The sequence below is a fragment of the Gobius niger genome, assembly GCF_951799975.1.
Source record: "Gobius niger genome assembly, chromosome: 16".
Lineage (NCBI taxonomy): Eukaryota > Metazoa > Chordata > Actinopteri > Gobiiformes > Gobiidae > Gobius > Gobius niger.
The window spans coordinates 20,051,389-20,587,223 of NC_136867.1; the positions used below are offsets into that span (position 1 = coordinate 20,051,389).

The window sequence follows — 535,835 nt, forward strand, 5'->3', positions numbered from 1 at the left end:
GACACAGGCTTGTAAAGTGCAATACAAGTATAAGCCGTTGTCCTTAATGAAGCTACAGTCAAGTTGGGGCTTTGATCCAATCACAGCTTATTATTATTCATTTATTGGAAACATTTTCTCTATTATATGTGGCCCGTGACCCGCCGTGGGAGCTGAATTTTGGCCCGCGACCCAAATGGAGTTTGACACCCCTGGTCTAGACCAATGGTTCCCAACCTTTTTTTGTCTTGCGTATTGAGTCTTTAATTTCTACTGAAAGTTACCCTTATTTTGAGGGTGCCGCCAATTATTTTATTTATTTGATTGGGACAGTGCATGTTGATGAACATACATGGGTCTCATGGGTGGTGCGGGAGCAAAGTCTGTGGGTATGGGAATGCGGGTGGGTGTAGGTGTAAAGTGTGTGGGTTTTAGAAGGTATAGGACTGTGTGTGTGAGTGAGTGCAGGGGTGAATGTGCAGAACAAATGTTAAGGACTGATTGACGCTCTGCAGAGTGAGTGGTGTGTGGTGTAGCCGGGACAGAGGATGGAAATTAGCTTGAGCTATAATCCTGCATTTTAAGTATACTGTACTTGGTGTAAATGCATTGTCCCTTTTAAATAAATAAATAAAATAAAAAAATACAAGCCACACCGGATAATTGCCTCTTGCTATTTTCCATCCGTCGTCCCCCATGTGCACTCTCGAACACACTCTCATTCATCCTGTGAATGCTTTTTAAAAAAGGATCAGCTAAACTCAGATTTATTAGTGTTTTGGCAGCACGGTGGTACAGCAGTTAGTGCTCGTGCCTCTCAGCTAGAAGGTCCCGTGTTCGATTCCCACCTTTCTGTGTGGAGTTTGCATGTCCTCCCCGAAGTTATAAGAATAGAGTGAATGTAAAATGATCCCATGTAAAGTGCTTTGTGACCATGTCTGTGAAAGGTGCCATACAGATAAAGTCCTTCCTTCCTTCCTAGTAGAGTGTTGGGTTCAAAATAACGCAAAAACACTCTTGCAAACTTTTTACAGGACAATATCACTAAGATTGACTTTTCTTTTACAATCATCTTGAAATACAATTCAGTTTCATCTTCCTTTTGATCTGAAATAATCCAAGCACCCCCTGCCAAACGCTTGCGGGCCCCCTGCAGTCCTCGTAGCCAGCCCTGCAACATCTGTTTTTTCCATATCATGAAAATCCAGCTGACTTTTGGCTGGCCACATGCCCTGATAAATATACGGTTGAGGCATTGGCTTAAACTTGCCCAAATCTAAGCCAATGATGACTTGCAAAAGGAAAAGTAGAGATACAATGACAGTGATATTGGTGAATTAAATTTCCGTATACCAAAAGCTCCAAACATTAAGGTCAAGGTCAATTTGTCCTTTGCAAGTGACCCATCCCTCAATGTCGCTGGGGCAACCAGTCATTAGCCGTGAGAGACTCCAGTGATGCATGCACTTATTTCCAAAGACCTTAAAGGTTCATGGTCAAAGAATCAAACCCATTTCCCAGGAATCAACCCAAGGACAAACCACTGTGCAGTCTATAATTGAGAAACAACACAGCACCAGCACTCAACGCACTATAATGCTAATATTGACGAATGTGAATGCCTTCAAGCAGCACACACGCTACACTCCAGAGCACGTTTTTTTTTTTTTTTCATGCCTCGGTCAATGTTAAACTATAAATAAAATATAATAATATCCTGGAGGGAACAGCAGCGAGTACAGTTTGTGCGGTTCAACGCTAAATTGGGGAAGGCTTCGGTCCTCACTGTGTGTTTCTATGGAGACCAGGTTGTCGACTGAAATGAAGAGTATTTAAGCCAGATTTTATAAAACAAGAAAATCACATTATGGCTCCACATGTGAGTGACAGCGCACCCTTATACGCCTAGTTTGACACATAAATTGTTTTTTTTTTGTATTATGTATTACTTATATAGGCTAGTACTGGTGATCCAACAATCTTCTCTTTTGATGACTATTTGATTAAAATTGCCTGGAGCTTTTCTGACTGTAACCTTTAGAATCCAAAGAGCCAAGAAAGTATTGTAAATCTGTGTCTGTAAAGAGCTGTAATACATTTTAATTACTATGTTTTCAATGTGAGCTCTACACTAAACTAGAACTTAAGCTTGTCCAACCCAGACTTGCACACGCCCAGCTTTCACTTGTTTGCCAAATAGCCACGGGAACATGAGATTCAAAGAGCTGCATGTAGAATCATAGGCTTCAGCACAAAATGTCCTTCCTTTAACAATGAGACGAGCTTCCTCCCACCATCCAACGGCATAAATCGATGAGCTTGACATTTGCCCAGGAGGAAAGTATGTTGTGAGTTGTTGCAATGTGTTTTCTCCAAAGAGGTCCTGCACAGGCAGTGATCTGGTCCAGGTTCACCTCACTGATGTATCTTATAAAAAAACAAGGTGCCAAGATATGAAGGATAACAATGCAAAGATAAACTTGTCACACAAACATAATATTGTTTTTTGAGCTCGACGCTCAACTTTTTAGTAGAGACATGAGGCTCATTAAACAGTACATCAACTGTAGTGCAGTAAAAGCTCATCCTCAGCCCCAGCGATGACGCACATGTGCTCCCCTATTGTAAAGAATCAGGACTCTTTCTTTATGCTGAATTATGACCTAGTGCAGTTTACATCCATATTAGCTTTCTGTACTGTCAGTAACATATGATTAACCTCTTAACCCCAGCCTTAACCAAGAACATTTTCTCCAGTTCGACTTTACCAAAATCTAAAAGCTTCATGAAAAAAGCGTCAAAATAGCAACATAAATGAGAAAGAGAAACCCAGCAAAAAGGGCATAAAAAACATCAAAAATGCAACAAAACAGGCAGAAAAAAGGACAAAAACACAGCACAACAGGCGACAAAAAAAGTGATGAAAAAGCAACAAAAACACAGCAAAACAGGTGATAAAATAGCGATGAACAAGCACCAAAAATACGATGAAAATGTGTCGACAATGGGGCAGCAATACAAGGACAAATCAGTTCTGTTGTCTTAGCTTTCAAATGATGCCTTACAGGGGCCTATAGAAGTTGTAAGCTCCAGTCAAGAAGCTTTTAGATTTAGGTATAGCTGAACTGGAGGTAGTAAAGGTTAAAAAAAATGCCATGATGTTAGGTTGTTCAATGTTCCTGTTTACATTTTTTGTTCTGATTCTCAAGGTGATTCTCCTATCAGTGAGAGGAAGGAGCCCCGCACTTTGGGTTGCCAGATCTTACGGCTAAAAACAAGTTTGGGAATGAACATTAAAGCTCAGTGACTGAACTCTCTAAGTTCTTCCAAACGAGGAATATTATGTTCACATACAGTGCAACTTGTGTTTGTGTCCTCATATGCAGCTTAAGGCAACCCAAGTTCAGTTATAGTTATAGTGCCTTTACAAAACAAAGAGCTTTTTCCTACAGCCAAAGCCTTTAATAAATACTGTGTTTTGAAGCCCTACAATATAGTTAACATAAGAAGTTCTGTACTACTTCCATAGTGCAGTGACTTCCTTTCTGTCATTTTCACAGACTGCTATGACTTGACCCCGTGTGTCCTGCATTAACCGTCCCTGCTATTGGATCCACATGGTCTGAGTCGGGTTTACCGAGAGGACACTGGCGCCAAAGAACCGCGCACTTAAAACCGGTGAGTCCAAAAGCCACCAAAGACACAGAGCTTTGCGGTGGTTACGTGTCGCCCCGTGGTGTGAAGTTACGCCTTGGTGAGTGAAAGTAAGCCCGGATGATGGAGTAGGTGCGATGGATATTATTTGGGAGTCTAAGTTGCACCAAGGCGCCCCCCTTCTCCAAATTTGATTGGAATGCCTCTCCTGTAACAACATAAGGGATCACACGGCGCCAAATCACATGACAGAGTTGTTTGTGTCTATCGTAGGTGGATCAAAATGTCATCTGTCTGTCTCCAAAGCCGAGGAACTGTATAAAGGGGGAGAAAAGTAGCATGTTAAACGCTAGGGGCCAGTCAGGTCAAGCTGAATTAAGTTAGAAAGCTATTGCCTCAGTGATTTGAAAGATTGTGTGATTAGCGGTGGATAAGAAGTAGCTACTCTTAAGGAAGAAAATACATGAACTTGTAACAGCATATGTTGTATCAGTGTAAAAGAAAAGTTAAATGTATAACTGTGAAATTGAGTTTGTTAGAAGGCATGCAATTACTAGCAATTTTCTTCTTATTTCTTACTGTTAGCAAAGTAACGGCTTTGCAACAGCGATTATGAAATTCTCTCTTCACATGAGGTTGACCCAGAGATTTTCAGTATTAATTACTGCACATCTATGTGACCGTTCAGATATTTTGGGTAGGATCATACCAGCTCGTATGCTCACTATGTCACCAGAGCAACTAACTTGTTGCATGCTCCTGATGCTCAGCTGGACACTGACCAGGCTGTTTTTGCAGCGGGTTATCAAAGCATTTGGGAAAAAAACTAAAGTATGCAAACCTCATGCTTTGCAAAGCAGCAACATCTCCATGGAGACGGTCCGGCGATGTCCCGCTCCCAGCATCGTTATGGGTTCAGAGGTATTCTCTACCAGTGTAAAATGTTTTATTAAATTGATGCTTGTGTTTTATTTCGGCTTAAGGGCACCAGGGCTTACGATACTGCTAAGCAGCGATTATTCTCTTGGGCCGTAAACAGTACATTAATTTGTGCTTGGACTGTCTAAATAGTGTCTGAAATATTTTTAAACCGAGACTTGCAGTACCATTACTGTTGTAATCCTAAACCAGAGGATTTTGTTAAATGGTATCAGCCGTCCATTGTGTCTATCGAGTTAAATCACTCCATACACAGACATAGGGGAGGTGCCAGTCGCACTTTAACAGAGCCAAGGGGACAACATGAAGTCGCCTAAACATTTTCAGAGCCCTTACATAACAGTCCCTGCTGGCAGCAAATGGCAAAATAAAGACTGGCGGAGTCTAATTTAGCTCTCCATGCCTGGGAACAGCATCCTGATCTGCAGACATGTATTGAAACCTAAGGAGGCCCAGTGGCACACCAACAACATGTGATGTTTCTGACAGGGCAAGTGTGTCTCTTATATATAGCACTTGTTGTTGCACAGGTTTATTTCTGATCATTTTCTTTGACCCACTTTAAAGTTATGTATATTTAACATATCAACACCAAGTAGGATGTTGTGCTGAATTGTTTGCCTCTTTCTGAGTCCACATTACTCAGATTCATGTTTTCTTCTCATCTGTATATTACTTGAGGTGAGTCCCAGTGTCCATATGAAAGCCTCAAAAGCATCCACTTCCTGTTTTTCTTATGTTCGAAGCTCCCTGTAAAGTTCAATAAACTCCATTAACTTTGTGCTGGAGTCCTCTGGGTGTAAATATTGAAAGGTTTCGAAAAGTTTTCTTCTAAAATATTCACATTACAATATCCCCATCACACAAGTGTACTGGACATATTTTCCTGCTTTTGTTCAATGTCAGTGGCAACAATTGACCAATATTGAAAACCCCAGGCTAAAGTAAGCAAACTGCATTCTGAAGAGGCGAGGGTGAAGAAAACATTCTTTTTATTTGCTGAGAAAATAGATTTATGACGTCAATTTATTTTTCAATAATCCTGTGTTTCCATTGTTGGCTCAAAATAAGCATCTTGGGGGTTTGATTTCAATACGGGCTGCCTGCTTTGTTTACTTGCCGAGATTTGAGTGCAGAAAAAGGAACGCATTTTCCCTGCAAAAGTGCAGGGTATTCTGATTTGGAGCTCAGAGAAAATTAGTCTTTGGAGATTCTCTGCAAAATTAAAATGACTTCATAATGTAAGCTGTGCGGGTTTACAACTCCAGTACCCAAACAATGCTTAATCGGTGCAGAGATAATTATTATCTTGAAGCACTAAACAGCAAGGTAGCAATAACCATATTTAAATAGATTGCAGTGAAGAGCCAAGCATTTTAGCGTTGTCTCAGGACTCACCAAGCATTGAAAATGGGAGTCACAAAAATAGAAATCTTCTTTGGTACAATTTAATCTAGTCCAATAGTTTTGACCAGTTGTTCCAAGAGTCCCAAAGTGAGACCCTGCAGGAGGGCCCCAAAACTGGTCTTCAAATCAGCACATATGAGTTTGAAATAAAACATACTGAAATTTTGTTTTAATGTAATACTTTAGATTAGTATTTGTTCCATTTAATTGTTTCTTTTTTATGGAAAAAAAAACAATGAAACATTGCAAACAATGGAAATCTATAAAATATAGGTATTCATTTGAATAGATTGAATTATGATTATCATGTGATCAATGTAGAATCTTTGGATTGAGAAGGGGTCGTTCCAGACCCATTGACTGATACAGTGCCCAACCCAAAAAAAAAGTTGCCAACTGGTTTATTCTTACTTTTACTAGGGTTGCTGCAGTTGGTAAGGTCAGCAACACATGTGTCCAAAGAATGAGATCAGCCTGAATGAGCAGGTTATTCCGTTGATGGATTTCTTCTTCCCTGATGCACGGGCATATTCCAAGATGACAAGGCCAGGATTCATCGGGTTCACGTTGTGAAAGAATGGTTCAGGGAGGATGAGACATTATGTTCACTCATGGATTGGCTTTGGGATGTGGGCCAATACAAGATCTTGGTGAAAAATGTATGCACTAGATCTCTTGGCATTGCACAAGTTTATTGAAACATTGCCACAGCAAAGGGTGCAATCCAACTAAATATTAGAGCGTTTTACCTTTTTTTTTATTGGTCAGGCATTGAATTGAACTAGTTAGTAGGAGGTCATAATCCACAAGTCCACTAGTGGAGTAAAAAAATACTGTACATGAAAAACATTTCCTATAATAAACTAAACATTGAAGACACTTAAAACAATTCCCTCACTATGTACAATCTAACCCTAAAACTAATCCTTTCTATAAGGTATTGATGTCATTTTAACTTGATATTCCTTTATTTTCAGTGTAGCCAGAAGAAAGAGGAGTTTTAAAAAAAGCAGCTCTGGAGGTGTTGACACACAGTGACAGAGTACAGCAGGTAGCATCTCTCATCACCACGAACACATTGAGCTCCTATAGACACATGTAGCCTACAAACCAGACACCTGCATTTGAGCCACTGCAGAAAACCATGCCAAGAATACGGCCACACATTTTTATGTCCAAGGACAAATAGGTCAGAAACATGCTGCACCTCAGCTGTCCGCAAATGTTTCTGGCAGCCATCTGCGAACACAAAGCCCCAATTAATAAAAGCGTGGCCTGCAAATGCGTTTTTAAGAGGTGTCCCGCTCGCCTCGCTTATGGGCTTGCGTTTGGAGTAATTAGCAGCTTGTTCACAACATCTGCACCATTGTGATACGTGACCTCTGCTGACATGACATGGTTTTGACTGCGAGAGAGGGCTGCAAATATGCTGCACAGAAGATACAGACACATTTATTACTCCACAGCTGCCCTGGGAGTATGTCTCTCGGTGTGGGTTGGCTGGCTTCCTGGGACCGTCTTGATGTCGCCCTGGAGGAACTGGGGTGAGGGTGGTCTGCGAGTCTCTGCTTAGAATGCTGCCTCCCGACCTGGATAAACGGAAGGAGATGGATATAGCTGAATGGATACTGTGCTTCCAGCAGCTGCCAATCACTCCTCACTTATACACAACATTCATGGTTGAAGTGTCAAGGATTTTTTTTTCTTCTTAGCAATAGCAAAGGGCATAGCATAGGGCTGTACAATATATTTCCTAATTATTGTTACCGTAAAATAAGGTGATGCACAGTGTTGGGGGTATTGCAAACAAGATACAGTTTTTGTGTAATTTCAGAATAAAACATATTACTTAAAGCAGTGCTAAGTAACTCATGGCCCTAGAGGCCATAAGCGCCACTGCATCATGTTACATTTTTTACTTATTAATTGTCCGTGAGAGTAAATATTACGCTGACCACAAAGACAAAGGGAGAGAGGGATATTGTATGTTGTGCCACGATCCAATTACACAATGGAGATATTGGAGATTTTCACTCAGACTTGGCTGTAAATACTGCTGTGAAGCTAGCCAGCAGTTAGCTTTGCCCATTAGCCTGTTAGCTTCTTCTTTGTGATTCCATTAGTGTGTATTGGTGGCTCCGACCCGGAGCCAGGAAAGTTGGAAAGAGACATCAGGGGGAGATGACATTAACACTTGTACTATCACCTGAGGGACTATGAAAAGGATTTATTAATGTAAACAAGTTACGTAGCACTGCTTTAAAAAATGCCAAACTCCCCCCACATAAAATGCAGCACCAAATCAAGTTGGACACAGGTTTATAATATCAGCCGTCAAAACAAAACATGAGAGAAAGGGGATAGCAAAGAAAAAGAGAAATCTATGACTGCACTTTTGCTCGGTAGCATTATTACTATTTTCATTTCATTCATTCATTTTATATTTTGCCAAAAGTAACTCAAAAGTAACTCAAAGTAGTGTAACTCAGCTATATTTTTGACACATCCATCCATCCATCCATCCATCCATCTTCTTCCACTTGTCCGTTGCCGGGTCACATTGCACCAGCCTCTATAGCTCCTCCTGCAGGTGGTGGGTCCACAGAAGGACGGCCTCACAATTAAACGGGGTGTTGGTTTCCATAAGGGGCTTCTGAACTCTTTGTCTGACCCATCACTTAGGACCTGTTTGCCATGGGAGACCCTACCAGAGGCACGAAGCCCCCGACAACAGAGCCCCAGGATCATTCGGGTGCTGAAACAGTAATATGTAACACAAACATATTACATTTTTAAAGCTGTAACTACTAATATAGAATATATTACAATTTTAAAGTAACTTGCTCAACACTGGTGATGCAATGATATCTACTTATAGTACAGGAAGCCACAATAAATTTGAAATATCCATATCCGGCTTTCCTAACTCCAATGTAGTGCTGTATGGTGTCAAAATAGTTTCATAAAATATTGCAATGTTCAATTTTCACCATTTTTGAAACAATGCTCTCATAGTCTCCCTTGCTTAGCTAACATGATACAGCTTATTTATCCAATATAGTACTCATGACATCCCACTCATTTCCCTCATGTTGACAAAAACTTCCACTGTACTTTGAGTATCTGACATACTTGAAGGAAAACCACAATGGAAGCTCCAGGCCCGGGTGGTTTCATAAATTTGCATATGCCGTTACTAAAAATATGGACAGCTGCAATTTGATCAGCGACAGTCTGTGGTTGTGGTTTGTGGTAATTCCTTGGAGTTCAATTTGTAGCTTCAGTTCCTCCGAGATGTAAAGATCATTTGGTCGAGACAGCAGAGCGAGAGAGAGAGAGAGAGAGAGCGGGAGGGAGGGAGGAGGGGTGAGAGAAAGAGAAAGAGAGAGAGAGAGAGGAGCTACAGAGGAGAGAAAAGGGGTCGTTATGGGAGAAAGAGAGAGGACATTGAGATGTGCACAAGTGAGTGGTGTGGAGGCAGGAAGAGGCAGCGGCGGTGCGGCGCAGACAGGCTGGTTTGGACAGCTGCTGTCATGTAATGCTCCAATAAAAGTCTGTCTTAACATTTCCAGCAGGACCCAAACTCACACACACAAAGATGCAGATGTTGTGAACAAGCGGCTAATTACAGGAACAGAAGCGCGAATGGGGCGGGCTGGCACACACTCTAGTGTCAACCCTGAAATGTGAGAGAAAGCAGAGATACTCCATCACTTTTATTTTACGTGAAAACGCTTCATCTTTAGGACGGGCTTTTGGGAAATTTCATTGTGCCTTGGGGGGATAATCTTGCCTTGTGCATTTGACCCATCCTTCAAAGCAGCTGAGGTGAACTGTCAGGAGCCGTGTGGGGGGTGTCTGCATTGTAGCAGCCGAGTTATCCTTCGATGCAGTGCACTACTCTCTGTATCTTTCCATCTATCTTCCTTACTCACTGCTTACCCCTTCTCCCACACCCGCTCTCCAGCACAACAGCTGTCTCTTGTCAAGCTCCACAGCAGCTGAGAAAGAAGGAGAGAAATTGGTGGTGGTGGTGGTGTTGGGGGGGGTTGCCTTAATACACCATGCTTAGGTCTTCCTGGCCATGGGGTATATCCCGTCTAAAAGTGGGGGGGTTGGTAGCTTGTTTTAAGAGAACATCAGGATCACATTAGGAGTGTGTGCAGGGTCCCGGGACTGTGAATGGGCGTTGGTCCTGTTTGAGTAATGGAGCGTCATAGGTATTTTCATTACTTTTACCAGCAATGAACAAACAAGACGCCCCAGAAGCCTAAATATGTATTAGTTGTGAACTATATTGCCCTGTTGGGAAATGTCTCTGCTGCATTTGTGTTGGTTGACTACAGTGCAGCGTCTGAGGACCCATCTCCAGATCTTGACCCAGTATCTTGATCAGGAAGGACCCAGTTGGAAGTTCACAACTACTTTTCATGCTTTAGGTCGATGGGAGAAACTGGATGGCCCAGAAGTGACATGTAGATGTCGGGGGGGAAATGCAAACACCACACAAAAACAAAGGGTCCTTCTATCAACCACTGTGCCACAATAGCATGCACTGTACAATGTTAAGATTCATTTGACAATTACAAGACATTATTAAAGGCATCTATTTTTCTCTTAACCCCTGCCTTAACCGAGCGCATTTTCTTCAGTTCGGCTTTACCCAAATCTAAAAGTTTCTTGACCTGAGAGCTTACAGCCTATAGGCCAGTGTAATGCCTCATTTGAAGCTAAGGCCTACAGTACTCATCTAAGCTTCTTCCTTGTTTTTTGGTGTTTTTTGTTGCATTTTTTTTGTTGCTTTTAGTAGGGTTTTAAAAACGACAAAAGCGTGACAACAAAAATGAAGGAAATTAGACATTACACTGGCCTATAGGCTGTAAACTCTCAGGTCAAGAAACATTAAGATATGGGTGAAGCTGAACAGGAGCAAATGTCCTAAGGCGAGAGTTAAGGCGGGAGTTAAGGCGGGAGTTAAGGCGGGAGTTATGATGAAGGTTATAATGAAGCCTAGGTGCAAATTCAACCTGGAAGACTAATTTCAACATCACCTACCTCCAGCTAATGAGTCTGTGAGTGTCACACCTCCACCTCGGGCCTATCAGCACGGAGCCACACCTTTGTCACCATCATCATCCGCGGTCCTGTGTTTAAGCCTCCAGCTTCCCAGCTGTGTTGCAACCCACCTCCACCCCTTCAACGCCTCTTCTATCCACGGCTTCACCCTACCGCTACATCCTTCACCGGTCTCCCACACCGCCACCAGTGTCCAGGCTCCGGGGGAAGACATCCCTAACTCTAACCAACCCATCCACACAAACTATAATCCGTATATCGATATCTACAGCCAGGGTAAAAAAAGAAATTCTAATAGAGCAATTTTATCAGTCCAGAACTGCAGAAATAGCCTTACCGTGGCCGTAAAACTGCGCCTTGCTTTGTGAAACGAGCTTGTAAACTCATCCCTTTGAAGAATTTTGTTAGAAATGTGTGTGGAGAAGTCTGGACCACAACAGTTCAATCTTTTCACGCTCGCTCTTTCAATGTTTGTAAGCAAAGAAATCAAGCACATGGCCTTCAATGTACTAAAACATGCCATTTAAATGTAAAAAAGTAGGAATATTTAAAGGCCAAGCAGCACATTTAGCTGGTCATCCCAAAGCGTCCTATTGCATAGATGTCCATTACAATATATCGTCTCATTCAAACACTTAAGGCTCTGTCTCGAAGTTCAAAGTTCACAGTTGAGGCATGCAGTGTTTCCACATCAGTCCTTATTTGACTCTTGGCCTTTTCGACCCCTCTACCCACAGACCCGCTGCCGGCCAGACAACCAAACCTCAGCTTTTCCCCCCTCAGGCTGTGGGATGCGGTGGAAAAACCTGAGCGCCACAAAGCCGTTGGAGGTGACGGAAAGATTCTTGTCGGAAATTTTCAAGGGAGCGCGAGACAAAAAGGAAGAATTTATGAATTGCGAGTGAAACAAGTGAAACATCCTCCCACCTGCGCAGCTAAATCAATGCTTCCATCTGTCATTGTGTCACGTAGTCTTGACAGAGAATAATACGGTACTATAGATTTCCATTCATCCAAACAATTCCGAATTAGTCATACCTTGTTTTTGCGGCTCTAGCGTATCGCCGTGAGAAACCTGTTGCGCGGCGTGAGTCAGATCTGCCTTCAAATAAAAAGCATTCGTTCCCATGAGGCCGCGGTGCATAATACAATGATGACTGTGAAGCAACGGGAACAGATTTAAAGCGCCGAAAATGGTTTTAATTGACAGTCATTTTGGGTAATGTTCTCCACCTTTTCCAAAGTGGTTTTCACAGTCCTCTCGCAAAATAACTTACATTATCAGGCTCTTGTGAAGATATTGTAAGAAAAGTGGAGCCAATGACTAAATGGGACTGTGGTATGGCAATGCTGTGTCCCAAAAACTTTGAGCTTCGAGATGAAAAACACAGTAGTATACAACCTCATGGAAGCAAAATTATACGTTTCATTGGAAGGCCTTGCACAGTATTGTAAATGCAACTTGTCCTTGAAATACCTGACTCATTTGTTTATGTTGGCTACGCTGGGGCAGAGCAATGACAATTAAGTTCTCTCTACCCTTGAGTTGTTTTTTGTAAAAATCTCCCCAAATGATCTCATACTGTCATTATGTTCACGGGCAAGACACTAACCTCACCTTGCCCTGTGTGTCCGTGTACAATAGTGGTTATGTGTGTGTATATACGGATGACATTGACGTAAAGTGTTTTGAGTATAAAGGTTCTGCATAGATGTGATCAATGCCAGACTTTTTACTTGTATCTAACTTTTTAATATGATTCCCCTTTGGCTCTTCATCACTTTTTCTTTTATATCTGCTTATTTTACACATTTCTGTAAGCGTATTGCTATGGCTCCAATATCTCATGTACTGAGACGGTGCTCCGCTGGAGATTAGGTCAGTTTTATTTGTAAAGGACTGCTTGGTGGGTAATATTTTTTTCACACATTTCTTTTTGTGTATATTCCCTCACTATTTGTGTTGTATTCCCAGTTCATTTAAGTCTATTTTTGTAGGATTTTTACCGTTCGCTCCGACTATTAATAGGCCGGGTCCGCTCTCCTGCTATACCTGCGGTGCGCCTCGTCGTTGTGCACACTCCAGCTGTTTATTGTTTATTAGTGGATCCCCATTAGTCTTTTCCTAAGTAAAGACTATTCCTCCTCGGGTCCATGAATATACTACATTTAAAATATTTCAAAATGTCAACATTTCATATACAAATACATCAGATATAATCCAATTCCTGAGCACCACAAGAACAGGCTAATAGAATCAATTCACCTAATCTGGGAGAACATTAGGCTATTTCTCGTGTGTTTTTTTTACCATTCACCTAAAACAGCTTTTACACACCAATGCCGTTAAAGAATTAGGTGGCTCATTCCACAGAACCCTGGCTCTGTACAGAACAGTTCTGTTCAGAGCATTGGTCCTCAGCAATGGAGGTGTGAAATAACACCGTGAAACCTGTCGAGTGTTTAAACCGTGCCTTTCACTGGGAGAACAGACCAAAGGGTTTTTGAAGAGTGTAAACATTTTTGCAGAACAATATAAGACTGCAGGCCACTCTCTTTCCTTTACTCTAAACATGCGTGGCACTAACACTGGTCCCAAATGGGCATCGCAGTGCTATAGGAGAACCGCTCTCCATTTTTGAAGCACTTGACCAGATAATGGATCAGTACAAGTGACTGAAGAACCCGCTTAGTAACTGGAATAGTTAAAAAATATGCATGTTTTCTTATGTTAGAGATGGCTCTACTCATTCTTGCTACAGTGTTTTTAATATGTAGAGACCAAGATAAAGTTGAATCAACAGTGACTCCCAGTAATTTGGCCTCAGTAACCTGTTGGCAGCTCCACTCCGCAGGCCGCACCCAGGACGGCCTTTTTCCTCCTTCGTTAGCCTCAACTTTTTTGTTTCGTTTGGCCTGCTGAGACTGGCTGTCCTGTTTTCGTTTTTTTTTTTTTCGTTTACTTTTTTCGGTACCAGCTTCTACGGTCCTGAACAGGATTGGCCCAGTGCCGCACCATTTTGTTCCTTTTGGCCGGCTCACCACGTTCACTTTTCATTTGAACTGTTACTAGGTTCGTAAAGGGCATGGTTGGTTAAGGGTTTCCTCTTTTTGTTCATCTCTTTGAAAGCAACCTGAAGAAAATAAAACAACTAAATAATCAATTGAATAAATAGAAAGTTTTCCTGTGTCCTTTTTGCAATATGTTTCAATCCTTGTATGCGTTGTAGCATATGTATTAGTCGGGGATTGACCACACACCTGTCCCAAGCTACCTCCAGTACATTTGGAGCTGAAAGGCCTGTCCGGTGCTGCAGCCTTGATGCCGGTGCGAGCCCCTCTCCGCTCCTCCTCTCATCGCGCTCACACGGGCTACGCAAACAAACACCAGGTTGTTGTTTGTCCGCTCAGAAATAGAGCCAGAGGAATACCAGCTGCCCTCCACGGCATTCCTCTGCACCACAAAGCATTATTGTCATCGGCCGAGTGTGGGGCTTGTCACGCAAACCGGCACAAAGCGGCACAGGTGCGGCATGGGTCGAAACATTTCTCCCATTTCAGAACTCCACTTCTTTTTTTTTCTCTCTTTGCTTTTCTTTGGATCAAACTGGACAAGGATATGAACTTTTAACTTTTACATGTGGGAGTTGGAAGGCCTAAATAGAACATTTAGTTGCTTGACATTAACTTTTGTGTTCACTTGAATTGGCCTTTGTTTACAGGCACTTTATGGAAGCCACAATTAAATGGCTAGGGTTGCTTATTTTTATTTTTTATTCTTTAAAGCCAATTGGACCAAATCATGTTATTGCCTATTAACACTGCACTTTATTAGATTTTGTTTTTCATATGATCAAACTTATTTAGTGCCAGTGAATGACCTTCAGTGGGTAATGTATGTGTGTGTGTGCCTTTTAAATTGCAAAAGTATTTTGATTGATTGATGGATACCTGGCCTATGATAGACATACCATATTATTCTTACACAATATCATTTCTAGATAAAGCCCAACTGGCCAAAGTATACTACATGAGTAAAAGAGTCCCACCCAAAATAGAAAACCAAGTGTTTAGCTTGTGCACATAAAGCCTCAATGCCTCAGGTTTGATCACTGTATGTACAAGTTGTTGCTGCGATTCTGGTGTTCTGATGGGATTATATTTGTCATGGGTACAGGCCAACAATGTCAACTCTGCATGACAAGCAAGCCAGTGCTTCTCGACTGGAGGGTCAGGCCTCAAAAGAGGGTCATGGGATCATTTTCATGGGGCCTTTGCCAACGGTTGTGTTGAGTGTTTATTCATTGTCAGCCTGATCAATGCAATCAACAAAACTCTATGAGGAAATACTGCATTTTGAAAGTATAACATGGGACAACAGAATTGTTTTTAATCATTAGTTTAATTTTTTTTTATTTAGGCCAGGGTTTCTCATGGGATCCTGAAGCTACATCAGATGAGAGCCGTTATTCATTAAATGACATTGTTACATTGATACAAAGACAGAATTGTCTCTTACGCAAACAGGATTTTGTGAAATATTGTTCTGAGAAAGTTTGTCGACTCAAAGCCTCCGCCTGTTTCATGAACAATATTTATTTGTCAAACAGATTCCTGTTTTAGTGCGCCTGTTAGTCACGTTAAGATAATGGCATTCACAGAGGTGTAACAGTCCCACAAGTGACAACAGCAGACATGCCTTAAGCTTGTACGAGCTGAAACAGATGCAAAATCTGCACTAAAATAAAGCTTAAGCATGTCCACTGATTTAAGAATAACTATCCTAATGAAATAAAACTTTTTTGTGAAGGTTGTAGGAGACTATAATCGATGTACTACGTAAACCTACCGTATATTCTGAAATGTCTGGTAAATTTCCATGTCTATTGTCGTTTCCTCATCAAAACATTCCTGGAGTTGTGCTTTGTTTCTTTCATGCATGTTTGGGTAATCCTGTCCAGGTTCAGGCCTTGCTGTGTCCAGTGAATCTGATCCAGTTAAAAAGATTACGGTCCATTGTGATAAAATCTATAATTCATTAAGGGGCTCGTACCTAGGTGTGCAACAATATATCGATTTTCCGATATATCACGATTTTTGCGGGAAGATACAACACTGATACTTTTGATGACGTCATGCATATTAATGAGGCAGCAGCAGGGCCACCTTAACCTACCCATATATAGGTCCCCCCAGCCCTACTTAAGGCTACCTCAGTTGCCTTGCCTTTGGCGTTAGCTCAGCCCTCTATAGTGGGGTCGGTGAACTTGTTCCGCAATGAAGTGATTGACAGAAAATTCAACAAGTGGTAGAATATTATAAAGCTACTATGACTTCTACTATGACTTCTGATTGGTAGAGGCCCTCTCTTGGCAGGGGATTTTAAGCACTTGGGCCAAACACTGTCACACAAATATATTACTTTTAATGATGGTTTTTATAATCATAAATTAGATTACATTGATTTATTCCTTTTTAAATAGAACTGTAGTTACTTTTTTATTTACATGTAAATAAAGTCACAGACCCATTTTCAGTGAGTAAGTCAGGGATCATTTATACACACAGAAAAAGGTTTCCACCCCTACCACAGTTTAAAAAACACAGCTATTCTTAAGTTATTAATCATGAACAACAGTGCCAGTTCCACATAGCCCAGAAGTATTTCCTGTCTGAATCAGGACCTTTAAGTCATGTTATTTTATTGCAATGCACACTGCTCCATTCATAAGTTACATATTAACCTCTGAGTTATGTCTAAAGCCTTGACGAGTGCAAATGCCTAAAGTTTCCCCCTGGTGCGTTCAGTCGAATGACCATAAGTGCATTTCCAGTCAGCGACACCAGAGAGGCCCGTTCCTGCCCTCCATACCACAGACCGGAGGCAGACGCCAGACCCACCATCCCGGGACCAGGGGGAATTTTAATGCACCCTTCTCTATTTGCCCTGCCCCGGCTCAGCCCCTTACGAAACACTGTATATCGCGTTGGGCTTCGCAATTCAGGCATTCTGCTGACGCACACGCTCCATAGGAATTTTTTGGGGATGGAGAGAGAGGGGAAACAGGGTATGTGTGTCAGGCTGGCGGTGATCACTTGAGCGTGTAACCGTGCCCCCCTGAAGGATTTGGGGAATCAAGATGACTGTAAGAAGTTTATGTGCTCCTCCTGCGTCAGGAAGAAACAGCAGCTCAGCTCTGATTAATGAAGACAGAGATGGGAGATGACAAGGTTCATGGTTTAGGTTTGGTTTGTGGTCAAATGTCTTCAGCTAATATCAATTTGAGTACTTTGAAGCTGGTTTTATTCGTGTTATTTGGAAGACCTTTACATAGATAAGCAAAAAGCCAATGTATATGTATATTCTATTGGATGCTACATAAAAATAGGATATTTGCTGGCAGTTCTATTAATCTGTGCCTCATACATGTCTTCAACACTCAAGGCCCTTTTTACAAACCAGTGTTTTATTGGGCAACCATTTTGCGCTGATCTCAAGCATAGAGGAAGTGTCAGGAAAAAGGGAGACAAAAAACTAGGTAAATGTATGGGCGGAACAACTTTATACACTGAGTAATTCTTCGCGAGGAAGTAAAAAACACTTGGAAGGATCATTGTATAGTAATGCAGACTGTAACCTGTCATTGTGCTACTTTGTGAAACGTGGGTCCTGCCTCCTGCCTTTATCGTCACCACATCTCGTCCCTGTGGTCTTTATCCCAGGGCTAATTTGGCTGCACGGTCTGGTGGGCTGTGTTTTGGAAAACCGGTCCAGGGCTCCTCTAGTGTTTGTTTACATTTTCACTTTGAGCCACCTCCAGGGACACACTCGGTCCTTTTAACCCGTGGGAAGAGACAGGGCAATAAATAGCATCAAAAGGAAGTTGGACACAAAGCCAATTCAAAGCAGCTCGTCTATTTTATTCAATGCTCCTTCATTACTTGTCTGCTGCATACTTTCACATGTATGGCTTGCATTTGGTACCACAGATCTCTGTGAATTGTACCTGAGTGGAAGCACTGTGGCTCACATCAAAGGTCCCGAGTTCGCTGACCATGTGAGCCTTTCTGCAAAGTGTTTGCATGCTCTCTTTTTCCTCAGGTGCTTTGGTTTACCCCATCGACCCAAAACATGCACAAAGGGGCCAAAAACATCTAGTCCTGACCAAACTTGACCCTATAGGTCTAGAGTTGGGCCCCCGGGAGCTGCCTTGCAGGTTCCTGCTGCTCCTGAGAGGTTGCCCAATGATGGCTGTATAGGCAACCACTATCTCAAGAGCCACGTGCGGCTCTTTTAAGCCTCCTTTAAGATTTGATGAAAAAAGTAAACTCATGAATTGTATCAATACAGTTTCTAAGATTTGCCATTATATTTTGCACCTTTAGTTCATTTATTTATCATCCTACTATAAACAAAAAGTATGCTTGATGGTTACACTTTTTCTTACACTACCTTGAATTGTATTTATCTAATGTAATATATATATATATATATATATATATATATATATATATATATAAGTAAGTAATGTAGTACTTAATGGTAGGTAATTACCTTAGAGGTAATTAATGGTTAGGGCTTAAGTTTAGGGTTAGAGTTAGAGTCTGATGTCTTAGTACATTATACACCTCCAAAATACATATTATTCCATTGTCTATGTAACCCAACATACAAGTTATTACACATTGTTACATAGAGCACTGTACTACATTTGGCAGGTACAATGTATTGAGGGTAGTGTAGATTAAAGTGTTACCAAAATATTATGCAGCACTTTCTTTTGGTTTGAAACGAGCCAAAGTGGCTCTTTTTAATGTTGAAGGCTACAAAACTCCTGCCAAGCAGCATTGAAAAATGGTCCAACTGCTGAGGAAAAAAATCCCTACAGGACAATAAAGTACACCTGAACCTTAACATGGCACTTTGCTGGAGGGATTCAATAATCTACCCACATGTTATTTGTAAATTGCTACAACAAACTTGTTCCTGTAAAATACTTCCCTGGTTATATACCTCCTTTCCCCCGACTAAACTGTGACCAACACAGTATCGAGAGTGACTGAATATTGCACTATAGAGCCACTTTGAAGATATAACGCTAATGTATTATTATTACTTTGAGGTACAGGCTTGATCAATAGAAGTGAGACACTGCATATGGTGATTTAAATCGAGTACACAAATTCACAGTGCATTATCAGGGAGTTTATTTAGTTCAAGGCCCTAAAGTTGTTCCATTATTGACCGAGGATCGTTTCCGGCAAACACTCAATAGAGAAGAAAGGCCTTTTGTCTAAAGTGAGAGTCCATAACGTGATCAATAGACTGTGACCTGGGAGCTCTGTTACCAGAAGCTGCTCTGGTATTGATGCGCAGAAAAAAAACAGGGGAAGTTGTTTAGATGCTTGTCCAATACAACGATAAAGACAATACAAAGGCCTATACATACAGCAGGTAAATCTCAACAACAGAGGTAAGCAGATGACCCACAACAGTTTATGAAGCTTTGAGACCAACACAATGCATGGCTCAGGTTTGTTTGTAACAGGATAATGTAGTGTTGATTTAAGTGTTCAGTCCAGAAAAGGGCTGTATAGAGTAAGATTAACTTTAAAGGCTTCAATATTTGGTAAAGATGTCAAAAGTTAACTCCAGTTTCTTATGCTGTCATGCCTCTCTCTGGTCAATCATATGAATTGCGGACAAATTGTTCAAACAATGTTACTATACTGTTATTACATTGAATGGTAGACACAACAGCGAGGAGAGATTGTGAACTCGTGACACAGAAGTCAGTAGAGTGTCTGGCGTTACAGTGCAGCAACCTTACCCACTACCAGGGCACAAAGCATTTTAGAAACATCTGATTTTACAAGATACTGAAGGGCCAAATAGTAAGTTATATTTCACTACAATCCGGGCCTTTGCTTCTCTGATCACAGCCCTGTGCACCTAGTCATTGTGAATGAACACTACCGACCTCTAGTGGCCATCAGAAAAACGCGCTACTTATTTTAGCTTTATTTTGAAGACTCATTATGGAAATAGGCCTACAGATAAGAGCGCTTCAGCAGTAAAAGAAAACACGACCAAAACTGTGTAGTGTCACCCCAGGAAGTACCTGGCCCCAATAGACCCCCCCCCAAACACAAGAGAGTAGGCGTATTTTGCAGTTTGTCAAAGATGGACCAAGCCTATGGTTATTACTTTATTAATAATATTCTCCTTGGCCTATTGTTTTGCTGGATCTTTGCCATGTTTTTGTGAGATTCGGAGGATCTTTTGTACTGCAGAGAGTCCATAATGGTCCTGAAGAAAGCTTTTAAAAAGAAATGAAACACAGCTAGTGTATGAGCTGAGGACATTTGAGACCAACAAATGTCTTCTTCTGAAACACTGAAAAGGCACCAAGAGCCCCCCATGCTACAGGAAACAATAAAGTGACAAACAAGGAGGTATCCGGGCAAGACACACAGCTAACGGACATTCACTGGAGAATAAAACAGATGAACTCTTCCCAGAAGATGGTGAGAGACTGTTGTGGTGCGGAGGGAGCTGCGCTGGAGGAAGAGGAAGGAGGAGGTGAAGGAGCTGGCCTGTGCAGGACACCACGCTCTGAAACAGGGACAAACTCAGGTTTCCCCATCCTCCAAAAACATGCTGGTCAGGTTGGCCCACAGTTGCTGCGGCTCAGGATTAAAACCTGAACAAAATTTCGTGATGACAAATAAAGCACTACATACTCACTACATCTACGCACCTTTGATCCTTTCAGGACCAATGGACAGTCATGCAGCTGGATTAAAGTATCTGGGATGTAAAGCACTTTGTATTTATTTTATTGATTGATTGATTTATTTGACAGGGACATTGCAAGTACAAATCGAGCTTGTTACTGATGCGATGCAAAAAGAGTTTATAGCTAGTGCTAATTTTCAACTCCAGTCCCTGGTTGGGCCTTTCTACACAAAATTAACATTTTCAATTTTATCTTAAAAACTTACCTATATACACTATATAAATCATTTAAGTTTGTTTAATTGGAAATAAACCGTTTTGAAACACATCATGGACAATAGTTTGGTGTACTTGTTGGGAGCGTATACCCAGAGTGCGCTCATCTGTGGTTCCTGTGGAAGAGGACGCCTGACCTCTAGTGGTCATTGGCGGAAGAACAAGAATTTATTCTAATTTTATTTTGGAAGACTCTAAACGGAACTATGCACATATTTTTGCTTTGAACTTGATCATTGTTTTCAGTCCTCCCTCTTGACATTCAGTCTGCTCTGCATACACTAGGAGCATTATTTACACCTTGTCAATGGTCTGGCGAGCAGAGACTTTCTGAAAATGCGGGGGTTTCCTTTAATTGTTACTTTGTTATTAACTGCATCATTGGCTTATTACATCTACTTACCTTTACCTGATGCCATTCAGAGGCCATGGAAACTAATGCTGCTGGATGCAACATTCCGGACTGTAGTATACATTGTAAGTTGCTTGTTACTCGTTAATTGCATAATAAATAATGATGTGTGACATTTTGTAACGAGTAACCTGGATCAAAGAGTGGATTAGTTATGACATGCATGCAGACATTTGCGGTTAGGCTTCAGATTGGACTATTATAAAGGTAAATTTAAACAGCTTGATGTCTGTTAGTCTTTCTAAGGTGCCTACTGCAATAGAAAGACTTTGCCTGTCAGGACTTGCATAAATCATATCTAAAAGCGGTATAATATACAGACACTTAGGGTACAGTGCTTGTTGTCTATACTTCATGAATAGCAATCATGCTTGAAGGAAGTCATATATTTTACATGGTCATATAGACTACATTACTGTGATAAACCTGAATGTGAAGTAGACAGGATCTCTCTTGTCTGGTCACCTTTGGTCCACATTACACAGTTGGCATAAATGACGCCTATTGGCTGAACACAAACTAACTTGACTGGTTTAACAAATGCACTGTGTTTGCCTTTAACTTAAATAGAATCAGACAATAGCAGGGTATTCATACAAACTATAAAGTAACATGCCACAACTTGATATGAGCAGCAGGGTAGCCATATTTGAGGGGAATTACTTGGGTATAGGAGCATCATAACATTAATCAATATACCTTTATTCAAACTATTGCTGGGCATGTGTTCCTGTTTTAAATACCTGTAATGATCACCCCTACAGATTTCTAGGGGCGGGCAGGTGGGGCACGAGTCCCTCTCAGTGAGAGGGGGGCAGTGTAATGGAAGTCAATAAGTTAAATCCAGTTCTGCCTAACCAAACTAAAACAAATATGCAGACCAGAGTTTACCAGAATGTTGAGAGCGAAGTCATTCTTGATTTCTAATTAAAATTTGCATGTGAATCCGTGTATTTACTTAGCAAGCTCCTTACTCTGTACATTTCTTGTCTCCAGGCTGCACTGAAGCAATGGCTTGGCTTCAACCACTACATCATCTCCATCAGAAGAACCAGTGAGTTCTTTGACAAGAACCCAGATCCTGAGTTTCTCCCTGGAGTTATAGTGACTGATGAGACGTTCTCTGGTGTCCCGGTGCGAGTTTATGAAGCGTCTGGGGTAGGGGGAGGTCTGAAGAGAGGACTCCTGTATTTTCACGGAGGAGGATGGGCCCTGGGCAGCGCAAGTCAGTGGTATTTGTAAAAGTAAAGCAAATATGTAGGACTTCTACCTAACCACATTCTAACATTCTGCTTTACTTTATTCTCAGAGAAAGGGGCTTATGACAAAATGAGCAGGATCTGGTCTGATGAGCTCAATGCTGTGGTGGTCTCTGTGGAGTGAGTGAGCCTTGTTCTGTATATTTACTACAACACAAGTCTGTGTTTAATTTACTGTTGACAAATATGTTTTAGGTATCGTCTTTACCCAGAAGTGCAGTTCCCTGTGCCGTACTTGGACTGCCTCACCGCAGCAAAGTACTTCCTGTCTGCAGAGGTTTTGTCCAAATACTCCATTGATCCAGAGCGAGTGGCTGTGTCTGGAGACAGCGCTGGGGGAAACCTGGCTGCAGCAGTGGCTCAGGAGGTGTGCACTTTACTCTATAGTGACAATATTATCATTATGTTCATGGGCACCAAGTTGATCTGTTCTGTGTTCACAGATCTCCCAAGACTCCAGTGTGAAAGTGAAGTTCAGCGCTCAGGCTTTGATTTACCCTGCAGTGCAGGGCCTGGACTTCAACACACCGTTCTATCTTCAAAACCAAAACATGCCAGTGCTGTCTCGGTTCTTCACGGTGAAGTTTTGGATGCAGTACCTGGGAGCAGACCTCTCTTTGATAAAACAGTTCTTATCAAACAACCACAGCTCTCTGCAGCAGCCTCTTCTCACTCCTGAGTTAAGAGCGCGCTTTGACTGGACCACGCTGCTCTCTCCAGAGCATCAGAAGAACTACAGGCCGGTTGTAGCGGATGAAGGGTTGGAGGGGATTTTGGAGAAAGTCCCAGGGCTGTTGGATGTCCGGGCTTCTCCTCTTCTGGCTGAGTCAGAGGTGTTGTCCAAATGTCCGAAGGCGTACATTATGACGTGTGAGTTTGACGTGTTGAGGGATGATGGTCTGATGTACGCGCGGCGTTTACAGGAGGCTGGAGTCACAGTCACCAGTGCCCACTATGAAGACGGCTTTCACGGCTGCTTCAGCTTTCTCTTCTGGCCTCTGGACTTTGATGTGGGGAAAAGAGCATTCCGAGACTACATAAACTGGCTACAGGACAACCTGTAGAAGTTTGTCCATACACCTCCATGTCAGGGCAACACTTAACCAGGACCAGAAGTTGATTTTAACTTGATATGAGTTGTTTTGAGAAGACACTAATCAAGTCTGACTCAACAAGCTTATGTAGAAATCATGTAGAAAGACATTTCATCATTGTTGAGGAGCTACTGAAAGGGGTGGAGCTTCAGGTAGCTTCAGAGAAAGGTTGGAGTACCCCTGTGTGTTGGTTTTATAAAAAAAAAAAAGGAGTGAATAAAATTGGCCATCATTTATGTTTGCTTATTTTGAAAACTCAAAACAGAAATGTTCTGTGAGATTAACCCTTAAATTGCAAAAGTTGTGCAACCCGTGATTTTACTGAAAAAAACTGTTTCTCTATATATCCTCCATCCAGAACTCCATCAGGGTGTTAACATGAGCTCTACCCACACAACAAAATCCATTTTAGGGTCAAAGTAATGCTCAGGACTGGTTGTAGTACTGTTTGTTTTAAAATGTACTCAATAAAAATCTGGCGCCTCAAGGGTTAATATTTATTCCCAGTCCTCACCCGACCTTCAGACTCCTGATATGAGCAGGCGTGAGTTGCAGCGTGTCAGTGGTCAAGACCATTGAGCCAAGACTATCACTGAAAATGCTTCGGTTTCCACTGATCATTTCTTTGTTATTAACAGTCTTTTTGGCTTATTACATCTACACGCCTTTACCTGATGCCTTACAGGAGCAATGGAAACTAATGTTGTCGGATGCAAGTTTTCGGACTGTAATATACACTGTAAGTTTCTTTTACCTGTGAAATAATTGCATAACATAGCATATAATCTCTTTTACTGTATGGGGGAAGCAGTAATGACACATATGCAGTCAGGCATACTGGATTTTACGTTAAGCTGGCTACAACATACATAGATTACTTGGACAATTATAAATCTAATGTTTAAGTATTCACTGACTATTTGTTGTCAAGTAGGGTGTCTAGACTGTCTCCGGTCACCTTTGGTCCACATTACACAGTTGGCTTGAACGACACCCATTGGCAAAACACAATCTTGAACTTGACTGGTTGAAAACAAACGCGCATTAATCTGCCTTTGGTGAACAATATCATGGCTTAATATTAGTATTTCTTTATTTGAGTAGTTGGGTTTTTAAGCACCAGGTTAAAAGTCATTGACATTAAAGAAAAGAAAACACAATAATAATGCCCAAAAGGAGTAGGCTTATTATGTATTATTTAATTGAATGTTTTTGCCTCAAAATTAGGCATTCATGTGTACAGATGGCTAAAATTGTGAAGAAGAAGAAGAAGAAGAAGAAGAAGAAGAAGAAGAAGAAGAAGAAGAAGAAGAAGAAGAAGAAGAAGAAGAAGAAGAAGAAGACGAAGATCTTTATTTATATAGCGCCTTTCACAGATATAGTCACGAAGCGCTTTACAAGATTCAAGATTTTTTATTTGTCAAACCATGTGAATGGTTTGAAATTATGTTTCTCTCATCCTTGATTGTGGAGCGGGGGGAGGGGGAAGAGGGGTGGGAGGGAGGACAGGGAGTTCAGCTTCCCGATGGCCCTGGGTACATAAGACAATTCACTTCATTCACTCCATACTCTGTGGTGGTAAGCTACGTTTGTAGCTTCAGTTTCCCCTGGGGGAGACTGACAGAAGCGCTGTCGTGACGGCACACGTCTGCGCCAACGGTCCCTCTGGCCACCACCATACATTCACTCACATACATCATTCATACAGGCCTATTTTACATGTTTTTCATGGAGAGAGAGAGAGAGAGTGAAGAGATAGATAACATTGCAAATCATTATATATTACATTAAAAAAAGAATAACACACAGGTACAAAGCACAACAACCAAGACACACTTAAAGTAAACACATACAGCACTTTATAAAGAAGATAACTATGAATATGCAGGCCGACTACAGACTATTCAAATGCCTGACCAATCAGAGGTGACATGCTTCCTCCCCTTTCCCCCCAAACTGGTCTGGAACCCCTTTGGGAGCAGAGCGGTTCACTTTTGGCTGTGAAAACACCAACTCCGTTCCGATGGAAATGCCCCTTTGGTTACAGTCACACAATAGGCCTACATTTGTGACAAACATATTGTATCAAATAGTAACATTCCTTTGTCGTCAGTCTCACTTTAAAGCACATTTTCCCAAATCAAATTTCAAACCTACTTAAATGACAATCTCTTGCTACATGAAGTGTTATAAAATCAAACTTTTGACCAGCAGCTTTTTTTTTTAAGCCTACTGTATTAATTCACTGTGTAATAGTATCTTATCGGTTGTATGTTACTGTAACATTTGTGCAGTGCTTAATTTGTAAATTAGTATTTTCAGGAACACTTTTGGTCTGATGTGATGGATTGGGGAACAGGCCAAAACATTTGCCGGAACACTCTCATTAGACACCATTATATCAGATACATTTTTTGCCGGATCCTCCAAAATATTTCCCGGATCCTTAACCCTGAAAAAATTTAATTGGGGGAATGCGTTCCCCCAAACGGGGGATCAAACTAAGCACTGCATTTGTGTTTGTAATTTTGCTGCTGCCTCTTGGATAGACTATTGCAAAAGAGATTTGTGATCACGTTTAAAGTGTTGAAATGTTAATTGGTGCATATGCTTTGGGCAAGGAAAGAAAGTAAGCATTTTATGGTATGTATTTCTTTTCTACAGGCCTCACTGATGCAATGGTTTGGTTTTGGCCACCATATTACGTCCACCAGAAAGTACGTTGAGGCTTTGGAGATTCCCCCAGATCCAGAGTTCCTACCTGGAGTGAAAGTGAGTGATGAGACTTTCTCTGGTGTCCCGGTGCGAGTTTATGAAGCGTCTGGAGGAGAGAGAGGTCTGAAGAGAGGACTCCTGTACTTTCATGGAGGAGGATGGGCCCTGGGCAGTGCAAGTGAGTGGGGACAGTATTATTGTAAAAATCAATCAACTATGCAGTACAAGATGTTCTCCAAATCACATTTTAACATTCTGCTTTACTTTATTCTCAGAGAAAGGGGCTTATGACAAAATGAGCAGGATCTGGTCTGATGAGCTCAATGCTGTGGTGGTCTCTGTGGAGTGAGTGAGCCTTGTTCTGTATATTTACTACAATACAAGTCTGGGTTTAATTTACTGTTGACAAATATGTTTTAGGTATCGTCTTTACCCAGAAGTGCAGTTCCCTGTGCCGTACTTGGACTGCCTCACTGCAGCAAAGTACTTCCTGTCTTCAGAGGTTTTGTCCAAATACTCCATTGATCCAGAGCGAGTGGCTGTGTCTGGAGACAGCGCTGGGGGAAACCTGGCTGCAGCAGTGGCTCAGGCGGTGTGTACTTTACTCTATACTTATAGTTACAGTACAGTATTATATTATAAGTACCAAGCTCTGTGTTCACAGATCTCCCAAGACTCCAGTGTGAAAGTGAAGTTCAGAGCTCAGGCTTTGATCTACCCTGCAGTGCAGGCCCTGGACTTCAACACACCGTCCTTTCTGCAAAACCAAAACATGCCAGTGCTGTCTCGGCCCTTCATGGCGAAGTTTTGGATGCAGTATCTGGGAGCAGACCTTTCTTTGATAAAACAGTTCTTATCAAACAACCACAGCTCTCTGCAGCAGCCTGTTCTCACTGCTGAGTTAAGAGCGCGCTTTGACTGGACCACGCTGCTCTCTCCGGGGCGGCAGAAGAACTACAGGCCGGTTGTAGCGGGAAAAGGGTTGGAGGGGATTTTGGAGAAAGTCCCAGGGCTGTTGGATGTCCGGGCTTCTCCTCTTCTGGCTAAGTCAAAGGTGTTGTCCAAATGTCCGAAGGCGTACATTATGACGTGTGAGTTTGACGTGTTGAGGGATGATGGTCTGATGTACGCGCGGCGTTTACAGGAGGCTGGAGTCACAGTCACCAGTGCCCACTATGAAGACGGCTTTCACGGCTGCTTCAACTTTGTCTTCTGGCCTCTAGAGTTTGATGTTGGAAAGAGAGCATTCCAAGACTACCTAAACTGGCTAAAGGACAACCTGTAGAAGTCTGTCCATACACCTCCATGTCAGGGCAGCATTTAACTAGGACTAAAGTGTGATGCAATGGACCAGTGATAAGAGACACCAAAATTGCCTAGCCCTGACCTACACATTTATAGTAGTAGGTTTTCTGTTGCACTAAGTGAAACATTTCTGAACAATGTCTATAGGCAGTTTGATGGAAACCTGCCAGCTGTGCTTAATTTGTAGATTCCTCTGAAATATTGACTAGATCCTTTATGCCAGTAGTGGGGATTTAACATCCACAATATCCAAATTGTACAACATAAAAGATGTATGTTTGTTTTGAAGCCTTTGTATGTTTGCCTGGTACGATGTCTATTGTCTGCATGTGTAAGCCTACTCAAAGGCAAAATTTAATTACTTATATAATTTCACAGTGTTACTGGTTTCATTTAAATAAACTTTTGAAAAAATGCCAGTATCACTCAATCTGTTCATCAAACTGCTCATCTCTGCTGCTGCATTATTTGTCCTCTTTGTGGTCTGGAACGCTGTTTTACTTACAGGTTGATTTCCACCACCAAGCTTGGTGGGGTTTTCAAGCAAGCCAGGTTAACAGTATTACAAAAGACAAGAGAACACCACAATGCCCAAAACGAGTAGGCTTATTATACCTTATATCTTTTATTGTTTTTGCATCAAAATTATGAAGAGAAAGTTAACTATGCATTTGCAAGCCAGAGTCTCAAAGGCCTGACCAATCAGATCGGTGACATGCCCTTCCCCTTTGCCCCCAAACCAGTCTGGCTGGCAAACTGCTCCAGACCCGAGGGTTGAAGTGTTTTGGACCCCCCTTTGTGAGCGGAGCGGTTTACTTTTGGCTGTGGAAACACCCGCAAAATGCTGTTTGTTGTCTGCTGTTTTCCGTGAAAATTTGATTACCTAAATAATTTTCTAATTGCAACCATTAAATAATCAGTTTAATTAATTCTGCAGCCCAACAGTACATCGTCTGATTTCTTTAAGGCCATTTTAACCAAGTGCATCCAGGACTATGACTTCACAGTTGCTATTGAAGAGGACCCTGCCCCCCGCCTCCACGCTGCACTGGGGGTCCCGCAGCATTCTCAGAACTCCCTGCCTGAGCTCGGGGGAGGCCGTCCGCCTGAAGTCCAGCACCTTAGTGAGGAAGTCCAGCAGCAGCTCTCCGGTCTGGTCTCCTTCAGTGAAACACTCGGTGATGTCCATGTGAGCCTGCAGCTCGTAGCCTTGATAGGGGACACCTCGGGCGTCCAAAAGAGTCTTGATGTCTGCAGTGCTCACAAATTGATGTTCGTTGTTGCACAGTTGGCTGCGGAAGGTTCTCCACAGCTTCCCCCAGCCACTCTCACCTAAAAAAGGCAATGAGAAGGACATTACAAATTGGAGGTATTTCTTGAACTTTTTTTTATTAACAATGCTTTTGTTCTAAAATCATTATTAAAGACAACATTTCTGTATCTCTTGTGTATCTTTGTTAGGTGATGTAAGACACAACCTCTCATTATTAAAATAAATGAATGAATTATTCTTCAAGTCTTATATATTCTTACTGAATCAAATGTGCATGAATACATGGCAGGATTAGTGTATCCACTCACCAGTCACCAAAGCAATCAGAAGTTTTCCTTTCTTATCAAGGAGGCTCTGAAAGAAGCTGACGGTGGCTCCCGGATCCTCAACAAAGTACAGCACCTGTGGATTTTGCACGGATGATGAGCTGATGACAGGATTCATTCATTTAATTATGTGTGATGTATGGCAACAAAGATCCTCTAATTCATTAATTGACATGAGGCTTTGTCAACTGACTGTTACCCAGATGTAAATGGACTCAATTTAAATAGCTTTTCTACCTTCATCATTTACAGGAAAGGAGCCAGTCACCCAAACACACTCTCATTCACACAGACACTGGAGGCAAGGTGGTGAAGTGTCTTGCCCAAGGACACAACAACAATGTGCATCTGCGGGTGCTGGGATTCGAACCCCCGACCTTCCAATCACGAGACGACCTGCTCTACCAACTGCACCATTGTCGCCCAATGTCACCCGATGTGTCAGAAAAGTATACAGACATGCAGCATGTGAATGAAGTCGGCCTTCTTGGTGATATTCTTCTGTCTCCACTGCTCCTCAAACTCAGACGCTGTCATTTTGTTCCAGATAAACTTGATGTGCTCCAAGTCCGGCTTCTGGCCGACCATCACTGCATCACACAGACAGACTGTCAAGAATTATATTTATTGCACATTTTGAATCAGAAGGGAAACAAATCAATATTACAGATGCATAATGTAACTAAAATAGTCATAAATTACATATAAGTAACTTTTTTTGACTCCAAACAACCAAACACAGTTTGCTTACTCTACATTTGCTAAATCTCTCAGTGACATGTCCTGAATGTACAAACACTGACCACAGAAATCAGATGTACAGTGATTCATGTCATTTAGGCTTATACCTTTGTACTTGTCGAGTTGCTGGCTGCTGGGATCCACCACCTCATTATCCACTAGCACCCATGGGTGCTTTTGAGACAGCTGAGAGAGCATCTCCAGGTCAATGTTACCTAAATCATAACACGGTTATTATTACACAGATCACTGACTTGATACACACCAGGCTCCTTTATAAGTGAGATGGACTGAGGACGGAAGCAGCCTGCCACTCTCAAAGAAGATGCTGTGCTACCTTTACAGCATAAGTTAGTTTACATGCTTGGAGGAAAGCGTGGTAATGGAGGTTAGCGTAAATGAAAAGACATGTGGGACAATATGCAATGGTCAAAGCTGGGATTGAACCTCCAACCTTTCGATAATGGCGGAAAGTTCCACCACTGACACATTCATAGCTGTCAAGTGTTTCTGAGGTTTTAGATGTTTTTTGATGTCCATTAGAGACTGTGTAACATCTCTGTGATGTTCAAGAAGAAATTCATGCACTGCATTGTATCCGCTCTGCAGCAAAATATGATTGATGACAGACTGTGGGGTCAGACTAAACATGGCTACGCATATGACACATACTGCAGCTGAAGGTAGAGACTAATACAGAAAATGGGCATACACTTAATGCAGCTGTTAAGTACAACAAAAGGCAAAGGGTTTTACTGTTAAAGCCACAAATAACATTATCTCAGAATACATGCACACCTTAACTGTTTGCTGCAAAGGACTTAAAAACATCTTTCTGTCTCGTATAAAGCCGTGTTAATGAGACAAAGTACTTTAAGCATTCTTACCTTCTCCACTTCCAACACCAATGACATTTAGCCGTGACTTTCCGTTGCCAACACTGAGAGGAGACAATAATTACAGGTCTTTTCAGTAAAATACTTCAAAGTGGACTGTATGACATGTTCTGAAGGAGAAACACAAAGTGATGGAGCCTTTGAGTGTTTTGAAAAGCACCAAAAATGTTTGTATTATTACAACTATTAATATCAACGTTTTCCCTTGTAATTTTTGTCTTACAGTGTGTTTGAGGGGCCGATGTCGCAGACTGGTTGCCTCGCTTCCGTTAGTCTACCCCAGGGCAGCTGTGGCTACAATAGTAGCTTACCACCACCGAGAATGGAGTGAATGAATAGTGCAATGTAAAGCGTCTTTGAGTGTCCAGAAAAGCGCTATATAAAACCAATGCATCATTATTATTATTATTATTATTATTACCTGGACAGTATGTCAGGCAGGGTGTTGTGGATGAAGTCCCTCATACACTGATGTTCCCCGGAGCGCTCCAGATACAGGTTAAAGGATTTTTGGTATCTGTCATCGTCATCAGTCAGGCACTTGAGCGGAGAAGTCATGGTGCGAGCCTGACAAGAAGATTTACAAGCAATATGATATCACGTTCAGCGCCAAAGTTCAAATGTTAAAGGAATAGTTCACTGTTTTTACATACAGAGATATGTTCTTATCGGCGCTTAGACGAGTTGAAACGTGACTGTCTGGTCTTTGTGCGTGACCTCAGTCACCAAAGATGTTGTTAGCATTTGGCTACTTCCAATGTATTCCTATAGCTCCGAACGGGAGTGAAGTTAGAAGCGACCACGCTCCTCCACGGGCACGCACAAAGACCAGAGAGGTACGTATCAACTCGTCTAAGCTCAGGTAAGAACATATCTGAGTATGAAAAAACGGCGAACTATTCCTTTAAGGTTTCAAAGAAGTATCAATGTGAGAGCAAAACTTTAGAATATGGCTCAGTAGCTACTGTGGTACATCCCTGGTACTTACAGAGGTCATTCCTAAATACTTAAAGTGGTAGTTTCTATGTAATAACAATGTAAGTACTAGATTATGTACTGGCAACTAATGGGTAGAAACTACCAGTTATCTAAAGTGGTAGTTACTTTAAGTGGTATGTCCAAGACACTCAGTGATATACACTATAGCAAGAATTGGCATAAAGGTGGGTAGTAGCTTGTACAGATATTATTGTTGCTTATGATTATGATGACTTTATAATTAAATTAATAAAAAATATTTTAATAACACTCTTTATTTTGATGAAAAAACATAGCACATAGAACACTGAAAGCAAGAACAACATTTATACATTTATTATAATTTAGTAAACATTCTCCTGAACAAGTTTTCCCATACAGGCACATAATCTGTATTTACATCCCTGGACTTTCATGTAAGAATGACTGTGGTTAACCACTAATGAACAGGAAACTAACAGAACTCACGGACCGGATTCTAATACGGACCGTTCTTAATAAAATTCACACAACTTTACTTTCACAAGTAACATCTGCAGTGTCACCAGTAAGAAATATCCAGAACGATTTTGCAACAAAGACTCTTGCTTTTATTTTTTAAGGCCAACAGGAAGCATTCAGTTCTTATTATGGTATTTGGCAAACAGTGGAACTTCAGAAAAGATATACCGTTGTTTTGATCAAGGATCAAGGATTTAAGATTTCCAAGACCTGGATAAACGGGATAAATTTGTGAACGCGTTCCACATCTGCAGAGAGAGATTCAAGAGCAGACACGGCGCGGATTTGTTTGCTCCTCCTTGTTCGCAGGTAAATCAAGTAGCCTACCGTGGTGATGACGGCTCTGCAGTGATGCGTAAAGACGCACAGGAGGGACCCGCGGCCTAACTCGCAAAACCGCCCGTTACTGTGTGCGCAGAAAGATCGTAACCAGTCTGTCGAGTCTCTTTTGAAGTGGCTAAACTTCAACGCATTTGAGCCCACTGTCTAATATTATAGGCAGACTAACTGTGCGCAAGTTGAGAGAGCGCACCTCTTCTCCCTTCTCTTCTCAGTGTACACAGACAAATCGCTCTCTCTCTCGTAACACCACAAATACACGTATCTCCCTGTCCTCTTCCTGAGCCTCACCGTCCTCCCCCGATCTCTTTCCCCCTCGTCTCCTCCTCTCTCAATGCTGTCCCCTCCTCCTGACTCTGTCCCGTGTCTGAAGCCTCTAAACAGGGCTCTCTCTGGTCAGTGCGAGGCTGAGTCTGAGTAGCAGCAGCGGCTCATTCAACAAGGCGATATGATAGCGGTAATCACAGGATTTTTGTCTACCGCAAGTGCGCGGTGCGTGTGTGGGTTTAAGTTGTTTCAGCTCGGCCCAGAGCAGCTGCGCCGAGAGAGAGAGAGAGAGAGAGAGAGAGAAAGAGAGAGAGACAGCGAGAGAGAGAGAGAGAGAGAGAGAGAGAGAGAGAGAGAGAGCGAGAGAGAGAGAGAGAGAGAGAGCGAGAGAGAGAGAGACAGCGAGAGAGAGAGGTGAGGTGAGGTGAGGTGAGGTGAGGTGAGGTGAGGTGAGGTGAGGCGAGGCGAGGCGAGGCGAGGCGAGGCGAGCGTTGGCAATTCTATCGCCTGTACGGCAACGTTTTTGACTGCGTTTTCTCGTTCAAACGTAATGCCAAGTAGCCTACACCGGAGCGCCGCCGCACATCATCTGACGCGCGTCCATTTCGACACAGGCGGCGCGTCAGGGCACTTCAGTTCAGAGGCTTTTCCTCAAGCCATGTGGTGCTTTAAACGCGTGATTTATACATTTATCATTAATAAAATAAGACACGTATGTCCGTGTTGCGAGAGAGAGAGAGAGAGAGAGAGAGAGAGAGAGAGAGAGAGAGAGAGAGAGAGAGAGAGAGAGAGAGAGAGAGAGAGAAAACGTGGCTCTCTTTTGCAGGTTAATAGGGGGCTGGCGATTTTTACAGAAAGCGCAGTCAAAAATGTTTCACTCACACTGGCAGCTCAGAGTTTCCATACCCTGCGCTAGACCTACTTACGGATTACACCATAACTTTGTCACCCACCTTTCTGTAAACTTCTGAGGATTCCAAACTCGTCTCTTTCTTCGCTTCTTTTGCCTCTGTGGTTGCAAACGCGGTTAACGCTTCTGACGTTCTCCTTCTACTATTACCACAATCCGCGTTTATGTAACAGGAGGGTTTGTCTGCCCTTCGAACCCGCCTATAAAAGGGGCGTTCTATGTTAGTTCCCTCATCTGACCTTTGACCATCTGATGCTACACGCCGTTGCAGCCACGATTAGGCGCACCAAGGTCGGTAAAATTGAGGCCAGTGACTGGGCAGTAGCTACGTGTACATGTACGTGGTACATCCCGTGTAGGGGCTTGTATGTACGTGGTACATCCCGTGTAGGGGCTTGTCCTCCCATGACGGGAGCTCCAGCGCCTCATCTTCTGTTCCCAATTGTCTGACTTTCACTGAGCATGTCATCTGTTGGAGCCTTGTCCTTGATGTACTTATGGATCTTGGATGTTTCATCCAAGTCTCAGGGTGCTGGATTTGGGGTGGAATCCTCCGTGCATGGTTAGGAGCTTTCGTGTCTTAACATCTGTGGTCTGTATCTCTTTGGCCAGCTATTCCTGCAGGGTATCTGATTACTGGAGGGTAGCTGTTTATTGACTGCATTTCTGAACAATTGTTGTTTAGCTCAATTTCCTCTTACATTTATATTATAGCGGTGTGCATGTAATCAATATACATTTTATGTATTTGTCTGATCATCAAAACAAGGTTAATAAGTTAAATACATATGACAATACTCACGCATTTGTTTGTTTGTCATATGCTGTTTTCAGTGAAAATTTTATGACCTAATTGCAACCATCAAACAATCCGTTTAATTGTGATTAATTGTTTAGCCCGACAGTACATTGCCTGACTTCTTTAAGGCCATTTTAACCAAGTGCATTCAGGACTATGACTTCAAAGTTGCCATTGAAGAGGACCCTGCCCCCCGTCTCCACACTGCACTGGGGGTCCCGCAGCATTTGCAGAACTCCTTGCCTGAGCTCGGGGGAGGCCGTCCGTTTGAAGTCCAGCACCTGAGTGAGGAAGTCCAGCAGCAGCTCTCCGGTCTGGTCTCCTTCAGTGAAACACTCGGTGATGTCCATGTGAGCCTGCAGCTCGTAGCCCTGATAGGGGACACCTCGGGCGTCCAAAAGACTCATGATGTCTGCAGTGGTCACACATTGACAGATTTCATGGCTGCGTAAGATTCCCCACAGCTTCCCCCAGCCACTATCACCTAAAAATGCAATGATGAGGTATTTATTTAACTTTTTTATTCACAATGCTTTTGTTCTAAAATCATCATTAAAGACAACATTTCTTTAAGTCTCTTTAGCTGAGTGTATCTTTGTCGGATGATTTAAGACACAACCTCTCATTATTAAAATAAATGAATTAATGATTCTTCAAGTGTTATATTCTTACTGAATTAAAGGTGTGTGAATACATGGCAGGATTTGTGTATCCACTCACCAGTCACCAAAGCAATAAGAAGTTTTCCTTTCTTGTCGAGGAGGCTCTGAAAGAAGCTGACGGTGGCTCCCGGATCCTTGACAAAGTACAGCATCTGTGGATTCCGCACAGATGATGAGCTGATGACAGGATTCATTCATTTAATTATGTGTGATGTATGGCTATCATAGACATATTATTAACAGAGCGTCATTCCTCACTCCTCCAACAATGACCATGTTTGAGGGGGAAATCATGGCAGATTTACAGAGCTTATGAAGCATGTTCCTAAAAAGGGCATAAGGGCGGGATCTTCACTGTAGACTCGGCCCTTGCGTAACGTTTAGTTCGGTCATAGCCGCGCAGCTCCAATGCAAACAGTCCGGCCCTCATTAGTATACGAGATTTCTAAACATTTTCTTACAAATACCAGCCTGGTCCCTTTAATTCTGCCTAACCCAGCGTTATCATAGGAGCAATATCTAGCTGTAGAAAGTTTAAAAAAAAATAGGGACCAGGCTTTACTGGTGTTTAGAACGTGTCTAAAGTCCAATGCTATGCAATGTAAAACTAGCTATATGGAGGTACTACAGCAATGGCGGCCAATGCCCCTATCGTCGTCGCCGTGAATCTCTGCTACAAGCGGCCATTGATGGCTATGCAACAAAGATCCTCTAATGAGATTTCAGTAAAAGACATGAGGCTTCGTCAACAGACTGTGACCCAGATGTAAATGGTAAATGGACTCAACTTATATAGCTTTTCTACCTTCATCAAGCCGAAAGCGCCTTATGGTAAAGGAACCAGTCACCCACACACTCTCTCATTCATTCACCAATGTACACAGACACTGGAGGCAAGGTGGGTGAAGTGTCTTGCCCAAGGACACAATGACAACGTGGGAGCTGGAACCCCCGACCTTCCGATCACGAGACGACCTGCTCTACCAACTGCGCCAGTCACCCAATGTCACCAGATGTGTCAGAAAAGCATACAGACATGCAGCATGTGAATGAAGTCGGCCTTCTTGGTGATATTCTTCTGTCTCCACTGCTCCTCAAACTCAGACGCTGTCATTTTGTTCCAGGTGAACTTGATGTGCTCCAAATCCGGCTTCTGGCCGACCATCACTGCATCACACAGACAGACTGTCAAGAATTATATTTCATAAATTACATATAAGTAACTTTTATTGACTCCACAGTTTGGTTATTCTACATTTGCTGAATGATTGATTTTATAATTTTTATGCAACTGTGAAGCACTTTGATTTGCCTCGTGGATGAATTGTGCTCTACAAATAAACTTGCCTTGCCTAAATCTCTCAGCGACATGTCCTGAATGTACAAACACTGACCACAGAAATCAGATGTACAGTGATTCATGTCATTTAGGCTTATACCTTTGTACTTGTCGAGTTGCTGGCTGCTGGGATCCACCACCTCATTATCCACTAGCACCCCTGGGTGCTTCTGACACAGCTGAGAGAGCATCTCCAGGTCAATGTTACCTAAATCACAACAAGGCTATTATTACACAGATCACTGACTTGATACACACCAGGCTCCTTTATAAGTGAGATGGACTGAAGACGGAAGCAGCCTGCCACTCTCAAAGAAGATGCTGTGCTACATTTATAGCATAAATGCATTTTATCATCATAATTAGTTTACATGCTTGGAGGAAAGCGTGGTAATGGAGGTTAGCGTAAATTTAAAGACATGGGGACTGTATTTTGCCCAATGATAATATGCAATGGTCAAAGCTGGGATTGAACCTCCAACCTTTCGATTAAGTTCCACCATTGAGACATTCACAGCTGTCATGTTGCTCTTGGTTTTTCTGATGTTGATGTTGACAGTGACACTGAACAAAATTAATTTATAGCAAGATACTGATGTGGACAGCTGCTGAATCTCTCAGATCAGAGTTTCAAGTGTTTCTGATGTTTTTGATGGTTTTTGATATCCATTAGAGACTGTGTAACATCTCTGTGATGTGGGAGGTGGATTGTTCAAGAAGAAGTGTATGCACTACATTGTATCCGCTCTGCAGCAAAATATTGATGACAGACTGTGGGGTCAGACTAAACATGGTTACAAATATGACACATACTGCAGCTGAAGGTAGAGATTAATACAGAAAATGGGCATACACTTAATGCAGCTGTTAAGTACAATAAAAGGCAAAGGGTTTTACTGTTAAAGCCACAAATAACATTATCTCAGAATACGTGCACACCTTAAAGGGGGGGTATTATGCAAAATCGACTTTTTCAAGCTTTACATCATGTTATTATGTCATTCCCTCATTAAAAACATGCCTGAAGTGTTGCCTTGGAACATTCACGTATTTTTGACTAATCTGTAAAAACTCTGATGGCGGCCATTTTAGGGAAAGGGTTGGCCTGAGTCCTCCTAGGAACGCCCCAACCTCCTGGAGACGCCTCCGAGCTTTCGTCACCAGCCCAGTAACCAATCACTGCTCCTCAGCAGAACCCCCTCCCCACTATAAAGCCGTGTTACTGAAGTTAATGAGACAAAGTGCCTACCTTACCTTCTCCACTTCCAACACCAATGACATTTAGCTGTGACTTTCCGTTGCCAACACTGAGAGCAGACAATAATTACAGGTCTTTTCAGTAAAATACTTCAAAGTGGACTGTATGACATGTTCTGAAGGAGAGACACAAAGTGATGGAGCCTTTGAGTGTTTTGAAAAGCACCAAAAATGTTTGTATTATTACAACTATTAATATCAACGTTTTCCCTTGTAATTTTTGTCTTACAGCGTGTTACCTGGACAGTATGTCGGGCAGGGTGTTGTGGATGAAGTCCCTCATACACTGATGTTCCCCGGAGCGCTCCAGATACAGGTTAAAGGATTTTTGGTATCTGTCATCGTCATCAATCAGGCACTTGAGCGGAGAAGTCATGGTGCGAGCCTGACAACAAGATTTACAAGCAATATGACATCATGTTCAGCGCCAAAGTTCAATTGCTTGGGTTTCAAAGAAGTATCAATGTGAGAGTAACACTTTAGAATATAGCCGGGTAACTCCTAGGTAGCTACTGCGGTACTTACAGAGTTAATTATTAGGTACTACTTACAGTGGTACGCTTATAGGTATCTACAGTGGTACTTCATAGTGAACTTCAGTAGTAATTTCTTAATACTTAAAGTGGTAGTTTCTATGTAATAACAATGTAAGATATGTCCTGGTAACTAATGGGTATTTAGAATTGAAACTACCAGATATCTAAAGTGGTACTAGGTACTTTTAGTGGTATGTCCAAAAAAAGAAAGAAAGTGGAAAGCCGACAAAGCATGTGGCTAATTACCATAGGCTATATGTAAACATAGATGCACCGCTTTTACGCAGTGATTCCTGATCTTTCAACAGTTTCACTCTAACAAATAATAATTATAAAGTAACAGCAAGTCATTAGAGTCATTGGCCTCAAGTCCAAGCTAAACCAACTCACTGGCCATATTGTAACGCGAGACAAAGCTGGCAAATCCATAAACTTACCAGTTGCTTACCCGTTACCGTGTGTGTGTGAGAGAGAGAGAGAGAGAGAGAGAGAGAGAGAGAGAGAGAGAGAGAGAGAGAGAGGTGAAGTGAGATGAGGCCAGCTCCCAGCCAGTTTCTATACCCCCAGCGGTAGACCTACTTACGGATTACAAAACATCATAACTTTGTCACCCACCTTTCTATACGCTTCTGAGGATTCCAAACTCGTCTATTTCTTTGCTGTTTTTGCCTCTGTGGTTGCAAAACGCAGGTCAACACTACTGACGTTCTCCTTCTACTGTTACAACCCGAGTTTATGTAACGGGAGGGGTTTGTCAGCCCTTCAAACCCGCCTATAAAAGGGCGTTAGGGTAATGTGAAACAGCGGGCAATGTGAGACACCCCCTGTATCTAGGCTATAGAACACAGCATGGTCATTTTGATGGTCCTTATGGTCCAGTAAACTGCTTCAGCTTTGTCTTCTGGCCTCTAGAGTTTGATGTTGGAAAGAGAGCAATCCGAGACTACATAAACTGGCTAAAGAACAACCTGTAGAAGTCTGTCCATACACCTCCATGACAGGGCAGCACCAGGACCAGAGGTTGATTTTAAGACACAATGGATCAGAGATGAAAGATTATGAATGTTTATCCACTTTTACAATGATCCAGTCTTGTTTTGCTTTTTTTTTTTTAATACTATGGTGACAGGGCTCATATTTGTTGTGATAAGTCAGGGGCCTCTGAAGATTTTCACATTTACCTCGTCCTTGTCTCATACTTCAGTAATTGATACTTAGGCAGAGTACACCCTGAACACAAAGAAAGAAAAAATATGTTGCTTGCATTTAATACTTTTTAATATTATATTTATTTATATTTTATATATTTGCAGATTGTGTTCAGTGTGTTCACGAGTCAGTCATTTGCTGCAAATACAGAAAATGCATCGATAGAAAAGTGACTCGATGTGAGTTCTTTCGAGCTGGCACTTATCAAGCCTGACTCAACAAGCTTATGTAGAAATAATGAAGAAAGACATTTCATCATTTTTGAGGAACTACTGAAAGAGGTGGAGCTTCGGGAGGCTTCAGAGAAAGTTGGAGACCCCTGTGTGTTGATTTTATAAATAAAAAAGGAGGGAAAAAAGCATTGACTCTCATTTATTTTTGTTTGTTTTAAAAACTCCAAACATGAAATGTGCTCTTTGTAAAGCTTTATTCTTTGAGATTGGCCCTTATGTTGCAAAAGTTGTGCGACCAGTGATTTTACTCAAACCGTTTCTCTTACAAACATGTTTCCTCCAGAACTCCATCAGGGTTTTAACATGAGCTCTACCCACACAACATAATCCATGTTAGGGTCAAAGTACTGCTCAGGACTGGTTGTAGTACTCTTTATATTTAAATGTATTCAAAAAAAAAAAAGATCTGGCGCCTAAAGGGTTAATAAGAGTTTCCAGTTTCCTGATATGAGCAGGCGTGAGTTGCAGCTTGTCAGTGGTCAAGACTACTGAGCCAAGACTATCACTGAAAATGCAACGGTTTCCATTGATCATAACTTTGTTATTAACAGTCTCTTTGGCTTATTACATCTACACGCCTTTACCTGATGCCTTACAGGAGCAATGGAAACTAATGTTGCTGGATGCAAGTTTTCGGACTATAACATATACTGTAAGTTTCTTTTACCTGCGAAATAATAAACGCATGAGCTATTGCAACAAGTATAGAGTTTTACCTTTATAATCTCTTTTACTGTATGGGGAAGCAGGAATGACACATATGCAGTCTGCCACATTGGATTTTACGTTAAACTGGCTACAACATGCATAGATTACTTGGAATTATGAACCTAATATTGAAGTATTCAGTGACTATTTGTTGTCGAGTACGGTGTCTAGACTGCAAGAGGAAATCTTTGCTTGTCAGGACTTGCATACTGTAAAATTTACATTAAAAGCTAAATCTGCATGACATAGACTGTACACTAGTTTAGGTTCCAGTGCTTGTTGGCAACTGTCTAAACTTAATGAATAACAATCGTGCTTAAAAGGTTGTTTAATTTTATATCACCATAATTGTGAGAAACCTGAATGTGAAGTAGTATGACATTTTCTGTCTCTGGTCACCTTTGGTCCACATGACACACTTGAATGGCACCCATTGAAAAAACACAATCTTAAACTTGGCTGTTTGAAAACAAACGCGCATTATCTGCCAGTGTCCTTGGGCAAGACACTTCACCCCCCTCGCCACGAATGTCTGACACTGGTGTATGAATGAGAGTGTGAATGATGCTACATTTGTCCATAAGGTGGGGCACTCATCTACAAGACTCATGTAATTAGTCAATATTTTGTCTTTTACATTCATAAAAGAGCAATAGGGGGAAAAAATGTATGTACGGTAAATGTTTTACCAAACAAATCAATAAAATAGCACTGGCAAGTTTTTATTTCATTTCTTTATTTGAGTTGTTGGGTTTTCAATTATTATGTGTTATTTTACTTAAATGTTTCATCAAAATTAGGCATTTAAGCTGTTTAAAGATGGCCAAAATTGTGAAGAGAAAGATAACGTTGCAAATCATATACATTACATAAAAAAAGAATAACACAGTGTTGAAATGTGAATTGGTCCATATGGGCAAGGAAAGCTCCATAAGCATTTTATGGTATGTATTTCTTTTCTACAGGCTGCACTGATGCAATGGTTTGGCTTTGGCCACCATATTACATCTACCAGAAAGTACGTTGAGGCTTTGGAGATTACAGATCCAGAGTTTTTCCCTGGAGTGAAAGTGAGTGATGAGACTTTCTCCGGTGTCCCGGTGCGAGTTTATGAAGCGTCAGGGGGAGAGAGAGGTCTGAAGAGAGGACTCCTGTACTTTCATGGAGGAGGATGGGCCTACAGCAGCGCAAGTGAGTGGGGACAGTATTATTGTAAAAATCAATCAACTATGCAGTACAAGATGTTCTCCAAATCACATTTTAACATTCTGCTTTACTTAATTCTCAGAGACAGGGGCTTATGACAAAATGAGCAGGATCTGGTCTGATGAGCTCAATGCTGTGGTGGTCTCTGTGGAGTGAGTGAGCCTTGTTCTGTGTATTTACTACAACACAAGTCTGGGTTTAATTTACTGTTGACAAATATGTTTTAGGTATCGTCTTTACCCAGAAGTGCAGTTCCCTGTGCCGTACTTGGACTGCCTCACCGCAGCAAAGTACTTCCTGTCTTCAGAGGTTTTGTCCAAATACTCCATTGATCCAGAGCGAGTGGCTGTGTCTGGAGACAGCGCTGGGGGAAACCTGGCTGCAGCAGTGGCTCAGGCGGTGTGTACTTTACTCTATAGTTATAGTTACAGTACAGTATTATATTATAAGTACCAAGCTCTGTGTTCACAGATCTCCCAAGACTCCAGTGTGAAAGTAAAGTTCAGCGCTCAGGCTTTGATTTACCCTGCAGTGCAGGCCCTGGACTTCAACACACCGTCCTTTCTCCAAAACCAAAACATGCCAGTGCTGTCTCGGCCCTTCATGGCGCAGTTTTGGATGCAGTATCTGGGAGCAGACCTTTCTTTGATGGGACAGTTTTTATCAAACAACCACAGCTCTCTGCAGCAGCCTGTTCTCACTCCTGAGTTAAGAGCGCGCTATGACTGGACCACGCTGCTCTCTCCAGAGCATCAGAAGAACTACAGGCCGGTTGTAGCGGACGAAGGGTCGGAGGGGATTTTGGAGACAGTCCCCGGGCTGTTGGATGTCCGGGCTTCTCCTCTTCTGGCTAAGTCAGAGGTGTTGTCCAAATGTCCGAAGGCGTACATTATGACGTGTGAGTTTGACGTGTTGAGGGATGATGGTCTGATGTACGCGCGGCGTTTACAGGAGGCTGGAGTCACAGTCACCAGTGCCCACTATGAAGACGGCTTTCACGGCTGCTTCAGCTTTCTCTTCTGGCCTCTGGACTTTGATGTTGGAAAGAGAGCACTCCGAGACTACATAAACTGGCTACAGGACAACCTGTAGAAGTTTGTCCATACACCTCCATGTCAGGGCAACACTTAACCAGGACTCAAGTGCGTTTATGAGATACAATGGATCAGAGACCACTTGCAATAAACTTCTACGATAATTCAGTCTTGTTTTGCTTTTTTAAATACTATGATGATGGAGCTCATATTTGTTGCAATAAGTCGGGGCCTCTAACCTTTTTCACAAAAAATATAATGTTTTCTTTTAATATTTGCAGATTGTGTTCAGTGTGCTCATGAGTCAGTCATTTTCTGCAAATACAGAAAATGCATCAATTTAAAGAAGAACTTTATTTATATAGCGCCTTTCACAGACATAATCACAAAGCGCTTTACATGAGACAATTGTAGCTACAGTTTCCCCTGGGGGAGACTGACAGAAGCGCTGTCGCGACGGCACACATCTGTGCCAACGGTCCCTCTGACCACCACCATACATTCACTCACACACATCATTCATCCTGGCCTAGTGTACATGCTTTTAGTCGTAGGAGAAACCGAAGTACCCAGAGGAAACCTATTCAGACACGGGGAGAACATGCAAACTCCACACAGAAAGGTCCCGTCCAGGTGGGAATCGAACCCTGGAGCTTCTCGCTGTGAAGCTAAAGTGCAAACCACTGTGCTACCGTGCCGACAAATGTGACTCGATGTGAGTTGTTTCGAGATAATCAAGCTTATGTAGAAATCATGTAGAAATACATTTCATCATCTTTGAGGAACTACTGAAAGGCTGGAGCTTTGGGTAGATTCAGAGAAAGGTTGGAGACCCCTGCGTGTTCATTGTAAATTAAAAAGAAGGGAAAAAAAGCATTGACTCTCATTTATTTTTGTTTGTTTGAAACTCCAAACAGAACATGTGCTCTTTGTAAAGCTTTATTCTTTGAGATTAGCCCTTCAGGTGCCAAAGTTGTATGACGAGTGATTTTACTCAAAACAACGTTTCTCTTACAAATATGTTTTCTCCAGAACAGGCGCACAGGAAGACGTTTTCGGTCGGGGGTGCTTGGCATTGAGGAATTTATAGAATTCTATAGATATTATGTAACAAGGCACGGCAGGCTCTGTATTCTCCAGTATTCTATTTTCTGGAGAATTATCTCCAGAAAATATGCTGCACTTTAATTCAAAGAGAAAAGTAACAAGCCAGCAGCAGTTTAGACTGAAGCATCAGTGCTAGAAGTCAAGCTAAAGTTAGCATTTAATGTGTTGTGCAAAAACAACAGACCACAGAAAGGTTTTATATAGTCACAAATCTGATTGGCCAATATGCATTGAAAATAATCAACTGTTTTTTATTATTATTAAAATTATACCTCTCTTCATCTTTCATCCAAACAAGACTTTAGGCTTACAATGTTGTGGACCACAATGAAACAGCAACCAGATATATTTACAAGCCATCATTTTATTGTCATTTCTATTTTTCAAGCTTCACCACCAGGGGGAGCTGCAGCACCTGCCGCACCCCCACTTCCTGCTCCAGAACACCATCAGGGTTTTAACAGGAGCTCTACCCACACAACAAAATCCATTTTAGGGTCAAAGTAATGCTCAGGACTGGTTGTAGTACTATTTATTTTTAAATGTATTGTACAGGTGTCACAGAATATATAAAAAAAAAAATCTGGCACCTAAAGGGTTAATAATTGTAATAATTGTTTCCAGTCCTCACTTGACCTTCAGACTCCTGATATGAGCAAGCGTGAGTTGCAGCGTGTCAGTGGTCAAGACTACTGAGCCAAGACTATCACTGAAAATGCGACGGTTTTCATTGATCATTACTTTGTTATTAACAGTCTCTTTGGCTTATTACATCTACACGCCTTTACCTGATGCCTTACAGGAGCAATGGAAACTAATGTTGCTGGATGCGAGTTTTCGGACTGTAATATACACTGTAAGTTTCTTTTACCTGTGAAATAATTGCATAACGCATGAACTATTGCAACAAGTATAGAGTTTAACCTTTGTAATCTCTTTTACTGTATGGGGGAAGCAGTAATGACACATAAGCAGTCTGCCACATTGGACTTTAGGTTAGGCTACAACATACATAGATTACTTGGACAATTATAAACCTAATGTTGAAGTGTTCAATGACTATTTGTTGCTGAGTACATTACCTAGACTGCAAGAGAAAATCTTTGCTTGTCAGGACTTGCATACTGGAAAATTTACATTAAAAGCTAAATCTGCATGACACACTGTACACCAGTGTTAATTTCGTCGACTAAAATATTTAGTCTTAATTTTAGTCAAAGTGATATTTTTGCGGACTAAAACTAAATTAAAACTTTCTCATGAGACTAAAACTATGACTAAAATGTCCAGATATTTTAGTCGACTAAAATAAGACTAAATAAAAATGAAAAGGAGAGACTAAAATCATCCAAACATCTATTGACCGTCTGAAAAAGCCTCATATCATGTAAATTCACTGCCAAAAGATCAGCTCTGAGCTTTATTCATGTGGTAGAAGCTCCATGAAGTCAAGGACCACGATTAAATATGATTATAATGAATATTATAAATATAAGCCGACTAAATTAGTCTTCATTGTAGTCGACTAAATTGACATGCAATTCTAGTCGACTAAAACTAGACTAAAATTGAAACGTTTTTTTTGACTAAATCTTGACTAAAATTAAATTACATTTTAGTCAAAAGACTAAGACTAAAACTAAAATAAAATATGTTGTCAAAATTAACAGTGCTGTACACCAGTTAAGGTTCGAGTGCTTGTTGGCAACAGTCTAAACTTACTGAATACCAGTTTACCTGTGTGTGCGCGCATGCACCTAATTCAGTATGCATACGTCACATGAAATGTGTCTATTGTGACAAGCAAATAAAATAAGGTCAGGTGTACTTTATTGTCCCAGTTGGGAAGCTAGTCCTTGGCATTCGATGTCGCTGGGGCAAACCATAAGGAGAAGTGAGCGATGGCAGTACCGCACCCGGAGACCCATCTCCAGATGTGGGGCCAGGCTGATGGTCAGAATCACTTGGCTGCAGGATTCACCTATTACACATGTTTTTAGTGGTAGGGGAAACCGGAGTACCCAGAGGAAACCTACGCAAACACTGGGAGAACATGCAAACTCCACACTCCGTAAGCATTTTATGGTATATATATTTCTTTTCTATAGGGCGCACTGATGCAATGGTTTGGCTTTGGCCACTATATTACACCCATCAGAAAGTACGTTGAGGATTTGGAGATTACAGATCCAGAGTTTCTCCCTGGAGTGAAAGTGAGTGACGAGACTTTCTCTGGTGTCCCGGTGCGAGTTTATGAAGCGTCTGAGGGAGAGGGAGATCTGAAAAGAGGAGTCCTGTACTTTCACGGAGGAGGATGGGCCTACGGCAGCGCAAGTGAGTGTGGACGCTACAGTATTATTGTAAAAATCAAATATGTAGTTGTTGTAATAAAGGACTTCAGTAGGAGTGTGCTCCTAGTCCTAAACACATGTTAAGATGTTTTTCTTCATTCTCAGAGAAAGGGTTTTCTGACAAAATGAGCAGGATCTGGTCTGATGAGCTCAACGCTGTGGTGGTCTCTGTGGAGTGAGTGAGCCTTGTTCTGTGTATTTACTACAACACAAGTCTGGGTTTAATTTTATTGCCTTGCCTTTTTGATGTTTTAGGTATCGTCTTTACCCAGAAGTGCAGTTCCCTGTGCCGTACTTGGACTGCCTCACCGCAGCAAAGTACTTCCTGTCTTCAGAGGTTTTGTCCAAATACTCCATTGATCCAGAGCGAGTGGCTGTGTCTGGAGACAGCGCTGGGGGAAACCTGGCTGCAGCAGTGGCTCTGGAGGTGCAGACATCACTCTATAGTTATAGTTATAGTTACAGTACAATATTGTTTTCTAAATACCAAACTGTTCTGTGTTCACAGATCTCCCAAGACTCCAGTGTGAAAGTGAAGTTCAGAGCTCAGGCTTTGATTTACCCTGCAGTGCAGGCCCTGGACTTCAACACACCGTCCTTACTTCAAAACCAAAACATGCCAGTGCTGTCTCGGCCCTTCATGGCGCAGTTTTGGATGCAGTATCTGGGAGCAGACCTTTCTTTGATAAAACAGTTCTTATCAAACAACCACAGCTCTCTGCAGCAGCCTCTTCTCACTCCTGAGTTAAGAGCGCGCTATGACTGGACCACGCTGCTCTCTCCAGAGCATCAGAAGAACTACAGGCCAGTTATAGCGGACGAAGGGTTGGAGGGGATTTTGGAGAAAGTCCCAGGGCTGTTGGATGTCCGGGCTTCTCCTCTTCTGGCTGAGTCAGAGGTGTTGTCCAAATGTCCGAAGGCGTACATTATGACGTGTGAGTTTGATGTGTTGAGGGATGATGGTCTGATGTACGCACAGCGTTTACAGGAGGCTGGAGTCACAGTCACCAGTGCCCACTATGAAGACGGCTTTCACGGCTGCTTCAGCTTTGTCTTCTGGCCTCTGGACTTTGATGTTGGACAAAGAGCACTCCGAGACTACCTAAACTGGCTAAAGGACAACCTGTAGAAGTCTGTTCATACACCTCCATGTCACGGCACTGACATGGAGGCACTTAACCAGGACTAAAGTGTGTTTGTAGGATACAATGGACCAGTAATAAAGATAAAAATCCTCAACTTGCTCCTTTTTGCCTCCAAAATGTAAAGTTGTGTTACATAAGGCACTATACCTGATTTATTTATTTTTTCTCCAAGTAGCGGAACACATTTTGTTCTGTCCTCCTTGAGTATATTGTAAACTCAGACATTTGTGGGGAAAACACTGTGCATCGGATCATAAAGTATTTGTGTCTCTCTGGCTAGTTTTCTAGTATTTCTCTGACAGTGACCCTCAAAAGTGACCCTGCAAGCTGTGAAATGTGCATTTAACCATATCCCTGTGAAGAATGGGGACATTACTAATACCACTAACATTAATTTAGTGGCTTCCTCTTTCATTGCTTGTGATAAAAATAAAAATAAATCAGGTATAGGGCCTTTAATTGTCAAACAATATTCAAAATAATAAAAACCTCTCACAAAAGCGCGTCATACAAAGGCAACATCAGACCCAGCCTTGGCGCAGTATAACTCAACTTATTTATCTGTTCATACGCTTCTCATCTCTGCTGCAACATTATTTGGTCTACCTTTGTGGTCTGGCACGCTGTTTTAGTTACAGATTGATTTCTGGTAGGCCCATGAAAGGAAGTCGGTCAAGGGCTAGGAACTAGGAGGGAACGACCTTCTGCCTCTGTCATTGAAGGCACAATAAAGTTTCTACATGCGCCATATGAAAAATTAAAACCTCGGAATCAAGAACAATAACTGGGCTACCATTAGATGAAAATGAGGACTGTTCTTGTAGCTTTGACCTCGCTTTTAACAGTCTCGTCGGCTTATTACGTCTACTTTCCTTTACCTGACGGGATACAGGAGCCGTGGAAGTTAATGCTTCTGGATGCAACTCATCGAACAGTTTCCTATTTTGTAAGTGAAGCCAGTGTGTTTTATGTCATCAGAGCATATTATTTAGTTATTTAGAGACCTGCTATTTGCAAACTGTGACCATGTGGACTCTGGACTTTTGATTGAATGATAATTAAGCCTATATAATGTAACTTTAGGGAGCTGTCAACTAGCTAAGCTTAAAGTGCCAAAGTGTCTTGGTATTTAAAGACAAAATATAACAATTTGGCCTTTGCCTTTGAGTGTTTTTATTGACAAGAATAGACCAGGGGCGTGTCCACACTGTTTTCATTGGGGCAGCTGAGGGGTGGCACCAGAAGAGTCACGTCTTTATGGCTTTGAGCAAAGTGTTTACTCTTTTTAACTGTTAAATTACTGCAAAGAAATATGGGATTTAGGGTCAATGCAGGACTATTCTTAAGCTTCAAATCAGTTTATCCATATTCAGGCACTTCTTTACTTTTCACTTTTTTCTCTTGTCAATGTAGCCAAACCTTTTCTTTGTTTGTGCACAGGCACTTCTCAAGCAACGTCTTGGCTTTGGTCACTACATTCAGTCCATCCGACAGTTCCGAGAGGTCTTAGATCCTGATTCGGGTCCCGAGTTTCTCCCTGGAGTTAAAGTAAAGGATGAGAATTTCTCTGGTGTCCCGGTGCGAGTTTATGAAGCGTCTGGGGGAGAGGGAAGTCTGAAGAGAGGACTCCTGTATTTTCACGGAGGAGGATGGGCCCTGGGCAGCGCAAGTGAGTGTGGACAGAAGTGCCATTGCAGTGGAACTTGTTTGTTTTTAAGGATTGTTCGTTTAGTTTATTGATTCTAACTTTTGCCGCTACACTTGGTCGAAGTTTGTTTCTGCCCAAATTATTGAATTCAATAGAAGACAATGCATACAAATACAGACCGTAGCTGATTTGTCATCTGTTAATGAATGGCATATGTTTTTCTTTTGATTTTTTTTGCATCAGGGAAAGGTTCCTATGACAAAGTGACCAGGATGATGTCCAAAGATCTTGACGCTGTTGTGGTCTCCGTGGAGTAAGGGCCTTAAATACAATCACAGCCTGTGCTCAGCATAACTTCTATGTCATGTGACAGTCAGTCTATTTTTGTACAGCCAACATTTAGGCTTTATTTCGGGTGATAATTTCCAAAATCATCCTTCCAGGTATCGTCTTTACCCAGAAGTGCAGTTCCCTGTGCCGTACTTGGACTGCCTGGCCGCAGCAAAGTACTTCCTGTCTGCAGAGGTTTTGTCCAAATACTCCATTGATCCAGAGCGAGTGGCTGTATCTGGAGACAGCGCTGGAGGAAACCTGGCTGCAGCAGTGGCTCAGGAGGTGCCGACGTCACTCTATAGCGACAATATTATCATTAAGCATCAAGCTGATCTCTCCTGTGTTCACAGATCTCCCAAGACCCCAGCATGAAAGTAAAGTTCAGAGCTCAGGCTTTGATTTATCCAGCGCTTCAGGCCCTGGACTTCAACACACCTTCTGTTATCCAAAACCAGAAAATACCTGTCCTTTACCGCACATCTCTAGTGAAGTTTTGGATGCAGTACCTGGGAGCAGACCTCTCTTTGATGGAACAGTTCTTATCAAACAACCACAGCTCTCTGCAGCAGCCTCTTCTCACTCCTGAGTTAAGAGCGTGCTATGACTGGACCACACTGCTCTCTCCAGGGCATCAGAAGAACTACAGGCCGGTTGTAGCAGATGAAGGGTTAGAAGGGATTTTGGAGAAGGTCCCAGGGCTGTTGGATGTCCGGGCTTCTCCTCTTCTGGCTGAGTCAGAGGTGTTGTCCAAATGTCCGAAGGCGTACATTATGACGTGTGAGTTTGATGTGTTGAGGGATGATGGTCTGATGTACGCGCAGCGCTTACAGGAGGCTGGAGTCACAGTCACCAGTGCCCACTATGAAGACGGCTTTCACGGCTGCTTCAGCTTTCTCTTCTGGCCTCTGGACTTTGATGTGGGGAAAAGAGCACTCCGAGACTACATAAACTGGCTACAGGACAACCTGTAGTAGCAAGAAAACCTTGATCAAATACAGTGTCGCAGATACTGTTGCATCAGTCAGAAGATTCAATCTAAGGGTGGGCTAAATGAAGGCGGAAGCAGGGCCACAGATAGAGCAGAAAAAACAACAGTCAGACTAGCAATTTCCACAATGGATTATATTTTGTGCACAATAGCCTAAAAGAAAAAAAATGGAAAACCTATAACAGCAGAGGGCACAATTGTTTTGTGCCAACTTTTTAAAGTTGGCTTTTTGAGTATTTCTTTTTACCACCATCGCCATACTCAGGTAATGTGACCAGTTCATATAACAATTGATTCAATTTTGTGAACAGCTGTCACAGGTATGAATTAGAACACATATTTCCTGTTGGATGTGTTTCATCTCAACAGAACCGACCCTCGGGGCCATACTCACAGTTTCCCCAGTGTACAAGACCTGACATGTTCCTCACCACCCACATTGAAAAATGATCATTCACAGCACTGCCCTCTAGTGGCCAATAAAAGGAGCATCAAAGTCTTATTTGGACTGATTGAATAAATTCAAGTCAACGATTAAATTGTGGAGAAAAATATTTAGGCTATTATTTATACAGATCAAGTATTTTCTTTACTTGGGAGAGACCCATTAAGACACGTGCAGAACATCCCTGGAGGGTTCTTGCTGAGAGATGAGTGATAAATAGCAATATGTTTAGAGACCCTCATTGCACAGTGTGGTTCAGACGCCAGAGCATTTCCCTTTTAATATATTTTTGAGTTCTATATAATACTATTAGTGTACTGTAAAGGACCAGTACCTTGACTGAAGTCTTCTCTCCATACTTTGACCACCAGCATTTAATTCTATTCCACCAAGACATACATTTTCTTTTGTTCAGCTCTGACTTCTAACTGCATATTACATCATGCCATTTCTATGCTCTTGTATTCACACAGAGTTTTCCTGTGCGGGGAACACCCTCACTCAGTCACACAGGCTTTAACCTCTTTGGCATCAGTGCATTGTGCTCGTTTAGCATTTTCTCCGTTTCATAAATGAGACAATGGCCAGCTGCAGCCTTAATTTAGGAATTTAGGGAGATTCCGTGACTTTAGTTAGAGAAACACGGGGGGAGTGTCTGGGGAGAGTGTAGGAGTGAAGGGATGAAGGTATGTCGTTAATATCCCGTGGGGTATTCGTTTATACTAGCCTTTAACTGATAACAGGTTTAGTTTTGGGCCAGTGTGCGTCACGGTTCACGGCGGTGCACATGTGTTTCTTCGCTAAAGGAGAGAGCTGTCAAACTCAAGACCATTATGTCATGCCCTACTTTGATGATACTAGAAGCGAGGCAGATTTACTATGGTTGATGTCTTTCATCCACCTTCTCCATTTTTGCCACGCTTTGCTGAGTTGACAGCTTTTACATCACATGTTGCAACTTCTCCACCAGAAACATATGAGGGACTGAAGTATAAATCCACAGAACGAGTGTATAGTTTAGATAACAGATAATAACGATGATTGGGATTTATTTACCATTTTACAAGATTACAGGGCAGATACAGCTCCCCTGGGGTTGACTGAAGGAATCATGGCTGCCAATCCGCACCAGTGGTCTCTCTGTTTGTAGGTGATCCTTGTCTGTGTGGACACTGCCCTCCACAGACAAGGTGGGGAGTGTCTTGCCAAAAGACACAACGTGGTAGCCAGATTCAACCTGCCATCGCTCTACTTGTATGAGATGACTACTGTACCACCAGAGGCATGCCCCAGTACACATATTACGAAACATTTCATAAATATTGGATCTGGTTTGGATCCAATGTTTTTTTAAGCATTCTGTACTAAATTTGGGTGGCACAGTGGTTAGCTCTTGTGCTACATAGCGAGAAGGTATTTTCTGTGTAGAGTTTGCTCCCTGTGCCTCCTTCCTAAGTCGAGAGCAATATCCATTCGTCCTTTTGTCATACATTGTGTCTGTCAAACATACTGCATATACTCAGACATAAATGCTCTCTTTTTATGTACATTTTATTGCTTTGCCTCCTCATCTGCATCTCAAGTTTTGTTTTCATGCATGTAACTCCTCTTCTTTTAACAATCAGAATGTGATGACTTGTGTTAAAGGGACTATACGGAGTTTAATGTTAAAATGTAAGTATTTTCTTCCCCCTACATGTTCCAGCCATGTCCAAAAGTGTTGAATGAGCCCAGATCTATTCACCACAACTGCCTCTAAAATCCTGCTCTGTCACTCAAAAAGTTGTTACTTCGTGTCCAAAGTGCCGTCATGCTCGAGCTTAAAATAGAGACTGCAGTAACGTGCAAGACCTGAGGTGGCAGTAGTGAGCATAAAATTACCAACTTGCATTCGGTCTCTTTAAAGGTTAATAGGTGTTTATACTACTATGTGCCTATTCACATGAAACAAAAACTATTTTCCCAGCACAACTGATTTGAGGGGGGGGGGGGATTCTTACCTGATCAACTCGTTTGGCATCGTTTACCTGTGATTGCAATCTTCAACACCTGAGCTCTGAAACATATCACAACTCTGTAATCTGGTGGGACTTCTATTAACATCTCTGGCCCTGCGAAAAAGAGGACTGCTTATTATCATCCAGCTGGTTTCCTCTGGGTTTACCCCATTGACAATGTCCAATTGTGTAACGCGAGTTCAGTCTATGATCAAACACATGCTTTGACAAGTTGCGATTGAAGTGACTTACATCTTACATTCACACATCTTTTTCCAAAGCTCTTGCGGTTACTTAACAGAAAAAAATGTGTAACACAATGATGCATTACATCTGAAGGCCTCCTATGTTTCCTCTCACACCTTTTAAAAGTTTGTTATTACGATGTGACAGAGGACACACCTCTCTCTCATGGTGTTGTCTTCCTCGCCCCGGGACAGTTTAACGCTCATACTTCCTACTCACTACCTGACAGGCCTGGGAACAAGCTGAGGACTGAACTGGAGACTTGAACTCACGACAGCCTTATTATCGGCGACATTACTTGACGTTTAATATGATGCTGTGTGGTGTCTGAGAGCAGGTTTATATGCCACAATTATCCATATGTCCACAGCTGCTCAAGCACTCATTTCCTATTTGATTTCTGCAAGGGGAAAAAGTAAATCTTGTTTTCAACTTCCCCCTTTTTTTTTCTTTCTTTACTCTACTGTCCAAGTGCAAGCTTTGAGAATTGCGTGCCATAACACAGGTCTCCACAGTGGGAGGCAGCTTTAAGAGAACTCCCTGTTTCCTCACAATGACAATAGACCAAAAGTTAGAGGTCAAATAAAGGCAGATTAGGAATTACTCAGCGTTTTGAATGACTCCCATGAGAAAAAAAAAAAAAAAGCTCTGTACGCCGCTCCAGTGAAATCCTAACAATGTGGGTCATTTGGCACTAATCGTCGCTCCACTCTCAGATCACAGCACAATGGCAGGAAAGAGGCAAAACCGACTTCTAACACAAGTACGGGAGCGAGCAAGAGATGGAGCGCGGAGAGAAAAATGCAGTTTGTGGTCTTAGAAATATTGTTTCATAGGGACTTTCTTTTTCTTCCCAAAAGTGCTCAATCTGCATAAAATGGAGTAGTAGGAGGCTATAAAAGAGTTCCACGCTGTTCGGCTGATATGCAATTCTGTGTTTGCAGTTTGATTTTTTTAATTAATCATTAATTGTACACATTTTGTTACTTTTTCTAAAGACATTTGCCCTTATACAGCAGTGGCAGAAGTACTCAATTTGTATTACTAAAAGTATTACTTAAAGTATTTGACAATGAACAGGGAGCGCCTAAAATGTAAATTGTTATTTGTAGTCCAAACATGACCAATCCTTTTTCGGGATGAGTTTAAAAACATGTTTCGCAACTTTCAGAGAGCAATGCTGTATCAGTAATGTAGCAACAAAAACTAGCCAGTTCACAACTGATAATAGGCTTTGGGGCGACAGTGGCACAGTTGGTAGAGAGGGTCGTCTCATGATCGGAAGGTCGGGGGTTCGAATCCCACCTCCTGAAAGTGCACATTGTCGTTGTGTCCTTGGGCAAGACACTTCACCCACATTGCCCCCAGTGTCTGCGTACATTGGTGTATGAATGGGTGAGTGGATCCTTGCTGTAAAGCGCTTTGAGTGCCTAATGTAGGTGGAAAAGCGCTATATAAGTTGAGACCATTTACCATTTACCATTTATACAAAGGAATTTACAATATACTGAAGGACAAAACCTATTTTATTCCACAACTGGGGGAAACATCTGGTACAGGGCCTTAAAGTAAAGTACTGGATGAAAATTCTACTTAAGCAAAAGTATTAAAGCACCCACTTTATGTACTTTCAGTTAAAGTATTTGACACAGATTTTTACAACTTGAGAGAGTTACACAAGTCATTTTTATGAGACTCAATGAGCCGCACGGTGTTTTAGGACTTAATTATGTTTCTAATCAAAACAGCTTTATTACCGCTTTAAATTCACCTGTGGCGCGTCCATAAAGAGATCACAGCGACAAATGAATGTGTTTTTTAATTAGTTCAGTGGAGTCAAGAGACAGAGGTTCTAAAATGTTCAGTAAATATCCCTATGTTACTTTCCACCACTGCTTCTATATTTTCTATAACCTATACATGTTTATGAAGTCAAACATGTGCCTAAAGTTAAATACAGTAATGACAAAACTAAAATAAACAGGTCATAGTTATTTGAGCTGCATCAATGTAAAAATATATTTCTGTTTACATAGTTTGAGTCTCGGGAGAGTTCCTTTAAACTTGTGCTGGTTTAGCACCAAGAATGTAAAAGTGCCCTTGAGATTTCACATTTTAACAAGCTATAAATACAATAAGGGAAGTAAAATGGATCAGCAACTTTGAGATTTGTCGCACCAACAAGTATGTAAATTAAGATTACCCAAACTTCCCCTTTCTTTTCCACGAATTCGAAATCTGTTTCATAGAGCGACGATGCTGCATGTTGGGTGGTTTTTGTTTGTTGATTTGCTTGGCACAAATGATGTGTTTCAATTTGAGCCGGGAGGGTGTGGGGTTCAACCAGAGGTCAGGGCCAGGGCAGAGGTCAAAGTGGATGAGTCATTTTGTAGACTTGCCGTAAAAGGCATCACAAAATCTGCTGCAGTGTAGAGACAAACATACAAGTTATTACGCTATTATGCCTTATTAATCCATTCTGAAGTATCATGATCTAATACAATATACGTCCTAGAAGATCTATCCAAGCTCAACAGTCTTGAATTACACAATATAATCGTCTATTGTGTCAACTAATAATGTGATAACAGTAATTCAATACATTGAGTGTAAATCTTTCATGCTTTATTGTTAAGCCTCACATGAGGTAACCCTCGACTAATTATTTTGCACTTTCAGCTGGAACCCATAAGAGAAAGAGAGAACCCTGGAGCATCAAAGAGCATCTGTCTGGAAATAATAAGCACCAGTTAAGCGTAGCAGTAAAACATAGGGAGGTGGTTTACTTATGGCCACATTTCAGCAAACAAAAATATTAGGACCAACATCTGAGCAACATCATACTGACCTGTAGTGTAGGAATACTAAAAGCAATCACTAATATACTGTAACTTTTTGATTGCTTATGTCTCGAAATCCCCTAATTCCATCTCTGTAATAGGTCCAATCTTCAATTTTATGCCCCCTATGCTCATTTAATTTTTTGTTTCATTATTTGACAAGGAATAGGCTATGTCCAAGCATTCTCTTTATACACTTCATATCTAAGGCTTACTTGACATTGATCAAACAATAGGCTGTAATCAGCGTTGGGCAAGTTATTTTAAATTGTAATATATTCTATTTCTCCATCTGTGAGATCAATAAAGTATCATCTTATCATCTTATCTTATCTTATTTAATGCTCATACTTCCAACTCACTGCCTGACAGGCCTGGGAACAAGCTGCCGGCTGAACTGGAAACATGAACTCACAACAGAACTTTCTTATTAGACCATCGGTTGTAGACATGAACACTATTTGAAGTTATAAGATGTATAATATGATATGATTCATTTCTGCCAGAGGAAAAAGTAAATCTTGTTTTCAACTCCCGCCTGTTTTGTTTTTACTCTGTCCAAGTGTAAGCTTTGAGGATTGCGTTCCATAACACATATTCTATATAAGTGATTACAGCTTTAAAATGCAATGTTTGGATTACATATATAACTGTTTAAAAAATGTAGCCGAGTTACACTACTTTGAGTTACTTTTGGCAAAAATACAAATTGAAAAAAGCAATAATGCCACAGAGCAAAAGTGCAGTCAAAGATTTCCTTTTCCTTCACTTTCCCCCATTCATTTTTTGACGACATTAACTAGACACAACTGCAGATCTTATACACCGAACTCCAACTTGATTTGGTGCTGCATTTTATTTGGGGGAGTTTAGTTTCATCCATTTAAATGCACTTGTAACTCGAGTTACTTGAAATGTAATGACTAATATAATGTATTTTGCGCAAATAAAATGTTATATTCCTTAGCTACTGGAAAAAGTAATACATTTTTGTAACTCGTTAATTTTGTAATACGTTACCCAACACTGGCTATAAAAAACAAATAACAAGCTACCACGCTCTTCCACGGGCACGCACAAAGACCAGACAGGTACGTATCAACTCGTCTAAGCTCAGGTAAGAACATATCTCAGTATGGAAGAAATGTGTGCCCTCAGTCACGCAAAAAGACCAAAAATGTTGTTAGCGTTTGGCCTCTCCCAATGTATTCCTATAGCTCCAAACGGGGTGAAAGTAGCAGGGACCACGCTCTTTCACAGGCACGCACAAAGATCAGACAGGTACGTATCAACTCGTCTAAGCTCAGGTAAGAACATATCTCAGTATGGAAAAATGGTGGCCTGTCCCTTTAAGTGCAAATGGATAGTGGACGGTCGCTAAAGTGGGGCCAAGCAGGTGCATTAGAGTTTTGTTATCTCTCATCAACACTTAAAGTCCACATTGCAAACTTATGTATAGCCTATATAGCCTTAAGATCAGACCTAATGATACATCAGGTGCAACACTCTAGTAAATCAGGTCATGAGAGTTACGTCCATATTTCCCACTGCCCTGAAGACACAGCCTTTTGAATAAACCTATTGTAGGCCCCATCCAACCTTTGTCCTGTCTCTCGAATAACACCCCATCTCTCAGTCACACTTCTGTACCAGTACCTCCATTGCTCCTCTCCGCTCCACCTCCAAACTCGCTCTCCCTTTGCGCACCGCTGCCACTGCTCCCTCCGTTCTCCAGTCCGCACAGAAATGCAGCTGAGCTTGATCTGACTTGTCTTGCCTAAACAAGCGACTCAACTTTCCCCTGGGTTTTTTGGACTTATACGATATTTCAGGACTTGTTCCGGTTCTCCCATTTCGACAATATAATGGCCGTTTTTGTCTCTCCTCAGTGTCTGGGAATGATTATACTCGGAGTTGTGCTTATTCAAACAATCGTAGTTTCTGTCAGCTTCATGTACTTCAACCAAGTGCTGAGTACGGTAAGATAATGCGCTCAAGTCACATGGCTGCTTGTTGTAACGAGTAAACTTTGTTGGGGTTTGCAACTACGACCAAGACGAAGTTCAATGTACGTTTCTTTTAATATGGCACGGTGTGCTGCTGAATCCTTTAAAACCGATTCGCTTCATTGCGCACTCAGGTAATACAAACAAACAACTCGGGCAGTTGCACACCTTCACCAAACACACGGCCTTATTGCATACATTAAACTATTGAGGCATTGCTACAGGAAAAACAAACCTAATGTAGGAAGATACAGCGAGATTGACTGGCTGAGACTGTAGATCTTCTTGTCGTTGGCACGGTTATGGCACTTTTACGCATTGCGCTTTCGCTTTACTGGTTTTAAATGCATGCGTCGTTATGTGTTGACAGATGAAGGAGAGTTTTTCCAGGAGCAGCGTGTCTTGTTTGATGAACTCAAATCCACCCTCCGGACCTGAGGACGCCGCCGCCGAGGGGAAGAAGAGCGACCCCTGCTGGCAAGTCACACAACAGCTCCACTCCCACATAGAGAAGGTCAATCTTTTTATTGCATTTACTCTGTATCCTATTGACGTGCAGTGTTACCTGGGTGATTTATTGCAAGCACACTTGCCGTGCAGTCAGCAAGCGGAATTGTTTCTAATGAATTTCATAATGGTTATACACAGTTAGCCATTGTGGTGGTTCAAAGGCGGAGCAATTGTCTTGGAATTGGAAAGTTGTCGGTTCGAGTCCTGCCTGAGCACATGCTGCAGTTGTTTCTCCTGAGAAGGACAGAACCGGGAAGCAGCTCAAACACAAAGCTACATGCTGCTTACCTCTTTTCCACAATAATACACTGCCCAATCAAAGAAAAAAAATATAAAATAAAAAACATTATGATCTGGTGTTGCTGCATATGGTCAGGTTTAGGTTCAGCAACATTATAAAGAATTATATACACTATATAAAGAATGAGATCAGCTGTCTATCTAAACACCCCGAATGACTAGGTTTTCCATCAATGGATTTCTTCTTCACTGATGGCAAAGGCAAATTCCAAGATGACAATGCCAGGATTCATGGAAGAGTTGTTCAGGGAGCATGAGACATCATTTTCACACATGGATTGGCCGCCACACAGTCCAGATATGAACCCCATTGAGTATCTTTGGGATGTGCTCATCAATACAAGCTCTTGGGGGGAAATTAACGCAACACTGGATGGAAATAAATCTTTTGACATTGCAGAAGCTTATTGAAACGATGCCACAGCAGTAACCAAAGCTAAAGGCAGTCCAATGAAATATTAGAGCGTGTGAACTTTTTCTTTGTGGCAACTTTTCTTTTGGTCGGGCAGTGTATATTGCTTGTATATGTAATGCTCAAACTAAAGTTACCGTCATAATTACTTGTTGGAAGTTCAGTGGAAGTATTTTTTCTACAGAGGCAACAGGCATTAAATTCCCCAAACCATAGATTCCCAAACCTTTCACACCAAGTATCATCACCAAAGGAAATATTTGGTTTTCGAAGTCTTTAGTAAAATATGAGTGCCAGAAGCAGTCAACTACGGCAACCATTGTGGTAGCCGTAACTCAGTTTGAGAAGCACTGCCAAACCATGTGTTCTCTGAATGTCATCATCAAATTGATTTGTGTTTTATGTAGTAAAACTATGTTTCCTTCTCCAGGCAATGGCAGACAGGCTTCAAAAAGAGATGTCCAAAACTATAAAAAGTATGACCAAATACCACATTTCATCATTACTTGCAAATCATTACTAGCAAACTACTGAATAAATGTCTAATAGTGACTTTCCTTTGTCTCAGATGGTCTGACAGCCGTGTTGCCGATGCTGGGTCCTGCGATGCGAGGCGTCCCTCTCCCCAAAGTGGCAGCTCACGTGACTGGAGTCGCCTCTTCCATTGAAAACTCTGCATCAGAAGGTGAGGGCCAGAGTCACATAGTTATGCTTAAAGGAAAAGGCCACAGTTTTTTGCATACAGAGATATGCTCTTACCTGAGCTTAGACGAGTTGATGCGTATCTGTCTGGTCTTTGTGCGTGCGCTCAGTCACGCAAAAAGATTTTGTTAGCATATAGCCTCTCATCCTCTCCTCTATGGGGCCAAACAGGGTGAAGTTAGAAGCAAGCAAGCTCTTCCACATTTTTCCTTATTTAAATACGGTTACATGAGTAGTTACATGATCCAAGTATAGTTATACAAAATTAAACATGTCGATTTTCTAAGTGGATAAAAAGGGGTACTATATTGTAAGGCGTAATAACACCTTAGGAGCACTTCGACGTTCGTGCAGCAAAGTCAAAATGCTCCTAAGGAATTGGTTTGTACATGAACAAGAGTCAGTAGCTCAGTTAATCAAGCATCAGCCACAGATTTTGATCAAAATTGTCATCTCTGCTTTAAAGATTTTTTTAATATAATTCAACCTCTAGCTGAAAATAAACTCCCCACACTGTTATAGGGGGTTATTGCAAAGGCTTTGTGCATGTTGTTTATTTGTTGTACAGTATTACCAGGTTCAACTTCTGGATATTGTTTTGTCACCTTGTATATACAGTTGACTTTACAGCCTGTAATTAAAATAGCTGTGTCATCACTGTGCAATGTCTGGGAAAATGGAAAACTGCCGAAAGGTTCATGATGATCTTTGACTTCCGATCCCTCCCAAAGCGATCTTTAAGTCGGTGCATTTCTCACCCGTACCCCGAGGGCTTCTCAGGGCAAAGTGGGAGGGAGGAATGTGCTCCGGGCCGGTCCCTGTGTCAAACCTTCATACCTGCACGTCCGTCAAAATGTGCAGCTGCCTGCCCTTTTGTGAAGCTGATACAATTGCGTTTCCTGCAGCTATTGTTTAGGTGACGACTCATTACGTGCCGAAGTGAAAGGGCGATTATACAATGTTTCATTTGGCAGTGCAGTGATTTGTTTTGCATATAAATCCAAAGTCAATAATGGCGAAATTACGATTTACAGCTGCTGAAGAATTGGAAGTGAACTAGAATTATAGAACAAGAGAAGAATATTGTACATCCATGTAGAGCAAGAAGCAAGATTTGTAAAGCTGATGCTGAAAAATAAACCAAGCTGAACATCTTTATGGAGTTTTCTTTCAAATTTCAATTTAGAGTTTTTAGCTCTTCCTTCTTTTTGAAATTGTGTCATTATCACATTCTAGCTATATTTTTTTTACTATGTTCTGTTGTAGGCTCGCGAAGCAGCAGTAAGGGTTACCTGGGGGAGCGCATCCGTTCATGGGAGGGGCAGCGCGGTCTGTCCTTCCTACAGAATATGGAGCTCAAGGGAGGGGAGCTGCTGGTGCCCAGAGCTGGACTTTACTACATCTACGCCCAGACGTACTTCAGGCTGCCCTCCACTGGGGAGACAGAGGCAGACAGCAAGGGAGATGTGGGCGAGGTCAGGATGGAGGAGGGAGCGCAGCTGGTCCAGTACGTCTACAAAAAGGTAAGGAAAGTACACAACAGGCGTCTTTGTGCAACGTTAGACGATAAATGTTTCTTGCTTTGTGGCCCCTCAGATGAGCTCCTACACTGTGCCCATTCTCCTGATGAAGTCGTCGCGGAGTGTGTGCTGGCCCCGTGGACAGGAGCCCGGACTGTTCTCCCTCCATCAGGCCGGGACCGCCTTCCTCCAACCAGCGGATCGCCTCTTCATCACTGTCAGCAATGCGAGCACTATGGACGGGAGAGCCAGCTATTTTGGGGCCTTTCTTGTGGGATAGAGACATGAAGAAAAACATTGCGATTCCACCAAAATAAAGAGAGAAAACATTGCAGGGGACGCTAGCTGCACCAAGGGGCCAAGAAGTTTGCTGAACCACGAAGGGTAATTCCCAAAAGAAACAGACAGCTTGAAATGAAAGAGAAAAGAAAACATTACAAGCTTTAAAAATGGATCAACCGTGGCTCCGCTGTTGCCCAAAGTAATGACATTTTGAAACATGCAGCAGAAAGCAACTTCATAAATGACAGAGCTGGAACTATAAGAACAAAGCCCCAAGTTTGCTCATCCAAATGTGCGGAAATATGAAAGTGTTTCAAAGTGTTTCAAATGAGGGCGTAATGCAGACTTAAGGAAGCTGAACACGAGGGAAAAAACGAGAGAAAATAAAAAACTGTGGACGTATCTTCATGCATGAAAAAAACATGCCATGCAGGATATACTTTCAGATGCCACGATGGAAAATGACCAGTATATTATGTGGCAGATTTAATGTTGTTTATTGCTGGACAATAAATGTGTTTTTTGTTACATCTGCCACAATGTCAGTATTTGTAATGTACTTTGTGCCGCGTGAGTACAGTTGGCACAACTCGGAAACTGCCAAAGAGTGTTTTTGTAAAAAAATTGTACAGTGTTAAATATAATATATATTGCTGTGGGTAAATAAATATTTTGTTTTTTAAAATACAATTTTACATTGACGATAGATAGACGTGTGAGCACATCAGGTCCACTTTGTAGGTTTGAGAGTGTTGTCGACGGGTGCTCTTCAAGGATGGGGCTGGAGCAATAGTGAAAACAGAGGAAAGTGACTTGCTGTGAAGTTATGTTATATTTTCTCTGTTTTCACAATTTCACATTTTTCTGATACAAAAAAACTGTACTTTTTAGAGATTTAGGATAATTGAAAGTTCCATAACTTGTGATACTTGTATTACAATTTGCAAATATTGCAATGCATCCCTATTGGGTAAATGTAAAAATTGTTATCTCACCAAGAAAATGCTCTACTAACAAGCCTTAGGAGTGTTGCCTCAGTCAGCAGGGCAAACCAAGGATCTACAACCAGTTGCATTTTTGTCTTTGACCTTAACACGTCAGACATAATCCTTAGGTAAAAATAGTTTTAGTAGTACAGTCCATCCATCTTCTTCTGCTCCATCTGGGGTTGGTCACGGAGGCAGCAGCCTGAGCAGGGATGCCCAGACTTCCCTGTCCATGCACAGGTCCTCCAGCCTTTGAGGGGGATTCTGAGGCATTCCCAGACCAGTTAATAGACGTAATAGTGCAGTGTAAAAAGTAAAGAAGTCTAACTCTCCAGGGTGAACTACTGAACCCATAGTTACAAAATATCCTCAAAGAAGCTCTCTGCCATAAAAATAGCCCATTAGGTAGAACATTTTGGATACCCCTGGGTAAACAGCACCCACAGAGACACTGTAAACAAATATGGTTAGACAAAAAAACGAAAAATGAAAAAGTAAAAAACTATCTTTTAATTCATGTTGTAATACATGTTTCCATATTATGGCAGTGAATGTTTCAGCAATAATAAGTCACCCCTTATACAAGAGCTCTTACATAAAAAAAAAAAAAAAACAATACCAAAACTCAACCAGGGTTCAAGTAATGCCCAAAACAAAGACATTTTGAAACTTAGACGACACAGAAAAAAAAAAAGTTGCTTTCTGATCATACTGCTGTGTAACCTGCCCAATGCTTCCTCACCGGTCAAAGACGCGTCAGTCATTGTTTTGGTCGCTTTGACTGCACTAACAAAAAGGTAGCTCGTAGCTTTAGCCGAGACAGTAAACAATAACACGGACAGTAGACGGGCTTGTGGAGTTACGGGGTGGGCATCAAGGTGCTTCAACTGAAAACAAAATTCAAACAGAACGAACAATGTAAAGAAATAACAGTGGAACCAGTTACTGAACATTTGGTATCAAAAATAGAGTAGAGTTGGTCTCATCAGTCAGGACACTACGAGCAAGAGGGCAACGCACGCACAAAGGGTATATTATATCTTGTCAATAACAACCTATGGCTTTAGTTCATCTAAACACACAATCATGTACAATCCCCGTAAGAGTATAGAAGACAATACTGTAAACAACGTGTGTGTGCAAGGGTTGAGCGACGCCTTGCTTGGAGCTCCTATTGCTATGGTAATCTCTATAGTGGTTTTTAGCTTGTAAGTTTTGCCAATCAATGAAAACTAAGAGCTTACAGTCCACAATGTACAGTAAGTATGGTACACACTTGCGTAGCCAAGTGCTTCGACGTCATCTCGCTGCTTGCACGTTGCCATTAAGACAAATTTCGATCTTTAATAGTAAGTCGACAGTACTTGGATTGAAGAAAGTCGATGATACAAAAGGCATACAGTCTTGTGTGTGAAAAACAACGGTCCATAGATCAATCACAAGATTCATTCACGATTCACATACAGGGTTAGTATTGGTTGTCCTGATACTTGGAGCGGAGACGTACATAGGATAGGATTACTTGAAACATAGAAAATCTCATGGTTCATATTCTGTGTATATTGGGCTGATGTAAACTACAGATGTGGAAACCTGACATGGGCTCCTAATATTGCCTTTAACAAAGTGAATGTGGCCTATTGGGTGCGCGACATAATAGAGGAACCAAAGAGAGAAATGTTGAACTAGCGACAGGCAGTTACATAGAGGGACACACACAGGCACAAAACAGGAGGCTTTGGCACGCCCATGCTAGTCTTACTACTCAGCATTTTCAACACAGAAGAGCAGATTACATACAGGACAGACCCATAGCTGCCTTGGATGCCCTCCACTGGTGTGAGGAGGGTGGTACAGGTTGACAAAAAAAAAACAGTTGTCACATTCAATCAGCAAGCTCCGTTTTGTCCTATCCAATGAGCAGCTCTAGACTGTCCTCATAGCTGGGCTCCTGCGGCGAGCTGGGGGACAGGAAGGCCGTGGGTACCGGTGATCCCGTTGCTGTGGTGACATTGAGGAGGGTGTTGCCACGGATGCTGGTGGTTGCCGGGTTACGGAGTGCAGCAGCAGCTGTGATGCTTGTCAGGTTAATACCCAGAGTGAGCCGCGTCTGCTCCAGGGCCTTCTCCGGGACCGCGAAGGCTTCGAGCTTCTTCTCGCCGTTGGCCATGTACGAGTTCTGGCACCCACGACATATACAGTCCAGACAGGCCTGGGACAAAGGAAGCATTGCAAATATTACCAAATACAATAAATAATACTGTACTATACTTCATCTGATCATCCTCACCTTACGGTTCGAGTAACAAGGGCAGCGCTGCCCTCTGCAGGTGAGTACAGAGGGGTTCTGTGTGGCGCGGCCGCACTTGCAGCCCTTCTTCTCCACTGGTTTCTTGTATGGGGGCCTCACCGGCGCTGTGGGCAGGATGCAGCCAGACAGCAGCCGCTGCTCTTTGTTACGGTCCTTAGACTTGGAGCCTCCGCTGCTCCTGGGCTTGGCATGGGGCTTTTTAGGGTTTGGATCCACATGCTTTCTAACCCCTTTGCTGTGGTTCTGTGCAGGTCGACTCGTTTTGGGAGGTGCCCCGTTTGCGAGGGAGGAGTACGTGTGAGTGGGTACAGTTATAGTGGGGGCATGCGACTGTGTGTAGTGCAGTGTGTGAGAAGGGGTAGTATGTACATGGGATGAGGAGCCCTGAAGGATGGAGGAGATGGGCAGGGGTTTCACCTTCTCCCGGTCACTCTCTGAACGGGAGCGTTTGCGGTTAAGGCGGATTGGCAGGGGTCGTGAGGCTGGAGGAGGGTCTAAAGAGGGTGCATGTGTGTGTGTGTGAGCACCATGCCCGGTCATTATGTTAGTCCTGTCCGTTTGAATCTGTGTGTAGTTATGGGCTGTGTCCAGCTGTATGTACATCTGAGTGTGTGCTCTGTCTGTGCCCATGTGTGTCCTTTCTGAATGAGGAGAATCTCTGCCAGGCTGCAGAGGGTCTAAAGTTTGTAAGACCTCCTCCACACTGAGGAGAAGCACCTCACCTTCCTCCAGCTCCCTGCTGTCAGAGTCTCCATCCCTGAGCGAGCACATGGTGCCTGTGGCTAGAGGAGCAGTGGTCAAACTCAGTTCGAGCCCCGCACAGCCTGCAGTGGACACAGAAAGGGATGTGGGCTCCTCCACCAGTTCACACACCTCCAGTTCTGGAGATGAGGGCTCTAGGTCCTCCAGAAACTCCCCGTTGCACTCTTGTGGCCCATTTGAACACGGAGTGTCTGAGGAGGTCTGAAGAGCACAAATGTCTGTGGAAACTGCAGGCACCTCTGTCGGGGTGAGAGATTCTAGAGCTGTAGAAGACACTTCCTCCTGTACTAAGTTTAGGTCTTCTGTATCCTCCTCAGACATCAACACCTCATCTAACAAGGCCATAATCTCTGGAGAGCCTCCCACACTGCTGATAGGCTGCAGCAGTGGAGAGTGCATCACATAGACACAGAGTTTCCTATAGCACTGCACCAGCAGAGACAATTGCTTGTTCTCCTGGAAGGAAGAATAGTCCTTACATCGATTACACGACAGTCTGACCCGCATCTTCTGGCCTTTACAGCCCGAGCAGACGCTGTGTTGACAGTCTGGATTTGCAGGAGAAATGGGATCCTGTAGCAGTTTACCTGAGAAAAGAAGAGCAAATATGTCATATGACTGAAAACATGTAATGCACTTGACGTAATCCAAAACACCAAAATGTAAAATGAATGCATTAGCATCCTAATCCCCGCCTTAACCGCGTGCATTTTCTCCAGCGTAGCTTTACCCAACTCTAAAAAGGCCTCTAGGGCAGTGTAACGCCTCATTTGAAAGTTAAGACCTACAAAACTCATCTAAACTGTTTATTTCCTGGTGTTGTAGCCGCATTCTCGTCTGCTTTTTGATTATATTTCATTGCTTTTTGTCACATTTTTACATTTTCATTGCTTTTTGTCACTTTAATGTTGCTCATTTGTGGCTTTTTTGTTGTGTTTTCGTCATACATTTTTGTCACTTTTTCATCACTTTTCTGTTACTGTTGCTCATTTGTTGGTCACTTGTTAGTAGCATTTTTGGCACTTTTCTGTTGCTCTTTTGTGGCTTTTTTGATGCGTTTTCATCCTCGCTTTAGTCTAATTTTTATTGCTGTTTTCACACTTTATTCAAGAAGTTTCTAGATTTAGGTAATACCAAACTGGAGAAAATGTGTTCGGTTCAGGTGGGGGGGTAAGATGTTAATAAAAATGCATGCAATGTTACAAGTGACATGTTTTTATATTATAGTTTTTAAGATAAGCAATTGAGTTAATATTGGGCACTTGGAACGCAAGCGGAGCCAGTGTTGATGTAGCGCTGCCTCTGCAGAGTGAGTAAATAAAGCATGAACACAAACACATGGCTCTCAGCAGCACAACAACAGAGGAGTCATCTGTCCTGACAACAGCACAGATGACTGCGGTTACTAAGGAGACCGCGGCGCGAGCACGAGCAATCACGCACGCCCACGCACGGTTCCGTCAATATAATGAGTGTTAATTAACTAGTTTTACACTGCCTTCAACTTCCGTGGGATCAAATTTAACACACACCCAATAATAGAGCGTAAGTCCAGTGCCTTACTTACCACAGACGAGGCAGGAAAGGGACTGTCGGAAGAAGGGCAGCAGCGTGTACATGTCAGTGAAGGTGTGCGGCTGCCGCGGATCACACTGCAGCACGGCCCGGCTGGCGGACACGTACAGAGCGGTTGCATTCACTCCGTTCATAGCGCTCTCCTCCGCTGCTCTGGGGAAACACGGCCCGGGAAAATCTACCACTCAATGCAACTGAGAAAGGGCCAACCCCGAGTCCAAATAGGAACGACACACGAGAAATAACACCGAATTGTGAAGCAGTAGTCAGTCACCCGAGTGTCTAAATGCATCCATTGTATGAATAATTAATAAACAGCACAACAGGCTGCGACCATGGTGAGGCGGTTTACAGTATACAAGCACGTTAACACGGCAGGTGGCTAGCTAATGTTAGCACCACCGGTTCAAAGCATTGTATTTCAACGAAGCACACTTATAGCAGAAGAATAGGGTTATTAATAGGCCTAAAATGTGTGTACATTTGCTTTCTCTACTTACATTGCGCCCATGTGCGCACTTGCCCCAACAAAGAATTAAGTGATCAAACGATTCATGATCAAAAGGTTAGCATTGACGTGCTAATACAAGCTTCCGACATCAGCCAAGCGTTTAAAATCAGAGAAGACTCGAGAGAACATACAATCCACGCAGAATTCAAAACAATTTCTTCTACGATGCTGTAGTGGTCGCTGGACTGCCATAAAAAGATCCAATTGAGTTCAGAGAGCAAATAGCAGTGGCCCAGGCGCGCGCTTGATGTAAACAAAGCTAACCAGTTAGCGTTAGCATGGCTAACTGAATTAGCATGCCAAAAATACGGTAATGCCGAGCCTCCTGGGTCGCCCTAAGCCAAAAACACACTAGGGAATTTCAAGCTCCTGTATGAAAGTCTGCAAATTATATTCACGGTAGGACACGATGTTGTGGTTGCCAAATAAACATAGATAACGACCCGTTTTTCCAAGGCATCAATCATTTGCTATCCGACTTTTTTCCTCACACAGCGAAGCATGGAGATCACGCGAGACTTCATTCTTATTTTTCATGTTGACTGTCGATCATCACGCGATACTTCTCCTTGTTACCCTTGGTTACCATTCCACGATGGATGTGCGAACAATCAATATCACTTATTTTGCCGTTTTATTTCTATGGTCAATGTCCAAGTAATCGCATACATTTCTCTTGTTACTCATATAAGTAAAACATCAATTAGAACTACCCACCAACAAAGTAATTCAGTTGTTAGTGTGTCTCATTATATTTGAACTTTGTATCCATACAAATTAATTAAGCAATATATTAAAAATAAACATTAAATAATAAACACGTGTATTTTTGTGGTCTTCTTTTTCTTGTCACTTTACATAATGTTCAGGATGTTATCTATTTCAATTTATCTATTTCAATCATATTTAAATATACATTACTTTTCTCTACATTCTCTTTTCCCTTAGATTAGTATATTCTTCATTTTGATTGGCTGAGAGCTCCAGCCCCCCTTCCCCATTGGCTGAAATCTCTTCCGTGCGTGCCCCACCCCCGTCACAGAGTACGCAGGGCAAACATGGCGGCCCTCGGTGTGGCTCGAAGCAGCTGCGGACTTTTAAACGGACTCAGGACGTCGTTCAGGAGTTTTTCACAGGTCAAACATGGTGCGGCTGCAGGGACAGTCACGCAATGCAGCCAGCAAAACCATTGTCGCTGGTACTCAGTCAGCCACCTGTCCGTTAAAGAGAGGATCGACAATAAACGAAAGGCGGCGCTAGTCGGCGGAGGTCAGCACAGAATTGATGCACAGCACAAAAGGGTAAAGAAATGTATAATTGAATTCAAGTGTACTTTGAAAATACATCTAAGCTACTGCTTCCCTGATTCGTGATTTCCCTTTTCTACCGACCTCTTGATGACCTACTTAGTGCTTTAAAACTTGCAATCTCACCTTGCTAAGCTAACAGTAACATAACCAACGACACAACAACTATCTGTCAGACAAGCAACTTATCAAAAGTTAACACATTTCAAAACATTTATGATCAAAACTTATTATACGTCTAGTCTGTCAAAATAAGCCTTTGGCGAGTAACGTAATCAAAGTAAGTTTGAGAAAGTATGTTGTTATTGGAAATGCACATAAAACAAACAATATGTTAGGAAAACGTCAAATTTAGTTAAATTTTTCCAACAGTCCTGGGAAAATAAATCCCTCAGTCAAAGCAAAAGGAACTGTTCTGGACCGGTGCTGTAAATCTTTAAAGTAAACTAATATTTTTGGGTTCTGTGTTGCAGGGAAAGCTGACTGCAAGGGAGCGAGTGGAGCTGCTCCTGGACCCAGAGTCCTTTGTGGAGTCTGACATGTTTGTGGAGCATCGCTGCTCCGACTTCGGCATGGAGCACGACAAAAACAAAGTACACGATTTCCTGTGCATTACCCTTGGTGATGATAGTATTTATTTGCACACAATAATCAGATTCATTTGTGGTTGCATTCTTTAGTTCCCAGGTGACAGCGTTGTGACAGGCCGTGGCAGAATTAATGGCCGACTCGTTTATGTTTTCAGCCAGGTACAGTGGGATGTCTATAAAGATGCTTGGCACAAATTTTAAGGGAGTTTTTTTCATCTAATATTGTTGATTCTATCAGGACTTCACAGTGTTCGGCGGTAGCTTGTCTGGAGCTCATGCACAAAAGATATGCAAAGTAAGTAAGCTGTTTGTCGAAATGGAATCTATTCATGAATCATGGTTATTATTATCACATTGCATGAACGACCACTTGATCTGTTTAGATAATGGATCAGGCCATGACGGTTGGAGCGCCAGTGATTGGGCTAAATGACTCTGGCGGAGCTCGAATCCAGGAGGGAGTGGAGTCTCTTGCAGGATATGCTGATATTTTCCTGGTAAGACCTGACTGAAGCTGAGGCAAAACAGTGTAAGTGTACTTAATAATGAATTAATTTTGTATTCAGAGAAACGTACTGGCTTCAGGTGTCGTGCCACAGATCTCCCTCATTATGGGCCCCTGTGCTGGAGGAGCCGTCTACTCTCCTGCGCTGACTGACTTTACATTCATGGTTAAGGTAGGACTCTGAAATGAATGATGAACAATGAAGTAAACTTTACTTTCATAAACTCTCCTGTGTTTTTAAAGGACACGTCGTACTTGTTCATCACGGGTCCAGATGTGGTCAAGTCTGTCACAAATGAAGATGTGACTCAGGAGGAGCTGGGAGGAGCGAAGACGCACACCACAGTTTCTGGTTAGATTCACAATGCTATACAATGTTATATGTACGCCTGCAACACGGCCTTTTAACTTCTTAATCCCCACCTAAACTGAGCACATTTTCTTGAGTTCTGCATTACCCGAATCTAAGGCTTTTTGAAAACAGCGTCAAAATAGCGATGAAAATGATGATGAAAATGCAACAAAGTGGCACAAAAGAGCAACAAAAATGTAAACCATAAAAACACAACAAAAAAGTGACCAAAACCTGACAAAATAAAACAAAAATGTGGTGAAAATACGTCAAAAAGGCAACAAAAAAAAAAGCGACTAAAACAGGTCTTAGCCTTCTAGAAGCTTTTAGATTTGGGTAAAGCCAAACTGGAGAAAATGCACTTGGTTAAGGCGGGGGTTAAAGGGATATTTCAGGATTTTTGACATAGGGCCTTATTTTTTTCATTCATGCAGTCCTTTATATTTGAAGAGTTTTGTGGTGCGAGGCTAGTGCGAGGCTAGTGTATGTCTATGGTAACTAGTAGCCTGCATTAACAACCTCTTCAAAATCATTGGGTAGTCCTCCAAACGTTGCCATATCTGATTTGGAAAAAGCTCCTTTGTGAATTCTGCATGTAGTAATACAGTAAAACTACTGTAGATCCAGTAACCTAGCAGATCACTCCGCCGTTGTGTAGCTTACAACCAGGAAGCTGATGCTGCTCAAATATAAGTTACTTTAAATGCAAAATGGTTATATTTAAAACATTATTCAGTCAAAACAGACATTTCTATCGGTAGTCTGGTGTTACAAGTAATTTGCCTCAGGTGCACTGTGCTTGGGTCAGACTGTTTTTAATGCAGGCTACTTGTTACCATAGACATGCGTTAGCCTAGCACTAGCCAAGCACTAGCGTAGCACCACTAAACTCTTCAAATATAAGGACTGCATGAATAAAAAAATAAAAAAACACTCTGGATAACTAGGAAATGAGCTAGTATGTGCCACAATGGAATGAATCAGTCAAAGTCTTTTCATATAGCACTTTACAAACAACAGAAATGTGTTGTCTTTTAGGCGTGGCTCACCGTGCATTCGAAAACGACATCGATGCTCTTCTCAACCTCCGGGAGTTTTTTAACTTCTTGCCGCTCTGCAACAAAGACCCAGCGCCAATCAGAGAGTGCCACGACCCAAGGTGACGATACGCCATAAAACTCTTAATCGTTTAATGCTGTTAATGTTGCTTACCTGACAAATGAAATGCACGTTTTCCAGTGATCGCCTTGTACCGTTTTTGGACACAATTGTACCATTCGAGACCACCAAAGCCTATGACATGGTGGACATCATTCACGCTGTAAGTGTCAGTCACATTTGAAATTCTGCACATGCTTTTCAAAATGTTTAATTTTTGTGTTTTTTTCCCCCCAGATTGTTGACGAAAGGGACTTCTTTGAAATTATGCCCAACTACGCTAAGAACATTGTAGTGGGGTTTGCTCGAATGAATGGACGCACTGTGGGCATTGTGGGAAATCAGCCTAAAGTAGCCTCTGGTAAGTCATGACATATTTGGAAAAGAATTTGAGAATGTTGAGATTTTTGACTTATTTTGTCTGGCTCTCGCTCCAGGTTGTCTGGATATCAACTCGTCAGTAAAAGGAGCACGCTTTGTTCGTTTTTGCGATGCTTTCAACATTCCGATCATCACTTTTGTGGATGTGCCGGGCTTCCTGCCAGGTATTGCTTAGTTTAGATCAGTGAAACACAGTGCACTTGGGATTATTTCAGGTCAAATAAAGAAGTTGAAACTGAATAGAATTTCAATATATTTTTGAAAGGAAAGTGTTATGTTTTGAGATAAAAGGTTTGAATTTGAGTGTGTGATAGCTTTATTTTGAAGCCCGCACACAACTAAATGATAACAAATTGGAATTTAGTTGATCACTTTCTAAATAAGAGGAAGTGCCTTTGATCAGCAGTGGCTTTTTTGTCTGGTTGACCCCTTGGACCTTTTTAAGAGGTGGTCCATGTGCCCCCTACCTCAAGGGTGGTGCTGTTAATTAAGAAAGAAATCACTTAAATCCGCTATTTGTTTGTAAAAAGGACAATGTTGCGTTCAAAAAAAACTTAAATGTAGCTTTTCCAATCAAAATCATGTTAAGTTCTCCCTTTTTTTCCAATCTGAAATAGTTCGAAGTCTATTTATTTGCAAGGTCAGTACTGTATTAAAACCAAATCTCCATTGTCTGTGCTGTGATCTTCCTCAGGTACCGCTCAGGAGTATGGAGGCATCATCAGACATGGAGCCAAACTGCTGTATGCTTTTGCTGAGGCAACAGTTCCCAAAATTACTATAATCACAAGAAAGGTATGTGTGAGAGCAAAGCGCCCATCTACTGTACATATGGCAAATAAAAAGATGAAAGTTGTCTTAATTTTAACCCCATCTGCACGAGAAGGTATAGATGTGAGAGTCATAATTTGTTCTCTTGCAAAAGCTTGAGGTGTTTCACAAGCTTTGCATCAAGTTACCGCTCTGATAATATTTTGGCTCTTTTTAGTTATACCAGTCTGCAGAAACGAGAGCTAAATCAGGACTAAATACACATGAAACGACCCAAACTAAATGACTGTTTATAAGGGGTTACTGGTCCAGAGATGAAACTTGTGTTTGTGTTCATATTTCAGGCCTACGGTGGAGCTTATGACGTGATGAGCTCCAAACATTTACGAGGAGACGTAAACTACGCCTGGCCCAGCGCTGAAGTTGCCGTGATGGGTGCCAAGGTATGAACAAACAAAGCTGAGAATAAAGAAAACAGGCTGGCCAAAAACAAGACATAATTAAAAGGCAGTGTTTGCAGAACGCGGTCTTGTGGTTTAAAAAGGCACTGCAACTGAGTTTGTTTTTAAATCTTTATTTTTATATTATATTTGAACATTTTTCAGTGATGGAGAAATATTCCATTGTGGATTACAATTATCTTTGTTCCATTTAAAGGTTTATGAGAGTAGTCTTAGCTTTAAAGGAACTATACGCAGTTTAAAAATGTTAAAATTATGTATTTTCCTCCCCCTACATGTTCCAGCCACCTATTCACCACACCTGCCTCTAAAAGTCCGAATTGCCATCGTGCACTTAATATAGAAGGTGCAGTTACACATATGACCTGAGTTGGCAGTAGTGAGTACAAACTTGTAGCTAGACCCTAGGAGCTAAGACAAATTAAAAGTCGTGCATATGAGACAGATCTGCTAATTTAAGTGATCAAAATGTGCAAAAACTATTTTATTACGAACGAAAACATGCATGGTAAGTATCTGTGTGATGTTGCTGGACCCAAAATTTTAAATTGGTCAATTAATTAAGTGGGTTGCCTTAATCTCTAACCCCCGCCTGAACCGAGCACATTTTCTCCAGTTTGGCTTTACTGAAATCTAAAAGCTTCTTTAAAAAAAAGTGTCCAAACGGCGACAAAAACGAGGATGACAATACAACAAGAAGGTGACAAAAATGCAACAAAAGTAACATGAAAAATGACAAAGTGATAATAATGAAACTAAAAAGTGACAAAAAAATTAGGAAAAAGAGCAACGAAAAAGCCACAGAGAAGTGGCACAAGAGCAACAAAAAAGTGGCAAAAAGCAATGAAAATGTGGCAGCAAAGCATGGAAATGTATCTGTTAAGATGAGTTTTGTAGATTTGTGTAAAGCTGAACTGGAGATGCAATCCAATGCTAAATATCTCCAATCTGTTGTTCTTTGAGTTTAGTTTTCAATTATATTATTTAGATTATCAAGCATTGTTCTACGGCGTTTCACAGGGCGCAGTTCAGATCATCTTCAGGGGGAAGGAGAACCAGGCAGAGGCGGAGGCAGAGTACGTGGAGAAGTTTGCAAATCCCTTCCCAGCTGCTGTCAGAGGTGAGTCCAAGTTTCCCCCATCTTAAATCATTTGGCAAATATTTTCCTTTTTACGTTTTCTCTCACGTTGGACCTGCCATTATCCTGCTGTGCGTTTCATCTAGGTTTCGTGGATGATATTATCGAGCCAGCAACAACTCGAAAGAAGATTTGCAGGGATTTGGAGGTCCTGGCCAGCAAAAAGCAGACCAACCCCTGGAAGAAACATGCCAACATTCCTCTCTAAAAGACAGACTTTTTATTCAGGCATTATAAAAAGCACTTGTGTTTTTGTCCTTCAAATTAACTGCAGAGGTGCTACTTGTTGACGAGTTTGGATTCTGAAATAGGCTATAGGTTTTCCATGAAGTGTGAACCAATCCCCAAATGTACTGTATTGTCATGACATGATGTACCTTCAAGAAATCTGAATGTGAAAATAATTGACAGGAAGTGACACTGGTGATACCGAGGCCATATTGGAACATGGAAAACTGTTTTCCCTTCTGAACTACATCTTTTATATAAACCATTATTTGTGGTTGCGGTCGCACTCCTTGTTTGAATTATGAGGTCAGGAAAAGACTGCCTTTTCAGTGATCAAGTACTTCATTTTGTGTAATAAACAGTGTTGGGAGAATACTTTGAAATTGTATTTAGTTACAGAAGACTGATTACTTGCCTTAAAATGTATTTTGTAATGTATTCCATTACTTTATCCAATTAGAGTACTGTATTTTCAAAACTTTCACTTTGGTTTGATTTATATTTACCATAGCTTTAATATTCACGCATAAATGCAGCATATTCACTTGTTACACAGTCTGTTAGGAATTCATTTACAATTAATTAGGAATTTTTAAAAAGCGCTTTGCAAATGAATGACAGCTTATCTTTTCCCCGACTGATTTGATCTTTTCCTATTGTTATGAATATGAAGCTGAAACGTAATGATTGAGCACTGCAATGTACTCCTTTGATTTTCAGAAAGTAACTGTATTCTAAATACCCTCAAATGAATACTCTAAATACTTATTCTAAATACATGCATCCTGTTACAACCCAACACTGGTAATAAATACATCTTGGACATAACAATGCATTTGATTACATTACATCAGGGGTGTTAAAAAAAAAGAAAACATCTTTGAGGGCCACATATTAAAGTACAGTGGGTTGCATAAGTATGGGTATGGGCCCCCCTTCAACTTTTTGACATTTTGCCATGCTATGGACCATAAATGTGCAAGACACACACTAGTAACACGCCATCGTTCCTTTTAGAGCAACCTATGGCCTTGAGAAGTTGCCTGATGATTTCTGAATGATCACATGTTGACCTCATGACTAAATAGAGTCTAGCTGTGTGTAATCTAATGTCAGTTGAAATACAGCTGATCTGTGATGGTCTCAGACCTGTTAAGAGAGTATTGGGGAGCATTTTGTGCACCCCCCCCCCCTATAATGATTGATGATTATTTATTCACTTAACAAAAATAGAACATGTGCATCATGAAACGTGCATAACAGTTATGTTGGAGGAAGAACCTCTACCTCTGTAGTAAATTGACGCATTTTCATCACGATGTTACGCGGCTCCCCTGAGGCGTAGAAGGACCAGAGAGGACTTGTTTGAAAGCTTGAGATTTCTAGTTTCCAACACAAAGCACCGCAAGTCTCTATCACTTTCTGTTCCAAAGTCATGTCCGAAAAACAGCGATGTTGTAAATGGTGTTTACAACAAGCGCTATTCGGCGCCCCCTCCAGCAGCAAGGATCCACTCACCCATTCACGCTCCAGTGCACGCAGACACCGGGAGTGGACGGGTCACCCACAATAACCACGTGCACCTTCAGGAGGAGGATTTCGAACTTCCGATCAAGAGACGACCCGCTCTACCATCTGCGCCACTAGTCTGCCCCTAGACAGTCGTCAGTCTTCCTGCATAATTAGTAAGTCAGTTTTTGGCCAAATTTCATTCACTTGATTTTCCAAATATTGCTGCGGCAGAAACGCCTGCTGACAGAGTCATTTCTATGACGATTATTACGTGTTTTTCCTCTCCCATGAAATATGACAAATGATTCTTAGCGGTAGAAAAATTGTAGCCTCTGGGTCACTTGTGTCCACAATACAAATACAATTCTGCTCCTTTCTGACTTGCAGCATCCCCCCCCCCCCCCCCTCAAAACAGTTCAGTCCAAACATGACACAACTCTAAAATGTCAGTAACAAATCTGGAAGAAGACTGCTTTGAACATGGATGTAAAGTTCTCCTGGCTGCCAGTTGGACCTCTGAGGTGCTCCCCACTAACACCGTTGTGGTTGAGCCGCTGTCTTCGTCTTTGGCTCTCACGGATTGCAGTCCTTTCTCGGGAAAGGGAGGTTGGCCGACCACCGGTACAGAGGACACCATGACGCCCATATGAGCAGGGATCATTGGAGCTCCTGGAACAGAAAAATATGGAATTGCGTTTACATGGAGAACACTATAAGTTACTTTCCTGATGTAAAGTTTGACACCTGGAAGAACGCCAGACAAACATGTTACTTTAGTCATTAGTGGATGCACAGACACATATAAAGAGCATTTTACACCAATCGATTTTGGGGGAAATGAGAACAAAAATCATAATTGAACCCAAAGTACACAGATTATGCAGGAAATACTAATAGATACACAGAAATATGCCACATGACATGGTAAATAAACTTAAGAATTATTTTCATCTTGAACTGTAACACCAAGGCATTACAACGTTCAGCAGGTGGTTTTACTTTTTTAGAGACAGCTACTCCTGCTCTGCTCCAAAAGGACTTCAAGCCCTGTACTAATGTCCACAAAGCTTGAGCAGACGAACACGTGGTGGAAAAGCGTGGAAACTACAAGAGTGAGGGACAAACGAAAGGCTATTGTACACATCGGTAGGGTACATTGGCATATTTTACTGTCACAAATGTGCATATATTTCAGATGTGCGACAGAACATAAAGAAATAAAGCAACATTAAACTTGACTCTTTCCGTGCGGCGGTTTTTCAATGCTAAGCTAACTAGCTAAATGAAGTGAATTTAGCATCCCCAACAAAAATTTCCACTCGCTCCGCTTGTCCACGCATCATTGCGAGTTCTCGATCCACAACGCATGCATTGGGATCGAACCGGCGACCTTGAACGGTGTACATTACATATGGGCAGCTTCGCTACCGCTTGACCACCGAGTCGCCGGCAAATACTGTAGTATCCAGGTAATATTTAATTACGACAACGAAGTTTTCTCAATTCAAAACAAATGACGTCATCAAATGACGTTAAAACGTGAATTCAGCGATCACTTAAATAAATTAATAGACGCAAACAAACCACCTTGTGCTTTTATCCATTGAGTTTGTTGGTTATTATCCAAGTCTTACATTTACCTCGCAAATGTTTGAAGACTGGCAGTAAACTTCCTATCGTAGCATGGTTTGGCTATGTGCTCAACGAATTAGGGTCGGGCGGAACCGCAATATAAAATAATTGTTCCGTCTATAAACAAATCAAATAATATTATATTGAAATGCATAATAATACGTTGATCACCTTGTTATTGCGTCTTTTCGTCGTATGGTTTTCCTATGCGTGTGCAAAGCTAATTAGCTTTATCAAGTCAATTGGGGGGGACAAAAATTCCCAAAACTTGAACGCTTAGGATTCTTTTTTTGTCTTTTTTTTTTTTTTTTTTTACAAAAATCGATGGATAGATACGTGCTTAACATAAAATAAAAGCCTGATGCAAATTGATGATTGAATGATTAAACATTTACATTTGATCATACTTTTATTGGTCACACGTGTCAACATTCACACGGGAGCGTGTGTATTCCATTACTTTATCCAATCAGAGTACTGTATTCTCAAAACTTTCACTTTGATTTGATTTATATTTACCATAGCTTTAATATTCACGCATAAATGCAGCATATTCACTTGTTACACAGTCTGTTAGGAATTCATTTACTATTATTTAGGAATAATTTTTAAAAAAAAGCACTTTGCAAATGAATGACAGCTTATCTTTTCCCCGACTGATTTGATCTTTTCTTATTAATGTTATGAATATGAAGCTGAAACGTAATGATTGAGCACTGCAATGTACTCCTTTGATTTTCAGAAAGTAACTGTATTCTAAATACCCTCAAATGAATACTCTAAATACTTATTCTAAATACATGCATCCTGTTACAACCCAACACTGGTAATAAATACATCTTGGACATAACAATGCATTTGATTACATTACATCAGGGGTGTTAAAAAAAAAGAAAACATCTTTGAGGGCCACATATTAAAGTACAGTGGGTTGCATAAGTATGGGTATGGGCCCCCCTTCAACTTTTTGACATTTTGCCATGCTATGGACCATAAATGTGCAAGACACACACTAGTAACACGCCATCGTTCCTTTTAGAGCAACCTATGGCCTTGAGAAGTTGCCTGATGATTTCTGAATGATCACATGTTGACCTCATGACTAAATAGAGTCTAGCTGTGTGTAATCTAATGTCAGTTGAAATACAGCTGATCTGTGATGGTCTCAGGTCTGTTAAGAGAGTATTGGGGAGCATTTTGTGCACCCCCCCTCCCTATAATGATTATTTATTCACTTAACAAAAATAGAACATGTGCATCATGAAACGTGCATAACAGTTATGTTGGAGGAAGAACCTCTACCTCTGTAGTAAATTGACGCATTTTCATCACGATGTTACGCGGCTCCCCTGAGGCGTAGAAGGACCAGAGAGGACTTGTTTGAAAGCTTGAGATTTCTAGTTTCCAACACAAAGCACCGCAAGTCTCTATCACTTTCTGTTCCAAAGTCATGTCCGAAAAACAGCGATGTTGTAAATGTTGTTTACAACAAGCGCTATTCGGCGCCCCCTCCAGCAGCAAGGATCCACTCACCCATTCACGCTCCAGTGCACGCAGACACCGGGAGTGGACGGGTCACCCACAATAACCACGTGCACCTTCAGGAGGAGGATTTCGAACTTCCGATCAAGAGACGACCCGCTCTACCATCTGCGCCACTAGTCTGCCCCTAGACAGTCGTCAGTCTTCCTGCATAATTAGTAAGTCAGTTTTTGGCCAAATTTCATTCACTTGATTTTCCAAATATTGCTGCGGCAGAAACGCCTGCTGACAGAGTCATTTCTATGACGATTATTACGTGTTTTTCCTCTCCCATGAAATATGACAAATGATTCTTAGCGGTAGAAAAATTGTAGCCTCTGGGTCACTTGTGTCCACAATACAAATACAATTCTGCTCCTTTCTGACTTGCAGCATCCCCCCCCCCCCTCAAAACAGTTCAGCCCAAACATGACACAACTCTAAAATGTCACGTAACAAATCTGGAAGAAGACTGCTTTGAACATGGATGTAAAGTTCTCCTGGCTGCCAGTTGGACCTCTGAGGTGCTCCCCACTAACACCGTTGTGGTTGAGCCGCTGTCTTCGTCTTTGGCTCTCACGGATTGCAGTCCTTTCTCGGGAAAGGGAGGTTGGCCGACCACCGGTACAGAGGACACCATGACGCCCATATGAGCAGGGATCATTGGAGCTCCTGGAACAGAAAAATATGGAATTGCGTTTACATGGAGAACACTATACGTTACTTTCCTGATGTAAAGTTTGACACCTGGAAGAACGCCAGACAAACATGTTACTTTAGTCATTAGTGGATGCACAGACACATATAAAGAGCATTTTACACCAATCGATTTTGGGGGAAATGAGAACAAAAATCATAATTGAACCCAAAATACACAGATTATGCAGGAAATACTAATAGATACACAGAAATATGCCACATGACATGGTAAATAAACTTAAGAATTATTTTCATCTTGAACTGTAACACCAAGGCATTACAACGTTCAGCAGGTGGTTTTACTTTTTTAGAGACAGCTACTCCTGCTCTGCTCCAAAAGGACTTCAAGCCCTGTACTAATGTCCACAAAGCTTGAGCAGACGAACACGTGGTGGAAAAGCGTGGAAACTACAAGAGTGAGGGACAAACGAAAGGCTATTGTACACATCGGTAGGGTACATTGGCATATTTTACTGTCACAAATGTGCATATATTTCAGATGTGCGACAGAACATAAAGAAATAAAGCAACATTAAACTTGACTCTTTCCGTGCGGCGGTTTTTCAATGCTAAGCTAACTAGCTAAATGAAGTGAATTTAGCATCCCCAACAAAAATTTCCACTCGCTCCGCTTGTCCACGCATCATCGCGAGTTCAATTTTCACTCGCTCCGCTTGTCCACGCATCATTGCGAGTTCTCGATCCACAACGCATGCATTGGGATCGAACCGGCGACCTTGAACGGTGTACATTACATATGGGCAGCTTCGCTACCGCTTGACCACCGAGTCGCCGGCAAATACTGTAGTATCCAGGTAATATTTAATTACGACAACGAAGTTTTCTCAATTCAAAACAAATGACGTCATCAAATGACGTTAAAACGTGAATTCAGCGATCACTTAAATAAATTAATAGACGCAAACAAACCACCTTGTGCTTTTATCCATTGAGTTTGTTGGTTATTATCCAAGTCTTACATTTACCTCGCAAATGTTTGAAGACTGGCAGTAAACTTCCTATCGTAGCATGGTTTGGCTATGTGCTCAACGAATTAGGGTCGGGCGGAACCGCAATATAAAATAATTGTTCCGTCTATAAACAAATCAAATAATATTATATTGAAATGCATAATAATACGTTGATCACCTTGTTATTGCGTCTTTTCGTCGTATGGTTTTCCTATGCGTGTGCAAAGCTAATTAGCTTTATCAAGTCAATTGGGGGGGACAAAAATTCCCAAAACTTGAACGCTTAGGATTCTTTTTTTGTCTTTTTTTTTTTTTTTTTTTACAAAAATCGATGGATAGATACGTGCTTAACATAAAATAAAAGCCTGATGCAAATTGATGATTGAATGATTAAACATTTACATTTGATCATACTTTTATTGGTCACACGTGTCAACATTCACACGGGAGCGTGTGTATTCCATTACTTTATCCAATCAGAGTACTGTATTCTCAAAACTTTCACTTTGATTTGATTTATATTTACCATAGCTTTAATATTCACGCATAAATGCAGCATATTCACTTGTTACACAGTCTGTTAGGAATTCATTTACTATTATTTAGGAATAATTTTTAAAAAAAGCACTTTGCAAATGAATGACAGCTTATCTTTTCCCCGACTGATTTGATCTTTTCTTATTAATGTTATGAATATGAAGCTGAAACGTAATGATTGAGCACTGCAATGTACTCCTTTGATTTTCAGAAAGTAACTGTATTCTAAATACCCTCAAATGAATACTCTAAATACTTATTCTAAATACATGCATCCTGTTACAACCCAACACTGGTAATAAATACATCTTGGACATAACAATGCATTTGATTACATTACATCAGGGGTGTTAAAAAAAAAGAAAACATCTTTGAGGGCCACATATTAAAGTACAGTGGGTTGCATAAGTATGGGTATGGGCCCCCCTTCAACTTTTTGACATTTTGCCATGCTATGGACCATAAATGTGCAAGACACACACTAGTAACACGCCATCGTTCCTTTTAGAGCAACCTATGGCCTTGAGAAGTTGCCTGATGATTTCTGAATGATCACATGTTGACCTCATGACTAAATAGAGTCTAGCTGTGTGTAATCTAATGTCAGTTGAAATACAGCTGATCTGTGATGGTCTCAGACCTGTTAAGAGAGTATTGGGGAGCATTTTGTGCACCCCCCCTCCCTATAATGATTGATGATTATTTATTCACTTAACAAAAATAGAACATGTGCATCATGAAACGTGCATAACAGTTATGTTGGAGGAAGAACCTCTACCTCTGTAGTAAATTGACGCATTTTCATCACGATGTTACGCGGCTCCCCTGAGGCGTAGAAGGACCAGAGAGGACTTGTTTGAAAGCTTGAGATTTCTAGTTTCCAACACAAAGCACCGCAAGTCTCTATCACTTTCTGTTCCAAAGTCATGTCCGAAAAACAGCGATGTTGTAAATGGTGTTTACAACAAGCGCTATTCGGCGCCCCCTCCAGCAGCAAGGATCCACTCACCCATTCACGCTCCAGTGCACGCAGACACCGGGAGTGGACGGGTCACCCACAATAACCACGTGCACCTTCAGGAGGAGGATTTCGAACTTCCGATCAAGAGACGACCCGCTCTACCATCTGCGCCACTAGTCTGCCCCTAGACAGTCGTCAGTCTTCCTGCATAATTAGTAAGTCAGTTTTTGGCCAAATTTCATTCACTTGATTTTCCAAATATTGCTGCGGCAGAAACGCCTGCTGACAGAGTCATTTCTATGACGATTATTACGTGTTTTTCCTCTCCCATGAAATATGACAAATGATTCTTAGCGGTAGAAAAATTGTAGCCTCTGGGTCACTTGTGTCCACAATACAAATACAATTCTGCTCCTTTCTGACTTGCAGCATCCCCCCCCCCCCCTCAAAACAGTTCAGCCCAAACATGACACAACTCTAAAATGTCACGTAACAAATCTGGAAGAAGACTGCTTTGAACATGGATGTAAAGTTCTCCTGGCTGCCAGTTGGACCTCTGAGGTGCTCCCCACTAACACCGTTGTGGTTGAGCCGCTGTCTTCGTCTTTGGCTCTCACGGATTGCAGCCCTTTCTCGGGAAAGGGAGGTTGGCCGACCACCGGTACAGAGGACACCATGACGCCCATATGAGCAGGGATCATTGGAGCTCCTGGAACAGAAAAATATGGAATTGCGTTTACATGGAGAACACTATACGTTACTTTCCTGATGTAAAGTTTGACACCTGGAAGAACGCCAGACAAACATGTTACTTTAGTCATTAGTGGATGCACAGACACATATAAAGAGCATTTTACACCAATCGATTTTGGGGGAAATGAGAACAAAAATCATAATTGAACCCAAAATACACAGATTATGCAGGAAATACTAATAGATACACAGAAATATGCCACATGACATGGTAAATAAACTTAAGAATTATTTTCATCTTGAACTGTAACACCAAGGCATTACAACGTTCAGCAGGTGGTTTTACTTTTTTAGAGACAGCTACTCCTGCTCTGCTCCAAAAGGACTTCAAGCCCTGTACTAATGTCCACAAAGCTTGAGCAGACGAACACGTGGTGGAAAAGCGTGGAAACTACAAGAGTGAGGGACAAACGAAAGGCTATTGTACACATCGGTAGGGTACATTGGCATATTTTACTGTCACAAATGTGCATATATTTCAGATGTGCGACAGAACATAAAGAAATAAAGCAACATTAAACTTGACTCTTTCCGTGCGGCGGTTTTTCAATGCTAAGCTAACTAGCTAAATGAAGTGAATTTAGCATCCCCAACAAAAATTTCCACTCGCTCCGCTTGTCCACGCATCATCGCGAGTTCAATTTTCACTCGCTCCGCTTGTCCACGCATCATTGCGAGTTCTCGATCCACAACGCATGCATTGGGATCGAACCGGCGACCTTGAACGGTGTACATTACATATGGGCAGCTTCGCTACCGCTTGACCACCGAGTCGCCGGCAAATACTGTAGTATCCAGGTAATATTTAATTACGACAACGAAGTTTTCTCAATTCAAAACAAATGACGTCATCAAATGACGTTAAAACGTGAATTCAGCGATCACTTAAATAAATTAATAGACGCAAACAAACCGCCTTGTGCTTTTATCCATTGAGTTTGTTGGTTATTATCCAAGTCTTACATTTACCTCTCAAATGTTTGAAGACTGGCAGTAAACTTCCTATCGTAGCATGGTTTGGCTATGTGCTCAACGAATTAGGGTCGGGCGGAACCGCAATATAAAATAATTGTTCCGTCTATAAACAAATCAAATAATATTATATTGAAATGCATAATAATACGTTGATCACCTTGTTATTGCGTCTTTTCGTCGTATGGTTTTCCTATGCGTGTGCAAAGCTAATTAGCTTTATCAAGTCAACTGGGGGGGACAAAAATTCCCAAAACTTGAACGCTTAGGATTCTTTTTTTGTCTTTTTTTTTTTTTTTTTTTTTACAAAAATCGATGGATAGATACGTGCTTAACATAAAATAAAAGCCTGATGCAAATTGATGATTGAATGATTAAACATTTACATTTGATCATACTTTTATTGGTCACAACATGTCAACATTCACACGGGAGCGTGTGTATTCCATTACTTTATCCAATCAGAGTACTGTATTCTCAAAACTTTCACTTTGATTTGATTTATATTTACCATAGCTTTAATATTCACGCATAAATGCAGCATATTCACTTGTTACACAGTCTGTTAGGAATTCATTTACTATTATTTAGGAATAATTTTTAAAAAAAGCACTTTGCAAATGAATGACAGCTTATCTTTTCCCCGACTGATTTGATCTTTTCTTATTAATGTTATGAATATGAAGCTGAAACGTAATGATTGAGCACTGCAATGTACTCCTTTGATTTTCAGAAAGTAACTGTATTCTAAATACCCTCAAATGAATACTCTAAATACTTATTCTAAATACATGCATCCTGTTACAACCCAACACTGGTAATAAATACATCTTGGACATAACAATGCATTTGATTACATTACATCAGGGGTGTTAAAAAAAAAAGAAAACATCTTTGAGGGCCACATATTAAAGTACAGTGGGTTGCATAAGTATGGGTATGGGCCCCCCTTCAACTTTTTGACATTTTGCCATGCTATGGACCATAAATGTGCAAGACACACACTAGTAACACGCCATCGTTCCTTTTAGAGCAACCTATGGCCTTGAGAAGTTGCCTGATGATTTCTGAATGATCACATGTTGACCTCATGACTAAATAGAGTCTAGCTGTGTGTAATCTAATGTCAGTTGAAATACAGCTGATCTGTGATGGTCTCAGACCTGTTAAGAGAGTATTGGGGAGCATTTTGTGCACCCCCCCTCCCTATAATGATTGATGATTATTTATTCACTTAACAAAAATAGAACATGTGCATCATGAAACGTGCATAACAGTTATGTTGGAGGAAGAACCTCTACCTCTGTAGTAAATTGACGCATTTTCATCACGATGTTACGCGGCTCCCCTGAGGCGTAGAAGGACCAGAGAGGACTTGTTTGAAAGCTTGAGATTTCTAGTTTCCAACACAAAGCACCGCAAGTCTCTATCACTTTCTGTTCCAAAGTCATGTCCGAAAAACAGCGATGTTGTAAATGGTGTTTACAACAAGCGCTATTCGGCGCCCCCTCCAGCAGCAAGGATCCACTCACCCATTCACGCTCCAGTGCACGCAGACACCGGGAGTGGACGGGTCACCCACAATAACCACGTGCACCTTCAGGAGGAGGATTTCGAACTTCCGATCAAGAGACGACCCGCTCTACCATCTGCGCCACTAGTCTGCCCCTAGACAGTCGTCAGTCTTCCTGCATAATTAGTAAGTCAGTTTTTGGCCAAATTTCATTCACTTGATTTTCCAAATATTGCTGCGGCAGAAACGCCTGCTGACAGAGTCATTTCTATGACGATTATTACGTGTTTTTCCTCTCCCATGAAATATGACAAATGATTCTTAGCGGTAGAAAAATTGTAGCCTCTGGGTCACTTGTGTCCACAATACAAATACAATTCTGCTCCTTTCTGACTTGCAGCATCCCCCCCCCCCCTCAAAACAGTTCAGCCCAAACATGACACAACTCTAAAATGTCACGTAACAAATCTGGAAGAAGACTGCTTTGAACATGGATGTAAAGTTCTCCTGGCTGCCAGTTGGACCTCTGAGGTGCTCCCCACTAACACCGTTGTGGTTGAGCCGCTGTCTTCGTCTTTGGCTCTCACGGATTGCAGTCCTTTCTCGGGAAAGGGAGGTTGGCCGACCACCGGTACAGAGGACACCATGACGCCCATATGAGCAGGGATCATTGGAGCTCCTGGAACAGAAAAATATGGAATTGCGTTTACATGGAGAACACTATACGTTACTTTCCTGATGTAAAGTTTGACACCTGGAAGAACGCCAGACAAACATGTTACTTTAGTCATTAGTGGATGCACAGACACATATAAAGAGCATTTTACACCAATCGATTTTGGGGGAAATGAGAACAAAAATCATAATTGAACCCAAAATACACAGATTATGCAGGAAATACTAATAGATACACAGAAATATGCCACATGACATGGTAAATAAACTTAAGAATTATTTTCATCTTGAACTGTAACACCAAGGCATTACAACGTTCAGCAGGTGGTTTTACTTTTTTAGAGACAGCTACTCCTGCTCTGCTCCAAAAGGACTTCAAGCCCTGTACTAATGTCCACAAAGCTTGAGCAGACGAACACGTGGTGGAAAAGCGTGGAAACTACAAGAGTGAGGGACAAACGAAAGGCTATTGTACACATCGGTAGGGTACATTGGCATATTTTACTGTCACAAATGTGCATATATTTCAGATGTGCGACAGAACATAAAGAAATAAAGCAACATTAAACTTGACTCTTTCCGTGCGGCGGTTTTTCAATGCTAAGCTAACTAGCTAAATGAAGTGAATTTAGCATCCCCAACAAAAATTTCCACTCGCTCCGCTTGTCCACGCATCATCGCGAGTTCAATTTTCACTCGCTCCGCTTGTCCACGCATCATTGCGAGTTCTCGATCCACAACGCATGCATTGGGATCGAACCGGCGACCTTGAACGGTGTACATTACATATGGGCAGCTTCGCTACCGCTTGACCACCGAGTCGCCGGCAAATACTGTAGTATCCAGGTAATATTTAATTACGACAACGAAGTTTTCTCAATTCAAAACAAATGACGTCATCAAATGACGTTAAAACGTGAATTCAGCGATCACTTAAATAAATTAATAGACGCAAACAAACCGCCTTGTGCTTTTATCCATTGAGTTTGTTGGTTATTATCCAAGTCTTACATTTACCTCTCAAATGTTTGAAGACTTGCAGTAAACTTCCTATCGTAGCATGGTTTGGCTATGTGCTCAACGAATTAGGGTCGGGCGGAACCGCAATATAAAATAATTGTTCCGTCTATAAACAAATCAAATAATATTATATTGAAATGCATAATAATACGTTGATCACCTTGTTATTGCGTCTTTTCGTCGTATGGTTTTCCTATGCGTGTGCAAAGCTAATTAGCTTTATCAAGTCAACTGGGGGGGACAAAAATTCCCAAAACTTGAACGCTTAGGATTCTTTTTTTGTCTTTTTTTTTTTTTTTTTTTTTACAAAAATCGATGGATAGATACGTGCTTAACATAAAATAAAAGCCTGATGCAAATTGATGATTGAATGATTAAACATTTACATTTGATCATACTTTTATTGGTCACAACATGTCAACATTCACACGGGAGCGTGTGTATTCCATTACTTTATCCAATCAGAGTACTGTATTCTCAAAACTTTCACTTTGATTTGATTTATATTTACCATAGCTTTAATATTCACGCATAAATGCAGCATATTCACTTGTTACACAGTCTGTTAGGAATTCATTTACTATTATTTAGGAATAATTTTTAAAAAAAGCACTTTGCAAATGAATGACAGCTTATCTTTTCCCCGACTGATTTGATCTTTTCTTATTAATGTTATGAATATGAAGCTGAAACGTAATGATTGAGCACTGCAATGTACTCCTTTGATTTTCAGAAAGTAACTGTATTCTAAATACCCTCAAATGAATACTCTAAATACTTATTCTAAATACATGCATCCTGTTACAACCCAACACTGGTAATAAATACATCTTGGACATAACAATGCATTTGATTACATTACATCAGGGGTGTTAAAAAAAAAAGAAAACATCTTTGAGGGCCACATATTAAAGTACAGTGGGTTGCATAAGTATGGGTATGGGCCCCCCTTCAACTTTTTGACATTTTGCCATGCTATGGACCATAAATGTGCAAGACACACACTAGTAACACGCCATCGTTCCTTTTAGAGCAACCTATGGCCTTGAGAAGTTGCCTGATGATTTCTGAATGATCACATGTTGACCTCATGACTAAATAGAGTCTAGCTGTGTGTAATCTAATGTCAGTTGAAATACAGCTGATCTGTGATGGTCTCAGACCTGTTAAGAGAGTATTGGGGAGCATTTTGTGCACCCCCCCTCCCTATAATGATTGATGATTATTTATTCACTTAACAAAAATAGAACATGTGCATCATGAAACGTGCATAACAGTTATGTTGGAGGAAGAACCTCTACCTCTGTAGTAAATTGACGCATTTTCATCACGATGTTACGCGGCTCCCCTGAGGCGTAGAAGGACCAGAGAGGACTTGTTTGAAAGCTTGAGATTTCTAGTTTCCAACACAAAGCACCGCAAGTCTCTATCACTTTCTGTTCCAAAGTCATGTCCGAAAAACAGCGATGTTGTAAATGGTGTTTACAACAAGCGCTATTCGGCGCCCCCTCCAGCAGCAAGGATCCACTCACCCATTCACGCTCCAGTGCACGCAGACACCGGGAGTGGACGGGTCACCCACAATAACCACGTGCACCTTCAGGAGGAGGATTTCGAACTTCCGATCAAGAGACGACCCGCTCTACCATCTGCGCCACTAGTCTGCCCCTAGACAGTCGTCAGTCTTCCTGCATAATTAGTAAGTCAGTTTTTGGCCAAATTTCATTCACTTGATTTTCCAAATATTGCTGCGGCAGAAACGCCTGCTGACAGAGTCATTTCTATGACGATTATTACGTGTTTTTCCTCTCCCATGAAATATGACAAATGATTCTTAGCGGTAGAAAAATTGTAGCCTCTGGGTCACTTGTGTCCACAATACAAATACAATTCTGCTCCTTTCTGACTTGCAGCATCCCCCCCCCCCTCAAAACAGTTCAGCCCAAACATGACACAACTCTAAAATGTCACGTAACAAATCTGGAAGAAGACTGCTTTGAACATGGATGTAAAGTTCTCCTGGCTGCCAGTTGGACCTCTGAGGTGCTCCCCACTAACACCGTTGTGGTTGAGCCGCTGTCTTCGTCTTTGGCTCTCACGGATTGCAGTCCTTTCTCGGGAAAGGGAGGTTGGCCGACCACCGGTACAGAGGACACCATGACGCCCATATGAGCAGGGATCATTGGAGCTCCTGGAACAGAAAAATATGGAATTGCGTTTACATGGAGAACACTATACGTTACTTTCCTGATGTAAAGTTTGACACCTGGAAGAACGCCAGACAAACATGTTACTTTAGTCATTAGTGGATGCACAGACACATATAAAGAGCATTTTACACCAATCGATTTTGGGGGAAATGAGAACAAAAATCATAATTGAACCCAAAATACACAGATTATGCAGGAAATACTAATAGATACACAGAAATATGCCACATGACATGGTAAATAAACTTAAGAATTATTTTCATCTTGAACTGTAACACCAAGGCATTACAACGTTCAGCAGGTGGTTTTACTTTTTTAGAGACAGCTACTCCTGCTCTGCTCCAAAAGGACTTCAAGCCCTGTACTAATGTCCACAAAGCTTGAGCAGACGAACACGTGGTGGAAAAGCGTGGAAACTACAAGAGTGAGGGACAAACGAAAGGCTATTGTACACATCGGTAGGGTACATTGGCATATTTTACTGTCACAAATGTGCATATATTTCAGATGTGCGACAGAACATAAAGAAATAAAGCAACATTAAACTTGACTCTTTCCGTGCGGCGGTTTTTCAATGCTAAGCTAACTAGCTAAATGAAGTGAATTTAGCATCCCCAACAAAAATTTCCACTCGCTCCGCTTGTCCACGCATCATCGCGAGTTCAATTTTCACTCGCTCCGCTTGTCCACGCATCATTGCGAGTTCTCGATCCACAACGCATGCATGGGCTATATGCACAGTGACCCCACGTGATTTCCGCCTGGACAGTCAGCCAGAGGCTGTCCTTCCTGTCTGTCATCTCTTCCCATTAAAAATTAGCAGGTCCCACAGAAATGAAGCAATAGCTTAAGATTTGGTAAAGGACAGCGAGTAAAAGTTCGGATGTGGCTGGAGCAGGTTAAAAAATATTACGTGAGACGCAACGACTTCACTGGAGGAAACCTCCGTGTTCATAACGGTGGATGTTTTTGTCTTGAGGCTAACGCGGCTAACAAAATAAAAAATAAAACTAGCGCAAAGTTTTGAACGAGCCTGCGCAAAAAAGAATCGTCCTGTTAGTAGTTTAAATAATATTTACTTGTTTACATGTTATATTATCATTTTTCAACACTAGCCTTTAGCTCTAAGATAAAAGCTCCTACCTTACGACAGCTGGCGTTTCCTTTGGGTGCTGGATTCACAGCGAACATGATGTTTGTAATACGTTGCTGTGACTGTCCATCAGTAACTCGTTGTCCTTAACCAGATCCTGAGCTATCGCTATTTTTGTGTGAGAACCTGCTAATTGTGAACGTAAACGACCAGCGACAGGAAGTGCTGCGTCTGGCTGACTGTCCAGGAAGACGTCACGTGGGGAAACTGTGCATATAGCCCATTGGGATCGAACCGGCGACCTTGAACGGTGTACATTACATATGGGCAGCTTCGCTACCGCTTGACCACCGAGTCGCCGGCAAATACTGTAGTATCCAGGTAATATTTAATTACGACAACGAAGTTTTCTCAATTCAAAACAAATGACGTCATCAAATGACGTTAAAACGTGAATTCAGCGATCACTTAAATAAATTAATAGACGCAAACAAACCGCCTTGTGCTTTTATCCATTGAGTTTGTTGGTTATTATCCAAGTCTTACATTTACCTCTCAAATGTTTGAAGACTGGCAGTAAACTTCCTATCGTAGCATGGTTTGGCTATGTGCTCAACGAATTAGGGTCGGGCGGAACCGCAATATAAAATAATTGTTCCGTCTATAAACAAATCAAATAATATTATATTGAAATGCATAATAATACGTTGATCACCTTGTTATTGCGTCTTTTCGTCGTATGGTTTTCCTATGCGTGTGCAAAGCTAATTAGCTTTATCAAGTCAACTGGGGGGGACAAAAATTCCCAAAACTTGAACGCTTAGGATTCTTTTTTTGTCTTTTTTTTTTTTTTTTTTTTTTACAAAAATCGATGGATAGATACGTGCTTAACATAAAATAAAAGCCTGATGCAAATTGATGATTGAATGATTAAACATTTACATTTGATCATACTTTTATTGGTCACAACATGTCAACATTCACACGGGAGCGTGTGTATTCCATTACTTTATCCAATCAGAGTACTGTATTCTCAAAACTTTCACTTTGATTTGATTTATATTTACCATAGCTTTAATATTCACGCATAAATGCAGCATATTCACTTGTTACACAGTCTGTTAGGAATTCATTTACTATTATTTAGGAATAATTTTTAAAAAAAGCACTTTGCAAATGAATGACAGCTTATCTTTTCCCCGACTGATTTGATCTTTTCTTATTAATGTTATGAATATGAAGCTGAAACGTAATGATTGAGCACTGCAATGTACTCCTTTGATTTTCAGAAAGTAACTGTATTCTAAATACCCTCAAATGAATACTCTAAATACTTATTCTAAATACATGCATCCTGTTACAACCCAACACTGGTAATAAATACATCTTGGACATAACAATGCATTTGATTACATTACATCAGGGGTGTTAAAAAAAAAAGAAAACATCTTTGAGGGCCACATATTAAAGTACAGTGGGTTGCATAAGTATGGGTATGGGCCCCCCTTCAACTTTTTGACATTTTGCCATGCTATGGACCATAAATGTGCAAGACACACACTAGTAACACGCCATCGTTCCTTTTAGAGCAACCTATGGCCTTGAGAAGTTGCCTGATGATTTCTGAATGATCACATGTTGACCTCATGACTAAATAGAGTCTAGCTGTGTGTAATCTAATGTCAGTTGAAATACAGCTGATCTGTGATGGTCTCAGACCTGTTAAGAGAGTATTGGGGAGCATTTTGTGCACCCCCCCTCCCTATAATGATTGATGATTATTTATTCACTTAACAAAAATAGAACATGTGCATCATGAAACGTGCATAACAGTTATGTTGGAGGAAGAACCTCTACCTCTGTAGTAAATTGACGCATTTTCATCACGATGTTACGCGGCTCCCCTGAGGCGTAGAAGGACCAGAGAGGACTTGTTTGAAAGCTTGAGATTTCTAGTTTCCAACACAAAGCACCGCAAGTCTCTATCACTTTCTGTTCCAAAGTCATGTCCGAAAAACAGCGATGTTGTAAATGGTGTTTACAACAAGCGCTATTCGGCGCCCCCTCCAGCAGCAAGGATCCACACACCCATTCACGCTCCAGTGCACGCAGACACCGGGAGTGGACGGGTCACCCACAATAACCACGTGCACCTTCAGGAGGAGGATTTCGAACTTCCGATCAAGAGACGACCCGCTCTACCATCTGCGCCACTAGTCTGCCCCTAGACAGTCGTCAGTCTTCCTGCATAATTAGTAAGTCAGTTTTTGGCCAAATTTCATTCACTTGATTTTCCAAATATTGCTGCGGCAGAAACGCCTGCTGACAGAGTCATTTCTATGACGATTATTACGTGTTTTTCCTCTCCCATGAAATATGACAAATGATTCTTAGCGGTAGAAAAATTGTAGCCTCTGGGTCACTTGTGTCCACAATACAAATACAATTCTGCTCCTTTCTGACTTGCAGCATCCCCCCCCCCCCTCAAAACAGTTCAGCCCAAACATGACACAACTCTAAAATGTCACGTAACAAATCTGGAAGAAGACTGCTTTGAACATGGATGTAAAGTTCTCCTGGCTGCCAGTTGGACCTCTGAGGTGCTCCCCACTAACACCGTTGTGGTTGAGCCGCTGTCTTCGTCTTTGGCTCTCACGGATTGCAGCCCTTTCTCGGGAAAGGGAGGTTGGCCGACCACCGGTACAGAGGACACCATGACGCCCATATGAGCAGGGATCATTGGAGCTCCTGGAACAGAAAAATATGGAATTGCGTTTACATGGAGAACACTATACGTTACTTTCCTGATGTAAAGTTTGACACCTGGAAGAACGCCAGACAAACATGTTACTTTAGTCATTAGTGGATGCACAGACACATATAAAGAGCATTTTACACCAATCGATTTTGGGGGAAATGAGAACAAAAATCATAATTGAACCCAAAGTACACAGATTATGCAGGAAATACTAATAGATACACAGAAATATGCCACATGACATGGTAAATAAACTTAAGAATTATTTTCATCTTGAACTGTAACACCAAGGCATTACAACGTTCAGCAGGTGGTTTTACTTTTTTAGAGACAGCTACTCCTGCTCTGCTCCAAAAGGACTTCAAGCCCTGTACTAATGTCCACAAAGCTTGAGCAGACGAACACGTGGTGGAAAAGCGTGGAAACTACAAGAGTGAGGGACAAACGAAAGGCTATTGTACACATCGGTAGGGTACATTGGCATATTTTACTGTCACAAATGTGCATATATTTCAGATGTGCGACAGAACATAAAGAAATAAAGCAACATTAAACTTGACTCTTTCCGTGCGGCGGTTTTTCAATGCTAAGCTAACTAGCTAAATGAAGTGAATTTAGCATCCCCAACAAAAATTTCCACTCGCTCCGCTTGTCCACGCATCATCGCGAGTTCAATTTTCACTCGCTCCGCTTGTCCACGCATCATTGCGAGTTCTCGATCCACAACGCATGCATTGGGATCGAACCGGCGACCTTGAACGGTGTACATTACATATGGGCAGCTTCGCTACCGCTTGACCACCGAGTCGCCGGCAAATACTGTAGTATCCAGGTAATATTTAATTACGACAACGAAGTTTTCTCAATTCAAAACAAATGACGTCATCAAATGACGTTAAAACGTGAATTCAGCGATCACTTAAATAAATTAATAGACGCAAACAAACCACCTTGTGCTTTTATCCATTGAGTTTGTTGGTTATTATCCAAGTCTTACATTTACCTCGCAAATGTTTGAAGACTGGCAGTAAACTTCCTATCGTAGCATGGTTTGGCTATGTGCTCAACGAATTAGGGTCGGGCGGAACCGCAATATAAAATAATTGTTCCGTCTATAAACAAATCAAATAATATTATATTGAAATGCATAATAATACGTTGATCACCTTGTTATTGCGTCTTTTCGTCGTATGGTTTTCCTATGCGTGTGCAAAGCTAATTAGCTTTATCAAGTCAACTGGGGGGGACAAAAATTCCCAAAACTTGAACGCTTAGGATTCTTTTTTTGTCTTTTTTTTTTTTTTTTTTTTTACAAAAATCGATGGATAGATACGTGCTTAACATAAAATAAAAGCCTGATGCAAATTGATGATTGAATGATTAAACATTTACATTTGATCATACTTTTATTGGTCACACGTGTCAACATTCACACGGGAGCGTGTGTATTCCATTACTTTATCCAATCAGAGTACTGTATTCTCAAAACTTTCACTTTGATTTGATTTATATTTACCATAGCTTTAATATTCACGCATAAATGCAGCATATTCACTTGTTACACAGTCTGTTAGGAATTCATTTACTATTATTTAGGAATAATTTTTAAAAAAAGCACTTTGCAAATGAATGACAGCTTATCTTTTCCCCGACTGATTTGATCTTTTCTTATTAATGTTATGAATATGAAGCTGAAACGTAATGATTGAGCACTGCAATGTACTCCTTTGATTTTTAGAAAGTAACTGTATTCTAAATACCCTCAAATGAATACTCTAAATACTTATTCTAAATACATGCATCCTGTTACAACCCAACACTGGTAATAAATACATCTTGGACATAACAATGCATTTGATTACATTACATCAGGGGTGTTAAAAAAAAAGAAAACATCTTTGAGGGCCACATATTAAAGTACAGTGGGTTGCATAAGTATGGGTATGGGCCCCCCTTCAACTTTTTGACATTTTGCCATGCTATGGACCATAAATGTGCAAGACACACACTAGTAACACGCCATCGTTCCTTTTAGAGCAACCTATGGCCTTGAGAAGTTGCCTGATGATTTCTGAATGATCACATGTTGACCTCATGACTAAATAGAGTCTAGCTGTGTGTAATCTAATGTCAGTTGAAATACAGCTGATCTGTGATGGTCTCAGACCTGTTAAGAGAGTATTGGGGAGCATTTTGTGCACCCCCCCTCCCTATAATGATTGATGATTATTTATTCACTTAACAAAAATAGAACATGTGCATCATGAAACGTGCATAACAGTTATGTTGGAGGAAGAACCTCTACCTCTGTAGTAAATTGACGCATTTTCATCACGATGTTACGCGGCTCCCCTGAGGCGTAGAAGGACCAGAGAGGACTTGTTTGAAAGCTTGAGATTTCTAGTTTCCAACACAAAGCACCGCAAGTCTCTATCACTTTCTGTTCCAAAGTCATGTCCGAAAAACAGCGATGTTGTAAATGGTGTTTACAACAAGCGCTATTCGGCGCCCCCTCCAGCAGCAAGGATCCACTCACCCATTCACGCTCCAGTGCACGCAGACACCGGGAGTGGACGGGTCACCCACAATAACCACGTGCACCTTCAGGAGGAGGATTTCGAACTTCCGATCAAGAGACGACCCGCTCTACCATCTGCGCCACTAGTCTGCCCCTAGACAGTCGTCAGTCTTCCTGCATAATTAGTAAGTCAGTTTTTGGCCAAATTTCATTCACTTGATTTTCCAAATATTGCTGCGGCAGAAACGCCTGCTGACAGAGTCATTTCTATGACGATTATTACGTGTTTTTCCTCTCCCATGAAATATGACAAATGATTCTTAGCGGTAGAAAAATTGTAGCCTCTGGGTCACTTGTGTCCACAATACAAATACAATTCTGCTCCTTTCTGACTTGCAGCATCCCCCCCCCCCCTCAAAACAGTTCAGCCCAAACATGACACAACTCTAAAATGTCACGTAACAAATCTGGAAGAAGACTGCTTTGAACATGGATGTAAAGTTCTCCTGGCTGCCAGTTGGACCTCTGAGGTGCTCCCCACTAACACCGTTGTGGTTGAGCCGCTGTCTTCGTCTTTGGCTCTCACGGATTGCAGTCCTTTCTCGGGAAAGGGAGGTTGGCCGACCACCGGTACAGAGGACACCATGACGCCCATATGAGCAGGGATCATTGGAGCTCCTGGAACAGAAAAATATGGAATTGCGTTTACATGGAGAACACTATACGTTACTTTCCTGATGTAAAGTTTGACACCTGGAAGAACGCCAGACAAACATGTTACTTTAGTCATTAGTGGATGCACAGACACATATAAAGAGCATTTTACACCAATCGATTTTGGGGGAAATGAGAACAAAAATCATAATTGAACCCAAAATACACAGATTATGCAGGAAATACTAATAGATACACAGAAATATGCCACATGACATGGTAAATAAACTTAAGAATTATTTTCATCTTGAACTGTAACACCAAGGCATTACAACGTTCAGCAGGTGGTTTTACTTTTTTAGAGACAGCTACTCCTGCTCTGCTCCAAAAGGACTTCAAGCCCTGTACTAATGTCCACAAAGCTTGAGCAGACGAACACGTGGTGGAAAAGCGTGGAAACTACAAGAGTGAGGGACAAACGAAAGGCTATTGTACACATCGGTAGGGTACATTGGCATATTTTACTGTCACAAATGTGCATATATTTCAGATGTGCGACAGAACATAAAGAAATAAAGCAACATTAAACTTGACTCTTTCCGTGCGGCGGTTTTTCAATGCTAAGCTAACTAGCTAAATGAAGTGAATTTAGCATCCCCAACAAAACGCATCATCGCGAGTTCAATTTTCACTCGCTCCGCTTGTCCACGCATCATTGCGAGTTCTCGATCCACAACGCATGCATTGGGATCGAACCGGCGACCTTGAACGGTGTACATTACATATGGGCAGCTTCGCTACCGCTTGACCACCGAGTCGCCGGCAAATACTGTAGTATCCAGGTAATATTTAATTACGACAACGAAGTTTTCTCAATTCAAAACAAATGACGTCATCAAATGACGTTAAAACGTGAATTCAGCGATCACTTAAATAAATTAATAGACGCAAACAAACCGCCTTGTGCTTTTATCCATTGAGTTTGTTGGTTATTATCCAAGTCTTACATTTACCTCTCAAATGTTTGAAGACTGGCAGTAAACTTCCTATCGTAGCATGGTTTGGCTATGTGCTCAACGAATTAGGGTCGGGCGGAACCGCAATATAAAATAATTGTTCCGTCTATAAACAAATCAAATAATATTATATTGAAATGCATAATAATACGTTGATCACCTTGTTATTGCGTCTTTTCGTCGTATGGTTTTCCTATGCGTGTGCAAAGCTAATTAGCTTTATCAAGTCAACTGGGGGGGACAAAAATTCCCAAAACTTGAACGCTTAGGATTCTTTTTTTGTCTTTTTTTTTTTTTTTTTTTTTACAAAAATCGATGGATAGATACGTGCTTAACATAAAATAAAAGCCTGATGCAAATTGATGATTGAATGATTAAACATTTACATTTGATCATACTTTTATTGGTCACAACATGTCAACATTCACACGGGAGCGTGTGTATTCCATTACTTTATCCAATCAGAGTACTGTATTCTCAAAACTTTCACTTTGATTTGATTTATATTTACCATAGCTTTAATATTCACGCATAAATGCAGCATATTCACTTGTTACACAGTCTGTTAGGAATTCATTTACTATTATTTAGGAATAATTTTTAAAAAAAGCACTTTGCAAATGAATGACAGCTTATCTTTTCCCCGACTGATTTGATCTTTTCTTATTAATGTTATGAATATGAAGCTGAAACGTAATGATTGAGCACTGCAATGTACTCCTTTGATTTTCAGAAAGTAACTGTATTCTAAATACCCTCAAATGAATACTCTAAATACTTATTCTAAATACATGCATCCTGTTACAACCCAACACTGGTAATAAATACATCTTGGACATAACAATGCATTTGATTACATTACATCAGGGGTGTTAAAAAAAAAAGAAAACATCTTTGAGGGCCACATATTAAAGTACAGTGGGTTGCATAAGTATGGGTATGGGCCCCCCTTCAACTTTTTGACATTTTGCCATGCTATGGACCATAAATGTGCAAGACACACACTAGTAACACGCCATCGTTCCTTTTAGAGCAACCTATGGCCTTGAGAAGTTGCCTGATGATTTCTGAATGATCACATGTTGACCTCATGACTAAATAGAGTCTAGCTGTGTGTAATCTAATGTCAGTTGAAATACAGCTGATCTGTGATGGTCTCAGACCTGTTAAGAGAGTATTGGGGAGCATTTTGTGCACCCCCCCTCCCTATAATGATTGATGATTATTTATTCACTTAACAAAAATAGAACATGTGCATCATGAAACGTGCATAACAGTTATGTTGGAGGAAGAACCTCTACCTCTGTAGTAAATTGACGCATTTTCATCACGATGTTACGCGGCTCCCCTGAGGCGTAGAAGGACCAGAGAGGACTTGTTTGAAAGCTTGAGATTTCTAGTTTCCAACACAAAGCACCGCAAGTCTCTATCACTTTCTGTTCCAAAGTCATGTCCGAAAAACAGCGATGTTGTAAATGGTGTTTACAACAAGCGCTATTCGGCGCCCCCTCCAGCAGCAAGGATCCACTCACCCATTCACGCTCCAGTGCACGCAGACACCGGGAGTGGACGGGTCACCCACAATAACCACGTGCACCTTCAGGAGGAGGATTTCGAACTTCCGATCAAGAGACGACCCGCTCTACCATCTGCGCCACTAGTCTGCCCCTAGACAGTCGTCAGTCTTCCTGCATAATTAGTAAGTCAGTTTTTGGCCAAATTTCATTCACTTGATTTTCCAAATATTGCTGCGGCAGAAACGCCTGCTGACAGAGTCATTTCTATGACGATTATTACGTGTTTTTCCTCTCCCATGAAATATGACAAATGATTCTTAGCGGTAGAAAAATTGTAGCCTCTGGGTCACTTGTGTCCACAATACAAATACAATTCTGCTCCTTTCTGACTTGCAGCATCCCCCCCCCCCTCAAAACAGTTCAGCCCAAACATGACACAACTCTAAAATGTCACGTAACAAATCTGGAAGAAGACTGCTTTGAACATGGATGTAAAGTTCTCCTGGCTGCCAGTTGGACCTCTGAGGTGCTCCCCACTAACACCGTTGTGGTTGAGCCGCTGTCTTCGTCTTTGGCTCTCACGGATTGCAGTCCTTTCTCGGGAAAGGGAGGTTGGCCGACCACCGGTACAGAGGACACCATGACGCCCATATGAGCAGGGATCATTGGAGCTCCTGGAACAGAAAAATATGGAATTGCGTTTACATGGAGAACACTATACGTTACTTTCCTGATGTAAAGTTTGACACCTGGAAGAACGCCAGACAAACATGTTACTTTAGTCATTAGTGGATGCACAGACACATATAAAGAGCATTTTACACCAATCGATTTTGGGGGAAATGAGAACAAAAATCATAATTGAACCCAAAATACACAGATTATGCAGGAAATACTAATAGATACACAGAAATATGCCACATGACATGGTAAATAAACTTAAGAATTATTTTCATCTTGAACTGTAACACCAAGGCATTACAACGTTCAGCAGGTGGTTTTACTTTTTTAGAGACAGCTACTCCTGCTCTGCTCCAAAAGGACTTCAAGCCCTGTACTAATGTCCACAAAGCTTGAGCAGACGAACACGTGGTGGAAAAGCGTGGAAACTACAAGAGTGAGGGACAAACGAAAGGCTATTGTACACATCGGTAGGGTACATTGGCATATTTTACTGTCACAAATGTGCATATATTTCAGATGTGCGACAGAACATAAAGAAATAAAGCAACATTAAACTTGACTCTTTCCGTGCGGCGGTTTTTCAATGCTAAGCTAACTAGCTAAATGAAGTGAATTTAGCATCCCCAACAAAAATTTCCACTCGCTCCGCTTGTCCACGCATCATCGCGAGTTCAATTTTCACTCGCTCCGCTTGTCCACGCATCATTGCGAGTTCTCGATCCACAACGCATGCATTGGGATCGAACCGGCGACCTTGAACGGTGTACATTACATATGGGCAGCTTCGCTACCGCTTGACCACCGAGTCGCCGGCAAATACTGTAGTATCCAGGTAATATTTAATTACGACAACGAAGTTTTCTCAATTCAAAACAAATGACGTCATCAAATGACGTTAAAACGTGAATTCAGCGATCACTTAAATAAATTAATAGACGCAAACAAACCGCCTTGTGCTTTTATCCATTGAGTTTGTTGGTTATTATCCAAGTCTTACATTTACCTCTCAAATGTTTGAAGACTGGCAGTAAACTTCCTATCGTAGCATGGTTTGGCTATGTGCTCAACGAATTAGGGTCGGGCGGAACCGCAATATAAAATAATTGTTCCGTCTATAAACAAATCAAATAATATTATATTGAAATGCATAATAATACGTTGATCACCTTGTTATTGCGTCTTTTCGTCGTATGGTTTTCCTATGCGTGTGCAAAGCTAATTAGCTTTATCAAGTCAACTGGGGGGGACAAAAATTCCCAAAACTTGAACGCTTAGGATTCTTTTTTTGTCTTTTTTTTTTTTTTTTTTTTTTACAAAAATCGATGGATAGATACGTGCTTAACATAAAATAAAAGCCTGATGCAAATTGATGATTGAATGATTAAACATTTACATTTGATCATACTTTTATTGGTCACAACATGTCAACATTCACACGGGAGCGTGTGTATTCCATTACTTTATCCAATCAGAGTACTGTATTCTCAAAACTTTCACTTTGATTTGATTTATATTTACCATAGCTTTAATATTCACGCATAAATGCAGCATATTCACTTGTTACACAGTCTGTTAGGAATTCATTTACTATTATTTAGGAATAATTTTTAAAAAAAGCACTTTGCAAATGAATGACAGCTTATCTTTTCCCCGACTGATTTGATCTTTTCTTATTAATGTTATGAATATGAAGCTGAAACGTAATGATTGAGCACTGCAATGTACTCCTTTGATTTTCAGAAAGTAACTGTATTCTAAATACCCTCAAATGAATACTCTAAATACTTATTCTAAATACATGCATCCTGTTACAACCCAACACTGGTAATAAATACATCTTGGACATAACAATGCATTTGATTACATTACATCAGGGGTGTTAAAAAAAAAAGAAAACATCTTTGAGGGCCACATATTAAAGTACAGTGGGTTGCATAAGTATGGGTATGGGCCCCCCTTCAACTTTTTGACATTTTGCCATGCTATGGACCATAAATGTGCAAGACACACACTAGTAACACGCCATCGTTCCTTTTAGAGCAACCTATGGCCTTGAGAAGTTGCCTGATGATTTCTGAATGATCACATGTTGACCTCATGACTAAATAGAGTCTAGCTGTGTGTAATCTAATGTCAGTTGAAATACAGCTGATCTGTGATGGTCTCAGACCTGTTAAGAGAGTATTGGGGAGCATTTTGTGCACCCCCCCTCCCTATAATGATTGATGATTATTTATTCACTTAACAAAAATAGAACATGTGCATCATGAAACGTGCATAACAGTTATGTTGGAGGAAGAACCTCTACCTCTGTAGTAAATTGACGCATTTTCATCACGATGTTACGCGGCTCCCCTGAGGCGTAGAAGGACCAGAGAGGACTTGTTTGAAAGCTTGAGATTTCTAGTTTCCAACACAAAGCACCGCAAGTCTCTATCACTTTCTGTTCCAAAGTCATGTCCGAAAAACAGCGATGTTGTAAATGGTGTTTACAACAAGCGCTATTCGGCGCCCCCTCCAGCAGCAAGGATCCACACACCCATTCACGCTCCAGTGCACGCAGACACCGGGAGTGGACGGGTCACCCACAATAACCACGTGCACCTTCAGGAGGAGGATTTCGAACTTCCGATCAAGAGACGACCCGCTCTACCATCTGTGCCACTAGTCTGCCCCTAGACAGTCGTCAGTCTTCCTGCATAATTAGTAAGTCAGTTTTTGGCCAAATTTCATTCACTTGATTTTCCAAATATTGCTGCGGCAGAAACGCCTGCTGACAGAGTCATTTCTATGACGATTATTACGTGTTTTTCCTCTCCCATGAAATATGACAAATGATTCTTAGCGGTAGAAAAATTGTAGCCTCTGGGTCACTTGTGTCCACAATACAAATACAATTCTGCTCCTTTCTGACTTGCAGCATCCCCCCCCCCCCTCAAAACAGTTCAGCCCAAACATGACACAACTCTAAAATGTCACGTAACAAATCTGGAAGAAGACTGCTTTGAACATGGATGTAAAGTTCTCCTGGCTGCCAGTTGGACCTCTGAGGTGCTCCCCACTAACACCGTTGTGGTTGAGCCGCTGTCTTCGTCTTTGGCTCTCACGGATTGCAGCCCTTTCTCGGGAAAGGGAGGTTGGCCGACCACCGGTACAGAGGACACCATGACGCCCATATGAGCAGGGATCATTGGAGCTCCTGGAACAGAAAAATATGGAATTGCGTTTACATGGAGAACACTATACGTTACTTTCCTGATGTAAAGTTTGACACCTGGAAGAACGCCAGACAAACATGTTACTTTAGTCATTAGTGGATGCACAGACACATATAAAGAGCATTTTACACCAATCGATTTTGGGGGAAATGAGAACAAAAATCATAATTGAACCCAAAATACACAGATTATGCAGGAAATACTAATAGATACACAGAAATATGCCACATGACATGGTAAATAAACTTAAGAATTATTTTCATCTTGAACTGTAACACCAAGGCATTACAACGTTCAGCAGGTGGTTTTACTTTTTTAGAGACAGCTACTCCTGCTCTGCTCCAAAAGGACTTCAAGCCCTGTACTAATGTCCACAAAGCTTGAGCAGACGAACACGTGGTGGAAAAGCGTGGAAACTACAAGAGTGAGGGACAAACGAAAGGCTATTGTACACATCGGTAGGGTACATTGGCATATTTTACTGTCACAAATGTGCATATATTTCAGATGTGCGACAGAACATAAAGAAATAAAGCAACATTAAACTTGACTCTTTCCGTGCGGCGGTTTTTCAATGCTAAGCTAACTAGCTAAATGAAGTGAATTTAGCATCCCCAACAAAACGCATCATCGCGAGTTCAATTTTCACTCGCTCCGCTTGTCCACGCATCATTGCGAGTTCTCGATCCACAACGCATGCATTGGGATCGAACCGGCGACCTTGAACGGTGTACATTACATATGGGCAGCTTCGCTACCGCTTGACCACCGAGTCGCCGGCAAATACTGTAGTATCCAGGTAATATTTAATTACGACAACGAAGTTTTCTCAATTCAAAACAAATGACGTCATCAAATGACGTTAAAACGTGAATTCAGCGATCACTTAAATAAATTAATAGACGCAAACAAACCGCCTTGTGCTTTTATCCATTGAGTTTGTTGGTTATTATCCAAGTCTTACATTTACCTCTCAAATGTTTGAAGACTTGCAGTAAACTTCCTATCGTAGCATGGTTTGGCTATGTGCTCAACGAATTAGGGTCGGGCGGAACCGCAATATAAAATAATTGTTCCGTCTATAAACAAATCAAATAATATTATATTGAAATGCATAATAATACGTTGATCACCTTGTTATTGCGTCTTTTCGTCGTATGGTTTTCCTATGCGTGTGCAAAGCTAATTAGCTTTATCAAGTCAACTGGGGGGGACAAAAATTCCCAAAACTTGAACGCTTAGGATTCTTTTTTTGTCTTTTTTTTTTTTTTTTTTTTTACAAAAATCGATGGATAGATACGTGCTTAACATAAAATAAAAGCCTGATGCAAATTGATGATTGAATGATTAAACATTTACATTTGATCATACTTTTATTGGTCACAACATGTCAACATTCACACGGGAGCGTGTGTATTCCATTACTTTATCCAATCAGAGTACTGTATTCTCAAAACTTTCACTTTGATTTGATTTATATTTACCATAGCTTTAATATTCACGCATAAATGCAGCATATTCACTTGTTACACAGTCTGTTAGGAATTCATTTACTATTATTTAGGAATAATTTTTAAAAAAAGCACTTTGCAAATGAATGACAGCTTATCTTTTCCCCGACTGATTTGATCTTTTCTTATTAATGTTATGAATATGAAGCTGAAACGTAATGATTGAGCACTGCAATGTACTCCTTTGATTTTCAGAAAGTAACTGTATTCTAAATACCCTCAAATGAATACTCTAAATACTTATTCTAAATACATGCATCCTGTTACAACCCAACACTGGTAATAAATACATCTTGGACATAACAATGCATTTGATTACATTACATCAGGGGTGTTAAAAAAAAAGAAAACATCTTTGAGGGCCACATATTAAAGTACAGTGGGTTGCATAAGTATGGGTATGGGCCCCCCTTCAACTTTTTGACATTTTGCCATGCTATGGACCATAAATGTGCAAGACACACACTAGTAACACGCCATCGTTCCTTTTAGAGCAACCTATGGCCTTGAGAAGTTGCCTGATGATTTCTGAATGATCACATGTTGACCTCATGACTAAATAGAGTCTAGCTGTGTGTAATCTAATGTCAGTTGAAATACAGCTGATCTGTGATGGTCTCAGACCTGTTAAGAGAGTATTGGGGAGCATTTTGTGCACCCCCCCTCCCTATAATGATTGATGATTATTTATTCACTTAACAAAAATAGAACATGTGCATCATGAAACGTGCATAACAGTTATGTTGGAGGAAGAACCTCTACCTCTGTAGTAAATTGACGCATTTTCATCACGATGTTACGCGGCTCCCCTGAGGCGTAGAAGGACCAGAGAGGACTTGTTTGAAAGCTTGAGATTTCTAGTTTCCAACACAAAGCACCGCAAGTCTCTATCACTTTCTGTTCCAAAGTCATGTCCGAAAAACAGCGATGTTGTAAATGTTGTTTACAACAAGCGCTATTCGGCGCCCCCTCCAGCAGCAAGGATCCACTCACCCATTCACGCTCCAGTGCACGCAGACACCGGGAGTGGACGGGTCACCCACAATAACCACGTGCACCTTCAGGAGGAGGATTTCGAACTTCCGATCAAGAGACGACCCGCTCTACCATCTGCGCCACTAGTCTGCCCCTAGACAGTCGTCAGTCTTCCTGCATAATTAGTAAGTCAGTTTTTGGCCAAATTTCATTCACTTGATTTTCCAAATATTGCTGCGGCAGAAACGCCTGCTGACAGAGTCATTTCTATGACGATTATTACGTGTTTTTCCTCTCCCATGAAATATGACAAATGATTCTTAGCGGTAGAAAAATTGTAGCCTCTGGGTCACTTGTGTCCACAATACAAATACAATTCTGCTCCTTTCTGACTTGCAGCATCCCCCCCCCCCCTCAAAACAGTTCAGCCCAAACATGACACAACTCTAAAATGTCACGTAACAAATCTGGAAGAAGACTGCTTTGAACATGGATGTAAAGTTCTCCTGGCTGCCAGTTGGACCTCTGAGGTGCTCCCCACTAACACCGTTGTGGTTGAGCCGCTGTCTTCGTCTTTGGCTCTCACGGATTGCAGTCCTTTCTCGGGAAAGGGAGGTTGGCCGACCACCGGTACAGAGGACACCATGACGCCCATATGAGCAGGGATCATTGGAGCTCCTGGAACAGAAAAATATGGAATTGCGTTTACATGGAGAACACTATACGTTACTTTCCTGATGTAAAGTTTGACACCTGGAAGAACGCCAGACAAACATGTTACTTTAGTCATTAGTGGATGCACAGACACATATAAAGAGCATTTTACACCAATCGATTTTGGGGGAAATGAGAACAAAAATCATAATTGAACCCAAAATACACAGATTATGCAGGAAATACTAATAGATACACAGAAATATGCCACATGACATGGTAAATAAACTTAAGAATTATTTTCATCTTGAACTGTAACACCAAGGCATTACAACGTTCAGCAGGTGGTTTTACTTTTTTAGAGACAGCTACTCCTGCTCTGCTCCAAAAGGACTTCAAGCCCTGTACTAATGTCCACAAAGCTTGAGCAGACGAACACGTGGTGGAAAAGCGTGGAAACTACAAGAGTGAGGGACAAACGAAAGGCTATTGTACACATCGGTAGGGTACATTGGCATATTTTACTGTCACAAATGTGCATATATTTCAGATGTGCGACAGAACATAAAGAAATAAAGCAACATTAAACTTGACTCTTTCCGTGCGGCGGTTTTTCAATGCTAAGCTAACTAGCTAAATGAAGTGAATTTAGCATCCCCAACAAAACGCATCATCGCGAGTTCAATTTTCACTCGCTCCGCTTGTCCACGCATCATTGCGAGTTCTCGATCCACAACGCATGCATTGGGATCGAACCGGCGACCTTGAACGGTGTACATTACATATGGGCAGCTTCGCTACCGCTTGACCACCGAGTCGCCGGCAAATACTGTAGTATCCAGGTAATATTTAATTACGACAACGAAGTTTTCTCAATTCAAAACAAATGACGTCATCAAATGACGTTAAAACGTGAATTCAGCGATCACTTAAATAAATTAATAGACGCAAACAAACCGCCTTGTGCTTTTATCCATTGAGTTTGTTGGTTATTATCCAAGTCTTACATTTACCTCTCAAATGTTTGAAGACTTGCAGTAAACTTCCTATCGTAGCATGGTTTGGCTATGTGCTCAACGAATTAGGGTCGGGCGGAACCGCAATATAAAATAATTGTTCCGTCTATAAACAAATCAAATAATATTATATTGAAATGCATAATAATACGTTGATCACCTTGTTATTGCGTCTTTTCGTCGTATGGTTTTCCTATGCGTGTGCAAAGCTAATTAGCTTTATCAAGTCAACTGGGGGGGACAAAAATTCCCAAAACTTGAACGCTTAGGATTCTTTTTTTGTCTTTTTTTTTTTTTTTTTTTTTACAAAAATCGATGGATAGATACGTGCTTAACATAAAATAAAAGCCTGATGCAAATTGATGATTGAATGATTAAACATTTACATTTGATCATACTTTTATTGGTCACAACATGTCAACATTCACACGGGAGCGTGTGTATTCCATTACTTTATCCAATCAGAGTACTGTATTCTCAAAACTTTCACTTTGATTTGATTTATATTTACCATAGCTTTAATATTCACGCATAAATGCAGCATATTCACTTGTTACACAGTCTGTTAGGAATTCATTTACTATTATTTAGGAATAATTTTTAAAAAAAGCACTTTGCAAATGAATGACAGCTTATCTTTTCCCCGACTGATTTGATCTTTTCTTATTAATGTTATGAATATGAAGCTGAAACGTAATGATTGAGCACTGCAATGTACTCCTTTGATTTTCAGAAAGTAACTGTATTCTAAATACCCTCAAATGAATACTCTAAATACTTATTCTAAATACATGCATCCTGTTACAACCCAACACTGGTAATAAATACATCTTGGACATAACAATGCATTTGATTACATTACATCAGGGGTGTTAAAAAAAAAGAAAACATCTTTGAGGGCCACATATTAAAGTACAGTGGGTTGCATAAGTATGGGTATGGGCCCCCCTTCAACTTTTTGACATTTTGCCATGCTATGGACCATAAATGTGCAAGACACACACTAGTAACACGCCATCGTTCCTTTTAGAGCAACCTATGGCCTTGAGAAGTTGCCTGATGATTTCTGAATGATCACATGTTGACCTCATGACTAAATAGAGTCTAGCTGTGTGTAATCTAATGTCAGTTGAAATACAGCTGATCTGTGATGGTCTCAGACCTGTTAAGAGAGTATTGGGGAGCATTTTGTGCACCCCCCCTCCCTATAATGATTGATGATTATTTATTCACTTAACAAAAATAGAACATGTGCATCATGAAACGTGCATAACAGTTATGTTGGAGGAAGAACCTCTACCTCTGTAGTAAATTGACGCATTTTCATCACGATGTTACGCGGCTCCCCTGAGGCGTAGAAGGACCAGAGAGGACTTGTTTGAAAGCTTGAGATTTCTAGTTTCCAACACAAAGCACCGCAAGTCTCTATCACTTTCTGTTCCAAAGTCATGTCCGAAAAACAGCGATGTTGTAAATGTTGTTTACAACAAGCGCTATTCGGCGCCCCCTCCAGCAGCAAGGATCCACTCACCCATTCACGCTCCAGTGCACGCAGACACCGGGAGTGGACGGGTCACCCACAATAACCACGTGCACCTTCAGGAGGAGGATTTCGAACTTCCGATCAAGAGACGACCCGCTCTACCATCTGCGCCACTAGTCTGCCCCTAGACAGTCGTCAGTCTTCCTGCATAATTAGTAAGTCAGTTTTTGGCCAAATTTCATTCACTTGATTTTCCAAATATTGCTGCGGCAGAAACGCCTGCTGACAGAGTCATTTCTATGACGATTATTACGTGTTTTTCCTCTCCCATGAAATATGACAAATGATTCTTAGCGGTAGAAAAATTGTAGCCTCTGGGTCACTTGTGTCCACAATACAAATACAATTCTGCTCCTTTCTGACTTGCAGCATCCCCCCCCCCCCTCAAAACAGTTCAGCCCAAACATGACACAACTCTAAAATGTCACGTAACAAATCTGGAAGAAGACTGCTTTGAACATGGATGTAAAGTTCTCCTGGCTGCCAGTTGGACCTCTGAGGTGCTCCCCACTAACACCGTTGTGGTTGAGCCGCTGTCTTCGTCTTTGGCTCTCACGGATTGCAGTCCTTTCTCGGGAAAGGGAGGTTGGCCGACCACCGGTACAGAGGACACCATGACGCCCATATGAGCAGGGATCATTGGAGCTCCTGGAACAGAAAAATATGGAATTGCGTTTACATGGAGAACACTATACGTTACTTTCCTGATGTAAAGTTTGACACCTGGAAGAACGCCAGACAAACATGTTACTTTAGTCATTAGTGGATGCACAGACACATATAAAGAGCATTTTACACCAATCGATTTTGGGGGAAATGAGAACAAAAATCATAATTGAACCCAAAATACACAGATTATGCAGGAAATACTAATAGATACACAGAAATATGCCACATGACATGGTAAATAAACTTAAGAATTATTTTCATCTTGAACTGTAACACCAAGGCATTACAACGTTCAGCAGGTGGTTTTACTTTTTTAGAGACAGCTACTCCTGCTCTGCTCCAAAAGGACTTCAAGCCCTGTACTAATGTCCACAAAGCTTGAGCAGACGAACACGTGGTGGAAAAGCGTGGAAACTACAAGAGTGAGGGACAAACGAAAGGCTATTGTACACATCGGTAGGGTACATTGGCATATTTTACTGTCACAAATGTGCATATATTTCAGATGTGCGACAGAACATAAAGAAATAAAGCAACATTAAACTTGACTCTTTCCGTGCGGCGGTTTTTCAATGCTAAGCTAACTAGCTAAATGAAGTGAATTTAGCATCCCCAACAAAAATTTCCACTCGCTCCGCTTGTCCACGCATCATCGCGAGTTCAATTTTCACTCGCTCCGCTTGTCCACGCATCATTGCGAGTTCTCGATCCACAACGCATGCATTGGGATCGAACCGGCGACCTTGAACGGTGTACATTACATATGGGCAGCTTCGCTACCGCTTGACCACCGAGTCGCCGGCAAATACTGTAGTATCCAGGTAATATTTAATTACGACAACGAAGTTTTCTCAATTCAAAACAAATGACGTCATCAAATGACGTTAAAACGTGAATTCAGCGATCACTTAAATAAATTAATAGACGCAAACAAACCGCCTTGTGCTTTTATCCATTGAGTTTGTTGGTTATTATCCAAGTCTTACATTTACCTCTCAAATGTTTGAAGACTGGCAGTAAACTTCCTATCGTAGCATGGTTTGGCTATGTGCTCAACGAATTAGGGTCGGGCGGAACCGCAATATAAAATAATTGTTCCGTCTATAAACAAATCAAATAATATTATATTGAAATGCATAATAATACGTTGATCACCTTGTTATTGCGTCTTTTCGTCGTATGGTTTTCCTATGCGTGTGCAAAGCTAATTAGCTTTATCAAGTCAACTGGGGGGGACAAAAATTCCCAAAACTTGAACGCTTAGGATTCTTTTTTTGTCTTTTTTTTTTTTTTTTTTTTTACAAAAATCGATGGATAGATACGTGCTTAACATAAAATAAAAGCCTGATGCAAATTGATGATTGAATGATTAAACATTTACATTTGATCATACTTTTATTGGTCACAACATGTCAACATTCACACGGGAGCGTGTGTATTCCATTACTTTATCCAATCAGAGTACTGTATTCTCAAAACTTTCACTTTGATTTGATTTATATTTACCATAGCTTTAATATTCACGCATAAATGCAGCATATTCACTTGTTACACAGTCTGTTAGGAATTCATTTACTATTATTTAGGAATAATTTTTAAAAAAAGCACTTTGCAAATGAATGACAGCTTATCTTTTCCCCGACTGATTTGATCTTTTCTTATTAATGTTATGAATATGAAGCTGAAACGTAATGATTGAGCACTGCAATGTACTCCTTTGATTTTCAGAAAGTAACTGTATTCTAAATACCCTCAAATGAATACTCTAAATACTTATTCTAAATACATGCATCCTGTTACAACCCAACACTGGTAATAAATACATCTTGGACATAACAATGCATTTGATTACATTACATCAGGGGTGTTAAAAAAAAAAGAAAACATCTTTGAGGGCCACATATTAAAGTACAGTGGGTTGCATAAGTATGGGTATGGGCCCCCCTTCAACTTTTTGACATTTTGCCATGCTATGGACCATAAATGTGCAAGACACACACTAGTAACACGCCATCGTTCCTTTTAGAGCAACCTATGGCCTTGAGAAGTTGCCTGATGATTTCTGAATGATCACATGTTGACCTCATGACTAAATAGAGTCTAGCTGTGTGTAATCTAATGTCAGTTGAAATACAGCTGATCTGTGATGGTCTCAGACCTGTTAAGAGAGTATTGGGGAGCATTTTGTGCACCCCCCCTCCCTATAATGATTGATGATTATTTATTCACTTAACAAAAATAGAACATGTGCATCATGAAACGTGCATAACAGTTATGTTGGAGGAAGAACCTCTACCTCTGTAGTAAATTGACGCATTTTCATCACGATGTTACGCGGCTCCCCTGAGGCGTAGAAGGACCAGAGAGGACTTGTTTGAAAGCTTGAGATTTCTAGTTTCCAACACAAAGCACCGCAAGTCTCTATCACTTTCTGTTCCAAAGTCATGTCCGAAAAACAGCGATGTTGTAAATGGTGTTTACAACAAGCGCTATTCGGCGCCCCCTCCAGCAGCAAGGATCCACTCACCCATTCACGCTCCAGTGCACGCAGACACCGGGAGTGGACGGGTCACCCACAATAACCACGTGCACCTTCAGGAGGAGGATTTCGAACTTCCGATCAAGAGACGACCCGCTCTACCATCTGCGCCACTAGTCTGCCCCTAGACAGTCGTCAGTCTTCCTGCATAATTAGTAAGTCAGTTTTTGGCCAAATTTCATTCACTTGATTTTCCAAATATTGCTGCGGCAGAAACGCCTGCTGACAGAGTCATTTCTATGACGATTATTACGTGTTTTTCCTCTCCCATGAAATATGACAAATGATTCTTAGCGGTAGAAAAATTGTAGCCTCTGGGTCACTTGTGTCCACAATACAAATACAATTCTGCTCCTTTCTGACTTGCAGCATCCCCCCCCCCCTCAAAACAGTTCAGCCCAAACATGACACAACTCTAAAATGTCACGTAACAAATCTGGAAGAAGACTGCTTTGAACATGGATGTAAAGTTCTCCTGGCTGCCAGTTGGACCTCTGAGGTGCTCCCCACTAACACCGTTGTGGTTGAGCCGCTGTCTTCGTCTTTGGCTCTCACGGATTGCAGTCCTTTCTCGGGAAAGGGAGGTTGGCCGACCACCGGTACAGAGGACACCATGACGCCCATATGAGCAGGGATCATTGGAGCTCCTGGAACAGAAAAATATGGAATTGCGTTTACATGGAGAACACTATACGTTACTTTCCTGATGTAAAGTTTGACACCTGGAAGAACGCCAGACAAACATGTTACTTTAGTCATTAGTGGATGCACAGACACATATAAAGAGCATTTTACACCAATCGATTTTGGGGGAAATGAGAACAAAAATCATAATTGAACCCAAAATACACAGATTATGCAGGAAATACTAATAGATACACAGAAATATGCCACATGACATGGTAAATAAACTTAAGAATTATTTTCATCTTGAACTGTAACACCAAGGCATTACAACGTTCAGCAGGTGGTTTTACTTTTTTAGAGACAGCTACTCCTGCTCTGCTCCAAAAGGACTTCAAGCCCTGTACTAATGTCCACAAAGCTTGAGCAGACGAACACGTGGTGGAAAAGCGTGGAAACTACAAGAGTGAGGGACAAACGAAAGGCTATTGTACACATCGGTAGGGTACATTGGCATATTTTACTGTCACAAATGTGCATATATTTCAGATGTGCGACAGAACATAAAGAAATAAAGCAACATTAAACTTGACTCTTTCCGTGCGGCGGTTTTTCAATGCTAAGCTAACTAGCTAAATGAAGTGAATTTAGCATCCCCAACAAAAATTTCCACTCGCTCCGCTTGTCCACGCATCATCGCGAGTTCAATTTTCACTCGCTCCGCTTGTCCACGCATCATTGCGAGTTCTCGATCCACAACGCATGCATTGGGATCGAACCGGCGACCTTGAACGGTGTACATTACATATGGGCAGCTTCGCTACCGCTTGACCACCGAGTCGCCGGCAAATACTGTAGTATCCAGGTAATATTTAATTACGACAACGAAGTTTTCTCAATTCAAAACAAATGACGTCATCAAATGACGTTAAAACGTGAATTCAGCGATCACTTAAATAAATTAATAGACGCAAACAAACCGCCTTGTGCTTTTATCCATTGAGTTTGTTGGTTATTATCCAAGTCTTACATTTACCTCTCAAATGTTTGAAGACTGGCAGTAAACTTCCTATCGTAGCATGGTTTGGCTATGTGCTCAACGAATTAGGGTCGGGCGGAACCGCAATATAAAATAATTGTTCCGTCTATAAACAAATCAAATAATATTATATTGAAATGCATAATAATACGTTGATCACCTTGTTATTGCGTCTTTTCGTCGTATGGTTTTCCTATGCGTGTGCAAAGCTAATTAGCTTTATCAAGTCAACTGGGGGGGACAAAAATTCCCAAAACTTGAACGCTTAGGATTCTTTTTTTGTCTTTTTTTTTTTTTTTTTTTTTTACAAAAATCGATGGATAGATACGTGCTTAACATAAAATAAAAGCCTGATGCAAATTGATGATTGAATGATTAAACATTTACATTTGATCATACTTTTATTGGTCACAACATGTCAACATTCACACGGGAGCGTGTGTATTCCATTACTTTATCCAATCAGAGTACTGTATTCTCAAAACTTTCACTTTGATTTGATTTATATTTACCATAGCTTTAATATTCACGCATAAATGCAGCATATTCACTTGTTACACAGTCTGTTAGGAATTCATTTACTATTATTTAGGAATAATTTTTAAAAAAAGCACTTTGCAAATGAATGACAGCTTATCTTTTCCCCGACTGATTTGATCTTTTCTTATTAATGTTATGAATATGAAGCTGAAACGTAATGATTGAGCACTGCAATGTACTCCTTTGATTTTCAGAAAGTAACTGTATTCTAAATACCCTCAAATGAATACTCTAAATACTTATTCTAAATACATGCATCCTGTTACAACCCAACACTGGTAATAAATACATCTTGGACATAACAATGCATTTGATTACATTACATCAGGGGTGTTAAAAAAAAAAGAAAACATCTTTGAGGGCCACATATTAAAGTACAGTGGGTTGCATAAGTATGGGTATGGGCCCCCCTTCAACTTTTTGACATTTTGCCATGCTATGGACCATAAATGTGCAAGACACACACTAGTAACACGCCATCGTTCCTTTTAGAGCAACCTATGGCCTTGAGAAGTTGCCTGATGATTTCTGAATGATCACATGTTGACCTCATGACTAAATAGAGTCTAGCTGTGTGTAATCTAATGTCAGTTGAAATACAGCTGATCTGTGATGGTCTCAGACCTGTTAAGAGAGTATTGGGGAGCATTTTGTGCACCCCCCCTCCCTATAATGATTGATGATTATTTATTCACTTAACAAAAATAGAACATGTGCATCATGAAACGTGCATAACAGTTATGTTGGAGGAAGAACCTCTACCTCTGTAGTAAATTGACGCATTTTCATCACGATGTTACGCGGCTCCCCTGAGGCGTAGAAGGACCAGAGAGGACTTGTTTGAAAGCTTGAGATTTCTAGTTTCCAACACAAAGCACCGCAAGTCTCTATCACTTTCTGTTCCAAAGTCATGTCCGAAAAACAGCGATGTTGTAAATGGTGTTTACAACAAGCGCTATTCGGCGCCCCCTCCAGCAGCAAGGATCCACACACCCATTCACGCTCCAGTGCACGCAGACACCGGGAGTGGACGGGTCACCCACAATAACCACGTGCACCTTCAGGAGGAGGATTTCGAACTTCCGATCAAGAGACGACCCGCTCTACCATCTGCGCCACTAGTCTGCCCCTAGACAGTCGTCAGTCTTCCTGCATAATTAGTAAGTCAGTTTTTGGCCAAATTTCATTCACTTGATTTTCCAAATATTGCTGCGGCAGAAACGCCTGCTGACAGAGTCATTTCTATGACGATTATTACGTGTTTTTCCTCTCCCATGAAATATGACAAATGATTCTTAGCGGTAGAAAAATTGTAGCCTCTGGGTCACTTGTGTCCACAATACAAATACAATTCTGCTCCTTTCTGACTTGCAGCATCCCCCCCCCCCCTCAAAACAGTTCAGCCCAAACATGACACAACTCTAAAATGTCACGTAACAAATCTGGAAGAAGACTGCTTTGAACATGGATGTAAAGTTCTCCTGGCTGCCAGTTGGACCTCTGAGGTGCTCCCCACTAACACCGTTGTGGTTGAGCCGCTGTCTTCGTCTTTGGCTCTCACGGATTGCAGCCCTTTCTCGGGAAAGGGAGGTTGGCCGACCACCGGTACAGAGGACACCATGACGCCCATATGAGCAGGGATCATTGGAGCTCCTGGAACAGAAAAATATGGAATTGCGTTTACATGGAGAACACTATACGTTACTTTCCTGATGTAAAGTTTGACACCTGGAAGAACGCCAGACAAACATGTTACTTTAGTCATTAGTGGATGCACAGACACATATAAAGAGCATTTTACACCAATCGATTTTGGGGGAAATGAGAACAAAAATCATAATTGAACCCAAAGTACACAGATTATGCAGGAAATACTAATAGATACACAGAAATATGCCACATGACATGGTAAATAAACTTAAGAATTATTTTCATCTTGAACTGTAACACCAAGGCATTACAACGTTCAGCAGGTGGTTTTACTTTTTTAGAGACAGCTACTCCTGCTCTGCTCCAAAAGGACTTCAAGCCCTGTACTAATGTCCACAAAGCTTGAGCAGACGAACACGTGGTGGAAAAGCGTGGAAACTACAAGAGTGAGGGACAAACGAAAGGCTATTGTACACATCGGTAGGGTACATTGGCATATTTTACTGTCACAAATGTGCATATATTTCAGATGTGCGACAGAACATAAAGAAATAAAGCAACATTAAACTTGACTCTTTCCGTGCGGCGGTTTTTCAATGCTAAGCTAACTAGCTAAATGAAGTGAATTTAGCATCCCCAACAAAAATTTCCACTCGCTCCGCTTGTCCACGCATCATCGCGAGTTCAATTTTCACTCGCTCCGCTTGTCCACGCATCATTGCGAGTTCTCGATCCACAACGCATGCATTGGGATCGAACCGGCGACCTTGAACGGTGTACATTACATATGGGCAGCTTCGCTACCGCTTGACCACCGAGTCGCCGGCAAATACTGTAGTATCCAGGTAATATTTAATTACGACAACGAAGTTTTCTCAATTCAAAACAAATGACGTCATCAAATGACGTTAAAACGTGAATTCAGCGATCACTTAAATAAATTAATAGACGCAAACAAACCACCTTGTGCTTTTATCCATTGAGTTTGTTGGTTATTATCCAAGTCTTACATTTACCTCGCAAATGTTTGAAGACTGGCAGTAAACTTCCTATCGTAGCATGGTTTGGCTATGTGCTCAACGAATTAGGGTCGGGCGGAACCGCAATATAAAATAATTGTTCCGTCTATAAACAAATCAAATAATATTATATTGAAATGCATAATAATACGTTGATCACCTTGTTATTGCGTCTTTTCGTCGTATGGTTTTCCTATGCGTGTGCAAAGCTAATTAGCTTTATCAAGTCAACTGGGGGGGACAAAAATTCCCAAAACTTGAACGCTTAGGATTCTTTTTTTGTCTTTTTTTTTTTTTTTTTTTTTACAAAAATCGATGGATAGATACGTGCTTAACATAAAATAAAAGCCTGATGCAAATTGATGATTGAATGATTAAACATTTACATTTGATCATACTTTTATTGGTCACACGTGTCAACATTCACACGGGAGCGTGTGTATTCCATTACTTTATCCAATCAGAGTACTGTATTCTCAAAACTTTCACTTTGATTTGATTTATATTTACCATAGCTTTAATATTCACGCATAAATGCAGCATATTCACTTGTTACACAGTCTGTTAGGAATTCATTTACTATTATTTAGGAATAATTTTTAAAAAAAGCACTTTGCAAATGAATGACAGCTTATCTTTTCCCCGACTGATTTGATCTTTTCTTATTAATGTTATGAATATGAAGCTGAAACGTAATGATTGAGCACTGCAATGTACTCCTTTGATTTTTAGAAAGTAACTGTATTCTAAATACCCTCAAATGAATACTCTAAATACTTATTCTAAATACATGCATCCTGTTACAACCCAACACTGGTAATAAATACATCTTGGACATAACAATGCATTTGATTACATTACATCAGGGGTGTTAAAAAAAAAGAAAACATCTTTGAGGGCCACATATTAAAGTACAGTGGGTTGCATAAGTATGGGTATGGGCCCCCCTTCAACTTTTTGACATTTTGCCATGCTATGGACCATAAATGTGCAAGACACACACTAGTAACACGCCATCGTTCCTTTTAGAGCAACCTATGGCCTTGAGAAGTTGCCTGATGATTTCTGAATGATCACATGTTGACCTCATGACTAAATAGAGTCTAGCTGTGTGTAATCTAATGTCAGTTGAAATACAGCTGATCTGTGATGGTCTCAGACCTGTTAAGAGAGTATTGGGGAGCATTTTGTGCACCCCCCCTCCCTATAATGATTGATGATTATTTATTCACTTAACAAAAATAGAACATGTGCATCATGAAACGTGCATAACAGTTATGTTGGAGGAAGAACCTCTACCTCTGTAGTAAATTGACGCATTTTCATCACGATGTTACGCGGCTCCCCTGAGGCGTAGAAGGACCAGAGAGGACTTGTTTGAAAGCTTGAGATTTCTAGTTTCCAACACAAAGCACCGCAAGTCTCTATCACTTTCTGTTCCAAAGTCATGTCCGAAAAACAGCGATGTTGTAAATGGTGTTTACAACAAGCGCTATTCGGCGCCCCCTCCAGCAGCAAGGATCCACTCACCCATTCACGCTCCAGTGCACGCAGACACCGGGAGTGGACGGGTCACCCACAATAACCACGTGCACCTTCAGGAGGAGGATTTCCAACTTCCGATCAAGAGACGACCCGCTCTACCATCTGCGCCACTAGTCTGCCCCTAGACAGTCGTCAGTCTTCCTGCATAATTAGTAAGTCAGTTTTTGGCCAAATTTCATTCACTTGATTTTCCAAATATTGCTGCGGCAGAAACGCCTGCTGACAGAGTCATTTCTATGACGATTATTACGTGTTTTTCCTCTCCCATGAAATATGACAAATGATTCTTAGCGGTAGAAAAATTGTAGCCTCTGGGTCACTTGTGTCCACAATACAAATACAATTCTGCTCCTTTCTGACTTGCAGCATCCCCCCCCCCCCTCAAAACAGTTCAGCCCAAACATGACACAACTCTAAAATGTCACGTAACAAATCTGGAAGAAGACTGCTTTGAACATGGATGTAAAGTTCTCCTGGCTGCCAGTTGGACCTCTGAGGTGCTCCCCACTAACACCGTTGTGGTTGAGCCGCTGTCTTCGTCTTTGGCTCTCACGGATTGCAGTCCTTTCTCGGGAAAGGGAGGTTGGCCGACCACCGGTACAGAGGACACCATGACGCCCATATGAGCAGGGATCATTGGAGCTCCTGGAACAGAAAAATATGGAATTGCGTTTACATGGAGAACACTATACGTTACTTTCCTGATGTAAAGTTTGACACCTGGAAGAACGCCAGACAAACATGTTACTTTAGTCATTAGTGGATGCACAGACACATATAAAGAGCATTTTACACCAATCGATTTTGGGGGAAATGAGAACAAAAATCATAATTGAACCCAAAATACACAGATTATGCAGGAAATACTAATAGATACACAGAAATATGCCACATGACATGGTAAATAAACTTAAGAATTATTTTCATCTTGAACTGTAACACCAAGGCATTACAACGTTCAGCAGGTGGTTTTACTTTTTTAGAGACAGCTACTCCTGCTCTGCTCCAAAAGGACTTCAAGCCCTGTACTAATGTCCACAAAGCTTGAGCAGACGAACACGTGGTGGAAAAGCGTGGAAACTACAAGAGTGAGGGACAAACGAAAGGCTATTGTACACATCGGTAGGGTACATTGGCATATTTTACTGTCACAAATGTGCATATATTTCAGATGTGCGACAGAACATAAAGAAATAAAGCAACATTAAACTTGACTCTTTCCGTGCGGCGGTTTTTCAATGCTAAGCTAACTAGCTAAATGAAGTGAATTTAGCATCCCCAACAAAACGCATCATCGCGAGTTCAATTTTCACTCGCTCCGCTTGTCCACGCATCATTGCGAGTTCTCGATCCACAACGCATGCATTGGGATCGAACCGGCGACCTTGAACGGTGTACATTACATATGGGCAGCTTCGCTACCGCTTGACCACCGAGTCGCCGGCAAATACTGTAGTATCCAGGTAATATTTAATTACGACAACGAAGTTTTCTCAATTCAAAACAAATGACGTCATCAAATGACGTTAAAACGTGAATTCAGCGATCACTTAAATAAATTAATAGACGCAAACAAACCGCCTTGTGCTTTTATCCATTGAGTTTGTTGGTTATTATCCAAGTCTTACATTTACCTCTCAAATGTTTGAAGACTGGCAGTAAACTTCCTATCGTAGCATGGTTTGGCTATGTGCTCAACGAATTAGGGTCGGGCGGAACCGCAATATAAAATAATTGTTCCGTCTATAAACAAATCAAATAATATTATATTGAAATGCATAATAATACGTTGATCACCTTGTTATTGCGTCTTTTCGTCGTATGGTTTTCCTATGCGTGTGCAAAGCTAATTAGCTTTATCAAGTCAACTGGGGGGGACAAAAATTCCCAAAACTTGAACGCTTAGGATTCTTTTTTTGTCTTTTTTTTTTTTTTTTTTTTTACAAAAATCGATGGATAGATACGTGCTTAACATAAAATAAAAGCCTGATGCAAATTGATGATTGAATGATTAAACATTTACATTTGATCATACTTTTATTGGTCACAACATGTCAACATTCACACGGGAGCGTGTGTATTCCATTACTTTATCCAATCAGAGTACTGTATTCTCAAAACTTTCACTTTGATTTGATTTATATTTACCATAGCTTTAATATTCACGCATAAATGCAGCATATTCACTTGTTACACAGTCTGTTAGGAATTCATTTACTATTATTTAGGAATAATTTTTAAAAAAAGCACTTTGCAAATGAATGACAGCTTATCTTTTCCCCGACTGATTTGATCTTTTCTTATTAATGTTATGAATATGAAGCTGAAACGTAATGATTGAGCACTGCAATGTACTCCTTTGATTTTCAGAAAGTAACTGTATTCTAAATACCCTCAAATGAATACTCTAAATACTTATTCTAAATACATGCATCCTGTTACAACCCAACACTGGTAATAAATACATCTTGGACATAACAATGCATTTGATTACATTACATCAGGGGTGTTAAAAAAAAAGAAAACATCTTTGAGGGCCACATATTAAAGTACAGTGGGTTGCATAAGTATGGGTATGGGCCCCCCTTCAACTTTTTGACATTTTGCCATGCTATGGACCATAAATGTGCAAGACACACACTAGTAACACGCCATCGTTCCTTTTAGAGCAACCTATGGCCTTGAGAAGTTGCCTGATGATTTCTGAATGATCACATGTTGACCTCATGACTAAATAGAGTCTAGCTGTGTGTAATCTAATGTCAGTTGAAATACAGCTGATCTGTGATGGTCTCAGACCTGTTAAGAGAGTATTGGGGAGCATTTTGTGCACCCCCCCTCCCTATAATGATTGATGATTATTTATTCACTTAACAAAAATAGAACATGTGCATCATGAAACGTGCATAACAGTTATGTTGGAGGAAGAACCTCTACCTCTGTAGTAAATTGACGCATTTTCATCACGATGTTACGCGGCTCCCCTGAGGCGTAGAAGGACCAGAGAGGACTTGTTTGAAAGCTTGAGATTTCTAGTTTCCAACACAAAGCACCGCAAGTCTCTATCACTTTCTGTTCCAAAGTCATGTCCGAAAAACAGCGATGTTGTAAATGTTGTTTACAACAAGCGCTATTCGGCGCCCCCTCCAGCAGCAAGGATCCACTCACCCATTCACGCTCCAGTGCACGCAGACACCGGGAGTGGACGGGTCACCCACAATAACCACGTGCACCTTCAGGAGGAGGATTTCGAACTTCCGATCAAGAGACGACCCGCTCTACCATCTGCGCCACTAGTCTGCCCCTAGACAGTCGTCAGTCTTCCTGCATAATTAGTAAGTCAGTTTTTGGCCAAATTTCATTCACTTGATTTTCCAAATATTGCTGCGGCAGAAACGCCTGCTGACAGAGTCATTTCTATGACGATTATTACGTGTTTTTCCTCTCCCATGAAATATGACAAATGATTCTTAGCGGTAGAAAAATTGTAGCCTCTGGGTCACTTGTGTCCACAATACAAATACAATTCTGCTCCTTTCTGACTTGCAGCATCCCCCCCCCCCCTCAAAACAGTTCAGCCCAAACATGACACAACTCTAAAATGTCACGTAACAAATCTGGAAGAAGACTGCTTTGAACATGGATGTAAAGTTCTCCTGGCTGCCAGTTGGACCTCTGAGGTGCTCCCCACTAACACCGTTGTGGTTGAGCCGCTGTCTTCGTCTTTGGCTCTCACGGATTGCAGTCCTTTCTCGGGAAAGGGAGGTTGGCCGACCACCGGTACAGAGGACACCATGACGCCCATATGAGCAGGGATCATTGGAGCTCCTGGAACAGAAAAATATGGAATTGCGTTTACATGGAGAACACTATACGTTACTTTCCTGATGTAAAGTTTGACACCTGGAAGAACGCCAGACAAACATGTTACTTTAGTCATTAGTGGATGCACAGACACATATAAAGAGCATTTTACACCAATCGATTTTGGGGGAAATGAGAACAAAAATCATAATTGAACCCAAAATACACAGATTATGCAGGAAATACTAATAGATACACAGAAATATGCCACATGACATGGTAAATAAACTTAAGAATTATTTTCATCTTGAACTGTAACACCAAGGCATTACAACGTTCAGCAGGTGGTTTTACTTTTTTAGAGACAGCTACTCCTGCTCTGCTCCAAAAGGACTTCAAGCCCTGTACTAATGTCCACAAAGCTTGAGCAGACGAACACGTGGTGGAAAAGCGTGGAAACTACAAGAGTGAGGGACAAACGAAAGGCTATTGTACACATCGGTAGGGTACATTGGCATATTTTACTGTCACAAATGTGCATATATTTCAGATGTGCGACAGAACATAAAGAAATAAAGCAACATTAAACTTGACTCTTTCCGTGCGGCGGTTTTTCAATGCTAAGCTAACTAGCTAAATGAAGTGAATTTAGCATCCCCAACAAAAATTTCCACTCGCTCCGCTTGTCCACGCATCATCGCGAGTTCAATTTCCACTCGCTCCGCTTGTCCACGCATCATTGCGAGTTCTCGATCCACAACGCATGCATTGGGATCGAACCGGCGACCTTGAACGGTGTACATTACATATGGGCAGCTTCGCTACCGCTTGACCACCGAGTCGCCGGCAAATACTGTAGTATCCAGGTAATATTTAATTACGACAACGAAGTTTTCTCAATTCAAAACAAATGACGTCATCAAATGACGTTAAAACGTGAATTCAGCGATCACTTAAATAAATTAATAGACGCAAACAAACCGCCTTGTGCTTTTATCCATTGAGTTTGGTGGTTATTATCCAAGTCTTACATTTACCTCTCAAATGTTTGAAGACTGGCAGTAAACTTCCTATCGTAGCATGGTTTGGCTATGTGCTCAACGAATTAGGGTCGGGCGGAACCGCAATATAAAATAATTGTTCCGTCTATAAACAAATCAAATAATATTATATTGAAATGCATAATAATACGTTGATCACCTTGTTATTGCGTCTTTTCGTCGTATGGTTTTCCTATGCGTGTGCAAAGCTAATTAGCTTTATCAAGTCAACTGGGGGGGACAAAAATTCCCAAAACTTGAACGCTTAGGATTCTTTTTTTGTCTTTTTTTTTTTTTTTTTTTTTACAAAAATCGATGGATAGATACGTGCTTAACATAAAATAAAAGCCTGATGCAAATTGATGATTGAATGATTAAACATTTACATTTGATCATACTTTTATTGGTCACAACATGTCAACATTCACACGGGAGCGTGTGTATTCCATTACTTTATCCAATCAGAGTACTGTATTCTCAAAACTTTCACTTTGATTTGATTTATATTTACCATAGCTTTAATATTCACGCATAAATGCAGCATATTCACTTGTTACACAGTCTGTTAGGAATTCATTTACTATTATTTAGGAATAATTTTTAAAAAAAGCACTTTGCAAATGAATGACAGCTTATCTTTTCCCCGACTGATTTGATCTTTTCTTATTAATGTTATGAATATGAAGCTGAAACGTAATGATTGAGCACTGCAATGTACTCCTTTGATTTTCAGAAAGTAACTGTATTCTAAATACCCTCAAATGAATACTCTAAATACTTATTCTAAATACATGCATCCTGTTACAACCCAACACTGGTAATAAATACATCTTGGACATAACAATGCATTTGATTACATTACATCAGGGGTGTTAAAAAAAAAAGAAAACATCTTTGAGGGCCACATATTAAAGTACAGTGGGTTGCATAAGTATGGGTATGGGCCCCCCTTCAACTTTTTGACATTTTGCCATGCTATGGACCATAAATGTGCAAGACACACACTAGTAACACGCCATCGTTCCTTTTAGAGCAACCTATGGCCTTGAGAAGTTGCCTGATGATTTCTGAATGATCACATGTTGACCTCATGACTAAATAGAGTCTAGCTGTGTGTAATCTAATGTCAGTTGAAATACAGCTGATCTGTGATGGTCTCAGACCTGTTAAGAGAGTATTGGGGAGCATTTTGTGCACCCCCCCTCCCTATAATGATTGATGATTATTTATTCACTTAACAAAAATAGAACATGTGCATCATGAAACGTGCATAACAGTTATGTTGGAGGAAGAACCTCTACCTCTGTAGTAAATTGACGCATTTTCATCACGATGTTACGCGGCTCCCCTGAGGCGTAGAAGGACCAGAGAGGACTTGTTTGAAAGCTTGAGATTTCTAGTTTCCAACACAAAGCACCGCAAGTCTCTATCACTTTCTGTTCCAAAGTCATGTCCGAAAAACAGCGATGTTGTAAATGGTGTTTACAACAAGCGCTATTCGGCGCCCCCTCCAGCAGCAAGGATCCACTCACCCATTCACGCTCCAGTGCACGCAGACACCGGGAGTGGACGGGTCACCCACAATAACCACGTGCACCTTCAGGAGGAGGATTTCGAACTTCCGATCAAGAGACGACCCGCTCTACCATCTGCGCCACTAGTCTGCCCCTAGACAGTCGTCAGTCTTCCTGCATAATTAGTAAGTCAGTTTTTGGCCAAATTTCATTCACTTGATTTTCCAAATATTGCTGCGGCAGAAACGCCTGCTGACAGAGTCATTTCTATGACGATTATTACGTGTTTTTCCTCTCCCATGAAATATGACAAATGATTCTTAGCGGTAGAAAAATTGTAGCCTCTGGGTCACTTGTGTCCACAATACAAATACAATTCTGCTCCTTTCTGACTTGCAGCATCCCCCCCCCCCCTCAAAACAGTTCAGCCCAAACATGACACAACTCTAAAATGTCACGTAACAAATCTGGAAGAAGACTGCTTTGAACATGGATGTAAAGTTCTCCTGGCTGCCAGTTGGACCTCTGAGGTGCTCCCCACTAACACCGTTGTGGTTGAGCCGCTGTCTTCGTCTTTGGCTCTCACGGATTGCAGTCCTTTCTCGGGAAAGGGAGGTTGGCCGACCACCGGTACAGAGGACACCATGACGCCCATATGAGCAGGGATCATTGGAGCTCCTGGAACAGAAAAATATGGAATTGCGTTTACATGGAGAACACTATACGTTACTTTCCTGATGTAAAGTTTGACACCTGGAAGAACGCCAGACAAACATGTTACTTTAGTCATTAGTGGATGCACAGACACATATAAAGAGCATTTTACACCAATCGATTTTGGGGGAAATGAGAACAAAAATCATAATTGAACCCAAAATACACAGATTATGCAGGAAATACTAATAGATACACAGAAATATGCCACATGACATGGTAAATAAACTTAAGAATTATTTTCATCTTGAACTGTAACACCAAGGCATTACAACGTTCAGCAGGTGGTTTTACTTTTTTAGAGACAGCTACTCCTGCTCTGCTCCAAAAGGACTTCAAGCCCTGTACTAATGTCCACAAAGCTTGAGCAGACGAACACGTGGTGGAAAAGCGTGGAAACTACAAGAGTGAGGGACAAACGAAAGGCTATTGTACACATCGGTAGGGTACATTGGCATATTTTACTGTCACAAATGTGCATATATTTCAGATGTGCGACAGAACATAAAGAAATAAAGCAACATTAAACTTGACTCTTTCCGTGCGGCGGTTTTTCAATGCTAAGCTAACTAGCTAAATGAAGTGAATTTAGCATCCCCAACAAAAATTTCCACTCGCTCCGCTTGTCCACGCATCATCGCGAGTTCAATTTTCACTCGCTCCGCTTGTCCACGCATCATTGCGAGTTCTCGATCCACAACGCATGCATTGGGATCGAACCGGCGACCTTGAACGGTGTACATTACATATGGGCAGCTTCGCTACCGCTTGACCACCGAGTCGCCGGCAAATACTGTAGTATCCAGGTAATATTTAATTACGACAACGAAGTTTTCTCAATTCAAAACAAATGACGTCATCAAATGACGTTAAAACGTGAATTCAGCGATCACTTAAATAAATTAATAGACGCAAACAAACCACCTTGTGCTTTTATCCATTGAGTTTGTTGGTTATTATCCAAGTCTTACATTTACCTCGCAAATGTTTGAAGACTGGCAGTAAACTTCCTATCGTAGCATGGTTTGGCTATGTGCTCAACGAATTAGGGTCGGGCGGAACCGCAATATAAAATAATTGTTCCGTCTATAAACAAATCAAATAATATTATATTGAAATGCATAATAATACGTTGATCACCTTGTTATTGCGTCTTTTCGTCGTATGGTTTTCCTATGCGTGTGCAAAGCTAATTAGCTTTATCAAGTCAATTGGGGGGGACAAAAATTCCCAAAACTTGAACGCTTAGGATTCTTTTTTTGTCTTTTTTTTTTTTTTTTTTTACAAAAATCGATGGATAGATACGTGCTTAACATAAAATAAAAGCCTGATGCAAATTGATGATTGAATGATTAAACATTTACATTTGATCATACTTTTATTGGTCACACGTGTCAACATTCACACGGGAGCGTGTGTATTCCATTACTTTATCCAATCAGAGTACTGTATTCTCAAAACTTTCACTTTGATTTGATTTATATTTACCATAGCTTTAATATTCACGCATAAATGCAGCATATTCACTTGTTACACAGTCTGTTAGGAATTCATTTACTATTATTTAGGAATAATTTTTAAAAAAAGCACTTTGCAAATGAATGACAGCTTATCTTTTCCCCGACTGATTTGATCTTTTCTTATTAATGTTATGAATATGAAGCTGAAACGTAATGATTGAGCACTGCAATGTACTCCTTTGATTTTCAGAAAGTAACTGTATTCTAAATACCCTCAAATGAATACTCTAAATACTTATTCTAAATACATGCATCCTGTTACAACCCAACACTGGTAATAAATACATCTTGGACATAACAATGCATTTGATTACATTACATCAGGGGTGTTAAAAAAAAAGAAAACATCTTTGAGGGCCACATATTAAAGTACAGTGGGTTGCATAAGTATGGGTATGGGCCCCCCTTCAACTTTTTGACATTTTGCCATGCTATGGACCATAAATGTGCAAGACACACACTAGTAACACGCCATCGTTCCTTTTAGAGCAACCTATGGCCTTGAGAAGTTGCCTGATGATTTCTGAATGATCACATGTTGACCTCATGACTAAATAGAGTCTAGCTGTGTGTAATCTAATGTCAGTTGAAATACAGCTGATCTGTGATGGTCTCAGGTCTGTTAAGAGAGTATTGGGGAGCATTTTGTGCACCCCCCCTCCCTATAATGATTGATGATTATTTATTCACTTAACAAAAATAGAACATGTGCATCATGAAACGTGCATAACAGTTATGTTGGAGGAAGAACCTCTACCTCTGTAGTAAATTGACGCATTTTCATCACGATGTTACGCGGCTCCCCTGAGGCGTAGAAGGACCAGAGAGGACTTGTTTGAAAGCTTGAGATTTCTAGTTTCCAACACAAAGCACCGCAAGTCTCTATCACTTTCTGTTCCAAAGTCATGTCCGAAAAACAGCGATGTTGTAAATGTTGTTTACAACAAGCGCTATTCGGCGCCCCCTCCAGCAGCAAGGATCCACTCACCCATTCACGCTCCAGTGCACGCAGACACCGGGAGTGGACGGGTCACCCACAATAACCACGTGCACCTTCAGGAGGAGGATTTCGAACTTCCGATCAAGAGACGACCCGCTCTACCATCTGCGCCACTAGTCTGCCCCTAGACAGTCGTCAGTCTTCCTGCATAATTAGTAAGTCAGTTTTTGGCCAAATTTCATTCACTTGATTTTCCAAATATTGCTGCGGCAGAAACGCCTGCTGACAGAGTCATTTCTATGACGATTATTACGTGTTTTTCCTCTCCCATGAAATATGACAAATGATTCTTAGCGGTAGAAAAATTGTAGCCTCTGGGTCACTTGTGTCCACAATACAAATACAATTCTGCTCCTTTCTGACTTGCAGCATCCCCCCCCCCCCTCAAAACAGTTCAGCCCAAACATGACACAACTCTAAAATGTCACGTAACAAATCTGGAAGAAGACTGCTTTGAACATGGATGTAAAGTTCTCCTGGCTGCCAGTTGGACCTCTGAGGTGCTCCCCACTAACACCGTTGTGGTTGAGCCGCTGTCTTCGTCTTTGGCTCTCACGGATTGCAGTCCTTTCTCGGGAAAGGGAGGTTGGCCGACCACCGGTACAGAGGACACCATGACGCCCATATGAGCAGGGATCATTGGAGCTCCTGGAACAGAAAAATATGGAATTGCGTTTACATGGAGAACACTATACGTTACTTTCCTGATGTAAAGTTTGACACCTGGAAGAACGCCAGACAAACATGTTACTTTAGTCATTAGTGGATGCACAGACACATATAAAGAGCATTTTACACCAATCGATTTTGGGGGAAATGAGAACAAAAATCATAATTGAACCCAAAATACACAGATTATGCAGGAAATACTAATAGATACACAGAAATATGCCACATGACATGGTAAATAAACTTAAGAATTATTTTCATCTTGAACTGTAACACCAAGGCATTACAACGTTCAGCAGGTGGTTTTACTTTTTTAGAGACAGCTACTCCTGCTCTGCTCCAAAAGGACTTCAAGCCCTGTACTAATGTCCACAAAGCTTGAGCAGACGAACACGTGGTGGAAAAGCGTGGAAACTACAAGAGTGAGGGACAAACGAAAGGCTATTGTACACATCGGTAGGGTACATTGGCATATTTTACTGTCACAAATGTGCATATATTTCAGATGTGCGACAGAACATAAAGAAATAAAGCAACATTAAACTTGACTCTTTCCGTGCGGCGGTTTTTCAATGCTAAGCTAACTAGCTAAATGAAGTGAATTTAGCATCCCCAACAAAAATTTCCACTCGCTCCGCTTGTCCACGCATCATCGCGAGTTCAATTTCCACTCGCTCCGCTTGTCCACGCATCATTGCGAGTTCTCGATCCACAACGCATGCATTGGGATCGAACCGGCGACCTTGAACGGTGTACATTACATATGGGCAGCTTCGCTACCGCTTGACCACCGAGTCGCCGGCAAATACTGTAGTATCCAGGTAATATTTAATTACGACAACGAAGTTTTCTCAATTCAAAACAAATGACGTCATCAAATGACGTTAAAACGTGAATTCAGCGATCACTTAAATAAATTAATAGACGCAAACAAACCGCCTTGTGCTTTTATCCATTGAGTTTGTTGGTTATTATCCAAGTCTTACATTTACCTCTCAAATGTTTGAAGACTGGCAGTAAACTTCCTATCGTAGCATGGTTTGGCTATGTGCTCAACGAATTAGGGTCGGGCGGAACCGCAATATAAAATAATTGTTCCGTCTATAAACAAATCAAATAATATTATATTGAAATGCATAATAATACGTTGATCACCTTGTTATTGCGTCTTTTCGTCGTATGGTTTTCCTATGCGTGTGCAAAGCTAATTAGCTTTATCAAGTCAACTGGGGGGGACAAAAATTCCCAAAACTTGAACGCTTAGGATTCTTTTTTTGTCTTTTTTTTTTTTTTTTTTTTTACAAAAATCGATGGATAGATACGTGCTTAACATAAAATAAAAGCCTGATGCAAATTGATGATTGAATGATTAAACATTTACATTTGATCATACTTTTATTGGTCACAACATGTCAACATTCACACGGGAGCGTGTGTATTCCATTACTTTATCCAATCAGAGTACTGTATTCTCAAAACTTTCACTTTGATTTGATTTATATTTACCATAGCTTTAATATTCACGCATAAATGCAGCATATTCACTTGTTACACAGTCTGTTAGGAATTCATTTACTATTATTTAGGAATAATTTTTAAAAAAAGCACTTTGCAAATGAATGACAGCTTATCTTTTCCCCGACTGATTTGATCTTTTCTTATTAATGTTATGAATATGAAGCTGAAACGTAATGATTGAGCACTGCAATGTACTCCTTTGATTTTCAGAAAGTAACTGTATTCTAAATACCCTCAAATGAATACTCTAAATACTTATTCTAAATACATGCATCCTGTTACAACCCAACACTGGTAATAAATACATCTTGGACATAACAATGCATTTGATTACATTACATCAGGGGTGTTAAAAAAAAAAGAAAACATCTTTGAGGGCCACATATTAAAGTACAGTGGGTTGCATAAGTATGGGTATGGGCCCCCCTTCAACTTTTTGACATTTTGCCATGCTATGGACCATAAATGTGCAAGACACACACTAGTAACACGCCATCGTTCCTTTTAGAGCAACCTATGGCCTTGAGAAGTTGCCTGATGATTTCTGAATGATCACATGTTGACCTCATGACTAAATAGAGTCTAGCTGTGTGTAATCTAATGTCAGTTGAAATACAGCTGATCTGTGATGGTCTCAGACCTGTTAAGAGAGTATTGGGGAGCATTTTGTGCACCCCCCCTCCCTATAATGATTGATGATTATTTATTCACTTAACAAAAATAGAACATGTGCATCATGAAACGTGCATAACAGTTATGTTGGAGGAAGAACCTCTACCTCTGTAGTAAATTGACGCATTTTCATCACGATGTTACGCGGCTCCCCTGAGGCGTAGAAGGACCAGAGAGGACTTGTTTGAAAGCTTGAGATTTCTAGTTTCCAACACAAAGCACCGCAAGTCTCTATCACTTTCTGTTCCAAAGTCATGTCCGAAAAACAGCGATGTTGTAAATGGTGTTTACAACAAGCGCTATTCGGCGCCCCCTCCAGCAGCAAGGATCCACTCACCCATTCACGCTCCAGTGCACGCAGACACCGGGAGTGGACGGGTCACCCACAATAACCACGTGCACCTTCAGGAGGAGGATTTCCAACTTCCGATCAAGAGACGACCCGCTCTACCATCTGCGCCACTAGTCTGCCCCTAGACAGTCGTCAGTCTTCCTGCATAATTAGTAAGTCAGTTTTTGGCCAAATTTCATTCACTTGATTTTCCAAATATTGCTGCGGCAGAAACGCCTGCTGACAGAGTCATTTCTATGACGATTATTACGTGTTTTTCCTCTCCCATGAAATATGACAAATGATTCTTAGCGGTAGAAAAATTGTAGCCTCTGGGTCACTTGTGTCCACAATACAAATACAATTCTGCTCCTTTCTGACTTGCAGCATCCCCCCCCCCCCCTCAAAACAGTTCAGCCCAAACATGACACAACTCTAAAATGTCACGTAACAAATCTGGAAGAAGACTGCTTTGAACATGGATGTAAAGTTCTCCTGGCTGCCAGTTGGACCTCTGAGGTGCTCCCCACTAACACCGTTGTGGTTGAGCCGCTGTCTTCGTCTTTGGCTCTCACGGATTGCAGTCCTTTCTCGGGAAAGGGAGGTTGGCCGACCACCGGTACAGAGGACACCATGACGCCCATATGAGCAGGGATCATTGGAGCTCCTGGAACAGAAAAATATGGAATTGCGTTTACATGGAGAACACTATACGTTACTTTCCTGATGTAAAGTTTGACACCTGGAAGAACGCCAGACAAACATGTTACTTTAGTCATTAGTGGATGCACAGACACATATAAAGAGCATTTTACACCAATCGATTTTGGGGGAAATGAGAACAAAAATCATAATTGAACCCAAAATACACAGATTATGCAGGAAATACTAATAGATACACAGAAATATGCCACATGACATGGTAAATAAACTTAAGAATTATTTTCATCTTGAACTGTAACACCAAGGCATTACAACGTTCAGCAGGTGGTTTTACTTTTTTAGAGACAGCTACTCCTGCTCTGCTCCAAAAGGACTTCAAGCCCTGTACTAATGTCCACAAAGCTTGAGCAGACGAACACGTGGTGGAAAAGCGTGGAAACTACAAGAGTGAGGGACAAACGAAAGGCTATTGTACACATCGGTAGGGTACATTGGCATATTTTACTGTCACAAATGTGCATATATTTCAGATGTGCGACAGAACATAAAGAAATAAAGCAACATTAAACTTGACTCTTTCCGTGCGGCGGTTTTTCAATGCTAAGCTAACTAGCTAAATGAAGTGAATTTAGCATCCCCAACAAAACGCATCATCGCGAGTTCAATTTCCACTCGCTCCGCTTGTCCACGCATCATTGCGAGTTCTCGATCCACAACGCATGCATTGGGATCGAACCGGCGACCTTGAACGGTGTACATTACATATGGGCAGCTTCGCTACCGCTTGACCACCGAGTCGCCGGCAAATACTGTAGTATCCAGGTAATATTTAATTACGACAACGAAGTTTTCTCAATTCAAAACAAATGACGTCATCAAATGACGTTAAAACGTGAATTCAGCGATCACTTAAATAAATTAATAGACGCAAACAAACCGCCTTGTGCTTTTATCCATTGAGTTTGTTGGTTATTATCCAAGTCTTACATTTACCTCTCAAATGTTTGAAGACTTGTGTTGCTAGCCCATTTTCGACAAAGTATTTAAGCGCTTTCTTATTGTTGGTAAATGGTTCACTGTAAATAACAGTATTTATTAATCTTTTCGCTAAATTAAACACTGCCTTTTTATAATTGAAACCGGAAGCGCGTCCATCACGTGACCTGTTTATTCTAGTTTAAAAGAGCTAGGCCCACAGCCTCAGGGCAGAAGCTGTGGCGCAGTAGTCGGGCCGTGGCCTAAGCCTTGTCACATCTGGGACGTGTAAGTGTCGTTTTATCTGTTTGTCCATTTTAACTTAATCCATAGTACGCTAAACTATTTTATTCTTTATTCACAGGGGACCTATGTTTACCCTTTTCTTTTCTGTACTATTTGAGCTCGAAATAAACTTTGAAAAGCCGACTGATTCTCCCTGGTGATTTCGAGGGGGCAACAAAATCTTGGTGTTTCAGCCCGGTTGGATTAAGTTTGTGGATGACCTGGATCGCTACCGTGGATTGTGGCTACCGGAGCGCGTGTGTGGACTATATTCGTGAGTGGAATACGCTACGAGAGACGCCAACACGAAGCTATCACGGAGCTAATGCTAACGGAAGCGAGGTCAAGGAAGACGACACAACCCACCGCAAGTCACGATCAAAGCCAAGGTAAAAGACTTTCCAATCATGCCAGACTTTAACGAACAAGTGTCTGAATGGGAAAATATGCTGGAAGAAATCGAGGGAAAGCTAATTGCCTTACCTGCTTGGGAACTTCTTAAAATATGCACTACACTTGAAATAAATGTTGAAGATGAAGATAAAAACTCACCCCGCAAATTGAGAAGGCTAATTCTGCAGCATTTGGAGTGTGAGGATGTCACGTCGCTTGAAGATGGAGGAATGTCATTGTTATTGAAAATAAATGACAGAATTGATGAGCTGAGAAAAACGCTGTCTACGTCTGGTCCCACGTCGCCACGCCGCCCTCTGGCGGACACAGCTGGTACTGCGCCCAGCAACACGGAACCTGTGGTAAGACCACGCACCTCTGCCACCACGCTTACTGCCGTTAATAATTTGACTGAAAGAACTCAAACTGTTGTTCACCCAATGTATAGAAAAGACTTTAAAATTAATGGACAAATTGGTGAACATAATCAAACGGATAAGCTGGGATATTCAAGTCTAGAAAGACAAATTACAAAAGCATTAAAGAAGGGATATGATGAATGCGAAATTATTGATGCAGTCCTTCAAGCTATTATTCCAGGAACAAAACTGCGAAGTTATCTGGAAAGTAGAGATGATTTGTCATTGAAAGCTCTGAAACAAATATTGCGGACTCATTTTGTTGAAAAAGATGCTAATGAGCTGTACCACTCCTTAACTCGTGCTGCACAAGATTACGGAGAGACTCCAGTCCAGTTTTTAGTTAGAGCTATGGACTTGAGGCAACAGATACTCTTTGCTTCAGAAAGAGCAGACACTGGCTTGAAGTACAGCCCAGAGCTCATCCAAAATCAATTTTTGCAAACCATACTCACTGGACTCCGAGATGACACCATCCGTATTGACTTAAAGCCATATTTGCAAAATCCAAAAGTAACTGATGAAGTTCTGCTGGAGAAAATGACCGCCGCCTACAACCTGGAAATGGAGAGGAAGGGCAAGCTGTCAAGCAAATCCAGAGCCAAGGTGTTAGCGGTGAGTAATGATTCACATTTCACTGATTCAGAGGGCAGCAGTTATGACAGTAACTCTACCAGTTATAAAAAGCAAAAGTTTGAAAAACGTGACACATTGATGGAGAAAGTAGACCAGGGGAACAAAGCAATCTGTGAAGCCATTCAGAATCTCACCACTCAGCTGTCAAGCCTGCACCAGCCACCCGGACAACCACCACCATGGGGACAAGCCAGCCACAGCTACAACAGACCACCACCAAGGACACGCCCCAACCGGCAGTGTCACCAGTGCCAGCGGACCAATCCAGGGGGGAAATGCGACCACTGCTACAAGTGTGGGAGCATAGACCACTGGGCCGTTGGTTGCCGCAGAGCGCCTAGGAACACCACAGCCTCCACCAACAAGATTGAAACCAGCGTACATCTTGGTAAGAACACAGACATATTCTGCACCACAGCGCCCCTCACTGGTAAACAACATCAAACTGCTAAGCTGGTGGGGAGGAGGTGCCTTGTTCGAGCCACAATGAACAATGTTGACACCAAAGTGCTGTGGGACACTGGCTCACAAGTGTCCATCATTGGAGATAAGTGGAAACTGAGACACTTACCTGATGTTACTGTGAGGCCGGTGGAAGAGTTACTGGAGGAAGGAGGGCTGGATCTGTCCGCAGCAAATGGGACAAAGATTCCATACCAGGGCTGGATTGAAGTGAAGTTTGCACTGTCACAAGATGCTGTTGCTGGGATGAGTGATGAACCTGTAGTTGTTCCTATCTTAGTCGCCTCTACAGATCTGGAACGTCCTATTATTGGATTTAATGTAATTGAGGAGCTGGCTTTGGCAAATGAGGGTCTTGGAAGCTGTTTTCCTTCTGGTCACATGGTAAGGAGATTTTGTTCAGCACTTGATGTGGGTCAGGAAACTGCGAGGGCTGTTCTAACTGTTTTACAGAAGCCGTCACCTGAAAACAACCCCCACATTGCTCGTCTGGGAAGAATGCCAGTTACTGTCCCAAAGAGGAACGCCATCCAAGTGCAATGCAACTACCTACAGCAAGGTTTGCTCTGTGGAACTCACGTCGTGTTGGAGCCTAACCCGGAGACACCGTGGCCCACAGGACTCAAAGTAAGAGAGCAGCTCATTCAACATCAAGAGAATACGAGGATTAAGGTAACTGTTGAAAACACAACAGACTGTGATATTACTCTTTGTGGCCGCACAACGCTTGGCTGGTTACACAGTGTTGATGCTGTTTACCCACTAGAGCCCAAGTCACCAGAGGGCAGTGCCACATCCTCACCGGAGCAGCCCAGTCAAGCACCACAGAGGGAGCCCTGGGTCCCGCCTGTAGATCTGAGTCACCTCTCGGCAGAGCAGCAGCACAGAGTTCGTCAGATGCTGGTGGAGGAGGGTGACGTGTTTGCCAGAGATGAGTGGGATGCTGGTTGTGTCACTGGTTTGCAAATGGACATTAATTTGAAAGACTCTGTTCCTGTCCAGAGAACATACAATGCCATACCCCGACACCTGTATCAGGAAGTCAAGGCTCACATTCAGGATTTGTTGAGTAGAGGTTGGGTTCAAAAGTCCTATTCCTCTTACTCTTCACCGGTAGTCTGCGTCAGGAAAAAGGACGGCACTCTCCGGTTATGCATTGATTACAGGCTGCTGAATGAGAAGACCTGGCCAGACCGTCATCCCATCCCCAGGATCCAGGAAATCCTGGAAAACTTGGGTGGAAACTCCTGGTTCACCGTCCTGGACCAGGGCAAAGCATACCACCAAGGCTTCATGAGCGAGAAGAGCAGACCATATACAGCCTTTATTACACCATGGGGACTCTATGAGTGGACCAGGATCCCTTTTGGCCTCTCAAATGCCCCGGCTGCTTTTCAACGCCACATGGAGGGATGCCTGGGAGATCTGAGGGATGAAGTCTGTGTGCCCTATCTGGATGATGTCCTTGTTTTCAGCCGCACATTTGACCAACATGTGGAAAACGTCAGACAAGTCCTGCGGCGACAGAGAGCCTGTGGGATGAAGCTGAGAGCCGAAAAATGTGAGTTGTTTAAGCCACAAGTAACGTATGTTGGTCGTGTGATCTCTGCAGAAGGATACAGGATGAACCCAAGAGAGGTGGAGGCAGTAAAGGCGCTCACGTACCAGACCCCAGCTACAGTGAGAGAGGTGAGGAAGCTCCTGGGATTCTTGAGCTACTACAGAGCTTACATCCAGGACTTCTCCAGGACTGCAAAGCCACTGTATGAGCTGCTGGCAAAGCCCAAAGGTGAGCCAAAACACTGCCACAAAAAGGGGACAAAACATTCAGGTGCTCAGCTCCCACCCTCCTCTCCGGTTCAGTGGACAGAAATACACAGAGCAGTTTTAGAGACGCTTGTGAACCAACTTACAAATCCACCTGTTATGGCATATCCAGACCTCGAGCAGCCTTTCATTCTCCATGTTGACGCCTCAGAGCAAGGGCTCGGTGCTGTGCTGTACCAGCGACAAGATGGCGCACTGAGAGTGATTGGCTACGGATCCAGAACCCTGACGCCTGCAGAGAAGAACTACAAGCTGCACTCAGGAAAACTGGAATTCCTCGCACTGAAATGGGCCATCACAGAGCGTTTCCGTGACTACCTGTTCCACGCGCCACACTTCACAGTCTACAGTGACAATAACCCACTCACTTACGTTACCAAGTCGGCAAAACTCAACGCCACGGGTCACCGCTGGGTTGCAGAGCTGGCAGACTATAGATTTACACTCAAGTACAGACCTGGAACAGCTAACACAGATGCTGACTTTCTCTCTCGCAGACCTAAGCCCATCAGAACCATCATGCAGGAGTGCACGGAAGAGTGTGAGCCGGAGGTCATGGACAGCATCTGTAAAGCAGTCAAAAGCAGCCAAACAGGTGAGATCAACTGGATTTCTGCTGTCACCTGTAATGTGGATGTCCTACCACCAGATGGTAGTGCTGTACCACCCCTTCAGCCCTTCTCCATCCAAGACATCCAGGCCCAGCAGAATGCAGATCCAGCCATCCAGAGGGTCTCCAACCTGAAAAGAGAAAACACTTACCTGAAGTACAGAGACAAAGCTGCAGAGAGTGAGCAAGTCAGAGTTCTCCTGAGAGAATGGCCAAAGCTGCAGCTGGGTGAAGATGGACTCCTGTGGAGGAAGACCAACAACAGGCTGCAACTGGTGGTGCCAGAGCCCTTGAAGCCCCTGGTGTACAAGTACCTCCATGAGGAGATGGGACACTTGGGTGCTGACCGGATGGTGGCCCTGGCCCGAGAGCGCTTCTTTTGGCCAAAAATGAGGCAGGAGATGGAGCACTACGTTACACGTGTCTGCAGCTGCATCAAAAACAAAAGGCCCAACAGAGTCACAAGGACACCACTTCAAAGCATTGAAACTTCTGCACCATTCGAGATGGTCTCAATAGACTTTTTACATCTGGAGAAAAGCAACGGAGGGGAAGAGTATATCCTGGTTTTAGTGGACCATTTCACTAAATACGCTCAGGCCTACGCAACCAAAGACAAGGCCGGGAAAACTGCTGCCAGAAAGCTGTTTGACGAATTTATCCCACGCTTTGGGTTTCCATCCAGGATCCACCACGACCAAGGGAGAGAGTTTGAGAACCAGCTGTTTCGGAAGCTCCAGGAATATGGTGGTATTCAACACTCTCGCACTACACCTTACCACCCCCAAGCTAACCCTGCCGAACGTTTTAACAGGACTCTGTTGAGTATGCTGCGGACACTGGAGGAGACACAAAAGGCCAGATGGAAGGAGCACCTCAACAAAGTAGTTCATGCCTACAACTCCACCATCCACGAGGCGACAGGGTACTCCCCTTTCTTCTTGCTTTTTGGACGTGAACCAACCCTCCCAGTTGACCTCTTGTTTCCCAAGAAGCTCGGTGACGCAGAGAAACAGACCCCTGCTGGCTATGCGGAGAAGTGGAGAGAGGCAATGCAGGAAGCCTATTCCATTGCCCTGACGAACATGAGGAAGTCTGCAAAAAAGGGCCAAGATTATTACAATCAGCGCGCCTGGAGCTCCACGCTGAACCCGGGTGACCATGTATTGGTGAGAAATCTCACGCCTCGAGGTGGTCCGGGGAAGCTCCGCAGTCACTGGGAGGACACTGTCCATGTGGTGAGGGAGAGCAAAGGCCCTGGAAGCCCTGTCTATGTGGTTGAGCCTCTGAATGCTGTAGGGAGAAGACGTGTGCTGCACAGAAACTTACTCTTACCTTGTCCTTACCTGGTTGAACCAGCGCCTGTCGTCCCCAACCCTAAAAGGAGAAGCAGGAGAACCAGAACGTCGCCAGGAAGAGGGACAAGTGTTAAGTGCAACATCCAGCCTGCAGGTACAGAGAGCTCTAGTGAGGAAGACTACCATCTCGTCATGCCACCCCAACCCGTTTTTCAGCCGCTCAATCCAACTGCCAGAGAGTTCCAACCGAGAGTCCCCACTCCAAGACAGCCGGAACAGGGAGCTGCACCTGCTGAGGAGAGAGCTGAAGTGGTGATCCTGATCCCAGAGGTTGACCCTGAGCCGGAGCCAGAGCCAGTACAGGAAGCGGATTCATCTGAGCGAGAGGCATCCTCCTCTGACTCCTCGGAGCGACCTGCAAGACCTGTCAGAACCAGACGGCCCAGGCGCTTGTACACCTACGACCAGCTTGGTGAGCCCACGGTCCTGGAAGTGCAGACCTGTCCTGTCGGTGTGTCCAAACCAGCGAGGGTCCGAGACTGCTTCTTCAGCACCTCGGCCAACCTATATCCTTTTTAATTCCCAGTCGTAATGCAGTAGTAACATGCACTTTATGTACCTGCTAATTGAGTTGCACTTTGCACTTTGCACTTTAAAGTATGTGGCTTGTGTGCAATAGTAGTAAATGTACTTTAATTATTGTTTAAGTAGTACATGCTATTAAGTTGGTTTGCTATGCTGCTACAAAATCTTGGGTAGAAGATATTTTCCTTGAGTCACTTCTGAAGATTCTGGGGCCCACCAATGCTTCAACGGACTATCTATCCAAAGACGGAAATGGACCGTTAAACCTGTGTGTACCGCCGTGCCAAAGGACTCTTGGATAACGGACACTATTCATTTAGCCTGGACTCTTTTGTGAAGTATTGTTGTGGTTCAAATTGTTTATTTGCTACAATTTATGGTTTAAGTCAAGTAAGACCCCCCAGTAGGATTAAGGGAATGTTGGTTTAACATTATTTTTAGTGGGGGAGGGTGTTGCTAGCCCATTTTCGACAAAGTATTTAAGCGCTTTCTTATTGTTGGTAAATGGTTCACTGTAAATAACAGTATTTATTAATCTTTTCGCTAAATTAAACACTGCCTTTTTATAATTGAAACCGGAAGCGCGTCCATCACGTGACCTGTTTATTCTAGTTTAAAAGAGCTAGGCCCACAGCCTCAGGGCAGAAGCTGTGGCGCAGTAGTCGGGCCGTGGCCTAAGCCTTGTCACATCTGGGACGTGTAAGTGTCGTTTTATCTGTTTGTCCATTTTAACTTAATCCATAGTACGCTAAACTATTTTATTCTTTATTCACAGGGGACCTATGTTTACCCTTTTCTTTTCTGTACTATTTGAGCTCGAAATAAACTTTGAAAAGCCGACTGATTCTCCCTGGTGATTTCGAGGGGGCAACACTTGCAGTAAACTTCCTATCGTAGCATGGTTTGGCTATGTGCTCAACGAATTAGGGTCGGGCGGAACCGCAATATAAAATAATTGTTCCGTCTATAAACAAATCAAATAATATTATATTGAAATGCATAATAATACGTTGATCACCTTGTTATTGCGTCTTTTCGTCGTATGGTTTTCCTATGCGTGTGCAAAGCTAATTAGCTTTATCAAGTCAACTGGGGGGGACAAAAATTCCCAAAACTTGAACGCTTAGGATTCTTTTTTTGTCTTTTTTTTTTGTTTTTTTTTTACAAAAATCGATGGATAGATACGTGCTTAACATAAAATAAAAGCCTGATGCAAATTGATGATTGAATGATTAAACATTTACATTTGATCATACTTTTATTGGTCACAACATGTCAACATTCACACGGGAGCGTGTGTATTCCATTACTTTATCCAATCAGAGTACTGTATTCTCAAAACTTTCACTTTGATTTGATTTATATTTACCATAGCTTTAATATTCACGCATAAATGCAGCATATTCACTTGTTACACAGTCTGTTAGGAATTCATTTACTATTATTTAGGAATAATTTTTAAAAAAAGCACTTTGCAAATGAATGACAGCTTATCTTTTCCCCGACTGATTTGATCTTTTCTTATTAATGTTATGAATATGAAGCTGAAACGTAATGATTGAGCACTGCAATGTACTCCTTTGATTTTCAGAAAGTAACTGTATTCTAAATACCCTCAAATGAATACTCTAAATACTTATTCTAAATACATGCATCCTGTTACAACCCAACACTGGTAATAAATACATCTTGGACATAACAATGCATTTGATTACATTACATCAGGGGTGTTAAAAAAAAAGAAAACATCTTTGAGGGCCACATATTAAAGTACAGTGGGTTGCATAAGTATGGGTATGGGCCCCCCTTCAACTTTTTGACATTTTGCCATGCTATGGACCATAAATGTGCAAGACACACACTAGTAACACGCCATCGTTCCTTTTAGAGCAACCTATGGCCTTGAGAAGTTGCCTGATGATTTCTGAATGATCACATGTTGACCTCATGACTAAATAGAGTCTAGCTGTGTGTAATCTAATGTCAGTTGAAATACAGCTGATCTGTGATGGTCTCAGACCTGTTAAGAGAGTATTGGGGAGCATTTTGTGCACCCCCCCTCCCTATAATGATTGATGATTATTTATTCACTTAACAAAAATAGAACATGTGCATCATGAAACGTGCATAACAGTTATGTTGGAGGAAGAACCTCTACCTCTGTAGTAAATTGACGCATTTTCATCACGATGTTACGCGGCTCCCCTGAGGCGTAGAAGGACCAGAGAGGACTTGTTTGAAAGCTTGAGATTTCTAGTTTCCAACACAAAGCACCGCAAGTCTCTATCACTTTCTGTTCCAAAGTCATGTCCGAAAAACAGCGATGTTGTAAATGTTGTTTACAACAAGCGCTATTCGGCGCCCCCTCCAGCAGCAAGGATCCACTCACCCATTCACGCTCCAGTGCACGCAGACACCGGGAGTGGACGGGTCACCCACAATAACCACGTGCACCTTCAGGAGGAGGATTTCCAACTTCCGATCAAGAGACGACCCGCTCTACCATCTGCGCCACTAGTCTGCCCCTAGACAGTCGTCAGTCTTCCTGCATAATTAGTAAGTCAGTTTTTGGCCAAATTTCATTCACTTGATTTTCCAAATATTGCTGCGGCAGAAACGCCTGCTGACAGAGTCATTTCTATGACGATTATTACGTGTTTTTCCTCTCCCATGAAATATGACAAATGATTCTTAGCGGTAGAAAAATTGTAGCCTCTGGGTCACTTGTGTCCACAATACAAATACAATTCTGCTCCTTTCTGACTTGCAGCATCCCCCCCCCCCTCAAAACAGTTCAGCCCAAACATGACACAACTCTAAAATGTCACGTAACAAATCTGGAAGAAGACTGCTTTGAACATGGATGTAAAGTTCTCCTGGCTGCCAGTTGGACCTCTGAGGTGCTCCCCACTAACACCGTTGTGGTTGAGCCGCTGTCTTCGTCTTTGGCTCTCACGGATTGCAGTCCTTTCTCGGGAAAGGGAGGTTGGCCGACCACCGGTACAGAGGACACCATGACGCCCATATGAGCAGGGATCATTGGAGCTCCTGGAACAGAAAAATATGGAATTGCGTTTACATGGAGAACACTATACGTTACTTTCCTGATGTAAAGTTTGACACCTGGAAGAACGCCAGACAAACATGTTACTTTAGTCATTAGTGGATGCACAGACACATATAAAGAGCATTTTACACCAATCGATTTTGGGGGAAATGAGAACAAAAATCATAATTGAACCCAAAATACACAGATTATGCAGGAAATACTAATAGATACACAGAAATATGCCACATGACATGGTAAATAAACTTAAGAATTATTTTCATCTTGAACTGTAACACCAAGGCATTACAACGTTCAGCAGGTGGTTTTACTTTTTTAGAGACAGCTACTCCTGCTCTGCTCCAAAAGGACTTCAAGCCCTGTACTAATGTCCACAAAGCTTGAGCAGACGAACACGTGGTGGAAAAGCGTGGAAACTACAAGAGTGAGGGACAAACGAAAGGCTATTGTACACATCGGTAGGGTACATTGGCATATTTTACTGTCACAAATGTGCATATATTTCAGATGTGCGACAGAACATAAAGAAATAAAGCAACATTAAACTTGACTCTTTCCGTGCGGCGGTTTTTCAATGCTAAGCTAACTAGCTAAATGAAGTGAATTTAGCATCCCCAACAAAAATTTCCACTCGCTCCGCTTGTCCACGCATCATCGCGAGTTCAATTTTCACTCGCTCCGCTTGTCCACGCATCATTGCGAGTTCTCGATCCACAACGCATGCATTGGGATCGAACCGGCGACCTTGAACGGTGTACATTACATATGGGCAGCTTCGCTACCGCTTGACCACCGAGTCGCCGGCAAATACTGTAGTATCCAGGTAATATTTAATTACGACAACGAAGTTTTCTCAATTCAAAACAAATGACGTCATCAAATGACGTTAAAACGTGAATTCAGCGATCACTTAAATAAATTAATAGACGCAAACAAACCGCCTTGTGCTTTTATCCATTGAGTTTGTTGGTTATTATCCAAGTCTTACATTTACCTCTCAAATGTTTGAAGACTGGCAGTAAACTTCCTATCGTAGCATGGTTTGGCTATGTGCTCAACGAATTAGGGTCGGGCGGAACCGCAATATAAAATAATTGTTCCGTCTATAAACAAATCAAATAATATTATATTGAAATGCATAATAATACGTTGATCACCTTGTTATTGCGTCTTTTCGTCGTATGGTTTTCCTATGCGTGTGCAAAGCTAATTAGCTTTATCAAGTCAACTGGGGGGGACAAAAATTCCCAAAACTTGAACGCTTAGGATTCTTTTTTTGTCTTTTTTTTTTTTTACAAAAATCGATGGATAGATACGTGCTTAACATAAAATAAAAGCCTGATGCAAATTGATGATTGAATGATTAAACATTTACATTTGATCATACTTTTATTGGTCACAACATGTCAACATTCACACGGGAGCGTGTGTATTCCATTACTTTATCCAATCAGAGTACTGTATTCTCAAAACTTTCACTTTGATTTGATTTATATTTACCATAGCTTTAATATTCACGCATAAATGCAGCATATTCACTTGTTACACAGTCTGTTAGGAATTCATTTACTATTATTTAGGAATAATTTTTAAAAAAAGCACTTTGCAAATGAATGACAGCTTATCTTTTCCCCGACTGATTTGATCTTTTCTTATTAATGTTATGAATATGAAGCTGAAACGTAATGATTGAGCACTGCAATGTACTCCTTTGATTTTCAGAAAGTAACTGTATTCTAAATACCCTCAAATGAATACTCTAAATACTTATTCTAAATACATGCATCCTGTTACAACCCAACACTGGTAATAAATACATCTTGGACATAACAATGCATTTGATTACATTACATCAGGGGTGTTAAAAAAAAAAGAAAACATCTTTGAGGGCCACATATTAAAGTACAGTGGGTTGCATAAGTATGGGTATGGGCCCCCCTTCAACTTTTTGACATTTTGCCATGCTATGGACCATAAATGTGCAAGACACACACTAGTAACACGCCATCGTTCCTTTTAGAGCAACCTATGGCCTTGAGAAGTTGCCTGATGATTTCTGAATGATCACATGTTGACCTCATGACTAAATAGAGTCTAGCTGTGTGTAATCTAATGTCAGTTGAAATACAGCTGATCTGTGATGGTCTCAGACCTGTTAAGAGAGTATTGGGGAGCATTTTGTGCACCCCCCCTCCCTATAATGATTGATGATTATTTATTCACTTAACAAAAATAGAACATGTGCATCATGAAACGTGCATAACAGTTATGTTGGAGGAAGAACCTCTACCTCTGTAGTAAATTGACGCATTTTCATCACGATGTTACGCGGCTCCCCTGAGGCGTAGAAGGACCAGAGAGGACTTGTTTGAAAGCTTGAGATTTCTAGTTTCCAACACAAAGCACCGCAAGTCTCTATCACTTTCTGTTCCAAAGTCATGTCCGAAAAACAGCGATGTTGTAAATGGTGTTTACAACAAGCGCTATTCGGCGCCCCCTCCAGCAGCAAGGATCCACTCACCCATTCACGCTCCAGTGCACGCAGACACCGGGAGTGGACGGGTCACCCACAATAACCACGTGCACCTTCAGGAGGAGGATTTCGAACTTCCGATCAAGAGACGACCCGCTCTACCATCTGCGCCACTAGTCTGCCCCTAGACAGTCGTCAGTCTTCCTGCATAATTAGTAAGTCAGTTTTTGGCCAAATTTCATTCACTTGATTTTCCAAATATTGCTGCGGCAGAAACGCCTGCTGACAGAGTCATTTCTATGACGATTATTACGTGTTTTTCCTCTCCCATGAAATATGACAAATGATTCTTAGCGGTAGAAAAATTGTAGCCTCTGGGTCACTTGTGTCCACAATACAAATACAATTCTGCTCCTTTCTGACTTGCAGCATCCCCCCCCCCCCTCAAAACAGTTCAGCCCAAACATGACACAACTCTAAAATGTCACGTAACAAATCTGGAAGAAGACTGCTTTGAACATGGATGTAAAGTTCTCCTGGCTGCCAGTTGGACCTCTGAGGTGCTCCCCACTAACACCGTTGTGGTTGAGCCGCTGTCTTCGTCTTTGGCTCTCACGGATTGCAGTCCTTTCTCGGGAAAGGGAGGTTGGCCGACCACCGGTACAGAGGACACCATGACGCCCATATGAGCAGGGATCATTGGAGCTCCTGGAACAGAAAAATATGGAATTGCGTTTACATGGAGAACACTATACGTTACTTTCCTGATGTAAAGTTTGACACCTGGAAGAACGCCAGACAAACATGTTACTTTAGTCATTAGTGGATGCACAGACACATATAAAGAGCATTTTACACCAATCGATTTTGGGGGAAATGAGAACAAAAATCATAATTGAACCCAAAATACACAGATTATGCAGGAAATACTAATAGATACACAGAAATATGCCACATGACATGGTAAATAAACTTAAGAATTATTTTCATCTTGAACTGTAACACCAAGGCATTACAACGTTCAGCAGGTGGTTTTACTTTTTTAGAGACAGCTACTCCTGCTCTGCTCCAAAAGGACTTCAAGCCCTGTACTAATGTCCACAAAGCTTGAGCAGACGAACACGTGGTGGAAAAGCGTGGAAACTACAAGAGTGAGGGACAAACGAAAGGCTATTGTACACATCGGTAGGGTACATTGGCATATTTTACTGTCACAAATGTGCATATATTTCAGATGTGCGACAGAACATAAAGAAATAAAGCAACATTAAACTTGACTCTTTCCGTGCGGCGGTTTTTCAATGCTAAGCTAACTAGCTAAATGAAGTGAATTTAGCATCCCCAACAAAAATTTCCACTCGCTCCGCTTGTCCACGCATCATCGCGAGTTCAATTTTCACTCGCTCCGCTTGTCCACGCATCATTGCGAGTTCTCGATCCACAACGCATGCATTGGGATCGAACCGGCGACCTTGAACGGTGTACATTACATATGGGCAGCTTCGCTACCGCTTGACCACCGAGTCGCCGGCAAATACTGTAGTATCCAGGTAATATTTAATTACGACAACGAAGTTTTCTCAATTCAAAACAAATGACGTCATCAAATGACGTTAAAACGTGAATTCAGCGATCACTTAAATAAATTAATAGACGCAAACAAACCACCTTGTGCTTTTATCCATTGAGTTTGTTGGTTATTATCCAAGTCTTACATTTACCTCGCAAATGTTTGAAGACTGGCAGTAAACTTCCTATCGTAGCATGGTTTGGCTATGTGCTCAACGAATTAGGGTCGGGCGGAACCGCAATATAAAATAATTGTTCCGTCTATAAACAAATCAAATAATATTATATTGAAATGCATAATAATACGTTGATCACCTTGTTATTGCGTCTTTTCGTCGTATGGTTTTCCTATGCGTGTGCAAAGCTAATTAGCTTTATCAAGTCAATTGGGGGGGACAAAAATTCCCAAAACTTGAACGCTTAGGATTCTTTTTTTGTCTTTTTTTTTTTTTTTTTTTACAAAAATCGATGGATAGATACGTGCTTAACATAAAATAAAAGCCTGATGCAAATTGATGATTGAATGATTAAACATTTACATTTGATCATACTTTTATTGGTCACACGTGTCAACATTCACACGGGAGCGTGTGTATTCCATTACTTTATCCAATCAGAGTACTGTATTCTCAAAACTTTCACTTTGATTTGATTTATATTTACCATAGCTTTAATATTCACGCATAAATGCAGCATATTCACTTGTTACACAGTCTGTTAGGAATTCATTTACTATTATTTAGGAATAATTTTTAAAAAAAGCACTTTGCAAATGAATGACAGCTTATCTTTTCCCCGACTGATTTGATCTTTTCTTATTAATGTTATGAATATGAAGCTGAAACGTAATGATTGAGCACTGCAATGTACTCCTTTGATTTTCAGAAAGTAACTGTATTCTAAATACCCTCAAATGAATACTCTAAATACTTATTCTAAATACATGCATCCTGTTACAACCCAACACTGGTAATAAATACATCTTGGACATAACAATGCATTTGATTACATTACATCAGGGGTGTTAAAAAAAAAGAAAACATCTTTGAGGGCCACATATTAAAGTACAGTGGGTTGCATAAGTATGGGTATGGGCCCCCCTTCAACTTTTTGACATTTTGCCATGCTATGGACCATAAATGTGCAAGACACACACTAGTAACACGCCATCGTTCCTTTTAGAGCAACCTATGGCCTTGAGAAGTTGCCTGATGATTTCTGAATGATCACATGTTGACCTCATGACTAAATAGAGTCTAGCTGTGTGTAATCTAATGTCAGTTGAAATACAGCTGATCTGTGATGGTCTCAGGTCTGTTAAGAGAGTATTGGGGAGCATTTTGTGCACCCCCCCTCCCTATAATGATTGATGATTATTTATTCACTTAACAAAAATAGAACATGTGCATCATGAAACGTGCATAACAGTTATGTTGGAGGAAGAACCTCTACCTCTGTAGTAAATTGACGCATTTTCATCACGATGTTACGCGGCTCCCCTGAGGCGTAGAAGGACCAGAGAGGACTTGTTTGAAAGCTTGAGATTTCTAGTTTCCAACACAAAGCACCGCAAGTCTCTATCACTTTCTGTTCCAAAGTCATGTCCGAAAAACAGCGATGTTGTAAATGTTGTTTACAACAAGCGCTATTCGGCGCCCCCTCCAGCAGCAAGGATCCACTCACCCATTCACGCTCCAGTGCACGCAGACACCGGGAGTGGACGGGTCACCCACAATAACCACGTGCACCTTCAGGAGGAGGATTTCGAACTTCCGATCAAGAGACGACCCGCTCTACCATCTGCGCCACTAGTCTGCCCCTAGACAGTCGTCAGTCTTCCTGCATAATTAGTAAGTCAGTTTTTGGCCAAATTTCATTCACTTGATTTTCCAAATATTGCTGCGGCAGAAACGCCTGCTGACAGAGTCATTTCTATGACGATTATTACGTGTTTTTCCTCTCCCATGAAATATGACAAATGATTCTTAGCGGTAGAAAAATTGTAGCCTCTGGGTCACTTGTGTCCACAATACAAATACAATTCTGCTCCTTTCTGACTTGCAGCATCCCCCCCCCCCCTCAAAACAGTTCAGCCCAAACATGACACAACTCTAAAATGTCACGTAACAAATCTGGAAGAAGACTGCTTTGAACATGGATGTAAAGTTCTCCTGGCTGCCAGTTGGACCTCTGAGGTGCTCCCCACTAACACCGTTGTGGTTGAGCCGCTGTCTTCGTCTTTGGCTCTCACGGATTGCAGTCCTTTCTCGGGAAAGGGAGGTTGGCCGACCACCGGTACAGAGGACACCATGACGCCCATATGAGCAGGGATCATTGGAGCTCCTGGAACAGAAAAATATGGAATTGCGTTTACATGGAGAACACTATACGTTACTTTCCTGATGTAAAGTTTGACACCTGGAAGAACGCCAGACAAACATGTTACTTTAGTCATTAGTGGATGCACAGACACATATAAAGAGCATTTTACACCAATCGATTTTGGGGGAAATGAGAACAAAAATCATAATTGAACCCAAAATACACAGATTATGCAGGAAATACTAATAGATACACAGAAATATGCCACATGACATGGTAAATAAACTTAAGAATTATTTTCATCTTGAACTGTAACACCAAGGCATTACAACGTTCAGCAGGTGGTTTTACTTTTTTAGAGACAGCTACTCCTGCTCTGCTCCAAAAGGACTTCAAGCCCTGTACTAATGTCCACAAAGCTTGAGCAGACGAACACGTGGTGGAAAAGCGTGGAAACTACAAGAGTGAGGGACAAACGAAAGGCTATTGTACACATCGGTAGGGTACATTGGCATATTTTACTGTCACAAATGTGCATATATTTCAGATGTGCGACAGAACATAAAGAAATAAAGCAACATTAAACTTGACTCTTTCCGTGCGGCGGTTTTTCAATGCTAAGCTAACTAGCTAAATGAAGTGAATTTAGCATCCCCAACAAAAATTTCCACTCGCTCCGCTTGTCCACGCATCATCGCGAGTTCAATTTCCACTCGCTCCGCTTGTCCACGCATCATTGCGAGTTCTCGATCCACAACGCATGCATTGGGATCGAACCGGCGACCTTGAACGGTGTACATTACATATGGGCAGCTTCGCTACCGCTTGACCACCGAGTCGCCGGCAAATACTGTAGTATCCAGGTAATATTTAATTACGACAACGAAGTTTTCTCAATTCAAAACAAATGACGTCATCAAATGACGTTAAAACGTGAATTCAGCGATCACTTAAATAAATTAATAGACGCAAACAAACCGCCTTGTGCTTTTATCCATTGAGTTTGTTGGTTATTATCCAAGTCTTACATTTACCTCTCAAATGTTTGAAGACTGGCAGTAAACTTCCTATCGTAGCATGGTTTGGCTATGTGCTCAACGAATTAGGGTCGGGCGGAACCGCAATATAAAATAATTGTTCCGTCTATAAACAAATCAAATAATATTATATTGAAATGCATAATAATACGTTGATCACCTTGTTATTGCGTCTTTTCGTCGTATGGTTTTCCTATGCGTGTGCAAAGCTAATTAGCTTTATCAAGTCAACTGGGGGGGACAAAAATTCCCAAAACTTGAACGCTTAGGATTCTTTTTTTGTCTTTTTTTTTTTTTTTTTTTTTACAAAAATCGATGGATAGATACGTGCTTAACATAAAATAAAAGCCTGATGCAAATTGATGATTGAATGATTAAACATTTACATTTGATCATACTTTTATTGGTCACAACATGTCAACATTCACACGGGAGCGTGTGTATTCCATTACTTTATCCAATCAGAGTACTGTATTCTCAAAACTTTCACTTTGATTTGATTTATATTTACCATAGCTTTAATATTCACGCATAAATGCAGCATATTCACTTGTTACACAGTCTGTTAGGAATTCATTTACTATTATTTAGGAATAATTTTTAAAAAAAGCACTTTGCAAATGAATGACAGCTTATCTTTTCCCCGACTGATTTGATCTTTTCTTATTAATGTTATGAATATGAAGCTGAAACGTAATGATTGAGCACTGCAATGTACTCCTTTGATTTTCAGAAAGTAACTGTATTCTAAATACCCTCAAATGAATACTCTAAATACTTATTCTAAATACATGCATCCTGTTACAACCCAACACTGGTAATAAATACATCTTGGACATAACAATGCATTTGATTACATTACATCAGGGGTGTTAAAAAAAAAAGAAAACATCTTTGAGGGCCACATATTAAAGTACAGTGGGTTGCATAAGTATGGGTATGGGCCCCCCTTCAACTTTTTGACATTTTGCCATGCTATGGACCATAAATGTGCAAGACACACACTAGTAACACGCCATCGTTCCTTTTAGAGCAACCTATGGCCTTGAGAAGTTGCCTGATGATTTCTGAATGATCACATGTTGACCTCATGACTAAATAGAGTCTAGCTGTGTGTAATCTAATGTCAGTTGAAATACAGCTGATCTGTGATGGTCTCAGACCTGTTAAGAGAGTATTGGGGAGCATTTTGTGCACCCCCCCTCCCTATAATGATTGATGATTATTTATTCACTTAACAAAAATAGAACATGTGCATCATGAAACGTGCATAACAGTTATGTTGGAGGAAGAACCTCTACCTCTGTAGTAAATTGACGCATTTTCATCACGATGTTACGCGGCTCCCCTGAGGCGTAGAAGGACCAGAGAGGACTTGTTTGAAAGCTTGAGATTTCTAGTTTCCAACACAAAGCACCGCAAGTCTCTATCACTTTCTGTTCCAAAGTCATGTCCGAAAAACAGCGATGTTGTAAATGGTGTTTACAACAAGCGCTATTCGGCGCCCCCTCCAGCAGCAAGGATCCACTCACCCATTCACGCTCCAGTGCACGCAGACACCGGGAGTGGACGGGTCACCCACAATAACCACGTGCACCTTCAGGAGGAGGATTTCCAACTTCCGATCAAGAGACGACCCGCTCTACCATCTGCGCCACTAGTCTGCCCCTAGACAGTCGTCAGTCTTCCTGCATAATTAGTAAGTCAGTTTTTGGCCAAATTTCATTCACTTGATTTTCCAAATATTGCTGCGGCAGAAACGCCTGCTGACAGAGTCATTTCTATGACGATTATTACGTGTTTTTCCTCTCCCATGAAATATGACAAATGATTCTTAGCGGTAGAAAAATTGTAGCCTCTGGGTCACTTGTGTCCACAATACAAATACAATTCTGCTCCTTTCTGACTTGCAGCATCCCCCCCCCCCCCTCAAAACAGTTCAGCCCAAACATGACACAACTCTAAAATGTCACGTAACAAATCTGGAAGAAGACTGCTTTGAACATGGATGTAAAGTTCTCCTGGCTGCCAGTTGGACCTCTGAGGTGCTCCCCACTAACACCGTTGTGGTTGAGCCGCTGTCTTCGTCTTTGGCTCTCACGGATTGCAGTCCTTTCTCGGGAAAGGGAGGTTGGCCGACCACCGGTACAGAGGACACCATGACGCCCATATGAGCAGGGATCATTGGAGCTCCTGGAACAGAAAAATATGGAATTGCGTTTACATGGAGAACACTATACGTTACTTTCCTGATGTAAAGTTTGACACCTGGAAGAACGCCAGACAAACATGTTACTTTAGTCATTAGTGGATGCACAGACACATATAAAGAGCATTTTACACCAATCGATTTTGGGGGAAATGAGAACAAAAATCATAATTGAACCCAAAATACACAGATTATGCAGGAAATACTAATAGATACACAGAAATATGCCACATGACATGGTAAATAAACTTAAGAATTATTTTCATCTTGAACTGTAACACCAAGGCATTACAACGTTCAGCAGGTGGTTTTACTTTTTTAGAGACAGCTACTCCTGCTCTGCTCCAAAAGGACTTCAAGCCCTGTACTAATGTCCACAAAGCTTGAGCAGACGAACACGTGGTGGAAAAGCGTGGAAACTACAAGAGTGAGGGACAAACGAAAGGCTATTGTACACATCGGTAGGGTACATTGGCATATTTTACTGTCACAAATGTGCATATATTTCAGATGTGCGACAGAACATAAAGAAATAAAGCAACATTAAACTTGACTCTTTCCGTGCGGCGGTTTTTCAATGCTAAGCTAACTAGCTAAATGAAGTGAATTTAGCATCCCCAACAAAAATTTCCACTCGCTCCGCTTGTCCACGCATCATCGCGAGTTCAATTTTCACTCGCTCCGCTTGTCCACGCATCATTGCGAGTTCTCGATCCACAACGCATGCATTGGGATCGAACCGGCGACCTTGAACGGTGTACATTACATATGGGCAGCTTCGCTACCGCTTGACCACCGAGTCGCCGGCAAATACTGTAGTATCCAGGTAATATTTAATTACGACAACGAAGTTTTCTCAATTCAAAACAAATGACGTCATCAAATGACGTTAAAACGTGAATTCAGCGATCACTTAAATAAATTAATAGACGCAAACAAACCACCTTGTGCTTTTATCCATTGAGTTTGTTGGTTATTATCCAAGTCTTACATTTACCTCGCAAATGTTTGAAGACTGGCAGTAAACTTCCTATCGTAGCATGGTTTGGCTATGTGCTCAACGAATTAGGGTCGGGCGGAACCGCAATATAAAATAATTGTTCCGTCTATAAACAAATCAAATAATATTATATTGAAATGCATAATAATACGTTGATCACCTTGTTATTGCGTCTTTTCGTCGTATGGTTTTCCTATGCGTGTGCAAAGCTAATTAGCTTTATCAAGTCAATTGGGGGGGACAAAAATTCCCAAAACTTGAACGCTTAGGATTCTTTTTTTGTCTTTTTTTTTTTTTTTTTTTACAAAAATCGATGGATAGATACGTGCTTAACATAAAATAAAAGCCTGATGCAAATTGATGATTGAATGATTAAACATTTACATTTGATCATACTTTTATTGGTCACACGTGTCAACATTCACACGGGAGCGTGTGTATTCCATTACTTTATCCAATCAGAGTACTGTATTCTCAAAACTTTCACTTTGATTTGATTTATATTTACCATAGCTTTAATATTCACGCATAAATGCAGCATATTCACTTGTTACACAGTCTGTTAGGAATTCATTTACTATTATTTAGGAATAATTTTTAAAAAAAGCACTTTGCAAATGAATGACAGCTTATCTTTTCCCCGACTGATTTGATCTTTTCTTATTAATGTTATGAATATGAAGCTGAAACGTAATGATTGAGCACTGCAATGTACTCCTTTGATTTTCAGAAAGTAACTGTATTCTAAATACCCTCAAATGAATACTCTAAATACTTATTCTAAATACATGCATCCTGTTACAACCCAACACTGGTAATAAATACATCTTGGACATAACAATGCATTTGATTACATTACATCAGGGGTGTTAAAAAAAAAGAAAACATCTTTGAGGGCCACATATTAAAGTACAGTGGGTTGCATAAGTATGGGTATGGGCCCCCCTTCAACTTTTTGACATTTTGCCATGCTATGGACCATAAATGTGCAAGACACACACTAGTAACACGCCATCGTTCCTTTTAGAGCAACCTATGGCCTTGAGAAGTTGCCTGATGATTTCTGAATGATCACATGTTGACCTCATGACTAAATAGAGTCTAGCTGTGTGTAATCTAATGTCAGTTGAAATACAGCTGATCTGTGATGGTCTCAGGTCTGTTAAGAGAGTATTGGGGAGCATTTTGTGCACCCCCCCTCCCTATAATGATTGATGATTATTTATTCACTTAACAAAAATAGAACATGTGCATCATGAAACGTGCATAACAGTTATGTTGGAGGAAGAACCTCTACCTCTGTAGTAAATTGACGCATTTTCATCACGATGTTACGCGGCTCCCCTGAGGCGTAGAAGGACCAGAGAGGACTTGTTTGAAAGCTTGAGATTTCTAGTTTCCAACACAAAGCACCGCAAGTCTCTATCACTTTCTGTTCCAAAGTCATGTCCGAAAAACAGCGATGTTGTAAATGTTGTTTACAACAAGCGCTATTCGGCGCCCCCTCCAGCAGCAAGGATCCACTCACCCATTCACGCTCCAGTGCACGCAGACACCGGGAGTGGACGGGTCACCCACAATAACCACGTGCACCTTCAGGAGGAGGATTTCGAACTTCCGATCAAGAGACGACCCGCTCTACCATCTGCGCCACTAGTCTGCCCCTAGACAGTCGTCAGTCTTCCTGCATAATTAGTAAGTCAGTTTTTGGCCAAATTTCATTCACTTGATTTTCCAAATATTGCTGCGGCAGAAACGCCTGCTGACAGAGTCATTTCTATGACGATTATTACGTGTTTTTCCTCTCCCATGAAATATGACAAATGATTCTTAGCGGTAGAAAAATTGTAGCCTCTGGGTCACTTGTGTCCACAATACAAATACAATTCTGCTCCTTTCTGACTTGCAGCATCCCCCCCCCCCCTCAAAACAGTTCAGCCCAAACATGACACAACTCTAAAATGTCACGTAACAAATCTGGAAGAAGACTGCTTTGAACATGGATGTAAAGTTCTCCTGGCTGCCAGTTGGACCTCTGAGGTGCTCCCCACTAACACCGTTGTGGTTGAGCCGCTGTCTTCGTCTTTGGCTCTCACGGATTGCAGTCCTTTCTCGGGAAAGGGAGGTTGGCCGACCACCGGTACAGAGGACACCATGACGCCCATATGAGCAGGGATCATTGGAGCTCCTGGAACAGAAAAATATGGAATTGCGTTTACATGGAGAACACTATACGTTACTTTCCTGATGTAAAGTTTGACACCTGGAAGAACGCCAGACAAACATGTTACTTTAGTCATTAGTGGATGCACAGACACATATAAAGAGCATTTTACACCAATCGATTTTGGGGGAAATGAGAACAAAAATCATAATTGAACCCAAAATACACAGATTATGCAGGAAATACTAATAGATACACAGAAATATGCCACATGACATGGTAAATAAACTTAAGAATTATTTTCATCTTGAACTGTAACACCAAGGCATTACAACGTTCAGCAGGTGGTTTTACTTTTTTAGAGACAGCTACTCCTGCTCTGCTCCAAAAGGACTTCAAGCCCTGTACTAATGTCCACAAAGCTTGAGCAGACGAACACGTGGTGGAAAAGCGTGGAAACTACAAGAGTGAGGGACAAACGAAAGGCTATTGTACACATCGGTAGGGTACATTGGCATATTTTACTGTCACAAATGTGCATATATTTCAGATGTGCGACAGAACATAAAGAAATAAAGCAACATTAAACTTGACTCTTTCCGTGCGGCGGTTTTTCAATGCTAAGCTAACTAGCTAAATGAAGTGAATTTAGCATCCCCAACAAAAATTTCCACTCGCTCCGCTTGTCCACGCATCATCGCGAGTTCAATTTCCACTCGCTCCGCTTGTCCACGCATCATTGCGAGTTCTCGATCCACAACGCATGCATTGGGATCGAACCGGCGACCTTGAACGGTGTACATTACATATGGGCAGCTTCGCTACCGCTTGACCACCGAGTCGCCGGCAAATACTGTAGTATCCAGGTAATATTTAATTACGACAACGAAGTTTTCTCAATTCAAAACAAATGACGTCATCAAATGACGTTAAAACGTGAATTCAGCGATCACTTAAATAAATTAATAGACGCAAACAAACCGCCTTGTGCTTTTATCCATTGAGTTTGTTGGTTATTATCCAAGTCTTACATTTACCTCTCAAATGTTTGAAGACTGGCAGTAAACTTCCTATCGTAGCATGGTTTGGCTATGTGCTCAACGAATTAGGGTCGGGCGGAACCGCAATATAAAATAATTGTTCCGTCTATAAACAAATCAAATAATATTATATTGAAATGCATAATAATACGTTGATCACCTTGTTATTGCGTCTTTTCGTCGTATGGTTTTCCTATGCGTGTGCAAAGCTAATTAGCTTTATCAAGTCAACTGGGGGGGACAAAAATTCCCAAAACTTGAACGCTTAGGATTCTTTTTTTGTCTTTTTTTTTTTTTTTTTTTTTACAAAAATCGATGGATAGATACGTGCTTAACATAAAATAAAAGCCTGATGCAAATTGATGATTGAATGATTAAACATTTACATTTGATCATACTTTTATTGGTCACAACATGTCAACATTCACACGGGAGCGTGTGTATTCCATTACTTTATCCAATCAGAGTACTGTATTCTCAAAACTTTCACTTTGATTTGATTTATATTTACCATAGCTTTAATATTCACGCATAAATGCAGCATATTCACTTGTTACACAGTCTGTTAGGAATTCATTTACTATTATTTAGGAATAATTTTTAAAAAAAGCACTTTGCAAATGAATGACAGCTTATCTTTTCCCCGACTGATTTGATCTTTTCTTATTAATGTTATGAATATGAAGCTGAAACGTAATGATTGAGCACTGCAATGTACTCCTTTGATTTTCAGAAAGTAACTGTATTCTAAATACCCTCAAATGAATACTCTAAATACTTATTCTAAATACATGCATCCTGTTACAACCCAACACTGGTAATAAATACATCTTGGACATAACAATGCATTTGATTACATTACATCAGGGGTGTTAAAAAAAAAAGAAAACATCTTTGAGGGCCACATATTAAAGTACAGTGGGTTGCATAAGTATGGGTATGGGCCCCCCTTCAACTTTTTGACATTTTGCCATGCTATGGACCATAAATGTGCAAGACACACACTAGTAACACGCCATCGTTCCTTTTAGAGCAACCTATGGCCTTGAGAAGTTGCCTGATGATTTCTGAATGATCACATGTTGACCTCATGACTAAATAGAGTCTAGCTGTGTGTAATCTAATGTCAGTTGAAATACAGCTGATCTGTGATGGTCTCAGACCTGTTAAGAGAGTATTGGGGAGCATTTTGTGCACCCCCCCTCCCTATAATGATTGATGATTATTTATTCACTTAACAAAAATAGAACATGTGCATCATGAAACGTGCATAACAGTTATGTTGGAGGAAGAACCTCTACCTCTGTAGTAAATTGACGCATTTTCATCACGATGTTACGCGGCTCCCCTGAGGCGTAGAAGGACCAGAGAGGACTTGTTTGAAAGCTTGAGATTTCTAGTTTCCAACACAAAGCACCGCAAGTCTCTATCACTTTCTGTTCCAAAGTCATGTCCGAAAAACAGCGATGTTGTAAATGGTGTTTACAACAAGCGCTATTCGGCGCCCCCTCCAGCAGCAAGGATCCACTCACCCATTCACGCTCCAGTGCACGCAGACACCGGGAGTGGACGGGTCACCCACAATAACCACGTGCACCTTCAGGAGGAGGATTTCCAACTTCCGATCAAGAGACGACCCGCTCTACCATCTGCGCCACTAGTCTGCCCCTAGACAGTCGTCAGTCTTCCTGCATAATTAGTAAGTCAGTTTTTGGCCAAATTTCATTCACTTGATTTTCCAAATATTGCTGCGGCAGAAACGCCTGCTGACAGAGTCATTTCTATGACGATTATTACGTGTTTTTCCTCTCCCATGAAATATGACAAATGATTCTTAGCGGTAGAAAAATTGTAGCCTCTGGGTCACTTGTGTCCACAATACAAATACAATTCTGCTCCTTTCTGACTTGCAGCATCCCCCCCCCCCCCTCAAAACAGTTCAGCCCAAACATGACACAACTCTAAAATGTCACGTAACAAATCTGGAAGAAGACTGCTTTGAACATGGATGTAAAGTTCTCCTGGCTGCCAGTTGGACCTCTGAGGTGCTCCCCACTAACACCGTTGTGGTTGAGCCGCTGTCTTCGTCTTTGGCTCTCACGGATTGCAGTCCTTTCTCGGGAAAGGGAGGTTGGCCGACCACCGGTACAGAGGACACCATGACGCCCATATGAGCAGGGATCATTGGAGCTCCTGGAACAGAAAAATATGGAATTGCGTTTACATGGAGAACACTATACGTTACTTTCCTGATGTAAAGTTTGACACCTGGAAGAACGCCAGACAAACATGTTACTTTAGTCATTAGTGGATGCACAGACACATATAAAGAGCATTTTACACCAATCGATTTTGGGGGAAATGAGAACAAAAATCATAATTGAACCCAAAATACACAGATTATGCAGGAAATACTAATAGATACACAGAAATATGCCACATGACATGGTAAATAAACTTAAGAATTATTTTCATCTTGAACTGTAACACCAAGGCATTACAACGTTCAGCAGGTGGTTTTACTTTTTTAGAGACAGCTACTCCTGCTCTGCTCCAAAAGGACTTCAAGCCCTGTACTAATGTCCACAAAGCTTGAGCAGACGAACACGTGGTGGAAAAGCGTGGAAACTACAAGAGTGAGGGACAAACGAAAGGCTATTGTACACATCGGTAGGGTACATTGGCATATTTTACTGTCACAAATGTGCATATATTTCAGATGTGCGACAGAACATAAAGAAATAAAGCAACATTAAACTTGACTCTTTCCGTGCGGCGGTTTTTCAATGCTAAGCTAACTAGCTAAATGAAGTGAATTTAGCATCCCCAACAAAAATTTCCACTCGCTCCGCTTGTCCACGCATCATCGCGAGTTCAATTTTCACTCGCTCCGCTTGTCCACGCATCATTGCGAGTTCTCGATCCACAACGCATGCATTGGGATCGAACCGGCGACCTTGAACGGTGTACATTACATATGGGCAGCTTCGCTACCGCTTGACCACCGAGTCGCCGGCAAATACTGTAGTATCCAGGTAATATTTAATTACGACAACGAAGTTTTCTCAATTCAAAACAAATGACGTCATCAAATGACGTTAAAACGTGAATTCAGCGATCACTTAAATAAATTAATAGACGCAAACAAACCGCCTTGTGCTTTTATCCATTGAGTTTGTTGGTTATTATCCAAGTCTTACATTTACCTCTCAAATGTTTGAAGACTGGCAGTAAACTTCCTATCGTAGCATGGTTTGGCTATGTGCTCAACGAATTAGGGTCGGGCGGAACCGCAATATAAAATAATTGTTCCGTCTATAAACAAATCAAATAATATTATATTGAAATGCATAATAATACGTTGATCACCTTGTTATTGCGTCTTTTCGTCGTATGGTTTTCCTATGCGTGTGCAAAGCTAATTAGCTTTATCAAGTCAACTGGGGGGGACAAAAATTCCCAAAACTTGAACGCTTAGGATTCTTTTTTTGTCTTTTTTTTTTTTTTTTTTTTTACAAAAATCGATGGATAGATACGTGCTTAACATAAAATAAAAGCCTGATGCAAATTGATGATTGAATGATTAAACATTTACATTTGATCATACTTTTATTGGTCACAACATGTCAACATTCACACGGGAGCGTGTGTATTCCATTACTTTATCCAATCAGAGTACTGTATTCTCAAAACTTTCACTTTGATTTGATTTATATTTACCATAGCTTTAATATTCACGCATAAATGCAGCATATTCACTTGTTACACAGTCTGTTAGGAATTCATTTACTATTATTTAGGAATAATTTTTAAAAAAAGCACTTTGCAAATGAATGACAGCTTATCTTTTCCCCGACTGATTTGATCTTTTCTTATTAATGTTATGAATATGAAGCTGAAACGTAATGATTGAGCACTGCAATGTACTCCTTTGATTTTCAGAAAGTAACTGTATTCTAAATACCCTCAAATGAATACTCTAAATACTTATTCTAAATACATGCATCCTGTTACAACCCAACACTGGTAATAAATACATCTTGGACATAACAATGCATTTGATTACATTACATCAGGGGTGTTAAAAAAAAAGAAAACATCTTTGAGGGCCACATATTAAAGTACAGTGGGTTGCATAAGTATGGGTATGGGCCCCCCTTCAACTTTTTGACATTTTGCCATGCTATGGACCATAAATGTGCAAGACACACACTAGTAACACGCCATCGTTCCTTTTAGAGCAACCTATGGCCTTGAGAAGTTGCCTGATGATTTCTGAATGATCACATGTTGACCTCATGACTAAATAGAGTCTAGCTGTGTGTAATCTAATGTCAGTTGAAATACAGCTGATCTGTGATGGTCTCAGGTCTGTTAAGAGAGTATTGGGGAGCATTTTGTGCACCCCCCCTCCCTATAATGATTGATGATTATTTATTCACTTAACAAAAATAGAACATGTGCATCATGAAACGTGCATAACAGTTATGTTGGAGGAAGAACCTCTACCTCTGTAGTAAATTGACGCATTTTCATCACGATGTTACGCGGCTCCCCTGAGGCGTAGAAGGACCAGAGAGGACTTGTTTGAAAGCTTGAGATTTCTAGTTTCCAACACAAAGCACCGCAAGTCTCTATCACTTTCTGTTCCAAAGTCATGTCCGAAAAACAGCGATGTTGTAAATGTTGTTTACAACAAGCGCTATTCGGCGCCCCCTCCAGCAGCAAGGATCCACTCACCCATTCACGCTCCAGTGCACGCAGACACCGGGAGTGGACGGGTCACCCACAATAACCACGTGCACCTTCAGGAGGAGGATTTCGAACTTCCGATCAAGAGACGACCCGCTCTACCATCTGCGCCACTAGTCTGCCCCTAGACAGTCGTCAGTCTTCCTGCATAATTAGTAAGTCAGTTTTTGGCCAAATTTCATTCACTTGATTTTCCAAATATTGCTGCGGCAGAAACGCCTGCTGACAGAGTCATTTCTATGACGATTATTACGTGTTTTTCCTCTCCCATGAAATATGACAAATGATTCTTAGCGGTAGAAAAATTGTAGCCTCTGGGTCACTTGTGTCCACAATACAAATACAATTCTGCTCCTTTCTGACTTGCAGCATCCCCCCCCCCCTCAAAACAGTTCAGCCCAAACATGACACAACTCTAAAATGTCACGTAACAAATCTGGAAGAAGACTGCTTTGAACATGGATGTAAAGTTCTCCTGGCTGCCAGTTGGACCTCTGAGGTGCTCCCCACTAACACCGTTGTGGTTGAGCCGCTGTCTTCGTCTTTGGCTCTCACGGATTGCAGTCCTTTCTCGGGAAAGGGAGGTTGGCCGACCACCGGTACAGAGGACACCATGACGCCCATATGAGCAGGGATCATTGGAGCTCCTGGAACAGAAAAATATGGAATTGCGTTTACATGGAGAACACTATACGTTACTTTCCTGATGTAAAGTTTGACACCTGGAAGAACGCCAGACAAACATGTTACTTTAGTCATTAGTGGATGCACAGACACATATAAAGAGCATTTTACACCAATCGATTTTGGGGGAAATGAGAACAAAAATCATAATTGAACCCAAAATACACAGATTATGCAGGAAATACTAATAGATACACAGAAATATGCCACATGACATGGTAAATAAACTTAAGAATTATTTTCATCTTGAACTGTAACACCAAGGCATTACAACGTTCAGCAGGTGGTTTTACTTTTTTAGAGACAGCTACTCCTGCTCTGCTCCAAAAGGACTTCAAGCCCTGTACTAATGTCCACAAAGCTTGAGCAGACGAACACGTGGTGGAAAAGCGTGGAAACTACAAGAGTGAGGGACAAACGAAAGGCTATTGTACACATCGGTAGGGTACATTGGCATATTTTACTGTCACAAATGTGCATATATTTCAGATGTGCGACAGAACATAAAGAAATAAAGCAACATTAAACTTGACTCTTTCCGTGCGGCGGTTTTTCAATGCTAAGCTAACTAGCTAAATGAAGTGAATTTAGCATCCCCAACAAAAATTTCCACTCGCTCCGCTTGTCCACGCATCATCGCGAGTTCTCGATCCACAACGCATGCATTGGGATCGAACCGGCGACCTTGAACGGTGTACATTACATATGGGCAGCTTCGCTACCGCTTGACCACCGAGTCGCCGGCAAATACTGTAGTATCCAGGTAATATTTAATTACGACAACGGAGTTTTCTCAATTCAAAACAAATGACGTCATCAAATGACGTTAAAACGTGAATTCAGCGATCACTTAAATAAATTAATAGACACAAACAAACCGCCTTGTGCTTTTATCCATTGAGTTTGGTGGTTATTATCCAAGTCTTACATTTACCTCTCAAATGTTTGAAGACTGGCAGTAAACTTCCTATCGTAGCATGGTTTGGCTATGTGCTCAACGAATTAGGGTCGGGCGGAACCGCAATATAAAATAATTGTTCCGTCTATAAACTTATCAAATAATATTACATTGAAATGCATAATAATACGTTGATCACCTTGTTATTGCGTCTTTTCGTCGTATGGTTTTCCTATGTGTGTGCAAAGCTAATTAGCGTTGTAACCTGGTAGAGCTGTATCCCCACCTCCTCCTCTTTGTGTTTGTGTTTGTGCGTGCTGTGGGCGTGTCTTGGTGTGGCAGCACAGGTGTTGGGAATCAGCTCAGGGAACACTCTACTTAAGCAGCAGGCACACACCACTCTGTCTTTCTGTCTCTCTGGTTAAACTTGTGCAGGTAACTCACAACAGCCCTACCTTTCGAAACACATACATACTTTAGCCACTTGACGAATACTTGCCTTTTGTAAAATGAGTGTATATGTGACTAACGTGCTCTCTGTGTCTCTGGTTAAACTTGTGCAGGTGTGCGCAAGGGGAAGCTACGGGCGTGGCCCTCTGGACAATTAAAGTGGGTCCAAGCCAAAGGTCCGACACACTGCAGCCAAGCAACGCTTTGCGTCACAGCTGCCCGGTCTTGCCAGTCGGACCAACAGAACCAACCCAAGTCATCCATTAACTTTTCCCCTTCCTTATCATTACGCACACCATACTTTTGGACTAATCCCCCTTTTTTATCCTACCTTTTTAACATTCTAACTTTTTGTAATAATAAAACTTGACCTTTTAAAAACCAATACCTGGCTCTGCGGTTTTTGTCCACCTACTGGTTGTCAGACAGAACTCTGGCTTTATCAAGTCAACTGAAAGCTTAAAGGGACTATAAGGAGTTTAAAAATGTTAAAATTAAGTATTTTCCTCCACCTACATGTTCCAACCATGTCCTAATGTGTAGAATGAGCTCAGACCTGTTCACCACAACTGCCTCTAAAATCCTGTACGGTCACTCAAAAATGTATCACTTCGGCCCGAATTGCCGTCATGCACGAGCTTAATATAGAAGGTGCAGTTACATATATGGCCAGAGGTGGCAGTAGTGAGTATAAAATGGCGAACTTGCTTCCAGCCCCTTTAAGGGAGAAAAAACAAGGATATATATATATTTTTTTTTTTTTACAAAAATCAATGGATAGATGCATGCTTAACATAACATAAAAGCCTGATGCAAATTGATTGAATGATTGAACATTTGATCATACTTTTATTGACCAACATGTCAACATTCACATGGGAGCGTTGAATAAGTAAGTATACGGCCTGAATCTCACTGAACTGCAGAAGTTTTGTAAAGAGGTGAAAAACTTGAATTAATTCTACTGATGATAGCACATTGTTCAGGCCCTGAGGAAACGAAACAGCCCCACACCATGATTTTCCCTCCACCATACTTCAAAATGAGCATTGGGTTTTGATGTTGATGTGCTGTTCCATTTGTCCCACACACAACGTTGTGTGTTCCTCCCAAACTATTGACGGTGTGCTTACTTTTTCTCCGCACTGTAGATCGTTATCAATTCAGGACTAACCTGGGTCCAAAACAGACCTGAAACAAACATGTATGGACATTATGACCAGTGTTAACGGGGCTAGATGCAAGTTTATTATGATAGATCCATGTGCAAGTTGGCCATTTTATACCCACTACTGCCACCTCAGGTCATACGTGTAACTGCACCTTCTTTATTAAGCTTGTGCATGACGGCACTTTGTATCCGAATTAACAACTTTGAAAAGGTCTGGGCTCATTCTACACATTAGGACATGGCTTGAACATGTAGGGGTTGGAAAATACTTGATTTTTACATTTTTAAACTCTGTATAATCCCTTTAATGATGGTTAGTCTGGTGTGTTCACTGATACTGGAGACATTTGAAGAAAATATGTATTCAAGAAATGCGCACACACAATAATGTTCAATAAACTGATTACAGGTTTTATTTTATTAAAAAGAATTTAAACAAAAACAGGCTTTAAGAGCATTTTAGAGTAACCGGTGTTGATTGAACTGTCTCCTGGTATTTACAGAGGGACGGCCACGCAGCCAATGGAACAAAGCTGTGACTGGTTTAACGATGAGTGAAAATGATATGAGCACATTCAAACAAAGCCATAGACATCCATCACTGACTGCACCGACACGAACATCAGGTTAAATAACACTGCTGTAGAAACAAAAGTAAAAACTCGCCCATTTGTGAAATACTGGAAAGTTTTGAACCAAAGCGTGTGAAACGACGGATACAATCGAAACCATAACAGCGCCTTTTTAGTCCAGTGGCGAGTTAAATATGAGATACAAATATGAGGGAGTATGTAGGCCACACGGTTTGGCAACAAACAAGATACATATTTCTCAAGAAAGGCTGTACAAACATCGGACAAAACGAAAACACTTGATTTAAAACTTTTTGTACTAAAGCTACCGATTTTAAAATATGTTTATTGTCTTTTTCAACATTTTACGTAAAAACTGTCATGGGGGGGCTGTGCAGAACTGAGATTTCAGAGTGAGGGGGCTATCCCAAGTCCAAGGCTTTCTCTTCATTCACTTCTGTATTGGCCTGTAGGAGTGCGTTGACTTTCCACTGGTACCGTTAGGGCTGCACAATATACGTGTGGTTCGTGCTAAAGATATACACAAGGAGCTAAACGTGGCAGTAGGTTGAGAAAACATTCAAACAAACAAAAGTAGAGCTCCAACTTGTGTCGCGTTCTGGGAAAAGGGGTACATTCCATAATAATAAACTAAGATTTTAAAAATACAGAGTCATTGATCACGTAAAAACCTTTGCTCACTTGTGTCTTACAAGTTGTGACCCGGCAGCTATAAGTTGTTCTGCTGCTCTTTGCTGTTTTTAATGTTCGTCTATGGACAATGTTCACTAGATCCCCACAAAATATCAGGGAAATAAAACATTTCTAACATTCCCGAACTCCTCTGTCCTAAATTTTGGCTTTCCGTTGTGTTGTGCTGGGCAGGGGTCAGCAACATTATATTTTCTCTAGTTTCTCTAGGTGATTTTGAGAAATATACACCCAAAGGAGTGCTTCAGACCTGTTTAAGCAATTTGAAAATACCGATTTATTGTCAATTCCTTTAAAAATGTCAAAAAATCACCCCAATAGACCCTTTAATTGTTTGTAAACATTACGGGCTTATCTGGAGGCAGGAAGTGAGATTCCTATCTATTTCCATTGCAGCTGTTGTCATAGTAACGATAAGAAAATGTCTAACCGTTTTTGGAAATATCAGATAAACCTTATTTTATCATCTAAAATGTCATTCCTCTTGTTCTTGCACCTTAAGTCACGGCAGGACTACATGTTTTAGTTGTAGTTTTACACTTATAATCACTAGTTTTAGTTTAATCTTATTTCTCTTGATCACTTCCTGCCTCCAGCGGATGATGTCAGCAGTTAAAGGGTATTATAAAAGATTAAAACCAATTTTTGTATGAGACACATGAACACTTTCTGAATCATACATACATAGCATTAACACAAAGCTGGTCTTTCATATTATAGAAATTTCCCTTGCAGTGTATAAACTCATTGACTGCCAGTCATTTTCAAGTCAGTGAGCTCCCCACTTTTTTAGGATTTTTTTAAGGATTTTGCCTGTTTTTTCAAGACCCACAGAAAATTTAGGTCTAGGTCTATGTCAACACAAAACCCACCAAAAGAAATATTTGACTCTCTTCTTTCATCTAAAAAAAAAAGTAGTTTGTACCTCTTTCCATTCTTTAGTAATCGTCCGTAGAAAATAGGTGAAATCACCCAAAATGCTGTTTTCTGACCAAAAAGCTGAGAAAACGAAAGAGCAATGCATTAGGCAGCACAACTAAGATTTTAACACCAGACATGCTCAAGGCTTTGCTGCAGCTGTTCCCATTGAAAAACCTGGCAGTCAACGTTTGGATTTCAACTGACGTCTATAGTCGTCATTGGCAGTCAATGAGTTAATTGAAAATGAATAGCAACTTTACATGAGATTTTTCATTTTCATGTTGTAATGATACGTTTAAAATATCGCTCTCAATATCCAACATATTGTACAGCCCTAAAAAAGCACAATCACTTACACATCACTGTGGCATCCGACTCTTGACGCTGAGGGAGGACGGGGGGAGATCGGAATAATAAGAGCAGAGATATACAACATTTAGTAGTGATCCTCTATGTCGAACCGAGGCGGATCGAAGTGCAACACCAAAAAACTGGGAGCTGTACAGTGAGTTTTCAAGGGTCCAGTCCAAAAAAACTGTACACCCGTCCCGTCTGAGAATTAGCCGAAGGAACCGCTAAGAGTACTGGGACCGAAAGCGCCTTCAGAGCTAATGGCTAACAGGCTAAGCAATGGAAGAGAGAGAACGACTCCCGAAATGATCTCCAAAGTTTTGAAAAGTCTGGGTCGGATCTTTTGCTTCCTGATTGAAAACGGCTTCCGGTGGATCGGTCGCAATTTCACAAACATCCATCGGCGAAGAAAGAAGGCTCTGCAACAATGTTTTTTTTCTTCTTTGTATCCGTTTGATTGACAGGTGCCAGGTCGAGGCGTCCCAAAACCGTTTTTTAGACCCGATATAAATCCTGATAATAATTTCTTTGTGTTTTTACCAACTCAGAACATCTGCATGCTGAATCCCTGCGGAAAGAGAAGGGACACTCGGGTCAATTGAAAATGAAAATCAAACAATACTAAAAGACAAATGATCAAGTACAAACCGATTCATCTTCGATCATGGCGGCTGAATCAAAGAAGTCCGGTCTTAGCTCTGCTCTTTCACGTCTGTTTCTGGATGGGGGCTAAAAGGGGAAAAGATGCACCGTAAAAAATTTAATTTAATTATCTCTTTTTTTTTCACAGCAAACTGATATTTATTACTATTTCAGTCACAGTGTTATATAATTATCATATATTACAGTGCAGTAACTTAATTAAAACTTAATAAAAAAATAAAAAAAAAGGCCCAATGACCCAAGAGGGGAATAAACCTGGGTGTTTGGGGAAAACTCATAACCAACAGTGTCAGTTCAAAGGTGCATTATGGAGCTTTTTATGCAAAAACAATATTGATATAAACCTCTTAAACCCACGTCAACTGAGCACATTTTCTCCAGTTCGACATTACAAAAATATGTCATATTTTCTAAGCTTTTGCATTTGTCACATTTTTATGTTCTTGTCGATGTTTGTGTTGCTTTTTTGTAACTTTTTTTTGCTTTTTTGGTGTTTATGTCACTTTTTTTTGCTTTTTTGTTATGTCTATCACTTTCTTTCCACTTTTTTTTTATGTTTTTGTTGCTTCTTAGTCATGTTTTTTGTTGTTTTTTTGTAAAAAAAATAAAAAATAAAAATTAAAAAAAAGCCACTTTTTTCAAGAAGCTTTTAAATTTCGGTAATGCCAAACGGGAGAAAATGTGAACGGTTAAGGGGGGGGTTAAGAGGTTAATGTATATTTGCCCTCTCAGTGACCCAGCGGTTATATGTATGGAAAACCTACCAGAAACCCCCCTAAAGAATTTATCCTGCCGCGTCATAGAGGCCACTGTGATGGAAAGTAAAGGTGTCGTGCTTGCCGACCTATAGTACATCCACCGAGTCACGAAAAGCTCAAATACGCATTAATATCAAGGTTGTTTTTTCCTTTTTTTTGCATAACAATTCCATAATGCACCTTTCAGAAAAACAAAAACAACTGTTAAAACTGTTTAATCCAGGCAGCACAGGGAACTTAAGTTTTCCGAACCACATACAGCTCTTTGTCACGCTTTTACTGTCTAGAGAAAGATTGCCTGGTAAAGTCATTGCCAACTAGACCAAAGTGAGTCTTGGTTTAGTGTCGAGTTATTCATCATATTCACACTAAACGTATGAATAAAATTGGTCACAGCTCTTTACAGATAAGAATTAACTATTTTCAGGGGGACTCTTTGGATCAGGGTTCCCCAACCTTTTTTATTGGGTGGCTACTCTTACCTAACAAAAATGGCGGAGGATATTTCAACATAAAAGAAAATAACTTTATTGTTTATTTAAGTTTATTTTATTTTTTTACTGTATTTACCTATATGTGTGTTCGATGTGTTAAGAAGAAGTAGATAACTTATTTAAATGTGGGAAAACTTCAGCAAGCTCCATGAAAAGGGCTTGGCGAGCTGGTTGGAGATCCCTGCTTTAGATGTAAAAGCTTGCAGATCCCTAATCAGTCGGAGCAACTGTTCTCAACCGGTGCAACGTACCAGGTCGATGACCATAGTGTCCTCAAACTCCTCATTCATGTCCTCCAGCTGACCTCTCGACGACATCATTACGTCCTCGAAGATTGGCTCCGCGTCATCCTCCATCAAGCCCCGCCTAAACAGGAGGCAAACAAAAAAAAATCACTTTCACAACAGATACAAAGCTAAGCACAATAGTCCATTTTCCTGGCTGCCTCCGAAGTTTGTTCCCATTGTTATTCAGATGTTCTTGCAGAGCACTGTAGCGATTCACAAAGTCTAAAAATTCACCACCAATTGTACCCAAAATGCCAATAACTCCACGTTTTCCAGTCAAATCAACACAACATTGTAATTCTCCACTCACACTGTCTGCCGAACGCCCTGATTGCTGCGAGACTTGATGTAGTTCATTCCTGACCGGTCCTTCCTGTTCACTTCATCCATCTTAGGCTGCCCGAGCCACGACATCTGCATCTGAGGACTGAGGCACACGAAAACAATATTATAAACTTGGCATCACAGTCACTTCCTTAGCAATGGTTAAAAGGAACATTGTGTGCTTTATTTGGGCCTTTTGAATGATCTTCGCCCTGGTATTCATGTTTTACACACTAAAATAAGATATCTATAACTACATGATAATTTCTATTTGCTTTCCAAACGCAAGTGTCCAAGGTCAGACTCACTTGTGTACAAAGTCGTTCTCTGATCCTGGCTCCGAGTCCGGATCTGCCATGTGTTCTGCCGGTCTGTTTTCTCGGAGCACTGTCGACGTGAGCTGAGGCGTCTGCAGCGCCCCCGGTGTCTGTAGAGTGTCATTGCGCATCAACCACGAGCCCTCCACGCTGCTCTCCTCTGCAAAAAAAAGCATAAATTCATTAACATTTACACAATGAAGTGACATTGCCTTTTGATTTTTTATTACATAATGTCATGTGATTACAAAAAGAGGCTTAAACCTTTCTATTGGGTGAAGGGTAGGGCTGGGTACCGATTAAACGATTTAACGATTTAAAAGGTTTAGGTACTACTGGTATCAAAACAAATAAGTAGCGGAAAAAAAAGTTGAAAGACAAGTTAAAAAAAAGAAAAGAAAATTGAGCAAAAAAATTGGGGGAACAAGTGGAAAAATGTGGGAAAACTTTGGCAAAGAAAAAAAAATTAGGAAAATTTGGAGAAAAAAAAAAACTGGGAACATTTGGGTCAAAATGTGGAGAAAAACATTGAAAATTTGGAGAAAATTTGGGAACACGCAGACTAATTTCCCTCCAACTTGAAAAATTAAGAAAAATTTTGAGAAAAATATGGGAAAAAAATGTGGAAAAAAAATGTTTGAAATGTGAGGAAAAATAAGAAAAACTTGGAATCTGTTTTTTTCCGCTCATTTGTAGTTAATGGAACTTTCTTGGTTGTTTCACCTCAAATAAATGATGCAAACGCAAAAGAAATGAAATGGCAGGAAAAGGAATAAATTAACATTTTAAAACTGTTTTATGGTTCCATATGACAAAAAATGTAGTATCGGTAGTGAAAAAAGTATCATTCAGGTAGAGGTATCGAAAACCAACTATCGTTATCGTATTGGAAATTTGTTTACAGTACCCAGCCCTAGCGAAGGTTTGTCGCTACAGAGGCTTAGCTGCTCGCAAACCCGCGAGTGGAGAGAGTAAAGGCAAGGCAAGGCAAGTTTATTTGTAGAGCACAATTCATACACAAGGCAATTCAAAGTGCTTCACAGTTGCATAAATACAAGAAAGCAAATCGAATCAACATAAAATTAATCAATTACAGTAAAAGGCAAGAGTGCAGATAAAGTCACTCACCCTCGATGCGCTTCTTATGCACAGGCGGCCGTCCCTTCTTGCTGCGCACTGAGCCCGGTTTGCTGCTGGAGCCGGATGTGACCGACATGTGGTCCTCGTCTCCTCCCGTTAGCAGACTGTTCCTGTAGGAGATGAGCGGCAGCCAGATGTCCTCCCTGCGCTCCGACATGTTATCGGACATGAACTTCTCCAGGTACGAGTGGCTGGAGAGACACGAGTTCAGATTAATACAATTGGTGAAGTTAGATCTAATGTACACAGAAAGACACCTCTGCAGTTTGGGGTCTCTTTCATAAAAAGGATGACCAAAACCACTGCTCTTTTGACTACCCTTAAACTGCTATTCCCCCCTTTCCCCAGGCAATCGTAAAAAACAAATGTGGCCCTTGGCTTAATTTGTTTCCCACACCTTCTGCAATTTTGCATAGATGTGTATTTTCCTTTAAAGTTTCCAAAGACAATAGTTTCTTTGGAATGAAGGAAAAATGTAACAAAAAGAGTTTTCAAGCACATCGACTATTTTACAGTATTATTCAAAGCTGTCCCTCTGAAAGGTTTTATGGATTTGGACAGGACATACCGACCCAAGAGTTTAAATGCTGTACTTACACTGTCTTTTTGTCTTGGCGGATGAGTTTGGAGGAGAACTCGCTGAGGACTTCCAGGAAGGCCAGGTTAAGCGGAGGAAACTCTGGTCCTCTGGGATTCTGGTACTTGAAGGCAAACTCGATACCGTCCCTTTAACAACAGCACACACATGCTCAATACATCCATCGTGCATTGTGTCTTCTCTGCTGTGCTACTTCAGAAAAATAATCTTGAACATAGGACTTCATTTCTGACACCATACACGTTGTAATGAGTAGTGTGTCTTACTTGTGCAGTGTGGCCACGGCCTCCCTGGTCTTAATCTGGTCCAGGCCGAAGGTGAGGGCGAAGCGTCTGGCGAGCTCCTTGATGCCGCTCACGTGAGACGACGTCCGGTCCAGGTTCGGGCCCTGGTCCTGCAGCAGCTCATTGAACAACTGCGACACAAATGCATCACGTGGTCAAGCTATGCAGAGCTTCAGGTGGCAAGTCTAGTAATTTGTAAAGCTTCTATAAAGTCATTTGTGAGTGAACAGCCAGTGCTCTCAAAAAAACAGAAGACAATGAGTGTGTTAACGTGCACTTGAGTCACCTGGTTATTAGGCATATCCTGGTTATGACAATATTCTGGATATGATGTTTATATGCCCTGTTTACATGAGCAACTATAGCATCCTGGATATGGCTCCAGAGAGGGGTGGAGCTACTGACAAATATGGTAAGGAGCCAACTACGCTAAAAAAAAATGCAAAAAAGTTGCTAACGCATGCACACGACTAGAGAACTATCCAAGTAAGCACTTAAAACAGTACAGTTCTTTCACAGCGACAGCGACGCGAGAATTGAAAAAAAAGCCCTGACTTTCACTGGAGATACTACAGAGCAAAAAATGTTATTTTTTAAGGTTACTTCAATGTTTTGTTGAAGATACAAAGTTTTAAAAGCCCAGGAACCAGCCTGTACAATAGTTTTATTCTCCTGCTGTATATGTTTCAAAAGTTCCCACATGCTCAGTACGTTAGCAATGGTGAAAAAACAGGATACTGTGTTACTTTGTGTCATGGTACAGTATCCTGGAAACTGAGAATATGCTGGTTTTTAATAACCTGGCTTATCCAGGGAACTGACATCAGGATTCTGTGTTTACATGAACCAGACAAAACCAAGAAACTTAAAATCCCCATTAATAACCTGGATACTTGCATACTGATTACTCCTGTATTAGTTTGCTACACTGGCTTCTGGTCCCTTAAACAAAGTATTTTCTGATGCGTGAGCACTTCGAGTTGTCTATATATAATATCTATATTTGTTAAGAGCAAAAGTGAATAACGTTTGCTTATCTCTGGAGCATACATAACTCTATATTTTGTGTCTCACCTGCTGCAAACTGAGGATGAGTGTCTTGGCGCAGAGAATCTTGTCAGTCTGTCGGGTTTTACTTAGCGTTTCTTTGATGATGTCTCCGTAGTCGTTGTAATACTGATACACAGAAACATAACAACACACTTAATGATCGTGAATTCAAGTTATTGCGAAATGCTCTCAAGTATTTCCACGCACCTTCATGTAGTGTTTGAAGATATCTGCGGCTGCAGGCATGTCCACGATATCATAGATGATGAGTTTACAGAAAGCTGCCAGGAGGTTTCTTCTTTTATGCAGAGCCTCAATCTTGTTGGCTTCATCCTCTTCGTCTCCTTCTGCGTAAAGGCAAAGTGCAGTGAAATGAACACTTAATACATAGAAATTAGCTTAGAATTACAATTTATAGTCTAAGTTGCAAAGCATTACAGCAAACTGATCTTTGGTGACTGACTGTAATAGTGTGACCTTTAAGAATGCATTCGATCTGAAATACTGTCTGTCCCGTCTCACCCATGCTCTGGCTCTCGTCGTCCTGGTCGATGAAGACGTGGTCCAGGACAAAGTTGAGCAGCTCGTTCTGCAGGGTGCTGTCGGGGTTAAACACCAGCGGCTGCAGCCCCTCTCTGCCCCCGGACACCAGCTGATGACTGAAGATCATCAGGAGGTCGCACAGCAGCATGAACGCCTGGGCAGGATCAAAACATTCTGTCAAACATTACTGCAGACTACATCGTTTTGTCTCCGTGACTCTGAAGCACAGCCAGTCACCATGTGGACTGGATTTACAATTCTGTCAAATTCCATATAAAGTCAGCAGAGACAACAGACGAGAACAGCTTGATTTTGGGGGGTAAAAAACACATTTTCCTGGCAAGCATTATTGTGATTAGATTATATAATAAAAGTCCAGCAGACACACACATCTAACAAACACTTGGTAGCCTGCAAGAGCTCTGCACCGCTGGAGAGTTGTCATCTTTTTTTGTAGATTTATAGATTTAAAGACAGTCCACATTTCAAATAACTTAAGAGGGCCAATCTTGTTTTTCTAAACGCAGACTAGCGTAGGTTTTTGCCTTCAGTGGGAGCGCACTTTGAGATCTTGCCACTCCAGACTCTGCGCATTTAAGTGGGAAGTATACATCGGATGGAGAAACACCCATGGCCAATGTTATGCAGAACAGCTGTTATCCTCCAACCAGACTCCATGACCAGCGTCTGGTTGGAGGACAGTCAAGGGAGGGGGGTTGTGGGGGAGTGGGGGTGAACATGTGCTTTTGTTTGGGTCGCGTTAAAGCAATTACAGACAAGCAAGTGCAGACCCTGTATACATCTGTGGCCATACCGCCTTTGCTCTGCCCGATCCCGTCAGACCTTGGAAGCTAAGCAGGGAAGGGCCTGGTCGGTGCTTGGATGGGAGACCGTTTGGTAACACCAGGAAGCCTGCCGAGTGGAGTGATTGAGTGGTTGGTGGTGGTCGGAGGGGCCGATGGCGCAGACTGGTTGCCTCGCTTCCGTCAGTCTACCACACAATAGTAGCTTACCACCACCGAGTATGGAGTGAATGAATATTGCAATGTGAAGCGTCTTTGAGTGTCCAGAAAAGCGCAATATAAAATCGATGCATTATTATTTATCTTTCTCTCTGAGCACGGACATTGTTTAATTCACAATGGGATAAATACACTTTTTAGTCCTGTGAGAGCCTTTAATGCTTAAGGAAGAGCACAAGGCAGCACGATGTAAACAAGGAAATGAATGAGAGGCTGCCATAGCATTAAACCACGCCTCAGTCGACTTCTTCTCTTTTAATAAGCAACGCCCTCTCGCTAGTGGCGCAGGGACAGCTGCACTAATGGAAGCTGACCATCGCGTTTGCACCATGCAGAAGATCTGGTCCAAAAAGTATTGACACTTACATATTCAAAGCATGTTTTGCAGAGGCCTACATGATTAGTAGGTTTTACCCATTATGAATCTTTAAGAAGACAGATTGTTTTTGTTCCTTAGGACATTATATTACCTAAATAATAGCAGTTTGCTGATAGTGACAATTAAAACAGCAATTGTAATTTTGATTTGTCTAAGGAAACTCTAAACACTGTGACAATCCATTGACCCAGTTGCACTCGCATTAGGAATAGCTTCTTATAATCTGATGACACGAATGCTTTACCTGTTCTTTGACCGGAGTGTTGACGTTGGACAGACACTGCTGACACACGGCCAGGAACGACTTCACGACTCGCCTCAGCGCCACCAGATCATCCTGCATTCAAGACCACACCGTGAGCCAGGCGTCACAAGAGTAGACCACGCTTCAGCGGAGATCAGTATTACACCGGCCCGGGGCATTCGAGGGCACCGTCATGCCCTGAATAACTGCAGCATTCAACTGATCACGCTTTAATGAATAGAGCTTTTAGACAGTCTAATCTATGGCTCACGTAACAATGGAGGCCTGTCTGGAAAACAAGATTGCCGTGAGATTGTGCAAAGAGTTAAGCCAAGTTTGTTATTAGAAGATGCCAACTTTTTCTATCATCATGGTTGTGAAAGGGACTGGATTGCAATAACAACAACTAAAGTTTTAGCATTTTAAAACTATTAAAGACTATTAAAGTGGAGCTGGGTACCGTTGCCAGTTTGGTATCGGAAAAGACAAAGGAAAGGTATCAAAAGCAGGTACCAAAAAGAAATATCTTTGCATTAAAATTTTGATGTTGTTGTTCTTCAAAATTTAAAAGAAAAAAAAAGTGAAAGACAAGTTGAAAGAAAAATTGAAAGAAGTGGAAATAAATTGGAAAAAAGTGGATTTTTGTTTGTTTGCTTTTAAAGAAAAAAAAAGGAGAAAAAAAATGAGGGGAACATTTGGGGCAAAATTTGAAAAAAAAAGGGGGGGGGGGGGAGTAAGAAAAAAGGGGGTAATTTAGGAAAAAACGTGAAAAGAAAATTGTTTGAAATGGGAGGGGAACTGGGAAAATTTGAGGCAAAATAAAAATAAAAATAAATTAAAAATGTGGGGAAATTTAGGGACAAAATTTGGAAAAAATATGGAAAATTTGAGGAAAAAAATATGGAAAAAATGGTAAAAATGTGGGAAATTTAGGGACAAAATTTGGACAAAAACATGGAAAATTTTGGGGGAAAATAGGTGAAAAAAATTAAGAAAAATTTGGAACGTGTTTTTTCCGCCCTTTTGTATAGAGGAAGTTTCTTGGTTGTTTCACCTTAAACAAACGTTACAAATGCAATAGAAATTAAATGGAAGGAAAAGGAATAAATTAACAATATTATTCAGTTTTATAGTTCTATATGACAAATAATTTAGTATAGGTATGGAAAAAGATGTTATTAAAGTACTGGTATTGTAAAAAATGTAACAGTCCAGTCCTATTCTTAGGTCAGTAGGGAGTGTTCGATTTGTAGATTTCCATTTCCGTACCTTGGTTGGAGCTCCCTCGGTGACCTTGACCAGCTGCCACAGGATGGAGTAGTGCGAGCATTGCAGGGCCTGGACTGCGATCTGCTCCGGCATCGAGCCCTGTTCGATCCCCGCTTTGAGGAGACGGTAACAGTTTCCAAACAGGTCCCAGCGCGTCAGGTCATGGGCGCTGACAAAACCAGGGAAAATGTGTTACTGGGATGTTCATGATTAATCAGCTAAATCAATATTGTTGCTAAATAATGTTCTGTAGAGCAACCCTTAGCCCGTGGTTAACAGTTAATCAATAATCATTTGATAAAGTTGCCAATTAATTGATTAAGTACCGCATTAGTACTGCATTAGTTAGCTTCTTAACGGTGCATTATGCAACTTTTTGTGTGAAAAAAAAGTTGTTATTTCTGCATATTTGACCTTGTAGTGACTCAGCGGCTGTTTAATTAGTCAGCATGGCCTTTAATTTTGATCACAGTGGTCTCTTGGACACTCCAGGATTAATTGTTTGGACGGTTTTGCTGCTGACAAACCCTCTCACCAGAAAACCTACAAAACAATTGATCCTGGAGCATTGTGCAGACGACCCTGACAGGAAGTAAAGGCGCCATGTTGACCACTCATACAGCAGCTGAGTCACTACAAGGTCAAATACACACAAATAACTTTTTTTCCCCCACATAAAAAGTTGCAAAAAGCACCTTTAAGTAACATCTGTCAGTGTCTTACTTGTGGAAAGCTGTGAGTCTTTTAAGAGTGGCGAGAACATTGTAGATGTCATCGTCGTCAGCCTCCTCAGCCTGTAACACAACACGGACAAACTTTAGTCATAAAACTATTAAGTGCTATGATACACAAGGACACCTGTTAAACTATAGCTGTTAAAAAATTGCACAAATCTGCCCTTACCTCCTGTAGCAGGTCCTCCACTGAATGTGAAAATCTGTCGGTCATTTCGTCGATGAGCTGCGAGCGAGCGATGTCCACGCGGTTCATGATGGTGTACTCCTCGGAGCAGAGGATGCTGTAGGTTTTACTGCAGGCCTCCAGGACGTCCATCTCGATGTGTTTCTCCACCACCAAACGGATCTGCTTCAACAACCCGTCCAGATGTTTCTCCATACGGCCCGCGCTGTACACGTCCAGGTCAAAAAACTGAGGGATCTGGAGGAGGTTGGCCACTTTCTCCGAGTCGGCCTGGTACTGTGGAGAGGGTAAAGGAAAATACAGTGTTAATACAACAAAGTGGGACAAAAGAGGTGAGTGGTGTTATTTGGTAATGTTTGGGTTTATCTGTGTTGTTTTACGAAAGTAACGAAAATGTGACGACAACGTGACAAAAAAAGAGACGAAAATATGAAAACATTTTGATGAAAAAGTGACGATAATGTGACGAAAATTGGATGAAAAAGTGAAGAAAATGTGACGAAAAAATACCGAAAATGTGACAAAAATTGGATTTTTAAATGAGTTTTGTAGGTCTTAGCTTTCAAATGAAGGGTTACGCTGGCCTATAGGCTGTGAATTTTTAGATTTGGGTAAAGCTGAACTGGAGAGAATGCACTTGATTAAGTGAGCTGAACAAGCAGGGTAGAAATTCTACCCTGCTTGTTCAGCCGTAGAATCTATTCAGAGTAGCTCAAGGAAGAAAAAGTAGTGAAGCAGCAGTAGGTAGTGTATATTTAAGATGACACGGGTAAATAGTCTTTGTTGGATAAATATTCTTTGTCATCAATGCACAAGAATTTAAATAGTCAATTGCAGCTGTATCAACAAGTGGCTCAACACCCCCGAGTGCGGGGAGTGAGAGAATAATGCAATGGAAGGCGCGAGGGTACCTTGAAAAGCGCTATACATGTCATTTACAGAATGATTTACTCTATTATGACAGGGAATTGTGTATGGCCATTAACCTCCCCGCCTAAACCAAAGCTTTCTCCAGTTCAGCTTTAATCAAATCTAAAAGCTTCTTGGCTTCATCGCTTTTATTCCTTGCTTTTTGACGCCTTTTTGGTCACATTTGTAGGTTTTTTATTGTTTTATTGTTGCTTTTCCGGCACTTTTTTGCGGCTCTTATTCAGCTTTTTCATTACTTTTTAATCGTCTTCTTGTCACTTGTTTATTGTGTTTTTGTCACTCTTTTGTTGCTTTTTTTGGTTGTATTTTCATCCTAATTTTTGTTTCTTGTTTTGACGCTTTGTTCGAGAAGCTTTTAGCTTTGGGTTAAGCCAAACTGGAGCAAATGTACTCGGCTCAGGTGGAGGGGTTAAACAATAAAATCTTAAGTGAATTGGTGTATCTATTTCACTTCACTTCCACTGACTGTTGCCATGCTCAGTGTTCAATAAAAAAAATAAACGTAAAAAATACAAAACCACAATCTTTAGCTTAGGGATGTCAGTGTTTGAGATCATCTTTACCTTGGACAAAAGCATCGGTAATGCCATAATGAAGTGCTCTGTTAGTTTGTTTTTATCATCTATCTGCGTCTTCCTCTCCTTTGCCGTCAATACCTGAAGAAACAGATACAATCAACAACAACAGACAAAGAGTTAAATGTTTATACAATGATTACAATTTTTACCCGTTTGCCTGTCCCGCGGCCGACAGGGGGGTGCGCCTCTGCGGCCTGACGAATGGTGCAGACTGTGAGCTCGATCAGGGCGCTCTCCTGTCGGTCTGATAACACTTTGCAAAGAGGGAAAAACAGGTACCGGGTGTTAAAGAAAGAGTAAGCTAGGTCATTTTAAACATAGGGTGGCTTATATTTGGTGACTGATCTTACCCTCCTCTCCCTGCACAGGCTCCTCCAGCAGAAGTTCAGTCATGCACTCCCAGTCTTTGAGCAGCTCCTGAGAGCTCTCCCACAGCGAGTCCACCAGGTACGCCGCGTGTTCATGGAGCTGCATGGATGGAAGAGGAGACACGTTAGAATGAGGACAGTCACGATTTATATTAAACCTGTTGTGACTGAAAGCTCTATTGATTTGTTAAGCTTTAACCTCTTCACCTCCACCTGAACCGAGCACATTTTCTCCAGTTTGGCTTTCCTCAAATCCAAGAGCTTCTTGAAAAAAAGGTGGCAAAATAGCAAGAAAAGAGCGACGAAAATGTGATGATAAAGTGACAGAAATGTGGGACGAAAACGCCACGAAAAAGTCAAAAATGAGCAAAAATGTAAGGGAAAAAATGTCAAAAAGTGGCCTTAGAAAATGCACTCGGTTAAGGCGGGGGGTAAAGAGGATAACTAAGGATAATGTTTACTGTATTTGTTGTACACAATAATACAATACTTCAATGTACCTCACTCTCCAGGAAGAAGAGCACCAACATGCGGATGAGGTTCCCGTTGGGGCTGCTCCTCCCTCTGCGTTTGGCCAGAGCTTCTTCCGCCTGAGGGTCATGGCGACTGAACAATCTGAGGGAAAGTGTCACAAACAGACACAGAGCATTAAAATAACACGTATTCTTTAAATCACTACATTGACAAATATCGCCATGTCGTACTTTCTGTGCAGGAACTCTCCGGCAGCGACAGCCACGGGTCGATGGGCGGAGTAGACCAAGTGGTAAACGTTCTCACAGTCCTCATTTGACAAGGCGTCCTCGCTGCCCCTGAAATAAAGAGTAACAGCCAGTTAAAACTTTCCCCCTTTTATGTAAATGTTAACAATAACTTACTGTAGGATGAGCGTGACGAGTCTGATCGCCTCCACAGCAACATCGTACTCCTTATCCAGAGTCATGGATACAATACGGTCCTATTTAACACAACAGACACATGATTATCTCAAGAATCTCCACCTCTTAACCCCCACCTGAACCATTTTCTCCAGTTTGGCTTTACCAAAATCTAAAAGCTTAAAAAAAAAGCATCAAAATAGTGACGCAGACGAGGATGAAAACGTCGCAAAAAAGCAACAAAAAGTGATGAAAATAAAACAAAGAAAAAGCAACAAAAAAGCAACAAAAAGTGACAAAACTAGACAAAAACACAACAAAAAAACAACAAAAGCAACAAAAAATGACAAAAATATTATGAAAGCACAACAACAAAAAAGACAAAAACACAACAAAAAAGCAATGAAAATAATGATGAAAAAGCAACAAAAAACTACAAAAACACCACCAAAAAATGACCAAAAAACCATCAAAAAAATACGAAAACACCGCAAAAAAAATGCCAAAAAAACAAAAAAAATACGAAAACACAACAAAAAACAAAAAAAGCAACAGAAAAAATACAAAAAAACAAAAAAAATGTTAAAAAACTACAAAAAATGCCAAAAACAAAATAAAAAATGACAAAAAACGTAGCGAAAACACGACAGAAGTAAGCGACAACAAAAGCAATCAAAATCAACACAAAACGACAAAAACATGACAAATAAGTGACAAAAAAGTAACACAAAAACAATAAACAATAAAAAAGCAATGAAAAAGTAACAAAACCCATCAAAAACATGACTAAATAAAGCAAAAAAAAAGGAGACGCAAACCCGACAAAAACACTTAAAAAATGTGGCAAAAACTCAGCAAAATGTTATAGGCTTTAGCTTTCAAATACGGCATGACAATTTTCCTCTCCAGTCGAGAAGCTATTAGATTTAGATTTGAGTAAAGCCAAACTGGTCAAGTGTCCACAGTTGTCTCTTACCTTGAATCGATTTGTGAAAAGCTCAAGTTTAGGAAATAGCTCTCTGTTCGTGTACAGGTTTTGCAGAGCCTTCAGGCACTTTAGACGCACCTCTCCTTGCTGGAACAACAAATATTAAATTAAATGACTTTTCATGAATGTGAGGGCATTATAGTTAAGGGGCTTTAGCACTGACCCTATCGTGTAGCGTCCAACCCACATACTTCAAGTAACTGTCATTGAGAAACGCATCGCTGTACATTTTCATCCAGACTCCGATTTCTTCAATGCAGATGGCACGGATTTCTGCGATGGCATCTCTGGTAAAAACATAGTAAAGCGTTAGCGTACATTTGCTTACAAACCCAATGTTCAAATGATTATTTCCTGTGGCTTCACCTGTAGCGATGCACAAAGATACCCTTGAAAATTGAGTTCATCATGTTCTCAATTTCATCTTGGTTTTCTTGCAGCTGAAAAGAAAATACAGACAATATTACACGTTTTTTTCTAGTTACTGTAACATGATTCCTGGAAGTAACAAGTGAGATGTATGCTTTTAAATGCCATTTTATTATCCAAATATATCATATTTTTGATGCCACGTATAAAACTAATCTATGCCTTTAACCTGTTAACCCACGCCTTAACCAAGTCTATTTTCTCCAGTTAAGCTTTACCCGAATCTAAAAGCTTCTTGAATATAGGCCAGGTAACGCCTCATTTGAAAGCTACCGTGTTGCTGTCACTTTTTGACTTTTTTTAATCATCACTTTTTTGTCAGTTGTGTTCTCGTCACATTTTCATCACTTTTCCTTCACTTTTTTGTCATGTTCTTATTGGTCTTTTCTTGCTTTTTTTGTCACTTGTTTATTGCGTTTTCATCACATTTTTGCCACTCTTTTGTCACCTTTTCATCGCTTTTTTTGTCACTTTATTATGGTTTCTATTTTGATGCGTTTTCGTCAAGTCTCTGTTGCTATTTTTATGCTTTTTTCCAGAAGCTTTAGATTTGGGTAAAGCTGAACTGGACAAAATGTGGTCAGTGCAGGCAGGGGTTAAGAGGTTAATATAAGATTTATATGACTGTATATGTAAAAGTTTATTGGACACCAAATTTAACACACATGTAACTGAATGCCTTTCGGACTACACTGTTAAATACGCAGCATTGTTTTCAGATAATTTCAAATACAAAGCCTTATTCAATATTATTAACAGTGTTTTTTTATGACATTTAAGGCCTGCGGAGGCTGAGAAAGTGTCCCACCTCTTTCCTCTTTTGAAGCAGCAGCTCGAGCTTCTCATTGGCCCGTTTCCCTGCGATCTTGTTCCTCTCGGCCTCGTACTGCCGCTGAGTGTTGTCCTGGTGGATGCTCAGGTTCAACGCCACGTTCACCAACGCCGTCATCAACTTCATCGCTGTGGAAACACAAATCGAGCAAATTATTTTTGACACTTCCTGGTAAAAATGTAATGTGTAATTTAATGAGTTGAAGTCTATACAGTGCTAAATATGTTTGTGATTTCGATCCGTTTACCCGCGAGCGTGGAGGTGTGCCTGAAAGCCCGGACCTGCGAGTCGGAGAGCCCCGTGAGGAGGGATATGACCGTGTCCATCATGTACTCGTCGTAGATGATGCTGTACTGGCACTGACGGATCAAGACGGCGATAAATTCACAGAAATTATAGCGGAACTTCTTCCACATCGGGCCAGGCATCGTCAGGGGGTAATCTCCGCTGTCCTGTAGAGAGACAGAGAATAATCAATCAATCTGGGGTGGATGATTTTTCTCCAATTGAAGGAACTGTGCATGTAGTTGAGAATAAATCTGTTTATAGCTTTCAAAATACCTCCCACTCATCCCAAAGTCTTCAAGTGAATGAAATATATCAATGTTTCAGGCGAATGTACAGGTTCAACAGCAAAGCGAAGGAGGGAAGACTATCATATAAAGCTAAAACTAAATTGCTTTGTTCACAACATATTCTCTGGTAGCAAAAAGAAACTCCCCGACAAGAAAATAAGTCAGCGATCCCAACTTGAGCATGGATAGTGCTGTCATATATAAAGTCCAGTGAGGAATTGAGTCTCTGTGTTGAATAATAAGCACTTGTTTTTACCTCATCAAACTCTTCTGTCATTTTGCGGATGATCTCAGCGTTTTGCATATTCCTGAACATCTCGATTCTTACTGTGCCTGGACACACAAAAAAAAAAAAAAAAGAGTTGTTGTTGATGTCACATTTTTAGTGTACAATGTTAAATACAAAGCATTTTGTTTTTAATGTACCTTTGCATCCTGAACACTGAATGAAAAAGTTGATAAGGTCCAGCAGAGCCATGTCCCTGTCCTGTTTGTACGACTCAATCCAATCGTCCACGACACACTGGGCAAAAGGAGACATCCAAAATTGCATTAATGGTTGTATGACATGACAAACTGATACTGTAAACTGAAGTCCTGAGGATGTTTTAGATCTACTGTATACCGACCTGCATGGCGCTCTTTCCCACTTTGACCACTTCGAACAGCGTGACGGGGTCCGAGTTGTCCCCGTTGTGCTGGGCCACTCCGTTGGCTTTGCCCCGCCCTCTGGACACGGTCGTGGTCTTATCAGTTGGCGACCTCCGGGGCTTTTTATTAGACACCTGCGCAGAGTGGGACGTGGCTTACAAATAGGGTTTATAAAAGAAATAGGAAGTACATAAAGACTGTGGATTGGCGTTGATTATGCGGCGGAGGTTGAAATGTTTTATTTAAAAATAAATAAATAAATGAAAGTGGTAACCAAAGTTGCTTTTTATACAAATGCACTAAAAGGATACCTAAAAATAATCATTTAGTGGTGTAGTAAGTTTACATGCATGGGTCGCGTGCGTGTGAAGGCATGTGCTGTCCCAAATCAAATAAACAAACATAATACGCCGCAAAATCAACGCTGACTGGTGTATTGTTGTATTGCTCTGTTATTTGCGTATTAAGGCCATTTATATCACTTATATTGTTTGTATCCTGTACATTCAGTTTGTTTGTTTGTTTGTTTTTTTGTTTTTGTTTTTCATTTTTGTATGTATGTCTGTCTGTTTTGTTTTGCATTTGTGTGTATGTTTTTGTATATTAGTTGCAGTATATGGTTTGTATTTCTTTTGAAAAAAATATTAAAAATAAAGTAATAAAAAAAAAAACAAATAGGGCAAAGATAATCTAGATCTTAACATTAATAATAATACATAACACAAAAACATAACCAGTTTCCAGTCTTGGAGAAGTCAAACTACTGGACATTTGCTGATTTATATTACTACTACAATATTTATCCACCACCAGCAAATAAAATAAAATATAGAATGCAGTGTGGGTGGATTCATAAGCCTTCGAAAAGACATCAATCGAAACCGTCACAGTCACTGACCTGTGCTTGTTTACCGGGCCGTCCTCTCTTCTTCCGGCCTTTTGCCTCTGGGTCTTCGATCTCGCTCATGCTCATGCTTAGACTCACCGCATCTGTGGCTCCTGACTCATTCGAAGAGTCCCTACGAAGACAAGAAGCAAAACAAATGTTAAAACCGGATCGATCTTTGGAATCTGAACGTTTGGGGTCGTTGCTGTCCCTGCAGCTATGGGCTTTAGGCAGGGCAAACTTGGATAGAGCTCCATTTAGTTGCAGCTTTCCTGGATATGTTGAGCAATTGAAATAATATCCCCTTATTAGAATTGAACCAGACAAGTGTTTTTAACTAAATGTCAAAGGTAAATTCTTGTGCCACATCCCTTGCTCATCAACCATACAGTCCACGAAATTGATGCAGTTGATCATTTTCTAAAATCATCCAAACTTCTTCTTCAAACAGGAATTGGGTGAGTCCATGGTCCATACTTGTATTGGAATATTTCTCTGTTGCAGCTCCTTAACTGTGGAATGACCTGCCTCTCTACATAACAGCTGCACAGATGCTTGACCAATTCAAAACCTGCTTAAGACACATTCCTACTCAAAAGCTTTTAACACTGTCTAGCACACATCAATGCCAAAACCCGAGCTGTTAATGCTTTGATGCTTGTATATTGTGTATGGTGTCACTTTATTTTACAGTACCTTGACACACTGTACCTAACTAAATTTAGCACAATGTAATGTGCTCTGTAACAATCTGTAATAACTTGTACCTACAGGTTAGAAACACAATGGAAAAACTTGTATTAGTACTTTGTAGGTACATCTTATTACATTATGCACCTACAACCTACAAATATATATTATTCCATTGTTTATCTAACCCATAGGTACAAGTTATTACTCATTGTTACAGAGCACATTACATTATACTAAATTTAGCTAGGTACAATGTATCAAGGGTAAAATAAAGTGTTCCCTTGTCTTATATTTTTTGTACCGTAGATCTTTTTGTGGAGCACTTTGATCAACAACTGTTTTTACATGTGCTATATACATACATTTGATTTGATTCTCCCTCCATCTATGTCACTATGTCCCTTTTCTTCTTAAAATTGCCATGTCACTGGTGTAAAACTAACAAATACTTACCACTGGCATCAAAACTAAGTGAATAATATCACTTAGTTAGGAAAGCATACAACTCTGTCAAATGAGGCACCTTCTTGCTCACATTGATAATGATGCTTCCACTCATGCACATATTAAATTACATGACGGTATACAGTCTGTTATTACTGATTAAACAGCCACATTTTAACCAGTAGAGTATTTGTATCTAAGTTTAATTTACTTACTGCAGCACTGGTAGCTCCGAGGTGATCATCTTGTTTGATTGGTGGGAGATGCTCTATGTATTTGGATTACGCTTCTCTTCAGTGACTTGAGTCCACTGTCCGAGGTTCACGATGGGGAAGTTGTCTGGGCAAGTTCCAGGACTGACTGCACTTAGCTCTCTCCAGCTCCTGCCAAAGACACAGAAAGAAACGTATCGGTTAGGAAATACAGTCACCATAACTCTGATAGTGGCAGTCGAAACAGTTAGTAGTAGTTAGTAGTCGCAGCGGTGGCAAAAGAGGTGGAGAACGTAATGTAAAGAATGAAAATATGAACAAAACACAGCTACGGACTATTAGGTGAGCAGTTGTGGACTTTAATGAGCAATAATGCTTTTACAACAATGCATTAAATTACAATTACGGCCACAATTAACAGCGTGAGAGTTTATGACAGGCAATTCAGTATTAATGGTTCAGAGTAAAGTGCCGTGGTTGTAAAAGTCCAAGCAAACTAAAATGGCGACAGGGCTCTTATCAGTAAATGTCTATGTATATATAAAAATGGCTGTACTTTTACAGCATTTCCGTGCTTTTTCTCCCAGACAGTTATGTTATACATTAAGTGTTTCTTTCTTGTGTCTCCAGAAGCATAGGTGCACAATATTTCTGGGGTTTCCTGCTTCTGGTTGAAACTAAAAGCAAAACCAACTATATAGTGTCATGGATGTTAAGCATAAACTTGGATATTGATTCATTTTCCCCAATTGTCTTTATTGTTTCTGTGTGTAATACATTAAATGTGTCCCTATATTTCTTAAAGAAATCTTTAAAAAGGTGAAAACCAAAAATAAAATAGCTTTAGCCTTATTTCTAAGCAATAACAAGGCGAAAAGGAGCAGCTAAAATTGTAATATATAGAGCAGCGTTTCAAAGTGGATCAAGGACGACACCAACTGGACACAGCGAGTACTGCAGCTACAAAATTAAGGGGGTGTGCGAGGCGGATTGTGCAAAACATGTTATTTTTTACTATTTGACCGTGGGTCTCGTGACAAGAGTCCAGTGTTTTGTTTTCATTCATAAACATTTAACATGAGATCATAGGTCAAGCAGTGTCTATGTAACAAAGTTTGACATTTACACATTTACACCAGATAAAAAGCGCTAAAGATGATACAATTAACGCGAGAACTTGCCCAAAATGTAATATTTGACATTACAAAGTGGAATGTAATACTTGCACCGACCAGGGATGCCAGACAAAAAAGATAAAATAAAAAAAATGATGCAATCTCGATGTAACAATCCTCAAGTATTTGCTAATGAGGGGTAAAAGTGGGTCAAGCTTTTATAAAAGGAGCCTGGAGAAAGTTCCTAATTGCATCGTTAGTTCCCAGCGTATTTAAATATGCTAATCAATGAATAACAAGTGTGACGCAGAACCCAGCCTCGCCGCCAGGGGCAGTATGCGCCACAAAGTCCTCTGCGCGCGCTTATTTCTGCAAGTGTTTAATTAGATTTTAACGCAAGGACGCGGGCCGGGGCGCGATAATTCACTTTTATCCCACCCGGAGCTTGCTTTGGGATATTAATGTCTAATCTTGAGCTTTATTTTGGATTTTTAGACGCTGTTGTGTGTGACATTGCATTCATGTGTGTTTGAGAGCGGGACTGGGCAACAGTAGGGGGCAGGCTAAGAAAGTGTGTATTTGAATACTGACTGGTACTGTAGTGTTTGTACGGAGGTGGTAGTACTAGCAGAGACACGCGTATGGCGCTAAAGGCTGTCTCCCGTCTGGCGCCGTGGTACAGGCTGCTCACACTGTCAGGGGGGTTTTCACAAGCGATTTCTTCATTTTGCATGAAGTTTTGAAAGTTTAAATAATATGAGGCGTTACTTGAACATGCTAGAGAAATGAAGTTGTTGTCATTGCATGAAATTAAAGGCCCTCACAGGGATGAATTTATAACTTTCCCAACTTTCAGGGAGTAATACTGTCACGATAATGCAATCAACACCCACCCTCCAAGTTCACAATGTAATAAAAGGATTTATAATTAGATGCACGGTGCACAAATGTCTTCTTTAGCAATATGCTGAAGGGCAAAGCAATTTTTATTAAAGGGCGCTTTGAATATATATATAACTATCCCTTTTTTTTTTGTCCCTCTCCAAAGTAAGATTACAATTTCTTCATTTTTAGCAGTGTTTGGTCTTGTAAAACTAAACCACATGACACACTGTAGCCTGTAACACTTTTCTGACCCCGTTGGTGAGGCCAGTTCACTTTGGAAGTTCTCTGCTAATGGTTAATTCAGTGGTACTCAACCTTTTGGAGCCGCGACCCCCATTATAACAGGTAAAGGGGCTTGTTACCCCCCGCGCGGGTCACACCGTGAGAAATAGGAACATTAGCCTACATAATTTAAAAAAAAACAACAAAGAAAAAAAAACCCAAATAGCTGAAAAATAATTAATCAAACTACGAACCAATAATTGCACTATGGTAAAATAGCAACCCCTGCTACAAGTAAAAAATATGTATATTTTATCTAAATGATTTGGTGACCCTCCCCCCCCCCCAAATTTGTCTCGCGACCCCCTTGGTTGAGAACCACTGGGTTAATTAACTAATAATACTTCTGTACTTATTATAAAATGTCACAATGTTTATAATTGCATTTTGAGATTGAGTCCCAGCTCAGAAAAATCTCACCCTTTCACACTTTAATGTTGTTAAGACGTCGTAAGGAGTAAATTAGTTGCATTACTTAGACCAGTGGTTCCCAAAGTGGGGGTTGGGACCCCTCGGGGGAGTCATGTGGCCTTGGATGGGGGTCCCCAGATGATTTCAGGATGAAATAAATAGAAAAATGCTACCGTTTACAACATATTTTTGAGTGTAAAACAGCATATTATTATCAAAGTAAACAGTTTAAATACTTATTAACTTGATTTTTAAAGTAGCGTAAGAGGCATTAACAGGGGTCCTGAATTGTTATGTGTCAATTTGTGGAGAAGTTTCTGAGGTCTGCAACAGTGGCATGAATACAATTATACAAATACTAATATTGTTACTAGCGTAGATCTGCAAACATTTTCTCTCTCATCACATTTGGGACATACTTGGCTTTGCTCAGAGCAGAAAAACAAAAGGTCTCTGGAACGTACTGCTTTTCCCACTCGCACTCCGCTTCAACAGAAGGCCATGAATAATTTGCAGTAAAGTCTCCAGACGTGGTGCTCACTTTTTGGAGGATGGCTCTCAAGTGCAGCATGAGGTCCCCTGCCACAAATTATTACACACGATTGTAATGGGAAGAGAAAGTCGAGTTTTTACACTGGTTGGGGAAAAGCTCGTTTAAATACAAAGTTGTGTTGCTTTGTTGGACTATCCTTACTTTAATATTTTACATAAGACATTAAAAAATGATAAGGCGTGGGTGTGATGGTTTGTTAATGAACTGGAGGGGGGGGGATTGTGTGTGAAACTGTATTGGAGAAGCTCCTGTAATTATGTCACAAGGGATCATCACGAGTTAATATTTAATCTAACCGCGAGTGAACAACACAGTAAACAACAGTTATACCTGCTTCTATGGCCCGCCTCCTCATAGGGCAGCAAAGAGTTTCACCAAATTAGGCGAGATCTATGACGCAAGAGCCCACAATGTAACGCTGAGGCCTTTCAATTGACTGAAACTTACACATGTTTGCAAACACAGCCTAAAACCAACTGCATAGTCACTTAAAAATGTAATTTAGCTGAATTTTGGTCCTGATTTAAGTCTTCTATAACAAAATTTGATGGGGTAAAAATGTGTTTATAGAACGTATTGTGTATATAATATATCAAATATTGCTTTTTTTCACTCTAGTTGCAAAGCTTGCATGCTTTTATTTTGAGGAGAACTTGCAACAGACCTAATAGTTAGACTCTCCTTTACTCATTTAGGCTTTAGTGATTCGTCTGCAAAATTTCAGGATGATGCTTCAAAATCACCCCTCAAAAACGTGTCCTTTCTTTTGGCATTTCCTTCCATGGTCCAGGCTTTACATCAGATGCCCTGCCTGATGCAACCTTTTCGCATTTTTGCCCCTTGTGTCTGAAATAAACTTCCCAAGAATAGAGCCATCTTCTTAATTCCCCCACAGAATGTAAGCCCTTCATGTAAAGGGAACTGGTTTGTTGTTGCAACGCCTTAAGTCACCACCAGGGTTGCCAGAGTGTATAGGGCAGGGCATATCCAGTTGTCTTACACATGGAGCTGAGTGCACTTTTTATGAATGGGGGGGAAGACAATTCACCACCAGCAGCCTTAGTGTTTATAAGAGGGAGGGAGAAGCGAGCGCCAACCCTGTTTGACAAGTTTATGTGAGCAGGTCCTTGGCTCATTATGTTTGTCTATAGAAAAAGGCTGTCAAGTACTGAGCTAAATATGAAGACAGACTGCTACTGCGTCCCCGTGTGCCTTTAATAAGACAGAGAGCGAGAAGCTGATGTTATATGTCCTTATAAAATGCCATATTAACTACAACACAGTCAAATAAATGTACAAGCAATGACAGCATGAGAATCTTTCAGTAGTATGAATTGGCATAAAGAGAGAAAGTAAATGTTCAATTAGTTGTGGTCCATTTCTAAATTTCCTAACGTATAAAGGCGTTATAATTAGATATCTGCTTTTACAATATACTGAAGAGACAAAACTATTCCTTCACTAGGAAAAAAAAAAGTCTAATCTGTCCTTGTAAAACGCCTATCAAATGCACAAAGTGTCACAAATGTTCAGATCTGTCTTCAATATTTAGATAACGATATCATTGCGACATTTTGTGACACCCTAACAGTGTGTGTGGCATTAAATTGAACTTTTTTCCTCCATCAAATTCTGTCAAAACAAGCCTCACTCTAAACTATGACCAAAACAAGGCTAACATTTCGCTCAAATTAGCCTTAAATCAACGGAACAAGCCCATGTGCGTCTTCTCCCTTCATTGTTATGAATGGGGCCAAGAAGACAAACTACAACTGCTTCCCGTGTGTATTTAAGAATGAGGGAGGGCGGGAGGGCGGGAGAGATACAGCGCTGGAGCATCCCGGAGCCTCTTAACATGCATGACGGGAGCTCGGGAGGCAGGCCGGCGTCGCCATGGCAACGGAGCGGGTCATCGTCAGCCAAGCAGCGGCGGCCATGTTGGATTGGCTGAGCGCGGGAGAGGGGCAGGAGGAGGAAGAGGAGGAGGGGGGGGGGGGGGGAGCGAGAGAGCAACTGAAACGGGACAGAGATAAAGATCCAATCAGGGCATTTAAATGACTTATGGGGACGACAAGTTACAGTATAAATATGGTGTTAACTAGCAGAGCTTTATTTTTGTGAGAAAAAGCTCTTTCGCAACAGAAGGAGACATTTACGTTACTTCTGGAAGAAGAGCTTAGAGTTCTTCTTTGTTGGAAGAGAAATAGTTCATGATTTAGGAGCACTATATTAAAAGAAACACACTGGATGCTAGGAATAAAACAAAAGTGCAATATTTAGAAACTGTTTTGAATATCGTGATAATATTATTGTGATTCAACTCTGTACGTTAAAGGGGCTAGATGCAAGTTGGCCATTTCATACGCACTACTGCCACCTCAGGTCATACGTGTAACTGCACCTTCTATATTAAAAGGAGCTATACCTGATTTTACTTCTAGAAATGGAATGACATTTATTTTACCGTCTTTTAGGATATAGTGAACTCATTTGTGGGGAAAACACTGCATCAAATTATAAAACATGTGTATCAATTTTATGAACTTTCGGGCTATTTTTCTTGCATTTTTGTGAAAGTGGATGCAACAAATATATTAGGGAAGTTATGAATGAGTTTGGACCACAACTAACATTTTAATTTAGTGGCTTCCGATTTCATTGCTTGGAATCAAAAAATCAGGTATAGGGCCTTTAACACTTGTGTGGACCTTATCCTGTTAAAGCACTGAAATATTCAATAAATACACGCATTTCTTCATAATAAGTGTGAAAAATCCTGTATATAATTGAAGTATTGGTTAATTATTAATGACTCTCATTCTACAAAAACAAACCCTTGTCATTTGTATCTGCTGTAGAGTCATGTTTGTTCCAGTTCCTCTGAGTCGTCATCCGTCATGGTCCACCATGACCCACCATGACTCAGAGGAACTGGAAAAAACATGACTCTACATCAGATAATATATATGGATATTTTTTTAACCTTTTAAAGCATCAATTGTGTGATTCAGAAAAAAATCCGAGTTTAATAGAATTCTCACTTCATTCTTAATTTATTTACTACATACAGTCAGCAGAAACTCCATGACTTCCTTCTTCATTTCTCAGTCTGTCACTGAAGAGCAAAGAGGTCTCAGCCTTTTTACTTGAAACAAAGATATCACTGTATTTAAATTTTAGTGTCATGTTACTGTGACTCTTGGTATCTGACCTAAAGTCTAACTCTGAAGAAAGTCAATTCACATTTACACTGAGAAGGTTGGAAGGGCGCCCCCTTGTGTCACCTTGCATCCAAATGCCCGGTATATAACAGAGGGTCAAAATGACCGAAGGCCCCACGAGGGTTAAGGCTGGGACAAAATGTCGGATTGGATCGCAATACTTTGTGCTGCAATACCAAGTATCCAAGTATATTTTCAATACTTGTGTTTGGAGGCATGTTTGAAGGACTTTGCTACATTTTTTGTTCATCACTTTTCAAGCTTAACATTTCAATAAATGTCAAATGGCATTTGGTTTAGAAACTTTGGACAGCAAAAAACAAAGACACAAAAGAGCAAAAAAAAAGAAAGAGAGAAAAGCAAATGTCGAAACGAAATGTCAAAAAAGTAACGACAACGCAAGGAAAAAGATCCTTCTAGATCAGTTTTATAAGTCATAGCTTTCATACTCTGCCCTCTAGTGTGAACCTTTTAGATTTGAGTAAAGCTGAACTGGAGAAAATGCACTTGGTTAAGGCGGGGGTTAAAAGGTTACGGCAAACATATTTCTAATCATAATAACTTACTGTATCACAAAAGATATTGGATCGGCCCATGAGTATCGTGATACGTATCGAATCGTGACAGATTGTCCCACTAAATAAAAAAATCAAAATGTTCCATCAACTTTTTCAAAATAAGACAGAAAACAATAATAAGGACATTTATGATAAACCATTGCATGTTGTTGATTTACCAAGATTATTAGTTTTTGTCTAAGGCTGTGTTAGAAAGATGGAAGACCTCAGTGATTTTGTGAAATAATGTGGCTTCTTAATATGGATATTGCCCCCAAGGTAAAATCAAAGCTGCCAGTAAACCATATTTTATTGTGAGAAAAACTCTTATTATGAGAAATTACTTACTACAACAACGCTTGTGCAAGAAAACAGGCTAAAATTAAACTAAAATAGGAACTCTACTTTTCGAAATGTCCACTTATACGTTTTTTGAATAACCCTGAACTGCTTCGAAAGTGAGCAAAAAGGATGCTAGTGATTATCTGTCCATGTAAGTCCTATTATTATCTGGCAACTTTCCAGAGTCGCTCCTGCCTTTACTCCTCCAGCAGCTTTAGGCCCCACTGACCCAGAGTAAACTGACAATGAATCAAAGGATGTAAACACAGAGCCACGACAAACTGCCTTTGGAAGACTATAATTATAAATAGTAGGTCGGTTCAGGTCCAGTCTTTCGTTATTTTCCATCATCCTGTTACTCTTACAACAACAAAAACTTTGACTTGACATTATTTGACTGCGGTTTTCAAGAGAGGCACAAATTATCACGATGCCTTCAAAGAACTGAAAACAATATTGCAGTACAGTAATAGTCTACTTAGGGTTTATACAGGGAAGCAAGCATATACTGCAGAAGCCAAAGTCAAATGTAATGCTTTTCAATGACATTTTTAATGCCATCAAACGTAGAACAAAATCAGTGCATATTTCATTTCTTAAGATTTTATCAAACAGAGGACAGAGAATTAGACAAAATGGACTTACTAACAAAAATATGTGGTCAATTTCAGCCAAAAACTGTAACTGAATGTTTCAGACCATAATTCTGGTATTTTTGATGAACTTACACAATATGTTAGGAAAGGTCGTAGATTTCCAATAACTTTAGATTTAATGCCAGTTTCAATACAATTCAATGCTTTTTGATGACACTTAAGGCCTTAGTTTTGGCACAATTGATTTAATGACTCTTAATGATTTTTAATGCCGTGTGGAAACCGTGTCTATCATAGGTCACAGGCATAGACGAGAGAATAATGGACGTCTTCTGCTCAGTCCTCCCCGTTTACCATAATGACCACGGTCGAGGGGGAATTCATGGCGGATTTACAGACTCCCCCTCCCCAGCTCTGACGAAGCATGTTCCTAAAAAGGGCATACGGGCGGGATCTTCACCATAGACTCAGCCCTTGCGTGACGTGTAGCTCGCGCTGCTCCAATGCTAACAGTCCGACCCTCATTAAGTACGAGATTTCTAAAATACTTCTTACGAAAACCAGCCTGGTTTCTTAAATTGTGACTAACCCAGCGTTATCTCAGGAGGAATATCTAGCCAAGTCTAGTGTTGAAAAAATTGAAACCAGGCGTTAAAGTTGTTTTTAAGGTGCCCCCAGTGTCATGGTCATAAAGCAGAGCAGCCAGCGCCCATTGGTCACAGGTCCCGACAAAGCTTAAAGGAACAGGCCACCGTTTTTCCATACTGAGATATGTTCTCACAGACAACGCAAGACGAGTTGATGCGTACCTGTCTGGTCTTTACGTGTGCGCTCAGTCACGCCAAAAGACCAAAGATGTTGTTAGCGATGTTGTTAGCATTAAGCCTCTCCTCAATGGAACCAAACGGGGGTGAAGTTAGAAGCGAAAAAGCTCTTCCACATTTTCCCCATTTAAATACAGTTACGTGAGAAGTGACACGATCCAAGTAGTTACACAAAATTAAACATGTCGATTCTCCAAGTGAATATAAAGGGGAACTATATTGTAAGGCGTAATAACACCTTAGGAGCACTTCGACGAAGAGCTTGGTCGCTTCTTTAGCCCCATGGAGGAGGAGAGGCTAAATGTTCATCTTTAGTCTTTTTGCGTGACTGTAGTAGTAGTAGTAGTAATAGCACAGCAGGTTGGCGCTCGTGCTTCAAAGCAAGAAGGTCCCGGGTTCACTTTCCATCTGGATCTTCCCATCTGTGTGGAACTTGCATGTTCTCCCTGTGTCTGCGTCCCGACCAAATAAACCAAAAATAAATAAATAAAAATAAAACATGTAAAGACCAGACAGGTACGCATCAACTCGTCTAAACTCAGGTAAGAATATATCTCAGTATGTAAAAACGGTGGCCTGTTCTTAAAATGCTCTGATTTGGCACAGTGTTATTGTATTCATCATAATTATGATTATGTCTTGTACTAAACAAGCTTGACAAGCTTTTCAAAGCACTACACTCACTACATGAGATTGTACTTACTGTATGTGGCCGCATGAGTTGTCCTGGGGTAGAAAATTGAGGCAGTGAAAGCCTCCGTACCACCACCAATCATTCTCTTTGGCCATTATGGATGAAGTGTCTTGCCGAAGAATGCAGTGATCCCAATTAAAGCAATGATCCCCTGAACCAACAATATCCCAGACCAGTACCCCTTTATTAACTAAACATGCCGCACAGATATTGTCATCACAACATTTATCAGATTCTCTTTTCTCGTACGGTCTGACACTTTACAGTCACAGTCACAGTCAATGTTGTTGGGCATATTTCAAGCTCGAGTGCAGCACAAATATCTTTCACAAACGCACACACAGTTCGCCTCCTGCTGCCGAAGTCCCTGCTGGCCAATTCTTCACTACTGTAACCTGCACTGTCTGCTATAATTGGTCATTATCTCCAGAGACAGTCGCGGAGGCCAGCAGTGAGCAAGTCTTATGAAGCATTCAAGAATAAAATGTAGATTCACCACTAATATGTTCAACAGAGAAGGGAAAGACCTGAAACAGTGGCTGCAGGCGTAGATTCTGTATGGAACAGAAAAAAGCTTCAAATCCGGGACTTTTTTGCATTTGGATTATATCAGAGGAACCTTACCCATATAAGTTCTAAATGCTAGTTTTACACATTTTGTTATTGGTCAGTGTGCTCCAACCTTATTAAATCACAGCACATCAGAATCTGCTTAAAATGGGCTGCACATGATCATTTGAGTTGAGAAAATTGCCAGCGCCGCAACTTTCAAAATTGATTTCCACTTGTCAAACAGAGAAAGTCTGACAGCAAGGCTTCATTATGTGCCGCCAGGGGAATCGTTGTTTATTCGAGTAAATCTATTGCCTAGAAACACAGGAGCAAAGGAATGAAAAGATACAGTAGTGGTCGACAAAGGAAGCGTCGACAGGTCTGGAAGTCAAACTTGCATGAGAACAAACTAGTGAAGCATGACATAATAGACCATTCACAAAAAACAATGTAAGAAAAGATAGAGTCCAAATGCGCCAGTATTTTACATTTTCAAATATCCATTGGTACAGGAGTCTGAATCCACCCTGCATTTGTTTTGGTACTGTCATTGTTTTGGGTGTTGAAAAAATGCGTTGGTTTGTTGCTTGATGTGGTTTCTGTTACATTAGGAGAGTTTATTGACAGTCACGATTTAGTTCATTTAATTATTGTACTCAGTAAGGCCAAACATAGATATTCATTTAGTATCACTTTCTTTAAACATTTAAGCAGCATTTCTTAACTTTAGAAAGTTATATGGTTGAAACAGACAAAAAAACATAGAACTCGATGGGAAGTTCTCAAATGCTTATTTTGAAAATGTAATTCTGATTATAGATTATATGCAATCTGTTGTTGTGTTTCCTAATTTGAGTGTACGTAAATGAAGGTGTGTGAGCCCAACCTGAACATAATCTGGACTGGACCTGGTTTTAAGAACCCTTTAAACCAGGGGTGCCCAAACTTTTTGTCTCCGAGAGCCAAAACGAAAAAGTGCCCGGCGATGTCAAGCACGAAACACATATAACTGCAAATTACATTTGCATTTGATTCTATCAATGCAAATAACATGCTATATTAAAACAAATGGTAACTATGGCAAATGCCTAGTTTTAGTAGAAAAAAATCAACAATTGTAGCAATTTAACGCAAAATGTAAAAAGCACCTGCATCTACAGCACCTACAGTAACTTTACCTCATTCGTTAACTCAAAGAAAATGCCACATTAGATTATTTTGAAAGTGTCAGTTCAGCATCAATTCTTTTATAAGTCAATTTTTTACATATACTGTTGTCGATGTTAACAACCTTTGCAATAAAAGTTGGAAAACTGAAAGTTGATGCTACAACACTCTGTGATTAATAAATACCAAGACACCACAACAGTGTTTCCAAAAAGAGTGAAACAGCGCCCCCAATTTGACGCTGGTGGTCAAAAAGTGTACTGCATCCATATTTACCATCAAGAATGAATGGAAGAGAGTTTTGACCACACGCAGCGCAAAGGCCGCATTTGGCCCGCGGGCCCCAATTTGGGCACAACTACTTTAAACCATCTAAATTTCATTGACCACCTGGTCTGGTGAAGAAAGTGTCCTTTATTCTTTGGGGAAAATAACAAAAAACAAAAAATAAACAGTTACGTATCAATTTGTAATTAATGAACATGAGTAAAATGAATGGTTAAAAGTTAGTACCATCAGTGGACCAGCAGCACACACAACCCTGTGTGCTTCACGGACTTTATTGTAGGAACCAGATTATTAATATGGAAGGAAACATGAATGAGTGTGAATGTGGGTGGAGGGAGGGAGGGTTTTGGGTTGGTGCACTAACTGTAAGTGTATCTTGTGTTTTAAGGTTGATTTAATAAATTCAAAATATATATATCAATTGGTATAAAATAATGTATCTTGCCATTAATCCTAGACATTATAGCGGAACTGACAACACAATCAAGCTCTAGAGTGGTGATTAGGCTACTGAAAAGTCACTTCATGCATCGCAACCCAAATAATTGTAATGCTTAGCCGCTTGACTCTTTGGAAAGGCTAAAGCAATTCAATTTTAAGTGCAGCAATTTTATTTTGCAATTGGCAAAAATCAATTTCTTTTGAGACTTGCTTCAAAGGAGTCAGTATCCTTGGCAACAGCCGCAAATCACGAACAATTTTCATATTTGTCAAAATTACCGGCTGTAAACCTCGCAACGAGAGCCCATAGTGTTGAAATTATGAGCTAAAACACCACATTAATAATCTCCTTCATTTCGTTTCCTTATAGAGCTTAAAGAAAATGTTTTGTGGTTTCTATTTCAGGCTGATTAATTGTTGAAAAATGCAGCATATCTTTGCTATCTTTCTGGGAGATTTGATTTGGGAACCAAGGATTCAATTCACAGTGCACATTTTTTGAAACAGGACCAGCAGAGAGGAGTGAATGTGCTGCTATTAAACTATTTATTTTGCCGCTCTGTTTCATATACCCAAAATGTTTGTCCCTTTTCCTTTTTAAGTTCAGATTTTGACAGCTGTCGATGATTGACAGATGTATTTGAAATGAACAGCCTGTGTGTCAAAACGGCGAGAAAAGAAAATGAACTGAATGTAGGAATATTTGTCATTGCAGTCCCAAGATAAAATAAAGTATTCTCAGACCCAGCCATCACCGATTTTTTCTCTCCCTATGTCCATGTTGCCAGCTGCTGCGGTCTGCATTCTTTACAACCGCACTTTACGACGGAGTTGAGCTCCTGCAGTTGAAGCGGACGGAGGTGGCTCTAGGCTCCACTGTGGGTTAACCCTGAGCAGCGTCCCGGGACAGCATCGGCCCCGACAGGTTTAACTGGATTTATTTACTGTGGCCTAATGGGGCTCAAGCACGGTGCTGTGATCAGGCAGTGAGAGGGTCAGCCTTCCACAGGGCTGGGCAAAGTTACACCTTAAGACAAATACAAAATCAGGATCAACACAAGGCTATTGAACTAAATTGGGAAATTTGCGACAAAAATTGAACTTGTGGCCATGAGTTTTTACTTTAGGTTGTGTTACCAAAAAGATTTGTAAATGGAAGTTATATGGAAGTCAGTAATTTTGCGATATACTGTAGCTTATATGGAGACAGCATCACTATCACTTAATATTGAGGTAATAATTTGCCGTTACATTGCACAGCCCTATCGAACATTAACCTTGTTTAAAAGTAAAGCTTTTTCTTAAAACTAAATCAGGAAGCAGCATGCGTGTTGTTTATTAGTGCAGCATAATAACTTGTATTAGCCTCTTACCACCCGCCTTAAAGCAATACTAAGCAACGTGTTGACCTCAATAAATCCTTTTCATAGTCCCTCTGGGGGTAATACAAGTGTTAATGGGATGACTGGGGGGTCATCAACTCCCCCTGGTGTCTCTGGCCAGAAAACTGCAATTGCAACTTGACTGCCACCGGACCGGAGCCACTAATACACACTAATAGAATCACGAAGAAAAGGCTAACAGGCTAACGGGCAAAGCTAAGTGCAGGCTAGCACCACTTTAGCAGTATTTACAGCCAAGCTTGAGTGAAAAAAATAATCTATATCTGTAATTGGATGTATGATATTCCTCTCCCCCTTTGACTTTTCTGTCAGCGTAGTATTTACTCTCATAGACAATTAATACGTCAAAAAAATTTCAACTTGCTACGACACCTGCAGTGCCGCTTATGGCCTCTAGGGGCAAGAGTTACTGAGTTAACCATTTTCTCCAGTTCAGCTTTGATCGTAACTTTTTTGTAGAATTGTCGCTGCTTTTATGTCACATATTTAAAGTATTTATTTACTTTTTTGTATTTTTTTGTATTTTTTGTAGTTTTATTTTTATTTTTAACTGTTTTTGTCGGCTTTTGTTGCTTTTTTTATCACTTTTTGGTGGGTTTGTCGTGTTTTCGACACGTTTTGTCACTCTTTTTGTTTTAGTTGTGTTATTGTTGCTTTCCTGGCATGTTTCTGTCGCTCTTTTGTTGCTTCTTTGTTGTCACTTTTTTGTTGCACTTTTTTTGCCTTTTTCACGTAACATTTTTGTCGTGTTTTCCTCGTTTTTATTTTGTTCATGTTGCTTTTCCAGCACGTTTTTTGTTCACTCACATTTCTTCTAATTTTTGTCTCTATTTTGATGCTTTTTTTCAAGAAGCTTTTAGACTTCCAAACTGGAGAAAATGAGCTTGGTTTAGGTGGGGGTAAAGAGATTCACTTACTTAAAATATACAGAGCCATTTCAGTATCTTTGTGCATATCATATTTTCAACATATTTAGCTGTATGGAAATGATACTACACCACACTACTCAATTCCCCTTACACTACAATTATTATTAGGGTGGGTTTCATTTTGCAGCTATAAATGTGTTGAAAGATTGGGCATGAATACCAGATGTAATGTTTATTGAGCGTCTTCTTGACATGTTGGTCAAGACGTGCCGAGTCTTTCAATTACAATCCAATCAAAATGGTCTTGCAGGCACAAATCCATTTACCGGTTTCTCCCACACAACACTATTGAATGGTTATGGAGTCGCTCATCAATGCAATAATGGCAAGTTCATTAATTGTCCACATTCATAATCAAATACACGCCTGAAGCGGCTGATTGTGATGAACCGGGCAACAGTGAGAAGCAGCAAACACTGAGCAATGAGAAGTTTTTATCCCATATAAAAATGCTTGTGTAAAATGTCCTTAAATCCAGTGGTTTGTAAGTTGGTCGGTTTTCCAGACGATGCAAAGGCAAGTGGTCACTCTTGTTTGGACACAGCATGGTTTACACCCAGGTCTGGTCTATTCTAAGCCCCTAGACCCGGTTTACTTGGGAGGTCAAATTCTTTACCAGCAGTACTTTAAATGAAAAGACTCCCCGGCCAAGTCCCGGTCCGGCTAATGTCATACTCAGTTGAAAATACCCGAATGAGTTCTTTTTCATTCAGTGCAGTCAATCCAAGGCCATACTGGCATAACACACCAAAGGCTGCATCTAAGCAACGTGCAGCAAAAAGGGTCTGAAAGTGTCATGTGATCTCAGTCATGTGACACAGAGCTGTGTTGGGTTCACTGTACGTGGCCTATAGCGCTATCTGAAACTGAAAAGCGTGGATAATGTGCTGTGGTGGAAGCAGCTGTCAAGGTAAATAATGACTGTAGTGTCTGCGAGAAAATCGTCAAGAGATTTCCAATTGATGCGGTTCCTTTGTAAAATCATGGACATGTGGAGTGTTGTGGGTTTAAATATAGTATGAAGTATCAACCTGATAAAAGATAGAAGGGCTGTTAATCCAATTTTAATCAAAACGTGATTGAATCCATCACCGATCACAATTATCAGCTCAAGTCTTTTACAGTGAAATCCTGTGCCGTGACAGCACCTGGCATGGAGCGCGGTTCAGAATTTAAAATTAAAGCTATTTTGTGTTAGATGGTGCACCTCTGGAGAGCTTCTTGTCTAGTGTGCACATGAGCCATCTTAGTAAATGTCCTATTTAATGTTAAACGTGGAGTAGATTAAAAAAAGCTGTTAAAGTCAGACAATAAATAATAATCATAATGGTTTACAGTTGTGTTGCATTTAACACTCGCTATACTTTTTCTATGAGGCAAAGTAAGAAAATTCACATTGTTATATAAGTAAACAAATGATGAATTAACTCTTTCCTCAAAGACGTGAAGCGCTGTAAATAGCAGCGCAATGAACAGATGACACACGTCTGATGTCCAGCAGTAAATGACCTATTCACAAATACATGGAGTTAAAAACATGGTTTATTTTCCAAGAAAAAAATATCTCCTGAGCATGCTGAGAAGGCAGCCAAATGTGAAAATTATGTTAATCTGCAGCAGTGGCACAGAAAATGAAGATGTTCTTCAGAGACATAAAGAAAATGTGGCTTTTATAAAAACACACATCAAATGATACAATGAACCGCTTCACCCAGAGCCATAAGACGCAATACACAGAAGCATTAAAGGTGTTGGTAATGAAATAAATGCTTTCAATGTCCTTACGACAAACATGGACTCCAAGAAACACACAGCCTTATTAAATCATAAGGTAAGCATGTTCATTCATAAGATGCCTGGTGGTCATTCACAATTAAGATCCTTCAATACAATATAGTACAATAATGACATGAAGGGCGAACCTGCAAGTTCTTATTTCTTCTTATTCCACCTCATCTTTCCTCACAGTTGATGAGCTGATATACCGTTTAGATCGGATCCTTTCAGGTATAACATTATGCATTTTTCTAGCCATGTACGAAGCCTTCCACCAAAGGTAATGTTTACGGTCATATCCAAAATTATAAAGGGCATTGTTCATATTTAGTTTTGGCAATAGTAAATTGGTCAATATATTTGAAAATATTAAGATCATAGACATAGAATAACCACTGTGCAAGCACAATGCTGCAAAAACACCTAGGATGAAAGAAGAGAGGGCTGGAGAAGATCTTTAAAACCTTCACAATAAAGTGGTGCTGCACCGGTGCTGCTCCCTCGGGACGCTGCTATAGGCACAGCCACAGACACAATAATTGCACTTTATCAAACTGCCAGCCTCCATTCAAACTCAGGGCAGAGGGAGAGAGAGGGAGAGCAGGGTCTGAACCAGGGAGCAGGCTGCGGGATCAGGATTAACCAGATTATAATGTCACACGGAGATTAAATACATGTCAACACATCTCTGTCAGCGACTCAGTGGAAGAGCGTTTGACACCCACCGATGCAAAGGTTTCCAGTTTGATCTGAACATTATTTCTGTGATTGGTTAATTGGTCGCCTTAACAAACAATTATTGATTAACTGTTAACCATTGGCATTGTACAGGACATTTTGTATAAAGATAATGAATCATAATCAAAAGAGTAAGAGCATTAACTCAAGACAAATAGACTTCTAAAATTAAACTTTCTGCTATAGAGTTCGGGAAAGTCCACAGTTACCATGGAGATCCGCCATCTTTGCAGCTGCATACATTTCCAAGACTAACATTAGCTAAAAACTGGTAAATACATCTAACACACTGTGGTGTCCAAGTGTTTTAATGTGAACAATAACTCCAGTATTTTAACTTTTAAAATCTCCATTAGTTTACAATTGCTGCTAATCCCATAATGCTTAGCGATATGACGTCACATTCCCGAACTCTATACATCTTGACGATCAATTGCAGCTTTTAATCCATTAAGCCAATAGTGGTGATATAATAATAATGAGTCTATTCTACTATACTATACTATTCTATATTTTAGGATTGGCAGGTTTCATATAATCACACCACAGGAGAAAGGATATTTTGTTTTCCAGCAAAGGAACTGCCCAAACAATTGCTTTCTTTACTACTTGCGAACACTTAAATGCCCATTTTTGATTCAAGTCCCATTAATTGTGCAGCCAGAGTCGAAAACCTCCATAAAAGAATCACCCAGAAGAAAATTGTTTTGAAAGTCTGTGACATCATGTGCAGTCTTACACCACACCATCTGTTAATACTAGATTTTTTTTTTCTTTTCCTACAAGTCCTGATCTTAGCAAAGCCAGAGGGAGAGAACCGATGCTGTGATTACATCTTTGCTGAGAAATAGATTTTTCTCTCCCCCAATCTCCCGAGAACTAGCCCTGTGAACAAAGTATGATCATCAAAAGAAATGGCCAAGTATAACGACCTGCATTAAAAACATACAAGAGGCTTCCTATTCTCTGTGTGAGCAGCCTATTTGCTTTGGGCAGATACAGTATTATAGAGGATAAAGCAGAAAAGTGGGGGGTGATTTGGGGGAGAAGGGGGGGGGGTAGAGTGTGACAGCAGCTCGAGAGCAGCGGGGGGAAAGGGGGAGAAAAAGAAACTAATTTGCTCTGTGGTTGGCTCGCTCACCTTGGCCCACATTTGCAGCGCGGCTCCAGTTCTAATAGACAAAGAGACAATTGAAGAGGTGAAGGAAGCAGCTACATAAACAGATACAGGAGCTCAGGAGGAGGCCAGCTGCCCAAAGTCTTATTATTTTTGTAGTGGTTCGGGCAGAACACAGAATTCAAATGTTGCAGCATGTTGCAAATCGCAGAGGCAGCTATTATTTTTGGTACTGAGGTTAGGAGTAGTTGTGCATTACTTGTGTATTGCGCTTTTCAAGTTTCTCAAAGCGCCACACATCATTATTATTAATTCATGCCATACTCGGTGGTGGTAGCAACTAAGGCTGCACAATATATCGCAAAAACTATTGTATTGTGATATTGGGTGATGCTAGGGGTGGGCCATATCGTACCGCATATCATTATCGCAATAAAAATGTTTTAGATCGTTGTGGACACGATATAACTTACTACTGTACATACTGTAGAACATGGGGACAGGTGCATAAAAAGTAAAATGAAATGAAGCTGCTAGAGTAGATCATATTTGCGAGGAAATCAGTATGCCGTATAAAAAAAAAGGAATAAAATATCACTGAATTAATCTTCCCAATAGGTATAAGGCTGGGATTTTGAAGTCATTTGTCCATATATATATATATATATATATATATATATATATCGTTATTGTGATATTTCTTTTTTATATCCTGATAAGGACACCTGCCCTTGGTGATGCAATATCCGTATCACAAGACAAGAAGCCACAATATATCGCAAGATCACTAAAGTCTTCGTCGGACTGAGATCGACACATTATTTTGAAACAACTTATAAATGTGTAAAAGTTCAGTTTAAGTTAAACATTTACTAACTTAGTTCAATGTTAGTCTTGTTTTGGTCCTGATGTGGCCTTTCTTTTAAGGGGCTGGATGCAAGTTGGCCATTTTATACTCACTACTGCCACCTCAGGCCGTATGTGTAACTGCACCTTCTATATTAAGCTCGTGCATGACGGCACTTCGGACCCGAAGTGACACCTTTTTGAGTGACAGTGCAGGATTTTAGAGGCAGTTGTGGTGAACAGGTCACATTCTACACATTAGAACATGGCTGGAACATGTAGGGGGGATAAATACTTAATTTTAACATTTTTAAACTCCCTATAGTCCCTTTAAGTCTTCTTTTGACACAATTTGCTGAAAAACTAGCTACTTGCGATTTGTGTGTAATTAGAATGGAATATATCGTGTTGTAATGGTTTAGTTGAAATATCGCAGTAATATCGTTATCTAATATTGCACAGCCATATCGCAGATCACAAGTTACTTCAATATCAGCCCTAGTAGCTACTATTGTACCCGTTTTTAATGGTAGGGGGAAACTGGAGAACCCAGGGGAATAGGGATAAAACTTGGGACTTTTCGAGCTGCTGCGCTACTGTCTGTCATTAGGGATAAAATATTCCATCTACCAGTGCATGGGGTCTAAGTATAACATCTGCCTGCCCCGGTGGTATACAAACTGTGGTCTCAACTCAGAGCTGTTACAATTTTACACTTTATTTACACTTTATGTTTTAACCAATACATTTTCATTCATGTTTAAGACTTACGTTGCTCATTTTGGTTTGCATTTTGATTCCCAAACAGGGATACGAGGACCACTGCCCTTTGCACTACTTGGATATTATTTTCAAAGGAAAGTGCTGCATTTACACGCTTTTTACCAATAAATCAGAGCTCGAGTTGGCCACTTGCTAAATAATTGGCAGCACCTTGAGGTAGCGGGTACTCGGAGAATAAATGGAAGAGTGGAAGTTATGCAAGAGACAAAAAAGGATGAAAATAACCTTGTTTTTTGTGTGTGTCAGTTTTAGTCCCTTTTTTACTTTTAGATATGGGTTATAGTGTGTTTAGCCTTGGTGTTCTTTGTCTAAATAATAATAATAATAATAATGCCTTACACTTGTAATGCGCTTTACAAGCCTGTATTAACAAGTTTTTCAAAGCGCTACATTGTCGTCATTATTCATTCGCTCCATACTCGGTGGTGATAAGCTACTGTTGTAGCCACAGCTGCCCTGGGGTAAACTGACGGAAGCGAGGCAACCAGTCTGCGCCATCGGCCCCTCCGACCACCACCAACCACTCACTCACACACCACATTCACCCCAGGCTTCCTGGTGTTACCAAACGGTCTCCCATCCAAGTACCGACCAGGCCCTTCCCTGCTTAGCTTCCAAGATCTGACGGGATTGGGCATAGCAAAGGCTGTATGACCAAGTAAATTCAGCAGTTATTTCATTTCGCAAATCTAAAGCATGTAAAATTATCCACTTCTCCTCCATCTTTTCCAACATACCTCACACAGTCATGTCTGTAACGTCTATAATACACTGTCCAGTACTTGTGTGTATACGTATATATCAAATATATGCATACAGGAGCAGCAGCTTTACCGTTAACATTATTATTAATGCGATTCACAGGTTGCTGCTCAGAGAAAACATGATAGAATTTAAAACTGTGTGCGTATATGCAGGCGGCAGCTGAGATCTCAAGGCAAATACTGAATAAGACAGTACGGCTCAAAATAATTGGCAGTTCCATCCAATGCGAGTCTCGCTGTTGAATCTGCATTACTAGATTTTCAGAAAGGGATGTGCTCTAAACATCCATCTAAATCTTTACCAGTGGGACAAAGAAAGCGAAAATATAGTCAGAAAACAGAGTCATGGTGTGTTAGTATTATGGACTTGGTTATGTATTAAATGGGGTGTGATCATAATAGTGTTTTAGCCACTTTTTTCATATGGATTAACTCAGTGTAAAACATAAAATGGTGAAACGAACTGCCAAATCCTTTTAAAAGCAAATGTTTGCAAACCTGGCAGGAATAAACATAGCCCAAGGACTAAACAATGAATAAAGTACGAATGAAAGGCATCTGATGGAAATTTGGCATCTAAAGGGAAGTGCAATAGTGCTGGGCTCCCCCATAAAGGAAAATGCCACAAACCATTTACCCATTTTGAAGTATGTTTAAATTGAATGTTCTGTCTTTCTCTTCCTATAATTAAAAGGTGGAAACCAGATGAAACTGCAAGTGCCCCATGCTTTTAGTCTTCGCTTCCTTATGATGGACAGAAGTGAGTAAGTGTCTGGAGACATACACAGAAGGTTATGGTCAAGTAATCTTCTGGAGTCGGAGACACCAGAGAAACCCCTTAATCCTCTTTCCACGCGCTGGAGCAGCAGATGGGCCAGATACAACGCCTCGCAGCAACAACTGAACCAATCCTGAGCAGCAGAGTCAAAGGCTGATGATAGAGTCAGACTGCTGCTGTTAGGCTTACTACATAACACAGGTTTTTTTTATAGTTTTGTCTTGTGATACCCTTTTCCAAATGCTCAGTTTCAACTCAACACAACCCTCTTGTTTATAAGGTAAAGTCTGGTATAGGCTATATCCACGCAATTAAATAGCTCTGCAACTAATTTGTCGTTTCCAAATGACTCTCCAATGTTTGACAGCAGAGAGTTTCACATATAACTAATTAATCTACAGATTATGTATACTTTTAATTGATTAATCGCTCTTGGTGCTAATTCTGTTTTCTGATTGGATTAGACAGACAGATATTAATGAAATTGACAATTTCCTGATACCCTAACTTTAAAAAAAAAATATATATATATATATATATTTTCATGTCATTTTTGTTTTATTGGAGTCTGGGTTTACCAGAAAATGATTACTCGATTACTAAGAAAAGTTGTCAACTATTTCAACAATCGATAAGTTGTTTCCGCCCAATCACAGCCACAGACTGGGAAAAACATGGTCGTAGGATTGCCATTAGCTGCAGGAAGCCTGAAAGTGGAGGCAAGTTCTGGAAGTTCGTGCTATAATGGACCTTCTATTAAAACTTTTGTTTTTCCCTCTTTAAGTCATTATTGAACACAGACTTGTCAATCTTACCTCCACGTATTTATCATAACATGCGCAAAATCCTCCTATTTTTCTTTTCGCTATTTTTCTATTTTTAATTTAGAATGGCTCCAAAAAACTTAAGTTAGCCCACAGTGAATGTTATGGGGAACCGGGGAAGCTACCCTCTCACTCCATCAATGTTCTTCAGTCTATGGTCACACCTAAACAAAGCTTTACCTTTGGCAAAAATGAATATAAATTTATAAAAATCCTAAACAAGAAGACCTTGTCCATACAGATCTACTATTTTAGGGAGAACTATCATCCATAGATAGAAGCAAGACAAACATACACAGTCGAATCACACTGGTACTGCATGCATTCATGTGAATATAATGAAACTGAATCAACACTGACAGCAGTTTCCCTGTTAACTTAAAATATCATAACTGTTCCCTTTATCAAGGCTTGGGCACAAAAGCACTTTCAGGAGTGCTCCAATCTTTCTGTCCCTTTGCAGCCACTTTATTTCCACTCTGTAAAGCCAAAGAATCGACTTGGCAGCTGCGTGTGAATCAATATTAAGTAAGAGTGTGAGCAAATAACAGTGAAGGATCCTACGCTATAGGAAGAAGAGGCTGTACTTTATAAAGGCCATGTTCAATCACCTGTTGTTAACCATAGACTGTACACTTGAATATAGGATTATGTTGGTAAAGTCTGGTGCCGATTGTGGAACAAGAAGAAAATCCACAGCATCCTTTTGAAGCGAGGGACAGGAATTTGCATCAACATGCAGCAGGTTTTATTAAGCAGGCACCGTATTCCGACACAGAAAACAAATGCTTTACAGATGACTTTTGGTTAAATTATCCTTATAAAGATGCTTTTAGAGGTAACTAAAGCCACCTGTTGCTTCTGAAAGCTCACACACTTCACTGTGATTGGTTAAATCAGTGCGTCTCACTCAAGAGACTGACCGACAGGAGGGAGTGGGTTGGGAAAAGTGTCTGTATTTAAGCACTGAAACACGATATAACGATAATGGACAGATGGTTGTTGAGTATTGCTTGCCTGAAGCTCATAGTTTTTACCAATCCACCACTGCCACTATAAAGAAAAGCCTTAAGTTCTGACTTTGAGATGCTGCATACCAACCTCTATCTAAATTTATGCGACGCAATGTGAATAACCTGTTAATCTTACTCTTTCTATGCTTCTGTATCTTTGTGCCATTTGTAAACAATACTGGACCAAACTCTATTGCACTTTTATCTATTGATTGACCAGTTTTGAAAACCTATAAATGGAATTGTACACATCAACAAAGGGTATAGCTTGAGCTTGAATGATTGTCAATGTCTTTTAGGCCTAATTGTTTGTAGGGACAGGCAGTAGTAAGTTACTGGAGACAGTTTGTTATTTATTGATACATTATTTACACTAATTGAAGTAGAAATCCACACTTATTCACTTAACGCTACAGCTGCAATGCCATAAGGATCTATGTATGGGGGTGTGAGCTGTTGGCAATGCTCTAACGTCTTTAATAAAGTGTTCCCGTCTACAAAGCTTGACTTCACAGCCCTCATATAAAACGCGCCGCTGTCACTGGTGCAGCAGCAGATTCAAGCATGAGCCGCTTTCCCCCAAAGCAGAGGAGACAGCCACAAATCAGACCTAAACTATGACTATTCTCTAGCCTTCAAGACGCATAAAAACAGAAATTATGTTGACCGAGCTTTAGTGTGTCCGTCATCTAGTGCGGTGTCACAATTCAGCTACTGTGGAATGGCACTACAAGTGTCTTTATTTTGATAAGATATGAACCGTATAATTGCTATCGGAATACGCAGAAAAATCACATTTATTAACACAGATACTGTATTAGGGCTGCAACTAACGATTATTTTGGTAATCGATTAATCTTCCGATTATTTTTACGATTAATCGATTAATCGCTTGGCTGTGAATGCTGTATGAAAATTTTATTTTTTCATTTTTTCTAATCACATAAAGCTAAAATGGCATCTATTGAGGACATGCTGATGGAGTAAACTTGTTTTTGGAGGCTCTTAGTGCCAATTCTGCTTTATTAATTGGATGAGACACAGACAGATATTTATGAAATTTTCAATGGAGTTTTGTACATTGAAAATTACCCTAACTTGAAAAACAAAGTAGGTTTCCATCAAAAATAAAAAGTGTTCATGAATTTTTGCTCTTTTTAAGTCTGTGTTTACTACAAAACGATTAATCGATTACTAAAATAGTTGACAACCATTTCAATAATCGATTAGTTGTCGATTAATCGATTAGTTGTTTCAGCCCTATACTGTATATAAGTCGCACCAGCCTTGGCAACTACCTGGGAGGCGTAACTGCACCATTGACAAGCCTCTCCCGGCAGCACGTTGTTTAAGCACCCATTTACGAACCCGTTCCTCTAGCTGTGGCCATCTTTTGTTATATTCATTGCAGTAAGAGTAATCTCTGCTTTTTGGCAGTCCCTCACAAGTTTCTCGCTTACTCCAAACTTGACCGTAAGTAAGTAAGTGCTTTATTTGTCATTGTACAAATATACAAGAGTAGCAGATACTGGTACACAAGCCTAAAGCGCCCTATAGCGGCTGTCAGTGTGAAAATAACAAAATTATATATTTTGATATATAAGTCGGACCTGAGTATTGCTGGGTTGCAGGTGACATCACAGCGTTCTAAAGCCTATACTATTATATAGAGGAAAAATTATTTTGTTTTTGAGGAAACTTTTGGTCTTGTCCAGAGAGATCATGGACCCAGTGACTGATATTAATTATCATTTTTCTAATTCATACATTTTCTTTTTAGCTACGACTTGTGAAAGTGTAATGCTGTTAATAGGACAAAACTGGCTCCTGCCCCCCGCTGGGTCCAGTGACATCATCATATTCTAGAACCTGCAACCCAGCAATAAGTCGCACGCCCTGCCAAACAATGAAAAAAGTGTGACTTATTATCCGGAAAATACGGCAGTCATTTTTGGGCAAAATTATGCAGCCTTACTAGCGTGCCATTCCAGAAGAGGTTGGTGAAAATAGCGAAAAAAAGCATGGCAATATCTCCCCTTTTCATTTGCTTCAGCAGAGGTCTTATTATAAAAACAGATTTTCAAGCAACACTGGGTTGTCAACTCAATACGTAAAACCCAAGGCCATAGACATTCAGCTAATGCGTAAATAATTTAATACAGAAACATTGGAAAGATTCAAACAAGGTGGACAAACCTCATGCACTTGTCGCAATCTCACTAACTATTCTGTATCAGACACAAACCTGTTTTTTTCTTGTGTCTCTTAGCACATAATTATACCATAGAGTCACAAATAAACCAAGGTTCTAGTAAAATACAAGGCTCGCGGCTCATGACTGACCTTTTTCTGCATATGGGCTTTTCAAAATAACACCCGCTCAAACCTTTGCACAGAACACATCCAGTAATAACACACCAGTGCCTGATGTGGCTGGCACTTTACCACAGCGATCTGCAGCAGCTTGGACGTACTGTATTGACAACTGGCCATAGTGTCTGTAGCCCTGAAGCCTGTGGCAGTAACACAGTATTGTAATGTGTAGAAGCAGCTTCACAGGTCGAGCGACTACTGAGCCAGGCAGGTAAACCCGCAGATACCAAACACACCTCATTACGTCTATTCACACTCCTCAGACTTTATGGAAACAATCCTCAGACCTGATTCCCTATTATACGATATTTATGTCTCTGTGTAATCTGATCAAGATGTTAGAGTGAATGCCTGAATGACGTCTAAATGATAGCCTCACAAATTAAGATTGAGTCTAATGTCAAACTCTTTAAACCAGCGGTCCTTTCAGCGGTTCACTAGGTCGTATCCAGCCAGGCATGTTTTCTTTATAATTTGAATACAAAATGTGTCCTGTGGGGGTCGCAAACACCAGCCATGCTGTGAGTCATGACTAAATAAGATTGGGAACCACTGCTTTAAACAAACATCGAGCTTTTCTTTTGGTTTATCCAGTCAAAGATGCCTGGTAGCAAACCAGATCTCTTATTTTTGAAAGCACTCCTTGCTGCAGCCAGAAGCAAAGCCATTCAAAAGGGGTGTCTTGCCCAGAGACACAATAACATTATACATTTAGGTATGGTTTGAACCACAGACCTAGTGTAATATCTGAAATTTCTTGATATATGGTTTCCTAATATCGCATAATGTTATAGTGTTTACACTTAGAGATAAGCGTATTTTCTATAATCATTTTCATGTTTAAAGAGCTGTCAGTGGACCATCTGTCATGTGCAGCAATCTAAAAGTCTAGTCAGAATCATTGCCTGTACCAGCTGCTTCAGGAAATGCCAAACTAAACAATTAAGCAACCAAAAAACCTACTAGTGGCAAAGCAATGAAGGAAAAAGGCTACGTCCCGTGACTAATTGGTGTCAGGGTTCACTCCACCTCAGACCCTGAAGGAAACTGGCAGGAGACGAACAATAGCATGAAAGAACACTTGAGGTTTTTGTGTTGTGTGTGTTGTGACATTTGGAAAGTGGCCAGCCGCGCGCTCAGGCCAAGTGACCCAAGCCGAATCGAAGAAGAAGAAAACGGGTCATTGCAGGTCATTACTCAAAGGAGAAGTCAAGTCGACTCAAAACAAATACTCGACTGCACACTTCCTCAGGCAAACTTGGCAGTAGAAAATAAACCTATATGAATTAAGATAAATGAACAAACATCTATCGAAAAAAAAACAGAACTAAACAAGGTCTTACATAGGGAAACATGAGGACTAACCCAGCGCAGTACCGCTATATCCTAGAAGCAGCCAGCTATCATAGTTTCAAAGCCAGAAACATATTAGAAAAATATAGCAGAATTCTTTTGCACACAGGCCATTTGAATACTATAGGCCAGGCTTCAGAGCTGTAGTCGTGAGCCTTTTGTGGAGCCATATGCCGATAATGACACAGCCCTGAGGATTATGTAATGGGCTTGACATTTGTCACACACTATTACACGGTCACCTTGAATAAAGAAGTTGGCCATAGAAAACAAGATTTCCCTTTTTCGAGGTTCAACACAAAAGAATGAAAGAAGCAGTATCAATATTTTACTATTTTGACCACTAAATTCCCAAATTTTCAATGTGATCATTTGAATAGTGGCTTGGTCTGTTATCCCTTTAGGAGAAACATGTCTTGTATCCTTTTTAGAAAGATGAGCTATGTGTGATGATGATTTGTTCAGGCCAACCTTGACTTAGGAAGAGGCAAGCTTTGTTTGAACACTGTCTGCAGTACAAGCTTCACCCTAAAAGAAGCAGCCGCTAAAGCAGTGGTTCTCACCTGGTCTAGCATTGAGATCCAGACCCACCTTCGACATATCACTACACTATTTCAACCTATCTTGCAGTTTAGCCTCGTTTTAGTATATTAATCAAAATAAAGTATGTCCACACAAAGTTCTCGTGATTCAAGCGTTAATCATAAAAGTATCCATCTAAATCTTTATCTACGGTAAAGGCCTGCAAACCCAATGGAAATGAGCCAATGCCAAATGTTTGGTCCCGACTGCTCTAAACTTGATGTGATTACAAAAACTGGATGTTGCTAAAACATTTGTATGGCTTTTCTAATGAGTATGGCATAAATCAGGGGTTTCCAAACCTTTCAGGCCACGACCCCCCAAAACAAATAACTCGGGACCACCTTCTGTAAGATGTAATTACAATAATTAAGGGTGCAAAACATTTAAAATCTGGTTTAAACGAGACTATACGGAGTCTGAAAATGTTAAAATTACGTAATTTCATCCCCCTTCATGTTCCAGCAATGTCCTAAGGTGTAGAATGAGCTCAGACCTGTTCAACACAACTGCCTCTCAAATCTTGCACTGTCACTCAAAAAGTTGAGTCATGCACAAGCTTAATATAGAGACTGCAGTTACACGGACGACCTGAGGTGGCAGTAGTGAGCATACAATGACCAACTTGCATCTAGTCTCTTTAATGATGTTAGTTTGGAGACTGTATTTTTACATTTGGTCTAATTTCACTATGCTGTTTTCAAGCAAAAAATACATAAGCTGACACATTAGTCACTAAAAGTGCTTTATTTGGGTAAAATGCCTGTGTGGGCTCTCAGTCATACAGGAGTTGTCCAGCTTCAAAGACAGTTCTTCCCATCTTCTCTGGGTAAAATGATAAAAATGGCTCTACACAATTGGCTCCAAAATATCGGCAGAGTTATTGGCCACAGTTTCTATGACTGTGTTGATGCATCTTAAATAATTTGCATCCATCCACAACACAAATCTGCAAGTTACCATCTGTGATTTTTCCTGCTCCCATTTCAATGAAACACTACAGAGCCATGTTAAAATGTTGGGATGTCCCATGATTGCTTTTACTCATGGTTGTAATTATAAAAGTACAGCTTGAGTCTCAACAATACAATCTATGACTCTGGGGAAACTGTTCGGCACTGAGCCAAAGGATTTAAGACACACAGGGAGCACTGTGCCACACCAGCTTCTTAAGGCTCAAGATGGTTGGGTGGTTACATTTCATTAACTGTTCTCTGTAAGGACAACCAAACACAATAGTACAAAAGGCAACAGTAAGAGTATTGTGACTACATTTACATTTAAACACATTGACAGCCCCTCCTTCCTTACTTTATTTGTTTATTGTTTAACACTGCGTTATCTAGGCTGATCTTAATGGCTTGTCGATTTAAGTAACCTATAATTGGTGATACGTCCGGGTTCATGGTATGGTTACTTACTGGGCACTAGGAAGTCCATTTTATTATCATTGGGGGAAAAGATAATACAATTGAATAATTAATTAATTTGTTTATTTTGTCTTGATCTGTGATTTGTTTATTTTGTCTTGATCTGTGACTTGATTGGGATTTTTTTTTACTACAAACCAATCAACATAATTTTGCTGCTTTGTAAAGTAAATAAGTAGTCCAGTATCGGATGTTGTTTCAGATGATACGCACTACACAGTCTATCTGGCATGTTGCTGAATGTCTGAGATCACAAAATGATGTAAAAAAAAAAATTACAGGAAAGTCCCACTGAGATTTAGAATCTCATTTCCAGGGGAGTCCTGGTCCCAGAGGGGGACTACTATGTCTTTAATGGTGAGGGAAACCGGAGGGAACCTACTGTAGACACGGGAAGAACTCCACACAGGCCTCTGTCGGGCCAGGGACCAATCCAGGGACCTTCTTGCCACATAAGATATATGAGATTTATAATGTAAGTGGTGTATTGGCAGTATGTGCCCTATCCAAAACCCTATAAACATTGGGCATTATGATGACAAAAAAAAACAATCTGAACTGATCTCCATGACAAAGCGCTATTGTGTAGAAATTGTAATATAGTGATTTAGTACTTTATACTAAGTGCACATAAATCCTTATATTATCTAAATCATGATAAAAATTCCATTTGAGTTTTTTTGTTGTTGCTATGTCGCCCAACCCAGGTTCATCGTATTGCTTTGAGCATACACGCTTACATAGTCTGTTTCAATATCCTTAATTTTATTCTACACAGCTTTGTCTCAGTGCATTCTTTTAAAACCATCAACATTAGCAAATTGAGGAGCAAATTGAAGAACTTTGCAGACTTGCCACTCATATGCCTCCATTGCTACGCTGTTGCCATGGTGGAAACACTACCTGCCATTTTGTATCCATCCTTTATTTATACAGGTTTGTTCTTTGAGACTCAGGGCCCGATCTTGTGGCGGCGCACGGGGCGGCGCACGGGGCGGCGCACGGGGCGGCTCAGGCTCTTGGCGAATTATTATTGGGTGGTGGCGCTATAGGCCTATGTGCCATTCGCCTCCGCCACCTGTGAGGGGGCGTCACAAGAGGAGGTGACTGCACTGATGGAAACACGGCTGACATTCACTTCCTCGCTTACATTGCACTGTCTTGCGTTCTTTCTTAAGCCTTGCACAAGATCGGGCCCTGTGTCTCAAAACGCAGACGATAGCGTGACATTTTGTGCTCAGTAGGAGCGCACTTTGTGATCTTGCCACTCCAGACTTAGCGCATTTAAGTGGGTGGAGACACACATTTTCCTCCAACCAGATCGACTCCGCGTCCAGGAGAGTGGTTGTGTGGGGTGAACATGTGCTTTTGTTTTGTTTCGCGTTCACGCCAAGCGCGGCCGATCCGCGCCACAGCGGACGCTGTAGCTCTTTTTCTCTCGAGACGTGAACATCGTTTAGCTCACGATGGGGTAAATAAAGTTTTTAGTTTGACCTGTGAGAGCCTAAGGCTTAAGAAAGAACGCAAGCCAGCGCAATGTAAACGAGGAAGTGAATGTCAGCCGTGTTTCCATCAGTGCAGTCGCCTCCTCTTGTGACGCCCCCTCACAGGTGGCAGAGGCGAATGGCACATATAGCTCCACCACTCGGAAAATAATTCACCAAGAGCCTGCGCCGCAGCGTGCGCCGCCACAAGATCTGGCCCTATATGTCTCATTTGCAAAATAGACCTGTTTCAAACATACCTTTACTTAGATGAGTTTTTTTTTGTATCACTCAGCAACCCTTGGAGCAAAGTGTCAACTAGAGATCAATAAAGTTTCATCTAAAAAACAAAAATGTTCACACTGTAACTCCCACCTACAGTGTCCCCAAACAAGCAACATGGGTCGTGTCTTGCCCAGTGGCACAATGGCAAAGGAACTCTAAGGTTACTAACAACCAAAGCTGTCATTTAAGGCTACTTCCCAATGGTGCAAAGCAGGACCAGTCAGTCAGCAACAGATTATTATAGACAGCAGCCTGTGTGAGAAATCTCAGGGCAGACTGTAAACAAAGCATGTTATGTAACCACCTGAGATCCTGGTCTACTCGAGGCACTTTGACCCACAAAAACATCCGACAACACGCTGCACTGGGCGGGATGAGCTGCGCAGAGGGCGGGAGGGGCGGCAGCAGGGCAGCCAACACCGGAGCCCGTGCAAACTTGTCGGGCGAGCTTGCTGGCGCCCATCCCCCCCCCACATGTGATCACGTTTCCCCGCTAAATGTAGCCTGCTTCCCGCACATAAGGGGGCGGGAATAGGGAGGGGGGAAAAAGCGCCATAATACTTGTGTTAAACATGCAGGGTGAAACACAGACAGTCAAAACGCACTCAAACGCTGACAAATTCGGAAATAAAGCGAGGCGTTTGTTTGCAAAAGTCAGCTGCACTCTGCAAACTTGAAGAGAGGAGAGACGGTGATGTTGACACAGGAGGGGGGTGAAAGCAGCCCGTACAGTAGACGCGAAGTGTGCAACAACGCGCAAATGCAATGCTTTGGGAAGCCGACAGCGACGTGGCACGGGCGCCAGTGTGCAAAGCTGCAAATAAGGGGCAGCGCCTGGCACGAGGGCAACGCCGTACGACCAAAATATGGCTGTGCAAATGTGAAGAGGGGGGAAATGGGTGATGCTGCTGCTGCCGTGCACAGAGCATGAACACACGTCACACCGCATGGCTCTTTATTTGTTGACAAGCTAAACAGCAGCGGCCGATGGCGAGGGGTGTCAAAAGGGCCGCGCGCGCCGATGGCCACCCGCGCCTTTACCGGGGGCTGTCGTGGCGAAAAATCAAGGCTAGCGCTGAAGCTAAACGGCTCAGCTCGGGCTATAATGTAACTGGGGAAGAGAGAAAGCCGCTAGCGCCCATCCCCCCATCGCCCAGTCTTCCCTGTCTGCGTCCACCATCTTTAATCTGAGCTCCGTCTGCCTGCCCACCTCAAAACAGCACAAAAAACACCGCGCACTCACCTTTCACGACCATCTCCGAGCCGATTACCCCGCTTCGGAACAAAATGTCGATTTTAGTTTTAATAAAGTCTGTTTTATAATATTGAAAATTGGGCTTGTGAGCGGAACCGCGCCTTGAGAGAAGAGCAGCAATCCTAAACCGCCATCTGGTGGTACTCTCGTCTCTGTGATGCAGCGGGAGCGGCGCAGCCTCAGACCGGGCCGGAGGTGCCCTCTGGCGGACACAACGCACACGACGAGCCGCCGCCGCCGCTGCTGCTGCTGCGGAGGCGCGCTACAGGGGCGAGCTGCGGAAAGGGAGGAACCGCAGGACCCGCCAACACAGCACTGGCACATGAGGAGAGACTTCTCTGTGGAGATGTTTACTGCACAAGTCTGCGGCACAGGGGCCTATAACGACATGCTCATCAGGAGGATGGAGGCTTTACAAATCTGCAGCCAAGGTCCAACTTTTGAATGAATCCACAAGTGTGCCTGGGCATATGGGGCTTGCATAGGCACATTTTAGGCCAGGAAAAAAAAAAAGTTGGCTTGTTTATTCATTCAGCCTTTCATCTCATTTTTGTTTAGCCTATGTGTGAGTGTTAAGAGCCCAGTGAAGAGGCCTTATGTGGGGAGGACTTGGACCATTTTATGATCTTTGGTTCTTTCCCAGTCAAAGAGCTGAAGCACACACTGTGATTGCTCAATGCTCAGTACTGCTTTGCTAGTATATACCCAATTAAATAGGCTCCAATGAGTTTACTTGAACATAATCTAACACAGACTAATTTTGTTTGAGGAAAAAAAAGACTGACTGACTACACAACAGTGGTGAGTCATTTTAAGTTATTGGTTTCCTAACTAGTGAGGGCCATGAAACTGTCCAAATGACCTAAACTTCAGTGTCGTTTGTCTCCATGTAGCCCAGAGGCGGGAGTTGGACATGGATAACCCCAATTACTTTCTATATATTCTCACATTAATCACTCTCATCCTTGTGGCCTTGTGCTTCCTCAGTACAATTAAGTGAAAGCAACAGTGGATTCCACTGTCCATAATGTCTTGTTCAAGTGTTGGTAGGTTTGTTTGGATTAATTTGACATAGTCGCATTACACAAGTGTTTGAGACGGGTGAAATGACTGTAGCTGTTGTCGCTGATTATTTTATGGTGTAAAAACAGGGATGATGAACGTACTCACATAATAAATGAACTGGTTCTTTTTGTAGCTTCTTATAAAAAAAAAGTTGATCAGGAAAACTGTCTCCGAACTGAGAGAGTCATGTCTTTTTACCATTCATGGTAGCTTTAAGAAGCAATCAATTGATATTTGATATTGGCTTCACCTTTCAATCCTGGCCCCCCAGCGTATAGCTAACCTCAGGGTCTCCAGATGATGTTGAGACATACGATTGCTGCACAAGAGAGATAAAACACCTGCTACACACAACAATAAAACCACAAAATCTTGAAAGAAATAGGCTATTGGTTTAGGATGACCAGACCCCTTGTCTAGTCTGCAAATGCCAACCTACTTATTTGTACAAAGCAATGCTTGAGTTTTAGCCATTTGTTTATTGGGGGAAAAAATAGTGCTGTGATCCAAAACACTTTCCAACCCCTTACAACATGATTAATATGTAATATATAGATTCTCTTTGATTAGCCTTTATTGCAGGAACATCAAAACTATGGGCATACTTTGCTTTATCGCCATCAAATATGAGCAATTTATCTTAGACAATACATCTATTTATTAGCTTTGAAATATGTTTAATTTGGCTATTACAGGTTCTCATGTTTCAGTAATTTATTGCACAGATGCCTTCAAGCATCTATACAACAAATGACAGACTAATGCATGAAAAGAAAGACCCTATACATGTATAAGTAAAGAAAGCACAATAGCAAGTGTTGAACTGCTCAGTATCTCTTTGTTCTATTGTTTTAATCTTTTATTGAGCTTAGACACTCGAGCACATGCCGCCCGTCTCTGGATGCACAGATGTTTGCTATAGCAACCGCACGTCTCCTCAATAAAAGCTGCAGCCAGTTTCTCCTCTCAGGGTCATGCTGAGTATAAATACTGCATTATTTCTTATTATAGCCGGGCGCATGGCGTTCCACAGGTGCCAGCTCTGAACACCATGTTATCGATCACAAAATTATAGTTACACAATGGGAATAAAGTATGACAACTTAACTTAGAGCGATATTAAAACTTAAGACTCAAACATAGCGGATGGTAGAGCTCCTGGAAGATACCTAATTTCAATTTCTTCTGACAAGCTTGGCAATTAGATCTTTTCAATTCAAGCTTCAGTGCTCAATGGCCATTTTAAACACATTCAGGCACATTACCACGGTATTAGCTGCTGAACTAATATCAGGAAACGGAGATGGAGACATTATTTTGCTATTTTGAAAGTGCTCTCGATTACCCCACAACGGTAATTGCAGCCTTTGCAGTTTGCTTATTGCAACCATTCAAATTGTGATGTCAATTATGGAGATTTCTAAGCGTGCGGAGATCAAATCCATCCATCCCTTTTCTTCCACTTGTCCGTTGCGGGGTCGATTTGGGCAGCTCCAACAGCTGCCCAAATCACATTGCACCAGCCCCTTCTGGCTCCTCCTGCAGGTGGTGGTTCCACAGAAGGACGGCCTCATGGTTCTAACCGGGCCTGTTGGTCTCTCATAAGGGGCATCTGAACCGCTCTTTGTCTGAGCCGTCACCTAGGACCTGTTTGCCATGTGAGACCCTACCAGTGCATGAAGCCCCCGACAACAGAGCTCCCAGGATCATTCGGGTGCTCAAACCCCTCCCACCACGTTAAGGTGGCGCTTCCAGGAGGGGTAAAAAGAAGAATCCTTTGTTCCATTTCAGGGCAACTCTAACAACTCCATTAAAGTGATAGTATGTCAGTTTAAAGGAATAGGCCACCGTTTTTACATGATGAGATATGTTCTTACCATAGACGAGTTGATGCGTACCTGTCGGGTCTTTGTGCGTGCGCTCAGTCACACATTGTTAGCATTTAGCCTCTTCCAGCATAGGTATAGCTCCAAACTGGGGTGAAATTAGAAGCCACAGAGCTGTTCCACGTTTTCCCTTTTTAAATACAGTTACGTGAAAAGTTACACCATCCAAGTACAGTTACACAAAATGAAACATGTCGATTTTCTAAGCGTATAAAAAGGGGAACTATATTGTAAGGCATAGTAACACCTTAGGAGCGTCGTCTGTGCAGTAAAGTCGAAGTGCTCCTGAGGTATTATTATGTTGGGAGAGGCTAAATGCTAACAACATCTTTGGTCTATTTGAGTGACTGAGTGCACGCACAAAGACCAGACAGTTACGCATCAACTCGTCTAAGCTAAGGTAAGAACATATCTCAGTATGTAAAAATGGTGGCCTATTCCTTTAAATGCTTTAAATTCAATAGATTATCTAGTTCCTCCCTTTGCTGATTTTAGCAACTAATCAGATGCCATCACTTTGACCAATGAGACGAGCTTTCCTGTGAACCGGTCGGCCCGACAGGTCCAATCAGGGGAGAAGGGGAAGGGAGCTTGATAGTTTACTTTCAAATTTCACTCTCACTTTGCAATCTTACAGACTGTCGCTTTAATCAGTAGCTTGTTTGCCTGTTTTTGTGTCACAGGATTTCAGTGGCTGGAGGAGGCAGATATGGGCCTGTGAGAGGTATACACTCTGGACAGTTCACCGACACTCGTTCATTATGGAAAAATGAAGCTCCGTCTTTCTGAGGATGTTGCATAGGCCTGTAGATCATAAAACATTTAAATATACCCCTAAAAAAAGGACTATTATGTTTGTTCAATCACAATCATCTTTATTGTGACAGCTACAAGCCCTAGCAGATTTGATTATGTTCGGATGGGAAGAAACAGCCAAATATCCTGGCTTTAGTCATCATTGTATTCACACATAACGATCCTCCAGGGACGTCAGCAGTCACTTCTTGGCTTTAAATTTTAATAACAGCCTTTCAGCATATTTTAGAGCAAGCGTTTTAGACTTCCTCTTAGCTGGGCTGGGTTGGGCTAGATTGAGTTGATGTCTATAAATACTGTGTGTCCTTAAGTTGGCTGAAGTTTTTTGGACTGACCTTTTCTTTTGGAACTTATGTTGCGGGGCTCAACATTGATTTTTTTTTTCTTCTTTTTTTTCTTCACTGGCAGCTGTGGCAAGTCTTTTTCAAATGTTATAGCCACTTGGTAGATACAATTGAGTCTAACAAATGCAATATTCAAGAATGAGTTGCTAAACCTGTGCCCCCACATCAATTACTTATGTTGCATTTTCAGCCCACACTGATCCACGTCCAGTGTCAGATTTATGAGCTCATAAATATAACAGTATAACAGACACGGCTTCCGGCCACACGGCAAGTGCACTAACAGTCAGTGAGGATTTGTGAATGACGTCCACGTCCTTCAGTGTTTTGGCCTGGTCTGTTTCACAAAGTTATTTTGGAAGGGAGACTCATTATCTTAGCTAAATTAAAGACCAATCACAGACAAATTCATTAAATGCTCATCTGCACTTTGACATCTGCACATCTTCCTTCATGGACTTTATGTATATTCCCGTCTCTTGCAAAGAATAACTGTTGTAACACTGTGAAATACTCTAGAGCCATTATTGCCATTATTATTCACACTTACAGCCTCCACCCGCAACCTGTTGTGCCGAGTTTTCAATCTGTGTCATGGGGGCTTCCAGTATCTCCAGCCCTTTCTCTTTCCTCAAATGTGATTTCTACATGGCAAAACATCTCATATATGCATCAATTCAGATTTATAGAGGCAGTTTCACCAAATTACGGAGTTATGAATTTACGTTTAACACATTCGGAAAATAGTTTGATGCATTTATTAACTACTAAATGGAAAATTAATTATGTTTTTTCCATTGTGTTGAATTAGCATGATGGCGACTACCTGCCCAGGGTTGTCCTATAGTTATTCAAGGATCCTCAAAGTATAAGTACCCCTCTGCCATTTTCATTTTAGAGAATAAACTCTCATAAAGGATCCTAAGGCGCCACATTACAAGATCCAATGACTAAAACCAAACAAAATAAACACAAAGTCACAACTAGTGTTTGTGTGCACAACTCCTGTTAAATCTCAGTCACTGAATTTGGAGCTTTTTGGCTTTCAAAGGAGGAATGGTGTGCCCACAGTAAAGTAAAACAGAGGGAAGGTTTTCTCTCGCATTACACCTTGTGCTTGTGTGTGTATATGCAACCCAAATCTGTCATTTATGTTTTAGCTTTCGCTAAATTTAGTCACTTGACTGAGTGCCAGCAAAGTCCTGTCAGGTACAGAAGCCATAAGTTTGAGAACATGCACTACCGTTGCAAGTCTGGGGTCTATAGCTTCTCTAATCAGCACAACAGTTTTCAGCAGTGCTAGCATAATTGCAACACGATTAGCTAACACAATGTACTTAGAACACTGGAGCGATGGTAGAAATGCACCTCTGCACACCTATGGATTAAAAATCACCCGATTCCTGCTAGAATAGGCATACACAACATCAACAATGTCTAGACTGTGTTTACAATTAATTTAATGTTATCCTCATTGAAAAAAAGCAGTGCTTTTCTTGAAAAAGTAAGGACATTTCAAGTGACCCCAAACCTTTGAACGGCAGTGTATGTAGCCTACCTAAAATGCAAAAAGCCTCTCAGTAGCTAATTTGTTTTGCTGTTGAGAATGTGTATTTTTGTTTTTTGGCCATTATTAAACATATTCAACTGTATAAGTTGGATGGGGTTGGCATAACTAAGTTTTATTTGCTTCATCCTATCCTCCTTTTGAGCATTACTGTGTTTTTCTTTTTCTAATAGTTTAACTGTTATCAATGGCTTGCAAATACTACCATAAGATTCATGAGGCTCACCATAAAACCGAGAGATGACTGCTGCTGCTTACTGCTTTGCTGTAAGACTGTTTTTACATGGTTTCTACACCTGCTCTATTTTTAATCTCCTCTGACCTTGCTCACAGTGCTTTTCCCATTTGCAGCTCTGACGCGATTCACAGCCTCTCTCTGTATCTCTCTGAGTCTCCCAAGCCCTTTCCTCTCTGCACAGCGCTGATGTAAAATGCATGAAGGCTGGAGCAAAACCCATTCAAGTCTATCACAGCCTCCAACACGCAACATTCAGTGGACAAGCCACGTTGCCGTCGGTCTGTGACTAAAGCAACAGAGTGTGTTTGGTGGAACCACCTTCAATCCTGACAAATAAAATATTCTTTTCAGCTTTACATGAAATAAGAGATGATCAAAAGTCTAACCATTAGATCAGTGGTTCTCAAGCTATACCACTGGTGGTATTTGTACTTCTTCAGATGGTTTTCTGACTATTTATCTATCTTGTTTATTTATTGGTTTATTGGGACAGAGCAAATTAATGAACTGATCTATGATCTATCTATCTATCTATCTATCTATCTATCTATCTATCTATCTATCTATCTATCTATCTATCTATCTATCTATCTATCTATCTATCTATCTATCTATCTATCTATCTATCTATCTATCTATCTATCTATCTATCCATCCATCCATCCATCCATCCATCCATCCATCCATCCATCCATCCATCCATCCATCCATCCATCCATCCATCCATCCATCCATCCATCCATCCATCCATCCATCCATCCATCCATCCATCCATCCATCCATCCATCCATCTACTTCTGACATACTTGTACAGATTGGCAATCACTGCATTGACATTGAACTGAGATTCTGGACTGTAATTTTCAATTCAACTCTGAAAAAATTAACTCAAGCTATCGTCGATCAAGAGAACAGGGTATAATACAACACGTGTTTTACAATATCTGGATGGTGAACAAACTAAGTCATGGCATTTACAGTATCCTGAGGAAGTCATAGTGCATATATAATTGGTGTGATTGGTATAATCTGCCAACAGTTCATTCAGCCTTTAGGAAAGACTCTTTGGGGGTCCATAAAAAGCATTTGGTTTGACATTGCTACTTACCAAAAGCAATAGGATTATTTTCAAGTTGTTTATATAATGACAAAGAGCCGAGTCTTGCACAGTTTAATTCATATCTTCATTAGTCAACACTTCTCTTCATTCTCTCTGGCCTTGTCCCTGTGAGTCCTCGTGATGAATGGGGCCGTCGGACGCGTGTCTCCAGTCGTGCTCCACTTGTTTCTGCTCCATCAGCTCCTCCGTAAATTAGAACCAGCCACGAATCTCCGCTTTTAATAACGACATGACGTTTAGAGTTCATAAACATCCCTCTTTCCCCCCGCAGCTCAAACCCTTGCGGGACAACGTCGTTCGAGTGTGTTTGTGCAAACCATCTGAACAAATGCAGGTTTGATCTGCACATGAAGTTTTCATGGTCATTCAGTTCTAGTTCAGGGGTAAAGACCACAACTACTATTCATCATTCACTCCATAATCAGTGGTGGCAAATTACAATTGTAGCCACAGCTGCCCTAGGGACCAATTTTCTGGTTACCAACCAACTCATTCACACAGGAAGGGCGGGTGAAGTGTCTGGCTCAAGGACACAATGTCAATCAGCACCAATGGCGAATTAATTAACAAATATGTGGAATTTTAATCTCTTAACTGAGTGCGTTTTCTCCAGTTCGGCTTTACCCAAATCTAAAAGCTTCTCGACTTGTCACTTTTTCATCACTTTTTTGTGGCATTTTGGTCACTTTTTTGTCATCCTTTTGTCACTTTTTTGACACTTTTTTGACACTTTTTTGACACTCTTTTGTCATTTCTTGTTGTGTGTTTGACACTTTTTCCTCACTTTTTTGTTGTGTTTTTGTCACTTTTTCACTACTTTTTGTGGTCTTTTTGTCACCTTTTTGTCATCCTTTTGTCACTTTTTTGTCACTCTTTTGTCATTTCTTGTTGTGTTTTTGACACTTTTTTGTGGCTTTTTTGTTGCATTTTCATCCTCGTTTTCATTGCTATGTTGACACTTTTTTCCAGAAGCTTTTACATTTGGGTAAAGCCAATCTGGAGGAAATGTGTTTGGTTCAGGTGGGGGTTAAGAGGTCAGTTTTCTTGAAAAGCGCTAAATAATAATATAAATAAATAATAATAATAATAATAATAATAATAATAATTAACCCACAGTATCCAAATATGATCAGCTGAAAGTAATTGTTCATGTATCGATCATTGTACAGAATCTGTGGAAAATCTTTACACAGACAAACAATTAATCGATTGTGACTAAAAAGAAAAAGCCCAGGCATGCCCTTCATTTCATTCATTCTCCAGCCCTTTTATTTTTAACCCCATGTACTTTTTCTGCCTCAGTCTACCTCATCTTTGCACTTTACCTTTCTCCTTTTCAGCTCCAACCAATCTATCTTCTTCTTGTTCAATACTCGCTGCACTTGAGGTAAGATTTCTCATCTACATAATTTACATGGCTTTCTGAATGCACTCAAATAATTACGCCATGAAAAGGTCTGTTTCTGTTTGTATATTTCCAGAGCGGCATAGCAGGCATAGCATAGAATAGCATAGAAAGGTAAAGCGTTGAGCCGCATGCAGCAGCAGCGGCAGAGGAAGGATTTGTTAAACTCTTCACCCCCATCTGAACCAAGCAGATTTTCTCTAGTTTGGCTTTACCCAAATCTAACAGCTTCTTGAAAAAAAAGTCAAAAAAGCAACAAAAACATGGCGGAAAAGTAACAATAGCACAAGAAAAATGCAACATAAACCTGACAAAAACAAGACAACGAAACTATGAAACACATGAGAGATAAAGAGATTAAAAAAAAGAGGCAAAAAAGAGATGAAAAAGAGAGGACAAAGAGATAAAAAGGGATAAAAAAAGAGGACAAAGAGAAGACAGATTAAAAGAGATTAAAAACAGGATGACAGAGATGAAAAAAGGCATGAAAAAGAGACAAAAAAGAGAAGACAAAGAGATAAAAAAGAGATGAAAAAAGAGACAAAAAGAGATGAAAAAAGGGACGACAGAGATAAAAAAGACATGAAGAAAGAAACGAAAAAAGAGATGAAAAAGAGACAAAAAAAGAGAAGACAAAGATGTAAAAAAGACATGAAAAAAGAGACAAAAAAGAGATGAAAAAGAGACAAAAAGAGATAAAGAGATGAAAAAAGAGAAGAGATAAAGAGATGAAAAAAGAGACTTTAAAGAGAAGACAAAGAGATAAAAAAGACATGAAAAAAGAGATAAAAAAGAGACGACAAAGAGATTAAAAAAGATTTTTAAAAAGAGATTCAAAAAGAGACAAAGAGTGATGAAAATACAACAAAAACACTAAAAATGTGACATAAACGTGACAAAAAAGCTACGATGAGTTTTGTAGGTCACATATTAACCACATTTTTATAGCTTTGTCACTTTTCTGTTGCTCTTTTTTGTCTTTTTTGTTGTGTTTTTCTCACTTTTTTGCTGCATTTTCCTCCTTAGTTTTCGTCGCTATATAGACGCTTTTTCAAGAAGCTTATAGATTCGGGTAAAGCCAAACTGGAGAAAATGGGCTCCGTTCAGATGGGGGATTCGATGTAAAATGCAGATGTTCCCTATGTATGATGACAATAAAGTGGAACTTGACCACATTTTCACACTTTTACTAATCTTTCCTCATTATTTTACTTCCTGTTCTCATATTCAATGCAAATGAGCCGCTGTTTAACCATTTCAAGTGATAAAAAAGAGCAGAGAAATTCCCTTGCCACCAATTATTTCTGATCCACTGGTGTCGAGAGCGCGCTGATTGACTTGTCATGTAAAATCTGACTAATCTTCCTCTCCTTTCCATTAAAACCGCTGACTTCAGGGAAACGCAAATTCAAACCGTCCTTTTCTGTGGCTTCACCTTCACCTTCACCCTTGGCCGGGCAAAACTTCCACACACATTCTCAGGAAACTTCTATACTTCCATATTCTCAGATGGACTTTAATGTGAAGATGATAACGTTGGAATTGTTAGGGTGTTTGTGATCCATGCTCCTGTCAGCCTTTACGAGCCTTTTCAGCAAAAACAAGCAAATCTCAGCACCATCAGCAGCAGCGTAAAAGCAACGCCGGTTTCTTATCTTGTTCTTTTATTACAGCCGTCCCACAATTTCACACTTCACTTGATGGGAATGTATAAGAAAAGCTTTCCTTTATGTGTGGTCTCCTCTCGGTGCTGCTGGGTTTTTGTCTTCCTTATTTTCTTTACTTCTTCTTGTGGTAAACTCTTTAAAACAACATTGCGGTAACAATAAGCAATCGTTTACAATCTATGCACAATCTAGTGTGTGCTAAACATCCGCCAAACAAATAGATTAGTGTACAATTTGGGCACAGTTGAGAAAAAAAGATGTTGTTTCTTCAGTTTTTAGGACTAAATTATTCATGAGACAGATGACAGACTTGTTACGCAACAGTTTCAATCCATAATTTAGGATTTTTTGGTATGCATTTTTTAAAAGATACTGCTTTTAAAGTTGGGGTTGGAATTTTCGCTGCAATAATTGGATGTTTTACCTCAGGTCAGATGAGGGTTAAGAGATAATATTAAAGATTGTTTTTACCAAATCATGTTTTGATTGTAGAAAAACACTTAAGAAATTAACAGACAACATGTCTTTGCAGTGTTTCAGCTCGCCTCTCTTAAAGCAGATCTAATTCATGCCCCTAGAGGCCCTATGCGCCACTGCAGGTGTCGTAGCATGTTGTGTTTTTATTTGTATTTATTAATTGTCCGCGAGAGTAAATACTACGTTGACAGAAAAGACAAAGGGAGAGAGGGATATATTACATTGTGCCACAACCCCATTACACAATGGAGATAATTTCTCTCAGACTTGGCTTGCTTTGCCTGCTAGCCTGTAGCTTCTTCTTGTGCACTGCGCCTCCGGGTCGGAGCAGGGAAAGCTGCAATTGTGGTTTTCTGGCCAGAGACACCAGGGGGAGATGAAAGACCCCCCAATCCTCCCATTAACACTTGTATTACCCCCAGAGGGACTACGAAAAGGATTTATTAAGGTAAACAAGTTACTTACTACTGCTTTAAAACCTGCCTGTAACCTGCCTGTAAGCTCATCTCCATGGCGATGTTGGCTATAGCAGCCAAATAGGAAATTTTCCCAAGGGCAGAGCAACAGTGTGCACGAGTTACAAGACGACCCGCACTACTATCTGAACCACTACTGCCCCAGATATATTGTCTTTTAACCTCTTAACCCCCACCTGAACCAAATGCATTTTCTCCAGTTTGGCTTTACCCAAATCAAAAAGCTTCTTGGAAAAAAAGCATCAAAACAGCAACAAAATGCGATAATAACGTGACATAAAAGGCACAAAAGAGTGGCAAGAAAAGACTATAGGTAAAAAACACAACGTAACACGCAAGGAAAGAGATCAGTTTTGTTGGTTTTAGCTTTGAAATGAGAGGTTACACTGGTCTATAGCTGTCCAGTCAAGAAACTTTTGAAAGATAGATGAAGATTTGGGTGTGGACAGCCGAACAGGAGAAATGGTTCAGGTGGGGGTTAAAAGGTTAATAAGTCAGTTATAGTGAATAAACTGTATAAATTCAGATTTCACTTTGTTTTTTGGGAGGTTTAAAAGCTCAATAAACAGGTTTTGAATTAGAAATGGGAAAATCCATTTGAGAAACCTTCAACAAAGTACAAGAGAAAATTACTTCTGTACCTGTGCATATGTGAGAAAAACACATTTTGAGAAAATGGCCCTTGAAATGGCAGTTTCCATTATAAATTCATGGAGAAATGAAAGTTTAAAAACGCAGCCAACTGGCCCCAAATCCTCCAAACCTACCAACGACATCCATCCCCACCTGTTTCCCCAAACCCAAACTGCAGCCACAGGATTACAGGCGCTGCCCCGAATGAACGAATAACTCCATGACTCTACGGTGTCCGTCTCTGATTGGCTGTAACCATGGAAACAATTCTACCTCTCTCCTCTTTATCCTTTGGAGAAATAGCCCGCAGCTAATGTAGGAATAAAATAGACGTATCATCTGTCGGTGCAAATCTTGTGAATCTCTCTCAGGAGCTGGTCAGTGTCAGAATAGCCCCCGGGGTCGCGCTGTATTACAAAGCAGTGGAAGAGGAAGGATTGGTGGCTGCGTGTGAATGGATATTTTTGTGTCTGTTAGAAAGTATTGGATAGCCCACAACATGTGAAAGGGCTTTAGGGAGTCTCTGGGCCAGGTCCAGTCGAGTTAAGCATCATGAAACATCGCTCTCTCCCTTCCCTTTCCTTCCCTGCCCCTTCCTCCTTTTCTCGGCTTCCACCTGCTCTCAAAAACGGTGCTAACAAACCCGCAGAGACACTGAACTCTTTCCACCAAGAGTTTGCGATCTAATATCTTTGGATGCACGTGTGGTAGATGACTTTGACCTTTTAGCTTTGATCACATGTTTATAAAACACATACAACTAGACCTGAGTATAGGAGCCAGAAAAGGCCAATTTACACCTGTATAGTTTTCATGTTCAGTGCACGTTGGGTTGTTTACTCTTTCCCAATTAATTTAACCCAAGCTCCTTAAGCTCTTAACCCCCACCTGTAATGACTGAGCACATTTTTTTTCCAGTTCGGCTTCACCCAAACCTAAAAGCTTCTTGATAGATGTGTCAGTGAAAACGAGGATGACACATGACAATACAACAACCGAGCAGCAAAAGACTGAAAAGAAGAAGCAAAAAAAAAGACACAAAAAAGAGCCAGAAAAGCAACAAAAACACAATTTAAAAAAGCAACAAAAACGCGACAAAAAGGAAGGAAAAAAGTGATGAAGAAAGCCAATCTAAAAGCTTCTTGAAAAAATCATCAGAATAGCGACAGAAACGTAAATGAGGATGAATACGCAGTAAATCAAGCGACAAAAAAGCTGCAAAAAAGTGACGAAACGGCGACAAAACAGGCGACAGAAAAAGCATCAAAAAGAGATGATAAAACAACAAAACAGTCACAAATAAAGACAAAAAGGCCACAAAAATGTGACTAAAAAGCACCAATAATACAACGAAAACGTGAAAGCGAAAAATCCTAGCTCGGTTTTGGAGGTCTTAGCTTTCAAATGAGGCGTTACACTGGCCCATCGGCTGCAAGCTCCTGTCGATGAGCTTTTAGATTTGGGTAAAACTGAACTGGAGAAATGTGCTTGGTTCAGGTGGGAGTTAAGAAGCATTTATGGCAGACTAAAACAATCAACAGTCATTTTTTTGACTGATTAACAAGGACCAGGAAAAAACAAAGGTCAGTCCAAAAGATGGAGCAGAGATAACCACTTCACATTTAAGGGAAATAGTGTAGACTTCACTGTTTTGTGCTGTAAGGATAGAAAACACATGCTTTTGAACGCTGTTGAGAGTTTTATAAGTAGGTCAGGGCTCAGGGGTGTAAGCAAACTTTTGAAGCGGATAAATTAGTCGAGTGCTGTCTGGGTCTGTATCTGAGAAGAATGATCATTTCATACAATGCATCCGGGTGATATCTGGTGACTTATTCATTGTGGTGGAGGGTAATTGCCATCACTGCCATTGTCTGCAGAATCTAGAGCAGCTACAAAAGTGCTGTGATATAAATGCCTTCTAATGGGGCCACCGAAAAACTTTTAACAAGGCTTCTGAATCTTGCTCTGCATTTTAAATATGCTGTGGTTCTACTTCTTATCCATAAAAAGAAAATTGTGTGACATTTTCAAGGACGACATAATGTAACTGCTTAAATAGCCTCAAAATAACATACTGCAACAAATATGATGCATTTTCCATCAAAATTTGCAATGCCTTTAATCATTTTTACTGCTGTTTCTTCCTTGTGCCACTTAGCGAGCTGCATTTTTGCATCCATCTTCATTTGCCCCGTGTCAGACACACTCAGATCCTTGCTTATTCATCCTGCTTCATGCACCTTTAAGGATCAGAAGAGTAGGGCGGGGTATTGTAAAAATGATGCAAATACCTGAACGTTACTTTTTTCGATACCTACACTAGAATATTTGTCATCAAGAACCAGAAAACAACAGAACAATAATGTGTGGAAGATATGCAAATTTACAATAATGAAGCCTAGGCGTTAATTCAACCAGGTAGACTCATTTCAGCATCACCTCCAGCCAGTGACCGCTTCTGAGAGGGCCACACCTCCACCTCAGCCCATCAGCGTATGAGCCGCACCTCCGTAGTGGCCAATCATCGCCCTCAGTCCCACTTTTAAGCCCCAGCAATCATGGTTCGTTCGCTTCCCAGCTGCATTGCGACCCACCTCCGCCCCATCTCCGCCTCTTCTCCCTGCTGCGTCTTCACGGGTCTCCATACCACCACCAGTTCAGGCTCTGGGGAAGACATCCCTAACTCCAAGCTGTTCATCCATACTGACTTTCATACATACATCGATGTCTGCTGCCAGGGTCTGATCGCCAAAACTAATATTCACCTTTTTCCGCCCTGCCCACTTTTGCCTCTCTTTGCCTTAACTTGGCACTTCTGGCTTTGTTAACTGATAGGAGAAAAGGGGCAGGCACAATTCATGGCGGCAATTCATGTTTGATCCAGGTTGAATTGGGTTCATCTCCGATGTCAACAAATGTGCGAAAAATGGGGAGTCATTTGGGGGGGGGAAATGGGAGAAAATCTGGAAAAATTGTGGGAAAAATCAGGGGAAAAAATTGTCAAAAATGGGAAGGAAAATGGGCAAAAATAGGTAAAAAAAAAAAAAAAAAAAAGGAATAAAGTGATTAAAAAATGGGTGAAAGTGGGGGGGAAAAATAGTAAATAGGTGAAATATTTAAAAAAAAAGTTACAAAATGAGCAAAAATTAGGAAAAAAATGGGGTAAACACGTTGCAAAAAAACAAACCAAAAAAATCAAAGTGAGAAACCAACCATGTCATTTACTGTAATTCTGTCCCTGGACCAACAACATCAAAACGTGGATCTAAAGATATAAGCACCTAAACCTTTACAGTCCCCAGCCCTACATAAGAATCTCTTATGTAAATGTATGCACCATGGAGGTCTCAAAATCCCAGACCTCATTCTTTTTACCAGTACGTTTTATGGAAATGTACTAAACCAGAAGAAGGACTGAGGATTATGTTAAGGTACGCTTTACTGTCCCTGTTGGGTCAACTTGTCAGGAACACTGGTGCTAATAAGCCTGTGTGCAGACAACTACATATGAACCAACTGAATACAAATCTAAACCAGTTTAAGTCAGGAAAATGTCTGAATCAGGACTAAAACCAAGAAATATGGGTATAGACCTCATTATTTGAAGTGTTCAGCTCCCGTTGACTACTAACAGGTGCTTTCCTGAAGAGAAAATCTGTGTAATTCAGCTGTCACAATGCCCTAGTGATTAGGCCACAATAATATGCTTGGTTGACATGGAAACAATCGCTTAATTTAACCAACCAACCTGCAATTAGCCAAATGGGAGCTGTTGCTTTGGCACAACTTAATTACTGGATAATTTGCAGCGTGTTAAATTTAGATGAATAGCTCTCTTTTAATGGCATGGTCAATAGCACACATGTGAGAGTGTGTTTTTTTTTTCCATTGACCGCTGTTTGCCTTGTTGATTCCCTTCAGGCTTGGTCGGTCACTGTATAGTGTTAACAGCTCGAGGCGCGGCCCGGTCTGGTATAGGCCTGAACTCAGCTGCTTTTGGCTAAAGGTTAATGTGACTTCGAATGGAGCGCGGCCCGCGAGATGTACAGGAGAGCAAAATGTCAAAGCAATTACTGTCCGCCGCTGGTGTTGGGAGGACTGAGTCAAAAGAGTCAAAACACACAGGAACAGGGGAAAAACAGGAGACAAATGAATGCACTTTTGGGTAACACATGGCTACAAAGGTGTTTACCAAAGCAACAGGTTCAGGCACACAAAATGAGCAGCGGAAAGACAAATACACTTTCTGGTATGTCTGAACATTTTTAAGCTGAATATGAGAATTAGATATTTAAAAAAAGCAATGGGCCTGTTACAATTTTTCCCGCTCACTTTGGTACATTTCTCTGATCAGATCTGATATTTTCTTCTGTGTTGTTTTGTTCCACTGTCAGTCTCTTATGTCATAAAGTGAAAATGCATTATTCAGGTTCTCGCCGGATTTTTGACCCTTAAAGGAATAGGCCACAGTTTTGATATATTCTTACCTTATAAGACGGCGTTAGCATATAGCCTCTCCTCTTCTCATCTATGGATCCAAACGGACATGAAGTTAGAAGCAACCAAGCTCTTCCACGTTTTCCCGGTTTAAAAATGGTTACACGAGCTTTTACGCTGGTAAGTTCATGAAATTGATTCAAATGCTTTATAATTAGATGCACAAAGCCTTTTCCCCAAAAATGTCTGAGTTTACAAGTTTCAAGTTTAATGGTTTTGTATAGCCCAATATCACAGGGCCTCACAGAGCTGCACCAAACATTAAGGCAATAAAACAGAGCAATAAATATGACAATTAAAAGTTCAGGTAAATATAATGGCAATTATAATGTCCAATAGGAGGTAGCGACGAGCGGCGCGGGTGTCCCCTGTCCTTAGACTCTCCAGCACGGCAAGGAAAAACTCAAAAACCAGGCAGGAGAAAAGAGAAACCTTGGGGAGAACCACAGGAGAGATCCATTCCCATGGACGGACAGGCTATTTACAATATACTGCAGGAGGCCTGATTTCATTCCAATGCTCGAAAAATAAATCAGCTACGGCCTTTAACTTTGATTCATTGACTATAAGCATTTTGAGCAGGTGATGTTTTTCTATTGTATTTCGTCGTTTGTACGAATTGTTTTGAGAAATGCACTTCAACATAATTTCTCAAATCGCCAAAGCGACCGGGAAAAGGTGTAAATATAAGTTTGACTTTTTGTCTTACACTAAGTAGAAATTCATACAAATACATACACCCCACGTCTTGCTTTCTGTGCATTGTTTTCTTTATTTGCTACACTGAGGAAAGCACTGAGCTCAAACACTTCTACTACTATTGAGTGTTATGCAGCTTGAGGCTATTGTGTATATTGTGTAGCCTCCAACTGCATATCTCTGCACTAATAATGATTGCTGTGTGGTTGCAGATTTCTTTGGTCCTGAGCAGTTGAACTAAATACACTATGGGCTTTAAGTTGGCTACACCCTCACAGTGGACATAGAAAGTCAAATAGGGCTATTACAGTAGGAGGAAGATTTCTTATATTTCTGCCTAAATTACTCAGTTAGTAAACAGTGTCTGCTTAATCTAACACCACCCACACATTTAGAACACCCTTAGATTCAATAACCGATGGACCCTCCTTTGGCAGCGATCCAGACGTTTCCTGTAGTTGCAGATTAGACATCAGGATGAATCTTGGACCATTGCTCTTTACAAAACTGTTGCAGTTCAGCGAGATTCCTGGGTTGTCTGGTGTGAATGACTTTCTTGAGGTCACGTCACAGCATCCCATTCAAGTTTAGGTCAGGACTTTGACTGAGCCCTTCAAGAACATGTATTATATTCTTCGGAAACCATTCTGAATTTGCTTTTGTGCTTTGGGTCATTGTCTTGTTGCAGCTCCATCCTCTGTTGAGCTTCAGCTGCTGGACAGATGGCCTCAAGCTTTTCTGCAAAATATCTTGATAAACTTGTGAATTTGTTTTTCCCTTGATGATAGCACATTTTCCAGGCCCTGAGTCAGCAAAGCACCTCCACACCATGATGCTCCCTGCACCGTACTTCACAGTCAGGATAAAGTTTTGGTGTTTTTGGCAATAGCAATGGCAATGGTTTCCTCTGTGGCGTTCTTCCATGAACCCCATTCTTGTTCAATGTTTTACATATTGAAGATGTGTCAACAGAGATGATGTTTCTGTCTTGAGCTGACACTCTAGGGTTCTTTTTTGTTTTGTTTTGCTCATTGAGTATTCTACTCTGCATCTTTACAGGGCGGCCCCCACTTGGAAGTGAAGCAACAGTGCCAAACTCTCTCTATTTGTAGACAATTTGTCTAACCGTGGATTTATGATCATCATGGCTTTTAGAGATGATTTTGTAACCTTTTCCAGCTTCATACAAATCAACAATTCTTCTACCTCAGTGATTGGACTTCAGGTTGGATCACACCAGTCTCTAAATGTCTGCATAAACTTGCTTAGTCAGGGGGTGTACTCACTTATTCCACACTGAATGTTTACATGTTATGGCCAATGAAATGTATGATAAAATGTAAATGTTTGGGTGGCATTAAGCAGACACTGTTTACTCATTCTTGTGATTATAGTAAAGATCAGACCACATTTTATGAGCTATATAGGCAGAAATGTAAGAAATTCCAAACTGTGTTCTCACTTTTTCCACCCACTATAGTTGATAACAAACCTGGTTAAGTGAAGATCATTGGGAGGAAGGGCATCTGATGGCTGAAAACATGTAAGTAGCAAACCTAAAACGTGCACTGGAGGCTGATCCCCCAGGTGCTCAAAACCATCTGGCACAACATCTGGAGAAAGGTCCCTCGGGCTTACACTATGCTTCTTCACAGCTCCTGGCAGGTTGCTTCGGTGGCATTTTCAAACGATAAGCTCTACCTCAACCTTAATAATGTCATGCAGGCTATTGTGCTGCCCAGGGAAGCATCTGAATTTGCATATGCCAATAACAGCTTATATCTGATATAATCTTCAAGGGGTTGTCAAGTAGACTGTTTGCCATTTGCTTCCCCCTGTTTTACGCGCATTCATGATCATTGGGATGTCGTCTCTCCCTTTACGACCCTCTCCGGCTGACACCAATTTTCTCATCCACTCTCCTATTAAACAGTATTGGAAACATTGCCACGACCGGAGAGCATAGTAGCTGGTGTTACAGGTCTGCCACGCATGCTCAGACACCCTCTCTCCCTTTCTCCATCTGAATCCACCACCACCAGCAGCAGCAGCAGCAGTAGCAGAGGAGGAGCGTCTGTGTGCATCGGTCCTCAGTGATGGGCTGCACGCGGGAGGAGCAGGTCACCGTCGTGGAGGGTGCGCTGAGGTGAGCGGGGGACCAGGCGGCGCGAAGGGAGGAACGAGGGCATTTAAACGCAGCGTCCTTGTTGTTGTGGGGGGGAAAGCGAAGCATTGCTGCAGAGGTGGGACGAGGAAGAGGATGGCCGAAATGAGGCGATGGGGCGTCTTGGAGCGCGCCTGATTGCGAAAACGTGAAGAAGTCCAAGTCAAAGGTGAGTTAATTGAACGCTTAGGCAAATAGTCTCACCCTTTTAAGGCTATTACGTAACTACATAACACATTGGAACAAACTTACAACAGCGCGCTACCTGACTTTGATCACGCCGCGCTAATACAGACCATTAAAGACTTTGCATTGCGCGTTGTACAAATATTGGTTACACAACAAAACCTTGCAGGTAGCTGTGAGATAACACGGGGGGCGCGCAATGGATCAAGCCAGCCTCCTGACAGACGCTGCGTAAAAGTGTGCGCTGACCAAGGCGAGGACATCACGTATTTTTGTCATTAAGGACTTTTACGCGTGTCTATTTCAACTCTCTGGCGTCATCTCAGGAACCCAGATAACCTTGAGGGAAAAAAAAAAAAAGCACACACACGCCATACGTCTCCCAAACGGCCAGACGTTGACGCACCTCCCTATAGACGTAACGCAAGTCTTAATATAGAAGATGATTCATTATTGGAAGCACATGTATGTTGTAGGTCTACAGCTAAATGTCTCTGCTTTGGACAGAATGATTTACAATGATCATTATGTCTTATCTGATCTACCTCGTCCTCAAGCATTAAGCATGAAGCATGGTTTTGATGAAGTAAATCGATCAAACAATGAGAATTTTCTTGGGGAGTAACTATAGGTTTGTCCAGCAGCAGGAAACGTGGCATTGCAGAGGTTCAGCCGCATCATCGACAATAGTAAATTACCGTGAGATAAGCAGAGAGGAACACCCTGATCTCATGGGTAACTTGAGGTCTGCAGCCTATATCATCAAGAAGGTTTCAAGATGTCACATATAGGCCTAGAAGTGTCATGTCAAGTCGAATAGTCTCTGTTACCTCCAATGGCTTGACTTTAATATGCAGACGTAAGCCATTTATATACGGATGACTTGACCCCCCCAGTATATCTCAATCATTGATGAGCGCCTTGGCATCAGCCGCTAGGAGAAGTGGAGTGAAAGGAGCGTGACCTTTTGTACAGTGTCATTTGCAGCGGCCGGACATGACTGTATCTCCAAAGAGAAGAGGGCTCGGAGTGATTCATAACCATCTGCGTCGTCTCAACAAATCACAAGTGACAGGCACCGGGTTTGAAAAATAGTGACGTTCTTGGGTTTGATATTATAACGACCCGACTGACACATGTCTGTTTGAGACTTGAGTGAGCGATGAAGTGCCCTGCAGAGGCCCTTCTCCACATCTTGACGAAGGTTTGTTCAGGATAATAGCTCGGGGAAATCATGCAAACTCCACTTGAAAAAGGCCCCATCTGTTCCAGGAACCAAACCAGGGGCAGGGACCGTCTTGCCTTGAGGAGACATCACTTGTCACTCACTTGTCACCCACATGTCACACACTTATGTCAGCCAATATTGTGTCAGTAGGAAATCACATTTGTTTGATCAAACGCAATCCCCCAAAATCATTATTAGTGAAATTGCTAATTGGCCAGGCAGCTTCAAAAGGACTTGTGACAGTACAGCATATGCATCAATGTTGTGCATAATCCACAGTGCCCCATATGCTGCATTTGGAAAAAGATTTTAATTATTCCTTTTGAGGTGATACAAGACTCTCTAGATTCTTATTCCTCATTATGTCCAATATCAGCATATTTAATCCCAACCAATTTACATTCCGGAGAAGCAGCATATGTTGGAAAATATGCTGTCAAATTATGAAAACTATTTTTATAACCAACTTTGACCCTCATTTGGTTTCTGTTGCATACATCGTGAAAACAGGTTCAATTTGTGCCTATTGAAGCAACATTTATCATATGAAGAGTTCATTTGCAAAAACAGATGCCAAGTGCCATTGAACGTATGCTTCAACATTTCTCTTTACATAGCAGTGTTTTCATTACCAGATTTGATTCAGTGCCTTAAAAATATTAAGTCACTTGTTCTTAATGAAATTCACACAACTTTAGCTTCAGAAGTGGCATCTATTGCGTGCAATAACAAATATACAAAACGATTTTGAAAAAAAATCAAAACGGAGATATCTGCTTTTGCAAATGAACTCTTCATATGTCACCCTGTGTGCTCACAAAATGCAGAATAATGAGCAAAGTTGGGGTCATGCATATTCAGTTAATTGCACAATGGTTCATTATAGAGCGGAACAATTAATCAAAACGTGCTGTAATGGTTGAAATTAGCTGCTGCAGTCATTTGGAAGATGTAATGTCTTCTGCAGAGAGCGAAAAATCCTGCCTATATGTCTTGCAGCTATAACCTAGTTCCCCCCCAAAAAGCAAACAGGAAATATGAGGATTTATGTAACGTAATATCAAACCTCAGAGATATATTTAAAACGGAAATACCGTAATCCATCCCGTCCTCCTCTGGTGATTGATTGCATACAGAGTTAGTCAGAGACTCGCATCACAAACAGGTCTATTTCTATCCATTCATTCATCCTCCCACATCGCGCTTAGGTAACGAGGCATTGTCCCATATTGTTCTCTGCACACAACATAAGCAGAGACTTTTGCCGTATTTGCGGGCAAGTCAGATTCCTGTGGCAACTGCTGTGTGTATGCAGTGAGAGAAAGAGAAATCAGGTGCACATCTCAAGCTGCTGTGTGTGTTTTGCTGGAAAAACAGCCATAGACATGAGGGCAGATCAGGTAGCTCATACAAAAAGATCCCTGTGCTTCCAGAATGAATTGTAAGGGGGGTATGCTAACTATTATGCCACTAGAGATTGTGAAGCTTACCTGTGTAGGTGGTGGACAGACAAGTGTGAGCCTTGATATCTCAAAAGGAAGGACTAATTTATGATGACTTAAAATGGCCTCATCTCCTTAAAATACTCCCTGGGGCTCTACTTTATAGGATGGGCACGCTTCAGCAAGGTGTAACTGAATGGTGACCCATGGTGCACCACATGAAAGATTCTGCCCTGCACTAAATAATAAGAAACGATTTCATGATGTCATCTAGCTATATGTTGAACGATGGTGGTACAGTGGTTAACGCTCATGCCTCACAGCAACAATGTCCAGTTCAATTCCCACCTGGAAGAGGCCTCTCTTTCCTTGCATGTCCTTTTGTCTGCGCAGGTTTTCTTCAGGTACTCCCCTATCACTAAAACATGTACAATAGGTTCACTCTCTGGGCCCATGACTTCCCTGGAAAAGAGATTCCTAATCTCAGCGGGACTTTCCTGGTTTAAAAAAGGTCAAATAAATAAAAATAAAACATTTGTGCAACATGCTAATATTATTTAAATCTGTGTATTTGTGGTGTCTTTTTACACTGCAAATAAAATGTAGATATCTTGGAAAAGGTAAAATGACTGTAATTATCAATATGTACATTCATTTGAGTATTTTTGACTTGCCAAGTAAAGAAATGTACTGTATTTCTTAACTGGTAATTATTACATTTAAAGTAAAATGAGATTTGTTTTCAGAAAAGTGCTTTTTGAAAAAGAAAACACTTGGCAAACCTGCTCAAATCAAGGGCAAATATACAAATTTCAACAAAGTGTCACTTATTTCTAAATCACTTTGCAGCTGCCCTGTCTCCCAAAAGAATCAATTAAAGTCAAGCACAGTTGCTTTTCCAGATCTAGACACTAAAAGTCACTGCACAAAGGTTACTAAAATAATAACAAAGCAATCAAGTGCGCAAGTCAAACTACAAGAAGAAACCTGCAATTAAGCCATCACCTGTAATGAGAGGATTCATAATTAAAAGGTCTTTCACATCTCTCTCACAGATTGTTTTTATGCAAAGCACCTCTTCGTCTGGAAGATGTTCACCCTGTATGCACTGAAGTGGCAAATGTTCGACAGCCTTGAAAACGCCGGAGCTTACAGGCTGCAGCACCTGTGTGGCTATGACTGTACTGCAGAGGGCTATAACTCCGGCGCTTTGTGAGTTAGTTACCCATGAAGGGGACCGCAGACAAATCAGGTGGTATGCAAATGGTATGGAGATCGAGGACTTCGGAGGCATAAATCAGAAAGTTAATATGCACAATGGCAGAAAGAGGAGGGGAGGAGGAGTTTGGGTTCAAGGTAAAGGTCAAACTGAGGTGCAAAGATCTTTTGTAATTGTTACTCTAAGCAGTTTTAACACATTGAAGGTGGTGTCATAAAGGTTAGATGCTCATAATTTATAAGGACATGTCAATTCAGTTTGAATAAAATAGGCTTGACTCACCCACTGGATCTTTGCTGCATGTTAGAAAACCTTGTGTCCAAAGAATAAGCTGGTGAATGACCAGGCTATTCAATGACTCACAGCATGGGCTTATTCCAACAGGACAATGTTACGCGTGCTAGAAAATGTAAAAGTTGTTCAGGGAGTATTGTCACAGTGCTAAAATTTAAAACTCGACTTGGATACAACAAAATAACAGTGATTTTGATACCACGGTGCAAAAATGTATAAGCTGCTTTGATATAGTACGAGACAGTGAGCCCTTGACTATTTACCATGCCCATAACCTTTGGTCAGTGAAGAGATTAGTTATGCCCTTACAGAATGCCTAGTTTCTTGTTGAACGTACTGACCATTCTTTGATTCATGAAAGGTCTAATTTTGAAAAAAAAAAGTACACTAAGCTCTCGATTTACCTATCGATATACGTTCCTACCCTGACCCATAGTCATGAGATTTGGGTAATGATTGCGGATATCAGATACAAGCGGCCAAAATTAGTTCCCTTCGCAGGGTGGCTGTGTGCACCCTTCGAGATAGGGTGAGGAGCTCAGAGTCGCTGCTCCTTCACGTCGAAAGGAGCCAGCTGAGGTGGCTAGGGCATCTGTTCCGGATGCCTCCTGGCCACCTCCCTCGGGAGGTGTTCCAGGCATGTCCTATTGGAAGGAGGCCTCGTGGAAGACCCAGGACACGCTGGTGGGACTATGTCTCCAAGCTGGCCTGGTGTCGCCTCAGGGTCCCCCCAGAACAGCTGGAGGAGGTGTGCGTGGATTGGGAAGGCTGTGCATCTCAGCTGAGACTGCTGCCTCTGTGACCCGGCCCCGGATAAAGCGGAAGAAAATGGATGGATGGATGGATGGAAAAGTACACAAATATTGATAATTGCAAATGAGTTTCTAGTTCAGATTGCTAGATGTTTTGAAATGGTAGTCACTTGGTTGTCACATATGTTGTCAAATCAATAGAGTCATTACTCATTATAACGTCTTTGCGCACATAGGATTTGTTGTAGATATTATACCAAACACAAGCGGACAATGGAGTGAGTCAGTCGCTATTATAGTCCCGGATATTACAGATACATCAGATATCAAGCCTGTCTGGAGAGAGATGACATCAGAGTGAACGGCAAGGACAGGATTTTGGGGGCTGTTTCGCCAACCTTATGTCGTAGGTCGGACACTGCAGGGATTAGCCTGTTCACATTACATTTCATTCATCTGTTCTTTCATCAATTAACTTTGTGACTCTTTCTATTTCAGGTGTCTTTATAATCTGACGTCCCACCATGGAGTCTGCTCACCTGTTGGGCACTGCCAAGAAGAGAGTCAAGATCCACCCACACACAGTAACCGCCCAGTACGCCACACCCACGCGCACCCCTTACTCCCCCCAACCTGGGGTCCACACCCACTTCCCGCAGCCCGGAGACGAGGGCTACGATGACGCCCCATCTTTCGAGGACTTTGGCTCTTTCTTGGAGGAAACATCGGACAAAAAGCGCTTAACAGAGGGAAAGAAATGGCCACTGACTTTATTTACCTCCAAAGATAAGGACAGCACCCCGAAATCTCCATCCGCTGCTGGGACGAGTGGTGAGGGAGGGGATGGGAGTGGGAGGGCACCCAAGGCAACCTCTGCGAAAGGAGTTGGAGAGCAGTTGGCCAGCTTTGGTGAAGCTTCGGTGTCTGCATCTAGGCTTACGTGGGTGGGGTTGCTTGGGGCCGGCCTGGCGCATGGCGTCCTCATTGTCCTGACCAGAGTGGCATCTGAACATTTTCATTTAGGCCCGCTATTTTTGCTATTGGTGCGATCCGTTGTTCAACTCCTCTCCGTGGCTGTCCCGCTACAAAAAGGGGAAAATCCATTCGGACCTAGGGGCTATCGGCTACGCCTCGTCTTCTACGGCATCGCGTACTCCCTCTCCCTGTGTTGCGCCTACTCTTCTTTGACATTCATCTCCAACGGCAACGCTACAACAACGTGGCGACTCGCGACCACTGCCCTCTCCGCCACCCTCGCGTTTTTGCTCCTCGAAGAACGGTTGGGACTGACGGACGGGGTCACGATAGTCGCGGGACTCTTCGGACTGGCTCTTGTCTTGCTTCCCACGGTCGATGAATACAACGTGGACACCCCTACCGACCCCGTTACGTTCTGGAAAGGGGCATTTGGTTGGTCGCTGTCGGCCCTTGCTGGACTGTGGATGGCCCTGGCGCTCGTGGGATACCGGTCGCTAAAGGAGAAAATCGGCGTAGGCACTGCCCTTTTCACCGTGAGTTGGACTGGCTGTCTCCTGGCTCCTGCGACCCTTGCCCTGCTCCAGGAGGGATGGTCTTGGCCTATGAGCGGAACAGCATGGGGTCTTATCTTGGGACTGGTTGCTTGCTCCATCGCGGCCTTCCTCGGAATGACCCATGCCCTAACGAGGCTGCACCCCGCCATAGTTTCAGCCTCTCAAAGCGTCGAAGTGCCACTCGCCATGCTCCTCTATCTCGCCGTCCTGCCCGAACCGCCATCCGCCCTTGAGATCATTGGAAACGTGGTGATTTTGATAAGCGTGAGTTGGATGGTGGCGATGAAGCTGCTGCCGTCCCGAGTCGTGCCCAGACGCCAACGGGAAGAGTACGAGGAGATACTGGACTCGCCGATAAAATAGATGGATACATTCACAGCTCTCACAATGCCATGAAATGCATCCTCAATTTCAAAACAGGCTGGGACTCGGTGCAAAGCCTGAATGTGATGATTATTTTTTTTTTTTTCATTAAATCCCATTTTCCCCACTAGAACTCCAAGGCACCAGGGAACCTTTTACTGAATGCCAGCAACAGATCCCAAAAGTGTTTCGATAAGGGTAATGAAAGACTAATTGATAAGAAGAAGAAATGAGTGACTAGTATTGAAAATGAGAAGCTGCTGCCCGATTTTTCCCCATTAACCAAAAAGCTAGTTAGTGCTAGAGCTAAATGCTATAGTTATGGTCCAATTCAATTCCTACGTTTCTGAACGCATTCCAAACATCCCGATTCTTCGTGAGGATGAATTTATAAGCAAGGTTCACACCCTTCAGGTACAATAATGTTTACAACTACTGGCCTGCATCAGACAGATTTGTTTTAAAGCAGTACTCAGTAACTTGTTTGCCTTAATAAACAATTGCAACTTCGCCCAATACACACTAATAGAATCACGAAGAAGAAGCTAACAGGCTAACGGGCAAAGCTAGCTGTGGGCTAGCGCCACTTAAACAGTATTTACAGCTAAGTTTGAGGGGAAAAAATGATCTCCATTGTGTAATTGGATGTACAATATCCCTCTCTCCCTTTGTCTTTTCTATCAGTGCAGTATTTACTCTCATGGGCAATTAATGAGTTAAAAAACGCAACATGCTACGACACCTGCCGTGCCACTTATAGCCTCTAGGGGCATGAGTTACTTAGTGCTGCTTTAAGTGCCAGTGCTACGTCCGGGTTTACAATCGCTTTGTTTTTTCCCCCACACTGTCTGCGAACACAATATACTTTAAAATTGATTTCACGATACATAAAATCAGTTTGATGGCTGAAAAAACTGGGTACAGGTCCTTTAAACTATAGGCTATAGGCTGATAGAAAAACACTACAGAAGAGACATTCCCAGACCATTTCTGTTTTGGTTAAAATCTTACACAGCGTTTCAGCGTTTTGGAATTGGGTTTGCGCACTGATTGTACATAAGAGACTCGATGCTAAATGTTGATTGAAGCTTTGGCTCTAGTATTTTGTAATGTTGTCTTTGCTTTTGAGAAAGTGCCAATCGTGTGTCGTTTGTTCAGTGATGTCGTGGTCCTGTGACATTAAAATCTTCCAAAAGCACAACACGTTTCTCGTAAATGTGGTTTTCCTTGCGCTTTAATGCACATATTGGCGTGTGTTTGTGTTTGACATTTCAGAGCATGTAATGTCAGTCACCTTCAAGTGCCAGCTGAGCGCCAGCCAAGATTGATTGGTTTGTAACAAGAGTAAAAGAAGCAGGAAGGAGAGATAGAAAGATAGAGGTGAGAGAGGATGGGGAGAGAAAATAGAAAGGAGAGTGCGTGTGTGTGTGTGTGAGAGAGATGATCCTTCATTTTTATTTAACAAGGAAAGTTCTAGGATTCATTTTGGAGAGGCCTCTGGGGAACATATTAGCCTGGCAAGCCAGCCTGACTTACCCCATGCACGAGATAAGTGGGAAGTTTCCTTGTGTTTAGACCCATAGTTTTGTCTTCATCGCATTCATATCAGGAAAAACAGAACTGTGTTTGGCCATGCTTAAATCAGTACAATACAGTTTCACCTTGTGAAAGACTACAAACAACCTCGTCACATCCGTGTATCTCTGATTGGTTCTCTGTGCCTCACTCTACGCTTGTCAGTCCCACCTCCCGATCCCAGAATGTCTTCCCATGTATCTCATGCATGGAGAGAGTCAGGCTGAGTTGCCAAGAACCTATTTACGTGTTTTTTTCTTTTAGTGGTAGGTAGGACAAGGATAAATGATGGAGGTGCAAACATTTTTGTAACGCAATTGAAACTGAGCTTGCAGACACTGTAAAAAAAAAAGCTCAGGTAAGAACATATCTCAGTATGTAAAAATGGTGGCCTGTTCCTTTAAAGGGACTATACGGAGTTTAAAAATGTTAAAGTTATGTACTTTCCTCCCTCGGCATGTTCCAGCAATGTCCTAATGTGTAGAATGAGCCCAGACCTATTCACCACAACTGCCTCTAAAATCCTGCACTGTCACTCAAAAAGTTGTAAATTTGGGTCCGAAGTGTCGTCATGCACGAGCTTAATATAGAAGCTGCAATTACACATACGACCTGAGGTGGCGGTAGTGAGTATATAATGACGAACTTGCATCTAGACCCTTTAAGACATTGGCCTGGTAAAAGATCTCACTGCAAAAAAGTCTTGAAACAAGTGAATTTTTTTACACTTGAATTAAGTAAAAACATTTAAAACAATATTTTCTGTAAGTAAATTACAGCAGCATTGAAGGATGGGTCAAATGCAGAGAACACATTTCCCTGAGGAGTTTTCCTTAACCTGAGTGTTAAGAGCATCAGGAAGAAACACTACACTTAAAGGCCCTGCCCTGTCCGGGGATCTTCTTGCTGTGAGATGACAGTGCTACTATTGCATCGCTGAATGAGATGGTGGAAGAGATATAGAGGACACGCACACGGGAGAGAGAAGGCCAAAGGAAAGGCAAGAGAAGCAGTGAGGGAGATGGAAGAGGAGAGCAGAGAGAGAATAAGGACATGGAGAGAGAGAGATGCAACAGTGAGATAAATGAGGAGGACGAGGCAGGAGATGATGGCATTGGCATACAGATAAGCGACGCAGAGGGGAGAGTGACGGCTCAGTGACGGGTGAGAAAAGAGGAACACGAGGGCGAAATGTGCCGGATAAAACACGGTGTGCAGCGGCGTGTCAAAACAAGACGTCAAAATCTGCAGCGGGTGAGTGAGCGAGGAGGTCCCTGTTATGATTTGTCATTGTCAATATAGTGATCTGTTGTTCAAAGAGGCTACAAGGTGCACACTTTCAGACAAGAACAAAGGAGATGGACAAAAGTGACAAGGAAAGTCATTCACAATTTGATATTCAGCTTTGTTTTTAAACTCACCTTTTATACACAAATGTAACTAGGCACATTTAAAAAGACAAATTTGATTAACCTTGTGGAATAAGCTCTATATTTATTTGACTGCCAAGTTGCATTATAACAAACCAAAATGATAATAAACCAATCATTTGCAAAAAGCTCCATTAAGAAAACAATACTTTGTCTTTCCTTTCACCTCTGCTACATTCTCATTATAATCATTTCAAACAAGAAATCACTAGCAAGAATTATTGAGGCATTGATTAGCAAAAGTACACATTAAGGAATAGCTGAATAGGGAAACTTTTGAACTTAAGAGATGTCAATTTGAAACTTCTGCTGTAGATAACTGATATATGAGGGGAAAAAATCAAAAATGTTATGTTTTTAAGTAAAAAATAAGACTTTTTATGCCTAAATGTGTAACTGAACAAAATGGATCAAGCCAGGTTTATAGTTAGGGTTTTGTTTTGTTGCCATATTAGCTACAAAGACCTTTTCAGAGGGGATTTTGAATATCTGTCAACCCTTCTCTTAACCCCCAGCCTGAACATTTTCTCCAGTTTGGCTTTACCCAAATCTAAAAGCTTTTTGGAAAAAGTGTCAAAAATGAGACAAAAACGATGTTGAAAATGCAACAAAAGAGCGACACAAACATGAGAAAAAAAAAATGAAAACGTGACAAAAACGCTTTGTTTTGATGAGTTTTGTCGGTCTTTCAAATGAAGCGTTACCCTGGCTTATAGGCTGTAAGCTCCAGTCAAGAAGCTTTTCGAAAATGCAATTTTGAATATGTAGTTTTTTAATGGAAAAATCTGTAGAAATTTAAATTTCATCTTGTTTTATGAAGTTCAAAACCTCAATAAATCAGGCAAGGAATGAGATATAAAAAAAATCCCTTTGAAAAATCCTTCAAAATATTGTTAAGTCCAAGGCTGGAAAGTGACAGGTCTGTAGAAGCTACTGACTTGGAGATATATATATATACAGTATGTGATAAAAATGCATCGAGAGAAAATGGTTCCCATATGGACAAACTTTGAATAAATGCAATAATTAAACATTTCACTGTATAGATTAGGTATTTTTATGTCTCCAGGTGAAAGTTTATATGTTAAGACCCAAATTAGCCCAAAACCTGCAGTGTCTCCCCTTAAGTTTTGGTTTGCATAACTGCTGCAATTTGAGTTCAGCATTTCATTATAGGAGCAGCAGATGTTAGCAATAAGAAACCAACGCATTAAACATTCATTACAGACTGCAACAAGTAACAACAATAAGGCTAAACATTATATACAGTATCTGCAATACACAAACAACTGCAGTAATAGCTTTGGCCACATTTCTTAAAGGCATTAAACTGCTCTCACGGCGGTTAATGAATGGGAGAGGTTGGCTCTGGTTTAAATAGAGGCTAAACTTTATTGGTGCCATCCAGACTGCAGCGGAATTATAGGCAAAAAAAGAGGCACCTCAGACAAATAAACCCAGTCTGAAAACCCTGTAAATTATAAAGAGAATAGAGTATGGAACAACATCACATTATAGTGTTTTATTTGACACAATGTAATAAATCAACATGTCTGTATGTCAAGTACTGAGAGCGGATTATGCAGTTCTGCAAACAAGTGTTGTTTGTGGGAATCTGTTGCACCAAATGAAGCGAAAAAGGCACAAGTTAAGTCAAGAATCAAATTTGCAATTCAAAAAGTTGTCATGTATACACAAAATCTGGTCAAATTCTCAGCAAACGGTATGGCTTCTTATTTAAATATAAAACCCTGTTCCTCAAACAAGTTCTGAAGTGCATTCATTTAGTTTTACTTTCAAATAATTACATTTTGAATAGCTTCAACATTAGGGCTGTCATCAAATTGTTATCTCAGTGTTGGTTGAAGCAATATCAACATTGTGAGAAACCTCAAAAAATCACAAAATCACTGAGTGCTTCCATCTGGCTTTTGCAAACACAGCCTGAAACAACAACAAAACACACATGGAAACTTAGGCAGAAATGTGCAGAAGTCCATGGCTGTAACTCAAGTACATGAAGTGCCATATTTTTGCCTTTTCAGTCAGAAGTGGCAATTCAGCAGATCAAGTCATTTTCACCAGGGATGGAAGGAAATGGTGGAATCAGCAAAAACTGGACTTAAAGCTTGTGGCAAAATGCTGTAACTTGCAGAAAAGACATGATAGAGGGAATTAATTCATCAAGAAAACGGAAAAATCTGAAATGAAATGCAGTATGCAAAAGCTACAATTTGACCATTGTGACTCGAGAATGCAGAGCAACAGAAAACATAAACATAAATTTACAAACTGGCTCTGACTTAACGTGGCAGACTAAACATTTAAGAGCCTATCTCACCGGAGAGAGTTGCTTAGACGTCTTTGCAACTCGGACTGATTGTGCGCATTCAAAGGGCCTATATCGCACTGGCCTTGACACTAGTAGACTAGAGTTGCCACTGGTCACAGCAACTCTAGTCTCCTACTAGATGTCTCCGAGAAGTACCCTCACAATAAGGCGAGTCTCCAGATAGTCTTGGTGAAACCTCTCCGGGATCATGCAGCGACCACATGATTTGAAAAAGTCTCCATAGTCTGTGCTGAAATCGAACCTGTTCATTCTCACAGAGACGACCGTATCTCCAGAGGACATCTCAGAGACATCTCCGTGACCAGCGGCAACTCGAGTCTCCAACTGGTCTCCGGGCCGGTGAGGTAGGCCCTTTAGTTGGCCTGTACATTTTCAGAAAACTGACCCTGAACACTTATAGAGAATAATATACAAATAACTCATCATGGAATACAGTACAAAAGGCTGTGCAACATGTCCCTCTTATAACTATACATTCAATCCCATCTTTTCCCACTTGGCTTCCTCATGTGTCTCCTCTGCCCTCGTTTCTCGCTTCCTTGATCACTTCGTGGAGCTGGAGTTGGATTTTTTGCAGCTCCGTTGCTATGGCGACCAGGGCCTTCCCAACCGAGCCCTCTTTGTCCAACCATCGATTTCCCACTTCCCGCTCTTTCAACGCATTGTTGGACATTGTTACAGCTGCACCGTTCGCTGTGGGGCGAGGGGCCATTTTTGGACCATCTTCAAGCCTTTTCAGCCTGGAATTGGTCTCGTGAATCCGATACAAAATCAGCTGCAATGTCAAGTTGAAATTCCTCTCCATTTCTGCGCTGTAATTCATAATTTCCACAAACTCCTGGTGTATTTTGAAGTTCGTCTGCTCGCCTAAAGCCTTGCAGATCTTCTCCATGTGGGGCGCGCAAATGTGGCAGCCCCCCTTGGTGAGTTTGTCCCACAGCATCTTGAGCGGCGCGGTCCCTCCTCCGCAGTTTTGCTCCACGGATGAGAGCAGCATGTTCTGGCGCATGTGCGAGTCCTCCAGCGCCGTGAAGAGCCGGTCCCAGCGGGGGGCGTTGTCCTGGCACGGGCCCATTGATGGAGATTCTGGAGGGACATAATATCTCAAAGTTATGAGGGAAGATGGTCTCGCATGGAGGTTCATAAACTTTTCACACCAATAACCACCTCATAAATTAATAGACCATTACCATCAAATCAGGCATGAATAAAGAGGGGCATAATTATATATCTACCAGGAGTAGTTCGACATCCGCACAGTAAAGTGAAGATATTACTGCGCGGATGTTGAACTACTACTGGTATTATTACGCCTTACAATATAGTTTCCCTTTTGATCCGCTTAGAAAATACACATTGTTTAATTTTGTGTTATTATACTTTATAGTGAAACCATATTTAAATAGGGAAAACGTGGAAGAGCTTGGTAGCTTCTATCTTCATCTCGTTTAGAGCTATAAAACAGAGGAGAGGCTAAACGCCGTCTGTGCTGTGTTTACATGACTGAAGGCACGCGTGAAGACCAGACAGGTACAAACAAACTCGTCTAAGCTAAGGTAAGAACATATCTCAGTATGTAAAAACGGTGTCCTTTAATATAGAACCTGCAGTTACGCGTAAAACCTGAGGTGGCAGTAGTGAGTATAAAATGACGAACTTGCATCTAGTCTCTTTAAAGGAAAAAAAAAAGCTTAATACATTGCTAAAGCATTAATCAAAGCCTGTCTCATTAGAATGAATTGTAGATAATTCTAAGGACTAAGAAGTCCAAGCATAAAATGAACTCAGGTATCGTGGTATACTCAGTATCTATACCATGATATCCAAACATGATCTATATTAGGACTATTTCAGGTCTAAACTAAGGGTAAAAAAAACAGGTTAGAGAGATAGAGCCCTGAGGACCATCATACACTTTCTATCTTATCTTTATGTTGGGCTGAAATATTATGTTTTATTAAAGGTTTTTATCCCATAACCACAATTTCTTTGGTTAAATTACTTATTTATTCATGCCCTATAAGGTTAATGGTTGGTGTCTGTAAAAACCCATATGGAACGAGTATTTAAGATAATAACTTACAGAGTTTCCTCTTTTATAATGACAACACAACAAAAAGATAAAAAAAAATCAAACTCTTTCAGTAACTTAAATACATTTGAGTTTATTTAGGTAAAAACATATATAGAGAAATCCCTTAAAACAATATTATCTTACCTTGCTGCTGATCCAGAGGAATTTCATTGTCGTAGTTTTCGACACATAACGTGTCATACTCAACATCATTCGCAGCAACACTTCCAAACAACCCCAGTACCACGCAGATCCTTTGGACAAACATAATGAATACACTATAATATACTTCTACTACACAGCTGCTCCGAGCCTGCCCTGTAAAGTTGAGCTGTCAGAGTGTGAGCCAATGTTTTGAACGGCGTCTTATAAAGTGGAGGGGTGGAGAGAGGAGAAGGCTGAGTAATGCTCCGCTGGAGGTAAAATGACTAAACTTAAATAGAGGCGCTATGTATTTTTGTTTCCCGCCCAGATCTCTCTTTTTCATGAAGATAAAATACTGAATGAACATTAAGACAGGGTATCACCAGGGTGCGATGATTAACTGAGGTTACATTTACTCGAGACCATGACATCAATGATCTAGATTTGTAAAACATTTTGGGCAATATTCTCAAACTGTGCAATGTGGGCTATACAGGTGGTACTCAGGTTTCTTTGTCTAGTTTCTGCGTAGACTTTTTGTTGCCTAGTTTGTTGTCTGAAAGTCCCTTTTTTGGTAGTAAGGCCCTTAGGTGATATATGATGTGAACATTTCAGACAAGAATAATATGTTTTGCAATGAGGTGTACGAAATGCGCGGCATAAATAAACATGCCTTTCCTCTGGACATTGTTTGTCAGGCAAAATAACAACAAAAAAATGGCTATCATTTCAATGAAAAGAGTCTGGAACATCACAGAAACTGAAAAAGAGATTTAGCGAGTCCCATCATCACCAGAGTTAATGTAAAAAAGGATTAATCTCAGAAGCGTTTAAAAAAAGAGACCCAAATCCATTGACCTGCTATATACTTGCAAAGTAAGGAAAAAACAATAATCAGGTTTTAAGACTGACACTGACAGTTGTTGTGATTGTAACGAGTCTAAATGTATTTTACAGGCTTTAAGACCTGAACAGGTGTGATTTGCGACAGAAATGGGACAGGTCACACACAAGCGCTCGACCCTGATGAGATGCATATGGCCCTGTGTGTGGGGGTTTGTCCTGATGGAGGACACAGGAGGCAGCGATAGCAGCTTTATGAAGGGAAATGGGTAAGAGATACAATAATGGGACCGTAGAGAACACACTTTACAGAAAGATTGACTTGTTTGGAAAGATGCTTCCCCCCCTATATGAAAATGTCCCCAAATATATCTCAACTTTTGCAAAGTCCCAAAAGTGAAGTCCAGTATCATTCTGCAGACTCCACAAGGACTAACGTTAAACTTTTACATGAGAAAATAAAAAAATAATGGTGCCTATGGGGTAAAAGGCACTTTAAAACGTGGCCCTCAGGATTGAATTGGCACACATTAAAACCCCAAAGACTAACATTTTGTTTTGAGACAGAGCTGGCATTATGATCCCAAGCCTCTATTAAAGTGTGGGGAACAGTTAAAGGGGCTAGATGCAAGTTAGCCATTTTATACTCACTACGCCACCTCAGGTCATTACACGTAGCTGCACCTTCTATATTAAGCATGACGGCACTTTGGACCTGAATTAATAATTTTTTGAGTGACAGTGCAGGATTTTAGAGGCAGTTGTGGTGAATAGGTCCGTGCTCATTCAACACATTAGGACATGGCTGGAAAATGTAGGGGGATGAAAATTGACTCCCAGGTCTCCCAGGGGTGGTTGGGACCCCACTCTGGGAACCACTCATCTATTTCATGTACATATGTTATACAGCACACTTTCTTTCTCGGGCAAGATACGTTTAAGTTGGTTAAGTTCACCCATCGGAGACAGTGGTGCTGAGAGCGGGTCGTCTCATGATCGGGGGTTCCAATCTCCTGCAGGTGAACACTGTCATTGTGTCCTTGGGCAAGACACTTCACCCGCCTTGCCTCCAGTGTCTCCGTACATTGGAATATGAATGAGAGTGTGAATGGGTGAGTTGTTCCTTTAAGTAAAGTGCTTTGGGTAAAAGCGCTATATAAGTTGAGACTATTTACCATCAACAGAAGTTTGGGGGTTCAGACCTATGTAGTTTCAATGGTTCATCGGTCTCCATTCCAGTCACAACATACTTTTTTATATATTCTAACAAAGTGTGCCCGGTTGTGACAAGAAGGGCTTTTGACCAAAGAAAGAAAAAAGACAAAGGTCATCTGCTATCTGTGACAACCTATGCTGAAAAAGAGAAAGGCAAAACATTACATGAAGTGTTTTTTTTTCCAAACTTGTCGGAATATTTGGATTGATACTATCACATTATCTTTAGAGCGCCTTTCATTGATGCCAAGTTTTATAAATAAAAGCGTGAATTCACTCAGCGTTTGTTGCCAAGTCTGTGCGTCATCATTCTCTCATCGCTGCTTCTCTTCAAAGTCAGTTCCGCCTGTAGGTCAACCCTCTATTCTGATCAACGCACGAGTCTGTGGCAGGATTATCAAGAGCCGCCAGACGCTGTTTACTGATGCCTCCAACCTGGCAACCACACCTACACTTTAGCTGTCGCACTGAAATCCACCAACTGGCAACGCAGGAACAGGGGGAAAACGTGCCAAAGAACACAGACAGAATGATCAGGAGGATTTGAAGATAGATTTGTTGACATTTGGAAGGCGAATGAAAGGGTTTGTCCTGCCCCGAGAAGATTGAAGGGAAAATGCGAGGGTGGGCGTTGCCAGACGTTGAAACAAAACAGCAACAAACTTATACTAATGGACAAACCGCAGAGTAAAGACTGTAACACTGCGCAGTCTGCCAGTCTGAAGTTTATGACAAAAGGGTGGTTTTTCTGGGTGTTTCGTCTCTGAATCTTAACCAGTCTTAAATGAGCACTAATTTTTGCGTTTTGATTTATGGCATTTGTGTATATGTATCGCCTAGAACATTTGGACAACTTATCCACATTATTAATAAATGTGCAATGGTTTTTTAGAGCCTTCTATGTAGTTATGTAAATAGCTGAAGGATTGGCCCAATAGTTTTTTTCATAAAGATGTCTGTATTGATAAAATCTGATTTGTGTAACCCCTTGTGTTTTGTCCTCAGTGTTGTGAGTTCAAATCCAGGCTTTGACCCATTTGTAGAATGTCTCGCCTTGCTGTTCATCTCCTTTCACCCTGAAGTGTCCTGTCTGCAGCCCCAAACAAAAGTCCTTAAAAAAGAAAAGGAGCAGACTTGTCTATGTATCTCCACAGAAGATTTGCCAAACAAGAAAGTCCCTGGTTTGATTTCCAGGCCGAGTGAAGGGTTTGTGTGGGCAGACTGGTTTCCCACGTCGCCTAAGAACATGCAGAATTGGTTAGTCCTAATGGAGCACTGCACTGCGGTTCCCCACAAGTTACACCCCAGTGGAATTATTTGGAGGGTGGACAAATTTCTCTATATGGGGCAACCAGGTGCAAGGGTATAAAAGCAACAACAAAAAAAGTAGTAGTATTATTATCATCAAGTAAGTAAGTAAGTTAGTGCTTTATTTGTCTTTATACAACTGTAGAACAATATTGTGTTCAGGTGTTTTTGGAGGTAGAGGAAACCGTAGCACCTGGAGGAAACCTGGCTGACTGCCTTCAGTGACCCTTTGATCCTCTGAAATGGTGCAGCGCCTCCTGGGCCTGTCCCTGTTTCAGAGCGTGGTGTCCTGCACTGGTCAGCTCCTCCTTCCTCTTCCTCCTGCAGCTCCCTCCACTCCACAACACTCTTTCACCATCTTCCCGTTAGTCCCTTTTTTGTTTCCTGTATCGCCTCTTGTGGTGATGCCTCCACTGTGCTGCAGGTGTGGGGGGCTCTTAGTGCTTCTTCAGTGTTTCAGAAGACATTTGTAAGTCTCAATTGACTTTAGCTCATAAGTTAACTGTTTACTTTTATTAAGCTGCTTTCTTCAGGACCATTATGGACTCTGCACAAGAAAATCTGCTGAACCTCCACAAAAACACACATACGTCAGCACATACATCCAAAAATATCCAGCAAAACAGTGTGGAACACAGAAACCCCAAATGCAGTTCGCAGAAAAAGGCAAAAAAACGCAGCTGTACCAAGAGAGATGGAAGTTGCTGCTTGTTCACACGTCACCATTTATTTATTCAATATACAGGCCGGGCCTTTCTCAGTTCCGGTTTCCTCCACAACCAAAAATATGTACAATAGGATGAATAAGAGCATGCTTATGTGTGACTACAATCCATGTGTGTTCATTAAAATCCACTGACAAAATAATAAACAACTAAATAAGATCCATATAGTCCCAAGCTTATTTAAAAAACCCTGTCAAATATGAGAACATGCAGGATGTTTATATGATCTTTTGGAATTTCATTAAACAAATGACATTTTATTGTAGCCTGTTTGAAATGGAAAAACTGTGTCGGATACCAGAAATAATGTATAAACTCTCTAAGCCAGCTCTGCAGAATAGTTTCATGCCTCTTTCCTTCCTGCGTCACTGGGGAGCTCTGGGCAAAGGCAGAGAAAGAGAAGCCTGCTGATGGACAGGCCAAGCACAGGGGAGGATAAGAATAGGGTTTTTCAGACAGGAAGAGCAGTGTCAACCAAGGAATGGACAGGGGGTAATTTATTTTTTGTTTTGCTGAGCTGCAGGGAAAGTTAGAGGAATAAAAAGCTGTAAATGTAGGTTGATGATGGCTGTTATTATGACCTTATATAATGTTTAAAAAATGATCAGCTACGGTTAAACAAAACACCTAGCACCTAAAAGAGCTGTAAAAGTTGATATAAAAAGCAACCAATTTAAATAAGCTTCACATTACTTGAAAACGTAATATGTATCTTTGCATCCAACCATATCGCCCACACCGACTACACAAACACAGATCTTTCCAAACGCGCTTTCCAACTCTCTGTGTAATATTTCAACACTGCGTTATGGGCTGTAAAGTTGTGGTCGCGCTCGGCTTGTTTTTATTATTAACTCCGCAGACTCGTAAGGTTATAATGAGATGTTGTGGTGAATGAGACGTACCACACACGCACACGCGCCCTCATGTAGGAAGATCAGTGTTTCCCTGCGCCTCTGCGCCGCTCAAACGCTGTGCAGCTCGATATCCGTCGCTTCTGAGATATTGATCGTACTGTAAAGAGCCTGTAGTGGTTCAATAACACGATTAATACTGAATGCAGAGCGACGCCAAAGCTTAAACAACACACAAGAGTGGTCGACAAGAGTCCAGGAGACATTATATGACTCCACAGGAAACAAAAATGGGACAAACGAGGAGGTATCTGGGCAAGACTCACAGCTAAACCACACATGCCTTCTGTTGTTCTGGATAAGCTCTTCCCAGAAGAAAGACTGTTGTGGAGCGGAAGGAGCTGCACAGGCGGAAGAGGAAGGAGGAGGTGGACGAGCTGACCAGTGCAGGACACCACGCTCTGAAACAGGGATAAACCAAGGAGGCGCTGCACCATTTCAGAGGATCAGAGGAGACTGAAGGCAGCCAGCCAGGTATCCTCCAGGTGCTAAGAAATCCTCTACCTCCAAAAACATGCTGCTCAGCTTGGCCCACAGTAGTGTGGCACTCAGTCGCAGCGGCTCAGGACTAACACCTGAACACAATTTTGTTGTACGCGTGTACAATGACAAATAAAGCACTTACTTACTTAATAAAATAGGTTCCTTTGATGCAAGCTGATAAGCTTAAAAATAGCTATTATAATATAGCTCGTGAAAGAGACTAGACGCAAGTTGGTCATTTTATGCTCACTACTGCCACCTCAGGTCTTATGTGTAACTGCAGCTTCTATATTAAGCTCGTGCATGACGGCACTTCGGACTGAAATAACAACTTTTTGAGTGAGTGCAGGATTTTAGAGGCAGTTGTGGTGAACAGGTCAGGGCTCATTCTACACATTAGGACATGACTGGAACATGTAGGGGGAGGAAAATACTTCGTTTTAACATTTTTTTTAAACATTTTTAAGTCATGATGCAAACAATCTGCTAAGGCTGGTTCTCAAACATAACCCACCAATAACCACCTTATAGAAAATATCTGACCTTCCAAGTTCCACCCACAAATCAAGATCAAATTAGGATTAAACAGTCTGAAACAGGGGGGGCCAAAGTGCAGCCCAGGGGCCAAATGCGGCCCTCACGCTTCTAGTCGTATTGACACACATCACCCGAGATGGTACTCTTTACTTTCTAAGTGTAATAATTACAACTTCAAAGAATAACATATCATTGTGAGACAGAGCTGCTCATATTCCACCCCTAATATAAACAAAGGTGTGGGGAAACAGTTAAGCCCTCTCTTAAAAGTTGAATGTTTAACAGCATCGACTACGATTTGTGGCCCTCAGCGGCATGAGCATTTCAATATGTGGCCGTTGATGAAAAAAAAAGTTCGGACACCCCTGGTCTAAAACATCTAAAACAGACATAAATGGGCAAAACATATACAACATTTTGCCTAAACTGGACACCTAATTTAAATACATTACTGAAGCATACATGTAATAATCTCATTCAAATGAATAAAGTCTGTAATTGCAGATGGACCCTGTGTACCACCACGAGAACAACCGTGCTAAGTAGTAGATCACTGCACCCCTTGGTTGGGAAACACTGACATGGCTGTCCGGAAGTAAGATGATTAGATTAGTTATTTTAGCAGAGCTGACGTACTTACGTATATATAGCATATATCAAGCTATTTATACCTCGTAGTCACTCTACGTAATGTACCGTAGGCAATTTGATTTTGCCGTGAGTTTGCATGAAGCTCACGGACGACATCCCTCAAAAGAACAGTGGTCATGACATCACACTTGGCTTATTGATTTAATTATGTCCACATGTGCAGTTCAAAATCACACTGGCATCGGCTTTGACACGAAACTCAATGTTATACAGGTGAAATCTCTCTATGCACAGCGATGGTGAAAAGCATTTTTAGAGTTGACAACATTGGCAAAGCATCATTCGGCTAAACCCCAATCCCAAAATGAACGTTTGCAGATGGAAACTCGCCTCCATGTCACCAAAGGGGGTTGACAGAGTAATATGGAGGTTTTTGGGGTGTTGAGAGACCCACCCAGGCTAAATATATTGATATTTCCTGTAGACATGTTATTGCAGTAGGCCTTTTAGCTGCCACCTCTCGACTCGCACACAGGTGGTGTTTGTGTGTTTCAAATGAGACAGCATGACCTCAGCCTTCGGTAACAGGAGGCTGCGTTTTCACCTGCACGTATTTTAAAAGGTGCCACAGCAGCATGGGAAAACCGATGGTGGCAAAGACAGACAAGACATGCATTATTTAAGTTAGTAGAAATAAAGTGTGTTCAATAAATAAGATTATATCTGTAATTATATAAACATGTTTTCATTGGCCCCGTCAGTAGTAACGTTTTTTCACCAGTTTGAAATGTTCACCTTATGAAAATTCTTATATATCTACCTAGGCCTGAGCAGATACTTGAAATGTGCACATAAGAGTGTAACAAGGCCTAGATTTCAAAACCACAAATGTACAGCCTCATCATTGCAGTTTCTCCACATACAAGTTGCTACTCAACGATGGTCAATAAGTCTGTACAGCTACAAGTGTAAATGGCACAATACATTGATTTTCTTTCAATTCACGGCTATGTTATAAACACCTCGAGGCAGGCGGACCATATTTCAAAACAACATGAATAAGATGAGGATGTGGCTAAAAGAGCAGAAATACCCCGGCACTATTTCAAATGTCCACCTCACATTAGGAAGACTCCCTTTGGGATTAATTACACCGTACAGTCATGCCTACCTCTTTGCTACGGTTTGTCCATCATGCTACAACGCTAACAGGCAAACAAGTCCCTACTGGTTTGTGTTAGCAAACATGACAGTATTGGCATTGTATTCCGATAGGCTGCATTCACAATGACAAGAATTAGATTTTATCATTTCACATGGAGGGTGGGGATTCGTTGTTTATTTAAATATGTTACGATATATATATATATATATTTTTTTTTTTAGGGATTGGGTGAAAATACCATCTTAATCTCTTGTTAAGTCCTTTCAGCTGTCTTAAGTAATGATAGATTTTTTAAAGCCATACTGCGGAACATTACAACCAATAATAAGAAAAAATTATTTCAATATTGTCTCTACTGTACCAGGGGTGTCCAAACTATTTTCACTGAGGGCCACATAAAGAAAAATATACAAACCACTGGGCCACACTCAGTAGAGATCAGATACATAACTTCACCTCTATTGTATTAAAGTTAGCAAATTCAATAAAATGTTAACTGTGCTTTTTAATTGAATATGCTTAAAAGGGACTATACAGAGTGTAAAAATGTTAAAATGAAGTATTTTCCTCCCCCTACATGTTCCAGCAATGTCCTAATGTGTAGAATGATCTATTCACCACAACTGCCTCTAAAATCCTGCACTGTCACTCAAAAAGGTGTTACTTCGGGTCCAAAGTGCCATCATGCACAAGCTTAATATAGAACCTGCAGTTACAGGTAAGACCTGAGGTGGCAGTAGTGAGTATAAAACTGACTGACTTGCATCTAGTCCCTTTAAAGTTAAAAAACAGTCTCCATCACAGCTTTCTAGTAATGGATTTTCATTTTGCAGTTGGCCCGTGGGCCGTAGTTTGGACACCCCTGCTCTATACTGTTTCCAGTTGTTAATACTGCTGCCTATCTAGACTACAAGTAGACAAATATTAGGTTGCGTGATTTATATAACAAATAGTGGCTGTGAATAGCATGTTTGGTATCGCAAGCGTGGATGTTTTTCATAACTCCTGTGACATAGAAACAAATAACTATGAATGTTCCGCAGTGTGGCTTTAACATCGACCAGAAACGATGTCATAAACAATTGAAAGACTAATTCTCTCCTGCGCTCCACTTCAATGCTACAGACTCTTAAGAATGCGATGACGTCACGTGAATGCAACCTATTAAAAGTCTCTATTTGACAAGCTTATTCTGACTCCTTGACGTCTCCTTCACTTGTTGGCATCTGTGATTCCTCCTCTCCGTTGGCGATAAGGGAATTAGCCTCAGCGCCGTTCGTCATCTCGACTATACTGTCATTTATTTGCGGAGGCGTAACGTCGTCTTCCCCAGCGGCCTCTGATTCGTCGCTCGGTTCGTCGCTCACCGTGGTCGTGTCTGTCCTTTGCAGAGGCGAGACGTGTTTTCTTGGCTTCGGCTTTGACGCACCGTCGCCGTTAGAAGCGGCGGCGGGAGATTGGCTGTTGGATGCGGGACAGCGGGCGGTCGACTGGCTTTCTACTGAAGAAGTGTTGTTATTGTTAAAGTTAGAGTTGGATTGGCGAAGAAAATCAGTCCCATCATGAGGCGCATTTCCAGTTTCGGATTTAGGGGTCCAAGAGTCCTGGTCAAAATCCGGGATTCGATGGAGAACTATGGGATCGTCCCGGTTTGACCCGCTAAGCCCTCCTGAAACATTGTCTGTCGATGTCTGGCTGACTCCGTTGGTAATTGCCGACTGCCAGTTGTTGGAGCATAATACAGCGGGGATACTGTGATTAGGAGAAAATTAGTTTAGATTTCTCAGTCTTGATTGCGTTGGGAAATAAACCGCGGAGCTAAATTAACAGACTTTAAGCGACAACAGAGAAAAGCCATTTCTGAAACAATTTGGCGCAGTTTAAACAGTGCCTCGCAGCTCCAATAGACATTTATACAGGTGCTTGGTTGCAGCTACGTGATAATCACAGTAAACATACCTTCCCAGTTGTTTGTTGAGCTCTTGGGCAAGCTGGTTACACTCGTCAAAGTAGCAAGTCTGAGCCTCCACAAACTCATTTAGACTCTGCATGTGGTTTATCTGAAAATAAAAGGCCATAGAAACAATAAGCTGAAAATGGCAACACTTTATATGTTATTCCTCATTTACACTCAGCTAAACAAGGGGTATGATTATGATTACCATCTGATCTGACTGTAGTGGAGTAAGAAACAGGAAAAGAATGATGCCATACTATGTTTGTAGTTGTATAATACTCACATGTGTGTCCTCTAGTCCCGACAGAAGCCGCTTTGTCATCTCCGACTGTCGATCGAACAGGCTCTGGAAGATCCCCAGCTCCATCTCTGCCTACACAAACATGCTTTCAAATCACATTGCAACAGCAGTAGTCCCACAGTGTTTGAATGAGACGGGACAGGCGAAATTACTAGTGTTAATATGCAGGTTTGGGGTTGGATCAATACAACTGGATAATAGACCTTGTCACTAATATAAGTGATCAGGTTCAACATTATGGATCAATGAACAAATATAATCAGGCATAATCTGCCTTCCACACAAAATTGTCCCTAGATTACAGAAACAACTGAGCTTAGGTAAATACTAATGAGGTATGACGACTTTGAAAATCTCTACTAGTTTTACAGGAAATACTTTAAACTAAACAGAGGAATACTGCGGTGGCTATTCCCGTTTGAGAGAGGGGCCTCAGTGCATTTTCAGATTAAATCATTTGCAATATTACCAGCACTGTTTGCAGCTTTTCATTTGCATAAACAAAAGCCCACATCGTTTCTCTCAATAAAATGCAATTCTGGCTTCATTATCTGGCTCAGCAGAATAAACCGTCATGGCATTACCGCTGACACAACAGAAAATATTTCGATTCAGGAGATTGCGTGAATGTTATGTAATATGCACTTACTTGGGAGATTTCCTGAGCCCAAATCTTAATGAAAGATAGAGAGAAGGAGATTGTGAATAAAAAGCAGGAAGAGCACGATTGTGTTGGGTGATATGTGTCAAGCTGCATAAATGAACTACTCACCTTTAGCCATTTGACACGAATGAAGCTGAACATGTAGGAAACATGAGCCAAGTAGTCTACCTCCAGAGGATTGGAATTGAGACTCTGCAAAAAATAAAAGTACAGACTCAGCGGATATGTATTGATCTATTTGGAGTTTATAACAATAGGTTATGTTCATGTGACAACATTCAAAAGTTTGTGCAAGCTTTCAGTGTTCCAGAAACTTTATATTGTAGGTCATCCACCTCTTAAATCTGGTAGTCAAGCTGGTTGTAAAGAAGGGGGTTTACGCAGTTTGACCAGATGAGAGTGAAGAAACCTCTGAAAAGAGCCAAAATGTCTTCAACTCGACAACTTTGAAATCTCAATAAATGTATTGGACTCTAATCAACCGATAGATGGGTTTCAGGTTTCAGTCACTTGACGTTTTCCTGCTATAAATGACATTTTGAGGGCATTGATCATTCAAAAGAAATAATATTGTGTTTTGGATTCTTAATTACTATGGAAACGGTCCTCATATTTCATCACCCATGGATTATATAGGCCTAGCCATGTTATGACACACAACACTTATGACATCTGACATGTAATGGAGATCACAGTTTATTTCTATAGCTGTATATTCTTACGCACTCTGGCCTCCCTCTCGGCCTCGTGGGCTTTCCTCAGCCTGGTCTTGGCAATGTCCAAGTCCAGACGTTTGTTTGTTAATGTTCTTCGTTCATCCTGTTCAACCAGTTGAAAAGAAAAATGTAAGTAAGATCCAATAAGTAAAGTACAAACTTGTGTAGCGTGGGTTACCTGTATGACTCTGTACTCCCTGTCAGTGAAACTTCTAAGAGGCGTTAAAAAATGGATGTTGGTACTTTGGGCAAGCTTTTTCTCTGCTTCACCCAACTGCTTTTGTGTTTCTCCACATTTGACCAAAGCTGAACCTGTCGGGACAAAAAAAGGAAAAGAAAGTAGGGAACATGAGGTTTACTGTCGCAGTGGAGAAAAGTGTTAGATATGATGAGGGCTTTAGTTGAAAGGAAGGAAAAAAAAGAGAACTTAAATTCTACTGTTTATGACAAAAAGTCGATATTTCTTGATCTAAAAAATGTATTGGATATTTCTCCATTGTGAGATCAATAAAGGATTATCTTATCTTATGTGACATCACCTAGCAAGAAGTTAGGGAAGAGCAGTGAGAAAGATTCAACAATTATCAGGGTTGAGAATCGAGCTCACAACTCTGACTGAGGCCAATAATAAGCCAAAGTGTGCTGCAATCAAACGCCAATATTATGAAATATAGGGTTAGTTACTTAAGAGTGTGCATGGAGGAGGTTAAAATACAAACTCACCATAGGGCGTGTTGGAGCCCAGTTCCAGCCCGGCATTCGTCATGAGGTCTCCCAGAACCTCAAGGCAGCGGGGTCGCGGTGGAGAGCGCCATTCGAGCTGCTCATAAAGCCGCTCCTCCAACCGGGCAGCTATTCATAACAAATACAAAATCCGTATGTCATATGTAAAACAAGACCGTGTCAAAAGAAAAGCATGTCATTATAAACCCACTTAAGGCTAGTTCGCGTCTTGCAACGGTTGAAATTGGAGCCAGTTGCCCTTTGTTTATGACAAAAGTGCGCACTCATCCTGAAGCTGGCCGTGTCACACAGTAAAAGATTATTATTTCTGGCAGCTACATGGGTCCTTTAGTGGATAAACAACAGGCCGCGTCTGCTTATAATTCAATTGGCCAAGGTAATTGGATATAAACAGGCCTAATACTCATCTTAACAGGCCTAGGCAGAAGAAACCACCCATGAAATACATATTGAGGGCTGTTGTGCATCATATTAAGTCACAAAATTACAATATTCTAAAGTGCCTTCAACTAAAATACACATCCATTTCTTTTCGAGTATGTTACGGACTGTTAAATTTCAGCTGAGCTTAAAAGGAACATTGAGAGGTATGTTTTAATGATAATTGCTATGATATTTGGTAATTATGTGAAATGCTGTTCGGCTCACCAGTGCTTGGCTGCAGCAGGGCCTCTGTCTGGCTGATTATTTGATCAGTGTAAGTCTTAGTGGCGTCTGCTTTGGCCAGAAGTTGCTCGATGTCTGGCTCCAACTCAGTCTTGTCGGCCGCGCCAAGAGCTTCCCCCGTGTACTGAGGAAGAATACACAATTAGATTGATTTTATGCCGTGGCAAAGATTTACGACTTTAAAGAGCAACGCAATTGAACAGCTGAAAATTATTTAAATGATCTAACGTTACTCTCCAAACTCCTTGGTTCGTATACGAGTCAACCATAGACGTTACACAGAGCAATACCAACAATAAGAGCATAAGGGGGAGGGAGGTGGAGAGTTCAGCTTCCTTACAGCTTGGTGGATGAAACTATGCCTCAGTCAACTTCATCTTTATGCTAAAAAAAAATGCATGGAGAACTTAAAAAGTACCCCCTTCACCAATGTCACAAGGGAAAATGCACAACACATAACATTCTCTTCATCACCATACTGAAATAGGAAACACACCTTCAAATGAATGAATGAATTAGCTAAAGGGTTACAGCAGCAAACAACAACACTACGACTAGGCTACTCAAAGTCACCGTGTAATCCATAATCACACCAACTAGCATTTCGCCTCCTCTGATTTATTCAGCCAACACACTATTTTTACCTGGACTGCTCGGTTGATAAACTGCCCAGCGTCCACAGCCAGCCGCGTCAGGTCCATGTCAGCCTCCCCAAGGTCAGGAGCTCTCTCTGTCCGGGGGTGCTGCGTCCTCCCCGTCGGCTAACCAAGGACTGCCCGACCCTCCCTCCTCCGCTGCTGCTTCACCCTCGCAGCTAATGTCAACTAGCGGCTAACAACAACAACAACACGGCCATAGTCGCTGCTTTGACCCGTATTTATACTATCGGCCGTTCATGTGGGTCGTTGCCATAGATATCAGGGGTCGTTGCTAGGCTACCGCTCGACCCTCTTCCTCCATCCTCAAGACGCAGTCCAATTTTTTTTTTTTTTTTTTTTTTATCGTCAGAGGACTTTGACGTGAAAAAGATGCACCTGTCGTTTTATATTAGCGCCTTTTTCTTTCGCCCTGCCAAACATGACCCCTTTGCTTATATTAACAGCCGTCACTGCTTATTTGGTTAACCTAATAATTCATTTCATCCTTTTAAAACGTGTTCGTATGCTGCAAACATTAGCAACACGGATAAGCTAGCATCTTCCAAGGGTATTTAAAAGCGGGATGGATGTGACTGCATGCACTGACGCACTGTCTCCATTCACGCGAAGATTCGTTTGGATTTACTCTAATGTACAAGGTTTTATGAATCAAGACAAACAATAATCACGATGATCAATTTGCGCAGCAACATTTGATAACATGCTTCAAAGCTGCGCGCATTATACAGAAAACTGTGGCATGACACTCCCAAAATTAGCCATGTTCTAGCATGGAAAATAACAGCCTCGATGCTATTCTAAGGCTTGAGCGGCCATCCTACCTCCTATCCAAAGGCAAGTGGAAGCAGCAGCCAGGCATTGACGAGGAGGAGAACAGTAATGATGACAAACACAGTGAGATGCTGTGTATCCACACTCATGTCTGCATAATGCAAACCTAGCCTTACATAAAAAAAAAAAATACTGTGCTAACGATAAATGCCTACGGAAAATGGGTGTATCGTAGCTTTAGCGTCTCGAGCTGCTCGCTTTCCCAGGCTGACACTTGGCTGTAATCTGCGCTAGCGTTTATGTGAGGTGAGTGGATTGGCCCACTGCTCTTAAGCGAAGGCAGAAACATAGGATTAAAGCAAACCATCTGACCAAGCCTTCTGCTACTGTAAGTTGTACTAATAATAGATAAAAAAAAGAAAAAAGAAAAAAAAATGTTGTAAAAAGAAATGGAATTGCGTACTATTTACATACACTTTGCATTTTCTTCAAGCCATGAGAATGAGGCATGTTTAAAAATGCAAAATTTGAAAACAGTAATAAAAAGAATGGTCTAATAAACTGGAGTTGTTTATTATTGCAAAGGAACATGTAGAAAATGTGCTTCTAGAAAACAGAAGGATAAAACATTTACAACTCTGCGCCAAACTGGCATTAGTGCAATTTCTTCTCTTCCTCTGAAAAATGTTGAACATAATTCTCTCTTCTTTTTTTTTAAGTTGCCAAGCTTTCAGGTCTGCCAATGAAAGCACATCCTGTTCTCTCCTCTTCTCACCACAGGTGCATTCACAGATAAGGTCCCCAGCCCAGGTACATCTGACACAGCAGTTTGTCGTCCGTGGCTTCCTGTATGAGGTAGTGCACGTGGCCTTCGATGGACAGCGGCAAACCCAGGACTTTATTCCTGCTTTTTATCACTCCCTGCAGACGTTGGTCGATGTCACACACGTGGGTTTTCGCCTGACGGATGATGAAAAACGAGTTAGCGCAAAGAAAAGAACAAACACAAGACCTGTTTGTTTACCTTTTCATTTACGATCTCTCCTGTCTCACTGGCCTGAGTTTTGGGAAGTCCTTTGTCCTTCGCTTGTTTGCTCCATTCAACCAACGGGTCATGAAGGAATGTCTTCAGAACACTGTGACACACACACAAAAAGTATTATGAAAATCTAATTCATGATACTTAGATACTATATGAAACTACATTTGTATTCCATGTAATGCCATTTTAACTGTAATATTTTATAGCAATGTCAGTGTCATTTCTCCACTATGGTCTTGTTTGACCGATTGTGCAGGGATCAAAAAAGCAAAGCAAAAAGCAAATGAAGTGTTGCATTACTCTTTTAAGATAGTTTATATCCACATTTGCGGATAACTCTTGGTTGTTTTATGTTTGTGTCTCAGGCATTAGAAGATGATTAACAGTTGAATTGTGCTCATATTTTGCATGCATTTGTTGTGTACCTCATGAGTGGCTCCCTCTGGTCCCTCATCAGCCTCAGGGTCACTTCACAGGCCTGTCTGAACAGCCCCTCGATGCCCATGGGCCCCATGGCATGTACCATGTTTTGGGTCAGACGGAAAGGGACCACTTCAGGCACGTCAAATGTCTCCCCCTAATGGATATACATGGAAATGCATTGACAAATTAAAACTAAAAGATAATAGGCATGATAAAATGTCAGGGATGGATTAGTCAATTTTACTAACAAGATCAGAGGGGTCACAGTAACATAATCATACAATAATTGACTGAAAAGTAATCCAAAAGTACAGATTCCTCTCATGTAAAAAAAAAACTAATATCTATTTAGTAAAGCTGTTCACAATATATATCTTAGAAACTATACACTACACAGTGAGCGTTGCAGTATTGTTGGTCAATAATAACAGTGTGTTAGTGTTATTAATTCGGAAATGTTTCTTTTTCACAGCCGTAACACAACATTGTTATTAAGTGTAAAAACCTTGTTAAAGAGGCAGTTGAAGTCCACGTGGACACATTCTCCAGTGAAAGAGTCAAAGAGGATGTTTTCACCGTGACGATCTCCCAAACCCAGGATGTAACCGACCATCGACATGACGGCAGTGGAGCGGCAGTATGCAGAGCGACTGCTGTACCTGAAATAAAAGAGCAACTTAACCTTTAAGTGGCTGTTTTCTAAGTCTGTCTAATGCAGAATAAATTGTATTAATTCTTATTCCAAAATACGTAAATTGTTAATCGTTAAGTTAATTGCATTGTGTCAAACAGCAACTTGTGTAATTCCCAGGGCCACGTGGCATGCATATGTTGATTTTTACCTTTAGTGCTAATAATGTTTCTTTCATCTTCATGGTTTGTCATTACACGTCTTTCATCATAAGCTGACAGAGGAATCTTTATATAGTGATGCCGCTGTTGGACGGTGAATTTCCTCTGGGATCAATATAATATTTACCATGAAGTTGGGTCGTGGAAGGTGCGCAGAAACCACTCGTAAAACACCGGAGGATGCCGCGCACACAGCACCTCTTTGTGTATTCTCAGTTTCTCCTCAAACGGAGCTGTCTTGGGCAGAATGAGTTTCCTGAGCTCTTTCCCTGACAGGTAGATCCCTGAAGAACAGGCGCAGAATACAAAGCAGTTTAGCAAACCATCACCGGAAGAGCTTAAAAGGTTTTCGTTTAATAGGTTGTGTTCACATGACATCATCGCGACATTGTGAAGAACACATAGATTAACATTGGGGTGGAGGAGTTGTATGGAAGAATTTGCCTTGAACTGTCAAAATACAGTTGTTTTGACCTGGTTTTTGGTCATATGTTTATAATTATAGGGCCTAGTCACATGAAACATCCATTGGCAGAAAGTTTTATGTCTTCAAAGTCTTGCACAGGAAAAATTTTCACAAATGTGTTAAAAAATGACTATTATACAAGTGTGATTTTTAAGTTAAAGGGATATTTCAGGATTTTTGACATAGGGCCTCATTTCCTAGTTATCCAGAGAGTTGCGGATTCCTGATTTAAAAGAAATCAGCAACACTCTGGATAACTAGGAAAGCAGGCCCTATGTCAAAAATCCTGAAATATCCCTTTAACAGGACTTTAAGCCACAGGATTAAAATGGGAAGTTTGTTTACACAACCCCTAACAAAAAGCATCAGGTTAAACAATAGAGGATTCATCCGTACCTCTCTCCTTGTACAGTTTGGTGAGGATATGCCGTAGTCCCGCTGTGTTGTTGATCCATTCGATAATGCCACACTCTTCATTGAGAGGAATCACAGCGTAAGTGCGAATGTGCAGCTCCCTCCGCCGGGACTCTGCGTCTTTACGAAGGCACTACAGAAACAGGAACAAGACTATTACACCTTTGTTTATAATAGGAGAGTGCAAGCTTGCGTAGGTGTAATTCTCTCGATAGTGAGAAAGGCCCAGACTGGTCGCCATGTGTCTAACTTGTGAAGTGATTATTACTATTCTAAGGTCAATGACCAGTGACAAAGCACAAGTATTAAGTCTAATATCGCATGTGCACCTTGTTGATGAGGCAGTTGAACTCCATCAGTCTGCAGTCTTTCCTCAGGTCATCTTTGGGTTTACACATCATTGTGTAGCTCCGCCCATCTGAGCCCTTCAGACTGATCTTCTTAGGCTTCTGCAGCGACGCCAAAATCTCCACCTTAAAAATAAATAAAAAGTGATTCTTATGAAATTCCATCTCATATTTTTGCCAATTTTCTTTGTAAGTATCTGTCCTTACCGAGTCTTCAAAGCCATCCAGGTAAGCCCAGTGTCCGGGGAAAGGGTCGTGGTTTGGGTTGGCCCCGCCAGTAGAGGGCAGTGTGGGGATAAGCACGGACTGTAGCGGGATGAGGATCTGGCTGAAGGTTGGCTCTTCCACCAAACGTTTCAGCTGCTTGAAGTGAACGCTTATGCTCAGAGTGGTGGTGTTTCCATCCACCTATTAACAGGAAAAAAATGACAGGAAGAATGTAGACAGTGGGATTCTAACGCAAAACTTTAAGAGGAAAACTCAACCTCCGGAGCTACAGAGACTTTTCCAGCTCTTTTACCCTTTTGATGCTGTGTGCTTGCTTACCGGCTTGTTGCAAAGCTCCAGCAGTTTATCCGTCAGTCTATTGGCATCTCCCACAAACTTATCCAGGGACTGTTTCAGACTGGCTGCTTTTTTCAGGATCTGGTTACAGCGGTTCATACGCATCGGGTAAGAGGACTGGAATAAGAAATAACAAAGGACAGGTCAGCTGTGGTTTTTACATTCTTTTTTAAAACTCACAACTGCAATATAGAGAGCAAAAGAGACGTGGAACAACTAAAATAACTGTTGGGACACAGAAAATCTGGGAAAATGTGCTTGTTTCAGGTGAGGGTCAAGGGGTTAATGCCATTTATCCGCGGGCCGCTAATATAAATAAGAAATCATCTCACGGGCCAACAAAATTACCTCTCAGGCATGAGACCCCTGATCGACTGTGTTGCCACTGCACCCATTATTTATTCAGTATAATTACAATCAGTTCAATTCCAATCAAAAATGTTCTCCGAAATCCGCACCTTGGACACGGCTGTCATTAGCCACATGGCCTGCTGGGGGTAGGCCAGGAAGACCTTAGCAACAATCGTCATGAGAACGGTGAAGACTTCATCGCTGGAGTGGCAGACTCTGGAGATGAGCTGCGAAAAGGCGCTGAGAAACTGGTACGGAGCCAAGTTGTCACAATGCTCGCTCATCACCGTATTGATCTTGGACAGCTCCTGGCGCATCTGTCGGTCCGCTCGCCCCGCTGTGGATAAACGAGAGACACAGAGTTAAACAAAAAGATAAAGCAGCAGTTTCATATGCTTCGCTTTTTTGGGGTTATTTTCGTCACATTTTTGCCACATTTTCCTCGCTTTTCTGGTGCTCTTTTTTGGCCTTTTTTGCTGCATTTTCATCACACACTTTGTCACATTTTCATTGTTTTTTCATAATTTTTTCCTCATGTTTTTGTTACTTTTTTGTTGTTCTTTTTTGGCCTTTTTGTTGAGTTTTTGTCTCTTTTTCATCGCTCTTTCCTCACGTTTTTGTTGCATTTTCATCCTCGTGTTCGTCCCCTTTTTTCGTTGCTATTTTGACCATTTTCACCAAGAAGCTTTTAGATTTGGGTAAAGCCAAACTGGAGCTAATGTGCTCAGATACACGGGTTACGAGGTTAAGTGAATCTTAACATCTACCTTTTTCAAGCTCGCAAACTTTGGCTCCAAAATCGAGCCATAGAGACAACATCCGCGGCATTGCCTGGTAAATGTACTGGTTTCCGTACTGCAGAGCTCTGGGGAGGGAAAAGGTGATTTAATTTTAGCGTTACCATTTATTACTTTGATTATTCATAAAGGAAACAGTGTCTTACTTTCCGAAGTATAACACGATGTATCGAATGAGGTTTCCCTGTTTCTCCAGCTTGTTGTCGGTCACCATGGGCATCACTTTGTCGTAGTACTTGGCGAGGTAAAAGTTGCCGTCTTCCCATTCAGGCAGAAGATTTGTAACATCCTAAACAACACGTGTGAATGGTAGAAAAGTGTGAAATAGTTTAACTTTGTGCCACCTGTTTAGTGTAACACAGAGACATTTCGTACCTTGTAAACCTTCATAATGGCGTTGGACTCGAAGTTGGCGGTTTCCTCCATGAAGCGTCCCACCAGCAGCATGGCCCTCCCTTTGGTCTGGAGACTGCGAGGGTCTGTGAGGATCTGGTCGTCAGGAAAACACTGCTCCACGCCTTTTTGAAGGACGATTAGGGCCTGGTGCACGTCGCCCTAAGATAAGGGAAAAAACATTAAGAAATCCTGGTAGCATGGACAAATTAATGGAGTTCTGATCATTGATAGGTGCTGTAAAGAAATTGCTTGCTTACGCTTCATGAAAATAATCTTCAAAACAGCGATGAAAACGAGGATGAAAATACTACAAAAAAGTGACAAAAACATGCCGAAAAAGCAACAATACCACAATAAAAAAGCAACGAAGAAAACAATGGAAAAGCAACGGCGACAAAAAACCTACTAAACACAACAAAAAAATGTTGTTACATTATTGTCACACATTTTTGTCACTTTTTCCTGACAGTTTTGTTGCATTTTCGTGTCATTTTCATTGCTATTTTGACCATTTTCGCCTCATTTGAATGCTAAGACCTACACAACTAATCTAAGCTTCTTCCTCATGTCTTCGTCCTTTTTAGTTGTGTTTTCATCACTATTCTGTTGCTTTTTGACATGTTTTAGTCACATTTTTGTGTTACAGCTACATTGCACTAAAAAAAACAAAAATTCCACAAAAAAACGCAATGAAAATGTGCTTAAAATGAGGGGTGGGAAAAGCAACGAAAATGAGCTTAAAATGTGGAAAAAAATGGAACAAAAAAGCAACAAAAACCAAAATGCGATAACAAAAACAAGGAAGAAGTATAGATGAATTTTGTTAGTCATAGCTTTCAAATGGGGCATTACCCTGGCCTTTAAGCTCCAGTCGAGACGCTTACGATTTGGGTAAAACTGGAGAAAATTTGCTCGGTTAAGGAGGTGATTGAGGGATTAAGTGTGACTGTGCTTTACTGTAAACTGTAAATTAAATAGGAAGTGAACATTTGTCACAGTTGATGTGGCAGAAGCTGGAAAAAAAGTGATGACAAGGGCTGGATTGTAAAGACTAAATTAACAGGCAGGGAGTCATGAGGTTAATAGGCTGATTGGTGTTAGAAATATAAATGAAATGCACATTTATTGTACCTTGGACCAGAGCCATTTGGCCTTCTCAGTGACCAACTCAGCGAGGTGTGTGTTCTCTGCGTTCAGTAGAGCGTTAAAAGCTGCCTGGTGTTGCCCTCCTTTCCGCGCCACACGAGCGCTCTGCAGCCAGCACTCTCCGATCAGCTCCTTAGAGGCTGGCCTGGAAAACCAAAGCCTTTATTTTAACAAAATGTGTGAGTTAATAAAAACATGGACTATCCTTTTAACAAGCTCACTCTGTTCCCAGACTGAGCAGAGCCCGTCGCAGCGCCAGGATGGGTTCTTTGGCCCTGAATGAGTTCTGGGTCATCTCCAGCCTCTCGGACCAGTGCATCGGCAGCTGGAGGGTTTTAGGAGTGGACTGTGTCTTCTGTTTCTGCAGATCCGTGAACGCGTGCTCCAACTCACTGAGCATATGCAGCCTAGACGACCAAGGGTGAGAAATGTACGAAATGAGCTCTTTAATACACACAAAGTTAACATAGTTCACAATCAATAAGGTGGAAACAGTAATTTTCCAAGTTTAAGATGAAGAAGTTTAGCCTTGCTTCTGATTAACCTCTGAGCCGAGCACAATTTCTCCAGTTTGGCTTTACATAAATCTAAAAACTCATTGAAAAAGTATCACTAGAGGAGGGAAATTAGTCAAAAAAGAAGGATGAAAATGCAACAAAAGAGCGAGAAAAACGTGACAAAAAGGCAACGAAAAAGTGACAAAAAAACAACAGAAAAGTGACAAAAAACTGATGAAAAACCTGACAAAAATGTGGGAAGAAAATGCAACAAAAAAGCCACTAAAGTGACAAAAACACAACAGAAAAGCAAAAAAAGTAGTAACAGAAAAGCGACAAAAAACTGATAGAATGTGTGATGAAAATGCAACAAAAAAGCCACAATAGAGCAGAACAGGGAAGTGACATAAAGCAATAAAAAGTGGCAAAAATGTGATGAAAAAGTCCAAAATGTGATGACAATGCAGCATCAACATGAGGAAAATGATCCATTCAGATGAGTTTGTAGGTCTTAGCTTTCAAATGAGGCCTTACTCTGGCCTATAAGCTGTAACCTTTTAGATTTGGGTAAAGCTGAACTGTAGAAAATGCACTTAAGGCGAGTGGTAAGGGGTTAATGCATTAAATGACTAAAACAACAAATCTTATTACCGGTATCTCTTTATTTAGCAGGACAAATACATGAGGACTGTATTAACCAAACCACTGACTCGTTAATCATCTATTATTCATAGCACTACACACGTTTGCTAATAGCCTTTGCCACATACCTAATAATGTACTCGTATCCTCTTTGGTACGTCCCACACTCGTAGCTCGCCGCAGACAGAGGCACGACTTGTTCCTTTCTCACCAACTTCAGTTTCTCATAAAACGACTCACTGTCCTGTTTATTGCCCGCCAGCAGCAACTGTCCCAGACGCACCCCCCACGTCCCCGACGGACAATCTACAAACAAAAGACTCACGTATGAGCGCGGTTAACAACAATCAAACCTCTATTATGAAATACAAATGTTACAAAAGACCTGAATCTAAGTAGTCTTCAAGCAGATCCCACTTTCCGAGCTTCCAAGCGGCCTCCACTCGGTACGTGTTTAGCTCTGACTTCCACTGAGGTCTGTGTGAACAAGCAGAAGTTAATTTGTTTGGCCTTTCAGCACCATCACCCTCATCATTCAGGCTTGGAACTAAAATAAAATAAAAGATGATTGATGAGGAGTTTGGCTATACGTGAAAACCTTCTTTACCGGTTTGCCATTACACCATTAACTTGAGTTATTACAGTGGAAAGCTGCCCAAGGCCAAGCATAGACGTCATCACTCCATGATAGTGGCCGATCTACAACAAAACAACACACAAAAACTCAAGCACTGTCTCGTTACTGGGGAAAAGACACACTATAAATACTATAGAAATGTAGAGCTTAAAATTCATTCCAAACAAGTCTTAATCGCTTTTTAATGGTCAGAATTAACATTATTATTATTATTACTACCAAAATCTCAAAGGACCTACAAAACGGATCTGGAAGGATCTTCTCCCGTGCATTGTTGTCACTTTTTTGTCACATTTCCTTTACTTTTTCATCATTTTTTATTTACCTTTTCAACACTTTTTATTTACTTTTTTGTCAAATTATTGTCACTTTTTCATAACTTTTTTTTGTTAGGTTCCTTGTTTTTGTTGCCATTTTGACACTTGTTTTCAAGAAGCTTTCAGATTTGGTTAAAGTCAAACTGGAGAAAATGTGCTCGGTTCAGGTGGGGGTTAAGATGTTAAAAGTGATAGAACTAAACATCTCCAAAAGAACTTACAAACAACACCAGTTATCTCTGTAGTTTAGAAATACATTCCATTCTTGTACTAGTTCAGCAGGTTATACTGAATTTCAGGTTTCTGCAGATGTATTTAAAGCATAAATCGTACCTCTACATTGTAATAGCTTCATAGAGTTTCCTATACCTGGTCGGACTCCAGTTGTATGGCGCGGTCGTAGCAGGCCGTAGCGTCTCTCAGAAGCCCGATGCTCTCGTGCTCCAGGATCTGCTCTCGTAAGGACGGCTCCTCTCTCCTCAAAGCGTTCACCCCCCTCACGCCGTCGGGCTCGTGCATCGCAGCGTAAAGGGTCTACAGTGACGTGAGGGAAAGTACTGCATTCACTGAAACCTGTGATCATTGATCACTCACTGTATTATTTATATCACTGCCTGTGTTTTACCTGCAGGAAGGTGAGGTGGTCTTGTACGTTCTCCTTGTTTTCCAGGATGTAAGCCTCAAAGTGCATGACGGCACGAGTGTAGGCTTTGGATCGGAGAGACGCTTTGGCCAAAACATCTTGAGGGATGTTCTTGAGGAAAGCCACGACGCGCTGGTACTCCCCGCTCTCTGCAAACACACAGCATAGAAAACACTGAAGTAACAATATCACAGGAAAGTCAGCGATTATGGAGTGTAAGGCTGAAATTGTTCCTTCAAATAGATCACAATGAAGCCCCCCATTCAAATTTACCCGTAGACTTTCATATAAATGCTTATTGGCTACATACTTTCTCATGACATCAGGTAAGGGATTTCCTTACCCAAATCTAAAAGTTTCTTGACTGGAAAGCTATAGCCCAGTGTAATGTCTAACCAACAAAGACTAACAAGACTGATCTACATGGATCTTTTTGCCACTTTTTCCAACGCTTTTTTGTCATGTTTTTGTTGCATTTTTGTCACTTTTTTGTCGCCTTTTTATAGGTTTTTTTGGTTGCGTTTTTTGTTCGTGTTTTGTTGCCATTTTTCACGATTTTTTTTGTTTTGGGGTAATGCCAAACTGGAGGTGGGGGTTAACAGGTTAATAAAAATATGAAAATGTGATAGAAATGGTCTTTTAAGGAATACATTAAAGCAGTACTAGGCAACTCGTGGCCCTAGAGGCCACAAGCACCACTGCAGGTGTTGTAGCATGTTGCGTTTTTTTACTCATTAATTGTCCGTGAGAGTAAATAATACGCTGACAGAAAAGACAAAGGGAGAGAGGGATATTGTACATCCAATTACACAAAGGAGATAATTTTTTTCACTCAAATTTGGCTGTAAATACTGTTTAAGTGGCGCTAACCCACAATTAGCTTTGCTGTTAGCCTGCTAGCTTCTTCTTCGTGATTCTATTAGAGCGTATTGATGACTCCGACCCGTAGGCAGTGAAGTTGCAATTGTGGTTTTCTGGCCAGAGACACCAGGAGGAGATGAAAAACCCTCCAATCATCCCATTAACACTTGTATAACGAAAAGGATTTATTAAGGATAACAAGTTACTTAGCACTGCTTAACATTATTGTTCTGTTTTCTGGTTCTAGACGACAAATATTTTAATATAGGCATCGTTCAAGTATCAGTATTGTAAACCAAGTCTCATTAAAGTACCAGTATTGAAAAGATTTCAACAGGACCCAGCCCTGCAGCCAATAAGCCTGGATTATGCCTTTATTAAACTCTTGATATTTGAAGTTTTTGACGAGTCTATGAGAAAAAGCTAAAAGCTTGTCAGGTCGGCGGTACAGCCAAAACGGTAAAAAGAGAACATCCTATTTACTATGTGACTCCCTCACCACCAGTGATCTGTTTGGATTTGGAGTAGAGGACGTGGCGGCTCCACTGTGTGAGGTGGGACAACATGCTGAAGACGGTCTGAGTGCTGAGCTGGGACAGACTCGAGGCGTTTTCCTGAGTCAGCCCTTCCCCTCGACCGTCGCCCTTCGTCAAAACGGCGAGCATCTCCTCCGTCACCTGGGAAACAGTGCACAGTTTACTCACCGCCTTAGCAAAACCGTTCACCAGCTGTAGCACAATGATTAACGGTTACCCCCTGTTGCTCCTCGGGCGTGCAGTTGAGCAGCATGTAGAGCAGGATGTGAGGCAGCAGGTAGATTGTAACTTTGTAATCGTGTTTGACGATGAAACTGCAGCAGCTGAACACTTTTCCCGCCAGATCGTGTCTCACCTAAAGCAGGAAGCAGAATAAGATTGTGAAGTAGTGAAACATTTATGTAGTTTTACTTGCAAAGCTAAAAAAACAACTTAATGACTAACCTTGCTGATGAGGTATCCTGCCCAAGTGGCCGCCCAATCGGAAAACTTACTGCCTCGGTTGCTCAGATATATGGGCTTTTTGAGTTTAGACCAGTTCACCTCCTTCTGACTGCTCTTATATCTGCAAACGCAAAGAAGTTTACAAGGATTAGGAGCGCGGTACTGCAGCTTTCTCATTGGGAGGCGCATTGTATGGGGGTGAATGCTACTTTTTAACCAAAAATGTACCTGCTGCTCAGATGAGGTTCGAGTATTTCCTGCATTTGTTCTGGAAACCTCCTCCACAGTCGTCTTCCTGGGGTGTCTGTTCGTCCCTCGCGACACTCGAAGATAGACAGTAGCTCCTATTTCACACAAACCATACAATAAGGCATAAATATGTAGTTTAGAAATAATAAATACAATATTTAAGTGTCAGGTAGTCATTTGCAGTCTACCTGAATGGCATAAGCGGCAGAGTCTTGAGCTCTCACATTATCAGCATAAGCCAAAAATGTCCTTATTAGTTCAGTCAGCAGGTCGTAGGCAAAGTTAGGGTCTTCCACACCGCTCTGTGATAAAGGGTAAACAGTAGGATGAATGCAAGTGTTGAAATGTTTGTGTGTGGCAGTGATTTTCTATTGACAGATGTTTGTGTTCGGCTCAAAATCTTCCCAAAAGTTCTCCAGTTTGACTTTACCCAAATCTAAAAGCTTCTTGAAAAACACCGACAAAAATGAGATGCAAACGAGGATGAAAATGCAACAGAAGAGCAACAAAAGCCTGTCAAAAAGTGATGAAAAAGTGACAAAAATGTGATTAAAAAAAGGGACAAAAATTTGATAAAAAAGTGGCAAAAAACGTGACAAAAAATGATTTAAAAAAAAAGTCACAAAAAGTGATGAAAAAGTGACAAAAATGTGATAAAAATGTGACGAAAAAGTTGTGAAAAAGTGACAAAAAAGTGATGAAAATGTAACAAAAAACTGATAAAAAAAAGAGCAACAAAAATGCAAAAAAAGTGACAAAGAGTGATGAAAATGTGGCAAAAACTGTGACGACAACGTGGCAACAAGTGAGGAAAAAGATCCATTTAGAAGAGTTTTGTGGGTCTTAGCTTTCACATGTCACACTGGCCTCTGGGCTGTAAACTTATGGAACTTGGTAAAGCTAAACTGGAGAAGATGCACTGGGTTAAGAGGTTAATTTGACAACAGTACAGCATCTATATGAGCCCCTATATGAGCCCACTCTTATTTTGGATCATTTCATACGAACCACAAAGGTGTTACGGTCGCCGTTGTTGTGCGTTTGGGACAGGTCCAGACGTCCCGGGTCCACTGCCCCCAGCTCGCCCAGACACTCCCCACAAAGAAGCCTGGCCTCTGGTGAGGAGTCCTGGCAGCCCCTCAGCAGCACCGCCACCAGGCTGGAGATCACCGGCTCCACCGCCTCGCTGGCACACACCTGACGCAGCAGCCACTCCTGCGAATTATAGATTATATTTACAACTTGAATCCTCCATCCATGTTGTTACATTTACCTATCGATCAATCACCACCTAAGCAACTTCTAAGAGATCTGTAAAGCCCTTTGGATTATTTTGCCTTAAAAGTGTGTGTCATGTACAAGCTGAAGTCGTGAGAATCAGGACAGACTCACCGCAAAAACCTGCATTACAGTAATCCATTCAGGTGGCAATAAAAACAAGGATTACCTTTTCAAAATGTCATTGTGTCTGAAAGTGTTTAGAGATATCCAGGTTTCCAAGCGGAAAAACTGGACCGTAGAAAAACTAAGCGAATCTGGTTCTCAGGGTTTAAAATGTGGACTCATGTAAACTCTTAACCCCCATCTGAAACAAGCACATTGTCTCCAGTTCAGCTTTACTCAAATCTAAAAGCGTCTTGCAAATAAGCGGCAACATTGCAATGAAAACGAGACGTAAACAAGGCTGAAAACGCAAAGGGAAAACAACATAAAAAAACAACGAAAAAGCAACAAACACAGTTACAAAAAAATCTACAAAAAAGCAGATTTAATGTGACAAAAAATCAACAAAAACATAAAAAAATCAACAAAAACGCAACAATAACAACGTGGTCTTAGCTTTCAAATGAGGCGTTACACAGGCCTATAGGCTGTACCGTATAGGTAAGAAACCTTTAGATTTGGGTAAAGCTGAACTGGGGAGAATGCACTTGGTTAAGGCAGGGGTTAAGAGGTTAAATGTCGAAACAATCTTTTGTGAAATACAAGATCACACGGACCTGCTTGCTGTGCATCATGTCCTTGAGGCTGGTCAGAGCGTGGATTCTCACATCCACGTTTTCATGTTGAACGGCCCTCATCGAGAGCTGCAGCGCCGCCGCCAAGTCGCTCCTACTCGCCGTCAGCTAGACACACAGAATGCATGTGATACTGTACACACTCGAAAAATTTGTACACGGTCAAACTATTGTAAAGTCAGGCATAGCTTTTCCCTCTCAATCCTAACCTTTTTGTAGTTTTGTAGCACAGTGTGGATGTCCTTCAGCTCCGTTTGGTCGGGGAGGAAGTAAATCTCATGCAAGTAGTCATTGACCTCCTCTCTGTGTGAAAAAAACAAACACAATGAGTCAGAAAATGAAGCTGGAAATAAAGAAAGCCACTAAAACGCTCTACCTATTTTCAAGTATGAGGAAACGGATGATGGCGGCGGTTTCGTTGGGCAGTATCGGAATGAGAGGCAGCAGGGCCACAATGACGTGACTGAGGAGGGGCCCGAGATGCGCAGGCTCCACACTCCTCACGAAACAGTCCCAGGTCCTGCAAAGATTAACATGCACATAACAAAGTTTAATTGGTTGTTTTCTGATTCTCGATACCGTGTCTTTCTTTACTGACTGGCAGCAGAGCAAGGGGAAGTCCTCTCTGTAGCGCAGTCCCGTTCGAAGTGTGGTCATCATTTTGACACGGACTGAGCTGATGTGTTTGGGCCCCATCAGCTTCATCAGCGCCATCACACTGGTCAGAGCCTGCAGAGCAAGAAGAGAACATGAATATATGGCCTGGAAAATGTCTATACTAAAGAACTTGCCATTTTCTTGCGATCCTTCTCTCCTGCACTGGAGCTGAGCAGCTGCATGTTGAAGAAGGCAAGAATCCCCAGCAGCTTTGGTTGCAAGTAGTCAGCCTATCAAGACATGGAATCGATAAATCGCTCAAGAAAAATGATACTGAAGAGTAACATTTAGAGAATAGTAAACACCCACCATTCTCTCTGGGGTTGTGATGTCTCGAGGACCTTGGTACGGGTCGTCGTTGGATGCAAATGACGCCAGGATTGCCAACCCATTGAAAACCTGTATAATTGTAATGCACAGTGTTATTGCGCTTTTCTATCGACTCAAGGCTGCTTTATGCTTTCATCCATTATTGATCCAGGTGGAATGCTACTTCTATATCGTCACAACTGCACTATGGTATACCGAAGGAAACAAGGCTGCCAATCTGTGCCATCAGCCACCCCCCACATAACCATCAACCTCTTGCAAAATCATAAAGTGGAGGTGGGTGGAGTGCCTTTCAGAAAGACACAATAGTTTCCACTAGTCGGACCAACCATAAATAATACTTGAATCATAGAATTTGTATACTGTGAATTTTTTTCCCATGAAAGTGGCTCAAGCCCTTATGAAAGGCAACTCAAACACTACGGAACACGGTAACTAGAGGTATATTGGCCGGCCAATATATCAGGGACCGGAAGTGATAGAGACTTCTTCTAGGTTTTTGGACTGGAAAGAGCAAAGTCAGGGCTTTGAAACGAGTCCTCCCACGACTCCCTAGGCCTCAGGGGAACAGAGAAATATCCCGTTGAAAATTGTTTAGCTACAAGCATGTTAAATATAAGTTTCACTAAACCTCAGTCATTTTGAAGCACAGAACCTGGAGAATTCAATCGCTGAGTTTTCACAATTGTATTGTTGATTGTTGTGCTAGCTACAGTATGCTAATGATAACGGTAGCATGCTAATGAAGGATGCTAATGCTAACGGCAGCGAATCAAAGCTGAGACAGAAACTGTGAATCAACTTAAGCAATAAAACAAAATCGGCCACTGCTGGAGAGGCCAAGTATTAATGTTTTTACAGGATTATAGACCAGACATTTGGAAAAATCGGCCAAAAATATCAGTCAAAAAAATCAGCATTGGCCGTATCAGTCGACCTCTAATAGCAACCTCTTCTGGACCGGCCTCGGGTCTAAAATCATTCACTATTATAGGAATGTTGTGTTTAGTCAGAGGAAACTTGGGGGCCGACTATACCGGGTGTTTTTTTTATTTTGTTCATTATTTACTCAACCTTTACTAAAAACTTACCAAATACTTAATTGATCCATTAGGGGAAACTACACTGTTGCAGCGGCTCATAAAACATCACGTTCATGAATATATCACTCACACATTATAAAAGCATAAAGTGGACATCAGTCGGTTTGGTATAATTGTGTTTGCACCTGTTGATAATGCTCCCCCAGTCGAAGCAGCAGTTCATTGTGAAGTCCTTGGAAGTCTTGTCTTAGCAGAGAGCCCAGTTCAATCTCAGTTTCACTCTGTAACAATTACACCCACAATACATTATTATAATCCAACATAAAGGTGCCATTGTCTCTGCTGCCCTGATACGCACCTGTAGATAGTGAAAGGCCCGCTCCAGCTCCTCTTTGGTGCAGGAACAAACCAAATGACTGAAGATGTATTTAAAGTTGTTGATGAGGATCTCTCTCCTGTTCGCCTTCAGCTCATTGGCCAGAGTGCGGATGAGGGCGGAGCCTGTTGCACTCGCTTTGGCGGCCAGGTACGGAAGGAGCACCTGAAGTGTCCGCTAAAAATGTATGCATACAAAAATATGTTAAAAGTCACAAATACTATATCTTCTTCTGTCTGAATCGGTGACTAAGTGAGGGTTCATACTGTGAGAAAGCGGTGGAGGTCGGGGAAGTCAAAAGCGTGAGCGATTTGAGCCAGGATGTCCAGGGCCAGCTCTCTCTGATTGGCCGATTCACTGCTCTGATCGGGAGTGCTCCTCAATGCTGAGGCATGGCGCGAGTGCAGGGATTCAACCAGGAACTAAAAGAAAAAAATAAATAAAATAAAATAACCATATAGAAAGCGATTAAGTTGAAACTCGACTTTATCCCCTTAATCTGCATTTTCTCCAATTTTACCCAAATCTAAAAGGTTCTTGACTGGAGAGCTTACAGCCTATAGGCTAGTGTAACGCCTCAGTTGAAAGCTAAGCCCTGCCAAACTCATCTAAGCTTCATCCTTGTTTTTGTTATCATGTTTAAGTCGTTTATGTTGTGTTTCATTACTTACTTTTTCAATGCTTTTTTGGGGCACGTTTTGTTGTATTTCATTCTTTTTTTTGTAATATAACTGTGATCAAGTCACAAAAATGTAACCAAAACATGTAAAAAAAAAAAAAAAAAATCATAATGAGGAAGAAGCTTAAATGTGTTTTGTAAGTCTTAGCTTTCAAATGAGGTGTTACTCTGGCCTTTTGGCTGTAAACTCCAGTCGAGAAGCTTCTAGATTTGGCAAAACTGGAGAAAATGTGCTCGGGTAAAGCAGGGGTTAAAGATGCACTATGCAACTTATTTAAGTGAAAAAAAAAAATCTTAATATTTGTGTATATTTGTAGTGACAAAGTGACGTTATGGGTGCAGCATTGCACCTTTGCTTTCCCTCACAGTGGCATCTATGATGCTCCAGAATCAACTGTTTTGGGGTTTCTGGACAGTTTCAGGTGTGAACACATACAAACAACGGATCCTGGAGCGTCATAAAGGCCACTGTGAGGGAAAGCAAAGGTGCCAGGCTGCACCCATAAAGTCACTTAGTCACTAAAAGGTCAAATATATACAAATAATATTTTTTTTCCACTTCAAAAGTTGCCTAGTGCACCTTTAAGAGGCAAATAGTAAAAAGACAATGTCGGTTTCATAATAATAGTGGACATTTTCTCAATTTACATGGTTTTATTCATTTATTTATTTAGTAAAATATGGTATTTTATCCTGACAAAATTCCAAGAGCCCCTTACTTAGTGCTAACAGTGTATCTATGGAAGGTTATCTATAAAAGCTGATTCCCATGAAAAAGCCAATTGACACATGACATCTATGATAGGTTGTCAAGTTTTTATAATTCTTCTTGATTTGGTGGGATAATACCTGTGTTAAGGAAAATATCAACAAACTGTGGAGAAAGTAGGATTAAAAAGTCAAAACTTTGCTTTAAATAACTGGAATATGTCCTTAGCAACACCTTAGCAAGAGTAGAATGCATAGAAAATATGATTTAGTTGCATTTAGTGAGTCCTTCGTACCGTACCTGGCATATGGGGTTCTTGTATTGGCTGAAAAGCGTTTGTAACTTGAGGCCTTTTGCTGAAGCCAAGGCTCGGATCTGCGTGTAAGCCGCCACGGACACCGGCGAGGACTTGGACAACAGGCAATGGAGCAGTCGAAGGAGCGAGAAAGACACCAAACTCCCCTGGCACGCTCTGAGGAGGAATTCAGCATTTACTTTGCAATAATAGAATTCAAAAGTAAAATTATATCACTATACCGTCCAATTTCTCCGGTTGTAAGGATGAGCGTGTTGCGCAAGTCATCGTCTCGTTTTGATTTGGCATTGTTGAAAGCTTCTTTAAGACGAGCAACCAGGAGCTATAGGAGAGTACACACAAGGAGTATCTTAATGTCTTATTAAAACTTAAGAGTATTTATGCACTGATTTGCTCCTGTCTAATTTGTTGTTTGACATATTTGCATTAAAAAGAGCTACAAGAGATGACAAATGAAGCACTTTGATATGGTCAGTGAGTGCACATGTGCTTTTGAATTTATTTAATTTAATTTAGCGCAACAATTCAACACTTACTTCACTGAGGGAGTTCTGCTCAGACGTTTGCTCGTAATCCACCAGGAGGAAGCGCACCGATTCGCCAAAACGAGCTCTCACCGCGGCGTCCGAGTCTTCGATCAGGCCAATCAGAGCGCACGCCACAGCCCTCGCATCGCTGTCGGCACTGGACAGGCTCACGTGCCGACTCAGGTGTGGTAAGGCGTCCAAAAAGGCTAAAAAAGACACATTCTTTATCCGTAGACTAGCTGTTCTCAAACTTAAATGCTTGGACTGGACAAAATGTTTTATGCATTGATGACATGACAGAAACTCTAGAATGGATCAGGAGGAGGGATCAGTGGATGGATAACTATTGGGCATAAAGCTCTAATCCAATTCAAAGACTAAAGGTGAGTCTGATAGGTTTGATAACAGTTGTGACTTACAGTATGTTATTGAACCTAATCTTAGCTGTAGTCTAAAGGGCCTATCTCACAAGCCTGGAGACTAGCTGGAGGCTGGAGTTGTCGTCTCCTGAAGATAAGGCGAGTCTCCAGGTAGTCTCGGTGTAAACGAGCAGGTTCGATTTCAGCGGACACCACATGGAGACTTCCTCAAGTCTCTATATGGTCACTGTATGGTCTCTGAGAGGTCTCCAAGAGGTCTACGCGGTCTCAAGCAGTTGTTTGTTGTCCTCAACCTGTGAGACGTTTCTGTGACGTCCCTGCGATGTCTTCAAGACTGGTCGTGGGAAACCAAAGAGACTCTATTCACCTTATTCCGGAAGTTTGCGTGGGCGCCGCCATGAATTGTGCCCGCCCCTTTTCTCCTGTCAATTAACATAGGACTGGAAAAGTCAAGATAAAATCAGTTACTACGCGAAAACAAAGCTGTTTCTAGGCTGCGCAGAGAAACGGTGCAGTGCTGACATGTTGGTGCAAGTGAACATTGGACATTTTACACAAATCAATCTACTAAACATCCGATTTTAGCAGCGAACATTTTCCCCCGTTCTCCGTTTAAATGAACAAGCCTTTGCACTCTACGGGAAGTGTCAATACAATGGAAGTGCCGAGACAAAGCAAAAAGAGGCAAAAGTGTGCGGTGCGGAATAAGGTGAATGCGACTCTTTGATATCTGCTTTGTATCCGACAGGTCGCGGACACATTGCAGGAATGTCACAGAAAGCCACTGCTGCTTGAGACCACGTAGACCTCTGGGAAACCACCTCTGACTGGTGAGATAAGCTCTTTAGTCAGGAATAGTTCACATAAACCCAAGTCCAATACTAAACCTGCTTTTCAACTTGTTTAGTTCTGTTGCAACCTGGTTTTAGTCAAGAACTATTCCCTCACTTATGTTAATTAAAGGACTTTTCTAAAGCAGTGAAACGTTTGAGAACCACGACTGTGGATTAAGAAGTCCAAAACAGAACAGTGTTACCTAGTTTGACGCAGCTCGGCGCTTGCTGTCGGAGGAGAGGCAGAAACGGACGGACAAACGAGGCCTTAAGAAGTGCTGCTGAGTTTTCTCTATGTTCTGTTACGAGGCCAAGGCGCTGGCAGATGATTGAAGGAGGACAGTGAGACTCTGCATCAGTGTCACTCAGTTCAGACGCTTCCGACTGGATACAGCTCAGGTGACCGATGACCCGGGCCAGCTCCTGCTTCACCTGAACTGAACTGTCCTCCAACCTAAAACTAGAACGAAACAGAACAAAACTTTATCTGAGTGAGTGATAACGCTAATGAAACATAGGAAAATCTGGCATAACATTATGACCACCAACAAGTGAAGTGAATAGCAGACTGTCTGTCAATTTACCCATTTGTGGATGAGAAAAATAAGGACTGAAGCATGTTTTCCTACAAAGTTAATTGGTGAAATTGTTGCTAATGTGGGGATAAAATAGTCATCAGACAGGGTTTATAAGTAAATTTCAGCCAAAACAGCAGCTGAACATGTTTTAGACCATAACTTTGGAATCTTTAATGAACGTATACAGTAAAAATTGTTGAGCATCGTGGTAATTTTCCAATACATTTAGATTTAATGCCAGTTTGAATCCAATTAATACAGAAACCCTGTCAGAGGAACAGTGATTAACGTGTACACAGTGCACAGTACACAGTGCATATCAGCCAGATGGTCATAATGCCATATAATGCCATAATAACTCGTTACATATATGTAGGAGGCACATACAGTAGAGCAGAGCTGATGAGTTTGTGGTGAGTGCTTCCGAGGTGATGGAGTAAAAGAGGAAAGGCCCCGACAGCTGCTGCTCGCACTGAATCTTCTGGACTTTTCAACGCGTTTGAAAACACAAACGATCGCCACGTCTCACAGACTCCCTGGTGCAGGACGGCCAGCAGAGAAAGGCAGTCTATTTGAACCTCAGAAGCTAAAAAGAAAAAATGCAGAATTGTATTTATGTTGTTACAAGGACATTCCCAGACATAAAGGGAGAGGTATGTTATTGTCAAAAGTAGGGCTGGGTACAGCATTTTTTTCTATACCTGTTTTATGTACAATACTTGGCTTTCGATACCGATACCTAAGCAATACTTTTTTTCAATACCTATAAGAAATTATTTGTCATATAGAACCAGAAAACAAATTAATAATGTTAATTCATCTTGTTTGAATTTGTATCATTTGTTTGAGGTGAAACAACCAATCCTTTAACTACAAAAGGGCGGAAAAAACACAAGTTTTTCTTATTTTCTCCCCCTATTATAAAAAAAAAATCCCCATTTTTTCCCCCCAAAAGTTCATATTTTTTTCAAATTCCCCCCCCTAAATTTTCCATTTTTCCCCCAATATTTTTCTCTAAAATTTCCCCACATTTTTCAACTTTTTTCTCTCACTATTTTTTCAAATTTGTTCCCCTTTATTTTCAATTTTATTTCTATCTTTCTTGTCTTTTATTTTTTTTTCCTTTTGAATTATGATGAACAGCAGCATCAAAACTTAATTATAAAGATTCTATATTTCCTTTAGGTACCTGCGTTCGACTTTTATGTTCTCTATACCAGTAGCACCTAAATCTTTTTGTACTTATACCAGACTGGTATTGGTAACGGAACCCAGCCCTAATGGCCCAGCTGGAATTAAAAGTGGAGAACTTACTGTAACAAGAGTTTAGCCTTTGTGCTAAAGCGGGCAGCCAAGCGGGAAAAGAGGAAGTCCTAAATGCAGAAGCCGACTTGTTCTCCATGACCCAGGGAAGAGATAACAGAGCACACACTCGCTTCAGGAGCCCATCTTCACCTCGGACATTCCCTGGATAAAAAAATTACACATTTGAGAAGAAATTAAGACTTTTGCAGTGGCGACAAATAAGCTGTTGGTTCACTTGCTTGTTAGGAAGATCACGGAGTCCAGGATCCCAATCGTGGCCAGAAGGACAGACTGATAGTAGCTTTTGTTTTCAGCTGGTTTGCCTCCTCCATCTAAAATTGACTTGCAAGTATTCAAAGTCCTGCCAAGAGTTTCAGTGGACGCCCAGAGGAGAGGAGAGGTGCAGCTAAAGAGGGAAAGAAAACGCGTCAAAGCAGCTTTAATCAAGCTTTTATTTGCTTGTAGGGCTGGGCAGTGGGCACCGTTACATTTTTTTTTAATACCTTTAACGATACTTGGTTTCTGAGACCGACTAAAATATTTGTCTAGAACCAGAAAACAGAACAATAATGTGTAGAAGACCTCCACATTTGCAAATGGTGGGTTCATCTCCAATGTCAAGAAATGTGGCAAAAATAATGAAAAAAATTGTAAAAAAAATCGGTTAAAAAAATATGGGGGAAAAATGGGAATCATTTGGGTCAAAATGGGAAAAAAATAGAGCACATAGGAAAAATATTACTACTAAAAGTGAGCACAAATAAAGGAAAAATTGGGGAAAACAAGGCAAAAATATGAAAACAATTTGTTAAAAAGGGCAAACATTGGGCAAAAAAAGAAGGAAAAAATGGGAAAAAATTTGGAATAAATTAGAAAAGAAAATTGGGAAAAATTTGATAATGGGGCAAACATTAGACCAAAAAAAAATTGGAAAAAAATGGGGGAAGATTGGGAAAAAATAGCAAAATTGAGGGAAACAAATTGGGTAAATTAGGAAAAAAATTTAGCAAAAAAAGTGATAATGCGGCAAACATTGGGAAAAAAATAATATAAAATTGGGGAAACAATCATTTATTTCATACTTTAATTTTTTCGATACAGGTAGAACCTTAACTTTTTTTCCCGATACCAGACTGGAATCGCTTAACGGTACCCAGCCCTGTTTTCTTGTAGGATATTAAATTTGAACGCACCTCATAGGTGAGGAACAAAGTGCGGCTAAATGCAGGATGAGAGCGAGACCCTTTACAGCAGAGAGTATTTCTGGATTCTCAGCTCTGTGAGAGTTTGCGTTCACAAAGTTTAGCAGCTCTTCCAGTCGAGTGTTGATCACAGCCCAAACTTCACTGTGGACGCGCATGTCTGTCTCGCTGGAAAAAGATGCATAAAGATGTTGACACAATGGATAAATTTGCCGCTGTAATGGTAATAAAGACGTACAATAACATGCACAGTTGCACAATTTCATATCTCTAAGTGCAAAGCAGTCACTAAACACCAACTACAGACACATAAACTAAATGTAAAAGTAAGATGAGAGACAACAATGAACTCACGTTTTAGCCTTTGCAGAGTTCGATGCGGCTTTGCATGACCGTTTAGCAGGTGGCTCTCCATCTTTCGACTGCTGCAGCACAACAGCCGTCTCAGCCTTGAGCGCAGCTTTAAGAAAACCTTCAGCGCACTGCAAAACAAGACCACACTATATAAGACACGGCATAACTCTTAACTGGGGCTTCACTGTTTAGCACAATCACTTACTGCAATGCTGTGGCTTCTATCGCACATTCTAACACATACTGTAATAGGAACCAAATGAAGAGACTGGATATTTTGTAACCTTTTGAAGCAACTGTGGTTATGGTAATTTTTTACTTTTTTACTTCTACTTGCACAATATAATTTTGAAAGGCTATTAATACTTTTTGAGTAAAACATTTGCTTACTCTTTCCACTATGAATGAATCTGTTATTATAGTCTCTGAATAATAAGTTATTTTACACTTTATCTGTCCTCTTTCATCAACGCTAAAACAAATCAGACGGCTAACGGCACAGTCGCATCACTGTTCTCGTCATCTACTCTTGCTTGAGTACCGCATTTCCCGGACATTAAGTTGCCTTTTTTTCATAGTTTGGCTGGGGGTGCGACTTATAGATATCAAAATATATAATTTCACACTGACGGCCGCTAGAGGGCGCTCTGGACTTGTGTACCAGTATCTGCTACTCTGGACACAAATGCCCCCAAAAAGAAAATCATATTCTGCAGATTACAAACGGCATGTAGTGAAATATGCAGCAGATAACTGTAATTTGGCAGTAGAAAGAAAGCTTGGAGTGAGCGAGAAACTTGTGAGGAAAAAGCGGAGGTTACTCTTACTGCAATGAAGAAAACAAAAAAAAGCTAATCACGGGCTAAAAGCTAGATGACCACAACTAGAGGAATGAGTTTGCAAATAAGTGCTTGAACAACGTGCTGCCGGGTATTATTTATCATATTGGGTCAAGCTGTAAAGTCATACTATCCGTGGGTCAAGCTCTACAATCGTACTCTCTCTGTCAGAGCCTTGACTGTGGTTCTCAGGCGCCCACTCTCAGCCACTGAATGTTTGCGTATCAGTATGATGCTCTGAGAAGGTATTTATCCCTTTTCTGTGGAAGCATGGACGGACTTGAATGGTAGGACTAGCGCAATGTCTCAAGTTCATGTCTCCGGGTCCCGCACCGATGGTAAATAAACTTCTCCTGTATAAGACATCCAGACTGCTGCCTATTTTTCATCTGTACTCTCGAACACCAGGGTGGCTGGTGCGACTTTTTCTCTTTCATTATGCATTTTTTGGCTGGTGCAACTTTACACTAGTCCGGAGCGACTTAAAGTCCAGAAAATATGGTAAATGTTTTGACTGCTCTTCTCTACCCACCTACAGTGAATATAATATATAAAACCACATAAGTGAGGAAAGTAAAACGTACCTCTGCTTGTGTCTTGCTCCCGACCGTTTGGGCCAATGTCCTACAAACTTCAGTGACTCTTTGCCTCCTCAGAGACGCAGCATTTTCATAAACCAGTCCATCCGACAGAAAGAAACTAAAAAGGTGACAAATCGTCTCCTGAACCTCTGTCCCCAGTTTGCCCTGCGTGGCGCCGACAGAACAGACAAACTCGAACATCTGCGAGAGGTAAACGGGCTGAAAATCAGTGACGTTTGGTGACTGAAAAACACACTGAGTCAGTTTTAGCAGCTCCCCTTTATACGGCGCATCCACTTCTACGTTATTTGAGGCGAGCAGCTCCGTGTGCACGTCCAACAACTCCAAAAACGCAGAGAAGAAATGATGGCCTTGCATTTCGGGAAAGTCTCCGAGCTCCACCAGCTGTCTCAACATCATCATAGAGAGTTTCCTCAGTCGGACGGTCCCGTTGGATAACATGTAGCACGCCGAATCCCACGCTGCACTTAGGTCCCGAGGGGAGACGACGCCCCTTAGTGAATCTGTGATGACTTTAATCGCGACTGCAGTGAGTGACTCCAAGTCGGCCGGACACGACAGGACGAGAGGGGAAGGCGTGAGGTAGGAAGGGGCACATGTAGTAGAGATATTAAGGCGATCTAAGGGCACTGGCCACTCGGAAATGTTTCCCAGAAAATGTCTGTCGAGGATTTGCTTGAGGTCCTGGAGCAAAGAAATGAGGTCCACGATGAGACGGCTGCAGATAAATGGTGCCCGAACTCGTAAAGTGTGAAGCAACAGGCTCAGGACGTCGCAGATCCTCTCGTGGATAACCTCGCAGTCCGGAGACGCAGCGACGCGCAGCATTCGAGTCAGAACCCACTTACTGAAGTCTGTGAGGAGATGGAGATGGAGAATTAAGATGCAATAAAGGGGAAAACGTGTAAAGCTCACATGTTATTACGAGTATGAGTACACTAGGACTTGACAATGTATCACCAAATTATTCATAACACTGTCAATCAATATCGAAAAAAGGCAAGTATTGAAAAATCACAAAGATCTGCCATACGCAGAAAATGCATGGTAATTTCAAAATGTGCAAAAGTTCAGCTTTATTCATAATTTTTCTAATTTTAGATATGTTTAGCTTTGGCCTTGTTTTCACATAACTTTATAAAAAAAAATGTATGCAGAACAATTTTGTATATGTAGTAGCCTATATGTTAAATTAATGAAAAATTCAAAAAAGTCATGCTGCTTTATTTTACAAGAAAAGCTGGATTGGTTTACATTTGCCTCATTTGCATGTTCATTTTGGTAATCCTGTAAAGTACTAGATCAGTGGTTCCCGAGGGAGTCCGGGTCCCCCTAGGGAGCCTCAGAGGCCCTACAGGGGGGCCTCAAAAGCTTGTCTACAAAACATATATATTTTGTGAGGAAATGTACATTTATTTGCTTCATTATAAAACTTTAAACCAGTATTTGATAACGCCACCATGAGCAAATTAACAGTGAAGTTGAATGTATTGCATACATGCACAAATGACTTAACTATATTTTGTCTACCTTGTACTTTCTGTGAAATGAATGTGATTTCAGATGTAAAATATTATACAGTTCTTTTGAACAGAGTAAATATGTTAGTGTTAGGGGGCCCTGAGAGATTTTCGGACCATTAACGGGCCGTGATGTCCCGGACTTTGGAAATAGTTGTACTAGATGTAAAATTATTAAGGCTATAAATGCATTTCAAAAATGTATAACACTTTACTGTCTGAACACGGTGAATAAATGTGCAAAAATACCCATCACACTAAACAAAACTTTTTGAGCACCAGCCTTGCTAATTTCCACAGTAAAGATCGTGACCTCTTACCAGTGCAGCTTTGCGTGGCTTCAGGGTAGTCCGCAGGTTGACAGGCAGGATTTGCAAACATCAGAGAGGAGGATTTGATGATGTGCTGAACGAAGTGAAGCAGCATCACACAGGCCGGCTCCGAACTGGACTTTTTACTGAGTCCCAGAGCAACTGAGAAGACAATACAGAAATGTAAAGGCAACAGCAGAAAACATAAAGAGTATTAATATAATATGATATAAATCTATATCAAAAGCATGAACAAGATCATATTGTCTTTTGATTCTGAAATGCTGTCTAGTCTTCAAAACATTGTAAATGACCACAAGTAGGTGTTACAGAATGAACATTAAGGCTGACTGATTACCTTATTAATTTTGCCAATATATTTCTGAAATTTCTAACTAAAAACTAAAATTTCTAACTAATATTTCTGACTTTTCTAAATAAATAAAACAATACTTTGGCGTCTTACCAACGTCCACATCGGTGAGGATCCTGTCAATGAACTGACAGAGGATCTGGCGAGGTTTCTGCACCGCCTGCTCGTATTCAGCTGCACTGGCGCTGCAAATACAATGACAATATAATAATCAAACTAATAAATAAGCAAACACGGTGTTTTTAAAGTTAGGGTTATTTATATGACCGCATTAACTGCCTCCGAGTGTCAAAGTTACGCTAGCCAAGCCAAGTTTGGTTAGCCTTCCTTACCTTGCTAGCTCCTGGAGCGCCGGAATCATCGCTGACATCTCCAAACCCTCCATCTTCACTCAGAATGTGGGGTCAGTGTCTTTTTGTCTTCTCTAAAACATGTTTTGTGAAGGTGTTGTGATTGTTTTCACGGGTAAAGAGCAGCACGTCTCGCCCATGCTGTCAAAAGTTTCGCTCCAAAAAGCTTTGTTTTGGTACGGAAAGTCACAAGGGGCAAAAGAAAACGCAAAGAAGCGAAAGTCCAAACAGCGCCCTCTAGTGTTGAGGAAGGAAGCTCATTTACACACACAAAAAAACACACAAGTAGCCAAAATGATTTATTTAGGTGCCAAAGTGATGCTATTTTGAAATTATTTTACTCAAGTAGAAGTAAAAAGTAGAGGTGTACCATCAAAACACACTACTTGTCGATTGGCAGTAGCTACTACGGAAAAAAATACTTTTACTTGAGTAACTGTATCAGTGTAAAAGTCTGATTCATGTTTCGTTAGTGACATAAATGATGAGAAACCAAAATATGAAATAATGTGAAAATGTTAATACTTTCAAAGAAAATACAAAAAAGAAATCATTATCAAAATTCAAAGATATTTTTATTTGTCAATTCATTTGACAATGAATCGAGATGTCAAAGTTTTGTCACTTAAATATTTACTCAGTGTTACCAGTTAGCATCTTTTTAACTTTTTTTTTTTTTAACTGGAAAATTGGAAAATTACTTAAAAAGAAGATAGCTACTTTACCTCATGACGCCTGAATTTCTTTACAGTTGTATAAAAAATATATTAAAAGTGTTTTTAGGTTAAGGTTCATTAAACATTGACATAGCAGGAAAAAAACACTTTTCAACCTGAAATGTGTCAATTACAATAGAATAAAAACAGCAACAGAAGAAAAAAAGAACACATCAATAAAACAGATTTATAAATCACTGTTAAATGATTTATAAATCATTGCTTTATTGTCACATTTTTGTTGCATTTTCATAATTTTTTTGGTTGCTCTTTTGTCACATTTTCACCTTTATTTGTAACTTTTGTATCACAGCTTTTTGTCTCTCTTTTTCTATTTGCAAGAAGCTTTTAGATTTGGTTAAAGCCGACTGGAGAAAATGTGGTTGGTTGAGGGTTGGGGTTAGGAGGTTAAGTGCATGTATTTCAATATGGATAACTGAGGACTACCCACCTCTGTAAATAAATAGTTGCACAAATCTAGTACTTTTGACTTTCTTGAAGCTTACACAAAATCTTTCAAACTGACAAACAGCAATACTTTCATAATAAAATTTATTTCAATCAATAAAAAACTTAAACACCTGAGAACACACATTTTCAACACAGCTCAGTTGAAGATTTTTAATAATTAAATAGCAAAACTTTTACACTTCCAAAATAGATGCATTTTCTATATTTTCCATAATATTAAACTATATTACATGCGAGAAAATAAAATCTGCCATATACAATCAAAAGCTGCTCTTTTAATAAGATTTTTTTTTTTTTTTTTTTTGGAGCTTGATTTTTACAAAGCACATTTAAAATAAGCTTAACAATTTACAGTAATGACAAAAAGATAGACGTTAATTTCAGATATGTTGGTGTGTCACAACAGAGCTGGCTCAAAGCAGTAGGACAAACAGAGGCATGCTGGGAGATTCTTGTGTGCGCTTCAGCGGTTGGCCTTCTTCATGCCGTGGCCCATGAGACAAGCAAACATCGTCAGGACCATTTTGGGATTCACTTCCACTAAATCGTCAGGCAGCGCGTAGACCCGAGCTCCAATCTTACGAGCCAATGACACCGCGTACCTGGAAGGTGACAAGAAAAGAAAAGAAAAGTATAAAGTTCTATTATGTTTACTCCCCAAACCCCAAACAACCCCGGACTCTCACTGCTCAAAATAATGGCAATTTTTTGTCATTTCAAGTGGCAAAACATTCACAATGTACTTTATTGAATAACTTATTTTGGTATTTGACCTTAATTCACAAATATTCAGGGCTGGGAATCCTCATTTTTTCAATACCGGTACTTTAATGATACTTGCCAATACCTGAACGATACTTTTTTCAATACCTAATATATTTTTCATATAGAACCATGAAACAGATTTGTGAATTTATTCCCTTTCCTTCCATTTTATTTCTTTTGCATTTGTATCATTTGTTTGAGGTGAAACAACCAAGAAACTTCCTTTAAGTAACAAAAGGGCAGGAAAAAAAACTTTCTAATTTTTCTCCCATTTTTTCCCAATTTTTCCCTCACTTTTTCTACTTTTTTTTATTTTACCAAAATGTAAAACTTTTCTCCCCCAATGTTTTCATTTATTTTCCAATTTGTTTAACCAATTTTGCTCCAATTCTTTACCGTTTTCCCCCAAATGTTTCACATTTTCCCCTAAATTTTCTTCTTCTTTTTTCCTCTTTTTCCCCTTTTTTTCCAACGTGCTTCTTTTCATTTGTTTTTCTTTTAAATTCTGACGACCAACTGCATCAAAACTCTAATATAAATATTTTATATTTCTTTTTCGGTACCTGCTTTCAATGCTTTTATTTTTTCTATACCAGTAGTAACTAAACATGAAAAATCGTATTAAATACAGTGCGAGTCATATATTGTCATCTTGATATCATCTTTGAACCCTCAGCTCATTGCCAAATTAAAACCCAGGGATCCTACTTCAACCTTGGGAACCACTGATCTAAAGGTTAGGACAAAACAAACACAAACATGGGCCTACACTTGGAATGACATGTATAAAAACTAAAACTGGGAGTGGATTTACTTGGCGTTGTTGAGCTTGTCGTCTTTGTTCAAACTTCCTCTCTCGTTTCTCTTCACCATGTCCCACTTGACTGTCCCAGGAGCAATGACATCGATCAGGTCAATCACGGGCAAACTGGTGCTGATCTTTTTGTCCTGTAATTACATATGCATCATTTAGAGAGAATCTTTCTGTACCATAAACTGTACACATGTGCACACAGACCTTGAAGCTGCTGATCTGACAGTCTTTGCGTTTCTGGCTGAGTTGACTGTTGACCCAGTTCAGGATGATCAGGTCCCCAATCCGCTCCCCATCCCCGAGATCTGACAGGACCAGCACTGTGTATCTACGTAAGGAGGAGAGTATATTAATCCAATAAGTCAATGAGACAGGGATGTGTAACTTATCATGTATTCTGGGAGTAGTTTTTTATGCCATGTTTTTAAATTTATTTATTTATTTGATAGGGACATGTGTGAACAATAAACATGTACCACACTACAACATTTATAGCCAAGGCTAATTTGCAATGTCCGTTCCTAGAAGGGCTTTTCAACCCTATTACATCCATATACAGTAGGCATTAACATGTTGAGTGCCAAAAAAAGGTTTTTTTAAATATATATTTCAAAACTAGACCCTCTAATACACCTTATGTGTGATTTTGGTAGTTCTGTGATGAACAGTACTGAAATAAATGACCATCAAAACTTGTGAAAGTCATGATCTGGACATTTTATACTATATAATTAGGCCCGAGCGGCCTGGTGTCGCAAGGGCCTATTGTAATCGCAACGCAGGCCAGTGCGCGAAGCGCACGTACCAAGGTGCGCACGAAAACAGCGCGAAGCGCTGTCCCCATGTCAAACGTAAACTCGCCGTGTAAAACAGAGAGCCTTTATACTTATTATTGCAAGAAAATGAATGGGGGTATATGGTCAACTGTCATACGGAGCCCCACCGCTGTGTGCGGGTCGTTGATCAAAACTAGCCTCTGTTTAGCTTAGATTTCTCAGGAACTGAGGAATGTAGAATTAAACTGTTATCATCTACGGAGAGCTTAGATTCTCGTCTTTCAAACGAGCCATAGCATGTGTCCATAGCAATAACATAGAATACGCTGGGGTGCTACAAATATCATGAAAAATGGTCTGGATTGTGTTAAAACATTCACCTCCTCATGAGTTGCCAGAGCAGGGCCAGTGTGTGCATGGAGCTGCCTTCGTTAATGTTTTGTCCTCCGATTCCGACCAAAGAGAAGTGAGCCACATCTCTGCCCAGGTCCACGGCATAGTTGCAATTTTCAAGCTACAAAATTGAATAGAAAAAAGGCACTCACTATATTTGCAAAAGTCACTATATTTGCCAAAGTGAGGAAAATTTAAACACACCCTCTTCATGTTGCCTCCCAGAGCTGGATACGGCGGCTGGTTGACTCTTCTCCAGTTTACAGAAACATTAACCTTTTCTAAGAGCTGCAGAATCACCAAACCATTACACAGGTCCCTGCAAAATCCAAACACACACAGTTCTGAGTAAAAAATGTATGAACTTGCCGTCTATTCCAACTTGTCTGGAACCTATTGGACGGGTTAATCATTTTATGCTCTTACCAGTACAGGTGGTTGACATATGGAGAGACGCCCAGGGAGTTCATCCAGTTACGAAACGTTTTCTCTTCTCTTGTTTCAGCTAAAACAACATGATTGTAAGAAACACCATTATTAATCTGCTGTTACTTATGATTTGTCCTTCAGTGGATTTACAATTTATGGGGAGAAAAAGTACAATTTGGACCCCAAGACCAAACCTAAAAGTGTATCCTAAGATAAAAAGAATAAACAGATTTTTTGCCTTTAATACTTATATAGTTTTATATTTTTCAGTCTGTTATTCTTTGTACTGTTTGCAGAAGGATTGAGAGTAACATTGAATTCTCTAATGCACTCTGTATGTGATGAAATACAGCTCTTTGATCTTTGGGTAACATGCTTCAACCTCAGACCAGAGAAAGCTCTATAATCTCAGGAAACCATCGACTACACTAAGGTGAGAATATGTGTGGACTTGCCTGTTCTAATATACCAGAAACAAATCTAAACCAATCCCTTAAAGTCAAACATATCATTACACATGTTATACTTATCTCTAAAACGTAAGCTATACTCATTTATGACTGCTATATATCTTCAGTCTACTTCCTTCATTGAACCAATTACTTCAACTCTATCTAAACATCTATGTGCAACGTTACTCTTCTCTATCAGCTGTTTATGGTTGAACTTTGGTTTTTATCTCACCCTCGATATGACTCGTGTCCAGCCCGCTCAGCTGCCCTCTCTGCAGGGCCGGGTGTGTGTTGAACATGTTAGCGACGAAAGCCATGTTGAGTTTGCTGTTTCCAGCAGTGACATCGTGAGCAGAGACAAACTGTCGACAGTCGAGCCGCGCGGCCTGCTGCAGCATCAGCTCAGCTCGCCGGTCCAAATCCCGCTCCTATTGGAAGAATAACAACTCGTAGATCAGTGGTGTAATATGAGTAGCAAATAATAGTGTGGTTAACAGTATAATTCCACTCATGCTCAGGAAAGAAGCTCAGAGTATAGACATGCGATCTATGGTGTGATCTCAGAAACAACCACCTTGAGTTTTTAGTTGCACTCATGTCAGATGTCCTGGGTATAAAAAAAGAAATAAAAAAAATCCAGTGTAAAAAGACAACACCGGTACTCACACTGATGCCACTCATGTCGATCTTGATGCTCATCCTGAAGTCGCCATCTCCTTTTGGTGAAATCTGGTCCATCAGGTAGAAGTAAGCTCTCGAGTCCTAAATCAGAAATGCACAAGAAACTGTTAAAAGGACTATACAGAGTTTAAAAATGTTGAAATTAAGTGTTTTCCTCATAGATATCATATAATAAAGGCCAGATGTCACGTACGCCCTGCTGGCCAATGGAGGTCGATGCCCGCACACGGCGGCCATCTTGCCACAGGCAGCTGGCTCACTCGTAACATTGCGTTTTATGGTGAATGTAAATAACAAAAACTTGCTCAATTTTCTACCGATTTTCAAACCGTTTGATTTCTTATAAACATCATGTAGGTATGACACTGCATTCAAAATTCTAGCCGTTAATGACGTTTGTAAGAAACCAAACCGTTTGTAAATCTGTCAAGATTTCAGCGAGATAAGGGGTTTTGTGTTCGAACCTTACTTTAAATACCATAGAGCTCGCCAGAAACCTTCCCTGTGGCAAGATGGCCGCCGGTAATGCCGGAAGTGAGTCCCCCTTGGGACATCTAGCCTTTATTATATGATATCTATGGTTTTCATCCCCCTACATGTTCCAGCAATGTCATAATATGTAGAATGACCCCAGACCTACTCACCACAACTGCCTCTAAAATCCTGCACTATCACTCAAAAAGTTGTTGACTGCCGAAGTGCCGTCATGCACAAGCTTAATATAGAACCTGCATCTATCTGCATCTAGTCCCTTTAACAGTTTGACAGACCTGTTATCTTTATAAACATAACCAAAAGATTTTGTCACATTATATGCACATTATTTAGAACATACAGATAAAAGTAGGGCTTCACTGAGGTTTTGGACAATGTCAAAATGAGAGGAAATATCTCTGGTCCTAAAGGTTATATAACTAATTTTAATGCATCTCCTCAGGCAGAATATGTTCACTGCTTTTTAAAAGCTCAAACGTTTGACATTGCCTTATCGAAGGACACAGCAGCAGGAAACAAAACAGAAGAGGGGAAAATCACACTGAATAATCTTTTTGCTGTGTAGCGAGGGCACTAAACACTATCACTGTATAGCTGCACGTTGACAGGGCTGCCCTTTGTCACCGCTTCTGTTTATCATCAAAAGGAAAAGAGGAGGAAGTCTGGTTATTGGATCAAAGGGTAACTTAATTTTTCCTGTCACTTTCCAGACTCAATCAGATGTTCTTTGTATCGTGCACCTTGATGTCCTCGCTGAAGTTGTTGATGGTCTGGGTGCCGGCGTTGCGAAGGTGATAGTTGACCCAGCGCAGAAGCAGCTCCTCTGGGGACAGAGACATGAGGTGGTCCAGCTGCTCTCCATCCCTCAGCAGGCAGATCAGGCCTAAAACGAGAATGTGAGCAAATTAAGTTACATCACAGTTTTACCACAACAGCTTCTACTATTGCTGTTGATGTTCACAAACACATAATAAAGAAAAGTATGTTTGTATTCTATCTCAGTAACCAATACTTGAAATAGTATGAACCGAATGAACCTTTTTCTAATTTGATTATCTATTAGAGTTTATTTAGAAGTTAACTACAAATACTAAGGGGTCTACAAGTGTATAATTGATGTCATAAGCAGCTGTTGTGCCACTGACCTTCGTTCCGGCTGATTTCTATATCAGCGAACAGTCCAACCTTGATGATCTGCCAGAACAGGCCCAGCACCAGGTGGGGTTTCCCTGCCATAAGATCATGGGCGTCGATGCTGACCACGGTGCACCCGATCGCAGACGCAGAGTTCAGAGCCAGGACCAGATTCTCCTACAGAAACAGACACATGCCAAAGCAGAGAGTCAGGCCAGTGCAACAGATATACAGAAGAGTAGGCCACTGAGATCGATAGGTTTGACCCCATGTAGCTCTGAACTAGAGGATTGTTGTTAATATTGAGTGTGTCTATGTTATTGGGGTCATTCACTGTTCTGACCCACTGCAATAATGATTGTTCCTCCTCATTTTTTTAAGCCTCAAAAACACTGAGGCCATCCTTTTGACTGAAATTTACACTTTTATTAACCAAAATGCAAGATAATTTACAAATATTTAATTTTAATCCTGATTTTCCAAAGGGATTGTCATTATAGCTGTTATTTTGGTCCTTCCGTAGTATCTTTAGTAGTCGTATTTCTAGTCTTTTCGACACAATTCCACATGATTTTGGTTTGAACTTAATGGAAGATACTGTGTTGAAATGAGTACAGTAGTATCAACACCATCTCAATATTCATGATTGTTTTTTAATATTGTAAATTCATACAGGCAGGGGCACCTGAGATTGCAGGGGCGGCATTGCAGAGCTTTGTCTGGTCAGAGGGTCAGGACATAAGTGATATTATTAAAGCTAATGAAATGGTTAAAAGTCATTTATTACGGTTGTGCATAAAACAAGTCCAATTTCAGATTATTTGTTTGAAATAATGGCTTAACCAAGTGCATTTTCTCCAGTTCGGCTTTACCCGAATCTAAAAGCTTCTCGACTGGAGAGCAGTAGTGTAATACCTCCTTTGAAAGAAAGTGATCGGAACTTTGTTGTCACATTGTTGAATCGTTTTTGACATGTTTTTTTGCTTTGTTACTTTTTCATTGCTTTTTTTTGTGTTTTTTGTGTTGCTTTTTTGTTTTTGTCCTTGTTTGACGTTATTTTGAAGCTTTTAGATTTGGGTACAGCCAAACTGGAGAAAATGTAAGAGGTTAATGACAATAATTTTTATGTTTTGATGCTTTTGTGGGGCTTAAATGGCACTACAAAAAGACAAAGTGCATCAGTGAGTCATATATTTCGGTTTATAGCCAGCTGGTTTTAGCTATATCCAAAATGAGGGGCTCTGCGGATCCTCTGATTGGACATTTTGGAGGGTTTAAGAATCAAGAGAAAAAATCTGATTCATTCAGATTGATATTTGGGTACACAGATTTGGGTACACAGGCCGTGTTTTTCCTTCTTCCTTTTTTTTTTTTTTTTTTTTACATTTCTATACATGTAAAAGAAGGAATTGTACAACTTTTTGGACACGTTACAAGGTCTGAATGTTGAATGTTAACTTCATTAAGTCCTTCAAACAACACAAGCACGTTAAACAACTGGAAATAAAAGAAGCCTGAGCCTGATCAAGGACTTTGGTTTACAACAATAATCACTGCCCTCAGGTCGTTAAACTCGACGTGATAAAATAAAAATGACCCCTGACATGTGCAGCCAGAGTACCACAGTAGATGTTATGAAATACTCACCCGCATTTTGAATGTGGTGAGTTTCTTGGTGTTGATGACTCGCTCGTCGATGGTGTCGGGCTGAGACAGGTTGATCATTTTGCTGTGAAACATTCAGGCATTTTTTCAGACACTACACTACGCTACATAGAAACCACGATGAGCGCATTGGAGACGTAGTTCATTAAGCATAGGGGGTATAGAGATATTGTTACCAGAGGAGAATCCCGTCACGCACAGAGGAGAACAGGCTCTCTCCGTTTGGGTTCATGGGCAGCAGGTGGTCGCAGTCCGGGTCTTTGGCCAGAGCTTTGTTGATCCAGTTCACGAATGCCACTTTCTCCTCATCTAAAACACAAACAGAACTATCATAAGGTTCAGGGGGTATGTAGTCATTGCTCATTCGATTTACCATTTGAAATTGCCTGTATTACAGTTTTAGGGCTCCAAATCTGAGATGTAAAAAAGAGAATGATGCTGTGTGCGAAGATTGCCCTGGATTCGGTCAAAACACAACCTTCGCCTTGTGAGATGTAGCAAAGGTATTTAGAGCAAGCAAATCAACCTAACAGACTCAGCTCATCCTGAATTTAGCTAACTTCTTGTTTTTGTTGTAGGACACCTTTTCCAAACTTGGTGGCTACACGTTTATGTAAGGTAGTCATCCAAGAGCTCGGAGCTGAAGATGACAACATGTCAAAACACCTTTGCGACAGACAATGAAACGCTGCTGGGCGACTGAGAGCTTACACAAACACAACTGGTGAGTGACAAGCCATTAGTAAGCAAATTGTAGGAGCGACGTGATGAGCTGAGGCTACAACAGCAGCTTACCACCGAGTATGGAGTGAATGAACAATGACAACAGTGTGGTGCTTTGAGAAACTTGGTAATACAAGCTTGTAAAGCGCAATGTAGGTGTAAGGCATTATTATTATTATTATTGATAAAGCAATAAGTAAGCAAGACAGGTGCAAAAGCTACTCAATGTGCCTTGTAGAAAGTGGCCAAAAGTTAAAAAGATCCAAACAAAATGTAAAAATACTTAACCATCACATGCTTAAGTCTACATTTGGTGACTTTATCAGCTCCCGATCAGGCAATGCACAGTCTTGTACCTGAGTATGAGTGCTGTGTTCCTTCGCAGGAGTTTCCAGACAAGCCTCCGAACGAGCGGATCCCATCTCTCCTGGAGATGGTCTTTCTAAACGTCTCGGCGATCTGTTTGCTCTTCAGCTCCTGGTAGATCTGAAAATGAAGACATGGATTGGATTTATTTAATTGGTGGGAATAAAGTCTAAAGGTCAATAACAAACACATTCAACTAAAGGTTTCAGTAGAACACATCACTATTTAAGAAGGTCTAAAGGGCAGTGTTTCAGTGCATTATATTACATTGTTTAGCATCTTTGTGTCTAAACTGAAATAGACAGCAAACATTTCTATATAACTGCAACATTATTGCAGTGAGAGTTTAAATCATGAATTGTGGAAAACTCACAGAGACAAACTCCTCAAAGCTGATTTTCTCGTCCTTGTTGGTGTCTCCCGCGATGAAGGCCTCAGCGATCTCTCTCACTTTGTACCCGGGGAGTGAAAAACTAGCCTCTCTGAACAGCTCCTGCAGCTCGAAGTCACTCACGTAGCCGCTGTTATCGATGTCTGTGCAGGAAAATATGACAAAACCGTTTCATAGCCTTTCTACGACGTTATACTGTACGCAATTCATGCATTTATTTAGCTGATACAGTATTCTTTGCAAACAAAACTAATATAAAAAAAATATATATTCTGATGGTGACTAAATATTTCTTGTGAGTTTGTGACCCAAGAGGAGAAGTTGCCTTGTGTTCTTCCTTTATAGGCTTTTATGAGCTCTATTGTTCAAACTATGTACTTGAGTTACACACGGTCTGTGTCCGGTGTACAGCTGGTCTCGCTGTGACGCGGGTCAGCACTCGCTCAGCTGTAATTGGATAAAAGAGACAGGCCACAGTTTTTACAGACTGAGGAATGCTCTTACCTGAGCTTAGACGAGTTGATGCGTACCTGTCTGGTCTTTGTGTGTGCGCTCAGTCACGCAAAACGATCAAAGATGATGTTAGCACTTGGCCTCTCCTAGTGTATTCCTATGGCTCCAAATGGGGGTGAAGTTGGAAGCTACCACGCTCTTCCATGGGCACTCACAAAGACCAGACAGGTACGTATCAACTTGTCTAAGCTCGTCTAAGCTCAGGTAAGAACATATCGGTGTCCTGTTCCTTCAACACGACCCAAACAAAAGCACATGTTCACCCCCTCTCTCCCTTTCCCGATGGGAGTCTGTCCTGCCCACTACAGTCCATTTAATGCGACAGGTTTGGCTCGAGCCTGCAAGATCTCAAAGTCTCTCCTACTAAGCGCATAAAGTTACGCTACTGTCTGCGTTTAGAAACACAAGATTGGGCCACACTGTCCCAAACCAAAAAAGCTAATATTGGTAGAGATAGAGCTACATCAGGTCATCAAGTTTTTCTTATCAATGATTTTGTATTTTCATTTAGTCTTTTCTTACAAAAAAATTATGTAATCTGATTATGAACTTGTTGATATGGTTTGGTAAAATATCACACATGTTTTCTTATACCATGCAGCCCTTGATAACAGTAATTGCTGTATGTACTAGTCATATTAACTCCTCAGCGATATCATGAAGTAGCCACGCATCGTTAATTTCAGCTCAGGCCAATCTCATAATGGTTTGGTTCAATCATTAATTACTTTATTACAGTTTGTACGCACGTGTATTTTACAACCACTTTCTCCATTTTATATAATTAAAGATATTTTAGATAAGCTCAACATTTGCAACACTCTGTCTCTGTAGATTGAAAGAGTTGGTTATTTCACTGGTCAAAACCTTGCAGTGACTCGAGCACATATGAAAATTGCGTCATACATTCAGGCCTATCTTTGTCATTTTATATGTCGTCGTAATCTGATTGTCCCTGCATGGTTATACCTTTAAATGCCCTGTCCATAATTGGCATAATCTACCTGGGAGCAACACAAATGACTTACATAAGGCCAGCGGTGGTTTTATGGCGCCTTGTAAAACTTTGGTCTGTGTGAGGCGAGTGTAAACTGACCGATTTTATTGAAGGCATCTCTGAGGTCTTCCAGGTCGTCACGGGAAATCTGGGTTATGTGGCTCTCCATTGCGGCTCCTTTCGAAATAATAATAATAAAAACATTATTAAAGGGCAACAGTTAAGATTGATATATGGGTGTGTCATGTTTAATGTTTACATCATTCCTTAAAAGCCACTATACCTGATCTTTCTTCTTGTAGCAAAAGAACATTTGTGTGCTTTCCTTTAGTATATTACTCTGTGCATCTAATTAAAAAGCATCTGTATCAATTTTATGAACTTGCAGACAACTTTTCTGACAACCCTGCAAGTTGTGAAATGTGCCTATAAACTCGTCGCTGTAAACACTTGGGATGCTACAAATCTGTCAGAAAAGTTACAACTAACTAGCATAATTTAGTGGCTTCCTCTTTCATTGTTTGTAATATAGTAAAAATCAGGTAAAGGGTCTTTGAATTTAGAGCAATCACAAGTATAGGCAAGTTTTTCACTCATCCAAAATGAATGATATTACTGAAGTAAACGAGCTCAACAAAGAAAAAGAAAAAGAAGAAGAAGTGGGTCAACCTGAGCAGCATGTTTTTGGACGGAGGGTAAACCACCTGGAGGAAACTTATGCAGACACGGGGACGCCAATACAGCCATCTGCTTTGATTGTTATCAGTGGTGGAAAGAAACAAAGTAAAAAGTAGAAATTATAGGTACTTTTACTTTATTTAAGTACATTTTATGATGAATACTTTTTACTTTACTACATTTTAGAGCCTGTATCTGTACTTTTTACTCCACTACATTTTTAAGTGACTTCTCTTCAATTAACTGGTTTAGTCCCAGTTTAGACTTGGTTTAGTGTTGTACCCCTTTGGACCTTGTTTAGACCTGACCGAGTTTAGTCAGGGTTTAGGCCTTGTTTACTTCCTGTTTTTGACATGAGTTAGTGGTTTACTCGTTTAGACCTGGTTCGATTCAAATGATTTACTTTTACTTTTAAGTATGCATACTTTTGTACATTTTTGGTCCTGTATCTGCACTTTCACTTAAGTAAGAATATTGAGTACTTTTACTTCCACCACTGATTGTTATCAAGTACTACTGTCGTACCAGCGTGAACTTGGGACTTTTTTTTATTGCAAGACCAGTGTATACCCATACAAACAGGGTGGTTTCTTGGAACATTTATTGGCTTGTTAAGTTAAGAAAGTTGTGAATGGAAATTTAGAAATTCATTGTTTGCCATTAGTATTGGGTTAAGGCTGCTGCACATATGCAGAACAGCTCTGCCCTCGTTGTGGATTCGAGTCCTGGCTCTGACAATTTGCAGAAAGTCTCTCTCTGCTCTTCACCCTCTTTCACATTGAACTGTCCTGTCTAATAATTCATACAGGCTGAAAAAAAAGGAGACACATTCATTATCTTAAGTCAACAGTGAGTGTCTTGTTCTGCACTGGAGTCAGTCCAGGATTCCCTTGTGACTTTGTGGTTAGTGGCATCTGTCAGCTTCAAAGCTTCTTCTCACGCAGATGCACACTCCTGCACGGTATCTTGAGGATCGAAACATTTATCTTATATTTTTTTCCTGTCAGCTGAGCGAGGGGGCCGCAGTGGCACAATGGCAGTTCTCATTGCAGGCAAGACTTGAACCTACAAGCTTTCTGATCTTAACATTCTTTAAAGCACTTGTCATCTGGTGTAGCTTCAGTGCCCACCACCAGTTATTTTACCGAAATACAGCTTTTCTTCTGGGAATTCTATTGATTCAAGCTCTGACGATGCGAAACTGTTTATCAACTGTGATTTTTGGCCAAGACGACCCAGTGAAATCGGTTCTGCTTTTGCACCTATTGAAAACCAGTGCAATAATAAAACGTACCTTATGTGCAGATCTTTTGTCGATATCCAAGTGAAGAAATCCTTTATCGGGCCTTTCCCAGCTGCAGATGTCCCGTTTGCGGATGACGTGATGGGGTGAAGCCGGCGCCCGTTCCCTGGTGGCTGGAAGGGGCTGCAGGTGGTTTATCTGCCTTTCAAGAGGAGTCGGTCAGGAGAGGCTCAGGCTGGACCTTTAGACCCGGGACAGGCGTAGTCTCACTTGTTAACATTTAACACCTCAGCTGTGTCATCATGTTTATAGTCTATCCACCACAATCTGTTGGTTCCTGGCAGTGGAGTGAGTTAAGGCCAAGCTATGAACGACAAGTAGAGCAAGAAGATACTAGGAAAACACCATACATTACACTTCAAGAGCCTTTGCTGCAATATTGGGGGCTACATTTCTGAAAATACTTGGATTAGGTGTTTGCTGCTCTCTTCTGGTGACAGTGAAGAATGTGGGTGACAGTGATATCTCAGTGATCAGAAGGTTGGGGGTTCGAATCTCAGCTCCTGAAGATGCACACTGTCGTCGTGTCCTTGGGCAAGACACTTCCTTGCCCTCAGTGTCTGTGTACACTGGTGTATGAATGAGAGTGTGAATGGTTCCTTGCTGCAAAGCGATTTGAGTGCCTAATGTAGGTGGATAAGCGCTTTATAAGTTGAGGCCATTTACCACAGCTATTACAAACATGAAGCTAACAAAGCATCTCACAGTTATGAAATGATCATGAAATGTGCCTGAGTTTAAATGAAGTCCAACTCTCAACTTTTCAGAGGGGCAAACATACTAAGGTGCATTTTTGCTGTCAGAATTAGAATCAGAATTGATTTTATTGCCATTACAGTGAACAGGTTCACAAACTAGGAATTTTCTTTGGTGCAATCGCGCAATATAAAATATATAACATATATTTGGTCTTGCAGGAACAAAGCTATATATATGACAGATAAAACCAGACAGTACTGCGCTTCCTTTCACCATCGCTTGTTGGTCAGTGCAAATGAAAAATGACCAAAACAGAAACTCCACATGTGTTGAAATGTATTTATATTGTTGTTTTGTTTGGATCCACAAATTTGTCATATTCATGTTGTGGGTCAAAGTTCTTTCATCTGGTTTTATCATATTTGACAGTGTGCCTTGGTTTTTGTCGTCTGTAGGTACATTTATAATTATTTTGACATGTTAACCTTACAGACACCTACATGTTGTCTTTCATCTGGTCTTTGTTCCTGAAAAATGACGCTTGCCATCATTAAATGCATACATTTTTCAGTCATATTATGGTCTTCAAATGTACTCCAGAGCTAAGATTTTCAAAAATAGTCCGTCTAAACAGCACAGAGAACTGTTTAAAAACATGAATACAAAAATACCACATTACTTTCCATTTGCGCATTTGTCTTTATATAACTCTCATTGATGTTTAATACATGAGGTGTGTTCCCTCAAAGTCTGTCTCGCTGCCAGACTTCTGTAACCTGAAGCAAGGAGCCACCAGCGTCACCAGATTAAACTTCACAACACAGAAACACCTGCTCCCTCACGCACTTGGTTTGAAAAATAATAAGAAACATTTGCAAACCTCTGAGAACTAACTGATTTGATTTATGTAAGAATTAATTGATATATTGTTGCCATTTTGCGCACTTTGCATTGTATTGGAGCAGTGGAATCTGTTTTTAAAGCCTTGCGCATCTTGAGTGACCAGGTGATACTGTCATGGTCTGCTTTCTGTTGCCCTGTTTTAGTTTGTTTTCTTGTGTTTATGTCCTTGGTGTTTTATTTTGACATGTCTTTTTGGTCTGTTGTGATTTTCTGTTTTACTTCCCTCTCGTTATTGCCTGCCCCGCCCCAATGTGTTTCACCTGTGCCCCGTTTCCTCATGTATTTCTACCCCCGTGTTTCCCTTGTTCTTTGTCTTCATGTCTGTTTTCAGTTGCTCCTGCTTTATTTTTGTTTTTTGTCAGTTTCTTGATTTTTACACATATTAAATCTAGTTCTGTTGCAGTATGCATTTTGGGCCATTTCTTTCTTCATTTTACTTTAAACCGTGACAGATTCCATCAGTGGATGCTTTTTCCCTGATGGCACGGGCATATTCTCAGATGACAATGCCAGGATTCATCAGGCTCACATTGTGAAAGAGTGGTTCAAGGAGCATAAGACATCATTTTCACACATGGATCAAAACCCCATTGATACTCTTTGGGATGTGCTGGAGAAGGCTTTGCACAGTGGTCACCCTCTCCCATCATCAATACAAGATCTTGGTGAAAAATGAATGCAGCAATAGATCTCTTGACATGGCATAAGCTTATTGAAACAATGCTACAGCGAATCTGTGCTGTGGTCCAACCAACTATTAGAGTGTGTGAACTTTTTGTTGCGCCACCTTTTTTTTTGGTCTTGCAGTTTATACACATACAGTATAATGTGCAGTGAAATTTTCTTGTGTACCGTCCAAATGCCACAAAAACAACAAGTAATTGATAAAGAGTTGAGTGATTTAAACTTCAGCATTGTTGCCTTTGCGTGCACTTCTTACTTTGGTAATTGCTCTGCAAATACATAAAGGAGCTTACATGTGGCAGGGGCTTGAAAGGCTTATGGTTCCCTCCAGTTTGGAGCGTGCAGCAGTATCAAAGAGGACAAGCGCAAAGCACAGTACAAAAATCTGCTTGACAAGTTATGTCAGAGTTACTTTAGTCAAATTCCCCATTGCTTATTATACCACAAAATAATAGCCATACTCTTGCAGGTTTATGTGAACGCTTTCTGCAACTGATCTATCAGCATGTAATTTATTCAAAAGCACAGTCTTTATGTTGAATCAAATACACTTGCACAAATCATTATGAAAGCATTCAAGTCTTACCTTAATATTGGATCATTTCTGGCATCTCCTTTGCCTCCCATCTTTCAGCGTTTGTCTAGAAAGCCTTCCTTCTCCTTCCTGTGTCACCCAGCAGGTCTGATTTCATGGCGTAGATCCGGTTACTCTCTCCTGAAAAGCCCTGTTCTTGGGTAAGCGAAAGAGCTGCTGCTGAGCCGGAGGTGAGGGCAGGAGCCTGGCCTGGGATCAGCTGTGGTGGAGCAAAAAAGTATAAAGACTTTCTTATAAGCCCTCTCAATAATTTACTGGACCCTGCAACACATGCGCACTGTGCAATAAGCAAATGAGCAACAAGTGTACAATAGTCACGGGTGGAAGGTAACTAGATACTTTTACTTTCAATGGTACTGTTTTTTGAGGTGACAACAACCGAGGCCAGTGGTGGAAGAACACAATTTCTTGACCATAAGAAGAATTTTCTTACAAATAAGAATAAATCAAATACAAATCTTACTAAAATCGGCATGTCTAATTTTGTGTAACTAGACTTGGATGGTGTAACTTTTCACGTAGCTGTATTTAAATAGGGAAAATGTGGAACAGCTTGGTAGCTTCTAACTTCACCCCAGTTATTATGTGGCTATACTGACACATAAAGAGCATTTTACATCATTCTTTTGAGTCGCCAGTTACTCCTGCTTTGCTCCAAAAGGACTTCACACCTGGTACAAATTGTCACAAGCCTTTATAGGATTGGAGCAGAAAAACGTGCTGGAAAAGCGTGAAAACTACGAGAGAGAGAGAAGTTGTAAACATTCCAGTCACCAATGTACGTTATTTCAAATGTGCAACAGAACATAAAGAAATAAAAAAGTAATATTGAACTTGACTCTTTCCGTGTGGCGGTTTTTCAATGCTAAGCTAACTAGCTAAATGAAGTGATTAGCATCCCCAAAGATAAAATCCACTCGCTCTGCTTGACCACATCATTGCGAGTTCTCGATCCACAACACATGTATTGGGATCAAACCGGCGACCTTGAAGCCTGTACATTACATATGTACAGCTTCGTTACCGCTCGACTACCGGGTCACCGGCAAATGCTGTAGTATCCAGGTAATATTTAATTACGACAACGGAGTTTTCGTCAAATTAAAACATGAATTCAGCAATTACTTAAATAAAGTAATAGAAGCAAAACAAAGAGTCTTCTTTTATCGTTCCTGTTTCTTGGTTATTATCTAAATCTTACATTTACCTCTCAAATGTTTGATGACTTCATAGAAATATTTACAGTATGATTCCTATCGTAACATGGTTTAGCTAGTGATCAGGGTCGGGCGGAACCCATAGCCTATATTAAAGATGGGGTATTATGATTTTTTCAATCACATAGCACCAGTCTATAGCACACTACAATGATGACCAAACCTTATGTTTGTCTGTAAATGCAGCAAATTAGAATAACTATCTTGTATAAAATTTCTCTCTCAAAATGGCTGTAGCAAATGTCTTGAAATAGGCCTCTGTCTCTTTAAGAACCTCTGACCCTTTCTGACACGCCCCCTCCACATGCTGTCTGTGCCATCAGTGGGGAGGGGGTTCTGCTGAGGAGCAGTGGTTGGTTACTCGGCTGGTGACCAAAGCTCAGAGGCGTCTCCAGGAGGTGGGGGCGTTCCTAGGAGGACTCAGGCAAACCTATCCCTAAAATGGCCGCCATCAGAGTTTTACAGATTACTCAAAAATACGTGAATGTGCCAAGGCAACACTTCAGGCATGTTTTTGATGAGGGAATGACATAATAACATGATGTAAAGCTTGAAAAAGTCAATTTTGCATAATACCCCCTCTTTAAATAATTGTTCCGTCTACCTTATTTAACAGAACATAAACAAATAGAATATTATACTTGAATGCATTATAATTATAATACTTTGATCGCCTTGCTCTAGACTTGACTCTTTCCGTCTGGCAGTTTTTATATGTTCGTGCTAAGCTAACTAGCTAAATTAAGTCAACAACTTTTCTTTCTTTTTTTATTTATTTATTTTTACAAAAAAATCGATGTACTACGGACACATTATACAGTTAAAAAAAAGAAAAGAAGGAATAGAAAAAAGAAAAAAAATGAGGGAAGGAATGGACATGCAGACTCAGTGATTTGCACTATTCGTTTAAGTAAGCGCTATGTTACCAAAGCAGCATATATAACAGGCAGCTCGTACCAACAGTAGTTGCAGTAGTGGAGAACAATTTAAGGCTCATTTCAAACATTACATTTAGGAAGCTTTTTTTCCAAGTGACTACAAAGATTTTGAACTTACTCCACCCCCAAGTCAATGAAGTTGTAATATCTATGTCTGTCCACGCTGCGGCACTGCTGCGCCAAGTTATTTACAAGCGGTGCACATCAACTTCAAGTCGTTTTGTGGAATAAGTGGATGTTGTTTTGTCCCAGTAATATTGTTTTCTAATGGCATTATATTAATATAGGTTAACTTATTTTCAACAAAAGGTCTATGTTCTCTTCAGATCGGCGGGCAGCCATGACCAGCCTATATGTTCATTGTGTCATGACATGCAATCCACAAAAACATCCATACACATCAAATCACTGCCTGTTGTTCTTGTTCACCCTCCACCGGTTTTGGTTGTTTGCTCTTTACTGCTGCTCACATCAGACTTATTATAGACAGCTGTGTGAAAGCAGAGTTGAAAGTGTCATTACCTATTCCCTCAACCTCTGCCACTTAAAAAATGCAACAAAACACATTTGCTTTTGTTGTTCTGTATCAGTTTTAAGCAACATCAAGACTTAAGCAGTGTGTTGGAAAGTGCCATTGGTTTAGGACTCACTAAATAAAAAGTAAAGGTTAAAACACTAGATTTGTGAACTGGCTAAGGCACTAAACTTGGTTGCTTGAGGAAAACCTTTGGAACTAAATCAAGAAGAGGTCACTTTTACAATGGCATTAATACTAAAGTAAAAGTCCCTTAGTGTTGTTGATGATAGATTTGCAGCCACGTCTTAAACCACTAAACAAATTAAACCTTATTAACCTAATCCCTCAGTCTAGACATAGATGCACCTGTCACAAATCAACACATCGCCTCCAAAATAAAACTCTATAAATATCAATGTTCCCCTTTAAATCATCTGAAGCCTGGGGTGGATGCCTACTACTATTTTTTGTATCATGCCCAGAATAAAAAAAAAATGAAAGGAGGGGGCGTGTCCGCTTGCTGCGCTGCCCACGTGACCCGGAAAATGCTGGCCTTAATTCCTGCGCTGAATTGCTCACAGCTGTGGAGCTTGTGCCCTTCTCAGTGCAAGCCTCCCCGCATCATCAGGACCAGGACCCCCACAGTTCGTCTGGACGCTCCCCACCACTGCAGCACCATGTCCGGTATGAAAGCGCTCCCAGGGGGTCGGTCTGTGCACGGAGGCTGCGTGAGAGGCAACAGCCAGGCGATGGCCTCTTCCTAGAATAAATTCCGGTGATATTTACGCGCAGGTAGTAAGTGTCGCAGTGGAGGAGCGCGCGGGGAAACGGTGCACGGCCAAACACGTGTGGCGCACAGTTTGGGCGTTTGAGAGCGTGGGGAGGAAATTATTTTAAGTTATAAATTGTGAGGATGGGTATTGCGACTGTTTGGACCACAGGGAAAGCAACGACATTCAATATTGGCTGTTCCTCTGATGATTTTCAAAGTTAAATGTCCATGCGCCATGCTGAGTAAAAGTTTTTTGACGCCAAATGTGCTTGTTTGACTAAAAATAAGGTGGGGAAAGACTGTCTATTTCATTATACCAATCACAATCATGATTCTGTCTGCACTCTTGCCAAAACCCAGTGACTAAAGTACATTGTGTCCATGTTTGGTTGCTGCAAGCGTGCCATTTATGACACGACATGCCCCCCACATAAGGCCTGCTCTTGTCCACGTTATGCAAAAACTGCAACAGCACAGAGAAAAATGCATTCAATATGTAGATTAATTTAATTTAGATAATCTAGCCTACCACTGTAGGAATTGGCACACTTATAGTAGCGCGAGTTTGGCTACTTTTACGCACAAAAATATCCGTTTTTTTTAGACTTTATATCGACACGTTTAAAGCGTGCATGGCTCCAAATAGTTAAAATCTTGCTTTATATCTTCATTTGGATGTGGTAGCCTAATATCCAATCATGTGATACTTGTGAGATACGACCTAGAAGAACCCAACCCTTGTGCTCAAGTCACACTTTATCTTTTTATCTTTTTTTTACATTTTGCTACAGCTAATAACTTGCTTCACATGTCCTTTTTATCTTTCATCTTGTCCTAAACTCACTCCCTACAGTCCATTTTTTTTGTTTTTTTTACATTGGCTTTTATTTTAGGTGGGTCTTCGCCTCTACTTCCGGTGCGCTCCGGGAAAATTGCGTAACTTTGACGCACAGTCGCCTGTCAGTGCGGACGTGCGCCATCGACTGCATGGCCTCAGTTTTTTCTTTCATTCTCCCTCTGCGATTAAACTAACAGGCTGTGCACTGTCTCTGTGGGGAACGGTTTATTCTCATGAAAAAACAAAGGGAAGTTTTAAATGTTTGTTTTAGATGCAGTTGCCAACATTCATGACTTCATCTGTTGCTTAGTAGAATTGGGAATCTCTCTGATTTGTAAATGTATTATGCAAGTCTAAAATTCTCACATTGCTTGAGTTGTCTAATTAAACAAGTGGTAAATATATTTTTATATAAAAGATTGACAAACGACAAACTAAATTAATTTGTTCATGCATTTTTACTTTCTGTTTAAAAACATTCAAACTTGTAAGGGAAAAAAATGCTGTTAATGACTCACTGACGCAACATTTCTTGTGTTGCCTCATACCTTATCTGACTTCATAGATAGCACTGGGAACCATTCAGTATTTCCACATGTATTAAAGGCTAGTTTCATTTGAAGTGCTAACAAAGCCACTAGTCTTTAAGGGTGTTTTGCTAAAGATGATAGTTTTTGTCCCCTCACAATCGCAACAAGAGTAAGGAGGTAATGGTAAAGGGAGCAATGCATGAATGGCATCAGTACAATAAGACATTGATACTTTGCCGCCACATGCATTGAGATAGAAATAAACAAGCCAGATATTGATATTGGGCCTACAGATAGTTTTACTCTTTCCACCAGCAAACAAATTTCCCGCAATCGTTCACCAACACCATTTTTTTAGACCCAGATAATAACTCATTTAAAAAGTAAAGAGTTTGTATTAGTATGAGTAGACTGGCTCCTTGTATTCTGAAAACTAGCTGGGTGATCAGTTTTGGTCCTATTTCTAATATACAAATGTTTAAAGCGTCTGCACAATTCAATGGATTGCAATAAATGTTTTTGTTTGAATAAGGACCATGTGTGCCACCATAGTCTCATCAGGAGTCAGTGGGAAACGCTGCTCATCCCCGTCCCGTGTGGCGTTCATGGTCTGAACAGTCCGCACAGCTGCAGAATGCCCCTGCCGCTCCGAAGGGGTTTCCTGTAACCGTGGAAACACACATGATCATTTAGATTTGCCGTTCAAGCGTCAGAGCGGTCGTCGGCACATGTACAAGAAGCTGATCATCTTTTATGATCAAGTGAATGGGACGTCTCTGTGCTGCTGTTGGCGGCACCTGATTTATGAGGCAGGAGCTGAACATTTTGTCCTAATCCTCCAATTAACTATATAGCTCATTTTAGTATAGCTGATGTATAGAACTGGGGCTAAACAAAACAAAATGAAAATTTGATTGCAATTCTGAAAAGTGTTGCACTTGTGAGTAAATTGCTGTTTAAGTAAAAAAAAAAGAAAAAAGAAAGGATCTTGTGATGTCAAATCCAGAAAGATCAGAGCATCTCAAAGTGCAGCTCTTGTGGCGTGTTCAGCGTTAGTGGTCCGCATCAAAAGGATGAAAAGTAGTGGACAGGTGATACAGCCCCAGTGTGGTCCCATTCAACAGGTGAGCCACTGTAGCTCAAATTACTGAGCTAATACTGGTTCTGGGCATAAAGGTCACAAAATACAGCTCTGAATGTGCCTGGTACTTGATCCTATAAACCTGAAAACCTAATTGTCTCAAATGATGCTTGAAACTCAAGTTGGCGAAAATATAGGCAATGTTATTATGCTGATCCTACGACACTTTGCATTATGACCCTAGATGCTACAAATATGCAGGCAGCTATGGAAAAAGGCTTTTTTGATAAAATGAGTAATACAACTTGACAATTATGTAATCCAAATAATTTCTCATTGGGTTTGTTTTTTTTCTTTTATTACATGTCTTTGTATTGTACACTTTTACTAAATTAACCTGCCCCCTTTGCAAATGTCTTTTTTCAGAGGAAGCTTTTGTGACGTTGGCGACCAGCGACGGTTACGCCAAAGGAGCGATGGTTCTCGGACAGTCCCTGAGAAACCACAACACGACGCGGAAACTCGTGGCCCTCGTCGGCCCCCACGTCACGGAGTGCTGCATGTAATTATTGAACATTTTTAGAATACTTACGAGAGACAATCCTACATACTGAATTTTTGAATGGTGTGTTTTATAGAGAAGCGATGAAGTCCATTTTCGATGAGGTGAGCCCGGTGAACGTGATGGACTCTGGAGACACGGCGAACCTGGCCCTGATGAAGCGGCCCGACCTGGGGGTGACACTGACGAAGCTGCACTGCTGGACCCTCACACAGTACAGCAAGTGTGTGTTTATGGACGCAGACACATTGGTGAGCAAAACAAACACACCCTTATTTTGATTTATTTACCTTCTAGATCTTGAGACAACACTTTTCCTGGACTTATGCTGCTATAGGCTCATAGATGACATTGAATTTCTGAGTTTCATTAAGATAAACCTGTGTCATTGCCTCGTGTCTTAAATGTAGGTGCTGTCAAACATCGATGAGCTGTTCGAGAGGGAAGAGTTGTCCGCCGCCCCTGATCCTGGATGGCCAGACTGTTTCAACTCCGGAGTGTTTGTCTTCAGACCGTCCAATGAAACGCATGAGAAGTTGCTCGCGTTCTGCTCGGAAAATGGCAGCTTTGACGGTATTTTTGGATTGTTTCTTACATATTGTGGTCTGTTTAGTGTTAGGGCTGTGCAGTAGACTGACAAATAATCGTTATTCAAACAGCCAGATGAAAACCTTGATTTGTGGGTCCTTTGACGTGGATAAGAGTAATATATTTTTTATGAAAGCGGCCTAAAACAATGCATTGTAACTTAAATTTTAGCCGCCTTTTGATTATGAACACTGACCTGCCATTTTCTTTCATTGCTTTCATTTACATCAGTATAGACGGTGGCTGGAGAATTCAATGTCTTGAACTCGTTAAGCTTCTACTTACAAATCTAAGCCATGGTGGTTCCTTAATTTTCTTTTTTTGTGTATTTTTAGGTGGCGACCAAGGCGTCCTGAACAGTTACTTCAACACTTGGGCGACAGCCGACATTTCCAAACACCTCCCGTTTATCTATAACCTCAGCAGTATTGCCATCTACTCGTACTTACCAGCATTTAAGCAGTGAGTATCCACACTGGCAGGAGCCCAAATTTACACAAAGCATGGAGCCTTTTCTTTTGATGTGTTTGGTCCAAATTCTGGCCCCTATTAGAATCGGTTTATGGGTAAATAGCGAAATTTGGCAAGACTTTGTTGCCACATTCTCTCTCGTCCTGGTACGAAAATAGTCAGCAGCAAGTTAGCATTTTGTCTCCTGCCCTGATTTAAAGTTACTAGAATGATGTATTTAACTTGGGAATTTATTTGCTTATGGTTTATACATTAGTCCAATTTTAGCACGTATCAAGTTTTAGACCCCTACAGACCCTGATTTCATATTTTACAGTTCTTTTTTAGCTTTTTCACGTTTGCTCCTACTTGTAGCTGAGTTGTGCTAATGAGAAATCCCTTAAACTGTTCTTCAACTTCAGGTATTTGCATTCTTTGTTTTGCAGATACGGCCATAACGCCAAAGTAGTGCATTTCCTGGGCCAGGTGAAGCCGTGGAGCTACTCGTACGATCAACAGAAGGGAGAGGTCAAAGGCCATTCTGTCGCACAGCAGCCGGGACACTTGCACCCAGACTACCTGCTCCTGTGGTGGCAGCTCTACGCCAAATCTGTGGCCCCTCTGCTGCAGACGGCCTACGGGGACGCGCCCTTCATCAGCGGCTTTGTCGAGGCAAGTCACACTCGCATTGTTTATTCTGCAGAGCCAAGTCAGGGTATTGTGGGTTTTAGGTCAATTTTGTACTCTACACATTCAGGTTTTTTTTTAATCTGTTTTTGGAGAATCTCAATTTGATAGGCAGTTGTCTTTGGAAAATAACATGTACTAATAACATGACATTTCTCAGTAGCTCTTTCTTGCAATTTTGGATAAACTAAGAAACGGTACCAAAAAAAAATATTCAAGCCAATCAAAACATCACATCTCGTCTCTGCCCTTGTGTGCCATTTGTGTCAGAAATCCTGCAACAGTAAAGAGGGGTGTGTTAAAATGCACGTCTGACTTGAAACCGTGCCTCAAGAGCCAAATTAAGCCAAGTTGAGTTCAGCAGTTGATCAGCAGTTGATTCAGCCCTAAGGCAGTCTGCTTTTATCTGTCCGAGCATGTTTTTACTGTCATAATAATCATCTCTGGTAATGTCTGGAAACTTGTGTTGGTAAACCTTCACATCACGTGATGACGCAAAAATGTGCCATTGCTCCACATTACAAAGAGGTGAATCAATGTTTTAGGCAAGAAAAGGAGCGTGATGTCAAAATGCAGATGTCAATTTCAATATGCTTCAGTGCATTTCCATAGAACATATTGGACATGGCAGGTCCTGAACATTGTGTCTGATCTGAAAACTATTTCGGTCTAGATGTAAGTTTGACAAGTGAGACATTTGGAGCATCTTGTGAAGTATTATAGTAAACTGCTAAGATCCTAAAGAAATGATGAATGGATATCTAAAATCTCTGAGATTCAGACCAATTGGCTTGTTGCACAATGTGGCTACGCTGGTTTCTTTGAGCTGAAGTTGTGGGTGCTAGTACTTCCTGTTCGTATTAATTTCCATTAAGATTAGCTCGAATCATCGTATTTCCTAGATTCTGTGGTGGACAGTGAGTTCCTGGTAGATGATCACTTACTGCAGGTTAACGGGTTGCTGTACAGTGTTAATATTTCCGTAGAGGAGACGTCTATGTTTATAAGGATCAGTGAGTTTGTCTTGAAGGTAAAGGCTGACATTAATTTCATGCATTATAGAATTTGAATGTTAGCCTTTAGCTTCAAGACAATGATGCTGTCTGTAAAATGAGAGTGTAAGGTCCTCCTTTCCCTGTAAAGAAGTTTGTCCAGCTCTTATATTTGACACTATACTGTACTTGCCACCACTTTAAGAGCCCATTCCAACATGCCATCCCGCTCTGTGATGTCTTAAATGAATAGCTGGAGCCATGCATAACTAATGCGCCGTCATGTTTCCGCGAACCATTTCACAGACTGGCAGGAAGTTAGCAATGCCGTCTTTTGTAACGAGCACCAGTGTCACCAGACAGCTTTGAAACAAGTCCAGCCAAACCTGCCCAAATGTCTGAGGATTTGCCAAAAGAAGAATCACGCGTCCTTTTGGGCATTTCTATCATTAATCAGCCTTTAATACTTTATGTATGTGCCCTTTCCAACCCAGTGAAACCAATGCCTTCAATTGTAATGTAGTGAGGGCTTTTGTTTTTCTCCAAGGCTTCGTCCACAACGTCATCCTCCCTACGCACCAATTTCCTCACCAGTTTCACACGAAGTACTAACATGAAGGAAATTGCTGTCAGTTATTGGCAAATTGAGCAAATTAAGTACGTACTGTATGTTCAACTGTGGCCACTTTTACTCAAATGCCTTATTTCCATTTAAGCTGACGAAATGACGAAATGTTCCCCCTTAAATTTATGTCGACAAATGTACAAGGCAAATCTCTAAAGTTGTTTTCCCCCCCTCGGATCAATTTATATTAGTTTAAAACAGACTTTCTGCAGGGCATTAAGTCATTAAATCATTAAGTACCAAAATCAAGATCTTAAATGTCAGAATTTTCCAATAGATTTAGTTTTAATGCTTCAGAATGGCAATGCCCAACAAATTGCACTGTAAAATTTTGAATAATAAAATTATGGAATACATTTTATTATTCAGTTAATCTTCAGTCACGTAAACACAGCACAGACTTCGTTAGCATTTAGCCTCTCCTCTTCTCCTCTATAGCTCCAAACGAGGTGAAGATAGAAGCTACCAAGCTCTTCCACGATTTCCCTATTTAAATATGGTTACGTGAAGTGTTACACGATAAAGTATAGGTACACAAAATTAAACAATGTGGATTTTCTAAGCGGATAAAAGAACTATATTGTAAGGCATAATACCAGGAGTACTTTGGTGTCCACACAGTAGAGTGAAGATATTACTGCACGGATGTCGAACTACTCCTGGTATTATTACGCCTTACACTATAGTTCCCCTTTTTATCCGCTTAGAAAATCCTTATTGTTTAATTGTGTAACTATGCTTTATCGTAACCATATTTAAATAGGGAAAACATGGAAGCGCTTTGTAGCTTCTATCTTGACCTCGTTTGGAGCTGGAAAGGCTAAATGCTAACGCTGTTTACGTGACTGAGGGCACGCGTGAAGACCAGACAGGTACAATTGAACTCGTCTAAGGCAAGAACATATCTCGGTATGTAAAAACTGTGACCTATTCCTTTTAAATGTGACTTGCTTCAACCTGCATAAACCCTGTTAAAATCTGTAATTTGCACATGATTTATTATTATTATTTAATGGTTTATAATTGCTCCAGCGGGGAAACGATTGGAGCTGAATGAAGAAATTCTAAGTTGATATACAAAGTAGTAAGAGAGTAGTGTAGAGAGTAGTAAGAGATGGTGCTTGAGCATGTACCCCTGGGTTAAGAACTTGCTGGTTCACATTTAGACCTATCACTGGATATCTTGCTTTTGCAGTGTGTGTTTGGCAAAATAGTTTTTTGTCCATTTAAGTTCTATTTTTTTCCCCTTACACTTTTACATTTACTTGTGTGTCTGTGGGGGTCACTCAAGGTGCTCTGAAACTTGCCAACTACCAGCAAGCAGTTGTATAACATTCTTTTCATTGTTTAAAAACTCCACTTGTTGCCACAGACTTGGCACTAGAGGCTAAAGAAGCCCACTTGTCCTACTTGGCTCTTATCTGCTCTAAGTGTTGCAAAAGTGCACTTTGTCTCCTGCTTGTGTCTCCGTGATATAAAAAGCACAGATTCCAGCGTGAGTGGGGGAAATACCGCTCAGGCCAAACTTTACAAAACAATTCCTTTTAAAGCATGTCTCCTCGGCTACAGCACTAGCAAAAAATAGCCAGGTTTTGAGGGTTAGGGGCAGAGGAAGGAGTGTCAATGAAGAAATATGCGTGAAAGATTGGGCTCTTGGAGAGAATTCTGTGGAGGCGTCTTACTTTGATTGGTTGTAGTTGATGGATTAGCCCAGTTTAGTCCACTTTGGCTCGTTTTGAACCAAAACTAGATAAAGATCCCATGGTTGAATTAAAAGTTCAAATTCGATTTTAAAATCTTTTAAAATTATGGATTTTTATCAGAGGAAAATGAGGATCTGGAGGGTCCTTGCCTGGAAAATTAGGACAATTCTGGTCACTGCATTGAATCTGGCTAAGATACTATAGTGCAGGGGTCTCCAAGTAAATTTAGCTGGGGGCCAAAATATATCTTGAGTGTATTGCCGGGGTCCATAAACAAAGGCTCCAGTAAAATGCGTTTTGATTGGGGAAATGCTATTGAGGAAACTTTTTCAATATATAAGCCTGTGTCACAAGTCTCTGCTTCACTGTAGTCATTATTCATTCACTCAGCACTTCTTGGTGGTAAACTACTACTACCTCATTACACTCATAAGATTTCTTTTTTCCATTGAAGATCAAAAGGCCCGGTCAAGAATTTTCCCATCCTAAAAGCTCTTTGTTCAAATTTTTACAGCTCTGCCACTGTCAGATTTGCAAGCTTAACTTGTTTTTCCAAATTTTTGTTTGGTGGGTGACAATGGACACCAATAACACTAGCCGATAATGATTATTGTGGGGGAAAACGGGCATGTTATTCACATTTTGTCCAGTATGGGTGTTGCAGTCATGTTAAAAAGGGCTGAAGTATTGGACCATTGATTCATTGTGCTGCCTCTTTCCTCTCTTCAGCATAAGGAGCATGAAGACGGAGCGCACCAGGCATCCCCCGTCAGCCCCCCTGAACCCGAAAAGATCTCATCGGAGGAGAGGAAGAAGCGCTGGGAGGCCGGCCAGATCGACTACTTGGGGGACGACTCGTTTGCCAACATTGAACGCAAACTAGACACATTCTTAAAGCAATAGCAGCCGGCACTTAACATGGACATCCTTTTAGATAGAAAAGCTCTATTGGGGATTTAACCCGCTACCATAAGCCAAGCACAGGCGTCCGTCCACGACCAGACAAAACTGTTTCCATGTCCTGTAAAAACAAATTAGTATTGCCTTGAAGCGTTCTTCCCATGACGCCACATAACATTAGATACCGCATTAAAACTAGGATGCCAACAATCGGGAAGAAGGCATTGTGTAATTACATCTTGAACTGAAATGCTATACTCCATAGTCTTCCTACTCTGACAACGGCTGTACCCTAGATGTGAACTTTGCGATCCTCAACTTCAAAAACATGCTTTCTCGCTCACTCCGGACAATCAAAGTTGGTTTTCTACACTTTGCATTATCGTAATGTTCTATTTTGTGTCACATTTTTGGATCCCTATTTTTATTTTTGTAATTCTGTCTGTTTGAAACAATAGCTCCCTTTTGGATTTCTGCACATTAACTCCAAATAGTCTATAACCAGCGGCCTTATCGCCCATCATGGTTTACCTCACAATGGCTCCAACTAGTGGCTCAAAATCCTATGTTTGTATCGTTGGTCAGTGCAACCACTCCAGGTATTTCGATATTAAATGGTTCCTGATCACTCCCAGCGCTTCAATGAACACTCCTGGTCTACAAGACCGTCCCATCAAAAAGTTAATGTGCAGCTTGGGGAAAAAAAAAATGTATTTATGGTCTGTTCTGCTGTAAAAGAAAATCCCTGTGTAACTAATAAAATATGAACATTTTGATGGAAAATGATTTATTGCTTTCTTTTCACATTCTGAAAATTTACAAAAACAACAGAAATGTATTGGTCCCTTACTTGAACCCAATGAAGAAGCCCTTAAAGTCTCCCAATTAAGAGAACATTTGAAACAAAATGGGTTGCTTTTCCCTGCAATTTTTTTCACAATGGTAAATTGTTTGAGAGAACGCTTTATTTTGCAGTAACCATAACCTAGTAATGCACATGCCTGAAATAGTTGAATGAGAACTGAAGCTGCAAAAAGGTCTTGGTTTGCAGGTTTTTTTTTGGGAAAGATTTTTAATACTTCCATCTACTCCAGTAGAAAAGTTCATATAGTCAGACCTGGCCACAAGGACAAGGTAGACCCCTCCATAACTGGTACAAATTAGCCAGCCTGCTGATTGATTTCATTGCTGTGAAAGGGGAAATCTTAATTACTCAGAGCAACTTTAAAGGCCCTTTGACTTTTTCACTAGTGGAACAAAATGCATTCAGTGTACAAGAATGACATTAATGGTAAATCCCTATGAAGAAACATAATGGGACAGTATGGCTCTCTGAAAGTGAAGTTTGAACCACAAATTTTGGCACTCCCTGTTCCATCGAAGGGCCTTTAAACATCTGTGCTGGTGATGTCTAGTTTACGTTTGCTCAAGTTTTTCAAATTTAAAGTATTACTGTTTAGTTGATTTAGCCACATGCGGTCCGCCATCTTTGCATGATGCAAGTTGGATGGTGGAAATCCTTGGCTATAAGCTTTGACTCTGCTCCTTTTTGCTATTTGAAGAGCTTACTGATGGACTGTAAGCCACTGATGGTCCTGGTTTCGCTTTGTGAAGTAGTTTTGACTCTATTCCTGTTTTTAACCAGGGTAAATACATTTTAAAGTCAAGACTTTGAGAAGGACTGTTTGGGAATACTGCCAGAAAGAACAAAATAAACCCACAAGGGGTCAGTAGAGAAATATGTTCCAGTGAATAGTTATCAATGCTACAGTCATATATAAAGTTTTTTGATCCATTTGTGAAACTTTCCAACATTTTTATAAGGTAGAAAATAAAACAACTAGACAAAACAAAGTGCAAAACTTTTCAAAACAAAAAATGTCTGGTAACAAACGCATCCATATCAGACTGTAATCTCCATGAGAGTTTTAAGGTCGTCGAGTCGGGAGGATTTATTGTTGCTGTTTGCGGCTCCGAAGGCTTTCTCCACCAGGTCCTGCTTCTTCTTCTGGATCTTCACCATGTTCTCCTCCACCGAGTCCTTCACAATGAACTGAAAACAAAAAAGTACATTATGCTCCAGGTTAGTCACTTCAATGGTCGTGCTGTAACTTCACATTTGATGGTAAGTGTCAAATTCTGACTAAGCTTAGATCTAGCCCAAACATTCACCTTAAATCGCTCATAATTTATAACAATAAGGTTTTGACAATATTCATTGGATTTTGTAGTTACTTATCAAAGATGCAATACATATGAAAAGCACATAGATTTATTTATATAGAGGAGACATATCCTGCATAATGGTGTCTTATGAACCTGCTTTTTGACACTTCAGCAGGGATATTTTACAAACGATAACTTTTGTGTTTGGAAAAAAATTGGAAATGGGATTTAACAACAAGGTCTATGTTAGTTTGAGTCTCTGAGTTTAGTTGGAGCGGGAACTAAGATGTTTGGTGTTCTAATGTCGAGTTGCAAGAGGCAGGAGACGCTGGATGTCTAGCACAAGATACGTTTATTTACCATCAGAACGGCACCCATGAACTCTCAACACATTGTGGTAGTATTGGTGATTCAAGTCTAACTATGCCTCCAAAGGAGCAGGTTTAAATAGTCCTAGAGGTGGCGTCAGAAGAGAGCCAAGAATGCCAGTGAGGCTTGTAAGAAACAACTTGGCCAAGGTACATTGATTATTGCGTGGGAGAAGGTTTAGGCTTCTGTAAGGCTTTGTTATGCCAAGGGGAACAAATAAGCGTTTGTCAGTGGGGGCAGTTGGCACCCCAAGATGACGCTGGGCATAGATGGATTTATCAATAAGGAATGCCAGACATTTTTTTAACAGGGGTGAGGGGGTCATTTACCAAGCATTTGCTCATGTGCAAAACGAGCAGCAAGTGTAAAAGGAGATCAGCAGTCATTTGCACATTGTTTTAGCCACGCAGCATTCTCTCAATCACATATCAGATTTGGGGCCCGAAAACTGTAATGCAGGCAATTTAAAATGGTGAATTTTGTACGACAAGCCCATAAATATCCATATGCTATTTTCTAAGTTGAACTCGCTATGTAAATTACCCACTGAGTGCGCTTTTACAGTAGAAGAACAATCATCAACGAGTGAACAATCTTAGAACTAGGTTATAAAGTTTCTTGTGACTTTTTCCCTTTAAAGTAGACATATGCAAAATAGACTTTCTTTCTTAAACCATGTTTTAACTTTGTTCTCTCGTCAACGACAGACCTGGAGTAATATTTCACGTCATTCACGCAGTTTTGAGTTAATCCTCGGACAAAGCTGTTAAATTGAGCTGTTTCTTCTTCTATGGTGTCAGCGCCTTGTTCTGTACTTCCTGAATACAATCTGTGCTTGAAGTGTGTTTATCACGCGCTCAAGTTATTAAAAAAAATAAATAGAATCCTACAGCTGCCAGCAGGAGGAGCCCAAGTCAAGATTTTCACCAGCTCTTTACATTGTTACTATTTAATTCTTACAAAGACATATTTTTCAATTATAAAATGTAAAATATAAAATCTGAGGCACCCAAAATAAGGTTTTTAAGTCTATATTTAGGCTCCATATGCAAAACATGTCCACTTTAAGGTTTTCCTCTGGGCTGACCTTGGTGACGACGACTTTCTTCTTTTGGCCCAGACGGTGGCAGCGGTCGATGCACTGCTCCTCAGTCGCCGGGTTCCAGGCCTGAAGCACAAAACAAAGTAATAATTGAAACCATAATCCCACATGAACTATTATACAAAGAAATGCACTCGTGTACGCACTGGGTCCATGACGAAGACGTGAGAGGCTGCGGTCAGGTTGAGCCCCACTCCTCCGGCTTTGAGCGACAGCAGCATTATGGAGGGACTGTCCGGGGCGTCGCTCTGAAACTCCTTGATCACCTGCGCTCGCTTCTTCTGGGTCAGCGTGCCATCGAGGCGCACAAAACTGAAGCCCTCCTCCCTGCAGAAATAAAGATGGTTAATGGATCTAAGAATGAGTGGTGAGATGTATTCCTGACGTTGGTGATACCTGAGTGGAGTCTCCAGGACGGTGAGGAAGCGAGTGAACTGAGAAACTATCAGGCACTTCGCACTCCGGTCCTCAAGCCTCAGTCTGAGCAGGTTTCCCAACAGGGCCTGAACCTGCAGGTGCACACAGCCACAACCAGTTAGGAAAACAAGCCCTAACTGTATCAGCTAAAGGTTTTCTAAGACACTGTTAGTGACAAACCGCACATTAACCATTTTCACTTTTCTGACTTCACAAAACATAGCATCTTGGGTGAAAATCACACGTTCTTGCAAAAGTGTTTCTTTGTAAACACACAAAGCAAATATAACACACTGCACATGAAAGCTCTAAACACAACCTATCTCAGTAAAGAAATATTGGTTAACCTTTTGCCTCATGTGCACTATAAATGAGAGAGCCATGTTTTTGAAAAGTTAATGTTGGTGGCTGGTGCTGTCAATGTCATTTAGTGTCTTGGGGGATTTGCCAATTTGTCACATTTCGAAGAAAAAAGCAGAAATCCATCACATGGAAGACGAAATGGTAACATGTGCAAAGTTTTATCTAATACATACTGCATGCATAAGTGGAATAGGGATTTTTTTCTTTTTTGTACATTTTAAATTGCTGTCTTTGCGATTTTGATTCAGTATCAGTACTGTTTTTTTGCCTTTTTCTGCGAACTGCATTTGTAGTTTCACATTGTTATACTGGATAATTTTGTAAATCTTTGCCGTGTTTTTGTGAGCGGATTATTTACTGTAGAGTCTGTACTATCCATGAAGAAGTCGGATCCAACTTTTCGATGAGCTAAAGAGATTTGAGACCTACAAATGTCTTCTTCTGACACACTGAAGAAGCACCGTGGGCCCCCCACCACTGCAGCACAGTGGAGGCGTCACAAGAGACGCTACAGGAGACAAAAACAGGGCAAACGAGGAGGTATCCGTGCAAGACTCGCAGCTAAGCCACACAAATCTTCTATCCCTACTACTGTTCTGACTAATGTTTGTTCACTGGAGAATAAGACTCATTGTTTGTCTGCTTCGATCTTCCCAGAATATGGTGAAAGACTGTTGTGGGGGGAAGGAGGAGATAGAGGAGCTGAACAGTGCAGGACACAACGCTCTGAAACAGGAACTGGAGGTGGTGCACCGTTTCAGAGAAGCAATGAAGACAGCCAGCCAGGTTTTCTCCAGGTACTCAGGTTTCCCCTACCTCCAAAAACATGCTGATCAATGACAGCGTGCTCAGTTGCAGCGGCTCAGGACTAACCCAACATCTGACCACAATTTCGTTGTATAATGACAAATAAGCCACTTTGTTCTTATTTACAATAGTGAAGCCCTGCCCACTACAAAACCTGTGCCCAAGTTAAACATTAAAGAATTGATAAAACTACAGCTGTAGTTCACCTTTGAGCTGGTCCTCCATGGCCTTCCGCTGCTGTCTCGCTCTTCCTTCTCGGGCGGCACCTCCACCAGTTCATTCGGCTTGATCTCGCTGCGACACAGAGGACAGCGTGCCCTCGCCTGCACCCACAATAGAGAGTTTGTGATTTCAAGGCTCAGCAGCAGATAAGTTACATCCAAATGAGAAATTGCTGACAGATTAGGTCCAACCTCTTCGGTGCTGATGACTTTGGCGATGCAGGGGCGGCAATACACGTGGGCGCAGAGCGTGATGACGGGAAATCGGACCGAATCCAGACACACAGAACACTCCTCGTCTGAACCAGAGGCCAAAACCAGCCGTAGCTTCTCGATGAGGCGCTCTCGCAGCTCTGCAGGAGTAGCCTCTGCTCCTAAACGTGCAAGATTTAGAACAGACTTGTCTTAAAGAGGGGGTATTATGCTTTTTTCAGCCACATAGCACCAGTCTATAGCACACTACAATGATGACGAAACCTTCTGTTGGTCTGTAAATGCAGTAAATTAGAATAACTGCCTTGTATAAAATTGCTCTTTCAAAATGGCGGTAGCGAAAGACTTGAAATAGGCCCCTGTCTCTTTAAGAACCTCTGACCCTTTCCGACACGCCCCCTCCACACGCTGTCTGTGGCATCACAACACTGCGCTCGTTGTCTCAACTGTATTGAAACTACGATCGGTGCATTTTAATTTTTATTGTTGGAAAGGAGCTACTGTTTATCACTTTGTGAACAATGGCCACACAGGATATTATTTGGAGACAAACCTTCCACACCGGACGCTTGGAAGGGGCTCTTGCCTGAAAAATAACTGCTGTTTGGAGGCTATCTCTTTGCATCTGCCATGCCCTATGGATCTCTAACTATACCCCCATGGACGACACCAGGATCTGCAGGAGCCCATACGATTCAAAGACGGACATTATCTGTGCAGGTGGACAGTGGTTTTTCGAGGTTACCCGTTAGCTTGTTATAATCGACTACAGCTCATTGTTGATGAAAAGTCTGCAGTAAACCACAAATGTGTAAAGCCAGGCTCATTGTGTGATCATCGTAAAGGCTGCTTCAAGTAGTTGCCTGCTTTATTGACGTTATTTGTGCATAATATGCTGCCTGTTTTCAATGAATGTTGTGAAGGTGAAGGTTGTTAGCTTGTCGTGGCTAATAGTGCCTTAGCTCCGGGAGAAAACCACTCGGCTACGACTCACTGTAGATGAAAAGTGAGCAATAAACTACAAAATCAACAAGCCAGGCTCCGTGTGTGATCATCATAAAGGCTGCTTCAAGCAGTTGCCTGTTTTAGTGACGTTTTCAATGCATAATATGCTGCTTGTATTCAGTGAATTTTCCCGTTAGCTTATCGCGGCTAGCTTGTTAGCTCCGGGAGAAAGCCACTCGGCTATGACCCATTGTAGATGAAATGTGAGCAATAAACTTCCAAATCAACAAGCCTGGCTCCGTGTGTGATCATTGTTAAACGGTTCTTTATGTGTGTGGTGGTTTTATTGACTTTATGTGTGCATATTTCTCGTTTTCACGTGATGACTCGAGGTTTAGCTTAGCATTAGCTTTCTCCGGAGGCTCTGTGCATCATCAAGGCCCAGCGCAGAACCAGACACTGAAATAAGCGTTCTTGTCACCGGTTTTAATCCTGGGTGTTTCGGTAACAGAAACACTGATGTGTGTCTTTGTAAAAGTCTGCTGTGGCTCCGGTTCACAACACATGAAGCTAATCCTCCATGATGACTCTGTTTACATCTTAGGGCTAGACACTGCGGGGAGGGGGTTCTGCTGAGGGGCAGTGGTTGGTTACTCGGCTGGTGACGAAAGGTCGGAGGCGTATCCTGGAGGTCGGAGGCGTTTCCTGAAGGAATCAGGCGTTTTATCCCTAAAATGGCTGCCATCAGAGTTTTTACAGATTACTCGAAAATACGTGAATGTGCTAAGGCAACACTTCAGGCATGTTTTTAATGAGGGAATGACTTAATAACATGATGTAAAGCTTGAAAAAGTCGATTTTGCATAATACCCCCCCTTTAACTACAGTATATTCAGAGAAGCAAGCAAGAAGGATGGGCAAAGCTCTACATACTGAGCAGGTGATGAAATGAAAACTAACAGAAGCAGAACCAGAGATTTCCCTTTTTTTCTTTTCTTTATGGTAGGTATGGTTTACCTTGATCTGAGCTGGTCTTTGTGGGCAGATCCAGGTGGCAGCAGAGTTGCCTGAGCCTCATGAGAATCGCCAAAACGTCGGCGTAATTCTTCAGGACTGACCCCTCGGCTACGTATCTAAATGCACAAAACACCAGATTAAAAATAGATTCTGATAATAAAAGTGTATTAATGACTACATGGCTGACGCAAAAGTGGATTTCTTGAGCATGTTTCAGTCACACGTGTTTTTGTTATGCGTTACTGAGCTTAGCCACTTGACCACAAAGAATAAAAAGTGGCATTGTTTTTTACAGGCAATAGAACCAAGCAATGAAGTCATAAAACGTGCCAGAATAAAGCATCACGTCTCTCTCCCTCACCTTCTGATAGTGTTTTGTCCCTCGCTGTTGGCCAGCTCGTACTCCACTCTCTCCTCTGGGCTGAGCTCCACCTGCTCCACAAACACTGCCTTCTCGGGCAGCACCACCAGAGGGCGCCCGTTCACTTCGCTGGTCTTTGTCCTCCTCAGGGTGATGCACTTCACCAGGGTCTGCAGGTTCCTTAAGCGCAGAAGCAGCAGGTGTTGTAACTACAGGTTTTGAGATAGTAATGGATGGTCGTTTTTGCATAATGTTAAATACAAGTCTTCCTTCATTTCAAGTGTCCTTCTATTTGTCTTTTATATTTTTACTATAGAAAAAACACTGTACAATTTCAATTGCTATGGTGTATAATGTCAGCTGAACCTACTTCTGTTTGTGTTATTATACATGTTTGTGTTGTTGTTTTATGTGGACCCCAGGAGAATAGTTATTGCTGTGGTAATAACTAATGGGGACCCGTAATAAAGAGCTTTCATTTGTCTTTTTTTTTTCTTCTTTTAACCTCTTAACCGAGCACATTTTCTCCAAATCGACTTGACCCAAATCTAAAAGCTTCTCGAAAAAAGGATAAAAAATGAGACTTAAATGGAGGATGAAAACACAACAAAAAAAGCAACAAAAGAGCAACAAAAACATTATAATAAAGCTATATGTATATATATATATAAATATGCTCTAGAACTTGGGCAAATCAGGTTACAATTGAGGTTTGAGTGAAAGCCTGACGTCCAACCTAATAAGTGAAACCAGCGCGTTTTTCTAACTGCTGTTTGTCAAGTCACAAAGGTTGTGTCTTACTTCAGCCCCGTGCGGTCTCCTTGAGTCACCGGTCTCTGGATGACTCTGTTCCACCACTCCTTCACGTCAAACGGCTTCAGTCGCAAAAAAGCCAGCAGCGTCCACAGGTCCTTCACACTGTTCTGGATGGGAGTACCTACGTTTGATGAGGGAAAGAGCCTTTATAGTTTATAATGCATGAATATATCCTTCGTATGTACTGTATTTATATCTACTTATGAAACACTGGTCAAAGGTTTGGACAGACAATTTAGTTCTTGTAGCCTTGTTAAGATGTGTTACCTGAAAGGATCCAGCGCCTCGATGCTTTGAGCTCCAGCGTGGCTTTACTCATCTGTGCGTTTGGGTTACGAATGAAATGCCCCTCATCAAGAACCACCCTCAGCCAATTTATCTTATGGAGGGGACTTTTAGCCTGAAAGGAACACATGACGTCTTAAAATAATCACATCTACAGAAATAAACGTGTCCATGAGCCGTGTTACTTTTCCATGAATCTGGAACAGCATAAATAACTCACCCCGAAGTCAGCCGAGAGCACGTTGTATGTTGTGAGCACCACGTCCTGGGACGACAGAAACTTCGGGCTTCTGTTTCGCTCCGGGCCGTAGTACAGGTACACGTTCAGTTTAATGTTGGCGCTGACGTGCTGCTCAAACTGGTCCTGCGCAAAACAAAACACACATGTACTTTATATATTGTTTGTTTTATACTACAATGAATTAAAACGGTCAGGGGATAGAAGTCCAGAAACAGACATGACCCGCAATCTCACACACAGTCCCTCCAGTAAAGCGTAAAACATAAAACACACAATTCCATATCGAGGTGTGCAATATACAGATGAAACTCAGAAAACTAGAATATTGCTCAAAAGATCATTTATTTCTGTAATTCAACTTAAAATGTGAAACTAATATATGATATAGACTCATTACATGCAAAGTCACATATATTTATTTGTGATAATTTTGATGATTATGGCTTACAGTCCATTTTTAAAATATTCTAATTTTCGGACATTTTTAAATTGGGTTTTTACAAGCGGAGCCATAATAATCAAAATTATAACAAATAAAGGCTTGAAATATGTCACTTTGCATATAATGATTCTATCATATATTAGTTTCACATTTTAAGTTGATAAACAGAAGTTAATGCACTTATTAATGATATTCTAATTTTCTGAGTTTTACCTGCATAATCTACTATTGTCACTCATCAATAACAAGAAATTAAGCAGCAAAAAATGACAACAAAAAAATAGATGAATAATAATCTTAGAAAAAAAGAGAAGTGATGTAGTGATATTTCTGGCACTTTTGTGATTTATTATAGTCAGTATATCGCTTGGCTTGGAAAGTTTAAAAGATTTTGTGGAAAATATCGCCCATCCCTTGTAATATCATACATTTATTATTTTAAACAGTGAGTTAAATCAACACTTGAGCATTACCAGCCAGTTGCTGAGCACAGAGAGAGGGCAGACGATGAGCGTGGCTGTCGCCGATGGATCCTCTGGACTCTCTGGGATCGAAGAATCTCCGCCTGAAAACCTTAATTATAAGTTCCCACTCTAATATAAATAAGCAATTACATAATCTAAACTGCTTTACTACTTCTGAAATGAATAAATAAATGACTATTTGAGAAACTTTTTAACTCACTCTGAGAAGCAGTGGCACTTTTTGTCACTTTCTTCTTCTTCTGTCCTGTATTTGAGGTCAATCCACTCAGAGCAGCTGCAAAGTCTGAATCCTCCAGGAGCATCGGGGCATCTGTGCAGTCGTTAAGACATTTAGATAATGAAGTTAAGCTTTTATTTTAATTGCTGACAGCTGTGAATACTGTACCTTTGGTGTTTTTTCTCTTTGGGGCCTTTCTCTTTCCTTTTCCAGTTTCTGAAATAAAAAAGATAAACGGTATCAGGGATCGGTTTAACTCAATATGATTTATATTGACGCTAAATTTTTACTTTTGTTTGAGTCGTCTTCAATCACAACAACTGTAGGAGCATCATCTGCACAGATCACCTCCGCCTGGGGACTAATTTATGGAAAACATGTTGTATATTTCTCGAATTAATATATAGTAAATACAGTGTGTGAACTGATGTCACTCATGCATCAACAGTTTATTATTTGTTTTAATTTTATACCTATTTTAAACTTTCATATAATAAAACAAGGAATTTAAGGAACTGAGACGTTAGATTACATACTATGAACTGCATTTGCTTCAGCTTAGTTTATTTTGTCACTAGGTGTTCATGAATGAGTGAGATGAATTGAGTTCATCTCACAACAAGAGTCAGACATTTGTGAACATTTTATAGAAATTACTTTTGAGATTTGAGAAGGCAGAAGTATCAAGAACTTACATCTCAGACAGTTGCGGTTCACTTGCCGCAACAATGATTACTTCTGTAAAAAACATACATAAAACAATTAGAAGAACATTTTTAGGCTGATTGAAGAGCTTCAGTACCTTCAGTGTTGGCAGTTATCTGTGGTGCACTTGTAGGTTTTTTGGGTGAAGACTTTTCCTGAAGAAAAACTGATCATTTAATAATCTTCAAATATTATTCATTGGACTTAGTGAGTTACGCTTTTCCACACTTACAGTTTTCTCCACCGGCAGAGGCTTTCCTTGGTGGTGGTTGGTGAGAATCAAAGCAATAGTTGTGAGTGTTTTCCCCTAAAAAGAAAAGAAAGCAGAGGTAAAGTGTTGATTATGAGCAAGTGTTGGAGTCCCACGCCTTTGTTTTCTTACCAGTCCCATGTCATCAGCCAGTATTCCTCCCCGCACTCTCTCTGGGACCTCTTTGGAGGAGAAGCAGGTGAGGCTGTTGTAGTAAAATTCGTCTCGTTTCTCCCAAAATGGAGGAAGACCCGACTTGTTTTCTCGGGCGCACATCCAGGAAAGGGCCTGCTTCTGGTGGGGCAGGAGGGGGGTGGCAATGGACTATAATGACAAAAACACTCAAGTTATTGTTCCTTAACACAAAAACAGAGGCTGACAGTCGAGACTGTGATTGATTGCAATTTAGCAAAAGGTTCTCTGTATAATTGAGGAAATACTCACATCCGCAGCCTCTTTGTCTCCATTCTTGCTTTCCATCAATCCCTCGAACAAGTTATCGAATGCATTTTTCAGCTGAAAGACAAGACAAATTAAACAATTACATACAGGAGACATATATTTTCATGCTATAATGTAGGGCTTCCCAAATGTTTCAGGCCTGAACCTCAACATTTTCCAGGGACACCCATTTTAAAAAGATTTTGGTGCTTACACTAATATTATGCAGCAAAACCAAGAACAACTTTAGTGTGGAAATCATCTTGGGACTCACTATTTTTCATAGTTTGGCTGGGGGTGCGACTTGTACATCAAAATATATAATTTCACATGCTATTTTCACACTGACAGCCGCTTGAGGGCGCACTAGGCTTGGGTACCAGTATCTGCTACTCCTGTACCACTGAGAATTTAAAAAACGGTAATCGAGCAGCAGAAAAAAAGTGTGGAGTGAGCGAGAAACTTGTGAGGGACTGGGCAAAAGCTGAGGTTACTGTTACTGCAATGAAGAAAACAAAAAAGCTGATCACGGGCTAAAAGCTAGAGCCACAGCTAGAGGAACGAGTTTGCAAATGGTGGCTTGAACAACGTGCTGCCAGAGGCTTGTCAACGGTGCAGTTATGCCTCCATTCCCAGGTAGTTGCCAAGGCGCGTGCGACTTATACTCCGGAGCGACTTCTATATATTTTTTTCATCTTCATTATGCATTTTTTGGTTGGTGCGACTTTTACTCTGGAGCAACTTATACTCAAGGAAAATACGTTATTCATAATGTCGGCGATTAAAACAGTACCTCTTCTGCGGTCAGTGGCACAGTGACACCTTTCTTGGGTAGCCTTCCTCCCTTTGAAGAGGCTTCTTGATAACCTTTCACATAAAACACACAATTAGATTAACAGTTTAAATAGATAGTTATTCTTAAGATTATTGAATGTGTTAAAAGAGCCCACCTCCTGAACCTCCTGAAGTGCCCAGACTGACTTCCAGTCTGAATCCGCGTTGTGCCAAAGCTTTAATAACATTGTTTTTGTTTTCTTCTTTTCCCCAAAACGACAGATTGACAGGCATCGAGTAAGTGTTTTGTGTTCCGGTATGCACCACTCTGCAATAACAAACTAGTCATCTTAAAAGTTTATGGACAAAGAAAGCTGCATTAGCGTACATACTTAAAATGATGAAAAGGAGAAAAGCTAGTCTCATCTTAGGACAAAGTTCTATCCTGCAAACATCTGGGAAGCTTTTTTAGAGCCAATCTCACCCTTCGACTTTGGCCAGGTTGTTGTCCATGATTTGGGCCATGGCAGCAGCCAGTTCTTTCTTTATGTGCCCCACCTGCTGCCCGTAAATATTGGCGACCACCACTGCGTTTCGGTCGTACGGATTCTGCGGCTCTCTTACCAGGCCGACCATTTCTCCTCGGTTGACCTGGAAAAGATAGATAGGAAATGCAGATACAAAGTTAGGACATTGTGCACAAGAAATCTAAACACTCTTAGTTTGGATAATTACACTCGGAATGCAGCCAATTCTAAGTGTTACTCTCAGCGTCATATCTACCTTAAACTCAACATTCATCTAAAAATGTCCTCTTTAGACATTTGACAAAGATGTGAGTTGCCTCTTCCTACAGACCCAGCATATTGACACTGACAGGAGAAACTAAAGAAGGATTTTCTAGTTCATAATTAGAAGCTTCATACCACTTTGACTTACCACTCCTGAGTAAAACCTCAGCCCCACTACACTGCCCTTAATCTGCCCAAAGAGCACACTGCCATCAGCATCGGGCTCCTCTGCAGCTGCTGCCCTGATGGCCTGGGACAGGGTGTCTGCATTTGTCTCAGAGCGATCCGTGAAGAGGTCGATATCATCATCAAAGTCCCATCTGTAGCCCCAGCCCCACCGGCGAGACATGGCACCTGGGGAGAAAGCAAATATGCAAGATATTAAAAGCTTGCGAATTTGTAGCTGCAACCCTACCCTGATTGAAACTTGGTGTGATTGTTGTTTTCACTACTAACAATGAAGGTCTTTTTTAATTTGTGAAACTGGGTTTAAAAAGTGGGGCATGTCAGCTCAAAATCATGCAGTAAGTTCTGCAAAAGTAACCTCTTAACCCCCGCCTGAACTGAGGACATTTTCTCCAATTTGACTTTAACCAAATCTGAAAGCTTAGAATTGGTCGAAGTCCAAATCTAAGCTTTAAGCAACTTTTTAGCAAATCTTAAAAGTGTCCAAATAGCGACAAAAACGAGGATGAAAATGTCACAAAAACCCAACAAAAAAGTGACTAAAAATGTCAAAAAAGAAAAGAAAAAGAAAAAAAAAAGCCACAAAAATATGATGAAAAAAATGACAAAAATGTGATGAAAAAATGACAAAAAAATATTTAAAAAATGACAAAAAAGTGATGGAAAAATGACAAAAAGTGTGACAAAAATGTGATGAAAATGTACAAAATTAGATGAAAAAAAAAAGACAAAAATTAGATGGAAAAATGCCAAATACTAAATGAAAAAATGACAAAAATTGGATGACGGTGAGGCTTGAGAGATAAAAGATAATTCTCAACAGTTTGCTGAAAATGAAAAACATTTCAGTTCTTTAGTCAATGGAAAAATAAAGGCCCTGTTAGTGCCCTTAGGTTTTAGATGTAACCTCAGTCATGGTGTGCCTTATTTAATCTCATTTTAAGCTCCTGGTGTAAAAATCAGTAAAAAAAAATACCTGTCCTACATTTACATAAACATTTGCCACAAAATAGCGAGTTATTTTAAAAGAACATAACCCCAGTGACTAGAGAGCAAAAGGAGTTAATGAAAAGTTAATGTCAAACCGTGATAACGTTGACATTGCCAAAAATAACCAGTTGAGCCATAACCACAAGAGCTAGCAAGACGCGCTCCGCAAAAAGGCGCAATTTAGCAACGTGGCAAACCTCTGTAACATTTGGAAATGAATGCAAATTATTATACACTACACGCATCTACAGGGTTTGTTTGTGTAATACCTTTTGTAAATTGTAGGGACAGAAAGTTGAGGCTGTTGTTGATGCTGCTGCTCAAATCACGTTGATGAAGGGCCAACCTATCAAACTCTCAAAGGTAACTTCCGGTCGGTCTTTCAAAATAAAGCTAAACTACATACCAGCCCCAAAGTCCTTGCTTTCTCATTAAAAAAAATACAATGATAATTTGAGAGTCTAGACATGACATCTATATTTTTTAACTATTATTTTAACCATAACAATTATATTTAAAGGAGCTATACCTGATTGTACAAAGAAAAAGGGTCACTGAAATTTCAAATTTATTTTCTGGTCCAAACTCATCTCAAACTTTCCTAATGCATTATTTACAACATCAACATTCGTCACAGGGGCTGAGTTTAAACCAGGTTGCACAACTTTCAGAGAGGAAAAATGCTAGCACTAACAGCTAACACTAAACTAAAAAAAAGGGGCAGTGTTTAACTAAAAAGCTCACAGTCAGGTGCGGAAGTCGGGAAGCTCGTTTTGACCCGAGTTCCCCAGTCGTTTCCCCGAGCAAGCGAGCGAGCGTTGAATTCCCCAAATGGGGAATTCAGTTCCCGAGGACCACACTCAAACTTTTTATGAGTGAGTCAAATTTCTATGGAACTTTACCTTTATCTATGTCACTTCCTGTCAGCAGCTTAAAAATACTAAAAAAAAAAACTTTTCTGTGCAAGATTTCTCCATTTAAATGGTTGCTTCACTGAAATAAAATTATTAGTATTATGCAACTGATGAACTTGCAACTGATGTTATCCTTCTAAATATGTCACATGCACTTTAGCATGCAAGTATTTATGTTTTTTTTTAATTTATGCGCTTCAAGCTTTTACTCTGAAGATTCGCGCAACCCGTTTCCTGTAGTAAATGTTTTTGTTTTTAACCATGCCATCAGCTGTAGCATTTCTTACCGCGGTTTGTGTTGAGCTCTACAGAAGCCGTGATGATGATCTACCTTTTCTGCTTTGACTTTACGACGTTCCGCTTCCTTTGAGCCACGCAGGTTCCTCCCTCTCGGAGCCGAGACAGTCGGTGTCTGGGACAAGAAGGCGAGCGCAGACCAAGGCCTGGACAATCGCACACCGTGGGGGGGAGTTGCAACTTTTCGCGAAAGTTTTTTGCACAAGTGTCTGGTTGATTTGGACTTAGAGCGAAAGAGGTCTGACAAGTCTGTGGAGCGGGTGCAGGAGAGGCGCCTGATTTGCTTTGCTGCTGTGGAAAGGTGAGTTTGTTCAGTATTCTCTTGCATAGAGCCCTTTTTAAGACCACCTGACTTCATCTAACATCTTTGTCAATGTGGATAGGCAGTCTCTATAACATTTACAGTAGCTACAGTAGCATAAGCCTATAGTGGCTGTCATCAAAGGGGTGTTATGTTATGGTAGATGAAAAATAGGCCATTTCAGTGTTCATTGTCTAGCCAATTTATCATAGGTCAGTGGTTCTGAAACCCTGCACAACAAGCACAACAAGTACAACCAGGCCTTGATCAAGAATGAATCAGGGGTCTAAAAAGAGTCCAAAATAGTAGACCTACAATGGGTGCAAACCATGAGGAAACCAGACTTAAAACAAACACCTCACTTAAATGCATTACTAAAGAATAAACATACAAGGTTACAACTTTCATATGGATAGTGACAATCCAAAATTACTACTTACTTTTATAAAATACGCTCTTCAGCGACTACAGAGCCCGGTTCATGACCCACACAACAATTTTTACTCCATAGCCATTTAATTAATAGACCAACCATTGACTTTAGAAGAGGAGTTCCTTGTGGTGTAGGTGGAGGATAAAAATACTGAAAAATCAGGCTTAAGTTTTACATCCTAGAGTTAGTGGGCTTTGTGGCTTGCTCTCTTTTCAATTTAGGCCCATGTAATAACAGTTTACGACTACAAAGCGCTGTCATGATGAAGTCACCTTGAGTGGCCCATAATATAAGCCATATGTGACAATGCGGCTACTTGAAAGACGCAAACGCAGTTACATTACTTTTATAGATATTAGTTTGGAGACTTTTTGAATGCAGGTTTTATTGGCTTGGTTTCTGTTGTGGTCTGAAGATGGCTTGTAATTCCACCTTTTAAGATGTAACATAGTCAGTGGGGCTCTTTAGATGTTAGTCACTGTCTTGTCATTGGAAGCACAACAATGAATAAATTATTATATTGAAATAGCCTAGTACTAATAAAGGCTGACAATGGACCTTTATTCATTCTCTCCCCATACTCGGTAGTGATAAGCTTGCTGCTATTGCCAGTAGCCACAGATGCCCTAGGACTGAGTGACAGAAAGGTGGGTTGCTCAATCACATTACTATACTCAAGGGGGTGGGTGAAGTGTCTTCCCTCTAGACATACCAACAATATGCACCATTCAGAGCTGGTATTAATGAACCGATGACCTTTGGAACCGTGAATGAATGTCTAACTACTGTCTACACAGAAGATTATGCATTGATTGATTTTAAATAGCAAAGACCAGTCGTGCACAAAGACATTTGTTTTTGATCAGGTGTAATTATTAGCTCATTTTACAAGCGCAATCTATTTATTTACGACTTTGATGGGATTTCACTGTATGATGCAATAACCCTATGGCAAAAAAATTTTTTTTTTTTGCAAACACAGCAAAAAAAATAAGTAGATACATAAATCACAGTAATTTAAAATGTGCAAAAGTTACGTTTTTAGTCATGGTTTTCCTAATTCTGTTTCATTTTAGTCTTGTTTAAAGTGATAGTCTGTAAGTTTAAATATTTATATCAGAATCTGCGGGATACCACTTTGACCAATGAGACGAGCTTTTCCTGTGCACCGGCCTGTCATGTCCAATCAGGAGAGAAGGGGGAGGAGCTTGATTGTTTACTTTTGAAATTTCTGTTCCTGCGCTACTCATTTTGCAAACTAGGAAGGCCTGTGCTTTCAACTTTCACTCTATCTCTCCTTACATTGCATACTTACAGACTATCACTTTAAGTCCTGATAGTATTGCTTTTAAAGGGGCTAGATGCAAGTTAGCCATTTTATACTCACTACTGCCACCTCTGGTCTAATGCGTAGCTGCAGCTTCTATATCAAGCTCATGCATGAAGGCAATTCGGACCCCAATTATCAACTTTTTGAGTGACAGTGCAGGATTTTAGAGGCAGTTGTGGTGAATAGGTCTGGGCTCATTCAACATCTTAGGACATTGTTGGAACATGTAGAGGGAAGGAAAATACGTAATTTTAAGTCTTGTTTTGACACAATTTGATGAAAAAAATTCAATGTACAGTGTTGAAATGGTTTACTAAAATATCCCAATAATACCATATTAGTGAACGCTTCCCTATTGTTGGTAATTGTGAGGATTGATGGAGTGATGTGGTTTTGAATGTCTAGGGAAAAAAGTGCCTCCAAAAAGTAATACTGGAATGGAAAATGTCATTCCGGTCTAGCCTATGATCATTTGTTATGGCCAGCCTGTCTGTATACAGTGACAGCAGTCGGGTTGCCAGGTTGGTGAAAATGTTGACATAGAGGTGAGGCCTCTGCATGAATAACAGGATAAGGTGTTGAGTCGTGTGGGCGTGCAGCTGGGCAGTGTGTTTACTCTGTCATCTCGGCCAAAACGTGTAATCACTGCACTCACTGGACACGCTCAGGTCATTTGTTTGTTTCTTTATGAGGTGGGTTGTGACAGGTCGTGTTTTCGCAGGGAAATTTTGAATAAATTGTACTTCTAAAGGAACATATACTTACTAATTGTACTTTAAGGTAGTGCAGTACAGAGTTTACAGTCTGTAGACATATTATATCCTTTTATTAAGGTGATCTCAAACTCTTGTAGCTCCCCAAAGGCTTTCGACATTTCTGCATAAGTTTGATGAGGCAAATTTTGATGCAGGTGGATATGAGGACTGTAAAGAGGAAACTGAAGTTACCCAACTTTAATTAGGTTGAAATATCATCTTGGTTACTGTCCAGGACAAACTCCACCTAAGGCTCATAGTTACTCATGTATCCTCAAAGCATGAATCATGTGCTGTAGTATTTTATCACCCATTACATTTTGTAAGATACTATTATTTTGAAGTAGTAAATTGGGCGACTCATGTTTTGGTTGCCTCTTGTTTCTCTGAATGAAAGGTGGGACAATTTACAACAGGGCAAGTCAAGCACCTACATCATCACTCCTCCAGGAAGTCCTCCCCAGAATTTCCTTTTATAGAAGCCGAACACAAAAGGCTTGTTGTCCGCTTCCTGTAAACAGTGGCGGCCCTGTTTTCTGCCTTGTGATTGGTCCAAAGAGTGTCGTGAGGCTCGGGGAGTTCCAGGATGGGGAAGTGGGTTTCCCTTGACAACCAGCGGCCTCTGGGACAAGAGACAACTGAAATAATGGGGAATTGAAACTTCAATTTCATGAGAAAAGACAGGCGGGCACAAGACAGGAAAATGCAGAGGGTTTAATGGGAATGAACTTCAGAATAAAGGAAAAAGATCATTATGTTGACACTTGACAGTATCGAGCTGCGACCCAAATAAGTTCCCCTTCTTTAAAGGGGCTAGATGCAAGTTGGCCATTTTATACTCACTACTGCCACCTCAGGTCATACGTGTAACTGCACCTTCTATTCTGAGTGACAGTGCAGGATTTTAGAGGCAGTTGTGGTGAATAGGTCTGGCTGGAACACGTAGGGGGAGGAAAATACATCATTTAAAAAAAAACTCCCTTTCACATAAGTATAAAAGGTCATTAGGTCTAATCTTGGGCTGGACCAGGTCTGGACAAGACCATACAGTTCAAAACAAGGACAGGCCCAAAAATCTAAATAAAATGCCTCTAAATTAAACAGTATCACCTGAAGAAACTTGTTTACCACACACCACAGTTTGCCCAATATCACAGCAGGAGTTGCCTCACAGGGCTGCATCAAATATAACAGTGACAATAACCATAATGTCAAGGCAAGTGTAATGTCTAATAAAATGTTAAGTCTAAGTTAGCAGTCAGCAGCACCACCCTATCCATGAAGACATTTTCATTGGCTTCATTGCATTAATCTGGCATCAATTTGTGCTTATCGTGCATCTTGTTACGCCCTCCAAGCTCGTGCAGTATTCTGTTGCCTCTATTTGTCCACCTGTTGGCTTGAATCTCATGTCTCACTTAAGTGTAGCTCGGAGCCATATAAAAAGTACATTTACAATGACACTCCTGTTGACTGAATGGGAGCGGGGAGTGCACCAGCCTTTCGTGAGGAGGGGCTTTCGCGTGTATGCGAACCCAAGACCACGCCCCGAACTCCAGTCACCCCCGAAGCGAGTGAATTCCTGCACAGAGGCAACTTGTCTAAGCCTGACAACCTTCCGCCACGGCCGCGTTTGCCATGAGTCTCAAAAGGTCTGGACCACAGTATTCGGTCCTAGAAATTCTGCAACCGTTTGGATCGGGATAGTCCTGGTTTAGCATGTTTCCTGTGGCTTTATGAACGTGGCAGTTCAAGGAGTTTATTGCAAATTTGAAGGCTGACTCTGCACTAAGCCAGGACTAAAATGCAACTAGACTTAACCCCACCTGAACCAAGCACACTTTCTCTGCTTTGGCATTACCCAAATCTCAAAGCTTCTTGAAAAAAGTGTCAAAATAGCAACGAAAATGAGGACAAAAATGTAACAAAGAAGCAACAAAAGAGTGACAAAAAAACATGCCAAAAAAGCAACAATAACACAATAAACAATCAACAAAAGCATGACTAAAAAGTCACAAAAACGTGATGGAAAAAGCGGTAGGTCTTACCTTTCAAATGAGGTGTTACTCTGGCCTATAGGCTGTGAGCTCCTGTCAAAAAGCTTCTAGATTTTGGTAGTGCCGAACTGGAGAAAATGTCCTCGGTTAAAGGGACTATACGGAGTTTAAAAATGTTAAAGTTATGTATTTTCCTCCCCCTACATGAGACCAGACCTGTTCACCACAACTGCCTCTAAAATCCTGCACTGCCACTCAAAAAGTTGTTACTTCGGGTCCGAAGTGCCGTCATGCACGAGCTTAATATAGAAGGTGCAGTTACACGTATGACCTGAGGTGGCAGTAGTGAGTATAAAATGACCAACTTGCATCTAGCCCCTTTAAGGCCTGACACTAAAGCAATTAAATCAAATGTGCAATAGTGCATTTTTATAAACAACACTGCAACCAGTTCTCCAAATAAAGTTTCACTGGTGCTAAGTACAAACGGTGGACTAAACTAAACCAGGTCTAAACTACCCTATGCCGGGGTAGATAGGACTAAACCAGGACTTAATCAGATATAGAAAGGGATTAAAGACCAACCTGGACTTGACTAAGACCCTTTTGGGTAACACGGGCCCGAAAAGCCTCTGTGTGCGGCCCTGTCCCCTCGGCTATTACACACACACATTTGCGCACATTGAAAACACACATTAAAGGGCCAGCCTAAATATATCTTGCCTGGACATGCACGCTTGCCCCATCAGAGGGTAGTCAAGGAATGAGGCGGCCTGCTAAGACCTGCCCCAAAAGTGGGTGAGGAGGAGAGGGAGAAAGGGGAGAAATCACAGCTTAGCAGGTAAACGAAAACCAAGGGACACCGCAGACTTTAAAGCTAAGCGAGCGCTCTGAGGCTGTTCACTGCCGGCTGGATCTTCTGTATAGGTGTACAGAAGAAGCAAGGCGAGGGGTGAGTAACCAAAGAAGATCCACCATTTGTTATAATTTGTTAAGTTGCTTAAGTGACAAAAGTGATGTCTTTAGTTTTGCACATGTCTTCTTGAAGGCTCAATGTCAGTACATAGTTTCGAATGTGGCATTGCACAAAAGACATAATGCTTTTTCCGTGTTAATAACAAGCCTGAGTTCAAATATAGGGCTACTATTTGTAAATTATAGAGCTGTGATTTACCGTTTGCCGAGGAGGACTGCTGACGTGTCTGCAGTTTGTGTGGCCTCAGGGTTTGGACAGATCAGTGCAAGCAAATGCTCTCTATACGCGCCCTAAAGACTGACACTTTTTTGGATTAGTTGCAAAGATGGCACGGATTTGTACTAACTTTACAAGCACGACACGCTTCTCAGGGCAGTGGCTGGGGCAGCATTTGAACCGCCGACCTTTTAAGACACTACATTTGCCCGTCAGTGCCTCCTATTTAGTTAGTACTGCAGTGTTTTGTTGTAGAGCTTTCTCAAAGGGAGTTCATTTTGATATTGTAATTCTCCGCTCTGTTGGATTTCAGGAAAAGCAGGCAGCAGCGACGCTTTTGGTTTGCATGTTTGTTTTTTTCTATTTTCTGCCGATCCTGTCACTAGGGTGAAAATAAACATTGCAAGTGACCTCAGCGTGCGCAGTGGCAGTCTCTCCATACTGTGGGATTCCTCTTTGAGGATGTAAAGTCAAGAGAAGAAGATTCTAAAGCAGGAGTTCATGTATTTTAACTTGTTAAGCCTGTTCGAGAATGTGGATGACAACGACATCTATCTATAGCTCAACCATGAAATACAAAATGTTCTTCTGCACTTTTCTCATTTGATCAGTGTGCTCATTGCCCCATTACTAATTCACCTGCTACCATTTGTGGCCTAACCAAACTTTGTTCTCCATCTCCTCTCTACTGTTCAGAAAATACAGCAGTCTTTTCCGTATATTTATTTTTGTAGACAAAGGCCAAAAAGACATCCATGACCAAAGCTTGACATTAACTTGTGTGTTTAACCATCCACAGTTTAATTGAGTTGTGAGGTTTGTGTTTGTGGATTATGAATGAACCTAATGTACCTAATGAACCTAATGTACCTAATATGACTAAAATATGGTGGTCATAGAATAGAATCCATGATTATATTCTGCTGTATAACAGGGTTACTAAAGCCAAACAGCCGAAATCCGTGACTACCTCGAATATCCCGATCAATGCATCAAACTTAATCGGCCAAAACAGTTTCCGAAATAGAAATCTACCAGCATTTGTCTCGTAGATAGAGTTACTTTATGTCAAGCCCTGCACATGACCCCATTCACGACAGCGACACAATGTGGCATAGGCACTTTTGAGTCAGGCAGCGAGAGGTGCTTTCCTTCGTCTTCCTGCGTGTGATGTCACTGAAAGCAGGCTTTGATTAAACTGCGTGTGCTGCAGCTCACAGGCTGCATTTGTGGTTTTGGTTTTGGGGTTAGACTTGGTATGTCTGTCTACAATCTCAGTTTTTTACCATATTAGGGCCTCCGTTCAGAGTCATCGTCCATTGTAGCTCTATTGTTTATTGATAACAGTTTATGTGTGATTTTTTTTCCATAGTATCTGCTGTTGTCTTGGTACATTATTGCTATGTTTATGTGATGTAATAGGGCTTGTAAAGGGGACAATCTTTTCCTATAGGAGCATGTTGTTGTGCTACTGCAGTCCAGCCACAAGGGCAATGAGGGGTATCTGACATAAAATGTGTGAGAAAGCAGATCAATACACAAACTACTGATTTTATTTTTGGTGTAGTAACCTCCAAAATGTGTGTCCTACAGCGGAGACGTTGTCCGCACAAACCCATAGATCATTGTTATTTCACTCGTCTCTAAAATTGAGTCACTGCTGAAACACTTCTCTCTGGCTCTTTTCCTTCCTCATTCATAAGTGAGCGAGACTCGATGCGTCACTTCTCCCATTCAACTCTGCTTCCTGTTCACTTAATCTGCTCCTATGTTTTCACCTCTGCAACACCTGTGGAATGGATGGGTACAGTAGCTTTTCTATTCCATATTATTGATATTTAATTGCAGCATGTAGTTGTCGCTCAAGTCTCCATTTAATTCAAAGGATTATATGCCCTAAAAAGGAGAAGTGGCTGTTTCCCTCTGACAGTCAGTTCAGTTTGCTCTGTTGTATTTTTGACAGTGAATGACTTACTATGGATATACTTTGGTTGTATTTTTTTCTGTTGGGAACCCTATGATGTTAAGGTAAAAGATGATGTGGACCTCACAGCTCTGGCGTCTGACGTGTTGAAATAGTTTGACATAGAAAGCACAGTCAGTTTATTGTAGTGAATCCCTGATAGTGATAGTGATTGTGATAGTGATTGAGATTGTGGTGAGACAGGAACTACTGGACCAGTCACTTTTCCTAATTATTATATCATTGTATGGTGCAATTGTATGGTACATTTGTTTTGCAACTAAACATGAACTCATGCACAGAGCCGGTGTATACAGCAGGGTTTCCGCGGGGCATTAAAAGTCATTAAATTAACTGTGCCAAAATCAAGGCCTTAAATGTCATTAAAAAGCATTAACTTGGATTCAAACTGGCATTAAATAGATATTTATTGGCCAATTTGGATATTTCTCAACAATTCTCACTGTGCAAGTTCATCGAAAATACAAAAATGATTGTCTAAAACAGGTTCAGCTGCAGTTTTGGTTGAAATTGACCACATTTATTGCTCAAAAGTTGCCAATTCTCTTTCCTCGGTTTACTCAAATGTTTGCAAAGCTTAAAAAATTAAATATGCGCCGTTTTTGTCTATGCTTGTGGAATTTGACTATTTTGGGCATTAAAAATGTGATTAAAAAGCATTCAGTTTTGACTTGCTTCTGCTTGTATAAATCATGTACAGAGATACAAGTAATTAAAAAAAAATATTGCAACTACTACCACTTTCGTTAAGGAGACTAGATGCAACTTGGTCATTTTATGCTCACTACTGCCACCTCAGGTCTTGTAACTGCAGTCTCTATATTAAGCTTGTGCATGACGGCACTTCGGACCCGAATTAACACCTTTTTGAGTGCAGGATTTTAGAGGCAGTTGTGGTGAATAGGTCTGAGCTCATTCTACACATTAGGACATGGCTGGAACATATAGGGGAAGGAATTTTAATTTAATTTAATTTTAACATTTTTCAACTCTGTATAGTTCCTTGAAAAGGCAGTGTATATGTATGTGCTTTGAATGCTTTAAAAAATATATCACAATCACAACTCATCCTGGGTGACTTTAAGCTATACGTCGACACACACACAACTTTGTGGACATAGTCAAAGTCAAAGTCTTGCCCAAAGACACAATGACAACAGCATGTCTTGTGAATTTGATTTGCAGGAAATCCTCACAAAGTCTCTACCTTCTGAGCTACTGTTGTGTTCGGTTACACTTTAGCATTTCCATTCTCTTCTTTGCCTGCAGGGCGTGCTGTGTGTAGATGTGTGACAGTGGAGTGTGTGAGGACAAGCCCCCCGCCCCCCCTGTCAGGATGAGCAGCCAAGGAGGAGCCAAGGACCCCCAGGCGGCCAACCACAACTCGCGCCCACTGCCGTCTGTGCCCGAGGAGAGGAAGTCCGGGAGGAACAAGATCATTTCCATGTTTGCCTCTGAGAAAGGTGCGACATGCGGTGAATGTGGAATAGCGTCTGTCCACATGAAGTGCTTCGTTTTAACATTTTGGTCTCACTTTACCCTACAGCACAGTAATAACATGGTGAAAACAGCATGGTAACGAGGGGTAACAAAGGCCAAGTTTCCTGATAAATTACAGTCTTCATACTGGATTAGACATTGGATTAATTATATTACTATAAAATAACGTGTGTGTGTGTGTGTGTGAGTAATAACAAGTCTTACCATGTTATTACAGTTTTATACAGTATTGGCCCCTTTTGCCCTGGTGTTTTCATCCTAGTGTCATACTAATACTGTGCTTAAAGGAACAGGCCACCATTTTTCCATACTGAGATATGTTCTTACCTGAGCTTAGACGAGTTGATGCGTACCTGCCTGGTCTCTGTGCACTCGCTCAGGCACGCAGGAAGACCAAAGATGTTGTTAGCATTTAGCCTCTCCTCCTCTCCTCTATGGAGCCAAATGAGGGTGACGTTAGAAGCGACCAAGCTCTTCCACGTTTTCGCTATTTAAATACAGTTACCTGAGTAGTTACACAATCCAAGTATAATTCACACAAAATGAAACAGCACTTCAACGTCTGTGCAGTAATAACTCCACTTTACTGCGCAGACGTCGAAGTGCTCCAAAGGTGTTATTACGCCTTACAATATAGAACCCCTTTTTATCCGCTTAGAAAACCAACATGTTTAGTTTTGTGTAACTATACTTGGATCATGTAACTTCTCGCGTAACCGTATTTAAACAGGGAAAACATGGAAAAGCTTGATCGCTTCTAAACAACATTTTTGGTCTTTTTGCGTGACTGAGCGCATGCACAAAGACCAGACAGGTACGCATAAGCTCAGGTAAGAACATATCTCAGTATGGAAAAACGGTGGCCCATTCCTTTAAGGTAAAACCTAATGTTGACCTACTTTTAGGAACAATATCAAAAAGTCTGTATTGGTCTGTCTTTCTGTCTACCTTTGAGTTCACATACAACATGGTATTTCTGAATGGCCTTTTTGAAGTAAGCTTAAGAGTGCCTAGTAGTCTAATTTTCTCCCTATTAAGTGTAAAGCTATCTACGTAACATAAATGCCAGTTGGATTATCTACCTATGTTTTTGTCAAAGGAACAAGAAAGAAGGACCGGGACAAGGACCGGCCTGAGATCTCCTCCCCCTCAGATTTTGAACACACCATCCACGTGGGCTTTGATGCTGTCACTGGAGAATTTACGGTAAATAACAGCATGCTTCGCTTCAAATTGTGCACTTTTCATGTGCAAGCTGTCTTGGCTTCTCATGGCGACTTAAGATTGTGATTGTGGAGTTGGAATTCTTTTCAGAATCAGGACAATCTTGCGTTCTCAGCAGCCAAAATACACTGCCAAAAATAAAAAAGACATTAAAAGTCGCCACCTGGATTTAAGTGACAGTTATGTTCTATCTGGAGTTTCTGCAGTTAGTCAGGTTTAGGTTCAGCAACACCATGTGCCAAAGAATAAGATCATCTGACTTCCTGAACATCCTGAATGACCAGGTTCAATCAATGGATTTCTTGTTAAGTGATGGCAATGCTGGGATTCGGAACTTCATTGAGAGATTCGAGCTCACATTGTGAAAGAGTGGTTCAGGGAGCATCAGACATCATTTTCACACATGGATTGGCCGCCACAGAGTCCAGATATTAACCCCATTGAGAATGTTTACATTGCAGAAGCTTCTTGAAACAATGCCAGCATGGTGGTGGTAAGCTTCTTCACAGTTGCCTCGAGGCAGATGAAAATGTGGCAGCCATTCTATGCCTCAAGATGTCTATGACCTTAAATAATCACCACTCCAATCACACTCAAAAGGTTTAGTGTGTGACATTATACAAAGTAAACACTGCTTTGATGGATCAATCTGATTGTTAGTCCAGAATGTATTATGTTGTGTCTCTGGATGGACATCAAGAATTTGACCATGACCAAACCCGGCTGCTTTCACTGAGGTTGTGGTCATTGGCTGCATTATTCATGGGTTTCATTGTGGTCTGTGGAGCTTTAGGGATCTATCTTCTGCATTTTTCACTCAGTCTGTGTTTCTGTGTGTGTTTGCATAGGGCATGCCAGAGCAGTGGGCCCGGCTCCTCCAAACCTCCAACATCAGCAAATCAGAGCAGAAGCAAAACCCTCAGGCCGTGATCAAAATTCTCGAGTTCTACGGCAACTCCACGAGCCAAAAGCAAAAGTACCTCAGTTTCTCCGCCTCCGGTCAGTCCAGATAAATCAATAAAGCTCACACTCTTCATTCCTTTGTCCTGACACATCCGTTTATTTGGTCTCTTTCAGATAAAGACTCTCAGTCGGTAAGTGTCTCCAACGTTACTGTACATGTCCATATTTTTTATCAGTTTTACTATCATGTTTTAAGCTAATATTTTTAATTCAGCCTCTATATAGGCCCCTTTAAATACTACAGTTAGTCTCGTCAATATGAGGTTTAACCAGAAATGGCACCCTTCGTGGATGAATCTAACAGTGTTTTAGTGTTGAAATGATGTCCTATACCTTATAATTGTAGGCTGGAAAACAAGGCGGTGGTAAAACAGGAGGGAAAGATGGAGACGACGATGACGATGACGAAACTCCTCCTCCAGTCGTGGCTCCGAGACCTGAACACACAAAATCTGTGAGTCACACAAAATACACAAATTCTTGTAAAACGTTTAGTTAATTCCAGCTGAACGCCTGCTTTTCTTATACATATTATATACGTAACAAATATGTTTAATGTTCACTGTGTTGGTGTTGCAGTGACAATATTGGTCTTGAAATCACAAGATATTTTCCAGTTGTCTTTAAAAATAGATGGTGTTGTTAAACCTTTGAAATGATCCAAGTTCAGACCTTGGTTTGGGCGTAATGGCAGAACTACAAAGCTGGATGAACTTGTCCTGGATTAGTTTCTCTCGCCCGAGTAGACAAACCCAGACATGGGTGCCTCAGGATAAGTGGTACTACAAAGCGTGTTATCAGTCGGCTGAGTTAACCCTGGGTTTCTCTGAGGATTTGTGAGCGTGTTTATGTAAAACAGGAGGAGTCAGCGCTAAGCGGCTGATCACGGCCAGAGACACAGTTCATCTGGAAATCAAAATCCATCACTGAACTCATGACGAATATATTATACAGCGTGTCTGAACCAAGCAGCGCAAAGACATTTGTGATCTATTTTAATGTAACACTTGTATTGTGTGAATGAGAAATATAGTGTAGTCATCAGAAATCTATGTAAGCTACAGTATATACACTACTGTACATGTGTTGTAAAAGCTACTTTACAAAATGGCCATTACCGTGGCCATACCGCCTTTGCTATGCCCAATCCCGTCAGACCTTGGAAGCTAAGCAGGGAAGGGCCTGGTCGGTACTTGGATGGGAGACCGTTTGGTAACACCTAGCGAATGTACTGAGTGAGTGAGTGGTTGGTGGTGGTCGGAGGGGCCGATGGCGCAGACTGGTTGCCTCGCTTCCGTCAGTCTACCCCAGGGCAGCTGTGGCTACAATAGTAGCTTACCACCACCAAGTATGGAGTGAATGAATAGTGCAATGTAAAGCGTCTTTGAGTGTCCAGAAAAGCGCTATATAAAACCGATGCATTATTATTATTATTATTAAAATCTATGAAGGATTTTGAAAGATTTGCTAGCTGCAGCTCAAGGTGCTTCCTCCTCAAACAGCCATCTTCTTATCTTAGATGGGATCCTACCCTGGTCTACAGCAGGTTATGTGCTAAGGACCTGTTACCATGGAGACCTACCCTGTTAAAAAGTTATCCATCTTTGTAGTATAGCAAAACGCTAACCATCTGATCCAGCTTTGTAGTAAACCCCTCAGGTTATGTCCGAGTACTGTGTATCCCCTCCAGCCTCAAGATCCATTGTTTTTAGACTTCAATTTAACATTTGAAGTATTTGTGCTTAAGATCTCAATGCACTGCTGTTGTGTCCAGATGCAGAAGACAAATTTCCCCCGCTGGAACAATAGAACATGCCTCAATCTAATCTGTCCTGACCATTTCTCACTTCCAAAAACTGTTTGGCTTGTGTTTTACAGATGTACACTAGATCAGTAATAGACCCCATCCCGGCTCCTGACAGCGACGCCAAAGCCGCCGACAAAAAGAAGAACAAAGGAGGCAAGATGACAGACGAGGAGATCATGGAGAAACTACGTACGTCAAATTCATAAAGCGGTTACAGTAGACTACAAGCTGATGGCAGATGCAAACTCACCATGCTGTGTTTTAGGGACAATTGTCAGTGTTGGAGATCCTAAGAAGAAATACACCAGATACGAGAAGATCGGACAGGGGTGAGTCCCAAATTTGATGACAAATATTTACCTATTTAATGGCAAGGGGTTAAATCCTTTGTCCATCTAAAAAAAAAAAAAAAAAAGTAATCAATGTCACATTTGCCTGCAGGGCGTCTGGCACAGTTTACACAGCAATAGATGTTTCCACGGGTCAAGAAGTAAGCCTCAACTCAATTATATACTTAATAAAATAATGTTATGTTTTTCTAAAATACAGTATATTATGACTTTGCTCGACAGGTGGCTATCAAACAGATCAACTTACAGAAGCAGCCGAAGAAAGAGTTAATTATCAACGAGATTTTGGTGATGAAGGAGATGAAGAACCCCAATATTGTCAACTTCTTAGACAGGTGACACACGCTCTGAAGTTTAAATATTAAGTGTCAAAGTGCGGCATCTAAGACAAAAGTAGAGGAAGAATTGCTGTGTGGGGAATGTTTTTTTTAACCTATGACTGGCACTTTCACTTCCCTCACTTTATCAGGGGTAATAATAATGAACTGTCTGTGAGTGTAAACGTATTTGTGTGTGTTTAGTTTCCTTGTAGGAGACGAGCTGTTCGTGGTGATGGAGTATTTGGCGGGAGGATCGCTCACTGATGTGGTGACCGAGACCTGCATGGACGAGGCACAGATCGCAGCCGTCTGTCGAGAAGTAAGAGCAGAGCGGCCATATTTATTTATTTATTTATGACAAAACGTAGCTCTCTTCAAGAAAAAAAAAACACATTGCACATCTTATTGCCCTGTTTTATTGTTGGTTGTCTGAAAATATATTATCGTTTCTTGTAGGTCATCCAGGCGCTAGAGTTCCTTCACGCAAACCAAGTCATCCACAGAGACATCAAGAGCGACAATGTGCTGCTGGGAATGGACGGATCTGTGAAACTAAGTAAGTCAATGACATCTAATTCATTTTAACCTGTCCAAAATAACTGGAGACTCTTTAATCAAATAATTTACACCTTTCTTCTTTATTTGTTTGCAGCTGATTTCGGCTTCTGCGCTCAGATCACTCCAGAGCAGAGCAAGCGCAGTACGATGGTGGGGACTCCGTACTGGATGGCTCCTGAGGTGGTGACGAGGAAAGCGTACGGACCCAAAGTGGACATCTGGTCTCTGGGGATCATGGCTATCGAAATGGTGGAAGGAGAGCCCCCCTATCTGAATGAAAACCCCCTCAGAGTAAGTGAAATAATAAGTGTAGAAAGGTACAAGGTGCAATGTGTGGTGATTTAGGGACATCTAGTGGTTATGCTGAAAATTGCAACTCCACTCCTCACACATTTAGTATACAGTATTCATTTTTCAACACAGTCTCACCCATCTACCGACATTCAGTAGTTACAACAGGAAAGTCCCAGGTTCTGTGCGGATTCTGAATGTCTAAGAATCATTATTATGTACCAGTGTCTCCTATTGTTTTATCATTATTCTACTCTTTTGCCCTGCTTTTTCTTTAGGCCCTGTATTTAATCGCCACCAACGGGACCCCAGAGCTCCAGAGTCCAGAGAAGCTGTCGCCAGTTTTCAGATCGTTCCTGACCCGCTGCCTGGAGATGGACGTGGACAAACGAGGCTCAGGGCGAGAACTACTGCAGGTAAGAAGGACTGCCTTTTTTTTGTTTTTTTTTACTCTACCTCAAAAATGTAGATGTCATTTTCTTTCATTGACTAATATTATATGTCAGAGTTTCAAATATAAAGGGATTAAAAGATGTTGACCATTTTAATTCTATTAATTGTTGTATGAATTTTATTTGGTTATCAATCTTCCTGGACAAAGGGATTGTGTAAATCACTCTAGATGGATCATCATAATCATTCATTGAAGGTTCTTGAGTCATCTTTTGTACTCAAACATTTCATGAAAGTTTCAGCTCAGCCCGCAGAACTGATATAGACCTGGCTCAGTCCCTCCCCTTTATTAACAGCTACTTTCATCTGTGGGTAAACATCTTTGTAATTTAAGTCTTTGTGGTTCTAAGTCCTATTGACCAAACTCACACCTGAGTTTCAGTCTGAACGGCCCTACTCTCACTGCTTATTACCTGCCTATTGATCTGTCCTGGGCTGAGTTCCAGCCTCATTAGCATAACAGGGCCCTCCACGCCTGGAGTGAAGTAGATTGTTGTACACAGCTTAGATTAGGGCCATTCAGACTGAAACTCAGGTGTGAGTTTGGTCGTTAGGACTTAGAAATACAAAGACTCATAACAAAGATACAAATACAAAGATGTTTACCCAAAGGTGAGAGTAGCTGCTAAGAGAGGGGAGAGACTGAGCCAGGTCTTTATCTGGTCTGCGGGCTGAATTGAAACGTTAGTGTCGGTGATGAAGCCTTTTAGATGAGATTGTTGAAGATTGGCCACTCTGAGAGCCTACACATATATCATGGTCATTGTTTTTTTATTTATTTTGCATTTGTCAAACCTAAATGTTTTCTCCATACATTTTTAATACCGTATTCGAGATTATATATTAATTTTAATATAAACCAGTATTAAATTCAGCCTATACTTCAAGCTTATTTTATATTTTTATTTACCCAAATCTGCTTTAACCCTGCTTATAAACCATGGTACTTTTTCCATATACTGATTGTGGATTGCTCTTGTGTCTTGTCTGCAGCATCCATTCCTGAAGCTGGCCAAGCCTCTGTCCAGCCTCACTCCGCTCATCCTGGCCGCCAAAGAGGCCATGAGGAGCAACCGCTAACAACACGACAAAAGGACTTTCCATCTCATCTTCACTGCAGCCCGATGTCGTTCTACTTTTACTTTTCTGAGACTTGTTGTGGGAGTTTAGAAACCTTTCTTTTGTCTGGACAACTGGAGTTACGTTTCTGAAACTACTGTTTAAAGCACAGACGACTTTATATACTGTATGTTTTTCTGTATTAGTCTAAGTGGCATGTTTCAAAATCTAGACCTTTTTATCTCACAATTACATTGAACGTTTTTAAGTTTACAGAGGTGTCACGGTGCTATTAGGATACTAGGATGACTTACAATCTTTCATTATTAAAATTAAATACATTATAGAAAATCCCCAAAAAGGAACCACAGGTATTTCCCCACATTATTCTTACAACTTGGTAACTATAAATGCAAACTTAATCATTGTTTATTATGCAGTAGAGGTGGTATAATTTGATATGAGGAGTGAAATATACATATCCACTTTTTATTTGGCGGCTTTGGAGATTGTGGACCGATACTGCCACCTTCAGGCTATTTTTAAACTATGCAAATGTATTTTGTGAAACAAAAATTCTAAACTAATAGTTCCTTTTGCCTTCATTTCATTGCATTCGTGTGAGTACAGCTGTATTTTTCTACTTTTGTACATTATTATTTTATACGAATTTTGTAATTCAAAATGTATAGTCTTTCAACATTTTTGCATCTTGTGTTGAAGTTTAGTGCATTTTTTTTGTAATCAAAAACTGTATTTGGAAATAGTCGGTGGCAATATTCTGATCACGTCAGCCCTTATTTGAATCCTAAATATTGTGTGAACCTATTAAAAAGGGACCTATGAAAAACTCATTTTTAGTCCTACATTTGTTTTATATTTTAAATCCCACTATGCTCAATTCAGCAGTGGTTTCATAGATACAATGGTCAATTAAAGTTACAGTTTTCATCTATTCTTGATCTGCTATGCCTCCCTTCCTTACATCCAGTTATTGTCCATGTGAATTTATCCGGTAGATGGTGCAATAGTAAAAATAAAGTGTTTTATCCCCCTTCTATCCACCCCACAATGTTTTGAATTGTGCTCATTATCCCTAAAATAGTGCCTTGTTTGGCTGTGCTTTGAGAGGAAAGTAGAAAACAACTCAATGGGTCTTCAGTATCTTAGTAAATACTTATGGCCCTGTGTTTCAGTTTCAGTCACATTTGTTTGAGGCTGGTCATCTGTGTCTGTTTCGCATCGCTGCCTTCATCGCGGTTATTAGAGGAGTTAAAGGTGGGGCAGGTGCCGTTCATTCACTCTGAGCTCATCAGGATGAAGACTGAGGGGACTTTTCTGTTCGCTGCATTGGTCATGACTTTTTTTCAAGGTGAGATATCGTTATTTCTGCTTTGAGTATAAGTCTAAACTTGTGCTTGAATTATAAACTTGTACTAAACCAGGACTCACTGGGACATGATAATATGATTTACATTAGTGCTTCCAATAAAATAAGACCCTTTTTGATCTTATTTTCAGGATCACTTTCCAGTCAGGCAATTACCCAGACTCCCCAGACTCTCGCTGCTCGTCTGACAGAGACAGTGACTATGTCGTGTAAAACGGGCAGCGGGGTTGGCGCTGACCTCAGCTGGTATCATCAAATACCCAGACAGCCTCCTAAACTGTTATTCTATAAAATAAGCACTCGTGAGTCTGGTACTCCAAGTCATTACAGCAGCAGTGGTTCTGAGCCTGATTACTCTTTGACCATCAATGGAGTGACGGCTGCAGACGTAGGAGAGTTCTTTTGTCTCGGATTCTATAGTGGCTCAGATCCGTTCACACAGTGAAAAAGCGCCGTACAAAAACCTCCTGCTCAACTTCAGCTGTAAGTTCCTCATTCACTCACACAAGCACAGTTCAGTGCATGCATAGTCAAGAAGTTATTTATGCAATCATATGCACTTTATTTGTGACTAAAAAATAAAAATATATATTTTTTAATTATTAGACCATTTTGATTTTTAAAATTGTGCACCCAAGTTTAAATGGTGGCTGTATCTTTCTGTAACATGAGGAATTGATTGACCATGGACTAAAACATAATGTTCAGCTATGACTGGGTACAATTTAATACACTGCAACTGTAATGTAGGCCCTGTAACTTGTTTGTCATTGATTTTTTCCAGAACATTGGCATTTCTTTGCTGTAAGAAAAACATTGTAGAATTTTAATAGAAAAAATATAGATGATTTTAGTGCCAGACAGCTACAATAAAATAGAAATCGTCAAAAAAGTTTTCTTTGCTCAGTCGCCCTGGGTCAGACAAAAGTGCTGCTGCCATTCTGCACCTTTGGCCCCTCTGTTCGTATCATAAAGACTTAATAAAGTAGTTCCATTGGATCCTCTGACACATTCACACACAGCAAAGTAAATAAAGTGCATATCCAGCGCCACAACAACAGCATGGTATTTTGCAGCTTCTTGTCTAATGGATGCATATTGATAGATTGGGCAATAACGGGGTAAAAAAATGAGGTAGTAGTCTAATTTCAGCTCACTTTTCTGAAATCTTTGTTCCACAGACGGGCCTGATTACCCTTTGACCATCAATGGAGTGACGGCTGCAGACGTATAGGAGAGTTCTTTTGTCTCGGATACCATAGTGGCTCAGATATGTTTCACAGCGAAAACGCGCCGTACAAGAACCTCCTGCTCAACTTCAGCTGAAAGTTCCTCATTCACTCACACAAGCACAGTTCAGTTCATACATATTCAAGAACTTATGCAATCATATGAAATAGATTCTGTTAAAAAAGCGTTCCAATTATATGACCATTTTTATTTTTTAAGATTATAGGTTTAAATGGAGGCTGTATCTTTCTCTATCATAAGAAATGTATTGAATTTCTTTATCGTAAGATAATCAGTGTAGTGAAAAAAAGAAGAAAAAATTTCAGTACTAGACAGCCAGAAATTGTAAAAAAAAAAAAAAAGGTTTTGTTCAGCAAGTCAGACAAAAGTGGAGGTGCCATTCTGCACCTTTGTGTTCGTATCATAAAGACTTAACAAAAGAGTTCCTCTGACACATTCACACAAGGCAAAGTAAATAAAGTGCATACCCAGGGCAACAATAACAACATGTACTCGTGCTGCTTACCTACTGTCGTCTCCCATCATCCTTTATTACAGATCAATGGTATTGTAGGCATTAAAAACCTATGTCCAGATGGAAAAAAGCTTGGCTCAGTCCCTCCCCTTTATCAACAGCTACTCTCATCTGTGGGTAAACATCTTTGTAAATGTCTTTGTGATTCTAAGTCCTAATGACCAAACTCACACCTGAGTTTCAGTCTGAACGGCCCTACTCTCAGCTGATCACTGCTTAATACCTGCCTATTGATCTGTCCTGGGCTGAGTTTCAGCCTCATTAGCATAAGAGGGCTCTCCAGGCCTGGAGGGAAGGCAATTGTTGTACACAGCTTAGATTGGGGCCGTTCAGACTGAAACTCAGGTGTGAGTTTGGTCGTTAGGACTTAGAACTACAAAGACTCATGACTACAAAGATGTTTACCCACAGGTGAGAGTAGCTGTTAAGAGAGGGGAGGGACTGAGCCAGGTCTATACCTGGTCTGCAGGCTGACGAAGCCTTTTGGATGAGAGGCGAAATGTTCGACACTTCAACTACATGGATGAAGATTGACAACTCCTGTACGACTGAGAGCCTACACAGACATCATGGTCATTGTTAAAACAGTTTTGTTATAATTTTGCATTTGTCAAACCTAAATGTTTTCTCCATACATTTTTAATACTGTATTCGAGATTATATGTTAATTGTAAGATAAACCAGCATTAAATTCAGCCTATACTTCAAGCTTATTTTATATTTTTATTTACCCAAATCTGCTTTAACCCTGCTAATAAACCATGGTACTTTTTCCATATACTGATTTGTGGATTGCTCTTGTGTCTTGTCTGCAGCATCCATTCCTGAAGCTGGCCAAGCCTCTGTCCAGCCTCACTCCGCTCATCCTGGCCGCCAAAGAGGCCATGAGGAGCAACCGCTAACAACACGACAAAAGGACTTTCCATCTCATCTTCACTGCAGCCCGACGTCGTTCTACTTTTACTTTTCTGAGACTTGTTGTGGGAGTTTAGAAACCTTTCTTTTGTCTGGACAACTGGAGTTACGTTTCTGAAACTACTGTTTAAAGCACAGACGACTTTATATACTGTATGTTTTTCTGTATTAGTCTAAGTGGCATGTTTCAAAATCTAGACCTTTTTATCTCACAATTACATTGAACGTTTTTAAGTTTACAGAGGTGTCACGGTGCTATTAGGATACTAGGATGACTTACAATCTTTCATTATTAAAATTAATTACATTATAGAAAATCCCCAAAAAGGAACCACAGGTATTTCCGCACATTATTCTTACAACTTGGTAACTATAAATGCAAACTTAATCATTGTTTATTATGCAGTAGAGTTGGTATAATTTGATATGAGGAGTGAAATATACATATCCACTTTTTATTTGGCGGCTTTGGAGATTGTGGACTGATACTGCCACCTTCAGGCTATTTTTAAACTATGCAAATGTATTTTGTGAAACAAAAATTCTAAACTAATACGTTTCTTTTGCCTTCATTTCATTGCATTCGTGTGAGTACAGCTGTATTTTTCTACTTTTGTAGATTATTATTTTATACGGATTTTGTATTTCAAAATGTATAGTCTTTCAACATTTTTGCATCTTGTGTTGAAGTTTAGTGCATTTTTTTTGTAATCAAAAACTGTATTTGGAAATAGTCGGTGGCAATATTCTGATCACGTCAGCCCTTATTTGAATCCTAAATATTGTGTGAACCTATTAAAAAGGGACCTATGAAAAACTCATTTTTAGTCCTACATTTGTTTTATATTTTAAATCCCACTATGCTCAATTCAGCAGTGGTTTCATAGATACAATGGTCAATTAAAGTTACAGTTTTCATCTATTCTTGATCTGCTATGCCTCCCTTCCTTACATCCAGTTATTGTCCATGTGAATTTATCCGGTAGATAGTGCAATAGTAAAAATAAAGTGTTTTTCCCCTTCTATCCACCCCACAATGTTTTGAATTGTGCTCATTATCCCTAAAATAGTGCCTTGTTTGGCTGTGCTTTGACACTATGAGAGGAAAGTAGAAAACAACTCAATGGGTCTTCAGTATCTTAGTAAATACTTATGGCCCTGTGTTTCACTTTCAGTCACATTTGTTTGGGGCTGGTCATCTGTGTCTGTTTCGCATCGCTGCCTTCATCGCGGTTATTAGAGGAGTTAAAGATGGGGCAGGTGCCGTTCATTCACTCTGAGCTCATCAGGATGAAGACTGAGGGCACTTTTCTGTTCGCTGCACTGGTCATGACTTTTTTTCAAGGTGAGATATTGTTATTTTTGCTTTGAGTCTAAACTTGTACTTGAGTTATAAACTTGTACTAAACCAGGACTCACTGGGACATGATAATATGATTTACATTAGTGCTTCCAATAAAATAAGACCCTTTTTGATCTTATTTTCAGGATCACTTTCCAGTCAGGCAATTACCCAGACTCCCCAGACTCTCGCTGCTCGTCTGACAGAGACAGTGACTATGTCGTGTAAAACGGGCAGCGGGGTTGGCGGTGACCTCAGCTGGTATCATCATAAACCTGGACAGCCTCCTAAACTGTTATTCTATAGCATAAGCACTCGTGCGTCTGGTACTCCAAGTCATTACAGCAGCAGTGGTTCTGAGCCTAATTACTCTTTGGCCATCAATGGAGTGACGGCTGCAGACGTAGGAGAGTTCTTTTGTCTCGGATACTATAGTGGCTCAGATCCGTTCACACAGTGAAAAAGCGCCGTACAAAAACCTCCTGCTCAACTTCAGCTGTAAGTTCCTCATTCACTCACACAAGCACAGTTCAGTGCATGCATAGTCAAGAAGTTAAAATTATCAAATTATTAGACAATTTTGATCTTTAAAATTGTGTACCCAGATTTAAATGGAGACTGTATCTTTCCATAAATTGAGGAATTGATTGACCATGAACTAAAACATAATGTTTATTCATGACTGGGAGCAATTTAATGGGTCTGCAACTGTAATGTAGGATCTGTAACTTTATTTTTCATTGATTTTTCCAAAGCATTTGTATTTCATTGCTGTAAGAATTGTTGAATTTTAAGGAAAAATATAGATAATAATTTTAGTGCCAGACAGCTACAATACAATAGAAATCGTCAAAAAGTTTTGTTTGCTCAGTTACACTGGGTCAGACAAAGGTGTGGCTGCCATTCTGCACCTTTGGCCCCTGTGTTTGTATCATAAAGACTTAATAAAATAGTTCCATGGGATCCTCTGACACATTCCCACAAGGCAAAGCAAATAAAGTGCATATCCAAGGCCACAACAACGGTATGCTACTTTGCAGCTTCTTCTGGATGCATTTTGATAGATTGTGTAATAACGGGGTAAATAAATGTGGTGATAGTCTAATTTCTGCTCACTTCTCTGAAATCTTTTTCCACAGACGCCACAGAGTCTTGTACAGTGTTTCCTCATTGTTGAAGGAAGTCCCTCCTTTTGCTGTCACTGTTACACTGTCACATGCCTTTAGTTGTAAATGTTGAGCTGAACAGGTTGGACTGGACGGTTAAGAGCTTTGATTACACTTATTAATCTTATTCCTCATTTTTATAGTGGATTGGTGAAGAGACAAAATGACAGATCAGAGAAGGAACACAATAAAGACGGTGCTTCGGTGCCTGAGCCAGTTTCAGTGGGTGAGCGACACATTTTTTATGTGCGTCAGATTGATATTTATTGTCAAAGAAAAACATATGTGTGCCATGTAAGTATTAAAGTGTATTCTTTCAGTCACTTGTGCATCGTGTAAGTCTTAACTGAAAAAGGGTGTGGGGGCGTGTAATTATTAATGTGTACACTGTACTATAAATATATAACATCCAAGAACCTACAGAATGCGGGGCAAATAAACAAGCAACTTTAGTTTTAGTTTTAAAAAGGCACAATCTGTCAAAGGTCAATAATTATCACAAAGTAGGTATGAGGTATGATAAATGTACATTTTATAAACTCACCATTACCCACCTGTGTCCCCAGATGTGAGGTAAACATGTTAAATTAATTATTAATCTTACTGGGGAAAATTGTATTGGACTTAGGTTAGGTTGGGTTGCTTTATTTGTACTTGTAGGTAAATTTGTCTGACAATTCTGAGAAAAACTAGCCACTAACATTAAAACACATTATACAAAGAAGCTTGTACGTACTCCAGATGCTAACAGGAAGAGGAAATCTACGCCCAGATGGAAAAAAAAAAAAAAATCCAAATGCAAAGGGTGCTCAGTGTCTTTAAGGATGCTTCGTGACATCCTCTCTAACTGTCTGTTGTACAGAAAATCCAAACTGGTCTGAGGCTGGCCGGTTTACTTTACTTGACCACTTGACCAGCTGTGTGTTTCTAACAGAGGAGCTCCCATACCATGCGACCAAGGAGAAAGTTAGAGTCGCGTCAATGAATGCCTGATAGAAAAGCGTTGTCATGGATTTAGCTACATGAAAGACAGTTTCCTTAGACAATACAGTTGTCTGTGACCCTTTTCACATACAACAGCACAGTTTTCATCAAAATTCAGTTTAAGCTCACCCACTGCCAGTTGACCAATCCGAAAGCCCACAGAGCCCTTGGATTTGTGTTGCCATATCCTATAGCAAAAAAGCAGGAGGTGGTCCTGTGGTTGGACTGTAGTTATCGCAGTTATGGTTAGAAAGTATTTGCCCACTTATCGAAAAGTTGACTGTTCAATCCCAGCTCCCACCAATCCATACTGTTGTGGCGGTGTTGATCCCATCCTCGCCATGCCTCCAGGAGCAATAATATTTACTGTTCTTTCTTCACAACAGCTCGTGGGCATGGTAGTCGGCTTGGCTGGGTTATACCTGTGGTTGATGCTCAGACGTAGCAGCTTGTTCTTCTCCTCGTCTCCGTATATACTGCTCCCCGTCTACTTCACTTTGGCCACAGGAGCACTCCTGTTGTTCATTGGCTTCCTGGGATCATGGGTGAGCACCAGGGATTCAACATGCCTGCAAGGACTGGTAAGAAGATGTGTATATGAAACTCTGTGCAAAGATGAATACACTGAATATAAGTCATTTTAACTTTTGTGCCATATATAGTATGTTGTGCTCAGAATAAAAACATGACTAAGAGCCTGTTAGTGAACAAGTGAATAATAAAGGCTTTTTAAATGTAAATAGAGAATTATAGTGTGGAGGAGTGCCTTGGTTTTTTGCTTTTTCTTTTGAGTCTTAGTTCCCCAAACACCAAAGAGCACCTTCCCCCCAATTACTAATTCTATCATTGACTTCCTGAGCACAAAACTTGGGTTATAGAGTGCAATCAGCTTATGTACTCTTTTACAATAGAGTAATTGTAGACTAACAAAATCTTTTTTTCCCCCAGTTTGTCTATCTTCTTGTTGTGGTCTTCTGCCTGGGAAGTACAGCCTCGGCACTGGCCGTTCACGAATCAATTAATGTGAGTATTACTACTATTAAGCACGGCCCAGTTTGTCCACAGTGGATAATAACCTAAAATTGTGTCTTATGACTACAGCTTGATTCAGAAGTAAACCCTCTCACTGGAGTGTTTCAGAACTACACAGGAAGCAGCCAAGATCCCAATTCACGAGCTGTGGATATCTTACAGGAATCGGTACATTTTATATTCGAGTACCACCTTGTTTTAACTTCTGCATTGCTATATATAACTATCATGGCATTAACTTCACAGTAAAAACTATTTTATCATCTTATTGTATTGTTGAAAGGATAATTTATTATGTTGGCTTCAACATATGAATGACAACAATTATTACTTTGAAGCAGTACATGTACTTTATAAAAAAAAACTTGACCTTGCCTGGATAGTTTCATCACTTGAACTCCATAAGCAGAGGCTGAAGTTATTATTTCATGTTAACATCCGCAATGATAATCTAATAGCTCCAAATAACATTTGAGTTTGTTTTTATGACTGTACACTTTGTCATTCATTCAGATGGAGTGCTGTGGTGTCCAGAACTACACAGACTGGCTGGACACATCCTGGTTTATCCACACAGGAGGTCACGCACTTCCTCTTAGCTGCTGCAATACAACTTTCACCAACTGCAACGGCACTGTGTTTCTGCCAGATCAATTCAACCAAATAGTACGCACAAATAAACTCATAATTACATAAATATAATAAACTATATACATTAAGGATGTTGAAAATAATGATACAAATTAATAAATAAATACAAAAATCCTACTACTACGTAATTTACCTTTTTCAGGTTGTATAAAAAATTTACAGTATGCGTGCAATACATGTACTGTTACCGATTAATCTTTAATGTGCAATTCTAACTGGACCCTTTTTTTTAGGCATGCCACCCAAAAATACGCACTGTCTTTCGCTTCATTCTCCTGAAGATTATTTTGGGGATGTTTGCTGCGGTTTTTCTAGACCTGGTAGGTTCAAGAAGATCTTGTTTAGGCCCTGAAATACAGATTTTTACAGTGGCAATCATATACTGGTAATCACACAGCTAGAATAGACAAGATTATGCACGTACACTTTTTTTTTTTGCTTTTCAAGTGGAATTTATGGTAACATTATTTTGTTTCTGACACAGGTAATTTTGCTTGTGATTACGGTGCAGCTGATGAGACAACCACCACTTCATAATTATCAGATCCTAAGGGACTAAGGACTTTCATTATATTGCAACAACAAACAGTCCAGTGGTTTACACACTATGGAACGTATACACTGGTGGCACTTGGTCTTCAGAAGGTATTCAGGGTCATCTGCAATTTTAAACTCATATCAATTTTGTTAGTGCTTTACTAATGCATGGTGTTTTTCTGTTTCCAGTTTTGGTATTCTTTAGACCTGTTTTAACCCCTTTTTATGTCTTGTTTAGTCCTGATTAGGTCTAGGCCTGGCTGTACTTTGGTCAAATTATGTCATGAGGTGGTACTACTTGTGTGAAAGGCTTGAATGGGCAAAAAGAGTCTATCATACACTTCAGGAAAGAAATTGCTGCTCAAATGTATATATTTGTTGTCGATTTCCAAGAAAATCAATAAAATTATTGTACCCTTTAAACCTGACTCATGTAAATAAATATCCCTTGCTTTAATTAAATGCTATCTCTTTTTAGCTACTCTTTTGATATGATAATATAAGCATAATCCCGTGCAGAGAGCAGGTAAATATACAGAATAAATTAGACCCATAAATGAATGTTATGCCGGCCAATGATCAATTTCACCTGTAAGTTATTTCTGGTTTGAGATGAGGGTGACAAGCAGCAGGGGCATGGCAGCAGAAAACGCTGCAGAGGCGTGGCAGCAGGAACCGTGGGAAGGACAGCCAGCGTTGCGATCGTTGATACTTGGCGGTTGTTGGTCACACGTCGTCCCTTGTTTTCCATTCGACCTTTCGTACTGTTGGCCCCCGTCGATGATTAAACTGGACTAAACGGAGACAAAAGACAAGTCTCTACTATAACTGGTAAGAAATAGAAACTTGCACGCCCGTTTGCGGCCACTTATTGCGGTTTTATTGAGGCCGCTCTGCTGTGCGGACTGTTAGCATGTTTGTTAGCATGGCGTTAGCTCTTTGCAGCTCATGCTAGCATAGCTCCAGGCCGCTCTTGTTTCGGTGCTTGGACTTTAACGTCGCCAGTCACATGTAGAAATGCGCTACTTGTATATATAAACATGCTGTATGTTTTGATAATAGTCCTTTATCCACCTTTTTACTAATCTTACTTCATGATAATTCTTTTTCATTCATCTGCGTGAGAATACTCCTCTTAGCATTAGCGGCTACGTTGCCTAGGTGACAGGCCTGCGCTTAGCTATCACATGTGCGCAACATATTGTTCAAAATGTGTACAATTGACGACTTTGAATTATTAGTGAGATAAAAATAACACATTTTTAAAATTGGTTATCGCAATATAGTCGTTGTCTTTCACTGCAATAAAGATTTGTGGTGTATGGGGGGCTGTATTGTGTGTTCGTTCACGTTACTGTAAATGGTGGAATGAATGAAATGGGGCAGCCGTAAACACAAAAGACCTGATTTAAGGTTATCTGTTGTCATTTTGTTTTAAATGACTTTGAGTGCTTGTGGATTGTCTAATTCTATGGCTGCATTATATATTGCCATCCGATCATTATCGCAGCGTAAATTGACGCAATTTTATCCATATTGCTCGAGCTCAAAATATATCACTCACTTCATCATTGGGGTGTTCAATTTGATGTACATTTTATCTCCCTTACAGCTCTAAATGCAAAATGCATGGCTGCGTTTATAATACAGAGAAAAACTCCTAATGTTCTCCACATAGCCATAATTTAGCTTTATTTTGGACTAGATTTAAGTGAATATTTTGACATGTTGTGACGAGGAAACAAATTGCTAAAGATTTTAGCATTAATATATTGAATTGCACTGTGTCGGTAGCTTTTATTCAACTGCTTACATCTATCATGCTCTTTTCCCTCAGCTTTTAGAGCAGTCTGGTGTCTTCATGGCAATTCGAGGACATTCAAAGTACAATAAGGTGAGTATCACTTATAGTTTATACCCCTGTCATGTTGAGTCGACTGAATGAAAAGCAATTCCACAAATGTTTGAGCATTATGTTTCATTAAAATTGATCCAAATTACAGCTCCACACTGTATTAGTGCGCTCCCAGAAAAATGTCACATGTGGGTCGGCCTCAAACAGTGGCTCTCACAAACTGGTGTCACTGCTCACTGGTCGAGTACAGACCTTTCATTCATGGCTGATCCTAATGTTCCTGAAGCCCCCAGACTACACAATCACATCCCCTTTTTTCTTCATGAATGGACATTTGTCAGGTCACAACACTATTTCCTAAACAGTAAAGCCTACAAACGGACGATCACTTTAAATGTCACTTTCATACCATCCGGGAATTGGGTCAAGAATGCAAATTAGCTCCTGGCTTATTTAAGAAGGCTTAATAAAAAGTTGAGCTGTTGGGTGTTACTTGTATTTAAATTGCGCTGCTCTCTCACATGTTTCATCTTTGTCATAACACCTTACTACAACGCTACTTTTAACTATTATTCCAAATTATTTTGCGTGATATATCCTGTATATAGAAACGGTACCATGCAGGTCTCTACAGTGTCCATATCTTCACCCAGGATGTTGGTTTAGGGAGTGCATACAGATGTTCAAACTTAAATTGCGTTCTCTTCAGCAGGAGGAGTTTGACATGTCGAACGGTTACGAGGACCACATGGGGGACGACGATAAAGACTCCAAGACCAACCTCATCATCAACTACCTGCCCCAGAGCATGTCCCAGGAGGAGCTACACAGCCTCTTCAGCAGCATCGGCGAGGTGGACTCTGCCAAGCTCATCCGGGACAAAGTGCAAGGTAGGCCCCCCGATTTTGGATGGGATAGCGCTGTGACATACCAGGGAAAATTGCACCCAAAAAAAGAAAAGAAAAAGGTGACGAGATAAGAAAGAGCATGTAAAATGTAGTGTTTTGGGTATTTGTGTTGCTACTTATAGCAGGAGGTTTTGCTATTTTTACAAACTTTACATTTATTTTAACTATGAAATTTGTTTCCTGCTTAAGATGTTTTCCAAATTATTTTCATCCTAATGAATCTCAATAGTCTCGCCCACCTCAAACTCTTGGGTTTGTGGAAATCCCGTTAAAAAATCCTGTTGACATTTTCAACAAAGAAATGGTAAAAAAGAAAAGAATGGTGGCCGCTAATCAGCTCTGTGGTAACTCGGGCATAAGCCACACATTATTCATTTGAAAATGTATCTCAAGTATTAGTTAAAATTAGCTTAAATGTTTGCGCTATCGTCAGTAGTTAGCACATAGCCGATTAGCTTCTGCCATGTCTTTTAAACCCCTTGATATTTCAGTCTTTTAAAAATGCAAGGCGATTTTAGATAGGATTTCTTAGATGGGATTTTTACTGCGCGTTCTTTGAGGTGGGCGGGCTGGTTGAGCTCCATTATATCTGTTTTATTTATTTCTACTCAATAGATTTTCAATTTGTTTGCTTACGAAGGTGCGCAATGTTTGAATTTGTTTTTTGCTTTTAATGATTTGTTTCTTTTCACAGACTTTTTTGATCTTTTTTTGTTTTATTTTGTTGTTTTCCTTTTTGTTTTCCTCTAGGCCACAGTTTAGGGTACGGATTTGTTAACTATGTAAACCCTAGTGATGCAGACAGAGCTATCAGTACTCTGAATGGACTAAGGCTTCAGTCCAAAACTATCAAGGTAACGTGCAAACAGGTGTTGTACAATTCTCAAAGCAAAGATGTCATGTCATAACTCTCTATTGTGGCTCTTGTGCTGTCGCTAACTAGCTCTAGTCACCACATGTCAGCTGAGGAAGCTCCAGCTCACACTGCCCTACCTGACATGTCTGTTCAGTTTGGCTTTTTTTCATTTTAATATTTTTTTTAACATTTTGTTGGTTTCTGTGTACATCCATATAGGGCTGGGTACCTTAAATAGTTACATTTTGTTTGGGTTTTTCTTTGTTTTGCTTCAGTTCAACACATGTGAATGACTTCTTGGTTTCATTGTGTACGTCATTGACTCTATAGAAGATTTGACAAGTTAAACACATATATATATATTTATCACAACTTTATGGCATTTTATGCATAGCAATACCTATCAGCGCCCTAACCTGAACAGAGAGAAATAAGGGCCATACCCCAATATATATGCCATGGAAGGCATAAAGAAAGGCAATCTGACATCCTTATTTTCCCAAAATAAGATATTATGCCCAGCCCTATGTCCACATTTTGTTTATCCCCTCAGATGTTTATTTTTTCTTTATTTTGCTGTAATGTTTCTAATGCTTCTGCCTCCACTCATCAGACCAATTTTATTTTTTTTACTACATAAGGTTAGAGTTTTCCTAGATTCAGAAATTGTATTATGAGCTTCTCGGCTACTGAGTATTGCTAAAATACTTATTATACAGTTATTAGTAAAATAATAGTTATGTTAAGAGTGTAAAGCACAGTTTTGCTCATTTACCAAATGGAATAATGCTTGTGTTGCGTGTTGTTCATAGGTGTCTTTTGCGCGGCCGAGCTCTGACACTATAAAGGATGCTAATCTGTACATCAGCGGCCTGCCCCGCGGCCTGAACCAGAAAGACGTGGAGGACATGTTCTCTCGATACGGACACATCATCAACTCTCGTCTGCTCGTTGAACAGGGTACAGGTATTGCAGGGCTGGAACTTGCATTTTCTTTTAAAACACACACACATTGCCTGTGAGTAGTTTTAAATGTTTGAAAGATGCGCTTTTAGACATGTCATACCTCATTTGAAAGCTAAGAGCCTTTAGAAAGAGCTTTAAATCATCCATTTGGGGAAGGATGGGTCATGTTTTTGAACTTACAGAAAGTCTTATAGATACAATTTTTCAATTCAAATATTATTGACTATTCAAAATGTATATCAGAATAAAACGCTCCCAATAGCTTTAACTGGTAATTTGAAAGGAACATTCTTTCCGGTGCCATTATACCTACATGGAAGTTTTGCCTGTATTGTCGCGCATTCATTGTTTCTGGCCATACCTTTTGAAATAACTTCTGCTCACAGGTGCGTCGCGCGGAGTTGCCTTTATCCGGTATGACAAGCGTGCAGAGGCGGAGGAGGCCATCAAAAATCTGAACGGGCAAAAACCTCCCGGGGCCACGGAACCGATCATCGTGAAGTTCGCGGCAAATCCAAATCAGATGAAAAGTGCCCAGCTCGCCCCGCCACAGGTCTACCCCAACCCCTCCAGGCGATTCGGAGGACCTCTGCACCACCAGGCCCAGCGCTTCAGGTAAAGTCGGGAGAGGACTTATTCCAGACTTTCCAGACTTAAAGGGGCTAGACGCAAGTTAGCCATTTTATGCTCACTACTGCCACCTCAGGTTATCGGTGTAACTGCATCTTCTATATTAAACTTGTACATGACTGCAACTGGGACCCGAAGTAACAGTGACAGTGCAAGATTTTAGAGGCAGTTGTGGTGAATATGTCTGGGCTCATTCTACACCTTAGGACATTGTTGGAACATGTAGGGGGAGGGAAATACATAAGTGAAGTTAGAAGCTACCAAGCTGTTCCACGATTTCCCCTATTTAAATACAGTTAAATACGTGAGCCTTTACACGATCCAAGTCTAGTTACACAAAATTAAACATGTCGATTTTCTAAGTGGATAAAAAGGGGTACTATATAGAAGGCGTCATAATGCATTAGGAGCAGTTCGACATCCACGCAGTAGTATCTCACATTAGGGCTGGGCGATAAATCGAATTAAAAACAGACTATTTGGAAAATGGTTAAGTTGTCAAATCGAATCTGCCGCTCCATGTCCCCTAATGTGCGCAGTGTGGCCAATTTTAGCAGCATTTTAGACGCTCCGGAGCTAAATGACACTTTCTGGCGATCTCTGCTGCTTGACAAAGGCTGCGTGTTGTGTTTTAAGAGTTTTTCTTCCGCTAAAACAGAGTTTCCCACTTTCCTCCGGTCTGCTCCTGTGCCTTTCTCACACAATTTTATTTTTTGGCCATATTGCCCAGCCCTATCTCACATTACTGCGCGGACGTCGAAGTGCTCCTATGTTGTTACGCCTTACAATGTCTGTAAACATCCAATATTGAATTTAATTTTGATTTATTCTGATTCTCAGGTTCTCTCCGATGGGCGTGGACCACATGGGCGGCGGGATGGGCGGCATGGGCGGCGTCCAGAGCAGCAGCAACAACGGCTGGTGCATCTTCATCTACAACCTGACGCAGGACGCGGACGAGAGCGTGCTGTGGCAGATGTTCGGCCCGTTCGGCGCCGTCACAAACGTCAAAGTCATCCGCGACTTCAACACCAACAAATGCAAAGGCTTCGGCTTCGTCACCATGACCAACTACGAGGAGGCGTCCATGGCCATCGCCAGCCTCAACGGTTACCGGCTGGGAGACAAGGTGCTGCAAGTGTCCTTCAAAACCAGCAAGGGACACAAGTAGGAAAGAGCGGGACAATCGGGAGGGTTACCACAGTGGCATGGAGGATGCATACGGCAGGCTTTTTGGTTTGGAGAAGCTCGTGAAGCCTGAGCGTCACTATTCTGCACCTTTTTGTATTGCATCTAAACGCGTATTTGGGGTTTCAAGCTGCCTCACTTTCAGGGCAGTGTAGCTATTTTGAAGCAACAATCTAAGAACTTAAAACACAAAACGCTAAAATAGTAGCAGAGGTTCGAGAAACACAAGTGAAAAGGTAGGGTGTATGTAAAGTACTTGTTTGAAAGTAATTTGTTCTTAAGGATTTTAATGATAATTTATAGTCTAACGGAGAGGGGAGACTTGCTTCAAATCAGCAGTGCTCCTCTTTTATAAGACTTACTGCTCTGTATCCTTCTTATTTAGAAATAGTTGCCTTAAATTATCATCTTAAAGACATTTACAGTTGCAGTTTCAGTCCAAGAGCAAAGCGCTTTTAATGAATTTATTACCACCACTGAATACAAAATATCGATCTGTGTAATTTAAAACGTGGTTTGTGTTGATCAAAGTGGATTTATTTTACTTTGTTAAATAAAAGGCCCAGTATGGAGTAGAGTCTAGTTGGACCAAAGGAAGGCTTACCTGATTAGATCTGGCCTTTTGAGTCGTTTGCGTTAAAATCAAAGTTTGAAAATAGACCGAAACAAAAAAAAAATCATTTGTGGTTTTGATTTTGATTATTTGATTTTTTTTGTTTTTTTTCTTCATTTTGTTTTCTCAATTTTTTGTTTTAATTTCTGTTTTTTTGTTTGTTTTTTCTTTTCTGTTTCTAGTTGTTAATAGGCCTTTACTTGTTACAAGTGTTGTTGAGTGCTTCTAAAAAAAAAAAAAAATTGCATTCTGTTAACAATCTAGTTTTGGTTTTCTTTGTTTTGATGTTTTTGTTTTATTTTCAGCATAAAATCATTAAATTTTATTTCATTTTCATCCACTTTTTGTTTGGTTTGTTTCTTTTTAGTATAATTTCCTTTTTGCACATTTGCAGTATATCATTTTCGTTTTGCTGCAGATCCCAGTATCTGCGTGATTCATTAAAAGCAATTCAGACATCTGATGAAAAATGTGGTGAAATATGTTTTTGAAATGGCCTGAGACTTCAGAAACATAAAACAGTTTTACTCCAAAACCCGACTGCTCTTCTCCAGCACCGTTTCATAAGATTAATGCATCACTGGACCCATCTTTCTTACAATGCCGAGCTGATGCCGAGCACGTCCAGCTCAGTAAAATCTTTCAATTATTCCCCTGATATTGAAAGGTCCTGGTTTGAATGTGTGCCTTTTTTTGGGAACCCAGACTGTAATTGTCATTGGAATAAACTCAAACAAAAGAAAAAAGGGTGATAAATTCTGACCAAATACTATTTCTAAGGCTTTTTTTCCTCAAGCGTGCCAATGTTACATAATACAGTCCACATCAGCTCACAAAGGATCTACTCTAAGTTAATTAAATGCATGCTATACGGATTTGGACTTTAGGTGTTAGGACTAGGATAGCAGGGCCTTTGCAGCTCTGACCTGTGGCATGTTTCCTAAGGCCAGTATAGTATTTTTTTCCCCTTTTTTTTTTACTACAATATAGTCTATTTGCTTAGCTGTCTCTTGTTTAACTTGGACATTTTGATCACATTGATGTCGTGTTTGTGAAGTGGTTGCGTCTTAATATGTGTGTAAAATACTAATGAAGGAAGGAGAAACAATTTTAATTCACAGCACTTGGAGACTAGCACAGTTATCGGTCAGCAATAAATCCACAAACCACTACTGTAGCTGCATTTATTAACATTTTTAAACAGTGTAAGGCCATAATGTGAGCACTGCAAAATTATCTGAAGTTGGTGAAACCGAGTTGATTTCAGAAACACTTTGTGCCGTCTTTATTGATTTCTTAACTTAATTTCCTCTACTAGACCTAGATCATTCAATTCGTTTTTTTGTCTTTTTCCTCTGCGGTGTAACAATATGAAAGAAAAAAAATGCTTTCACAGAGATTACTTTGAATTCTATTGATTTATTGCCCTCAAGCTCCTCTGTTTTCATGGCCTTAAAACAATCTAAACGACTTCTGTTTTGTGTAAATCTGCAATATTGATGTACTTATTTATTTTTGTGTGTGTGTGTGTGGTCATTTTGGAGAAACACTAGGGCCGTTGATAGAATTGCTGGGGCCCGGGGCAAGAAGGTGGCCCCCTGCAAAATTCTGTAATTTTGAATAATTCCTTCATGGGGGCCCCTGCAATGCGGCTTAAGATAGAAAAAAGAACATTCCTTTTTGCCTTAATTTAAGTGGTTATTGTGTTTGTTGTTTACATTAAAAAAGTATTTATTTGGTTGAGCCATTGTGGTCATTTTTGGTTTTATTTAAGCCACAGCCAGGTTAACTTGTGACAAGGTTTGAATAATGGTATTGTATATTTAAAAAAAAAAAAAAGAATGAAGAATCTGATTTGATAGGGAACCTCTTGTAAATTTTAGTTGATCACACTGTAGTAAATGTAGTGTAGTTAAGATTTAAGCACTCCAGCTAGTTTCCATATTCCATGTTTTATTAGAAATGACAAATGTAAAAAATAAAAATACAATGTCTAATAAACTTAAACACATTCCAACACATTTTGGTATTCGTTAATCTTTCAAGTCATTCACAACAAGTCCATTTTAAGGCAACTTCAGAAGACATCACAACAGCTACACAGCGTTCTGGTTCTGCAGAATAACCATGAAGTGAAACCGTACAGCTCATGATTACACGCTTACAGTAACTCTTACAATTTAATTTTTACTATGCATATACAGTACTTGTGTGTGCGTTTACTGTGGTAACAATGGCTAATTAAACATAAAAGTGAAATCCATCTGTATTGGATTGTTTTAGTGTTTCGAACTTTTTACCTCTTACTTTAAAGGTACACTGCGTAACATTTTGGACTATACTGACAAAACAAAAACATGCTCCAAATGACCAGCTCAACACAGACAATGTTATTACTGCAGTGTGTAATAAAAGAGTGGATTTGGATGAAAAAATGTTTAAATCTCAAATTCTTCTGCCTTTTGTCACATCTCCATGGAGACGAGCTGGCGACGTACCCACTCCCAATAAAGTTTACAGTCATGGCTTAGGGGGGGTATTTTTCAATGATGAAAATATCTGTCATACAATACATGCTTGTATTTCAATTTTATTTATTGGGTAAAATTCTACGCGGTGCGGCTTTAAGTGGCTTCGTCAGCAATTAAGATATTTTTAGCAGCTGGCTGATGAAGTCTCCTGAGGTAAGGAGCGAAGCATTCCCAATACTAAAACAACCCAGTACAGATGACTGATTTAAAGTCTGTACCTTTGATGAAAGCTTAAACAAACATATTAATAGTTATTTCTACTTGGTCTAAAGTCGGTCTATTTATTTCTTTTGCCATATAAGCAATAGAAATAACTATATTTAGTAACTACTATCCCTTGTAGTTAATAAACGAGAACATGAGGTCTTTTCCCAGGGATTGTAGTTCATAGTTTATTATCTACAATCCCTGGGAAAAGACCTCCACCGGGACGTTGAAGTTCGTCTTGAACCCTGAATGAAGAAAACATCAGCTCCAAAACCCCATAACCAGCCATTACACCCTCCAAAAAACATAATATGCCTCACAAAATGTAACTTTTGTGATGGTTTTCATGTTTTCACTTTTCTCCAGTATTTTGCCTCCCAATCTGCCCACATCCCACAATCCTTTGTGGACACATTTCTGTAATCTAGAGCAGACCTTTACCATTTGGTCATAGCACAATATAACCTTGTGCTTCTCATTTCCCATCTTCTTTCTGACCGTCATTTGTCAGTGTTTTCTGCAGCCTGTAGCTCAGTGAAAAGTGCTCTTAAAGGCAGGTTAAAAACTCCACTCGTGCTCAGACTTGGCACAGGTTGAAGTTGGGCACGGGCCGCTCCACGACGCTCTCTCCGTCCACGTCATACACGTAATCACATTTATGGCCCAGCAGGGGAGTGTCCGACAGCGCCACACTCTGGTTACCGACGGAGATCACCGTGTCTCTCTGGAAGTCGGAGAAAAAAATAATGAATAAGCCACATATGTATTTATAGTCTATGTAAAAGCAAATTAAAGGAATAACATATATACTTTGTATCATAGATTTGTTTATGGCTTTTTTAATACAGCCATGCTTTTAGCCTGTGATGCTCAGAATGGCCACTAGAGGGAGGCAAATGCAAAAAAGAAAGTGCTACAGTGCTGTTGTAAGGATCCATCACAATCTCTTATAAACTCTACATACTTTGCTGATAGACTACTAGATTTTTTTTCATTTGATACAAATTGCCTTTACGCGCCTGTGAAAGTATTTTAGGAACCATGATGTTAGTAAACTGTACCCGTTTGAGGCCATGTCCGTTGCTGGATGATGCAGCAGAAGAAGGCCTGGCTTTTTCAAAGTCCTTCTTACAAATGTGAGCCATGATCCCAGCGGCTAAAGCATCTCCCAGGACGTTTATCATGGTCCGGAAGCGGTCTCTGTAAACACAGACAATAGATTAATATAAACTTTTCAAACCAAATCTGATAAGGTCTTTCTGATTGAAACTACAGCCAGAACTGTGTGTTTTGTTTCATCTGCAGTCCGACTTCTTCAGAACTGTATCCCAGGCGTAAGAAAGTCGGTATGCCCCTTTAACCCGGTTTACCGTCCGGGGAGTGTGTTTCCAGATCTCTCACACCTGATACTGTTCTGAAAAAATCGGACAACTACCATAAGGCCGTGCTCGTACTAGTCGGTACTTACAGAACCCAGTCGATGGCCACGATCAGGGAGATATCGGCCGGCGGTAACCCCACAGAGGTTAGGACTATCACCATGGTAACGAGTCCAGCCTGAGGGATCCCGGCCGCCCCGATACTGGCGGCTGTGGCTGTGATACTGAAATAAACAAAAGACTTCGATAAACAAACAATGATCACTGGAGAAATATATCAAAATGGTTTTTAATGTTTCGATATTTTGGATTTTTTTGAAATTCTGCACCAAACAATAATTGTGTAACTTGTTTTTAGCAATGTATTAGCCCTGGATACTAAATTAAAGGCTCTATACCTGATTTGTATTTATGTTTTAAACAATGAAAGAAAGAGCAAAAGACAAGCGCATCGTACAAACTTCTCAGGGTCATAGTCACAGTGATGCTTTAGTCAGTTGTAGTTCTAGTCTATACTTAGGTTTCATTCATTTTTTATTTTTTGCCAAGTTATAGGATATTTTTGTCAGTAGTTTAGTCTTGGTCCATCCCTTGTCAATGACTCAATTTGTGCTATATTCTCTTACCCATTAAATCTCACTTAAAAATAAGACAATAGAATTTTGCTCTGAAATGTGTATTGACGAAGGTTTGGAGAACAGATAGGAAAGAGTGCGCTCACCTGATTGTCACCAGCTGACCAAAGTCCAGGTCATACTCGTTGACCTGAGCTATGAAAATGGCCGCCACTGCTTCATACAGCGCTGTGCCGTCCATGTTAATAGTTGCTCCCACCGGCAAAACGAACCGAGCGATCTGCCGGTCCACGCCGCAGTTTTCCAACAGACACTTCATGGTGATGGGCAGAGTCGCTGAGCTGCAACGAAACAGGATATACTATTAATGGGTGACATTCTAACGCATGTGTGCATTTAAAGGGATATTTCAGGATTTTTGACATAGGGCCTCATTTCCTAGTTATCCAGAGTGTTATTGATTTCTTTTTTTTCCCCTTTTTTAATATTCATGCAGTCCTTATATTTGAAGAGTTTAGTGGTGATAGGCTAGTGCATGTCTATGGTAACTTGTAGCCTGCATTAAAAACAGTCTGACCCAAGCACGGTGCACCTGAGGCAAATCACTTATAACACAAGACTACCAATATAAATGTCTCTGTTGACTGAATAATGCTTTAAATATATATAACCATTTTGCATTTAAAAGAACTTATGTTTGAGCCGCATCAGCTTCCTGGTTATAAGCTACGCAGCGGCGGAGTGATCCGCATTACTGCATTACTACACGTGGAATTCACAAAGGAGCTTTCTACAAATCAGATATGGCAACGTTTGGAGGACTACCTGATGATTTTTGAAGAGGTTTTTAATGCAGGCTACTAGTTACCATAGACATGCGCTAGCCTAGCACTAGCCTAGCACCACTAAAGTCTTCAAATATATGGACTGCATGAATAAAAAAAAAAAAAGAGTTCTCCAGAAATCAACAACACTATCAAAAATCCTGAAATATCCCTAAGGTAAAAACAAAAAGACCGCGAAATATCAAATTAAAGCTTATGATGACTATTCTGGCAATGGAAGTTTAAAACCAATGTAAGAACTATGGTGACTACATTTTAATATGTCTAAAATGCAAAGTCGGAGCCAATTTGAGCGCTGATGTGAAAAGGGCTGATCTGCTGGTTGGGATGCAATACTAAAAACAATGGTTTAGTGAAAAGAGTAATCGTTTTCCAATGTCACTTGAAAGTCCTACAGCTTCACAGTCCTCAACAGAGCAACACAGGATTAACCTTTTGATACTTTGTCCTGGCATTGTTACCTGGATGACGTTGCCAATGCGATGACCAGAGCCTGCAGAAGTCCGCGGATGTAGGGGAAGGGATTTTTCCGCGTGAAGAAGTAGAAGAATGCGGGCAGCAAAATGAGGCCGTGAACAAACAGCCCTGCCAGCACCGTGATGAAGTACATGCCCAGCTTCTCCCCCAGATGAGCCGGATCGTGCATGTCCAGGATCTTACCAGCGACGAGGAACACAATGCCGAAAGGAAAATACCTGCAAAAAGATGGTTGCATCAGTCAACTAGGCATACATCATTACTGCCGAGAGCAAACACAATCGATTTGGAGATGGGGAATGACTATAGTTATTAATATGCAGAGTTGGTGTGAGATTGGATTTCACACCAATCCAATCTCACACCAACTCCAAACCCCCCCCCGGGGGGGGGGGGTTCAGCCTGCATCTAAACGGAAAAATTACCTTGCGATCAAGCAAAAACTTGCGCAACCCCCGCTATAAACATTCGACATTGTAAAATGTGTTGCCACCCCAGAAATGATCCCTGACCCTGCTAGCCACCCCGTGATTTTTTTTCTAGATCTGTCCCTGGGTATCACATTGGCATAGCTCTCCAGTCAATATGGTTTGAGATTTGGTGGCAGCTAACAGGTTAAATACATTTTACATTGTACATTTTGTATTGTAATTCACCTGCTCAGGGATTCCAGATGGAAACTAGCTCAAGCTAAATCTGGCGCTAATAAACTAAGTTTCATGCCCAAGGACACAATGACAATATGCACCGGTTGAAGCTACTAGCCTTCTGCTCACTCACTCACTCACTCACTCACTCACTCACTCACTCACTCACTCACTCACTCACTCACTCACTCACTCACTCACTCACTCACTCACTCACTCACTCACTCACTCACTCACTCACTCACTCACTCACTCACTCACGCTTCAACGCTATCGCTGTAAAATTACAGAAAACTGTTTTGCATCCGGCACATTCTAGAATTTAAAAATGACCTATCTAATAATCAATGTTTGATTCATGTGACATGGAAACGCTTGCAGGTTAGTGTTCCTGCACTGTGTGATGCACTGTTTACAAACTTAACAAAATAAAACAAAAGTGTAGGCTTTGTTTTGCTGATTTGTAGTTCTATACAAGCTCATCTCCGTCAGACATGCTTCAATATTGAAGAGAAAAAAAGCAAACATGAAAGGAACAGAATAACAGGAACTGTTCCCACAAGAGTTTATTTGCAACAGATAAACCCCACAGAAAAACAGTATACTTGTAATTTACTCTTTGTTTTCAGTGTCCTGAAAATATCCACACAGCTTCACCAAAAACAGTAACAAAAATCCAAAATGTTTTTGAAAAAAAGTCACAATGTTTCCATTTTGTTAATGTTCTCACAAATCTAATTGACAACCTTCAAGTAAATACCATGACCTTTGTTTACAGTTAGTCACTTGGCAAAAACACACACTAACCCAAGCTTACCAGCCGCTACAAGCAATACATGCAGCCCTTGAGTCCTTGGGCAAGACGCTTGTCTGTGCAGCTGTATGCTGGTTCTCACTCCGGGGATTAAAGTGTAGAGCCAACATCCCCAATAAAGTCATTTGCATTTATTTAGTGTTTCTGAACTTTTAGAAAGTCCAAAATCTGTCCTTTTCATAGCTTCAGTTTCCTCAAGATCAAGCTTCAAAAGACCAAATGTTTCATAATTTTGAAAAAAATAAAAATAAATCACACATTTTACACTTTTAAAAATGACCCAAATGTCCAATACGTACAGCATAAAGAATAGGCAAAAACCCTTAACTTTTTGTATACTTGTACATCATCCACTGAACAAAAGCGGTGTGAAAAACACCTGTTTGACCCATGTGCTCTCTGCGATGCTAATCCAACCCTGGGAACAGCTAATCCTTTGTGTAGCACCGTAGTTTACTTTAAAAGCTTTCTCTTACCACATCGCTGCGTTGATAATCTTCATGACGCACTCGTTGATGCACTGGCACACATTGACAAGAGGCGCTCCACGTTCTCCCATCTTCCCCAGCAGCAAACCTAAAAAATCAACACAGACAAAAGGTCCATCACAAAGGACATATTTTAATCAGGAAAAAAGTCTGATTGTTAAACCTAATTGTTACATCGATAACACCAGATCTGTATTTTCTTCTGATCTTACCCATTGTGGCAGAGAAGATGACGATCCCCAGTACGTTCATGCCTTTGCTGGTGCTGGGGACCATCTTGTATTTGATATCAGGAGCAGGAGTGATCTCTAGGAAGACGGGATGTCCCAGCTGAGGGTTGTGGTAGTCCGGCATCACATACACAAAATTGGCCTGGGAGCTATCTCCGTCCATGGTTTGTACGATCGGAACAAGATCTGTTTTGTACTGGAGAAACGGAGATGTATAGAATTATGGCTTGTTCCCATTGCATAAAGAAGAAGTGGTATGTTCTGACTTACCTGTTGGAACGTGGCTTCGACGAGGTTGGATGGGATCATGTTTCTATTTAAAAAAATGAAACAAAAGCTGCTTAGTTCAAACCCACTTATTCACACGCCATTCAATTTTAACTATGGATGTCATAATGTCAAATTCTTGTGGTTTTGTGATTATTGTGGATACAATTTCATGGTTTAAACAAACAAGGCAAATATTAGATATATTTTTACATTTTCTGGTCAGTCTGTGGCAAGTATTGTTTTTAAGTTTAGGAGGTAGACATTTAGATTTTTAGAAACATGTTGTACATGTGTCTAATTACTGTGCAAATTCATATGCAACATAACCTGACTCAATATTCCATTTGGAACGTAGAAGTATGTTTTATTTCTTGTTTGATTGAAAAACTTGGTTCATTTGGTGTAGTTTGCTCGGTTGAGGGACAATTTTAGTCATCAAAAACACAAAGGTCCTAATAGGAAGTTCTGCTTGGAGATGTGGTATTTTTGAAAAACTTTAACCTCTTAACCCCCGCCTTAACCAAGTGAATTTTCTCACGTTTTTGCCGTGGCTTTTTTTGTCACTTTTTTTTTGCTTTTTGTCACTTTTTTGTCACATCCTTGTTGCAAAGTTGTTGCTTTTATGATGCCTATTTTGTTGTTCTTTTATTACTTTCTTGTTGTTCTTTTCTTACTTTTTGTCATTCTTTTGTTGCTTTTTTGTCACTTTTTTGTTGGTCTTTTATGGCTGCTTTTGTCACTTTTTTGTCGCAATTTTGACGCCTTCTTTGTTGCTTTCATCACATTAATTTTTAACGCATTTTTGCCACTTTATTGTTGCGTGTTTGAGGCTTTTTTGTCACTTTCGTATCACGTTTTCGTTGCTCTTTTGTTCACCTTGTCATTGTTTTGATGCTTTTTTTCAAGAAGCTTTTAGATTTGGGTAAAGCCAAACTGGAGAGAATGTGGATGGTTCAGGTGGGGAGTAGGAGGTGATTCCTGATTGTTGTAATAATATTTCTCAATGCAAAAAGGCCGGAATTCCCTAGCCCACCTTTAACCACATTCAGTGATTTTGTAGTTTAAAGTAACAGACTAAAAGTATCAACAGCCTCACAGACAAGATCCAGTCCAGTGGTGTATTTGTATAAGGCCTGCGTCAAATGTCTTGAACGCTCTACAGTAATCCAGGCGGGAGAGCGCATACTCTGTGAACACACTCCTATAGGTGATACATGCGTTTCCAAAATAACCTGCTTTAGGAACCAAGGATAGTCGAATCTCATGAATGGCCCAGAGGTATAAGCCGGCATGCACACACAGCAGCCCAACCAGTGCAGGGACAGGCTTAAAAGATCAACTAGGCCCTATAATTAACACCCGCTGCTGTAAGAGTGATGCTGCAAGTGCATGACCCAACTAATAGTGGTACAATGCTCCAGGATCAATTGATTTTTGAGGTTTTCTGGTCTGCAGTGAAAACCTACCAGAAATTCTAAAAAACAATTGATCCTGGAGCATAAGAGGCCACTGTGATGGAACGTTAAGGTGCCATGCAAGCCATTGGGTCACGAAAAGGTCAATTGTGCATTATATTTCACTAAAATGTTCCATAATGCACCTTTAATTAATTCAGTTTTTTCAATTCACGGTGCATGTGTTACCTGCAGCCTTTGTGATTGGATTTAAATTACTTTCTGCGAGGTAGATTGGGTGAAAATGTTGCATACAAGCTACGTAATCAAGCTGATGAATTGCTTTGCTTACTGTGCGTTTCCCCAAAGTTGTCTTGCACCATGTGTCTTTTTGATTTACTGATGGCAAAGCTTAACACATACACCTAAAGCCATTACAAAACAGTCGGGAAATAATAAGCTTATCGTCAAATCCTCTGGTTTAAGTGGTCTGTACTGGGCTTTGTGGACAGTAAGGGTCTTAAGAAGCAAATCCCCTTTATGACAGAAATTCTAGTAACGGGTTAATGCAGCATCTCACACACAATGCTAAGAAATGATGCAACCAGTAGAGTTTAGAGAAAGGCTTATGTCATGTTAAATAACACCATTGCTACCAGTCCAAATGAGAACACGTGGATTTTGAAGTGCGCGAGGCTAAAAGTAATGCTGCATGTCTGTGTTTATGTTTACACGTGGAGAGCTTCACCTGATGAGGTCGAGCAGTGCATCGGCTGAGGTCATGACGGGCCCGTGGTGTGAGTGGTGGTTGTCCTTCTCTGAGCCGGTCCCGGGATGGATGATCAGTACCAGAATAATCCCCACGATCACAGCGATGAAGGTGGTCCACAGGTAATAAGTGACGGTCAGCACCCCCAGACGACCGCTCGCTTTGGTGTCCATGGCTGACAGGCCTGACATAAGACTGTGCAAGAGGAACTGTTGTTAGCTGTAGGTGTCAGTTCACGTCTTTTTGGTAGAAGTGTAAAGCTTTGTTTCCCTCCAAGGATCTTATGCGTGCCAAATCAATAGACTTAAGAAGATATGTGTATGCAGATCATTATGCTACAAAGGACCGGGATCCAAAAGTTTGTCCTCCTTTAGTGTGTTGTAAATCAGACATCAATGGTACTGTACCACAGACACAGTGCATCTAATTGTAAAGCATTTAGTTTGTCTAGCATGAACTATAAGACTATTGTTCGTAAAGCCCCTCTTTGCTTACTGAAAGTTGTGAATTCATCCCTGTGAAAGAAATGTGATGTAAGTAGGCTAATGCATTTGTTTTATTTTATTAGCCTATATCCTTATTTAACCAGGAAAGTCCCACTGAGATTAAGAATCTCATTTCCAGGGACGTCCTGGCCCCAGTTGGGAACCTGTACATATTTCTAGTGGTTTGGTAAACCTACGCATACATGGGAAAAAACAAAAGCAAACTCCACAAGGAAAGGCACAGGCTGGCAGGAAATCTAACCCAGGACCTTAAACCAAAATTGGGTACAGGACCTGTAAGTCCTGTCCCGATAGGTTTGAGATATCTGTCTCATATTTGCAAAATATTCATCAGACAAACAAAGAGAAACACACAATCAGCCCTAACAATATTTAGTTTCTTCAACTGCTTTTAAAAGATTTGTTTAGGCAGCTAGCATATAAGCTAGCTGAGCGAGTGAGCTGGCAGCTGAGTTTGCTTACATGCAACATCACGATTCTTCTCTTTACTGGCACTTGGGAAGTTAAGTTATATAACAATTACTTTATCAAGTTTTGTTTGGTTTGTGATTTTGCTACTGACCTGGAGGTGATGAGAGGCAAAATCAACATCTTTAACATCCTCATGAGCAGCTCTCCGGGGAAAGAGAAGTAAATCTTGGCCTGAAGAAGGTAAAATGAACGATGTTAAACTCAAAAGGCCAAACTCTTGGCCAAGACTAAATCCATGATTTGGTGTTGGGCAAAAAGGAAAAACATTGTAATTGTAAACATGTAATGCAATCTGTTAAGTCAAACATAATTTGGAAACGATGGCCTGTCATCACTCATCCTGCATGGCATTTACTGAAGATAGAAATAACTGACACAAGTCACCACCTGGATTTAACAAACTGTTCTGATCTGGAGTTGCTGCAGTTGGTCAGGTCTCGGTTCAACAAAGAATGAGATCAGCTGATAACCTGAACATCCTGAATATTAATGAGGTAATTCCATCAATGGATTTCTTCTTTCCTGATGGCACAATCATATTCCAAGATGATAATGCCAGGATTCGCATGGCTCACAGATTCAATGAGAAATCAGACCCATTGAGAATCTTTGGGATGTGCTGGAGAAGGTTTTGAACAGTGTTCACAGTCTCCCATCATCAGCACAAGATCTTGGTGAGAAATGAACACACTGGATCTTATTGAAATGATGCCACTGTGAATGTGTGCTCTAATCAAAGCTAAAGACGGTTTGATTAAATATTAGAGCGTGTGACTTTTTCTTTGGTCAGGTCAGTGTCATTTCCGTAGCTTCACACAAATTCCACTCTTTGAACAACATGATTTGATGCAAGAGATGCACCTCTATTATCTTTTCATATTGATCCACATTTGTATTCTCTACTAGCGTAAAACACATTCGATTTTCATCTACAGTTTTGCACCATTGCACTGCGGTCTCACCTGTGTGGAGAGATTGAGAGTTCGGAGGAAAAAGCCAAGGACGCAGCCGGTCACCACAGCGAACACAGACAGCGTTAGAAGGCCGTTGTTTTTGCAGTAGTCTTTGATATACTCCCTAATTTTCAAAGGCACTAAAGTCCTAAAGATACTCTTTGCGATATTCATTGTGCAGGTATTATAAAGACAAATTTAAATGTGCAAACGTCTGTTAAAAAAAAGATATACAAAAATAAAATTTAAACAATTAAAAAAAGCATTAAAAAAAAATCTTAAAATCTTTGCGATGTCCGTGCACCTTGATGTTGAGCTTCAGTCTGAGGAGTGCCAGGGAAAAGGCGGAGAAGAAAGAGTTGGATAATTGTTTTCCGGTAAAAGGATTAAGCTAACGAAGGGGCTTAGAGAAGGTTCAGCGTCGGTCAACCTCGGTCGTTGTTACTCCAGCTCCTCTCATTCATAAAACTGCTGACCTTTCGCCCTTGGAGGGACAGTAACTTGTGTGTAAGAGCTGGGATTAACAACTGGTGCGACTCCCATCGGTAAAACACGACCGTCTTTACTGAATTTAGGTACAGGCAACGCAATGCAAAACACAATAGCACTGCTGCAAACAATAGCATGGAGGTGACCTTTGGCTTAACCTGTTTAGTGACAGTACAGTCATTAATCAGCAACCCAATTCAAATCACTGCAATGTTGGACCAAAGTGAGTATAGTAAGGCTATTCTATTTCCTTTTCAAAATCTGACAGCTCAAAGAGAAAGCTTTAGTTGGCAATGTTTCTATGGCATCTAATAGATAAGCAGTACTCTACTTAAAGGTGCATTATGCTAGCCCTGTATGAGTGATTAGCATGGAGCCTTTACTTTCGATCACGGTGGTCTCCACAACGCTCCAGGATCAATTGTTTGGAAGGTTTTCTGGTGAGAGGCTCCGTCAGCAGAGGAAACCTTCCAAACAATTGATCCTGGAGTGTCTTAGAGACCACTGTGATGGAAAGTAAAGGTGCCATGCTGACCACTCATAGACCTGCTGGGTCACTACAACGTGAAATGCGCACAAATATCAACTTTATTTTCAAGAAGTTGCATAATGCACCTTTAAACAATACATCTACTACAGTTGCAGCAGATGCACTCTCTCATTAAAAAGACATTTCCTTTCGCATGTTTTATTTAGACATGAGTTATTGCCTTTGGCTTTAATCCATTGTAATTTAAACATTGAGTCACAAATATGAGTGCACTGAATGTTTCCTCCATCCTGTGGAGTCTTTTCAATCTGACTGTCTCGTTCTGCAACATACAGCATAAATTATGCTACATTTGGAAATCAAGACATGAGCAAGATTTAATTTTGTCATATCAAGACAAAGACATTAATAACAATTGTAGTAAATAAGTAAATAAATGAGAGTAAGTAAATGACTCAACTCAATTCTCTAGGTTTGAAGAGGTTTCATTCCCTTCTAGATGACTACTTTTGAAAGTCTTAGCCCCCACCTGGAACAAGCACATTTTCTCCAGTTTGGCAATGCCCAAATCTGAAAGCTTCTTGAAAAAAGTGTCAAAATAGCAACAGAAATTAAATGAAAACAAGGAAGAAAATGGAACAAAAATGTGCCCAAAAAAAGTAAGGAAAAGAAAAAAGAAGGAACACCTGAGTGACAGAAAAGTGAGAAAAATGTGTGACGAATACGCATTAAAAAAAGCCACAGAACAGTGACAAAAAGCAATGTAGAAAAAAATGTGACGAAAACACAACCAATAAATCAATGGAAAAAAATATGCCAAAAAAAGTGACAACGGCAGGAAAAGGTTCAGTTTAGATGAGTTTTCAAATGAGGCGTGGCCTTTTAGATTTGAGTAAAGATGAACTGGAGAAAACGCACTTGGTTAAGGCAGGGGTTAAGAGGACTGGATGATTCCGAGTTTACGCAGACAACGTTCTTGACAATATTCAGGTCAGGTGTGCTTCAGAAAATGTGCGGTTCTTAGTTCTGGGCTGCCGTGAGTAATAGCTGAACAATGAGTGAGTGGGTGTCAGCTTAAAGACAGAGATGATTGGGAGCAGAGCTGAGAACAGGACATTAGACGTCACTCTGGCGCCCGATCTCATTAACTTGTTTGATCAGGGTCAGACAGGGCACTGCCAAGAAACTACAAACACCAAGGGCTTTTCACTGTTGGCCCTGCACCAAGCACTTCGGTTTACCTTGAACACATCCATGTGCACTTCACAAGCCGCACCCCCCGAATCAAACATTCACTGCCTCTTACATGACAAACAATGTGGGGTTTGGCCCTGTTCTACTATATTTAATGACAACATACAGCATTTCTGCACAGTGTTTTGTTGATTAAAGCATATCAGAACCACTTATAAACAGTCATGTGGCAATGGATCCAGGAATGAAAGGAAATAATACATGATTGACCACAGTTACTAACCCGTAAATGCTGCCGCAATACTGTAAAACAATGCTGACCCTCTGCAATTAATATGCACAGTGAAAAGTGTCCCAGAAGTTGAGAGATTAAGAATGGAATAGCTCCCCCTGTTGGCTCAGTACACTCACCACCAGTCAAAAGACTAACCTACAATGGCAAATACTAGGTGGTAAATAAAGACATCTATAATGAGAACAAAGCTGACAAATTAGCGAATCTGTAATGATATCTAATCGATAAAACTCCAAGATGTGCTGTATTAAAGGGGTTTGAGAGAGAGGTGGGACTGTGTCAAGGTAAGACATAATATGCTCAGAGCTCCTTGCTGTGGAGAAACACATCTGCACATGGACTATGGAAGTGAAGAAGAGTGTGGTTTGGAAAGAAATATTGCTGATGTGTGACTGTTCCTCTTGAGCAGCTTCAGTTGTTTCCTGCTCTGGTGTCACTTTCTGAAGGACTCACTGAGGGAGGTTTTTTTTGTACGAGCAGAAATCATTGTGTGAACACATCAGTGTCCGATAAATAGAATACAGTACAAGCATTTATTTGTGTTTGCTCAGAGCGACTCAACTCTCCTCAGACCTGAGATAACAAATTAAAGTGGGACAAAAAAGGATCAACAGAGACAATATTTTATGAAGAAACTGGTGTCCTGTCAGGCGGACAAAACAACGTTGAAAATGTTTTACAAAGCTTCTGTGGAGAGTGCTCTGACTGACTTTTTGTATCGTCTCTTGGTACGGGGCCAAAACTGAGGCGCAAAAGAACTCTCTTAGAAAAATTAGTACAGTCGCAAGCAAAACCCCAGTCATTCCTCTGAAGGGTCTGCAGGACATTTATTTTGCTTGACTCTAGATAAAGTAGATAAAATATTATCGGACTCAAAACAGTTTAGAGAGTTTGAGCTGCTTCCCTCGGGTCGAAGGTAAAGGTGCCCATCCCTGTCTAAAAACAGGACCAGGCAGTCATTTGTGCCACAAGTCACTTTACAATTAAACAAACAAAGATGATATAAAGATGATGAAGTCGCCAATTGTGATTTATATATTTTAAATCTCTACAGCTGGTCTGTCAGAGAGAGTTGTTAAAAACATAATTTAAATTGAGGTTGATGGACAGTGGTTTGAGCTCAGGCCTGTTCTCTGCATGTTGTCAATGTTTGGATCTGTTTGTTGTGGTCATTGTCGTCTTTGTGTATTTTTTACTCATTGTAAATTAATTTTGGGGACTATCCATTTTCTACTACTACTATATGTGTGTTGAGCTGGTCATTAGGAGCATGTTTTGCATTAGTGTGATCCAAAATGTTTCGCAGTGTGCCTTTAAAGAGCAATAAGCATTCACTCTAACATCATTAATATCTAAAAGTAAAGTTCTCTCCCTTTGCCCACAGGTTATAAGCTGCAAATCACTTTTACTGTGAGCCTGATGCCTCCAAATGGATTTCATTTTCTGTTAATAATGTTATTTATTTTTTCATTTATAATATGTTTTGCAGTTATGAAATGTGTTACTTTTGTCCTGGTTTCCTTTCAGTTTTCATCCACTGACCACACTATCGAAAGTTTACAGTATTTTCTGGTTTTGTTTAGTGAAAGCCAGTATTTCGTGTACAGACTCTTTGGGGCAGTGATGACGGTTTTGTAAATGTGTTTTATAAATAAACCTGACCTTGACATCGACAGTACTTCTCCATGATGAAAACAATAATGCATAGTTTTTACCCATCTATTATAAAGTGACTATTTTCCAGACCTTTTCTCTCAGGCCTGAAGTTTCAATAAGCCCCAAAAGACAAACTGTACAGTTTTATGTTTCACTGTGTGTAGACCACTGTAGAGATGTGCTTGGTGTAACTGGTGTAATAGATATTTGTACAGACACAATATTTAAACCCTTTCTGAGGCTAAAAGAGAATGAAATGATTGAGATGAATAAGCATTTCTAAAAAACATTCTCTTAGTTTTCATGAGGGGTCTGTTCCTCTTGAGCAGCTGCAGTTGTTTCCTGCTCTGGTCTCACTCTGAAGGACTCACTGAGGGAGGTTTTTGTACGAGCACAAATCACTGTGTGAACACACCACCGCTATGATAACTCTGACAATAATAAACTGCAGCATCTTCAGCCTGAGCTCCAGTGATGGTCAAAGAGAAGTCACTGTGGCTCCCACTGCCACTGAACCGAGATGGAGTTTCTGACAGACGCTGTGTTGCAAGTTTTATCAAGAGCTTTGGAGACTGACCAGGTTTCTGCTGATACCAGTGCATCCGATTATTGCCAGCAACATCTCTGTTAGCTTTACATGTGAGAGTGACTGTAGATCCAGGAGTAAACGTCTGGACTGGAGGCTGAGTGACTGTGACCTGACCACTGCATCCTGTAAAAAACAAACACATTGATCAGAAGAAACAGAGAGAGAAAAGGCGGCGTGTTGTGTTCAATGTCACTGATTTGAACCTGTGAAGCAGCAGCAGGCCAGTGTCCAGAGGAGGATGGTGCAGCCCAGAGCCATGGTGCGTTCACTGACACATGTGAGTCCTGCAGTCTTCAGCTCTCTATAAAACTCAGGGAAGGATCAGCTGACCATGTGACCCTCCTCTCTATGGAAATTTACCTGCAGATGAAGCAGTGGAATCACTTTTGACATTGTATATTTATTGATGGTATTATTAGGAATTTTAAATAAAGATATTGCAGCAGTTTTTTTTATACATATGTTGTTTTGTGACATGTATTATTTTAAACTCAAAACAATAATTTGGTTCATCCATCATGCAACCAAAAAGGAATAAAATAGGCCTAGTCTTTTATAGAAAATATTGCAGAAAATTGCTTTGAAATATGGAACATTAACAGACATGAGAGGAGCAGTGATGCTTATCATTACCGTAAAACACATTTGAATGCGCCTGTGTGAAAGTGAAATACTTCAAATAGCAGCTCGTTCATACAGCGACTCTTGGACGGGTGGATGTGTCACCTCTCCAAAGTTATTTGCATTTGAGATTAGGGTTAGGGTATAGACCATGAATAAGTATATTATTCATGACTATTAGCATGGTAGTTGATAATACTGTAATGAGAAGCGTATTAATAGTTTCACAAACATATTATTAATGGACTTTTAATTACTAGAGTGTGTTAATACTGTAAGTGAGGGATGTGCCTTGACCACTTGGCGCGTTACAATACCTTATTAATACTGAACGATCACCCCTTTATATAAAGCGTTGCCATGATTTATCATTTTGTTCCAATAGAAATAAATATATCAGGTGTAGTAGAGCTTTGAAGTAGAATCAATGGCACTCCTTTCTATCCCGTCCTTTAGTGGATGCAGAGCTCCCTCTAGCGGCTGAATGTATTTACTACGGTCCACACTTACTGAAGGAGATTCTTCTTTATTCAGAGCAGAGGTGGGTAGAGCAGCCAAGATATTTACTCAAATTAGAGGAACGTTACTTTAAGATAGTAGTAGAAAGATTAGTTGAAGTAAAAAGTATTGTATAAAAAAAAAAAAAAAAATATTGGCAAAAGTACACTTTCTTCATAAAGTGACTTCAGTATATACTTGAGTATATGTAACTGAGTACTACCCATATGTGGCTCAGTGGTTTCTGCCTACATTTAGCTACATTTAAATAATATTAGATCGACACAACTAAAGATAATTAAAGAGATTTTCATCGTTATTTGATTCGATTAAAGGCCCTTTACCTGATTTTTTTAATAGCAAACAATGAAGCCACTAAGTTAAAATGATAGTTGTTTTTTGAAGTCTTTCCTAACTTTCCAAGACAAGTTTATTTGCGCATTTCACACTTTTCAGGGTCACTTTCATAGAAATGCAGCAAGTTCATAAAATTGTTCCAAATGTTTGATTTTTAGAGGCACAGTGTTTTTTAGTATTTTGTCTGAATTTACAATATACTGAAGAAAGACAAAGCTTATTTCGTTCCATCACCTCTAAAGAAATCAGGTATAGTGACTTTAAAAACAGAGGCAGCTCATTTCCATTGGGTCAAGTAGAAGAGACTATTGTGAATATTCACTTTTAACTAGGCCTCATGTAGCTTTTATTTTATCCTTTATTTTACCAGGTAAGTCACTTTCAACCAACCATTTCTTATTTCCAAAGTTTTTTTTGCAGCTGTTCACCCATCTCTGATTCACACTGACCATAATGACCATTTGGAAGCTATAACACTCTCATCAGAAATCTTTCAAGGGAACCTGAAGAAGACGGAGGAATCAGACAAACAACATGTTATAACTGCAGCCGTCTGATCGGTTTGTCAGTGAATCATTTTGAAGAAAGATGGAATTGTTTAGGGTCAAGAAATCAATCAATGACTATAATTAGATTTTCCTGACAAAAAAGTGGACTGTAAAGACGACTAAACATTTTAGCAACATTTCCTGAAGCTCATAAGACTCAAAATGAACAGCTATAAAGTCCACAGACCAGTTACAGTATTTCAGGTCAGTGAGGGGTCTGTTCCTCTTGAGCAGCTGCAGTTGTTTCCTGCTCTGGTCTCACTCTGAAGGACTCACCGAGGGAGGTTTTTGTACGAGCACAAATCACTGTGTGAACACATGTGTACTACTAATGACGTGAAAACTCTGACAATAATAAACTGCAGCATCTTCAGCCTGAGCTCCAGTGATGGTCAAAGAGAAGTCACTGTGGCTCCCACTGCCACTGAACCGAGATGGAGTTTCAGACAGACGCTGCGTAGCAATTTTTATCAAGAGCTTTGGAGACTGACCAGGTTTCTGCTGATACCAGTGCATGTAATTATTGTTATAAACATCTTTGCTCGCTCCACATGTGAGAGTGACTGTAGCTCCAGGAGTGACCGTCTGGACTGGAGGCTGAGTGACTGTGACCTGACCACTGCATCCTGTAAAAAACAAACACATTGATCAGAAGAAACACAGAGAGAAAAGGCGGCGTGTTGTGTTCAATGTCACTGATTTGAACCTGTGAAGCAGCAGCAGGCCAGTGTCCAGAGGAGGATGGTGCAGCCCAGAGCCATGGTGCGTTCACTGACACATGTGAGTCCTGCAGTCTTCAGCTCTCTATAAAACTCAGGGAAGGATCAGCTGACCATGTGACCCTCCTCTCTATGGAAATACTCTCAACTCTGAGCTCGAGCAGAAGCCAATATCTGCTGCACTGATTCATATATTTCAGATTTCATGTTTTAATATGGACTTTAGTGGAGTTCTTTCATTATATGTCAATGCTGTTACATTTGTATCTAAAAGTCATGTACTTTCTCTGTGTTCAACATTCCCAGGACATTCCCAGCTTGAAATGTCAGCCCTGTTACAACATGATATAAAAAGAGAGAAATCAGGCTCATTTTCTATTGTGTAGTTTCTTATACAGTGAGTTATGATCTATTTAACTTCCTTATTCATATTTATTCATCTTTAGTTTATATTTACAGATGATTCACAAGGAGGTTTAAACAGAAAACCTGAAGAAAATATTATACAGAAATCAAAAGTAGAAAAACCTACAAAAGTGTGTCATAATAAACATGTAACTGTGATGTCAACCCTGTTATTGGGGAAAATATGAAGTTTCGGTGATAATGAGTGAAGTAAAAGAGTTGAGTGAAGTGAGAGCAGCGTGTGTTGAAAACAGAGGAGGTTTTTGTACGACGGCTTCATGACTTTGTATCACTGTGGTACACGTTCGGAGGAGGAACACAACTCATCGTGGACTGTGAGTACTGCACTTTTTACTACATACTCAAACAAGACTACTTCAAATCTGCTCATTTAGCAGGATTTAAACACATTTTACATTGATTTATTATTTTAGTTTGTTAAGTTTAGAGACTGATGTTTAGGTCAAAAGCTGAAGAAACTCTACTGTCTCTTAGTAATAATTTTCCAAATAATAATAATAAATCAGTGATAAATGTAATTATACTTGTGCTGATTAAAGAGTAAACGATTGTTGGGTTTATTTCACATTATTAAGACAAAACATGGTGCTCCTTAGACAAACAAATTATATGAATTTAATGATAATATTAACGGCTTTGACAAATATTTATAATTGTGAGTATTTGACATTGAGATGAAAAACACAAATGTGTATCTACATTAAAAAAAGAAACAAATGTGAAAGTGTAAAGTCGTGTAAATGTATTTCACAAACACAAATATATTTTCAGATGTAAAATACAGCAATAAAATAAAATAAATGATTAATAAATGTATAAATTATTATATATTTTTTAATTATAACTTTATATTTTCTGGCTTAAACCTTTTTATCTGTAAAAACAGTTGTTCTCGGTTCATTGGTCAGACTTGTCGTGAACAGGAAGTGAAAGACACAGATGAAAATGTCTCAACTGTCTCTAATGTTCATCATTTAGTCCAGTCACAGTTTTGTGATGTGGCTCTAACACTCAGTGCCTCTGCTGCCCCCTGTCTGTGTGCAGTGGGAGTGCAGCGGCCCACCCTGACCGTCCTGCCCCCGTCCAGAGAGGAGCTGCAGAGCGGCAGTGCCACGCTGCTGTGTGTGGCCAGCGGGGGCTTCCCCTCTGATTGGACGCTGGGCTGGAGAGTGGGCGGGGCCACCAGAGTGGGGTCCCAGAGTCCCGGGGTCCCGAGGGGGGACGGCCTCTACAGCAGAACCAGTGTCCTGAGACTGTCCACAGAGCGATGGCCCCAAACAGCAGTGATCTGTGAGGCCAGTCGGAGCGGACAGAGTCCAGTCACTCAGAGGCTGGAGACACTCTGCCCAGAGTAGAGACATGTCCCACATGAGGACACACTTCACCTGCTCCACAGGGACACTCCCTGTTTGACTCCTGATATGTGTGGCTTTAATAAACCTGTGATGATGCAGCTGTAGATTTTAGTTTGTGCCAATAAAGCTCTGATCAAAGACATGAATGTGTTTTTATTTTGTTGCTCATTATTTGTGGTATAAAGATCATTTGACACAGGGGGGGCCACACGAGTAACTTGAAGTGATTTCGAGAGCCGCACCAACGATAAGTTCAACTTAATTCTGCACCACTTTCTCCCATTGCAAATTGCACTAAAATATATCTAGATCTCACTTGATGGTAAATATGAATGTTGTTTAAAATTAAAAAGACAAAATTATGAGTAAGTTGTGTGAGTAAGTTGTAGGTGATTGTAAAGTTAACTCAGGGGCAGATACATTATCATAAGATTGCTCCTCTCTCTGCTCCTTTTCATTTAAACTGCAGTGACTTTGCAGTTTTGTTGTACATCCTATATTTGAATTTCACTTTTGAATGAAATAAATAAATATTAAAATGATAAATATAGAGCCATTTAAACTCACTCCGGCAGGGGTTTGGACACTATTTTTTTTTATTTTAGCAATGTTTTTTAGATGGTAATAGGCCGCTGATGTAATGGACTTAATAAGACTGTTAAAATTCAGGTCTGAGTCCACGATTACCCCAACATTTCTAACTTGACTTTTTGGTCCCTGTGAAAGAGGTTCGAGATGACCAATGACAACCTCTCTGTGTTTTTGTGGGCCAAAAACAATGATCTCAGTTTTATCTGTATTCAAGTGGAGGAAGTTACTTTGCTTCCACACACTAATCTGTTGGATACAATGACAGAGTGTATCTACAGGCCCATGTTCACCTGCTGTCAGTGAAACATCGATCTGAGTATCGTCTGCATAACTGTGATAGGACACATTGTTACTGGAGATCAATGGACGGAATGGAAGCATGTACAGATTGAACAAGAGGGGCCCCAGAATCGAACCCTGGGGAACCACAGGTCAATATCATTTGGTCTGAGACACAGTTTCCCATTGCGACATAGTCATTTTTGTCCTAAAGGAAGGATCTGAACCACTCAAGAGCAATTTCAAGAGATTCCCACACAGGTTTTTAACATCTCTAGTAAGATCTCATGGTCCACAGTGTCAAAGACAGCGCTAAGGTCCATCAGATAACCGTTTGGATAACACTCTCATCAAAAGTCTTGCAAGGGAACCTGAGCTGGACGAGACGAATCAAACTTATACTGCGCAACATTTTATAACTTGCAGCCATCTGATCTTTTTGTAAGTGAATCATTTTGAAGAAAGAGGTTATCGTTTAGTGTCAAGAAATAAATCAATGACTATCATTAGATTTTCCTGAAAAAAGTACACTGTGAAGAACTCAAAAGACTCAGAATGACCAGCTATAAAGTCCACAGACCAGTTACAGTGTTTCAGGTCAGTGAGGGGTCTGTTCCTCTTGAGCAGCTGCAGTTGTTTCCTGCTCTGGTCTCACTCTGAAGGACTCACTGAGGGAGGTTTTTGTACGAGCACAAATCACTGTGTGAAGACATATGTACTACTGATGTAGTGATAACTCTGACAATAATAAACTGCAGCATCTTCAGCCTGAGCTCCAGTGATGGTCAAAGAGAAGTCACTGCGGCTCCCGCTGCCACTGAACCGAGATGGAGTTTCTGACAGACGCTGTGTAGCAAGTTTTATCAAGAGCTTTGGAGACTGGCCAGGTTTCTGCTGATACCAGTGCATGTAATCTCCAGCACCATCTCTGTAAACATCTTTGCTAGCTTTACATGTGAGAGTGACTGTAGATCCAGGAGTAAACGTCTGGACTGGAGGCTGAGTGACTGTGACCTGACCACTGCATCCTGTAAAAAACAAACACATTGATCAGAAGAAACACAGAGAGAAAAGGCGGCGTGTTGTGTTCAATGTCACTGATTTGAACCTGTGAAGCAGCAGCAGGCCAGTGTCCAGAGGAGGATGGTGCAGCCCAGAGCCATGGTGCGTTCACTGACACATGTGAGTCCTGCAGTCTTCAGCTCTCTATAAAACTCAGGGAAGGATCAGCTGACCATGTGACCCTCCTCTCTATGGAAATATACCTGCATATGAAGCAGTGGACTTGCTTTTGACATTGTATATTTTTTGATGGTATTATTAGGAATTTTAAATAAAGATATTGCAGCACATTTTTTTTTATACACATTTTGTTTTGTGACATGTGTTCTTTTTAACTCAAAACAATAATTTTATTCATCCATCATGCAACCTAAAAGGAATAAAATAGGCCTACTCTTTTATAGAAAATATTGCAGAAAATTGCTTTGAAATATGGAACATTAACAGACATGAGAGGAGCAGTGATGCTTATCATTACCATAAAACACATTTGAATGCACCTGTGTGAAAGTGAAATACTTCAAATAGCAGCTCGTTCATACAGCGACTCTTGGACGGGTGGATGTGTCACCTCTCCCAAGTTATTTGCATTTGAGTTTAAGGGTAGGGTATAGGCCATGAATAAGTATATTATTCATGACTATTAGCATGGTAGTTGATAATACTGTAATGAGAAGCGTATTAATATGTCCACAAACATATTATTAATGGACTTTTAATTACTAATGTGTGTTAATACTGTAAGTGAGGGATGTGCCTTGACCACTTGGCACGTTACAATACCTTATTAATACTGAACGATCATCCCTTTATAAAAAGCGTTGCCATGATTTATCATTTTGTTCCAATAGAAAAAAATATATCAGGTGTAGAAGAGCTTTGAAGTAGAATCTATGGAACTTTCTATTCCGTCCTTAAATGCATTTACTACGGTCCACACTTACTGAAGGAGATTCTTTTTTATTCAGTGCAGAGGTGGGTAGAGCAGCAAAGATATTTACTCAAGTTAGAGATACGTTACTTTAAGATAGTAGTAGAAAGATTAGTTGAAGTAAAAGGTATTGTATGGAAAAAAAAAACTATTGTCAAAAAGTGACTTCAGTATATACTTGAGTATATGTAACCGAGTACTACCCATATGTGGCTCAGTGGTTTCTGCCTACATTTAGCTACATTTAAGTAATATTAGATGGACACAACTAAAGATAATTAAAGAGATTATCAGCGTTATGTGAATAGATTAAAGGCCCTTTACCTGATTTTTTTAATAGCAAACAATGAAGCCACTAAATTAAAATGATAGTTGTTTTTCAAAGTCTTTCCTAACTTTCCAAGACAAGTTTATTTGCACATTTCACACTTTTCAGGGTCACTTTCACAGAAATGCAGCAAGTTCATAAAATTGTTCCAAATGTTTGATTTTTAGAGGCACAGTGTTTTTTTAGTACTTTGTCTGAATTTACAATATACTGAAGAAACACAAAGCTTATTTCATTCCATCACCTCTAAAGAAATCAGGTTTAGTGTCTTTAAAAACAGAGGCAGCTCATTTCCATTGGGTCAAGTAGAAGAGACTATTGTGAATACTTACTTTTAATTAGGCCTCATGTAGCCTTTATTTCATCCTTTATTTTACCAGGTAAGTCACTTTCAACCAACCAATTCTTATTTCCAAAGACGACCTGGCCAAGATAGAAAGTGAGTTTTTTGCAGCTGTTCACCCTTCTCTGATTCACACTGACCATAATGACCATTTGGAAGCTATAACACTCTCATCAGAAGTCTTTCAAGGGAACCTGAAGAAGACGGAGGAATCAGACAAACAACATGTTATAACTGCAGCCGTCTGATCAGTTTGTCAGTGAATCATTTTGAAGAAAGATGGAATTGTTTAGTGTCAAGAAATCAATCAATGACTGTAATTAGATTTTCTTGACAAAACAGTGGACTGTGAAGAAAACTACAAACATTTAAGCAGCTTTTCCTGAAGGTCACAATGAGACTCAAAATGAACAGCTATAAAGTCCACAGACCAGTGACAGTATTTCAGGTCAGTGAGGGGTCTGTTCCTCTTGAGCAGCTGCAGTTGTTTCCTGCTCTGGTCTCACTCTGAAGGACTCACTGAGGGAGGTTTTTGTACGAGCACAAATCACTGTGTGAACACGTTGCCGCTATGATAACTCTGACAATAATAAACTGCAGCATCTTCAGCCTGAGCTCCAGTGATGGTCAAAGAGAAGTCACTGCGGCTCCCACTGCCACTGAACCGAGATGGAGTTTCTGACCAACGATCTATAGCAAGTTTTATCAAGAGCTTTGGAGACTGACCAGGTTTTTGCTGATACCAGTGCATGTACCAGTTACTGCCACTATAATGTGCTACATCTTTGCTAGCTTTACATGTGAGAGTGACTGTAGATCCAGGAGTAAACGTCTGGACTGGAGGCTGAGTGACTGTGACCTGACCACTGCATCCTGTAAAAAACAAACACATTGATCAGAAGAAACACAGAGAGAAAAGGCGGCGTGTTGTGTTCAATGTCACTGATTTGAACCTGTGAAGCAGCAGCAGGCCAGTGTCCAGAGGAGGATGGTGCAGCCCAGAGCCATGGTGCGTTCACTGACACATGTGAGTCCTGCAGTCTTCAGCTCTCTATAAACTCAGGGAAGGATCAGCTGACCATGTGACCCTCCTCTCTATGGAAATACTCTCAACTCTGAGCTCGAGCAGAAGCCAATATCTGCTGCACTGATTCATATATTTCAGATTTCATGTTTTAATATGGACTTTAGTGGAGTTCTTTCATTATATGTCAATGCTGTTACATTTGTATCTAAAAGTCATGTACTTTCTCTGTGTTCAACATTCCCAGGACATTCCCAGCTTGAAATGTCAGCCCTGTTACAACATGATATAAAAAGAGAGAAATCAGGCTCATTTTCTATTGTGTAGTTTCTTATACAGTGAGTTATGATCTATTTAACTTCCTTTTTCATATTTATTCATCTTTACTTTATATTTACAGATGATTCACAAGGAGGTTTAAACAGAAAACCTGAAGAAAATATTATACGGAAATCAAAAGTAGAAAAACCTACAAAAGTGTGTCATAATAAACATGTAACTGTGATGTCAACCCTGTTATTGGGGAAAATATAAAGTTTCGGTGATAATGAGTGAAGTAAAAGAGTTGAGTGAAGTGAGAGCAGCGTGTGTTGAAAACAGAGGAGGTTTTTGTACGACGGCTTCATGACTTTGTATCACTGTGGCTCACGTTCGGAGGAGGAACACAACTCATCGTGGACTGTGAGTACTGCACTTTTTACTACATACTCAAACAAGACTACTTCAAATCTGCTCATTTAGCAGGATTTAAACATATTTGTCGATTGATTTATTTAATGTTGTTTGTTAAGTTTAGAGACTGATGTTTAGGTCAAAAGTTGAAGAAACTCTACTGTCTCTTAGTAATAATTTACCAAATAATAATAATAATAATAAATCAGTGTTAAATGTAATTATACTTAGTGCTGCTTAAAGAGTAAACGATTGTTGGGTTTATTTCACATTATTAAGACTAAACATGGTGCTCCTTAGACCAACAAATTATATGAATTTAATGATAATATTAACGCCTTTGACAAATATTTATAATTGTGAGTATTTGACATTGAGATGAAAAACACAAATGTGTATCTACATTAAAAAAGAAACAAATGTGAAAGTGTAAAGTCGTGTAAATGTATTTCACAAACACAAATGTATTTTCAGAGGTAAAATACAGCAATAAAATGTGTATAATTTGTTATATAATGTTCAATAATAACTTCATATTTTCTGGCTTAAACCTTTTTATCAGTAAAAACAGTTGTTCTCGGTTCATTGGTCAGACTTGTCGTGAACAGGAAGTGAAAGACACAGATGAAAATGTCTCAACTGTCTCTAATGTTCATCATTTAGTCCAGTCACAGTTTTGTGATGTGGCTCTAACACTCAGTGCCTCTGCTGCCCCCTGTCTGTGTGCAGTGGGAGTGCAGCGGCCCACCCTGACCGTCCTGCCCCCGTCCAGAGAGGAGCTGCAGAGCGGCAGTGCCACGCTGCTGTGTGTGGCCAGCGGGGGCTTCCCCTCTGATTGGACGCTGGGCTGGAGAGTGGGCGGTGCCACCAGAGTAGGGTCCCAGAGTCCCGGGGTCCCGAGGGGGGACGGCCTCTACAGCCGCACCAGTGTCCTGAGACTGTCCACAGAGCGATGGCCCCAAACAGCAGTGATCTGTGAGGCCAGTCGGAGCGGACAGAGTCCAGTCACTCAGAGGCTGGAGACACTCTGCCCAGAGTAGAGACATGTCCCACATGAGGACACACTTCACCTGCTCCACAGGGACACTCCCTGTTTGACTCCTGATATGTGTGGCTTTAATAAACCTGTGATGATGCAGCTGTAGATTTTAGTTTGTGCCAATAAAGCTCTGATCAAAGACATGGATGTGTCATTATTTTGTTGCTCATTATTTGTGGCATAATGATCATTTGAGACCATTTGCCACGACCATAATAAACACATTGAAGTCCACTCTCAGTACAAGAGGGTTAATTGTATCGCAAGGGAACCTGAGCACGACAAAAAGAATCTAGCTTACAGGCATGGCAAGTTTATTTGTAGATCACAATTCATACACAAGACAATTCAAACGGCTTCACAGTTGCGTACAATTACAAAAAACAGATAAAATGAAAAGAACATCAACAGAATAATTAATAAAGTACAGTGAAAGCGAAGAATGCAGATAAAAATACTTTCAGTTGTCAAATGCACGAGTAAAAAGAACTGTTTTCAGCCTGGATTTGAACATTGTCAGAGTTGAGGCCTGTCTCACATCCTCATGAAGACTGTTCCAGATTTTAGCTGCATGAAACTGAACCGCCTTTGATGTTGTTGCTATTGTTTTTGATGTTATTATGTGGCTGTTTTAGTTCAGGTCTGAGTCCATAATTACTCCTAGATTTTGAACCTGATTTTTTTGTTTTAGAGAGAGAGACTCAAGGTGACTGATAATACTTTCTCTTTGTGTCTCTGGGCCAAAAACAATTATCTCAGTTTTGTCTCAGTTTAGCTGGAGAAAGTTATTTTGCATCTACAAACTGTTCGATGCAGTGACAGAGTGTGTCTACAGGCCCATGTTCACCAGCGTCAGTGACACGTAGATCTGAGTGTTATCTGTGTAGTAGTGGTACGACCATTGACTGTAAAAAATAATAGACAACTCCTCCTCACTCCTCCCCGTTTGCATAATAACTACGTTCAAGGGGGAAGTCATGGCGGATTTACAGACTCACTGACCATGTGACCCTCCTCTCTATGGAAATACTCTCAACTCTGAGCTCGAGCGAGACATGGTGCAGTTTACTGTAATGACATTTATTACTTCATAAGGATCACAGGGGAGGGATTTCCATACAACATACAACACAATTACATTTTTTTGCACATAATTAAAGCCACACTGCAAAACATTTTACCAAATAAATAGAATGAAATATAAGTGTTTGTTTTTTTGACAGATTTTTAATTGTTGTAAAATACCTAATAAATCCGCAAAAATCTGTGTTTGTTCTGAGCGACTCAACTCTCCTCAGACCTGACTGTAGCTTTACAGGACGTCTCCAGCTCGTTTCCATGGAGATGTTGACTAAAGGCAGCAAATATGAGATTTAAATAGGATAGGTCCTCCTCCAGTGCTTTAAGTGGACAAAAAAAAGTGCCGGTACTCTGTTTTTTTGCTAAGACCCCCCCCCCCCAAAATAAATAAATAAATAAATAAATAAGCCTATATATATACTATACTATTTTCCCTTTTTTTCTCCAGCGTTTTTACAGTATAAATGAGCCTTTATTGTAATAACGCTGGACTGTATCAATTATATCACATATTCACAATAATTAGTCAGATCTGCTCAAATAAACAACTCATGATGACAGTCCAATGCAAAGAAAATAAACAATAGTAATGAAAGCCCAGTCTTACTTTTAGAACAGTTTTAGCTGAACTCTTACAGGTGGGTGTCTCTCAGAGGTGATTCTTACAGGCTAATGTGCTTTCCAAAGTGTCTGACAAACACTTCCATGTTCTGGAGCTTGTGCTGTAATTGCAGCTTGTCAGGTTCTGTCTGCAGTCGCCTCATCTCAGTTCGCAGAAGTTTGTTTCAATCCATATTTACCCCTGTTTTGTTTTTATCGCATCTACGAGGCCAAACGGGGCACATGGTTCTCGTGCTCGTCGCCACTTGTGAGAACCTCAATGACCGCGGCACAGGTGGGGTCAGCCAACGCAGCCAGCCTTGTTCTTTTACTCCTCTGAAGCAGGAGAATAAGTGTTCATTGTATTTTAACCGAGCAGCGATGTTTACGTTTCACATTCACACCCTCCCCGCGATCCGCTTGTTTGTTTGGACGAGCGGCTACAACTCAAGGGTGTATGGGTTATGTAGTCTCTGCTCACGGTGGGACGAAGTAGGAAGCGTGCATTGTGAAGGGCGCTCTGAAAAGCGGCGGAGCAGCCAAAAGATTAAAACAGATGTGCAAATAAGCGTACCGGTACGCTAAAAGCACGTTCTTGGTGCACAGAGAGGTGGCGGTACGCTCAAGAGCTATTTTTAGAAGTGGCGGTACTGCGTACCGGCGCGTACTGGCCCACTTAAAGCACTGTCCTCATCTAAACCCATTCTTTGATTGCCCACTGCAAAGATAGACATTTGTGTTTCGAGCTGGTCATTAGGAGCGTGTTTTGTATTAGTATGTTCCTAAATGTTGCGCAGTGTGCCTTTAAAGAGAAATAAGCTTTCACTCTAACATCATTATTTATTTCAAGTTATTTCAAGTTTATTTTTACTGCACATTTAAAACAACAACAGTCGACCAAAGTGCTTCACTGCAACAATGGATGGAGTTTCAATTCACAAAAGTTCACTCATAAGACAGGCCCAATAAGTGGAGACACTTAAAAACAATCAACACAAGCTTTTATTGGACAGGAAAGCTCACAGTGAGCCGATGTAAGGAGAATAAAACAGGAGTGAGGTGCTCACTTCTCTGTGTTTTAGTCAGGAGATGAGCTGCAGCATTTTCTTCACTCTGGAGACGCTGAAGGGAGCACTGGTCCAGTCCAATATACAAGTACAATAATCCAGACAAGATGTTACAAATGAAAGAACAGCCTTTTTACAATCATGTCGAGGAAGATAGGACTTAATTTTAGCCCTTTGAGTTCTCAGCTGAAAGAAGCTGGACTTGATGACAGTGTTTATTTGTATGCCAAATTTAAACAATGAGTCAAACATCACCCGAGTACCTCACATAGGGACGGCAGTAAGAGGACAGCAAACCGATCACACTGTCATGTCCACAAAGTGGGTTCATTAATATCATTAATATAATTATGTCTAAAAGTAATGTTCTCTCCCTTTGCCCACAGGTTAAAAGCTGCAAATCACTTTTACTGTGAGCCTGATGTCTTCAAATGTTTTTCATTTTCTGTTAATAATGTTATGTATTCATTCATTTATAATATGTTTTGCAGTTATAAAATGTGTTACTTTTGTCTTGTTTTCCTTTCAGTGTTCATCGACTCAAAAGTTTACAGTATTTTCTGTTTTTTTTTAGTGAAAGCCAGTATTTTGTGTACAGACTCTTTGGGGCAGTGATGACTGTTTTGTAAATGTGTTTTATAAATAAACCTGACCTTGACATTGACAGTATTTCTCCATGATGAAAACAATAATGAATAGTTATTACCCATCTAATATAAAGTGACCATTTTCCAGACCTTCTCTCTCAGGCCTGAAGTTTCAATAAGCCCCAAAAGACAAACTGTACAGTTTTATGTTTCACTGTGTGTAGACCACTGTAGAGATGTGCTTGATGTAACTGGTGTAATAGATATATGTACAGACACAATATTTAAACCCGTTCTGAGGCTAAAAGAGAATGAAATGATTGAGATGAATAAGCATTTCTAAAATACATGAATAGTGTCTCATTTCAGTCTGTAAGTATCGACCTGCTTTGACATCTCCACTGTGGCTTCTCTCAGTTTTCATGAGGGGTCTGTTCCTCTTGAGCAGCTGCAGTTGTTTCCTGCTCTGGTCTCACTCTGAAGGACTCACTGAGGGAGGTTTTTGTACGAGCACAAATCACTGTGTGAACACTGGACCGCTATGAACACTCTGACAATAATAAACTGCAGCATCTTCAGCCTGAGCTCCAGTGATGGTCAAAGAGAAGTCACTGTGGCTCCCACTGCCACTGAACCGAGATGGAGTTTCTGACAGACGATCCAAAGTAAGTTTTATCAAGAGCTTTGGAGACTGACCAGGTTTCTGCTGATACCAGTGCATGTACCATTTGCTGCCACTATGATGTGCTACATCTTTGCTCGCTCTACATGTGAGAGTGACTGCAGATCCAGGAGTAAAAGTCTGGACTGGAGGCTGAGTGACTGTGACCTGACCACTGCATCCTGTAAAAAACAAACACATTGATCAGAAGAAACACAGAGAGAAAAGGCGGCGTGTTGTGTTCAATGTCACTGATTTGAACCTGTGAAGCAGCAGCAGGCCAGTGTCCAGAGGAGGATGGTGCAGCCCAGAGCCATGGTGCGTTCACTGACACATGTGAGTCCTGCAGTCTTCAGCTCTCTATAAAACTCAGGGAAGGATCAGCTGACCATGTGACCCTCCTCTCTATGGAAATACTCTCAACTCTGAGCTCGAGCAGAAGCCAATATCTGCTGCACTGATTCATATATTTCAGATTTCATGTTTTAATATGGACTTTAGTGGAGTTCTTTCATTATATGTCAATGCTGTTACATTTGTATCTAAAAGTCATGTACTTTCTCTGTGTTCAACATTCCCAGGACATTCCCAGCTTGAAATGTCAGCCCTGTTACAACATGATATAAAAAGAGAGAAATCAGGCTCATTTTCTATTGTGTAGTTTCTTATACAGTGAGTTTTGATCTATTTAACTTCCTTATTCATATTTATTCATCTTTAGTTTATATTTACAGATGATTCACAAGGAGGTTTAAACAGAAAACCTGAATAAAATATTATACTGAAATCAAAAGTAGAAAAACCTACAAAAGTGTTTCATAATAAACATGTAACTGTGATGTCAACCCTGTTATTGGGGAAAATATAAAGTTTCGGTGATAATGAGTGAAGTAAAAGAGTTGAGTGAAGTGAGAGCAGCGTGTGTTGAAAACAGAGGAGGTTTTTGTACGACGGCTTCATGACTTTGTATCACTGTGGTACACGTTCGGAGGAGGAACACAACTCATCGTTTACAGTAAGTCTTCTTTTCTAAACTTCATTTATCATTTTAATAACAAAGTTACAGCCAAAATAATGAGTTTAATCTTGTCAAATCAAACCAAATCAAATATTGGTTTGATTTTATTTAGAAATGAGTGGCTTTAATCGATTTGTCTGATAACATTCCTCACTGGGTTTGTAACAGCAGAAAAACTGATTTATAAAGAATGGTTAAAGCAAAAGAAACAAAAAACAATAAGTCTCGCTTTATTAAGTTAATTTACTTTGTTAAAAACATGAACATTTAACCAAAGAAAACGGCTACATTTTTAATTCTTAAACCAATTTGAAGGAAGTGAAACAAGCAGCTGTTCTCGCCTTTTCTGGTTTTACTGAAATAGATTTTTGTCTCTTGTACAGAAACATAATGTATTTAATAAAGACTGTCGTTTATAGTAGGACGTCTGACTGATTATTTAAGTAAAAAGTACATAGCTTATATTTCCGCTGCTTTATAAAGTAATAGACGTGTTAACGACTTAAAAATAGACTTTTTAATCTATTTATTTGATTAATTCCAAAGTGGACTTCCTCTTTAATCTCAAATGAATAACCTGTAAACCTTGTGGCTTCTTTCACTCATGTCTGTGTCTCTGTCGTGTCCAGGCGGTCCGGTACGCGCCCCCTCTGTGTCGCTGCTCGCCCCGTCCCCGCAGCAGCGCTCTGGGAGCCGCCTCTCTCTGCTCTGCCTGCTCAGCGCCTACTCTCCACAGGGCGCCGAGGTGAGCTGGGAGGTGGACGGACAGATGCTCACTGACACAGGTGGGTACAGAGTGAACCGCAATGAGAAGAAGATCACTCAAGTGGAGACGGATTCCATCAAATTACACTTGATTCAAATGTTTGTCACAAAATAACTACATGAAATGACTTCAAACTAAAACAACATTACTCTCATTTCAATGTAATAGTTTCCAGGATATAAGACACGTGCACGTGTCAAAAACGTTTAAATTGAGACTATTTGCTTCATTCACAAAGCTTCTATTTGATTTGATGATTACAGAAAGAGTGCACAGGCCTGTCTAACTCGATGGTGATTCACTGGTTTAATTTTTTATAGAACTCTTGTTAAACTTGATCATTGTTTGGGATTTGGTTCACACATTTACCATATTCATCTTGTGTCTGTAAGTTCTTTTAACTGACAGTCATAATACTTGACAGCAGAGGGAGTGCCCCTGCCTATGCCCCTGCCTAAACACCTGTCCGTCCTTAGATGCGGTGGTGACGTCCGTGGAGCAGGAGAAGAGCGGCCTGTTCAGTCGCAGCAGCGTCCTGAGCCTGAGTGCAGGCGGCTGGCGGGAGGAGCAGCTGTTCTCCTGCAGAGTGCTCCACCACGGACGCACTCAGCTCCAGTCTCTGCAGAGGAGCCAGTGCTAGAGCTGGACTCGCCACATGGAAAACACCGACCACTGCAAACTAGAGTAGTGTGTGGCTTCATAACCAAGGTCGTGCCAATAAAGCTTTTATTATGAACCGTGTGGTGAATGGAAGTGGATCACTTTTATGTCAGTGTGTTTTGTGCCAATAAAGCTTGTTCTGATCAAAGACATGTTTCATTAGTGTTGTTGGTTTATTATTACAGTAATTCACACAGTCATGTAGTGAGCACAGACATCAAAGACTAGGGGTTAAAGTGTCAGGCTCATGGGCACATGGAAAATAATGATTGGGCCAACCAAACATATTGTTGCTGGACTTCACGCTTTAAAACTCAGCCGCCTGATCTGTTGGTCAAGGTTAATACCACTTGAACAAATACTGTATCAGAGCCTTTGGTGTCAGGAAATCAAAATCTAAACATAGAAATTTTGCATTATATAGTTAAAAGTTAATATAGTTAATCTGCAGGGACAAAATGAAAGCTGTAATGATTATATTAAATATAACTGAATGGAAAGGCGTTCGTTAGCATCCATGACTTCAATGCATGTAAACATTTGGCGTTGTCCGGCTGCATGGCTTTATTTTCTTGACAGAGACTGGCTTATTGGGTTGTTTAAGTGGGCTCATTGGGGCCTGGCTGTGGCTTATTGTGTATGCAAATGTTGCAGTAGTTGTGTTGCCATGTGCCTAATTTGACCTTGTGCCCTGCATTGTTTTAATTTCGCAGCGAGTATTATTTGCATGTTTTTGTTTTGTTTTATGTTGCTGTTATGTTATGTTGTGCACCTCCATGTTGGCTATTGTTCATCAGCCAAACTCCTATAGCAAACATGCATTTTAAAAGTTAATATCTAAGCCTCACTGTCTACTCTAGCCAATGTATGAAATTCGACTTGTCAACTGGTGCTGTTCTAATTGTAAAAGGGGAGGCTTGTCACTAAAGCTTGACGTCAGGCGTGGTGGCTCTTCAGGTGGGCTATGGGGATGTAGTGGGTGGCTATAGGAGCACGTAGCTACTATGGTGCCAGGCTTCAGGGCAGCGTACGGGCTTGAATAATGAAGTAGAGCTGCAGCGTGTGTGTGTAGGCTTGAATGTGAAGCAAAGCCTCCGTTGCAAGGTACGTAGGTGCTTGAATGTGAAGTAAAGACGCTTGCGGTCTGAGCGTACCGGGTACCAAGTTGTTTAGGCCTACCTCCCCATAATGTCTTTATATCTTCATATGTCTTCATATGTCAATAACTCAGCCTTCCAAACTAAATGCCTTTCCACAGGCTTCTGGTTCAGTCAAGCCTCCCCTTTTGGACAGTGCTCCCTCTCCGCTTTTGCTTGGAAGTGTTTTGTTTTCGGGACTCTCCTGTTCAGTTAAAATGTAACGATTTATGGAACTGTCAAATTGTTGTTCCTTGGACATGAGGATGTCTAATGTGATCTGTTTTTAACAAAAATACCAAAACGAAAACAAGAAATGTATTAAGAAGCAAAAACTGAATGGTCATTTGTCATGATTAAGCCTGTTAAAAAACGGTGTTGCCTGCTCGTAAAAGTAAAGTAATGTTTACATGCACTGAAGTCATGCACGATTACTTGCGCCTTTCCATTCGGTTACATAAAGTTAGAACTTAACGTGGAGGAAAAGATCAGGTCTGTTCCTCTTGAGCAGCTGCAGTTGTTTCCTGCTCTGGTATCACTGAGGGAGGTTTTTGTACGAGCACAAATCACTGTGAACCAATATGTGAACTCTGAATTCAACCCATCATCATAGACTGGAAATTCGTGAAAAACAGCTTCCTCTGCTTCGTGAACACTCTGACAAAAATAAACTGCAGCATCTTCAGCCTGAGCTCCAGTGATGGTCAAAGAGAAGTCACTGCGGCTCCCACTGCCACTGAACCGAGATGGAGTTTCTGACAAACTCTGTGTAGAAAGTTTTATCAAGAGCTTTGGAGACTGACCAGGTTTCTGCTGATACCAGTGCAAATATTCTCCATCACTATCTCTGTAAACATCTGTGTTAGTTTTACATGTGAGAGTGACTGTAGATCCAAGAGTAAACGTCTGGACTGGAGGCTGAGTGACTGTGACCTGACCACTGCATCCTGTAAAAAACAAACACATTGATCAGAAGAAACACAGAGAGAAAAGGTGGCGTGTTGTGTTCAATGTCACTGATTTGAACCTGTGAAGCAGCAGCAGGCCAGTGTCCAGAGGAGGATGGTGCAGCCCAGAGCCATGGTGCGTTCACTGACACATGTGAGTCCTGCAGTCTTCAGCTCTCTATAAAACTCAGGGAAGGATCAGCTGACCATGTGACCCTCCTCTCTATGGAAATACTCTCAACTCTGAGCTCGAGCAGAAGCCAATATCTGCTGCACTGATTCATATATTTCAGATTTAATGTTTTAACATGGACTTTAGTGGAGTTCTTTCATTATGTCAATGCTGTTACATTTGTATCTAAAAGTCATGTACTTTCTCTGTGTTCAACATTCCCAGGACATTCCCAGCTTGAAATGTCAGCCCTGTTACAACATGATATAAAAAGAGAGAAATCAGGCTCATTTTCTGTTGTGTAGTTTCTTATACAGTGAGTTATGATCTATTTAACTTCCTTATTCATATTTATTCATTTTAAGTTTATATTTACAGATGATTCACAAGGAGGTTTAAACAGAAAACATGAATAAAATATTATACAGAAATCAAAAGTAGAAAAACCTACAAAAGTGTGTAATAATAAACATGTAACTGTGATGTCAGCACTGTTTTTGGGGAAAATATAAAGTTTCGGTGATAATGAGTGAAGTAAAAGAGTTGAGTGAAGTGAGAGCAGCGTGTGTTGAAAACAGAGGAGGTTTTTGTACGACGGCTTCATGACTTTGTATCACTGTGGTGGACGTTTGGAGGAGGAACACAACTCATCGTGGACTGTGAGTACTGCCACTTTTTACTACATTCTCAAACAAAATTACTTCAAATCTGGTCATTTAGCAGGATTTAATCATATTTGTACATTGATTTATTATTTTTGTTTGTTAAGTTTAGAGACTGACGTTTAGGTCAAAAGCTGAAGAAACTCTACTGTCTCTTAGTAATAATTTACAAAATAATAATAATAATAAATCAGTGTTAAAAATAATTATACTTAGTGCTGATTAAAGAGTAAACGATTGTTGGGTTTATTTCACATTATTAAGACAAAACATGGTGCTCCTTAGACCAACAAATTATATGAATTTAATGATAATATTAACGGCTTTGACAAATATTCATAATTGTGAGTATTTGACATTGAGAAGAAAAACACAAATGTGTATCTACATTAAAAAGAAACAAATTTGAAAATGTAAAGTCGTATAAATGTGTTTAACAACCACAAATGTATTTTCAGGCGTAAAAAAACAGCAATAAAATATGTATAATTTGTTATATAATGTTTAAATTTAACATTATATTTTCTGGCTTAAACCTTTTTATCAGTAAAAACAGTTGTTCTCGGTTCATTGGTCAGACTTGTCGTGAACAGGAAGTGAAAGACACAGATGAAAATGTCTCAACTGTCTCTAATGTTCATCATTTAGTCCAGTCACAGTTTTGTGACGTGGCTCTAACACTCAGTGCCTCTGCTGCCCCCTGTCTGTGTGCAGTGGGAGTGCAGCGGCCCACCCTGACCGTCCTGCCCCCGTCCAGAGAGGAGCTGCAGAGCGGCAGTGCCACGCTGCTGTGTGTTGCCAGCGGGGGCTTCCCCTCTGATTGGACGCTGGGCTGGAGAGTGGGCGGGGCCACCAGAGTGGGGTCCCAGAGTCCCGGGGTCCCGAGGGGGGACGGCCTCTACAGCCGCACCAGTGTCCTGAGACTGTCCACAGAGCGATGGCCCCAAACAGCAGTGATCTGTGAGGCCAGTCGGAGCGGACAGAGTCCAGTCACTCAGAGGCTGGAGACACTCTGCCCAGAGTAGAGATAAGATAAGATAAGATAAGATAAGATAAGATAAGATGGTACTTTATTGATCTCACAGATGGAGAAATTGCATGTCCCACATGAGGACACACTTCACCTGCTCCACAGGGACACTCCCTGTTTGACTCCTGATATGTGTGGCTTTAATAAACCTGTGATGATGCAGCTGTAGATTTTAGTTTGTGCCAATAAAGCTCTGATCAAAGACATGAATGTGTTTTATTTTTATTTCCTCATAATAGTTTGGGGAAAAACTCACTTCACACAGTGGTTCAGTGCAAACAGACATAGCAAAGAAAAAGTCACGTAAAATGTCCTGCACAAGGTCACGTGTATGATCAGAATAATCAAACATAAACTGTACAACATGTTTAAATACTCAGCCCGAGCCCCAGATCATCAATGTGTCATCATTTATTAAAAAAAGGTATTTTCTCATCATGGTTTTCCTTCGGGAGCATCACGCTGTGACAAGCCATGACCCAAATAACAATAAAAAAATGCCTTATATACAGCATAATGCAAAATACAGTAATTTCCTCACCTATTATAATTTAATAAGCATTAACCTTTAAAAATGGAAAATGATCAAAATCACATCATACCATTCTTTGTAAAAGGTTAATCAATACCTTTTCAGAGGTAAAATACGGAAAGAAATGCTCCCTGAAAAAGCCGGCAACCCACTTATGAGGCTTCCACGACTCACTTTAGGGTCGGGACCACCAGCTGTGAACCACTGGTTTGGGATATAAGTGCACCTCATATAATGTTACATTATTGAGCTGAAAGACATACTGATTTTCCTGACAGCGTAGATTGAAACAGACTGGAAATATTTTAGTCTATATTTCCTGAAGCTCACAATGAAACTTGTCCATCTAAAGATGACCAGCTAAGATCCATGACTGACTTTTTGTATCGTCTTTTGGTACGGGGCCAAAACTGAGGTGCAAAAGAAGTGCAGTCGCAAGTAAAACCCTAGTCATTTCTCTGAAGGGTTTGCAGAATTTTTTTTTTTACAAGAGCGCTAGATAAAGCAGATAAAATATGATCAAACTCAAAACATTCTCTGTTTAGAGAGTTTGAGCTGCTTCCCTCGGGTCGAAGGTACAGGTGCCCATCCCTGTCTAAAAACAGGACCAGGCAGTCATTTGTGCTACAAGTCATTTTACAATTGAACAAACAAAGATGATATGAAGGTGATGAAGAAGCCACTTGTGATTTATATATTTTAAATCTCTACACCTGGTCTGTCAGAGAGAGTTATTAAAAACATAATTTAGATTGAGGTTGATGGACAGTGGTTTGAGCTCAGGCCTGTTCTCTGCATGTTGTCAATGTCTGGATCTGTTTGTTGTGGTCATTCTCGTCTTTGTGTATTTTTTACTCACTGCAAATTAATTTTGGGGACAATAAATAAGAGAAATAAGCATTCACTCTAACATCATTAATATCTAAAAGTAAAGTTCTTTTACTGTCAGCCTGATACCTCCACATGGTTTTCATTTTCATTTTCTGTTAATGTTTATTTTTATTTTTTTATCGTAAGTTTTGCAGTTATGAAATGTGTTACTTTTGTCCTGTTTTCCTTTCAGTTTTCATCCACTGACCACATTTCAAACGTTTACAGTATTTTCTGGTTTTGTTTAGTGAAAGCCAGCATTTCGTGTACAGACACTTTGGGGCAGTGATGACTGTTTTGTAAATGTGTTTTATGAATAAACCTGACCTTGACATTGACAGTATTTCTCCATGATGAAAACAATAATGAATAGTTACAACCCATCTATTATAAAGTGACTATTTTCCAGACCTTTTCTCTCAGGCCTGAATTTTCAATAAGCCCCAAAAGAAAAACTGTACAGTTTTATGTTTCACTGTGTGTAGACCACTGTAGAGATGTGCTTGGTGTAACTGGTGTCATAGATATTTGTACAGACACAATATTTAAACCCTTTCTGAGGCTAAAAGAGAATGAAATGATTGAGATGAATAAGCATTTCTAAAATACATTCTCCTAGTTTTCATGAGGGGTCTGTTCTTCTTGAGCAGCTGCAGTTGTTTCCTGCTCTGGTCTCACTCTGAAGGACTCACTGAGGGAGGTTTTTGTACGAGCACAAATCACTGTGTGAACACTGGGCCGCTATGATAACTCTGACAATAATAAACTGCAGCATCTTCAGCCTGAGCTCCAGTGATGGTCAAAGAGAAGTCACTGTGGCTCCCACTGCCACTGAACCGAGATGGAGTTTCTGACAGACGCTGTGTAGCATATTTTATCAAGAGCTTTGGAGACTGACCAGGTTTCTGCTGATACCAGAACATGTAATTATTGCTAGCAACATCTTTACTCGCTCCACATGTGAGAGTGACTGTAGATCCAGGAGTAAACGTCTGGACTGGAGGCTGAGTGACTGTGACCTGACCACTGCATCCTGTAAAAAACAAACACATTGATCAGAAGAAACACAGAGAGAAAAGGCGGCGTGTTGTGTTCAATGTCACTGATTTGAACCTGTGAAGCAGCAGCAGGCCAGTGTCCAGAGGAGGATGGTGCAGCCCAGAGCCATGGTGCGTTCACTGACACATGTGAGTCCTGCAGTCTTCAGCTCTCTATAAAACTCAGGGAAGGATCAGCTGACCATGTGACCCTCCTCTCTATGGAAATACTCTCAACTCTGAGCTCGAGCAGAAGCCAATATCTGCTGCACTGATTCATATATTTCAGATTTAATGTTTTAACATGGACTTTAGTGGAGTTCTTTCATTATATGTCAATGCTGTTACATTTGTATCTAAAAGTCATGTACTTTCTCTGTGCTCAACATTCCCAGGACATTCCCAGCTTGAAATGTCAGCCCTGTTACAACATGATATAAAAAGAGAGAAATCAGGCTCATTTTCTATTGTGTAGTTTCTTATACAGTGAGTTTTGATCTATTGAACTTCCTTATTCATATTTATTCATCAGATGATTCACAAGGAGGTTTAAACAGAAAACCGGAAGAAAATATTATACAGAAATAAAAAGTAGAAAAACCTAAAAAAGTGTGTCATAATAAACATGTAACTGTGATGTCAACCCTGTTATTGGGGAAAATATAAAGTTTCGGTGATAATGAGTGAAGTAAAAGAGTTGAGTGAAGTGAGAGCAGCGTGTGTTGAAAACAGAGGAGGTTTTTGTACGACGGCTTCATGACTTTGTATCACTGTGGTGGACGTTCGGAGGAGGAACACAACTCATCGTTTACAGTAAGTCTTCTTTTCTAAACTTCATTTATCCCTTTAATAACAAAGTTACAGCAGAAATAATGAGTTTAATCTTTTCAAATCAAACCAAATCAAATATTGGATTGATTTTTTTTTAGAAATGAGTGGATTTAATCGATATGTCTGATAACATTCCTCACTGAGTTTGTAACAGCAGAATTTTTTTTTTATAAAGAATGGAACAAGTTAAAGCAAAAGAAACAAAAAACAATACTTTTCCCTTTATTAAGTTAATTTACTTTGTTTAACATGAATATTTAACCAAAGAAAACGGCTACATTTTTAATTCTTAAACCAATTTGAAGGAAGTGAAACAAGCAGCTGTTCTCGCCTTTTCTGGTTTTACTGAAATAGATTTTTGTCTCTTGTACAGAAACATAATGTATTTAATAATGACGGTCGTTTATAGTAGGACGTCTGACTGATTACTTGAGTAAAAAGTATACAGCTTATATTTCCGCTGCTTAGTAAAGTAATAGACGTGTTGACGACTTAAAAATAGACTTTTCAAACTATTTACTTGATTTATTCCAAAGTGAATTTGCTCTTTAATCTCAAATGAATAACCTGTAAACCTTGTAGCTTCTTTCACTCATGTCTGTGTCTCTGTCGTGTCCAGGCGGTCCGGTACGCGCCCCCTCTGTGTCGCTGCTCGCCCCGTCCCCGCAGCAGCGCTCTGGGAGCCGCCTCTCTCTGCTCTGCCTGCTCAGCGCCTACTCTCCACAGGGCGCCGAGGTGAGCTGGGAGGTGGACGGACAGATGCTCACTGACACAGGTGGGTACAGAGTGAACCGCAATGAGAAGAAGATCACTCAAGTGGAGACGGATTCCATCAGATTACACTTGATTCAAATGTTTGTCACAAAATAACTACATGAAATGACTTCAGACTAAAACAACATTACTCTCATTTCAATGTAATAGTTTCCAGGATATAGGACAAGTGCACATGTCAAAAACTTTCAAATAGGTTTCATTCACAAAGCTTCTATTTGATTTGATGATTACAGAAAGAGCGCACAGGCCTGTCTAACTCGATGGTGATTCACTGGTTTAATTTTTTATAGAACTCTTGTTAAACTTGATCATTGTTTGGAATTTGGTTCACACATTTACCGTATTCATCTTGTGTCTGTTAAGTTCTTTTAACTGACAGTCATAATACTTGACAACAGAGGGAGTGCCCCTGCCTATGCCCCTGCCTAAACACCTGTCCGTCCTTAGATTCGGTGGTGACGTCCGTGGAGCAGGAGAAGAGCGGCCTGTTCAGTCGCAGCAGCGTCCTGAGTCTGAGTGCAGGCGGCCGGCGGGAGGAGCAGCTGTTCTCCTGCAGAGTGCTCCACCACGGACGCACTCAGCTCCAGTCTCTGCAGAGGAGCCAGTGCTAGAGCTGGACTCGCCACATGGAAAACACCGACCACTGCAAACTAGAGTAGTGTGTGGCTTCCTAACCAAGGTCGTGCCAATAAAGCTTTTATTATGAACCGTGTGGTGAATGGAAGTGGATGACTTTTATGTCAGTGTGTTTTGTGCCAATAAAGCTTGTTCTGATCAAAGACATGTTTCATTAGTATTGTTGGTTTATTTTTACAGTAACACAGTAATTCACACAAGTATGTCGTGAGCACACACATAAAAAACTAGGAGATAGAGTGTCAGGCCAACCAAACATGTTGTTATTGGACTTCACGCTTTAAAACTCTGCCTAATCTGTTGATCAGTGTTAATACCACTTCAAGAAACATCAACAATATAATATTGTTTTCAGGAAATCACCAAACCATATAGTTAATATAACTACTGTGCCGAGACATTATGAAAATGCATTGATTATGTTTGATTTTCATGACAATTACGGCCAGTGGAGATATAGAACTGCAAGATTTAGTTTCCTGAAACTTACAATGAGACTTAAAACTATTTTTTCAGTGCATTAATGTAAATTAAAGCAACACATGGTGCTTTAAGTTTGCAGTTTACAGTAGTGACATTGATAACTTCATGAAGATAAAAGGGGAGGGACTTCCATACAAAATACTTAACGTTCTTTCCCTTTGCCCACAGGTTTTAAGCTGAAAATCACTTTTGTGAGACTGTTCGCTCCAAATGTTTTTTATTTTCTGTTAATAATGTGATTTATTCATTCATTCATTTATAATATGTTTTGCAGTTAAGAAATGTTTTACTTTTGTCCTGTTCTCCTTTCAGTTTTCATCCACTGACCACATTTCAAAAGTTTACACTATTTTCTGGTTTTGTTTAGTGAAAGCCAGTATTTCGTGTACAGACACTTTGAGGCAGTGATGACTGTTTTGTAAATGTGTTTTATGAATAAACCTGACCTTGACATTCACAGTATTTCTCCATGATGACAACAATAATGAATAGTTATTACCCATCTATTATAAAGTGACTGTTTTCCAGACCTTATCTCTCAGGCCTGAATTTTCAATAAGCCCCAAAAGAAAAACTGTACATTTTTATGTTTCACTGTGTGTAGACCACTGTGGAGATGTGCTTGGTGTAACTGGTGTAATAGATATATGTACAGACAAAATATTTAAACCCGTTCTGGGGATAAAAGAGAATGAAATGATTGAGATGAATAAGCATTTCTAAAATACATGAATTAGTGTCTCATTTCAGTCTGTAAGTATCAACCTGCTTTGACATCTCCACTGTGGCTTCTCTCAGTTTTCATGAGGGGTCTGTTCCTCTTGAGCAGCTGCAGTTGTTTCCTGCTCTGGTCTCACTCTGAAGGACTCACTGAGGGAGGTTTTTGTACGAGCACAAATCACTGTGTGAACACTGGGCCGCTATGAAAACTCTGACAATAATAAACGGCAGCATCTTCAGCCTGAGCTCCAGTGATGGTCAAAGAGAAGTCACTGTGGCTCCCACTGCCACTGAACCGAGATGGAGTTTCTGACCAACGATTAGTAGCAAGATATATCAAGAGCTTTGGAGACTGACCAGGTTTCTGCTGATACCAGTGCATCTCATTATTGCTGTAAACATCTTTGTTCGCTCTACATGTGAGAGTGACTGTAGATCCAGGAGTAAACGTCTGGACTGGAGGCTGAGTGACTGTGACCTGACCACTGCATCCTGTAAAAAACAAACACATTGATCAGAAGAAACACAGAGAGAAAAGGCGGTGTGTTGTGTTCAATGTCACTGATTTGAACCTGTGAAGCAGCAGCAGGCCAGTGTCCAGAGGAGGATGGTGCAGCCCAGAGCCATGGTGCATTCACTGACACATGTGAGTCCTGCAGTCTTCAGCTCTCTATAAAACTCAGGGAAGGATCAGCTGACCATGTGACCCTCCTCTCTATGGAAATACTCTCAACTCTGAGCTCGAGCAGAAGCCAATATCTGCTGCACTGATTCATATATTTCAGATTTCATGTTTTAATATGGACTTTAGTGGAGTTCTTTCATTATATGTCAATGCTGTTACATTTGTATCTAAAAGTCATGTACTTTCTCTGTTTTCAACATTCCCAGGACATTCCCAGCTTGAAATGTCAGCCCTGTTACAACATGATATAAAAAGAGAGAAATCAGGCTCATTTACTTTTGTGTAGTTTCTTATACAGTGAGTTTTGATCTATTTAACTTCCTTATTCATATTTATTCATCTTTAGTTTATATTTACAGATGATTCACAAGGATGTTTAAACAGAAAACATGAGAACATATTATACAGAAATCGAAAGCAGAAAAACCTAAAAAAAAAAGTGTGTTATAATAAACATGTAACTGTGATGTCAACCCTGTTATTGGGGAAAATATAAAGTTTCGGTGATAATGAGTGAAGTAAAAGAGTTGAGTGAAGTGAGAGCAGCGTGTTTTGAAAACAGAGGAGGTTTTTGTACGACGGCTTCATGACTTTGTATCACTGTGGCTCACGTTTGGAGGAGGAACACAACTCATCGTTTACAGTAAGTCTTCTTTTCTAAACTTTATTTATGGCTTTAATAACAAAGTTACAGCAGAAATAATGAGTTTAATCTTGTCAAATCAAATCAAATATTGGTTTGATTTTATTTAGAAATGAGTGGATTTAATCAATTTGTCTGATAACATTCCTCACTGGGTTTGTAACAGCATAAAAACTGATTTATAAAGAATGGAACAAGTTAAAGCAAAAGAAACAAAAAACAATACGTTTCCCTTTATCAAGTTAATTTACTTTGTTAAAAACATGAATATTTAACCAAAGAAAACGGCTACATTTTTAATTCTTAAACCAATTTGAAGGAAGTGAAACAAGCAGCTGTTCTCGCCTTTTCTGGTTTTACTGAAATAGATTTTTGTCTCTTGTGAAGAAACATAATGTATTTAATAAAGATGGTCGTTTATAGTAGGACGTCTGACTGATTATTTAAGTAAAAAGTATAAAGCTTATATTTCCGCTGCTTTATAAAGTAATAGACGTGTTAACGACTTAAAAATAGACTTTTTAATCTATTTATTTGATTAATTCCAAAGTGGACTTCCTCTTTAATCTCAAATGAATAACCTGTAAACCTTGTGGCTTCTTTCACTCATGTCTGTGTCTCTGTCGTGTCCAGGCGGTCCGGTACGCGCCCCCTCTGTGTCGCTGCTCGCCCCGTCCCCGCAGCAGCGCTCTGGGAGCCGCCTCTCTCTGCTCTGCCTGCTCAGCGCCTACTCTCCACAGGGCGCCGAGGTGAGCTGGGAGGTGGACGGACAGATGCTCACTGACACAGGTGGGTACAGAGTGAACCGCAATGAGAAGAAGATCACTCAAGTGGAGACGGATTCCATCAAATTACACTTGATTCAAATGTTTGTCACAAAATAACTAAATGAAATGACTTCAAACTAAAACAACATTACTCTCATTTCAATGTAATAGTTTCCAGGATATAAGACAAGTGCACATGTCAAAAACTTTCAACTTGAGACTATTTGTTTCATTCACAAAGCTTCTATTTGATTTGATGATAGAAAGAGAGCACAGGCCTGTCTAACTCGATGGTGATTCAATGGTTTCATTTTTTATAGAACTCTTGTTAAACTTGATCATTGTTTGGGATTTGGTTCACACATTTACCGTATTCATCTTGTGTCTGTAAGTTCTTTTAACTGACAGTCATAATACTTGACAGCAGAGGGAGTGCCCCTGCCTATGCCCCTGCCTAAACACCTGTCCGTCCTTAGATGCGGTGGTGACGTCCGTGGAGCAGGAGAAGAGCGGCCTGTTCAGTCGCAGCAGCGTCCTGAGCCTGAGTGCAGGCGGCCGGCGGGAGGAGCAGCTGTTCTCCTGCAGAGTGCTCCACCACGGACGCACTCAGCTCCAGTCTCTGCAGAGGAGCCAGTGCTAGAGCTGGACTCGCCACATGGAAAACACCGACCACTGCAAACTAGAGTAGTGTGTGGCTTCATAACCAAGGTCGTGCCAATAAAGCTTTTATTATGAACCGTGTGGTGAATGGAAGTGGATCACTTTTATGTCAGTGTGTTTTGTGCCAATAAAGCTTGTTCTGATCAAAGACATTTGTCATTAGTGTTGTTGGTTTATTATTACAGTAACACAGTAATTCACACAGGTATGTAGTGAGCACAGACATCGAAAACTAGGAGTTAAAGTGTCAGGCCAACCAAACATGTTGTTACTGGACTTCACGCTTTAAAACTCTGCCTAATCTGTTGTTCAGTGTTAATACCGCTTCAAGAAAAATCAACAATATAATATTGTTTTCAGGAAATCACCAAACCATATAGTTAATATAACTACTGTGCCGAGACATTATGAAAATGCATTTATTGATTGACTGCGGAATTCTTCCGCAGTCAATTATTGGTTTTCATGTTCTTTATTATTATTCCTCTTCCATCTTTTTCCCGATTTTCTAGAGCTTTCAGCACCTTCATGCTTTGTGCAATTTATGCAAGTTATGCATCAAAACGTTCCGCATGTTGAGGAGAAGGTGCTATTACTTTTGGGACTTCTGCAACTTACGGTTTTTCCGCAATCGGCCAAAATGTCGGAGATTTTTCCCATTGACTTATAATGGGGCTGCCGCAAATCCATGCTTTTCTGCACTTTTTTCTGCATTTTATGCAATTTCTGCACTTTGTGCATGTTCAGCTTCTGCAACTTGTGGGTTTTGAGAAAAAAATGGCCTTCTGCAGTTTTCCAGTTTTTTTATATGAGAGTTTGAAATTTTTGCATTGGTGTGTATGGGGGAATCCAGCCAATGGGGAGACTCCAGGCCTTTCAGCCATTTGTGCTTCTGCCAATCAAGCACTGAGGCCATTTCAACAGTTTGACCAGTTTATGGAATATAAAAGTTTATGCAATATTAATGATTTATGCAAATTAACCACTTTATGGGATTTAACCAGTTAATGCATTTTTAAGCGTTTAAGAGTTTATGCCATTTAGGATTTATGAATTTTAAAGAGTGTATGCAATTTACATAATTTATGCAAATTAACCCATTCATGCATTTTACCACTTTATGCAGTTTATACAGTTTATGCAACATGACATTTTATGCATTTTACCAGTTTATGCAAATTTGATCATGCAATTTGAAGAGTTTATGCAATTTCTGCATTTGCTTTCTGCATTTCCGCAGTCAATCGCAATGGCGCAGCCATTGCATTTCTAGTTATGTTTGATTTTCATGACAATTACGGACAGTGGAGATATAGAACTGCAAGATTTAGTTCCCTGAAACTTACAATGAGACTTAAAACTATTTTTTCAGTCCATTAATGTAAATTAAAGCAACACATGGTGCTTTAAGTTTGCGGTTTACAGTAGTGACATTTATAACTTCATGAAGATCAAAGGGGAGAGACTTCCATACAAAATACTTAATGTTCTCTCCCTTTGCCCACAGGTTTTAAGCTGAAAATCGCTTTTGTGAGACTGTTCGCTCCAAATGGTTTTCATGTTCTGTTAATAATCTTATTTATTCATTTATAATATGTTTTGCAGTTAAGAAATGTGTTACTTTTGTCTTGTTGTCCTTTCAGTGTTCATCGACTGACCACATTTGAAATGTTTACAGTATTTTCTGGTTTTCTTTAGTGAAAGCCAGTATTTCGTGTACAGACTCTTTGGGGCAGTGATGACTGTTTTGTAAATGTGTTTTATAAATACACCTGACCTTGACAGTTTTATGTTTCACTGTGTGTAGACCACTGTAGAGATGTGCTTGGTGTAACTGGTGTAATAGATATTTGTACAGACACAATATTTAAACCCTTTCTGGGGCTAAAGGAGAATAAATGATTGAGATGAATAAGCATTTCTAAAATACATGAATTAGTGTCTCATTTCAGTCTGTAAGTATCGACCTGCTTTGACATCTCCACTGTGGCTTCTCTCAGTTTTCATGAGGGGTCTGTTCCTCTTGAGCAGCTGCAGTTGTTTCCTGCTCTGGTCTCACTCTGAAGGACTCACTGAGGGAGGTTTTTGTACGAGCACAAATCACTGTGTGAACTCTTCGTTGAGCACATCAGCAAAGAGGCTTATGAAATCGTCATCATCACCTGCATCAACATCTCCACTATGATAACTCTGACAATAATAAATTGCAGCATCTTCAGCCTGAGCGCCAGTGATGGTCAAAGAGAAGTCACTGTGGCTCCCACTGCCACTGAACCGAGATGGAGTTTCGGACAGAGACTTTGTAGCATATTTTATCAAGAGCTTTGGAGACTGACCCGGTTTCTGCTGATACCAGTGCAAATAATCATCTCCATCACTATCTCTGAAAACATCTTTGCTAGTTTTACATGTGAGAGTGACTGTAGATCCAGGAGTAAACATCTGGACTGGAGGCTGAGTGACTGTGACCTGACCACTGCATCCTGTAAAAAACAAACACATTGATCAGGAGAAACACAGAGAGAAAAGGCGGCGTGTTGTGTTCAATGTCACTGATTTGAACCTGTGAAGCAGCAGCAGGCCAGTGTCCAGAGGAGGATGGTGCAGCCCAGAGCCATGGTGCGTTCACTGACACATGTGAGTCCTGCAGTCTTCAGCTCTCTATAAAACTCAGGGAAGGATCAGCTGACCATGTGACCCTCCTCTCTATGGAAATACTCTCAACTCTGAGCTCGAGCAGAAGCCAATATCTGCTGCACTGATTCATATATTTCAGATTTCATGTTTTAATATGGACTTTAGTGGAGTTCTTTCATTATATGTCAATGCTGTTACATTTGTATCTAAAAGTCATGTACTTTCTCTGTTTTCAACATTCCCAGGACATTCCCAGCTTGAAATGTCAGCCCTGTTACAACATGATATAAAAAGAGAGAAATCAGGCTCATTTTCTATTGTGTAGTTTCTTATACAGTGAGTTATGATCTATTTAACTTCCTTATTCATATTTATTCATCTTTAGTTTATATTTACAGATGATTCACAAGGAGGTTTAAACAGAAAACCTGAAAAAAATATTATACGTAAATCAAAAGTAGAAAAACATACAAAAGTGTGTCATAATAAACATGTAACTGTGATGTCAACCCTGTTATTGGGAAAATATAAAGTTTTGGTGATAATGAGTGAAGTAAAAGAGTTGAGTGAAGTGAGAGCAGCGTGTGTTGAAAACAGAGGAGGTTTTTGTACGACGGCTTCATGACTTTGTATCACTGTGGTACACATTCGGAGGAGGAACACAACTCATCGTGGACTGTGAGTACTGCACTTTTTACTACATACTCAAACAAGACTACTTCAAATCTGCTCATTTAGCAGGATTTAATCATATTTGTAGATTGATTTTTATTTTTATTTGTGAAGTTTAGAGACTGATGTTTAGGTCAAAAGCTGAAGAAACTCTACTGTCTTTTAGTAAAAATTGACCAAATAATAAAAATAAATTAGTGTTAAATGTAATTATACTTAGTGCTGCTTAAAGAGTAAACGATTGTTGGGTTTATTTCACATTATTAAGACTAAACATGGTGCTCCTTAGACCAACAAATTATATCAATTTAATGACAATATTAACGGCTTTGACAAATATTTTTAATTGTGAGTATTTGACATTGAGATGAAAAACAGAAATGTGTATCTACATTAAAAAAGAAACAAATGTGAAAGTGTAAAGTCGTGTAAATGTATTTCACAAACACAAATGTATTTTCAGATGTAAAATACAGCAATAAAATACGTATAAATTGTTATATAATGTTTAATTATAACTTTATATTTTCTGGCTTAAACCTTTTTATCAGTAAAAACAGTTGTTCTCGGTTCATTGGTCAGACTTGTCGTGAACAGGAAGTGAAAGACACAGATGAAAATGTCTCAACTGTCTCTAATGTTCATCATTTAGTCCAGTCACAGTTTTGTGATGTGGCTCTAACACTGCCCCCTGTCTGTGTGCAGTGGGAGTGCAGCGGCCCACCCTGACCGTCCTGCCCCCGTCCAGAGAGGAGCTGCAGAGCGGCAGTGCCACGCTGCTGTGTGTAGCCAGCGGGGGCTTCCCCTCTGATTGGACGCTGGTCTGGAGAGTGGGCGGGGCCACCAGAATAGGGTCCCAGAGTCCCGGGGTCCTGAGTGGGGAGGGCCTCTACAGTAGCACCAGTGTCCTGAGACTGTCCACAGAGCGATGGCCCCAAACAGCAGTGATCTGTGAGGCCAGTCGGAGCGGACAGAGTCCAGTCACTCAGAGGCTGGAGACACTCTGCCCAGAGTAGAGACATGTCCCACATGAGGACACACTTCACCTGCTCCACAGGGACACTCCCTGTTTGACTCCTGATATGTGTGGCTTTAATAAACCTGTGATGATGCAGCTGTAGATTTTAGTTTGTGCCAATAAAGCTCTGATCAAAGACTTGGATGTGTTTTATTTTTACTCGGTTAATATTTGTGATAAATGAATCAAAACATTTGGGGGAAAAAGTAACTTCACACAGTGGTTCACTGCAAACAGACAAAGCAAAGATAAAGTCACGTAAAATGTCCTGCACAAGGGCACATGTAGGATCAGAAAAATCAAACATATACTGTACAACATGTTTAAATACTCAGCCCGAGCACCAGATCATCAATGTGTCATCATTTATTTTTATAATTTTATTATTTATTTGTCCTTTATTTAGCCAGGATAAATCTCATTGAGATTAAAAATCTCTTTTTCAAGAGTGTCCTGGCCAAGATGCAGGGGAACAGGTTTACATACAAGTTACAATTTTACACACATAATCACAAAATAAACATTGCATAATTTAAAGTTTAAATCAATACACTCAGATATAACAGCTACATGTAAAAGACTTTGTTTCTAGATTTTTCAATCGTGATTTAAAAGTATGAAGTGATACAAGTTCTTTTAACTGAAACTCCTTCTGTAACTCATACCAAGAGTGCGGAGCAGCAAATCTAAAGGCCTTTTTACCCAGTTCTGTTTGCACCCTGGGCACAGAGAGCAGGAGAAGGTCCTGAGAGCGCAGGCTGTAGCTGCTGTTGCTCCTCAGCTCAGTGAGCTGCTGCAGATACGGAGGGACAAATCCAGCAATACATTTATAAATCAAAAGATACCAATGTTTCAATCTACAAAATAACAAAGATGACCAGCCCACCCGGGCGTAAAGGACGCAGTGATGAGTCAACGACCTCATGTTTGTAATAAAGCGCAAATCTCCATGATACACTGTGTCCAAAGCACGCAAAGAATCTGTGGAGGCATTCATAAATATACCGTCACAAGAGTCCAAAACAGGCATGAAAGTAGCATTCACAAGCAAGACTTAATACGAAAGTAGAACCCGAGTTTTAATTTTAATCGGTTTAATCGGTATCAGTTTTTTAATATGGGGCTTAAAAGATAAACAATCATCAATTAAAATTCCAAGATATTTATATTCAGTTACTAGTTGGATTTGATGCCCCTCATTTGAATGATGGGAGGCACGGTCTTTTTGTGTGATTTTCTGTGTGAGAACACCATGCATTTTGTCTTATCTGCATTTAAAACTAATTTTAAATGATAAAAAGCATCCTGTAATTGATTAAAACCAATTTGCAGTTGTGTTATTGCAAGATCAGCTGAAGGTGCTGATGTATATAAAACCGTATTATCTGTGTAGAAGTGCAAATTTGCATTTTTTACAGCATTGTCTAAATCATTTATAAAAATAATAAAAAGAAGTGGCCCAAGGATCGAACCCTGGGGTACACCGGAAGATACCGTTAAAGGACCTGATTTTTTATTTTGGATCTTTACACATTGTGTCCTTCTTTTCAGATAATTTACAAACCATCCAACAGTGTGGCTTGGCAATCCAATTTTCTGTAATTTTTTTCTTAGTACCGAATGATTCACTGTGTCGAAAGCTTTCGAGAGGTCAACAAAGAGGGCGGCACAATGTTGCCTTTTATCGATAGATTCCATTATGTAATTTAAAACTTTCATTGCTGCTGTTGTAGTGCTATGCTGCTTTCGAAATCCTGATTGCAAAGGACTTAGTGCATCAGATGCAGTAAGGAACTCTTTTAGTTGGGCACTGACTAAAGATTCTAAAACTTTGGCCAGGACAGAGAGCTTCGAGATAGGACGATAGTTATTTAGATTAGAGGGAACACCTCCTTTCAACAATGGTACAACGTAAGCCGATTTCCAAATTTGCGGAATATTGTTTGTGGACAAGGACAAATTAAACAGATTTGCTAGTGGTGGAGCAATATACAGATGATTCACAAGGAGGTTTAAACAGAAAACATGAGAACATATTATACAGAAATCGAAAGCAGAAAAACCTAAAAAAAAAAGTGTGTTATAATAAACATGTAACTGTGATGTCAACCCTGTTATTGGGAAAATATAAAGTTTCGGTGATAATGAGTGAAGTAAAAGAGTTGAGTGAAGTGAGAGCAGCGTGTGCTGAAAACAGAGGAGGTTTTTGTACGACGGCTTCATGACTTTGTATCACTGTGGCTCACGTTCGGAGGAGGAACACAACTCATCGTTTACAGTAAGTCTTCTTTTCTAAACTTTATTTATCGCTTTAATAACAAAGTTACAGCAGAAATAATGAGTTTAATCTTGTCAAATCAAATCAAATATTGGTTTGATTTTATTTAGAAATGAGTGGATTTAATCAATTTGTCTGATAACATTCCTCACTGGGTTTGTAACAGCATAAAAACTGATTTATAAAGAATGGAACAAGTTAAAGCAAAAGAAACAAAAAACAATACGTTTCCCTTTATTAAGTTAATTTCCTTTGTTAAAAACATGAATATTTAACCAAAGAAAACGGCTACATTTTTAATTCTTAAACCAATTTGAAGGAAGTGAAACAAGCAGCTGTTCTCGCCTTTTCTGGTTTTACTGAAATAGATTTTTGTCTCTTGTGAAGAAACATAATGTATTTAATAAAGATGGTCGTTTATAGTAGGACGTCTGACTGATTATTTAAGTAAAAAGTACATAGCTTATATTTCCGCTGCTTTATAAAGTAATAGACGTGTTAACGACTTAAAAATAGACTTTTTAATCTATTTATTTGATTAATTCCAAAGTGGACTTCCTCTTTAATCTCAAATGAATAACCTGTAAACCTTGTGGCTTCTTTCACTCATGTCTGTGTCTCTGTCGTGTCCAGGCGGTCCGGTACGCGCCCCCTCTGTGTCGCTGCTCGCCCCGTCCCCGCAGCAGCGCTCTGGGAGCCGCCTCTCTCTGCTCTGCCTGCTCAGCGCCTACTCTCCACAGGGCGCCGAGGTGAGCTGGGAGGTGGACGGACAGATGCTCACTGACACAGGTGGGTACAGAGTGAACCGCAATGAGAAGAAGATCACTCAAGTGGAGACGGATTCCATCAAATTACACTTGATTCAAATGTTTGTCACAAAATAACTACATGAAATGACTTCAAACTAAAACAACATTACTCTCATTTCAATGTAATAGTTTCCAGGATATAAGACAAGTGCACATGTCAAAAACTTTCAACTTGAGACTATTTGTTTCATTCACAAAGCTTCTATTTGATTTGATGATTACAGAAAGAGCGCACAGGCCTGTCTAACTCGATGGTGATTCACTGGTTTCATGTTTTATAGAACTCTTGTTAAACTTGATCATTGTTTGGGATTTGGTTCACACATTTACCGTATTCATCTTGTGTCTGTAAGTTCTTTTAACTGACAGTCATAATACTTGACAGCAGAGGGAGTGCCCCTGCCTATGCCCCTGCCTAAACACCTGTCCGTCCTTAGATGCGGTGGTGACGTCCGTGGAGCAGGAGAAGAGCGGCCTGTTCAGTCGCAGCAGCGTCCTGAGCCTGAGTGCAGGCGGCCGGCGGGAGGAGCAGCTGTTCTCCTGCAGAGTGCTCCACCACGGACGCACTCAGCTCCAGTCTCTGCAGAGGAGCCACTGCTAGAGCTGGACTCGCCACATGGAAAACACCGACCACTGCAAACTAGAGTAGTGTGTGGCTTCCTAACCAAGGTCGTGCCAATAAAGCTTTTATTATGAACCGTGTGGTGAATGGAAGTGGATCACTTTTATGTCAGTGTGTTTTGTGCCAATAAAGCTTGTTCTGATCAAAGACATGTTTCATAAGTGTTGTTGGTTTATTTTTACAGTAACACAGTAATTCACACAGGTATGTCGTGAGCACACACATAAAAAACTAGGAGATAGAGTGTCAGGCCAACCAAACATGTTGTTACTGGACTTCACGCTTTAAAACTCTGCCTAATCTGTTGATCAGTGTTAATACCGCTTCAAGAAACATCAACAATATAATATTGTTTTCAGGAAATCACCAAACCATATAGTTAATATAACTACTGTGCCGAGACATTATGAAAATGCATTGATTATGTTTGATTTTCATGACAATTACGGCCAGTGGAGATATAGAACTGCAAGATTTAGTTTCCTGAAACTTACAATGAGACTTAAAACTATTTTTTCAGTCCATTAATGTAACTTAAAGCAACACATGGTGCTTTAAGTTTGCAGTTTACAGTAGTGACATTGATAACTTCATGAAGATCAAAGGGGAGGGACTTCCATACAAAATACTTAACGTTCTTTCCCTTTGCCCACAGGTTTTAAGCTGAAAATCACTTTTATTGTGAGACTGTTCGCTCCAAATGTTTTTTATTTTCTGTTAATAATGTGATTTATTCATTCATTCATTTATAATATGTTTTGCAGTTAAGAAATGTTTTACTTTTGTCCTGTTTTCCTTTCAGTTTTCATCCACTGACCACATTTCAAAAGTTTACACTATTTTCTGGTTTTGTTTAATGAAAGCCAGTATTTTGTGTACAGACTCTTTGGGGCAGTGATGACTGTTTTGTAAATGTGTTTTATGAATAAACCTGACCTTGACATTCACAGTATTTCTCCATGATGACAACAATAATGAATAGTTATTACCCATCTATTATAAAGTGACTATTTTCCAGACCTTATCTCTCAGGCCTGAATTTTCAATAAGCCCCAAAAGTAAAACTGTACATTTTTATGTTTCACTGTGTGTAGACCACTGTAGAGATGTGCTTGGTGTAACTGGTGTAATAGATATATGTACAGACAAAATATTTAAACCCGTTCTGGGGATAAAAGAGAATGAAATGATTGAGATGAATAAGCATTTCTAAAATACATGAATTAGTGTCTCATTTCAGTCTGTAAGTATCGACCTGCTTTGACATCTCCACTGTGGCTTCTCTCAGTTTTCATGAGGGGTCTGTTCCTCTTGAGCAGCTGCAGTTGTTTCCTGCTCTGGTCTCACTCTGAAGGATTCACTGAGGGAGGTTTTTGTACGAGCACAAATCACTGTGTGAACACAACACCGCTATGATAACTCTGACAATAATAAACTGCAGCATCTTCAGCCTGAGCTCCAGTGATGGTCAAAGAGAAGTCACTGTGGCTCCCACTGCCACTGAACCGAGATGGAGTTTCTGACCAACGACTAGTAGCAAGATATATCAAGAGCTTTGGAGACTGACCAGGTTTCTGCTGATACCAGTGCATCTCATTATTGCTGTAAACATCTTTGTTCGCTCTACATGTGAGAGTGACTGTAGATCCAGGAGTAAACGTCTGGACTGGAGGCTGAGTGACTGTGACCTGACCACTGCATCCTGTAAAATACAAACACATTGATCAGAAGAAACACAGAGAGAAAAGGTGGCGTTTTGTGTTCAATGTCACTGATTTGAACCTGTGAAGCAGCAACAGGCCAGTGTCCAGAGGAGGATGGTGCAGCCCAGAGCCATGGTGCGTTCACTGACACATGTGAGTCCTGCAGTCTTCAGCTCTCTATAAAACTCAGGGAAGGATCAGCTGACCATGTGACCCTCCTCTCTATGGAAATACTCTCAACTCTGAGCTCGAGCAGAAGCCAATATCTGCTGCACTGATTCATATATTTCAGATTTCATGTTTTAATATGGACTTTAGTGGAGTTCTTTCATTATATATCAATGCTGTTACATTTGTATCTAAAAGTCATGTACTTTCTCTGTGTTCAACATTCCCAGGACATTCCCAGCTTGAAATGTCAGCCCTGTTACAACATGATATAAAAAGAGAGAAATCAGGCTCATTTTATATTGTGTAGTTTCTTATACAGTGAGTTATGATCTATTGAACTTCCTTATTCATATTTATTCATCTTTAGTTTATATTTACAGATAATTCACAAGGAGGTTTAAACAGAAAACCTGAATAAAATATTATACAGAAATCAAAAGTAGAAAAACATACAAAAGTGTGTCATAATAAACATGTAACTGTGATGTCAACCCTGTTATTGGGGAAAATATAAAGTTTTGGTGATAATGAGTGAAGTAAAAGAGTTGAGTGAAGTGAGAGCAGCGTGTGTTGAAAACAGAGGAGGTTTTTGTACGACGGCTTCATGACTTTGTATCACTGTGGTACACGTTCGGAGGAGGAACACAACTCATCGTGGACTGTGAGTACTGCACTTTTTACTACATACTCAAACAAGACTACTTCAAATCTGCTCATTTAGCAGGATTTAAACATATTTGTAGATTGATTTTTTATTTTTATTTGTTAAGTTTAGAGACTGATGTTTAGGTCAAAAGCTGAAGAAACTCTACTGTCTCTTAGTAATAATTTACCAAATAATAATAATAAATCAGTGTTAAATGTAATTATACTTAGTGCTGCTTAAAGAGTAAACGATTGTTGGGTTTATTTCACATTATTAAGACTAAACATGGTGCTCCTTAGACCAACAAATTATATGAATTTAATGATAATATTAACGGCTTTGACAAATATTTTTAATTGTGAGTATTTGACATTGAGATGAAAAACAGAAATGTGTATCTACATTAAAAAAGAAACAAATGTGAAAGTGTAAAGTCGTATAAATGTGTTTCACAACCACAAATGTATTTTCAGATGTAAAATACAGCAATCGAATGTGTATAAATTGTTATATAATGTTTAATTTTAACTTCATATTTTCTGGCTTAAACCTTTTTATCAGTAAAAACAGTTGTTCTCGGTTCATTGGTCAGACTTGTCGTGAACAGGAAGTGAAAGACACAGATGAAAATGTCTCAACTGTCTCTAATGTTCATCATTTAGTCCAGTCACAGTTTTGTGATGTGGCTCTAACACTCAGTGCCTCTGCTGCCCCCTGTCTGTGTGCAGTGGGAGTGCAGCGGCCCACCCTGACCGTCCTGCCCCCGTCCAGAGAGGAACTGCAGAGCGGCAGTGCCACGCTGCTGTGTGTGGCCAGCGGGGGCTTCCCCTCTGATTGGACGCTGGGCTGGAGAGTGGGCGGGGCCACCAGAGTAGGGTCCCAGAGTCCCGGGGTCCCGAGGGGGGACGGCCTCTACAGCCGCACCAGCGTCCTGAGACTGTCCACAGAGCGATGGCCCCAAACAGCAGTGATCTGTGAGGCCAGTCGGAGCGGACAGAGTCCAGTCACTCAGAGGCTGGAGACACTCTGCCCAGAGTAGAGACATGTCCCACATGAGGACACACTTCACCTGCTCCACAGGGACACTCCCTGTTTGACTCCTGATATGTGTGGCTTTAATAAACCTGTGATGATGCAGCTGTAGATTTTAGTTTGTGCCAATAAAGCTCTGATCAAAGACATGAATGTGTCATTATTTTGTTGCTCATTATTTGTGGTATAAAGATCATTTGACACAGGGGGGGCCACACGAGTAACTTGAAGTGATTTCGAGAGCCGCACCAACGATAAATTCAACGTAATTCTGCACCACTTTCTCCCATTGCAAATTGCACTAAATTATATCTAGATCTCACTTGATGGTAAATATGAATGTTGTTTAAAAATAAAAAGACACAATTATGAGTAAGTTGTAGGTGATTGTAAAGTTAACTAAGGGGCAGGTACATTATCAAAAGATTGCTTCTCTCTCTGCTCCTTTTCATTCAAACTGCATTGACTTTGCAGTTTTGTTATACATCCTATATTTGAATTTCACTTTTGAATGAAATAAATAAATATTAAAATGAAAAATATAGAGCCATTTAAACTCACTCCGGCAGGGGTTTGGACACTATTTTTTTATTTTAGCAATGTTTTTTAGATGATAATAGGCCGCTGATGTAATGGACTTAATATAACTGTTAAAATTCAGGTCTGAGTCCACGATTACCCCAACATTTCTAACTTGACTTTTTGGTCCCTGTGAAAGAGGTTCGAGATGACCAATGACAACCTCTCTGTGTTTTTGTGGGCCAAAAACAATGATCTCAGTTTTATCTGTATTCAACTGGAGGAAGTTGTTTTGCATCCACACACTAATCTGTTGGATACAATGACAGAGTGTATCTACAGGCCCATGTTCACCTGCTGTCAGTGAAACATCGATCTGAGTATCGTCTGCATAACTGTGATAGGACACATTGTTACTGGAGATCAATGGACGGAATGGAAGCATGTACAGATTGAACAAGAGGGGCCCCAGAATCGAACCCTGGGGAACCACAGGTCAATATCATTTGGTCTGAGACACAGTTTCCCATTGCGACATAGTCATTTTGGATCTGAACCACTCAAGAGCAATTTCAAGAGATTCCCACCCAGGTTTTTAACATCTCTAGTAAGATCTCATTGACCACAGTGTCAAAGACAGCGCTAAGGTCCATCAGATAACCGTTTGGATAACACTCTCATCAAAAGTCTTGCAAGGGAACCTGAGCTGGACGAGACGAATCAAACTTATACTGCACAACATTTTATAACTTGCAGCCATCTGATCTTTTTGTAAGTGAATCATTTTGAAGAAAGAGGTTATCGTTTAGTGTCAAGAAATAAATCATTGACGATCATTAGATTTTCCTGACAAACAGTACACTGTGAAGAACTCAAAAGACTCAGAATGACCTGATATATAGTCCACAGACCAGTTACAGTGTTTCAGGTCAGTGAGGGGTCTGTTCCTCTTGAGCAGCTGCAGTTGTTTCCTGCTCTGGTCTCACTCTGAAGGACTCATTGAGGGAGGTTTTTGTACGAGCACAAATCACTGTGTGAACATATATGTACCACTAATGACGTGAAAACTCTGACAATAATAAACTGCAGCATCTTCAGCCTGAGCTGCAGTGATGGTCAAAGAGAAGTCACTGCGGCTCCCACTGCCACTGAACCGAGATGGAGTTTCTGACAGAGGCTGTGTAGCAAGTTTTATCAAGAGCTTTGGAGACTGGCCAGGTTTCTGCTGATACCAGTGCATGTAATCTCCAGCACCATCTCTGTAAACATCTGTGTTAGCTTTACATGTGAGAGTGACTGTAGATCCAGGATTGACCGTCTGTACTGGAGGCTGAGTGACTGTGACCTGACCACTGCATCCTGTAATAAACAAACACATTGATCAGAAGAAACACAGAGAGAAAAGGCGGCGTGTTGTGTTCAGTGTCACTGATTTGAACCTGTGAAGCAGCAGCAGGCCAGTGTCCAGAGGAGGATGGTGCAGCCCAGAGCCATGGTGCGTTCACTGACACATGTGAGTCCTGCAGTCTTCAGCTCTCTATAAAACTCAGGGAAGGATCAGCTGACCATGTGACCCTCCTCTCTATGGAAATACTCTCAACTCTGAGCTCAAACAAGACATGGTGCAGTTTACTGTAATGACATTTATAACTTCATAAGGATCACAGGGGAGAGATTTCCATACAACATAAACACAAATACATTTTTTTTGCACATCATTAAAGCCACACCCCTCAACATTTCACACAATAAACAGTCTTCAATACAAGCATTTCTTTAATGACTGACAGATACCTAATCGATGTAAAAGACCAAACAAATCCACAGACATCAGTGTTTGCTCTGAGTGGTTTAGCTCTCCTCAGACGTGACCGTAACTTACTGGGAGAGGGACGTCTCCAGCTCGTTTTCCTGGAGATGTTGACTAAAGGCAGCCAAATATGACATTTAAATAAGTTTGAACCTCATCTACACTCATTCTTTGATTGCCCACTTTTAAAAAAAGCCATTTCTGTGTCAAGCTGGTCATTAGGAGCATGTTTTGTATTAGCATGATCATAAATGTTACGTAGTGTGCCTTTAAAGAGAAATGCACATTCACTCTAACATCATTAATTTCTAAAAGTAATGTTCTCTCCCTTTGCCCACAGGTTATGAGCTGCAAATCACTTTTTCTTATAAAAATAAACCTTGAAAACTTCAAAACTATCAGACTAGAAGTGCATGCATGAGGAATATTAAAAATTAAATAATAACAAATAAAATAAAACAAAGCACAAAATATGAACTTGACCTCTCCATGATGAAAACAGTAATGAATAGTTATTATACATCTATTATAAACTGACTTTTTCCCAGACCTTATCCCTCAGTCCTGAACTTTCAGTAAGCCCCACTGTGTGTCGACCACTGCATATGTGCTTAGTGTAACTGGTATCATAGATACTCTGGGTTGCATAAGTATCTGCTCCCCTTTAACTTTTAGACATTTTGCCACGCAATGGACCACAAACATATATATATTTCAGTGAAATTTTACATTAACGACACACACCAAGTGATACACAATCGTGAAGTGAAATGAAATATATACATGATTTGATTTTTTTTTAAATAAATAACTACTGAAAAGTGGGATTTGCAAAAGTATCTTCCCCCCTTTCCTCTTAGTCCAACCAACTGCCTTGAGAAGCTGACTAATGATTTCTGAATGATCACATGTTGCCCTAATCACTAAATAGAGTCTAAGTGTGTGTAATCTAATGTCAGTTCAAACTGTGATGGTCTCAGAGGTCTGTTAAGAGACTGTTGTGGAGCAGAAACATCATAAAGTCCAAGAATACACCACACAGGTCTGGGATAAACTTACTGAGAGAAGTATAAAGCTGGGTTAGATTATAAAAAGATTTCCAAAGCTTTGAAAATCTCTCATAGTACAGTTAAATACACCGTCCAGGAATGGAAAGAGTCTGGCATCACTGCAAACCAACCAAGACCCGGCCGTCCTCCTAAACTTACTGACCGAACAAGGACAGCACTGACCAGAGCTGTGACCAAGAAGTCGTACACTGCACAAATCTGGCCTTTATGGAAGAGTAGCCAGAAGAGGCCATTTTAAAAAGAAAACCATAAGAAGTCCAGTTTTCTGTTTGCCAGAAGCCACTTTGGGGACACAGCAAACATTTGTATGGAGGTGCTTTGGTCAGATGAGATCAACATTTCACTTCTTGGCCGAAATGCAAAATGCAATGTTTGGGATTAAAGAAACACTGCACATCACTCTTAAAACACCATCCGCATTGGCAAACATCAGGCTCTGGGGGTGCTTTTCTACAGAAGATGGCTTGAGTTGATGTCAAGATGGATGGGGCCAAATACAGGGCAATCTCTGACGAAAACATGTTGGAGACTACAAACAACTTGTAACTGGGGCTGAGGTTCACCTTCAAGCAAGACACCAACCCTAAACATAAAACCAGGGAAACAACATGGTTGAAAACAAAACATATCCACGTGATAGAAAGGCCATGTCTAAGTCAAGGCCTAAATCCAATTGAGAATTTGTGGAAAGGTCTGAAAACTCTCCATCTAATCTAACTGAGCTTGAGCTGTTTTGCAAAGACGAACGGGTAAAGAATCCAGTCTCAAGATGTGCAGGACTGGCAGAGACAAACCCGGCAGACTTAGCTGTAATTGTAGCAAAAGGCAGTTCCACAAAGTAATAACTCAGGGGGTTTACACTATACTATACTGTTTGTCAGGAAAATCTAATGATAGTCATTGATTTATTTCTTGACACTAAACAATAACCTCTTTCTTCAAAATGATTGACTTTTTGAAGAAAGAGGTTGAATACATGAATTAGTGTCTCATTTCAGTCTGTAAGTATCGACCTGCTTTGACATCTCCACTGTGGCTTCTGTCAGTTTTCATGAGGGGTCTGTTCCTCTTGAGCAGCTGCAGTTGTTTCCTGCTCTGGTCTCACTCTGAAGGACTCACTGAGGGAGGTTTTTGTACGAGTAGAAATAACTGTGAGCACGGATATGCACCACTAATGTAGTGACGACTCTTACAGTGATAAACTGCAGCATCTTCAGCCTGAGCTGCAGTGATGGTCAAAGAGAAGTCACTGTGGCTCCCACTGCCACTGAACCGAGATGGAGTTTCAGACAGACGCTGTGTAGCAAGTTTTATCAAGAGCTTTGGAGACTGACCAGGTTTCTGCTGATACCAGTGCATCCGATAATTTTCATAAACATCTTTGCTCGCTCTACATGTGAGAGTGACTGTAGATCCAGGAATAAACGTCTGGACTGGAGGCTGAGTGACTGTGACCTGACCACTGCATCCTGTAAAAAACAAACACATTGATCAGAAGAAACACAGAGAGAAAAGGCGGCGTGTTGTGTTCGATGTCACTCATTTGAACCTGTGAAGCAGCAGCAGGCCAGTGTCCAGAGGAGGATGGTGCAGCCCAGAGCCATGGTGCGTTCACTGACACATGTGAGTCCTGCAGTCTTCAGCTCTCTATTAAACTCAGGGAAGGATCAGCTGACCATGTGACCCTCCTCTCTATGGAAATATACCTGCAGATGAAGCAGTGGAATCACTTTTGACATTGTATATTTATTGATGGTATTATTAGGAATTTTAAATAAAGATATTGCAGCACATTTTTTTTTATACATATGTTGTTTTGTGACACGTATTATTTTAAACTCAAAACAATAATTTGGTTCATCCATCATATGACCTAAAAGGAATAAAATAGGCCTACTCTTTTATAGAAAATATTGCAGAAAATTGCTTTGAAATATGGAACATTAACAGACATGAGAGGAGCAGTGATGCTTATCATTACCGTAAAACACATTTGAATGCACCTGTGTGAAAGTGAAATACTTCAAATAGCAGCTCGTTCATACAGCGACTCTTGGACGGGTGGATGTGTCACCTCTCCGAAGTTATTTGCATTTAAGATTAGGGTTAGGGTTTAGGCCATGAATAAGTATATTATTCATGACTTATTAGCATGGTATTTGATAATACTGTAATGAGAAGCGTATTAATATCTTCACAAACATATTATTAATGGACTTTTAATTACTAATGTGTGTTAATACTGTAAGTGAGGGACGTGCCTTGACCACTTGGCGCGTTACAATACCTTATTAATACTGAACGATCACCCCTTTATATAAAGCGTTGCCATGATTTATCATTTTGTTCCAATAGAAATAAATATATCAGGTGTAGTAGAGCTTTGAAGTAGAATCTATGGAACTTTCTATCCAGTCCTTGAGCGGATGCAGAGCTCCTTCTAGTGGCTGAATGTATTTACTACAGTCCACACTTACTGAAGGAGATTCTTCTTTATTCAGTGCAGAGGTGGGTAGAGCAGCCAAGATATTTACTCAAGTTAGAGCTACGTTACGGACAGATGCTCACTGACACAGGTGGGTACAGAGTGAACCGCAATGAGAAGAAGATCACTCAAGTGGAGACGGATTCCATCAAATTACACTTGATTCAAATGTTTGTCACAAAATAACTACATGAAATGACTTCAAACTAAAACAACATTACTCTCATTTCAATGTAATAGTTTCCAGGATATAAGACAAGTGCACATGTCAAAAACGTTCAACTTTAGACAATTTGTTTCATTCACAAAGCTTCTATTTGATTTGATGATTACAGAAAGAGCGCACAGGCCTGTCTAACTCGATGGTGATTCACTGGTTTCATGTTTTATAGAACTCTTGTTAAACTTGATCATTGTTTGGGATTTGGTTCACACATTTACCGTATTCATCTTGTGTCTGTAAGTTCTTTTCACTGACAGTCATAATACTTGGCAGCAGAGGGAGTGCCCCTGCCTATGCCCCTGCCTAAACACCTGTCCGTCCTTAGATGCGGTGGTGACGTCCGTGGAGCAGGAGAAGAGCGGCCTGTTCAGTCGCAGCAGCGTCCTGAGCCTGAGTGCAGGCGGCCGGCGGGAGGAGCAGCTGTTCTCCTGCAGAGTGCTCCACCACGGACGCACTCAGCTCCAGTCTCTGCAGAGGAGCCAGTGCTAGAGCTGGACTCGCCACATGGAAAACACCGACCACTGCAAACTAGAGTAGTGTGTGGCTTCATAACCAAGGTCGTGCCAATAAAGCTTTTATTATGAACCGTGTGGTGAATGGAAGTGGATCACTTTTATGTCAGTGTGTTTTGTGCCAATAAAGCTTGTTCTGATCAAAGACATGTTTCATTAGTATTGTTGGTTTATTTTTACAGTAATTCACACAAGTATGTCGTGAGCACAGACATCGAAAACTAGGAGCTAGAGTGTCCAGACCAAGAAGTATTTTTACTGGACTTCACGCTTTAAAACTCAGCCGACTGATGTTTTGGTCAGTGTTATTTTACCGCTTGAAAAAATGTAGTAGACTTTGGTGTCAGAAAAATGAAAATCTAAACCTAGAACTACCTCATTAATATAGTTGATGTGCTAAGACTTTATGAAAGCAACAATGATTTATGTTTCAGTTTCCTGACCAATATATAAAACAGAAATATTTAGTCAAAGATTCCTAAATCTCACAATGAGACTTTAGACATATATATCATCGTATTAGTAGAACTTCATGAAGAGGTAAAGATCTTGTCTGTTCCTCTTGAGCAGCTGCAGTTGTTTCCTGCTCTGGTCTCACTCTGAAGGACTCACTGAGGGAGGTTTTTGTACGAGCACAAATCACTGTGTGAACACAACACCGCTATGATAACTCTGACAATAATAAACTGCGGCATCTTCAGCCTGAGCTCCAGTGATGGTCAAAGAGAAGTCACTGTGGCTCCCACTGCCACTGAACCGAGATGGAGTTTCTGACAGACGCTGTGTAGCAATTTTTATCAAGAGCTTTGGAGACTGACCAGGTTTCTGCTGATACCAGTGCATGTAATGCCCATTGCTCCATACATAAACATCTGCATTCGTTTTACATGTGAGAGTGACTGTAGATCCAGGAGTGACTGTCTGGACTGGAGGCTGAGTGACTGTGACCTGACCACTGCATCCTGTAAAAAACAAACACATTGATCAGAAGAAACACAGAGAGAAAAGGCGGCGTGTTGTGTTCAATGTCACTGATTTGAACCTGTGAAGCAGCAGCAGGCCAGTGTCCAGAGGAGGATGGTGCAGCCCAGAGCCATTGTGCGTTCACTGACACATGTGAGTCCTGCAGTCTTCAGCTCTCTATAAAACTCAGGGAAGGATCAGCTGACCATGTGACCCTCCTCTCTATGGAAATATACCTGCAGATGAAGCAGTGGAATCACTTTTGACATTGTATATTTGTTGATGGTATTATTAGGAATTTTAAATAAAGATTTTGCAGCACATTTTTTATTATACATACTTTGTTTTGTGACATGTATTATTTTAAACTCAAAACAATAATTTGATTCATCCATCATGCAACCTAAAAGGAATAAAATAGTCCTAGTCTTTCATAGAATATATTGCAGAAAATTGCTTTGAAATATGGAACATTAACAGACATGAGAGGAGCAGTGATGCTTATCATTACCGTAAAACACATTTGAATGCACCTGTGTGAAAGTGAAATACTTCAAATAGCAGCTTGTTCATACAGAGACTCTTGGACGAGTGGATGTATCACCGCTCAGAAGTTATTTGCATTTGAGATTAGGGTAAAGGTTTAGGCCATGAATAAGTATATTATTCATGATTATTAGCATGGTAGTTGATAATACTGTAATGAGAAGTGTATTAATATCTTTTAATTACTAAAGTGTGTTAATACTGTAAGTGAGGGATGTGCCTTGACCACTTGGCACGTTAAAATACCTTATTAATACTGAACGATCACCCCTTTATATAAAGCGTTGCCATGATTTATCATTTTGTTCCAATAGAAAAAAATATATCAGGTGTAGAAGAGCTTTGAAGTAGAATCTATGGAACTTTCTATCCCGTCCTTAAGTGGATGCAGAGCTCCCTCTAGTGGTTGAATGTATTTACTACAGTCCACACTTACTGAAGGAGATTCTTCTTTATTCAGAGCAGAGGTGGGTAGAGCAGCCAAGATATTTACTCAAGTTAGAGGAACGTTACTTTAAGATAGTAGTAGAAAGATTAGTTGAAGTAAAAAGTATTGTCAAAAGTACAGTTTCTTCAAAAAGTTACTTCAGTATATACTTGAGTATATGTAACTGAGTACTACCCATATGTGGCTCAGTGGTTTCTGCCTACATTTAGCTACATTTAAGTAATATTAGATCGACACAACTAAAGGTAATTAAAGAGATTATCATCATTTTGTGATTAGATTAAAGGCCCTTTACCTGATTTTTTGATAACAAACAATGAAGCCACTAAGTTAAAATGATAGTTGTTTTTCAAAGTCTTTCCTAACTCACCAAGACACGTTTATTTGCACATTTCACACTTTTCAGGGTCACTTTCACAGAAATGCAGCAAGTTCATAAAATTGTTCCAAATGTTTGATTTTTAGAGGCACAGTGTTTTAGTATTTTGTCTGAATTTACAATATACTGAAGAAAGACAAAGCTAATTTCGTTCCATCACCTCTAAAGAAATCAGGTATAGTGTCTTTAAAAACAGAGGCAGCTCATTTCCATTGGGTCAAGTAGAAGAGACTATTGTGAATACTTACTTTTAATTAGGCCTCATGTAGCCTTTATTTTATCCTTTATTTTACCAGGTAAGTCACTTTCAACCAACAAATTCTTATTTCCAATGACGACCTGGCCAAAGTAGAAAGTGAGTTTTTTGCAACTGTTCACCCTTCTCTGATTCACACCGACCATAATGACCATTTGGAAGCTAAAACACTCTCATCAGAAGTCTTTTAAGGGAACATGAAGAAGACGGAGGAATCAGACAAACACTGGACAACATGTTATAACTGCAGCCGTCTGATCGGTTTGTCAGTGAATCATTTTGAAGAAAGATGGAATTGTTTAGTGTCAAGAAATCAATCAATGACTATAATTAGATTTTCCTGACAAAAAAGTGGACTGTGAAGAAAACTACACATTTTTTAGCAATGTTTCCTGAAGCTCATAAAACTCAAAATGAGCAGCTATAAAGTCCACAGACCAGCTACATTATTTCAGGCCAGTGAGGGGTCTGTTCCTCTTGAGCAGCTGCAGTTGTTTCCTGCTCTGGTCTCACTCTGAAGGACTCACTGAGGGAGGTTTTTGTACGAGCACAAATCACTGTGTGAACACATATGGGCTGCTATGATAACTCTGACAATAATAAACTGCAGCATCTTCAGCCTGAGCTCCAGTGATGGTCAAAGAGAAGTCACTGTGGCTCCCACTGCCACTGAACCGAGATGGAGTTTCTGACTGACGCGCTATGGTAAGATATATCCAGAGCTTTGGAGACTGACCAGGTTTTTGCTGATACCAGTGCATGTACCAGTTACTGCCACTATAATGTGCTACATCTTTGCTAGCTTTACATGTGAGAGTGACTGTAGATCCAGGAGTAAACGTCTGGACTGGAGGCTGAGTGACTGTGACCTGACCACTGCATCCTGTAAAAAACAAACACATTGATCAGAAGAAACACAGAGAGAAAAGGCGGCGTGTTGTGTTCAATGTCACTGATTTGAACCTGTGAAGCAGCAGCAGGCCAGTGTCCAGAGGAGGATGGTGCAGCCCAGAGCCATGGTGCGTTCACTGACACATGTGAGTCCTGCAGTCTTCAGCTCTCTATAAAACTCAGGGAAGGATCAGCTGACCATGTGACCCTCCTCTCTATGGAAATACTCTCAACTCTGAGCTCGAGCAGAAGCCAATATCTGCTGCACTGATTCATATATTTCAGATTTCATGTTTTAATATGGACTTTAGTGGAGTTCTTTCATTATATGTCAATGCTGTTACATTTGTATCTAAAAGTCATGTACTTTCTCTGTGTTCAACATTCCCAGGACATTCCCAGCTTGAAATGTCAGCCCTGTTACAACATGATATAAAAAGAGAGAAATCAGGCTCATTTTCTATTGTGTAGTTTCTTATACAGTGAGTTATGATCTATTTAACTTCCTTATTCATATTTATTTATCTTTAGTTTATATTTACAGATGATTCACAAGGAGTTTTAAGCAAAAACTGAAGAAAATATTATACGGAAATCAAAAGTAAAAAAACCTACAAAAGTGTGTCATAATAAACATGTAACTTTGATGTCAACCCTGTTATTGGGAAAATATAAAGTTTCGGTGATAATGAGTGAAGTAAAAGAGTTGAGTGAAGTGAGAGCAGCGTGTGTTGAAAACAGAGGAGGTTTTTGTACGACGGCTTCATGACTTTGTATCACTGTGGTACACGTTCGGAGGAGGAACACAACTCATCGTGGACTGTGAGTACTGCACTTTTTACTACATACTCAAACAAGACTACTTCAAATCTGCTCATTTAGCAGGATTTAAACATATTTGTAGATTGATTTTTTTGTTTGTTTGTTAAGTTTAGAGACTGATGTTTAGGTCAAAAGCTGAAGAAACTCTACTGTCTCTTAGTAATAATTGACCAAATAATAATAATAAATCAGTGTTAAATGTAATTATACTTAGTGCTGCTTAAAGAGTAAACGATTGTTGGGTATATTTCACATTATTAAAACAAAACATGGTGCTCCTTAGACCAACAAATTATATGAATTTAATGATAATATTAGCGGCTTTGACAAATATTTAAAATTGTGAGTATTTGACATTGAGATGAAAAACAGAAATGTGTATCTACATTAAAAAAGAAACAAATGTGAAAGTGTAAAGTCGCTTAAATGTAATTAGCAACCACAAATGTATTTTCAGATGTAAAATACAGCAATAAAATATGTATAAATTGTTATATAATGTTTAATTGTAACTTTATATTTTCTGGCTTAAACCTTTTTATCAGTAAAAACAGTTGTTCTCGGTTCATTGGTCAGACTTGTGGTGAACAGGAAGTGAAAGACACAGATGAAAATGTCTCAACTGTCTCTAATGTTCATCATTTAGTCCAGTCACAGTTTTGTGATGTGGCTCTAACACTCAGTGCCTCTGCTGCCCCCTGTCTGTGTGCAGTGGGAGTGCAGCGGCCCACCCTGACCGTCCTGCCCCCGTCCAGAGAGGAGCTGCAGAGCGGCAGTGCCACGCTGCTGTGTGTGGCCAGCGGGGGCTTCCCCTCTGATTGGACGCTGGGCTGGAGAGTGGGCGGGGCCACCAGAGTGGGGTCCCAGAGTCCCGGGGTCCTGAGTGGGGACGGCCTCTACAGCCGCACCAGTGTCCTGAGACTGTCCACAGAGCGATGGCCCCAAACAGCAGTGATCTGTGAGGCCAGTCGGAGCGGACAGAGTCCAGTCACTCAGAGGCTGGAGACACTCTGCCCAGAGTAGAGACATGTCCCACATGAGGACACACTTCACCTGCTCCACAGGGACACTCCCTGTTTGACTCCTGATATGTGTGGCTTTAATAAACCTGTGATGATGCAGCTGTAGATTTTAGTTTGTGCCAATAAAGCTCTGATCAAAGACATGGATGTGTTTTATTTTTACTCGGTTAATATTTGTGATAAATTAATCAAAACATTTGGGGGAAAACAGTCACTTCACACAGTGGTTCAGTGCAAACAGACAAAGCAAAGATAAAGTCTTGTAAAATGACCTGCACAAGGGCACATGTAGGATCAGAACAATCAAACATATACTGTACAACATGTTTAAATACTCAGCCCGAGCACCAGATAATCAAAGTGTCATCATTTATTTTTATAAAAGTGATTGTTTAGAGCAGTTTTTGTCGACTGGTTTTGCTTCTGGACCATCACGTTACTATGACAAGCCACGACCTAAATAACAATTCAATTTGTTATATATAATACAAAATACTGTAATTTCCAACTTATTATCAGTGAATAAGCATTAGAGAAGCTGAAAGAAGAAAATGATCAAAATAACATAATAACAGTCATTGTATCAGACTCTGGGAAAACTGCCGATCCACTGATGAGGCTTTAATGACCCACTGTTTGGTTCCGACCCACTGGTTTAGGGTATAAGTACAGCTCATAGTATCATCTTATTGAGCTCAAAGACATTCATTCTGATTATTATTTTATTTTCCTGACAAAGTCGTTTGAAATAGACTGGAAATATTTTAGTCTACATCTCCTGAAGCTCACAATAAAACTTGTCCATCTAAAAATGACCAGCTATAAATGTCGTAGCTCAGGATGCATTTCCCCTCCCCGTCTACAAAAGGCCACTACCTTCCTCTGTTACTTCCCTCACATGACCTCCCACCCCTGTGATGGCGAGACTGTGGATCCAAGCTGCTGTTGGGCATGATAAGTTACGCTGGAGTTTCTGAAGGCTTCAAGCGCAGGAGCTCGAGATCAGTTTTTGTTTCAGTCCTGGGTTTTATTTTCCTCATTCAACCCATGACAGGCGCAACATCTTGGCCTGTCTTAGTTTGTCCTAATTGTAGCCTATATACATTTCCATACAATTAAAACATAATTGTATGGGGTTTGTAAAGTGAATGTATCCATGTTGCCCAGGCTTCTATTGGCAGGAGTCTCCCCCTTTTTTTTGTTGCTTTCTGTGTGACGTTGGGATCTGTATCCACTGGATTCAATAATGGGACTGCATTTTTTATTTCTGTTATACTCAGCTGTGAATGGAAAGCTGCACAATAATCGGACTCTAAAAAAACATCCGAGGTCAGAAATACGATAAATGCTCTTTTACATACATTGGCAAAAATAATTTAACTTATGAAATTGACTTCTGTTTTGTAATCCTGTGTTTCTGTCACTCAGTCAGAGAACCTGCATAGCCTTTTTGTGTATTGGATAAAATTCTTTGTGATGGCGTTGTAGTTGATCGAACGTTGAGTTTTTACAAATAAGAACCATCGCCCTCACTTGGTCACACAAAGTCCTTAGACAAGTATTTCAGGTTTTATAAATAAACCTGAATTTGACATTGACAGTATTTCTCCATGATGAAAACAATAATGAATAGTTATTACCCATCTATTATAAAGTGACTATTTTCCAGACCTTTTCTCTCAGGCCTGAAGTTTCAATAAGCCCCAAAAGACAAACTGTACAGCTTTATGTTTCACTGTGTGTAGACCACTGTAGAGATGTGCTTGGTGTAACTGGTGTAATAGATATTTGTACAGACACAATATTTAAACCTTTTCTGAGGCTAAAAGAGAATTATATGATTGAGATGAATAAGCATTTCTAAAATACATGAATTAGTGTCTCATTTCAGTCTGTAAGTATCGACCTGCTTTGACATCTCCACTGTGGCTTCTCTCAGTTTTCATGAGGGGTCTGTTCCTCTTGAGCAGCTGCAGTTGTTTCCTGCTCTGGTCTCACTCTGAAGGACTCACTGAGGGAGGTTTTTGTACGAGCACAAATCACTGTGTGAACACATATGTACCACTAATGACGTGAAGACTCTGACAATAATAAACTGCAGCATCTTCAGCCTGAGCTCCAGTGATGGTCAAAGAGAAGTCACTGCGGCTCCCACTGCCACTGAACCGAGATGGAGTTTCTGACAGACGCTGTGTAGCAAGTTTTATCAAGAGCTTTGGAGACTGACCAGGTTTCTGCTGATACCAGTGCATGTAATTATTGCCAACAACATCTCTGTTAGTTTTACATGTGAGAGTGACTGTAGATCCAGGAGTAAACGTCTGGACTGGAGGCTGAGTGACTGTGACCTGACCACTGCATCCTGTTAAAAACAAACACATTGATCAGAAGAAACACAGAGAGAAAAGGCGGCGTGTTGTGTTCAATGTCACTGATTTGAACCTGTGAAGCAGCAGCAGGCCAGTGTCCAGAGGAGGATGGTGCAGCCCAGAGCCATGGTGCGTTCACTGACACATGTGAGTCCTGCAGTCTTCAGCTCTCTATAAAACTCAGGGAAGGATCAGCTGACCATGTGACCCTCCTCTCTATGGAAATATACCTGGAGCTGAAGCAGTGGAATCACTTTTGACATCGTATATTTATTGATGGTATTATTAGGAATTTTAAATAAAGATATTGCAGCCTCTTTTTTATATATATACATATGTTGTTTTGTGATATGTATTGATTTAAAACTCAAAACAATAATTTGGTTCATCCATCATGCAACCTAAAAGGAATAAAATAGGCTTTCTATTTTATAGAAAATATTGCATAAAATTGCTTTGAAATATGGAACATTAACAGACACGAGAGGAGCAGTGATGCTTATCATTACCGTAAAACACATTTGAATGCACCTGTGTGAAAGTGAAATACTTCAAATAGCAGCTCGTTCACACAGCGACTCTTGGACGGGTGGATGTGTCACCTCTCCGAAGTTATTTGCATTTGAGATTAGGGTTAGGGTTTAGGCCATGAATAAGCATATTATTCATGACTTATTAGCATGGTAGTTGATAATACTGTAATGAGAAGTGTATTAATATCTTCACAAACATATTATTAATGGACTTTTAATTACCAATGTGTGTTAATACTGTAAGTGAGGGATGTGCCTTGACCACTTGGCACGTTACAATACCTTATTAATACTGAACGATCACCTTTATATAAAGCATTGCCATGATTTATCATTTTGTTCCAAAAGAAAAAAATATATCAGGTGTAGAAGAGCTTTGAAGTAGAATCTATTGAACTCCTTTCTATCCCGTCCTTTAGTGGATGCAGAGCTCCCTCTAGTGGCTGAATGTATTTACCACAGTCCACACTTACTGAAGGAGATTCTTCTTTATTCAGAGCAGAGGTGGGAAGAGCAGCCAAGACATTTTCTCAAATTAGAGCTACGTTACTTTAAGATAGTAGTAGAAAGATTAGTTGAAGTAAAAAGTATTGTCAAAAGTACAGTTTCTTCAAAAAGTTACTTCAGTATATACTTGAGTATATGTAACTGAGTACTACCCATATGTGGCTCAGTGGTTTCTGCCTACATTTAGCTACATTTAAGTAATATTAGATCGACACAACTAAAGATAATTAAAGAGATTTTCATCGTTATTTGATTAGATTAAAGGCCCTTTACCTGATTTTTTTTAATAGCAAACAATGAAGCCACTAAGTTAAAATGATAGTTGTTTTTCAAAGTCTTTCCGAACTTTCCAAGACAAGTTTATTTGCACATTTCACACTTTTCAGCGTCACTTTAAGAGAAATGCAGCAAGTTCATAAAATTGTTCCAAATGTTTGATTTTTACAGGCACAGTGTGTTTTAGTATTTTGTCTGAATTTACAATATACTGAAGAAAGACAAAGATAATTTCGTTCCATCACCTCTAAAGAAATCAGGTATAGTGCCTTTAAAAACAGAGGCAGCTCATTTCCATTGGGTCAAGTAGAAGAGACTAATGTGAATACTTACTTTTAATTAGGCCTCATGTAGCCTTTATTTTATCCTTTATTTTACCAGGTAAGTCACTTTCAACCAACCAATTCTTATTTCCAAAGACGACCTGGCCAAAGTAGAAAGTGAGTTTTTTAAAAGATTCAGTCGACACAAATGAAGTGAGTTTTCGAGTGTGATGTAAATGATTCCAGTCGTGAGAAGCAGAGAAGTGAAGTGAGTATTAAAGGATGTGCAAACTTTGGGAACAGAGAGGTTTATGTAACTACTGAAACGATGCGTCTGGGGTTATGGATGTTGATCAGAGAGGTGAGGTATGGGGGGAATTTGCCAGTTAAAGATTTGTAAATTAAAAAAAACAATGAGTTTGTCTGTGGATTTGGAGGGAAGGCCATTTCATCAGGGAGTACAGGTCACAGTGATGAGTGTTGGATTTGGCCCACGGGCAACTGTTCACCCCTCTCTGAATCACACTGACCATAATGACCATTTAGAAGCTATAACACTCTCATCAGAAGTCTTTCAAGGGAACCTGAAGAAGACGGAGGAATCAGACAAACAACATGTTATAACTGCAGCCGTCTGATCGGTTTGTCAGTGAATCATTTTGAAGAAAGATGGAATTGTTTAGTGTCAAGAAATCAATCAATGACTGTAATTAGATTTTCTTGACAAAACAGTGGACTGTGAAGAAAACTACAAACATTTAAGCAGCTTTTCCTGAAGCTCACAATAAGACTCAAAATGAACAGCTATAAAGTCCACAGATCAGTTACAGTGTTTCAGGTCAGTGAGGGGTCTGTTCCTCTTGAGCAGCTGCAGTTGTTTCCTGCTCTGGTCTCACTCTGAAGGACTCACTGAGGGAGGTTTTTGTACGAGCACAAATCACTGTGTGAACACGTTGCCGCTATGATAACTCTGACAAATATAAACTGCAGCATCTTCAGCCTGAGCTCCAGTGATGGTCAAAGAGAAGTCACTGTGGCTCCCACTGCCACTGAACCGAGATGGAGTTTCTGACCAACGATCTATAGCATAATATATCAATAGCTTTGGAGACTGACCAGGTTTTTGCTGAAACCAGTACATGCCCCATTTGGTGCCAAAAGATACATCTTTGCTAGTTTTACATGTGAGAGTGACTGTAGATCCAGGAGTAAACGTCTGGACTGGAGGCTGAGTGACTGTGACCTGACCACTGCATCCTGTAAAAAACAAACACATTGATCAGAAGAAACAGAGAGAAAAGGCGGCGTGTTGTGTTCAATGTCACTGATTTGAACCTGTGAAGCAGCAGCAGGCCAGTGTCCAGAGGAGGATGGTGCAGCCCAGAGCCATGGTGCGTTCACTGACACATGTGAGTCCTGCAGTCTTCAGCTCTCTATAAAACTCAGGGAAGGATCAGCTGACCATGTGACCCTCCTCTCTATGGAAATACTCTCAACTCTGAGCTCGAGCAGAAGCCAATATCTGCTGCACTGATTCATATATTTCAGATTTAATGTTTTAATATGGACTTTAGTGGAGTTCTTTCATTATATGTCAATACTGTTACATTTGTATCTAAAAGTCATGTACTTTCTCTGTGTTCAACATTCCCAGGACATTCCCAGCTTGAAATGTCAGCCCTGTTACAACATGATATAAAAAGAGAGAAATCAGGCGTGTTTTATATTGTGCAGTTTCTTATACAGTGAGTTATGATCTATTTAACTTCCTTATTCATATTTATTCAGGCTTTAGTTTATATTTACAGATGATTCACAAGGAGGTTTAAACAGAAAACCTGAATAAAATATTATACTGAAATCAAAAGTAGAAAAACCTACAAAAGTGTGTCATAATAAACATGTAACTGTGATGTCAACCCTGTTATTGGGGAAAATATAAAGTTTCGGTGATAATGAGTGAAGTAAAAGAGTTGAGTGAAGTGAGAGCAGCGTGTGTTGAAAACAGAGGAGGTTTTTGTACGACGGCTTCATGACTTTGTATCACTGTGGCTCACGTTCGGAGGAGGAACACAACTCATCGTTTACAGTAAGTCTTCTTTTCTAAACTTCATTTATCGCTTTAATAACAAAGTTACAGCAGAAATAATGAGTTTAATCTTGTCAAATCAAATCAAATATTGGTTTGATTTTATTTAGAAATGAGTGGATTTAATCAATTTGTCTGATAACATTCCTCACTGGGTTTGTAACAGCATAAACACTGATTTATAAAGAATGGAACAAGTTAAAGCAAAAGAAACAAAAAACAATACGTTTCCCTTTATTAAGTTAATTTACTTTGTTAAAAACATGAATATTTAACCAAAGAAAACGGCTACATTTTTAATTCTTAAACCAATTTGAAGGAAGTGAAACAAGCAGCTGTTCTCGCCTTTTCTGGTTTTACTGAAATAGATTTTTGTCTCTTGTAAAGAAACATAATGTATTTAATAAAGATGCTCGTTTATAGTAGGACGTCTGACTGATTATTTAAGTAAAAAGTATAAAGCTTATATTTCCGCTGCTTTATAAAGTAATAGACGTGTTGACGACTTAAAAATAGACTTTTTAATCTATTTATTTGATTAATTCCAAAGTGGACTTCCTCTTTAATCTCAAATGAATAACCTGTAAACCTTGTGGCTTCTTTCACTCATGTCTGTGTCTCTGTCGTGTCCAGGCGGTCCGGTACGCGCCCCCTCTGTGTCGCTGCTCGCCCCGTCCCCGCAGCAGCGCTCTGGGAGCCGCCTCTCTCTGCTCTGCCTGCTCAGCGCCTACTCTCCACAGGGCGCCGAGGTGAGCTGGGAGGTGGACGGACAGATGCTCACTGACACAGGTGGGTACAGAGTGAACCGCAATGAGAAGAAGATCACTCAAGTGGAGACGGATTCCATCAAATTACACTTGATTCAAATGTTTGTCACAAAATAACTACATGAAATGACTTCAAACTAAAACAACATTACTCTCATTTCAATGTAATAGTTTCCAGGATATAAGACAAGTGCACATGTAGAAAACGTTCAACTTGAGACAATTTGTTTCATTCACAAAGCTTCTATTTGATTTGATGATTACACAAAGAGCGCACAGGCCTGTCTAACTCGATGGTGATTCACTGGTTTAATTTTTTATAGAACTCTTGTTAAACTTGATCATTGTTTGGGATTTGGTTCACACATTTACCGTATTCATCTTGTGTCTGTAAGTTCTTTTAACTGACAGTCATAATACTTGACAGCAGAGGGAGTGCCCCTGCCTATGCCCCTGCCTAAACACCTGTCCGTCCTTAGATGCGGTGGTGACGTCCGTGGAGCAGGAGAAGAGCGGCCTGTTCAGTCGCAGCAGCGTCCTGAGCCTGAGTGCAGGCGGCCGGCGGGAGGAGCAGCTGTTCTCCTGCAGAGTGCTCCACCACGGACGCACTCAGCTCCAGTCTCTGCAGAGGAGCCAGTGCTAGAGCTGGACTCGCCACATGGAAAACACCGACCACTGCAAACTAGAGTAGTGTGTGGCTTCATAACCAAGGTCGTGCCAATAAAGCTTTTATTATGAACCGTGTGGTGAATGGAAGTGGATCACTTTTATGTCAGTGTGTTTTGTGCCAATAAAGCTTGTTCTGATCAAAGACATGTGTCATCAGTGTTGTTGGTTTATTTTTACAGTAACACAGTATTTCACACAAGTATGTCGTGAGCACACACATAAAAAAACTATGAGATAGAGTGTCAGGCCAACCAAACATGTTGTTACTGGACTTCACGCTTTAAAACTCTGCCTAATCTGTTGATCAGTGTTAATGTAACAGTAAATTATTGTATTCCACTTGATACTGGTGTTAATCGTGGGGCAGCGCCCTCTAGTGGCGGCAAACTCTATAAATAGTGGGGACGGCGTGAGCCCGGCACCATTCTGTCAATGCGCAGTCGAGGTAAGGTCACGGTTGTTGGGGTGTCTGTTTAAGTTTTATTTGTACATTTAATTATCATTTGTATGAGTGTCGTATGATTGTAGAATTATTTAATTAGGACATGTTTTAGTTATATAATTTCTACATTTTTATTTGATTAGGCCTACTTGTTAAACCACCACTAACGGCCAACGTCTGGATCGTGCGTCAACTGGAGCGCGCGCCCTCGGAGCTACGCAGTACGCACCCGCCCTCCACGCATCAACCCGGTGCCGCTCGCGCTATCGCTTCGGCCAACGTCTGGGCAGCGCGTCCACTGGAGCCAACTGGAGCGCGCGCCCACGGAGCTACGCAGTACGCACGGACTCGTTGCAGCTCAGAGGAGGTGTCAGTGATCTGCATCGGTCCTTGATGCTCTCAGGTTTTACCATTGATGAGGTTAAATGGTATTTGCGCTAATACTGAATGAGTTTATTTTACATGTGGCTGATGCGTTTTGGTCGCTATTTGCTTTGATGCAATGAACTTTTTTTTTCCTTCTCCCCTACAATTCTGAGTGTGATTTGGGCCAATTTTGAGAACTATTATAGTTTCACCTCAAGTTTTGTTTTGTGAAGTTTTATATTGAATCATGGAGAGTACTCCTGTTGGAAGAGGGAGGGGCCTTCCAGTCTTCACCTCTAAGCCTTTAGCTAGTATAGGCAGAGGTGCTCTTTTATTTTATCCAGAAGCATCCACACCAAAGCTGATCTATGGTTTAAAACAACCTGGCAATGTTTCTTCTGTGAACAAAAACTGTAATGTGCGCCCTGATGCACAGGTAAATGAGGGTGTAAATGAACAGCTGCTAACTGATATAGCATCACATATTGGCCTTTCAATTGGTGAGAGTATTGCATCCTGCATTGAGTCACGTTTGAGTACTGCGCCTAGTGCAGTTGGGGCATCGTTAAATGACCCTTCCCTATTGAATGTCATTGTGCGCCAGGATATTAAAGAGCCTGTGAGTTTTAAAGGGGATGGTAATGACACATGTTCTGTTCAGGAGTCGGAGGTTATGATGCTGTCATATATGAAGAAAAGGGGCATCCCTGTGTCTGATCAAGCTGATGAGGTGCTGTTAAAGCTCACAGGGAGGGCGCGTGAAGTGGTTAAAGTGGGCATACGTAGTAAGCGCGTGTTGACCCTGACTGACGGCCCAGAGCCCATTTTTGAGATGTTAAAGCAGCACTTCAGTGACACACTGACCTCTAGTTTACCACTAGCTGACTTTTATGCGACAAAACCCCACTCTGGTGAACAACCCCTTGACTACTGGCTAAGACTAAACAGAGCCCTAGAGGTGACTGAGGACTCTTTGAAAAGACAAAGCAAAACTTTTGACTATCTATCACGTGATTTGGCTGCCATGTTCATTCAGAACTGTCCTGATACTGAACTGTCACTCATTTTCAAGTGCAGACCACTGCAAGAATGGACTGTCGCTGATATTCATGACAAGTTGGTTGAGCACTGCAGAGACCACAAGCAGGCATCTAAGCAGAAAATAAACACTGTCTTGTGTTCGCAGCGCCAGGAGGTTGCTGCTCCTGCCCAGAGTGTGAATCCCACTAATGCAAAACCATCACAAGCTGCTGTTGTGTCGCCGCCGTCTGCACAGCAGGCAGAGGGTTCACCTGACCGCCTGGACAGAGTACTTGCCCTGCTCGAACGTGTACTTGCTCAACAATCACAGCAGCCCAGATATGTCAGTAAGTACAATGCACGCGGCCAGCCCTCCAAAGTCAAGCCCCTAGCGCCCTGTGCCGTGTGCAGTGATAATGGCCACACTACTCAGTATCACTGCAGGTCCGAACGTCTGTGCTTCACCTGTTTTGCACCTGACCACACGCGCGCGGAGTGCCCAAATGCTGTCAGTAAGCCCAGTGTTGTTAAGTCCACAGCGCAGCAGCAGGGAAACTAGCTGGCCTGCATGTGGGAGGGGCAAGTGTTAGGCCTAAAAATGATTCCCCTAATGTTAATGTGAGTGATGAAGAGGAGTTTATCTATCAAAGTATTTGCAAAGAAAGAGAAATGGGACGCACACCCGTAGTTCAAAATGTTCAGAGACTTCAGCAGCATGATCAGCTATTCTATGAGAATGTAACACTGAGTGGGAAAGTAAAAGTCTCTGCTTTACTAGACAGCGGTTCGATGGCCTGTACTCTAAGTGCTAGTCTAGTCCCCCAGTTGCTGCAGCAAGGTGTTATAGACCCCACCCTTGGTGAAACGGACGCTGTATTAATTGGATGTGGCGGGTCCAGAACTCTACCTGTGGGTGTGTGTGATCTCACAATGGAAATCTATGGCTGCAGTGTAATTGTCCCGACTCTTGTTGTCAAAGGCCAGAGCGAAGATCTGATTGTTGGCAGTAACCTGTTACGGTACGTGATCAGTAGACTAAAAAGGGGTTTCCAGAGCCAATGCCCTTCAGTGCTCACCTGCGGGAGTGATGCAGAACGGAGACTGTTGAGTTTAATGGCAGGAGTGGAAACTGAGGATGTCTTGGATGTGATCGGAACTCTCAAACTCAGGAAAGCTGTTACTCTGGAGCCTATGACAGAGCACCTAGTGTGGGCAAAGATGCAGTACGTGGACAAACAGTTGGCTGGTAGTGAAGTTATTGTTGAGCCAACAAGTGCTAAATCCAGTCCGAGAACAGTCATAGTCGGTAGAGCTGTTGCACTTTTAAGAGCTGATGGCTGGCTGCCTCTCAAAGTAATAAACCCGTCCCACAAATATGTCACTCTCAAACGTAATGCTAAGATAGCTGACGTCTCTTTGTGTGAATCAGTGGAGAAGTTTGGTGCTCAGTCTGTTCAGCAACAGGTACAGATTCAAAGTGCTAGATCAAATGTGCCCAGTCTTGTTTCAGATACCTCCACTTTACCGGACTGTCCCCAATTTAAGTCGCCGTGTCCTGACTCTAGTTCTCTCCAGTCTAAGTTAAGTGAGCTGGGTCTGTCAGACATTGATGTTGAGTCATGTCAAGTTTCCCCTGAGTACAAAGCTAAGCTTGCTGAGCTCATTGTGGAGTACGAGTCAATTTTCTCCAGAGACAAACTAGACTGTGGCAAGGCTACTGGTTATCTGCACCGTATCAGAGTCCTAGATGAAAAGCCTTTTCGGCTCCCATGCAGGCGCATACCATCAACGCAGTATGAAAAACTAAGACAGGCCTTGGATGAAATGGAGGAGCGTGAGATTATAAGAAAGTCCAGCAGTGAGTTCGCGTCACCCCTCGTGCTAGTCTCAAAGAGATCAGGAGACTTGAGAATATGCAATGATTTCCGCTGGCTCAATGCGCGCACAGTAAAGGATGCGCATCCGCTTCCTCACCCCGCCGACGCCCTAGCTGCTCTAGGTGGTAATGCCTTCTTCTCAACTATGGACTTGACCTCAGGATACTACAATGTGGAAGTGCATGAGGAGGACAAGAAATATACGGCTTTTTCATCACCATTCGGATTGTACGAGTACAATAGGATGCCGCAGGGCCTTTGCAATAGTCCGGCAACGTTCATGAGGATGATGTTAAGCATCTTTGGCGACCAGAACTTTATGAGTCTTTTATGCTATCTGGATGATGTTTTAGTGTTCGCCCCAAATGAAGATCTGGCCCTCGAACGTTTGCAAATGGTGTTTGATAGGCTCCAGTCCCACAACCTCAAACTTGCACCAAAGAAATGCAACTTCCTGCGACGCTCAGTTAAGTTCCTTGGTCATATCATTAGTGCCAATGGTATCCAGTCTGACCATGATAAAGTTGCTGCCATAACCTCCTTAAAAGAGTCAGACCTTATGGAGGATGGCACTTCAGTCCCCTCACAGCGTAAAGTCCGCTCCTTTCTTGGTATGGTTGTATATTACCAGCAGTTTATTGAGAATTGTTCAGCCATAGCCAAGCCGCTGTTCCGGCTCACGTCAGGGTCCAAAGGTCCACGTGGAGCTGGTAGAAAACGCCACCAGACTCGTAAAAAGTTAAAAACTGACGACTGGACTGATGAATGTAAGCTGGCTTTTCACAAACTGAAACAGGCCTTATTAGACCAAGTCGTTCTGGCACATCCAAACTTCAACGACCACTTTTTGCTCTCAGTTGACGCCTCCACAGATGGTTTAGGTGCTGTCTTGTCGCAAGTTCCTCCTGGTGGCACAACAGCAAGGCCAATCGCATTCGCAAGTAAATCCCTCACTTACGCCCAGTCAAAGTATCCTGCGCACAGATTGGAGTTTTTCGCATTAAAGTGGGCAGTGTGCGATAAATTCCACCACTGGCTGAGAGGTCATAAGTTTACCGTGTGGACGGACAATAATCCATTGACATACATTTTGTCCAAAGCTCGTCTAGATGCGTGTGAGCAGCGGTGGATTGCTAAACTTGCGCCTTTCCAGTTCGATATAAAATACATCCCTGGCCCCCGAAATGTAGTAGCTGACGCCTTAAGCAGAGAGCCGTTCGTACAGTCCAGTGCATCCCACCGTTTAACAAGGGTACCGTATAATGAGTTGCTTGCTGAGGCTGCTGCTGTCGGTGCTAATGGCGTTCAAGATGCTTTTCGGTGGTCTGCTAACCCACCTGACATGACATCCGAGTGTGGCCAACCTGTTGTTCAAGGTGTGGCAGTTGCTAGGTCTGGCTCGTTATCATCGCTAGAGGTCGCTGCTGTGCTTAATGAACTTAAAAGCCGCAATTCAGACTTGTGCTCACACGCGTTGCTCCTGCCCCAGTTCACGCAATCAGTCCTGTTGCCCCCACAAATTGACTCTCAGGTTCTCTCCCACAATGAATTAAAGGACAAACAGAGAAATGATACAGATCTGAGCAAAGTCATTTTCTATGTGGAAAGAGGAAGGAGACCATCAAGGAGGGAACGTGCAAAGGAATCTGCTGGTGCAAACAAAATATTGCGGGACTGGGAGAAACTAACTATGAGAGATGGAGTACTATACCGTGTGACAAAGGATCCAGTCAATAAAAGAAAAACATACCTGTTTGTTGTCCCCCTCTCATTACGCCACAAAGTGCTAAAAGGTGTTCATGGTGAGGCTGGCCACCAGGGGCAGCAAAGGACTTTGTACTTAACAAGACAGAGGTTTCACTGGCTAGGGCTCTCTCGGGATGTTATGGACTATGTTAAACACTGCAGGCGCTGTGTAGTAAGCAAAACCCCTGAGCCTGAAGCCAGAGCGCCTTTAGAAAATATTAGAACCTCTGAGCCCCTTGAACTTGTCAGTATTGATTTCTGGACAGCTGAAGATTCTGCTAATAGGTCCCTTGATGTGCTTGTTGCAACAGACCATTTCACTAAAATGGCGCACGCCTTCTTGTGTCCTAACCAGTCAGCCAAAGCAGTCGCCCATCAGCTGTGGAACAACTACTTCAGTGTCTATGGATTTCCAAAACGTTTGCATTCTGATCAGGGAGCCAATTTCGAGAGTGCTCTGATAGCGGAATTACTACATGTTGCAGGCGTGCAAAAATCGCACACCACTCCCTATCATCCAATGGGTAACGGCTTGTGTGAAAGGATGAACCGTACTATTGGCAACATGATTCGAGCACTTCCACCAAGAGCAAAACATCGTTGGCCCCAAGCTCTAAAATCACTGACGTTTGCATACAACTGTACTATACACGAGACACCTGGCTATGCCCCATTCCTGCTCATGTTTGGGAGAGTTCCGCGCCTTCCAGTGGACGTTATGTTTGGCTCTGTGCTCAAGGATCCGGAGGTTGTGGACTATGACCGCTATGTTGAATCCTTGCGTCAAAACATGAGAGAGGCTATGGCAGTAGCACAGTCGACAGCAACAAAACAACTTCAGCGCCACACTGAACTGTACAATAAGAAAGTGCGCGGTGCTCCTGTTGAAGTGGATGATCGTGTGTTATTGGCCAACAAAGGTGAACGTGGCAAAAGAAAGCTCGCTGATCGCTGGGAGAATAAAATCTATGTGGTGGTGGAGAAAAATGATGAGAGCCACACATTTAAGATTCAAAACCCAACAAATGGACAGATTAAAGTCGTACATCGCAATCTGATAATGCCAGTGAACTTTTTGCCCTTACCTGAAATCGAACTAAATAACCAAGAGGAACAAATATTGTCCCCCGTGTCGAGTTCAGTGGACCTCAGTAGGTCTACAGTCACTGATGCATCCTCAGAATCGGCAGAGTTTAGAACCAGAGCATGGGTGTCGGAGTTGCCATCAAATACGGGCAGTGTGACTAATGTGGAGGATGCTGTCCCGGACAATGTCCCTTTGAATGAGCCAGAGAGTGGTTCTGTGGACTCTAGCCTCGCACAAACCCCTGTCCCACACCCTGACCCAGAGACTACTGTGACCCCTGACTCTGACATGCCGATCGTCCCCACTGTGACTTCAGCTAACGCAGTAACTGACCATAGATCTAGAGCTGGACGTTTACTGAGACCAGTGACTCGACTTATTCAGATGATGCACCAAAAATCTGTTTCAGTCCTGTAATTTTTTTTTCCGGGACTTTAGTAGTTTTCAGTACCCATTTTTTTGGGGAGAGTTTTGCAACATTTTGGTGATGTTGCCATTTTGAGTTTGTACTGTTTGTGGTACAAGCGTGATTTTTGTTTTATGTACTTTGAGGTGTACCTGCAGTTACGTTTACAGAATATGTAAGTGGGCATATTCTATTTACCCTATGTGTGTAGATGGGTTTTGGCCATTCCGGTCTCGCACTGATCCCTCGGGGATAGTTTTTTTGCTGGGTTTTGTAGCTGTTTCAGGTGCTCGACATAACCTCGCTAGTACGGTTGGGAACTAGAGTGCTTTATATGTTCCCTATACACATAAGTATGGATTTTACACGCTGTTTTTTTTGTACCCTGTGCAGTGCTGGTCTATTTTTTTTGTTATGGGTCAAGTGGAATTCAGCAGAGGGGAATGTAACAGTAAATTATTGTATTCCACTTGATACTGGTGTTAATCGTGGGGCAGCGCCCTCTAGTGGCGGCAAACTCTATAAATAGTGGGGACGGCGTGAGCCCGGCACCATTCTGTCAATGCGCAGCCGAGGTAAGGTCACGGTTGTTGGGGTGTCTGTTTAAGTTTTATTTGTACATTTAATTATCATTTGTATGAGTGTCGTATGATTGTAGAATTATTAAGGACATGTTTTAGTTATATAATTTCTACATTTTTATTTGATTACTTGTTAAACCACCACTAACGGTTTCTAACGTGTACCCCCCCACTAGCTGCTATGAGTGTTGGTGTCCCAGGTTCAAGGCTGACCAGCCGTTTTTTGTCTGTTGCACAGGTACATTTATTTATTTTTACATTTATTGTATTTATTTAACCATTCTGTCAATGCGCAGCCGAGCTGCTATGAGTGTTCGTGTCCCAGGTTCAAGGCTGACCAGCCGTTTTTGTCTGTTGCACAGATAAAGAACCCTTGTAAAACAACCCCGTCTCCTGGCCGTTACTAAATAACACAACGCAGAGTCATCCACGTTACATTAACACCACTTCAAGAAACATCAAATATAATATTGTTTTCAGGAAATCACCAAACCATATAGTTAATATAACTACTGTGCCGAGATATTATGAAAATGCATTGATTATGTTTGATTTTCATGACAATTACGGACAGTGGAGATATAGAACTGCAAGATTTAGTTCCCTGAAACTTACAATGAGACTTAAAACTATTTTTTCAGTCCATTAATGTAAATTAAAGCAACACATGGTGCTTTAAGTTTGCAGTTTACAGTAGTGACGTTGATAACTTCATGAAGATCAAAGGGGAGAGATTTCCATACAAAATACTTAATGTTCTCTCCCTTTGCCCAGAGGTTATAAGCTGAAAATCACTTTTGTGAGACTGTTCGCTGCAAATGGTTTTCATGTTCTGTTAATAATCTCATTTATTCATTTATAATATGTTTTGCAGTTAAGAAATGTTTTACTTTTGTCCTGTTTTCCTTTCAGTGTTCATCGACTGACCAGTTTACAGTATTTTCTGGTTTTGTTTAGTGAAAGCCAGTATTTTGTGTACAGACACTTTGGGGCAGTGATGACTGTTTTGTAAATGTGTTTTATAAATAAACCTGACCTTGACATTGACAGTATTTCTCCATGATGAAAACAATAATGAATAGTTATTACCCGTCTATTATAAAGTGACTATTTTCCAGACCTAATCTCTCAGGCCTGAAGTTTCAATAAGTTTTATGCTTCACTGTGTGTAGACCACTGTAGAGATGTGCTTGGTGTAACTGGTGTAATAGATATTTGTACAGACACAATATTTAAACCCTTTCTGGGGCTAAAAGAGAATGAAATGATTGAGATGAATAAGCATTTCTAAAATACATGAATTAGTGTCTCATTTCAGTCAAGTATCGACCTGCTTTGACATCTCCACTGTGGCTTCTCTCTGTTTTCATGAGGGGTCTGTTCCTCTTGAGCAGCTGCAGTTGTTTCCTGCTCTTGTCTCACTCTGAAGGACTCACTGAGGGAGGTTTTTGTACGAGCACAAATCACTGTGTGAACTCTCCGTTGAGCACATCAGCAAAGAGGCTCATGAAATCGTCATCACCTGTATCAACATCTCCAATATGAAAGCTCTGACAATAATAAACTGCAGCATCTTCAGCCTGAGCGCCAGTGATGGTCAAAGAGAAGTCACTGTGGCTCCCACTGCCACTGAACCGAGATGGAGTTTCTGACAGAGACTTTGTAGCATATTTTATCAAGAGCTTTGGAGACTGACCTGGCTTCTGCTGATACCAGAAAATGGCCCAATCTCCATCTTCATACCTATAAACATCTTTGTTAGTTTTACATGTGAGAGTGACTGTAGATCCAGGAGTAAACATCTGGACTGGAGGCTGAGTGACTGTGACCTGACCACTGCATCCTGTAAAAAACAAACACATTGATCAGAAGAAACACAGAGAGAAAAGGCGGCGTGTTGTGTTCAATGTCACTGATTTGAACCTGTGAAGCAGCAGCAGGCCAGTGTCCAGAGGAGGATGGTGCAGCCCAGAGCCATGGTGCGTTCACTGACACATGTGAGTCCTGCAGTCTTCAGCTCTCTATAAAACTCAGGGAAGGATCAGCTGACCATGTGACCCTCCTCTCTATGGAAATACTCTCAACTCTGAGCTCGAGCAGAAGCCAATATCTGCTGCACTGATTCATATATTTCAGATTTAATGTTTTAATATGGACTTTAGTGGAGTTCTTTCATTATATGTCAATGCTGTTACATTTGTATTTAAAAGTCATGTACTTTCTCTGTGTTCAACATTCCCAGGACATTCCCAGCTTGAAATGTCAGCCCTGTTACAACATGATATAAAAAGAGAGAAATCAGGCTCATTTTCTATGGTGTAGTTTCTTATACAGTGAGTTATGATCTATTGAACTTCCTTATTCATATTTATTCATCTGTAGTTTATATTTACAGATGATTCACAAGGAGGTTTAAACAGAAAACCTGAAGAAAATATTATACAGAAATCAAAAGTAGAAAAACCTACAAAAGTGTGTCATAATAAACATGTAACTGTGATGTCAACCCTGTTATTGGGAAAATATAAAGTTTCGGTGATAATGAGTGAAGTGAAAGAGTTGAGTGAAGTGAGAGCAGCGTGTGTTGAAAACAGAGGAGGTTTTTGTACGACGGCTTCATGACTTTGTATCACTGTGGCTCACGTTCGGAGGAGGAACACAACTCATCGTGGACTGTGAGTACTGCACTTTTTACTACATACTCAAACAAGACTACTTCAAATCTGGTCATTTAGCAGGATTTAAACATATTTGTAGATTGATTTATTATTTTTGTTTGTTAAGTTTAGAGACTGATGTTTAGGTCAAAAGCTGAAGAAACTCTACTGTCTCTTAGTAATAATTTACCAAATAATAATAATAAATCAGTGTTAAATGTAATTATACTTAGTGCTGCTTAAAGAGTAAAAAATTCTTGGGTTTATTTCACATTATTAAGACTAAACATGGTGCTCCTTAGACAAACAAATTATATGAATTTAATGATAATATTAACGGCTTTGACAAATATTTATAATTGTGAGTATTTGACATTGAGATGAAAAACAGAAATGTGTATCTACATTAAAAAAGAAACAAATGTGAAAGTGTAAAGTCGTGTAAATGTATTTCACAAACACAAATGTATTTTCAGATGTAAAATACAGCAATAAAATATGTATAAATTGTTTTATAATGTTTAATTATATCTTTATATTTTCTGGCTTAAACCTTTTCATCAGTAAAAACAGTTGTTCTCGGTTCATTGGTCAGACTTGTCGTGAACAGGAAGTGAAAGACACAGATGAAAATGTCTCAACTGTCTCTAATGTTCATCATTTAGTCCAGTCACAGTTTTGTGATGTGGCTCTAACACTCAGTGCCTCTGCTGCCCCCTGTCTGTGTGCAGTGGGAGTGCAGCGGCCCACCCTGACCGTCCTGCCCCCGTCCAGAGAGGAGCTGCAGAGCGGCAGTGCCACGCTGCTGTGTGTGGCCAGCGGGGGCTTCCCCTCTGATTGGACGCTGGGCTGGAGAGTGGGCGGGGCCACCAGAGTAGGGTCCCAGAGTCCCGGGGTCCTGAGTGGGGACGGCCTCTACAGCCGCACCAGTGTCCTGAGACTGTCCACAGAGCGATGGCCCCAAACAGCAGTGATCTGTGAGGCCAGTCGGAGCGGACAGAGTCCAGTCACTCAGAGGCTGGAGACACTCTGCCCAGAGTAGAGACATGTCCCACATGAGGACACACTTCACCTGCTCCACAGGGACACTCCCTGTTTGACTCCTGATATGTGTGGCTTTAATAAACCTGTGATGATGCAGCTGTAGATTTTAGTTTGTGCCAATAAAGCTCTGATCAAAGACATGAATGTTTCATTATTTTGTTGCTCATTATTTGTGGCATAACGATAATTTGAGACCATTTACCACGACCATGATAAACAAATTGAAGTCCACTCTCAGCACAAGAGGGTTAATTGTATCGCAAGGGAACCTGAGCACGACAAAAGGAATCTAACTTACAGTTTGTAGATCACAATTCATACAAAAGACAATTCAAACGGCTTCACAGTTGCGTACAATTACAAAAAACAGATAAAATGAAAAGAACATCAACAGAATAATTATTCAAGTACAGTGAAAGCGAAGAATGCAGATAAAAATACTTTCAGTTGTCAAATGCACGAGTAAAAAGAACTGTTTTCAGCCTGGATTTGAACATTGTCAGAGTTGAGGCCTGTCTCACATCCTCATGAAGACTGTTCCAGATTTTAGCTGCATGAAACTGAACCACAGTCTCAGGATGATTGCCTTTGATGTTGTTGCTATTGTTTTTGATGTTATTATGTGGCTGTTTTAGTTCAGGTCTGAGTCCATAATTACTCCTAGATTTTGAACCTGATTTTTTTTGTTTTAGAGAGAGAGACTCAAGGTGACTGATAACACTTTCTCTTTGTGTCTCTGGGCCAAAAACAATGATCTCAGTTTTGTCTCAGTTTAGCTGGAGAAAGTTATTTTGCATCTACAAACTGATCTGTTCGATGCAGTGACAGAGTGTGTCTACAGGCCCATGTTCTCCAGCGTCAGTGACACGTAGATCTGAGTGTTATCTGTGTAGTAGTGGTACGACCATAGACTGTAAAAAAATAATAGACAACTCCTCCTCACTCCTCCCCGTTTGCATAATAACTACGTTCAAGGGGGAAGTCATGGCGGATTTACAGACTCCTCCTGCCCAGCTCTAACGTAGCACTTAGCACGTTAGCTCTGTCAATCAAAGTCCCGCCCTCATTAGTATACAGTTAGTATATATTTCTAAAATGTTCCTTATGAAAACCAGCCTAGTCCCTGTATTTGCGCCAAACTCAGGATTATCACAGGAGCAATATCTAGCTGTAGAAAGTTTTGGCTTCTCTCAGTTTTCATGAGGGGTCTGCTCCTCTTGAGCAGCTGCAGTTGTTTCCTGCTCTGGTCTCACTCTGAAGGACTCACTGAGGGAGGTTTTTGTACGAGCACAAATCACTGTGTGAACACTGGGCCGCCATGAACACTCATACAATAATAAACTGCAGCATCTTCAGCCTGAGCTCCAGTGACGGTCAAAGAGAAGTCACTGCTGCTCCCACTGCCACTGAACCGAGATGGAGTTTCTGACAGACGCTGTGTAGCAAATTTGATCAAGAGCTTTGGAGACTGACCACGTTTCTGCTGATACCAGTACAATCGATCACCATGACCATCTCTGTAAACATTTGTGTTAGCTTTACATGTGAGAGTGACAGTAGATCCAGGAGTAACTGTCTGGACTGGAGGCTGAGTGACTGTGACCTGACCACTGCATCCTGTAAAAAACAAACACATTGATCAGAAGAAACACAGAGAGAAAAGGCGGCGTGTTGTGTTCAATGTCACTGATTTGAACCTGTGAAGCAGCAGCAGGCCAGTGTCCAGAGGAGGATGGTGCAGCCCAGAGCCATGGTGCGTTCACTGACAGTCCTGCAGTCTTCAGCTCTCTATAAAACTCAGGGAAGGATCAGCTGACCATGTGACCCTCCTCTCTATGGAAATACTCTCAACTCTGAGCCAAGCGAGACATGGTGCAGTTTACTGTAATGACATTTATTACTTCATCAGGATCACAGGGGAGGGATTTCCATACAACATAAACACAATTACATTTTTTTGCACATAATTAAAGCCACACTGCAAAACATTTTACCAAATAAATAGAATGAAATATTAGTATTTGTTTTTTTTTGACAGATTTTTAATTGTTGTAAAATACCTAATTAATCCGTAAAAATCTGTGTTTGTTCTGAGCGACTCAACTCTCCTCAGACCTGACTGTAGCTTTATAGGACTTCTCCAGCTCGTTTCCATGGAGATGTTGACTAAAGGCAGCAAATATGAGATTTAAATAGGATAGGTCCTCCTCCAGTGCTTTAAGTGGACAAAAAAAAGTGCCGGTACTCTGTTTTTTTGCTAAGAACCCCCCCCCCCCCCCCCCCCCCAAAATAAATAAATAAATAAATAAATAAATAAGCCTATATATATACTATACTATTTTCCCTTTTTTTCTCCAGCGTTTTTACAGTATAAATGAGCCTTTATTGTAATAACGCTGGACTGTATCAATTATATCACATATTCACAATAATTAGTCAGATCTGCTCAAATAAACAACTCATGATGACAGTCCAATGCAAAGAAAATAGACAACAGTAATGAAAGCCCAGTCTTACTTTTAGAACAGTTTTAGCTAAACTCTTACAGGTGGGTGTCTCTCAGAGGTGATTCTTACAGGCTAATGTGCTTTCCAAAGTGTCTGACAAACACTTCCATGTTCTGGAGCTTGTGCTGTCATTGCAGCTTGTCAGGTTCTGTCTGCAGTCGCCTCATCTCAGTTCGCAGAAGTTTGTTTCAATCCATATTTACCCCTGTTTTGTTTTTATCGCATCTACGAGGCCAAACGGGGCACATGGTTCTCGTGCTCGTCGCCACTTGTGAGAACCTCAATGACCGCGGCACAGGTGGGGTCAGCCAACGCAGCCAGCCTTGTTCTTTTACTCCTCTGAAGCAGGAGAATAAGTGTTCATTGTATTTTAACCGAGCAGCGATGTTTACGTTTCACATTCACACCCTCCCCGCGATCCGCTTGTTTGTTTGGACGAGCGGCTACAACTCAAGGGTGTATGGGTTATGTAGTCTCTGCTCACGGTGGGACGAAGTAGGAAGCGTGCATTGTGAAGGGCGCTCTGAAAAGCGGCGGAGCAGCCAAAAGATTAAAACAGATGTGCAAATAAGCGTACCAGTACGCTAAAAGCACGTTCTTGGTGCACAGAGAGGTGGCGGTACGCTCAAGAGCTATTTTTAGAAGTGGCGGTACTGCGTACCGGCGCGTACCGGCCCACTTAAAGCACTGTCCTCATCTAAACCCATTCTTTGATTGCCCACTGCAAAGATAGACATTTGTGTTTCGAGCTGGTCATTAGGAGCGTGTTTTGTATTAGTATGTTCCTAAATGTTACGCAGTGTGCCTTTAAAGAGAAATAAGCTTTCACTCTAACATCATTATTTATTTCAAGTTATTTCAAGTTTATTTTTACTGCACATTTAAAACAACAACAGTCGACCAAAGTGCTTCACTGCAACAATGGATGGAGTTTCAATTCACAAAAGTTCACTCATAAGACAGGCCCAATAAGTGGAGACACTTAAAAACAATCAACACAAGCTTTTATTGGACAGGAAAGCTCACAGTGAGCCGATGTAAGGAGAATAAAACAGGAGTGAGGTGCTCACTTCTCTGTGTTTTAGTCAGGAGATGAGCTGCAGCATTTTCTTCACTCTGGAGACGCTGAAGGGAGCACTGGTCCAGTCCAATATACAAGTACAATAATCCAGACAAGATGTTACAAATGAAAGAACAGCCTTTTTACAATCATGTCGAGGAAGATAGGACTTAATTTTAGCCCTTTGAGTTCTCAGCTGAAAGAAGCTGGACTTGATGACAGTGTTTATTTGTATGCCAAATTTAAACAATGAGTCAAACATCACCCGAGTACCTCACATAGGGACGGCAGTAAGAGGACAGCAAACCGATCACACTGTCATGTCCACAAAGTGGGTTCATTAATATCATTAATATAATTATGTCTAAAAGTAATGTTCTCTCCCTTTGCCCACAGGTTAAAAGCTGCAAATCACTTTTACTGTGAGCCTGATGTCTTCAAATGTTTTTCATTTTCTGTTAATAATGTTATGTATTCATTCATTTATAATATGTTTTGCAGTTATAAAATGTGTTACTTTTGTCTTGTTTTCCTTTCAGTGTTCATCGACTCAAAAGTTTACAGTATTTTCTGTTTTTTTTTAGTGAAAGCCAGTATTTTGTGTACAGACTCTTTGGGGCAGTGATGACTGTTTTGTAAATGTGTTTTATAAATAAACCTGACCTTGACATTGACAGTATTTCTCCATGATGAAAACAATAATGAATAGTTATTACCCATCTAATATAAAGTGACCATTTTCCAGACCTTCTCTCTCAGGCCTGAAGTTTCAATAAGCCCCAAAAGACAAACTGTACAGTTTTATGTTTCACTGTGTGTAGACCACTGTAGAGATGTGCTTGATGTAACTGGTGTAATAGATATATGTACAGACACAATATTTAAACCCGTTCTGAGGCTAAAAGAGAATGAAATGATTGAGATGAATAAGCATTTCTAAAATACATGAATAGTGTCTCATTTCAGTCTGTAAGTATCGACCTGCTTTGACATCTCCACTGTGGCTTCTCTCAGTTTTCATGAGGGGTCTGTTCCTCTTGAGCAGCTGCAGTTGTTTCCTGCTCTGGTCTCACTCTGAAGGACTCACTGAGGGAGGTTTTTGTACGAGCACAAATCACTGTGTGAACACTGGACCGCTATGATAACTCTGACAATAATAAACTGCAGCATCTTCAGCCTGAGCTCCAGTGATGGTCAAAGAGAAGTCACTGCGGCTCCCACTGCCACTGAACCGAGATGGAGTTTCTGACCAACGACTAGTAGCAAGATATATCAAGAGCTTTGGAGACTGAGCAGGTCTCTGCTGATACCAGTGCATGAAATTATTGCTGTAAACATCTTTGTTCGCTCTACATGTGAGAGTGACTGTAGATCCAGGAGTAAACGTCTGGACTGGAGGCTGAGTGACTGTGACCTGACCACTGCATCCTGTAAAAAACAAACACATTGATCAAAAGAAACACAGAGAGAAAAGGCGGCGTGTTGTGTTCAATGTCACTGATTTGAACCTGTGAAGCAGCAGCAGGCCAGTGTCCAGAGGAGGATGGTGCAGCCCAGAGCCATGGTGCGTTCACTGACACATGTGAGTCCTGCAGTCTTCAGCTCTCTATAAAACTCAGGGAAGGATCAGCTGACCATGTGACCCTCCTCTCTATGGAAATACTCTCAACTCTGAGCTCGAGCAGAAGCCAATATCTGCTGCACTGATTCATATATTTAAGATTTAATGTTTTAATATGGACTTTAGTGGAGTTCTTTCATTATATGTCAATGCTGTTACATTTGTATCTAAATGTCATGTACTTTCTCTGTGTTTAACATTCCCAGGACATTCCCAGCTTGAAATGTCAGCCCTGTTACAACATGATGTAAAAAGAGAGAAATCAGGCTCATTTTCTATTGTGTAGTTTCTTATACAGTGAGTTATGATCTATTTAACTTCCTTATTCATATTTATTCAGGCTTTATTTTATATTTACAGATGATTCACAAGGAGGTTTAAACAGAAAACCTGAATAAAATATTATACGGAAATCAAAACTAGAAAAACTTACAAACGTGTGTCATAATAAACATGTAACTGTGATATCAACCCTATTGGGGAAAACATAAAGTTTCGGTGATAATGAGTGAAGTAAAAGAGTTGAGTGAAGTGAGAGCAGCGTGTGTTGAAAACAGAGGAGGTTTTTGTACGACGGCTTCATGACTTTGTATCACTGTGGCTCACGTTCGGAGGAGGAACACAACTCATCGTGGACTGTGAGTACTGCACTTTTTACTACATACTCAAACAAGACTACTTCAAATCTGCTCATTTAGCAGGATTTAATCATATTTGTAGATTGATTTATTACTTTTGTTTGTTAAGTTTAGAGACTGATGTTTAGGTGAAAAGCTGAAGAAACTCTACTGTCTCTTAGTAATAATTGACCAAATAATAATAATAAATCAGTGTTAAATGTAATTATACTTAGCGCTGCTTAAAGAGTAAACGATTGTTGGGTTTATTTCACATTATTAAGACTAAACATGGTGCTCCTTAGACCAACAAATTATATTAATTTAATGATAATATTAGCGGCTTTGACAAATATTTATAATTGTGAGTATTTGACATTGAGATGAAAAACAGAAATGTGTATCTACATTAAAAAAGAAACAAATGTGAAAGTGTAAAGTCGTGTAAATGTATTTCACAAACACAAATGTATTTTCAGATGTAAAATACAGCAATAAAATATGTATAATTTGTTATATAATGTTTAATTATTACTTTATATTTTCTGGCTTAAACCTTTTTATCAGTAAAAACAGTTGTTCTCGGTTCATTGGTCAGACTTGTCGTGAACAGGAAGTGAAAGACACAGATGTCTCTAATGTTCATCATTTAGTCCAGTCACAGTTTTGTGATGTGGCTCTAACACTCAGTGCCTCTGCTGCCCCCTGTCTGTGTGCAGTGGGAGTGCAGCGGCCCACCCTGACCGTCCTGCCCCCGTCCAGAGAGGAGCTGCAGAGCGGCAGTGCCACGCTGCTGTGTGTGGCCAGCGGGGGCTTCCCCTCTGATTGGACGCTGGGCTGGAGAGTGGGCGGGGCCACCAGAGTAGGGTCCCAGAGTCCCGTGGTCCCGAGGGGGGACGGCCTCTACAGCCGCACCAGTGTCCTGAGACTGTCCACAGAGCGATGGCCCCAAACAGCAGTGATCTGTGAGGCCAGTCGGAGCGGACAGAGTCCAGTCACTCAGAGGCTGGAGACACTCTGCCCAGAGTAGAGACATGTCCCACATGAGGACACACTTCACCTGCTCCACAGGGACACTCCCTGTTTGACTCCTGATATGTGTGGCTTTAATAAACCTGTGATGATGCAGCTGTAGATTTTAGTTTGTGCCAATAAAGCTCTGATCAAAGACATGGATGTGTTTTATTTTTACTCGGTTAATATTTGTGATAAATCAATCAAAACATTTGGGAGAAAACAGTCACTTCACACAGTGCTTCAGTGCAAACAGACAAAGCAAAGATAAAGTCACGTAAAATGACCTGCACAAGGTCACATGTAGGATCAGAACAATCAAGCATATACTGTACAACATGTTTAAATACTCAGCCCGAACACCAGATAATCAAAGTGTCATCATTTAATTTGTATAAAAGTGATTGTTTAGAGCAGTTTTTGTCGACTGGTTTTGCTTCTGGACCATCACCTTACTATGACAAGCCACAACCTAAATAACAATTCAATTTGTTATATATAATGCAAAATACTGTAATGTCCAACTTATTATCAGTGAATAAGCATTAGAGAAGCTGAAAGAAGAAAATGATCAAAATAACATAAAAAATGTCATTGTATCAGACTCAGGTGTATCTATACTTTTTCAGAAGGAAAATATGGAAAGAAATGCTCCCTGGGAAAACTGCCGATCCACTGATGAGGCTTTAATGACCCACTGTTTGGTTCCGACCCACTGGTTTAGGGTGTAAGTACAGCTCATAGTGTCATCTTATTGAGCTCAAAGACATTCATTCTGATTATTATTTTATTTTCCTGACAAAGTCGTTTGAAATAGAAATATTTTAGTCTACATCTCCTGAAGCTCACAATAAAACTTGTCCATCTCAAAAAGACCAGCTATAAATGTAGTAGCTCAGGATGCATTTCCCCTCCCCGTCTACAAAAGGCCACCACCTTCCTCTGTTTCTTCCCTCACATGACCTCCCACCCCTGTGATGGCGAGACTGTGGATCCAAGCTGCTGTTGGGCATGATGAGTTACACTGGAGTTTCTGAAGGCTTCAAGCGCAGTAGCTCGAGATCAGTTTTTGTTTCAGTCCTGGGTTTTATTTTCCTCATTCAACCCATGACAGGCGCAGCATCTTGGTCTGTCTTAGTTTGTCCTAATTGTAGCCTATGTACATTTCCATACAATTAAAACATAATTGTATGGGGTTTGTAAAGTGAATGTATCCATGTTGCCCAGGCTTCTGTTGGCAAGAGTTGGCAGGAGTCTCCCCCTTTTTTTGTTGCTATGTTTTTTTTTTTATAAATAAACCTGAATTTGACATTGACAGTATTTCTCCATGATGAAAACAATAATGAATAGTTATTACCCATCTATTATAGAGTGACTATTTTCCAGACCTGATCTCTCAGGCCTGAAGTTTCAATAAGCCCCAAAAGACAAACTGTACAGTTTTATGTTTCACTGTGTGTAGACCACTGTAGAGATGTGCTTGGTGTAACTGGTGTAATAGATATTTGTACAGACACAATATTTAAACCTTTTCTGAGGCTAAAAGAGAATTATATGATTGAGATGAATAAGCATTTCTAAAATACATGAATTAGTGTCTCATTTCAGTCTGTAAGTATCGACCTGCTTTGACATCTCCACTGTGGCTTCTCTCAGTTTTCATGAGGGGTCTGTTCCTCTTGAGCAGCTGCAGTTGTTTCCTGCTCTGGTCTCACTCTGAAGGACTCACTGAGGGAGGTTTTTGTACGAGCACAAATCACTGTGTGAACACATCACCGCTATGATAACTCTGACAATAATAAACTGCGGCATCTTCAGCCTGAGCTCCAGTGATGGTCAAGGAGAAGTCACTGCGGCTCCCACTGCCACTAAACCGAGATGGAGTTTCTGACAGACGCCGTGTAGCAAGTTTTATCAAGAGCTTTGGAGACTGACCAGGTTTCTGCTGATACCAGTGCATGTAATTATTGCCAACAACATCTCTGTTAGTTTTACATGTGAGAGTGACTGTAGATCCAGGAGTGACCGTCTGGACTGGAGGCTGAGTGACTGTGACCTGACCACTGCATCCTGTAAAAAACAAACACATTGATCAGAAGAAGCACAGAGAGAAAAGGCAGTGTGTTGTGTTCAATGTCACTGATTTGAACCTGTGAAGCAGCAGCAGGCCAGTGTCCAGAGGAGGATGGTGCAGCCCAGAGCCATGGTGCGTTCACTGACACATGTGAGTCCTGCAGTCTTCAGCTCTCTATAAAACTCAGGGAAGGATCAGCTGACCATGTGACCCTCCTCTCTATGGAAATATACCTGCAGATGAAGCAGTGGAATCACTTTTGACATCGTATATTTATTGATGGTATTATTAGGAATTTTAAATAAAGATATTGCAGCACCTTTTTTTTAAATACATATGTTGTTTTGTGACATGTATTATTTTAAACTCAAAACAATAATTTGGTTCATCCATCATATGACCTAAACGGAATAAAATAGGCCTACTCTTTTATAGAAAATATTGCATAAAATTGCTTTGGAATATGGAACATTAACAGACATGAGAGGAGCAGTGATGCTTATCATTACCGTAAAACACATTTGAATGTACCTGTGTGAAAGTGAAATACTTCAAATAGCAGCTCGTTCATACAGCGACTCTTGGACGGGTGGATGTGTCACCTCTCAGAAGTTATTTGCATTTAAGATTAGGGTTAGGGTATAGGCAATGTATAAGCATATTATTCATGACTATTAGCATGGTAGTTGATAATACTGTAATGAGAAGTGTATTAATATCTTCACAAACATATAATGGACTTTTAATTACTAATACGTGTTAATACTGTAAGTGAGGGATGTGCCTTGACCCCTTGGCACGTTACAATACCTTATTAATACTGAACGATCACCTTTATATAAAGTGTTGGCATGATCTATCATTTTGTTCCAATAGAAAAAAAAAATATCAGGTGTAGTAGAGCTTTGAAGTAGAATCTATGGAACTCCTTTCTATCCCGTCCTTAAGTGGATGCAGAGCTCCCTCTAGTGGCTGAATGCATTTACTACGGTCCACACTTACTGAAGGAGATTCTTCTTTATTCAGTGCAGAGGTGGGTAGAGCAGCCAAGATATTTACTCGAGTTAGAGTTACGTTACTTTAAGATAGTAGTAGAAAGATTAGTTGAAGTGAAAAGTATTGTAAGAAAAAAAAAACTATCGTCAAAAGTACAGTTTCTTCAAAAAGTTACTTCAGTGTATACTTGAGTATATGTAACTGAGTACTACCCATATGTGGCTCAGTGGTTTCTGCCTACATTTAGCAACATTTAAGTAATATTAGATCGACACAACTAAAGATAATGAAAGAGATTATCATCGTTATGTGATTAGATTAAAGGCCCTTTACCTGATTTTTTTTTAATAGCAAACAATGAAACCACTAAGTTAAAATGATAGTTGTTTTTCAAAGTCTTTCCTAACTTTCCAAGACACGTTTATTTGCACATTTCACACTTTTCAGGGTCACTTTCACAGAAATGCAGCAAGTTCATAAAATTGTTCCAAATGTTTGATTTTTAGAGGCACAGTGTTTTTTAGTATTTTGTCTGAATTTACAATATACTGAAGAAAGACAAAGCTTATTTCGTTCCATCACCTCTAAAGAAATCAGGTATAGTGCCTTTAAAAACAGAGGCAGCTCATTTCCATTGGGTCAAGTAGAAGAGACTCTTGTGAATACTTACTTTTAATTAGGCCTCATGTAGCCTTTATTTTATCCTTTATTTTACCAGGTAAGTCACTTTCAAGCAACCAATTCTTATTTCCAAAGACGACCTGGCCAAGATAGAAAGTGAGTTTTTTGAAAGATTCAGTCGACATCAATGAAGTGAGTTTTCGAGTGTGATGTAAATGATTCCAGTCGTGAGAAGCAGAGAATTGAAGTGAGTATTAAAGGATGTGCAAACTTTGGGAACAGAGAGGTTTATGTAACAACTGAAACGATGCTTCTGGGGTTGTGGATGTTGATCAGAGAGGTGAGGTATGGGGGAAATTTGCCAGTTAAAGATTTGTAAATTAAAAACAACCAATGAGTTTGTCTGTGGATTTGGAGGGAAGGCCATTTCATCAGGGAGTACAGGTCACAGTGATGAGTGTTGGATTCGGCCCACGGGCAACTGTTCACCCCTCTCTGATTCACACTGACCATAATGACCATTTGGAAGCTATAACACTCTCATCAGAAGTCTTTCAAGGGAACCTGAAGAAGACGGAGGAATCAGACAAACAACATGTTATAACTGCAGCCGTCTGATCGGTTTGTCAGTGAATCATTTTGAAGAAAGATGGAATTGTTTACAGTCAAGAAATCAATCAATGACTGTGATTAGATTTTCTTAACAAAACAGTGGACTGTGAAGAAAACAACAAACATTTAAGCAGCTTTTCCTGAAGGTCACAATAAGACTCAAAATGAACAGCTATAAAGTCCACAGATCAGTTACAGTGTTTCAGGTCAGTGAGGGGTCTGTTCCTCTTGAGCAGCTGCAGTTGTTTCCTGCTCTGGTCTCACTCTGAAGGACTCACTGAGGGAGGTTTTTGTACGAGCACAAATCACTGTGTGAACACGTTGCCGCTGCTATGATAACTCTTGCAATAATAAACTGCAGCATCTTCAGCCTGAGCTCCAGTGATGGTCAAAGAGAAGTCACTGCGGCTCCCACTGCCACTGAACCGAGATGGAGTTTCTGACCAACGACTAGTCGCAAGATATATCAAGAGCTTTGGAGACTGACCAGGTTTCTGCTGATACCAGTGCATGTAATGCCCATTGTTATATACATAAACATCTTTGCTAGCTTTACATGTGAGAGTGACTGTAGATCCAGGAGTAAACGTCTGGACTGGAGGCTGAGTGACTGTGACCTGACCACTGCATCCTGTAAAAAACAAACACATTGATCAGAAGAAACACAGAGAGAAAAGGCGGCGTGTTGTGTTCAATGTCACTGATTTGAACCTGTGAAGCAGCAGCAGGCCAGTGTCCAGAGGAGGATGGTGCAGCTCAGAGCCATGGTGCGTTCACTGACACATGTGAGTCCTGCAGTCTTCAGCTCTCTATAAAACTCAGGGAAGGATCAGCTGATCATGTGACCCTCCTCTCTATGGAAATATACCTGCAGACTAAGCAGTGGAATCACTTTTGACATTGTATATTTATTGATGGTATTATTAGGAATTTTAAATAAAGATATTGCAGCACTTTTTTTTATTTTACATACTTTGTTTTGTATAATATGGACTTCTTTCATTACATGTCAATGCTGTTATATTTGTATCTAAAAGTCATGTACTTTCTCTGTGTTCAACATTCCCAGGACATTCCCAGCTTGAAATGTCAGCCCTGTTACAACATGATATAAAAAGAGAGAAATCAGGCTCATTTTCTAGTGTGTAGTTTCTTATACAGTGAGTTATGATCTATTTAACTTCCTTATGCATATTTATTCATGCTTTATTTTATATTTACAGATGATTCACAAGGAGGTTTAAACAGAAAACCTGAATAAAATATTATATGGAAATCAAAAGTAGAAAAACCTACAAAAGTGTGTCATAATAAACATGTAACTGTGATGTCAACCCTGTTATTGGGAAAAATATAAAATTTCGGTGATAATGAGTGAATTAAAAGAGTTGAGTGAAGTGAGAGCAGCGTGTGTTGAAAACAGAGGAGGTTTTTGTACGACGGCTTCATGACTTTGTATCACTGTGGTGGACGTTCGGAGGAGGAACACAACTCATCGTGGACTGTGAGTACTGCACTTTTTACTACATACTCAAGCAAGACTACTTCAAATCTGTCATTTAGCAGGATTTAATCATATTTGTAGATTGATTTATTATTTTTGTTTGTTAAGTTTAGAGACTGATGTTTAGGTCAAAATCTGAAGAAACTCTATTGTCTCTTAGTAATAATTTACCCAAAAATAATAATAATAAATCAGTGTTAAATGTAATTATACTTAGTGCTGCTTAAAGAGTAAATGATTGTTGGGTTTATTTCACTTTATTAAGACTAAACATGGTGCTCCTTAGACCAACAAATTATATTAATTTAATGATAATATTAACGGCTTTGACAAATATTTATAATTGTGAGTATTTGACATTGAGATGAAAAACAGAAATGTGTATCTACATTAAAAAAGAAACAAATGTGAAAGTGTAAAGTCATGTAAATGTATTTCGCAACCACAAATGTATTTTCAGATGTAAAATACAGCAATAAAATATGTATAAATTGTTATATAATGTTTAATTATTACTTTATATTTTGTGGCTTAAACCTTTTTATCAGTAAAAACAGTTGTTCTCGGTTCATTGGTCAGACTTGTCGTGAACAGGAAGTGAAAGACACAGATGAAAATGTCTCAACTGTCTCTAATGTTCATCATTTAGTCCAGTCACAGTTTTCTGATGTGGCTCTAACACTCAGTGCCTCTGCTGCCCCCTGTCTGTGTGCAGTGGGAGTGCAGCGGCCCACCCTGACCGTCCTGCCCCCGTCCAGAGAGGAGCTGCAGAGCGGCAGTGCCACGCTGCTGTGTGTGGCCAGCGGGGGCTTCCCCTCTGATTGGACGCTGGGCTGGAGAGTGGGCGGGGCCACCAGAGTAGGGTCCCAGAGTCCCGTGGTCCCGAGGGGGGACGGCCTCTACAGCCGCACCAGCGTCCTGAGACTGTCCACAGAGCGATGGCCCCAAACAGCAGTGATCTGTGAGGCCAGTCGGAGCGGACAGAGTCCAGTCACTCAGAGGCTGGAGACACTCTGCCCAGAGTAGAGACATGTCCCACATGAGGACACACTTCACCTGCTCCACAGGGACACTCCCTGTTTGACTCCTGATATGTGTAGCTTTAATAAACCTGTGATGATGCAGCTGTAGATTTTAGTTTGTGCCCTTAAAGCTCTGATCAAAGAAATGGATGTGTTTTATTTTTACCCGATTAATATTTTTGATGAATGAATCAAAATAGTTTGGGGGAAAAACTCACTTCACACAGTGATTCAGTGCAAACAGACATAGAAAAGATGAAGTCACATGAAATTTCCTGCAAAAGGGCACTTTACAAATAAAGTTTACTTACTTACTTATATGCAGGATCAGAGCAATCAAACATATACTGTACAACATGTTTAAATACTCAGCCCGAGCACCAGATCATCAAAGTGTCATAATTTAAGAAAAAGAAAAGTATTGTTTAGGGCAGTGTTTCTCAACTGGGACGGCTTTGAGACCATCACCCGAGTGTGACAAGCCACGATCCAAATAACAATTTTTTAATTTGTTACGTACAAATGTAAAAAATCTTTAATTTACTCACTTATTATAGGTGAATAATTTCAAAAGTTCAAAGATTTTAATTTGTCAAATCATTTGACAATGAATCGAGATGCTCTCTCGTCCTTGGTGGGGTGTTGGGGTAAGGGGTTGAAGGACAGGGAGGGAAGGGAAGGAAGGGAGTTCAGCTTTCTGACAGCCTTTAAAACTGTTCTTCAGTCGACTGGACCTGGCGGTGTATTTCACAGTCTCCACAAACATATATATATTTAAATGAAATTTTTCATGAAAGACACACATTAAGTGACACAAAATCATTAAGTGAAATGACATTTATACATGATTTTTGTAAATAGAGAACTGGAAAGTGGGATTTGCAAAAGTATCTACCTCCCTTTCCTTTTAGTGCAACCAACTGCCTTCAGAAGTTGCCTGATAATTTCTGAATGATCACATTTTGCCCTGATGACTAAATAGAGTCTAAGTGTGTGTAATCTAATGTCAGTTCAAATACATGCTCTGTGATGGTCTCAGAGGTCTGTTAAGACACTATTGTGGAGCAGAAGCATCATGAAGTCCAAGAATACACCACACAGGTCTGGGATAGAGTTATTGAGAAGTATATAGCAGGGTTAGGTAATATAAAGATTTCCAAAGCTTTGAAAATCTCTCATAGTACAGTTAAATACACCATCCAGGAATGGAAAGAGTCTGGCTTAACTACAAACCTACCAAGACCCGGCCGTCCTCCTAAACTTACTGACCGAACAAGGACAGCATTGGCCAGAGCTGTGACCAAGAAGTCATACACTGCACAAATCTGGCCTTTATGGAAGAGGAGCTAGAAGAGGACATTTTAAAAAGAAATCCATAAGAAGTCCAGTTTTCTGTTTGCCAGAAGCCACTTTGGGGACACAGCAAACATTTGTAAGGAGGTGCTTTGGTCAGATGAGACCAACATTTCACTTTTTGGCCAAAATGCAATGTTTGTGATAAAAGTAACACTGCACATCACTCTTAAAACACCATCCCCACTGGCAAACATGGTGGTGGAGCATCAGGCTCTGGGGGTGCTTTTCTTCAGAAGATAGCTTTAGTTGATGTCAAGATGGATGGGGCCAAATACAGGGCAATCTTGGACGAAAACATGTTGGAGTCTGCAAAAGACTTGAAACTGGGGCTGAGGTTCACCTTCAAGCAAGACACCAACCCTAAACTTATAACCAGGGAAACAACATGGTTGAAAACACAATATATCCACGTGATAGAAAGGCCATGTCAAAGTCCAGACCTAAATCCAACTGAGAATCTGTGGAAAGGCCTGAAAACTCTCCATCTACTCGAACTGAGCTTGAGCTGTTTTGCAAAGACCAACGGGTAAAGAATCCAGTCTCAAGATGTGCAGGACTGGCAGAGACAAACCCAGACAGACTTGCAGCTGTAATTGCAGCAAAAGGCAGTTCCACAAAGTATTAACTCAGGGGGTTTAGATACTTCTGCAAACCCCGCTTTTCATTTTTTTTATTCATAAAAAATGTTTTGAATCATGTGCTAATTTCATTTCACTTCACAATTGTGTGTCACTTAGTGTGTGTCTTTCAAATGAAATTTGAATTAAAAATATTTATGTTTGTGATCCCTAGCATTGCAAAATGTGGAAAAAAAATAAAGGAGGGCGGATACTTATGCAACCCACTGTATGTGTACAGACAAAATATTTAAACCCTTTCTGAGAATAAAAGTCAATTAAATGATTGAGATGAAAAAGCGTTTCTAAAATACATGAATTAGTGTCTCATTTCAGTCTGTAAGTATCGACCTGCTTTGACATAACCACTGTGGCTTCTCTCAGCTTTCATGAGGGGTCTGTTCCTCTTGAGCAGCTGCAGTTGTTTCCTGCTCTGGTCTCACTCTGAAGGACTCACTGAGGGAGGTTTTTGTACGAGCACAAATCACTGTGTGAACACTGGACCGCTATGATAACTCTGACAATAATAAACTGCAGCATCTTCAGCCTGAGCTCCAGTGATGGTCAAAGAGAAGTCACTGCGGCTCCCACTGCCACTGAACCGAGATGGAGTTTCTGACAGACGTCTAGTAGCATATGCCATCATTGGCTTTGGAGACTGACCAGATTTCTGCTGATACCAGTGCATGTACCATTCTCCTCCACCATAATCTGCTACAGCTGGGCTAATTTTACATGTGAGAGTCAATGAAGATCCAGGAGTAAACATCTGGACTGGAGGCTGAGTGACTGTGACCTGACCACTGCATCCTGTAAAAAACAAACACATTGATCAGAAGAAACACAGAGAGAAAAGGCGGCGTGTTGTGTTCAATGTCACTGATTTGAACCTGTGAAGCAGCAGCAGGCCAGTGTCCAGAGGAGGATGGTGCAGCCCAGAGCCATGGTGCGTTCACTGACACATGTGAGTCCTGCAGTCTTCAGCTCTCTATAAAACTCAGGGAAGGATCAGCTGACCATGTGACCCTCCTCTCTATGGAAATACTCTCAACTCTGAGCTCGAGCAGAAGCCAATATCTGCTGCACTGATTCATATATTTCAGATTTAATGTTTTAATATGGACTTTAGTGGAGTTCTTTCATTATATGTCAATGCTGTTACATTTGTATCTAAAAGTCATGTACTTTCTCTGTGTTCAACATTCCCAGGACATTCCCAGCTTGAAATGTCAGCCCTGTTACAACATGATATAAAAAGAGAGAAATCAGGCTCATTTTCTATTTTGTAGTTTCTTATACAGTGAGTTATGATCTATTTAACTTCCTTATTCATATTTATTCATCTTTAGTTTATATTTACAGATGATTCACAAGGAGGTTTAAACAGAAAACCTGAAGAAAATATTATACAGAAATCAAAAGTAGAAAAACCTACAAAACTGTGTCATAAGAAACATGTAACTGTGATGTCAACCCTGTTATTGGGGAAAATATAAAGTTTCGGTGATAATGAGTGAAGTAAAAGAGTTGAGTGAAGTGAGAGCAGCGTGTGTTGAAAACAGAGGAGGTTTTTGTACGACGGCTTCATGACTTTGTATCACTGTGGCTCACGTTCGGAGGAGGAACACAACTCATCGTTTACAGTAAGTCTTCTTTTCTAAACTTTATTTATCGCTTTAATAACAAAATTACAGCAGAAATAATGAGTTTAATCTTGTCAAATCAAACCAAATCAAATATTGGATTGACTTTTTTTTAGAAATGAGTGGATTTAATCAATATGTCTGATAACATTCCTCACTGGGTTTGTAACAGCAGAAAAACTAATTTATAAAGAATGGAAAAAGTTAAATCAAAAGAAACAAAAAACAATAAGTTTCCCTTTATTCATTTACTTTGTTAAAAACATGAACATTTAACCAAAGAAAACGGCTACATTTTAAATTCTTAAACCAATTGGAAGGAAGTGAAACAAGCAGCTGTTCTCGCCTTTTCTGGTTTTACTGAAATATATTTTTGTCTCTTGGTATAATGAAACATAATGTATTTAATAATGTAATAATTAAGTAAAAAGTACATAGCTTATATTTCCGCTGCTTTATAAAGTAATAGACGTGTTGACGACTTAAAAATAGACTTTTTAATCTATTTACTTGATTCATTCTAAAGTGAACTTCCTCTTTAATCTCAAATGAATAACCTGTAAACCTTGTACCTTCTTTCACTCATGTCTGTGTCTCTGTCGTGTCCAGGCGGTCCGGTACGCGCCCCCTCTGTGTCGCTGCTCGCCCCGTCCCCGCAGCAGCGCTCTGGGAGCCGCCTCTCTCTGCTCTGCCTGCTCAGCGCCTACTCTCCACAGGGCGCCGAGGTGAGCTGGGAGGTGGACGGACAGATGCTCACTGACACAGGTGGGTACAGAGTGAACCGCAATGAGAAGAAGATCACTCAAGTGGAGACGGATTCCATCAAATTACACTTGATTCAAATGTTTGTCACAAAATAACTACATGAAATGACTTCAAACTAAAACAACATTACTCTCATTTCAATGTAATAGTTTCCAGGACATAGGACAAGTGCACATGTCAAAAACTTTCAAATTGAGACTTTTCATTCACAAAGCTTCTATTTGATTTGATGATTACAGAAAGAGCGCACAGGCCTGTCTAACTCGATGGTGATTCACTGGTTTCATGTTTTTTAGAACTCTTGTTAAACTTGATCATTGTTTGGGATTTGGTTCACACATTTACCGTATTCATCTTGTATCTACAGTATAAGTTCTTTTAACTGACAGTCATAATACTTGACAGCAGAGGGAGTGCCCCTGCCTATGCCCCTGCCTAAACCCCTGTCCGTCCTTAGATGCGGTGGTGACGTCCGTGGAGCAGGAGAAGAGCGGCCTGTTCAGTCGCAGCAGCGTCCTGAGCCTGAGTGCAGGCGGCTGGCGGGAGGAGCAGCTGTTCTCCTGCAGAGTGCTCCACCACGGACGCACTCAGCTCCAGTCTCTGCAGAGGAGCCAGTGCTAGAGCTGGACTCGCCACATGGAAAACACCGACCACTGCAAACTAGAGTAGTGTGTGGCTTCATAACCAAGGTCGTGCCAATAAAGCTTTTATTATGAACCGTGTGGTGAATGGAAGTGGATCACTTTTATGTCAGTGTGTTTTGTGCCAATAAAGCTTGTTCTGATCAAAGACATGTTTCATTAGTGTTGTTGGTTTATTATTACAGTAACACAGTAATTCACACAGGTATATAGTGACATAGAAAACTAGGAGTTAGAGTGTCAGGCCAACCAAACATGTTGTTACTGGACTTCACGCTTTAAAACTCTGCCTAATCTGTTCATCAGTGTTAACACCGCTTCAAGAAACATCAACAATATAATATTGTTTTCAGGAAATCACCAAACCATATAGTTAATATAACTACTGTGCCGAGACATTATGAAAATGCATTGATTATGTTTGATTTTCATGACAATTATGGACAGTGGAGATATAGAACTGCAAGATTTAGTTCCCTGAAACTTACAATGAGACTTAAAACTATTTTTTCAGTCCATTAATGTAACTTAAAGCAAAACATGGTGCTTTAAGTTTGTAGTTTACATTAGTGACATTTATAACTTCATAAAGATCAAAGGGGAGAGACTTACATACAAAATACTTAATGTTCTCTCCCTTTGCCCAGAGGTTATAAACTGAAAATCACTTTTACTGTGAGACTGTTCGCTCCTAATGTTTTTTATTTTCTGTTAATAATCTGATTTATTCATTCATTAATTTATAATAAATTTTGCAGTTAAGAAATGTTTTACTTTTGTCCTGTTTTCCTTTCAGTTTTCATCGACTGAACACATTTCAAAAGTTTACAGTATTTTCTGGTTTTGTTTAGTGAAAGCCAGCATTTCGTGTACAGATACTTTGGGGCAGTGATGCCTGTTTTGTAAATGTGTTTTATGAATAAACCTGACCTTGACATTGACAGTATTTCTCCATGATGAAAACAATAATGAATAGTTATTACCCATCTATTATAAAGTGACTATTTTCCAGACCTTTTCTCTCAGGCCTGAATTTTCAATAAGCCCCAAAAGAAAAACTGTACATTTTTATGTTTCACTGTGTGTGGACCACTGTAGAGATGTGCTTGGTTTAACTGGTGTAATAGATATTTGTACAGACACAATATTTAAACCCTTTCTGAGGCTAAAAGAGAATGAAATGATTGAGATGAATAAGCATTTCTAAAATACATGAATTAGTGTCTCATTTCAGTCTGTAAGTATCGACCTGCTTTGACATCTCCACTGTGGCTTCTCTCAGTTTTCATGAGGGGTCTGTTCCTCTTGAGCAGCTGCAGTTGTTTCCTGCTCTGGTCTCACTCTGAAGGACTCACTGAGGGAGGTTTTTGTATGAGCACAAATCACTGTGTGAACACATTGGTGCTGCTAATGTAATGATAACTCTGACAATAATAAACTGCAGCATCTTCAGCCTGAGCTCCAGTGATGGTCAAAGAGAAGTCACTGTGGCTCCCACTGCCACTGAACCGAGATGGAGTTTCTGACAGACGTGTAATAGCATATTTTATCAAGGGCTTTGGAGACTGACCAGGTTTCTGCTGATACCAGTGCAGGCAATGCCCGTTGCTATTCACATAAACATCTTTGTTAGCTCTACATGTGAGAGTGACTGTAGATCCAGGAGTGACCGTCTGGACTGGAGGCTGAGTGACTGTGACCTGACCACTGCATCCTGTAAAAAACAAACACATTGATCAGAAGAAACACAGAGAGAAAAGGCGGCGTGTTGTGTTCAATGTCACTGATTTGAACCTGTGAAGCAGCAGCAGGCCAGTGTCCAGAGGAGGATGGTGCAGCCCAGAGCCATGGTGCGTTCACTGACACATGTGAGTCCTGCAGTCTTCAGCTCTCTATAAAACTCAGGGAAGGATCAGCTGACCATGTGACCCTCCTCTCTATGGAAATACTCTCAACTCTGAGCTCGAGCAGAAGCCAATATCTGCTGCACTGATTCATATTTTTCAAATTTAATGTTTTAACATGGACTTTAGTGGAGTTCTTTCATTATATGTCAATGCTGTTATATTTGTATCTAAAAGTCATGTACTTTCTCTGTGTTCAACATTCCCAGGACATTCCCAGCTTGAAATGTCAGCCCTGTTACAACATGATATAAAAAGAGAGATCAGGCTCATTTTCTATTGTGTAGTTACTTATACAGTGAGTTATGATCTATTTAACTTCCTTATTCATCTTTATTCAGGCTTTAGTTTATATTTACAGATGATTCACAAGGAGGTTTAAACAGAAAACCTGAAGAAAATAATACGGAAATCAAAAGCATAAAAACCTACAAAAGTGTGTCATAATAAACATGTAACTGTGATGTCAACCCTGTTATTGGGGAAAATATAAAGTTTCGGTGATAATGAGTGAAGTGAAAGAGTTGAGTGAAGTGAGAGCGGCGTGTGTTGAAAACAGAGGAGGTTTTTGTACGATGGCTTCATGACTTTGTATCACTGTGGTTCACGTTCGGAGGAGGAACACAACTCATCGTGGACTGTGAGTACTGCACTTTTTACTACATACTCAAACAAGACTAATTCAAATCTGCTCATTTAGCAGGATTTAGTCATATTTGTAGATTGATTTATTATTTTTGTTTGTTAAGTTTAGAGACTGATGTTTAGGTCAAAAGCTGAAGAAACTCTACTGTCTCTTAGTAATAATTGACCAAATAAAAATAATAAATTAGTGTTAAATGTAATTATACTTAGCGCTGCTTAAAGAGTAAACGATTGTTGGGTTTATTTCACATTATTAAGACTAAACATGGTGCTCCTTAGACCAACAAATTATATGAATTTAATGATAATATTAGCGGCTTTGACAAATATTTATAATTGTGAGTATTTGACATCGAGATGAAAAACAGAAATATGTATCTACATTAAAAAAGAAACAAATGTGAAAGTGTAAAGTCGTGTAAATGTATTTCGCAACCACAAATGTATTTTCAAATTCATATGAAATACATACAGCAATAAAATATGTATATATTGTTATATAATGGTTCATTATAACTTTATATTTTCTGGCTTAAACCTTTTTATCAGTAAAAACAGTTGTTCTCGGTTCATTGGTCAGACTTGTCGTGAACAGGAAGTGAAAGACACAGATGAAAATGTCTCAACTGTCTCTAATGTTCATCATTTCGTCCAGTCACAGTTTTGTGATGTGGCTCTAACACTCAGTGCCTCTGCTGCCCCCTGTCTGTGTGCAGTGGGATTGCAGCGGCCCACCCTGACCGTCCTGCCCCCGTCCAGAGAGGAGCTGCAGAGCAGCAGTGCCACGCTGCTGTGTGTGGCCAGCGGGGGCTTCCCCTCTGATTGGACGCTGGTCTGGAGAGTGGGCGGGGCCACCAGAGTAGGGTCCCAGAGTCCCGGGATCCTGAGTGGGGACGGCCTCTACAGCAGCACCAGCGTCCTGAGACTGTCCACAGAGCGATGGCCCCAAACAGCAGTGATCTGTGAGGCCAGTCGGAGCGGACAGAGTCCAGTCACTCAGAGGCTGGAGACACTCTGCCCAGAGTAGAGACATGTCCCACATGAGGACACACTTCACCTGCTCCACAGGGACACTCCCTGTTTGACTCCTGATATGTGTAGCTTTAATAAACCTGTGATGATGCAGCTGTAGATTTTAGTTTGTGCCAATAAAGCTCCGATCAAAGACATGGATGTGTTTTATTTTTACTCGGTTAATATTTGTGATAAATGAATCAAAACATTTGGGGGAAAAAGTAACTTCACACAGTGGTTCAGAGCAAACAGACAAAGCAAAGATAAAGTCACGTAAAATGTCCTGCACAAGGGCACATGTAGGATCAGAACAATCAAACATATACTGTACAACATGTTTAAATACTCAGCCCGAGCACCAGATCATCAATGTGTCATCATTTATTTTTATAATTTTATTATTTATTTGTCCTTTATTTATCCAGGATAAAACTCATTGAGATTAAAAATCTCTTTTTCAAGAGTGACCTGGCCAAGATGCAGGGGAACAGGTTTACATACAAGTTACAATTTTACACACATAATCACAAAATAAACATTGCATAATTTAAAGTTTAAATCAAGATAATACACTCAGATAAAACAGCTACATGTAAAAGACTTTGTTTCTAGATTTTTCAATAGTGATTTAAAAGAATGAAGATACAAGTTATTTTAACTGAAACTCCTTCTGTAACTCATACCAAGAGTTTGGAGCAGCAAATCTAAAGGCCTTTTTACCCAGTTCTGTTTGCACCCTGGGCACAGAGAGCAGGAGAAGGTCCTGAGAGCGCAGGCTGTAGCTGCTGTTGCTCCTCAGCTCAGTGAGCTGCTGCAGATACGGAGGGACAAATCCAGCAATACATTTATAAATCAAAAGATACCAATGTTTCAATCTACAAAATGACAAAGATGACCAGCCCACCCGGGCGTAAAGGACGCAGTGATGAGTGAACGACCTCATGTTTGTAATAAAGCACAAAGCTCCATGATACACAGTGTCCAAAGCACGCAAAGAATCTGTGGAGGCATTCATAAATATAACGTCACAATAGTCCAAAACAGGCATAAAAGTAGCATTCACAAGTTTCTTTCGGGCTTCAAATGATAAGCAAGACTTAATACGAAAGTAGAACCCGAGTTTTAATTTTAATCGGTGTATCAGTTTTTTAATATGGGGCTTAAAAGATAAACAATCATCAATTAAAATTCCAAGATATTTATATTCAGTTACTTGTTGGATTTGATGCCCATTATTTGAATGATGGGAGCACGGTCTTAGAAGATGATTTTCTGTGTGAGAACACCATGTATTTTGTCTTATCTGCATTTAAAACTAATTTTAAATGATAAAAAGCATCCTGTAATTGATTAAAACCAATTTGCAGTTGTGTTATTGCAAAATCAGCTGAAGGTGCTGATGTATATAAAACCGTATCATCTGCGTAGAAGTGCAAATTTGCATTTTTTACAGCATTGTCTAAATCATTTATATAAATAATAAAAAGAAGTGGCCCAAGGATCGAACCCTGGGGTCCACCGGAAGATACTGTTAAAGGACCTGATCTTTTATTTTGGACCTTGACACATTGTGTCCTTCTTGTCAGATAATTTTCAAACCATCCAACAGTGTGGCTTGACAATCCAATTTTCTGTAATTTTTTGTTTAGTACCGAATGATTCACTGTGTCGAAAGCTTTCGAGAGGTCAACAAAGAGGGCGGCACAATGTTGCTTTTTATCCATAGATTCCATTATGTCATTTAAAACTTTCATCGCTGCTGTTGTTGTGCTATGCTGCTTTCGAAATCCTGATTGCAAAGGACTTAATGCATCAGATGCAGTAAGGAACTCTTTTAGTTGGGCACTGACTAAAGATTCTAAAACTTTGGCCAGGAAAGAGAGCTTCGAGATAGGACGATAGTTATTTAGATTAGAGGGATCACCTCCCTTCAACAATGGTACAACGTAAGCCGATTTCCAAATTTGCGGAATATTGTTTGTGGACAAGGACAAATTAAACAGATTTGCTAGTGGTGGAGCAATAATATCTGCCGCAAGTTTCAAAAAGTAAGGTTCAAGATCATCAGGACCAGCTGATTTAGTTGAATCTAGAAGCTTAAGGGCTTTTCATACTTACGAACTTGTGAAAGGACAAAGAGAAAAACTGGGAGATGAGGTTTTGTCACACACAGATGAGGAGTGAGAATTTAGTGGGACCTTTGTGGGATCAAACAATGACCCAGAAGCAACAAAATGATCATTAAAACACGAAAGCATCTCATCTGCATCAGTGATATTACAAGAGTTTTTCACTATAGTGGGTGGTAGCTAAACACCTGACTTACTCTCAGATAAAGATTTGATTGTTTTCCAGAATTTTGCAGGGTTGTTTAGGTTTTCAGTTAAAGTGATTGTTTAGAGCAGTTTTTGTCGACTGGTTTTGCTTCTGGACCATCACCTTACTATGACAAGCCACGACCTAAATAACAATTCAATTTGTTATATATAATGCAAAATACCGTAATTTCCAATTTATTATCAGTGAATAAGCATTAGAGAAGCTGAAACAAGAAAATGATCAAAATAACATATTAACAGTCATTGTATCAGACTCGGGTGTATCTATACTTTTTCAGAAGGAAAATATGGAAAGAAATGCTCCCTGGGAAAACTGCCGATCCACTGATGAGGCTTTAAAGACCCATTGTTTGGTTCCGACCCACTGGTTTAGGGTATAAATACAGCTCATAGAGTCATCTTATTGAGCTCAAAGACATTCATTCTGATTATTATTTTATTTTCCTGACAAAGTCGTTTGAAATAGACTGGAAATATTTTAGTCTACATCTCCTGAAGCTCACAATAAAACTTGTCCATCTCAAAAAGACCAGCTATAAATGTCGTAGCTCAGGATGCATTTCCCCTCCCCGTCTACAAAAGGCCACCACCTTCCTCTGTTACTTCCCTCACTTGACCTCCCACCCCTGTGATGGCGAGACTGTGGATCCAAGCTGCTGTTGGGCATGTTAAGTTACGCTGGAGTTTCTGAAGGCTTCAAGCGCAGTAGCTCGAGATCAGTTTTTGTTTCAGTCCTGGGTTTTACTTTCCTCATTCAACCCATGACAGGCGCAGCATCTTGGTCTGTCTTACTTTGTCCTAATTGTAGCCTATGTACATTTCCATTCAATTAAAACATAATTGTATGGGGTTTGTAAAGTGAATGTATCCATGTTGCCCAGGCTTCTGTTGGCAGGAGTCTCCCCCATTTTTTGTTGCTCTGTTTTTGTTCTGTGTGACGTTGGGATCTGTATCCACTGAATTCAATAATGGGACTGCATTTTTGTTTTATTCTGTTATGCTCAGCTGTGAATGGAAAGCTGCACAATAATCTGACTCTAAAAAAACATCCGAGGTCAGAATTACAATGTTAAATGCTATTTTACATATGTAAGGAGGGGTTTGTGTCTATGGCTTAAATGGGGTGATAATGGTCGAGTGGTAGAGAATATTGGTGGCGAGAGCGGTTGGTGTGACCAAAAAGAGGCAAACAGTTAAAAAAGTATACAATTTATTAATAGATAAATAAAAGTTGACAATAAAAATCTGCAGTACAAAGGTTAAAATGTCGAGTTTTAAAATGAGCACTATTAAAAACTAAGTTAAACGAAAGGGAGAGTCCGGGAGCGTCCCGTCCAGGCCAGATCCGCCTGCGAAGCCTGTGCACACAAGAACACAACAGCCAGTACGGAGAGTCTCGGAAGGTGGTTACTTCACTCGGCCGTAGCGGCACTTACGCGCCAGGCAGGGCTTCTCCACCCTGCCGCTGAGTCTTCAGGTCGTGCTTTATTGTCGCGCGCAACTCCGCTCCAGCAACGGACACCACTCTGCGACGGACACCTCCCTGGACCACAACACAAAAAAGGGGCCAGCACACAGCAGACAGGCCTGGCGTCGACGCCTTAGGCGATCTCGATTTAAAATGCCACTGCAGGGTAGGATACTCACACGCCGGGCAGAGTTTCCTCTGCCGCTGCGTGTAGGAGATAGCACGACACTCCCCGGTCCGCCAGTGTAAATAGTGAACATGGGCAACCATTGATGTAAAGAGGGATATCTCTTTGAACTGACCTAGTATCGCTGTGGTTCTGTCGTTTGTTTGATTGAATGTATTATATGACTTTCATTCAATGTAAATCAAGGCATCATTGCTTCAAAGTAATTGGCAGACTTACAATCAAATATCAATTTCCCATTCAAGTGAAAACGTAGTATGTCACGTGATGTGCGTACGTACTGACGTCACGTCACCACCAGACTTGAACTAGATTTTGGAGCCGCCATTTCTGTTGACCGCATGAAACGAAGAGCGCCACGCCAACGCGAAGAAATCGGTAAGAAATGTTCATGACTGTTGATTGTGCGCATACATTTGTACACCACTCTTATATAAGGCGACATTATGCTGTATCACATGATGTCGACGATAAGCCATGCCTGGTGTGCATTATGTCGTCGTTCACATTGAGCTAACATTAGCTAGCTCGTTTCAGGTGATATTGGCTTAGCAGACTCCATTTTGAGGCGAGTCTGCTAAGCCTGGAACTCGTCGTACGTGTAATGTGTAGCTTGACCAAACATCGTTTTTCTCCCCGAGACGTTTACCTTTTGAAACTTAGGGCGCACTCACACTTGTCCATCCGAACCGCGCCCAAGCGCTGGAAGCCCCTTCTGCGCGGTTCGTTTGTGTAGTGTGAGTGCAATCAATCTGTGCCCGAGTCGGACTCGGTTCCGGACTTTGGCCCGCTTAGAGGAGGTGGGCCAGAGCGCGGCTCGGTTGCTCGTGTTTGCGCACACGCACGGATACAAGCGGCGGTTGTGTGGGCGGTTGCATTTGTCACGTAAAACAGTGAGAAAAGGCTGTATTTATCAAACAGAGCAGCGGCTGCCTCGCTCTCGTCTCCCCGGCCCCGACCGCTTCGCTCCCGGGCGGCTCCCCGGACCCCGGGCCACGTACCGCTCGTCTCCCCGACCGCTCACCCCGACGCCCTGGCCGCTTCACGCACGTCTCGGGCTGACTTTACGGGAGCGGCTGCGCTTCTCCCGCCCTGTGTCTGAGCTTCTCTGCTGCTGCACCTGGTTTGGCCGCAGGCTTTAGTGGGACAGATAAAACCTGCGGGTGCTTTTATCGCTTGTGACTTCGGTGCGTGTTCGTGTTAAGTGCTTTGTCTCAATGTAGCGTATACGAAGTATAGTCTATACTTCCAGGAGTTCACCAACATAAAGCTGTTTAACCAGTGGCCGAAGCAGCAATGAATGACATAAGCTGAGCGTCATATCTTCTGTTCTCGTAGCCTTGTTTTGAAGGCTGTATATGACTCCAAAGAAAGGCTCAGAGCGGCAGGTGCTGAAACCCCCCCCCCCCGCCTCAGCTGAGCGGGACAGAGGGACGCGCACTTCTCTATTTCTCTGCTTTATTAAAATTGACTATTATATTCACCATAGCCCTTTTTGTTAAACTGCAGTAAAATGCAAAGAAAAGTGGAGTGAGGAGATTTGACAGGGCTCACAGACATTATTTCACGCAGCTGTTTAGGTTTTTTCTCTTCCGCATTATGTTGCGCTGCTGCTGCTCACGTGCACTTGTAAACAACTCCTCGTGTTCGGCCACGGCTCGGTTAATTTGTGTAAGTGTGAGCGCGGGCCGTTTGGGGCATCCAGGACTTTCCTCAAACGAGCTGGAGAGTGGCACGGTTTGGATGTCAAGTGTGAGTGCGCCCTTAATGCAGTGTCCGGGTGGAATTTCAGAAGCGCATGGAATGTCTGTTTCATTTATGCCGAATTCCAACTAGCATTACATTTATGTCGTAGCCAGGCTGTCTAGCTCGGCTACGACGACAGCCACCCACCCTCTCCTCCCGACACTGTAAGTGCTAGCTAGGTATTGGGACGGGGCCTTGGGCCATGTGATGGTGTACAAATGTGCCACGAACTAATTTAGCACATAATTACTTCTCCACATCACTCACTGTTTGATCACTCGTTGTTTCCTGCTAATGAATAAGCTAAATGTTAGAATTTAAATGATCTAGAGAGCCCAGCTAGTAGCCGGAGAAAGGCTTCCTTGTCAGATGTCCTGCGGGGAACCTCGGTTAGCTTCTCTGGAGCTTAGCGAGCTCGCCCCCAAGCTAACCAAAGCGCTCTCTGGTGATACTCAGACATTTATTCGGTATTAAATAAAAGAGCTTTGTAAATACGAGGCAAAATAACTTCAATTTCGAACCACTTAATTCTGAATGACTAATTTCGATTTTCGCATGAAAGGGAGGCGACGCGTACAAGTGCTATGCATTGATACGGGGGCTTACTGTCCTGGGTTGAGGTATTCCTCTAGCCAGCCAGCACCCCCGCCCCCCGGGGCATTTTTCTTTCGGTTTTACAGTAAAGGCTACCGTGGATTTGGCGGGGTTTTTTAATACATACATAGGCAGTAAGTTACCAAATATTTACGAGGAGCGCTACTATTGTGCCCAGGCTGGTATATCACCGGGTGCACATAACCCACTCCTTTCTCATTTTAGTCAAATGACAGATGTCGGTAGTGTTGACAGGAGGAATGGTGTGCATTTACTGTTCATTAGCCCCCGCGTACACACACACACACACACACACACACACACACACACACACACACACACACACACACACACACACACACACACACACACACACACACACACACACACACACACACACACACACACACACACACACACACACACACACACACACACACACACACACACACACACACACACACACACACACACACACACACACACACACACACACACACACACACACACACACACACACACACACACACACACACACACACACACACACACACACACACACACACACACACACACACACACACACACACACACACACACACACACACACACACACACACACACACACACACACACACACACACACACACACACACACACACACACACACACACACACACACACACACACACACACACACACACACACACACACACACACACACACACACACACACACACACACACACACACACACACACACACACACACACACACACACACACACACACACACACACACACACACACACACACACACACACACACACACACACACACACACACACACACACACACACACACACACACACACACACACACACACACACACACACACACACACACACACACACACACACACACACACACACACACACACACACACACACACACACACACACACACACACACACACACACACACACACACACACACACACACACACACACACACACACACACACACACTTGTAAATCAGTACAAATGGGGACCTCAAGGCAAACTGCTCCATATGGGGACCCCATTTTTTTTAAGGGAATAGAGCCACCAAAACCACTCTCAAATTTTTTTCTTGAGCCTTGGGCTCCAGATGCAAATTTTGAACCAAAATCTCCTAAGTTTTCTTTTTTATTTTTTGTCCGGTAATTGGTGACTTTTGGGGACCTGTCTATTATGTAGTACCTGAAACAACCACCAGATGGCAATAGTGGGGAAAATGGTATTTCTTGTATTTTTTGTTATTTTTGAATGTTGGTAGATAGGTTAACAGGAAAAAGGAGGAGGTTTAAAACAAAAAAATCAATGCCCAACAAATGTTCATTAACAATGAAATATTTATTTACAAAAAAGTGAACATGGGTCTGTCGCCCAACGGTTTGCCAGTTATCATGCATGTTCTTCAACACGAGTAAGTTGGAGGGAAAGTTTAATAGAATTCTTGACTAGAGACCTGCAACGGGCGGGAATTCTCACGAGACTTGCAGGACTCGACACTAATTTTGTAGGATCGGTCAGGATTCATAAAGCCTTAGGCGGGAACGGGCGGTCAGACCAAAACATAATCCACAAAATCCATTCCTGTACAGGTCTCTACTTTAGACTCTTGCATAACTTTACGATTGCACAACAGTATGAAAACTCTACCTCTAGCTGTTACTTCCTGTATTTAAAGGAACAGGCCACCGGTTTTCCATACTGACATATGTTCTTACCTGAGCTTAGACGAGTTAATGTGCACCTGTCTGGTCTTTGTGCGTGCACTCAGTCAAAAAGACCAAAGATGTTGTTAGCATTTAGCCTCATCTCCACTCCTCTATGGGGCTAAATGGGGTTAAGTTAGAAGCCACCAAGCTCTTCCACGTTTCCCATATTTAAATACAGTTACATGAGTAGTTGCACCTCGACATCTGCGCAGTAAGACGCCAAAGTGCTTCTTAAGTGTTATTACGCCTTACAATATAGTTCCCCTTTTCATCCACTTAGAAAATTGACATGTTTAATTTTGTGTAACTATACTTGGATCTCACATAACCATATAGGGGGAACGTGGAGGAGCTTGGTCGCTTCTAACTTCACCCCCATTTGGCCACATAGAGGAGAGGAGGAGAGGCTAAATGCTAATGTCTATGGTTTCACACATCAAATCACAATCAGGCTCAGGCAAGAACATATCTCAGACTGAAAAAACAGTTGCCTGTTCCTTTAAAGGAATAGGCAACTGTTTGTACATACTGAGATATGTTTCTTACCTGAGCTGTGACGAGTTCTTTAGGACCTGTCTGATCTTCAGTCACGAAAAAACACAGCGCAGACGGCGTTAGCATTTAGCCTCTCCCTCTCTCCTCTATAGCTCCAAAACAGGTCAAGATAGAAGCTACCAAGCTCTTCCACGTTTTCCCTATTTAAATATGGTTACGTGAAGTGTGCCACTACAAAGTATAATTACACAACATTAAACAATGTGGATTTTCTAAGCGGATAAAAAGGGGAACTATATTGTAAGGCGTAATAATACCAGGAGTAGTTCGAAATCCGCGCAGTAATATCTTCACTTTACTGTGCGGATGCCAAATTACTCCTGGTATTATTACGCCTTACAATATAGTCCCCCCTTTTATCCGCTTAGAAAATCCACATTGTTTAATTGTGTGTAATTATACTTAGTGTAACACTTCACGTAACCATATTTAAATAGGGAAAACGTGGAAGAGCTTGGTAGCTTCTATCTTGACCTGTTTTGGAGCTATAGAGGAGAGAGGGAGAGGCTAAATGCTAACGCCGTCTGTGCTGTGTTTACGTGACTGAAGCCACGGGGGAAGATCAGACAGGTCCTAAAGAACTCGTCAAAGCTAAGATAAGAACATATCTCAGTATGGAAACACGGTGGCCTGTTCCTTTAAGGATCAATAAAAGCCAAAAAATATATATACAACAGGACAACGTTTTCTTTAGCCAACTCTTACAAAAACGGTTTCTGTCATCGTACCTAATGTGTCATAAGCACTTACTTACTTACTTATTACTTTCTTTTACAACTTTGTCGTCTCCCAGCCTCAATCCGGTTTTTGACGTAAAATTTGACACCCTCCCATTTCCTTGTTTGAAGTGCCCCAGCAGACTCTTCAATACATTGGATGCACTGCGCCTTACCAGGAACCTTTCCAGACTGAATGTTGTCCATGAGGGTTTCTTCTACTGCATTCACTTCCTGCACTGTCCACGGTCTCTTTTTTCCTTTAGATCCTGGAAGATATGCAAAAACTAGAATCAGAACACTTTTTATTGCCATTGTTTGAGAACAGGTTCACAAACTAGCAATGTTTCTCAGTACAATCGTGCAACAAACATAGAATTCAGGTAAAAATAAGCTATACAAACTTTAAATCTACAAGGCCATAAGGGCATGCAGAAAAAAAAAAAAAGTAAAATATAACAAGACGACAACAAAGACATAGACATGACTTACTATGACTTTACAGACAATAACCAATTGTATTGCAAGTAGTTGGAATGAGCTTTACCAGTGGAAGTAGACATTTCTTCTGTTGGCGTCCGTGTCTGCAGTCCCTTTCCTCCCGTCTGTCCTGAGTGTTCAAGACAAGTTATTAGTAAACTAAACTAGTATATAGCTAAAAATTCTCTTTTCCTTGGTTCTATGGGCATAAAGAAATCATTGATTTCACTCACCAACATGAAATTGTTTTTTTTTATGTTTTTTTTGTAATTACAGCTTCAGCTTTATTTCTGTCCCTTTTAAATTAAATGTATGAATTGTGAGAGCAATATATACATGGTTCACACAGTAACTAATGCCAACGTCAACACGTGTTTGAAGACCCACAGAATAATAGAGGGGCCGGGGACTTAGCACAAGTTCCTGGATGTTTCTCCCATAAAATGTATCATCACTTCATTCTGCAACACTATCAGACATTTCTGACCAGTACCAATCCTTCCACTTCTGTTGCTCTTGTGTTGCTCGCTCCAGTCTCCCTCTCTTTACTCCTCCATCCCTGTTTGCATCCGTTTCTCCTTCGTCTTCTCTCCCCCTTCCTCTCCCATTTCTACTCCTCTCACTCCCCTCCTCCCTCTCATCCGTTTGCCTCTCTCCCCTCCGTCTGTCCTGTATTTCTCTCATCAGTCTCCTCCTCTCTCCCCTCCGCCTGTCCTGCATCTCTCTCCTTAGTCTCCTCCTCTCTCCCCACCGTCTGTCCTGTATTTCTCTCATCAGTCTCCTCCTCTCTCCCCTATGTCTGTCCTGTATCTCTCTCACCCGTCTCCTCTCCCCGGTCACACTCTCTCTTCTTTCCTGAATCTCTTCTTCCCGAATCAAACAGCCAAACTCTCTCCTTCATTGATTGTTTAAAATACCTGGAGACTTCGAAGAAAACCCAGGGATATGATCTTCACTTCCTGGTTGAAGGTTTTGGAGTGCAGGCTCTCCCCTCTTCCTGGTTCCTGTGGACATAATGAGATTAATCTAAGCAAAATACAGGAAATAATTGTCTTGTTTTCTTGTCCTTGGTCTCCTCCCTTTGTGTCCTTCGCCTCCTCTCCCTCTCCCCCACATGTGTCAAGTGTTACTTGTTCAAATACCTGGAGATTTTGAAGATGACCAATCTGGGGCTGAGATTGGATCAGTTTCATCATCTGATGCCTCTGTGTCTTCCATGACCCCCTCTAAAAACAAAAATGAAATGGTTACCAGGACACTTAATAGATAACAGGAAGTAACAGTACATGGCATTGTGAAACTTATCTTACCTTGTGGATCTATATTTATTTGATCCAGATTCTTTCTATGTGGTTGCTTCTGGTGGGCAGATGAATCGTCGTCTTCACTGTCTGTGCTGCTCTTTGTGTGATCTGGGACATACTCATCTTGGCTGCCTTCAGATGTGGACATGTCATCCTTTCTGGGGTTTGACTGAAAAAGACAAGACTCAATTATGGATTTGGGCATGCAGTCATTTAACAGGACACAACCTGGACGCAACTAGACCTGGACGTGAACAGGTCTGGACAGGAGACCAGACCTGGCTTGTGTCCGAATGTCCCTAACCCCTCATTCACTATATAGGCCTGCATTATATAGTAGTGTATAGTCCACCACTAGTCCAGAAGCCACTACTTTCTCCGAGCTGCGCGACGTCACATGCACTGCGGCTGCAGATTTCTTTCTTTCTTTTTTCTCAGAACTTATTCATTATACAGAGAGACCTTTTTTTGACGGGTTGACCTTGCTAAAGTTTCTCCATGAGTTGAGTGGCTGAGCTAAACCTCAGCAAAAAAAAAAAAAAATGCAAAGTCAAACTTTGCTATATAAAAAAAAGTGTTGGGAAAATATATAACTTTCGTGGGATAGAGTAATCCGTTTTGCGCATAATCTGTCATGTGGACAGAGATATTTGTTTATATTGCTGTAGAAAACTCTTTATTAAAATATCCGGTTAACTATGGGGCGTTATTTTTTTCCTTATAGGCTATATGCACAGTTTCCCCACGTGACGTCTTCCTGGACAGTCAGCCAGACGCTGGACTTCCTGTCGCTGATCGTTTACGTTCACAATTAGCAGGTTCCCACACAAATGTAGAGAAGCTCAGGATCTGGTTAAGGACAGAGTTACTGATGGAGTCACAGAAACGTGTTACAAACATCATGTTCGCTGTGAATCTGCCCCAAAGGAAACGCCAGCTGTCGTAAGGGACGGAGCTTTATCTTAGAGCTAAAGGCTAGTGTTGAAACATGATAATATAACATGTAAACAAGTAAATATAATTTAAACTAACAGGACGATTCTTTTTTGCGCAGGCTCGTTCCAAACGCCTCGCTAGTTTTATTTTTTATTTTGCGTTAGCCGCGTTAGCCTCAAGACAAAAACATCCACGTTATGAACACGGAGTTTCCTCCAGTGAAGTCGTTACGTCTCATGTAATATTTTCTAGCCTGCTCCAGTCACATCTGAACTTTTACTCGCTGTCCTTTACCAAATCTTAAGCTATTGCTTCATTTCTGTGGGACCTGCTAATTCGGACAGGAAGGACAGCGTCTGGCTGACTGTCCAGGCGGAAATCACGTGGGGTCACTGTGCATATAGCCCATTACCCTGCAGTGTCTTGCCTTAAACAATATTGTATACACAGACTTACAATTTGAGGTAGTGATGTAATTTCAAAGTTTTTGTGTGTTTCCTTTGTGAGCCACTCTTCTTGTCGGGTCACACAGGCATCGTGGTGATTTCTCAATGTCTGCAGCCAACGAAAATATCTTACTTGTGACTACAAAACAAAACAAAAAAATCACTCGCTGTGTTTACATGTATCTGCCCTATGAACAGCATGAGACTTAAGGTTAAAACGTTGGATAAAACATTATGGCCATGTAGTGGTATTCCTTTTATACATGTATTAAAAAATGAATGAATAAATAAAGCCTTTTCTATACAGTACAGTGGTTCACAAGAAGAAGAAAAAACTTCTCACCTCAGATTTCCCATGTCCCTCTTTATCCTTCGACTCATTCATTGTTGCTGAAAAAATAAAGTTGAGTTAACTATGGTAGCTGTGAACAATCTTTGCTTAACGTCCTGAGATCTCAGACATAGTCTATTGTCCCATTGTTAGATGAGTTATTTATGTTTAATGCCTCTGTGGCAGTCTCAGCTCCACTTCCCACAGCACATGGTGCTACAGCAGCTTCTTACCACTATGCTAAACATGTTCAATGTTATGGTTATTCTCAAAGCTAAGACTGGGTCAGACAGAAAAGTTATGGACGACCCAATGCAAAAAAATGCCCACCAGTATTGTGGAGCTCAAGATAAATGTCTAATTACTTTACTCCAACGTTTTAACTGTATAATGTATTCCTTGTTAAAGAAAAGTGAGGCCACGTGAGTCTGGTTTTGCTAATGTACAACTAGCATGATAGCTAACCACCATGCAGCTAGCTAATCAAGCTAATATCCACTAAACTTTTCAACAATCTAATCTAAAAAAAAAAAAGAGCCTCATATACCTTCTTTCAAGTAGACAGTTGAGCAAAAAATAAGTCTGTCTCTTTATGTATTGTGGTAGAAATGAACAGAAAAGCTAGCACATTGCCACAGTACTTAGCACTGTTTTTGAAACGTTTTTGAGCACATATCTTAGAACATGAACATTGCAAACTAATTTGTCATCTCTAACTTAGTTAACTCTCAAAAAAAGACTTACCAGTTTGTTGACTGTAAGCTACGTGACATCTGTCGTGGACGCAGATGCAGAGAGATGCAGAGCACGGGTAGTGGCACCACTAGCTCCTCCCCCGCAATGCAAAATGGCGGCCAGGGATTTTGCAAACCAAAACAAACCAATGCTAATTTTTTAAAGAATATCAAAAGACAAAGGGTTAAATAAATTAGACGAAGGAGGAATGGCATTTTCACATATGCCTACAGTGAAAATTGTGCCTGTGTCCACAGGCTACTTAAAGCCTTAATATCCAATTTATTTTTAGCATTGATTTCAAAAGAAGAATTCAATATTAAGAGTTTTAAAGCATGATGTCTGCTAATCAGCTATGCTCCAACTTTTGGACACAGAATAAAAAAAATTAAATTGAAGATTTGTCTAAAACTTTATAAACTGAAAAGTTTTTCAATGTAGTATTGAATGTTTTCTTTCTTGTAAAATATTGTGCAATGGTCGGTAGTTAGCACATAGCTGATACCTGTGTGTCACGATGTAGTCAAGCCACCATTTTGTATAATGAGACAGTTTAGAGATGAACATTATGAGGACCTGTTTATCCTGGTTTGTGTATCACGATGTAGTCAAGCCACCATTTTGTATAATGAGACAGTTTAGAGATGGACATTATGAGGACCTGGTAATCCTGGTTTGTGTATCACGATGTAGTCAAGCCACCATTTTGTATAATGAGACAGTTTAGAGATGGACATTATGAGGACCTGGTAATCCTGGTTTGTGTATCACGATGTAGTCAAGCCACCATTTTGTATAATGAGACAGTTTAGAGATGAACATTATGAGGACCTGGTAATCCTGGTTTGTGTATCACGATGTAGTCAAGCCACCATTTTGTACAATGAGACAGTTTAGAGATGAACATTATGAGGACCTGGTAATCCTGGTTTGTGTATCACGATGTAGTCAAGCCACCATTTTGTATAATGAGACAGTTTAGAGATGAACATTATGAGGACCTGGTAATCCCAGTTTGTGTCATGATGGAGCATCACCACCAGTCTGTTGTTATTGTTGATAGGGATGCACCGATACTACTTTTTTCTAAAACTGTTATGAGTACTTTGACTTGAGTAGCCTACTTGCCAACACCGAATACCAAAACGAGTACCATGCATTTTTCTCAAACATTCTTGTGTATAGATGGTTTATAGACTATATCATAGCAGACTAGTTAGTAGTTACCCATTTACCTGAGAAACGTAGATTTAGTTATATGAGAATCTTACATATGCTATTTTATTCTTTTTTTTTTATTGAATATAATTTTCATTATTATTAATCATTTTTTCCAAGGCTTAATTTGTCATTTGTTTCCTGGGTCCTGGATACCTGATACTATCGGTGCATCCCTAAATGTTTGTTTTCTAGTTCGTTTTAATGGACCTCTCAGTCTTAATTGTTCTTTAAACGTCACTATTGTAAACAAAACAACAATATTAACAGCTTTAATATAGCTCCTTTTTCACAAATTGTCCCGACCGGCTCAATGAGGAAAGCAACCAGAAGGGCGGTTAAATACCAATTTTATTACAAAGTTTAACTCCAAAAATGGCAAAGGTGGCTGGGACTGAGCTGAGCCACCAGGCCAGATGCAGCCAATCTTAGGGGACAGCTGAGAAGCCACACCCAGTAGCCATGGGGGAGGGTGGAGCACCTGCATACAAAGAGGTGAGAGGGAGGAGCAGAAGCAGGACACAAGTCCCTCCCCAACACTCAGACAAGCCAATTTATAATTCTATTTGTCAATCCATCAACTGTATTTGAAGAGAACCATTCATACAAAATAACTCAAAGTGCTTTACAAATATTCACGCAATGGTTAATGACATAGATTTAATGACTGATTTAGACTTGATTCAAAGCAGCCAGCGCTGTTAATAAACGCCCTTGTAGTGAAGATAAAAAGATAGAGGCCGCTATGAAAGTTCATGGGAGGCAAATGATGTGGTGCACATTGAAGTTGGTTTCACGTTGGATGTTGGATATTCACTTCCAACACTTTGGTAGGCTACTGCTCTGGAGACACCTACAGCATGTTCCACACAGCCCACAGCTCTAGACTGGTGAAATCCTGTTCATGTGAAGCCTACATTAAATCACATTTATGGCACTTTTCTACCTTCATCTGGTAAAAATCGTGGAGGCAAACAATAACAGTGATCGCTCCTAGGACAGGCTATAGATAGACTCAGGGCAGATAAAAGTCCCTCTGCAGATAGGGCTGAAGGCTGAAGAGAACATTTATTTTAGTTTTTATGATTTTCTTTTGGGTTGTCTGTGTTAACAAATCATGTTAACATTACGCTTATATTGAATTAAGTTGAAATAATAATCATTAAACGATAATGGTGGTGACTGTGGCACAGTTGGTAGAGCGGGTCATCTCATGATCAGAAGGTCGGGGGTTCAAATTTGCGTACTGACCTTGTGTCCTTGGGCCAGACACTTCACCCTCCATGCCTCAAGTGTCTGCGTACACTGTTGTATGAATGAGAGAGTGAATGGTTCCTTGCTGTGTGCCTACAGTATGTAGGTGGAAAAGCGCAATATAAGTTGAGACCATTTACCAATAAAATATATCCATTTTAGTTTTAGCAATGGTAGCTAGTAACTTAAGAAAACCAGTTACCGTCAAGCCCTAAATATTTCTCATATCCTGCTTATTTGCTTTTTTTTAATTGCATGTTACATTAAGAACAACTAATATTTTCATGTATTTATAATGTAAAAGGTTACAAAGGTTGAAGTTGTAATAAGTGCAGTGCAACAGCAAACACATGGTGGTGGTGTTTTGTGGGGACTTGATGATACACACTACCAGAACATGGTGTCATATGAGGTGTTACGACCCGGCTCGGAAGCCGCAACAAAGAATGGGGGAGACACGACACCATGACGTTTTTAAGCCACATGAGGACTGATGCAGTACCAGCAGCCACCTTGTGGGGGCGCTGTTTTGTGGGGACCTGTGATACACAGAACCAGAACATGGTGTCATATGGGGACTGCAGTACCTCAGTGTGTCCACTAGGGTCGCATACACTCACACTAATTCAGGTTTTGGACATTCTGGGGACTTCTCAGGAAAAGTACATGGGGCCCATCTTGAGGCCATTTCTAGCCGTTTAAAAGCATTGTGCCTCTGGGGACCTCGAATGAGGTCCTCATAAGGTTTTAGGTCCCCACATGGCTGGTGTGTATACAGGTGGACGTCCCCACATGTGATGCTTTACAAGAACACACACACACACACACACACACACACACACACACACACACACACACACACACACACACACACACACACACACACACACACACACACACACACACACACACACACACACACACACACACACACACACACACACACACACACACACACACACAGGTTTTTGGTGAAATGTTACATGATGGTAATGTGGAGAGGAAAGGGATGTTATTACAGTAGTGAAAATGGAGGACTTTAAAAAATCTGCACTTAGCCTGAACGTTTCTACAATTGTGGTTTTCAGTGACTTAAATCTGTAAACAAAAGGTGAAATGCAGTGTTTCGGTATGTTCCAATTGAAAAAGGTCTTGATTGTCACTTTGCTCCCATTAACCAGTGTGTCTTTCTTCTAGACCTGAAATCAATTGAAGAAAAAACAGCACCTATTAATGGGTAAGTGTTCATATTTGAATGCCATTTGATGCAGCTGAGGTTCATTATTCGTGGTCAACGCCCACGATTGGGAGTTTTATTATATAAACTGAGGTTTCACTATGACTTCCACTTCTACCAACAATGTCAATAATTTGGGTCTCTCTTGTGCTCCAATCACCCCATCCTCCCCTTTTCAGTCATCTGCTGAATGTGGACGTGTAAAGACTGTGGTGTCACCAAATTAAGCCAATCTCAACTGCTGAATCATTACAAACTTCAGCATAGCCATTTTGGACGCCGCCGTGGCTATCCTTGTCCGTATTCAAGCTGCCCTTGTTCCTCTGCCACCTGGAATTCCCTTAAGACCCATTTGTCAAGAAGCCACCCAAGACTGAACGCACACAAGGACAAGCAGACCACTCTGAGATGCCTTTTGTGTGAATACAAACAAAATTCAACTCTGAACGAATATTTGCAGCACTTAAGGCAGCATTTGAAAAACCATGAGACTTTAAGTTGCATTTTTCAAAGTTGCTCGTACAAAACAAATGTCTATGGTTCATTCAAGACTCATCGGTACAGAAATCACAGGTTGGCCTCTGTAAGTGATTTAAAAGCTGAACTTACTCTGCGAGCACAACAAACCCACCATTCCTCTGACGACATTAATGCTGATAATTTACACGAGGATTTTTCAGAGAATGAAGAAGCTAGTTCAGCCTTTGACACTGAAGACTTGTCCAGTATAGAACACAAAATTGCTTCAGTGCTATTGAAACTAGAGCATGTTTTCCTGGTCCCTAGTGTGGCCATTGATTATCTTTTGCAGGAGCTGCACTATTTGATCAGAGTAGTTTCAGTCCCTGTAACCTATGACACAATAACCCAGCTACTGCAGAAATATAACTGCCAAGTTGACATTGCAGTGGTACAGGAGTTAGCCTCTGTCCTGTGTGAATCAAGTCCCATTCAAAGCGCAGTTGGAGATACAGGTCCTCTCTCTACATCTTGGAAAAGAAAGGTATACTACAAAAATAATTTCAGTGTTGTAGAAACGGTGGAGTATGTCAGAGTAAAAGGTCATTCCAGTATGTCCCAATACTCAAGGCATTGCAGCAGATTCTTAGTTGCCAGCCAATACTGGATAAAGCTATTAATTTAAAGTTTCGTCATGTGGGAGGTCATGGACCGAAATATACATGTTTTTTTGATTCACTCAACTTTCAGCAGAATGAATTGCTCTCTAGTGAAACTGCAATTTCATTAATATTGTATGCTGATGAATTTGAAATTTGTAACCCCCTTGGCACATCCAAGAAAATACACAAGATCTTGGGTGTTTATTGGATTTTAGGTAACTTACCTCCAGGGTATCACTCATCCCTGTCGTCCATTAATTTAGCTGCTTTGATAAATAGTAATGATGTTAAGCAGTATGGGTATGAAAAGGTGCTTGAGCCTCTGTTGGATGATCTTGTCACATTGGAGCAACATGGAGTTTATGTCTCTAAGCTGGGAAAGACTTTAAAGGGCACTGTTCAGTGCATTGTTGCTGACAACCTCGGTGCACATAGCATCGCAGGATTCGTGGAGAATTTCTCAGGGACATATGTGTGCAGATTTTGCACAGCAAAGAGAGAAGAATTTCAGACCATAGAAGTTAATTCAGGAGCATTTTGTCTGAGAACCAAGGGGGTTCACGCTGCTCATCTTGAGGCTGTGAGAGAAGGGGAAGTACCTCATTTTGGTGTGAAAGGGGTTTGTGTGTTATCAGAGAGACTGTCATACTTTAATGTGACTACAGGTTTTCCCCCTGACATAGCACATGACCTCTTTGAGGGTATTATCCCTGTTGAAGTAGCATTGTGTTTGGCTGTCTTTGTAGGTAAAAAATATTTTACATTGCACAACCTGAATGAAGCAATCCAAACATTTCCCTTCAAGTGGAGTGATAAAAATAATCGTCCCCATCCTGTGCCTCTTGCATTTTCAACAAAGAAAAGGATTGGAGGGAATGCACACGAGAATTGGAGTTTAGTGAGATTCCTACCCCTGTTGATTGGAGACAAGGTCCCTGCTGATGAACCTGCCTGGCAGGTCCTTACTGATTTGAAGGATATTGTGGACCTTGTAGTTGCACCTTTTCACACCAAAGAATCTGTAGCTTATTTGGATAGTAAAATATCTGAACACAGACTGAGATTTCAAGAAGTTTTCCCTGATCAAAAAATTCTGCCCAAGCACCACTATCTGGAGCACTACTCTCAGCTTATTGAGCAGTATGGTCCCCTGGTTGAGCTATGGACGATGCGCTTCGAATCTAAACACAGCTTCTTTAAAAGGGTTGTGCGTCACACAAACTGCTTCAAAAATGTTCTCCTATCATTGTCACAGCGGCATCAGTTTCATATAGCCCATCATCTGCACCTGAGCAGCTTACCGACATCAACTCTCAAAGTTGGAAATGTTTCTTCCATTCCCATTGATGTTCTGTGTGAGGAAATATCATGTGCTGTGAAGGAGAAGCACCCAAACCTGGATGTTCTGTGCATGGCGGAAAATGTGACTTATGAAGCCTATAATTACAGGAAGGGCATGATCATTTCACATGGGGAGCTTGCAGGCTTGCCAGAGTTTTGTGAGATCATTCAGATGATCATTCTCCAGGAAAAGCCACTTTTTGTTGTCAGACAGCTTGATGCCTGGTACACAGAACATTACAGAGCTTTTATACTGACAACGTCGGCTAGACAAATTCTTCTTCTGGAACACCACAGTCTTAATGACCCATACCCACTGGCTGACTACACGATTCAGGGGAGGCGTCTGGTGGTTCCAAAAAGATATATCCACGTTTAAGGTGACATTGTGACTTGTGTTTTAAAATGTGTATGATTATACTGTGGTTATTACAAGGGCTGCACGATTCTGGAAAAAAAGTGTAGAATTTTTTCTTGATTTGTTTTTTTCTTGTTAGAAATTGAGAACGATTTTCTGAACGATTTTTTTTCCGAAGTTAAATCTATTCAACTCTGATCCATTCTCGATTGGTTTATGGAGAAAGCTTGCTGTTGCGTACACATCACATGACACATCACACATCACATGATGCGCAAATGCTTTCATGGTTGGTTGAGTTGGTAAGCAACAGCAATAAACCTTATGGAAACAGAGGAAACGCGGCTCATGATGAAAAAAATAACAAATGTAAACCTGAAAAATCCTTCAAAAAGTGAATCGTGTATATGTGTGAATCGGTATCACAATTTTGTAAAACGATTAATCGTGCAGCTCTAGTTATTACTGCCTGAGCAGTTGATTTAATTTCTGTGCATTGTGACGCGTTATTCCTTGGACAGGGAGGAGAAGGAGAAGGAGGTGGGAAAGGAGATTTTTTTTTTTGGGGGGGGGGGTGAAAGTGGAGTGGCAGAAGGTGAGTAGAGGAGGGAGATGGATGGAGGGAAAGGAGGACGAAGGCGCAGCATGGGGTAGGGGGGAGGTATGTAGAGGGGATGGAATGAATGTTTTTTTTTTGGGGGGGGGGGGTGACCTCAAAAGGAGGAGGGGGGCATTCGAGCATTCGTTGCTCTTTGGTAACTGCTTAAATGATGTGTCCACTTAACATTCAAAGCCAGCTTCACATGAATAATCTTATTCTCTCTCCCTGTCTTTCAGGCTCTTAAGCATGGCTGTGAAGAGGGCTGCAAAGCTGCTGGTTTTTCTTAGTGAAGATGACAAAAGGAAAATGTTACTGCCAAATGGGATTCCAGAGTCCGTGGACCAGCTTGTTGATGATGTGAGAGAAGCTTGTGGATTAAGGGGAAACTTTAGGATCCAGTACCAGGACAAAGACTTTGGTGACATATTTGTTAATTTAACATCTACTACCGAACTTGAGGATCTGTGTACAATCAAAGTGATCCCTTTGCCTGATGATACACCTCCTGAACAGACAGCCGTCAATGTTAGCTGCTGTAGTGATGATGCCGTTTCCGGTTCCATTTCCGGCGATACTGATGACACATTAATTCTCTCGTCACCCTCCTCTGGTCATTCAAGGGCAGAGCAATGGCCAAAGGAGTTCCCCGTTCCAAGCTTCTCCTATGACACTGAAGTCCAATTAGAGAGAGGAAATGCTGCCTTTAAGGCAAAGGGAACAAGATTGACTGTCAGTCCGAGGATGAAGTCAGACATTTTGGAAAAGTTGTCTGATCAAATCTATATGTATAAAGCTTACCCAAACAATGCAGACGTTTGTGAGGTTTCAGAGGCACTGATCAAGAAGCATCCCTGTTTGGCAGAGCCAGGATCCTGGAATGGCTGCTATGGGTGGACACAGAGACTTAAAACCAAGATGGGAAACCTTCGTACCCACCTGAAGGGACTTGGATGCCCTGAGCTAGCAGTCAATTCCCTAAAGACCAAAGCTACAGCTGATGCCTATCCAGCAAAAAATGTGAAGCGACCTAAACGTGGTGAGGCCAACCATGTGCCGTCCTACCCAGTTGGCGAGACTGCAGATAATCTTGAAATGGAGCGACAGGTACTTCTGAAGGAGGTGAAGAAACGGAACAATGGGAAGATCGTACGTGAGAAAATGGCCAAGACATTTGCTCTCCGTCGCCAAGAAATCGTGGAAAAACGGCCCAGGGTGGAAGAACTCCAGGAGCGGTGGCCAGCGATGTTTCAAGAAGATGAGGTAGGCTCACTGTCAAAATCTGTTCTCTATTCCAGGGTCAAGTCAACAAACGTGTGCGTGTGCGTGTGCGTGTGCGTGTGCGTGTGCGTGTGTGTGTGTGTGTGTTTCAACTTTGCCAGTTGTATCCCTTAACATGAAATGTGTTGTCTAATCTGTGTTTCAGATCAATGCGGAATTTCTAAGGATCACAACAGTACCACTACAAGCACGGTTCTTTGCTGGTTTGGATAAGAAGAGCAGTCAGCTTCTTCAGGTTCTGAGGAAAAAAGGTGGTGCCATCGGGGAGAAAATCAGAGACGTCCTTAAGCCTTTGGATCAGGTATGAATTACAGATGTATTGCATTGGAGCTCCTCTTTTATCAGTTCAGTTCTCTAGTGAGTTGAAAGCTGATCTGTATTTTATCTTTTGATATGGCTTTGTTGCTACAGGGTGTCGACTTGAACAGAAGAAGAGAGTGCATCCTGAAGTCACTTGCGATCTACCTGGGTGAAGAAGTTGGGCATCTGATCAAAGAGTACCTGGTAAGTGACTGCTCTGAGATCAGGGTGTTTTCTGGCAAAGTAGGCGTTGTAGAGGGGAGGAGAACCAGTCTCATTCTCTGACATAAAATTGGACAAACGCTCTCCAGTTGTGCATGACAAAGGATTTATACATTTATTTCCAAATTCCAAAATTATTTTTAAAAGGACATTGCCAAAAGTACTTGCTCACCTGCCTTTACTCACATGAAGGTAAGTGCTGTCCCAGTCCTAACCCATAGGGTTCAATATGATGCCAGTCCACCTTTTGTAGTTATTACAGCTTCAACTCTTTTGTGAATATGATTGGTCAGTGTCTTTCAAGGAATGTTGGATCATTTTTCCAAATGCACGTTGGTGAGGTCAAACCCTTATGTTTGAAGAGGGCTGGTTCAAAGTCCCCCGCTCTAGATTGATCCACAAAGGTATTATAGTCAGTTTCGGGTAAGGACTCTGCACAGGACTCTCATCCATTTCATTATGGACCTTGTTTTGTCTGCTGGTGCACAGTCATGTTGAAAGAGGAAGAGGGCCATTTCAAGCTGTTCCCACAAGGTTGAGAGCATGGAATTCCATGCTTCCAACCTTGTGAGAACAGGTTAGAAGGGGCCTCTCCCTCTTCCAACATGACAGTGCACAAGGAAAGGTGCATAAAGAAATTGATAGCAGTCTGGTGTGACTTTTGACTGGCCTCATGAGTCCTTACCTGAACCTGACAAAACACCTTTGGAAGGATTTAGACCTGGGATAAAGACCCAGTCACTCTCAGCCATAATCAGTATTTGAACTCACTAATGTCCATTTGTAAAAAAAAATTAAAATCCCTAAAACCTCAATCCCCAACCTTGTGGACAGCCTACACATTAGAGTTGAAGTTGTAATAGCTGCAAAATGTGGACCAGCATCATATTAAACCATATGAGTGAAGAGTGGGATGGTTCATAAGTGAGTCAAGGCAGATGAGCAAATACTTTTGGAAATGGTATTTATACAAGAAAAAGCACTTTTTTTGTAGAAAATGGTATCAGTGTTTTCATTTAAACAAGAAAAAAATTGTGCCCTGAGGAAGGTCTATGACCGAAAGCTAGGCCATTAAAATGAGCAAAAGGATCTAAGTTTTTTTTCTGGTTTAAACAGTCTTTTGGTTTTGTTTTGCACCTTTTAATCGTGAGTGCGGTGGGATCTACTTAAATAGTGTTTTCATTCAAGTCAGAAGTGTACAGGTGCTGCCCACAAAATTAAGATTTAAGATGTGACTCATGCATCTATAATGAATGAACGTTTAACATTCTTGACATGGTGGAAATAAAACAACTTTTACATGATATTCTAATTTTGTGGGCAGCAGCTGTATGCGCATTAGAATTCGCCAAGAATCTAAATGCCTTTAAACTTAATCAATTGGGTCAAATTTTGTGGAAATCGTTTTACAATTTACTATGTTATCGGTTATCGCTTGGCCATGTGTCTTGGCCTCAGTACAATGAGTAATCCCCCTCTCCCCTTCATGGGGAATTATCTGATTTTAGGTTGTCCAAAAGGAAGAAGCGGAGGCAGAACTTCAAAATGCCGCCATGGCCATCTTTGTTCTCCGTGATGACGATCTTTCCCCTCCACAGGACATCACCCTTGTTATTGATGGTGTTGAAGTACTCAACAACTTGGTCTCCATTGCATCGGCTTGTGCCATGCTTTTTGGCCTGACTTACGCAGTCAACCTGAGTTACCCATTGGAACTCAAATATACATTTGAAACATTTCAAAAAATCATCATGGATATTGAAAGTAGGCAAATGTCAAAAAGAGTTCAGAATCTCTCTGCTAAACTGCAGGACTGAACTTGTAACCAGTCTGAGATAACAGGGCCACTGTTCTTTGACAGTCATTCAGTGATTGTCATCATTTGTTCGTGTGTTTTAAAATAGAACATAGGACTGAAAACCTGTGGAGAGAAACATGTCGTTTCAGTTCAAATGGCACTTGTTTTATTGAGGCTGCTGCTGTCACAGTCCATTACTGGAGGGCAGTGATTTGTTTATTAGTGGAGGGCTGTGTGTGCGCGTGCTCTTTTGTCAAAAGTTGTTGAGTACCTCCATCGATAACAAAGCCATGAAAACGTTCATTGACAGTCATTCACAGTGATTTGGTTCGTTTCATTGTTTTAAAATGACATATAGGACTGAATCTGTGGAGAGAAGCACACTGTCTCATGGTTACGCCAAATGACATTGGCCTTGTTATTGATTAAGTACTCAACAACTTGGTCTCCATTGCATTGCCATACTATTTGGCCTGACTAATGCAGTCAACCTGAGTTTACCCATTGGAATGCAAATATACAATACTTTTGAGACTTTTCAAAAAAAAAAACATCATGGATATTGAAAGTAGGCAAATGTCAAGAAGGGTTCAGAGTCTCTGCTAAGCTGCAGGACTGAACTTGTAAGTAGTGTGAGCCTTATCACATTGCTTGTTGTTGCACAAGCCAATGCAATGGAGAACAAGTTATTGAGTATATCCATATCGATATCAGGGCCAATGTTCTTTGACGGTCATTCAGTGATTTTGTTCGTGTCCGTTTTACAATGTAACTCTGGAGGACTGAAAACCTGTGGAGAGAAACGCCTTGTCACATGGTTTGTCTGAGCCTTGGTATTTATCACAGATTGCTTTATGCTGTTGCAAGACAAATATTTGTTTTAAAATGGAACATGAACAAAATCACTGAATGACAGAACAAAGAAAGTTCAGTTCAAATGGCACTTGTTTTATTGAGGCTGCTGCAGTCACAGTCTATTACTGGAGGGCAGTGCACTTATGCGTGTGTGCATGTGTCTGCGTGTGCATGCGTACATGCTCTTGTGTCAATGGAGAACAAGTTGAGTACCTCCATCGATAAACTAGGCCATGAACACGTTCATTGTCAAGTCATTCAGTGATTTTTGTTCATTTCTTTGTTTTAAAATGTATCATAGGACTGAACCTGTGGAGAGGAACGAGTCACATGGTTAGTTTGAGCCTTGGTATTTATCACAGAATAATGCTGTCTCTTGCAACAGCATTAAGCAATCTGTCATTCAGTGATTTTGTTCATGTTCCACTTTAAACAAAGAAACATGTTTCTATTCTAATGGCACTTGTTTTATTGAGGCTGTTGCTGTCGTAGTCGGGAAGGCATTTTTGGAAGGCAGTGATTTGGTGTGTGTGTGTGTGTGTGTGTGCGTGCGCGTGCGCGTGTACGCTGAACAGTGTCCTTAAGGAGTATTCTGGTGCGTGTGTGTGTGAGCGTGCGCGCGCTAAACGCACAGCCACTGTTAGATTTTTTTTTTCATACAATGTTTTGTTATATATTGCCTACTTTTTATTTTTATACATGGCCTACCTCACCATTTTGAGTGGTTTCTTGTACCGACTATGACTGTGCCAATAAAAGAAATGTGAAGTTGGAAATTTGTCTCTTCATTTCTTTATGTTGGCGTGAAGTAATTTGATTACTTGATTAAGATGCAGTTTCATAAGGTTTTTTCGAAGTGAAAAAATGCTTTGTATTCTTAGAAGATAATACTTTGAAGTTATACAAGATTTTGGCTCAAGCCAGGTTGATGATTTAAGTTGATATAAAGCATAAACTGCATATTGCAAGTTGATATTATGAGTTCATTGTATTTGAAAACTTTCCTTGGTTCAAATTATATTTTGAAGTTAATATTATTACATTATTTACTTTGCGCAGACTTATTTTTTTTAATTTGAGAGTAACTAAAGAAATTAGATGTGACCAGTTACAGCAATTTTTTTACTTTGATCCAAAGAATCACTTTTTACAGTATCCCCCAGATCCAGCCGTTTCCCGTGCGCCTGCACCTGTCGGAACACGCAGAGGACAGCGCGAAGCCCACGCACAAACACCCCCCAAACCCGGGACCGAAGGCCCACAACGAGCACCACTACGGAATATCTATTCTACTCACGGGCAAGGCAGGGTTCCCCCTGCCGTTGCGTGTGATCAGCGTCGTGGTGCTCAACCCGGCTTGGTCACGGGATGTTGCCGTGCTCGCGCTGCTGCTGCTGCTGCTCGTGCTGGTGCTGGTGCTGGTGCTGCTGTTGGTGCTCTCTCCCTCCGATGCTCGCCCCGTCTTTGACTGCCGTTGTGTAGCCCCAAACACTCCTTTTATCCTCCCTGGAGCGCCGTGGCACAGGTGCGTTAATTGCGGGCGCAGCGGATTGGACAACTATTCCACCTGGGACAAGGTTGCCGTGGCGACAGGCCAGGTGCGCAAAACTAAAAACATGCATTTAAAAAGGTGCAGCAACAAAAACACAGCAAACGTAAAAACAAACAAGGCCATGTCCCAGGCACCAGGTTACACATACATTGGCAAAAATAATTTAACTCATGAAATAGACTTCTGTTTTTTTAATCCTGTGTTTCTGTCACTCAGTCAGAGAACCTGCATTGCCTTTTTGTGTATTGGATAAAATTCTTTGTGATGGCGTTGTAGTTGATCGAACATTAAGTTTTTACAAATAAGAACCATCGCCCTCACTTGGTCACACAAAGTCCAGAGACAAGTATTTCAGGTTTTATAAATAAACTTGACCTTGACATTGACAGTATTTCTCCATGATGAAAACAATAATGAATAGTTATTACCCATCTATTATGAAGTGACTATTTTCCAGACCTTTTCTCTCAGGCCTGAAGTTTCAATAAGCCCCAAAAGACAAACTGTACAGTTTTATGTTTCACTGTGTGTAGACCACTGTAGAGATGTGCTTGGTGTAACTGGTGTAATAGATATTTGTACAGACACAATATTTAAACCCTTTCTGGGGCTAAAAGAGAATGAAATGATTGAGATGAATAAGCATTTCTAAAATACACGAATAAGTGTCTCATTTCAGTCTGTAAGTATCGACCTGCTTTGACATCTCCACTGTGGCTTCTCTCAGTTTGCATGAGGGGTCTGTTCCTCTTGAGCAGCTGCAGTTGTTTCCTGCTCTGGTCTCACTCTGAAGGACTCACTGAGGGAGGTTTTTGTACGAGCACAAATTACTGTGTGCACACGTTGCCGCTATGAAGACTTTGACAATAATAAACTGCAGCATCTTCAGCCTGAGCTCCAGTGATGGTCAAAGAGAAGTCACTGTGGCTCCCACTGCCACTGAACCGAGATGGAGTTTCTGACAGACGTGTAGTAGCACAATATATCAAGAGCTTTGGAGACCGACCAGGTTTCTGCTGATACCAGTGCAGGCATTGCCCGTTGCTATTCACATAAACATCTTTGTTAGCTCTACATGTGAGAGTGACTGTAGATCCAGGAGTAACCGTCTGGACTGGAGACTGAGTGACTGTGACCTGACCACTGCATCCTGTAAAAAACAAACACATTGATCAGAAAAAAACACAGAGAGAAAAGGCGGCGTGTTGTGTTCAATGTCACTGATTTGAACCTGTGAAGCAGCAGCAGGCCAGTGTCCAGAGGAGGATGGTGCAGCCCAGAGCCATGGTGCGTTCAATGACACATGTGAGTCCTGCAGTCTTCAGCTCTCTATAAAACTCAGTGAAAGATCAGCTGACCATGTGACCCTCCTCTCTATGGAAATATACCTGCCGATGAAGCAGTGGACTTGCTTTTGGCATTGTATGTTTATTGATGGTATTGTTAGGAATTTTAAATAAAGATTTTGCAGCACCATACATATTCTGTTTTGTGACATGTATTATTATAAACTCAAAACAATAATTTGTTTCATCCATCATGCAAACTAACCGGTCCTACTCTTTTATAGAAAATATTGCAGAAAAGAGAGGAGCAGTGATGCTTATCATTACCGTAAAACACATTTGAATGCACCTGTGTGAAAGTGAAATACTTCAAATAGCAGCTCGTTCATACAGCGACTCTTGGACGGGTGGATGTGTCACCTCTCCGAAGTTATTTGCATTTGAGATTAGGGTTAGGGTTTAGGCCATGAATAAGTATATTATTCATGACTATTAGCATGGTTGTTGATAATACTGTAATGAGAAGTGTATTAATATCTTCACAAACATATTATTAATGGACTTTTAATTATATGTGTTAATACTGTAAGTGAGGGATGTGCCTTGAACACTTGGCACGTTACAATACCTTATTAATACTGAACGATCACCCTTTATAAAAAGCGTTGCCATGATTTATCATTTTGTTCCAATAGAAAAAAATATATCAGGTGTTGTAGAGCTTTGAAGTAGAATCAATGGAACTTTCTATCCAGTCCTTTAGTGGATGCTTCTAGTGGCTGAATGTATTTACTACAGTCCACATTTACTGAAGGATATTCTAGTTACTTTAAGATAGTAGAAGAAAGATTAGTTGAAGTAAAAAGTGTAAAAAGTGTATGAAAATAAAAAAATATTGGCAAAAGTACAGTTTCTTCAAAAAGTTACTTTAGTGTATACTTGAGTATATGTAACTGAGTACTACCCATATGTGGCTCAGTGGTTTCTGCCTACATTTAGCTACATTTACGTAATATTAGATCGACACAACTAAAGATAATTAAAGAGATTTTCATCGTTATGTGATTAGATTAAAGGCCCTTTACCTGATTTTTTTTAATAGCAAACAATGTAGCCACTAAGTTAAAATGATAGTTGTTTTTCAAAGTCTTTCCTAACTTTCCAAGACAAGTTTATTTGCACATTTCACACTTTTCAGGGTCACTTTCACTGAAATGCAGCAAGTTCATAAAATTGTTCCAAATGTTTGATTTTTAGAGGCACAGTGTTTTTTAGTATTTTGTCTGAATTTACAATATACTGAAGAAAGACAAAGCTTATTTCGTTCCATCACCTCTAAAGAAATCAGGTATAGTGTCTTTAAAAACAGAGGCAGCTCATTTCCATTGGGTCAAGTAGAAGAGACTATTGTGAATACTTAATTTTAATTAGGCCTCATGTAGCCTTTATTTTATCCTTTATTTTACCAGGTAAGTCTCTTTCAACCAACCAATTCTTATTTCCAAAGACGACCTGGCCAAAGTAGAAAGTGAGTTTTTTAAAAGATTCAGTCGACACAAATGAAGTGAGTTTTCGAGTGTGATGTAAATGATTCCAGTCGTGAGAAGCAGAGAATTGAAGTGACTATTAAAGGAATAGGCCACCGTTTTTACATACTAAGATATGTTCTTACCTCACTTTAGACGTGTTAATATATCCCCGTCTGGTCTTTGTCCGTGCGCTCTGCCAGGCAAACGGAGCACATACGCAGCCTCTCCCATATGTCACATAGCTCCGAAAAAGCTCACGATAGAAGCTACCAAGCTCTTCCACGTGTTCCCTATTTAAATAAAGTTACGTGAAGTGTTTTCATGCAAAGTATATTTACACAGAAATGTAACATGTCGATTTTATAAGCAAATAAAAAGGGGGACTATATTGTGAGGCGTAATGATACGAGGAGCACAGCGTCCGCGTAGTAACTCCTAAAGACTTCCCCCGCTCACTTCCGTCAATAACCTTTAGGAGTTACTGCGCGGACGTTTTACTCCTCGTATCATTACGCCTCACAATATAGTCCCCCTTTTTATCTGCTTATAAAATCGACATGCTACATTTCTGTGTAAATATACTTCGCATGAAAACACTTCACGTAACTTTATTTAAATAGGGAACACGTGGAAGAGCTTGGTAGCTTCTATCGTGAGCTTTTTCGGAGCTATGTGACATATGGGAGAGGCTGCGTATGTGCTCCGTTTGCGTGACAGAGCGCACGGACAAAGACCAGACGGGGATATATTAACACGTCTAAAGTGAGGGAAGAACATATCTTAGTATGTAAAAACGGTGGCCTATTCCTTTAAAGGATGTGCAAACTTTGGGAACAGAGAGGTTTATGTAACTACTGAAACGATGCGTCTGGGGTTATGGATGTTGATCAGAGAGGTGAGGTATGGGGGGAATTTGCCAGTTAAAGATTTGTAAATAAAAAAAAACAATGAGTTTGTCTGTGGATTTGGAGGGAAGGCCATTTCATCAGGGAGTATAGGTCACAGTGATGAGTGTTGGATTCGGCCCACGGGCAACTGTTCACCCCTCTCTGATTCACACTGACCATAATGACCATTTAGAAGCCATAACACTCTCATCAGAAGTCTTTCAAGGGAACCTGAAGAAGACGGAGGAATCAGACAAACACGTGTTATAACTGCAGCCGTCTGATCGGTTTGTCAGTGAATCATTTTGAAGAAAGATGGAATTGTTTAGTGTCAAGAAATCAATCAATGACTGTAATTAGATTTTCTTGACAAAACAGTGGACTGTGAAGAAAACTACAAACATTTAAGCAGCTTTTCCTGAAGGTCACAATAAGACTCAAAATGAACAGCTATAAAGTCCACAGATCAGTTACAGTGTTTCAGGTCAGTGAGGGGTCTGTTCCTCTTGAGCAGCTGCAGTTGTTTCCTGCTCTGGTCTCACTCTGAAGGACTCACTGAGGGAGGTTTTTGTACGAGCACAAATCACTGTGTGAACACACCACCGCTATGATAACTCTGACAATAATAAACTGCAGCATCTTCAGCCTGAGCTCCAGTGATGGTCAAAGAGAAGTCACTGCGGCTCCCACTGCCACTGAACCGAGATGGAGTTTCTGACCAACGACTAGTAGCTCGATATATCAAGAGCTTTGGAGACTGACCAGGTTTCTGCTGATACCAGTGCATGTAATTATTGCCAGCAACATCTTTGTTAGCTTTACATGTGAGAGTGACTGTAGATCCAGGAGTGACCGTCTGGACTGGAGGCTGAGTGACTGTGACCTGACCACTGCATCCTGTAAAAAACAAACACATTGATCAGAAGAAACACAGAGAGAAAAGGCGGCGTGTTGTGTTCAATGTCACTGATTTGAACCTGTGAAGCAGCAGCAGGCCAGTGTCCAGAGGAGGATGGTGCAGCTCAGAGCCATGGTGCGTTCACTGACACATGTGAGTCCTGCAGTCTTCAGCTCTCTATAAAACTCAGGGAAGGATCAGCTGACCATGTGACCCTCCTCTCTATGGAAATACTCTCAACTCTGAGCTCGAGCAGAAGCCAATATCTGCTGCACTGATTCATATATTTCAGATTTAATGTTTTAATATGGACTTTAGTGGAGTTCTTTCATTATATGTCAATGCTGTTACATTTGTATCTAAAAGTCATGTACTTTCTCTGTGCTCAACATTCCCAGGACATTCCCAGCTTGAAATGTCAGCCCTGTTACAACATGATATAAAAAGAGAGAAATCAGGCTCATTTTCTATTGTGTAGTTTCTTATACAGTGAGTTTTGATCTATTGAACTTCCTTATTCATATTTATTCATCTTTAGTTTATATTTACCGATGATTCACAAGGAGGTTTAAACAGAAAACCTGAAGAAAATATTATACAGAAATCAAAAGTAGAAAAACCTACAAAACTGTGTCATAATAAACATGTAACTGTGATGTCAACCCTGTTTTTGGGGAAAATATAAAGTTTTGGTGATAATGAGTGAAGTAAAAGAGTTGAGTGAAGTGAGAGCAGCGTGTGTTGAAAACAGAGGAGGTTTTTGTACGACGGCTTCATGACTTTGTATCACTGTGGTGGACGTTCGGAGGAGGAACACAACTCATCGTGGACTGTGAGTACTGCACTTTTTACTACTTACTCAAACAAGACTACTTCAAATCTGCTCATTTAGCAGGATTTAAACATATTTGTACATTGATTCATTACTTTTGTTTGTTAAGTTTAGAGACAGATGTTTAGGTCAAAAGCTGAAGAAACTCTACTGTCTCTTAGTAATAATTTACCAAATAATAATAATAAATCAGTGTTAAATGTAATTATACTTAGTGCTGCTTAAAGAGTAAACGATTGTTGGGTTTATTTCACATTATTAAGACTAAACATGGTGCTCCTTAGACCAACAAATTATATGATTGTAATCATAATATTAACGGCTTTGACAAATATTTATAATTGTGAGTATTTGACATTGAGATGAAAAACAGAAATGTGTATCTACATTAAAGAAGAAACAAATGTGAATGTGTAAAGTCGTGTAAATGTATTTCACAAACACAAATGTATTTTCAGATGTAAAATACAGCAATAGAATGTGTTTAAATTGTTATATAAGGGTCCATTTTAACTTTATATTTTCTTACTTAAACCTTTTTATCAGTAAAAACAGTTGTTCTCGGTTCATTGGTCAGACTTGTTGTGAACAGGAAGTGAAAGACACAGATGAAAATGTCTCAACTGTCTCTAATGTTCATCATTTAGTCCAGTCACAGTTTTGTGATGTGGCTCTAACACTCAGTGCCTCTGCTGCCCCCTGTCTGTGTGCAGTGGGAGTGCAGCAGCCCACCCTGACCGCCCTGCCCCCGTCCAGAGAGGAGCTGCAGAGCGGCAGTGCCACGCTGCTGTGTGTGGCCAGCGGGGGCTTCCCCTCTGATTGGACGCTGGGCTGGAGAGTGGGCGGGGCCACCAGAGTGGGGTCCCAGAGTCCCGGGGTCCTGAGTGGGGACGGCCTCTACAGCCGCACCAGTGTCCTGAGACTGTCCACAGAGCGATGGCCCCAAACAGCAGTGATCTGTGAGGCCAGTCGGAGCGGACAGAGTCCAGTCACTCAGAGGCTGGAGACACTCTGCCCAGAGTAGAGACATGTCCCACATGAGGACACACTTCACCTGCTCCACAGGGACACTCCCTGTTTGACTCCTGATATGTGTGGCTTTAATAAACCTGTGATGATGCAGCTGTAGATTTTAGTTTGTGCCAATAAAGCTCTGATCAAAGACATGGATGTGTTTTATTTTTACTCGGTTAATATTTGTGATAAATTAATCAAAACATTTGGGGGAAAACAGTCACTTCACACAGTGGTTCAGTGCAAACAGACAAAGCAAAGATAAAGTCTCGTAAAATGACCTGCACAAGGTCACATGTTGGATCAGAACAATCAAACATATACTGTATAACATGTTTAAATACTTATCCCGAGCACCAGATAATCAATGTGTCATCATTTATTTTTTATAAAAGTGATTGTTTAGAGCAGTTTTTGTCGACTGGTTTTGCTTCTGGACCATCACGTTAGTATGACAAGCCACGACCTAAAAAACAATTCAATTTGTTATATATAATGCAAAATACTGTAATTTCCAACTTATTATCAGTGAATAAGCATTAGAGAAGCTGAAAGAAGAAAATGATCAAAATAACATAATAACAGTCATTGTATCAGACTCTGGGAAAACTGCCGATCCACTGATGAGGCTTTAATGACCCACTGTTTGGTTCCGACCCACTGGTTTAGGGTATAAGTACAGCTCATAGTGTTATCTTGTTGAGCTCAAAGACATTCATTGATTGACTGCGGAATTCTTCCGCAGTCAATTATTGGTTTTCATGTTCTTTATTATTATTCCTCTTCCATCTTTTTCCCGATTTTCTAGAGCTTTCAGCACCTTCATGCTTTGTGCAATTTATGCAAGTTATGCATCAAAACGTTCCGCATGTTGAGGAGAAGGGTGCTATTACTTTTGGGACTTCTGCAACTTACGGTTTTTCCGCAATCGGCCAAAATGTCTGAGATTTTTCCCATTGACTTATAATGGGGCTGCCGCAAATCCATGCTTTTCTGCACTTTTTTCTGCATTTTATGCAATTTCTGCACTTTGTGCATGTTCAGCTTATGCAACTTGTGGGTTTTGAGAAAAAATTGGCCTTTTGCAGTTTTCCAGTTTTTTTATACGAGAGTTTGAAATGTTTGCATTAGTGTGTATGTGTGAATCCAGCCAATGGGGAGACTCCAGGACTTTCAGCCATTTGTGCTTCTGCCAATCAAGCACTGAGGCCATTTCAACAGTTTGACCAGTTTATGGAATAAAAAGTTTATGCAATATTAACAATTTATGCAAATTAACCACTTTATGCATTTTAAACCGTTCATGCAACTTAAGAGTTTATGCCATTTAGGATTTATGACTTTTAAAGAGTTTATGCAATTTACATAATTTATGCAAATTAACCCATTCATGCATTTTACCACTTTATGCAGTTTATACAGTTTATGCAACATGACATTTTATGACTTTACCAGTTTATGCAAATGAGATTATGCAAATTAACCACTTTATGGAATTTAAACAGTTTATGCATTTTAAAGCACTATAATGCAATTTAATAGGGATTTTCGCATATAACCAATTCATGCAATTTGAACATTTTATGCATTTTACCCGTTTATGCGAATTAGATTATGCAAATTAAGCAATATATGCAATTTGAACAGTTTATGCAATTTCTGCATTCGCTTCCCGCAATTCCGCAGTCAATCGCAATGGCGCAGCCATTGCATTTCTAGTTCTGATTATTATTTTATTTTCCTGACAAAGTCGTTTGAAATAGACTGGAAATATTTTAGTCTACATCTCCTGAAGCTCACAATAAAACTTGTCCATCTCAAAATGACCAGCTATAAATGCAGTAGCTCAGGATGCATTTCCCCTCCCCGTCTACAAAAGGCCACCACCTTCCTCTGTTACTTCCCTCACATGACCTCCCACCCCTGTGATGGCGAGACTGTGGATCCAAGCTGCTGTTGGGCATGATAAATTACTCTGGAGTTTCTCAAGGCTTCAAGCGCAGTAGCTCGAGAACAGTTTTTGTTTCAGTCCTGGGTTTTATTTTCCTCATTCAACCCATGACAGGCGCAGCATCTTGGTCTGTCTTAGTTTGTCCTAATTGTAGCCTATGTACATTTCCATACAATTAAAACATAATTGTATGGGGTTTGTAAAGTGAATGTATCCATGTTGCCCAGGCTTCTGTTGGCAGGAGTCTCCCCCTTTTTTTTGTTGCTTTCTGTGTGACATTGGGATCTGTATCCACTGGATTCAATAATGGGACTGCATTTTTATTGTATTTCTGTTATGCTCAGCTGTGACTGGAAAGCTGCACAATAATCTGACTCTAAAAAAACATCCGAGGTCAGAAATACGATGTTAAATGCTATTTTACATACATTGGCAAAAATAATTTAACTCATGAAATAGACTTCTGTTTTGTAATCCTGTGTTTCTGTCACTCAGTCAGAGAACCTGCAAAGCCTTTTTGTGTATTGGATAAAATTCTTTGTGATGGCGTTGTAGTTGATCGAACGTTGAGTTTTTACAAATAAGAACCATCGCCCTCACTTGGTCCCACAAAGTCCAGAGACAAGTATTTCAGGTTTTATAATTAAACTTGACCTTGACATTGACAGTATTTCTCCATGATGAAAACAATAATGAATAGTTATTACCCATCTATTATAAAGTGACTATTTTCCAGACCTTATCTCTCAGGCCTGAAGTTTCAATAAGCCCCAAAAGACAAACTGTACAGTTTTATGTTTCACTGTGTGTAGACCACTGTAGAGATGTGCTTGGTGTAACTGGTGTAATAAATATATGTACGGACACAATATTTAAACCCTTTCTGAGGCTAAAAGAGAATTATATGATTGAGATGAAAAAGCATTTCAAAAATACATGAATTAGTGTCTCATTTCAGTCTGTAAGTATCGACCTGCTTTGACATCTCCACTGTGGCTTCTCTCAGTTTTCGTGAGGGGTCTGTTCCTCTTGAGCAGCTGCAGTTGTTTCCTGCTCTGGTCTCACTCTGAAGGACTCACTGAGGGAGGTTTTTGTACGAGCACAAATCACTGTGTGAACACATAAGGGGTATGATAACTCTGACAATAATAAACTACAGCATCTTCAGCCTGAGCTCCAGTGATGGTCAAAGAGAAGTCACTGCGGCTCCCACTGCCACTGAACCGAGATGGAGTTTCTGACAGATGCTGTGTTGCAAATTTTATCAAGGGCTTTGGAGACTGACCAGGTTTCTGCTGATACCAGTACATCCAATTATTGCTGTAAACATCTGCGTTCGTTTTACATGTGAGAGTGACTGTAGATCCAGGAGTAAACGTCTGGACTGGAGGCTGAGTGACTGTGACCTGACCACTGCATCCTGTAAAAAACAAACACATTGATCAGAAGAAACACAGAGAGAAAAGGCGGCGTGTTGTGTTCAATGTCACTGATTTGAACCTGTGAAGCAGCAGCAGGCCAGTGTCCAGAGGAGGATGGTGCAGCTCAGAGCCATGGTGCGTTCACTGACACATGTGAGTCCTGCAGTCTTCAGCTCTCTATAAAACTCAGGGAAGGATCAGCTGACCATGTGACCCTCCTCTATGGAAATACTCTCAACTCTGAGCTCGAGCAGAAGCCAATATCTGCTGCACTGATTCATATATTTCAGATTTCATGTTTTAATATGGACTTTAGTGGAGTTCTTTCATTATATGTCAATGCTGTTACATTTGTATCTAAAAGTCATGTACTTTATCTGTGCTCAACATTCCCAGGACATGACAATGTCAGCCCTGTTACAACATGATTTAAAACAAGAAAAATCAAAAGTAGAAAAACCTACAAAAGTGTGTCATAATAAACATGTAACTGTGATGTCAACCCTGTTATTGGGGAAAATATAACGTTTTGGTGATAATGAGTGAAGTAAAAGAGTTGAGTGAAGTGAGAGCAGCGTGTGTTGAAAACAGAGGAGGTTTTTGTACGACGGCTTCATGACTTTGTATCACTGTGGTTCACGTTCGGAGGAGGAACACAACTCATCGTGGACTGTGAGTACTGCACTTTTTACTACAAACTCAAACAAGACTACTTCAAATCTGGTCATTTAGCAGGATTTTAGCATATTTGTAGATTGATTTATTATTTTTGCTTGTTATTTTTAGAGACTGATGTTAAATGTAACTTAGTGCTGATTAAAGAGTAAACGATTGTTGGGTTTATTTCACATTATTAAAACAAAACGTGGTGCTCCTTAGACCAACAAATTATATTAATTTAATGATAATATTAACAGCTTTGACAAATATTTATAATTGTGAGTGTTTGACTTTGAGATGAAAAACAGAAATGTGTATCTACATTAAAGAAGAAACAAATGTGAAAGTGTAAAGTCGTGTAAATGTATTTCGCAACCACAAATGTATTTTCAGATGTATTATACAGCAATAAAATGTGTATAAATTGTTATTTAATGTTAAAATGATTACTTTATATTTTCTGGCTTAAACCTTTTTATCTGTAAAAACAGTTGTTCTCGGTTCATTGGTCAGACTTGTCGTGAACAGGAAGTGAAAGACACAGATGAAAATGTCTCAACTGTCTCTAATGTTCATCATTTAGACCAGTCACAGTTTTGTGATGTGGCTCTAACACTCAGTGCCTCTGCTGCCCCCTGTCTGTGTGCAGTGGGAGTGCAGCGGCCCACCCTGTCCGTCCTGCCCCCGTCCAGAGAGGAGCTGCAGAGCGGCAGTGCCACGCTGTTGTGTGTGGCCAGCGGGGGCTTCCCCTCTGATTGGATGCTGGTCTGGAGAGTGGGCGGGGCCATCAGAGTAGGGTCCCAGAGTCCTGGGGTCCTGAGCAGGGACGGCGTCTACACTTTCACCAGTGTCCTTAGACTGTCCACAGAGCGATGGCCCCAAACAGCAGTGATCTGTGAGGCCAGTCGGAGCGGACAGAGTCCAGTCACTCAGAGGCTGGAGACACTCTGCCCAGAGTAGAGACATGTCCCACATGAGGACACACTTCACCTGCTCCACAGGGACACTCCCTGTTTGACTCCTGATATGTGTGGCTTTAATAAACCTGTGATGATGCAGCTGTAGATTTTAGTTTGTGCCAATAAAGCTCTGCTCAAAGACATGAATGTGTCATTATTTTGTTCGTAATTATTATTCCTACTATAAAGTAGTAAAAATATTTCCGATCTAACTCTCACTTCATACATCCATTAGGTGTGCACACCGCACAGATAGTGCAAAGTCATGCAAAGAGTCTTGCACAAGTCTGCCTTTGCAGGATCAGAAAAACAAAACTAATTCTGGACAAAATGTTTTTTTTAAGTAAGACATAGCCATTATTTGGTCAGTGTGTCACCATTGTGAAGTTCTAAATGAAATTGATAAACATGCTCTAACAATTTATACCAAAGGAAAACATCTCCCATGGATCAGCCTGGATGTAATGAGTCTTTTGAAGAATAGAGATAAGGCCTGGGAAAAATATAGGTCATCTAAATACACTGCTTATTAGGATTCATTATGACAACTCAGAAATCAATCATGACAATGACCATGTTCTTATAAGTAATAATGTTATCTCAGAACCTCACAGAATTTGTGATGCCTTTAAAGCACAATGTAAGGTGTAAACCGTGCACAGCGCTCTGAGTATGTGGTCTATCCCTTAGATAAAACTGAAGCATCATTCTCCTTTAGTGAAACTTCACCCTCTGAATACTACAAGTGATCTCCGAAATGAAAAATAGCAGCGCTGGCCCAGATGGCCTTGAGTCCAAATTTCTCAAACTTGTACCCTATATTAAGATACTCATTGTCTGACTTGTGAAATGTGTCTTTATGTACTTCCTCTCTCCCTATTATTTGGACAACTGCAAGAGTAACTCCAGTATTCAAAGGAGGAGACCACACTGACTTTGGTAACTATCACCCAATCTCTATCATCTGCAGCACAACCAACATTTTTTAAAATATTATTTTTCAACAACTATGCAATTACCTCAATTAATTTAATATACTGTGTCCCTATCAATCTGCCTAGTGTTCTTCTATGGTTCAATGCCTTTCTCCATAAGAGATGCCAATTTGTTGTTTATAAAGATGTACAGTCCAGTCTTAGTATCATGGACAAAGGAGTTGCACAGGGTTCTACGTTAGGACCTCTATTATTTTCTATATTTATTAATGACCTTCCTCGTGTGTGTACACGTGATGATACTGATGTCTATATGTCAGGCTCTAACATGAGTCATCTGCAGAATCAGCTACAGCTAGACTTCGATTCAATTCAGAACTGGCTTAGAATTAATTTGTTAAAACTTAATACTAAAAAATAGCTGTATATGCTTTTGGGAGATAGCCACTCTCTACAATCTGATGATTTGAACCCAGTACCACTGGTTTCAATTCATTTTGAAGTGTATTAATTTTAATCTGCCACCATACTTAAAATGTTTTCTTTTCCCTTCTACTTCTGTGCGTAAAGAGCTGGCCCAGAAGTACTGACCCCCTTTGATTGGACTCATCTGTCTGTATGACTGAGGTCTATCAACCGTTGCTCCCTGAATGCCATTGTTTGTAGTGTACTCTTGGTTGGAATAACAATATTCTCTCTATTTTACTGCCTTCTTTGTTTTTCTATTGTAAACATATTGTAAATTCTGAGATGGTCGTGTGAGCTGGAGAGGTATCTGAGCAAAATTGTCTTTAATGTCTGTCTGTCTGTAGCTGTTTGTTGTGTAACTTGTCTTGTGTTGTACTGTATTGTGTTCAATTTAGAATGTTTTGGTTCCCCTTGAAAACGAGATGCTGCATCTCCAGGGGTTTTCCTTTAATACATTCAAATTGTGAAAATAAAATAGATTGTTTAATGTTTTTGTCACCTCTTCTCATCTGCACTGTTGGTTTAGTGTCAAGATATGAAACTGTGACTGTAACCTTTTAATGCTCAGTGTGCAAAGAGGTTTAATTTTTACCAGTTATATACAGTGTTTCAGTTAGGTGTCTGTTCATCTTAAAGGGACTATACAGAGAATGAGAATGAGCTGGATCAACTGGATCTAATATTCTGCACTGTCAAAAAGGTGTTAATTTGGGTCCGAATTGCCATCATGAACAAGCTTAATATAGAGACTGCAGTAACACGTAAGACCTGAGGTAGTGAGGTAGGCAGTAGTGAGTATAAAAATGACCAACTTGCATCTGGTCTCACTCTGAAGGACTCACTGAGGGAGGTTTTTGTACGAGCACAAATCACTGTGTGAACAAATTAGGGCTATGATGACTCTGACAGTGATAAACTGCAGCATCTTCTGCCTGAGCTCCAGTGATGGTCAAAGAGAAGTCACTGCGGCTCCCACTGCCACTGAACCGAGATGGAGTTTCTGACAGACGACTAGCAGCTCGATATATCAAGGGCTTTGGAGTCTGACCAGGTTTTCTGATACCAGAACATATCCCAAGATGCATCTCTATTCTGATAAACATTTCTGTCAGCTCTACATGTGAGAGTGACTGTAGATCCAGGAGTAAACATCTGGACTGGAGGCTGAGTGACTGTGACCTGACCACTGCATCCTGTGAAAAACAAACACCTTGATCAGAAGAAACACAGAGAGAAAAGGCGGCGTGTTGTGTTCAATGTCTCTGATTTGAACCTGTGAAGCAGCAGCAGGCCAGTGTCCAGAGGAGGATGGTGCAGCCCAGAGCCATGGTGCGTTCACTGACACATGTGAGTCCTGCAGTCTTCAGCTCTCTATAAAACTCAGGGAAGGATCAGCTGACCATGTGACCCTCCTCTCTATGGAAATATACCTGCAGATGGAGCAGTGGAATCACAAAACTATCTCGGGCCTTGTATATGTATTTTTTTTAGGAATTTTAAATAAAGATATTGCAGCAACTTTTTTTTAGTACATATTTTGTTTTGTGACATATTTAAAACTCAAAACAATAATTTGATTCATCCATCATGCAACCTAAAAGGGATTCATATAGGCCAAATCTTTTATAGAAAATATTGCAGAAAATTGCTTTGAAATATGGAACATTAACAGACATGAGAGGAGCAGTGATGCTTATCATTACCGTAAAACACATTTGAATGCACCTGTGTGAAAGTGAAATACTTGAAATAGCGGCTCGTTCACACAGCTATTCTTGGACGGGTGGATGTGTCACCTCTCCGAAGTTATTTGCATTTGATTTGAACAGTTCATCTAATGCCCTACCTGATGTTTTGGCAGAGTTGTGGTCCAAGCACTTTCTCAAGTTCCTTAACAACACATTTTTAACATCCCAATTCTTATGAACAGGGATGAGTTTTCATTCATTTGTTTTTCATTCATTTATTTCGGTTTGGTCATTTACAGATCATTCAAACAAATCATTCAAAACATGAAACACAATAAATGACCAGGCGAAGGCAGAGGCCAAAGCTTATTGTGCCTCCACTTAACTTTTAAACCACAAATGGAGCATGTTAATGGCAACATCTGTTCACAAAATGAACACATTAGGGGACCATTGTCTACACCAGAAGCAAGCATATAATTCATTTTCATTCTGTTGAATATTTTTCCGTTGTTGTTCTCTTGTAAATATTTTTGAACTGAAAAAGAGACGTAGCTCATTGCAGCAGTTATTCCATAATTTAACCCCTTTACTTGATAAACATACACATGTCCAAAATAGTACTCTGAGATTATAACTACATTTTAAATACCTCTTAATATAAAGCGCTTTATAATTTGGTCCGAGAGAATAAATTAATAGATATATCTGATGTAGAGCCTTTTGTAGAATCTATGGAACTCCTTTCTATCCCTTCCTTAAGTGGATGCAGAGCTCCCTCTCGTGGCTGAATTAATTTACTACAGTCCACATTTACAGAAGAAGAGGTTTAGTGCAGAGGTTAGAGTTACATTACTTTAAGATAATTTTACTCTAGTAGAAGTAAAAGTAGTGGCCCAAATATTTCCTATAGTAAGAGTAAAAATGCACTTGGAGAAAATGTTGCTTTGTGAGGAGATGTTTGAGGGTAAAAATCTGATTAATGTTTCAGTAGTGACATCAATTATTAGACACAAAACATAAAATAATGTGAACATGTTAATACCTTCTAAGAAAATACCATAAAAACATATAAATATAAATAATCATGAAGAGTTAAGAAAACAAAACAACAAACACATCTATATAAGTGAAAATAAAGATTTGTCATGTAAAGATTTACTCACATTGTCACAAGTTACCTTTTTTTTTACTCAAGTAAAAGTGCAGATACTTGATTGTTACTCAAGTAAGTATTGTATGAAAAAACAATGCTCACACAAGTACAGTTTCTTCAAAAAGTTACTTAAGTATGCACTTGAGTATATGTAACTGAGTACTACCCATATCTGGGTAAGTTTCTGCCTACAGTTAGCTTGTAGGTCAATTTAAGTATTAGATCGACACAACAAAGATAATTAAAGAGATTATCATCGTCATGTGATTAGATTACCGGATTTCTTTTAAATTGCAAACTATGAAAGAGAAAGGCACTAAATTCAAAAGATAGTTGTGATCCAAAGTCATTCCTAACTTTCCAAACACGTTTGTGGCATCCAAATTCCTCATAGGGACATCAGGACATAGGCACATTTCACACTTGCACACTTTTCAGGGTCACTTTCACAGAAATGCTAGAAAACTATAGCCCGCAAGTTCATAAAATTGTTCCAAGTGCTTTATATTTACAGGCACAATGTTTACCTCACAAATGTTACAATATATACTAAAGGAGGACAAAGCAAATGTTGTTCCACTACCTCTAAAAAAAAAGAAAAAAAAAAAAAGGTATAGTGTCTTTAAAAACAGAGGGAGCTATGATTTCCATTTACTCAAGTAGAATAGGCTATTGTGAATACTTTACTTTTAAATAGGCCTCAAAACAAAACTTGAACTGAAGCTTGGATTGGATGAATATATCCATTGTTTAAACGGGGTGGAGAGAAAAAGAAGTTGAGACTGGTGTATGTGTACAGGAAGACCTTTGGCATGTGAGCTCCCTCTGCTGTTAAGAGTGAAAAATTACCCTTGCAGAAAAGCACAGACTGTAAAGAAGGAGAGGGAGTCATGGCAGGAGAGCGCAGTTTCGGTGCACTGTTTTGTCAGACAAGTCAAAGACTGTCTCTGCTAGTCTGCGGCTTTTTATTACCATTAAAAACGAAATGAAACTCTGCGCTTTTATAACCACCTGCTGCAAGCGCGTGACCCACAGGCAGCGCTCTGATTGGTCAAACGGCCGTCGTCAAACCCCGCCTCCCACGCGGCTCAAGTAACAGTCACCAGCAGGCAGCCGACATCAGGCAGAGCAGCGGGGCAAAATTACACATCACAGGTCTGTAAAGCCACTTTAACTCTTATTTAATCCATCAGAAGTTGTGTTTAACTGTGTACCATCTGTATTCTTGATCGTGCAGTTTGCCAGAGCCCGAAAATGGAGCCGTATAAGCAGCGTTTCGTGGCTCTGCTCCACGAGAAGAACTTGGTGACAGATCAGCTGGCTGTCCTGGAACAAAAAACGGGAGTGAAGAGGGAGTACATCGCCGCGGGTAAGTTACAGTCCCTTGTAATCGGAGACTGACTCTTTTAAAACGGTCACAGCATGCATTTTTACGCGAATATACTGCTATGACACCAAAATAACGTCTAATAACGTCCAAAAAAAGCGCGTTTTTGTTTAAAGTTGACGCTAGTTATGCAGTTTTCACAAAACAAACGAACTTTTACACAGTCAGGAATCGGTGATGTTGAGTCATTCTTCTATACTGAAAAGTCTGTGCAAAGTTTCTCACTTTGTTAAGATTTTGGCTCCTCAAGTTAGGAAGTTCGGGAATGTGATGTCATATCGCTAAGCATTATGGGATTAGCAGCAATTGTAAACTAATGGAGATTTTAAAAGTTGAAATACTGGAGTTATTGTTCACATTATAACACTTGAACACCACAGTGTGTTAGATGTGTTTACCAGCAGTAACTCAGCAGCTAAAGGAGTTGTTCCATGGCTTTTTTCTCTACTTTTTAGGCTGTCTTTTCAATTCCTGTTAGTCTATGGAAATGTATGCTAACAGCTGCAAAGATGGCGGATCTCCATGGTAACAGTGGAATTTCCAGAACTCTATAAACATGGGACATAAAGGTTGGGATCCAATGGTCTGTCCCACCTCCACAGGATGAAAAAACTTCATATTCAGTTGGAATCTGATATAGAGTTTGGGAAATTCTACAGTTACCATGGAGATCCGCCATCTTTGCAGGTGTTAGCATACATTTCCTTAGACTAACTGTTAGCTCCGTTAGCTGCTGAGTTGAGTTACTGCTGGTAAATACATCTAACACACTGTGGTGTCCAAGTGTTTTAATGTGAACAATAACTCCAGTATTTTAACTTTTAAAATCTCCATTAGTTTACAATTGCTGCTAATCCCATAATGCTTAGCGATATGACGTCACATTCCCGAACTCGCAACAATCAAAAAGTATTGCAATCCTTTATTAATAATTTGTGTATAAGTTCATGTCACATCCAACCATGAGAATCACACATTTCAATCACTGCAATAAGGAAATGAGGAACAATAAGGGGGAAAAAAGGACTACAATAAGAGAAGTAGAAAAATAATTACAATACTCGTCTGACAGAAGAAGGAAGTGAAAGTCTGGCGGGAGAATTTAGGATGTCATGAATCCGCCTTTGCGTTTACAGTATGTCTTCATAGAGTTTCACATTGACGTAGCTTAAATGCTTTACAACGCAATAGTGGCACTTTGACTTTGTGATGTAATCATTTCACATGCGGTCTCAAGACTAAATGCTAAAGTTCATTCAACCTAGACCTTTGTACTACTTTGTCCTCGTGCAGTTGGCATAGTGTGGGCAAAGTGGATCCAACTGATCATGTAAAGACTTAAAGGTACAGGCCGCCGCTTTTCCGCACTTTGATATGTTCTTACCTGAGCTTAGATGAGTTGATGCGTACCTGTCTGGTCTTTGTGCGTGCCCGTGGAGGAGCTTGGTAGCTTCAAACTTCACCCCTGTTTGGAGCTATAGGAATATACTAGAAAAGGCCAAATGCCAACAACATCTTTGGTCTTTTTGCGTGACTGAGGGCACACAGTTCTTCCATACTGAGATATGTCCTTAGCTTAGTTTAGACAAGTTGATATGTACCTGTCTGGTTCTTTGTGCGTGCCCGTGGAAGACCATATTCCTATAGCACCCCCGTTTGGACCTATAGGAATATGCTAAGAGGCCTAACAACATGTTTGGTCTTTTTGCGTGACTGAGGGCACACACAAAGACCAGCCAGGTACGCATCAACTCGTCTAAGCTCAGGTAAGAACATATCTCAGTATGGAAAGATTCACAATTGCGAGAAGTCACATAAACTACTGAACTATTCCAAGAGTTCCTTACATTGCCAAACGTGTTTGTAGAGGTGTAGACCAGAGGACTGGCAGGTAATCTCCCTGTTCACTGTTGACATTATGTTAGTTTACTTAAGATTAAAGTTGCATGCTAATCGCTTTAAAAAGTTGCCTTAATATTGAAATCCTATAAGTGTTTTGCCATAATTTTCTGAGCTTTTAGGACAATGTAGAAAGTGTCAGCCATTCTGTAAAGTTACTAGAAGTCATAGTAAGTTCCTTTTTTAGATTTTCCACACATGAAATACCAACTCTCACAAGTATTTCCAATGTCTTGTGCCACTGTCATACTGTAAAATGCAGCCTCTCATCCCATGTAGGAGCTCGTCTCTGCAGATCGGTATTTTTGTCACGTCCTCAAATATCAAGTGCAAGACCAAATAGAAAGGGCGGCACGATTTGGGTTGACTGGTTGTTCAACTACGAGCGGTTTGTGTGTGTTTTTTTTTTTTTGCTCTGGGGAGTTTAACACTGGTTCGTTTGCGTGCAGTCAATACATGCCATGCCACTGCGGGAGGCCGTTGTTGTTTTTAGTCCTGCCAACAGCACAGGAAATGGGCAAACCACCAGTGACCTAGTTTTTAACCAATCAGTACAGGGTTAGTATTGATCTGTCAAGTTTGCTCAGTTAGTAGACGGTGAGGTTCAAGTTCAGGAACTTTATGAAATGAGCGAATTCATTTACTCAAGGTTTGTTGGACTAGGATGAAACGTCCCTCTGCAAATAGCTCGGGGATATGCTATTTTCAGATTGGTCTATCAACTATAGCAGAGTGTGGTTCACTGTTGCAAAAGCTGCAGTTAATTTGGTTATCATAAAAAGTCTGCTTTTCTTTTCATTTATGCAGTACATTTTAAACCAATGTCTATCTTCTTGATCAGTTTGTACTGTGTGACTGGCAGGAAGCCCAAGTTTCCTTTTTTGTAACCATGTTGAAATCAGATTGAAGAAAATGCCCGTGCTGCGTAAGTGACTAAAATCCATCATGAGGTAAAACTGGTTCATTGTTTGGCAAAAATTTCCAGTCTTTGGTCAAGTAGGTCTGTTGCACTTGTGTGTCACATGACGGCTGCTGCACCTCCAGTGTTTCCATTAGACTTAAGTAGACAAACACAAGATGAGCTGATGAGCAAATACCAATATTATAAGTAAATGTCAGCTCTCTGCTTTTTAACGCTGTCAAACAAGACGGTGGCCAAATGATACAGTTCCCAACACCGTGACTCCAGTGTTGCATGAGTCAGTAAGTCAAAGGCCAGTCATTTGTCACTTTGGCCACTTGACTGCCTCTTTAACAACGTGTGTTACTGATTATTATAGATTACACAATGACAAATTCTTAGCTTTTGGCTCACTCTTTAATGGCTGTGCGTCGCTTGTCAAGTTGCCGTCAGCTGTCAGTGTTTTTTTTTCTTCTCAATGTCTCCAGTTTGCGCCGTGTCTGTGGCATTCTGGCATGTGAAGAGCAAAGTGCTAGTTTGTGTCTTGTTGTGAAAGGAGTAATTCTTGCAGAACTTTAAACTTTTATGTGAGCTAAAATAGTTTGTATTGTATAATAATGGTCTTTGTTGTTGGACACACAGTACACAACACTCAAGGGTAATCATTAGTTTAAATGGCCTGTTATGAATCAGCCTGGAAGTGGAGTACAGTAGTGTGTTTTTCTTGTCCTTAAAACAGCCTGGATGAAGTGCCCCGAGTTTCCCCAAAAACCTTTTGATTTTTCTGCTTTCGATCTGCACAACATCAATCATTCATCATCACCTGTTGTACATGTTCATTCACACATTTTTGTATTTTTTGCTACTTCGATTTACTAGTCAGACTTTAGTTTTGCTGTTACTCAACTCGGATTGTGAGCCCAACAGTAGATGAATTTGTGTAGCCTTTGGACAAACAAATGAGATGTAAATTTAACTGGTGTTGGTTTGAGCTCTGTCAAAACCTTAACCCTTTTTGTGCTGCTGACCTCATCATTTATTTTATTGCTAATTTTCCATATTGGACAGCATGTTTGCTTAGATTTGACTGCAATGCAGTGTTATCTGCTCTGTATTGGGGTTTTACATATTCTGTCTCTCCAGATATTATAAGCCTGACAATAAACAGCTGGAATTTTGTGAAGTCAGAAACAGAAATTCTGTATTTATTTACTGTGGTGAGGAATTAGTCAGTGCTGCAAGGTTATTTACAAACAAAGCAGCAGATTACGACTTGTCTCTATTGGATATGGCTTTATTAGTGTTTATACCAATCCTGCTCCAAAAGAGGAATCTTTCACTCGGTTGTCAAACGTGCTTAAGGCAAGGCTATAGCAGCACAGTGTCAAATTTGTACAGTGGCAGAATGTCCTGGAAAAACAAAGCCATTGTTTTGTTAAGACTTTAGTTAATGCTCCTGCTCCACAGTCACAGTGCACATCTTCTTTGTGCTATAGCAGCAAAAATGATGGTGTTTTTCAACACAGTTGTTTTAACAGGCCTTTGAATAATCTCTCTTAAACATCTCTGTTTTCTCTGTAGGCCTCCTGGGATTTATCGGACTGTATCTTCTCTGTGGACATGGGGCCTCGCTGCTCTGCAACCTGATCGGCTTCATCTATCCTGCCTATTTCTCGTAGGTGTTTACAAATATAAAAGCAATGATAATGGAGAAAAAAAATATAATAATTCCCACACACTGCCAACCTAGCAAGAAATTGTTTATTTGGATACAATCAACCTGAGACTATCCTGGTCACACCAGCCTTAAGCAGGGAGTGGCTGCCACCCAACGGTGACCATTTAAAGTCAGTGTGCCAAAAGTAACAGACACTTTTAACAGACAAGTGAAAAAGTAAATAGAGAAATATATTCATTATAGACAAAACATTAAACAAAAAAACACAAAATCCACTTTGCACAGCTTTTGCTTTTGCAAAAACTAATCAGATCAAGTCAACTCCTAAAGCTAGTTTAGTCTCCCTTTTGGTTTAGGTTGGGGACAAACTGAAAAAAAGAACTTTCTTTCGATAGCACTTATTGGTTTGCAGAGAAAAAGAGGATGCCGATATATCAAGTAAAAACATCCTCTCAAAGAAATACAAAAGGAATCTCTTCACAAATGACAAGTTTTAAGTACATGTTTAGTTTGGTTGCCCTTGGGCTCCTCGGGCAAGAGTTCTTGTACTTTTGAAAGTTCCTGTTCTGCCGTAGAGTCACTGAGAATTTGCTGTGGACACATTGAGTTACTCTGGCACCTGTCTGTGTATTTCAGCATCAAGGCCATCGAGAGCACCGTGAAGGATGACGACACACAGTGGCTCACCTACTGGGTGGTCTACGGCCTGTTCAGCGTCTCAGAGGCCTTCTCCGACATCTTCCTCTCATGGTTCCCATTCTACTACGCTGGAAAGGTGCGGCCTATATTTTTTTTTTTTTTTTTTTTATCTGTTCCCATCTCAGCTGAAACCCATTGATCGGTTGAATCTATGTAAGCTCCCAGTGTAAAATAATTATTGATAAATGACTTGAGGGCTTTTACCTGTGTGACATTTGTGTCCACACATTGGTCTGCTCTTTTATTAACATTTGAGCGTATTTGCCTCCTCTTCCCTCAGTGCTTTTTCCTGATTTGGTGCATGGCTCCCGTGTCCTGGAACGGCTCCAACATCCTGTACCGTCGCGTCATTCGGCCATTTTTCCTGAAGCACCAGGCCACCATGGACACCATGGTCAACGATCTCACCTCCAAGGCCAAGACCGTGACTGATACTGTCACAAAGGAGGGTAAGGACTTCTATTGTGGCTTGTGGCACATATTTAATGTCCAAATTTGTTGTAAACCCTATTTTAGAATCCATATTACCTAATTGCCTTTAGTGATTGGGGTTTTTGTAGTGTACATACTAACACATAACCCGCTTAAACTAAATATTTCATTGCTTACCTTTTACTCTTGAAGTCCTTTCTTTAGCTATTGTTTGAGACTTTCCTGTAATTGGCTAAAACGAAGAAGAAAGTGAAGATTTGATTGAAGAAAGATCTCATTGTTTGTACTTTTGTTATTTTGTTTCTCCGCAGCTGTGAACCGCATGGTGGATCACGCAAAAGACCAGTGAGGAAGTGGAAGGAGTGAGTGATTGATAAACGTTGAAGAAGTTTGTGTGTTGTCCTTTCTCTTTCGGCGGCAAATGGGAATCTTGATACGGCACACTCCTGTAAAGTAAAAGAAGGTTTGCTCAGCGGCATCCGTTTACCGCTGTTGGTACTGGTGAAAATGTGACCTTTTCTACACAAATCTCACTGTGATCTTTGTCCATCGGAATGGACTGTGTGCCTTCTGTTTGGTAACACTGGCAGGTTATCCAATGTTTTGAACTTTTCAAGCGGAGCTATTAGTGACTCAAATCAACTTGAAATGACAGGGTCGTGTTTTTAACAGGATATTTGATATTCAATGTTTACTTTGTGCTGTGTAAAAGCCTCGTCCTGATATGTGCCAAGCTACATGGACGGTCTCACGAGGTTCTGTGAAGGTTTCATCTCTAACTAGAAAGTTTGTCTTTTGTATGTCTTAATTTATCATCTCATTGTGCTAATAATTATAATAAACTGGAATTTGAATAAATGGAGAGTGGCGTCTTTTGCTGAGTCTTTTTTGCTGTTAGATTAATCAGAAATGACTGGTTAAACCTTGGACCTTGCTTTGGGGTGTCTTATTTTTGTACATGATTTTTGATTTTCTGAATATTGACTTAACAAAAGTAAATCTAATCACAACACTTGTCAAAGCGACTTGACAAATCGACACTTTTCCAAAACCGCTCAGCCCCGTTTGTCAGTCTTCACAATGTGGCAAATGGGATTTTATTTGCACCAAACTGCATTGTTCACACACCACAGACTCCAATAATTGTTTTTTTTGAGGCAGGAGACACAGAAGGAAATTGCATTTTTAGATCCCTAACCTCTGCAGATTTGGTACCCCCCCCCCCTTTCAATCAAATGAACAGTTGGTCTTTCAGTGCTTGGGGAGCTGTGAAGCATTTCACTAAAACATCTTTAACGGTCTCGTACTGAACATCTGTGAATGCGTCTTATCGTAAACAGATGTGGGTTAAGACGAGAATGATAAAGATTTGGTGACGCATGTCTCTGATTTAATCATCTTAATGAAATAGAACTTACTAACAGACCAGAAATGCTGCAAAATATTGTGCAATCACAGAGGTGTTGATGTTGTTTAAGTATATAAAAGAAGTGACGTTTAAAGATAAGAATATTTCATTTGTCACATGAAAATAGATTTGTATTCAGCCTGTTAACTTCTACAATCTTGTTTTAGTTCTCATGTTAGTTATTCAATCAGAAAACAGAATGAGCCTCACAGATCCATTGTATTAGTGCTTGTGTTGCCTCCAGTAGTCAAAATACTGAACTCTGGAGATGCTTAGCTTTCAAATGAGAAATGTTCACATGTAAAGTTGTGCTTGAGTCTTTTTTTGCAGCTTTAGACAATCCATGTTCTGTTGTAGAGCCTTTTTTTTTTTAAACCAATAAGCTCATCCAACAAATATTACCTTTGTCATGTTCCCTTCTTTAGCAGTAAGTGATTTATTTTACTCCTTACAGTAATAATCATTTCCTTTTAAGCTGCCCCAGACTTCAAACACAATTCCTTCCGAGCACACGTCCTCTCCACTTGATCTTTTGACCCTCCATCCTTTGCCGCATTTACCGTCATTCATCCAGCCTAACCATGCGCTCTCTGTGTTTGGCTCCTGCTTCGCGCTCGAGTGCCCCCTGAACGAGCGGCTCTTTGTGAATGTGCACTTGACGTATTAGATGATAAAAATTGCGGACAGCGTCTTTTCCTTCATGCATCCAGCATTTCGCCGGGGGAAATTTAAAAGCTCCCGTCCAGAAAATGTCCCCCGGTGGTGGAGAAGTGTTGGCTGGATTACTTATGTGTGCGCTGAGCCGCCGCTGCACAACGAGGTATTGATCTCAGAAGCAACACCGTGCACTGGCCTGTAATTGCATTGGGTTCTAGGTTGTTTTGAACAAGGTCCTTGAGTTGAATGCCATGTTTCTTTTCTTCTCCAAAGACGGGAGGCATTTTGCATTCATGAAACTAAACTGTCTTTTATACTATTGTTTTTTATGAGTATCCCGTCCGTCCGTCCATCCATCCCTCTCTCCCTCTCCCTCTCCCTCTCCCTCTCCCTCTCCCTCTCCCTCTCCCTCTCCCTCTCCCTCCCTCTCCCTCTCCCTCTCTCTCTCTCTCCCCCTCTCCCTCCCTCTCCCTCTCCCTCTCTCTCTCTCTCCCCCTCTCCCTCTCCCTCTCTCTCCCTCTCCTTCTCCCTCTCCCTCTCCCTCCCTCTCCCTCCTTCTCCCTCTCCCTCTCCCTCTCCCTCTCCCTCTCTCCCTCCTTCTCCCTCTCCCTCTCCCTCCTTCTCCCTCCTTCTCCCTCTCCCTCTCTCCCTCTCCCTCTCCCTCTCCCTCTCCTCTCCCTCTCCCTCTCCCTCTCACTCTCTCTCCCTCTCCCTCCTTCTCCTCTCCCTCTCTCTCCCTCTCCCTCCTTCTCCCTCTCCCTCTCCCTCTCTCTCTCTCCCTCTCCCTCCCTCTCACTCCCTCTCCCTCCTTCTCCCTCTCCCTCCTTCTCCCTCCTTCTCCCTCTCCCTCTCTCTCCCTCTCCCTCTCCCCCTCCGTCTCCCTCCCCCTCCGTCTCCGTCTCCCTCTCTCTCCCTCTCCCTCTCCCTCCTTCTCCCTCTCCCTCCTTCTCCCTCTCCTCTCCCTCTCTCCCTCCCTCTCCCTCCTTCTCCCTCTCCCTCTCCCTCCTTCTCCCTCTCCCTCCTTCTCCCTCTCCCTCTCCCTCTCCCTCTCTCCCTCCCTCTCCTCCTTCTCCCTCTCCCTCCTTCTCCCTCTCCCTCCTTCTCCTTCTCCCTCTCCCTCCTTCTCCCTCTCCCTCCTTCTCCCTCTCCCTCCTTCTCCCTCCTTCTCCCTCTCCCTCTCCCTCTCTCCCTCTCCCTCTCCCTCTCTCCCTCTCCCTCCCTCTCACTCCCTCTCCCTCCTTCTCCCTCTCCCTCCTTCTCCCTCCTTCTCCCTCTCCCTCCTTCTCCCTCTCCTCTCCCTCTCTCCCTCTCCCTCCCTCTCCCTCCCTCTCCCTCCTTCTCCCTCTCCCTCTCCCTCTCCCTCTCTCTCCCTCTCCCTCTCCCCCTCCGTCTCCCTCTCCCTCCCCCTCCGTCTCCGTCTCCGTCTCCCTCTCTCTCTCTCTTAAAATTACCTTTCCTTTAAAGGTTATTATTTTTGGTTCTAACTTGTAATTTTTTCATCTGAGGTCATTCCAAGTACCCCCAGCTACGAGCTACTTACAACGTTGTTAAACTTTATTTTCTGTTTCTTTACTATAACCCGGCACTCTGCAGTGTTTCTTTCTAATTTATTTATTTATTGATTTATTTGACAGGGACATTGCAAGTCAACATAGTACAAAACAAGCTTGTTACTGACCAACTGCTGCACGTCAGTAAGCTCTTTACATCTCTTTACTTGCTATAGATGCAAGTTTTATACTCACTACTGCCACCTCAGGTCATACGTGTAGCTGCACCTTCTATATTAAGCTCGTGCATGATGGCAATTCAGACCCGACTTAACAACTTTTTGAGTGACAGTGCAGGATTTTAGAGGCAGTTGTGGTGAACAGGTCAGGGCTCATTCTACACATTAGGACATTGCTGGAACATGTAGGGGGAGGAAAATACATAATTTTAACATTTTTAAACTTCTCATAGTCCCTTTAATGTTTAATGAGTTGTTTCTTACGGTGTAACATGCAGGTTGACAGTTGACAATTATACCTGGGTTTTCCCTTAGCTGCACCCACTTTGTTTCTCTATGTGGATGATCAATAATATAAAAGCTCAGAATCTCCTGAATTCAGTCACTGCACTTTAACTTATGAAGCACTAGCATTAATGGGGGACAGCAATTTTGGTAATGGATAGTCTCGATTTAGACCTGGACAAGAGTCCTTTTACGCTAACAGGAAACTGATTATAGCCATAAGATCTGGAAACCCAAAGTGTGAGGCTCATTGATTGTGCAGATTGTGATCAGTTTTTCATTGCATTTTTGTCACTTTTTGTGGCTTTTTTGTTGCTCTTTTGTCACATTTTTAGTCACACTTTC

General features: G+C 40.7%; 22 protein-coding genes, 9 long non-coding RNA genes and 1 gene segment (V, D, J or C); 22 read left to right on the plus strand and 10 right to left on the minus strand.

The window, feature by feature from the left end:
• Positions 1-21,314: 21,314 nt before the first annotated feature.
• On the plus strand, positions 21,315-28,033 carry LOC306976294 (uncharacterized protein). The gene is made up of 10 exons (XM_079574214.1): positions 21,315-21,547; positions 22,479-22,707; positions 22,792-22,861; positions 22,937-23,108; positions 23,185-23,801; positions 24,391-24,574; positions 26,500-26,728; positions 26,826-26,895; positions 26,971-27,142; positions 27,215-28,033. Exons 1-10 carry the CDS (start codon positions 21,407-21,409, stop codon positions 27,833-27,835), a joined length of 2,505 nt encoding a protein of 834 aa, XP_079430340.1. The 5' UTR covers positions 21,315-21,406; the 3' UTR covers positions 27,836-28,033.
• A 752-nt stretch (positions 28,034-28,785) lies between these two features.
• LOC306975806 (histamine N-methyltransferase-like) lies at positions 28,786-33,112 on the minus strand. Its single transcript, XM_079573566.1, has 7 exons — positions 32,898-33,112; positions 31,513-31,658; positions 31,083-31,135; positions 30,303-30,410; positions 29,914-30,044; positions 29,437-29,530; positions 28,786-29,187 (listed from the first exon to the last, which is right to left on the minus strand). The coding sequence occupies exons 2-7, from the start codon at positions 31,647-31,649 to the stop codon at positions 28,829-28,831; spliced, it is 882 nt and encodes a 293-aa protein (XP_079429692.1). The 5' UTR covers positions 31,650-31,658; positions 32,898-33,112; the 3' UTR covers positions 28,786-28,828.
• Positions 33,113-34,961: 1,849 nt separating this feature from the next.
• Positions 34,962-53,096, minus strand: LOC306975809 (histamine N-methyltransferase-like). Its single transcript, XM_079573571.1, has 7 exons — positions 53,087-53,096; positions 38,383-38,528; positions 38,141-38,193; positions 36,987-37,094; positions 36,584-36,714; positions 35,606-35,699; positions 34,962-35,369 (listed from the first exon to the last, which is right to left on the minus strand). Exons 2-7 carry the CDS (start codon positions 38,517-38,519, stop codon positions 35,020-35,022), a joined length of 873 nt encoding a protein of 290 aa, XP_079429697.1. The 5' UTR covers positions 38,520-38,528; positions 53,087-53,096; the 3' UTR covers positions 34,962-35,019.
• On the plus strand, positions 40,617-43,201 carry LOC306975840 (neutral cholesterol ester hydrolase 1-like). Its single transcript, XM_079573614.1, has 5 exons — positions 40,617-40,773; positions 41,795-42,020; positions 42,118-42,187; positions 42,263-42,434; positions 42,507-43,201. Exons 1-5 carry the CDS (start codon positions 40,633-40,635, stop codon positions 43,125-43,127), a joined length of 1,230 nt encoding a protein of 409 aa, XP_079429740.1. The 5' UTR covers positions 40,617-40,632; the 3' UTR covers positions 43,128-43,201.
• LOC306975782 (neutral cholesterol ester hydrolase 1-like) lies at positions 44,887-47,680 on the plus strand. The gene is made up of 5 exons (XM_079573531.1): positions 44,887-45,032; positions 46,285-46,510; positions 46,633-46,702; positions 46,783-46,954; positions 47,036-47,680. The coding sequence occupies exons 1-5, from the start codon at positions 44,892-44,894 to the stop codon at positions 47,654-47,656; spliced, it is 1,230 nt and encodes a 409-aa protein (XP_079429657.1). The 5' UTR covers positions 44,887-44,891; the 3' UTR covers positions 47,657-47,680.
• On the plus strand, positions 47,693-50,624 carry LOC306976295 (neutral cholesterol ester hydrolase 1-like; the record flags this gene model as incomplete). The annotated part of the gene is made up of 5 exons (XM_079574215.1): positions 47,693-47,698; positions 49,113-49,341; positions 49,564-49,633; positions 49,764-49,935; positions 50,004-50,624. The coding sequence occupies 5 exons, from the start codon at positions 47,693-47,695 to the stop codon at positions 50,622-50,624; spliced, it is 1,098 nt and encodes a 365-aa protein (XP_079430341.1).
• A 4,805-nt stretch (positions 53,097-57,901) lies between the features above and the next one.
• LOC306976202 (tumor necrosis factor ligand superfamily member 10-like) lies at positions 57,902-62,501 on the plus strand. Its single transcript, XM_079574093.1, has 6 exons — positions 57,902-58,148; positions 58,546-58,689; positions 59,828-59,873; positions 59,966-60,082; positions 61,366-61,622; positions 61,696-62,501. Exons 1-6 carry the CDS (start codon positions 58,035-58,037, stop codon positions 61,897-61,899), a joined length of 882 nt encoding a protein of 293 aa, XP_079430219.1. The 5' UTR covers positions 57,902-58,034; the 3' UTR covers positions 61,900-62,501.
• Positions 62,502-63,036: 535 nt separating this feature from the next.
• On the minus strand, positions 63,037-68,531 carry LOC306975687 (E3 ubiquitin-protein ligase MSL2-like). The gene is made up of 3 exons (XM_079573331.1): positions 67,528-68,531; positions 65,178-66,547; positions 63,037-65,099 (listed from the first exon to the last, which is right to left on the minus strand). Exons 1-3 carry the CDS (start codon positions 67,667-67,669, stop codon positions 64,797-64,799), a joined length of 1,815 nt encoding a protein of 604 aa, XP_079429457.1. The 5' UTR covers positions 67,670-68,531; the 3' UTR covers positions 63,037-64,796.
• Positions 68,532-69,085: 554 nt separating this feature from the next.
• Positions 69,086-75,397, plus strand: pccb (propionyl-CoA carboxylase subunit beta). Its single transcript, XM_079572975.1, has 15 exons — positions 69,086-69,347; positions 69,827-69,946; positions 70,034-70,102; positions 70,182-70,238; positions 70,327-70,440; positions 70,510-70,620; positions 70,692-70,800; positions 71,839-71,959; positions 72,040-72,121; positions 72,196-72,319; positions 72,396-72,503; positions 73,034-73,134; positions 73,455-73,553; positions 74,592-74,691; positions 74,796-75,397. Exons 1-15 carry the CDS (start codon positions 69,105-69,107, stop codon positions 74,915-74,917), a joined length of 1,680 nt encoding a protein of 559 aa, XP_079429101.1. The 5' UTR covers positions 69,086-69,104; the 3' UTR covers positions 74,918-75,397.
• Positions 75,398-166,943: 91,546 nt separating this feature from the next.
• On the minus strand, positions 166,944-217,606 carry stag1a (STAG1 cohesin complex component a). Of its 2 annotated transcripts, none has more exons than XM_079573376.1 (32): positions 217,428-217,606; positions 185,782-185,949; positions 184,442-184,562; positions 183,522-183,677; positions 183,319-183,415; positions 183,149-183,225; positions 182,565-182,769; positions 182,294-182,445; positions 181,423-181,496; positions 181,220-181,343; positions 181,045-181,143; positions 180,069-180,148; positions 179,895-180,002; positions 179,691-179,805; positions 179,173-179,290; positions 178,972-179,075; positions 178,808-178,900; positions 177,297-177,590; positions 177,117-177,187; positions 176,394-176,562; positions 175,125-175,217; positions 173,459-173,633; positions 173,144-173,280; positions 172,961-173,062; positions 171,869-172,017; positions 171,602-171,730; positions 170,993-171,195; positions 169,856-170,024; positions 169,534-169,650; positions 169,188-169,302; positions 167,670-167,750; positions 166,944-167,589 (listed from the first exon to the last, which is right to left on the minus strand). In XM_079573376.1, exons 2-32 carry the CDS (start codon positions 185,808-185,810, stop codon positions 167,566-167,568), a joined length of 3,780 nt encoding a protein of 1,259 aa, XP_079429502.1. In that variant the 5' UTR covers positions 185,811-185,949; positions 217,428-217,606; the 3' UTR covers positions 166,944-167,565. The 2 variants fall into 2 exon arrangements, with proteins under 2 accessions (XP_079429502.1, XP_079429501.1); XM_079573375.1 differs by having other exon boundaries at positions 173,144-173,283; positions 217,428-217,605.
• An 18,755-nt stretch (positions 217,607-236,361) lies between these two features.
• Positions 236,362-243,998, plus strand: slc35g2a (solute carrier family 35 member G2a). Its single transcript, XM_079573793.1, has 2 exons — positions 236,362-236,662; positions 242,113-243,998. Exon 2 carries the CDS (start codon positions 242,139-242,141, stop codon positions 243,507-243,509), a length of 1,371 nt encoding a protein of 456 aa, XP_079429919.1. The 5' UTR covers positions 236,362-236,662; positions 242,113-242,138; the 3' UTR covers positions 243,510-243,998.
• Positions 243,999-249,308: 5,310 nt separating this feature from the next.
• LOC306976004 (uncharacterized protein) lies at positions 249,309-251,381 on the minus strand. Its single transcript, XM_079573836.1, has 2 exons — positions 251,086-251,381; positions 249,309-249,953 (listed from the first exon to the last, which is right to left on the minus strand). The coding sequence occupies exons 1-2, from the start codon at positions 251,207-251,209 to the stop codon at positions 249,373-249,375; spliced, it is 705 nt and encodes a 234-aa protein (XP_079429962.1). The 5' UTR covers positions 251,210-251,381; the 3' UTR covers positions 249,309-249,372.
• Positions 251,382-259,991: 8,610 nt separating this feature from the next.
• LOC306976181 (endophilin-B1-like) lies at positions 259,992-265,297 on the minus strand. The gene is made up of 10 exons (XM_079574070.1): positions 264,559-265,297; positions 263,897-264,038; positions 263,228-263,356; positions 262,683-262,816; positions 262,515-262,607; positions 261,897-261,980; positions 261,774-261,797; positions 261,107-261,196; positions 260,826-260,926; positions 259,992-260,618 (listed from the first exon to the last, which is right to left on the minus strand). Exons 1-10 carry the CDS (start codon positions 264,613-264,615, stop codon positions 260,054-260,056), a joined length of 1,419 nt encoding a protein of 472 aa, XP_079430196.1. The 5' UTR covers positions 264,616-265,297; the 3' UTR covers positions 259,992-260,053.
• A 758-nt stretch (positions 265,298-266,055) lies between these two features.
• On the minus strand, positions 266,056-292,441 carry atr (ATR checkpoint kinase). Its single transcript, XM_079573920.1, has 48 exons — positions 292,253-292,441; positions 292,014-292,105; positions 291,557-291,709; positions 289,699-290,570; positions 288,276-288,403; positions 287,913-288,089; positions 286,959-287,125; positions 286,729-286,881; positions 285,802-286,000; positions 285,040-285,296; positions 283,633-283,829; positions 283,318-283,418; positions 283,081-283,252; positions 281,659-281,814; positions 281,375-281,569; positions 281,202-281,297; positions 279,953-280,042; positions 279,778-279,873; positions 279,585-279,715; positions 279,363-279,506; positions 279,196-279,289; positions 278,969-279,094; positions 277,977-278,183; positions 277,157-277,270; positions 276,948-277,063; positions 276,720-276,840; positions 276,493-276,630; positions 276,239-276,416; positions 274,861-275,027; positions 274,605-274,769; positions 273,889-273,980; positions 273,667-273,758; positions 273,410-273,587; positions 272,364-272,549; positions 272,128-272,287; positions 270,976-271,155; positions 270,747-270,889; positions 270,571-270,668; positions 269,911-270,140; positions 269,435-269,569; positions 269,096-269,296; positions 268,871-269,014; positions 268,524-268,674; positions 267,789-267,945; positions 267,315-267,468; positions 266,812-266,963; positions 266,369-266,480; positions 266,056-266,304 (listed from the first exon to the last, which is right to left on the minus strand). The coding sequence occupies exons 1-48, from the start codon at positions 292,303-292,305 to the stop codon at positions 266,131-266,133; spliced, it is 7,794 nt and encodes a 2,597-aa protein (XP_079430046.1). The 5' UTR covers positions 292,306-292,441; the 3' UTR covers positions 266,056-266,130.
• Positions 292,442-293,738: 1,297 nt separating this feature from the next.
• pls1 (plastin 1 (I isoform)) lies at positions 293,739-308,941 on the minus strand. The gene is made up of 18 exons (XM_079573682.1): positions 308,905-308,941; positions 308,612-308,643; positions 306,024-306,336; positions 304,151-304,228; positions 302,524-302,684; positions 302,141-302,270; positions 301,238-301,370; positions 301,044-301,125; positions 299,408-299,573; positions 299,003-299,145; positions 297,753-297,848; positions 297,319-297,514; positions 296,632-296,710; positions 296,410-296,524; positions 296,193-296,326; positions 295,241-295,364; positions 295,037-295,170; positions 293,739-294,059 (listed from the first exon to the last, which is right to left on the minus strand). Exons 4-18 carry the CDS (start codon positions 304,218-304,220, stop codon positions 293,921-293,923), a joined length of 1,902 nt encoding a protein of 633 aa, XP_079429808.1. The 5' UTR covers positions 304,221-304,228; positions 306,024-306,336; positions 308,612-308,643; positions 308,905-308,941; the 3' UTR covers positions 293,739-293,920.
• Positions 308,942-312,101: 3,160 nt separating this feature from the next.
• Positions 312,102-322,009, plus strand: LOC306976219 (glycogenin-1-like). The gene is made up of 7 exons (XM_079574115.1): positions 312,102-312,269; positions 315,233-315,368; positions 315,445-315,619; positions 315,779-315,941; positions 316,292-316,418; positions 316,853-317,078; positions 321,143-322,009. The coding sequence occupies exons 1-7, from the start codon at positions 312,131-312,133 to the stop codon at positions 321,314-321,316; spliced, it is 1,140 nt and encodes a 379-aa protein (XP_079430241.1). The 5' UTR covers positions 312,102-312,130; the 3' UTR covers positions 321,317-322,009.
• A 901-nt stretch (positions 322,010-322,910) lies between these two features.
• On the minus strand, positions 322,911-337,289 carry hltf (helicase-like transcription factor). 2 transcript variants are annotated; one of them, XM_079573411.1, is made up of 25 exons: positions 337,163-337,289; positions 334,890-335,095; positions 334,435-334,601; positions 334,127-334,278; positions 333,970-334,043; positions 333,180-333,251; positions 332,868-333,059; positions 332,718-332,792; positions 332,583-332,640; positions 332,476-332,518; positions 332,071-332,141; positions 331,949-331,996; positions 331,763-331,873; positions 331,552-331,643; positions 330,616-330,759; positions 330,378-330,510; positions 330,096-330,231; positions 329,295-329,474; positions 328,934-329,049; positions 326,951-327,132; positions 326,744-326,860; positions 325,347-325,459; positions 325,097-325,277; positions 324,936-325,016; positions 322,911-323,366 (listed from the first exon to the last, which is right to left on the minus strand). In XM_079573411.1, exons 2-25 carry the CDS (start codon positions 335,088-335,090, stop codon positions 323,217-323,219), a joined length of 2,889 nt encoding a protein of 962 aa, XP_079429537.1. In that variant the 5' UTR covers positions 335,091-335,095; positions 337,163-337,289; the 3' UTR covers positions 322,911-323,216. The 2 variants fall into 2 exon arrangements, with proteins under 2 accessions (XP_079429537.1, XP_079429536.1); XM_079573410.1 differs by lacking the exon at positions 337,163-337,289 and adding an exon at positions 336,187-336,265.
• A 13-nt stretch (positions 337,290-337,302) lies between these two features.
• Positions 337,303-354,304, plus strand: LOC306975771 (serine/threonine-protein kinase PAK 2-like). 2 transcript variants are annotated; one of them, XM_079573518.1, is made up of 15 exons: positions 337,303-337,429; positions 346,390-346,583; positions 347,720-347,826; positions 348,693-348,843; positions 348,922-348,938; positions 349,154-349,261; positions 350,686-350,803; positions 350,880-350,943; positions 351,056-351,104; positions 351,187-351,299; positions 351,486-351,603; positions 351,741-351,840; positions 351,937-352,133; positions 352,412-352,549; positions 353,580-354,304. In XM_079573518.1, exons 2-15 carry the CDS (start codon positions 346,406-346,408, stop codon positions 353,664-353,666), a joined length of 1,545 nt encoding a protein of 514 aa, XP_079429644.1. In that variant the 5' UTR covers positions 337,303-337,429; positions 346,390-346,405; the 3' UTR covers positions 353,667-354,304. The 2 variants fall into 2 exon arrangements, with proteins under 2 accessions (XP_079429644.1, XP_079429643.1); XM_079573517.1 differs by lacking the exon at positions 337,303-337,429 and adding an exon at positions 344,832-344,940.
• A 637-nt stretch (positions 354,305-354,941) lies between these two features.
• LOC306975842 lies at positions 354,942-356,471 on the plus strand. The gene is made up of 3 exons (XR_013793722.1): positions 354,942-355,017; positions 355,167-355,518; positions 356,217-356,471. It is a non-coding gene; the product is annotated as an uncharacterized lncRNA (long non-coding RNA).
• Positions 356,472-358,978: 2,507 nt separating this feature from the next.
• tspan37 (tetraspanin 37) lies at positions 358,979-392,378 on the plus strand. 2 transcript variants are annotated; one of them, XM_079573576.1, is made up of 9 exons: positions 358,979-359,060; positions 359,204-359,555; positions 360,367-360,449; positions 361,594-361,788; positions 362,156-362,230; positions 362,309-362,407; positions 362,753-362,905; positions 363,124-363,210; positions 363,375-363,606. In XM_079573576.1, exons 3-9 carry the CDS (start codon positions 360,387-360,389, stop codon positions 363,447-363,449), a joined length of 747 nt encoding a protein of 248 aa, XP_079429702.1. In that variant the 5' UTR covers positions 358,979-359,060; positions 359,204-359,555; positions 360,367-360,386; the 3' UTR covers positions 363,450-363,606. The 2 variants fall into 2 exon arrangements, with proteins under 2 accessions (XP_079429702.1, XP_079429703.1); XM_079573577.1 differs by lacking the exons at positions 360,367-360,449; positions 361,594-361,788; positions 362,156-362,230; ... (2 more) ...; positions 363,124-363,210; positions 363,375-363,606 and adding exons at positions 391,158-391,195; positions 391,926-392,378 and having other exon boundaries at positions 358,985-359,060; positions 359,204-359,504.
• Positions 364,096-371,041, plus strand: LOC306975798 (ELAV-like protein 1). Of its 3 annotated transcripts, none has more exons than XM_079573557.1 (7): positions 364,096-364,258; positions 365,265-365,321; positions 365,995-366,172; positions 366,941-367,044; positions 367,859-368,012; positions 368,399-368,627; positions 369,483-371,041. In XM_079573557.1, the coding sequence occupies exons 2-7, from the start codon at positions 365,289-365,291 to the stop codon at positions 369,811-369,813; spliced, it is 1,029 nt and encodes a 342-aa protein (XP_079429683.1). In that variant the 5' UTR covers positions 364,096-364,258; positions 365,265-365,288; the 3' UTR covers positions 369,814-371,041. The 3 variants fall into 3 exon arrangements, with proteins under 3 accessions (XP_079429683.1, XP_079429682.1, XP_079429684.1); XM_079573556.1 differs by having other exon boundaries at positions 364,098-364,258; positions 365,992-366,172; XM_079573558.1 differs by having other exon boundaries at positions 364,103-364,258; positions 365,992-366,172; positions 367,859-368,006.
• On the minus strand, positions 373,566-390,497 carry slc1a8b (solute carrier family 1 member 8b; the record flags this gene model as incomplete). Its single annotated transcript, XM_079574216.1, has 15 exons — positions 373,566-373,905; positions 374,243-374,381; positions 374,650-374,784; positions 375,282-375,476; positions 376,442-376,675; positions 378,395-378,494; positions 378,619-378,832; positions 378,907-378,949; positions 381,049-381,264; positions 382,138-382,217; positions 383,009-383,158; positions 383,476-383,564; positions 387,701-387,835; positions 390,228-390,362; positions 390,443-390,497. The coding sequence occupies 15 exons, from the start codon at positions 390,495-390,497 to the stop codon at positions 373,759-373,761; spliced, it is 2,067 nt and encodes a 688-aa protein (XP_079430342.1). The 3' UTR covers positions 373,566-373,758.
• An 11,043-nt stretch (positions 392,379-403,421) lies between the features above and the next one.
• Positions 403,422-405,087, plus strand: LOC306976148. The gene is made up of 3 exons (XR_013793750.1): positions 403,422-403,515; positions 404,148-404,303; positions 404,761-405,087. It is a non-coding gene; the product is annotated as an uncharacterized lncRNA (long non-coding RNA).
• A 6,927-nt stretch (positions 405,088-412,014) lies between these two features.
• LOC306976260 lies at positions 412,015-413,630 on the plus strand. The gene is made up of 3 exons (XR_013793761.1): positions 412,015-412,143; positions 412,781-412,936; positions 413,386-413,630. It is a non-coding gene; the product is annotated as an uncharacterized lncRNA (long non-coding RNA).
• Positions 413,631-416,076: 2,446 nt separating this feature from the next.
• Positions 416,077-417,675, plus strand: LOC306975443. Its single transcript, XR_013793706.1, has 3 exons — positions 416,077-416,105; positions 416,739-416,894; positions 417,349-417,675. It is a non-coding gene; the product is annotated as an uncharacterized lncRNA (long non-coding RNA).
• Positions 417,676-423,760: 6,085 nt separating this feature from the next.
• Positions 423,761-425,547, plus strand: LOC306976378 (Ig lambda-3 chain C region-like). The segment is given in 4 exons: positions 423,761-423,770; positions 424,057-424,137; positions 424,771-424,926; positions 425,384-425,547.
• A 14,459-nt stretch (positions 425,548-440,006) lies between these two features.
• LOC306976106 lies at positions 440,007-441,209 on the plus strand. The gene is made up of 2 exons (XR_013793748.1): positions 440,007-440,044; positions 440,757-441,209. It is a non-coding gene; the product is annotated as an uncharacterized lncRNA (long non-coding RNA).
• A 5,771-nt stretch (positions 441,210-446,980) lies between these two features.
• LOC306976176 lies at positions 446,981-448,678 on the plus strand. The gene is made up of 3 exons (XR_013793751.1): positions 446,981-447,103; positions 447,737-447,892; positions 448,350-448,678. It is a non-coding gene; the product is annotated as an uncharacterized lncRNA (long non-coding RNA).
• A 10,023-nt stretch (positions 448,679-458,701) lies between these two features.
• On the plus strand, positions 458,702-459,905 carry LOC306975444. Its single transcript, XR_013793707.1, has 2 exons — positions 458,702-458,739; positions 459,453-459,905. It is a non-coding gene; the product is annotated as an uncharacterized lncRNA (long non-coding RNA).
• Positions 459,906-465,553: 5,648 nt separating this feature from the next.
• LOC306976182 lies at positions 465,554-466,742 on the plus strand. The gene is made up of 2 exons (XR_013793752.1): positions 465,554-465,591; positions 466,290-466,742. It is a non-coding gene; the product is annotated as an uncharacterized lncRNA (long non-coding RNA).
• Positions 466,743-476,923: 10,181 nt separating this feature from the next.
• Positions 476,924-478,578, plus strand: LOC306975977. Its single transcript, XR_013793735.1, has 3 exons — positions 476,924-477,029; positions 477,639-477,794; positions 478,252-478,578. It is a non-coding gene; the product is annotated as an uncharacterized lncRNA (long non-coding RNA).
• A 46,907-nt stretch (positions 478,579-525,485) lies between these two features.
• On the plus strand, positions 525,486-532,275 carry LOC306976177 (receptor expression-enhancing protein 6). Its single transcript, XM_079574065.1, has 6 exons — positions 525,486-525,570; positions 525,653-525,784; positions 530,184-530,277; positions 530,917-531,055; positions 531,260-531,428; positions 531,723-532,275. Exons 2-6 carry the CDS (start codon positions 525,670-525,672, stop codon positions 531,758-531,760), a joined length of 555 nt encoding a protein of 184 aa, XP_079430191.1. The 5' UTR covers positions 525,486-525,570; positions 525,653-525,669; the 3' UTR covers positions 531,761-532,275.
• Positions 532,276-535,835: the final 3,560 nt, after the last annotated feature.

Coding starts and splice junctions, on each gene's coding strand:
- LOC306976294 (XM_079574214.1), top strand. CDS start 21,407: ATGCGGGGGTTTCCTTTAATTGTTACTTTGTTATTAACTGCATCATTG. Junction 23,802..24,390: donor AACTGGCTACAGGACAACCT/GTAGAAGTTTGT, acceptor CGTGAGTTGCAG/CGTGTCAGTGGTCAAGACCA. Junction 27,143..27,214: donor CTGCAGCAGTGGCTCAGGCG/GTGTGTACTTTA, acceptor CTGTGTTCACAG/ATCTCCCAAGACTCCAGTGT.
- LOC306975806 (XM_079573566.1), bottom strand. CDS start 31,649: ATGACTTCTCCGCTCAAGTGCCTGACTGATGACGATGACAGATACCAA. Junction 30,411..31,082: donor TGGTGTTGGAAGTGGAGAAG/GTAAGAATGCTT, acceptor GTTATGATTTAG/GTAACATTGACCTGGAGATG. Junction 29,531..29,913: donor ACTTCATTCACATGCTGCAT/GTCTGTATACTT, acceptor CAAAATCCACAG/GTGCTGTACTTTGTTGAGGA.
- LOC306975809 (XM_079573571.1), bottom strand. CDS start 38,519: ATGACTTCTCCGCTCAAGTGCCTGATTGATGACGATGACAGATACCAA. Junction 38,194..38,382: donor CTGCCCGACATACTGTCCAG/GTAACACGCTGT, acceptor GTCTGCTCTCAG/TGTTGGCAACGGAAAGTCAC. Junction 35,370..35,605: donor TCTTATTGCTTTGGTGACTG/GTGAGTGGATAC, acceptor TTGCATTTTTAG/GTGATAGTGGCTGGGGGAAG.
- LOC306975840 (XM_079573614.1), top strand. CDS start 40,633: ATGCAACGGTTTCCATTGATCATAACTTTGTTATTAACAGTCTCTTTG. Junction 40,774..41,794: donor TTCGGACTATAACATATACT/GTAAGTTTCTTT, acceptor TCTTTTCTACAG/GCTGCACTGATGCAATGGTT. Junction 42,021..42,117: donor ATGGGCCTACAGCAGCGCAA/GTGAGTGGGGAC, acceptor CTTAATTCTCAG/AGACAGGGGCTTATGACAAA.
- LOC306975782 (XM_079573531.1), top strand. CDS start 44,892: ATGCGACGGTTTTCATTGATCATTACTTTGTTATTAACAGTCTCTTTG. Junction 45,033..46,284: donor TTCGGACTGTAATATACACT/GTAAGTTTCTTT, acceptor TCTTTTCTATAG/GGCGCACTGATGCAATGGTT. Junction 46,511..46,632: donor ATGGGCCTACGGCAGCGCAA/GTGAGTGTGGAC, acceptor CTTCATTCTCAG/AGAAAGGGTTTTCTGACAAA.
- LOC306976202 (XM_079574093.1), top strand. CDS start 58,035: ATGGCCGTTTTTGTCTCTCCTCAGTGTCTGGGAATGATTATACTCGGA. Junction 60,083..61,365: donor TGAAAACTCTGCATCAGAAG/GTGAGGGCCAGA, acceptor GTTCTGTTGTAG/GCTCGCGAAGCAGCAGTAAG. Junction 61,623..61,695: donor TCCAGTACGTCTACAAAAAG/GTAAGGAAAGTA, acceptor GTGGCCCCTCAG/ATGAGCTCCTACACTGTGCC.
- LOC306975687 (XM_079573331.1), bottom strand. CDS start 67,669: ATGAACGGAGTGAATGCAACCGCTCTGTACGTGTCCGCCAGCCGGGCC. Junction 66,548..67,527: donor CCTTTCCTGCCTCGTCTGTG/GTAAGTAAGGCA, acceptor TTCTTTTCTCAG/GTAAACTGCTACAGGATCCC. Junction 65,100..65,177: donor CTTGTTACTCGAACCGTAAG/GTGAGGATGATC, acceptor CCTTTGTCCCAG/GCCTGTCTGGACTGTATATG.
- pccb (XM_079572975.1), top strand. CDS start 69,105: ATGGCGGCCCTCGGTGTGGCTCGAAGCAGCTGCGGACTTTTAAACGGA. Junction 70,441..70,509: donor GATATGCTGATATTTTCCTG/GTAAGACCTGAC, acceptor TTTTGTATTCAG/AGAAACGTACTGGCTTCAGG. Junction 73,554..74,591: donor TTGCCGTGATGGGTGCCAAG/GTATGAACAAAC, acceptor GGCGTTTCACAG/GGCGCAGTTCAGATCATCTT.
- stag1a (XM_079573375.1), bottom strand. CDS start 185,810: ATGATCACCTCGGAGCTACCAGTGCTGCA. Junction 180,149..181,044: donor TTTTCACAAATCGATTCAAG/GTAAGAGACAAC, acceptor TGTGTTAAATAG/GACCGTATTGTATCCATGAC. Junction 175,218..176,393: donor CCGAGGGAGCTCCAACCAAG/GTACGGAAATGG, acceptor TCTTGAATGCAG/GATGATCTGGTGGCGCTGAG.
- slc35g2a (XM_079573793.1), top strand. CDS start 242,139: ATGGAGTCTGCTCACCTGTTGGGCACTGCCAAGAAGAGAGTCAAGATC.
- LOC306976004 (XM_079573836.1), bottom strand. CDS start 251,209: ATGTTTGTCCAAAGGATCTGCGTGGTACTGGGGTTGTTTGGAAGTGTT. Junction 249,954..251,085: donor TCCTCTGGATCAGCAGCAAG/GTAAGATAATAT, acceptor ATGTCCCTCCAG/AATCTCCATCAATGGGCCCG.
- LOC306976181 (XM_079574070.1), bottom strand. CDS start 264,615: ATGGACCTGACGCGGCTGGCTGTGGACGCTGGGCAGTTTATCAACCGA. Junction 264,039..264,558: donor TTATCAACCGAGCAGTCCAG/GTAAAAATAGTG, acceptor ATTCTTCCTCAG/TACACGGGGGAAGCTCTTGG. Junction 262,817..263,227: donor GGGCTCCAACACGCCCTATG/GTGAGTTTGTAT, acceptor TTGTCCCGACAG/GTTCAGCTTTGGTCAAATGT.
- atr (XM_079573920.1), bottom strand. CDS start 292,305: ATGGAGGGTTTGGAGATGTCAGCGATGATTCCGGCGCTCCAGGAGCTA. Junction 272,288..272,363: donor CTGCTCAGTCTGGGAACAGA/GTGAGCTTGTTA, acceptor TTGGTTTTCCAG/GCCAGCCTCTAAGGAGCTGA. Junction 270,141..270,570: donor AGTTTGCGAGCTTGAAAAAG/GTAGATGTTAAG, acceptor GTTTATCCACAG/CGGGGCGAGCGGACCGACAG.
- pls1 (XM_079573682.1), bottom strand. CDS start 304,220: ATGGAGAGCCACATAACCCAGATTTCCCGTGACGACCTGGAAGACCTC. Junction 296,327..296,409: donor TGGGAGGCAACATGAAGAGG/GTGTGTTTAAAT, acceptor TCAATTTTGTAG/CTTGAAAATTGCAACTATGC. Junction 295,365..296,192: donor CTCTGGCAACTCATGAGGAG/GTGAATGTTTTA, acceptor CTCCTTACGTAG/ATACACAGTGCTGGTCCTGT.
- LOC306976219 (XM_079574115.1), top strand. CDS start 312,131: ATGCTGGCCTTAATTCCTGCGCTGAATTGCTCACAGCTGTGGAGCTTG. Junction 315,942..316,291: donor GGAAAATGGCAGCTTTGACG/GTATTTTTGGAT, acceptor GTGTATTTTTAG/GTGGCGACCAAGGCGTCCTG. Junction 316,419..316,852: donor TACTTACCAGCATTTAAGCA/GTGAGTATCCAC, acceptor TTTGTTTTGCAG/ATACGGCCATAACGCCAAAG.
- hltf (XM_079573411.1), bottom strand. CDS start 335,090: ATGTCTCGCCGGTGGGGCTGGGGCTACAGATGGGACTTTGATGATGAT. Junction 327,133..328,933: donor AAAGACCAGCTCAGATCAAG/GTAAACCATACC, acceptor TTGCACGTTTAG/GAGCAGAGGCTACTCCTGCA. Junction 325,278..325,346: donor GTCCTGGAGACTCCACTCAG/GTATCACCAACG, acceptor TTATTTCTGCAG/GGAGGAGGGCTTCAGTTTTG.
- LOC306975771 (XM_079573518.1), top strand. CDS start 346,406: ATGTGTGACAGTGGAGTGTGTGAGGACAAGCCCCCCGCCCCCCCTGTC. Junction 347,827..348,692: donor CTGTCACTGGAGAATTTACG/GTAAATAACAGC, acceptor GTGTTTGCATAG/GGCATGCCAGAGCAGTGGGC. Junction 352,550..353,579: donor CAGGGCGAGAACTACTGCAG/GTAAGAAGGACT, acceptor TCTTGTCTGCAG/CATCCATTCCTGAAGCTGGC.
- tspan37 (XM_079573576.1), top strand. CDS start 360,387: ATGACAGATCAGAGAAGGAACACAATAAAGACGGTGCTTCGGTGCCTG. Junction 361,789..362,155: donor CAACATGCCTGCAAGGACTG/GTAAGAAGATGT, acceptor TTTTTCCCCCAG/TTTGTCTATCTTCTTGTTGT. Junction 362,408..362,752: donor TGGATATCTTACAGGAATCG/GTACATTTTATA, acceptor TCATTCATTCAG/ATGGAGTGCTGTGGTGTCCA.
- LOC306975798 (XM_079573556.1), top strand. CDS start 365,289: ATGGCAATTCGAGGACATTCAAAGTACAATAAG. Junction 367,045..367,858: donor TTCAGTCCAAAACTATCAAG/GTAACGTGCAAA, acceptor TGTTGTTCATAG/GTGTCTTTTGCGCGGCCGAG. Junction 368,628..369,482: donor CACCAGGCCCAGCGCTTCAG/GTAAAGTCGGGA, acceptor TCTGATTCTCAG/GTTCTCTCCGATGGGCGTGG.
- LOC306976177 (XM_079574065.1), top strand. CDS start 525,670: ATGGAGCCGTATAAGCAGCGTTTCGTGGCTCTGCTCCACGAGAAGAAC. Junction 525,785..530,183: donor GAGGGAGTACATCGCCGCGG/GTAAGTTACAGT, acceptor TTTTCTCTGTAG/GCCTCCTGGGATTTATCGGA. Junction 531,429..531,722: donor TGATACTGTCACAAAGGAGG/GTAAGGACTTCT, acceptor GTTTCTCCGCAG/CTGTGAACCGCATGGTGGAT.